Source organism: Dermacentor andersoni, chromosome 3, assembly GCF_023375885.2.
Source record: "Dermacentor andersoni chromosome 3, qqDerAnde1_hic_scaffold, whole genome shotgun sequence".
Classification (NCBI taxonomy): Eukaryota; Metazoa; Arthropoda; class Arachnida; order Ixodida; family Ixodidae; genus Dermacentor; species Dermacentor andersoni.
The window spans coordinates 198,110,099-198,666,887 of NC_092816.1; the positions used below are offsets into that span (position 1 = coordinate 198,110,099).

Sequence of the window (556,789 nt, forward strand, 5' to 3'; positions counted from 1 at the left end):
CTCCTCGAGATTGAGCGGGATCAATCAAGCTGCGGAAGAGCTTCCACGTATTCTTTCCTGACATCTGTTGGGCTGCCGTGTTGCAGCGATCAACCCAGTTGGAATCAGCTAATTCAGAGGCATACTCGGCAGCCCGCTGGGTCAGGTCTGTTACACGTCTTTTCAGTCTTTTGTTGTGTTTTTGTCGTTTCCATCTTTTCGTGCAGGGGGTGCCGGGTTGCACCTACTCGCTGCAAGGTTCAAGGGTGCAGTGCACCGCGGCGGCACCTTGCCTTGCACCCCGTTCAATCGAGCATGGGGCTGCAGGGTGCACTGCTGCACCTCGGGGAATCGACGGTCTATAGGGGCAGAAGGTGCAGAGAAACTTGGCTGAATCGAATAGACCTAAAGTTCGTTAAATGAACGCACATGCAACGCTGTATGCAATGTACCGCGCCACGGCAATGGCAACGGACGAAGGAATATGCGCGGGAAATTTTGCCCTCTTTGGCGGAATCATGCTAACGTGCTAACGATTGTTTAGTATTGCTGCGTAGCGCGCGGGTCCGAGCCGCACGGTTGCGCGCAGCGCGGCGTGGTGTCGCGACAAATGTAAACAAGAGAGGAGAGCTGGCCTGATAGGCGGAGCAACGCCAACTTCCGGCTTCACTTTCGCTTCACAAAGAGTGACGTCAGGGCCTCTCCTGAGTTTCCTTCCTCCGTGCCCGCACTTGACGACGGTGGCGTCACGCACGCGAGCCAATCAGGAGGCGCACCCCTGCGCCTAGCGACAGTGACGTCACGACACATAGGAGACCAATCAGGAGGCCGGAAAGCTGTGAGAGTTTCTGCTAACGGCATATGACCTTGACAATAAGCCATTAAAGGCTTCCGCCGTAATAGGTGAAGCAGTGGGCACTAACTCTCGATTTGGCGACCGCTGTGTCGGGGAGACCGTCTCGCAACTGCGGCGTTCGCGCTAAGTCAGTCGTGGCGGATCATAGCTTTCTCGCGCCTTACGGCGAAGTACCTTGTAAATAACATCACAGATGTTTCTGTGGGAGCAGTAGCGACCGTAGTAGAGCCCGGTGTTGCATCTGGGTCGCAAGCCCCAAGCGTAGCGTTGGCCTGGCGGCCTGGGGCACAGCTGGAAGCATCCGAAGGTCCTGGCAAAGGATGAGTCGACTGCTAACAGAACAACTTGTTTAGTCTAGCATCGCAAAAGAGCGGCCGGTCAGGTCGACCGAAGTGGAGAGATGGGAGACCACGTTACTCGAGGGAAGAAATCGGAGCCTCCCTCGGCGTCCGTGGGCTGCTGCTTTTATACTCTGCCTGGACGTGCTTGGCGGGAGGCGTTGCGGCAGCGCTGAACGGGCCAAAATGTCCGCCGCTTTGAACGAAGCCCCGGCGTCCGTTGCATTCGCGCCGGCTATACCCCGCGTCGTAGGCGAAACGTAACAGACCGCCCCGCCGGGAGAAGGAGATCCCGATGGTCAGGGGACTGCATCCGCTGTCCGGAGGGATGTCGCTCGATGATGCTCATAACCGAAGTAGGTCGTCCCTCGGCGTTTCTCGAGCGCAGCGCACAGAGAAGGCCTTGTTCTCACGTTCAGGTTCACACAGGACACTGCAAAGTGACTTCGGGAGAGTTACCATTTTTGTTCTCGTTCCCAGCAAGCGTTAGTACTACTGCCGAAACTCAACCGCTCAGTCAGCAAGCACGACACAACCATCACTAAGCCATGCCAGGCTCTTTCCCCTCTTATACTACTGCCTAGTTCCTTACAGTAGTCTAGCAGCACTCAGAACGCGTCCACAAATTCGAAAATTGCACTAGAAAGCACGTCATCACTTTGAAACACTAAACAAACGCAATGTGTTAAAAATCCCGCCTCAGGAAGAAAAAAATCAGTAACAAATAACTTTGAGGCTGATTCCTACGTTAGGGGACTCGACTTAAGCCATCGGCGTTACCGTTGAGACTCCCCTTTTTGTAACGCACCTCAAAGGAATATTGTTGCAAAGCGAGGCTCCAGCGCAGGAGGCGGCCATTTTTGGAAGAGATGGTCTGCAGCCATTGGAGAGGGCTGTGATCCGTCTCAATAATAAACCTCGAGCCGGCTAGGTAGCATGACAATTTCTGAACGGCCCATACGAGACACGCACACTCTTTCTCTGTGGCGCTGTACGCCTGCTCACGACTGGTCAGCTTACGACTAGCATACAGGACGGGGTGTTCCACTTTTCCATTTTCCCGTTGGCACAGTACAACGCCCATGCCTCGCTCACTAGCATCGCACTGAACAACGAACGCTTTTGTGTAGTCTGGCGATCGTAGCACAGGCTGGCTTGTTAGGGCGCTCTTTAGGGCGCTAAAAGCTCTTTCCCTTGTCTCGTCCCAGACGACTGTTTGAGGCTCTGTTTTTCTCAGAGCATCCGTCAGGGGAGCTGCGATATCAGAGTACCTAGGGATGTACCTCTAATAGTAGCCGGCGACACCTAAGAACGACCGAATATCGGTCTTCGTGCGCGGTTGCGGAAAGTCTCGCACATCGGCCACCTTTATTTCAGAGGGGCGGCGACGACCCTGTCCAATCACGTGACCGAGGTAGACAACCTCGGCCTGTGCTAACTGGCACTTGGGAGCCTTGACTGTCAAGCCCGCTTCGCGCAAGCGGGTTAGCACTGCCCGCAAGTGTGCCATATGCTCAGACCAGGATGCGGAGAATATCGCTACGTCGTCTAAATACGGTAAAGCGAATTCTTCCTGTCCCCGCAACACTTTGTCCATGAGGCTTGAAAAGCAGTATGGCGCGTTCTTCAAACCAAAACACAAAACTTTAGGACGGAATGTTCCCATTGGTGAAATGAACGCCGCGTACCTACTAGCCTCTTCTGTAAGTGGAACCTGCCAATAACCCCTGACAAGATCTAGGGTGGAAATAAACTGAGCACTACAAACTTTCTCAAGGCGCTCCTTGATGTTAGGGATCGGATAAATTTGATCCTTAGTGATGGAATTAAGCCTGCGGTAGTCGACGCAAGGACGAGGTTCCTTGCCCGGTACCTCAACTAAAATCAAAGGGGAGGTATAATCACTCTCACCCGCCTCAATAACACCGAGCTGTAGCATTTTCTTTACCTCAGCCTCCATAATATCGCGCTGGCGGGGTGACACCCGGTACGCCTTGGATCGTACTGGCTCTGGGGAGGTAAGTTCTATTTCATGAGTAAGGACAGAAGTCCTACCAGGCCTCTCAGAGAACTGACCTTGAAACTCTTGTAAGAGCTGGTGTAGTTCGGTTTTCTGCTCAGGTGACAGCGGTGCTTTACCGATTAAGTCACTAATGACTTGATCGGTATCTTCCCTGTTCGTCACTGAGCCTAGTCCCGGAAGCTCTTCGGGAATGTTTACCATCATGTACACTACGGCTTCCCGTTGTCTATAGGGTTTAAGCAGATTGACGGTCGCGCTCCTCTTTTAGCTCTTTACGTTCGCCCTCGTCTTTCTCTTTTTTGCTCTTTTCGTTCGCGCTCGTCTTTCTCTTTTTGCTCTTTTCGTTTGCGCTCGTCTTTCTCTTTTTGCTCTTTTCGTTCACGCTCGTCTTTCTCTTTTTGCTCTTTACGTTCGCGCACGTCTTTATCTTTTTGCGTCTCCCTCTCCTCAATGGTCTCAAGGCATTCCGACAGCTCGTCATCCTCAGCTTCAAACTCAAGAATAGCCCTTAGCAGTTCTGGTTTTCTGAGTTTGTCTGAGACATCGAGACCCAACTCTCTTGCAAGCTCCAGCAATTTCGGTTTGTGCAACGACTTCCAATCCATGGCAGCTCTCAATGCTGCTTTCTCTACTGCCTACTATTGTCTTGCCGCAAACTAACCCGGCAGCAACGACAGCCACAATTACCAGCTCTGTTTCTGACACTAACAAAAGCCTGGCAAAACTCAGAAGAAGAAAGTCCCGCACTCACCAAACCTCGCAGCCAAGAATTCCGAGCAGTCGTTCCGCTGCAGGCAACGAGTCATCACACAGGGCTCGTTATACTGCTCCCGGATGGTCGTTGTGCTGCTCAGCATACAGTCGACCGCATATCTTCGCTGCTGGCCTCCGTTGTCGCGATCTCACCGCTAGCAACCAGTTGTTGCAAATGGGTCGCAAGCCCCAAGGGTAGCGTTGGCCTGGGGCACAGCTGGAAGCATCCGAAGGTCCTGGCAAAGGATGAGTCGACTGCTAACAGAACAACTTGTTTATTCTAGCATCGCAAAAGAGCGGCCGGTCAGGTCGACCGAAGTGGAGAGACGGGAGACCACGTTACTCGACGGAAGATATCGGAGCCTCCCTCGGCGTCCGTGGGCTGCTGCTTTTATACTCTCGGAGTCGAGGGCAAGAAGGAACGGCTCGCGATGAGGCGCACGTGACGGCGCCGCACGGACACGTTGAGACAGAAGTGACGCATCCGCCGGGCCGGCGCCGGTCAGACCTCCTCGCTTCACAGTTGGGGAGCTCCTCTCCCCGGCTGCCGCGCTTTGACAAGCGTGGGCACCAACATGCACACACACACACACACGAAGACACGTGGCATTGAAACATGCCTGGACGCGCTTGGCGGGAGGCGTTGCGGCAGCGCTGAACGGGCCAAAATGTCCGCCGCTTTGAACGAAGCCCCGGCGTCCGTTGCATTCGCGCCTATACCGCGCGTCGTAGGCGAAACGTAACACCGGGCCGCATATACTGAAGAAAGTCGCGGGCGTGGCAGTGCTGAACTTAGCGTCACAATTAAGGTGGGGTCTGGACGTAATTATATTTATTCAATCGTGTTTTTTACGAATTGTATCAACGTCTCCTTATTGGCGGCGCCTCCAGGAAACCAAAGCGGCAACGGGGACACCAAATTAAGCTATCTAGAAACCGAACTGGTCGTGGGCTGGAGCTCGCCGAAGCCTGCGCGTGCTGGGGGTGTATAAGATCGGCTGTCCGCGGCAGCGGAGAGCCAATTTTTATGCGAAGCATATTACTAGAGCTCAACCCAGCTTCTCAGGCGCGGCGGTGTCGCCTTCAATACCACGTGACACCGTGACGTCACGACAGAGGAGAAACGGGGCTCCAACTCGCGCCGTCGCTCGCTGCGTCGCGGCGGTATATAAGCAGCTGCGCTTTTTCTAGGTGGCTTTGGCTCAACTCTTGCGAGATGGGCTGAGTGGGAATCGAACCAGGGTCTCCGGAGTGTGAGACGGAGACGCTACCACTGAGCCACGAGTACTTTTTTTTTCTTTATTGCCTGGCTGTGGTACATAGTTTCACAAGAGGCAACGCTCACCAAAAAGAATACAAAAGTAGAATATACATTTTCTCTATGTGCACATATTACAAAGCATTGTGCTGGCTCAGTCTAATCAAAATTCGCGCAATGCTACCAACGGTTCTACTCTTGGGAGCCACTCGGGTGGTTCCGCTGCCGCTTTATGGATAGCGACAAACCAGTGCATGTTTTCCCTGAAATACATACGTGCAGGCTGCGCATCTTTATCGACATGGTATCCTGCCATTCTCGCGCGCCAAATACAATGGAGGCCCAAGAGCATAATTAAATCAAAAGGCACCCCATCCTCATTATCTATGTTTAAGTAGCGGATGCCATATGGGTCCAATGGAAATTCTTTCTTTAGTGTCCTCTGCAAAACATCCCAGAAGAACACGCCTTCCCAACAGTTTAAGAAAACATGATCTATTGTCTCTGGCTGCTTGCGAATTAAACAGTGCGTTCCCCACGGTAAATATACCCCTTTTCTCTCCAAAAACTTCTTAACTGGTAACGTTCCCGTGTGTAATTTGAAAAAGAAGGTTTTGGTTCCTGGTGGGACCTGCATTTTCTTTACTCTCTTTAAAACATCGCTGCTTGGGCCTCCACCGTACAAGGACCTGTACAATGGCACTGGGAAAAGAAGGTCGCACAAAGCACAATACAGTTTCTTTTTGTTCACACCGGACAGGTAATCATTCGAGAAGCGCACTGAAAGAAATCGGACACTCGATACAACTTCTTTGTAAAACCCTCGAATACCTCCCGAAAACTCTTCGGTTGAAACCACATACTCTGGCAGCCGTCTACTCAGCCTCATTTGACACACCGTACGCAAGAAAGGGTCGGTTGCGTCCCTAAAGAACAAGAACCGGTTTACCAACTGCCGTACAAAGAGATGGCCCAATCCCAGCCCCCCCGTCTTTTACCCGCCGGAACAAGTTGGTCCGGCTGCAGCGCTCCCATTCCGACGCCCAGACAAAGACGGCGAAAATCCTGTGTAGCTTCTGAACATTTGACCGTGAACAGTGCAATACTTGCATTACGTACCAAAGCTTGCTGATAAAGAAAAGGTTACAAACGGTGGCTCTGGCAAAAATAGAGAGATTAGTGCCTTTCCACTTCTCAGCACTCTCCCGTGTGTCTTTGACCTGCCCTTTCCAATACTGCTCGCTATCGCGATAGGCATCTAGCGGGACGCCCAAGTACTTGCCTGGGGTCGTCACCCAATGCACGTTGGCAAAATGATCTGGCTTCGTTGGCCACGATCCATGCCAGAGCCCGAGGCACTTCGACCAGTTAACTCCACTACCAGTGACATGGCTAAATTTACGGACACATTTGACAGCCTCAATTATGCTCCCCTGACCCTCCGCAAAAACAGCGACATCATCTGCATAAGCCAGCAGCTTCACTTCAACTGCTTGAAGCTTAAATCCCGTAATTCTATTGTTTTCAATCAATCTCATACACAGGGTTTCAATGTAGATACAAAACAACAGAGGGCTGAGGGGGCAGCCCTGACGCACAGAACGTTGCAGCCTAATGGGAGCCCCGAAACTCTTATTCACGATCAATCTGGTCGTGCAGTTACGGTACGCCAGGGCGACCCCCTCGCATATTACAGATCCGAGATTGGCATAGTCTAAAACGGCAAACAAGATTTCATGAGCGACGCAATCAAAAGCCTTCTCGAGGTCAATCTGTAAGATGGCAATCCGACTATTACAATCATCACAGCACTCAAGTACACTGCGCGCTTTGTGAATATTAGTAACAATAGTCCGGCCTTTAATCCTACATGTCTGGTGAGGCCCGACGATGTCCTGTATCACCGACTGCAATCTTCGTGCCAATATCTTCATAAAGATTTTATACTCGATATTGGTGAGTGCTATGGGACGATACGCCGTAACAGATCTTAATTTCACTGCATCATCAGTTTTAGGAATGAGTACTGTGTGTGACGACCCATAAGACGGAGGCAATGTTTTCTATTTGTAAGCTTCGTTAAAGATTACATTCAATACAGGGCTAATTTCGTGCTTAAATTCTTTATAAAAACCGGCGCTAAAGCCGTCTGGCCCAGGCGATTTTCCAGGGTTTAAGTTGTCTATGGCCTGTTCAACTTCGGATTCTGTTATCTCTAGTTCCAATCTTTGTTTTCTTTCGTCGTCCAGTCGGGGTATAGCACGCAAGAACTCATTCCCAAATGTGGTAGCGTCTACTTTGTGGTGCGAGAATAGCGCCTGGTAATGCTCATGAAAAGCTGCTTTGATGTCGTCTGTGTCTGTTGATAAGATCCCGCGCCATTCTATTCCGTCTATGTGGTTCCTTTCAGCGCGTGCTTTTTCTAACCCTAGCGCTCGTTTCGAAGGCGCTTCACCTGCGGCTGTGTCTTCAGCCCTTGCCCTCACCAGGGCTCCCCGATAGCGTTGCTCTTCAAGTTGCTCTAACTGTTGTTTCACTTTTCTTATGTCTTCTATCCATTTGCCCGGTGCCTGAGATTCCTGCCTGAGCAGTTGATGAAGAAGCGTCTTTAACTCAGTCTCTTTCTGTTTCTCTGCGAAACGAATACAGGTGGCCCTCTCTATTGCCTTTATTTTTAGGGTTTCCTTACTCAGCTCCCACTGTTGCCATACGTGAAGGTTATTACTGGGGTCTATTTTCCTTATTTCTTCTCTTACTGCTCGGTTAAACGGTTCATCCTGAAGAAGCTTGTTATTTAATTTCCACGTTTCCCATGAGAAAGCGTTACCTCGCTTTGGAATTCCAATGCAGCATTGAACCAAGCAATGGTCAGAAAAAGACACTGGCACTACCTCGTAACTGTTACACTGCGGAACGATGTCAACGGTCGCATAAATGCGGTTGAGCCGTGCGTGACTAGAGCCCTCAAACCGTGTGTACTTCACAGCACGCGCTCCTTCGAGGCACTCTGCCACATCCACAAGGTCCCAGTTCTCTACAATTCGCGACAATACTTCCGTGCTTTTGTCTCTAAACCCACGAACGCTTGTTTTATCCCGCGCACTGAGGACACAGTTGAAATCGCCCATTACTATGAGCTGTCTTCCCTTGCATAGACGCTCTTCAATGTGGTGAAAAAACTCAGCCCTTTCATCCACCTTATTGGGCGCGTACAAGCATAGAATACGCCACTCGTTGTTGTTGTACGAAAAATCGACGACAACACATCGGCCCGACACACACGAATAAATTGCATGCACCTCTAGCCCCGGCAACTTCTTAACAAAAAGGACACAGCCAGCGGATGTGCCCACCGCATGACTGACTACGGCAGAAAACCTAGACGTGAAACGCCGCACCATAACGCTGGTCTCTTCTTCACCGTCGACTTTCGTCTCCTGCACGGCTAGCACATCAATGTCGTGCTCCGTTATAAGCCGGTAAAGCTGGCCTTGCTTTCTTTTCCCTGCCACTCCTCGAACATTTAGAGTAGCGACTTTCAACGGACACGTTGGAGCCATTTTAACAATAGGAGAAGAGACCGGCAATATGGTGCTTACCTCTCGCGTCTAGCACGAGGCTAGACGCCGCCATCGCCGCCAGTGCGGTCCGGCGGAAGAACATGAGGGTGTCCAAGGGACTCCGAATTTCCGGCACGCTTGTCCACCGGAACGTTAGGGCGCGGCCGCAACGATGAACGGCGGCTTTGAGGCGCCTTTGCCGGGGGCTCCTCGGCTCCAGGCGTCGCCGTCTGGTCACCGTCGGCGCTGGTTTGGGCGTGGGAACGCTTCGCCGCAGCGGAGACGCTGGTCGGCGTGCGGGCACCACTCTTGTCCGGTTGCACCTCGTTCGGACCCTTTGGCTCGACGACCTTGGGCTCCGGAGTGTTCTCCCCATCCTTTCCGGTTGTCTCGTTTGACCTAGGCAAGTCATCCGCTGGTTGTTGGCTCGCTAAACCATCCCCAGTGAGGGCGTCGCCGCCGGTAGACGCTGACGAGTCGAGTGGCCCCGTCTGCTTGCCCGCCTCGTCCGTTCCCCTCGCTGCATCCTCGGCTTCAACGACGTCCATGAGTTCCGCGACCTCGTCCGTCTTTCCCAGCCCGGTAGCCGACGCGTAGGTACGGACGCAGTCAGCGTCCGCGTGTCCGTAGCGTCTGCACTTCAAGCACCTGGGCACCTTGCAGTCGCGGCGAACATGGCCCGTGCCATGGCAGCGCAGGCACTGCATCGGCCGCCCGGGTACCACCACAAGGGCCAACTCACCGGCGACTCGAACCTGGTGGGGCAGGTCGTCCACCTTCATTCCCGGCTTGAGCTTGAGCAGCACGGTTCTCGTGGTCGAGCCCTTCTCTCTCATGCCTTGGACGCGCCAACGCTCCCGCGTCACCTCGGTTACGTTCCCGAACGCCGCAAAAGCAGTCCGGATGTCTTCATCTTGCACCCCGTGGAGCATCCAATGCAGGCGCAGTTTAACCTGCTGGTCCTCAGGGTCAATGACAATGCAGCGGCGGCCTTTAACTTGCAGCTCCTTGAAAGCAGCCAGTTTCCTTGTGGCTTCGGCGCTGTTGAACGTCACCGCCCACACATGGTTGATCTGGTACGTTCCCAACGCCACGACCTCGGGGAGCACACCAGCGTTGGCGAGGGCGTCTCGGAAATCTTCGACCCTGTAGGGCCTCACCCGCACGTCGCCGTGAAAGAACAACGTGTTTAAAACAACACGACCGGTGGGCAAAGTAATAATAATAATAATAATATTTGGGGTTTTACGTGCCAAAACCACTTTCTGATTATGAGGCACGCCGTAGTGGAGGACTCCGGAAATTTTGACCACCTGGGGTTCTTTAACGTGCACCTAAATCTAAGCACACGGGTGTTTTCGCATTTCGCCCCCATCGAAATGCGGCCGCCGTGGCCGGGATTCGATCCCGCGAGGTGGGCAAAGTAGGCAGCACAATCTCATAGTCCTTTTCGTCTTCGACGCTGCTCCTGTTTCCGCGGCCGGCAAGGGCCGCAAACGCCGCTCCAGCGGAGCTCATGATCCTGCGTCCGTTCGCTAGCGCGTCGGGAAGTAGAATCACTGAGCCACGAGTACGATGCTTCGAAGCGGTACAAAAGCGCCTCTAGTGAATGTGGTGTTGCCTTAGAAACGAGCTGTTTCTAAGGCTCAGGCGTGCGTCGCTTACTCAGGCGCACATTTCGTTGCCGCGCCGAACGCTGCGTTGCTCGACGCTCACCGCGTCCAATGCGGGGCGCGTAGTCGCTGCGCCGTAGCCCATTGTCTTACACCCCTTGGCGGGTCGACGGAAACGCTGTCGCGTTCCACCCTTGAAGGCGAAGCAGAGTAACGCATGAGTTGTTTCTTCTACTAGCCGAACCAAATATAGCCAAGCAACAGCAGTTCACCAGGCTAAACAGTGGTTCAACAACTAAAATAAAGGCTAGTATGCTTCGCATCCTGGGCTTAACCTTAGCTAAGCGTCCTCCAATTTTTTTATGCGAACATCCCCTGGCATGCTACGGCCTCCGGGGCACCAACCCACGGGCCGCCCTGCTTCTAGCTTTGATCCCTCCCCCCCCCCCCCGCTATACCCCTTGGGTTCCCTGGAGATCCTGGGCCGCCTGCTTTATTATAACCTGAGGTGCTCTCCTGAGGATTCCGTTTGCCGGTTACATGTGCCCTCCTGGAACAATGCTTGCAGTATATCCAATCTATTGTCGCGACGAAAAAAGTGACCCGCGGCTTATACAACGCCAGACAGAACATTGCCCCTTCAGACACAGCGATCACCAAGGGCCGTCCGCGCCCACTGCGCGGGCAGCTAGCGGCCGAGCGTAAAGAAACTCGACCGCACTCCGCAATGCCGGCATGTCTGGGGACCAACGGATACAACACGCGCTAAGAAACTTCCTCCGTAGTGCCTAGGAATATTCAAGGAGCAAAAATTCAACGCGCTCAAGAGACGCGAGAAGAACGCGCCGCACGACTCGAGAAGCATCGTAACGAAGATGCGGCTAGAAGTTATGCCACGTCCCGGAGTGACTCTTCAACTGCGGAAGAGACCGCTTTGAGTTCTCGAGAGCGTCGGAATGAGACGCTGCGTTGACGTTACCTTCTTGCTAGTAACAGCGCAAAATGTAGACAAGGGACGAGACAAGAACACACCACAAGCGCTGACTTTCAACAACGTTTATTCCAAAAGAAACACGGCTTCTTATAAACATTGCCCTCACGTGTCGCAGTCACGTGATCGCACATCATGTGAAACAAGCACTTTTTTTCTTTTATATACTCAAGATAGCGGTTGCACGTGCAAAAGCTCAAGTTCTTTTTTTGTCAGTAACAAGGACGGCGTGCTAACGCATTGGTCACGAAGTCTGGTAATCTCGGCCGCCTCAATCATCTCCCGAACCAGCTGGTCATTGTGTTTCTTCAGCACTTTACAGCGTCTAAATTCTGCGGCACAATCTTTTGAGGGGCAATCCCTGATATGTATGCCTAGATTCCTGTTAGCCTGCTCGACGCTAAGTTTGTGTTCCTTCAGTCTCTCATTTGTGCATCTAGAAGTTTGCCCTACATACCTTTTTCCACATTTCAGAGGTATTGAATACAGAACGGCTTCCGTGCACTCCACAAAACGATTCTGGTGATTAGTCGTGCACCCTTCCTGGTTTGTCGGCTCTTCAGCATTGACGCGTCGGCAGAGGCTTTTTAGTTTTTTCGGGGCAGTAAGCACTACATTAACACCAGCTTTGCGCCCAATCTTTTTCAGGCGGTGAGATACGTTGTGCACGTATGGCAGGGCCACGGTCCGTCATTTTTCTTTGGGCTTCTCGCTACCTGGCTCGCCATGGGCACGCTTGAGTTTTAGGTTCTTACTCATTTTTTCCGCAACGGACACAAGAAGGTGAGACGGGTAACCAGCCCTAGTAAGCCGGTCAACCTGCCGACGAAAACTTTGTTCCATTGCGTGGATGCACAATTTTTTGAGCGCATTTGTTAGACAAAGGTTTGCAATTGCTCTCTTCACTAGTTTTGAATGCGCTGATTCGAATGGCAATGGCGCCTTGTCGCCTCTGGGTTCATAGGCCCAGCAGACCTTCCCTTTGGAGAGCTCGAGTCGGAGATCCAGGAATCTCAAAGACCCTTGCGTGGGGACCTCGTGGGTAACAGCAAGCGGCTGAAGCGCATGACTAAAGCATGTTAGTGCCTCCGAAACTGCGTCATCTGAATTCGAGCCAGAGCCATCACATAGAACCAAGTAATCGTCAACATACCGAAAAACTCCCCGGACGTTTGTTCTGGTTAGAGCGTTCTGAAGTAATCTGTCTTTCTGGGCAAGAAACAAATTGCTAAGTACTGGCGCAATACATGACCCTATACACACGCCGCGTTTCTGGAGGTACACATTCCCTTCCCACGTAACATAAGTGGATTTCAAATATACAGAAAGGAGTTCCAGGAACCCACCAGTTGAAACCCCGGAGGCGTTCTGAAAAGCGACAGCACCGTGTGCATCTATACATTCTTCCACGCACTCCAAAATTTCATGTTGGGGGATCGAATAATATAAATGTTTAACATCTACAGAGCATGCTGCAAAATCAGTGCTAGAATTGTCTTTTAAAAACCTTATTACAGCGTCTGAGGATTTCACCTGGAAAGGATCGTCAACAGTTAGTAGCTAGTTAGAACAAACGTCCGGGGAGTTTTTCGGTATGTTGACGATTACTTGGTTCTATGTGATGGCTCTGGCTCGAATTCAGATGACGCAGTTTCGGAGGCACTAACATGCTTTAGTCATGCGCTTCAGCCGCTTGCTGTTACCCAGGAGGTCCCCACGCAAGGGTCTTTGAGATTCCTGGATCTCCGACTCGAGCTCTCCAAAGGGAAGGTCTGCTGGGCCTATGAACCCAGAGGCGACAAGGCGCCACTGCCATTCGAATCAGCGCATTCAAAACTAGTGAAGAGAGCAATTGCAAACCTTTGTCTAACAAATGCGCTCAAAAAATCGTGCATCCACGCAATGGAACAAAGTTTTCGTCGGCAGGTTGACCGGCTTACTAGGGCTGGTTACCCGTCGCACCTTCTTGTGTCCGTTGCGGAAAAAATGAGTAAGAACCTAAAACTCAAGCGTGCCCATGGCGAGCCAGGTAGCGAGAAGCCCAAAGAAAAACGACGGACCGTGGCCCTGCCATACGTGCACAACGTATCTCACCGCCTGAAAAAGATTGGGCGCAAAGCTGGTGTTAATGTAGTGCTTACTGCCCCGAAAAAACTAAAAAGCCTCTGCCGACGCGTCAATGCTGAAGAGCCGACAAACCAGGAAGGGTGCACGACTAATCACCAGAATCGTTTTGTGGAGTGCACGGAAGCCGTTGTGTATTCAATACCTCTGAAATGTGGAAAAAGGTATGTAGGGCAAACTTCTAGATGCACAAATGAGAGACTGAAGGAACACAAACTTAGCGTCGAGCAGGCTAACAGGAATCTAGGCATACATATCAGGGATTGTCCCTCAAAAGATTGCGCCGCAGAATTTAGACGCTGTAAAGTGCTGAAGAAACACAATGACCAGCTGGTCCGGGAGATAATTGAGGCGGCCGAGATTACCAGACTTCGTGACCAATCCGTTAGCACGCCGTCCTTGTTACTGACAAAAAAGAACTTGAGCTTTTGCACGTGCAACCGCTATCTTGAGTATATAAAAGAAAAAAAGTGCTTGTTTCACATGATGTGCGATCACGTGACTGCGACACGTGAGGGCAATGTTTATAAGAAGCCGTGTTTCTTTTGGAATAAACGTTGTTGAAAGTCAGCGCTTGTGGTGTCTTCTTGTCTCATCCCTTGTCTACATTTTGCGCTGTTACTAGCAGGATGGAAAACCAACAAGCCCAAGCTGCTATTCTAGAGACGTTACCTTGTCATTACCTAGCCTAGTCGTTACCTGAACAGTGTGTCTTGCCGTGTCTATACAATAGAGCTAAACAAAACGCTTAACCACCAGCGTAGCCATGCAGCGCCTGCTTTCGCCATTCAACTAGGGTTAACCAGAGCTAAACCACAGGCAATTTTTTCTGTCTGTCACGCTCCCTAGTGACTACTGCGCATGTGCCACTAGTAGCACCGAGCCACTGGTGTTCCGCCGCTTCGCAGCGCTGCGCCTTCCCGTCGCCGCCGTTTGGTATGACGTCGCAACGCGTTCCTCGTCGTTGCGCTCGCCTACGCCCGCTGCGTCGCATGCCTGATAACATGTATTGGCATTAGTATCGGCGGACGTATATGAAGCCAACGGTTCGGCACAATGGGAAAAATCACGCTCCAAGGGATTGTTTTTTAGAAAGCGAGCGATGCTGCCTTTGTGATGGAAACCATCTGACCGACTACTCCAACTGTTCTGTGCGGGCCCAAGAAGTACAGATACTAGAAGTTATGGATAGAAGACGTTGCTCCAGAAGAGAAGCTATAAATATTGTAAAAGAAGAAAACATTTGGCTCTGCTGGAGTTGCAGCGAAGCAGAATTCAGTACCTGACTTATCTCTCACTGCAACCATAGAAAATGCTGTTTGAAAGGCCGTGGCTAAGGCAATGGATAAGTTCTTGGTCAACCTTGGTGAAAGCATCGCACAGGCTATTTCTTTGCAAGTGAATACGCTAATGCAAGCTACTGGCTTATGCTGTGTAGGAAATCAGCTGATAGGTTCGGGACAACAGTCTGGCGATGGAAGGGTGGAAGGGGGGGACTATTTTGGAAGATGACACAGCATCTAACAGTTCCCCTCCTACTCACTCTGCTTCGCACAACCAGAGTGTACGAGATTGCGAAATGAAAGGCACAGAACACAGGGGGGGGGGGGGGGGGGGGGCGCTAAGGCTCAATGAAGAGCTATGTCGACTATCAGTGAGGATTCTTCCTAACTTCCCCACTCGAAGTCTAAGAAACGCCAGTGGAAGTTTACTTTTGCGGGATGGTATATCAAAGAAGCCCCTTTCGCCCGCAGCACCTTCATCGTAGCTTTGTCAAAGGTGCTTCAGTGGAACTGCCGCTCACTATTATCAGCTTCTGTAGGTTTATTTTCTCTTACTAACCAACTTAATCCGGATATAATAACATAACCGCCCCACTTCGCCCGTCTGTCACGTGACGTCACGAAAAGCGCGATAGTTCCCCATCTCATATGACGCGTACACACTGATTATGTGTCATTGGACTGAACAAAAAATAGTTATTTCTTATTGCACGCCTTTAACCATTAACCCTCGGCTATTGGTCAAAATTTTTCGGGCTGCACCCACTTCACATGCCAGTCATGCGATGTCACAAAACCGCGAAAGCTCATCGCGTCAAAGTGACGTGTACGCGTTAAAGATGCGGTAATATGGCGAACAAAACATTTTTTTCCGAATAGCCGCAGGCTGCCCCGTTCCGAAAGGAATAAAAGATGGCTGCCGCCGATCGCTCAGGCACTGGCTACTCGTACCTGCCGGAAAGCATGGGCTTATTTTCGTTCAATAAACCTCCTTGCGTGGCTCTGTAACGTTTTCGAGCACTTTCGGCATGTTTACGACTTTGCACTGCGAACTCTTCTTTGCTGATGATCCGGTCTAGCGGCATTCTTAACCTTCCGTTGCATGCCACCGCGATTTTCGATCAGCCACCTCAAGCCAAGTAAGGGGAAGCGAGCCAATCGCAGACGCAGGCACCACCCTCTTTATCGGGTTATCGATTTTCAGTGCACGGGCTCGGCCCCATCAAATACCTCTCCACTTGAGCGTGATCTTCCCCTCTTGTTAGCCAATTGAATAAGACAAGGAGCTCACTGTAGGCAATGTTATTCGTTTTTCAAGCAAACCAAAGTGACCTCCTATAAACTAGCAGAGCGTTTGATGGGTGTGCTCAGACAACCCTGTGGGTCACCACACGGTGCTTGCGTCGGCGGTTATGCAAATTTGCCGCCAGAAGATTGGAGTAAAAACATATTGGAATAGTTTTACGTTATAGGGCCCCTGGGGGGCTTTAACGCGCATGGCGCACGAGTGCTTTTGCATTTCGCCCCCATCAAAGTGCCGCCGCCACGGCAGGGATTTGGTCCCCGCGCCTTTGGGCGTAGCAGCACAACGCCCAAGCCACTAAGCCACCACAGCGGTCTAAAACCTGTTCGACCTGGACCCTTTATAAAAGCGGTACTGGGGCTCACTTTCTCTACGCAGCATTACCAACCACATGGAATGTACTGGGGAATGTTGGTTGATCCCGGATATTGGTGTAGTCTAACGCAGCGTCCCAAAGCACAAACAGTCACAAGGGAAAAAGCCAGAGTTATTTGGCTTTCCCACGAGAGGAGAATGCGTGCAGTCGTGTCATAGAGGTTAGGCCGTTGATGTGCTCTGCTCGAAACACATATTCGATTCCAGTGTTGGTCACATTTCTTTTTTGTTATTACAGACATCGGAAGTGTGGCGAGACAGGAAATGCGTACCTACCTGCCGACCTTCCACAAAGTTGTTAGAATGAGGCAAATAATGCTTCATATTTTAGCGCTAGGAGTTTGCAGGTAAAGAGGCGGCAATTCCAAGAAGGCGGAGGAAAGACCAGGCTTTCTTTCCGAGAAAACTATAGGGCTTGCAGTAGAATACGTTGTGGGGCTAGTTGGTTCATAGCATTCAAAAGATGAAGCGTCCTGCCATTTTTCTTTCATTAGTGTGGTGTCTCTGTTAACGCTTCATTTTTTGAAAACTATAGGACTTTCTTGTGACACGAAGGTTCATACCATGCCTAGATATTTATGACATTTTTAGCGACCGGGCAGACTTCTCTACCGTGTTAAACAGTGTTGCTCTGTTAGAAACGCTTGTGATGACAAATCGTCACACAAAAAGCGAGTTTCTCCACAGATCCGTGTGACACACTGAAACAATGGCGACCACGTGATTGCAAGCTTTCTTGGAGCAAATAATAGCTAACTGCGGCACCAGGCAATGTTCTGTCGCGCGCATAACACGATGTTTGGTGCCATAATTAGCAGGCAACCTTGAATGTCCGTATTCGACCATTCATACCTACCCAGATTGAATGTTAAAGTTGCATGTACGTAGCAAAGGCATTCGGAATGTGGAGGCTCGTTGAAGTGTTCTCATCAACATTTAAGCCATCAGTGAAAGCAGACATATCTGTGGGGTTGTCGGGCTTTCTCGGATATGTACAAGGCTACAAAGGTGGCGCATCAACAGCGGCAACCATTGCAACTCGCTATAAATGACCCAAAACGAGCACACACTGTTACGCTAACGTGGCGTGGGCTCATTGGTAACCTTGCCTGCTGCCGCCACGACGCGTTGCTACCAGCGGAAACCCCACAGACATTGAATACTACAACAGTCCCTGCTTAATGTACCAGTTCGCAAACAAGATTGACTTCACGACTGAAGCATCGCTTGCTCCTTGGTCTCTCCTTTCATCACACCAAGTCGGGCTTTGCAGAACAATACTGACAAAAAAAGGTGCTTTGTCATTCATGGAAACTTTTGACACCGAAAAAATGACCGCAAAGGAACTTTTTTTCATGAATTTTGTGACTATCTAAACGTAATGCGTGTTTACCACTAGAAGAAGCAGATCACTCTGGTCTTACTGAGGACACGTCGTTTGTATCTGATAGAGAAGCTGCATTGCAATCGTCATTCAAACAATGGGCGCGCAAGTCGAGGTACTCCGCCGCCGTGTACTCGTTGTCACCGGCACCAACATGGCGTGAGTAACAATAAGATGCAAGACACACAAAAGGTCAATTTTATTTCTTGCTGTCGCTTTATTACCAAAGGGGACTTCGCATCTTCGTGGCACAACAGCACAGTTTATTTCAACATCAGAAACGACAGATGACGCAGTAATAACAGTATAACTGCATGCTGAATGAGAGCTTCCAAGGGTACCACAATACGTATGACGCACGAATGATACGATGCACGAATCCCGCCAGATATGTGGGCGAATTTTACAATATAGGCATGATAATTAAGGTGTAACATTATTATAAGAATCAATGCATAGCTACAGCTTTACATAGCAACTTCAACAGGAAAACACCAACGTTGACGGAAAACGGTAGCAAAACATATCGCAGCAGATGCCTCAAATCTCACACGAAAACACACACTGCACGACAATTTACGCTCAAATATTGCGTCACGTACGAGTTCTCGCGGTGACTAAGGGGTTCACATCTGTGCTATAGTGGGAAATCCTTGATGTCAGTTGAGAAAAAAAAAAAATAAACCTGCACCGGTGGTCGCACTACTTTTGGTGTCAGTTCTGTTTTCGCCAGATGATGTATAACCAAGCTTTCTGATCCAATTCAGCTAAATATTTTGTAGCGGACATGTGACAAAGCAGCACGCATCAAATTGAAAACCAGTCAACTCTTTAAGAGCTTGCAGGGTATTGTGTCGGTAACTCCTTCGCTCGAAGACGGCATATCCTACCGGTCGAGTATGTATATCGAATGAAGACCTTTGGTTGCACTGGCTGATGCGCAAGCAACACTGCCAAATTTCATGTCTGAAACTCGTTAAACATTGGTGCCTGAAAAGAGAATATTGCTTGTAGCTGTTTTGCATCTATGAATGTTATATTGGGCGCTATAAGGTAAAGCTATTCATTCCAAACTTTTCTGTTCCAGTTCAGCTATCAGCCCTTCGCGATGGGTCAAAAACATTTTGGACCATCCCCACTTTGCCTGTCTGTCACGCGACGTCACGAAAACCGCGAAAGCTCCCCATCTGATATGACGTGCACAAACTGATTGTATATGATTGGACCGAAGAAAAGAAATATACTTATTTCTCATTCGACGCCTTTTTGCCATTAGCCCTCGGCTATTGGTCGAAAGCTTTCGGGATGCACCCACTTCACCTGCCTGTCACGCGACGTCACAAACCGCGAAAACTCACCGCGTCAAAGTGACGTGTACGCGTTAAAGATGCATTATTATGCCGAACAACACAGATTTTTTTCCCGAATAGCCGCAGGCTGATCCATTCCGAAGGGAATAAAAGATGGCTGCCGCTGATCGCTCAGGCACTGGCTACTCGCACCTGCCGGAGAGCATGGGTTTATTTGCGTACAATAAAACTTCTTGCGTGGCGGTGTAAAGTTTTCGAGCACTTTCGGCAGGTTTACGACCTGGCTCCCCCAACTCTTCCTTGCCGTGGATCCGTTTTAGCAGCATTCTTAACCTCCCGTTGCATGCCGCCGCGATTTTCAACTGGCCACCGAAAGATAAGTAAGGGAAAGCGGACCAATGGCAGAGGCTGGCACCACCCTCTTCATCCAGTTATCCATTATCGATGTGCTGGCTCGGCCCCATCGAAACTCTCTCCACTTTAGCGTGCTCCTCGCCTCCTGGCAGCCAATTACAAACGAAAAATCGCTCAATGTAGGCAGTGTTATTCGTTTTGAAAGCAAGGAAAAGTGACCTCCTATAAACTAAGATAGCGTTTGATTGGGCTATTGAGTCAACACTGCGGGTCACCGCCCGATGCTTGCGTCGTCGGTTACGGAAATTTGACATCAGGAGATCGGAATAAAAATATATTGGAATAGTTTTGCGTTATAGGGCCCATGGAATAAAAACATGTATGAATAGTTTAACGTTATAGGACCCTTGGGTTCCTCGAGGCCAGTTTTACAAAAGATTTACAAGAAAGGATATATATTACTGCGTGATTTTGTGAAAGCACCACTACTTCTGGAATACTGTGACCTGGAGCTCTGAACGAAAAGGAGGACTGGCGGGTTTGATTTTTGTTGCTTACCACCACGCAAGGCCAGCAGACAATGAATCTAATCGGCGTCGTTGTCTGTTTGCTTTGTGTGGTTCCGATTAACACTCTGAACACGCAGACATGCATCGGCAGCCCAACTAACATCCCACTTCGCACTGAATACATTGAACAAGCGCATCACACATAGCACCTTTACATGAACCTAGACTAAAAAGGAAGAAATCAAAAGAAAGAACGAAAACAAAAACAAAAGATAAACAAACAAGCTTGGGTTTACTTGCTCTTTAATTGCACTAGTACGCTGTTCAAAAGTTTCTGCGAAGTTTCTGTAAAAGGCCTGTACAAGTCTTACGTCTCTTGAATGGTAAGTAGACATAGAACAAACAATAGTTCACGCCAAGTGAGAGATGTCTTCCTTAAAATTTTGGAAGGCGATTCAACCTCCAGTTGAAGTCGATTGAAAGACAAAGCCTTCCGGAGTGAGCTGTGGGTGAGAATGGGGCGGAGTCACTACGCGCCAACTCACGTACCCCTCGCGTTATGGGAGTAGGAGGAGCGCGGATGGTTGAAATTTTTTTAACAGCACTATTTTTGGTTTAGGCCGCCACTTCGACGTATTACGACGTGGCAAATAACTTTAAGTGATTTCTGATATTTTTCCACGCCAAAATTACCAAGTGAATATGAAGCACGCCGTTCTAGGGAGAAGCGTCCGTGGGTAATGGTTACGGTATCGAGCTTCTGTGTTAGAGGTCCTCTGTTTGAATCGGGCTGCCAGGCAATTTAGCATATATATATATATATATATATATATATATATATATATATATATATATATATATATAATGTGTGTGTGTGTGTGCGCGGAACAGTACGGTGACCAGTCAGTCCACACTTTTAGACTGCCTTATCTCTGGGATGAGCGCATGAAAGAGGCTAGAAGCACGAGGGAAAGCGGGGGTAACTCACCAAGATAGTATTCGTCTTGAAAAAGGCAAAGCGTCCTTTCGCAGCGCTTATATCTTTGTGTAGGCATAATATTGAGTGTTGAAAGACCTACTGATGAAAGATTTCTCAAATCGTAAAATGATTGAAAGCAAGTGTTGTTCTTTGAGCTGTCCACAACTGCTCACTGAAATGTGGGCCGACAGCTGATGTCTCCAGCCGCCGGGCACGATCATGTTGGAACTTGTCAGCGTACTTTTGGGGACCACTTCCTTTCCCAAAAGAGTAAAATATCCGCAATTTAGCAACCGTTCGTATGTTCTGCCGTGCATGTTTTAGTCGAAGCCTTCTAAGAGGCTAAATGGGTGACTAACGGGCGATGCTGGCAAAGATTTTTGAACTTGCTGATGTGGTGCTGTTGCTGAAACACGGAGGCCTATTCTCTGACGGTGAGTTGTGGGTTGTGGCGATGCTGGCAAAGATTTTTGAACTTGCTGATGTGGTGCTGTTGCTGAAACACGGAGGCCTATTCTCTGACGGTGAGTGAGAACTTAGCCTAACGACACATCATTTGAAACATCATGATGGAGAGCAGCGGACATATATGTTCTTCACAAGATACATTTTGTGCCGTGAGCTGCAAATCGTGATGATATGGGTGAGCTGCAGTTGGTAGTGCTGTTCTCGGGAGTTAATTTCTTGATACTACAGACGATTCATTGATGGTAGCTCGAAACTTTTTTGTGCAATGTGTCCTTGTTTTTTTAAGCTGACGTTCAAGGCTCAGAGCGTTTAGTAATCGCCGATATATTCTGGCTATTACGCCCGTGACCAGGGCTATCTGCGTCACGTGGCAGGAACACCTCTCGTTTAAAGTTGGGAGAAAGAGGTGAACTTTACTCAACTGTGTAGATCACTGGGCGCAAGATGTGAGAGTAATTCTTCTAACTCAAACCACTTGCAGCTCATGTTACATGCAACGGTGGATACACTTCTCAGTAACTACGCAACTTTCGAGTGCAAATAATTATCGCGCAATCTGACGAATAAAGGTTTGTTTATTTCGGCTCGATGTAGTTGTGCTGCTCCTGGTGGCCAACAACAGCAAAGAAAGAAGTACTAGCGACGGCAGATTGCTAGCCATGCCGCAACATGAGTTTTTAAATATGGGTGGTTCACACGGGATGGGGAACAGTGGTCTATTTTGCACACGGACCACGCACATCCCTTCAATACAAGTATGAAGGTTCACGTGCTGAATTCTGTTCAAGCAGAGAAGGGAGGACATTCTTTGAAGTGAAAATTGAGGGCCTCACACCAAAACGACCTCTTTATGCTTTATGGTAAGTGTTGTAGGGTATTCTGATCGATATCCTGCTACTGCGGAATACTCTAGGCAGCTGCCTCGGCATCTCGTGTTATTTTGCTGATGACCGTCCTCTACGCGCAGCAACTTGCAGCAGGTGCCCCACCAAAATTAAAGAACTATTCTTGGTTTTTCACCGGTATCAGCGATATGGTTTAACTCGAGACGTGCAGCGTTTATCCATACGAGTGTGAACTGATCAATGTGATGCTCGCGGCAGCTACACGTGTCGGGACACGAATTCATTGCCGTCTCTATCTCCATGGTGCCTGAAGTTGCTGCTGGAATCTGCCGTCATCCGAGATCCATAAAAAAGACAGGGATCATAGGAAGGTTGCGAACTGAAGCGATCAGCAGCGGCCGAACGAGGTAGGCCTCAGCTGGAGACATTTTTTTTGCTCGCCTACTGTTGGCCATAATAATCTGAGATGTGTGGCATCTCAGCAAAGTGGCACGCGATGATAAGAAATTTCGCCGTGGTGCGATAGCAGCTGCCTGTGCGGGCGGGAATCTGGTAGCCGTGAATGTGCGAAAACCTTTATTTTATTTATTTATAGATACTACAATTCCTGGTCGGGGTTTTAGTAGGGTGGGAAATGAGCGATACATGATCTGATATGATAATATTGGCCTGTAGGCAGCTGTCACTGTCGTTTGACAATATTACGATATAATCCTAGTATTATCTTATGGAGTTTTCAATTGAAGAATACCGAGCACACTCTGACGCGAAATAGAATGCATCCAAGGCCGTGCGATTGCGTTGTCGCATTTAATTTGCTGCCGGTGCACGTGGACCCATGTAGATTTTTTAAAGATATCGCACCCGTCTTCACCCATACCGGTTCAAACTCCGGTTCACAGTGACAGATTCTTGTGCTTGCTCTGGTTGAGCCAACGGCGGGAGCTGTTAACAAGAAACAACAAAAACTAGAGGCTTGAGCAACTTAGAAAAACAAAACGAGACTTTAATACTGAAAGCTTCAATACCGGCACAAAATAGGCCGTTATACATGCGTCACATTGTATTAAGAACATATATCGGTGGCCTATACTTTCAGTGGGGATTATGCTGCCATCAGCACTACAGCCCTGTTTCGCATAGGTGGCGCGAACGTATGACATTGACCGAACGCCAGCACATAATGAATCCACGTCGGGCACGGGGTCGCGCACCACGTTCGGAGGAATTTTACCAATCACTTTGCGGACCCAATGAAAAGTATGGTGCAGTAGCCACCTTTGCGTATCCACTCGGTGGCCAGTTTTGAACCTCGCATTCAGTAGACTTGAAAAACCGGTTGCGTAGTGCTGTCTCTCAACTCTGGGAGCTTCAACTCAAAGGGGGAGCTCAGTTATTGCCTGCTCGCAGGCATTTAGGTACAGCCATCATTCTTCTGTCGTGAAACCTATAACTCGCTGGAGGCGGCATCCGGACATTGCTGGACCTGCGAACGATAAGAAACAATAGAAGGTAATGAAGTTCACACTATGAACGGCTGGTGAAGAACCTGGGGAAAAACGTAAAAAAGTCTCAAGGAGTGTTGTTTTGTGGCCGCCAAAATTTATGTAGCAGCGAGTGTAAAATATTGTAACACTCAATCAGAATGTAACGAAAGAAAATTGACGTTTGGGCGAGTTGGTAAGGGTTAAACTCATTGGAATGGCGTCACAGAAAGCGCCGTTTTTGATAAGTGCAAACAGAATGTCGACATGAATGCAATGTGCCGAAAACCCCATATAAATGTTTGACCTAAACATACGACAAAAATCGATTTGAGTTGTACCTATGTCCGTGCAATCTACAGAATTTACGAAGCTAACATAAAAATAAAATTTGTTATCGCCTAATTCATTGAGGTATGCCTAACACTTCTGATACTCGTGAAGAAAACAGCCCTTTTTTAACACCTTTGGTACCACACCCACACACTCTGTGCTATGCATGCCAGCGCTATCACTCTCAGTCTATGATGGTGCTGCTACTACTACTACTACTACTACTACTACTACTACTACTACTACTACTACTACTACTACTACTACTACTACTACTACTACTACTACTACTACTTCTACTACCACTTCTGTTATTATTATTATTGTTATTAATCGGTTTGAAATACAAAATCAAGAAAGGGGCTGACAGATGGAATGGCACACTGTGGTATAAAGGCTATAAACAGGAACAAGGTGCCTCAGAAAGGCTCGCCAGCCTTTCTGAGGCACCTTATCCCTGTTTATAACCTCAATCGGTTTGAAAACATATATATACTTCAGAGGAAAGGGAAAGCGAGGAGGAGCAGGGTGGCAACTATCACCGGCAGGGGCACAACGCCTGCCTACTCTTCAGAAAGGAGACAGGGACGTAGAAATGGAAAATAGGAAATTACGGAGCCAGAGACATCAAGTTTCACAAACCTTCGGAGCAAGAGTGCATTTATGTTCTGTAACAAGAAAACGTTCCTCTAAGGGAGTGTTTTTATAGTTGCAGGTTTTCGTTCTTCTGATTGTTCATTGGCTTTTCGGCTGTGCGCATTTTCGTACATAGTTGTAGAGCGGGAACGAGAGAGAGATGCATTATATACAGGAAATGCAGTGACATCGACCTGAGCTGGTGCGCTCTAATATCAGCAGCATTTAGGTGTATCTGATGGGCCTGCTAAATCTTCCCATACTTATTGTTAGTAAGAAAGCATTCCTCCGGCGTCGCAGCCACTATCTGAAACATGCAACTACTTGAGCGTCTGGTGTTGCGGGATAAGTTCATGGCGGTGTTTGTATTCAGGCCCACATTAGCCTTGTCAATACTAGCCTCTGTTTTCCGAAAAGTGGAGGCGCAGTGTGTTAGTAAAATGTTCTTCCAAGTAACGTTTTCAATGGGTGAAGATTAAAGATGTCTGAAAAAAAAAGCGTAATAAAAGCCGCATATAATTAATTCAGCAATGAATGCAAACTTCACGCCACATTATAAGACGCCAAATGTAGTTTGCAGTTTACGTTCTAACGCATCGGTATTTATTATCCAAAACGTGCAGTGATATCGAGAAAACAACCTGCAATACATTAATTGCTTTAAACAACGATGCTCCACCTGCTCGAGCTTAAAGAAGCTCAGATGCCAGTCGAATGCGCCTGCCGCGCACCTGGGCCGGTTTATTGCGAGGATTCCGTTTCCCTTGACTTCTACCTATTGCACACAACAGGCCGGTTGTCGTTATAATGTAGGCGGAGCACCGCTGGTAACACTGACGACGCGCGAAAAGGTAAAGCATTGTCACGTGGTCGTTACATTATTCAAACCCGGCCATCTCAACTACAGGCTGCGCGACCACCTTATTTATGATTGTAACAAGCCCGTACATAAGAAAATACTCTTCGTGTCACCATATCTAACTTCTTTATTCTCTGCTTCCCCTCAGCATTCTTACTGCGAATTCCGTCTTGTCTTTTTCTTCAACTGCCTGAGCTCGCTTCACTCCCTTGCTTTGCCCTTGTTTTCATCCCTCCTGGGATGTTATTTAAAGACGTTTGTTATAGAGGATAGTTCAACGGTGCCATTGGGGCCTACAAACCAGACGGTCTTTAAGATGTCCTGTTGGCTTGCTATTTCGACAACAGAGAATGACCCTCTGTGATTTCAGCCTGAGTTCAACAGCCTTATTCTCACTAGCACCAAGTATCCAACTTCTATTATTGGTATCGCTCTGGTTTTGGTTTTTACATAAGTTCCTTGTCATTGTTTCACGGTAATTCGCTCCTCTTTGTTTGTTCTGTCTTCTGTCGCGGTAATGCTCGAACTCCTTGAGATGTGTCGGCTGGTGAATCGGTTGAGTTCTCTGTAGCTGCAAAAAGCGGTGTGCATCCCAGAGCTGTTGTGTAGAAGCGGTTATGATGAACTACCGCTGCTTTAAGGCAGCACTTCCATCCACCTGGGAAGTCTGGATGCGTATTTATGTACTGTTTGATGTCACCAATAGCTCGCTTAACTAGCCCTTTAGCCGCTTAGTGATATGCTGTAAGCGTGGGTGTAGTAACTCCACTTCGCTCGGCCCATTCCTTAAGTTGATGGCGTCGAAAGGCAGGCCCATTGTCTGAGACTAATTCTTTCACGTTGACAAACATCTTTCGGTTTAAAAAGGAAATCGCACTGTTGGCGTCCTCCTTCCCCTGTTTTGCTGCCGCCATTCTCGTGCACTCATCTACACACAACAGGAATGCTTGCGTTTTCTTCATGCCTTCAGATTTTTCGGAGTTCAGTGAAGTCCATGTGAATAACTTCATATGGTGCGCTCGAGTGCTTCGGTAATACCACCTGTTGAGTTGGTTGTATAAACGTTACTTTATTCACCTTGCATTTGTGGCATGACTGCACGTATCTTTTCGTGTCTTCTTTCATGCAGGGCCATGTGAACGTTTTCGTCAGTTTCATCTAGGTCCGCCAAAAACCATCATGATCACCTGAATTGTGGTAAAGGTCCACAATTTTTGGGACCTGTGTTAGAGGCAATGCAATCCTACCTTTCTGTGCCTTTTATAAAGGTTAAGGTGCTTTCCAATATTTGGCAGCAAGTATTGCTTCGTGTTGTGCATAAACATATGAAGCCGAATCTGGACATTGCATCCTCATATTTCAAAGAAGCATCTGGATAGTGATTCATTTCAAAATCGAACTGCTGAAGATCGCTGACCCACCGTGCGACTTTTCCTTACGGCTCCGCCATTTTTTAAAGGTGGGTGAGTGCCTCATGATTTGTGTGCAACTTGAATGTGGTACCTTCCATCTAGAAACGGAAACAGCAAATTGCCTTTAAAACGGCCGGAACTTCCTCCTCTACCATCGTGCTTCCGCCTTGTTAAGTGTGTAGCTGTGATAGCCAATTATATATACACTTAATTTGCGATTATTCGTCTGGCTTGCGTTTCACTGGTATAGTATCGATCCCGTTCCGTAGTTCGAGGCGTCTGTATTAAGCTCAAATGGTAGAACAATGTCCCGAAGTCTGAGTGCTGGATCAGACGTGATAACTCGTACCACCTTTTTGTAGGATACCTCACAGCCATCCGTCTAACATAATAGTATGTCTGCTTGTGTTAGTCTAGTCAGACACCTAGTTTTCAGAGCATACTCTTGGGTAAATGCTCTAAGATGTCCTGCCGACCCCAAGAACACGCGATGTGAGTGAATATCAAAAGGTTTCACACGTTTTGCAATGCATGCCACTGATTATTCCTTTGTATTTTTCGTAGTGCCATCCAGAACTAGTCCCAAGAAAGTTAGCTTGTTCTTGAAGAATTCACTCTTATTAAAATTGACATTTAGGTTGGCTTCTGACAATGCTGCGAGGATATGTGCCAGGTATTGTTCGCGAAGGCGCTCGCCTTTAGAATAAACAATAATATCATCCGCGAAGGCATTGCAGAAGCGGCCAATGAACGGTTCCTGAACCACATTCATCATTTTCTGAAACAAGTTGAGTGAGTTCTTCCATTCGAATGGGAGGCGGTCGTATTCATAGATGTCAGAGTTATGAAAGTCGTATACTGCTTTGTACACCCTACCACCCTAACCCCCTCCTTTCCGCCTTTCGGTTGCCCGAGTCACAAGCTTTTACTTGCATCATCATCATCATCATCATCATCATCATCATCATCGTCATAAGCCTCTTTTATGTCCACTGCAGGACGAAGGCCTCTCCCTGCGATCTCCAATTACCCCTGTCCTGCGACAAGCGATTCCAACTATCGGCCGCGAATTTCCTAATTTCATCGCTCCACCTAGTCTTCTGCCGTCCTCGACTGCGCTTTTCTTCTCTTGGCACTCATTCTGCAACCCTAATCGTCCACCAGTTATATAACCTGCATGACTTGCCCAGCTCCATTTTTTTCTCTTAATGTCAATTAGAATATCGGCTATACCCATTTGCTCTCTGATCCAAACCGCTCTTAACGTTATGCCTAGCATTCTTCTTTCCATCGCTCTTTGCGTGGTCCTTAACTTGTTCTCAAGCTTGTTTGCCAGTCTCCAAGTTTCGGCACCATATGTGAGCACCGCTAAAATGCACTGATTGTACACCTTCCTTTTTAATGATAATGGTAAGCTTCCAGTCAGGAGCTTACAACGTCTGCCGTATGCGCTCCAACCCATTTTTATTTTTCTGTGAATTTCCTTCTCATGGTCAGGGTTCCCTGTGATTAATTGACGTAGGTAAACGTACTCCTTCACAGACTCTAGAAGCTTACTGGCGATCCTGAACTCTTGTTTCCTTGCCCAGCTATTGATCATTATCTTTGTCTTCTGCATATTCATCTTCAACCCCCCTCTTACACTCTCTCTGTTAAGGTCCTCAATCGTTTGTTGTAACTTATCTCCCGTGTTGCTGAACAGAGCAATGTCATCTGCAAACCGAAGGTTGCTGAGATATTCGCCGACGATTCTTACTCCTTAGCCTTCCCAGTTTAATAGCTTGAATACTTCTTTCAAGCACGCAGTACGATTAATTCAATTCATTCTTTCAAGCGCGCAGCACAATAGCATCGGACAGATTCTGTCTCCTTGTCTGATCTCTTTCTGTATAGATATCTTCCTACTTTTCTTTTTTGTGTAGAATTAAGGTAGCTGGGAAATCTCTGTTTATATTTTCGAAGATATTTACGTAAGCGGTCTGTACTCCTTGATTACGTAATGCCTCTACGACTGCTTGTATCTCTATTGAATCAAATACCTTTTCGTAATCTATGAAAGCCGTACGGACAGGCTGATTGTACACTGCGGATTTTTCGATTACCTGATTATGCACATGGATGTGACCCATTGTAGATTATCCCTTCCTGAAGCCAGCCTGTTCCCTTGGTTGACTTAAGTCCAGTGTTGCCGTTATTCTAATGCAAATTATCTTTGTGAATATTTAAATAATACTGGGAGGAAGCTAATGGGCCTACAATTTTTCAATGATTCAACGTCCCCATTGTTGTGGATTAGTATAATATTTGCGATCTTGCAGTTTTCTGGGGCCTTTGAAGTCGATAGACACTTCGTAAAAAGAGCCGCCAGTTTTTCAATCATTATGTCTCCTCCACCTTTGGTTAAGTCGACTGTTTTTCCATCTTCTCCTGCCGCTTTTTCCCGTTTCATGTCTTGCAAGGCCCCTCAGACCTCGTCGCTAGTTATAGGAGGAGTCTCTGCAAACCTGTTCATTACTGCTTCGAATGGAGGTATCTTGGCACTTCTGCGTACTGTACAGGTCAGTATAGAATTCTTCCGCTGCTTTTACTATACCTTCGAGATTGCTGATATTACCCTGCTTGTCTTTCAGTGCATACATCTTGGTTTTTCCTATGCCAAATTTCCTTCTCACTGCTTTCAGGCTGCGTCCATTTTTTAGGGCTTCTTCAGTCTTTCTCACGTTATAATTTCGGATATCCCTTAGTTTCACCGTCTTGATCAGTTTTGACATTTCCGCGAACTCTATCTAATCTCTTGAGTTGGGCACTTTGATTTTTTTCCGTTTCTTTATTAGGTCCTTTGTTACTTGGGAGAGCTTGCCTACTGGCTGCCTTGGTGCGTTGCCTCCCACTTCAATTGCCGTCTCTGAAGCTAGCCTAGTTACGGTTTCATTCAGTACCTCTATGTCATCTTCGTCTCTCTGTTGTATGGCTGCATATTTGTTTGCAAGTACCAGCCTGAATTTGTCTGCTTGTAACCCTACTACATCTAGTTTGGCCTGCTTCTTCCTGACCAATCTTACTCTTTCTCTCTTGAAATTCAGGTGAATCCTAGACCTCACCAACTTATGATCACTGCACTTTACTCTACGTAACTTTTCTACATCCTGCACTATGCTGGAATTGGCAGAAAGTATGAAATCAATTGTAGAACTGTAGGGAAGTCAACCTGAAGGTTCCGATGCGCTCATTTCTGCGGCACACCAATAGCCCTGTCTCTTATTGTTCGGGGCTCCATTCTCTCTCTTACCCTTCGCATTCACAAACACATTCTCTCTCTTCACACATACACTGTAGTCGATAGAGTGAGTTGGCGGAGTGGGAAGCATTTTTAGCACCATTGAAAGCATGCCACGAGGCCCCGCAATCTCGGAACGCGAGGGCTTCTTTCATTCCGCCGCTTTCGCGACGCACTTGAGGACGCCGTGGGCGTTTGGCTTACCTGTAGAGTCTTTCACTCATGCGCCCGAATTCCCAATAAGCCTCGAGTCTCCAGACGACACATTCTCAATATAAAGAATGACGTTTCTTACAGCTCACGAGAGGAGGCTAACCTGTTCGCTCGACATTTGAAAACAGAGCCGAAAAGGAAAATAAGCACGCTTTTCGCTGTCCCACAAGAAGGAAAAGAAAAGAAAGCCGTCGCGAGAAGCACGTGCGGCAGGAGGCAGGCAACCGACCAGCGGGGGCGGCTCCTCATTTCCGGCGGCGGAAGCAGGAGACGGCGTTGAAGTAGCACCGCCAGAACATCTTCCCTTCGCCTCGTCGCCGCAGCTCCATCGGGGGCGCGTAGCTCACCTCGGCGTCCGACTTGAAGGCCTTCAGCAGCGGCTGCATCAACTTGTTGAGCAGCATCGTCGACCGCTTGCTCGGCGGCGGCGCCTGCGCAGAGCGAACGACACGCGTGGTCAGAACTGATGAGCGAGACAAGCTTACCTTTATCAGAAATAGCTTTGCGGAAGTAGTTAATAACATCTATCTGCGTTTTTATCTACATGCACGCTCCTCCTGCGTGCAGTCAGTAGACAGCGACCTTTCGGAGTTAAACGTGACGGTAAAGGGATCATAGCGCATGTAAAGCAAACTAGTCGTAAAAAAAAAATAAATAAAAAAAAAACCGGTGACTCGTAGGCGCAATTGCTGCCGGGCAATAAATTTGGGATGGAAAACCATCTTCAGAAATGGTAATGCCAAAAGCTAGAAGGTCGTTCGGAAAGTCAAAGTTGAGGCGAATTCACCATTCTCTTGCCAGAGAATGGTGAAGATGATGATGATGAATGGTGCCAGATGATGCAACAGATGATGAACACTGATGGCCATATGCAAAAATGCATCTTGAAGCCCATGCACGACTTGATCTAAATGACGCCTGTCGTGAACGCGCCGAATGAAACGCAGTGAGCTCCTTGGGCACATTCACTTCAGGCGTTACTTAAATCATGTCACTCGTGGGCTTCAAGTTAAGACGCATTTCTGGACACAGGGGTGACTGAGACTCGATTTAGTGTTCTTATAGTATAAAACTTTATGGATCCTAGAGAAATGTTTGCGAAATATGCAGATGCAGTTCACATTGTGGCGACTCTCGCTGGTCTTCAATGTTCGATAAATTCGCAGAATTTATGTGTCAGTTCCAGTACGTAGAGGGGTTGGCAGCTGCATGACAAGGTACTGTGGCAGGCTGCCGTACTGTGACACGTTTGGTAGCCGTGTGGCTATGATGCAATTAGATCTGGAAAAGGCTGTCGACCTCGCATTGCCCAGCGCGCTTTCTTTCTCTGCTAGTATACTTGAACGTGGGAAGCATACTAAGGGAGTAAGAATGGGGTACACGCACAGCACAACTAGAATAAAGCCAATCGCCTTGATAAAAAAGTATTTGTGGCCTCCAAAATAATTCATTATACAGGCTAATTCGTCGTAAAGATCTTGCACCGCACAGATCTCAGTAGAAAAGAGAGGGAATTATTATTTCCTCATAAATGTCATTCAGTTGAAGAGGCATCCACTGTAGAGGCGCTCGACTGTAATTATTAGTGAACGGCTCATATAAAAAATAAATGTTGGCGCGTAGTTTTCTGTCGGACTGGAACATGTCATTTCGCTGCTATTATTTGCTGCTTATTTTAGCCGTTTTGTTTAGCCATTTGCAAGAAGAAAATCATTACAGGCTTTAGAGAATGGTCTGCACATGTCAAAATGCTAGCTTATTATTTTTCTTGCACAAATTTGGAGAACATTCGCGTAGTTGTCGATGCTGTGAAAAAAAAAAAAGGATGTTGCAACACACATATGTTCTAGTATAAATCGCTGGTTTCGGCATGACAATAACTTCTTTACTAGTCCAGAACACTTTTCATGCTTGTGTTGTTCAGCTACGTCGACGCAGTACTTCGGCGTACGTTTAGATAAATAAAAACAGCACTGATAAACACTGCGCAGATCAAACACCAGGTGTAAAAGGAAACTGAGACACTTGGCAATGGAGACAACTCTCAATGTCCGTGGGCTAAACTGATTGAAACTGGGTTTGTTGCGTCCAAGACCTGGTATGCGATGTATATATTGTACACATGATACAGTAGCATTCAAACGAATTCTTCGCACGTGAGCTGTTTTCATTTGGGCTTCGATGGGGGCTAGACTGATCTGACAAACCTGTTTCTTCCCGTTAAAAGAGGTGGCCTTGGTGTGGTCTCTTTGTTTGTAAGATAAATTGTTTGGCGTTTCTTTTTGTCTTTGATAAAAAAGATGGTTTTTGACGTACAGGCGTGGCCACTGCTAGTAGAAACATTGTGCCCACGGTATGGCTCCGCAGAGTTCCCCACCAGCGGCGCCTCATGAAGTCTCGCGACGCAGGCACAATCAAAGCGATTGGCGAAAACTCCGAGGTGTCGTCTGCTGTGGTGAGTCGTCCGCCAAGACTTCACGAGGCGTCAGTGGTGGCGCTCGGCGGAGCGCTGCGACGGTCTCTCGTGTTCCCTCTGGCAATGGTCGCCCCTGTACTGTAATAGCAATTTTATTGCGAAGCAATACTACTTTAGGTCGCACTTCAGCCCGTTCCGTGGCGAGGCGGTGGTAGGCACCATTGACCTTTAGCGTGACCTCGCTGCGTGACGTCACACCACGTGACCTAGAGTGACGTCACACCAGCTGTGTAAAAACGGGGCCCCATCTCACGCCGTCGCGAGGCGAGGCGGTAGCCACCAACGGCGGCCTAACTCCCGCTCCTCTCACCAGGGGCGCGGCGCGGCGCCCGAGTCTAAAGCCCCTGAAACTTCGTAAAGTAGTGCCACTCTCCTCCTCCGCGTTCACTCCTCCTCGTTTCTCCTCTCTTTCACGCTCCCTCCTCGACCATGGCGCCGCCTACGTTGCTCGAGCGCAGCAGACGACCTTTCGCAGAGTGAATGCACGCATAGCAAGGCAGTGCTCTTTAGGCGTTCACGTTGGCTTTCCAGCTCCGCGTAACTTCGTGTACAGCATAGAATTTCTAGTCGGATGCTTATACAAATTCGGTAACGGCAGCTTTTGTTTCATTTTTTGATAACTATTTCTTAAAAAAAGTATCTGAAGGAGTGTTAACGCTGTGCGTTGACGACTGCGAATGTATCGCGTGCCCTACAATTAGGTACGCAACATTTGTCAAGGGCGTGGCGCAAGAGCTTGTTGCGAATGGTCGTAAATAACACGTTTACCATCGAATGACAAGCTCTTGGCTTCCAGCAAGCCCTCAGCCTAAAGAATCCGCGCCGCCCTTACCATGTGAATTCGCGGCGCGTATCAGCTATGACGTACAAAGGCTGACGGAGATCACTGCTCTGGAGGTTCGAAAGTGTATTACAAGCTACAATGCCGCCAACGTGCTTGCTTGCCAATCTAAGCGCGCGCAAAGCCTCAGAGGTGGGCGATGGTGCTATTATGTTTCTCGTGTCTCAACGCCGACAGAAATACCGCGGCCGATCATCGAGTCGGGACTGTGCGTAGGCAAGGAATTAAAATGAGTTTTTTAGCATTCGTGCGCGAAGCGGGAGCGCGATAACAATGCTTGACTCAATCTCAAACAAGACCACTGTGGCCTTCAGTAATTTTTGCAGGTTAATGACTTATCACGAATAACACTTCATCGTGCGTTGGTTCGTCCGTTTACTAAGTGACGTACTTGTCGCGAACCGAGTTGCACTGAGGTGCATGCATTCAGGACGGTTGTACTCCCTTCGAAGTAACATTTGCGAGACATGACTTTATTAGTGAAGTCATGATCGCGCAAAGAATCCCCCCGCCATGACGCGGCCGAAATTGCGGCAAGTGAAACGATGTTTTATCCATAGGTTAAAATGATATGAAACGGCATTCGAGTTGCAAGTCAACAGTTTATTTTCACATAGATGCATTACAGATTTGCCTTTGCAGTCACAAGTCCGTGTGCACCATTTATTGTCTCATTGCGTAAATAAACGCACCAGCCTAAGGGTCCTGCAGCGAGCGCGTCTCAATTAGGCATAGTGACTGTAGAAACTAATAGTGGCATAGACGAGCAAGCGAACGACTATATGAGCGCGCGAACTAAACGAGCGAGCAAACGACTAAACGAGCGTGCGAACGAACGAGCAAACGACTAAGCACGAACGACGACTAAACCAGCCAGGGAACGGGCGGGCGACCGCACGTTTTCTTTGCGAGTGCTCCACCGCCGCATCTTAAGCTTTGCACACTTTAAAGCGCACGCGAATTAGCACATACGTCTCAATTACCTATGATGCGGTCGCTCGACGACGAACGCACCGCGTAACACGGTTTCGGGAGAGCACGCACGCTTTTCATCGGTGCCTCTGTATCACAAATCCACCGGGCGACCACCAACGAGGAACATGAACAAATGTGGCAAACAAAGGTAGTCTATCTAAAGAAGGCTAGTAAGTAACCACAAAAGGCAGAGAGTTCCTGAGGCGTTTTCATGATCGAGACTGAAATTTTATCAAAAGGACTGCGCTGAATCTTAAAGATTTCGTAATCACGTTATCGCACGCAACCTCGCGTGCCCGCGAACTCAAGCCGGTTGGCGTTCAAAACGATTAAGCGCACCAAATGTGACTAACACGACCACGTAGTGCGCATATAAGCAAAGCGGACGTTGCGTAAAAATCATGTTAAAGCGTGCGTACAAATGACAACATGCACAGTGAACTGTGCAATATCTGCTACGTTATTGCCCGCAGCACAATACGCAAGCCTGGCACATACAATACTCTGAGAGAGCCACAACTTACATCACATAGTCGCGCGGAGGAAGTTGGTCGGAAGTTGTCCCTCCCGATTCGGTGAAGCCATGTCTTTCTCCTTAACGCGTTGCGCTTACCGGACGGTATCGCGAACATATTCTTGCCTTTGCTAAAACTATATTGGCATCCAAACGCGCAGCAGGTCACGGTAACAGAAAATGACGTGAAGCGACGTCGCACTTGCCACAAGATATCCTTAAAGGCGTTCACAAGATCGAAACACAGAATAGGAACGGAAGGAATGCCGCCAACAAGCGCCGCTTCTCGAGCAAAGATGGCACTGAAGCGCGACTGTAAACAAACGAAGCCGGTGCAAGGGGCCACGTGATGCCATTAGGCCAATAGCGACGCGGCGTCGGCTTCGGGCAGAGCGCTCGAGGAGGGGGCGGCATTCTTCAAAGCGTGGCACTACTTTACGAAGTTTAAGGGGCTTTACCCGAGTCATCCTCGCGTGTCGCGACATCAGCAGCGGCCTCCTCGCAGCCGCCGACGTTCGGCGGGTGTCGAGCATCGAGAACGCCGTCATGCGCTACTTGGACCTCTCGTCCTTCAGCTCGATACGGGCGTTCGCCAACGGCGTGCTCAAGTCCGAGATGCACCTGGACGTGCTGGTGCTTCACTGTAAGCCGTAACACTAGCATAACCCAAGACTACCACCAACCATACTACCAGCTGATCCGAGAATAAAACACTATTGCTTCGCAATCACCAGGCTTAACCAAGCTAAGCCACGGCCATATTTATTTATTTATTTTATTTAGTTAAAATACTCTCAAAGCCTGATGGTGTGACTCTGAAAGGATGAGTAAACGGATTGCTGGCGACCGAAGCGGGGAGGGGGTTCCATTCGGATGCTGTCTTGTGCAGAAATGAATGAAGAAAAGGTTCGTGTGGCAACTTGGTACTTGTATATCTTGACGTTGTAGTCGATTCGCTATGAAACATAAGGAGGTGACATAGAAAGGTCATTTTTTAATTCTGGGTTAGTATAGTACATCTTGTGAAACAGTAATAACCTGGCGAGTTTCTTTCTAGATGATAGGTCTGGCAGGTAAAGGTTATAGTTTTAATGGTGGATACACTAGCACTGCGGGAATAATTGCATACAATGAAATGTGCAGAGCCGCTCTGAGCGCCAGGAACCAGCAGGGTTTCTTGACGCTAGGCTGAGTTACTGCGTGCGGTAGTCGTCGTCTTATTCATAGAAGTCCGTCGTCCTCCCCAAGAAATGGGTGGAGATCTTTTATCCGCAATGATGTTCCGATGGTGCGCTCAGTTTTCAGTGATGTTATTTCCGTTGAAAAAGTTTGAGTTTTGCTGTAGGACAGCCAGTAAACTTTCGCGCAGGCAATTTTTTTTTCAGTCAGTAGCGCCTTTTCCTTCAGACCTGTTAGTCGTCAGGAAGCATCGGCAAACCTTAGGTTGCAGGCGGTCACTCTAAGGACGCGATGTGCTCAAGTAGGAGAGTGCAGGGCGTGGCTCTGTCGACGCATGTAGCACGACGATATCGGGCGCACGTCGTTCCATCGCGAGTTGTGGCCAAGTCTCTACAGTTGTAGTTGGAGGCCACTTGGTCCGCGTCGCCAGCCAAGGTGGCTGTCTCCGCCAGAGGTCGTTTGGGCAGAGAAAAAAAGACTTCAAGCAGCCGAGGAAAAGCTGAATAGTGCTGCCATCGTGAACGTGAATGGCCGCAGCAATGGAACGCAGTCTGGCGACGGGAAATGAGAGAGAGTGTCAACAAAACACGCGGCATGCGCGCAACGTGGGGAGGGGGTAGCGGGAAAGAGCTGAGCCTACCTTGATGCGGCGACAAAGGAAAAGCAGGAACGCAGCGGCCAATGCCCCGTGCCAAGTCCAAATCACACAGAAAAGGATGAGAAAGGGAAGCAGAGAGGGGCCTCAGCAGTAGGACATTGTGAAAGAGTGATTATCGCCGGCAAATCAAACCTGGCTAGGTGCTCAGAGGCAATTGTGGAGAGGGTGAAAGGTGACAAAAGAGTGGCGGTACGTAAATTCACAGAACGGACATTGGGCTCTGTCATGGAGCAAGCAAAAGCAAAACTCGCTGAAAATGTCCACGGACGTAACCTTGTCGTAGTAGCAGGTGGGCTAAATGACTTCCTAAACAAAAAAGGGACAGGACTAGTCCAGCGCTTGGCGAAGGGGTTAGACGACTTGCGCGACCTGTCCCCTAAGGTGCAGATCGTGGTGTGCACGGTGCTGGAGATGCGTGTACGTTACAATAACGTACAAAGAGCCGTTGTATTTGTTAATGAGTGTATATGGATAATGAGCAGAGAAAATAGTTTCGAGGTTGTAGAAGTAAACAGGGAAGTGAGAAGGTGTGGTGGTTTTCAACGAGACGGGATCCACTTCCATCACAGGCTTGGACTAAAAGTGGGCTAGCGACTTGCTGGTCGCATGGTTGCTTCTTTTGGGGGGGGGGGGGGGGGGGGGGGCCCGCGTGCGATCAGCAGGCCATTGTAGGTAGTAGTGAAGAAGGTCCCATAGGGTAACCTCGGAATAGCGTCGCGGTCAATACGAGAAAAATGAGGAAAACGAAAAACAGTGCTCGCCATGCAATAGGCGACATAAACATGCCGGGCGGCAGAAGAAAGGAAAAGTGGGTAGAGCTTGAGCAGCAGTTAAAAACAGAACAAATAGGGGTGTACACTGTTACAGAAACGCACCTTAGAGACTCGGAAGAGCCGCCAGTGACTAAGAACTATGTTTGGGAAAGGTGCAACAGAACTAAATCGGAAAGAAAGGGAGGGGGAGTAGGAATGCTGATCAACCAGGGAGCCAAATGGACAAGAGTAAGTTCAGAATGTCAAGAGCATATTTCCATGTCATGTACAATGAGTGGAAAGAAAACTTGGCTGGGCCTAACCTATTCGTGGGCGGGAAAGAATTGCAGATAGAAAAATCAATAGTTAGTGGAATGTCCAAGTGTCGATATTAAGGGTTTCGGGAATGGTGCAGAAATTATCCCATTAAGCGACATGAATGCCCGCATACAGGATCTAGATGGCTATACCGACAACAACGGGAAGTCAGTGCTAGATATTTGTGAGCAACATAACCTCGTTATCGTGAAAACAGGGCCTAAGTGTGAAGGGCAGAGCACGTGGGACGGGGGAAATCGGCAATCGACCATTGATTACTGCCTGATGACAAAGGAATTCATGATAAGTTGAGAGAAATGGTCATTGACGAGGAAGGGTAGCAGCATAGGGAGCGACCATAAATGCATCATTTTGAAAGTGGGACATGTAGTTGCAAAAGAGAACACGGAGCACAAAATGACCAGTCTAAATTTGAACGCTGGGACACACAACATCTGTGAACAGGAAGGCAACAATTTAGGTTTGAAATTTAGCGTTATAAAATAAAGCGGTATGGTATTCGATAAAAACAGGGAACAAACAATGTCCTTTCAGGGCCAGAAAATACCTCGGGTAAAAAAATTTAAATGCCTTTGTATATGAATAAACGAAGGCGGTAGATATCTGGAAACACAAGAAGAAACAATAAGAGCAAAGGGAAAGAGAAATGCGGCTATAATGAAACACAGAGCGGTATGGGGATACAATAAGTACGAGGTGCTCAGGGGTAGTGGAAAGGTGTAATGGTTCCAGGACTTACATTTCGAAATGCTGTTATTTACTTTAAATCAGGGGTACAATCGGGGCTCCATTGCAACCAAAGGTCAGTGGGACGCCTCGCATTGGGCGCTCACGGGAAGACTACAAATGAAGCTGTGCAAGGTGATATGAGCTGGACAAGCTTTGAACTCAGAGAAGCTCACAGTAAGAATGATTATGAAGAGTGACTGAGGAATATGGAAGAAACTAAATGGGCTGGGAGAGTTTTCAGATATTTTTGAGGAAGAACATTGACTCACGGTGGAGGAAATGAACTAGGAAGCTTACCAGCAAGTATGCGATCTGTATAGTGAGCAACATGGAAACAAAGAACATCAAGCGGAAAGTCAGAGAGGCTGAGATAATCTCATGGGTGGCGGCTAGGGAAAAGAAACCTGCTATGAGTAACTACTTAAGAGGAAAAAACGAAATTAGGAGAGAAACAATTTATGATAACTCAAAGGGAAGCTCATTACCTTTCGAAGCGAGATCAGGATGCTATAGAACACGCACTTATAAGCGATATTTAAGAAGAAGAAGAAGCATGTGCTTGCTGCGGTAAAGCTAGGGAAACCATGGAGCATGTTTTATTAGAATGTGACGATATCTGCCCAGCGGTCGACTTAACGCTTGAAGTTTGAAGCTTGAAGTTTATTTCTTTCTTTGTTACAGAAAGAGGAAACAAGAGCTAAAGGCCATATGGCCTGACAGGGGCTCTTGCTCGTAAGCGCGTTCGGCTTACATGATAATTCAATGTACGAAAACAAGCAAATGTAACACAAGAACGAACAAGTACGATGTAGAAAATACAAATAAACAAGATAGTTTGTAGATTCTACAATGACTATGTGACGAGACATATTGTCCTTCAATTTTTGTTTGTTTGTACATTCACGTAAGAGCGCAGATTAACGCATACATGTACAGAGCATAAAGAATGTTAGTACGATAGCATCTTACGTATAAGTAATTTGATAATGTATGAGAAGCTTTTCATACATTGCTTAACATCAGGTGCATGAAAATCAATTTCTTGCTCAACGATGTTTAGTACCCTTGGTATTCGACAGCTTATATGCTGACGTACGTAGTTAGTACGCGTAAATGGAGGCACCATCCTTGAAGCCCTTGGGTTCAGCGACAGCAGGGGGAATGTAAACATGTCCGCAATTGAGATTATTAAGCGACGATTGGAAGAATGGGGGAAGAAAAGTAAGGAAACGACAAACAACGGAGGAGTGTAAAAATAAAGTTCTCAATAGGGTTCAGAACGTTTGGTTATGGGAATTCATCATGGGTTTTTGTTCCTTTCCTTTTTGAAACATAGGTAGGGCATTAGGCAAGGTAATAACAAGAGCTTGGTGGCATAACCCACCGCCCCGTTCCAAAGGGGGCGCTCATAGCATCCATCCATCCATCCATCCATCCATCCATCCATCCATCCATCCATCCATCCATCCATCCATCCATCCATCCATCCATCCATCCGTCCATCCGTCCGTCCGTCCGTCCGTCTCTCCATCCATCCATCCATCCATCCATCCATCCATCCATCCATCCATCCATCCATCCATCCATCCATCCATCCATCCATCCATCCATCCATCCGCGCTGACATTCCCTGGAAAGCAAGTCTGCAGGGTTGCCCTTTCCAGAGCAGTGATTTCATTGTAAAGGGTCTGTTAGTTGTATTTCAGAGACGTCATTACGGACGAGCGGCTTCCACTTTGCCACGGGCCCTTTGATACAACTTAGAGCCACCATGAAATTCGTCCAACAAAGAAATTGGAGGGAGGGAATATTTAACGTGGTCCTGATGAACTCTGAAAGCCTTGCCCCAACTAAAGTTGCTGCGAGCTCGAGTCTTGGCAGTGAAAGTTCTCTAAGTGGAGCAACTCGTGCCTTTGCCATTAGGAAGTGCCTGCCGACACCCATAGGCTGTTTTCGGAAGCACAAATAGGATACTGCTCCCTAAGCGGCATTACTCGCATCGGTGGAAACGTGCAACTGTGTTCGGCAAGCAGCTCGAGAGAGGGCACAGTCTTGGGACCGCCAACGATGCAATATTAGGCAATTCAAGCACCTGTTTTTTTCTTTCATTTCTGTGCTAGTTACTCTGGAATTCCGTGATCCCACGACGTCCCTATTCAACAGATGCGTTCAGAAAGCATTTTGACTCGGATCGGAAACGGTGCTAGAAAGTCGAGTGGGTCGTACAATCGAACTGAAGTCCGCGAAATGAATCGTTTGGCGGGCTGCCCTTTCTTTAACCTCGCCAATGCCGGTTTTAAGTTCACTCTTAGAGTGTCCTCTTTAGGGTCTCACATAAGGCCGGATATTTTTGTTTTATCAGGAGAACCGGACCAATATTTCTTCTGAATGTAGCCACGCATTTTGGAGCTGTTGGTTGCCCACTTTTGCTGTTTCATGCCTGCGCTAGCGAATATGTGTGTGTCATCGCCGTAAAGCTGGCGAGCGGTCTTGTTCTCAACTCCAGTCAGCATGTTGTTTACATAAAAGCATTTAGACAACTTTTGCGCTGTAGTCTTGTAAGGCTCACAACCATATTGGAAATGGTATGGTATAGTCGCGCTGAGTAGTAACGGACTCTACGTAGTGCCCAAAGGACCACGCGTCATGCGTTGTTCCTTGACTCGAATTAGGTCTTCGACTCCCGTCGGCGTATTCTCAAACCACAGGAATCTCAACAAATCCCTGTGGGCGTACTTGATTGAAATCTGTAGAAACGCCTTCTGAACGTCTGCGGTGATCCATATGTTATGCATGTGAAACGATAATATTTTCAACAGCTCATTGCTGAGGTTGGGCCTTTTCTCCAGATGAGCATTCAAGGATGTCGCTCCGGCCTCATGTGATGACGCATCAAACACGACTCGTAGCTTTGTAGTCGTGGAGGACTTCTTGAAGACATCGTGATGGGGCATGTAATACGTTTTGCCCTTCACTTTATCGTCCAGAGTTACGGGTTCTGAATGGCCATTCTTGAGGTACTGCATGACCGCTTTATCGTACTGAAGTAGAAGATCTATACTCTTGGACTATCTGCGGAGAACACACCATAACAATCCCGGTGCCATCGGAAACCAGCCGCTTTTTGTCGAGTCGGTACAGATGCTCCCTGGCCTGGGGCTCGGCTCTCGTGGGGATTCCCGTCTTGGAAGGGGGCCCAATAGTGATTTACAAGTTGTTTCTGGGCACCTCTTGTCCAACAGCAGAGGGCCTTGTTGAAGAGCATCCGCCGCGGCTGTAGGAGGCAAGTGCTACCGCCGGGCACCTACAGGTAAAATAGGAAGCGTGCTCCCGGCCTGGTCCTCGGCTATTATGGGACTTCAACACTTGGAAAAGGCTGTTTGTCCCGAAGGTGTCCGCACCAAAAGGGTGCAGACCCGAAGGCGTCTGCACCTGAATAGGTACATTTGGGGCGCCACATGGGAAATGGCCACCATGGGGGCGGCCGAAGCATCACTTTTCTTTTTGTGCTCATGAGGGTCTCGACGAGAATGCAGGGCGCAGGTTTCTTTCCAGAGCGAATCACTCCTGAAGAAAGCGGAACGACCGACAGGATCACACTTGAACCAGTGGGTGCCCAACGGCGGTGGGAATTGAACCCACAAGCCGAGGGGGTGCTCTACAAAAACAATTCCTTCTAGAGAAGGGACAATGATGGCCTACTGCATTAGGCAGTTTTCACGTTGCCCAATCTGACATACTTCGATGACTTAACGTTCTATTTTGATCTTAGACTCTTCTAATGAACTGAGTTTCTCGAAACAAAGGAAAGCACCGGCAATCTTAGCAATGCAGTGCTAGGCGCCCGCTGTTATTGATCAGCGTATGCCGAGGCACCCTTTCGCTGAAGCATTTGTAGCCACACTCAAAATAGTTTCAGCATTCCACCAATATATTCGTTTTACAGGAAACGTGCACTGGAGTATACCGGGTGCTTCACGAAATGCGTTTGAAATTCCTTAAAGATAAGAAAGACGAGACGCCTGAACGATATCATTTGGATTGCTTTTACCACTGAGGCATACATTTCGAATAACTCGGTAGTAATTAGACAAACATAGTGAATATTGAGTGTGAAACATGTGTGAAACATGTGTGAATATGACAGAAAAGCTACGCCACTACTCCAATGGAACAGTTGAAGCACGCTGTTGGAGTAGCTCATCACCGATTCCGGAATTCTAAAAAGTTACTGCTGCTAAATATTACAGCGTACTGAATACCGCCAAATTTGACGCAATAAACTTAGCAAAACAGCCGAAGTTCGCCAGTGTCGCATCTTTAGTAGATACATTTGAATGACGTGAAATCCTGCGCCTCTCCATCAGCGAAACACGAAGTGAATAAGATCGCGGCTTCCTAAGGATGCTCGCTTCATTTTCTTGTGGCTTCAAATGAGATAAAATTAGAACCTTTTCGTCAACGACCAGATGCGTACATTTCGCTTACATTTTGTAACACAAAACGTTCACTTTTGCGTAATTCTATCTCACAAATGATGGGCTGTTCTATATGTTATATTTACCCTGTGTCATTGAATTTTAGTGTATGTACAGTCAACTACAAACGTTTACGGACCACGGGATCTCCGAAAACGTTCGATTTCTGAGCTGCCTGTAACAGTAGTCTGTAAAAGAGGACTATATGATGTTGTCCACATATACTAGTATAGGCTGTAAATGCGAATACTAGGCTGCGTTGCGAGGCTGCTAAGATATTCAGGTTTTTCTCAGATCTCATGATCTGTAAAATCTTGTGGTTGACTGTACGTGTACGTGTAAATGTTTTCTTTGCATTTTTTTGGTTTGTTTTGTCCAATTGTCATCTTTAGTAAAAAATTGGGCGTTTGAGAAAAGCCCACACGTCGGGAGGGAGACTAAAGCAGTACAAGGCCACCGGGAGCAAAACGTTCGACACGGTGTCGCGGGTCGTAAAGGCGCTTCTGATTGTCTTGAGAAGCAGCAAGTCTACTACGGGCTATCTTCTGCGTGTAATCAGCCCGGGCAATAGGGCCGCGTGCATATTCACTAGTCGAAGTTGCAGGGGAAGGAAGAAATGTGTCCAAGGGTAAAGTTGGTTCACGTCCGAAGAAAACGCAGAGTGAAAAGTATCCAGCAGTGTCGTGGCGGGAGGAATTATATGCGAATGTCACGTATGGCAGTGCGAGGTCCCAATAACAGTGGTCAGCCGATGCGTACTTTGAAAGCATGTCTGTTAAGGTGCCATTCAGGTGCTTGGTGAGCCCGTTCGCCTGTGGATGGTATGATGGCCTGATCTTGTGCTATGCAGAGCAGCAGCGCAGGATATCGTCGGTGACTTTGGACAGGAAGGTACGACTTCGGCAAGTCAGCAATTGACGTGGGGTACCGTGTACTAAAATTGCGTCAAGGAAGAGAAAGTCTGCCACGTCTGTAGCACAGTTGGTCGCCAGCGCCCGTGTCGTTGCATAGCGCGTCGCTAAATCGGTAGCGGCGGCAACCCATTTTTCTCCTGATGTAGCAAAAGCTCCGAGAAGGTGCAAACTTACACAGAAGAAAGACTCAAGTGCGACGTCGATGGGCTGAAGATACCCAGCAGGAAGTATCGACGCTTTCTTTCGCTATTGACAGAGCTCGCTGGCGCTGACATAACGCTACACTGAGCGGGCCAACAGAAGCGATGGCGCACGCGGTCACGTGTGCGAGTAAAGCTCGCGAAGTACTGCAGAGCGCAGGTGCGATGGTCTAATGAGGAGGAGTTAAGGACCGTCAGGATACAGGTTACGCCGATATAAGCTGTCATCGTTCAGGGTGAACATGCGCACAGAGGTGTAGCTGGGAGAGGATTTCAGGCGTTCGATTATGTCTCTTAAGTAGACATCCTGACGCTGTTCATCGGTGATGTTAACCAACTGGCTTTCGGAAAATGCGCATTCGAGGGATTTATTGCGCGAAGAGTCACAGTCAGCTACGGGGTAGCGCATCTTTGTGCATGCTTCCTGTCTTGCATACGACCGTGTAGATGTACCCTTGCAGGCACAGTGCCCATCGAGCGAGTCTGCCTGCAGGATCTTTCAAAGAGGTGAGCCAACAGAGGGCACGGTGAACCGAAACTATGTACTGTGAACGGCCAGCCGAACAGATAAGGGCGAAATTTTGCCACTGCCCATACAAGAGCGAGGCACTCACGAGGCACTCCTTGTGGACAACAGCTAAATAGCATAAGCGGCGACGCAATTTTTAACGTTGGCGTTGGGCCAAGACAGCGTCTCTTCCGTAACCACCCGCGTCAGGCCGGACTTCGGTCTGGGCTGATGGGTCGAAGTGGGCCAAAATGGAAGCCACTGTGAGGAGTGTGGTTAGCTCGGAGAAGGCCGCGCCTTGTGCAGGATCCCAGGTAAAGGTTGCGTCTTGTTTAAGATCGGTGAGCGGTTCCGTCATCACTACTTAATTCTTCAAAAACCAGCGAGAATGGGAGCAGAGCCCCATCAGGCTGCGAGTGTCTTTGGTAGACTTTGGCACCGTGAAGTCTTTCATGGCTTGAATTTTCTCTTAGTTACAAATGCCGCTTTCTCTCGGTCTATAGACCTCAGACTCTGCCCAGGCGGCGCTGCGGAAAAACCCGTCACCAGCGCCCCCATCGCAGCCTTGGCGCAAACTGAGTAGTGCAAGGAGAGCTGTCCGCAAGCGAAGGTGCATAGGCCACAATGGACCCTTCTCTTTCGTTTGTGTTGAGGCACGGTTTCCGAAAAATCAAGGACCTGGAAAGCTTCTTCCGCCCATCCACGCTTCTGAAAGGAAGCTCAGCAGGGCGAAGTACGTGTACAATATAAAATAAAGTCTGAAGTGTTATTTCGGCGCGCTTCAACTCGCAAGTACAGAGAGCATCAGGTTTGTCTATAGGCATATCAGCATAAAAATCTAAGCATTTCAAATTGATTCATATTGAATATGTCCTGAACACAAGACTTAAGTATCTCCTATATCTTTTTGTATTTTATCGTAATTTTTTGTCTCGCAATTATTTACAGAGAGTAAATCCTTTCATAGCATTTTCCAGGGCAGCAAACAGCGGGCGATCATAACGAAAGTAAGCTTCCTACAGTGCCTACGCGCTGCATCTTTCTTTCTCGCAGGAGCTACCGCATCGCTCAGTACCTTAATTTGGTTTTCGCAGACGCTTCGAGCAAAATGCGGGCACAAATATATGTAAATAAACGCGACATTTTTTTCTTTGCACACGTCGTTACTTCGCAATTACTCATCCAGTGCTCCTATAGGAACTTTATTGCTCACGTTTGAAAAACGCAGTCGAGCAGGCTCAGCAAATTGCGAAGCGTGCTTGTTGTATCGGCGCAGGACAATACCGAAAGTAGAAATGAGCTCGCGATACAACGATGCTCTAGAACAGGATTTTCAATTCATAAACGAACCAAAATGTTTTGATAAGCTGACCTGCCAAATCTCTCCGTTCCACTCGTTGAGTCAAGCGGAAGCGGACGCCTGTTAAAAGGTGGAGATATCGATGGTACATAAGCAGGATGGTTCGCAACGTTGTTTTTTTCTGTTACTAACGAAGTGGCGGCTGCAGATTCTTGAGTTTTCGCTTTGTTACCACGGTCCTCCGTCAGGGCTACGCAACACAATTACAGAAGAACAAAATTGTCGCACTTTCTCATGCGAGCCACTGTGTTGTGGGGAATGCAAGTAATCGATTACACAACAGATTGAACGGCCCGTATCCAGCGCTCTCGCCTTTCCCCTTCATGCGATCGCGATGGAAATCGGTAAAACTGAACGTTGTTATTCCGCCCTTTACGTTCATGGCAATTTACAACACAACAGTTGCGTCGATTGCGGCGTTTATTCGTAGCGCGCGGAGCTATCGCGGTTGCTGTCGTTTCCGCCATCAGTCTGCCAGCAAGCGCTTTATGGCAGTTCAGCGGCGCGTACGACTAGCGTAGAAACTCATAGCTCTCTGTCTGGGTGTTAAATGCGCAAAACACTCGCAATATGGACCAAAATCTAGTTAAATCGTTGTTTCGCAGTCGGTAGCTGCATAGGCAACTTAGCAAGGGAGTCGGGCTTCGCACTACTCAATTACTGCCTCTTCGCAACGGCAGGTGGCGCTACGCGTCTTGCAAAACTCCAGAGTCAGACGTCCATGAAGTCAGCAGCAATCTGCCAATATTCAGATCAGGCCGATAGAAGAGAAGTAAGCGGAACCATACCGACAATCAAGGGCATCATCAATTCGCGGTGATGGGTGAGCGTATTTTTTCGTAATGTTCTGGATGAGGTGATAGTCCACACAAAAGCGTCATGATCCATCCTTATTTTTCGCTAAAACAACAGGGGACGTCCAGGGACTGGAGGATGGCTCGATAATGTCCTTCGCAAGCATATTCTTGACTTCCTGGTGAATGACGCTTCGCTAAGACGCAGACACACGATAGGGGCGTCGGTGAGCAGGGCTGGCATCGCCTGTGTGTATGCAATGTGCGACAACGGGCGTCTAACGCAAAGGCTGATTACCGAAGTCGAAAACGCCTCTACACGACTGCAGAATACGTGTGAGGGCGTCAGTGTGCTCAGGCGGCAAGTCATTGGCGACGACGCTGCGAATTTCGCGACTGCCACAAGTTGTCGGCATCGGAGTGCTCTACTGACGGCTTGTAGCATCAGTTGCAAAAGCTTCTAGCTGATCCTTACAGCAGGCAAAGGTTGGCTACGAAAAGCCCCTCTAGAAGTACTTGCTTAATGAAGCCGAAACAGACAATTGGAAGGCAGGTTCAGTTTGCCGTAATGCTGAAAACCGTATAGGTTGCAGCGATACAGTGCGTGAGCAGGATGTCAGTAGAAGGGTCGTGTAGTAGTCGCCATCTGGAACAGCTAGCAAATATGACACTTTGACATATGTCACAATTTTGTGAACAGAATCGCTGCAATGTAAGCGAGACGGAGGAGCTTGGTCACTGAGTTCATAGAGGCGAGGCAGTTCAAGGAGGAAAATACTGGCGGAGAAATCAGAACGGAAGTGGCAGAAATAAAATTAAGTCCAAGTACGAGGTTGTGAGGGCACTGCGCAAGGTCCGTAATCATACTAACCATCTGGTGACCAGCAACGTTAATCCGAGCTGTCCAACACACAATTCTAACCACAGCGACCGTAGCAGCGACAGCGACATGCACAACTGGGGTCGTGGGAGGTGGAAGCATATTCTTCATGTGATTACGGAAACTGGTACTCATGACAAAGACGTGCGCCCCAGTACCAAGCAAAGCTTTGACAAGGACGCCGTCGGCTTGGACTTCAAGAATTTTCCGGTGGGCACGCAAAGACTGCTGAGGATTTTGTGTCAATTTCGACAGTGCAGCTTCACCTCCAGAAGCTGCGGATTATATTTATGGCGAAAAGCGACGGGTAAAGGACGGCGAAGAGGAGCGCGGCGAGTGAGTGAACGAGATGGCCGGCGATACGGTGGAGGTGAGTGGTAGTGCGGGTGCGGGCAGAGGTATTTGGCAAGCGCTCGAATTGAGGCGAGTTGTGCCGCATTTCGCCGGTTCTAAACAACGGCACTTTTTGATCAAATTGTTAACGGTGGTCATGTTGGTGAAGAAAAACCGATTTAATGCGGCGTCCGCAATAACCTTCAAAATGTGAGCGATCTTGTGTGCCTCGGACATCCTTTGGTCAGCTTGTAGAGACAAGGCCAGTACATCCTCTATGTAGCACAAGCAAGGCTCAGTTGACGTCGGAGTACGTACCGCCAGTTGCTTCTTGACGGCAAGCTGCCGACCAAAAGGGTTGCTGAAAAGGCTGCGAAGCCGCTGCTTGAACGTATCCCAGCAGGCGACATCGCCGTTGTGGGTGTGAACCCAATGCGAGGGGTGGGGCCGAGGTAAAATATGACGTTTTCCAGGATTATAGTTGGATCCCAGCCATTCTGTTTGCTGACTCACTCGTACATGCTGAACCACTCATGGACATCAACGCTGTTCGTCGCCGGAAATGTCCCGGGTTCGCGGGGCACGGTAGTGGTCGCAGGCGTAGCTGGCGACGATTTTCTATCACCTAGAGGCATGCTGGTTGATCTGAGGTGGCGTCCGCTGGGAAGCTCCGTCGTCAGAAGTAACCCGCGCCTCAACCAAATAAACGTTACGTAAAAACACCGCAGCGAAACCACTCACAGGGTGCATTTGCAAGGGTAGCGAGCACTGGCCAACATGGAAGCCAGCCAACATCCAGCAAAGCACGTCGTCGTTAGATCTGCAGTGGTCGCTTATGAGTATGTTCACTAAATACAAGGATCAACATCGTCTTCTAGTAGCACCTAGCAATATGAATATTATTCCGATGTTTATAATGATGGAAGTAACAAGACAGGGTTGTGAAATGTGCACCCGCAAGCAAGAGTACTTGCATAGACCGCTGAGTCGCCGAAAGAGCTAAATGTCTTCGTAATTAACATGCATGAACTGAAATCGGCGACTGCACTGGAGAGTTTCGATGCCAAATTTGAACAGCATTCCTTTATTTCAAGTTACGTTCGAAATTAGCTTTGTCGCGCGATGCCTGGTTCTCATACTTCTGCTTATGGGTGTGCCAATGCGGAATGTTTACTAAATAGCTTCGAGAGGCACGTGGAGTGGCCACGATCCTTTCTTGCGCCTGCTTTTGGACACGCTACGCCATCTAGCGGGATGTCCGGGAAGTGCGTGCGTGGTCTCTGTGTGTCGTGATGGTGCGTGCTCAGGCCTCTCCTTCTGTTAGCTACTCGCTTGATTAGACTGATGACGCTATCCGTCTTCTTTGCTAGTTTGTGAATGGTGATGCTATTTGTGCCCGCCCCTTCGAGTTTCATTCCCAAGATTCGAATGGACGCGACTTTGGCAATCGGATCTCCGCACTTGGTGTAGAGATTAATGTCGATTTCAGTGGGGGGTTTCCAGTTCAGTGGCTTGCGACCCTTTCTAGTTGGGCTGTAGAGAAGGAGCTCCGATTTATTTGGGGAGCAACGGAGTCCCGTGTCTGTTAGAAAGCGCTCTGCAGTGTCGAAAGCTTCCTGGAGAGCGGCTTCGACTTGTCTGTCACTGCCACCCGCGCACCAGACAGTGAGGTCGTCCACGTATATCGTGTGACCGTGCCCTGGACCTTGCCTAGGTATCCTTTGAGGTCGATCATTGCGATGTTGAAGAGGAGCGGTGAGATGACTGACCCCTCAGGGGTGCCTCTTCCGCTCAGCTTCATTTTCTCTGATTCCAAATCTGCAGCCTTGAGGATGGCGCATCATTTGCTGAAGGAAGACCTGACGAAGTTATGGAAGGATGAGCCTAGGTCGAGTTTGGAGATGGCGTCGGGAACGAACTCGTGACGGATGTTATCAAAGGCCTTCTCCAGGTCCAAATCAAAGATGGCTCTCGTGTCCCGAGTGCAGGGTTCCAGAATTTGGATCTTGATAAGCTTCATGGCATCCAGGGTGGAGAGGCCTGACCTGAAGCCTATCATGTTGTGAGGGAAAAGGTCGTTGGTCTCGATATACTCGGCCATTCTGTTATGGATGGCGTGCTCGGCCACCTTCCCTACACACAACGTCAGTAAGATGGGGTGGAGGTTGTCCAAGCTCGGTGGTTTACCGGGATTTGGGATGAGTATGACCTTAGCGAACTTCCATTGTTCCGGTAAAATTCCCTCCTCCCAAATCCGATTTATTTCATCTTTGAGAAACTCGATCGATGCGTCCTCTCGGTTTCTGAGAACCTTGTTGTTAATGTGATCCGGGCCGGGAGCTGACCTACCATTGAGGTCGTGTAAGGCGCGGCGGATTTCACTGACTTTGAAAAGCTCGTCCAGCGCGGAGTTCGGCTTCCCTTTGTAAACTGGGTATGCCGCCTCATCGGCCACAGTTTTGAGCGGCAGGTACTTCTTAGCTAGCATCTCCAGCGCGTCCTCTTCGGAAGATGACTTCTTGGCTTCGTGGAGCGCTTTAGCGAGGACACTTCTCTGGTTTGACTTGGTGCCGGAGTTGTCGAGCTAGTATTTGAGAAGATTCCACTTGCCTCCCGTGTGCATCTGCCAGTCGATTGAATTGCAAATTTCGTCCAATTGCTGCCTAGACAGGGCTTGGCAGTGCTCGGCGATCTGCTTGTTCATCTCGGCTATCTTTTTTCTGAGCCTACCTTTTTCTGAGATGACTCTGGAAGCCGCGCGGAACAACTGCCTGCGGATTTGCCTGGGCCTCCCGAAGGGCTCTTCAGCCTCGGGAACAGTAGCGGAAGCAGGATGTCTACCGCTAGATGTCATCGCTTCCCAAGAAACAATGAGTACCCGTCTTTGGCATGTGCTCCAAGGGAATAAGCACTTCATGTACCGCGTCCACGTAACCTACAGTAAGTCTGGCTTTGTCCAAGCTGTGCAGATATTGCACCTTGATCCGGCTATTCAGCAACAAAAATTACTGCCTCCGACTTTTCCTCCCTGAACACTTTCGCCTCTAGATATACCCAGCTTGTACCCGGTGTAAATGGGACAAAGAGTCGCATGCCACAGGCTGCGCTGCAGCAGACAACTCTCCTCTACTTTATTATTTAAAAGCTTTTTGTGCGCAAACAAACAGGGACAAAGAAGAGGACCAACACAAGGACGAGCGCTTTCTAACAACTGTTTTTATTTTCGAAGAACTTCCTGCTTAAATACCCACAGATCTGCGCGATCTAGTCAAACAGCTCTTTGAGGTATTCTGGCCAACGAAAAACCAGATGAAGCGGCACGCAAACGTCTTCAACACCAAAACTATAAGCGGATTTATTTCACTAGATCTGATGCTTCCCAACCAGCTAAAAGATTTGCTTCCGAATAAAAAGACCGGCTGTGGAGCTTCCCGAACCAACATTACCCTTTCGTTTACTCAATCGACGCAAATCTCAGATCCGGACACCCATCCAACATTCCTCACCATTTGGAAACTCTATATTATCGCCTTCGCCTGAACTCCGCCTATGATAACGGCTTACGGTACCGCTACGCTCAAGTGACAAGTCCACACTGCAATAACTGTGGCTCAAGTGAAACCGTAAAACATATCCTGTTTGAGTGTCGAGCGTATGCCGGCGAGCGTGCGTTCTATGAACATTGCGTGCATTCGCTTACACAGAGACCTTTGTCATTTGATTGTGTCTGAGGCCCTTTAGCCTTCATCACGCAACAGAGGCGTGCGATGAACTTTTTATTCACATACTTAGAAAACATTGGTCACCTCGACAAGCTGTAGTTCTCCTCTGTCGCCCTCATGTACCTTCCAGGCAGCGAATTCTGTCACCTCATTGTAGGACGGTGCATACACTGAAGGAATTTACCATAGCACGCCGTTGCCGACGAGTCGTAAAACTGAGTGGCCACTTCTTTTAAAACTTATCCCTTCGTTTTGCGCCTCTGTCCTTCTCTCTTTCTCTCCCGAATTGCCTTCCTCAAGCAGAGTAGCATGTCAGCGATGTCTGTACGCCGGCTAAAATCTCTGCCTTTCATTACAGGGTTCTCTCTCTCTGCCCTATACGTGACAAATTGTGCGGACCTTGTGGCGAAAATGCCCGAAGTGGCCGGAGGAGCGAAACGATGCAGGCACGAAGTAATCTACCCCAAAAAGAAACCTCAATTTGCCACAGTGACGTCACCCTTCCGCTCACAATGACATGGCACGCAGCTCGCTTTATTGAACTGCAACGTGCAAAGCACTTTCAACACCGCGACCCTGCTAGCTTCTCGCTTCGCTTTTATTTTCCACAAGACGTGCGCGTGTATTTGTGCTGGCCAGACTTCAGTTAGTTTCTTTCCTTCTTTCCTCAGCTGAGAAGCACGCAAGGCACGCAGACAGCTAATAATAGTTGACGTGACCGGCATATGCCGGCCGCTTGGCTATGCGGCGCATTAAGCGCTGCCCCGCAGCCGTGTCCAGTGGGCGGCGTGTGCTTTGGAGAGGAAATTCCGCTTTTCCACCTCAGGGCGAACGTCATCTCGAAGAAGCGCGTCGTCTCATAATCGCCTCAGCTACTTAGTGGCTCGGCATCGCCTAGACGGCTTATGGAATTGGGCGGAATTTATATTGCTCATATCGCAAGACGAGCAATTCATCAGAGGAAGCGTGAACACTTAGGAGCGACTAGAAAGGTATAAGGAATTGTTTCTCTGCTAAAGTACGGGGGTGGATTGAGGCCGTCAATTAGCCTACGAGGCTACGCGAGACTGGCTGACCGAAGCGACCGCCGTGCCTGTTGAATGGAGGCACTGTGCCGTCCGCCCCCGCAACGCGTGCAATGAATTATTCACAAGACTTCGCAGGAAGAGAAAGAACGGAGGGAAGATTCTGGGCGTGGGAGCCGTGCTCACGCCCGCCGTAATTGTCCGGGTGGATGGGGATGTTGACGCATAGTTCAGTGCCACTGTGACTTTGTGAGAGGCCCAAAGACAGCGACCAGCTTTGCTTTCCTGTTGCGAAGGGGCCTCACGTGCCACTCCCCGTCTCGTTGGGCGCTCGATGTCGCAGGCGTGTGCTGCACGTAGTGCGAAGAATGTCGTAGGTCATGCTGGAGTATAAATTATCCTAATTATACCGAATTTCATTCTTTGCGGGGAACGTTCTTAAAGCTACGCAAGATGTTTCACCGCGAAAATTTATCATTCCGCTAGTTTGTTTCCCTCATTAAAGAAGTGTTCGCTGCATTAATTTTTCTTTGCAATGCATGTTGTGTGCATGAATATTCTTTTGGCTTCACTGTATTACTTGTGTTCTTGCTCTTTTATATTCGTAACAAATACCATGAAAGGAAGAAAAGATTCGTTTCGTGTTGAAGTGATTTAGACTTTCAGCTGTATTCGAGTGGTTGTAGGTTTAACACATTGCCTGGACAAATTTTTTTGTAACGAACACTTGAAAGCTTGTAATGCGTGAACTTTCTGGGGCGCCTTTCGGGCGTCACGCCAGAGAGGTGACCCGGGACACCGCGAAGCAGGTACAGGTGTCGGGCAGCTGCGCGCGAACAGTGTAGCCTCAGAGATGGGTTGCGAAGGAAAACTAGTTGTAGCGCTAAAAGACACGGTGCACAACAAGGCCCACACAAACGCAGCGCTTCTCCCTTGTCTCACCTATTCTGTCCCTGTGCGTTTTAGTGCTACAGCTATTCATCTGTCGTGCAATACCGCCAAGCCCACATTGTAGCGAAAGGAAAGCTCGGCAAGAAAAACAACCGCAAGCAAAGCAATTTAAAACAACATAATAAAATTCGTATAAGACAGATTAATCATCTTAAATAAATAACGCTTTTTGGTTTGGTACTCACTCTATATATAAAGGTTTCCATATTTACTGGCAGAAAACAAAGACCTAGTTCTTCGTACAAACGCTGCCACAGCAAAAAAAAGAAAAAGAAAAGAAGAAAAAGAAAACTCAGTGCCCTTCCACTCTGTGAAGAAGGATGACGAGCGAAGCTGTGTATGTGGGCCCCTTAATGGCGAACTGTACCTCCACCGCTGGTCGGCCTGGCATAGCACGATCTCCGGGATCGGCCTAATGCGGGGAGTTTTTTGCTTACCACGCCAACCATACGAAAATTTCCTTGGACGGTAGAGGTATACAGTTTCACTGTAAATGTCTTCACAGCGTCAAGCGCGATGCTTCAAACAGAGTATATCAATTCAGTTTAGCTCGGCAGATTTCTGAACATGATATTGTTGTATAGATGCTCGGGGGTTGGGGTGGGGGGAACGTTGATGATCAGTTTCTGCGAGAGGCTTAAGCCGCCACATCGTACGCCTGCCGCACTTCATTTTTTTGTTGTTGTTGTTGAATCGTGCGGATCATTTGCCGCACGGGAGACTTTGCGGATATCAGAAGTCAAAAACACAGACTACTGTCGAAGTATACTGCTGACATCGATAATGGTGTTTGATAATAACGGCACAAATTATTGGCGGTGACGCGTTCTGGTAGAGGGCACGACAACATCCGTGCAGACGAAGATGATACAGTTTTTTTCCTCGGACAATTGAACTCTGGAATGACCTGCCTGGTTCCATCCGTTCTTTACCACACAGAGAATTTGGGGATGCCATTGAATGCTCCCCTTAGTCATGTTACACACGCATGCTTCTTTGTATAGTGATTTTCTTTCTCGCATTTGTATTCACCCACTCCTGCAATAGCCCTTCTGGGCTGCAGTATTTGTAAATAAATAAAATAAATAAAATAAATGTCACGACACTGAAGATGACGACAACGGCTACAGGAAAGCATGGCAATAACGGAATGGCGCCGGCGTGTCGATAATGGCGTGAAGACTGCGGCGCACCTGTGTTTTTTTGCCCTCGGCCGCTGCTGGTTTATTGCACGGAGGCCAGATGGCCCTCCGATTATTCGCCTTAAGATCGTGCAGATCGCAAGCACTGCGCGAATGAGAGATGCTGTGGTGAATCGCCAGACGATAATTGGGAGGACGCTTAAGCTTCGCCTTTAAGGGTGGAACGCGATAGCATTGAAGGACTGACGATTGTTTTTCATATTTCCAGGAAACTGCAGCTCATGTAACCGTAACGTTTACCTGGCAACGCTGGCGCGGAACGCTATGCACGAAGACAAGTTTTCTGGTAGAAACGCGGCCTCTTGCGCGGGTCGATCTCCTGTTATTGTATCGCACTTTTAATATTTGAGTCTGAGAAGAACTAACATGAAAGATATGCGCTGTCAGTGTTTCTTTCTTTTTCATTACGTCTGTTCGTGGGCTGCCACTCTCAAAATTCCGAGGAATGGAATTGCAAAGAATGAAAGACAAGGTATGAGCAACTTTGTTGGTGGAAGAGTAGCTGGGTATGCGCGGTATGTGTTGTCGAAGCGACGTCCGACGCTGGGTTTTCCGCGACACGGAGCCCTTAAGGCTATCGCTTTAAAACGGTGAATCTCGACAAGCAACCTACAGCAGGGCCGCTATCTTGTACACGTTCGAAAAACCGAGGTTCGATTTCGCCTCACGCGATTGTCCAGGCTGCGCCGATATCGCGGCCTAGGCCAATCTAGTCCAATCGCGTGAATCGATATCGAACGTCGGCTTTTCGAACGCGTACAAGATAGCGTCCCAGACTTCGGCAACGAATGCGCTCCGTAACCGTCGGCCCAGGCGGAAGAGAGGCGCGACGCAGCGCCAGCACCGATGACACAGGTTCAAACCGGCAGAAACCACAACGTGCTCGCGCGACAGCCCACGTGTCTCAAACACCGCAAATCGGTTGATTACGTCAGCGCACAGGCCCTTTGCATCAGCAGAGAAAGCCTGGCCACCGACCACGACAAGGGGCGAAGGAGTCGAATCGAGCTACGTGCTTTAAAAAAAGATCTCCACCTTCATTCCAACCTGCGAAAGTGGGTGTACAGCAAAGCAGGTACGGACCTTGGACACGTACCCCCCCCCCCCCCCCCAGGTGACGTTAGACGACGTTACGCAAGCACTGCCGTAACAAACGACGTACGCCACGCGCGCAAGCACGGGTGCGGAAATACGGGATACATCTTCATTCGTCTATAGGCCGTCAGCCAAGCGCAAGTGCATTATTGAACTAAACTTTAATCTTTAAAAGTAAACTGCGTCAGAAAATGCGAAAGTACCACTAACACACAAGCTGCAGGCATGATAGCTTCGAATTGTAATTCGAATGTACAAGAAAACATAAGTATGTCACGCGGAATCTCAAGCGGCAATCTATTTTCCAGCTACCGTTTTTTTGGGTGAGCACGGCACGAAAAATCTCGACCAACTACAGTCTAACAACTACGCTACAAAACGTTCACAGATTTATCCCAGTGCGTGTTACTCGCACATCAAATAAAGCGATTGTGTATGGAGGAGCTCTCACCCACTGGGTGATTTGATTAGAGAGTTGTTTTGCCAGCGTCAGAAAGGTATCCAGTATTAAGCAAACGCATCACTGCGTCCGGTGAAATTGGTTCGCTATAGCCGAGCCCTTTCGAATGCTTCGCTATATGCAAGTTGCACACAGTTGTACCCTCTGTTATATGTGACGCACATTACTGCATGCTGCGCCGACTCTACCGACGTCTGGCCACGCTTCCGACGACCTGGTGGGGCTGCTTCGTCGGCTGCTCTTCGCTCATCACCGCTGACGGCGTCCGGCTGCCTCCAATGCGCGGGTCACGTGCTTCGGGGTGCTGGCCGCGTGGCGGATTGTCCTGCGGTTGACGTTCCACACCAACCGCGCCGCTGTCGCTCTTGCCACAGGACAACCGCTGCGGAACTGACCGCAAGAGGTTCGCCGTAAAAAGCAAATCGGGGCTGTTACGTTTCGCCTACAACGCGCGGTAATGCCGGCGCAGATGCAACGGACGCCGGGGCTTCGTTCAAAGCGGCGGACATTTTGGCCCGTTCGACGCCGCCGCAACGCCTCCCCGCCAAGCGTGTTCAAGCGTGTTTCAGTGCCACGTGTCTTCGTGTGTGCGTGTGTGTGTGTGTGCCCACGCTTGTCAAAGCGCGGCAGCCGGGGAGCGGAGCTCCCCAAGTGAGGAGCCAGCAGGTCTGTCCGTCGGCGGGTTGGCGATGCGTCACTACACTCGGTTCAGCAGGTCTCTCGGCTCGACCGTGCGCGCCGTCGTGGGCTCATGCTCCGCCGTGTCGTGGGCTCATCCCGTGACCTTCCTTCTGGCCCGCGACGCCGAGAGTATAAGAGCAGCTGCCCCCGGACGCCAAAAAAGGAGGCTCCGATTTGTACTGTTGAGTTACGTGCTCTCCCGTCTCTCCACTTCGGTCGACCTGACCGGCCGCTCTTTTGCGTTGTTAGAATAAACAAGTTGTTCTGTTACCAGTCTTCTCATGCTTTGCCGGGACCTTCAGATGCTTCCAGTGCCCCAGGCCGCCAGGCCAACGCTACCCTTGGGGCTTGCGACCCATTCGCAATAACGGGCGCCAGCACCGAAACCCCAACAACTGGTGGCAGCGGTGGGATCGCGACAACGGAGGCCAGCAGCGAAGAGATGCGGTTGAATGTATGCTGAGCAGCACAACGACCATCCGGGAGCAGTGCAACGAGCCCTGTGTGATGACTGGTTGCCTGCAGCGGAACGACTGCGCTGAATTCTTGGCTGCGAGGTTTGGTGAGTGCGGGACTTTCTTCTTCTGAGTTTTGCCAGGCTTTTGTTAGTGTCAGAAACAGAGCTGGTAATTGTGGTTGTCGTTGCTGCCGGGTTAGTTTGCGGCAAGACAATAGTAGGCAGTAGAGAAAGCAGCATTCAGAGCAGCCATGGATTTGAAGTCGTTGCGCAAACCGAAATTGCTGGAGCTTGCAAGAGAGTTGGGTCTGGCTGTCTCAGACAAACTCAGAAAACCAGAACTGCTAAGGGCTATTCTTGAGTTAGAAGCTGAGGATGACGAGCTGTCGGAATGCCTTGAGACCATTGAGGAGAGGGAGCGTGAACTTAAAGAACAGAAAGAGAAAGATGAGCATGAACTTAAAGAACAGAAAGAGAAAGATGAGCATGAACTTAAAGAACAGAAAGAGAAAGATGAGCGTGAACGAAAAGAACAGAAAGAAAAAGAAGAGCGCGAACACGCTTTGGAAATGAAGCGTCTCGAGGTAGAGATGGAACGCGCTCGTAATGGAAGTCAGGCACACGGTGCAGGAGAACGAGTATTGTTCAAAATGACTGACCTGATGCGGCCGTTTAAGCTTGGAGAGGACATTGGTTTGTTCCTGGTTAACTTTGAGCGAACGTGCGAGAAGCAGGGGTTCTCTCGGGAAACGTGGCCACAGCGCTTGCTCACTTTGCTACCCGGCGAGGCGGCCGACGTAGTCGCTCGCTTGGAGAGAGAGGAGGCAGAGGATTTCGACAAAGTGAAATCGAGTCTGCTAAAAAAGTACCGGCTGTCAGCGGAGGCGTTCCGTCGGAAGTTTCGGGAAAATGAGAAAGGCAGAAGTGAGTCATATACAGAGTTTGCGTACAGGCTTATGTCAAACATGCAGGAGTGGCTCAAAGAAGAGAAAGCGTTTGGTGACCACGAGAAAGTTCTGCAGTGTTTCGGGCTAGAACAGTTTTATAGTCGGTTACCTGAGAACGTGCGGTACTGGGTCTTGGATAGGCCAGACGTTAGTACGGTGGCTCGAGCCGCTGAGCTAGCCGAGGAGTTTGTGACGCGTCGGGCTCGTGGAGCTAAGGACGGTCAAAAGGGTGAATTTGGCTCCAAGTTTGAGAGGCCAAAGTTCACGCCCATGAGAGCAAAGGGGGACACACGTAGTTCGGATGCGAGTGAAAGCAGTCCGACCGAACGTACGGAGACGGCGGCAACCGAAGCCGAACGCAGAAAGCGGTTCGAGACGAGGCAAGCGCGCGTGTGTTATACGTGTCAGAAGCCGGGTCACTTTTCGGCGCAGTGTCCAGAAACAAAAACAAAAGTCGTGTTTTTGTCTTTATGCAGCACTGACGAGAACATGAAGCTTCTCGAGCCTTACATGCGAGACCTCCTCGTGAACGGGAAAGAGTGCCGAGTGCTTCGCTATTCCGCAGCTACAATGGATGTAGTTCACCCCTCTTACGTAGAACCCGATATGTTCACGGGCGAGTGCGCATGGATCAAGCAAGCAGTGGAAGCTCATAGCGTGTGTCTGCCGGTAGCAAAAGTGCTTATTGAAGGACCTTTCGGAGCACTTGAGACGGAGGCCGCAGTGTCATCTATGCTGCCCCCCCAGTACCCGTACTTATTTTCGAACAGGTCCGATCACCTCCTGCGCGAGAAGGGGCTTTTGTTTGGTGAGGCTAGCGTTCAGGCCTTAACCAGATCGAAGGTTCGGGAGCTCGCTGCAAAGGCGGTAGTTGCGGGGCCGACGTTGTTGAACGATGAGAAAGGGTCAGAGGCGCAGCAAGCTGGTATTCAGAGCACGCCCGAACTGAATAAAATTGAGCCTGTAGCGTTAAAGGCACCAGATACTGGAGAGGAAAATCCCGACACGGGAAGGTTAGAAGAGCTGTCTCCAGATTTGCTCATCGCGCCTACGTCAGACGGACTAAACAGGTTGCTAAAAGTCAGCCGGTCGGCTTTGATAGCCGAGCAAAAGAAGGATGGCAGCCTAGAAAACATACGCTGCATTGTCAAGGAAGGTATCGCCAAGAAAAATGCTCGCTTTGTGGAAAGAGGTGGGGTCCTGTACCGGAAGTATCTAGACCGCAGGGGAGTGGAGTTCGATCAGCTGATCGTGCCTCAATGCTATCGTCAGGATCTGTTGCGCTTGTCGCATGGGGGTTCGTGGTCCGGACACCTAGGAGTTAAGAAAACTAAGGACCGTCTCTTGCAAGAGTACTATTGGCCAGGGTGTTTTCGGGACGCAGACCACTTTGTGAAGACATGCGACACCTGTCAGCGGGTGGGCAAGCCAGGGGACAAATCGAGGGCGCCGTTGAAGTTGGTACCTATCATTACGGAGCCTTTTAGACGGCTCGTTATTGATACAGTGGGACCTCTGCCGGTAACAGCCACGGGGTACCGACACATTTTGACTGTGATCTGCCCAGCGACAAAGTTCCCTGAAGCAGTGCCGCTTAAAGAACTCAGCTCAGTTGAGATAGTCAATGCACTACTGTCCATATTTGCGCGAGTTGGTTTTCCTGCAGAAATCCAGTCAGATCAGGGTACAGTGTTTACTAGCGCTTTGACGACAGCCTTTCTCGAAAGGTGCGGGGTAAGGCTGTTACACAGCTCAGTGCACCACCCCCAGTCGAATTCCGTTGAGAAGCTCCACTCCGTCATGAAGCGCGTGTTGAGAGCATTGTGTTTTGAACATCAAACTGACTGGGAGCTGTGTCTGCCTGGAGTGATGTTTGCATTAAGGACCGCGCCGCATGCGGCTACGGGGTTTTCGCCAGCTGAGCTGGTGTACGGTCGCTCGCTGCGATCTCCGCTTCGCATGCTTCGAGAATCATGGGAAGGCAGGGGCGACGACCCAGTCGTGGTAGAGTACGTGCTTAAGCTCCTCGAACGCTTAAGAAGGGCACAGGAGTTGTCAGGTGAAGCAATGGCAGAGGCCCAGCAGAGGGCCAAGGTTTATTATGATCGGACAGCCAGGGCCCGTCGTTTTGAGGTGGGCGATGAGGTCATGATATTGCGCACATCGCTAAAGAACAAACTCGACGTGCAGTGGGAGGGCCCAGCACGGATTGTTCAAAAACTGTCGGACGTTAACTACGTGGTGAGTCTGCCAGGAAAGCGGAAAGCACAGCAAGTTTACCACTGTAATCTGCTCAAACCCTATAAGCAACGGGAAGCAGTGGTGTGCATGATGGTAAACGTTCCCGAAGAGCTTCCGGTCGAGCTTCCGGGACTAGGCTCAGTGACGAACAGGAAAGACACCGATCAAGTCATTAGTGACTTAATAAGTAAAGCATCGCTGTCGCCTGAGCAGAAAACCGAACTACACCAGCTCTTACAAGAGTTTCAAGGTCTGTTCTCTGAGAGGCCTGGTAGGACTTCTGTCCTTACTCACGACATAGAACTTACCTCCCCAGAGCCAGTACGATCCAAGGCGTACCGGGTGTCACCCCGCCAGAGCGATATTATGGAGGCTGAGGTAACGAAAATGCTACAGCTCGGTGTTATTGAAGCGGGTGAGAGTGATTATACCTCCCCTTTGATTTTAGTTGATGTACCGGGCAAGGAACCTCGTCCTTGCGTCGACTACCGCAGGCTTAATTCCATCACTAAGGATCAAATTTATCCGATCCCTAACATCGAGGAGCGCCTTGAGAGAGTGAGTAGCGCTCAGTTTATTTCCACCCTAGATCTTGTCAGGGGTTATTGGCAGGTTCCACTTACAGAAGAGGCTAGTAGGTATGCGGCGTTCATTTCACCAATGGGGACATTCCGTCCTAAAGTTTTGAGTTTTGGTTTGAAGAACGCGCCATACTGCTTTTCAAGCCTCATGGACAAAGTGTTGCGGGGACAGCAAGAATTCGCTTTACCGTATCTAGACGACGTAGCGATATTCTCCGCATCCTGGCCTGAGCATATGGCGCACTTGCGGGCAGTGCTAACCCGCCTGCGCGATGCGGGCTTGACAGTCAAGGCTCCCAAGTGCCAGTTAGCACAGGCCGAGGTTGTCTACCTCGGACACGTGATTGGTCGGGGTCGTCGCCGCCCCTCAGAAATAAAGGTGGCCGCTGTGCGAGACTTCCCGCAACCGCGCACGAAGACCAATATTCGGTCGTTCTTAGGTGTCGCCGGCTACTATCAGAGGTACATCCCCAGGTACTCTGATATCGCGTCTCCCCTAACGGATGCTCTAAGAAAGACAGAGCCGCAAACAGTCGTCTGGGATGAGACAAAGGAAAGAGCTTTTAGCGCCCTAAAGAGCGCCCTAACCAGCCAGCCTGTGCTACGATCGCCCGACTACACAAAGGGGTTCGTTGTTCAGTGTGATGCTAGTGAGCGAGGCATGGGCGTTGTACTGTGTCAACGGGAAAATGGAGAAGTAGAACACCCCGTCCTGTATGCTAGTCGTAAGCTGACGAGTCGTGAGCAGGCGTATAGCGCCACCGAGAAAGAGTGTGCGTGTATCGTGTGGGCCGTTCAGAAATTGTCATGTTACCTAGCTGGCTCGAGGTTTATCATTGAGACGGATCACTGCCCTCTCCAATGGCTGCAGACCATCTCTCCCAAAAATGGCCGCCTCCTGCGCTGGAGCCTCGCTTTGCAACAATATTCCTTTGAGGTGCGTTACAAAAAGGGGAGTCTCAACGGTAACGCCGATGGCTTAAGTCGAAGCCCCTAACGTGGGAATCAGCCTCAAAATTGCTTGTTACGGATGTTTTTCTTCCTGAGGCAGGATTTTTTTTTAACTTATTGCTTTTGTGTAGTGTTTCAAAGTGATGATGTGCTTTCTAGTGCAATTTTCCGATTTGTGGACGCGTTCTGAGTGCTGCTAAACTATTGTAAGGAACTAGGCAGCAGTATAAAAGGGGAAAGAGCCTGGCAGGGCTTAGTGAGGGTTGTGCCGTGCTTGCTGACTGAGCGGTTGACTTTCAGGCGTGGTTCTAACGCTTGCCGGAAACGAGAACAAAAATGTCAACTCTCCCGAAGTCACTTTGCAGTGTCCTGTGTGCACCTGAACGTGAGAACGAGGCCTTCTCTGTGCGCTGCGCTCAAGAAACGCCAAAGGACGCCCGACTTCGGTTATGAGCATCATCGAGCGACATCCCTCCGGACAGCGGATGCAGTCCCCTGACCATCGGGATCTCCTTCCCCCGGCGGGGCGGTCTGTTACGTTTCGCCTACAACGCGCGGTAATGCCGGCGCGGATGCAACGGACGCCGGGGCTTCGTTCAAAGCGGCGGACATTTTGGCCCGTTCGACGCCGCCGCAACGCCTCCCCGCCAAGCGTGTTCAAGCGTGTTTCAGTGCCACGTGTCTTCGTGTGTGCGTGTGTGTGTGTGTGCCCACGCTTGTCAAAGCGCGGCAGCCGGGGAGCGGAGCTCCCCAAGTGAGGAGCCAGCAGGTCTGTCTGTCGGCGGGTTGGCGATGCGTCACTACACTCGGTTCAGCAGGTCTCTCGGCTCGACCGTGCGCGCCGTCGTGGGCTCATGCTCCGCCGTGTCGTGGGCTCATCCCGTGACCTTCCTTCTGGCCCGCGACGCCGAGAGTATAAGAGCAGCTGCCCCCGGACGCCAAAAAAGGAGGCTCCGATTTGTACTGTTGAGTTACGTGCTCTCCCGTCTCTCCACTTCGGTCGACCTGACCGGCCGCTCTTTTGCGTTGTTAGAATAAACAAGTTGTTCTGTTACCAGTCTTCTCATGCTTTGCCGGGACCTTCAGATGCTTCCAGTGCCCCAGGCCGCCAGGCCAACGCTACCCTTGGGGCTTGCGACCCATTCGCAATAACGGGCGCCAGCACCGAAACCCCAACAGGGCGCAGTTGTTCCTAACGACGTTTTCCCGCACCATGGTTCTTATTTGCTTCCACGAATATCTGTATACCGCTTCGCTCGCTTACAAGTTCACGGGATATGACGGTTGCTGTTGTTCGCACTAATTATATTTTAAATATTCTCCGAATGACTAAAGAGAGAGAGAGACGTTGATTGTTTACCCGAAAACCGCATGCGGAGGAGTGGGTGCCGCTCAGAAACTTGCAGGGTGATGTGAACAGTATACTTCGGTTAGCCCACATCACTATGTCCCTCAGTGTGCTTTTGCGAACGCCGAGCCTGCCCCAAGAAACTCCCGGTTGCCTGAACTGTATGAGTAATTTTTTTCTATGAAGTAATTTCCAAGATTATAACTTGCTGCAACACAAAGATGAATGGACACTGGTGTCGTCTTCCTCCTTTTCCTGTCCCCATTTCCTTGTCCTAACAATAGGTGTTGAATAAAGGAATGGTTTGAAATTATATTTTGTCACTTATCATTCTGCCACCATCTACGACAATGTCGCTCCTGATATGCTGTAAGGACGGCAAGCAGTCACGCGGACATTTGTCCATTTCCTCAAAAGTGGCTTAGATTACTTCTACGATGAATGAATTTACGCGACTGCGCGTCCGACGACGTTATTACAGAATTTCTGACTGAAATCCGGAAGGCACTTGAACAAGGTTGCACTTGGCCATAAGCTCGAGAGACGAAAGGAGGTAATAGACGCAAAATTTATTGAAGAAAACAGCGCACTTAAATGGAAGAGAAAAAAAAAATCACAGTTTCGCCGTAACGGCGAAGCAATGAATGCGATAGCAACATGTTAGGACGTTACACGAAGTAGGAATTGCAGTAAACGCAAGGGGGGGGGGGGGGGGGGGGGGCTGAACAAGAAAAAAACACGTAGTGCGGCATGTGTAGACACATGAACAGAGAAAATTCGATGACCTAGAGCGGCATCGGTGAGAAGTACAGTGGCTCGTCGGCATTGTCACCTTGCGTTGTTTACCTCGCATTGTCGTACTGCGGCGCGCTCACGGCGGGCGCGATACCTGCGCCCGCTTCGCGTTTTCGAGATGCAGGGTTTTCGTCGACGTTGTCGCTTAGCCTCCGCGTCTCTAGTGTTCCTGTATATGGGCTCCCGCGGGGACCAGAGTTGCGCAGAACTTTTCCGGCGCCGCTCGCACCGCTATTCGCCAAGCGCTAGCACGTGGTGCAAGATGACGTCATATCTTCAACTGCGCCGCTGCAAAGCCAACTTTACGGGCGCGACGCCAGCTCGTTGTTTCCGTCAGTGCAATCGACATTGCAATCAGTGGACCGTCAGCATGCGTTTCATTCATAGGCTCCGGGTTGCAATTACGGTATTCGACAACATTAAGAGAAAGCTTTAGCTCGGGCCCAGCTCTGACGCGGCCTACTCAAATTCATGCAAAACGCAAAAAAAACGTTTTACATGTATTTCGGTCACGCCGACTTCACTGAAGGATTTTCGTGTAATAGGGCATATGATGCTTTCGTATGAAACAGGAACAAAAAATTGACGGGCAAACCCGAATATATATGAAATATATAATTAATAGCAGATAGAGGATATAGTAATGAAAGCCAGCACACACGAGCCAAAATTTCTTTAGGCATAGTGAAATTTACGGGTATGCAACGGGTATGCAGCATCGGTGAGGTGCTTGATAGGAATCGTCTTCTGGCAGTTCTATTGCGGCGTGGGTCCATGTTTACGAGACAGTCCTCACGCCAAAACATTTCGTAGGCGGAGCTGTAAGCCGATTGTGTTGTGCACGTTGTTAACGAAGGTGGCTGGCCAATGGCAAACAACCCTATTTTAACGAAGAGCTTTGTGGATTAGGCCACTGGTTTCTGCGACTAACAGCTTCCCATCAACGCAGTAAAATGAGCATAACCTAGATAAGACACCATGCCAAATCAAGTAGCTCTAGCAGTCCACTTCGACTAGCACCTCTATTTGACTGTAATTACGCATGTAAAATAAGAAGCCCCCCGTGGCACATGTCAACTTCAAGGACCTGTACGTTTCTCACTCACAGTTTTTTTCCCTCAGAAGCCATCTGCCTTCCCTAAGATCCACCCACAAAAAATAGAATAAAATAAAATAAAAGAATACAAGTGGAGTCTGAGTTGGGGAAGCAATATAGTACGGCCACGAAACAAAATTTGTGTGATTCCGTCAAAATACGAAACTCTCTATAATGCCCATATTCCGGCCCATTTCCGAATCTCAGCGTGAACGACGTGTGACAGGCGAATACTGAAAAGAACACAGCGGGAGCGGAGAGGGAGACACAATCTATAGCGAGAAGCGCCACTTGAGGATGATGGATGCGCACAGTCGCGGGCGACAGCTTATGCGAAGGCTCCTTCTGCGAGCACGGAGCAGGGCTCGCCTTTCTGTTCTGCACACGCTCCTATGTCGGAAACAATTACAAATCTCGAGCGCTATTATGGTCACCGTTTTGGCGAACGTATGTGTTGAGGAAACGGAGCGAGGGGAGGAAAAGGGGCGCTCGATTCCGCTTTCGATATGTTTTTTGCCGAAAATACTTTTTGTTACCTGAGGGAGGAAAATAAAAAGCCGGAGACCATGCCGGCACACTTCGTTTTTGCGAAGAACGTTTGCTGAGTGCGGCCATACTTCTTATAGCGAGAAATAAAAGACCAGCTTTTCCTTATTCATTCATGCCGGCAGCGGAGAGCCGGTGAAGAGGAAGAATTAAAAATAAATATGAAGGCGACGTCTCCGGAAGTTGTGCGTTACTTTATTAATTTATTATTATTATTTTTGCTACGTCAACGTCTTCAACGAGGCCGTCCTCCTTGCACGTAACTCACGACGTGCGTTTGGTGTAGAATGTACTGGACAATGGTCGAGCGGGACGAACGTTGCTCTTCCGCTGAGGCGCCGCGTGTGGAAAAATATTGCGAGGGCGCTGCGAGCGAGCTGGGTTGGGGCGGAGACGTGCTTCGCGCCATATTCAACGTAATTTCGCTGCGGGCGCTGAGACCGATTGCGCGCGTACGCTCTTATAATGGTGCTTTATTTGAGCGGCCAATTTAGATTGACATTTTTTTTGCTACGTATACATATTTGACGCATGAATTGTACAACATGACGTCTTCAACTTTGCTGTCGTTGTCAAGTGCGTCGTATGGAAGCGAGCGCGCGTTCGTTGCGCGGATGCTGGCGTTCGGCAAGTTTTTCTCGCAAAAAGCTTGTTCAGTAATTTTTCTTTGTTTTTATTTGCTTTGGCGTGCGCGCGACTCTTGTCGGCCGGTGTCACTTGTAGTTTTAGCCAGGTGAACTGCTATTTTTAACACTGTTTTCTAAAAGTAACACGTGATTTTTGCCACAGGAGCCGCCTATCTGCACCATGAAGCTAGGAAATAAAATTTTGTTGATATCCTGTCATTTCACGCACTCTTCTTGTAGATGGAATATCGATCAGGGACAATGACCAAAGAAAACAATATTATAGAGAAATAAACCAGGTTTGTTGACTGCTTGGCAGGAGATGCAAATAAACAATGCACTTTTTAGGTAAATCTAAGGGTACATAGACATATATATCAAAGAAATACATGTAAGAGAAAAATTATGAAATATTCTAAATGCACTGAATGAAAAAGTGAAAACTCCCGACCGGAATAAGCATGTTTCTTTTAAAAGCTGCACTAGCCCCATGTTAACCAATCGATTTTCCGAGAAAAGGAATCAAGGCAATTATTGAACGCTAATATGAACAACAATGTTAAGGAAATATATTGCATATTTACTCACTGAATCGAGGATACCGGGAAGTCTTTCGCAATATAATATCCGTGGCTTGTCTGGTGATCTCCTTCAACGCACAAGCAGGCGAAATTTAATGAAGTAGGAAAATATATACTCTAATCGAATGGTGTTTGATATTCATATCGCATTCAACTTCAGAATTCACCATTAAAAATATTCGAATAGCCGTTTCCGTTCAAATGTAACGCATAACAGCAATTTTGAAGTCTCGAAGTTGAAGGGCCGATGTCAGTGAGGACACTTATTCCGGATGATTGTGCTGCTAGAGAGTCGTGGCTGTTGCTTACCGGCGCACCACTTCCTGAGAGAATTAACGCACAAGTGCTATTCTGCTGAACAAGTTCGCAGCTGTATTTCAATATGAACGCCCCGTTTTGCATGGGCAGCCTGTAAATTTGCTAACTTGATTCAGGCAAGAAAATTCTTTTTTTACAGTATCACCATGTCTGCAACCCATTAAATCTGGTTGCCCAATTTGGTACCCCACTTGCCTTCTTCAAAGAATACAGCAGACCTACAAATATGCTGCAGACCTACAGCAGACCACAAGAACAGAAGGTGGAACTTGTTGGGAGCTCCGTTTAGCAGAGGCAAGTAATACATGTTTTCGCAGCTAGGTTGAGAACGTAGAGTCGACTGGCTTTATTCAGAGGAAAAGCAGGGGCCCTACAATGTAAAACTATTCCAATATGTTTTTATTCCAATGTGCTGACGTCAACTTTGCGTAACCGCCGACGCAAGCATCGGGCGGTCACCCGCCAGGGTTGTCTCAACAGACCAATCAAACGCTCTTCTCTTTCATAGGAGGTCACTTTTGTTTGCTTGAAAAACGAATAACATTGCCTACACTGAGTGGCTTGTCTTATCTAATTGGCTCACAAGAGGCGAGGAGCACGCTCAAGTGGAGAGGGATTCGATGGGGCCGAGATACTGTACTGAAATTCGATAACCGGATAAAGAGGGTGGTGCCAGCGTCTGTGATTGGTCTGCATGCCCTTACCTATAGCTTGCGGTGGCTGGTCGAAAACCGCGGTGGCAAGCAACGGAAGCTTAGGAATGACGCTGAAACGGATCCTCAGCAAGGAAGAGTTGGTAGAACGAGGTCGTAAACTTGTCGAAAGTGCCCGAAAACGTTACACGGCCACGCAAAAAGTTTTATTACACGCAAATAAACCCATACTCTCCGGCAGGTGCGAGTAGCCAGTGCATGAGCGATCCTCGGCAGAGATCTTTTATTCCTTTAGGAACGGGGCAGCCTCTCGGCTATTCAGAAGAAAATTCAGTTTTGTTCGGCTTATTAATGCATCTTTAACGCGTACACGTCACTTTGACGCGGTGAGTTCTTGTGGTTTTGTGACGTCGCGTGACAGGCAGGGCAAGTGGGTGCAGCCTGAAAACATTTACCAATAGCCGAGGGCTAATGGCGAAAAGGTGTCGAATCAGAAATGCTATTTTTGTTTTGTTCGGTCAAATCATGCATAATCAGTGTGTACACGTCATATCAGATGAGGAGCTATCGCAGTTTTCGTGATGCCGCGTGACAGACAGGTGAAGGGCGGGTGGTCCAAAAACGTTTTTCACCAATCGCGGAGGCCTGATTTCAGAATTGGAATAGAAAATTTTGGAACAGTTTTACGTTATAACGCCCTATAACGTGCATAAACTCGATCGCTAATAGGACGGCACAGCTGCGAGATTATTAAGTTAAATAAAAGGACAATACAAAGCAGGGAAATAATGACATATCACTCAGATAGGTCGTACATCAGGTCAGTGTCGACTAGAAAACCGCGCCTCTGCTCATGAGAGTGTGACCATGGTGTAAACACTTCGCTGACTGTCAGAGGACGTTTCTCAAATATGCTCAAACGGTCACTTAGTGAACTCACTGTCGGTTATACTGAGAGCCATTCTATGATATTATCTTCCGCTGAAGCGTCGGGGTTAGCACAGAAACTACTATGGGGGCATTCTTCTTTTGATGGGACACAGGAAGCGAGCTCTGTCTCAATGTAGGCGATGGAGGAGCGTCTCAAACATGCGGACAAATCCGCTGTGGTTGCTAAGCTGCTTTGGATTTGCGCTGCTAAGCACGAGGGTGACCGGATTAAATCCCTGCCGGGGCGGCCACATCTCAATGGGGACGAAATGCAAAAACGCCCGTGTACCCTGCATCGGTTGAACGGTAAAGAACCCCATGTGGTCAAAATTTATCCGGAGGCTCTCACTGCTGCATGCCTCATAACCATTCGTGGTTTTGCCGTATAAAACGTCGTATTATTTTTTTTTATTAGCATGCGGCCATGGTTTGATTCTGGGAGAACCGCAGGAACTTGTAAAATCTGTCCAGGTGCCCCCCCCTCCCCCCCGACCGCTTTGCCTACTCATCACACCTCGCGTCCTAGCAAAGTTTGTGTCTCAGGGGGCAAATAACATAACTTCTAAATAAATAACTTCTGATACGGTAAATGTAACGGGTTCCAGGTTACCTAACCTGTGTGCTGTAGTGCGTAATGTGGGAGTTACCTCGTTTTCTGCCATACCAACGTGGCAGCCATTGAAAACAAACGTCTTGAACAACTACAGAAGCGAACGTCAATGTTCGTGTCGTTTTTAAATGATGGAGGCACCTACAAAACATAAATTTACTTTACCAACGCAAGGCCTTCTTTGGAATCGGAATACGCCATCCAGTGTCGAAGGCGGTCACTCCCGGAAATCGACCTTGCGGCTTGTAATGTACCAAACAATTTTAATGCCCAATGCCTACATTCAGTTGCTTTACTTTAGACCCTTTTTTGTGCAAATTTCTGAGCAATTATAGTCCAGTGGAAGGTGTGATGCTGCCGTAAGTATAGAGGAAATAATGTTTTAGCAGTAAACAATTTACAACACTGTATTTTCCATGGTTCAACTTTAGCTTCATTGTGTAAGTATGATTGAAATGCGACAGGACTTCCCGTCCTCCAATGTTTGATCACGTAGACTCTGTATAATCATGGAAAGCAATAAAATGAGAGGTCGTTCAGAAGACCTGCTATGCATAACTCGTAAAATTCACGTTTTCCCGCGTAATCTTAACTAGAGTATCGTGCATGCAGGTTTGATCCCTGTTCGCTTATCGTCATCTGTCTTTTAGCGTGATGTAATATTCTTCACATCATCGATCTTAGCGCATTTAAGCGGCAACCTCTTATTTATATGAATGACTAATGGATGTCCAGAAAACGGATAGGCAGTCGATGGTGGTCGATAGTGAGACGAAAAGATGAGATTGGGAAATTAGCATGCAGTGATGGTGTTTGGTTGACTGAACGCGAGTGGTAACTGGAAACCTTTGGGAAGAGGGAGAATGTTGTTAGTTGCAGACGAACCTAGTTTTGCAAAAGACTGCCGGCAGATGCTTTACCCGAGCGCCACTTAATACCCGCTTATTAACTTATTACATGAACTTATTAACTAACGGTGCAATACGGGATGAAATGCAAATGGTTAGAAAGTTGGGCTAGTTGGTACGGTAACATGATCTTGGATTGTAGCGTGAAATGACACGGACAGAGACTGCTTCTAGTCTCTGTCCGTGTCACTTCGCGCTACAATCCAAGATCATGTTACAATACGGGATTAACCGCGGCAACAGTCGGCGCGTAATTTATCCCACCTCGCCCTGCTAGCCTGCTGAAAATGCTCACCGTTAACATTCTAGCTGTGTAACGCGCTATAATTTGAAAAAGAACCGACGCATCTCTTTTTAAACATGCGGTGTCCCAGAAGGAGCGCACTATAACATGCGCTTTTGTGCTGGATCATTCTACACTTCAGTCTTCCTGCGGACACTTCGTTCTGCACGGCCACGCTGTGTTTTGCGTTAGGCGATAACAGATGACGGCTTCAGTTCACTGCAGCCTCGTAGTAACGCAAGTTTGGTGCCGTAGAGGCCACGATTATCCGAAACGGCTTAAGACAGCCAGCCTTCCCCTGAATTGCGAATAGCCTTCCTTTTTTGTAGGAACTCCAACGCTCGTCAATGCAGGCATTATATGCTTTTCCGTAAAATATCGATAACTAACAAGGTGCTGTCTGTTAATGGAAAATTATCAAAATGTGTAAGAACAATTCTTATTTTATCAGAGAACTGGCTACAGGGTGTCTTTCAAACGAACAAGCAGACATCCACACTTCCTGAGTATCTCTGGGCTCGAAATTGCCATGAGTTGGTGCGGCATGAAGGCGAGCAAAAGCAATACATTCCGTGCCTAGGTGTGGCCTGAGAGTTAGCGTTGCTTAATACACGATGACATTACTCCGTTCAGCATCGTTAAATGCATAGCGCTCATGGTAGGTGCATGTATGCTTGGACGACACCTAAACAGTGAATGTTGTACAACGCCATCTTCAATGACTATGGCGTTCTGCCGTTGACCACGCGGTCGCGAGCTGAACCAGCGGCCTAGGCGGCAGCATTGCCCATGCCGCCGAATGTAGCGCTTGCGTGCCATGCCTTGCATGGAGGCACGTTGAAGAACTCAAGGAGGTAAAAAATCTGTAGCCCAAGATGCTGTGTCTCCAACGGCATATGCTTTGCTTTGTGCTGTTACCAGAACTACATAACTGCCCTGCTGGATGAAAGTCATTCCCAAAGATCTGATGATCAATCAATCAATCAATCAATCAATCAATCAATCAATCAATCAATCAATCAATCAATCAATCAATCAATCAATCAATCAATCAATCAATCAATCAATCAATCAATCAATCAATCAATCAATCAATCAATCAATCAGTTGGTCAGTCTGTCTCTCTGGCTGTTGGTAGCTCAGACGATATTATATAAAGCTGCAGCGTCAGTGAAGGCTGCATATTTGAAGACTTGTTGTTGGCGGGAAAGCGTAAACGGTTGCCTGCTTTCGTGCTATCAAAAGACACGAAACGCTTTTCCATATTGAAAGTTTCAACATCTGTCATCACAAGCATACATCACTATACCGGGGAGATGAAAAGCTTTGTATCCGGCCAAGTTTAAAGATACGGTCATTGGCGCTTGTAGGCAGCCCAATCTTTATATTAAAGGGAAACCAAAAAATAGCAGAGAGGGTTTCGTTTAGTTCTAGTGAATACGAATCTCGTGGCGTACTATCAACCCACCCCGCACGCACGCACGCACGCACGCACGCACGCACGCACGCACGCACGCACGCACGCACGCACGCACGCACGCACGCACGCACGCACGCACGCACGCACGCACGCACGCACGCACGCACGCACACACACGCACACACACGCGCACACGCGCACACAGAGAGAAAACGCTGCACAAAATATTATTGATATCCAGGTGCACATAGGAAATACAAGGAAAGGAATATTCCTCGATAGTTCATTTACTGACCTGGTTTGGAGAGGCGTGGTTATATTTCTTTTTGGTGGACCACTGCCGCAGTAGGCCCATCATTTGCGTTCCGAAAGAGCAGAGGCACTGCGTCCATGCGGTTACCTTAATGCTCTATTTCTTGAACTCAAGACCTAAACGTAAGACACGGAACACACGACTGCGGCCAGAAAGATAAAGAGAACGCTGGATGATTTTCGGATCCATTAAGAAAATGCCTCTTTCGAGAATATCCGAGAAGGGCTTGTGGGGTGAATTCAAAACCATAATACGACAAGTTTCGTAGAGTAGTGTACGCAAAGTAAAATATGAAAACATCCAACGGTAAATTGGCCCAGAACTTTGGAGATACCATAAGCATATATATAAAGAAAAGAAAACTAAAGGACACGGTATCGCAGAAGTCCTGCTTCGAACACACGCTGTTTTCAAAAGTTGCCTGGCAGACGGACTCCCCATATTTTTTGCCCGCAATTTCAAACGTCTGCATGGGTGAAAAAAAAAAAAAAAAGAAACCATTCCTTTAACCGCCTGCGTATTCCTTCTTTTAACTTATGTTTCATCGTCTGCTCTTTCTCCTTCTGTGTGATTTCTTTTGATGAACGAGAAAAAACAAACAAACAAATTGCCACGTTCAGTGTCATTCTTTTAAGTGAGGGAAGTTTTGTATTATCGCATGATACTTTTTTTCGTAAGTTCCCATTCTTTCGCATTCCTTCACTGAGTTCTGCCAGTTTTTTCACGTACGTCAACACAGCACCCACAGGAAGAAGCGTGCGATCATACACTGCAAGCGTGTATACGCTCTGCGTGCAGCCCTGTATCAGAACAATGCATTGGTGACCGCGCTGCGGCATTCTGCTCAAGCATCTACGAACTAACAAATTCTCTCGCGAAGTCTTCCACTCCCCCGCTTCCCCCCGCACTTTCTCCTCGCCTCCAGTGCCATGAAGCCCCCTAGTTCAGACTAGGAAACTTCGTTGAAATCAAAACAGTCAGCGGCACAAAGCAGGGCGCGGAGAACTACCAAAACCCCCGCAGCGAAGTGACACAGGGCAAGCACATTTGAAAAGCGTGCCCGCACACTGAGTGTCCGTGCGCTGAAGTCTGTGTGAGAGAAATGGACTCCAACGCGACCGACGGCTTGTATTTATTACGCAAGGCCTAGCTCCTAGGGAGCATTGACATCTTGCTCGTGGCACCGTAGGTCGTACGTTAATTGCGTGACAACCGAGTCCGATAGGTGGGGTTTGTACCGCGCAGAGGGAGGCAAAAAAGGAAAAAGCGCAGGTAACGCAGGATGAAGTAGCCGGAAATATACCCGGATAAAAAATCTATGGTTCAAATACTGGTGCAAGGAAAAATAAAAGGGGAAAGTTAACGTTGGTGTACAGAAATACCTGAGAAAAAGAAGCCTGTACCTAGAATACCTTGGAACCACATCAAATTGTTAGGCAGGGAGTCAACAACAATACAACAACATATCCTAGACGAAGATGAAAATAAACTGGATGGGAAAGCGGCATTAAATTACATCCGAAAAATAACAGCCGAATCTTTATATGCAATGACGAGGTTGTATTCGAAGAAAAAAAAAAAAGGCACTTGAAAGAGAACCAGTTGGGAAAGGAGCTGGTGCTGACAAATTTTAACTGGCGGAAAGCCGAAGAGAAAATTCCTAAGAGCACAGCCACAGGGCTAGGCAAGATTCCCGTTAGGCTGATTAATGAACTAGGACCAAAAAGTACGCGAGCTCTGGTGAAAGCAGTGGAAAGAACTTTAAAGGATAGACGAATACCACAGTTGGCGAAAGAGTAAAATGAATTTAATTTATAAAGGTAAAGAAAGAAATATAGAATTCACTCGTGTAGACCGTTGACCATTACATCGGTAATATAGAGGTTAGCAATGTAGGCAATCAAATTAAAGGTGCGAGCATGGGCAGAGAATAATGACATTTAGGTAAAAGTTCATAATGGCTTCAGAATAAGTAGGCGTTTGGGTGACAACTTATGTGTTCTTTCTCAGTGTATCCAAATATCAAGAGTAGAAAGCAGACCGTTATAGGTGGCCTTTTTAGACATTACAGGAGCGTATAACAACGTAGACCGCCACATTATTGTGGGATATTCTGGAAAGGAAATCCTTAGGCAACGATTGTCTACAGCTTTTGAGATAGATGTACTGTGAAAATACCGTTTGCGTTGAATGGGAAGGGATGAGGAGCGAGGAGAAACTTGATATCAACAGGGGCTGGTGCAGGGGTGTCCTTTATCCCCACTGCTGTTTATGATGTACATAGCGAGGATGGAGAAGGCGTTAGAAAGGAGTAATATAGGGTTGAGACTCTCATACAAACCGGTCGATACAGTAGTAGAACAGCAGCGTCCAGGTTTATTTTATGCGGACGACGTTGGTTTGCTAGCTAACAAGCAAATTGATTGGCAACGTCTGGCTAACATCTGTGGATAGGAAGGCGAGAATTTAGGTTCGAAATTTAGCGTTAGAAAATCAGGTGTTATGGTATTCAATGAAAACGGTGAACAGACAGTGGCAATACAGAGCCACGAAATACCTCGGGTAAGAGAATATAAATACCATGGTATATGAATAAACGAAGGCAATATATATATATGGAACAACAGAAAAAATAACAGCAAAGGGGAAGAGAAACGCAGCCATAATGAAGCACAGAGCGATATGGGGATACAATAGGTGTGGTGCTGCGGGATATGTGGCAAGGTGTAATGGTTACGTGACTTACTTTTGGAAATACGGGTGTTTGCTTGAAATCAGGGGTACAATCAAGACTCGATGACAACGAAAGGTTAGTGCGACGCCTCGCACAAGTGAAGCTGTGCAGGGTGATATGGGCTGGAGAAGTTTTGAAGTGAGGGAAGCTCGCAGTAAAATTGATTATGAAGAACGGCTGAGGAATATGGAAGAAAGTAAATGGGCTGGGAGGGTTTTGAGGTATCTGTACAAGAAAAACATTGATTTACAGTGGAAGAAAAGAACTAGGAAGCTTACCAGCAAGTATGCGGCCTGTAGGGTGTGCAACACAGCAACAAAAACGTCAAGCGGTAAGTCAGAGACGTTGAAATAATCTCATGGGTGGCGGCAATGCAAAAGGAACCTGCCATGAGTAACTACTTAACAGGAAGAAAACTAAATCAGGAAAGAAACAATTTATGATAACTCAAAGGGAGGCTCATTACATTTCGTAGCGAGATCAGGATGCCTTAGAACACGCACCTATAAAGCGAGATATAAGAAGGAAGAAGAAACATGTTCTTGCTGCGGTGAAGCTAGGGTAAAGATGGAGCATGTTTGATTATAATGTGAAGATATTTGCCTAGTGGTCGATTTAGGCACCACTGGCCTCCTTGCAGCCATTGGGTTCAGCGAGAGCAGGGGCAAAGTAAACATGTCCACATTAGAGATTAGTAGGAGGCGATTGGAAGATTGGTGGAAGTAGGGAAACGACCGAAAACGGAGACGTACACAAACAATGTTCACAATAGAGGGTCAGAAAATTTGGTTATGGGAATTTGTCGTTTGTTTTATTTTTTTCTTTAACCTAGGTAGGACATTAAGCAGTATAATAGCCAGAGCTTGGTGACGCAACCCACCGCCCCTTTCGAAAGGGGACGCTCATAACATCTATCCATCCGTCTTATCTCCGCGGCGTGTTTTGCTTCGCGAACTTCGGCCCATGCACTACAGACGGGCGACATCGCCAACGAACTTGCAGGTCTTCGCGTTATCGGCGGATGGCGTCGCTCCACCCTTTGCAAGAAACAAGGCGATTTCTCTTTGTGGGCGCGTCACCTTAATCTTCGGTCGTTCCCACCTCGCGCTCAGTCAAACGGCACTCCTTTGTTTCTCGAAACAGGGCGGCAAACCGCTGTACGTCTGCATTGACGGCGCATCGTTGTCGACTGCATCCTCGGATGTTAGCACGTGCCGTGCGCATTCGGCACCGTATACGAGGTCAGTGCTTCCGTTTCGTTTGTTACTCTAACGGCCTCCGAGGAGGCAGAGGCAAGACTCGGGACAAAGACTCTCACAAAAACGGTAATAATAAAACAGAGCGCGTTGGCGCAGCGCGAATGCCGAGATTGTAAACATATAGAAAGAGCGGGGAAAGAAGCGCGGGTTTACTGTCGTACGCGGCTCGGGTTAATTCGATTCTCGCCTCTTTGTTGTGCCCGGTCGGAGACTGCGTGGAAGCAGATGAAGAAACATTAGGGGCGGCACGCGAGTTACGGCGCCGCAGGAAGCCTCTCTGTACGAGCGAGGTGAAAGGCCTTTCTTTTGGCTGGACCCTAGCCGAGGGGAATCGCAAAGGGGCTGCGCGGGGGCTTCGTAAACGGTGACGCGCCCAGTTACAGGGTCTACTTCGTCGCAGCATCTCTAAATCAGAGGGCATGGAAATTTTACCATGGAAGAAGCTTAGAGAGCGGTACGATGAGTGACGCGAATGCTCCGAGGGTATACCAAGACGAAGGATACTTACATAAAGAAATATCTGACACGATGCGATGTCACTGTACATTAGGCCACCCAGTAATCCGGCTCATTTCGTAGACTCAGACATGCGTGCTGGATGCCTAATCTCTGAACTCGTGTTCATGACTTACTATTTTTCTCCAAGTTGCCACTTCATGCCGAACTAAGTTGTAGTCAGCCTTGTCTCTTTATTTATTTCCGCCTTCGCCGTTAAGGTAGGTGCTTCAACGGATTTATCGATGTATGTCTCGGTAAGCAAGATTGTCTCCCACGTCCAGGAATTTTGGACATTGGCCTTTCAGCTGTACGTCCAACTTCGCCTCACTGCACCCGCTTGACTCAATGGGCAGCACTTAAAGAACAAATATGGCAGAAGGCCACTCGAACTTCAACCACTTTCTGTTGGCAATGTTGACAGGGTATGTCCTTTTATAGCATGAGTATTTAAGACACTATGACGAAACGTCTTTGCTGCGATGTAACATAATCTTTTTCAGGGTTAAAATGCTGTTATATATACACATTTGTGCTGCGAGTAAGTGCCGTAAATACGCATGCTTTTAGAAGACCATGCCTTCTCGACGTTGCTATCAGAAAAATTGGGTGGCCTTTCGTAATATCATTTTTAAGTATGAAGTCTACCGATTTAGACTGATGCATTGCGGTAAAGTTTAATAGGTTCCTGGGGCAATCGCTAAAATTCTTGGCTATGTCTAAGAAATAAAGAAAGCAAAACGTAGTCGTGTTTTCTATGCGCCCGGTGCATGGGAAGTATTCAATCTCAGAATCTCATTGTAGCTATGGCAATAGTGTACGCAAAACCTCTGTAGGAACACAAGGTCCACAAGGAATTGCCATTTATTAAACAGATTACTGCGTTGAAGTCGCGGCTACCATCGTAGAGCCTACATGCCTGACGGCGCTAGTCCAGTGTCTTCTTCTACCACGGGGCTCTATGATTACTGTCCACTACATGGCTCCCCCCCTCCCCCCCCCCCCCCCCCCTAGCGATGAATGCACTGCTGTTGAGCGATTCAAATTGTGGAGATGGCACTGTCAGAGCCTAGATGAGCAGGCTTGAAGTGGTCGGTGGAAATTGTCTCTTCGCCGCCGCTAACAAGAAGTGCGAAAGCTTGGCGTCACGGTTGAGGACTTTGAAGGGACCGTCGTAAGGAGCTGGTAAAGGAGCGCGAGTAGCGTCGTGGCGGATAAATACGTGACTGCTATTAAGTAAGGATGGGCTGATGTAAACATTTCTGCGGTCGTTACGAAGCGGCGGGGGTATAACAGTGGCCATTGTAAGGCGAAGGCGGTCAGCGTAGGATTGTAGGTCGGCAGACGACGGTTCCGAGACAAAGAACTCACTGGGTACACGAAGTGTATGCCGAAAACGAGTTCTGCGGGGCAACACTGTGCATCTGCTTTCAGAGCTGTGCGAATACGTATAGAACCAAAGGCAGGCGCTCTGTCCATGGAATCATGGAGTCATGGGCACGAAGTGATGCTTTTTGTTGACGATGGAAGCGTTCTACTATGCCATTGGAAGTTGGGTGATAAGCTGTCGTTCGTATGTGCGTTACACCCAGAAGACAGGAGAGCTTGAAAGAGGGACGAGTCAAATTGTCTTCCTCTGTCTGTAGTTATGGTGTGTGTGGTACGCCGTAACAAGAAATCCAGGTATTTAAGATGGTCTGGGATGCGTACGGACTGCAGTAATGTTAGAGAATATCATTGCTTCAGACCAGGGTGTGAAGCGTTCGATACAAGTGAGTATGTATCGTTGGTTCGAGGACGGTGAGAGTGGACCAACGATACTGATGTGAACGCGGCCAAAACGAACGTCTGGTGGTGGAAAATGACCAGGCGCGCTCATAGTGTGTTCAGTGACCTTGGCGCACTGGCACTGTACGCATGCCCGAGCCCAGCTACGGATACGCGGCCTCAGATAGCGGGAAGTTACCAGGCGTTGTGTGGCACGTGCTCCAGGGTGTGATAAGGAGTGTAGCACGTCAAAAACTTGCTGCCGAAAGAAATTGTTGTGGAACGTACGGTCGGGGATGACTCGTAGACATGTCGCATATCACTGTGACGTTGCAGCCAGGCAGTAAGATATCCTCGAAGCGCAGATAATCGTTGGCAGTCCCGAGTGTTTGATCGACGAACCGCTGGAATGTTTGAGCGGCATTACGGAGGCCGAATGGCATGCGAACGTATTCAAACGTGCCAAAAGGGGTACTGATTGCGGTTTTAGGAAAGGTGGAAGGCTCGACAGGAATCTGATGGTAGGCTTTTACTAGATCCACTTTGCTAAATATGCAGCACCCATGAAGCGATGCGGCGAAATCGTGGATGTGAGGTATAGGGTACCTATCGGGAATCGTCACTTTGTTTCATCATGATCATCATCATCATCAGCCTGGCTACGCCCACTGCAGGGCAAAGGCCTCTCCCATACTTCTCCAACTACCCCGGTCATGTGCTAATTGTAGCCATGGTGTCCCTGCAAACTACTTAATCTAATCCGCCCACCTAACTTTCTGCCGCCCCCCACTACGTTTCCTTTCTCTTGGAATCCAGTTCGTAATCCTTAATGACCATCAGTGATCTTTCCTCATCATTACATGTCCTGCGCATGCCCATCTCTTTTTCTTGATTTCAACTAAGATGTCATTAACTCGCGTTTGTTCCCTCACCCAATCTGCTCTTTTCTTATCCCGGGCCCTCCCTTACTGTTACACCCATCATTCTTTTTTCCATAGCTCGTTGCGTCGTCCTCAATTTAAGTAGAACCCTTTTCGTAAGCCTCCAGGTTTCTGCCCCGTAGACGAGTACTGGTAAGGCACAGCTGTTATATGCTTTTCTTTTGAGAGATAATGGCAACCTGCCTGCCAAACGCACCCCAGCCCATTCTTATTCTTCTAATTATTTCAACCTCAAATTATGGTGTTTTGAAGCAGCAGAAGCTTGATGTGGGCGAGTTGGTTAAGCATACTTGATGAAAAAAGAGAGCGCTACGAAGACGAGGACGAAAGAACAACATGTACGACAGACAAGGCGCTACTTCCAACTAAATGTTTTTTGAAGAAACAGAACTTTAAATAGATGCAACCAAGGATGGCCCATCGTGACATCACGATCTCCCTATCTCTTCAGAAAAGCTATCTCCTTTTCGGTAAGCGTCACTGAAGGGCAACTAATGCACGTGCCCTCGGCCTTTGCAATGTAAAAAGCTTCCAATATCTCCCGTTCTAGTCTATCTCTAGACCATGCCAGAAACCTGGTGTCGCGAAGATACGGACGGCAATTGTGACGTTTACAGTGTTCTGCCAGATGGCCCCCCGCATTGTTATTTACGGCCCAATTGTGCTCACGCGCCCTTTCATTAAAACACCGTCCGGTTTGACCGATATAAACCTGTTGGCAACTTAGGGGTATCTCGTATACGACATTACTTTTGCAAGCAGTGTACTGCGCTGCATGTTTCTTAGAGCATGGTTCGCGTTTTTGCTTTTGTCATCATAGGGCATATCTTGGCCAGCTTACATGGTGCACTGAACAGAAGATTGATACTGTGCCTTTGTGCCACCTTCTTGAGGTTGTGGGATACCCTGTGCCAATAAGGAATCACATGTAATCTCTTCCTATCAAATGGCTTTTTTGTGTTAGTGCCCTCTCTTGCCTGTTTGATCTTTTGAAGAAGCTTGTCGCAAACGCTAGAGATCAATAGTGAAGGGAAACCGGCTAGCCGTAGCCTTAAAACTTGGTTATTGAAACTGATTTCTATTTTTGTGGCTGCAAGATTTGTTTAGCGCTTCTTTTAGACAAGTCATTGCAACTCCTCGTTTTACTAGCTTGGAGTGCGCAGTGTCGTATGAGATTAGCTGCTTGTTCAACCTCGGCTGGTATTCGAAACAGACATGCGTGTTCATCAGAGTGAGATTGAGGTCCAGAAAGCGAATGCTGTTATTACAAGGCCTTTCGCACGTGAAGTTTAGAGCCTCCGATGCATTTCTAAATGTGTTAATTATCGATTCTACAGTGTCATCTAGCCTAGACCCTGGAACGTCGTTAACAACCACGAGGTAGTCATCGACATACCTCATTATAGAAGGAGCACATGACTGATTCAGAATGCTGTTTACACGCTTGTCAAAGGCGCTGAGAAAGATGTCTGAAAGAATGGGAGCGAGCGACGATCAAATGCAAATGCCCTTGCGTTGTACATAGTGTTGGTTTTTGAAACTAACGACAGTGGAATTAAGATAAAAGCTTAACAGTTCTTTTTTTTAGAACTGTTAAGCTTTTAGGAACTTGTAGGAACAGAAGGCCCACAAAGAATTGCTATTTATTAAACAGTTGACTGTGTTGATGTCGTGGCTACCGTCGTTGAGCCTATGCGTCTGATGGCGCTGATGATGATGATGATGATGATGGCCTCATGTTATGGCGCTAGTCCAGTCTCTTCTTCTTCTACCGCCCGGCTCTATGAGTACTGTCCACTACACCGCTATAACATACTCACATGCGTTGCAGAAGCTCGACTATTCAAGGTTGAAAACAGTGCAGAAGTGTGTTTTTGACGGAAGCCTTTGTGCGTTATAAATGTGTAAGAATTTGTGCGCAGCATTCAAGAAGAAGCTTTAGTAAGGACCCAACTCCGTGCGCCTGTATTTTTGCCACTTTGACGGTATCTATCTATCTATCTATCTATCTATCTATCTATCTATCTATCTATCTATCTATCTATCTATCTATCTATCTATCTATCTATCTATCTATCTATCTATCTATCTATCTATCTATCTATCTATCTGTCTGTCTGTCTGTCTGTCTGTCTGTCTGTCTGTCTGTCTGTCTGTCTGTCTGTCTGTCTGTCTATCTATCTATCTATCTATCTATCTATCTATCTATCTATCTATCTATCTATCTATCTATCTATCTATCTATCTATCTATCTATCTATCTATCTATCTATCTATCTATCTATCTATCTGTCTGTCTGTCTGTCTGTCTGTCTGTCTGTCTGTCTGTCTGTCTGTCTGTCTGTCTGTCTGTCTGTCTGTCTGTCTGTCTGTCTGTCTGTCTGTCTGTCTGTCTGTCTGTCTGTCTGTCTGTCTGTCGACCCGCCTACGCCTTGGTGCTATCATGTTCGTTTCGTTAACATTGTGTGTAGCACAATTGGCATAGTACGACAAGAGTGTATGACGAACATAAATGATAGGTGTCATGCGTGTCCTGTAGGTCATGAAACAGCCGCCTACATCTTAGTAGGCTCCCCGCACATTGCTTCGCATAACATATATTCCCACAGGGCGTAGGATCTGCCGGCTTTTTAGATGGATATAATATACAGTGATAAAGTCGTCGTATATGACGAAGCCGCCTGTAAGCCACAGGGAAAACAAGCTATATTCATAAGACACACTAGAGGACAAAGCAACAGATGGAATGAAGAAAGCTGCGTTCAAACGTGTGTTCACCGAGCACTAAAGGAATAGTTCACCCGTGATGGGGGCGCGATGTTAATACGAATCTTTATGTCAGGCCCAACTCCGATGCCGTAATTCAAATATATGTTAAACGCAGAAATGCTTTTCTGAGATGATGTGTGGTTCAATTTGAAGAAAATTTATCACATTTGGGAGAGAAAGTTAAAATCTAGAAACTGTTGGAAGTGGAATATCCGTTTACGGCCTAATTTTGTTTAAAAATTTCCGGAAATTGGTAATGTTAAAAAAAATTAGAAGTATAAAGCTTACAAATCGGTTACTGTGCACCAAGAACCGCTATAGCATATCTGTCAGCTTCACCCATTGATTCATTATTTATATGTACACCTGCACTGGTTGCTTAGTGGCTGTGGTGTTGGGCTGCTAAGCACGAGGTCGTGGGATCAAGTCCTGGCCACGGCGGCCGCATTTCGATGGGGGCGAAATGCGAAAACATCCGTGTGCTCAGACCTAGGGGCAAGTTAAAGAACCTCAGGTGGTCTAAATTATTTTGGAGTCCCTCAATACGGCATGCCTCATAATCTGATGCACGCAAAACCCCATTTAATTTTAAATTTTACGTGAATTTGTCACAGTGTTAACATGAGTTTTTGCAAAAGTACTACTCACATATTTGTGGTGTACTTAGATGCATGTATAATACATTAAGTTCGCTTTATATGTACTATTAGATACGATCTATAGAGTTGTTATATAATTTTGCATTGCTGGGTTAGAGTTGCAAACTTGATAGTTTCGCGTTCTGAAACTTTTATATTTTCAACAACAATTATAAAACAATTGACGTTCCAAATAAAATATCCGCTTCTAAACGTCACTAAAGTTTAAGTTTTTTCTTAAATGCAACAAACTAGTAAAATTTGGTATAGTGGTTCCTGAGAAAAACGAGTTGTTCTTTTCCATATATTTAAATAAGAGCCCGAAATTAAAGCTTCCTCTTAAATGTAAGTTTCGGCCCACGGCTCCTATCTAAATTCTACACAGAAGCTGCGCACGCTTTGCCAAGGAAGGCAATCGTTAGCCTAATGAAGACTGTTCGCCTTGTGGACATGTTGGCTTTGGGCTGAGGCATTCCTCGCTTACCATACATCTCTTTCCTCTGAGATGTTCCATTTTAAGAACATGAAATAATGGTGAGAAGCATCAGTGTTATCATGTTTGTACATTTACCTTAACATCGTTCAACTGCCAAAGGGATCACACATGCCAGCTCGTCTAGTGACTGTCTCTGCGTGTGGTACATGCTCAGCCGGTCGCGCCAACGCAGTTTTGATGGGTTTAAAGCAAATATCACTGCTTAAAGGGACGTCTTAATGGGCGAGTTGGTCACAATTCATCTTGGGTACTAGGCGCGAACACACACAAGAAACAAGGAAGGAAATGGGACAGAGCGTCACTTACAACTTAAGTGGCGCTCTGTCCCGTCTCCTTGTTTCTTGTGTGTGTGCGCGCCTAGTACCCAAGACAAATATCACAGATCGCCGTTCAAAGAAATGAGTACTTGCTACATAAAGCAGTGTTCGCATGCCCGACGACGTGAATGTAACAGTATTTTGGGCCCGTTATACGGACGGACACACCGAGATGCGAAAGATACGCTTTTATAGGCATTGAAGTGGCGATCTACTGAATCTGTGTAAAAGCGTTGCAGTCAGTGAAAGCATATGCAGGCAGCAGCTGCGCAAAGATAAAACACTTTCACTCTCTTCCACTCTTCCCCCACCCAAAAAAGTGATATAGATAGCATATTTCCGCTGATTAGCAAGGTTAAGGAAATGTGCGTTTAGACAACAGGGTCGGAGAAGAGGGGAAGCGGAAGGCTGGGTGGAGGGGAGCGCTAACGGCTGCAACAGCACCTCCAGTTTACTGGCTTCTCCTGAGTGGCACTCGTTATGCGGGGTAGGCAGCTTCTGCAAATTACGGTCGTTTACGGGGTTACTACCAAACGATTCGAATATCTTGCACAAGCATTTGCACTTGGCAAACAATAATTTATATAGTTAGTTAAGCCAAATATTCCCCGTGTATGCACCAGGAACCACGAACATTAGCGTTTTGTGGATCGCATGTGCTTTTCGGCTGCCTTATGAAATTTCAGGAGCAATTCGCGCCGTCTAGTGTAATGGGAATATTACGAAGGATGCTCACGCATCCACGACCAGGATGCTCACGCATCCACGACCATTCTTGGTGTAATGCTGAAAGCACCCCTCATGTTAGTACTAATGACAGTGACGCAGAACACATCAGTATGCACGCTTAATCGAAATAAATATAAATAAATTACGTGTCATTTACTGGCGACGGCAACTCGTTTTCACGTGGTTATTAAATTGACGTACATGGTTAGAAAAGTGTTGAGTGTGTTCCGCTCGTAAGCGTACGTGCTCACGGATGTATATATGTGCCGCGACTCTCTGCTGCAAACTCTCTTTTACGTTTTGCCACCTCGAGTTATCTCTTTCGCGAATCAACTAAATTTTTTGGCGCACACTGGCTGAGAACGTGAATGGCAGAGCGATAGAAGCAGGAGTTTCGTGTCACACCGAAGTAAACCCATTCCGAAAATACAGCCGGAAGTAGGCAGCGTCCGAAAGTACCGCAAACCCGCAGCACGCCGAGAGTTTGACGAAAGCTAAACACACGTCATTCATCTGGAAGCGGCTGCTGGTGAATTCCCACAAGCACTTATTCGCCATGTTCGCTATTACTGCGCTCAAACTACCATATAATTCGGCCTCGCTTTGTGTTCTGCTAGCCTCCTTGTTAGCGAAGGTGGTAGAGGGAGCACGGTATACAGCGACCACGAACATATATATGCATGAGCGATGGAAATCGTTCACCCTGATTTAGTCTATGGAATGGTAGAATTTTTTTTCAATTGTAAAGGTTTCTGGGAAAACTATTTGAGATTCCTTTGTAGCTCCTAGCCAAAAAGTTTGCTTCCAACTTCTTAAGAATGAAGTCGGCAATATGCAACTTCACAAAATTCGCTATTTTTCGAATTATTTGTGTACCTTGCCGAAGTGGATGGGATTAAAGTGGATTTAAAGTGGAGGTCAGCTGTCGAGAGAAGTAGGGGAGGTTTAGAGTATTGGTGTGAAGAAAGCAAGGAAGAGCTTGAGAGTACCGGGTCCGTTACAGGCACAGGCAACGGTACAAAGTAGATATGGCAGTTTTAAGGAACAGAAAAAAAAAAAGATTAAGGCGATGTAGACAAATGCAACTCCGAAAAGCAGGTATAGCATATCTTATTGGCTAAGGTAGGCTGGCTGACATCGGTTTCGCCGCCTTGTTTAAAACCGGATGCTAAGAAATCATCGCCATCATTATCGAACCGCGAGAGTAGAGCCCGACTATAGTACGCGGATCACGCATGACGGGTCTTCTGAAAAGTAATTAATCTTCTTCTTTCACCACCAATTACGTTTGTCCTCGTCATGTGTACATGCAAAACACAGTGATATTACACCGATTAATAATAAATTTAGCACCCTAAACACGATCACAGATACGAGAGGACAGAAGTAGAGGAGAATCGAGTTCTTATGATGTAATATAATAACATATAATATACACTAACTTAGCTCAATTGGTACAGCATCGCACGCGTAATGCGAAGGGTGTGGAATCGTTCCCCACCTGCAGCAAGTTGTTTTTTCATCCACTTTAATTTCCATGAACTCATCGTTCCTTTATTTTGTTTATTTAGCACAAGTAAGTTCCCCTATGGTTTCCTTAGTGTCAGTGCTTGTTGGCTTCTTATGATATGACTAATAAAAATCGGGCTATCCGTTAACCTCCTTTCTTCGCGTTTATTAGATAACGAGGGTCTTGATGCCTTCAGGTAGCATGTGTGGGTTTATTTACCGGTTGCCTTCACCCAAAAAGATCGCGTTGTCGTGACGCCTGCGGCAGAAAGGGTGTTCGACATCCGCCGCCAAGGTTTGTGAGTGGTGACGCTGGCTAACAGTCCCGGGGAACATAAATACTAGGAAACATGAATACCCAAGAAAGTAGATGGGGAAACGGCGCCACGGTAGGTCAATCGGTAGAGCATCGCACGCGTAATACGAAGGTGTGGGATCGTTCCCCACCTGTGGTGATTTGTTTTTGCATCCACTTTAATTTCCATGAATTTATCGTTTCTTTATTTTGTTTATTAAGCGCAATAGTTATTTATTAAACACAAGTAATTTACCTTAGGTTGGCCTTGGTGTCACTGCTTGTTGGCTGATGATATGAATAATATACACAGTAGTTCATGACTATATAACAAAGGCGAATTTTTACGAATCGTCTCAATAATGAATCTACCACCACCGTCGAATGCTAATGGCATTAACGGCGGTGAGCATTCCCAGCGGATCTGTTCCGCCTGAATAATACTTTTTCCGCTACACAGAAACTAATTGGTTTGCCGAAAACACGGCTCGCGTTTTGAAGCAAGGCATGCCAACTGACCGAGACGGGCTCTTGCGAAGGTGTCTGTTGCTGGTGCCGTGGTGATTTCGTTAAGAAAGGAGAGGCGGAACAAATATTCTCGGCCTGTAACTTGACTGCGCTTGAGCATGCATAGCTAATCGCGCCCATTCACATGCAAGCGCGGAGCCTTGTGTTCCAGCGAAATTACTCCGCGTGCCGTGGGCACAGCTTGCGTGTGGCAAACAGAGAGAGAGAGAGAGAGAGAGAGAGAGAGAGAAAGAAGCTGGGTGGTCTGGAGCGCACTGCCCCGCGCCGTATTCCGGGCCTCCTGAAGCATGCTGACGAGCTCAACACGTGCACGCTTACGATGCGCGCACTTCCTCAGATGTCAAACGCGTCCTTTACGGGGCGGGGGAGCGTAGAAGCCGAGAAAATTGACTCCACGAGATCGTTAAACCCGTTCGCCGCCGTGCGTCGTGGGCGAACGAAGGCGATCAGCGGCGCTGCAAGTCAGGCAGCATTTACCTGGACCACTAAAGCATAAACGCGGACGAGTTCGCACTGCAAATTGAGGGCGTACAACTGCGGACAAGCACGAACATTGCGACCGCGGCGTTCCTGTCACGGCTCGCACGAATTGACTCGGGGCCAAGCCCCTCTATGTGCACGTTAAGGCGCTAACTGTAATACGTTAACAGTCTCGCAATCTTCTCTGCTCGCATATCGGCAGTATGCACGGTTTTAATAGAAATGAAGTCGGCACGAAAATATTACTGTGCGAGGTGACTTGTTCTGAGCTCTTGTGCAAGGCTGGTAGTTATAAAAGCAAACGTGTATCCCTTGCTTATAATTTTTAACTAGCGTTCTCTTAAATTTTGACATGAGAATGATGTCACATTGCATTGCAACACAAGAGCTAAGCAGCACGCTTCGCTCAGTCAGGTGCCAGCTCACCAATTATCAACCAATGTTGCTTAGATGTCAGTGTCATCTAGAACAAGGAACAGCCTCGGAAGCGCAGATGAGACCGTAGAAGCGGATGCGGATGCCGGGGCCGCCCGCAACTCAGCGCATGCACAGGCCGTCACCCGTCCGCTCCTCCTCCGCTTTCCGCGTCATGCTTTCACTGTTGCCTCCTCCTACACTTTCTTCCTCGCGCCCTCTTCTTCCATCTCCCGCTGCGCTCCGCGTTCGCTTTGATCTTCCGCTGTGCTCGTTCGCTCGGTTACAAGGTACGACGCAAAGGCACGCCGACGCTCAACGCCGGAACGGGCGCCTAGGAGCTGCGCTCTAAAGAGTCAAAGGGTTGCGTCGACTCTAAAGAGCCAAATTAACGTTCTCTCATCTGGATTCTCAAAGACCGTGCGTGTTGAGAGTAAGTCAGGAGAAATGCACTGTGTTTCGTCTATTCAGACAGACAAGCATCTGTCGCCGTGCTGTGTGCATGTTTCAGAAGGCCAGGCAGCCAATACCAGCTCAACAATGGCAACACTCCGTTGGGTGATGATGTTGCCACCTACAGCGCCATTACTGCTGAACATCACAATTTCGTCGTGCATTTCTGTCTCTGCAATTTAAAAAGAAAGAACAATCCAACAGATAATATAACACGGTTCAGTTCATACCGGTGTTCTAATTTGGGCGGGCTGGCACAGTCAGAATCAATTTATGGAACGTCGACATCACGGTCATTCTGGGGTAAGCGACTGAGAAAAAAGCTTGACGGCGGTTCATATCTCACATAAAAGGCATTGTAACTGTAGCTAAATGTCGAACCCGAAAACGAGGCAGAGCCAGAGACGGAACTCTCTTTCACTTTACAGAGCCCCAGAGTCACTACAGTTTGCTATGGTAAAACTTCATTGAGGTCCTGCAGAACGTGTGTCTTCACGAAGCGGGCCGCTCCCACGTAGGAAACCGAAAGGCCAAGCCTCTCGGCCGCATCGTGGGCCTGCTGGACAGCCCAGGGTTGGTCAGCCAAAAGAGGGCTGCGGCGGACCGCCTGTCATCTGGCCGAGCTATTATCGATGATAGAGCGTGACCGGGCACCCCGCCAGAGCATGTGTTCTAACCTGGCTATTTCTCCACAATTGCGGCAAGTACCATCGGTGTAAGTATCGGGATAGATTTTATGTAAGAGCGGTGGATTCGGATACGTATTCGTTTGTAGTAAACGGACCGTTAGTGCTTGAGCTCCATTGAGCCGCGGATGAGGAACCACGTAGGTTCTACGGCTATAACATAAAACTATTCTAATCTGTATTTATTCCAATATACTGATGTCAAGTTTACGGAACAGCCGCTGCAAGCTTCGGTTGCTGACTCACAGCGTTGTCTTAAGGAGCCGATGAAACGCTCTCCTCGTTTATAGGAGGTCACTTTTGTTTGTTTTCAAAGCAAACAGCATTGCTGTGCTTGACAAGCTCTTCTTATCTAATTGGCTGAGCAGAGGTGGGGAGTCTGCAGTAACCGAGAGTATTTCGGTAGGGGCAGGCTATCGCAGTGGAAGTACTTAACCAGATAAGGAGGGTGCTGCCAGCGTCTGCTATTGGTCCGCTTTTATTTGGTTAACTTTCGGTGTCCGGTAGAATATCACGGTGGCGTGCACCGGAAGGGTAATATATGTAGCTAAAACGGATAATCAGGAAAGAATATTTGGCAGATTTATGTTCGGTATGTGCTGAAAGAGCTCGAAAAATTTATACTGCCCCCCCCCTCCCCCCCCCCCCCAAAATTATTACACTTAAACAAATCTGTTCTCTCCGGCAGCTTCGAGCAGCCAGTGCCAGAGAGATTTGCGGGCAGCCATCTACTATTCACTTCGGAACGGGGCAGTCTCCGATATTAAAAAAAATCACTTTTGTTCCACATAATAATGCATATTTAACGCATACACGTCACTTTGACGCGGTGACTTTTCGCGGTTTCTTGAGGCACAGCGCCACAACAGTGCGAGTGCAATTGCTGCAATGTTTCGTGTTCCACGCGGACACTGAGCGGGGTGGCGCCTGTGCAATTATTTCGGAGGTCAGAATAAGTATTACTGCACCGAATGAGGATGACCAGTCTGCATCATACAAACTTATTCTTGGACATTACTCTTAACGAGCCGACAGTATGTTCCCGGGCAATTTCTTTTGCACGATCGCGAAAAAGCGTTGACGGCACAAGAAGAGGCATGCGTGACAGTAACGATATTTATTTATTTGTTTATTTATTCAGTACTGCGGTCTCAAGTTGCAAGTAGGGTGGACAATACAGGTACAAACAAAGTCGCGAGAACAAAAAGAATCCCAACATAACAACAATAATAGCAACATAACAACACGCAGGCGAAAAATATTCATTCACAGTGTGATCACTTGCTTCAGCAAGGCCAGCCCAATTATGTATGGTACTTACAAAATAAGAAAATTTATACTGGACACATGGCACATACTCAGAACATCAGGCGGTTAGCGAAAAACAAGGAAGAAAGCACCTATGGCGCTACTATACCAACAACGATGGCGGCACAATTACGACATATAGTTTGTTGCACAGCGGCTCGCAGGATTTGCAGCCGCCAAGTGCCCCTTACAGCCGAACTGATCTACCACAAAAGAACATTCGGCAAAATCTTGTACGTGACACCGCATCATCTCGCTTGTGACATTGGCTGTAGTAGTAGTTTCGCCCTCAGAGCTGATTAATTCCCAGCCGAGGCCCTCGAAACGACTCATCGAGTCTAGAAAGCAAGGAGCCTTTTACGTCGCAACCTCCTCATCGCCTGCGCGTTAAGCATTATTTTTCGCAATAAATAAAAGAAATGCTGTAAGGAAACTACAAACTTGAAGATCATATGAAATGGCACGCTGCCGATACGTCAGGTAGGTATGCGCTTGGACGTTGTCTCATTGAATGATGCGAACAGAGAACGCGACTATTTCGCAGTTATTGAAGTATATTACACTGACCACAGAAAACTCACCATATGAACTGACAATATAAGCAAAATAAACATAATACACCAAAATTGTCTGACTGAAGTATATTGGTATAGTAAAATGTTGGAGTGCGTTCAAGAAAACAATTTGCATAATCTTTTTGCGAAGCAGCTGCGAATATAAGGTTCCGCTAAGATAGGTATTTGCCCTCAGGAAATCTAACCCAATCAAATATGACGAGAAAGAGTGGCAAAGTTCGCCCACGTAATTCGAATTCGCCAAGATACCTTACAATGACCCTTATGGAAAGGTCAACTAAACAACTATTCGAACATACCTACCATATAGTTACCGCGTTATAAACCAAAGCAAAATTGAATATTTTCGTGAACTCGTCTTCTCTGTCGACTGGAGCCAATTGCAGCGTGAGGAACACCCTAATATTTTATACGACAAATTCTTGCGCAAAATAACATAGTTGTATGAATTCGCTTTCCCAGTTCTAACAATGCAAAGTGCAGAAAAGTAAGGAAGCCTTGCTTTACACGTGACCTGCTTAGGCGAATCAAGGCACGAAATAGACTTTTCACCCAGTTTGTAAAGTCTAAGGATTTGACAGTTCTGAAAAAGTATAAAAAAAGTTAGAAATCAATTAGGTGCAGATATAAAAAATCTAGAATTTAATACTACGCACAAAAATTTTCAGATATATCCTTTGACCCTCAAAGAACGTGGTGTACAGTAAAAGATCTACAGAAATCAGAAAAAAATGTACCTACACAAATGTCAATTGCAGGAATGGGTCTGAGTGGTAAAGCTCTTGTCAATGAGTTCAACAGACATTTCTTTGGCATTTGGAGGTTTCCTGGCCGGAACGCCCAGTAATATTAGAAAATACATGGAATATAATCTTCAGCACAGCCTTTTCTTATATCCAGCTACTCCTGCAGAGAATAACGATATAATGTTACGTCTCAAAAGTAACTGTTCTTGCATTTATGGTAGCATTACGGTAGCACGAATTAAAGCAATTGCTGACCTAATAGTTAATCTACTTTGTCATATAACAAATATAATTTCGACAACGGGTATTTTCGCCGAAAAAATGAAGATGGCAAGAGTTGCTGTTTTGTTTAAGGGTGGTGCTGCAAATATCATTAGATCTATATCAATTCTACTGTTGTTTTCAAAAATAGTAGAGAAATTGATTCATACACAGATTACTACCTATCCTAACAAACACCAATTAATTTGTCCCAGCCAGTGCAGGCTTAAGATGAAGAAATCGACTGAACCTGCCTTGCTCAGTATTAAGGATAAACTCCCTAACGAAATAGAAAATTAATTGTACACATTAGGTGTTCTTCTAGACTTCAGCAAAGCGTTTGATTCAATTAAACAAGATATATACTTCTTAGCAAACTACCGTATTATGGAATACGAGGCACTTCACTTAAATTACTGCGGCACTGCCTTTCCGGTCGTTCCGAGTATGTTGTTATTAATAATGCCACGTCGAATTCAGAGCTAATAAAATTTGGGGTTCATCACGGGTCAATACTAGGACCTACTCTGTTTCTTTTGTACATCAAGGACATGGTATCTATCCCACAAATTCCTCCTATTATACTTTACGCTGACGACACAAGTGTATTTTTTCTGGTGACAATTTAGGTTCCCTAATTCCGCGTGTAAACTTGGCTTAAGAATCTATCTGACTGGCTTGCTACAAATGAACTCTCATTAAATTTTGACAAAACTAAGAACATTGTTTTTACCCTTCTTAACAGACCTGTTTATATTAATAATGCTGTGACATTCCAGTCGCGACCACTAGAAAAGGTAAGACCAACAAAATTTTTAGGCGTTCAGTTTCATGAAAACCTTCGTTGGTCTTGTCATGCTCACTATATTAAACGCAATATTGTACAGTGTATTGTTATGCTTAATACGTTTCGCTTACTGTTGCCTGGTTATTTACGACGTCAACTGTATTTTAATACTGTTCACTCGCACCTGCACGACTGCCAGCATGTCTGGGGCACCCCTACTAGGTCTAACACGGAAAGCCTCCATCGATTACACAAAAAAAGTGTGCGCTTTATTGAAAACCTACCACAACGTGAATCAGTATATTTTAGGCACCATCGAATCTTGCACATTCAATCCCTATACAAACTGCGACTATCAGAGTTTGAATTTTCAGATTTCAAAATTGATCGACAACTATTCTTTTTGAGGTATACCAAACATGAATCCCATTACGAATTTAGGAGAACCAATTTCATCGAGTTCAAATGTAGGACGAACTACGGAACAGAGCTATTAAGTTGGCAAATTCCTAATCTGGTAAACTTTCATCCTGATCTGATTGATATCATGGAAACCCGTTCCTCTTTGCCTGCTTTCCGAAAACAGGCAAAGAGTTTTTTTTCTTGAATCGTGTATAAGCCGGTTAGGATTTCTTCCTTTGTTTTCTTTTGTCAAGTGAACATATTTTATTGTTGTTTAGGAGATCAGTTAGGATTTCTTGCTTTGTTTTTGTCAAGTGAACATGTTGGTGGTTATTATAAATTATTAATTAGATTGATTTGAATTTACGGTGTAGTTTTCACATGTATATTGCTGTATGTGAATTGTTGTAGTCTTCCGGTAAGAAATTGTTTGTACTTCGTCATTCATTATGTCGAAACTTTGCCTGCATGAATGCAGGGTGTCTAGGGCCTAGTCAGGTGACCACGTGTGTCACCTTTAGCCCTCTTCACCTAGACAATTGTATGTTGTCTAAATTTGAATAAAGTCAAAGTCTAACAAAGAAGTTGCGTACACCACCAATAGGACAAATTTCAGCTTACTTATCTAAACAACGCTTTTATTTCTCTAGCCTCACAGAATATGTAATTATCATTTAAATTTATTTAATTAAATATTAAAAATCCCGAAATTCTGACTTAAATTTATTACGTTACTCTAAGGCCGCCGTCATCTCTCCAATGCTTCGTGCCGGCCTCCCCTCCTCCCCCAATCATCCTCAAATAAAGAGGTGGTCTATCCTTAATATGATGATCCACTGGGCCATTTAGCCAACGTCCACATGACAAATGAATTTTGTAAATAATATAATTGGGGCGTGTAACGTAGAGATGGGGGAGGTAGGCCTAGTTATATTATCTTTCAAGGTGTGTGATCACGGCGAGACAAGATAAAGCAAAATCTTAACGCATCATTTTATTAAGTCAACCACGCCAAATTATTGATGGTGCCGTGGAAATCGCACCGTCATGTTCCCTGACGATATCGCTGTTGGGTGTGCGGACTATGTTTAACCTTCTGGAAGTTACCGACACGCAAAGACGCCGTGTAAACACAAACACACATACACACGCACACACACGTTACCTTGGCGACCGACCGGAGGACAATGCCGTAAAATAAGATGAACTCTCCCATCCCGCCCGCATGCAACCATACTCGCTGTGTCGTTTAGAGCTGCGTAAAGTTCGACCTTTCCTTTTCATTCTCGCAGTGCGCCCTCTTCTCCAATCCTGCGCTCTGAGCCGTTTGTTTGCTGACTGGCTGTCGGCAGCGGAGTGAAAGCGATGACGTCCGCGACAAAATACATTACTTTTGTAATCTTATGCAACGAGCGATCTGGTTTCGTACTGCACGCTGGCGTTTTCTTCCCCAATTGGCTGCCTACTCTTCGGCCGTCGGTAAACTGCCTTCGTTTATGCTCACAACTCGCTGTTGCTTTTATTTTCTGCGTCCCTGTACCAGCTCCACGGTACCTTACACATTGGGACTCGTTTATTTATTGTATTTTCTCATAGGCGTACTTATTTTCCGCTAGCGTTCGTTCCCACGTTGACGACAAAGGAATGTCGCCCCGATCGGACTTTTATTGTTGTTTTCGTACGCGGCAGGTCGGCAATAGCCATTTGCATGAACCAAGTCAAGTTGTGTGTATCGGTACACTGCACCATACGGGGACTAGCGTGTCCAGGAGCGGTGCCCGCCATGCTATTGCCGTGAGGTGCCTTGTGCGGAAAGGTCTGCCATTTGGAGGGCCGCTAGCCAAGCCAAGCGACAGCAGCGCCGCCGCAAACATCCCTCGCTCACTCCCGCTGTTGTCCGTTCTGCTGGTTGTGCGCAGCTCGAGGGTGCGTAGAAGCTTTTGCATATTACACTATCAACCTCAGAAATGTAGAATAAATATACGTCAATATCGTATATAAAGATGACACAGAAGTGACATCGAAGCAAACTATGCCGAAACATACAACCAAAGAAAAATGATGTGATCGTATTATAGTAAAATATAACGCAAAGTTCTTTTAGATAATGTGCGCAGCTGTTTTCCAAGGAAGCAGAAAAGATGTTTTGCATGTCCGGTATGAAGCGTGATGTGATTTCTCGAAGCCGTAGTGTTTTGGAGGACGAGGAATAGTAACCTCACAAAACAGTACAAAATTAAATTATGCGGCTTTACGTGCCAAAACCACTTTCTGATTATGAGGCACGCCGTAGTGGAGGACTCCGGAAATTTTGACCACCTGGGGTTCTTTAACGTGCACCTAAATCTAAGTACACTGGTGTTTTCGCATTTCGCCCCCATCGAAATGCGGCCGCCGCGGCCGGGATTCAATCTCACGACCTCGTGCTCAGCAGCCCAACACCATAGCCACTGAGCAACCACGGCGGGTGACAAAAACAGTACACGCGATGTCTAGTAGTGTGGAACTACGTCCATTTGGAGGCTTGGTCCCAGTACGCGAAGGACCCCGGCCGGTAGTACTCCCCGATGGAAGAGTCGGCAGGCGTCTTGCGAGTTTGTGAGTTATAAGCCGACTCAGTCCTGGCCTCGGCGTCGCGGATGGCCGTGCATTCCGCCGTGGCACTTCATGTCATGCCCATGGACGCTTCTACGGTCGGTCTTCCACGGTTCGTCGCGGCCGCCGCCCAAGTGGGAGTCACCCTCTCACCCTCGGGGCTATCAGCCCACGTCAGCAAAGCATACGTGTCTGCGCCCCCGGCCTTTTGCGCAGGATGTCTGCATGGGCTTGTTACCGTTTTGCGTGGCAGCGAGTGTTCGCGTGACGTGGAATGGAGGCCACATGCATTCTTGCTCTTAGATTTGATAATTTGAGCGTGGTCTCGTCTCCGCAGAACTACGGCAATAGGGGTTAACGTATTTGCGTTAGCATGGAGCACCCCTAGGGTCTTGCACCGAGTGCTCGTCGTGCCCATCTCGCCGAGTCAGTTGTGCTAGTGTTTTCGCGCAGGCCGGGTGCCGCCTTGCAGGCTATCCGGATTAGTCGGCTTGCTTGGTCGACTTCTGTTCGTCTGGTGTCTTGGAGAGGGAGAACGTAGGGGATTCTGCTCATGACGAAGGCCTGCACTACTCTCATAGTGTCCGTCTCCGTCATTCCCTCTTTGTTACGCAAATTCTGTTAATCAGGCTAGCAACAGAGCGCTGCTAGTTTCTTGTATATGCATTGTGCTCGGAAGCTGCCGGACTCTTCGGATGGGTTATTCGGGCGGGATAATCTGGCGTCCGCCGCGCACCGGAGTAGAAGGCAGCAATCAGGCTGGATCAGCGGCCCGGCTCCAGGCGCAAAAGGCCGAGCCACGATACATACCACTTGAACGGACGCCTCTCCGACACCCGGTGGCACACCGAGAGACATACTCGAAGCACAACGACTAGGAAGACGAACCAAAGCTCCCCCTCATCTCAAGCTGAACAGGCGACAGCCGAGGGACTGTCGCCGAAGGGACACAGACACCTGCCCACATTTACGTGGACTCCACAAAATGTTTCCCGGTAAACACAGCGACAGATGTCCGTTGTGCGACTCTACCCCGGCACTCGAACACATAACTTACTAATGCACGCGGCGTCCGGCAGACGTCGTTTCTTGGCTACTTAACGACAAAACAAATGGTTGGAGCAGGCGCGACTCTCCGAACGGGTCTTGCGAATCCATTTGGCAACCCTCGACTGGGCCTGGCGAGCCGCAGTAGCCAGTTGGGACCTGAAGAGGTTTTATTGGGGCAGTAACAAAGCACAATGTTTGTTGAAATAAAGTTGTTTCTTTCTCTCTTAGAATGAGGTGTTCTAATTGAAGTTGGCAATTTGTGAATAGCGATGTTGCAGAGCACGTGGAATAACATCAGAGGTGTATGAACTACGCGGCGACGCCGTGGAGAGAGCGGCTATAGTTTCTCGCTAAAGTTTCCGGCGCGAAGCCGGTAGATGGCGCGAGAACTTCTCGGCCCGCGATGCGCTTTCTTTCACATTCAGCCAGTGGAAAAGTGAGAGCACATGATTTTTTTAGGCGCGCTTTCCCAGCAATGTGTCTAGTTTTTTAGCGCATAATGTTGAAAAAAGATATTTGTACCGCGCTGTTATATGTAGGGGGGCATAAATAGTGCAAGAGAAGTTCTGGCTCTATGTTTTTTTTTTTTTTGCGTCGGAAGACGACGCCCGTCTTAAAAGTGGTGGAAATCCCGAGGAAGAATCGATCCGTTCGTCCGACAGACTGTGTCTGCGAAAAACATTTAGAGCACCAAGTCGTGTGCACTGAATGGAGAGCGCGGCAAAATCAAGCACACCGTTGCTGTGCGTAGAGGCATTTTCGCGTGTTTTGCCACAGCGATCAAAGTTCGATCTTGTTCATGTTCTGCAGCTCTCTCTGTAGGGTTCGCGCGCTGGGTGCATCGGCCAACACTCGCGTTATCTCTGTTTAATAACATCTGTTCTCTCGTAGGTGCCGCCGAAACGATCACGCGATATAGTGATTTTAGGTCGTCGCATCGAAGCACATATACAACTTCAATTCTAGCACTACTCATACAGCTTTCATTATCAGGAGTAGCCATTTTGTTGTGGATAAGCTAACATGACTGAGCGGGCTAATTTCATTGCTACGGGCGCGTAACTTCGTAACAACAGGCTCACGCTCCTAGAAACTGCGCGACTAGCCTATCGTAGAATCAGAAAGTAGGACGAGAAAGTTACTAGCGAAAATGAAAATTCATAACTTGGTTGATAACGGGCAGGTATTTATATATAATTAACAAGACATTTTAAAGCCAAGGCCTTGTAGAAAAGCGGATACGGGTTTGTCAGCATTCAGGTATGCAACAATACGGCTTAGACTACGGGTATATTACTGCAAATAAAAAAAATGCAGATGAGGCTCCTTCGAGGTGTTTAAGCTGCGATCGCCGCTATTGAAAGCAAGATAAGGAAAGTGTCATGGATTTTGCTGTTACAATCTCTAAAAGAAGAGAACACCTTTACACATAAAGAATTAACGACGAGCCCTTTGCTTCGTCTTGCAGCAGCACAGAATCTCGCCAGAGATGGCGTACGTATGGCATTTGCGTGTTTAAGGTAGGTGGAAGAAACTTATGCCATTATGCCTGGTTGCTGCCCCATCGCGTGTAGCAACCAAACGGAGTCCGGAAAGCCAGTATTTTTCTGTATTACGTGCGGGAAGGACGACTGGGACCGACGTTCTGCGAGGCTGCGCAGAATTGGCCGCAAACGCTTCGCGTCCTCGAAGAACACCCGCATGTGCGAGGCATGCTTGTTCAATAACTTACACGTAGTTTTCTGAACAGTTATTCCTTTCAAGGTACAGTACTTGCGTGTGAGCGTTAAACTTTACCTGTCCGGTTCACGCATCTTGCTAGGCCTGGACCTTTTGAAAACGGTGGAGTTAGTAGAAGTGGTTTCCACTGGGCTATTCTGTTCGCGGGGCCCGCTCTGCGTTGCGCTATTGTTTCATGTTCCGGTCGCGCGGCTCGCTTTGCTTCGCCCTATTGAAAATCACGTAGTACCTGCCTTTCAAATAAGCTCTTCGGTTCGCGCGGCCAGGTCTGTTTGCGCTATTTTTTTATTCTCTGTGAGTTCTTTGGACGAACAAATACGAGAAAGCTTGCCGGGCAGCGGAGCCATGCTAGATTTGGAAAAGGGACGACAAACGCATAACCGAGGCATCATTAGCGCTAACCACCAAAGAAGTGCACTTCCGGGATATATAGATGGATTGGACTCGCCTACTTGTTTATGGTGAGATGTTATGCCTTGTGGTTTATTGGGAGCCAATTTCAATTTTGTTAGGTTGCGCACGCGTGAGTTTTTTCCATTTATATCTGGTTCCCAAGAAACAAACTTTCAGCGTGAGTAAAAATGCGTTGTGTGTAAACATTGAATCTGATATTCATTGCTGGCAAACGTCGACCAACCAGACTGCCACCAGCTGGCAGCTGATAACCCAGAAGGTTCTGGTGACAGACCACAAGGAACAGGGAGCCAAGGAGCACCTGACGGAGACCCCCACGTCCCCTTGTAGAAACATTGACTCTAGGCTGAGGCTTCCCTTGTGTGCCCACAACAACTCTGTAGTTGTAATGTTAAAATAAACAGCCGTCGGGATAGATTGTTGTTTTTACAGTCGAATGCCTGCTACTGTCTAAAAACTTAGTGTTGCAATAAAGAATTTCTTCAGTGCTGTATGTTACTGTTGTGAAATAAATATCTGTTGTTTGCTTCCACATCTCACTTTGTGATTGCATTCTTTTCTCAATATACCAATTTTGCTGACAACACAAAGAAAGTCAGACTTCTTTCTGAAATATACTTTTTCATGTTAATGATCTGATTCAATTAAAGGGTCTGCGATGAAAGGCGTACGATCTAAAAAGATAGGTAGGCTCTCAGAAGAACCGCAACACTGTTAAGCACTGGCAACGTAAAGAACAAACAAGAGAACATTCAAGAACACAGTAAAAGTTTTGAAAGAAAGGGCACTACAAGTCTGACGTTTATCAAAGCTACCAGAATACTCAATAAAAAAAAACACTCGTACACACAGTTTCTCTACCCGTATTCGAAAACAAGCTTGCGTTTTGCGCGAATGAAGAGCTGTTGATGCTAAAACGTGGAGCTTCGTATTCAGAGAGCTTATTAGACAAATGAATGACAACATTACAAGCAAGCATTCGCAAATACGCCACCAGCCGCAACACGCGAAGTCGTCGCCATATGCTGCGGCTACTGGCGTTTTATCCCCGATACGTGCCGCGCAACATTAGAAATACACATAAAGATTACCACGTACAATTCGCTTAGATTATACAGTTTAACCAGCCCAGCAGTAAGCAACGTTCACATTCGCTTGCTTGTGTACTTTGAGAAGACGCGGACGAGCACAATGAAGGCAAACTGAACTCCGACTACACATTCCAATGCCTGTCAAGCTGCGTTTTTTTAGCGCACGCTCAACCCCTCTAGGCCGAGTTTGCAAGTAAACGGTGTTTTGAGCGAATTTATTGAGGGCATGCAAGTACGCTTCCAGCTCTGCACGTACTGTCCCTGGGCATAGTGTCCCTCCCACATGCACTAAGTGCTTACTCTCTCCCTTTTCCCTCTTTCTATTCCCTTTCCCCCCTGTGTAGGGTAGCAAACCGGGTGCTCGTCTGGTTGGCCACCCTGCCTCTCCTGTCCTTGCTCTCTCTCTATCTATCTATCTCTGCACATAGGACTTGACTCAAGGCTATTGTCTATATGAAGCGACGCGAAGGGTTCGCGAGCATCAAAATCATCGACGCACATTTTCTGCAGTTCCGTCACTTTCCGCGAAGTACGTCCATTACCACCGATATCCCAGTTTTACTTTTTATATACACTTGAAGAAACACAAAAAACAATTCAGTTTCGCCCAACGGAACGCGAAATTCAAGGGGGAATCCGTCTCTTACACAACGCACGTTGGTAGCGCGTCGGCGGTCTGCAAGGAATATGGCAGCCATCACACACTGTTGCCAGCATGGCGCGTACCTTTGCGGTACTCTGAAATACTCTTCAGTAACTCTAATAGCCCCCGATCTCCCGCGCCATCTGTCCCGGCCAGAAAGACCCCAACATTCGCGAGTATTCTATCTTGCTTGGAGGCCAGTTCATACAGCTCTCACATTCTTCCATCGTCTTGCAGAGTTTCCTTGGTGGCATGCAGAGATCAATTAGTCTCTTTTTGTGTTATGATCACTCGCGAACACGTTACGGTGAGTTATCAAAAGGCGACTACACGGGCTTGACGGGGCCCACAAACCAGCGTGTGTTGCGGGGCACATACAGCCCACCAAAGGGAATCGAACAGAACAAAAGACTCCTTCCAGATGACAGGAACAGTGCTGTTCCCAACTCTTACATTACCGACCCGTATTTTGCACGGTTTGATTGCCGCTAACAAGCACCGTGCAGACAGCCCAGTTCAGCAGACTTCAGCAGTGCGGAGGATGCTTCCGAACAAACAACAGAACTGCGTATGCTAATGAATGTGTTCGAGCTATTACTGCTAGATACATAAAAATAATGCTAGAACATAAAGATAATGTTGAACAATAGTGCTGAAAAACGAGTTTGTAATGCTTGAACCAGTTGTCGAAATAATCACATCTGAAAAGGGCTGTGATGATCACATAGTTTCTCATGACGCTATGTTTCTGGCTAGCCATGATGGTAATATCAGTGTTAATGAAAAAACAAAGTCGACACGTCAATAAAACGTACTGGACTGCTGGATTTCTTTGTTCGTTCATTTAAGCTGTACGACAGTGGCAAAAGTTAATTTTGCCATTGGAACCATTCTGAGATAACGAAGGAGCAAGACCGAAAGGGTGAAGCGTTAGAAAGTATGCCATTTTAGTGTGGCATACTGCACCTTCTGAATCTATAATATAGAGCAGGACCTTTGGATTATTTCACCAACATTAAAAAAAACTGTCATCGCCTGGCTGCGACTCACATCCAGGCGGCGCTTAGATTTAGACTACTTCGAACACTACTGAGAAAGAAAGCACAGATTCTTCGTTTATTGTTTACCTACTCATGATCTGTTTACAAGGCTTAACGTCTCGAAGGAACGTAGGAGCCTTAAGGGAGGCCTTAGTGTAAGGCTCCGAATTAATTTTGACCACGAAGGGTTTTTAAGCGTGTAGGCGACGTGTACACTCGAGTATGGGAGAAAGAGGAGGGAATACAGAGAAAAGGACGGGATGTTAACCAGAAATGCGTCTGGTTGGCTAACATACACTGAAGGACTGGAAAGAGGAAATGGAAAGATGAGATAGAGAGAGGGAGGGGAGGGTGGGGAAGCAGCGGTGAGCTCGCGCGCACGCGCGCAGGGGCTAAGCAAGTCAAAGGCGTTCAGATAGGCCAGTCGTCCTCAAGAAAGACAACAGTGCCTTCATGGCTTTGTGGGCCGACGAGCGCTGGGGACGGTGTTCAAGTAGCACCTGCACGTGCATCGGTCAATCGTCCAGTCGACGCAATGCAACCGATTATGTTTGTCTTTCCGACTGAAATCGATTACAGAGTCACAATAAATGTTCGACGGTCTCTTCGCCGGCGCGGGCGTCGCGCGCAGTGCTGTCGGTCAGTCCAATTAAAGTAGTGTACGCCTTCGTGAAAGCCACTCCCAAGCACAGCCGGTATAGAAGCGATGCCTTACGTCAGTGAAGCCCGAGTGGAGGTCGGAGTTGGAGCGAAGGGTTCAGTTCATAAGAGTTATATTTGGAGTGTTACACTCTGTGAAAAAGAGCTTGTGTGCCAGGTGGCTCGGCTGCCTTGCAGCGTATGTCCTGGAAAGAGGAATGGGAACGCTGTGTTGTTCTTGGTGTGACCCTTGGGCTGCTTTGTCTGCTTGATCACTTCCAATGATCCCGCATGACCGGGTAGCCATTGGGAAATAATTTCGTGGCCTTTTTATTTTACGTCGCGGTGAAGTTTTACGATGTCGTATGTTAGCTGTTCATGAGTACGACGTCGGAGAACTGAGTGCATGCTGTGTAAAGCTTGTCTCGAGTCGGAAAACACGGCCCGTGTGCCAGGACTCTCTGTGTCAATAAATCTAAGCGCACTGCACAGAGCCGTGAGTTCTGAAGCCGTAGACGTCATGACATGTGACGCCTCGAATCGCCGTGCTACTTACTCCTCTTGGCGGTATAAACATAGCACGGCCACAGCTGGTCGATGTAGTCGATCCGTCAGTATTGATGTGTACTTAGATACTGTATCACTCGTACAACAATAGAAGCTCAATTGTTTTACTGGAGATGGTGGTAGTTCTGACTTTTTCTGAAGCCCTGGAATTCTGAAGTGTGCTTCAGGATGGCTCAAACGCCATGGAGGAAACACCGGCTTGGACGCAGGTGTGTACCCCGAATTAAGCGAGGCGCGATATGCACTGACAGTTGTGCTGACGTGCGAGCTCTAGGTCTTTCCAAGGTGATTGCGGCAAGGTGGTGTCAAGGAGTCCGGTCAATGGGCATGAAATGTGTTTGCATTGTCTTGACGCCGATGTGCGTCGTGACAGAATAATCTTGAGCAATGGCAATAGTTTCAGCCGTTGACGCACTGCGTGGTAATCCAAGTCATATGAATAATCCGAGTCAAGTAGATGGAAATAAATGTTGTTATTATTATACCCTCAGAGCTTGGGCTTGTAGGCTCTGAACTGTACGCAAATTCATTTTGCAGTTGTTGGGTATAAGTGGGCTGTACCGGAGGAACCCAACAAACAACACGCTGTACAGCTGTAACATGGATTGCGTGAACACTGCCCAGTTCTTTCTGCAAGAAACATGAACAGTCAGATAGCAATCAGTCGGTTTTTCACGTGGTTCACATGATAAGCCCAGGGCAGGTCTCTGTCAATCACAACTCCCAAGAAACTGTGACTTCTCCTGGACGATATCACTTGTCTGTTGATTGATATGCCATATGCAGGCATTGGCTTCCAGGTAAATGCCACCACTGCGAACTTTTCCCACGTCACCTCCAGTCCTTGTTTACAAAGGTAGCATGACGTTGATGAGACCGCCTTCTGAAGCCTAGCACGAAGCTGAAGCCGTGTCACCCCCAACGTCCAGACACAAATGTCGTTGGCGCAGATAAAGAGTCGAACGGTGCTTGATAGGTCCTCGAGTAGACCAATAAGGCCTAGATTAAAAAGCGTTGAGCTTAGTACTCCGCCTTGGGGGACCGCGCGGCTACTGTAATACTGGGGTGTCGGGCCATCCCCGGTAAGCACAAAGAGTGATTGCTTCTGTACGTAGCTACGAACCCAGAGCTATGTCTTGCCACCAAGTCCCATTGCTTCTAAAGCTTTAAGGGTGGCTTCATGGGAGACATTATTGTAAGCCCCTTTAACGTCTAGAAAAAATGCAGAAGACACGCGTTTACAGGCCTTCTGGAATTTGACGTACGTTACCAAGTTGACAACACTGCCTGTAGATGAACGGCCACGCCTGAATCGCGCAAACATGTCTGGATAAGTTTCCCAGTGCTATGGGTACAACTCCAGATTCTCTAAAACCATCCGTTCCACGACTTTGCTTACACAACTAGCAAGCGATCGGACGGTATGACGCAATGTCCAAAGGCGATTTGCCAGCTTTGAGAAGCGGAATCAAGCGACTTAACTTCCATTCCAGGGGAACCGGGCCAGTCGGCCACGAGTAGTTGTAAAGGAGCAGTAGCGCCTTAAGAGCTCGTTAATGAAGGTTACACAGAGCGCGGTATGTAATGCCGCCTGCATAAAGCAAGCGCAGCCCCTAGTTTGTCCATAGAAAAATGGCGCTCCATACAGGGAATCCACGTGAATGCAGCCGAATTTCGTAAGGATTTACACCGTACGCATCTCTCTCCTCAGAAACAGAACACAAAGCCACGTGAGCACTGCTCCAATTTCTTCAGTGAGTGAAATACAGCAAGCCGCGACGATAAAGAATTCCGCGATATCCTTTGTTGCTTTTGTTCATTCAGCGGAACCAGCCGGCAGCCCAAACCGACCCCATCATTGCCCTCGTAAGCACACAGACTGCGGAGAAACGCCTGAACCAGCTGTTTGCATGAAACCAGCTAACGATAAATAGGCCCATAGTGGCGTTCCGCGTGCTGGCCGTTCGGACTCGCTGTGCTTCTTCATGAAATAACGAAATCCCTCTGCCCGAAGGATGAAAGCGGAGAGCTTTCGCTTTGTCTGGCTGCATAGGTCAACTTCAAAGAAGGTGGTGACCTACCGACGCGATGCTTAATTACCTACACCCTGAATAGTTAACCCTGGTGTAAAATTTACTTACGCGTGCGCGCTTTCACTAAAAAGCCAAAGAGCCGCGCCTACTTAAGATATCCATTACGCTTCTCCTCTTACGGTTTCTGAGCACCGCCGCGGAACACAAAAAGGCGGCTTCTCCCGCCGTTGGAGACGGCGCTTTTAAGAGAGCGCAGCCATTTAAAATTAACCACCGCATCTGCGCAGCCGCTGCGGCACTCCGCCGCTGAGTGCGAGGTCACGCGTGACGTCAGCGTATAAGAATCACTGGCAGAAATAATGCAATGATTCTATACGAATACGCTTTTTTTTAACGTTTCGCCAATAGACAGAAGTGCCGTCCCGCGCAAGCAATCAGCAGAATCAGCCGCCATCAATCTTGATTGAATATGCGACCGCGGTAACAACGGTCCTCATTGATGAGAAAACATAAAAGACTTCTTTTTTTAAATTATGGGGTTTTACGTGCCAAAACCACTTTCTGATTATGAGGCACGCCGTAGTGGAGGACTCCGAAAATTTCGACCACCTGGGGTTCTTTAACGTGCACGTAAATCTAAGTACACGAGTGTTTTCGCATTTCGCCCCCATCGAAATGCGGCCGCCATGGCCGGGATTCGATCCCGCGACCGAAACATAAAAGATGAAAAATGTGGAAATGCAGGCGAGCTGGTGCATCATCATCATCATCATCATCATTTACGTTCAGTGCAGCGCGAACGCCTCTCCCAGTGGTCTCTAACTACTCTTCTCTTGCGCCAGCCGATTCCATTTTATGCCTGCAAATTTATTAATTCCATCAACCCATCTCAATCTCTGTCGTCCTCGACTGCGTTCTGTTCTCTTGGCGACTATCTGTTAACTCTGATAGGACACCGGTTATCCGCCCTACGTTATTACATGCGTTGTCCTTTTTTCTCTAATTTCCAACTACATAATCAGCTAATCCCGTTCGCTCTTTAATCTACACCGCTGTCTTCCTGTCTCTTGAAGCGCCCCTCACCAGATCTGGCCATATTGAGCTGACAAGCGCAGAGCATACATTGCGCGATAACGATCGCGTCTGCAAATTATTACATCGCTACGCGCCGCGAATCGAGCTTAAATTTCAAACCGAACGCCGTTTTTTCTCCTTCTCGCGGCTGCCGCGTTCCAAGCCGGAGGATTACGTGCTCGTGTGCCTGCGCCTACGTACTGCTGCCCGCAGTGTGACGTTGCTAGTGGTGACACGTGACTTCGAGAATTATTTAAGACAACATCTGTTGTCTGTGCGATCTGTTGCTTGAATTGACGAATTGAAGTTTAGAGAAAAAATAAAACACAAACGGAATGTCTGGATGTTTCTTGTTTTACTTTGTACCGAAGCAAGAGAAATGGTACTTCCGCTTCGTCTGCTTGTTCCCACGGTTTGCAGCCACGTGCGCAGGTACCGAAACTATGCCATTTTCTACCATGATCCAGCGCCGTGTTCATGCTCTGCGATCCGCTTGTTCTGCCTCAGTATTCAAGTAGTACGGAATTATAGCGCTAGTCATGTGTCCTAGTGCACAGCGCGGAAAAGCGTGCGCTGCGCGAACTAGACAACAGCTCATGTACGACGCCGTCAGCGGAAGTGCGTAGCACCGAAAAGAAAGCGGCGAGAAAAAAAAAAATAGAAGGCGGGGCCTGTGCCGTATGCGTCACGCGATCCTCGAGGTCCGGTATGGGAGAACGCACGGAAGGAATTTCGCTTGCGTAGGATAGACGGGGCGAGTGGAGAGAGCGTCTTGCTTGGCAGTGGAGCCCGCCTGCTGAAATCATGGGTTCGCGACACTGAAATATTTCTATCTCGCATGTTAATGAGCCGATTTGAAAAAAATTTTGCTGTAGAACGCTCCCTAGAGGACACGCAACAACTTCCAGCGTATAACCGAAATTGGCTATGGGGCCTGGTGAGGGGCCCTTTAACGTACCACTTTATATTTTTGTTCGCATAATCAAGGATAAACAAGCTCAATGCACAACACAGAGACTAGACGAAATAACACGAGAGCCCTCTAGCCACTAAAAATACTTTGGGAAATACCACAGCAAGCTGGGTGAGTTGGTGACTGAACATGTTCCTAGGGGTGGGCAGCGCAACCCGGACGAAGGACAAAAAAAGGAGGTGCACGATGCGAGCGCTCGTATCGTGCACTTCCTTTTTGTCCTTCATCCGGGTTGCGCTGCCCACCCCTAGGAATATGTTGGGAAATAGTCGCGCTTTAAAACATTCACGTATGTGTACTTTAAGCGATTGCCTCCTCTTTTTAACATTTATGCTATCATGTGAATGGCTACTATGGTGGACGTGTGAGCAGGGGCGCTATAACGTAAAACTATTCCAAACTTTTCTATTCCAATTCTGCTATCAGCCCTCCACGATTGGTCAAAAACTTTTTTCGACCACCCCCACTTCATCTGTCTGTCACGCGACGTCACGAAAACCGCGATACCTCCCCATCTGATATCGTGTGTACGTACTGATTATGCATGATTTGACAGAAAAAAGAAAACCAGTTATTTCTGATTCGACCCCTTTTCATCATTAGCCCTCGGCTATTGGTAAAAAGTTTTCGGGCTACACCCACTTCACCTGCCTGTCACGCGACGTCACAAAACCGCAAGAACTCACCGCGTCAAAGTGACGTGCACGCGATAAAGATGCATTAATATGCCGAACAAAACTGAATTTTCTTCGGAATAGCCGCAGGCTGCCCCGTTCCGAAAGGAATAGGAGATGGCTGCCGCCGATCGCTCAGGCGCTGGCTACTCGCACCTGCCGGAGAGCATGGGTATATTTGCGTATAATAAAACTTCTTGCGTGGCCGTGTAACGTTTTCGAGCACTTTCGGCACGTTTACCCCCTCATTCTGCCAACTCTTCTTTGCTGAGGGTCCGTTTTAGCGTCATTCTTGAGCTTCCGTTGCATCTCGCCGCGATTTTCGACCAGCCACCGCAAGCTAAGTAAGGGAAAGCCGACCAATCGTAGACGCCGGCACCACCCTCTTCATCCGGTTATCGACCTTCAGTGCAGAGGCTCGGCCCGATCGAATCCCTCTCCACTTGAGCGTTCTCCTCGCCTCTTGTCAGCCAATTAGACATGACAAGCCGCTCAGTGTAGGCAATGTTATTCGTTTTTCAAGCAAACAAAAGCGACCTCCTATGCACGAGGAGAGCGTTTGATTGGTCTGTTCAGACAACCCTGCGGGTGACCGCCCTGTGCTTGCGTTGGTGGTTACGCAAATTTGACGTCAGGAGATTGGAATAGAAACATATTGGAATAGTTTTACGTTATAGGGCCCCAGGTTACTTTCCTTAACATGCTAAGATGAACGATGAATAGCGCCTTTAACATGCGAATGCGACAAGGGGTACATATATATCGCATCGCATTTCTAGCGCATCGCTTCCATGTATGCGGCGGCCATGCGCTAGGAAGGCAAATTGCGACAATGCAGCTGGTAAGGCTAGGTTGAGACGGGTAAGTGGTCTTAGTGGGTGCATGTAAATACTGGCGTGTCGCATTCAGGGAGAGGAGAAAAGCGAGACAACCATCACCGCGTGCTCTCCTCCACTCACCGGCGCAACGCCAATTGTCGGAAGCAGTTTCAGGATCGTTTTGGACGAAGGGCGTATGTCACGTGTAAACGCTGTCGCATAAGTATAGAGCGATGCGCTAAAAAGTGTGATAAGCTCCTGTCGTACTCATATAAACGCTGCTAATGAGCGCAAAGGCTCGAGCAGCGCGAAAGCAGAAACGAAATGTTGGCGGAAGGCAGTCAGTGCTAAGAAGGTCCCAGTCAATGTTTATCAATCAACGAGCCCAATTTTTCGGAGTCACGTGGTCTCGGTTTCACACGCCACAAGTGGTTATAGCGCAATCGTTATTGAGCCCGTTAGATGTACATATAGAAGAAGTAATCATACTAAACAGTATCTCAAATTCATTGGCTACTGCTTCTCATGACATATACCCAAACAATGCAAAGTGGCTTCCCTCGCATATGCTTAACGGCTTACGCCAGAATCACTTGAATCAGCTCCACACAAACGTAACTATAGCAACAGATGCTTCACAGAATGTGGAAAAAGCCGGAGTTGGAATTTTTTCATCATCATTGGATTGGTCATCTTCTATTCAGCTTCCCCACTTCACTCCAGTATTCCTAGCGGAATTCCTAGCTGTTGTCCTAGCTTTGCGTAAGCTACAAGCTTCTAGGAGAACTGCGGTAATAATCACAGACTCTTTATCACTGTGCACCTCCCTTAGTGCTCCCGGTGAGCCGCATATATTAAAAAATTCGTACTCACTGGCTGCAAGTCATTTGCGGAGCTTACGATTAATATGGGTCCATGGGCACAAAGGTGCCCATGTAATGTTATGTAATGTAATGTAATGTAATGTAATGTAATGTTATGAATGAAGCGGCAGACAGATTGGCCAAGACTTCTATCAGTGGCCCGCTGCTTACCGTCCTTCCAACGACGGGTTTTATCACGTCTGTCAGGTATAGAAGATAGATTATTTTAATGTCAAAACCAAATCGAAAGTCATCCTCGGAACTACACCACTTAAAATTCCCTTGGAGCAGGAGCTTTTGCAAAACAAGACAAATGGAAGTGACATTAACGAGATTGCATTGTCGAGTCCCGCCCCTAAATTTGTACATGCACCGATCTGGTCTGGCAATTTCCTCTTTGTGCCATTTCTGCAACTCATTAGAAACGACTGAACACTACTTACAGGAATGCTGGCGTTTGTCCTCCCTGGGAAAAATGACATTGGAGACTACAGTGCGACAGCTCGGCCTGCCATTGAACACTTCGGTACTGCTGTCTTTCCGAGCGTCTGTGCTTGGGCGCTGACACAGGAATCTGTGCACCGCTTTAAAAAAATTCGATATTGAATCAAACCGATTTCATTGTTGACCGTATCATTCATTTCATTTTTCCTTTATTGCCTCATTTGTATAATATATACTTTTATTTCTTTTAGATTGAATGACTCTGTACTGAATTGTGTTGAACTTTCCTCGCTTTAATTTATGCATCAAAATTATAGATTTGTAAATTTATCACCTGAACATATATGTAAAGTCTGCTCGACTCTTGGACGGTCCCTGTGAGTGGGTATGCGCCAAACACATCAAGGTCATCATCATCATCATCATCATCATCATCATCATCATCATCATCATCATCATCGTCGTCGTCGTCATGATCATCATCACCAGTCAGCACTGTGTTGACTGAGCGCTGTGTTGATCGTCTCCATTTTGTCTCGTCTTTTGCGCCGCGTGGTCGCGCGGTGTACAAACAAGCACAGTTCAGCAAAAATCCTGCGATAGCAAAGGCATTCTTCGCACCAAGTGGGCACGTGAACAGGGCACAGTACGCTTTAATTTTCACCGATATGACTTAGAACGCAGGAATTACGACGAGGCTAAACTAGTCGATGAGGCTAAAAATTATTACACATCTGATATAACCCGGCTGGGACTCGCCGCTGCGACTATAAGGTTCAAGCTAGGCCTTCATGACGTGGAGCCTGAGTTCACATGTTCGATTGCCGACTATGGCGGCCGCATTCCGACTGAGACCAAAAGGAGAAACTTCAAGGGTAGCCGTTCTTTGACGGCGCAATAAGGAATCCCTGGCTGTGAAAACTAAGCAAGGTCAGCGCTCTAAAATAAGAGAGAGGATAACGATAATCGATAGGTAGGGGGGTTAACCAGCACTGAACCCCGTTGGCTGCCCAGCACTGGGCGAAGGGAAAAGGGGAGGGAATAACCAAGAGAAGAAAAGTCCGCTGTCTATATCTCCGACGTAGTAATAGTTCTAGGTTCTATGTCACAGTCGGTCACTCAGTCCAGTAGCTATCACAAATCGCAGCAGCGCTTTTTTGGCGTTTTGTAGTTGCCGGAATTTTCACACCCATAATGGTGGTGCTTTGTTCCATGGGTAACACTCTTTGGTTTAGGACTATACAAAACTTGTTTCAGGCGGCAACGAGCTCTTACTTATGCGTGCGATCAGAAGAAGCGTAGGTGAAATCTGTGTAATAGTTCCGACTACCTGGAGGGTTGAAAAATTTCTGACAAATCAATTTGGCAGCCACAGCTCCGAAAGTTTACTTAAAGTGCCCTTCTTGTCCTTTGTCCCAATTATCGTAATTTTTACATGCCACAGAAAGATGGCGAATGTGATAACTCCATTGATATTCACCAATGACTAGGTCTCGCCCCTTAAACTAGAGTGTGCTAGCTGTCGAACAACCAAACAGCCTTTATACACTGAAAATGGTGTAAAATGTCTATACTGTGTGCACTAGAGCCCTTGTCTCGCGCTGCGACATCAAACAACACGAACTAAACAAGCAAAGAATACAATTTTCTCGCGGCAGCTGTTTATATGAACACTCCAGGCGCATTTCTGCGTCGCCGTCGCCGTGACGCTCCGCATGAAGTCCAAGGGTGACAAAATGACCGCCGTTCGCCGTATGCCGTGTGTGCGAGTGAAAACGTGCGACGGTGATCCGGTGATCGCGGCTCAGTCTCGCGCACGCAACAGATGAAAGCGGGGAGGAAGCGCGCCGCCTTCAGACTTGCGCAAGGCTCTTGGGGGAGGGGAGGGAGTAGGGCGGCCTACTCCGGTCGGCCCGGGCGGCCGCGGCCGCTGTAAGTTGAAAGCCGTCTGCTACGGGCATAGAGTCCGCCGTGGGCTGTGTTTTCACGGCGGAGTTCGCGTTGATGCGAGAGGTATAGCACGAAGGTTAATTTGCTCGCTGCTACTGCTGCGCTTCCTCACTCCAGCGTTTGACAGCGAGTTTACGCGGTCATCGAGTGAGATGTGTTCATGTTTTCTTGTGCGCACGTGACACCGTGATCGTTGATTTGGTTAGTATGACTATGTTTACAAGTCTATACGGCCGATAAAGGTATCCTTAGTTCATATACAGATGTCCACTTATTTGCTATCGCAATCGATGCTTCGCCTTTTTGGCGAAACTGCCACTTTTGCGGAGGTGCAATATTGACGCGTTTAAAATGAGTTAGAAAAAAACCTCTCAGAAACGTACCTAACAAGTGGCGCGTCAACTGCGGTGAAATCAGTTAGGGATTCGGTTAAGTGCGACAGCAACGCCTCGGGCATGCTTGGCTTGATACCGGCCTCCCTCCGGCACTACTCCCAAAGCGCGGGTCAAAACCAGTGCTGCATAGACCCTTTGTAAAGCGTTCGCCCACAATCAGGCAAGAGTAAAGAACCTGTAGAGGTGCTATCCCGCCCACGTCTCCAATCACAGCACGCGCGCTGTTTCAGAAGGTTGCGAGACCCCGTCTGCATTTAGCGGTGCCTCTCCGGCGCCGACGAGCATAACTGACGTCAGAAGTAGTCAATTATCGGCGACCACTTGGCGTGGTGTCCATACGGCGGCTTACACACTCGGCGCTCGTTTAATTCCTCTGTCTAATGGACAGCGCTCTTAATTAGCTCCAGTGCGCGTCTTCGTCAGGCTTTGCGAAAGACGGAGGCAAACACCCACGGAGAAAAAACAAAAAAGACGCCCGCCGTAGGAGCGGCGATGTCGTTTTCTCGGATACAAGGGGAAACGATATGTCGGGCGTCGGGCTTGTCGCGTATGCAGATTTGCAGGAAGGGTGCGATTAATTTACAGTGGGGCTCGCCATTCATCAAGCAGCACTGGTGGGTTCTCCGGCGGCGAATGGACGTCGCACAATGCGAGAAGGAATGGACCGTTCGCACCCCCTTCGGCGTCGCGAAGACAGACGAGCTGCTTTCGTAAAGGAGATTAACTCCGCGCATAGGTCCAGACAAACATAATTGTTAACGAACGATTAATCATGCTAATGAAGAAGGCTTGGCCAAAGCTGAACGGCGAGCGAAAATGTGCTCCGTGTAAAGGGAGTTTCGTTTGAGAGAATATTCGGAGCATTGTCGATGTATGAATCTCCTAAAAAGCGTGATGCCTCGTTAATGTCACAAGCATGGCATTGATGTCGATGCATCACGCAATGCCGGACGCTATTGAAGAAAAGTCTCTTCGTGCGCGCTGTTTGTGTAAAGTGGCAATAGCACAGGGCATCTCCACATGCACCGAAAATGCCGTAATACTGAGCGACTCGAAATGCGCGTCTCGTAATTTCCGAAAAGGCATCATATCCGCCAGAGCTCCGAAAATCCTGCAAGAAATATCGAAACGTACGCAAGTTCCCGAGACCTACGTCGTCTGGTCCCCTGGCTACGAGTCACTGTCGGGAAACGAAGCGGCACATGCCGCAGCCCGAGATCATAAAAGCTGGGCTGTCCTGTCAGAGGTGTTCCCAAAGGCGACAAGGGCCAAGGATATTTCCAATAATTATTCGGATATCCTGCATCGTCACAAATTGGGAAGAAGGGCATAGCCCTTTCTGAACCCCAGTCTAACCAGAGGAGAGGCAGTTACCCTGCGGCGTCTCCAAACAAACTCCTTAAATTTGTAGAAGGCATTATAATACATAGAATGCACCCAACCAGATTCTTATACCTTTGCCTATCCTGCGGGGCGCTGGACACCCTTTGTCACATGGTAATGGGGTGTCTTAATCTTGCTGAACCCGAAAACCAAGAAGCTCAATGAAGAACCGAAAACAAAAGCACAGAAGAAGACCGGCAGGAATCGTGGGAGGCCATGCTAGGGGCCCCAAACTTGGAGGACCAGCAAGAGCTGGTGAACCAGGCCAGGGAAGCAGAAATGGCCAATGGCTACCTGCACTGAGGAGGCCGCCCGACTTGGGTGAATAAAGGATGCTTTCTCACTGATTCTCATTATTAAATATTTGTTCTCTCTCAAGTTCATTCTCACGACAAGGAGTGGCCACTTGCATATCGAAGGAGCGTACTTAACCTCAGTCGGCGCCAACCTAAGATTGTAGTACGGTAGTGTATACCATTGTGGAACTCGTGTACAGTCGAACCCCGATATCACAAACCTCGATGTAGCGAATTTCGTGATGTAACCAACTATTTTCATTTTCCGATTTTAGTAGCATCGAAAACTGGGTATTTTGTTTCGTGACACTATTTCAATTTAACGAAGTTTTCGGCCATCTCAATCATAAACCTGAAGCCTGTATGGCTAGTTAATCTAGCGAAAATCTATAAAAATGTCGGCCGAGGTAAAAGTGATTGCAAATGTCCTTCTGCATGAAAAGCTTGAGCGGCAAAACCGCCGTCGAAGCATGCGTGCGTGAACGCGGTAGGCAGGAAACACCACTGCGCCATTCGTCACAACTTGCAGAGGCAGCAGCGTGGGAGCGCTCTTGAGGAAACGCGGGACCTGTCGATGCCTTTTGCGCAAGAGGGATGGGGAGGGAGTGAAAACACGGTAGCGTAATCGAGCACCCAAGCACGCGACGGGGGCGGAGGGGGGGGGGGGGGACGGAGCAGGAATGCGCGCATCTCCTCCTCTCACGCGCACACGCTATATCTTGGAAGTAATCCCTCCGCGGGAAGTGCAAAGGTAGAGTCGAAGTGGTTGGTGCCTTCGTAGTATTTTGTTGTGCCCATGCGTCTAGCGTTGGCGGCCACATAAGCTCAAGTTTTTGAAACACGGTGTGAAGCGCTCACTCGCGTTGCGATTGGCAGTTCGCGGTCGTCGAGTGAGACCCCTTAATGTTTGTCTGAGCTGGCATGACACCGATAAAACTGTGAATATTACCTCGTATAGTTGTATCTTTGCTATCGACATCAATGCTCCGACTTTCTGGCGAAACTGTGACCTTCCTTTTCTTCCTTTTTTGCTCAGGACGAATGCCCGTATCTTTTTGCACTTTTGTTTTCAATTTTCGGGAGTCGGCTGCGGGAACTGAACGCGGTCAGCCGTGGAGTCCAAGATTTGCGGCAGCGCGCGACACATCAGACGCAGAACTCGGACGCCGTGATTCCCGTTAATGCATTTCTCCCGGCGCGATCTGCACCGCATGCACTGGCGCTCATAAGCGCTCTAGTATGGCCCGACCTTCTCGCAATTTGTTTATAAGCGCTTACTAAGAAGGCACTACCCGCCAGGAATGCTCTGGGAAATCTTGAGTTTGATTTTATCGGTCAAAGTTTCAAACCTCGAATTATCGAAATTCGCGATTTAGCGAAGTTTTTCTCTGTTAGTACAACTTGGTCATATGGAGGTTCGACTGTATACGCTACAGCCATTAATGTTTGCTCATTTACGTTACTCTAAGCTCTTTTGTGTTTTCCTGCGAGTTTTTAATGAACACAGCTGATTTGACCATACATATCTATCTTCGTGCCACAAGTTTTGGAATGAACCCCGAACTCGTCGGCGAGATACCATCGGAGATCATAATATCCGTACTAAGCCAAACTGGAAACAACGAGCTTTTATTTTCCAGTTAACCACACATTTGCATTGGCACAGTAGTAATTAAACTGCGAGCGAACTACAGATGGGAATGCTCTGTTTCATAAGCGGGGCCAACGCTCGCTGCGTCTATTTCGGGGACTACGTTTCGGAGCCTGGAGGCACGGTACGCAGGTGCACTGTGGTTTTGTGGGTGCAAGTCGTACTGCATATTTAGCTTCAGTATAATCTATTTAAGCGTGACAACCCTTTCTATAGTCGACCTTTACGAACCTGCTCGCAGAGATCGTGTATCGTCGAGTCGGCATTTGCATTGTTCTGCATTTAATTTCTAGCCCACCGGGCCTCCTTTTCCTTCGCTTCCATCGAGTGGCTGTTCAGACAGACAGGGACGCAGTAACGTACAAGCACACACCAGGGACGCTGTCTGCGGTACGCGTGTCCCCTTCTGCGCTCAAAGCATGTTATAACACCGATTTTGTTCTTCCTTGGTGCATGCATAGGCGCCGACTGCGGGGTGGCTCCGGGGCCCAAGCCCCCTCCAAAGTTTTCGGGGGGGTGGCTGAGCCCCTCCCCCCCCCTGGCGATGCCGAAGCTCCTCCTCCCTCCCCCGCCCACACTTACAGTGTCAATAGCAGAGTTTTGTCACTCGCATTATTTGAGATTTCTTTTGATTTGCCTCTACCTTTTCACCTAAAATTTGATTGGGGCTAATAGCTTACTGCATCATTGTTGGCGCGGACGTGCACGGCTTCTAATTCATAATTTCGCTTCATTTCTTCAAACCCTGACAACAGGATGACAAGTGCATTAGAAGTGTCAGCGGCGGCTGGCTCATCCGTATTTTCTCACTTCAAGGTGCTTTTAAATTTCCACTGTAAACACCGTACACATATAGAATACATTTAAAATATGCACAGGGCAAAGTTTATTATATTTTTGCAAGATGAGGAGGTAGCCAATTACTAATTATTTCTGAAGGTATGGATAACATTTGCCTAGAGATAGAATATGTTGCTGTATGTTCACCTCGTTTCAGATTGTTTTGGGGGATTTTTTGACCCTGGAAAAAAACAACAGCAGACTTTGGTGACTCCTTAGGCAGTGTATCTTATCAATGGCGTATGAAATGCACGTGAAAGATGTGTTTCAGTATTGCTGCTTTTTCTAGTAGGCAATTCTAACGACTCATGAAAAAGAAAGGTGAAACTTCTAATACCTACGAGTCGGCCTAGTTGGAACAGATTCATCTTAAAGGTTTTGTGCTCCCCCCCCCGCCCCCCCCCCCCAAAAAAAAAACAGGGACGAGGAATAGGAGCAACACAAGGATGAGCGCTCGTCCTTGTGTTGCTCCTATTCTTCGTCGCTTTTTGTTTGCCCACAAAAAACTTTTAAGATCTTCTAATAAGTTACAACATCTATTAAGGATGGAAACATCGTCACTTGCATGGAGAGGTCATAAATATATACAGGGTGTCCCAATTAACTATGATGCGCCCACATTAAAAAGAACGCAATTACATTACTCCACGAAAACCTAGTGCATATTGTTTCCAGTAGAGTGTAGTAGATGCCAGTAATTTTTTCGTTACTGAGATTTATTTAGGTAATTGTAAATGATTATCTAACTCCACAGGTACTATCCTAGTTATAAATGCGTCGATTAGGCATTTATAGGCGCAGCTAAGCAACATCTAACTGCAGTATTTTCAGCAACGTACAAACTGTGTACTAATTTTTTCCGACTGATAAGTAAACCCCGTGAAATATGGAGAATACCACGTGACTGCGCAAGGAGCGCCCTCGAACAGGCTCCCTCTGAGCTAGCCGGAACAAAATAAAGGAAATAAAGAAAAACACCGTGATCGAGCTAGTAGTGCCTTATCTGCCGCGAGCTGGCCGAAGTAACACGTGGCGTTTGGTGTTAATTGAAAACAAACCGTGACAGCTGTAGCTTTAGTGTAGATAAAGTGCACGTATGGTTCTTGTTTTTTTCCCACAAGGGCTATCACCATAAAAGCGGATTGATAACATGAGTGCAAACATCTAAAGGTGCACTTTGTTTCGTCCCAGTTACCATGTATTTCTCTAATGAGCAGAAAGAAAGCATGGTCCTTGCCCTGGGAGGTCCAAATGGCAACAAGAGGAAAGCCGCAAATTTATATTCCAAACGCATCGGTATTCCAAACGCATCGACTATTACCAGAAATTAAGAAAACTCGTGACAAACCGGCAGCTTCCAGAAACAGCCACGGAGGACTCTGTCTTTGAGTCCTTGCCTACGCACGGGTGTTCTAACATTCATGGCCTCAAACCCTCATGATAGCTTACGGGACGTGTCCGCCCAGGTACCAATTTCCAAGCCATCAGTTTGGAGCATTCTAAATCACTCGGCATTTCACTCGTACCGCCTTAACCAGCACCAACGCTTGGAAGATAGGGACCAGCAAAATCGTCTGGATTTCTTGAACTGGGTCTCACAAAAGCCGATGAGTCACCGGACTTTTTGAGAAACATCATGTGCACAGATGAAGCCGATCTTTGCAGAAACGCCTAGCTAAATTTGCATAATACACGCTTTTAGAGTGACTCCAATCCACACTGGGTAAAGCGTACTCGGCACCAGTACCGGTGGGCGTTCAATGTGTGGTGCGGAATTTGCTCCGGTGCAATAACCGGTCTCACCTTCTTCGATCACACACTGATTGGACAGCGTTACGTGGATGAAGTCCTTGAAAGGGTGGTGGATGAGTTTCTCAGCGAAATCCCGCTGTCTTGTCTTCCACTTCTGTGGTATCAGCAATATGGGGCACCAGCACACAGCAGCAGCCGAGCACGAAACTGGCTGGATGCGAGTTTTCAGGCGCAATAGATTGTAAGGCACGGGCCTGTAGATTGGCCGGCTAGGTCACATGAGATCTCTCCACTCGATTTATTTCTTTGGGGTTATGTGGAAGACCGCACTTGCATGATCGAGACGGATGCCAGATTAGCTCAAGACAAGGATAACGGATGTCTGCCGTAGAATTCGAGCGTTAGCCTTCAAGAACGCCACTGAAGATGCCATAAAGCGGACTCAGTACTGCCTAGCTGCAGAAGGACACCTGTTAGAGCAAGCCCTCTAGGCAGCAGCTGGAGCTCAACGGCGCTTACGCATTCACAGATAACAAGGGCCACTGAAATGTAATGGTTTTATTTTTTGTTTTTTTTTTTGTCCAGACGTCCCAGTTCCCAATTCGGCTCATTTAGAAGCAGCACATTTAGTTTCTTGAAAGTATCGGTTTTGCCTTTTCGCTACACATGGGTCGCTTCCCGGTCTCTTAATTTCGCTTTTATTTTTTGCCACGAGCTTCTTTTTGCAGCAGGTATACACTGTCATGAAAACTAAAACCGTCACATTAATTCGGCTTTGGTCCGAAGCAAATTTCTGGCGCGAAATATAGCTGCGCGCCCGCTCTGTCGATGCGGCGCGAGCAGAGCCGGGGTTTTTAAACATTCGATGCCTATTACATTGCTTTTTTCATTTCGTACGTAGTCAGAGCCGCGCTTCGGCCGCGTTATCAAGGGACTTTTGTTATCAATGTGATCAGTCGGCCTTGGGAGAGAGAGAGAATCAACTTTTATACTGAGCCCTTAGTAACGGTTGGTGCGCACTGGCACCAGGTGGGGTGGAACCTTCTTCTCAGGTCCCATATGCGTCCAGAAGTTCCTGGCCCCTAGCCGCCAGCGCGAGCTGGGTCGGTAGGTCGGGTCTGGACAACAAGGTCTTCGATCGCTCGGGGGGGGGGGGGGGCGGTTTGGGGCTGGGGAGGGGGGGGGGGTAGGGATGGTAGGGGGTTCTTGAGCTTAGTGCACTCTGCAAGGATGTGTGATAGAGTGCCTTTTGATCGTCTGCAAAACGGGCATGAAGTGTCATGCTCTGTTGGGAACATCTTGTGCAAGAGCAGGGGATGCGCTAGCGACCCCGCTTGCGTGCGTAGCACGATCGTTTGCTGCATTCGGCTGAGTTGCGGATTCGGACGGGGAAGCCTACATCTGCCGCTTCTGTACATTTGTGTGATTTCTTTGTAACTTGTCACGGGGTGCGGTAGCTCTGGCTCGTCCTCGGCCCGGATTGACAGTTCTCGATCATAGTGGTCGGCGAGTGCGTTGCCTTCCACTTGCGAGTGAGCCGGGACCCACACGAGCTCAACGGCCCGTCCCGGTGATTTGCATTTGGTGAGAATCGCTAGTGCCGCAGCAGAGATGTTCCCCTTGCGGTAGCTTGCGTAGGCGTGCTGGGAGTCTGTGACCACGGTCCTCACTCCCGGTTGTGCGAGTGCGAGGGCCACGGCCACTTCTTCTGCTTCGGCTGTATTTGTCGTCCGTGTCGACGCGCCTGTGACCAGTTTATCGATCGTGGTGACGACCGCCGTTGCTCTGGTTCCGTGCTTGGGAAGCGAGGCGTCCGCGTAGAGGACCTCGGGGTCCTCTTCCAGCTGTCGAGCCAGTGCCTTGGCCCACGCAAAGCGTCTCTCGTCGTTCCTCCCCGGCTGCATGTTCCGGGGGAGGGGCTTGGTCTCAATAATGTCTCTCCACGTTGTGGAGAGTGGCACCGTTCTCGGTTGCTGTTAAATTTGCCATCCTATTTGCGTAGCACGGCCCGACCGTCCTCTGTCCGGCTCAGCCTTACTCTCTGGTGGGATAGGTGTGCTTCCACCAGCTCTTCCACCGTGTTGTAGGCAACCATTTCCAGCAGCTTCTGCGGCCTTGAGACACGGATCATAAGTTTGACGTAGAGATGAGAGGAAGGTATAGCTGCGAAGCCGCGAAACCTGCTGTTGGCGCTCCATGCCTACTATTATCAACGTGATGCGCTCTCTCTTCGGGTTTGCGACAGGCAGTGCAGTTGCTTTCAGTCAGCTTATTTGAGGGCGCTGCCTTATGATGCAGGGGTGGGGGGGGGGGGAGCGCACTCACCTGGCATTTTTCATACTTCGTGAGGTTTCTTTGCCAGTCGGAAGAAATTGTACGCCACTAGTACGTAGCTGAAGACACCGCAGTTAGATGTCATGTTAGGGTACCTACAAATGCTTCACTGACACTTTGAAAATTAGCATGGTACTTCTCGAGTTAAATAATGAATTGCAATTGTCGAAATAAATTTCAGGAATGAAAGAATTACTGGCAGCTACTCCTCTGTACTGGAAACAATATGCCCTAGGTTTTCTTAGAGTAACGCAACAGCTCTTTTTTTAAGTCTTGGTGCATGATAATTGCGGCCCCCTATGTAATTCATTCAGTCACTGAAATAAGCCCAGGCCGGATTCACTCAAAATCAGAATCAACAGCAGTCATGCACAGCAGCCCTTATATTCGGACTCACTAGAAAACAGAGAGAGAGAGAGAGAGAGGTAGTTTCTTCCAAAAGGAAGCATTATTAGTGATAGCGAAGTATACGACATTTCCATGTAGGAAGATTACACTACAGACAGATGCCAGATGCTTGATGGTGCAAGAAGACTCAGGCACCTGTAGGTTGAGGATGCACGTACGAAAAGAAGGATGCTTTATTTCCGACGTTTCGGCCGGTGTCCGGACTGAACGGCAAGGCGCTGAGCTTAAATATGAACATGGCATATGGGGCTTCCCTATGCGCTTATCCACTGACCAGACACATTGTTGCTGTAAAGAGCTTGTATTTGTGACAAATCCACAGTACATGTAAAAAACATTGCATTATATATATATATATATATATATATATATATATATATATATATATATATATATATATATATATATATATATATATCCGTGTGTGTGTGTTTGTTTGGTGGGGGGCTCGGAAAGCTGGTCAAGCACCAGCACCCCCTCCCCTCCGTTCGAAAAAATGAAAACTTTCCGCCTATGTGCGCTTGTGTGACAACGTGAGCTGTTGTCTCTGCATTCTGTTGGTCCTATCCCTACACCATTACTCTGGGTAGTTATAAGGACCTCGACGAGCAAAGCGGGTGTAGTACACAATGTCAAAAACTAGAGCCCGCGTTCCCGTCACCGTCCCGGCTGCCACGGTGCCCGCACCCGCGGGCATGTTAGTCTGACCACGACCCTCACAGCCACTGTGCTAGACTTGCGTTGCACTTGCCGAATGTCGGATGCGCCTCCAACACTGCCCTTTTTTCTCCCCTCATTCCTCCTTCGTTCTCATCCCAAAAGGTACTACAAGCAGTGCTCCCGAAACCACCGCTCTCTGTTCCTTTTTGACCAGCTCATGCGCGATTCTTAAAAATTTCGAATACGAATCTAATAGCCTTAGTTATTCAATTCGGATACAATTAGAGCACCCGCAATCTGTAATTGTCCGACGTTTGTTTCTGTTCGAATGTAAGGGATGACACACACGTATTGGAGCGTCGAGTCTGTGAACACTGTGAGACTGAGGACTCTCCCGCTTGATAATGCGGCAGGACACCTGCTGTTGTCGCGCGGAAGCATCGGTTTATGAGGATACGAACAAGGAATATTACGTCTGCTCAATCATTTCTAGTCGTTAAATTATGACGCCTCACTGTTAGGCACCCTATCTATGAACTTGTGGTCTCTGCTTAGCGGGAACAAGTTATTATTTAACCAGTATCAGCAGCTTTGCACACTTTTAACCGAATGGTGGTGCTCTAGTATCACACTTCTTGCCTTCAACGAACGCAGCAGGCTGCATGTATCTAGTGACGTGCTGTTTCCTGTTTTTCATTACTACCACTGTTATGGTACACGGGATGAGTTAAACCATACGTTTATTATTGACAAGTTAGTCGTTTGAGCGGACGTTCAATTGCGAATGGCATTGAATGCATCTATCAAATAATGTAAATAAGCTCCCTTATTCTTGCAAAACATATTCCACAGAAACCTTGTGTTGTGCTTTGTTTTGAAACCAGATAATACCGGCAATGAATTGGATATTCGATAATAACTTTTCTCGATTATTTGTATTCGATTCGATGCGGAAAGATCACTATTCACAACTTAGTCAGCATTGCTCCATGCTGGGTACGTAGTGAGGAATTGTCAATATTTAGACACACGAAAGCAGATGGATAAACTCGGGATAAATTTGAAAGAAAGAAACATAGAGAAACAGAAAGAGAAATAGAAACTTGACGTCAAGTCGACAGTCGAGCTGAAGAGACTAGCTCGAGTGTCATATATTTGCCCAAATTAAATTATCAATATAATTACCAGCCAATTTTTATCCCCACTCCAGGACGAAGACCTCTCCCAGCTATCTTCAACTACCTTGTCTTGCACTAGCTGATTCCAACTTGCGCCTGCAAATTTTCTAATTTTGTTGTAACACCTAATTTTCTGCAGTCTTCGACTGCTCTTCTCTTTCGTTGTCGCCCATTTTGTAACTCTAATGGTCCACCGGTTACATACACTACACATTACGTGGCCTGCCCAGCTACCATTTATTTCTCCTAATATCCACTAGAATTTCCCCTATCATTGTTTGCTCTGTGATCGACACCGTTGTTTTTCTGTCTCTCAGCCTTACGCCTTACATTCTTCGCTCCATCGATCGTTGCCGGTTCCTAACTTGTTCTCGAGCTTCCGTGTTAACCGCCAAGTTTCTGCCCCATATTTCATCACCGATAGGATGCAACGATTGCGCACTTTTCAACGACAGTGGTAAGCTCCGTGTCCCGATTTGGTAATGCCTGCCGTGTGCACTCCAGCACATTTTTGAGCCGAAAACCTTAGATGGTTCATGGGTCAAAAACGCGATGTCCGGCGTTATGGCGTCAAAATTCAGGGCAGCAAAACTCATAGGGAGTCGAATTCTCGACCTTTGGTGGGATTCGAACCCACGCCCTTTGGCGTTAATTAGGGCGAATTAGGCAATCAATTATTTTATTAGAAAGCGTGAAGTTGGGGCAAAGAAGGAGCGTCAGCACGACATGTGCTGTAAGTTCGGGAAAAGCGAATTAACGAACAGTTAATTAACATAGAGTTAATTAAGGCACGCGAACACACGACATTTAGTGGGGGACAATCTCTTGACCTATGGCGAAAGTCGAACCACCTTAGAGGCATGGGCGAACCGTCCATATTACCAGCTGGTCACCTTGGTGCCTTTGTTCCCACTTCATTTGCTGCTTCTGAAATGAACTTAGTTACAATTTCTTTAAGTACGTTTATTCTTGAATAAGCTGCTCTCGCTACTTTCCTGTCAAGAATGCTGTGTCGCGTTGATTACGCGCATGCTGTTGGTGACTTCCAAGTAACGAGCTCGGAGCGTTAAACAAAGTCCATGACGATAGCTATAGAGGCTTGTTAGTACGGCATATCTTATTTTGTTGTAGCCCAAGCTGAACGACAAGAACAACAAAAGGCACATTTGACACACACAGTGCTGTGTGTGTCAAATGTGCCTTTCTGTTGTCCTTGTAGTTCAGCTTGGGTTTCAGATAGATAGATAGAATAAACTTTATTGTGCAATGGATAACGTGGTCTACGCACCCTCCGACACGCAAGTCAAGGGGCAAGTGCCGCTGCCTCAGATGCAGGCTGAGAAGTCTTGGGTCCCAGAAGTCTCTTTAGCCAGTTGGACGAGCCAGAGCTGAAGCTCAGAGTCCGAGCTGCGCAGCAGGGTCTCCCGGGCGTCTCTACTACATATATTGTGCATCCACCCGGTAAAGTACGGGCATTCCCATATAATGTGATCGAGGGTCTCTCTCACCCCACAAAGATTACACCTATCGCTCCTGGCCTCGGGGAACATGTGGTTTGCCATAACCGGGTGCGGATACGTATAATTTTGCACTCGTATCCATGCGACTACTTCTCTGTTGTATAATTTCGGGTCTGGCGGGGATACCAGTCTACGATCCAATCTATATAATGCTGCGTGAGCTCCCCGTATTTTAGCATGCGCCCTCCGCTCTCTCGGTCATCAAGGGCTCCGTAGCGGCTCGGCGGTAGAGATATTGAGCGAGCTTGTGGGGCGCCTCGTTGCCGGGGATGGCTTCGTGCGCCAGAGTCCAAATTATTTGAATTTTTCTATCTAACTTTCTCTTGCCTAGAATAATGGCCTCTAAGGGCGAGAAACTTGACTTGCTAAAATTTTGTATGGCAGTTTTGCTGTCACTGATCAGAAATTTCGTGTCCATTACTGCGCAAGCTAACGCGATCTCAATTTCATCGGCAGCTTCTATGCTCCGCCCGCGCATAGTGGCAGAATGATTGTCACGGTATTACCCGGCCGCTGACGGCCATCGCCACCGTAAAACCACCGCCACCTCGCACGGCGTTTACGTAGGCCACCTCACGTTCCGAAATTTCGCCGAAACTAATTTGTAATTCTTCAGCTCGTTTTTGCCTCCTGTCTTTGTTAAGTTCCCGGTGCATGTTCTTTGGCAGAGGGGGGGGGGGGGGAGGCGGATAATCAGATGATTTTTCTGACTTCCCTATCCACTTCCACTTTTTGGGTGGGGCCTCTACCCAGATTTATTGCAACTTTGGTCATATGGCGCTTCATGTCCTCGTGGTGCTAAGTCCCTCAATTTGAGAGGTGGGCACCGTTTCCCCAAGTTCTGCCCATGTGTTGTGCACCCCTAGAGCCATCAGTCTCTCTGCGGATGGGTACATGGGCCGGCTCAGAGCTATTTTTACGCATTTTCTCATTAGAAAATCAATCTTTTCTCTTTCCACCGCTTTCAAATCGATATACCGCGTTGCGTAGCTCGCCCGGCTGAAGATGTACGCCTGTGTTAGCTTAATCAAATTTTCCTCCTTAAACCCTTAGCGTTTGCTGGCCTACCGCCTGATTAAGCTCAGGGTCTGCATCACGTGATTCTGCAGCCTCTTGACGGTCTCGCCATTATGGCCGCTTGACTGGAGAATCAGGGCCAAGATTCTGATTTGCTCGACTATTGGTACTTCCTTACCCGCCCCTTTAATTTTGATCTCCGACGGTGCCTTGCACCTTAAGTAAGCTAGCCGGATTTCTGCGTTGAGCATGCTAGGCCTCTCTCACCCCGTAATTGACTACGATGTCGGTGGCGGCCTGGAGCGGGCATTCGACGGCCGGATCACTTCCCCGGTTGACCCAGAGGGTTGTATCATCCGTATATATATTAAACAAGATAAACAAAGAAAATTGACAGAGGATGATTACTGTAATGAGACAAGATAAGCCCCAAAGAGTGTAAATTTTTTTGAGAGTGTACAGCATATATAGTTTGCACTATCATTGTTGCTAATTGAACATGTTCATAAAACTGCTCTAGTTTTCATCATGACTGCTGCTTGGAGCCTCAGATTATACTACCTTTATTCTATACCTTCAATTCAGCTCTGATACGACGACTGCTACCTTCTCATTAAAGCTGTAGAATTCACGAACGTTGCCCGCTATCTGTTTGTGGAATAGAAATCCTACCCCGCATTATATTCTATCTGGAAGGCGTCTGTTGTAGAGGACATGACCGTTAGTCGGCACTACATGAGTTTCGCCAGTTCTTCTAACCTTGCTGAAGCCAATAATATCGCAGGTAATGTCTGATAATTCCTGAAAGAGCCATCTTCAGCTAGCATCACCCTAGGGGGTTCGCGTGCAGCTGCTAGGTTCAGTTTCCGGTGGCGGCCTGTCAGAATCCAGAGATTCTTAGCACCAGCTGCCGCGTCGAAGGTCTGACCGCCGCCTCGGTCAGGTGCTCCGCGGTCGCTGGTGACTAAGGGCCATGAGGTAACTGCAAGAATCATGAGGCGCAAGTAATATAATTATGCCAAGAGACAATTGAGGTATGAATACACAGTGGGAAATGACCATTTTCGTAGGTGATATCTAGAATTACTAACATACAGGAGATATAAAAGCCGGTGGGTAGACACCTTGCCGCGATGGGGAGCCGAACTCATGGTTCCGGGCGGTGCATACGATGATCCACCATTTAAAAAATACACTAAAGAGAAACACTACATCATTGTGGATTGATAAGAAATTCTTTTTGAAAAACTGTAGTCACGATAATTTAGTGCTGCAATATTCCTTACTGGTAGGGATAATGAACTCCAAACTACCACTTGTTGAACCTCGCAGCGCAACAACAGCTCTGGTAAGTCACTGTGACGACGCCAGTGGTTCTGCTACTTGGGCCGTTGTGGCGCCGTAAATGCCCTCAAAACTATCTCAATTCAGTCGTTGGCTGTTCTAGAATGCAGCGTAGAGTCCACCTCTCGCGATAAACAGTTGACTAGGCTGCAGCAGATGCCGCCAATACTAGTGACGTCGAGGCCAGCTGGTGCGGGGACATTATAGACGAGTCGCCACCCGTTTTTTGTATGTGACGGCTTTCTCCTCTCACGGTAGCCTAATTTATTGATATAGTTGGAGCTCTTTATTGTTTTGTTAGCCTATGCCGGTGGTTGCACCTTCGTCGACGTTATTCATTTACTTAACAAGTATTCCCGGCCTGTCTTTTAGGCATTAGTCCTCAGTGGCTATCGAATTAAAGATTTTGCAGTCAATTTTTTGAATTGTTGTCCACGTATAGTTAACCTAGGCGTCAGAGCATTAGGAAGCGCAACTCATGACCATGACTATAGTTATGAAATTATCCGTTTTCAGGCGAAGTTTCCTTCAGAGAAGGAAAAACAAGCAATTTGCCGCAGAATCTTCTAAGTGGGACGTGTCAGACAGTGCGTAAGAACTCTCTCCAATCACCCATTTTGCTCACATATATGTCTCTTATTATTACTCTATTATTGACTGGGCTTAAGCAACGTAACCGTAATTAATTTAGTTAGGATTCAGTAATTTTAATTACTGCAAAATATGATTATTGTCATAGGCGGGCGAGTTTTCATTTTTCCGGGGGGGGGGGGGGGGGGGAGACCAGTTTGCCGAACCCCATGAATATATGTCTAAATATATTTCATGCAGTTGACGAAACTTCGTATGACCTCGAAGAATTGAGCGCTGAAGTGACGCCGTTATGTGAGTATGTACAAAACCTCATAATTTCACAGCCTGAGTCCTCTCGGTGGTGTAATCTACCTTCGTGTGATTGTCGTATACTTCGCTATCACTAATACTGATTCGCCTTTCCCGCGAAACTGCAGGCTCTCTCCGTCTTCGATTTTTTTTCTGTGAGTCCGAGTATAAGCGCCGTGGCGCATGACTGCTGTTTATTCTGATTTGGAGCGGATCCGCCTTGGCCTCATTTCGGGTACTGAGCGAATTATGCAGTGTTCCACAACTATCGTGCACCAAGATCTAAAAAAAAGTGTAGTTGGTTTACTCGAAGAAAATGTAGTGCACATTGTTTCTAGTACAGTGGAGTAGCCGCCAGAAAATCTTTCGTTACTAAGATTTAATTACGTAGTTACATCGCCGCACATCAGTTCACCGACTCGTACAGATCCACCGTCATGCCGCCTGCGTTAAGAAGGGAGCAGACGACGCTTCGAAACGTGCCGCCTCCGCGTTGGCGCTTCTGTTAATTACTCCTCTCATTTATTCGCGGAGCTTTCAACGCACTAACGAACGTGTATATTAAATCGATGTGATAAATACATTTCTAACGAGGCAAAGATATTGATGATGATGAAAAACGTTTATTTGCTCTATTTTGCAGTGATTTTTGCGGCTTCAGATGGAGTCTTCCATCTTCTCTCCAGGGTCGGTTCCCCTAGTCCAGGGCTCCGCTGAGGGTAGCTGCCCTGCGTGCACGCCTTACTAGTCCTTGTTGGACTTTCAGGATGTCGCTGGATAGCATCCTCTCCCACTGTTCCGCACTCGGGTTTTTTATTATGGCTAGCCCGTCTATTTTCTGGCAAGCCCATGTTGTATGGTATAGGGTTGGTTTGTCTCCACACCATGGGCACTTGCTCTCGTACTGCGTGGTGTAGATCTTGCTTAGCATGTTTAGGCACGGGAATGTTCCCGTTTGTAGCTGTCGCCATGCTACGGCGTCTTCTCTGTTTAGTTGTTTGTGAGGGGGCGGGTATTTTCGTCTGATGCCTCTGTAGTAGTTTAGTATCTCTGAATAGCTTTGGGCTACCGGCTCGGGTTCCTCAGCGGGGTCGGGATTGTTGGATGCTCGGTTCCTTGCGTGCCCTCGAGCTATCCTATCCGCCTCCTGATTTCCCGTAATGTCGGTATGTCCCGGCACCCAAACTATCGTGTGTTTGGCCTGGTTGTTGACGGTGTTGCCACTTGAGCGGAGGATGCGGAGCGCGCTGTGGCTGATTCTGCCATTTAGGTAGTTGCGGCATGCTGCTTGGGAGTCTGTGAGTATGGTTAAGGACCTGTTGGATCGGTAGCCCTCCGCTGCCGCTGGAGCCACGGCTGCCTCTTCGGCCTCAACTACCGTACAGTTCCGAATTGATGCGCTGGTGATTTCTTTTAGGTCCGAATTGATCACCGTTGCGACTTTGCTTTTCTTGTGGTTTCTGTCCTGAGTGTAGGTAGCGGCGTCTACGTACACTGTGTCGTGTCTAGTTGCCAGTGTTCTTTGTACATACTCTGCTCTTGCTTGTCTTCGTGCCGTGTGTAGGTTCGGGTCCATATTGCTGGGTATCGGTGCTACTTTGATGGTGTTTCTGTATTCGTCCGGTATCGTCTCCGTGCTTTGTGTCTCCTTTATGGTAGCTTCACCGCCGTATCTGCTCATTGACTAAAGTATTCGTTAATGATGTTTACCACCCGAAAGCCGCACTGGTTACGACCATTAGTGAGCACACACATCTTTTTTTGATATAGGTGCGCACATGTATTCCAATGGGCCCACGCGAGCCATTGCGTGACTTGGTGTCGATGTTCGTTGTGGCCACAAACTGTCATATCACCGATGAACAGTCCTGTTCAGGCAAAGAAAACGCGGTCAGGTACTCTTTCCTGAACACAAGCAAAGCTTATTGACAGTGCTTGCAGTTAAATAACAAGCAAACGCAAGATACGGGCTACTTGACATTTGCAAGTTGTTTTCGAAAGCGATACGTTTCAAGTCGCACTACTTAATTTCGTGCGCTTATCACTGCCCTCATTCTTGTTGTGGCGTTAGCAGCACTAGGCGATTTCAACAAGTACGAAACTGCGCAGTACGGTATGACCGCGTGCACCGGACTGAAAACGCGAATAGAGCCAAGCTAAGCGGTGTTGTGCGCGCGGCAAGATTTTGTTTCGCGAGAGTCAATATTTTCAAGTCGGGATCACAGGTGTTTGCCTCGTGTGCAACGCGGTCAAACAATACACGACACTCTTCCATTCCTCTGTCTTTCAGATTTGCGCTCCGTTCTTTTTACGTGCTCTCTTTGCCCAACAAGTTTTGGAGGAGAAGAATGGGATTTGGATGTTTGTGCGATCAGAGGAACAATCCAAGAGGAGTGCGGGCAAAGGGAAACTTTATCATATGTCAACATGCGCGAAACGATCTCGCGACTCGGAAAACAAGCACTCTCTTCGGCATAAAAATTAAACAGCACGAGTGCAAGCGCGCACACAGGCACAAAGACACACAGACGCACCCATGCGCATGCACACCCACGCACAGACACACACACACACACACACACACACACACACACACACACACACACACACACACACACACACACACACACACACACACACACACACGCACACACACACACACACACACACACACACACGCACACACGCACACACACACACACACACACACACACGCACACGCACGCACACACACACACACACACACACACACGCACGCACGCACACACACACACACACACACACACACACACACACTCGCATCCACACACACGCACACACACCCCTACACACACAAACACACGCACACACGCACGCACACACAGACGTAAGATAACAGTGATGCGCTGGCGACAGCGATGAACGTCAACAATTAACATTATGAACGATAATTAACACACACGCAGCAGTACATTGAATCGGTAAGTTTATTTCACGCAACAAAATTTTGACGTTCTTTTCATTAGTTGCTGAGAATACTCGACTAACATATCGGATGTCCCAAAACGGGCACGTCCCCTCTGGAATGAGGCAGCTAGTTCAGACATGTTATCAGAGTAATTGTTTGCGTATTTCGTGGACTTTAGCTGCCCAGAAACATTAGGTATATTAGAGATACCGTTGCGGAAGATGTTTTAGTGTGCACTTAAATCTCTAGATAGAGGTGTAACGCACTGTTCCTGTGGTTTATTTTTTACCGAAGCTGCCGCAGCCATTAAAAAGCTTCTCGATGCGGTAAATGTAGCCTGTCTTGTACATCTGGTAATATGACAATTTTTTTAGCATATGTTAGCATCTCATGACGGTAACGTTTACAATTGCACTAAGGACCCTGTATTGTCCATTTTATGAACAACAATTTTGAGAAGTCATACAGAAGGAGTAACAGCACTAGGCATACATTGCTTTTAAGCGCGAATCATTTCTTGGCGAACATTTGCCACTTCGACAGTGTCTGTCTGTTTGTCTGTCTGTCTGTCTGTCTGTCTGTCTGTCTGTTTGTCCGTCCGTCCGTCCGTCCGTCCGTCCGTCCGTCCGTCCGTCCGTCCGTCCGTCCGTCCGTCCGTCCGTCCGTCCGTCCGTCCGTCTGTCTGTCTGTCTGTCTGTCTGTCTGTCTGTCTGTCTGTCTGTCTGTCTGTCTGTCTGTCTGTCTGTCTGTCTGTCTGTCTGTCTGTCTGTCTGTCTGTCTGTCTGTCTGTCGTACTCTCATGATCGATTCGTTAACTTGGTATGTACCGAAATCGGAGCAGTATGACAAGAGTGTATGACGAAGACAAATGATCGGTCATGACGTGAATATCATGACATGTGTGTCACGTAGGTCATGAAACAGCCGCCGACGTATTGGTGCTCTCATGCTCGCTTCGTTAACTTGGCAGGCTCTCTGCAATCTGCTTCGCATAACATCGATTCCCACAGAGTGTGGGATCTGCCGGAATTTGGCAGAACAGCTTCGCTAACGTTAACTGGCACGCCCTATATGTGAGTGAGAATGTGTTTGATTAGACTGTGTAGTAGTACGGACACCGCCAACATATGCCTTGAAGGCATCATGAAATCATTACATATTGTGACCTACTGAACACATAACCACTCCAAAATTCCTTTGGCCACTCTCCAAGCTATCGTTCAGCGAGCTTTAACGAAGGACGTATCGTCCTATGCTATTGCCAAGGGCATGTTGCTCGGAGACATGTTGGAAAAGCGCTAGTAATTAATTTTTCTCTGGCATGGAAGTAGTTACCTAAAAGTAGTTTTCGAAGCTTCTAATTGTTGTTCTAACAGTCAAAAATGGCATATATCAAGTGGTACATAATCGTAAGAGTTGTCGAAACGATATGCTTCCAGTAAGATAGACATTGTGTGTTTCCTGTGATAGGAGAAAGCCCGCAAAATATGAAAATTATTATGCGACTGCGTGCTCGTGAGCACGAAGGTGACTGGATGTCCTCGTTACCAGCGGAGGAGGAGGTGCGCATTTAGGCACCATAGCGCACACGTGATAGTAGCGCTATCAGTCTCTATGGGAGACCAAGCTATGCATATCTTGGCTGAGCGGCGACGCTAGCGGCACGCATGTTTTGCGATAGCAATTATAGCACCCCAGGCGCACAAAGCATTCCATGCGCATTTCTGCCATCGCCATCGGCGTCGCCGTGAGATTCCGTATAAAATCCAAGGGCGATAAAATCACGAGTGAAGTGATGCGAATGTGAGCCGGTGATCGCGGCTCATTCTCGCGCGCGCAACGGACGAAAGCCGGAGGAAACTCGCCGTCTTCCGTCGCGCGCAGAGCTCCGAGGAGAGGGGAGTGAAGGGGGGGGGGGGGGGGGCAGAGGAGCCGTGTACTCCGGGCGGCCCGGGTGGCCGCGTGCGCCCACCTGGGTAGCTGTATCTTGAAAGCCACTTGCGACTGGGACAGAGTATACCGTGGGCTGTGTTTTCGCGGCATAGTTCGCGTTGACCCTAGAGGCAGCACGTAGGCCAATTCGCTCGCTGCTGCGGCCGCACTTCCTCACTCCAGCGTCTTGGCAGCGAGTTTGCATGGTCATCGAGTGAGCTGTGTTCATATTTGCTTGTGCGCGCGTGACACTATACTTCTTAATTTAGTTAGTATGCCTATGTTTACAGCTTTATGCGGAGGAGAGAGTCGAGTCCGGCCGTGCACCTGCCAAACTGCTTCGGTCTTCAGCCACTAGGGCGCTGCGCACGCGCAGTTGTGCGTCGCAACGTGCCGATTGGGCGAGGTCTATTCAAGCGTCTGACGCCGGTGCTTACCTAGAAACGATCCTATCGAACGGGCTTGACTGAAGTGACCCAGCAGGGCAGGTAAATGTCGGCAAATTCGGATAGTGCTGCAAATTTCTCATTAGGACTCTTTCCGAAGGCAGCGCGCGACCCATATTTTAGCGTCTGTGGCACACTCGATCCGTCTCGTGGCTTTCGACATGTATTTCCGGAAGGCTAATGCGTCGCTGCGGCGACACTTAAAATGCTGTACAAATGGTAGCGTCAAACTGCTGCACACTCATCAAAACTTGGCTCGCCCTCGCACTTGTTCTACGCTGCTGACTCTCGAATGGGACGGTACGCATGGAAATTAATGGATTACCCGGCTCTATCGCCAGAACCACCAAGTTCTTTTTGTGGGAAGTTGGCCATACTTGAACTGGACTGCACGTTTTAATGTACGTTACGAAACCTCTCAATTCAGCACATATATAGCTTTTCCTTTTTGTTCAATTGTTATACACGGCCGCCACTTAGAATAGGTAAGTTCCTTCACAGTCACTTAAATCAGCGTCTGATTTATGTAACTTCTCTGGTGACGATATTGCAGTGGTGCCGCCGTTAATCTAAACGAGATAATCTAACGTTACCAGTCATTGTGGCCGTGTGACTATGGTATTCTGCTGTCATGCCCACGACTGCGGGGGGAGGAGGAGGGCGTGCAGAATGCAAGGAAATGCTCGCGAACCATGCTTTGAGTAGATGGTAACTACCTCGCGTGGTAAAATCTATCAGGAACCGTCTGTTGCAACATCAATAGCAAGCATAGGTCAGCAGTATAAGGTGATAATCGCTCATATCCTCTCACTACTATTTTGTAAGCTCTCTACTCACTCAAGCTCACGAACACTCACTCGCGTTCATAATCACTGAAATTAACCGCTACCGGTGCCCACTCAAGCTCATACTCGCGCCTCTTTCCACTCATCAGCACTCACTCACTTACACAAGCTCGTCCACTCACACTCGCCATGAGTCACTTTCGTCCACCGTCACCGACATTCGTCCCTTCTCACGTTAACCAGCACTCGCTCCTATTTTTTGCTCATGTGCACTCAAAATCACCGGCACCCGGCCACATTCACGCCCTTGTCCGCTAACACTTTTCGTCACTCACTAAAACTGTACCGCACGCCTGTGAAATGAGTGTGGAACGAGTTTAGGTGAGCGTACTCATGAGGGAATCTGTCGGCCTCTGTTCATAAACCACTGTGCAGTGTCTGGACGTTATTCACATCGATTATCATACGTACGGATGCGAAATTATGATCATGTTTAAAGACCATGTTGTACCGTTAATGGCTAGGGGCATGCAGCATTTACCAACCCTTATGCCTTCCTTGTTGGAATGGCCAACAGCGTCACGTGCAACACATGCAGCTGCAGAGACGATCACACACATTATCTGTGTCACCCCGCGCTATAGTGCCAAGATGCAAGTGAGACGGACCAATTGGACAATCGTCCACTATCAGAACTGAAAGCTCTAGGCCAGTTCTCGCAACGAATACCCGCGGAGAAGGCCTTATTGGCGCTACTAGGCTTCCTGTGGTCTACGGGGCCTGTGTTCTCTGGTGCTGTTTTACTACGGGGCTTCGCGATAGACATTAAGAAGGCCACCCTCAACCGCTCTATAGTGTACGCGGTCGATTTGTGACCGTCTCTCTTTCTCTCCTCCTTCCGCTCTCTTTCGATTTTTTGTATATGCTGTACATAGGGAAGCATATGTATATGTGCTTGCATATGTATATTGTGTATATGCCGTTAGATAAGTACATGAGTATGTTATCGACAGGGGGCTTATACAGTGACACTAATTTTCGGGAACATGCCGTGTTTATCCTGAAACCTTATCCTCCATGCCGATTACAGCTCTTATTATTAAGCTCTTAAGCTCGTAAGGTGATCAGAGCTCTTAATGTTTTACATGTTTTCTACTTTCATCAGCATGGAAGATAAGCTTTTTATACAAACGAAAGGTGCATGCATCGGTTTATGTAATGCCCTTGTTCTAAGTGACATCTTATTGGCCAGCTATGACCGCAATCTTAAAACTAAGCTCAGCCAGGCGAGCACTGTAAAAGTGATGCAATACGTTGATGACTTTAAAATTGTTTATATTAGTAGCACTCCTGACACGCAGCCTGGTGCTGCAATAATATATGACGTGTTTTGCACAATTTAGATTCCATTGAATGGACAACAGAGCATCCGTCAGACAATAAGCTGGTTTTCTTAGACTTGGAACTCTCGTTCTCAAGCAACCATGTATGTTGGTGTTATGCTCCTCGTTCTCATAAGAGCCTTTTTGCCTTTTTCTCCGCGCACTCAAAGATAGTTAATTGCGGTATTGTAAGATCTTGCATGAAGGCGGACCTCGTCAGGTCTTGTCACCATGAAGTAGGTGCATGCTTCGAATTGCAAGAAGCCAGGCTGAAGATCGCAGGTTTCCCGTTACATGTTTTAACTAGCATCGCTGAGAGCCTCGCAACGAGCCTTAAAAGAAAGCAACTGGCAGCTGCTCAATCTGAGAATCACTTACGCAAAACGGTTGCGGTTATCCCATATGTGCACCAGGTTGTGCATAATCTCGGTAAGGTTGTCAGCAGGGCAGGCATTAGGCTGTTGTTGACTGCCAGAAATAAGTTAGGTAGCCTGTGCCACCAAGTCAATCGGGGGACCGAGAACAACACAAAAATTTGTAAGAAGAAGCACAGGCAGACGTTTGCTGTTGACTGTTGTGACTGTGTGGTTTATAAGACACTCTGTCATGAAAGTGTTTCTATATCGGTCAAACGGGCCAGTGTGTCAATGACCGCATGCGCGAACACTCAAACAAGGTTCAAAAACAAGCTAGAGATTGCCAATTATCACTGCATTGCAATGAATGCGGCTGCAAGCGATTTTTTTAAAGATGGGACCTATTTGTCGAAATACCGTGATGACCGCGCGCGTCGTATTTCCGAAGCCTTTCACATTCCTAATAGCGGCGAAGCATGTGGAAGCCTCCGCTCGATTTCTCTCCTTCCGAAGGAGATAGCCTTCCTATCTCATTGATTGCAATTTATTGCCCCTGCGCATGCTGAATTTCTGTTGCTTTTGTGCTTTGAGATAGCGGTAGAACAGTATATATATATATATATATATATATATATATATATATATATGCTGAGTGAAAGAATAAAGGCACTTGGTAGTTCGTCAGCGCTGTGGTCTGCGTCCCTCTCTTCGTCCTGTTGTTTAGCGCTGTTTACTACTCGTAAGTGGGCAGAATTTGCGTGGAGCCCTCAATTAAGAAGATCAATCAGTCAATCAAAATTGGTCAGTCTGTCCGTCCGAAGGCACTAACGGACGTGGATTGAAAAGTTTATATAAACGCCTTATGCGTATTTAAATTGTTTTAATTTGTCAATTCAAATAATTTGTACTGTAGTCGCTGTAGTCGTTTGAATGTTCCAGGTTCATGTTCTGAATACTGTTATATATCGTTCTTATCTTGCTTCGCCCGCTCGTTACATATAAATGCACAATACTACGAAAGTAAGTTTTGTAGACATACGTATATTACCTACCTGAACGTAATCGAATAGTGGATTTCAATGGCAGATTCGGAGCACTTCCGCTAGTATTCTTTATGGTCCTTGCGGAGCAAGTCTATACCATGGACAAATTGGGAGTGCCTCCGATATGTTTCATTGGCGGATTGGGAGCAGCTCCACCGCTATATCAACTCCACGAAACAGCGCTCGCTACTCCGCAAAGATGGACGGAGTCGACCGGAAGTCGCTTGATGTCAGCCTACGCACAGCCAACGTACCGCTATGGTGCGGGCTCCTGTGAACGCGAATCGTGGTCTCTCGGAAGCGATGAGTGGTGCTTCGCATGGTCAACTTGCGCTTTTCCTGCTTGCGGAGAGCGATGATTCATCTGGCTCAAATTCCGAAGCGATCAGCGGGGACTCAAGCGACGAAGAAGCTTCGGGAGCTAGTGTATTCAAGTAAGCTTTAGACATGATGCTTCGGCCGCCTGCCAAGAGACCGGACGTGGCGCGTTTGTCGACAAAGGCGTTCGCTACTATACGAATAAAGAGGTAACAACGGCTCGTTTTCGGAAGTTCGAATTTTAAAACTCTTTACATTCGCCGAAATGCAGTTCCAAAGGCCCTTCAGGCCGTCTCCATGTGTCGCCACCAAACTCATCGCAGGCTTCTCTGCGTCTTCGATGTTTCCGACACGCCATCACGGCGGGCAAAGGAAGCAGACGTACATGCGGTGGGACTTCCACTGGAGCGCAGGAGGCTAAAAAGAAACACGAAACTGCTAAACACAACGCGTGCGGATGTTCAAGCCAAGAAGGCCGAAAAGGACGAAAAAACGCAAGGAATGCTGGGCGCTTTTAGAAACAGATGTGCGTTAGCGCCTCCTGCCAATTGCTCTAGCAGGAGTGCCTGTGCTTCAATCGTAGATTTAGTTTTGTTGCCCTCCGCCGTAGCGGCGTGCTCGGGCGCAGAGTTCGTCTGCCACTCCAAATCTGCCATTCGAATTCACTAGAAAATGCACGAGAAGATCAAGTAATCGAAAGCGAATCTAAGGGGAGAAGAAAGATGCCTTAGTCATACCCCATTGCATGGTGCCTGTTATGTCATGCTTACTATGTTCCTCGCTCAATCACCGCAGCGACTTCACCTGATTGCACACGCCACGCCATGCAACGTAGATGTACTGTAACAGGCGAGGTGACAGAAATGCAAAATTCAACTTCAGTTCGACAGCAACACTGAAAAGTAGCCACAATACTTGTGCCCATAAAGATTGCTAACATTGCTCTGCACTGGACGATACAATCATAAATGGTACATCTTCAGTTATGCAAACTAAAGCTGCGACAGAAAAGTGTTGCAAGCAAGGGCGAACAAACGCCCCTCAAGCGAAGAAAATAAATGAAAAACAGACAAACAATAGCGCGTAGCGGAAAATTGTGCGTAGTACTGAACACTTCGAAGGTTCGGCGTTGCGAAGAACAGCTTCGCAAGTTTTGCAGCGAAGCTGCTTATGGCTAGGGTTGTGTGCATTTTTCGTGTCCATTGTCAAATCTGCGCGAGCAGGAACTATCACCATCGGCAGTGGCAGGTGCCACCGCTCGCTTGTTCGTCGTCGTCGTCTTGCACAGCCGGCTCTGTTAGCCTTCACCATGCCCGCGTTCCCCGCATTGCTCCTCGCTCTGTGAAGGCGCTGACGGCACTGGCCCGTAGCCAGCCGGTGCGGTGATTGCGCTCTCAAATTGTTTGCCTCAACATATCGCGAAATGAACACATAACTGTACATAACGAGCGTATAACCCGAATAAGCGCCGATGTATAAACATTAATGTGTGCGCGTACCTCTCGTTCCGACGATCACTGATCAAGACAACAAATGTGTTCGTACCTTTGTTCAAAATTCTGTGTCACCTCTTTGTCGCGTCCTGCACAGCTTCGCTGTGCATCCACCTTCACAGAGAGGAATGGCTGATTTTTTTTTTTACTAGCAGCCAGGCGAAAGCCTTAGTCACCTGGTAAGCTGGCAGTGCGTTTCCGATATACCTGTCGTAGATAGGCACCAATGTGAAGTTATACTTAAATATAGTGGTATAGTGTTCTAATATATATATATATATATATATATATATATATATATATATATATATATATATATATATATATATATATATATATATATATATATATATATATATATATATATATATATATATATATATATACATATATATATATACATAGAGAGAGAGAGAGAGAGAGAAGAGAGTTATCTTTATATGACGTTTATAGCATTATTAATCCATACAAAGTACACTGGTTTAAGGCACACAAATTAACCCATATGAATTGCCATACACAAAATATGTAAAACAAAGTATACTTCTTTTCCCTTTTGCCTAAGCAAGGTTTTGTATACATTTCTCTTTCTTTTCAGTGCTTGTGATCTGACGCCAATATAGTCTTAAAGAAAAGCAGTAGTTATCGTATTTTTTAAATTTGTTAATTGCGTATTGTTCCAGAATAATCAGATCACGGTCGTCGTGCTAAGCTTCTCACTGTCTCATTGCCTGCGCACTATCTGCAGCTGAGAATGATCGATTGCAGGCGACGAATTACTCGGTTGGGTCAACGATTCTCGTTTAGCCGTCAGTGGCGCTCGTAGGCCACTTGTTCATCAAGGAGAAACACAGATATATCACGCCGTCTCCGCCCTCCCTCCTAAGGGCTAAAGCGACACATGTTTGTATCGATCATGCGTGAATAAAGCAACCTACGTGTCTCTATTGAAACTCTCTGTTCTTTAAACGAAAAGGACTGCTGCACAATGGAAGTGCACACTTCACGCTTTCGAAAGATTTCAATAGTTATACGAAATAAATTAGGCTAAGAAAAAGAACCAAAACGAGCGTTGTGCAATATAACGCCCTTACAGACTATATTATGGAGGTGATTGAATGGCGGCCACCTGAGGCTGTTTACTTTGTCGTTTTCTTGCTCTTAAAACAACAAATGCATGGTACTAGAATCAGTCCGCATGCACGAAAATGGCCCTAAGGATGCGTTCGGTGTTTCAAAAGTGTATTTATTTAATGTCACTGCGCACAAAATTGAGCAGGCGTTCTTGAAACAGCTAGAGATGACGGTGCCAATGAATCGGAAATAATATCCGGCCGAATGTTCTGTACGAGCTTATAATCAACCTGTGTAGACCGTTAGAAGACATACTATAGCACAAACGACAAGCCACGTCATTTCGTTTCCTTGAGCTGTTATGCGGCAGTCCCAGGTTCACGTACGTCGGGCACGCCGCTCTCCTGTCAGGAGCTACCCAAATGCATTTTTGCGTTGTTTTCTTTCCTTCATCGCGAAAGAATATTTGACCAGTGGTGCTTAATCATGCAGGCCTATCCAACCAGTTTGAGAAAAGCATGTACAGCAAACTTTCGAATAGAAAGAAGTAAGACGACACTTCAATGTTTCTGCATTTGCATACGCTCAGTGGTGAAATGCTCACAACGACTGAACGGCGCTGCACGCAGAAATAAATGCAAAAGTAACTCGAGCATCTTCGCGTATCTATATTCCTTCGCTGCTTCTGTGCATAAAGCGTATTTCCACGATTCACGAGTAAGCCGTTTCGTAATTGGGCGACCCGACCCCTCAAACTTATGTCAGTCTAAGGAAGAAAAAAAAAAGCACTTTATGCAGTTTGCTCAGAAAAAAAAAAAGAAAGCGTCAAACTGGCCACTTCGGCAGCAGATGTAATCATGATTAGAGTAATAGATGATATTTGTCTTTAGGAACGCTCAGTCTCAAATACATCTATGTATGTGTTATTGTGTGATGTACAGTCGGTGCGAAAAGTTTTTGAATGTGGGATCTGAGAAAAACGTCAAGCTTTTTGATGGCTGATGACGTATCCTGTGAAGTGTTTTCTTCCACCCTCTACTAGTACATGTAAACAACATTTCCGGTGCGCGTTTCCTGGCTACGGTGCCAAAATGGTAAGAAATTCAACGTTTCTTTTTCTATTCTAGCGGACCCTAAACTTTTGAGGCCGACTGTAAGTATTGGTGATTAACTACAACAATATTTACTCGTATGTATGTATGTATGTATGTATGTATGTATGTATGTATGTATGTATGTATGTATGTATGTATGTATGTATGTATGTGTGTGTGTGTGTGTGTATCTACTTTGCCTTCGTGGCATGGAATTATATAGAGGAGAAAAGACTGTAATAAGGCATGTAAACGAAAACTCTCACAGGAAAAGAAAACAGCTAAATAAACCTGTGTCATGAACCGGTGTCATGAATTAAGGTCTTCGCAAGAGGCGTAATGCCATTATGCGCGCAAAATGAAACAAAACAAAGCCAAATAATACGCCAAATAGAACATATTTGCGTACAAAAAGATGCCGTTGTGGCTAAGATAATCCTGACAAGTAATCTGTGGAAACAATCAGCGTCTGTGACACTGACTCATGAGGCAGGAAGGCGGTTCCAATCGCGACCTGCTTTTGGAACGAACGACTATGAATAAGTGATATATGACGCGGGAAACTTTGAGCATGTGGCCTAGACACGTGGTAAATGAAAGGAGCGAGTATGATCCAATGCGCGCTGAATACAAGGTTACATTGATATATTTTACGAAAAGGTCGGACACCTGGGACAGTGATGGTAACGTTGTGAGTAAAATATTGTTAAGACTGGACTTTATGCTGGTTAAGCTCGCAGTGCAATCATTGAGAGAGAGAGAGAGAAACATTTATTTGGACCATCGAGGTCGTTGCTCTTGAGGTCGAGTGCGTGGTGTCCTCATTTCAGGACTGCAACGGCCATGGATGCTCGACGTATTTGCTGGACGAGAGCTTCTTGTCCCGCCAGGGTATCGCCGGTCAGCTGTACCTCCCACCGCTCAAATGACGTGCTAGGCGTCTTTAAGTGGTGAGGTTTGCCCCGCACCCCCACGAGATGTGAAAGAGAGTAGGGTGTTTGTCACCGCACCTGGGGCAGATGCCGCGATATGTATGTGGGTACATTTTGCTGTATCTGTGTAGGTTTGGGAATGTGTTGGTCTGAATAAGTCTGAGGGCTACTGCCTCTTCAGTCCCGAGCTTTCTGTGAGGGAGAGGATAAATCCTGCGGCTGAGTCGCTGGATCTCGAGTCGGTCGCAGTAATTAGATCGCAGGGGCACGAAGGTAAAGGGTGGGGTTTGATGGGACCATTGGTTTTGCCCCGCTCGTTTGATTAGCGCTCGAGTTAGGGCGTTCGCCCTTTCGTTCCCCTCCAGGCCCGCGTGGCCGGGCGTCCACGTGATTTGATGGGATTCTTGCAGCCACGGGTCTAGAATCTGAGCCGCCAGCAGCGGTGTTCGCCCGTTGGTAAAGTTGCGGCAGGCCTGTTGCAAGCCGGTAACGACCTGAACTTCCCTGCATACCCTGCCTTGTTGCTTTATTACTAGCGCCGCGGAGGAGAAAACTTCGTGCTCGCACTCGACCTGAAAGGGGCCTTCGATAACATCTCTCACGAGGCCGTTTTCAAGGGACTGAACGACATCAGCTGCATAAGCGAATCTTTAATTACGTCAAATCGTTCCTGACGGGCCGGACGGCAACCATCGGTATAGGCCAGACTCGATCGGATACGATCAACGTGCCGAACAAAGGGACGCCGCAAGGGGCGATAGTCTCCCCGATTCTCTTCAACGTCGCTGACCAAAGACCTGCGGAAGATCTCAGACCTAGGTTATGCCCTGTACGCAGACGACATCACGCTCTGGGCCACCAAGGGCTTCCTCGAGCGAAAAGAGGCGACCCTTCAGGAGGCCACGACGGCCGTGGAGAGATTTGCGGCAGCGAGCGGGATTCATTGCACGCCCGAGAAGTCTGACGTGATCCGGGTGCATGGAGGAGGAATCTACAAGCCCCCCGGCCCTATCGACCTCTATCTGGAGGGCCAGAAGATCACGGAAATCAATAATACTAGCATTCTGGGTTTTCGGATCCAGTGCAACCTGAAAGCCTCCCACAACTTCCAAACCCTAAGGTCTGCCACCAACCAGATCTCGCGGATTGTCAAACCAATAACAAGAAGTCGCAAGGGCATGTGAGAAGAGGACGCGTTTCGCCTCGTCCAGGCTCTGGTGATTGGCAGACTAACGTATAGGATGCCGTATCACTACAACCCGCTAAACGAACGCGACCAAGAACAAGTCGATGCCATCATCAAAGGCGCGTACAAAGCGGCCCTGGGTCTCCCTGTCACCGCCTCAAACGAGAAGTTAGCGGCACTCGGTATCCACAACACCTTCGCTAAGCTGCCGGACGCGGTTATGGCTTCGCAAAAAGCCAGACTACAGAACACGGCGACGGGCAGAGCCATCCTCCACCGGACCGGAGCGGCAGCGGAGCCCTGTGCCCTCGATGGGGAACGATCACTCCCGCCTGAGGTCAGAGGCAAGACCAAGGCGAACCCCATACCGAAGCACATCAGTCATGAACTCCATGAAGCACGACGCAAGGCTCGCGTCGACAGACAGCGCCGACAATTCAAGGATGACCTGTACGTAACGTACGTGAACGTGGTGGCGTACCCTGTAGGGGGCCTTTTCGCGGTAGCCGCCATGAACGGGAGAGACAACTCCTTGACCCTCTCGGCCTCCGTCAGGGCAGAGACCCCAGCTGCGGCTGAGATAATTGACATACTACAAAACAGGCTCAGCGATTCTGCGCAACTTCAAGGTTAGTGATTAGTGGACGTGATCGGAGTCGCAAATTTGAGGAGGTTCATTCCAAGTTAGGGCGCACATCAGTGCTTCATAGTTTCGTCTTTAAAGAAAAAGAAACGTGCGGTCTGCATTAGACATGACTTCATGAATGTGCATTTTTGGAGAGAGATTACAAGTGATGTGTAATTGGAAGTAATCACAGGCTCTTACGAAATTTAGGGAAATACCGTAAGGGAATGAGTAGGACACGAGAATCGACTCTCAGAAAATCTCGCTGATTTGTATCAAGTTACGTTCAATTCAATATTACATATTTTTTGCTAAGCAGTGATATCTTTAAGGTTAATCTGGATATTGGTGGTATTGGAGTAAGCAGAAATTTTCCGTTGAAGTTGATATATGCGGACGGGGAAAAGCTTAATGCAACGAAATGCAGAGAGGTGGGCATGTATGTATGTATGTATGTATGTATGTATGTATGTATGTATGTATGTATGTATGTATGTATGTATGTATGTATGTATGTATGTATGTATGTATGTATGTATGTATGTATGTATGTATGTATGTATCTATCTATGTATGTATGTATGCATGTATGTATGTGTATGTATGTATATGTGCAGGGAGCTCGGTTTAGCGGAGGCAAGGAAGAAACGTTTCGACAGCTTGAAAGGGTGAGTTCACTGGGTTCATTGAAGAGTAAAAACAGGTCTGCCGAGTGACAGTGGTTGCGCCCCAGTCGGGCTGCCTCTTCGGCTTCAAAGGCAGGGGGCAATGACCGCCAAGGCGGGACAACGAAGTAACGGACGGTCGTTACAAAGACCCCCCCCCGCCCCCACCAAGAATGCCAGAGGCTTAGGTGTCAATGGCGGAAGGAATGAACTACTAATGGTCAAGATAGGCTGGTTTCACGCGGTCGCATGGCACTGTCTCTTATTTCCCCCGAAATTCAGTCTTCAAGGCTTTTTCTGAACGAGAAACCACACGAAAGGCGCCTTTATAGGAAGGAGTCAATGGTGGTTTGATAGAGTCGCGTCGCAGGAAGACGTGCGTGGTTGTGTTCACCGTTGGGAAATTAAACACAGGCTACCCACGGGCGATATGTGGGGTGTAGGTCATCCTCCAAGGTCATCCAGCCTCAGTAGTACTATAGGTGTAGCCTTTTCACTCAGTGTTGCCTGTCGAGTCAATGACGCCTTCAGCTGTCTGTGGAGACGCTCGGCCAAGCCATTACGCTGTGGGTTGTAAGCCGTGATGTTATAAAAGAGCGTGCCGAGCAGTCTCGCCAGGGTAGAAAAATGCGGGTTTTGGATTTGCCGACCTCAGTCAGTAGTTATGAGCCAAGGGCAGCCTTACCGCGACACCCACGTTGCAACAAATGCTTCCGCCATTGTTTTGGCCGTGATGTCTTCTAAAAGCATCGCCTCAGGCCACCTTGAGTACTGGTCGACACACGTGAGGAGGTACCTGAGATCTTGGCAAGGCGGAAGAGGCCTCACCAAGTCTGAATGCACGTGATCGAAACGGCTGCACCGCTGAACGCGTGTGCCGGGTCACTTTTACGGCTTGGCAGGCTTGGCAGCTTCTTAGCTTCTTACCCAACCTCGAACATCCTTGATCCCTGGCCAGACGGTGCGGTTTCTGATAAGCCTCTCTGTATGTCCGATGCCGGGATGGCTTAGCCCGTGGAGTGAATGGAATATTGGCAGCCGAAACTGATGGGGCCCGAACGGATGAGGAGCTGCCTGCGATGTGTCGCACGTGACCAATGTTGTTGTCTAGGGACGTGGCACCTTCGCAAGCTGCAGCGACCAGCCTCTTCCCCGCAATTGGCATGGCTCAGGGTCGTTTTGCTGGGCGGAGGCTAGAGCTTGGAAATCAACAGCGCCAGCAGGCATAGCGCCGATCCACGACACTGCGTCAGCAGCCTGATTTCGGTCCCAGATATATGGAAGTGTCAGTAAAAAAATTCGGAAATATAGGAAAGCTCCCGAAACTCACGTTCTGAGTACGAGGAACTGTTGTTCTTGAAAACGAAAGTTAACGGTTTGTAATCGGTCAGAATGTAAAAGCTACAGCCTTCAAGAAAAAAAAATGGAAATGGTGGGCAGCGCAATAGATGGTCAACATTTTCCTCCCGAAGGTGCTGTAGCGAGCTTTTGTAGGTTTGAGGCGCTTTGAGAAGAATCCCTGCGGCCTCCAATCTGTCCCATCGCACTGCTGCACTACTGCACCTACTTCCGTGGTCGTCGCATCTACCATAAGGCGAGTTGGCGCGTCGGGCAACGGATGAATCAGCAGCGCTGCCGTCACAAACTGCGTTTTGGCTTCCTGGAAGGAGTGTTCGTGCTCGGAGGATCAGTGGAAGGTAGGCACTTTTTTGGAGTCGTGACGCAACAGGTAGGTAAGTGGCTGAAAAACTTGCGCACAATATGGCATGAAGCGTTTGTGAAAATTTATAATCCCCAGAAACTAGCGCAACTTTCGAAAGGAGATTGGAGGCTGGAAGTCATCTGTTGCCCGCACCCCCGATTCTCGTGCCTTGACGCCTTGGGGTGAAATGCGATGGCCGAGAAAATACAGGTTTCAACACCAAAAAAGCATTTTGGGGGCTTTAGGACCAGCGCGTGTTCTTCTAGTCGCTCCAGTAGAAGACGAAGGTGCTCTTCGTGCTCTTCGTGTGTCCTACTTGCAACGAGAACGTCGTAAATGTAGGCGAAAATGAATGGGAATCCACGCACAACTCCATCCATGAACCTTTGAAAAGTTTTCGCCACATTCTGCCAGTCGTAAGGCATATGGACAAACTGCAATAGGCCAAATAGAGTAGTAATTGTTGTCTTCCGAGTGTCGCCGGGTTCGACAGAAATTTTGTGGTGCGCGCTCAACAAATCAATCTTGCTGTATATTTTGGTTCCGGTGAGGCGGGTGCCAGAGTCATGTCTTTGGGGAAGGGTATATTGATCCGAAGTAGTGACGGCATTCAAAGCTCGGTAATTTCCACAAGGCCGCCAGTCGCCATTGTCCTGCTTTGGAACTAGATTGAGAGTTAAAGACCAATTGCTGGAGGAAGGACGAATAACGCCGAGCTGAAGCATGTGTTATAATTCACGGTGGGAGACTTATAATCTCCATCCAGCGAGCCTCCGTGACTGGTGGCGACAGGCGGGCCAGTGGTGGTGATATTATGCGTCACCTTCTGTTTCACGGGCAGTGCATCGTTTCGGGGCTTGGAGAGTTGCGGGTACTTAGCAAGTATGTTGGGGTACGTTGAGACCGGCCGAAACGTACGGATGCCACATGAGGTGCAGGCCAGGACTGCAGGCCAATACAGCAAAGTATGAGGCCATCATCCTTTAGGCGCCACTCACGAACACTCACATCTAGGTTCAAGTGGCTTAGGAAGTCCATTCCCAGTATGGCAAAGATGACGTCGGCGATCACAAACACCCATGTGCAAGCGCCGGAGTCCGATGCCTAGCGTTATTGACCGGAGCCCACACGACGCGACGCCAGTGTTGTTTATTGCGCGGAGCGTGGGTGTTGACTTGCCGCGTTGGCGATCTGCGACCGGCGGGACTGATAGGCAGCTCGGCTCCGGTGTCGACGAGGATGCGGGCGCCGGTGATGCGGTCGGCTGCGAAGAATAGGCGGCGTGCTCGAGGGCCGATGGCGCATGCAGTCGGTAGCGGCTGGCTAATGCATTTCCCGTCCATGAACAGGGCGGAGTGCAGCGACTTGCTTGTACGCAAAAGCGACGGTGGTACCAGCACAACTGTGGCGGTCAGTGTCTAGGTGCCCTTCGAAATTCTGAAGCCTTATGTTTGCGCCGAAGTTGGTCGTCAGTGTTGCCGCCAATCGTCTGCTTCTCCAGTGCACTGAAAAGGCTGTCGACTGCATTCTCCATGCGCGAGAGTAGGTATCCTGGCTCTGAGACTCTCGCAGCGGTGATAGGTAGCTGTGCCGAAGACGAACAGTCGCATATGCGATCAGCGAGTGCAGCTGGCCGATCGAGACTCGTCTCGTCGGAACCCGCCAGCACCATGCATGCGGACTGTGGGAGGCGTTGCGAAAACAGCTTGCGCAAAATTGGAAGGTGGCTCTCGTTTGCGGAGTGCTCACCCAGTTAGTGACGCAACCGGTGCATCAGTTGTGACTGTCGTTGGTTGCCGAGCTCTTAAGAGAGGAGCTGTTGGAGGCTACTTTGTTGCGATGGCTCGAGACACTGAAGTACCGTGCATTTCAGGTCGTCGTATGCGGTGGCCGCAGATGCACCAGCTAGCAAGTCGTCTATGGCATCGGCGATGTTGGAGGGTAGCGCGGCGACGACGTGCAGGTACTTTGCTGTCTGTGAAGTGACTCGCCGGGGTTGAAAACGGGCCTCTACTTGCATAAACCAAACTCGGGGGCACTTGGGCCAGAAGCTGGGTAGCTGAAGCTCTGCGGCGATAACAGGAGACGTAATGGTGGTGTCGACTTTGTTAGCAGGACTAAAAGCAGCGTCGTCCATGGCTAGTGTTAGAAAAAAACATAAATGTCCTGGGTCATAACTTTTTGGGAGCTCGGTTAAGCAGAGGGAATGAATACAACTTTTGACAACTTAAGAACGGCGAGTCGACTGGCTTTCTTCAAAAGTAAAAGCTGGTTTGCTGAGTGGCAGTGGTGGCGCCCCCGTCGGGCAGCCTTTTAGGTTCAAAGGGCAGCGGGCCGAAGTGACGGATGGTCACTACGTATGTATGTATGTATGTATGTATGTATGTATGTATGTATGTATGTATGTATGTATGTCGGTATGTATGTATGTATGTATGTATGTCGGTATGTATGTATGTATGTATGTATGTATGTATGTATGTATGTATGTATGTATGTATGTATGTCGGTATGTATGTATGTATGTATGTATGTATGTATGTATGTATGTGTGTATGTATGTATGTATGTATGTATGTACGTATGTATGTATGTATGTATGTCGGTATGTATGTACGTATGTCGGTATGTATGTATGTATGTCGGTATGATGTATGTATGTATGTATGTATGTCGGTATGTATGTTATTTGTTTCATACGGAGCTCATGCATGCAATATTTAGATGTACTTTATATTGAGGCATCAATTTTCTACATTTCTCTGGATGCGCTGGATTTATTTCTGGACGCGAGGATTTACTAAACGAAAGAAGCGGGGTCCTGGGGACATGGAATTCGTCATTTTTGTTGCATCACTTAAGAAAAGCTGCCGTTAAAATCATGAGTTTGGGTCACGGAGTGCCATTCGTCAAACAATTGGAATCTGGAAACCAACACAGTGACCAGCATTATTACTACCATTATCAATCGTCGATGGCTGATGTTATTTGCCCGTCGGTGCCAATCCTCTTGCTAGCATACTTGGTATGAAATGGTCATTGATCAAGCAAGCACTGTGTTGACCTCATACCTTGGTTGAAAGTCACGCGAATTTGGTTAATAATGTCTAGCTCTTCTCATGCCCAGAGAAATTCGTTTTAGCGGTAAGCCAGTTTGGATGGCGGTAAATGAAAATGTGACTGCAGCGCGCACACAGAAGATATTTTTTACATTGGTTAGATTTTTTATTCGTTTAGAAAGAAAAATGCAAAGGGAAGTTCCGGATGTTTATACGCTTAAGACGTTTATGCGCTTAGTGCTTAAGACGTTAGCTTAGCATATATTCTGGACTAGTACGGCTGAACGATGAAGTCGCGGTTTCCTTTCTGCGTGAGGAAGACACTTGTTGGGCTTTATTGTTATTGTCATTTTATCACTTTTATTCTATGGCGAGTAATTTATATGGAGGTGGCATGGGAACAAAGCATGCATGGGTGTAGCGAAAACAATGAAACAAGGCGCCACACCCATCTGCACGCAGTTAGGGATTCATTGACACTTGCCTGCTCACATTGCTTGATAAGAAAGCGCTCGCCAAGTCGCGCGATTTGGGAACGTGTTTCAAGATGGACGCTGTTGAACTGCACACTGCAATAAGCACGTCTTGAGCTCTCTGCTCACAGCAATAAGTCGCTCAGCGGCGGACTATTAAAACCCGTCCTGCTTCTTCTGTCCCTATACAACCACCACCCCTCCTACAACTCCTAGTACTGGTCCTATTAATACCGATACTGGCGACTACTAATACTACGAATAGCAATATCCATTTTGTTGCTGTTACTACTACTACTACTACTACTACTACTACTACTACTACTACTACTACTACTACTACTGCTACTACTACTACTACTACTACTACTACTACTACTACAACATGTTGCTGCTGGGGCTACTACTATAGTACTACTAATATTTCTACTTTTGCTGCTGCTTCTGTTGCTCCGGCTACTACTACTACTGCTACTACTACTACTTCTACTACTACTACTGTTACTACTACTACTACTACTACTACTACTACTACTACTACTACTACTACTACTACTACTACTACTACTACTACTGCGGCCAAATGCCTTTAAAACGAAATTGTGGGGACTTCCAAAACGTTTCGTAATACAGGTCACTTCTCTGTTAAGGTCGCGCACCGTATCACTCATAGTAGAGCAAGCTAAGCATAATCAACAAAATAAAACCTCTACTTTTTCCTACTTTCTGCACATCATTGGAATAATGGAAACGTGGTTTCATGACGATATTTGCCAATGCTGAAATATCCCTACTAGGTTTCAGTTTTGTGTAACCGATAGAACTCAAGGTAGAGGCGGTGGCGCTGCTTTGTACTTTCGCTCTGAATCGGAAGTTATCTTTGCTAGATGCCCGTCTCGAATACATTCGGTTAGGTGTAAAGTTCCCTTTGAGTTGACTTTCATTTTTGGTGTCTTTTACCAGCCACTAACTTATCTGCGCACCCTTCGGTATCCTTCAATGCGTTCAATAAAGAAAGTGGGTCGCATGTCTCGAATGTATGGGCGACTTTAACGCGCCCTATATACACTAGCCATCATTATTATTGGTTGTTGACGACTACCAATTGTACACAGAAGAATTGAACTTTTCATTATTTTCCTGTTTAAAGCAAATTATTAGGGATGTCACGAGAGGTATGGCGATTCTAGATCTAATGTTTTTTAAGCCCTCGGGTCTGCGATTATGATTACGAAGGTTATGTTGTTGATGGCACATCTGATCACAAGTTGGTTTTTGAATCCATTTTTTAGGCTGTACATAAAGCCTGATATGCTTATTCTATTTTTTTGCTATATAAACCATGCTGATAATTTTAGTATAATTGATGCACTTAGCGCTTCTTTTTGTCAATTTGGAAGTAATTAGTCTGTCCAATGATGTCCATGTTTTAAACTAATTCGTCAGTGATCTTTTTAAATGTGCATTAGGCGTTTTTGCGTCATTAAAAGCAAGAAACAGAGCTGCCTTGGATTACTAGGGTAATTTTACATCTGCCGTGACTACTTGACCGCTTGCGCGTGCTAAACTTATTGGCTGTACTGTTCGTACTTCTCAGTTCCTTGCTCCGAAGGAGGACCTTCGAAGTACGTGTAAAACTAAGGCAGCACGTGATTTCTATTTCCAAGTAACACTTCTGGGTTTGCGAAAAAATATTCCTCGGAAGTGGAGGAGTCAAGTCTGCCTAAAGATTCTACCACTGATTCCTTTCTTATATATGACACAGTCGCAAGCTATACTCATATTAATACTAAAACATGTAATATTCACTTTAAATTTGTTTTTACCCATGATAACATAGTATTTCATCCTTTGACGGAACAGACACAACATTTTATTGATTATATTGTTATGTGAAACCAGGATCAGTTCAATTTTGATTTTAGATGGAACTTCCAAAAACAGAGGTAGTCCCGACAATATAGACAATGCATTCTTCACTAGATACTCATTATGGACCAGCCGTTACTTAACTATTATTTTTCAGAAATCTTTTTCAACGTCTGCACTCATTTCAGCCTGAAAATCTGCTAAAGTTCTTCCACTGTACAAATCAGGGAACCAAAAGATCTTATTGAATAATAGACCCATCCCTCTTGCATCTAATTCATCTAAAATGCTAGAACACATTATATACAAAGAAATCACTGAGTTTCTGGAGACAAATAGTCTCTAGACGTAGGTGAATCAATTGAGGCAATACTTATATCTTTATCAGAAGTATTCGACATTGCACAGACTCTAAACTGTTGAAGAAGCTTTCCGTTATCCTCGACAAACATACATTAGTGAATTGCATTGTTTATTTTATCTCCAGTCGGTCTCCTAGCATACTCTTAAAACCTTTCCAGCCATCATTTCCATTGTAATATCTGGCGTGCTTTAGGGCTAAATCTTAGGACCACTCCTCAGGCATTTTTCTGTATTTTTCTTAGCTGCAAGGTAGCTAAGAAAAATACAGCGTCTGAGAAGGATCAGTTAACGAATGCGATGCTACGGAATTTAAATGATGGACATATTAGGAAACTAACCTAATATTCAACAGGGTATGGACAACCAAGAAAATTCCCGAACAATGGAAAGAGGTAGAAATCACTTTAATACAAAAGCTTGATAAGGCTGGTAACATTCAAAACCTCAGCCCGATCTCATTCACGTCTTGGCTGGGAAAACTATCTGAACTTGTGATCAACACCAGACTTACGAACTGTATCGAAGACAAAAAATTCCTGTAATATTATATGTAGGGCTTGAGGCCTCACTTGTCGACACAAGGTGTCTTCCTGAGACTAAAGGAAGAGTTACTGGGCCACATTCCGAAAGAAGTGAATATCTACTAGCGGCTCTATACCTCAAAAGTGCGTTCGATACTACTGGGTACAAACTGATATTAAAGAAGTTGAGGAAACCAGGTGTGATGAAAATACCTATAATTATATCGTATCCTTCTTCGGGCATAGAACTGCGACTATCGGCATAGGAGAAACCCGATCCGAGTCCTTCAATGTGCCAAATTGGGGCACACCACAATGTGTCATTCTCTCACTCTACTATTCAACTTGGGGATGAATAACCTATCCCATAGGCTGGAAAAAAGACAAGATCTTTATTTCGCACTTTATGCCGAGGACATAACTCTTTGTGCGACAAAAGGCTCAATCGGAGAAAAATTTCGAGCTTTATGCTTCAAGAATAAATGAATATAGTGCATGATTTCGCCACCGAAAACAAAATAATAAGTGCACATGAAAAACCAAAATGGATTACGGTGCACGGGAAATATTACAATTCCAAAAAATCCGAGCTGAAGCTTGGAAATGTGACACTTAAAAATCCAAGAAAGTGAGAATTTCAGGGTTGTGGATACAAGACAATACAAGGGCAGACCACACCCTAAAAACTCTAAATGCTTCGGTCAAACAAATCACAAGAATGACAGCAAAAGTCACGCAAAACAGAAGAGTACTAAGCGAAACATAGACAACAAGACTAGTTCAAGCTTTTGAAATAAGCAGAATTACCTACAGCATCCCTTATCAAGAACTTGACCGTGAAGAGACAGAGAAGGCAGATATCCTAATATGTACAGCGTATAAGATCGCCCTGGGTCTGTCGCTGGAGACATCGACGGTGGGACTCGATGTTCCCGGGGTGTACAACAACTTTGAAGAACACGAAAGCAATCATAATTATCACACAATGAGATCACCTAAGTGTGTCACACGCGGGCAGGGGGGCCCTAGACGAGCTGGGATATGCGCTAAACCCACAATACTGCAGTAGAAAACTGGTAGATATGCCGAAGTTGATGCGGGAGAAAGTCAAACCATCCCCTAAAAAGTGAACCCAAAATTTCCTAAGGGAGGCGTAAAGGGCGAGCCCAACAATTCGAAACGCGATTTTATTGGTTATAACCCCGAGACAGTATACACAGACGCAGAACAGTACATTAGGGGACAGGTCACTGTGGCTGCTTCGAGACTCTCCGAAAACGTATGAACTGTGACAACAGCTTCCTTCAGCTCAGTCCACACCAGCAAAGTGGAGGCGGCTGCAGTAGCCCGAGTGACACAGACACGGGCGGGATAAGACAGGCCTGCCTACGTCATTACGGGCTCCCAGGCGGTCTGCCGAGTCTTCCTCCAGGGTGGAATTCCCAGGATCGCTCTTAACATCTTTGCCGATCAACTAAGACAAGAACATCACATTGTCTGGTGTCCGAGGCGTGATCGTGTCACTGGCGACACAGGAACAGTCGCTCTTGCTCACGAGGCTTCAAGCGGAGCAAGGGAGGCTACTCCGATTGAAATCAACAAGCAACTACAAGCGATGTCTTAGAACATCAACGTCATTCACACCAAGAACTCGCAGCGCCAAACCCGCAATTCACAGCGGAAGAGGCTCAGCTACACAGAAAAACCGAAACACTTGCCCACATCCGAGGTGGTGGCATGTCATCTGGCCAACAAGATATGCGAATCAATGCCCCTGGTGCGGGGGTAGCCCCACTTTGCCCCATGCGACACGGAAGTAGAGGTTATGGCCACAATATTCATATCACACCAATTAGCATAACATTCCTTTAGGGAGCTTTGGACTGCCACCCTCACCCGGAGTGACCCAGAGACTCAATTTAGCCTCCTCGACCAGGCTTGGTGCGTGGTGATGGCCATTAGGGTCCATAACTGAGGACCCACCCTCTGGTGCCCGTAGCCCTGTTTCTCCTGGATAAAGTTAGTTCTCTCTCCCTCTTTTTAATGTTTATAAATTATTTACCACGTAACATACCTGTTACAAGCTGCATGTACACTGATGATTGTGCTCTCTGCCATACGAATAAGACTCCTAATGATCCCAACATCCTTAACGACTCATTTGCATCATTTCAAATTTGCTGCGAGACTTGGCAGATGCAAAATACCTTCCGAGAAACTTGCTATGCCATTAACAAAGCCCTTTCCCATATACTTTCACTTATCCGTTTAATGGCTGTTTCATTATATGGTGCTTAGGAGCGGTGTTCACCTTTATTTGGAGACGCGTTTAGGTTAGTCCTTTTTTTCATATCATCGAATGGCATCTCTCTAGAAGATATGTCGTGGTATGAACACCTTGGTCTTATATTCTCGAAGGATATGTCTTAGTCCCATCACATAGAACAGATGTGCAACCGCGAGCGGCGAAAGCTAGGATGCCTGCAACGTATTTTACGTTTGACCACTGTTAACACAAGGCTCCTGAATTATAAAAATTAGTTCGTCCAATACTCAACTATAGTTTTGTCGTACGAAGCCCACACAAAATATCTGATATCTAAAAAATTGAGTCTGCCTAGAAGAAAGCTGTAAACCTTATTTATCGTATCTACGATAGGTATTTTTCACCTAGTTTCCACCTTCACAATCTTCAGCTTGCCACTTTCTTTCCCCGTCGTCACGTCGAATCGTTAAATACTTTCCATACTCTACCTCTACACGATTTCCTCTGCTTTGCAGTTACTACAAACGTGCTAGGCTAACCACGAGATATCACCATGAGTTGAATGTGTCTCATTTTCATCACCGTACCGGTGCGCCTATATACAGTTTTAATGAGGATAGCATTCTTTGCCTACTTAGTGGTTTCGAGCCTATCTATCTATCTATCTATCTATCTATCTATCTATCTATCTATCTATCTATCTATCTATCTATCTATCTATCTATCTATCTATCTATCTATCTATCTATCTATCTATCTATCTATCTATCTATCTATCTATCTATCTGTCTGTCTGTCTGTCTGTCTGTCTGTCTGTCTGTCTGTCTGTCTGTCTGTCTGTCTGTCTGTCTGTCTGTCTGTCTGTCTGTCGTTCTGTCGTTCTGTCTGTCTGTCTGTCTGTCTGTGTTACAAGGACGGCACGAACTAAGCTGAATGCCTGCTGAGGGCACTAGGTATTTGCTCCATCTCTTACGAGGACCGAGTGAACGAGCGCTGCGAAGAATGAAAGCGAACGCGGAACGCAGTGGCAGATGAAAAAAATGCCATTCCAAAGAGAGGAGGAAAGCTCAGATGGAAGGTGGAGCGGAATCATGAGGCGGAAACCGGAGGAGGAGGGAATGGGAGATGCCTCACGCAGGCGCTGAGCGGCCGGCGGCCACAGCATGCGCAGCCTCGTTGGTGATCTCGTCAACGCTTCCGAGGGGGGAAGACAGGGTGCCATGAGGTGGGGATGGTTACGCTCGTACACGGCGTTTGCTGCCGAGGTCAGTTTACGGTGCCAGCGTGTGTTACGGGAATCACTTCTCCTGCAAGGGGCGATGGCTAGCGGCTACGAGTAAGGCTCAATGTTAGGCTCCCTTAGGTGCTGCCGCCGCTGACACTGTTGGCACGACTTCTCTGCGACGAAGAACTGTTCTCGTTGTTGGTGGAACGAAACCGCGAGGAAAAAAAGTATAGTGGGCTGCAAGACGGGCTGTGCAGCGACGATGGCTACGATATATATATGTAAGAATGAAACGAAAACATACAAAAACAGGGAGTTAGCAAGTCACGCAATTAAAATATGAATTACTGGGAAAAGTGGAAGCTGCGCGAGAAAGATTCTTCAGTCATAGTCTTGCTGATTTCATTTCAAATGCTCCACAATAGTTCTGGCGCTATTTAAGTCAGTCAAAAGATGCAGAATATAAAATAAACATTAATGGTAAAATTATTGAAGACGCCCACATAATTGCTGAGCATTTTAATGATTACTTCGGCAGTGTATTCTCGGACCTAGATGATTTCGAACGGTCCAATACAAATAGGTCTGTCTTGCATGATATAACGATTTCCCGAGAAGGTGTCTTGGAAATGCTCCTTAATATCAACGTTAGGAAATCTGCAGGCCCTGACAAGCTTCCGAATGCGTTTTTACGAAGATATGCGGAACAGATATGCGTATTCTTAACGGATTTTTTCAAATTATCCTTACACTTAGCAGATATACCATCAGATTGGCGTAAGGCAAGAGTTGTCCCAATTCATAAGAAGGGCGATCACCTCACAGTGTCAAATTATCGTCCAGTTTCTATTACAAGCACATGCAGCAAATTATTGGAGCACATTGTAGCAGGCTTTATTCGTCAGTTTTTGACAGATCACAGTGTCCTATCCCCACTGCAGCATGGGTTCAGAAAGGGATTATCGACTTCAACTCAGCTTGTGTCAGTCGTTCATGAAATCTCTGAAGTACTTGACTCGTTCGGACAAGTTGACATGCTCTTTTTAGATTTTAGCAAAGCGTTCGATAAGGTACCCCACGGAAAATTAATCTACAAGCTCGAGTGCATTGGTCTTCCATTAAATATTATATCATGGATCCAAGCCTATCTCCGACACAGGCAGCAGTTCGTAGAAATTAATAAATGTTCCTCAAGTGTCCGTCAGGTAACTTCAGGCGTACCGCAAGGCAGCGTATTAGGACCGCTTTTATTTTTGATCTATATTAATGATAGACGCAATCCCCGATGATGTGCATGTCAATCTATTTGCGGATGACTGTGTCATATTTAAAAAAATCGCTTCACGAAACGATCACGCATGCTCGCAGAAATCGGTCACGGCAATTTCCAATTGGTGCAAACTTTGGGGCATGGAATTAAACGTACATAAAACAGTCTTGCTGCGAGTAACAAGAAAAAAGGAACCTAGTATATTTTCCTATGTTCTAAACGACACAAAAATAACTGAAGTTGAACAATACAAATACTTAGGCGTCACATTCACTAACAGATTCTCCTGGTCCGACCATATTTCCCTTGCATGTTCAGTAGCTTTGCGGAAATTATGGTTCTTGAAAAGGAAACTTAAAAAGGCACCGGTAAACACAAGAATTTTAGCATATAACTCATTCGTGCGATCGAAACTTCAATACGCAGCGGTTGTATGGGATCCTCATACCAAAAAGGACATCACGAATTTGGAACGTGTACAAAGGAAGGCCGTTAGATTTATCTTTGGAAAATATAAAAGAGAGGATTCCCCGTCCTTACTAATGCTTAGGAATAAAATCACTTCACTAGAACACAGGCGTAAAGTTAGTCGTCTCCAGTTTTTACATAACATCATAAATGGAAAAATCGGGCTTCATATACCTCAATATGTAACGCCTCTTAATGCACGAAAAACAAGACATAGACACAACTTTTCCCTTACGCCATTATTTGCTAAAACAAAATCTCACATGAATAGTTTTTATCCGCGTACTATAAACGAATGGAATTCTCTCCCCGTTGAAGTACTTCAATCGGGGAACCTCACAAATGCGCTGGAAAACTATTTTTCACATAAAATAACACAACCATAAACACAAATTTTTTCACTATTTTTCTCGTTTTCATATGTGAAATTTCCATTATTTAGTTATGTTTAGTGTCCGATTGTTGTTTGGCACAGCGTTTTGATCCACATATAAATTCAAATGTGCGATTATTTTGTTGTAGTTACTGTGCTAAGGGAAGCATTGTGATCTTTGTAACGTGGCTATGGGATGCATCATTTTCATGCACTGTTTATATATACATTTTTTATTATCTTTGGTGCATTGTTATTACCTTGTCAACTGTAATACCCCTCCTGCTTGGGCCAGTATGTTGGCCTGCAGTATGAATAAATAAATAAATAAATAAAGATATGGCGCCAGAGTAGCGCGCATCGTCTGCATGGAAACATAGCGCTGCATGAGCGAATCGCACCCACGCGCCGCCTCTCGCGATATCCCCACGAATGAGGCAGACTCGCCACACTTCGCTCAGTTTGGAACGTGCCGCATGAGACAGATTGTCGGCGCCAGCCAATATATCGCAAAATGAAAACACGTATAGAGCTGCGCTCAAGTTTCGCATAATACGTCTCGTAATCTTCGGTGTATTTTTTTTGTGGCGTTTACTAGGCAAGAACAGTCCATGCCTGACTCGCAAAGATATATGTCATCGTGCTTTTTCCCCTTAGTTTTTAACAAACGGCACGGAATGACCAGTATAGTCAACCCAACAGGGAGGATATGAAGGAGTAAAACGTTTAGCGACATTTTCGGAAAGACGCGCTGTGCTTTTCCTAGAATCCGAAAGGAACTACCGAGCGGAGGTACCACATGATTACAGAAAGACTTCGCCAATCCTTCCGTACTGTTATGGTGGCGTGCCTTCAACGGCTTTTCTTTTTTTGTCCCCACTATAGAACTGTCGAATGTTTACCAGGTCATCATCATCTTCATCATCTGCTGAATTATTCTTCTACACATGTATATCGTTAACCATTAATATTTATTGAATCTTGTTTTGTTTCAGGTTTGTTTTTTGCCTTCTTTGCCCGTTCTATATTTTCTACTCCTTACCCCTGCGATATTATTTCGGCGCTGCAGTAAGTTGAAATAATAACCAAAAGCAATATAGCATGGATTCAAGACAGACTTCGTTAAATGTCCCCAAATTTTTGTGTCTACAGCTTGTGGGACCCAATTCGCTATTGCCGCAAACCTTACTTACTGCAGCCTTACTGCAGCCAACCTTAGGTTCACAGTATGCAACATGGCGAAACGCAGGAAGTATGCAATGCAGCGCTGCTGGTCGTCGAGTACCCCCATCGCCTTCTTTGTCAAAAAGAGAAAGAAGTCATAAAGGAGAGGCAAGGAGGTTAACCAGGCTGATCCCGTTAGGCTACCCAGTACTGGGGAAGGGAAAAGTGGTCTTAAAGATGAGAAGGAAGAGAGAAGTTCAACCTTTGCAGCGTTGCAATGCACAGACAAGCGTTCATCGCTGAGTTAGTCGCAGGTGGTTATAGAGGCTGGTGCATTTAAATAAAAAAAACGCAGCAGTGCCTTTGTAGCCTTGCACATAGCAGACGCATGACGCCACGGGCCCAAGACCTCTTCATTTGTAAAGGGCCTGACATCTAAGTGCCCTAAAGCTGTCTGAAGGGCATTCCTTTCTCCTTCGTATGTTAGCTCTTATGCGGCTCTTCGTATGTAGCTCTTCGTATGTGGATCTTATGCATGTGACCTCTTATGCGGGCCAGCCACATAGGAGATGCTTGGAGGTTTCCTCAACACGACATGGGCTGAAACAGGCACTGTACGCCATTCCAACTCGGAATGAGTATGCGTTGGCAAAAAAAAAAAAAAAAAAAATCTTATTCGCAGGCCGCACAGTAATGTTTCTTCCCATCGGTTACATTCCGGTAAAAGTTGTAATTTCATATGTGGGTCCATGGGATATAGGCGCCGGTTGGTGAAACGTGGTGTGTAAAGGTATTTATTATTCACCGGCATTTGGAACCGACCGTTAGAGCAGGGCACTGACTCCCAGCACAGGCGGCGTTCCCCGAGCAAAAGCACTGGAGACATTGACGCACTAGAAAGCGCTGGAGAGGATGGCCCACTATAGCGTCCCTCTTCGCTATAAAAACACTCACGCTAATTATTTAGTAATTACCGAATACTTACAATTACTTAATTACAATTACTGTTAGGTCGTCATTCGGTGAACTAACACCTCCTCACTATGAGTGGATCATAGTGGATCAACGCAGAGTGCCAACTGGACTCTTCGGCGGAGTCCAGTTGGCATACAGAGATGCATCAAAGCGGGCAGGTGACATTGACGATTACTCCGGTTGGTCTGGCTGCTCGGTGTGCACCATAGAGAGAGCGTGATCTCCTGTGCAAGCACTCGAAGTCTGCTGGCTGCGTCGGACCGTGCAAGGGGTATGGCCTCTTCCTGTGTGTCTTCAAGAGCTGCCCGAGCGGCATGATCGGCGCCTTCGTTTCCTAGAGAGGATCAGTAGGAGGCTACAATACCTGGAAAATTTGCATCTGGTCTACCTTCCGAGAGAGAAGCAAGTCGTTGAGACTGTAGTCGGCAAAGGTGTCAAAGATGATTTCTAAGGGTGTCTGTGACGAAATACGTACTGATGGGATGTTCCCTGGCAATGACAATATTTGCAGCTGTTCAAGCGCATCGCGGTAATGCAAGGCACGTTATAAGGGCTTGAGCTTGCATGCTCTCAGGCACTCAGAGGTTTGTCCTTCGGGTGCTTGACAGCACCGGAGTGCTGTAATGCAAGAAACTGACGGTCCCCAAGCTTTTCAAGCGATGACTTTGAAAAGTTGATTGCTCGAGAGGAGTCTCCTCCTTAGGCAGGATACAATGGGGCTCCAGGAGAGTTCACGGTCTAGAATGATCACTAAAAAGTGATGGGTTCTGTTGTACAACATAGGCTGGCCAATAATAGGCACCGGGTATCCAGTCATCGATTTTCGCGTGAAGGCGACTGATGCTCATTTTTTTTTTGTTGAAACGTCGAAGCTTTGTCTCCGAAGATAGACGTCATCGTTGTAGCCATTTGTAACTTTGCGTGGTAACGTAAGTAGCCATATGGTCACTTCCACGTGTTTCTAAGTCAGCGAACTAGTAGACGCTCGAAGTAAGGCACCGTGACACCAAAGTCAGATCTAGGCAGCTGCTGTACGACGACCCTTTCAAGAATTTTGGGCGGCCTTGCTTCAAGAGGCCGAGATCCTGGTCCAAAGCAAATAACTGAAGAGCTCCTCTTAAATTGGTTCTTGCGCTGTCTCAAAATAGGTGGTTAGTATTAAAATATCCTGTGATTATCCAATGACTAGGGGTCGTCAAAACATTTTCAAGCTTTTTGCAGTCTATACGACTTGATGGGGAAATGTAACTTGCGACGAGTGTGGAGGAGAGCCTCTTCTTCTTTATGATGAGCCACACAAAGTGGTGGTCGTCATGGGCAGGCATAGCCCGGGCCACGTAGGTGAGTTTCTTGCGAACATAAACGAAGGACGTTGCTGCTTTTGTCACACGTAGCGGAAACAAAAGCATTGTATTTGAATTTGACATTTGTCACGTTGGTTCAGAGATGACTAGTGCCGGGAACCAATTTACATATACAAATTGACGAAAATTCGAAATACGTAATTTCCGGCCTCTCGCATTCCACTTAAGAATTGCGGCATTCTTCACTTGAAAGGGTCGCTTCTGCAGAAGTAGGCGAGCCATGTTTCTAACACAAGCTTTCAAGCACATGAGCGAAAAAATCTAGTACATGTAAAGCACACATAGTAGTCGAGGTTCGTGTATTTCCCGAAAGTGTGCGAATCGCATCCATTAGCGACTTCAGCAATATAGCCACCTGCCCATACTGTTCAAGGAGCTTGTCGGAAACAAGTAGGTTCGATGAAGGTGATGTACGCCACTCAAGCTCTGCAGATGGTGCGCATTTGACCGCGCAGGCCAAGCAACGTCATTATCACTTTTGTGGGCTTATTTACCATTCATAACGTTGCGTTTAGTCTCGCGCAAAGACTAAGGTTTCACAATTTGAGGTGATGACGCCGCTGGACTAGGTTGCCGCTGTGGGGGCCTTTCGCGCTCTTTGGGGGACGTTGGCGATGGAGGCGGGAGTGTTGTTGCCCTCCTTGTATAAATTCTTATTTCGGTTACAGGATATTCATCGCTGTTGGCTTGATTGAAAATCGCCCCTTCTCCGTCCTAGCTAGCTTTGAAGGCATCGTCCATCATCAGTTACGTTATGATCATCACGTTGCCATCAACTTCGACGTATTCCTCAGCCGCGCCACCCACTGATGCGTTAGGAAAAGAAGCGTACTTTCTGAGTGATTCCTGAAGCACTGCAGCAGGGCTACTTCGGATATTGACACGCTGGACAAGTGCTAGCGCTGCCGTTAGCGCGAGCTCAGAGCGCACCTTGGTCTGCGGGTACCGTTACCTGGCGTTCGTTAAAGGGCAACAAATCAGCCGGCAGGGACACCTGAATTACTTCGTTGTCTAGAGAAATTCGTTGTTGATGTCTTTGTAGCAGAGGTATTCAGAATAGGTATGAGAGATACAAATTCATATGTGACTTAATCAATCATTCCTTATGCGTGTCGTTTTGCTGTCGAGGCATTCGACTGCGCTACTACACCTACTGTTGTTGCAGGTACTGCTAGTACCAGTGAAGCTACTTCAGCGAAGTGCGGCAATTGCTACTACCACCATTTACATAAAATAGACAAAAAGTGTTAGTAGATATGCAGACGTGAACTTTTACTCTCGTTTTCGTCATTTATTCGTCTACTTTGTCCCACTTATATTTAACCCATGGTCCAGATTTTCATGTTAACATACCTTTATATTTATTTTTATTTTGACTCGATAACCTCAGTGCAATGCAACCATACGAACTATAAAAGTTCATGTTCGTGTGATCAAATCGGAAATCGGTACATTGTGAAGCATGCCGCATACAGACCGATGACGATTTCCGCGTTATATCTCACCTATGTATGCTTAAGGCAACGGGAAGAATTGTGATTGAGGGCTAAGGAAAAGTGGAAGAAAAGTCATCGCAGTATGCCAGCTGCGTCTTGCCCGAAGCTAGGCACCGGAATTAGGTCAGCAGGCATGAAATAAAAAAAAATGTCACACGAGGAAAGAAAAAAAATTGGAAAAGAAAATCTAACACAACCACGGGGATAAATCGAGCTACGCGCCATGTGGTTACACTTGCGAGCATGTAGTCGAGTGCATCCTATTATGTTTTCGCCGGCTGCATGCACAGATCTTATCTGCGTCAACGGGTCTGTGTACAGCGCTGGACGCGCTATAGTTGGCGCCATTATTCAGCCACTAATTACTATGCAGTGACTGGCCGTGAAAACGAGCCACATGTAGTAATCTTATAACTGCGCTTCTCACAGTCGTTTCAGCGCTGTTGTAGATCCTTTGTACATTAACTTCATTGTCGCAGAGCCGTAACAGTTTCATTGCAGATGTCCACAAAAAAAGAAGTTGGAAGGGGGCGGAGGTGAGATCTATCATAATATTTACAGAGCATGTGGCCACCGGTAATGATGATGGCGGTCAGGGCACTGCGCAAAGCAAGGGACGAAACATCATCGGTAGCGGAACATCACACAACTTGCTCCTGTTCCTAGAAATGGGCTACTGAAAACATTTCCAGCTGGAAGGGTTAGGTGTGAAATTGCACAGCAAAGAGTGCTGGAGGCCTTGGCTCCGCTTTTTATGCGCCACCTAGCCGGCTTACGCAGATATGGTTCACGTGATTCATTGCTTAAGCTTGATTCGCCGTGGTGTGACAGCGGTAATGTGTTTGGAGAAAGATGACGGAGCAAGATGAAGCCATACGGAAAGAAATGCAAGACGCGCACAGACTGATGTCAGAGCGACTGTGCGGTATGCTTGGTGTCCGCAAGAATTCTCGAGCTAGTTTTCCGCAGCAGAGAATAAAGAACATTTACGAGGTATAGGCCAGGCCACGATGGTGAAGTAACAAGTGGCTCGGCGCCCAGGCCATCCCTCGGTACCAAGAGCGCAATTGTAGCCTGCCAGCCAAGAAACACGGCTAGAAGCTGCCGAAATGACCGGCGAACGTGATATTTCATGGAACCCTAGTACATGAGCAGCCAGAGTGTGTAGCCATAAATTATGGGCGCCGACACCACCGGCATGCGAATGTTCTCGAGATCATTTGCTTTGTAAGACAAAACCCCGCACCAACTATGAGATACAAATAATAAAAATTTGCTGAAAAACACTCACCACTATTGCTATTTCTTTACTTCATGCAACGAGACACGAGACATCGACCCATACCTGTCGAGTGTAATTTCGCCTAGCTGGAAGCAGTCCATCTTCAACAGCACGGCTTCAGAATCGACACATCAGAACCAAAATTCACGCAGTGCAAAATCTACCTTCCAAGAAAGCCGCTTCGCAAGGGCAGCTGGCAGGCACGTCGCCACATTTTAGTATAGTGTGTGTGCGTGTGTGTGTGCGTACGCGTGTGTGCGTGCGTGCGTGTGCGCGCGTGTGTGTGTGTGTGTGTGCGTGCGTGCGTGCGTGCGTGCGTGCGTGTGCGTGTGTGTGTGTGTGCGTGCGTGCGTGCGTGTGTGTGTGTGCGCGTGTGTGTGTGTGTGGCCCTTTTCAACGAACATTTATGCAAACTGTCGTCCAGTGAATGCAATGGGCAAGAACCACTTCTCTGCCGTGACAAAGGCTTTACGCATCCTCGTTCGTGATCACATGAGATGGAGCGTGGCAAAATGTTTATGCTACATTTTCGTTTTGTCTAGTGCAATGCGACTTCGTGCGCCAACTGGACCTGCAAAATTTTTCATTGGAATTTTCATATTCTGTTTTACTCTTTCAATATAAAACCGAAGCTTCCGTTTCTGGAATAATCCTAGATCACGTCTTTTTCGCACATCAGTACGTTTCAAGCACTACCCGGCTCTCGGAGCCGCGATGGCAACAATCTCCGCCAATACTCAGGTTCCAACAGCCACCTAACGACAGCCACCTACGCACGTGCGGCGCCTCGCTTACATGTAATGTCGAAAATAATGGCAGTGACGTCAAGATATTCGGCACGCTTCGCAAAATAGCCCTCCTACATCTGCTTATAGTTCACGTGGGCGGTACACGTCTGTCTTGACCCATACGCTTAGCGATTACTCAGCAGATGCATTATAAATCACGCGCACTGAATAAAGGACACGTGCAGCAAAGAACCCTTTAATACCGAGTCTAACGACTCCGCGGTGATTAATCGTTCATCGCTCTTAAGGCGTGCAAAAGGTGCCGAGCTCACAAAGAGCGGTATATATTTCGTAGGAGCACCACAAATATAACTGTGCGAAAGCATCAACGGCTCTTCGCAGTTATTGATTGACTGTTCCCCTCGGCAGTGCAATAAGCCGATTATGAAAGCATTAAAATTAACTGCTTTTGAAGCCAACAAAATAAACTGCACCGCTGGCGACACGGTAGTGGTTCGATCACGTTTATGTGTACATCAAGACTTCTCTTAGAAATTAAGAATAGGTTCTAAGTTCTAAATTAACATTATGGTCTCGGCTATCGCCTCAGTTTGGCCTGATGTAGCAGTAGTGTAGACTGAATCATGAGATTCTTAATATTATTTGCGACCCAAGTGCTCTCAGGTCGCTGCAGCTGCTTTCTTACTGCTTCGAGTCTATAACGTTGCGCACTTTATTCGCTGAGACCATGGTTCCTACATTTTATACATGCTCGTGCCTTTAATAAGTAAGATACCTTCGGAGAGCTCCCCAGCTTTGTGACGTGAAAAGTGAAAAGCCTTGCATCTGCACAAACATGAGTAATTGGCAAAGTTAAGACATTTAATTGTTATTACAGTGTATATGTTGATGATTGGTAGCTTTTAAGCGATATGAGGAACAGTTTTAAAAAAAATTCGGAGTTCCACCGGAAAGGCGAAGCACCGATTGCGATAGCAAATTAGTAGATAGCTGTGCGTAGATAGCTGTACAAAGTAAGGATACTAGCTTTGTCAGCCGTATAAACTTGTAAACATTGGCTTACTAAGTAAATTAACAATGATGGATTATGTAAGCGTGACTCAACGAGGACGTAGAAAGAAACAGACACACGCACCATAGCGCTGTCTTTGTTTGTCTGCTTCTTTCTACGTCCTTGCTCAGTCGCACTTACACATTCTATTATAGATTCAAACCAACTAGCCCGTCAACCTGTATTAAGTAAAAACCAGAACGGTGTCGCACACGCACAGGTAAACATGAACACCCATCGCTCGATGACAGCGGAAACAGTCTGTGAGAACGCTGTAGTTAGGAATCACGGCAGCAGGAGCGAGCCAGTTGACCTCCGTGCATCTGTCGCTTCAAGGCGTACAAAACGTCGAAAGCACAGCGCATACGAAGCTACCGGCACTACAAGCGCACTCTGCAAACACCGCAGAGCACTTTAAAGATGAGGCCCGCGCGGGCGCGTACTTTAGCCACGTCACAGATTGCTTTCAAGACACACGAGCGCCGGCAACGCGTCCCTATGGCGCCGACCACAGGCGTCTACTACGGCTTCCACAATTCGCGTGGCCAACGCCGTAGTAGACGTCGCGGTTGTCTCCACTCGGTACCGAACGGTGGGCGAGGAGGATATCGAGGCGCCGCAGCAGCTGCCGGAGAAGAACGCCCCTCCTTCCTCGCCTCACCTCCCTGACTCGACGTTAAACGTTATCGTTTAATATCGTTAAACTTTTTCTCTCTCTCTTTATCTCTCTCTCTCCCCCTTCGCATCAGTATTTTTGTTGTAAGGGAAGTTGCAGGGGTATTGAAATTATGCGCTTCTGTATGCCAAAACCACGGTTTGGTTATGAGGCATGCCGTAGTGGGGGACTCCAGAATAATGCTGACAGCGTGGGGTTCTGTAACGCGCACCGAATGCGCGGCACGCGGGCATATTATCGTATTTCGTCCCGATGAAAATGTGGCCGCCTCGGCCGGGATTCGATGGGCCTGGTAGCGCAACGCCAAAACAGTAGACTACGCCATCACGGCGAGTTACTGTGTTTTGTGATGCCTTCGGCGGCTGGTCATTTTTTAGCGCTCCGGAAAGCCGAGAACCAATGCTCGAGGCTCTGTAGTTGCTGGTGAAATAATAAGGTGTTGATGTGGGTTACTTGGAAATGTGAATTCATGGTAGCTGTAAGCGCTGAATATGCGCGGGGGGAGAAAAAAGCGTTGTATGTTCTAGTCGTTATTTTGCTGCCATGTGCAGATGTTGCGCTGATACCTACCATGGACTTTGTTGGGAAAGCAGAGCTGCCTACACACCTGCAATAACTTAAGAAATACTGCAAAGCGCTTCAGCCCTGTTTTTTTTTTTGTTCGCAGCCATTCCACAACGCGGCTGGGATGCAGACGGCGCTGACACTTAGAATCTCTCGCCGTCTGCAGGGTGGCACTTACCCGTGCTCTTACGGGCATTATTCATCAGTGTCCAGCAGTGGCGCAGCCAGAAATTTCGTTCGGGGGGCAGGGGTGCTCACGTTGAAGCTAGGCCTCCTCGTATTCAAATTTGTCGAGGGATCAAATACATAAACAATAACGGCATGGCCATCGCCAAACATGCTGCAAACGAATTTGAATGCTACGCACTGTGAAGAGAAGGGAAATTTTCTTAAATGAAAGGATATACTCGTATGTCCCAAAAATTGTACCTGGAATAACTCATATCAATATTTCCAACTTCTTTGTCTATTTAATAAGTAAAGGAAATATCACATGAATTTTAGAACTATATCAGTTCGAAACCAGCAAAGCAGTGCATGCTTCTCATTTGAAAAATGTAAAAGCCGTGAAATGAACAAGTTGCGGAGAAATATTTTATTGAAACTTTGTCATTCAAGAACCTTGCTTACATTTTTGTACAAATGCAAGGGCCAGGGAAAAATCTAAATGACGCTATTCTTTGTTCCAATGTATTGCGCAGGAGCAGCTGTGAGTAATCGCACCGAAATTATAGTCGCAACAAAGAGCAGATATAAAAAGCAGTTCTGCAAAATATACGATGGCGAATGAAATGAAAGTGAGCCAATGCGAATATATGACAAACGGCGTACTTTATTTCAAAGTGGTCTCCATGACCATTTAGACATTTGTCCCACTGACTAACGAGTCGGGTAATTCCCGTCTCATAAAAATCCTTGGGTTGCTGCTTCAGAAAGACTCTGACTATTTCAAGCCATCGTCCGAACGAATCTGGTTCCCTTAAGCTGTTTTTTTAATTGCCCGAAAATGTGGAAGTCGCAAGGCGACAGGTCTGGCTGTATGGCGGATGTTGCAGCGCTTCCCACTTGAACTTTGCCAGTTTTTTGTTTGCCACATCAGCGACGTGGCGACGGGGCATGGTCGTGGAGCAAGATGACCGCATTCGTGAAATTGCCACGTCTTTTGTTCTTGATTGCGACACGCAGCCGATCCGGCCTTTCACAATATCGGAAACGATTGATAGTATCGCCATGTTGAGCAAATTCGATCAGTAATGGCCCCTGACGATCGCAAAAAAATGTCAACAACACATTTCCGGCGAAAATGACGGCCTTTGTTTTCTTTGGAGTGGTGAATTCGAATGCTTCCACTGTAAGCTTTGCCGTCGTGTTTTAGGCTCGTAGTAGTAGCACCATGATTCGTCCCCGGTCACAATTGCAGACAAGAAGTCGTCACCCTCATTGTGATACCGGATCAGATGAGCCAAGGCACCGCCAAACCTCTCCGTCTTCTGGCGGTGGTTCAAAATCTTGAGCATCCATTGTGCACACAAGAGCCGATAATCGAGATGTTCATCAAGTATGGCGTGGACAGAACAGTGGCTGATGTTCGCACGCTCTACCAGTTCATCGATGCTTATCCTCCGTTCTTTTCTAATCAGTTCATCAAGCTATGCAATTGTGTTGGGGGTGATTACACAGCGGCTCTGGCCCGGTCTTTGATCGTATCCGCAACTTTCATGTCCTTCTTCGAACCATTTGCTCCAATGCTACACAGTGGCCAATGAAATACAATGTTCAACGTATACGGCAGCCATACAGCGACTAATTTCTTATTGGGAAACACATTCAGCTGTCAAAAGCCTACCGACACCATGCTGTTCTTGTTCTGTAGCGTCCATTATGTCACAGAGCCATGTTCAACGCAGTGTATGGGAGCATTAAAGAACATTTATCCTCACGCCTGTGTGTAACTTTTGCAAATGAGAGATCCCTGTGTGCTACGCGCATGCCTCGCCGATAATGAACCGAACCATTATTGCGTGGGATGGGTTAGCTCCCTTTCATTTGAATCGCCCTCGTACGTTAGAAATGCGAAGATACAATGAAATAAACAAACATGAAGATACAGCTTGATAAAGGGCAAAAAAGTGTCACTGGAAACAAGGTTCACTGCACGTATACAGAAAGCCTCGCAACAGGATATTTACATATACGTAAAAGTCTCCAATGAATCTAAGTACCAAATAAAGAGTCACTGTGTATAATAAGTCAAACACCGCAAATAAACATGTTGCGCAATCACAGATCACAGAATCCTAAGGCTCGCTCCCCCCCCCCCCCCTCCCTCTACTCCCCCTGACGTATCGCGTGGGACGGAAGGCGGCGCGCATCCTGTCCGCTTTTCTCCCTTGCACACACAAAACTGAGCCATCATCGTCGGCTCACCCCTGCCACCCCTCCCACTACGCTTTCACTTGCACATACAGCATGCGGCGTGTGGTAATGATGTTATTGCCTTTCGACTTCATACGGAGCTTGAGGGTGACGGCGACGGCAGGAATGCGCCTGAGTGACCATATAATTGCTATCGCAATAATGTAGTAAGAGTATCCGGCAACTGAAGCGTCCCGCGGCGCATCACTTTCCGCAAAAGAAGACGTCACAAAATTGAACTTTCACCACGCGACAATTCGCTGCGCCGCAACAATGTCTTTTAATCTCTCGTGGGGCGGGGGCGCCGAAATGAAAGAAGCGGAAGGAAAGCATGTTGGCCACAATCGAATGCCTACTTTGGGCACCTAATGTGGCTACCGAAGGAATATCAAAGAAAACGTGAGACGCTTGGCCCACAGAGAAGCATACGCATACTGCTCTATATCCTACGCCGGCGAGACAAGACCTTCCGGAGGGGTTTCGCTCAATCCGTCGAGTCGCCACAGTGATGGCGGCGAGCGACCATTGTTTCTTTGTCTCGTCTGCTAGTCAGGAAGCGTCCAAAACTCTGCCAGACGAAAATCCACTCGGCCAGAGAAAAATGAACGAACACCAAAGTGGCCGCGTGGTGGTCGGGGCAGCACTATGTCTATGTCTTTTTGAGCGTGAAAAAGACATTCTAGACAAAATCCAGAATTATCTCCGGTGCAGGGGATTCTTTTGGTCGGCGGTTCAGGAGAGCGCAAAAAAAGTTCGAGGGGGGGGGGGCTTAAGCCCCATAAGGCCCCCCCCCCCTCCTGGCTACGCCCCTGGTGACCAGTTCCAGCGCCTTCGATCCTCTGACGAGGTGCCTGGGCACTGACTTATGACTCAATACCTAGTGCTCGGCTCTAGAGGTCCTTGAGATCTTGCTGCTACAGTTTTAAGCAGCAATCTGAAGAGGACATCAAACAAGCCTAGCTTCATGTGATACATGACTTTTTATATATCCGTCAAACTCAACTTGAGTACGTATCTTCTATATAGTCGCCTCATCAAAAATAATTCGTTGACCTCGTATGAAGTATCTCACGTAGGGCGAATCCGAGTTCCTCTCAAGTAACTACACATACCCACTCCAGTAAGACCAGAATAAATTTTATCTTCAATTGCCGGGTTTACGTACTCTCCGGGACATTATTGTTTCGTTGATTCATTCAGACAACTGTATGTACCACAATTCAAACAAGCCTCATCCAAGTTATAATGACTGCACAGTAATTTCAGCTACACTCGCATTTGTGACACAAAAGACGGTGTGAATTTTTCACCTCTAGCTTTTGCTAACCGTCTTTGGAACGCTGTTCCAATGGCATCGCTTCTCAGTCCAATCATGACATATTTCACAATCGACTGGCCAAACATGTCGTCATGTTAATCGGGTGGCTTCTTTCTATCGTGTTTGATTTCTTTCTGTTTCGTTGTTTTCATCAATATACCTCGTATAACTTTTGCCGTGTTTATGTTTCGAAATGTTTTAACGCGTCGCAGGAATCCGGCGTCGGCATCCCGCGTCAGGCGTCCAGCGTCGACCATGCTTTCGTCAAAAATCATTTTGTAGCACGCATACCCAGCCACTCTTTTACCACTAAAGTAGCTCATTCCTTGTCTTTCATTCTTTACAAAGATATTCCTCGGAATTTTGAGAGTGAGAGCCCATAAACAAATGTCACGCAAAAAGACAATACATCGACAGCATATACCTTTTATGTTAGAGCGTCTCAGACTGAAATATTAAAGGTGTGAAACAGTAAGAGGAGATTGCACCACGCAAGAGACCGGATTTCTACCAGAAAGTTCGCCATCGGGCGCAGCGTTCGCCACCAGCGTTTCCCGGTAAACGTTACGGTTACATGAGCTGCAGTTTCCGGGAAGCGTGAAAAGTAGTCAGGGATCTTGGAATGCTATCGGGTTTCAGGCGAAGCTCAAGTGTCCTGCAAATTTTTTCCCTTACCCTTCAATATGTTGTTCGGCTTACACTTGAGTTACTTCCGTGAATCTTGAGCTTATCGCGCCCGCTGCTGTTTACTTGGTATCCCCCTTTTCTTTCTTGCATTTTGATTTTGCTGTTTCATGCCTAAGTATCGTTTCTCGGGATTCCTAATATCACGCTCCATTTGTCCACGTTGCAGCAAACTGCCGTAATTCAAATAAAGCGAATCATTAGGAAGCCAGACCTACGGGGCAGCTATGACGGTTGAGTGTAGACAACGAGTTTGCAAGTACACTGCTGCAATTCTTGCACTATGCAGAGTTGGCAGCTTTTGTGTACCTACCTTTCAGTCTGTATGCCTTGCGAGAAATACTCACGAATAAAAAAAGGAAAAATAAATAGCTGCAAGACCAAAAGGTAGCGCTCCTCACATTATCGCTGAAAAAGGTAAAGATAGAGCTTTTCATCGTGATGTATAGTGGGCGGAGCACTGGAGACCCTGGCCCGCCCTTTCGTAACCTGCAGTGTGCACGGTGTCGAAGACAACGAGCAGGAGCACCATGCAGAGAATACATTACTTTCCCAATGACTCCATTTGTACGCAATGCCTTCAAATACGTCTGGCTACATTATGTTCTTCTTGATAGAGAAATACTAGTTACGTTCCATGATTTTGTGACCCTTTTAGTACAAGCGATTCAATTGGGAATCACAGGCCGAGTTCACAAAACTTTTCATTCGTAAGTGCTGCTTCTTATTAGCCGATCGCCTTCGCAAATAATATGTCCTCCATCATTATTGGCTGGCACGAACGCTTTTAGCGCAAGAACGTTTTGTGAATACAGGCCCTGATGAATTATAACTGCCTATAATAAAAATGCTGCACTTAAGCTTTCGAATACAAAACTGGTATCATTAGAAACGTTAGATTTTGATACGGATGTGCTAAGAACGTTGCGCGCACCAGTGTGTTGCCACGTGCGCAATACCACTGAAAGCTTCAGTTTGAGCAATTCGTGCATACAGTATAAGCACCACCTTGCGCTCCTCACGAATTCCAGCTAAGAAAATCTTTCCGAACTGCTTCTATTGTATTCAGCCAGAACACTACCCCTGTGAATTACGTTACAAAAGAAATGTAATTCAAATTTACATGCTATAACATTTTGTAGAAATGTGTGTGCAGTATCTCTTCAGTTATTAGTTAAAAACCTAATTAGTGAATTCTTGTTGATTACTGTATTATGTATTCAGTATTTTGTGCTAGTAATGTCCACGTCATCCAGCAGACAAGCTCACTGACTTGAACTGTGCTATTTGCCACAGGCAACATTTAAATATTCTTGAAACTGTTCACTGAAACACCCTGTATGATGGAAAGCCACGGCTGCGTCCCCAGCCAAAGCTGTCACCAAGTGAAATAAAGCACCTCGTGTCATTTTCACGGCGGCTGAGGGATTCAGTTCTGAGTCGACCTCGAGGCAATTCGAGAGCATCTTTTAAGGCCCATCGAGTGTACATGTTTTTTTAGAGCGGTAGCTCTACTGCTCCATGTAAAAGCCCAGAAAACATCTAGTTCTGTAAATATGACCTTCAAGCTCAGCCAAGGTCATGTACTTCGCGTCTCACCTCGCGCACTATCCAGGCGCAATTACTCCCACAACGCCGCTGGCGGCGCTCCTCATCAGGCCGGTGTTTCGAGACGCCAGGTTACAGTGCAGCTGCCAGGACTGCTCTTACTGCTACTCAGGAGCGTTTGGTCCACGTGCTGCATCGCGCCAACATGTCACCCCTGCGTATTGCTAGAACACCAAGGCTAAACCTCTCTTTCACTTTCAATGCTTCGCCCTTCGGACAAAAGTGCATGCTGATTTTCTGCTTAGGAGTCACTTGAACAAGTGTGCACAAGTGTGGAGGCGAGACGTCATTGATGGGTCAGTAGGGTTAAAGGCTAACCATTAGTGCTCAGGTACTGTCTTACAAATTTCAGCTAATAAGTTAATTAACACCTGCCGCGGTTGCTTAGTTGCTATGGTGTTGGGCTGCTGCTGATGATGTGTGGTGTTTAATAGTACAAGGGCCAGGTAGGGCCAGAGACCGCCATGACCAATGGTAATTTTAACGATGTATTGTGAATGGCGTGGACATAGAATTCATCATGGTAGATGTGACAATGCTGTAAAAGGGCCTAAATACTTTGGCTGTAAATGGAGTAAAACATATAGATACTAAAATAATGACACTGATTAGTTAAGGACGTGGGCGATGGCAATTGTGTTTTGGTAAAAACATACGAGAACGAAAGAACAGTGGCACTAGAGCTTCAAGAGGGCCCTCGAATATAAGGGCTGTTAATCACGTGTTAAGATTACCTGGCCAAATTAATTTCAGGGTATCGGGTTCGGCTAAGAAATCTAAGACTATTTGCAGAATAAAAACCAATTCATCGCTAAGAAAAATGCAGGGTGAAGAAGGATATATTTGCGATATGCAGAAGGGCAATAATTATAAATCTCTGTTTCTATTGCAGGGCACTGAATAAGAAGATGGAAAACTGTCAGACTATTGACGCACTTACTACAAGTCGGAGGATCGCACCCACTCAAGAGGTAAGAGTGAATACCGTAAGTGTGTCCTATCCTTAATCGGCAAAGAAGTACTTGCTTGTACCGTGCTGTTTTCTCACTTATACAGTTCCCTAGTTTTGGATTTATCATGCGTAGCTTATTCAATGGTTTTGTATCCCAATCTCCTTGCCAATGATTCCTCAGTTTACGGCGTAAAAAGCACTTTAGGTCTGTGGCAGGGATGGGCAAATTTTCATCTGCGTCCTTGAAACTCACTGGCGTAGCGCTTTCGCCAGCAGCTACATTCCCTTCCATACCCCTGTGGCCAGGTACCCAACATAAGACAATCACCTGATAGCACATATATGTGGAGCATAACAAGGTGCATAGTTCATTCAAAACGGAGTTCTTGTGTTTTCGTAGAATAATTGAGGCTCTCACTACACTTGATGATACTGTGAAGACCCATTAAGCCTTAACTCAATAGCCTCGATAGACTCATTAAGCCTTAAGTGATTAGACTCAATGGCCTTAACGACATTTGTGAGCTTTATGTGTTGAACAGCCGTAAGTATAGCGTATGCTTCTACTGTAAAGATACTGCTTTATGGATTTAGTGCCCCAGATGTTGAAAATGAGGGTCCGAGAGGTGCGTAAGCAACACCTGCAGAAGTCTTCGAAGCATCTGTGTAAAGCTCAGTACAGGAATACTTATCCTTAAGTTCAAAAAACTACGAATGTATGTGTGCCTCAGGTGTTTGGTTTGATATGTATAAGAAGGTCATGTTACACTGGATAGTCTGCAACTCCCAGGGCAGTGGAAGCCGCGTTGGAGCCATTAGGACATTCTCTAAAAGCGGGACGCCTGTTTTTCTGACAGTGCCTCCAACAGGAGGGACAGTGGGGGCCTAGTGGCTGGGTGGTTAAGGAAAAGCCTGGCTTTGGAAAAATAGGGAGTAATTGAATGGCACGACTGATCTACATTTGTGTCAGGTTAGTAAGTTTGGGAAGTGCTTCAAAACTGACAATAGGTTTATTGTTCTTGTACCGTGCCCCAAAGCTTGTGTGGATATTGCCCTGACATGCTTGTCGATGTTGCTGTTGCTTAGTGGCGATATAAAGCAAAACCCCGGACCTAAGGTAGAGGATATGCTGCAGAAACTTTTGGACGGGCAAAAAGAAATGAGAGAACACATAAAGGGAATTAAGGCTGATCAATCTTCCTTTTCTACTCAACTAGACAAGCTGAACCAAAGAATGCTTGAAGTAGAGAGCACATAAAATAGTAACGAAGTATGGGGAAAGATTTACCCACCTTGAAACAACCTTGAAGGATATGGCAATCGCCATGGAAGAGCAACAACAGAAAATGGCTGACCTGGAAGACCGCAGACCTAGAAATAATCTTATAGTGTTTGGAATTCCGGAAAGTGAAAATGAGACTGCTGAACAGATTGAAAAGAAAGTTTTAACTGATTTTTTTCGAAATCAACTTAATGGTAACATAACCACAGCGGAAAGAATACATAGGTTGGGTAGAAAGCTGGAAGGAAGAGTACGCCCAGTTATCATGAGGGTTTTCGACTACAAAGAAAAGGCTGCGGTATTCAAGAACTGCAGAAAGTTAAAAGAGACCGGTATTTCTGTCTCGGATGATTATTCTACAAACACGCGACGAAAGCGGAAAAATCTATGGGAAAGCGCGAAAGCAGAAAGGGAACGGGGCCTAATGGTTCGACTCGTGTATGACAAGATTATTATCGACAACGAGTTGTATGCATGGAACGATGCGCAGTCTTGTAGAATAAAAACAAGCAAGAAAAGCACAACTGCACGCGAGTCTGTATGACACTGCAGAAACCAAAGTCGAGATTTCACGCTAACAAATGTTAATGCTCGCAGCCTAGCGAACAAAACCAATGAATTTGAGCACCTTCTTTTTCTGTATAACCCTGATATTGTCATTGTGACTGAAACTTGGTTGTGCTCGGATATAGGCGAGAGCGAAATGATACCCCCTTTTTATCAATTTTTTCGTAAAGGTCGTGAAACTCGTGGTGGTGGCGTAGCGATTGTACATAAAAAGATATTGAGCTTGTGATGGTACGCGAATGTCCCGATAACGAAAGTGTTTGGTGTAGATCAATGCTGTGCGGCTCTTCTTGTGTAATTGGTGCTGTTTATAGACCTCCAAGTGCCCCTCTTGCCTTTCTAAAATCAATTCACGACTTTTTGACTGACAATGCATCTGAAAACACGCGTCTAATTATAGCAGGTGATTTTAACCTGTCAGATATTCGTTGGGATGTACGGCAGACCGGCTCGGCAGACTTGAAGCGCTGTGATGCTTTGATATGGTATTTCGCAGAGATCTTACGCAGGTTGTTAATGAAGCCACTAGAATTGGACCAACTACCCAGTCAGTGCTTGACCTTGTATTTATATATTGCAGGATTACTGATTATGCCGGTTCTGTTCACGACAGACTTTCAGACCACAAACTTGTCCTACTGTGCATAAAAAAGTGTTGCCAGTCAAGCTTCACAGAGAATCAATACATGACAGAAATTTTGCTGCAGCCGATGATGTCAGCATCCTAGATTACCTGGAGATAGCATTGGAGACGTTTGATGGAGCAGCTGAGGCAAATACGTTGTGGCATAAGTTTAAAGATATTTTCAATTACTGTTTGCATTACTATGTTCGAATGAAGATAAAAAAATATGAAAAAGCGAAATCCTTGGGTGAACCGAGAATTCATCAGTTAAAGCGGAAATTAAAACGTAGAAGGAAAATAAAAATAAAGATCACAATGAAATTCGAGATCGCTCGATAATACTAAAGGAAAAATTATATACTGCGAAAGAACTTTACTATTCCCACACTTTATCACGGTTTACGAAAGATTCGCCACAGCGTTTTTGGAGTCACTTTGCTCCATCACGTGAGGATGTGAGGTATGTTACCAGCAATGAATGTATAATTGCAGACTTTGCGAAAATTGCTGATAGATACAACGAATTTTTTCATGCCGTGTTTGACCCTCCCCTGCCATTGCTTGCAAAAATAAGAGAGAAAATGACTAATGCTGGTCAGACATGCCAGATATTACATTAACTGTAGAATGCATACTTTCACTTCTTTTAGGTCTAGACACGAAAAAGGCTCCTGGTCCAGATGGCATACCTAATGAATTCTTGAGACGATATGCTGAGTTGATCACGAAGTATTTGCTGATAATGTTCCGTGCGTTTCTTGAACAGCACAATTTACCAAATGATTTATTAATGGCGCGAATGGTGCAGGCCATGAAACTGGGGACAAACATAGAGTTCAAGATTATAGACCCATATCACTTACATGTACTTACTGCAAGATGTTCGAGCATATCCTATCAAAAATCTTGTATAACTATATCGAAAGCTCGAACATATTTATTTCTAACCAGCACGGATTTAGGAGCCGATTGTTCACTATCACGCAGCTTGCAGAAACAGTACGCGATTTTGCTGAGGTAATTAATGAAACATGTCAGGTGGACGGAATTTGCCTAGCTTTATCAAAAGCTTTCGACCAAGTTTCACACTCGAATTTGATAGGTAAACTATTCGATATCGGAGTTAATTTAAATATAGTTAAGTGGATTCTTTCATACCTTACTATCAGATCGCAATACGTGGAAGTGAAAGGAAACAAATCGAACATTCTAAAAGTAACATCAGGTCCTAACACAGACCCTCAAGGGTCTGTGTTAAGACCTGTATTTTTCTGCTACGTTAGTTACATGACAAAGGGCCTTAATGATAAGAAAATGGTTCGTTTATTTGCAGATAATTGCTTAATGTACTCTAAAATCTGATGTCGTGAGGACCAATTAAAATTAGGTTCAGCACTAGAATCAATCATCAATTGGTGCAAGCGATAGAAAATGAAAATAAATTACGAAAAAAAAACTGTTTATGCACGAACAACTAGAAAAACAAGAAATGTGTTACATTACAATTACAAGTTAGGCAGTAAGCCAATAAAACAAGTGAGCCACTTGAAGTATTTAGGCATTACGATATCAGATAACTAGGAAAAGACACATCACTAATTTATGTAATGCCGCAGAGGTTAAACGTTGGGCGCTAGGACGGAGGCTTAAACTTGCCCCCCGACATGTTAAACTAACTGTATATCTGGCATTGGTACGTCCCGCGATAGAATATGCTAGCATAATATGGGATCCGTGTAAGAAGAATGAAGTAAATAAAATTGAAAAACTACAGAGGCGTGCAGCAAGGTTTATTATGTCAAAATATAGGTACACGGATTCTGTGACTGAGATGCTCACTCAACTAAAGTTGCCCGAGCTTTCATTGCATCGAAAAGTGGCTAGACTAAAATTAATTTTTTAAATGAAACATAACCACTTCAATTCCGACACTCAAAGGTACTTACAAAAGAGAACGTCACGGATATCACGTTCCGTTAGGTCTAACCTCGAGGACCAATATATGCCCATATCTGCAAAGGTTGACTCATTTAAGTACTCCCTATTTCCTAAAACGATTGAAGATTGGAATGCCGTAACAAAAATTTATTCTCTAGAACAGTTTGAAAAATCTGTACTGGCCTATTATTCTTCTATGTAACCATTCCCTCACATTATTAGCTTTTTTTGTGCAATGATAAGCAGCATGCATAACATGACATGATTGAAATGATCGTACGGGATATTGACAAAGTTCCTGTTTGTGATGTTCAAAATATGACTTTCTAGGGTACAGTTGTTGCTTGTAATGTTCGGTGCCTGTCATGCAATGCTTATATACTTGTGTAAAATTGGCAGTTGTATTTGCTGGATTGATTTGTGCAGCGCTCGTGTCTGTAGCGATCTTTGAAGCTTATTTTATGATTACTCCACCATGTATCGGGCTTTCGGCTAACAGTATAAATAAATGAATGAATAAATAAATAAGTAAATAAATGACTAAATAAATAAAATAACATACATCTGATTGTACTTTCAAGGCATAGGTGAAGCTCAAATGTGTCCTTTGGAAGTGTAGAGACCATTCGTTACATTCAACGTACAGGCTTTGTACAAGACCTGTTTTGAAGGCGCCTGTAGCAAGGCGGATTCTAAGTGGTGGATAGGATCTAATGGTGTAGGGCTGCTAAGCACGAGGTCGCGGAACTGAATTCCGGCCATGGCGGCCGCATTTAGATGGTGGCGCAATGCGAAAACACCCGTGTAATTATATTTAAGTCCAGGTTATAGAACCGTAGGTGGTCCAAATTGCCGCAGTGCCCCACTACGGCCTGCCTTATAATCATAAAGTGTTTTCAGCACGTAAAACCCCATATTTTCTTTAAACTTAATTAATAAGTCGTTGTTTGGTCTATGACCAAAAGAGCAGATGATGTGGACATATGACAAATCGGCTTATCTAGCCATCTATACCACACTGCAAAGGTGCCGGTGAACGGCTTTGTTCTGTACGAAAGCGTATGAGTTGAGTTGAATTTGTTGAATTTATTTTCATCAGTAGGTACAAACAGTAGTACAAACAGGTGAGGTATAATTGCAACAATCAGAGGTCCCGAAGTAAAAATGGTCCAGGGGACCTCCTAAAGGAAACAAATGGGGGTTAGTACAATTGTGGCAATAGTAGCAGGCTACATCATAAAAACGTTGCGTTTGTCAGGGAAAAAGAAACTGGATAAAAAAGAATAAAATAAAATAAACAGAGCTTTGAACAATGGGGTTGTAGTGTGTGGAACATGCAACGCGGAAAAGTCTTCATAGGGAAGAAAAAACAAACAAAAAAACAACGTTTTAATACAAAACTCGATGGTTGTAGCATGGGGAACAAGCAATGCTGTAAAATATTAACAGAAGGAAGAAAAATAAAGAATATATATAAAAAGAAAATTAGGAACAGTACAGTACAAATATATTTATTAATGTTTGCATCGCAGAATAAAAATACTAGGAGTTCGGTAAAGAGTTCATATAACACGCCTTATCTTTGCGCTTGAAGGCTTCAAATGCACATGATTTGATATAGGACGGAATCGAAGTCCATAATGATATGCCTCAAAACATGACAGTATATTTCCCATAGTTAGAATTTTAGGAAGGAGCAAATTGTGACGTGCGGAAAACCTTGTGTTATTATTATTAGTGAGGAAGTTTCAATACCTGCATCCGTATTTATGAGGCGGAACATTATTAGCAACAGCTTATGATTGATTAACATGCGCAAGGGGAGAAGGTTTAGGGAACGAAAAATGGGAGCAGAGTGAGACGTAAAAGATTGAAGTGTCATCAATCGTACCGCTTGCTTTTGTAAAGCTTCTAGTTGGTGGATATGAGTGAAGTATGTATTACCCCATGATGAGAGGCAATATGAAAGATGACTGTGAATATACGCGTAATACAAAGACAAGAAAATACTTGGCTCAAAAATTGATTATGAAATTGCTTGATATGACTAAAGGTATAATAAGGACTATAGTGTGACGGTGACTGCATGAGAAGACTTGGTTGACTAAGCTGGAGTAACGGCGATGGTAAAACCGCGACAGCACTACGAGGACGGTCTGATAATGAAGGCATGACAGCAACTGCCTAACGTTGACGGCATGACAAAAAGGCATATTCACAGTTGAATGACGACGGCGCTATCACCCCGCAATGACGAAGGAAGATTGATGTTGATGGAAGGACAAAGGCGGTAGGGCGACGACGGCATGACCGCAATGAGATGACATTACTGAAGTAATGACAATGATAAAATAACTGCGAGACGTCGGGGGCTTGACGACGACTGCACGACAACGATGTCATGACGAGTGCCATATGAAAAGGCTGAAATGACGGCAATGCAACGACTACGACCGTATCACTGCCCCAGCACATACCTAATGACGCAAGGCATTAGACAACTTGGACTTGTGGGTCGGAGCAGGAGGCTGGACGACGACGCCATGACGAGAGCAAGACGAGAGTAAGACGAAAGCGTAATGAGGACAATGAAACGACTGCAAAAATATAGCGACCAGGAACACACATCTAGTCATCCCAGAAGATAAACAACTTGGACCCTTAGGTTGGCGTGAGAGGCTGATAGATAGATAGATAGATAGATAGATAGATAGATAGATAGATAGATAGATAGATAGATAGATAGATAGATAGATAGATAGATAGATAGATAGATAGATAGATAGATAGATAGATAGATAGATAGATAGATAGATAGGATGAAAACCGCTGAAGTAGGCAAATAATGGTGCAAGCAGCATGGGTTACTGTAGATGCGGGACTGGGTAGGCACACTGTTCGAAGAATCTCTTTCATGCCGACCTGGAGCACAAGGGAGCTGTCACTGGGCCCACGGGCTGGTCTTCAATGACCCTGTTTGATGCCAACTTGGGCCAGTGGGCATATGCCACTGGGAATGTGCCACTATACATTGTCAAACAAGATACCATAAGTTTATCCGATGCTGAGCTGAATCAGACGCACGTCACAGAGGTTCCTCAAGGACGGCTACCCGACGCACTTTCAGGCTGCGCCCCAAATGTCCCGGGTATGTGCCACTTTTCAATAAATTCCTTTCACGCCGACGCTTTACGTAGCTGCGTCATGAATGAAGTGAGTAATTGCCGCTCTTCAATGCACTTTTCGCCCACTTCGTTCGCCGAGTGTGTGACACTCAAATGTGCAGCGAGCGAAGCAACAATTATCAGCGTTGGCAGGCCCCGGCGGCCCACACTTCTCGCCTCTTTGGTGGCGCGCGGACTTCTGTCAGTGCCACTAGATGCTGGAGCGTGTCCAGAAAGCAAAAGGCGCAAGTGAGGAGCACGGTTGCCGGATTGCTTTCTCAGCGTTCACACGAACCGGCGCACCATGCATTTTGGAGGCCTCGCGTAGGCTACGCGTAGGCGGCGCTTGATGTGTCGTGTGTTCTTGGGGAAGCGCGAAGTAGCAATGCCGTTGCAGTGCGCACCTCATATATAAATCGTTTCGACGGTGGCGATACGCTGTGTCGCCATGTCGATTGAATGCTTAGGCATTACCGTCGACAGCCATCGCCAGATGGGTTGTGTCGCTATTATTTTCCCACGACGCGTTTGCTTTATGTATTTAGCGCTAGGCTTTGCAATTTTCACACGCCGCTCCCTTTAATTCATTTTCCAAGCTCCATTACTGCTTATCGCGTCACTGCATTTACATATGTATTGTGCGCATGTCGATGGCATGTCCTTTGGGTTGTTGTTTATTTAAAACGCTGGTTAACGAGCTTCCAGTGCAATTTAGAGAAACTGACGCTCTCTTTGGCAAAACTTATCGATGGTTGAATTTGTGTGATATTATTCGTGTTTGGTAATTTGAAGCTATGCCACACGCGCTATGCGCAATTTCAATTTTGAGTTTACTGAGTGTTTTATTGGCTGATTTGTTTAGATATAAGATTGAATATATGTTTAGACAGACAGAAAGATTTATGTTAAGGGAACTTTGATACACTACTCCGCATTGTTGAGTGTAATACAAAAACGAGCCCAAAGCGCAATACTTCAAAACGTCCTGTTGTAGTTAGCCACACAAAATGCAATTTGTTAGCAGCAAAGGTACAAGAAGTCCTAACAGTCACCAACAGTCATTTAAGAACCGTAAAGGCGAGCAGAAAAAGAATAAATACGCGCAACCAATATAGAAAAAGGTGTTACTTTTCTTTTCTACATTTATAAAGTGTAGCTTTTAGACATTAAACGGGGTAGCTATCACTAAACAAGCACACGCATCGCACGAGTATGTCTGTGTTTGAGTATCCAGTGACTCACAGACTTAAGAGGACGAATACAAGGCAAGTTGTATCTTTTCCAGTCAGTTGCTTACTTTTCTCTTTGACTGTAATTTTATTCTGATCGTCTGCAGCCATGAGCACAATACGAAACCATGAAAATTCTGGGAGCCGATAACTTTGTACAAATGTAGTATGCTTCAGAACTTTAGTAGGCGTCCCTTCGTACTGAGGTGAAAGGTTTAATTAGGTATTCGAAGACGGTGAGCAATCTTGTTTTATTTCATACTTGAGATTTATACCCGGCAGCGTTTCTTAATCATTTGTACTCGGATGCTACCTTAGCCATTAGTACTCAGTCTATATTTGTGGTTGCTTGATATGCATGACTTCTTCCGAAGTGTCCCTATGAACGCCTACCATTGTGGTTTGATTGTACGCTTTTCTAGTACATGCCGAAAGTTACCAAAATTAGTGTTCCGCGTTGAAGTGTACGGTTTTCTCTGGAATGGATATATTTTGTGTGTCTATGGTAGTTGGCGAGCACTAAGGCACTGAGTCCCTATAAGTACAGAATGCTGGGCGACGCATGTTTCGTCAGTAAGGCGCTTTCTTGAAATTTCAAGACCGGGACATAAATGCTTTACACTGTATTCTGAAGGGTGTCAGTGGGGTGCAGAGCCCCATAGACCACGGCTCTGCTATTACCCCTTTTTTCAGAAAGAAGAGCATGGAGAAGCTGAGTTTTGTCCACGGTTCCGTTACGTGTTACTCACCAGTTCCGTTACTCATCGAAGCCATACTTTTATGCAGTTCGACAAGAAAATGTAAATAATAGCTTATGACTGATGTTTTATTGCTCGCTCAACTCGCATATTCCTGTTTTATCAGTGAGGTTCCGTTTCAACAGAATTCGTCTTATACTGACCTGTTTGCCACCCATATACAGGGCGGCTTATCTTCTGCGATGACATCTTACAGGAGGTGAAGACGGGCGGTTGCAGGAAGACTTTACACACCACGAACGCGCTTCGGTTGTTGCACCATTTGGAGGTTGATGCACGAAATATTTGAAGTCTTAACAAATCCGTGCATGAAAATTCATCATATACTGTGTAGCTGGGCACCGGAATTGTGATTGACCAGATTACTAAGCAACGGGCGAGTAAATTCACCCTATGATTATCCTGCACCCCTTTGCGACATGGCATCCACACACACACACGCACGCACACACAAGCTCAAAGAGAGAGAGAGAGAGAGAGAGAGAAAATGATGTATAGAAAAGCAGGAATGTTAAGCAGTGGTAGTTCCAGTTGGCTATTCTGCGCGGGGGAAGGAGTAGCGTGACAAAAAGAGAAAAAGAGTGGAAAGGCGAGATAGAGATAAAGAGAGAGAGAAAACGAGAGACGAGTACAGTTAAACAGCGTACACTAGACTGGTGGGGGTTGCGGTCTCAAAGTCTATCGTAAAGGCCCGTTGACCGCACGAAATTTCGCAACGCCAATAAGGCCTTCAGTGCGGATGTTCCTTGGGAGCACTGACCTAAAGCTTTCAGTTATGATAGTGCACGATTTTCCGACTGGTCCAGCACTTTGCACATCGCTTGTCTCTGGGCACTATATCGCGGCCATATACAGATAATGTGTGCGGGCGTCTCATCGCTGCTGCATGTCTCGCACGTGGGGCTGTTGGCCATTCCAATAAGGAAAGGTATATGAGCTCGTGAATGCAACGCCCAACCATAGATGGTCGTGGTAACCCAGACGGTAGATGCATCCGTATATCCGGAGACAACGAACGCAAGCAACACATAGTGAAAACGTACGAGAAGCACATTCACGGGACATCAATCGCATAAGCGGAATCAAGACACGTTGACCACTTTTGTCTGCAGATTGGCTTGCTTCGTCGGCGCGGTCATTCCCGCTGATGCTGTAATGTGCTGCATGACATTGAAAGATCATGTTGTGTCCCTTGTCATGGCTGCGATGATAATGATGATCATCATCAACCTGGCTACGCCGGCTGCAGGGAAAGGCCTCTCCCATACTTCATCAACTACCTCGGTCATGTGCTAATTGTGGCCATGTTGTCTCTGCAAACTTCTTAATCTCATCCGCCCACCAAGCTTTCTGCCGCCCCCTGCTACGCTTCCCTTCTCTTGGAATCCAGTCCTTAACCCTTAATGACCATCGCTTATCTTCCCTCCCCATTACATGCCCTGGCGATGACAATTTCTTTTTGTTTATTTCAAATAAGATGTCATTAACTCGCGTTTGTTCCCTCAGCCAATCTGATATATTCTTATTCCTTAACGTTACACCCACCATTCTTCCTTCCATAGCTCGTTGCGTCCTAATCAATTTAAGTAGAATCCTTTTCGTAAGCCTCCAGGCTTCTGCCCCGTACGTTAGTACTGGTAAGACATAGCTGTTATACACTTTTCTCTTGAGGGATATAGCAACCTGCTGTTCATGATCTGAGGATGCCTGCCATACCCAGCGCAGCCCATTCTTATTCTTCTGATTATTTCAGTCTCATGGTCCGGATCTCCGGTCGCTACCTGCCCTAAGTAAATGTATTCCCTTACCACTTCCAGTGCCTCGCTACCTATCGTAAACTGCTGTTCTCTTCCGAGACGGTTAAACATTACTTTAGTTTCCTGCAGATTAATTTTTAGACCCACCCTTATGCTTTGCCTGTCCAGGTCAGTGAGTATGCATTGCAATTCGTCCCCTGAGATACTAAGGAGGGCAATATCATCAGCGAATCGCAAGTTACTAAGGAATTCTCCATTAACTCTTATCCCCAATTCTTCCCAATCCAGGTCTCTGAATACCTCCTGCAAACACACTGTGAATAGCTTTGGAGAGATCGTATCTCCCTGCCTGACGCCCTTCTTCATTGGGATTTTGTTGCTTTCTTTATAGAGGCCTGCGGTGGCTGTGAAGCCACTATAGATATAGATGTATTTCGGTATTTTTACATACGGCTCGTCTACACCCTGATTCCGTAATGCCTGCATGACTGCTGAGATTTCCACTGAATCAAATGCTTTCTCGTAATCAATGAAAGCTGTATATGAGGGTTGGTTATATTCTGCACATTTCTCTATCACCTGATTGTTGTGTGAATGTGGTCTATTGCTGAGTATATAGCCTTTACGAAATCCAGCCTGGTCCTTTGGTTGACAGAAGTCTAAGGTGTTCTTGATTCTATTTGCGATTACCTTAGTAAATACATTGTAGGAAACGGAAAAATTATAGACCCATCAGTTTACTGTCCGTTGCCTATGGACAGTAAGCTGATTGGTCTATACTTGTTCAGGTCTTTGGCGTTCCCTTTCTTATGGATTAAGATTATGTTGGCGTTCTTTCAAGATTCCGGTACGCTCGAGCTCATGATGCATTGCGTATACAGAGTGACCAGTTTTTCTAGAACAACCCGCCCACCATTCTTCAACAAATCTGCACGTACCTAATCGCCCTTTGCATAGCTCCCAAGGCTTTTTTTACTTCTTCCGGCGTTACTTGTGGGGTGTCAAATTCCTCTAGACTACTCCCTCTTCCATTATTTTCCAGCCACTGGTACTGTATAAATCTCTATAGAACTCCTCAGCCACTTGAACTGTCTCATCCATATTAGTAATGATATTGCCGGCTTTGTCTCTTAACGCATACACCTGATTCTTGCCTATTCCTAGTTTCTTCTTCACTGTTTTTAAGGCTTCCTCTGTTCCTGAGAGCGTGTTCAATTCTATCTATATTATACTTCCTTATGTCAGCTGTCTTACGCTTGTTGATTACCTTCGAAAATTCTGCCATATTTATTCTAGCTGTAGGGTTAGGGGCTTTCATACATTGGCGTTTCTTATTCAGATGTTTGGTCTCTTGCAATAGCGTACCAGTATCCTGTCTAGCGAAGTTACCGCCGACTTCTATTACAAACTCCTTGATGATGCCCATGAGATTGTCGTTCATTGCTTCAACACTAAGGTCCTCTCCCTAAGCTAAAGCCGAATACCTTTTCTGTAGCTTGATCCGGAACTCCTCTATTTTCCCTCTTACCGCTAACTCATTGATTGGCTTCTTATGTACCAGTTTCTTCCGTTCCATCCTCAAGTCTAGGCTAAGTCGAGATCTTAGCATCCTATGGTCACTGCTGCGCACCTTGCCGAGCACGTCCGCATCTTGTATGATGCCAGGTAAATTTAGTGCATCGTATGAAGTCGATTTCATTTCTAGTCTCGCCATTAGGGCTCCTCCCAGTCCACTTTCTGTTATCGTGCTTGCGGAAGGAGGTATTCAGTATGCTCAAATTATTCCGTTCTGCAAACTCTACTAATAACTATCGCCTGCTATTCCTATAACCTATGCCATATTTCCCCACTGACTTGTCTCCAGCCTGCGTCTTGCCTACCCTGGTCTTGAAGTCGCCCATCAGTACAGTGTATTTTGTTTTGACTTTACCCATCGCCGATTCCACGTCTTCATAGAAGCTTTCGACTTGCTGGTCATAATGACTGTATGTAGACGCCTAGACCTGTAGGACCTTCAATTTGCACCTCTTTTTAAGTTTCACAACAAGACCTGCCACCCTCTAGTTAATGCTATAGAATTCCTCTTGTTACCAGCCATATCCGTATTAATCAGGGATCCAACTCCTAGTTCTCGTTTCTCCGCTTAGCCCCGGTCGCACAGGATGTGCCCGCTTTTTAGCACTGTATAGGCTTCATGTGTCCTCCTAACCTTACTGATCTCTATTATATCCCATTTAATGCCCGCTAATTCCTCCAATAGCACTGCTAGACTCGCCTCGCTATATAACGTAGCGTTAAACGTTGCCAGGTTCAGATTCTAACGGCGGTCTGTCCGGATCCAGAGATTCTTAGCACCCTCTGCTGAGTCACAGGTATAACCGCCGCCGTGGTCAGCTGCTTCGCAGCCGCTGGGGACTGAGGGACGGGGTTTGTTCTATTCATACAGGAGGTTGTGGCCAGGTACTGCACCAGGGTGGCGAATCCTGCTCTCGTGAGGGAGTCCGTTACCGGTTCTGGTCGCCGGGATGAGGCCGCACTCCAGGCCAGTTGATGCAATTATGCAACGCACGGATATTTTTTAATCCGCTGGATAAATGCGTGGCACCGGGATTTGAACCACGCTCCTCTTGCACGCGAGGCGGATGCTCTACCTCTACGTTATCGCTGCAGCGCGATGATATATCTGTCGAATTTTTGAGGCCAGTTGTTCATTCGGTCCGTGTATCCACAGAATGTCTACACTATATATAGGACAATTCCGATTCCTTTTGCGGCACCACTGGGCTGGGATAAAACCACACAGAACGCATCCGCAGGACAGCCTACCATCCCCGATCTTACGAGAAAGAGTTGAATTTGATCAAGTCAGCTACTTTTTTTTTCTTCACTAAGGATGCCACGCGGCATAAGGCGCGACAGATGACTGGTCGTCTCTGTCGGTGAGAAAACTGCTTCAAAGAAAAAGAATACGCAATGAGAAGAAGGAGACGATTGCTAGGAGGCGTTCAGAATCTGTGTACACATTGGCATTTGTCGATTTACCCGAGACAGCAGTAAGGGGTGTATTGTAGGATGGACATTCGCTCAACAGGGGGCGTAATTACAATGATCAAGGCCATGACTACAATATGACTAAATTCGTTCTAACATGTCACAAAGGTGCCGAAACATGTCATTTACACCAATGGAAGAAGCAAGAAAATACCTGAAGTTTCTTAGGGGTTAGTGCGAAACCTATTGTTATAGGTCATCCCTGTGGTGGATCACAGAAGGAAAAATATAATCCTTCTCTTTGTTGCACACTTTTAGCTTAGGCAGCAGTGTATTTGAGCTGTTCTGTGAATTTAGCATTGAAGAAACCTTCCTGGCAGGCGCACATCTGTCATGAAAGCTGCGGCGTCAAGAATGCTTGCAGCAGTGTTAAACATAAAGACGTGCAAGAACGCGCTGTGCGGCAACTGTAATAGCTGTTTTGTGGAGATGCCCGTACCCACTTAGAAATGTGCGCGCCGTTAGACAAGGCTAGTTGTGGCAACGACAGCCACACCTCACGTCTTTAGCTTTGCTCTTGTTGCGAGGATTTTGGCCGCGGATTTTCCCTGCAAAAGGGGTATTTAAAATTTTAATTTTAATGTATAAACACACACACACACATAAAAAGACATGTTTCGTAGTGGTCTGTTTTTTTGCATTTAGGTACATATGCCATGCAGACTCGCACAGGGTATATATATATATATATATATATATATATATATATATATATATATATATATATATATATATATATATATATATATATATATAGGAATGTTATTTAAAATGAGCCGGGTGATTAGCGTTCATAATTTATAACCACGCAGTCGACGGAAGCACGCAATTACAGGAAGTAATTAGGGGATATGCTACACTGTATATGTAAAATCTGGATACGCGTTAGTGGATAAGGCAGCACTTTAAAGGGAACAGCGCAAGAGGGAGTAAAGGACTTGCCATTTTTGCGCATCAGGTAGTTCACTGTTGATTCAGCGCTTCGTGCTACGTGTCTCCTGTGCCACTTCCATGAAACCATTTAGCATTTTGTCATTATGGACAACATATAACGTGACATTTTCAGCACGGACGTGCAAGAGGAGGTCACAATAACAGAAGGAGCCAGAAATGGACGTTCGCTGATCTCTTTTTGCTTTCGGCATTTACTGCTTTCGCTGTGTGAACACGTGACGAAATACAAACATTGGCCGTGTAGTTATGCGGAAGCCGAGGTAGGTGGTGACCGGCGTTTGCTCTCCGATGGGGTATGTTTATGCGATGGAAGGAAGCAAGTGGAGTGAACGAGTATGTGTGCGCGTGCGTGTGCTTACATGCATGTAAATGCACGTGCGTAAGCGATATTGCCATATGCGGGCGAGCGTGTTTTGGTTTGCACGGCTGACGCCTCGTCGTCTACGGCTCGATCACTGAATCGCGATTACTGTGGTCAAGCCTGGCTCAGCACTCGCCCACCACGGTCGTCATTGCCCCCTTCTGGCTCATGTACGACAAACACACTGGTACGGACAGAGCATGCAAACACACGCACGAACGCACACCAGCGACAGTTCAAACACGCGATCACGAAGAAACAAGAATGTGCCCGCACAAGCACGCGCACATCTACACCGCCACAGCCAGCAAAGTTAGCATGATAGTGGTGTCGTCCCTAGAGCAATGTGTACAATCTCTGCTGACGAAAGATCTCGTTTCCTACTGGATCTCGGCGCCCTGGCTATTGATCCTGCGGGAGGTGGTCCTCACTCTATGCTCTCTAAGCCAAACCAAGGAAGCCACGAAGTTCGACTTCCGGGCCGCGCATTCACAAACATTTCAGACGCTAGAAGTGCCTGTATAAGAAAATTACGCTCATTCATGATGCTGAACATATTGGCGAAGGCGACCAGGCCAAAACAAAAATAGAACTTATGAGGAAAAAGCGTGTGAAATCGGGATCCGTATGTTCATTGTTAAAACGCGATCTCGTATTGCAACTGTTGTAGAAGGACGGAGGCGATGCACCGCTGGATGCAACTACTGTCCGAACCCGTTGGGCCTGCGAGCGCATTGTTCTTCACCCTTGTTTGACGCTAGCATACTGGCAGACAGCCGGTCTAACAACTCCCCAAAGGATTTCATTTTTGTCAAGGGCGCGCAAGAAGAGCACATAAATTTTTGGGTCCCACAAAGCCCATCTCTACGCTTCTGGTCTTTGTCATCGTAATATCTTATCTTTCTTTTTCTTTTCTTTGCGTAAGCACTCTTTGGCGATCTCCACAGCCGTCTTGGGAAAAGTGTAATGCCTTGTATCCGCCGAAAAAATGCGTCATTTTGAAAACTAAGATGTTTAATCATTATGATAGTGTAAATGTATATGATTAGTAGCTTTACAGCGATGAGGAACAATTTAAGGCAAAAAAATAAACAAATAATGAGAATGCCTAAGGAGATACATAGGACTCCTTAGAATATTCATGGGGAAGCTTATTAGTAGGGGTGGGCGAAGTGAAATTTGCAGATGGGCCAGCTGAAATTTGGGCGTAAGCCACCTTGAAATTTGGGTGTTGGCCGGAAGAAGACGAAGTGATTCTTTGATAGAACGCTTGTGCTTTTGTCTCCGCTTTTTCGCTTTGTTTATCTGCATTTCTGGGAGCTGCCGCTCCCTCCTTGCGGCAATGGATGAAGAAATCTCCGAGGACATTCCTGATGTGCAGCCGTCAGGTCGGCTAGCGTCCAGGAAACGTGGAAGTGCGTCAAGCGATACAGACAGCGAGGCCACTGAGATATGTTCGGACAGCTACGACTCATCGGACGATGACTTCCAGGTCGTGATGAGTAGATCAGCAAAAAGAAGACTACTGCAGGCATCTTCGTCGCCAAGTGCTTCTACCGTGAAGAGTGCACCGCTGCGCTGGCCGCACACTGTGCTCTTTATGCCCGTGGACCCAGCGACCAATCTGCGGCTCCTCAACAGGCAGGTCCTCTCTTCCTTACTCGAGAGAATCGCACCAAATGAGATTAAAGACGTGCGAATAAACTCGCGGAAAAATGTCCTGGCAGTTGATGTGCTACATCGCAGTGCCCTACAACACCTACGTAATATAACTGATATCGACAAGGTAAAGGTGCGATCAATGATCCCTACAGGCGGCGATGGTACTGCGGGCGTCATTTATGACGTCGACGTTGCCATTCCTAATGACGACTTGCCAACGCTGATAAAGCCAACGACAGAAGGCAATTTCATTACAAGGATTTCCAGATTGGGAAACACACGATGTGTGAAGATTTTGTTTGAAGGAGACAGCCTTCCTTCCCACGTTAAAGTAGGACATGTCCGCCATCCAGTACGACCATTCGTACCGAAGCCCCTCCAGTGTTTTAAGTGTTGCAAGATTGGCCACGTGAATGGTGTCTGCGTGAACAGCGAAGTGTGCCCGCGGTGCTCCGAGTCCCATTCAGAAGACGCCTGCAGCGCACATGTTCTAAAGTGCCCTAACTGCAGTGGTCCTCACAAGGCCTCATCAAAGGATTGCCCGCGGATGCGGAAGGAATTCACGATTCTAAAACGCATGGTGCGGGACAATTCAACGCATCGAGAGGCTGCTACCGCTGTTCGGCGACGTCGGCATCGACACCGAAAACGTTCAAGAAATTCCGCAAATGCAGATAGGTACACGCCAGCTACAGTCAGAAGGGCTGCCGCATCTCCACACTGCGCCACCAAGACAGATACAAGGAAAGCGAACAATGAGGAGAGGCTCGCCCGCCCTGAAGAATGGCCTGAGCTACCGAGGGCACGACTCCCTGCTAAGTTACCTCAAAACGCACCGACTGCAACGCCTTCTGCGACTGTTGAAGCGACGCTGGCTGATGATCTCCAGGTCATCAACATTCTGCGGTCGCTCGTGAGTGCCATTCGCGTTATACTTACCAACATGAAGTCTTCGTCTGCGCAAAGCGCACTACAGGTGTTGGACACTTTGAGTCCAGTACTTGCAGCTCTTGGTTAAAATCATGGCTCTCCAGAAGCCGTCGTTTCGTGACGAAGTCCGAAAGGCGTCTATATTTCAGTGGAACGCCAGAGGACTGAAGTCACGCATGTCGGACTTTCGACAGTTTGTGTTCACAAATAAGTTCCCGGTCATCGTCATCTGCGAGCCCCTATCAGATAACATCAGACTGTCCGGGTATGAGTGTTTCATGTCCGCCACCCACGGAGAATGCAGCAAGATCATCGTATTCATGCGACGTGATCTTACGTATGTCCATCACCCAGTGTCGCCAGACCAAGAAAACCAATACGTCTGTCTGACAGTGAAGAAAGGCAAGCTCACTTTCACATTAATTGGAGCCTACATATCGCCCTCAAGTCGGTTGAACTGCGAGAGATTACGGCAAATCACCACAGCGACTCCGCAGCCTTTGGTGATTACTGGAGATTTTAATGCCCACCACCATCTCTGGGGAAGTTCTAAGATAAACTCGAGAGGCAGAAGATTAGTGTCATTTGCCTCCAAACAAGAACTGTGCTTGTTAAATGATGGAAGCCCCGCCTTTCTACGTGGAACTGCCTACTGTAGCTGCCTGGACCTGACCTTTGTTTCACGCTCCTTCACTAGAAAGGTCAGGTGGTTTCCGGATATTGAAACGCGGGGAAGTCACCACCTACCCACTTATCTTAGGGTTGAAGGGTTGACGGACTCCAGGTTAGCCGCCGTCACACAATGTATCGACTGGCCAATGTTCAAGTCAATTGTCGAAGACGGCTGTCGTGATGACTTGTCCACTAGCCTAGAGGACATCATAAAAGGTGCCCTAGAGGCTGCGAAACATTCGCTTCTGAGAACGTCTACACGCACCGAATACGACATTGAGCTAGAGAAGCTTCGTGCAATTCGTCGTCGGGCAGAGCGAAGATACAGGCGCACGAAGTCTGTACATCACTTGAGGTTGGCCAGAAGAACTCAAAAGAAAATTCAGCGTCGCATGGATAAACTTGCATCACAAAGATGGAAATCATTCTGCGAATCTTTGGATCCACGAAAACCATTGTCTCACATATGGAGAACTGTTCGTGGTCTCCGTGGAACCCCTCAGCAGCGCCACCCTTTTAAGTCTTTGGCCCTTCACCAACAATGCAGCGAGATTGACGTAGCGGAAGCTTTCTGCAGGAGGATTGCTGGCGAAAGTAGTTGCGCTGGAACATCGACGCTCCGCCACTCACCAATTTCACGCGACTCCCGCATGGATAGTCCTTTCTCCATGGACGAGCTCGAAGCTGCACTGGCCTTGTGCAAGCGTTCATCTTCACCAGGACCCGACGGTATAACCTACCGTGCCCTGTGTAATCTTGGCGATGAGGCTCGAAAAGTGCTCCTGCTCCTGTTCAACAGCTCCTGGCAGACAGGTACGGTTCCCCAAGAATGGAAGACCAGTCGCCTAATTCCACTGCTCAAGCCTGGCAAGTCGCCTGTAGACATTGCATCATACCGACCAATTGCGCTTGCCAGTTGCATCGGAAAACTAATGGAGAGGATGGTTCTAGCACGGCTAGAATGGTACCTCGAACATTACCAGGTATATCCAGATGCAGTGGCCGGTTTCAGGCGTGGCCGTTCTTCCATAGACAACGTTATCGACTTGGTGACGTACGTCGAGCACCAGAAGTCCTGCAAAAGATTATCTGCTGCTCTGTTTCTGGATGTTAAAGGAGCGTACGATAACGTAACGCACGAAGCGATTTTCAACGCGTTAGAGGCAGTAGGACTTGGCGGCAAAGTATATTTGTGGATAAGTAGCTATCTACATAAGAGATCCTTTTTCGTACTTACCGAGGATGGCCCGACCTCCCAGCATTACAGTAACCGTGGGGTGCCTCAGGGCGGAGTACTCAGCCCAACGCTCTTCACTCTAACACTCATTGGACTCACCGACATCCTACCAGGCACCGTTAGGCTCTCCATCTATGCCGACGACATTTGCATTTGGACGTCGGCTGTGACGCGACTGCAGCTTCGCGCGCGGCTTCAAAAGTCAGCTACTTTAACATCATCCTACCTTAGAGAACAAGGACTTCGTATATCATACGAGAAGTGCGCAGCGGTGGCATTTACCAGGAAATCAATGTCACCATACGTGATATCCGTCGACAGACACATGATCTCGTACAGCACGAGTCACAGATTTTTGGGGGTGGTCCTTGACAAAAATCTCTCCTGGACCCCTCATGTGAATTATGTGAAAAAACGCCTGACAGGAATTTGCCATATGTTTAAGTTCCTTGCAGGAAAGACCTGGGGAGTGCCAATACACTCTATGCTGCAACTGTACAGGGTCCTCTTTATTGGATTCCTGCGGTACAGCCTACCGGTCATGTGCAACACCTGCAGAACTAACCTGAACACAATCCAAAGCATCCAAGCCCAAGCACTCAAGATATGCCTCGGTCTACCGCGGAGTGCGTCAACGACTGAAGTTATTGCAGTCGCTCAAGATTTCACTATTAGAACGCACATTAGCATTGAAACAATGCGTGTGCACATAAGACACTTCGCCCGGACCCCTACCCACCACCTAGCAAGTCTCCCAGTAGATAGGCCCCACACGACATTCAGTGCAATTGTCTTCGCGCACCGTGCCTCTTTCAGGTCAGGTTACACACCTGCGGCAAGGCCTTCTATTCCTCCATGGTGCATGCGCCGTACTCAAGTGAACCTTACAGTCCCAGGACTTCAGAAAAAGTCGGACTTGCCATCATCAGCGCTCAAGCAACTAACTTTACTTCTCTTGTACGAGAAATACAGCGACTGCACACACGTCTACACTGATGGATCAACTACATCAACCAGTTCCGGTGGCGCTGTAGTTATACCAGCAATGGGAATAACCAAGCGGTTCAGGACTTCCCATGTCACTACGTCTACAGCTGCAGAGCTCGCGGCTCTCCGCGACGCGCTTCAAGTGATAAATACTGAAAGTCCTAGAAAATGGGCAGTCTTCTGCGATTCAAGCCCGGCCTTGGAATGTGTGCATTCATTTCTCCGACATGGAACTCACGATCAGCTCACGTGCGAAATCGCGGAACTTGTCCATCACTTAAGAGAAAAAGACCATGATATCTCTTTTCAGTGGACACCAGGTCATTGCGGTATCATTGGTAATGATGACGCCGATAAGGCAGCTCGGACGTCAAACCAAGAAGACCGCTGCGTCCCCATTCCGCTCTCAAGGACCGACGCCGCGAGACAACTTGGCATTCTGGCAAGCACTATCTCCTTAGCAGAGTGGAATACCGTACATACAAGGCCCACAAGACTGCACCGACTAAACCCGTCACTTCAACTCAGACCTCCAGTCGGTGTGCACCGGCGTGAAGCGTCTCTTCTGTGTCGGTTATGGCTTGGAGTGGCCTTCACAAATGCCCACTCAGCACTAATTGGAATGGCTGATAGTCCTGCATGTGATGTTTGCGCATGCGAGGAGAACATTGACCACATATTGTGCCATTGTCCTCAATTTCAAGCACAAAGACAGTATTTGTCCGACACATTGAGGAAACTAGACGATCGTCCTCTGAGTGAACAGACAATATTAGAGCACCGTCCCGACCGATCATCGGCTCAGAAGGCAGTGAAGGCACTTTTGTGTTTTCTCAGAACTTCTGGTTTGCTCGAGCGACTTTAACTGAAGTGCTATCCGTACACGTACCTACATCTTCTCTCTCCCTTCTTTCTCTTCCCCTTCTCTCTTCCCCCAGTGTAGGGTAGCCAACCAGACTATTGACTGGTTAACATCCCTGCCTTCCTGTATTCATATCTCTCTCTCTCTCTGGGTGTTGGCCAACTAGAAATTTGCAAGTGGGCGAACTTTAGTTTGGGCTCGGGCCAAATTGAAATTTGGGAGTGGGCCCACATGAAGTTTGGGTATAGGCCATTTTGAGATGTTGGGGTGGCCCAATGTGCAATTGAACGCTGGTGACCGTCCTTCGAGTTGTGAACGCCTCGCCGGCAAGCACGTGCATTTAGACGCTTGGCGCGTTTTCACTGGGCCTTACCGAGGAGCAGTCAGAACGTAGGCGAGAGCTTGCGTGGACAAGGAACGCGCGCATACGAGAGGCTTGCGAGAGCGACAACGAGGGTCACATGGCGTCGCGGCGATGCACTCTCCCCTGACGGAGAGCCTCACGCACTCCTGCGCCAGCTGATGTTGCGTTTGCACGTCCCTGCTCCGTCGAGGCGTGCTCGTGCCCGGCGTTCCCGCTTGATTGGTACGATGGCATTGAAGGGGCCGGATGTGGCAAGAACATCTGACGATTGCCTTCTTAAGCCTAAGCATTCCTTGGCACCGGAAAGCCAGTGGCTAGACGCGCAGAATATAGGAAAAGCAAGTCACCAGATATAAGCAAAAACGAAGTCACAGCCGAGCCAAACAATGCTCGCACATTAGTAGGCAATGTTCAGAATTTCTGTAGCTTTCTTAACTAGCCGCAATGTTCGCCGTCGTTTAAATAAAGACAGAGCTACAGGTAGACGCGCAACATTTCTTGCGATGTTACAGGTTACAGAGAAGGGAGCATGGCGCTGCGAAGTTTCACTGCCACAGCAGAGTTGCTCAAACAGGCCATTTCGATGTGTATTCGGCCTTTCCCAAGTGTAGCCTTTAATAATTTAGATTCAGGCAGCGCGTCGCCTTGTGCCCTCACCTTGCACGACGGAAGAGGCACGAATACCGTGCCCACGGAGAAAGTCGTAGACGGACATTTAAGGATTCTTTTCATTTAATTGAAAGAATAATGACTTGCAAATATGATAATATGTATAAGCTCGTGCTGCGGACGCTGCAAGGGATGAAAATATGCGTGGTGCAACCAGGAATATAAGAATTTCGAAAACGATTTCTTTAGCTGTTTACGACAAAGCGGCCGATCTCAAACTACATGCATAGCTATAGAAAGAGGCCCCAGATAGTAGATATCGCAGCCGCCTACGGGAATCGAGTGATGTCTTCCTCGTTTACGTAGTGGTAGAAAATTATGGCAGACCTACACGAAAAAAAGAAACGTTGATTGGGCATATCCATGAGAAATTATAGGATCGCTGTTCCAAGTTAGGCAGTTTACAGAATTGAAGCTTTCTTTTCAGGAGGTTCGGCCTTCCTGCTTGCTCTTTAAGGGAGCAGGCACAGACGTGCCATAAAACTGCAGGAAACTTACAGCACAACGATGAACAAAGGGTTGCGTCAGTGATGACGGGCATTCGCGGCACGGAATAACGTGCGCCCAAGACATGTATGACGAGCAGAAAAGAGTAACACAAATGGCGACTTACAGATACGCAGCTAGGACGTCCGCGGCTTAGAGCTTCATATATCTCGAAAAGAAACAAAGATTCAGGCAGGGTTACATGGTGGGCTGTAAAGCTGAAACGTCGCGAAGCGCAACTGCTAGTGAGCACGCCGGTTGTAAATGGCAGTTCGTGCCCGTGAGGCTTGCATTACGTTAGACGGCATTGGCGGGGATCTTCAAGTTTGTGACAAAGTCTTTGTCTGCAGGCTAGCAAGGAAGAAATATGCCAATATTTTGCGTAATGAGAGTTTTCTAAAGAAATCGCAAAGTAGTTTTAGATGCTACGCCATCAGTGGGAGCGGGAGCGGTGCTGTGCAGTTAACGCCAGGGTGACGAGCGCTTCGTTAGGGCCACCAAATGCTTGAATGTTTGCTCAATGCCACAGAAAACGTAAGGTGAAAACTTTTCATACCTGAGGCAAGTGCTCAGGCTCTGCGAATTCCAGCGCCCCTTTTGATGGCTGGCCACCCAGTTATCAGTTCCTGAACATATCATCCCTAACGAGCAAGTCTTCGTCTTTCTTTCTTTCTGCGACACTATCTTTCTTTAGCTGTTTAACGTCTACGCAGCCGTGGGCACTGTCATAGGGGCTCTGCAAAAGGTGAGACCACGATCGCGACGTCGGCACATCCGCTTGACTGTATCGACGTCCGCAAGCGTATAGGAAGGGTTGCTTCAATCTTTACCTAGGCCGTAAGGTTTCCTCGTGTGCTTCCGTCTTTAGCAAGTCTGGAGGCAGTGATTATGCTCTTGCAGCCAGATGCACGCGCTGATTCCGCGGGAAACGGAATTCCTCGGGGCGTTCTCGTGATGTACGCCAAGGACGGCGTTATCGGGAAAAGCCGCGAGGCCGCAAGTGCGAATGTAAGAAATTATTAGGACAGTGCTTCCTCATGGGGCCCACAATATCGCGAAAGAAACAAGAAGACACACGGTGCAGCATTTGCGGACTATATCTGCAGCCGAAAAGAATGAAACTCTGATGATTGTTACAAGCCGAGCAATCGTATAGGGAAAGGCGCGTGTAAGAAACACGTATACATGGCTTGATACACGAGCACCTGCAGTGCTGTCTATTTATGTCAAAGGTCACGACTGGCGGATATATGTAACATTTACGCACGCACACAGAACACCCGCACGCCCACGTTCACAGCCGCCGGCTTTGCGCTGTTCTGTATAATGTATACAGCAACATATAATAAATTGTGGATATCAAATTCTGAAATACAATAAGAAGTTTACTAGATTCGTATTATAGACTGGAAAGATGGTGCCCATCCAATATTCCGTGCAGCATCCAACTCTAGAAACTGTGTCATTTCGCGCAGTCTTCAATAAAGATCCTTCTTTCGCCTAAGGCGGATACCACGACAAAGCGTGGAGCTTCGGCGTAAATAAACACTATACTACAATGATCGATTCACCTGAAGCACGAGCAGCAGTGGTACATGACATGTTTCAGCTGCAGAGACGTGTTTCAGCTATGCGCGTACTTTCGCTATGCGCAAGAATATTCGGTGGAATAGACTCGTTTATATGCGGTCGTCGTAACCGTTATCAGCAAGGGTCAGCAGGGCTCCCACACCTGACTGCCCATGAGGCCCTGTGTTTTACATCGTCTGCATGGGTTCCTTGTTTATTGATGACCGGAGGAATTATGTTGCATTCCAAATGAAAGAAGGTCCTAATGTAGAGAACTTTGAGAATATTTGTTCCTCCTGGAGCCACAAGAAATATACTTCCGTATACTGCAAGAAATGTACTTCAAAAGCCATGATTTCACCTTGTAACGGGGCTGCGGTTCCGGTGTGAAATAAACCGAAGCGAAATTTGGCTTCATTTGTTGCGCTTCTGTAGCTTCCTTCCCAGAAATAGAAAAAAGAGGAGCAAATTTTGACACCATATGTGCTTCGTCAATTGTTTTACTGTTGCTCATTAGTGTTCCTATAATGGTAATCGAGCACAGTGGCACAATATGCAAGGTGTCGCGAATAACTTCTGGAAAAAATTACAAATATGAATATGCCAACTAGCTTGGAGTAAGTCAGGTATCTTTTTGTATCTTGCCTAATTACATTGTTCGTTATTAGTAATTATTGCACTGCATTAAATATTCCATTCAGAGGGAAAGTGTCAACGGGAAAATGTTAGACCAGCCAAATAAATTCCCGATGCATCTTGATGTTGCTCAAAGGCTGAAACAAAGCTGGCGTAACATATAAAAAAAGTGGCGTGAGACGAGTCACGCGGTACGCTCTCGTGAAACCTGTTCACCGGTGGCACAGGTAGCATTATCCCCTGCAGTACATTGTAAAGAATTTCCTTTTTTATTGAAAAAAAAAAGCAGGAAGAACAATGGCAATTCCATGCACATATTTGTCTTCCTTCTCGCATGTTCTATAGTTTCGCTAACATTTTCACTTGGGGCCTCTCTCGTTATTCCACTAGAAAAAAAAAAAAAAAAAAAACCTTGCTACGCAGTTCATTCATTTTTCACTAAAGTGGGAGTAAACTTTACTTCCCTCATGACTGCAGCCTTTCATGGAGTACAAAACAGTGGAATGCTGGGAGGCGGTATCAACAGACTATACAAGCGCGGATGAGCTCGGTGTACAGGGTGTTTCAGCTAACTTGGACCAAGTATTGAAGAAACAAACATAGGTACTACGTGTGTAGAATTGCCGCAGTATTCTTGTGAGCCACGTCCTGATATTTTTTTCAGTCCGCCAAGCTGGGTAATTAATAAAGATTGCCTAATTAACTTTATAAATATTTACTCAAGCAAAAGATCTTCAATACAAAAGTTGCAGCGCTTGTTCAGAGACATCTGATTATTTGATCTATGCTTGAATAACTGCTTTGTTTAATTTTTCTCCAGCCTTGCTTTAATGTGCACGAAAAAAAAAAATACCACGTGACTGCCGGCTGACGCGCCGCGCTTTTAGTGCCCCCAAATGTAAGTTGAAGGAATTAGCAAAGGTTGCTCTGTGCACTGAAATCGACCGAACAGGCGGTCGGTGACTGCGATGAACTGCGACGGGCCGTAGCTAGCATGGCTTTTACTTCCGTCTTTCTATCGTCACACTGTCAGCCTCGCCCCCTCCATTGTCTTTCTCCATTGGTCCGAAAAGAAATGAAAAAAAAAAAACGCTTGCGCTGCGTCGAATGTTGCCTCCCGCTTCATATCGCATTCACATGTGGCGGCCGCTTTTTGGTTGAAGAATTTCTTTCACAAAGTGGTACTCCCTTTTGTCACTTAAGGTCCATTTACCCAGCTTGGCGGACCGAAAAAATATCGTGACGTGCTCCATTTGACCCGAACAATACCGCGGCAGTTCGACACGCGCAGCACCTATGTTTCCTTTTTTAACACTTGGTCTAAAGTAGCTGAAACACCCTGTATAGAACACATGCGATGCGCCAAGACAGCCGACACAACGCCATTTCATGTATCCAGTCCACAAGTTTATTAGCCATGCTCTGAGTGGCCCGACTCGCGTGAGGAGAAGCTGTATATCTTAAAGAAAACAAGACCAATTGACAAGTACATAGTTAATGTATTTACATATATGTGTCTGGTAAAGCTGCAATTAAATGTTAATTGTGGATAGTAAAGACAGTACCAAATCTCATTTCCTTCACAGTGTCGATGACAAATGTTTAACATTTCCGAATTGGCACCAATTCTGTTTAAATATTATCAAAACATTGCCTTTCATCATGAGCACAAACAAAAGCCCTTTTTTCATACAAAAAAAATCTGTATATATCGTCTAAAAAAATTTTCCGTAGTTCAAATAGCCATTTTCTTGTTACTTTTTTGTTACCCTTTTATATTTAGAGTGCGGGTGACACCGTAGGCGAGAGCGTTAGGCGCGTACTACGTTTACGCCACCTTGAAAAGCAGCAACAACTGTTGCTGAGGGCAACAGACTGGGATATTGTGATCTTGCAATTGCGTAGCTGCTGTGTTAGCGGCCCTGCGTAGTATACTGCGCATAAGTTGCTCAAGTGTGCCTGTAAGTACGCTTTTGCTCTGGGCTGGAAGGGTAAAACCTTCGACTCCCAATGTTGTGTCTTCACCATGGTCGCCAGTGAACCCGAAGAGAAGGTCCCGGGTGCGATGCCACCAATGTAGCGCTGGCAATGACGTCATTTTTGCTGCGCTGAAGAGCTCTAGCCGTCCTCCATCGAGAACGGCTAGATTCAGGTTGAGGGCGCAACGAACGCGATCACGACAACCCCGACGCGCGTACGCTTCGGAGCGAATCAGGCCAGCCTGGGCCACAATGCCACCCGGCGACGCGTGCAACATTTACGGCAGGACTCGATGGGCTTTTTTGTTCAACGCACAAAGATGTTGGCGCCGGCGAGGGACGTCGTCATGCCAATGCCGCAAGGTCGCCGCCGTCGTTGCCATCGTCGTCAACAACGCACAGTGCACGCATCTGCTGGAATATTTTGCGTTGCGTGCGCAGAAAGCGCTTCCTTCAGCGATCGCTCTCGTGCTTCGTTCGCAACGCACAAAAGCAGCTGACATTTGGCGAGACCAGAAAATGAATGTCCTCGGGCAAAATGCCCCCCCCCCCCCGTATGGTTTACTACACGAATTCATATTACTATAAATGGTAGGCAGGGGAAAAAAAGAGATGTAGATCCTGTGCACTAGCCAGGTCAACGCCTAGAACCCCGAGCGCCGACAGTCCCTTTCGCTTGTTGCCAACGCCCACGTGGCAGCGCTCCAAAGTTGTTTATCAACATGCGGCTTCCGCATAAACCCGTTCATTTTAAGCGCACTGCCCGTGGCACGTCGAAAATGCGGGGATTGCTAAAGAAAAGGGCATGCTTTCACTATAACCTATGTCAGTTCCAGGGTAAAATGCCCTTGGGTGGCACAGTGCTGTTTGATATTTTTTTAGAAGAATACACAGTATGGCACGTGTCAGTGATTTCTTGAAACCGATGCCGCAACAAAAGCCCAGAAAAATATGGCGCAGCATGATTGGTTCAATAATCCCACGCTTGCATATAGCGTACTGTTGGTGACAATTGTGAAACGCGCAGTACAGTATGTGACGCTTCAGCGTGAGCGAGGGTTGCTCGGTTCTACCGAACGCGCATAAGTAAACTTAAAAGGAAATCCCAATATCGTGCAGAACGGTTTCGTTTCCTTGATGGCTGGTTAAAAAAAAAACAAGGTGTTTAATACTGGTCTTCCAGAAAGAGTTGCACACGCTTACGCTACCGAAGAAGCGAGCAAGCAAAGCGCCCATGTTCGCAACAAACGAAGCGTGACAACGCTCGACGAGGCACATTAAAAAAGGTGCGAACGCCTCTCTAGAAATGAAAGCGAAATTCGGGACGTCTTTCAGTCAAGCCGCACATCAACACCACGCGGATTTGTTGTTATTAGAGGTGTGAACGGTAGTCGGAAAACTATAACCTCAATTACCCGTTTTAGTCAAATGTAAGCAAAATGGACAGGAGTAAACAGAAACGACAATGGCATGTAATCAAAGATCGGTAATGTCTCTTTCCTCACTGAGTACGAGATAGTTTTCGTGCTTCTTACTTGTAAGTCTAATCATGAAAAAAAAGTACTGATAGTATCGCGTCACCAAATCATTGGCGCAATTCATCGCGTACCCTTGAACAGCTGGACATTGTTATGGTCACTCTTTCGCTCGCACTCGTGAAATACGTATAGCGAAATGTGGAGGTATTATTGCCGAGAGATGCAAAACACACTGTACCTCAACCAAGGAAGCTCAACCAGGAATAAATATTTGTTACGAGATACGTTGTTACAACATAATTTTTTTTTACTTTTAAACGTGATTTTGAACATGCTCTCACTAAGCCTATTTTTTGTTATAAAATTTTTTACCGCGGCGCTGTTTGTCTGACTAGGTGCGATGGAGTATGTCAACACTTAAACGTTTGCTCAAGAAGTCGGCTCGAAATGTCAGTAAATATATTTGCCAGAGTACCTGCGAAGCTTCCGTATTATTTATTCGTGTTAAAATTTGGAAGTGGCTTGGATATGTGAACAAAGTGAAAGAGTGCGAAGGGGGGGGGGGGAGGGGGGGTGAAGTGTGTGCTATGAATGTGCGTTGTGGTAAACTACCAAAATTCTGGTAAGAACACTTTAGAAAGCTACCAGATTTGAAAATTGCTTCGTTTCACATCTCTCGGACTTATTAGGAACAAAGGCCGCAGTAATTAGGTGAATTTCAAAAGAAAAAACGCAGGACAAATAATTTACTACGTAGTTGCCGGATCGCCATACAAAAAGATAACAGTTTCTTTACTTCGAGATCTACTCTGTACATACAGGTGGACTGTCTGACTCAGTATGATCTCAGCGATGCTTTATGTCGCATGATCTGTGATATATTACCGGATGAGCTTTTCTTACAACAATGAGAATTTAAAAAAAAGAAGTTAACTCTGTACCTTACGTAATTGTAGCCCTTGAGCTAGACTACTCGAAGCGGCAGGCATTACTCGCTCGACAGGTTGAAACGCATAATCGACGAATTATGAACAACTCATCAACTAAGTTTTGAAGTAATGACTTTACGGCACGTCTTGTAATTTACGTATCGTAGCCGATCAGTTTGCAAGGCATATCGACATGAAACGACCTCTAAGGTTCGCACTGGTTTCAAGATATGCGCCGTGAAACTTGGGATAAAAATGCACTGTTGTTCCACCTAAGTTCTTAACAAGCCATTGTTTTATGCACTGAACGCAAAAGTATGCACTGAATCACAAAAACCCCCATCTGGAACGCCCATGCATTTCGTCGAAAACTTGAATGCATATATCGAAACTGGTGTCATCCTGAGAATTCCTTCTAAGTGGATACGCCTGGCGAATTCACTGGCTAGTTTCGTAAATTGCAATATTGTCAAGTAAGCTGGCACTCGCCTAAGCTTCAAAAGGAAATGAAACATAAAACGACGTTTCGAGACCGCTAGGGTTCCCCCGTTCACAATGAAGATGAGCGCAAGGGGGGGGGGGGGGGGGGGGGCATTATTTATGTGTTAGGTGGTGCAGAGTGCGCATGTATATCTCGGGGAGATTACCCCGTGTTATGTTCATTGCGTTTCTAGTCGTTCGAATATGTAAAGGTTCTAAGAGCAGTCTTGGAGATCGGCGCTTCTCTGCCGCGATTACGCTCGCAGCATGCCAATCGATGATGTGGTTCGTGGTCTTGTGATTATCCGCGAAGGCATTTGAACTTGCATTGCCCTTCCTGACATCGTTCTGGTGCTGCTGTATCCGTTTTTTAAGATTCCCAGTTTCGCCTATGTAGGATGCGTCACTGTTCCGCGGAACCTCGTAGATTACCCATGGAATCCTTGACCTTTCCAAAGAGTCTTTCACGCATATGAACTTCTTAGTCTGTTTGTTGGCACGTGTGCGATTTTTACGCCGTATTTGCCAAAAATTCTTGCCAGTGCCTCACTGGCGCCTTGCGCGCGGGGGGCTGCGGCCCGTCTCTGCTTCTCTTTTTCTTCTACCCTTGCGTGTTTAGCAACTGAAGACCGCAATTCTTGAGTCTTCAGAAGCTGCGATGGGTAGCCGTTGTTGGAGAGGTCCTTCTTTGCCACGGATAGCTCTTGCTTGAGCAGTACAGGGCCGGAGCAGATGCTCATTGCGTGAGAGAAGAGTGAAGCGGCAACGGAACGTTTTTGTCCTATAGGATGCGCGTAGTCGAACTTCAGGTGAGTGAGTCGGTTTCGGATACACGCTGGTTGTAATACCCTTGGCCGAACGTGTTATGAGGACGTCGAGGAAGGCAATCTGTCCATTGTTTTCTCCTTCCATCGTGAAGTGGATACTTGGTATAAAAGAGTTCAGATGCTGTCAGAGCATGTCATGGCGAGAAATCACACAAAAACAGTCGTGTATGTATCGGGCAAAAATTTTTGTAGCAGTCGTGTGCGAGGTTATCGCAGAATTTTCAAGTACCTCTAGGGCGATGTTCGCACGGGTGATGGAAATGGATGCCTCCATTGCTGTTTCGAACCACTGGTTGTAAAATTCTTCGTTAAACACAAAATATGGTTTGTTCATGCGGAATTCCAAGAGGCGGGATAAGTCTTGCGTTTCAAATGGAGTGCGTCGAGGTAGCGAAGCGCCCTTCTTGAGAGGTTTCTTGTAACACTGAACTGCGTAATCGACGGGCATGCAAATTAACATTGACTTTACGTCATAAGAGACCATCAACTCATCGTCGTCGACGGTGATATACCTTACAAGTTCAATGAAATGTGCGGAATCCTTGACATAAGTGGGTATGCGGTGTACCAAGGGGCGTAGGACACGGGGCAAATAGCCGGATAATTCGTACAATGGAGAGCGTGTGAAGTCTACTATTGGCCTGAGGGCACCTCGGGTTTGTGAACCTTCGGCGAACGGCAGATTGCAGGTGCCGAACCATTACAGCAAAGCAACTTGTAGTACAGGTATTTGCTTTCAGGTGGAACAAAATTAAATACTTCCAATGACTACCTTTTGTAACTCGCACTCTTTTTCGTTGGCTCCCTGTTATAGATTGTTTCATCTTGAAGCAACGATGTCACCTTCGCGACGTAGTCTGAACAGTCAGTGATGACCGTAGCACTTTCTTTGTCTGCGGGAAGAATAACAATGCCCTTATTCTGGTCAAGCTTTCGCAACGCTGTCTTCCTAGGAAGAGGTCGCATGTCAGTCTTGGTCTTTTACAGCTTGGCGAGGACCTCGATGGTGCGTGAACGCCTCGTCATGTGGAGGAGGGTCGACCAGGCGTGCCGCTTGTTCCACGGCACATGTAATTTTTCGTAGTTTTGGCGGTAACTCACGTTGAAGTTCAAGCCACGGCTGAGAAGATGTTCTTCCTAGAGGTCGAGCTTGTGCGAAGACAGGTTGCGACACCCAGCACACCAGAAGGATCAGGGTTTCCGACACAGCAGGAGGCAGAACTTTGCGTCCTGGATTGCCTACTTGCTCCGTGTGCTCGTATAGTGAGTGGCCTTGCATTGTGTCCCTTTGTTCGCGGCTCGTCCAGAGCTGTCGCCAACGACGTCTACAAATTACGCGACCCACCATCTGTTTAATTGAACTTCTTTTCAGAAACAAGGAAATGAAGAACACGTTTGGAAAGCTTGTACATTAAAAACGCCCTGCCCAGAATATTTGTTAAGAGATAGAGAAAGGAAAGATAGAAGGCGGGGATGATTTCGTACACTGTACAGGAGGGGGGGAGTAAGAAAAAAAAAGTGAAATAGAAGGAAGAGAGAGAAGGAAGGTGGTGAATGGTGCGCGAGCGCTGACGGCCCAATGCATTCAGTCGCTCGCACCAGCGAGCCATTTTCAAAAAGCACGGAAGTGTCTTCACTGCCTTCTGGGTCGACGATCGGTAGAGGCGGTATTCCGGTAGTACCTCTACTGTCACTGGACCGTAATGTAGTCGCCTGAATACATTGGACAGAGATTGCCTTAGCATGCCGAATTGAGGACAGTTTCACAATAGGTGGTTCATGCTCTCCTTGAAGTCGCACACATTGCACGCACGAATATCAACCATTCTGATTACAGTTGTCGATGTTTCCAAAGCGTGTTTGGTAGCCGCGGTGATGGCGCTATCGAGGGAAAAATTTCCTCGAGGTGGAATTACAAACGATGCTATAGAACACGGAGAACAAGAATGGAGACAATAACAAGACGATCATGAACGTCTTGTAATCATCTAGTTGTTTGCCCATTTGTAATTTGTGTTCTCAGGTGTGGTTTGTAAGCCACGAGAAACCAACAAACTCAAAAGTGGGTTTCAACATGAGGAGCGTAAATCTGCGTAGAACCTGAACTCACTCAAAGTTAAAGTGCTTATTGTAGAAAGAAAATGACCGTTTTAGATTCGAGGCCATCGCCCTTTCCAGTGTGTTTTGCCACCTGTACTGAAATAGGACAGCGTTCGTATACATGCCGAAGTAAATGTTCCTTCTTTCTTCTACGAATTCTGAACACGCGTAGATATCTCATTATGCACGTGTAGAACTCCAATTTGACCCTGTTAAAATTGCGTTCAAAGTTTCTCACTTTTTATAATGTGCTAGTTTACGTTTATTTGTGGGTGCTTTGAATAATACGTTCTCTTTATGCATCTGAAATGACCCTACGTGATCCACGTCTGTCCTCGCAAACAATACAGGTGCAGTGAGACCGGAACGGGACGTTGTTTATTGCGAATACAACACCGACTACCCAGGTCAAGAGGAGTGATGTAGACAGGTAGCGAAAGTGAGAAAAGGGGCTAATCGACCAGCCTAGATATGAGCGCCGTCCCAGTGCAGTTGAGGTCATATATCAGCTTACAGTCATACAATTATGTTGGGAACCTGGCGCTCGGGAGCTCCGCTGATTCTTGCACATCTATGAAATACCTCTTAGAAAAAGAATATCAATGCTTCGTTCGCTACACAGGTTGCCCCGAGCTTCTCGCTTGCCTCAGTTTGCTCGCCGGCATTCAGTGAACAAGCACAGTGGAGAACGCTCGAAAGCAGCGGACTATAAAAGGTCGAGATAAAGCCACGCATGTGAACACGAGCACATCCTGCGCACGCCGCTTCCTCGTTTCAAAAAAAAAAAAAATAAGAAAGAAACAGTTGACCTTGCAATGCTATGCGCAGGCGCCGCTTATTCGACAGTTTGAGAATAACGTTTGTCGCCACACGTATGGGTTAAACGAAATGGTCTTTGCTGGATATTAGACAGTTCTAGTATAGCGCATAGCAGCAAATGCAAGGAGTTAGAGTTAGCATTGAGTGCTCCACACTGCGCATGCGCTGTACGTAAACTGTGCCGGCTCTGTTGCATACGTACCTTATTTTCGAGATGTAGACTTCAACTATAACGCGCGCAAGGGGAGCTTTACGCACGGAAACACGGGTTCGCCAGTCGAAGCGAGAGCTGCCCACTTCGGATATATGGAGACGCCGGCTTGCACTGTTCGGCTCATTCATTCTGGACTAAGGCTCGTATTTGCTTTAGATTTGTGTGATGATGGTTCGACAACGGCGTACTGGTGACAAATGGGCGTTTTTTTAAGATACGTTCTCAATTATCGGCGCAGAAGGCCTAACAAGAGTGTTTGCTCATGTTTGCTTTAGCCGTGTCGTGATGGTGCCAAAGCCTGTCTTTCGCTCATTCGCTTGACTTATTGAGGCACTTGTGGATCCAGAGCTGGATTAGCTCGACACTACGTATGGATTTGGCTTGCCAGTACTTCGTGTTTTTACATCTACAGATGGCGCCGTATATGTTTGCATTATTGCTAGCGACCAACGAGGGTGATACTGTAGCTATCACGAGAATTCACGTGGAAGCCGGAGCCATCACTGCTGCCATGTTGGACAACGCTATCTTTTAGCGTCCATAAACATAACGTCAAAGTCGCCAAATAACGTACCTATTCATATCGCACGTAAACCACAGAAACCTAGAAACGTTTGGAACGTGCTCAGTGAGGACAAGACTGTTCTTTAAGTACCTAATGCGTTTCCGTTTAGTTGCAAACGCTAGTCTAAAACTGTTTATTGTTAATAACACAATATCGCAATACCGTAACCGTGGCTCTAACTATCCAAACAGTGTGCATACGTCACTTGCCCCGCCTTTCAGGGGCGTGTTACCAGCGCGTCTCATTTTTCGGTCATTGCCTGGTATATCCACGGTCGAATGCTAACAGTGCGGACGCGGCGCTTTCTCGCACCGATTTTTTCATTTATCGCAGCAACATTCTTAGGCTAATTCACGCCCTTTTCGACGGTTACACATTTGTGTTTGTTTGTATCTATGTTTCTTTGTATCTAACCGCGTTCTCGCTTACGTGGGTCCCTGGATAGTCCGTGGTCAAGTGGGTAGCGCATATACGGCTTGCTGTGCTGAGGGCACAGGGTTCGAAACCAACCATCGAACCTATTTCGTTATAGGGGTCAGGAATATGTGCGCCGATGCGGGCCGGGAGATACTGGAATACCGGGCATGCGTTGCCAGGAGGGGTGCCTTGACCAGCCTACGTCCGTGTGGGCAACACGAATATGTGGGCCGATCCCGGTGATACTACAATACCGCGCATGCATTGCCAGGGATGGTGCCGTGGCCGGCTGATGTCTGTATTGTGGGTGAGGACATACCCTGGCGCCGCCATGCTCCGTGTCACGTGCAAAGTTGGGTTGCTCCGCTAGCCCTATCCTGTTCAACCCGCAGCCGCTTTCGCGTCGTCCTTTTCGTATCGTTATTCTATTTAACTTCAACGAAATAAGTAAAATACTGCTATTGCTTCCTCACCGACTGTACGATATGCTAAATGACTGTTCCAAAGAATAGCTTGCGTATAAAACCTTACACATCGCCCCGACTGCCGGCGTCGTCTGCTATGGGCACCGACATGGAAACCACGTAGACCGAGTCCTATGCTTTTGTAAAACGTATGAAACCATTGTATCGAATTAGAACTAAGCATCAAATGGGTTTTAGCGAGTGCTTGTGGTAAGGAAACACAATTTTGTTACAAGAAAAGCATGCAACGCGTCCAATGTGTAATTTCATTCATTGTAGGTTTGCATCTACAAACGGGCCGTGGTTTACACGACAAAGAAGTGGCATTCTCAAAGTTATGTTAGAGTCTAGCACGCATACCTCCATGGTGCATGGTTTCTCCTGTTTATGTGGACCAACTCAACATGCTTCGAGATGCACCCAGCCGCGACCTTTTTCACATGATTGGAGGCGTACACACGAGAGCCATATGCACAGGCGCGAGTCATTCAGAGAATTTAGCCTTATTTTTCTGACAGGGTTTCCTTTTCTGACGTTGCAGTCAGATAACGTTTTACATTTTCGCCAGTGTATTGACAAGCGCATGTTTGTCTGCAGAACGATTTCAATATTTATCTGTTGCTTAATTCTTTTTGCGCGAATCTTATTCAATTGTCACACGGTCGATTTTCGATCGCGACCGAGCCAGATCGGGATAGAATTTTTCGACGATTGACTCCCTTCCGCAGCCGCACAAAGGGGCCAATCGCTATCGAGAAATTTGGTTCCTATCGGGCTCGCTCACGACCAAAAATGCTCCGTTCCGCTATTCTAAGAGACTATTCTTGTGCTGAGCAGTGCAGCCTTTGTCAGAATTAGCGTTTAACGCTAACGCAAGTGATTTACGCTGTATTAAAACTGCCTATGTCTGACAGATTTAGTATAGTGTTTCTAACCAAACGCATTACGTACGCCAAGAAATTGCGCCGTCCTCACTGCGCATGACCCAAATGTTATTGGGTTTTTGTGGTTTACGTTCGCTATGATAACGTAGGTTATTTGACGAGTTTAACGCACGTAATGTTTGCGGACACAAAGAGAGCGTTGTCGAACATGGCGGCATCCATGGCCTCGGCGGCCATGGCGTACGTAAACATTACGAACGTTAAAGTTGCCAAATAACGTACCTAATCATATCGCACGTAAAGCACAAAAACCTAGAAACGTTTGGAACATGCGTAATGAGGACAAGGCTTTTTTTTTACGTACCTAATGCGTTTCGGTTTGGTCGCAAGCGGTATTCTAAAACTGTTTGTTGTTATCAACGCAATATCGCAATACCGTGACCATGCCTCTAGCTATACCGACATTGGGCATACGCCGCGTGCCACGCCTTTCAGGAACGTGTCCCGGACGTGTCTCCTTTTTCGGTCATTATCTGTATGTCCACGGTCGAACGCTAACGGTGCAGACGTGGCGCGTTCTCACGCCAATTTTTCCCGTTTAATGCAGTAACATTCTTAGGACAGCTCACGCCCTTTTCGACGGTTATGCATATATGCTTGTTTGTATCTATCCATGTTTGTTTGTTTCTAACTGCGTCTTGCATGGGTCACTGGGTAGTCCGTGGTCAAGTAGGTAGCTCATATACGGCCAACCAACCATCGAACCAATTTGGGCATGTGTATATACGTGCCGCTCTTCATCGAACCTCTTTCACGCTGACATGGATCATTGGAGATGCGGGAGTGACTAGGCACCTCGGTTCGAAGAAGCTCTTTCACATCAACTTGGGGGCTCTGGGTATGTGCCACTCCGTTTGTGCTGATCGTCAATGAACCTTTCAGATGCTAACTTGGGTCACTGGGTATGGGCTAGTAAGTTTGTGCGAACTCTCCAATGAAGGTCTTTGACGCCAACTTGGTTAACCAGGAAATCACCACTGGGGACGTTCTTGAGAAACCCTTGTGCCATGGGTTCCTCAAGGATGGCAGGCCCATGCTTTAGCAGGCTGCGCCGTGATTGCACTGGGTGTGTGCCTCTCTTCAAGGAACATCTCACCAATTTTGGCAATTGAGTATGTGCCGCTAGGTGGGTTGAAAGCGAGGGAACAATTCTCAGCGTTCGCAGGTGCCACGTTTCTTTTCTCGGAGGTCACGCGCGGGCTTCACTGCAGCGCCACAGGGCATAGCGTGTATGGAAAGAAGCGCGAGAGAGGAGCGTGACGTGTTGCTCAGCGTTTGCACACTACGGCGGGCGATGCATTTTCCAGGCCGCACGAAGGCTTCGCGGCGGCTCCGCTAGGTGGCTCCGCGGCGGCTCCGCTTTAACGTGCACCTAAATCTAAGTACAGGGGTGTTTTTCGCATTTCGCCCCCATCGAAATGCGGCCGCCGTGGCCGGGATGCGATCCCGCGACCTCGTGCTCAGCAGCCTAACATCGTAGCCACTCAGCACCCACGGCGGGTAACAAATGAAAGAAGACACAAACAGATTTACTATGTAACTCACTCTTTTTCGGTCGGCCATGAGGTAACGCCCAAGTGCTGATAACCCAAGTATGAATATAAATAAGCCAATGAAACTGGAGGAGAGCCGAGGGTTAAATTTTATGCCTTGATACCATTAGCTCATTGATCTGAGGGCGTCGCCAGAGCTCGCGCAGACCACGGACTCTGCCAAACTCGACCTTCCTTCATAGCACCGCTGCTCTATACATTCGACGACCGAGAACGCTCGAGGTAAGCAGTGCATCAAGACGAGATTGGGTCGGGATATGAGAGAAGAGGAAAGAAAACAGCGTTATTATCCTAAGATACCATACAGCACCAATCATGGCGCGTCAGCTCGTGAATCAACTGGCGTTGCGTTAGTAAACTGACGAGCAATCAGTCTCCAAAGGCACTGCATGAACATCTAGAAATTGATTCAGTGCATGCAATGTTGGAATTGTACAGGGCTCTTTTTCTGGGCTTCTTGAGATACAGTTTTCCCGCACTGACTAACACTTGCCAGACAAATCTTCGTACTCTACAGGCTATTCAAGCTCGGGCGCTCAGGGTTTCTCTTGGTTAGCCAAATTGCACATCGACACTATCGACTTTTGCGATCACCCGGGACCAACCTATACAAACACACATTGTGGTGGAAGTGCTGAGAGTGCACACTGGGCACGTTGCCCGTGCCCATTCCCACCATCTGGCAACACTACCGTCAGAAAGGCCGCAGGCATCATTTTGTACTACTATTTCGGATTATTACACCTGCTTTCCATCAGGCTTCACCCCCGCAACTAAGTCATCGATTCATCCATGGTGTTTGGCTCGACCTACAGAGCACCTGACCCCCCCCCCCCCCCCCCCAAACCAGGAATCAGGAAAAATCTGAGCTGTCATCACCTGCTCTTAAACAACTAACTCTGCTCCTTTTGCACGAGAGGTGCGCCGACCACGTACATATTTATACTGATGGATCGGCAACTCCGCAGTGTTCCTCTGGAGCCGTGGTTTTCCCAGCGAAAGCCACCACCATCAGTTTCAAGATATGTCACCCAACGACGGCGATGGCTGCGAAACTTTCAGCTCATCGCGCTGCACTTCGTCTCGTCAGCCAAGAACAAACTCGAAGATGGTCAATATTCAGTGACTCGAAGACAGCACTGCAGTGTTTGCTATCAGCCTTGCGACGTGTACCACACGAACAACTGGTATTCGAGATTAGAGAACTAATCCATACCTGGACTAACAAAGGACACCACGTGATATTTCAGTGGTTTCCAAGCCACTGCGGCGTCATAGGGAACGAACACGCCGATAATGCTGCTCGGTCGGCTCTTCAAGGCGACGAAGAGGAGCCGATACCATTATCATGGACAGATGCCGGTAGAAAGCTTCGAATGCTCAGCTGTGATATCACGTTCTCCTTGTGGAATGTAGAAAGTTTACGAAGCAACCGGCTGCACAATCTTGACTCTTCTCTACGCCTTTGCATTCCAGCTGGACTCTGCCATCGCGAAGCTACCCTGCTTTGTCGAATATGGCTAGGGGTGGCGTTCACCAAGCTTTTTGCTTTCCGAACCGGATGGACCGACGACGCCTCGTGTGATGACTATGGTGACGAGGAGACTCTTCAACACGTTCTCTGTGACTGTCCTCGCTATAATTTACAGAGACGATCGCTCGCAAACGCGATAGCACGCTTTGACCGATGACCTCTAACAGAGGAACTTATATTAAAATGCCGTCGTCAGAAAAGGGGGGGGGGGGGGGGGGCATCGCAGCAGAGGGCGACGAGGGCACTGTTGCAGTTTTTAAGGGCAACAGAATTGGACAAGCGGCTGTAGCATGAACAGATGGTTCATAGTGCTGCAATTGCTACTGTGCTGTGCGGCGACATTATGCGGTGATATTGACCGACTGTGATTGTATGTCTGTGCTCCTTTCTTTCTTTATCTCTACTTTGTTATCACTTTACCTCCCCCTTCCCTCTTTCCCCAGCGCGGGGAAGCAAACCGGATCTTCCCCTCTGGTTAACCTCCCTGCCTTTCCCCTTTCCTCTCTCTCTCTCTAGAAATTGATAAGTTAACAATACTTGTGAAAACCGCCGGCTGGTGTAGACGAAATTGATACGAACGCAACAGGCATTCGAATGTGGAGCTTTTTTTTTCGTTTGCCTCGACTATAAACAACTCATTCGCGGCGAGCACAAAGCAAACCCCACACAAAGCATTCCGCTGCGAACGAACAAAAGCACTGACATTTCAAAGCATCTCGCTTTAGTTCACTGTGCTAAATTTAAGAAAGAAGGTCACTAAATGTCGGAAAGAGTATCGGAGCTCGGGTGGAATTCATGAGTACGTGAGACGTACGACAGGCCATTTAGCTGTCGTCATCTCTGAGGCAAATCGAGATCTGTATGTAAGTGCTAGTTTGGTATCTGCAGTTACCCTACCATGCGTATACAACGCTGCCCTAGCCTATTTGCCGCTCTGTCCGTGCATCCGATTAAATATTTCAGTTGTTCTCCTTAAAGCGAAAATAAGAACCCAAACAAGTTTACTGATCAGATTCTGATGGAAACGTCATACACTAAGTATACATGGAAACCATGCTCTTTTTTCACTGACCAAACGTAGCGGCCCCACTTGCGCCATTTGGTCAAGTACAGCTGCCCGAACCATTCGGCCAACCTTCAGAATTCTCCACAGTTTTCTTTTTGCTAGACAAGAAGGCAACCATATTTATTAAAAAGTAAATTTTTGTGGACATTCATTCATTTTTCTTTTCGTATAAAGGCCTACTTATTGTTCACGTTGCAGATGGGAAGAAACCAAGCTTGCTGAAAAGGAAATTCGATTCGACGAGCGTCGACAGACAGTCCCTGCAAGCCCAGCTCCAGTTCACCCATTTTTCCCGCTTACAAAAGCCTGTCTTTTACTTCGGTTTGAATCTGATATCGGTCTGCCTGTGGCCCACTTTCCTGTTGCCCTATTCTACACCGCGATTGCACGACCTTTAGGGACACAGCCCAGCAAAATAAAGTGAAATACCATTGGCAATTTAACGAAGCGCACCATCGAAGCACGCGAAGTGCTTAAGGTCATGGGGGGCCCAGAATGGAAAGGGGGGCAGGTCTCCCCTCCATTCTTTAACGAGGGGCTTGGCCCCCTCTCCGCCGGTCAAATGTAGTAGTGCAGCACCCATTCGACAAGCGCTGGAGGTGACTCTATTACCCGTAGCGACTTGTGCAGGGCAATCCTAACTACAATTTTTCGTTTAATGATTTAATCGCCCTTTATCGGTTAATGTAGCATGAGCAAAAACAGGGAAGCAGGTATTGTCGTACTGCCGCATCCATTTCCCCGAGACTATGCACATGTTCGTGGCCAAAGTTGTTCGAATAAGATTTTTAGCACAGCCTACCCATGAGCCGCCTAAGCGTGAAGCTACCTGCTTTAATTCGCTTAGTTGTGCATTACGAGTGTTGTGTTATACCAAATACGCAAGCATTTTGCGCACTTTTGGAGTTAAATAGCTGTTTAAATATATTGCTGTAGAACTGAGGTTGTCAATTACACAAGGTTCTATAGACGACAATAATGTGTGCGCCAGTCCCGGAGATAGAGCAATACCAAGCATGCGTTGCAAGGGGGCGAGGAGGGGGAGGTACTTTGGCCAGCTTACGTCCGTATAGGCCACAGGAACGTGCGCGCCGACCCTGGAGACTGCAGTACCGGGCTTGCGTTACCTGGAGGAGGGAGCGGGATACCCTCGCCGCCTTGCGTCCGTATGGGGGACAGGAATGTGTGCGCCGATCCCAGTGATAGTGCAATACCAGGCATGCGTTACTATGGGGTACACTGGCCAGCTTACGTCTGTATAGGCGATAGGAATATGTGCGCCGATCCCGGTGATACTGAAATACCGGCCGTGCGTAGCCAGGGGGGGGGGGATACCTTCGTCGGCTGATGTTTGTATAGAGGGCAACGGCATACCGTGGGGCCGCCATGGTCCTTGTGACGTGTAATGTTGGATTGCTCCGCCAGCCCTCTCCTGTTCTGCCCGTAACCGCTTTCGCGTCGTCTTTTTGTATTGCTATGTTACTTAACTTCAACGAAATCAGTAAAATACTGCTATAGCTTCGTCACTGACTACGATATGCTAAATGACTGTTCCAAAGAATAGCTTGCGTATAGAAGCTTACACATCGCCCCGACTGCCGGCGTTGTCTGCTATGGGCACCGACATGGAAACAACGGTGACCGAGGCCTCTGCTTTGTAAAACGTAAGAAACTATTGTATCGAATTAAAACTAAGCATCAAATGGGTTTCAACGAGTGCTTGCGGTAAGGAAACATAATTTTGCTACAAGGAAAGCATGCAACGCGTCCAACGTGTAATTTCATTCATTGTAGGTTTGCATCTACAAACGGGCCGTGGTTTACACGACAAAGAAGTGGCATTCTCAAATTTATGTTAGAGTTTAGCTCGCATACCTCCATGGTGCATGGTTTCTCCTGTTTATGTGAACCAACCCAACATTTTGAGCTGCACCCAGCCGCAACCTTTTTCACATGATTGGAGGCGTACACACGAGAGCCATATGCACGTGCGCGCGTCATTCAGAGAATTTAGCCTTATTTTTCTGACAGGGGTTCCTTTTCTGACGTTGCAGCTAAATACCATTTTACATTTTCGGCTGTGTAATGACGAGCCAATGTTTGTCTGCCGAACGATTTCAATATTTATCTGTTGCTTAATTGTTATTGCGCGAATCTTATTCGATTGTCACACGGTTGATTTTCGATCGCGACCGAGCCAGATCGGGATAGAATTTTTCGACGACTGACTCCCTTCCGCAGCCGCACAAAGGGGCCAATCGCTATCGAGAAATTTGGTTCCTATCGGGCTTGCTCACGATTGAAAATGCACCGTGTGATACCCGGCAGCATTACTTTGCGCATTCGAATGCACTATATAGCATGCTGCAAGGTGTAGCTCGCGCTTTGCGGCCAACCAACGGCGCTCAGAGATTAAAACGCGATACTAGGAGCGCGTGGTTTCCGGTACTTCTTGCGCAACTGGTGGGCGCCGGGGTCGCCGAGCTGATGCATTTCTCTATTGCGTGAAATCGAAAGTCTTAGTGATGCATTGTGACTGCATTTTGCCCCTAGTCGATCCCCTACTGCTCACCAGCGGCGTAACAAGCACCGATCGCGATGTAGTCCGAGTATTGTGCATCACTCGATCGCTGAACACTGTACGTGAGCGATGTTCTCGCGTCATCAGCTACTGACCGAACATTTGCACTCCAAGTGCGTACACAAAGTCGTCTTCGCGGAAGTACAAGCTGTAAACGCGTGCGTAAGAGCTCGGTTCCTTACCCATACGAAGCTTTATCAGCCAAGTGTCGTGAAGTTTCTGATGTTTGAGGTAAAAGTGAAAGCTCACACCCTCTCCTTTGCGTACATTACGCACTGCGGTGCGTAGCACTAAAGTTCCATGCCGCCGATAACATTGAGCGCACTTTCTCAGATTGTGCAGTTTCTAGGTGTCCGCGCACGTGAAGTGAGGGCAAAACAACGCTGTTCGAAGGAAAAGACACTTGGAAATAGTGGCTAAAAAAAAGAAAACGCATTCCCACCTCCTTCTTCCCTTCGTCGGAGCAAGGTGGGATCACGTGATCCAAGCTTGCACGTCAGAACGATTGCAGCGCCCGAATTTCAAGTGGTGCGACTCGCGCCCAATAGGTGACAGAAATGTGCGCGCCGATCCCGGAGATAGTGCCATACCGGGCCGACCCGCGGTGGAGGTGAAGCAAGCTTCAAACACTCCACCAACTTCCAAAAACAAGTTTAATAGCTTGGGTCGAAATAGAACCACATAAATTCGGTGTTTTAAGAGAAACACCATATAAATATTGGAAAGTGCGCTTAGTGTGGCAAGGTGGCCTTCATGCGCTTTGTTTTAAATTCTGTTTGACGAATAGCGACGGTGGTAAAGTGTGTGGTCACGGCATCTGTGCACGTTGCCTAGGCTTCAATGGTTATAACGTCACGCACGTCGCAAGGGACGGTGCGGCTGCAGCAGCGGTTGCGCCATATGCATGGAAGGCGCGGTGAGCGCGGCGGTGCTTGTGTCGGCGCAGTGTGGCGCCATATTAAAAAGGTGTATGACTTGATAAGGTATGCAGGCCATGTATGTATCCTAAACAGCTTCGTTGGTAGTCCAAATCTGTATGAATGTTGCGGCCCCACGAATTTTATTCTGAAGTGAAAGAAAGATGTGGTAAGAGAGGGATACGCTTTAGTCGTGCTGAAACACTAGAAAACGCTCGCTTGCTGCAGAAAATACAGAATAGGTGGCGTAGAAAGCAAGCGATAAACATACACCAAATGTCCGGTTCTCGACAGGAAGGCAGCTTTCTCAACTTTTTCGGCGTCTCCTCAGACGGTAAGCGTGGCCTATTGGAAACACAATTTACCAGCACAATTCAACTTATTTTCCTGAGTTCTTCAGCAACGCGAAGTCACAGCTGGTTCATGATTCCTTACAATGCGTGGGGACTTTCATAACTTTCAGCTAAGAGGCAGCGAGGAAACAAACAAGGCAGGGATGTTATCAGGAAAAGCGCTTGATTGGTTACCCTGCGCTGAGGGAGGGGAGCTGAAAGATGGGAGGTCCACAGAAAGCAAGGAGGCCATGGTGCGTGCACGTGCGTGGACAGTGCGACGCGCATAGAGTTTCTTAATCTATTACACCTAGAGGGAAATCTGGCGCCAGCGTCTATAAGGGCTTTCTAAGAAGCGCTCTGCACTCATGGGAATGACGGTATATGGATGTGCGAGACTTGTGTGTGGTGGTGTTGCACGAGTCTTTGTCTAAAACGTGGACATTACTACAAATATAATGAGTTCTTAAAATAGGGTCTCCATAAAAGACTTTCGTTCACCCATATTACATCTTTCAATGATGTTTGCTCATCTGCAATGCATAATCAAGTGAAGAAAAGCAAGGACAGATGACAGTGTTCAAAAGCAAGGGCGTCTCTCCTCCAACTGTAGCGGCCCGCTGACCGTGTTTAAGTTTCATATAATCGTACATCCAATCAAAAGTACACATAATTGAACAAAACATGTCTCTGTGCAATAATAAAGCTAAAACAGATCTTTAGTTGCTCCTTTAGTTAAAAATGACTAGTGTGACAGATGGAACGGTGCCAGCTAGGCGCGTCTTCAAGGTTGATCGAGCGTACTATGGTGGACTGGAATAGGGCAGTCTGGTCGTCATGAGGCGGAAATGTAGCCCTTTTTGCGATGACGGCCTAACGTTAAATTTAAATTATGGTGTTTTTACGTGCCAAAACCACTTTCTGATTATGAGGCACGCCGTAGTGGAGGACTCCGAAAATTTTGACCACCTGGGGTTCTTTAACGTGCACCTAAGTCTAAGTACACGGGTGTTTTCGCATTTCGCCTCCATCGAAATGTGGCCGCCGTGGCCGGGATTCGATCCCGCGACCTTGTGTGCAGCAGCCCAACACCGTAGCCACTGAGGAACCACGGCGGGTTCGGCCTAAGGTGCTGGAGCATTCCGGTCTACTGCAGCGTCATTTGTTGCTGCAGCCTGAAGTCACTGTTGGCAAGCGGGACCCTAATGGTGCAACATAGGGCATCCGGCATGAGCAGTTATGGTTGTCGCGGAGGTCATGCATGACCACGCGGAGCTCCCCGACTGCTTGTTGCGGTTTTTCCTGCCATTTTAACAAATTTTATATGTGCCCGGCGAGCTCTGGGTGTGTAAAAGCCTTTTTTTTTGCTGTGTGTGTGCGGTTGTGTGCACGTGTGCATTGTGGTTCCTGCACGACGATTAGACGAACTCCGGGCTTCTTCAGAGGGGGTACACTGGGAACATTGGCTGCACTCTTGCCATTCGGGCCACTTTTGAGGAGGCTAATGTACAATACATGGAGGCTATATTCGTCACAGAGCATTATTTTCCTTTAGAGCAGAGTTCTTGCGCGCCCGTGCCAGCGGCGAGCGTTGGCATCACTTGTAACCTAGTGTTCCTATATATGCTCCCGCAGGGAGCAGAGTTGCGCATAGTTCCGCCGCCGTGATCCAGCTCTGCAGCGAAGCCACTCCTCGCGCGCGCAGGAGCCAAATGCCGCGCGGTGTTCCGCCTTTTTCTCTGGTGGTCGCGAGCTACAAGCGCCAATTGTTCGCAGGCGCTTAGCAAAGGGCACTTGTTAATACAGGCTACGCTCGAACGAGTCATTCGTGCAGCCGGAGGGGGTGGGCTTCCAACCAACCGAAACTTTGTATGTACCTATGTAAACACGCATATACAAACACACACGAACGTACAAATATGGGGTGGGACCGCCTTCGATTCCCCAAAATAATATACTCCCGTGGCTCGAACAGCTCCAAAGTTCGCTCGCAAACGCGCAGTACGTTGCCACAAACAGCGGTGCAATGATTTTCAGCATGCATATGAAGTTGTCTTATCATGGCCAGAAAGCAAGAAATGTTTTAAAGGGTGTTTAAAACTTCACACACGTAAGGTGGACACTTAGCGCATTTTGGCTGCCAAAACCAACCGATTAATGACCGTCGCCAAGAGAGCTATCGTGCCTGCAGTTATGTCAGTGACCGTTAACAGAGCGCCATTTATCACTAACCATCGTTCACAACAGCTGCACGTTTTCGATACATGCGGTGCAGACACAGATTTAGCGCATTTCAAATGTTGACATGTGCACATTTTAAGCAAAGCTTACTTTTATTTACTATTACTATTTAGTAGTACTTACTATTTAGTAGTGCTTACTATTTAGTAGCAGCAAATCTGCAAATAGAAAAAGATTCAAGATGCAAGAGCTTCTAGCTGCTCCTCTGAACGCACGATCGACGGTCCACTGATTGCAATGGCGATGGTACTGACGGAAACGACGAGTTCGCATGAGTCGGCGAGGCGCCCGTAAAGTTGGCTTCGCCCGGCGCGGATCATTTGACGTCATTTTTCGCGCTCGGCCAATAGCGGTGCGAGCGGCGCCGGAAAAGGTATGCGCAACTCTGCTCCCTGCGGGAGCATATACAGGAACACTATTGTAACCTAGCGAACGAGCACAACGAGAGGTGAGAGCGAACGTGGCGTGCAGTAGCGGATGAAAAAAGCGGTGAGAGAGAAGAAGCGAGATGAAGAAAGCGGAGAGGAGGGTGCAGCAGATCCATGAGGCGGACAGCCGAGGAGGGTACGGTGAAAGGGTAAGGAGGAAAGCGGAGTGCCTGTGGTTGCCAGGCATGCGGCCAGCGTGGAAACAAAGCGCTGGCATCCGCGTGAGATCCACTGCGCATGCGCCAGTTCGCGGGCGGCACCGCTAGAATTAGCGCTCCGCGTGAGCGAGAAGTTCCCATGTTCACGCTTCTTTCTGGACAATGGGCGACGGAAACGGTGGAATTGCTTCGTCTGCCACTGCTGCTCGAGCTGCCCGAGCAGAGGCTCAGTGCCACCGCTGAGAGCACGCTGTCGTTCAGAATCAGATTTTTTGACCCATTGTATTTCGAATTTTAAGCACCAAAACATATAAACTCAGAATAAAATTTGGGAGTATCATAATCGGTGGAGAAATTTTTTCTTCAATGAAACTTTGCACCTGCTTTTCTGGCTAATGCAGCATGAAAGGAATCCCGTGCAACCCACCAGGCACAGTGCAGGTGCTCCTTCGGACCTTCTCGTCCTCGTGTGTTTCAACATACTTTGATAACAAAACCATATACGTGCTCCCTGATCGGAACGAACAGATGACTGTTTGTTGGTCTTCAGCAGCCGAAATGCTGAGCATACCATCAGGAAAACTGCAAGATTTTTGATTGGAAACGTGCACGCTTACACGGCGTTACTGATATATCCTAACAATTTGTATTATGGATGTTCTGAAAATTATAATATCTTAAAATGTATTTTGAGATCGTTCGAGTTTATAAATGCGGAAAAGCTTGCACAACATATTTAAATTTCGCGCGCTACGCACAGCGGTCGATCCCACTCATTACAGTACTCCATAAGTGTACCAGATAGGGCCGTATTGAATGAACCTTTATGGACAGAGGGAGTGGGTCCAACGCGGACTTCCCGTTGAGGTGCAGTGACGCAGCTGAGGCTTCATTTTTTTATTGCAAAGTTTGTGGCGCCCCCGTCGCCTTCACCTGAATAAGCGGCCCCGCGCGCGCGGAGGGCTTGTCGCGTCCCTACTGCAGCTGCATGGAGCTTTGATCGGCGTTTGACTATGCTCCATCTATTTTCGCGCCTCGGTGGCGGAAACTGTGATGGACTACAGCGACCTGGGGACCTATTCTGTAAGACTCCACCTTGTCCTGTTGGAGTTCAAATTGGCTTGGCTGGGCTGCGCGTCTGCAGCAGCAAGGCGCCAATAGCCAATCGGCAGTTCAGCGGCAGACGAAATGGACATGTCGTCTATGTGGACTCTTACAGAACCCCCCCCCCCCCCTCCCCTGTAGTGAATAAAATGGACAAAGAGCCACGCAAACAATTCAAACGACGCAACAACGACGTTGCGTCGAGCAGGCGGCAGCTGCTCGACCCGTGAGTGCGCCTCAGCCAATGGGCGCTGCCGGAACAGCCGGAGCTTCAGGATAAGGCGATGGCAGCTCGGCCGCAATTTCAGGGCTTTTTTGCATCGCCCTCGGCGCTTGCCAAGACGTCTCCTGGATCCACTCCCCCATTCTAGCATACTCTACCCACGGTGTCCTGGCTCTCCGAGGACGATGCCCACCCGAAGTCACCGTATACCGGCATTCCCATGTATACAACAGCACAGCAGCGCCAGATTTCCCTCGAGGTAATATAGTGAGAAACCACATGGTGATGCACTTCAAGGCGTTCGCGTGGGCTTCGGCGCTCTTCAACATGCACAAGATAGTTTTCACTGCCTCGTAGAACGACGCACCACGGGGTAGGTTTTCCATAGTGTCTGTCTTCATGGAAAGTTGACGATCGTGCAGTCATTCCTATTCATTAGAAATAACTTGTCTAAACAAATTAAGTCAAAGGGGTGCTGCTTAAGTCGGAAGCGGGCAGGCAAACACCGGACAGCTTGACAGCAGGAGACGGCTGGTAGGCATAAAGCACACATAACGATATACACATAGATGCAGCCGGTTGACAGGGAATGCGCGCGTTACTCTTATCGTGTTACTTATCGTGTTATCGTGTTACTTATGCGTTACTCTTATCGCTATGGCTTGTGTGTTAGCGAGGGGAGATTCGAAAGAACTGCAGTGAACTGAGAGACAAGAGCAGACTATCAGTGTCGAAATTTGCGCATCTTGGTACGCCAACATGAAGGTTTGTAGCACAACTAGTGCATGAACACAAATGAAGCACGCACACGCACACGCACATACACACAGTGTTAACTTCGAACAGCGATTTTATTTCCGGCTAGAAAATGACACTGATAGCTCCCACACTTTATCTCACAGACAATGTCCATGCACAGTGTTACAAATTGGTACGTCAATAGTTAAAATACGGCGAAAGAAACAAAACAGGGACGTCATTGTCACTGTCAAATCAAGAAATGAGTGTTTCTATCCATGGGCCAGCGATTATAGTGAAAGTTTTGTTTGTTTTTCCGTGTGTTAACTATAATAGTTCTTTTTCTAACCTGTGAGTAGACATGTCTCCGTGATGTAATGTGGGGGATGTACAAGCGTCGTTCTTTTTTGGAAATAAAATCATCTTGGGAACTTAACGCTGTGTATGTGTGTGTTTGTGTCTATGTGTGCGTTCTGCTCTTCCTTTGCTTTCGTTTACTATATTTGCTCCATGCCGAAAAGCCTTGTCGACGAGGGAAGAACCTGCTCGGCGAAGTAAATGAGAAAACGGCTGCCTCTTTCAGCGCCCACTCGCAAGCGTGTTGCCGAAAACCAAGACAAAGAGAAAAGTTGTCGGCGGCACACGAAAATCCGGCCCGGCATTCCGGCTGTTAAACTAAGACTGGCGTTGGATTACGGGGATTACACATGTGGGATTAGCGTAGCCTGTGCTGCGCCGTGCCGGGCGCTTAGAATGAGCCAAGAAAAGAGAGGCGTGTAAGGCCGAAAAAAAAAGAAACTACGTCGCCTTAGCGAGGTTATCTTGGACGAATTCCAGTTTAACACTGCCATACCAACTCAGCGAAGGAAGTGCTCTTCTGCTGTAACACGCCATAGTTTGTGTGGTTAAAGTTTGCTAAGGTTGTATGTACTTTTACACGTGATTTCGGCAACTGTTACGGTTTACCTAAAGTTAAACATGAGATTAAACGAACGCTGAATCGGTGACGAAGCGCAGTACTTCCTTTGGAAACAAGGACGGAAGGATGCTCGCGACAATGTTAGTACTAAAGAAGCCTGCTTTAGTTAGCGCTTAGTGAAAGCTCTGGGCTGAAACTTGAAGTGGGATGTGAAGCTCATTGAATCTGCTGAATCTGATTGGGCGACCCTTACAGCTGGGTAGTGCCTGGTGTTTAAGTTACTCCGATGCACGTGCTCTTCAATGTGTACAGAATACACGGAGAAAAGAAAAAGATAATAAGCGTGATACAGAAGGATCACGGATGGAATGAAAGACAGAGCAGGAAATTAAAACGGGGCTTCAGGGAGATGGGATACGGCCGGATATTCCTGTTGGATATCTAGCGTTTCTCAGTAGGTCAGGCCGCACAATGTAAGGGAAACCGACTGTTATACAACAGCAAAAAATACTAAGAAATATTCTTTTCAATTAGTTTTTAGGATGTATATAATCGGCGGTAAATATTATTCGATAAGCTTAAGTCACTATAACTTTAATAAGGATGAACGTGGCACCTCCCGGTATACTCCGTGAAATTTATTGTCTGTGCAGTCAGAACAAAACAGTTAGGAAATACCATCAATTTCCCATCAGAGTCCGTTGAGATGTGCCTTCTAAATGTGCACTGATTTATTCTTGCAAATGCTTGTTGGTCCTGCCTCTCTGTTTTCTTATTGTGAAGAAACTTTGAAGGCCCCAAAGTGGCAGAATTTGATATTCAAGGCTGATTCTGTCTTTCGTTATGATTGTGCTATTTTCTTCGTAAGGTTGCATTGATACATTCTTTTAATTATTGTATCTTATATAGTGAGCGCGTCTCGCATGATTTGAATTGTTTTATTTCGGGTTCAGGTAGTTCGTGTAGCATTCTAAGCTGACAGTGCTGTATTTTATTTTCTGCACTCCGAGCAAGCATTCGCCGTTGCCCAATGCTAAACGGAGCCTTCGCAAGGCATCCATTGTTTTTGCTCTTGCTGACATTCCTGTAATACAAGCAGAAAAGTAAAGAGCTTTCTTTGTCGCAGCATTTGTGAATGTTTCACCGTCTCTATGTCAAAGGCTCTCTGTGTAATCACTGCAGCCGCAACGAAGGAGTTCCTCGCGGCTGAACGGTGCGCTTGCATTGGTAGTCACGCAGCTTACTTATTACGCGGAAGCGTAACTGTTTACCCCTTCAAATCGGCGGTGTCTGTCTGAGGCTGCGGAGCAAGCGAACGAGATGTGACTAAAATTTATCGTAAGAAGCCGTACACATCTTTCTTCCTGTTAAACACTCAGCCAGCGCGCAATAAGTCTGATGAGCTGTGTGCCTTGCTTTCATGTTTTGGCTTTCCATTTAATGTTATTATGCTCTGTGAAACATGGTACCGACACGAACACGAAGTAATACAGATCCCGGGTTACACAAGACACTACTTAAATCGCTCAGTCAAGAACGGTGGAGGAGTACTTTTCCTGGCCAGAGAAAGTTTTCAGTGTGATCAAATCGACGACTTTACGGCGGTCACACCGGACTTTGAAATTTTGACCGTCTTTCATAACAAAAGCATATTTTCTGTTTTATATCGCCCTCCAGGCGGGAAAGTGGCAAAGCTTTTTACATATATGGAAACCTTCTATCCTGGATAAATGAAAACAGTTATGAACTCGTCCTGGGCGGTGATATAAATATTAACATGTTGAACGAAACACAGCGACGTACTGATTTCACTGGACTATTAGAAGCTAATGCATGTTTTAACACAATTACTGCTCCAACTCGCATTAGCAACGACTGTGAAGGTTTGCTTGATGTTTTACTACAGACATTGCATCTCGAACTATTAACTCCGGAGTAATCAGCGCTCATATTAGCGATCATTTGCCAGTATTTCTTCTCTTGGAATCGTATGTCTCGGCTAAAGAACCGAAGCAGTGTCCCCCATTGATTATTCAAGATATTAATCCGTCTACACTTGAGGTGCTCCGCACAAAAATATCAAAAATAAGTTGGCTCGAGGTGTATAATCAGTCTGACGTAGATGCCGCGTACGAGTCATTTCTGCGTCTTTTCAAAAAGGCTTAATCGGAATTTTTTCATCCTAAAACACTGAAGCCTAGAAAAGCTAGAAAACCTTGGATAACCAACGCACTTCTGAAACTAATCAAACAAAAAGTTGCTCTATTCAAACGTTTTTTGGACACAAGAGACACATGCCATCTATCTGAATTGAAGAAATTTAGAAAAAGTTAACTGCTACTCTTAGAGAAGCCACGAAAGATTACCTTCATAGGTTGTTAATCCTGAAGCTATAAAGCGAACGGATATCACGTGGGGAAACCTTAGCAGAGTGCTTAACATTGGACGTCAGCATTCAGAGGGCGTACGAGAATTGATAATTAACGGGGAACATTCATCAGGCGCGCATTTAGCAAACGCTTTTAATAATTATCTTGTGTCTCTTGTAAATAGTTTGCACGATCAACGCTCCACAGAGTACCTCAATTCCAGAAATTGTGTTGGTGCTTTTTTACTTCCAACTAGCGCCGAAGAAATTTATCTCACGTTTTCCGCTCTGCGAAATAGTAAAAGCTGCGATATTGATCACCTGCAAATACGCCCCGTAAAACACGTTTTAGATCTGATATGCCCAGTTCTTGACCATGTGTATAATCTGTGCTTTCTAAACGGCATATTTCCCAAGCGTATGCAGCTCGCAAAGGTTACAGTGCTCTTCAAAGCCGGTGATAAAAACAACGTGTCTAACTACAGACCAATATCCATTTTGCCTGCATTTTCAATATGCCTAGAAAAATTAATAACACTGAGAATGACCGCTTTCTGTGAAAAACACAACATTATTACTGACTGTCAGTTCGGTTTCCGAAAGGGTCGCTCGACAGAGTTAGCTCTACTAACACAAAAGGAACTAATACTACAAGCGTTTGAGCAAAACTTACTGACACTAGGCGTTTTCATCGATTTTTCAAAAGCCTTTGACGCAATTAACCACACCACTCTGCTAACAAAACTTGAAATTTACGGTTTCAGGGGCTCCTTCCTTGGCTTAATCGAAAGCTATCTGCAGTTCAGGTGTCAGAGGATTTCAATTAATAACTGTATTTCCAATAACTTACCCATTCATTCTGGTGTACCTCAAGGAAGCATTCTTGGACCTTTGTTATTTAATATTTACGTAAACGACATAATGAATATTGACACCACTTCCCGATTCATCATATACGCCGATGACACTAGTCTGTTCTTTACATCTGGTTGTGTAAGGGACCTGTTGACTCTTGCGAATGCTGCTTTAAGTGAACTTGATAGATGGAGTTCATTGAATTCACTCTCTATAAATAAAAACAATACAAAGGCTGTACTTTTTCAACCTAAAAACAAAAATGTCCACATTGACGGCCATTTGCAAATGGGTTCCTCGATTATCAACTTTGTGCCATCCATTAAATGTCTCGGGGTCGTATTTCAAGAAAACTTACTTCAGAATCTTTATACAGACTGAGTTGCTAACAAAATCGCTCGTGTTGTGGGAATACTAATGAAACTTCGATTTTTTCTTCCCTTGAGCGTGAAAAAACTGCTTTATAACTCTCTCTTCCTGTCCCATCTGAATTACTGTCATTTAGTCTGGGGAACATCACAAAACTGCGCTATGGCCAGTTCTTCATATGACGCCCATACGCATCCTCTTTTCAGCGCCCTTAATTTACAACTGGTCACCTCCATATATCGTAGTATTTTACTCAAGCGTTTCACTACTGCGAAAAAACAGAACACGAAATTTTTCGACCGTTTATCTCTATTGACAATGAATTGTAACATTTACAACACACGTCACAGAGAAACACGGTATGTTCCTAAAGCGCGCACTAACTACGGTCAACAAATGTTACGCCACGCACTGCCATTTTGTTAAACTCATTTGAAACTCAATAGACACCTTTCTCTCCTTTTAATGGGCTCACTGTGGATTCCTTCTTTTTTCTTTTTTTTTTCTTTTGCTCTGGTATACAGTGACGCCATGAATGCTTAACAAATTTTTTCTGCTTGTCAATAACTTATCATATATAGATCGGAATTTCAAGGCTGTATTATTTGTATCATTTTATACTATTTGCTCTCTGTAATGTAATTTCTTGCAGCATTCTATTGTTGATTTTTTAACCCGTATGCAATTCTGTTATATAATGTTCACTAATGTTCGCTTTTTTTCCTCGTTTATCCATTATTGTATGTTTGTGTTCTCTTTATTGTGCCATTTCTGTAGGGGGTACAGACCCCGTCAAACCGAATTCATTTGGCTTTTTGTCTGTACTCCTGTCATCTGTACATGTATAGATGCAAAATAAACTTCAATTGAAGGAGCCTGGAGGCGAAAAAACTCGCGCGCTGGGGAAAGTACGAAGAAGCGTGAGCGCATGGAAAAGTAACGCCACCTAGAGGAAAATGTAGGTAATGTTGAGCGAAGGCATGAAGTACAAAAGTAGGCAGAGGCGCGCCGGGTGGAACTCGTCTCGTAGTCGCTACAGGTATTGTTCGCGATTCAAACGTATTGGAATAACACCGGCTTCGGAGGCCGTACGCTGAGTAAGCGAGTGAAAGCGTGCAACGGTGAGCCGAAGATGGCGGCTAACTCTCGCGTACGCGAGTATTGTCCCCTGAATAGCGCAAGGGTGGAAGCGTCCCGATACCGGCGCGTGTGACACTGGGGGAGGGGCAGGAAGCGGGGCGCTGTACTTCTGCCGCGCGCGGTCGCACGGGCTTTACCTAGAAAACGATGTGCTTTGGGGGGCACAGCCTAGGTGGGCCGGTGGCTCGCACCTTTGCATGCCCAGTGTTCTCACCCCTCACTTTGCGTTGAAGGGTTACTTGGCTGGCTGCTGCTGCCGCGATTCCTCACGCCAGTGTTGTAGCAGCGAGTGTCCGCGGTCATCGAGTGTGAAGTGTTCATGCTTACCTGTGCGCGCTGACACCATGCTAGTTAATTGAATTAGTAAGCGAATGCTTACGATGGGGCGTTCTACTCCGCAGCTCCTGCGTATGGCGCGGCCGCGCGAGCCCTGCCTTGAATGCGAACCGCGATGCGGACAGTGTAGGCGTATAGGCGCATCGAGGGCTGACAGCGTTGTGTGCGCTATAGCGCCCATACGCTTGCGGGTCACCCGCGTTTACGAAGTGGAACGTCACTGTAAATTTTATTTGAAACTTTCTCTGCAATTACCTGTTACGGTAATTTGAATATTTCAGGAAGAAACATGCCCTGATAGTAAATATGCGTCTACTTTTGAGAACTTACGGATATTCAAATTAGTCGTTGCCGCCATTTGTTTAAACTGGGGCCGTCTTCTGTACCGGTTCGCTCTGGAACCGCTTCTGTCCGGCTCTTACGTCTAGGTGACGTTACTCGGAGAAAGAGTGGAATGTCGCGGCGCGAGGGCGACCAAGAATGAGCGGCGTTCTTTCGCAAGGTCACGTCATCATGTTTGTTTGTACTTCGGGGGCGATATAGTAATTGAAGGATGTTGCCAGTTTGGTAAAACATATTGGTTTGTATGCAACACTTGCACACATAAATTCCAGTAATAATTGACCTTCGGTCGAGGGCAGCTGGTGGTTTAATTTATCTGCGCTGTTTTATTTTTTTTTTTCGCTAGGTGCTGCACCATACGTTAAGCAATCAAAGCGGTTGTCTTCGTGTAGGTCGCTTAACCGTGGCCGCGTGACCGTGGCTGAGCTTCTTAGGGTGGGCGATTGCGATGAGAGTTCCGTCCACACATCCAGCAACTCGAGCATCTTGCGTCAAGGAAGCGTTCTTGACTGCGGCTTGCTCTTGCAGCGTGCACAGGAATCTCAAACCCCTTTTTCTTTTCCCTCAACCGTAATGGCCCTAGCGACAGAGGTAATGATGCGACTGACTGACTGTTTTGCCAACCCAATAGCTTCTACATTCCAGACGCATTCCTGAAAACAACCCGTAGCAAACAAAAAAAGAAAAAAATTGGAGGACGCTTAAGTTTTGCCTTCAAGAGTGGAACGTGATAGCATTATCCCACCCCGTTCGTACCGCCCACTCATTCGCTCGGCATGCTCTTGCGTCACACAAAGACGAAACATGCGCCTGAGCAAGCGGAACGAACCAAAGAACTCAGTGTCTCGGAGGGAGAAACAATCTACGCGAGCCAAACATCGTGATCGGCACAGACATCCGGGCCGCGACGCACCATGAAGGCGGACGCGATCATGGAGCTGACGCCTCGATGGGATCGTCCTCTATCTCGCTTGGGAGCACTACACATACGCATGACTCCTCGTCAGCAGCACGGCACACATCGCAGGGGATGCTTTCTGATGAGACGCGCTACGGCGCAGCCATCACGTCAGAGGCGTCTCGCATTGGACGCTGCACCTAGGAATCGCACTGTGAGCGGAAAGACGAGCCGCGTCGCCTAAACACGAGGGTTCGAGTGACACACGCTGGAAGTTGGAAGGGGAGAGAGCGAGAAAACTTATTAAACGCAATGGTATTGGGGCCTCCTCGCACCGGTCCCCGCACGGCCCCAATGCGCTCAAACGAGACGAAGGGAAGAATTGGGCGAGTGGCGCGCCAGCTGTCGGGGCCGCACCGTACATTGCGAGGAGGGGGTCTTCAGTGTTTGCCGCAAGATGGCTCTGCGTGTGCGCCAAGCGCAGGAGAAATGTAGCGGAAACGCACTTCGCTACTCGTTTAACTGCGACTTCTGTAATTTACATGCTCATAATTACCGATATACACCGCAGTATAACTTTCTACGGCACGTTTCTATGGCAACACCGCCTTCACTAGAGGCGCTTTTGTCTCGCTTTGAACCATCGAACTCATGGCTGAGTGGTAGCGTCTCCGTCTCGTACTCCGGAGACCCTGGTTTTATTCCCACCCAGCCCATCTTTCAAGTTGTTTTTATTTATGAATGGCCTTCCGGGATTCTTCGTCCACGGCCGCCGACGCTGACGACACCGGCTTTTCTGCGACATGAGCTCCTTAACGTTCTCGCGTTAAAAAGAAACGTAGCGCGGACAGTTCTTACGTCTCAGTGTCAAAGATCTTGTGGTCCGCGATATTCTAGTTCGTCGCAAATCCATCGCATTCTGTTTTTACGGCGCCTAAAATGCTTTCGGAACTTGCTTTCGCTCATGTCGAACGCGTCCTGTCGTTGCCTCTCGTCGCGTGGTTGTCTTTGGCCAACGCTCGCCAGCATCACAAGCAAAAAAAGCAGAATCGGGTTTCTCTCGTCGCGCCGGCCACCGCGAGGCTAGCAGATGACCATGGTTGCCCCAGCAACCTCCAATATCATGCTCGCGACCACGCAAGACCCTCGAGTGAACCACTTCTCCGCGGTTCCTCTCGTAGCAGAGGACGGGTTCCATTTCAGATGATTCACAATCTGTGTGACGACAACAAAATTTGTTGGTACGCCCACCAGGGATGATGACACCGAAGCGCCCACCAATAGCATTCGTGAAAGCGAACCGGTTCCAAAGCGAATCGTTACAGAATATACGGCCCAGCTATTCTTCTTGGGAAACATGGTGCACGAATGATAGTCAACGTGAGTAGTATAATCATAGCGTTGGAAATAAGCACAAAGGGGTTGCAGTGCTGCCGCAGTGGTCACAAGCGGCGCTATCTTCCCTTTTGAAGGGGAAAACAAAGGCTTTTGTCAAAGCGACACCAAGCCACCGCCGGCAGAGTACTGTTGTCTCCAGTCGGAATAGTCCAAATGGAGGTTAAAGTTCAAAACAGGGATCCAGTCTATGCTGACGGGTGCGCTGTAAACTAAGTGTGTTCCGCAAGGATTGTGTGACGTCATACACTTGAAGCTTCGCTGCTCTTGCTGCATGAACAATACAACGATCAAACCCAACTGTACATTGTTCGCTTAAGCCCCGTAGACGGGTCTGGGGTATAAGTGATTTTTTATTCACATATTTTTCCTTCAACTTACTAGAATGAAACGGTTCAAGTAATTTTAAGTATTCCGCCTCCTGAATGTAAAACCCCGACTACATTCTGGAAAGCTTTGGTCGCTTGTAGTGGCTTTCAGAGAACAATCTTAGGCAACGATTGTCGCACAACTGTGTTGCTAGATAAAACAAAACGACGTTGTATTGATACAAATAAATTATTATTATTATTATTATTATTATTATTTTGGTGTACCCAAGCACGTGTATATGTGGCACACAAAACATGTTTTTACCATAGTGCTGCCCTCCGCGGGCGCGTCTCTCTCAGGTAGACGGATAACGACAGCACCTACTTCGATTAACAACCACCTAATGTGTATTTTTGTAGAGAATAAAATGAGGCTTTCAACGCAGCTGACCATAGCCGCCGAAACGCTGAATTCTGCCACAGCAAGAATATGTGGTTATTTCGCTCAATTGAACTATCGCATTTTTTGCACGTCGGAAAAACTGCCGCTTTTAGTAATTCTTTGTTACAAGCTCTAAACCTGTTTCAGTGGCATACTTCACAGTCACTAGGAAGTGAACAACTTGGTTCAGCGTGACCTATACGAATACAGTACTCACTAATTATTTTTGCGGGAACTAGAAGATGCTGACAGTCAAACAATCCTGCCCAGCAATCCTCATTGCTCAAAATGCGGCATTCGCTTGCTCGGGCGGATCGTCTCGATGGCAACGGCACTGTTTGCCCACTGTCTTGTAATGTAGATCTGCTGCAAAAAAAAAAAAGAAAAGACGAGCAGAACTGCACTAAGCGATGCACAAAGACTGAACAAAAAGAGACAAAAACTTCGAATTCACTCAGCGAGGTTACGTCAATAGCCCAGTATTGCGCTGCCATTCAGTCCGCTTCTACCGCTTCGTGTTGTCCCTCACTTCAAGTCTCTTGTTTTGCTCGGTGCAACTTCCCAAAACCACTACCCTCGCAGTGCACCCGGGTTGCAATATTGCCAAAGCACCTGCGAGGTCGGGCTTGCAGAGAGCCAAGCGAAGGAAAGTCCAGTGGCGAAGAGGCAAAGAGGCACCAGTAACAGACTCTGCCGTGCACATCGCTGGTCATGCTCATCGGTTGCTGATTCACGAGCGGAATGCGAATAACGGCGTGTATACGATAAGAGGTGATGTCGTAGGCAGGCTCACTTTAGTTTGAGAGGAGCTTGTATAGGGATTGAACAGGATGTTTCAGCGAACAATTTTAAAAATTTTGAAAGGTTGCCTGTGGCACATAGCTCAATTCTAGTTTATGAGCCGGTCTACTCGACACGGCGGACAATACTTGCAAAAAACATTGAAATGCGAAATTGGCTGATAAACAAGAATTTATTGATTACCTTTCTAGCTAATTATCTTATGACCCATATTGCAATTTACAAATTCTGGCAGTGGACTTCGCAAGGCGGATCCAATTGGAAGGAATTCTCAGGACGACTCCAGTTTCGATATATAAATTCCCGTACTTTGCGGAGAAATGCATTGGCGTTCCAGTTACTTGTGTGCTTTATTGGACGAAACGACGTTTTGTTAACAAAGGAACTTGAACGGCAATGCATTTCTCTTAAAAGTTGGGGAATTCATATCTCAAAACTGGTGTCATCTTGAAAATTCGTTCCAAGTGGATCCGCCTTGCGAACTGCACGGCAATAGTTTGGGAATTGTAATATGGGCCATACTATAATTAGTTAAAAACTTAATTAGTGAGTTTTTATTCATTAGTCGATTTTGCATCAAATTTTTTGTGCAAGCATTGTAGGCCAGCTCATGAACTAGAATTGTGATATCTGCCACAGGCAGCTTTTAAAGATTTCTGAAAGTGTTCGCTGAAACACCCTGTATAGCGTCTGAACTAGATTTCCGATGGCTGGCTTCAAAGCCGTTTGGTTCCCCCTATACAGAAGCCCGTTGCTTGAACAGTCAGGACATGGATGCATGCCTAAGAGGACGGCAACATTTCCGGCAGAGATACTGAAGACTGTTAACATGTGGCAATGCGAACACATTGCAGTCCCTTCGGTGAAATGTTCGTTTCCGCGCGTTCCTTGTTTACGCAAACCCTCGCCTGCGTTTTAACTGCGTCTCGGCAAAGGGCAAATGAAAACGCGCCAAGCGTGTCAACGCGCTCGCTTTCCCGCGTGGAGTTCATCACAAGCATATTATCATAATGTTCTTACACCGCGGTTCATACTCGAAGGACCGCTCAGTGGTCTTCAATTGGACATTAATGCCTGGTATTTTATGCGCTCATTTTAGACACTCACGACGTGGAGCCACCACCCGACATTGGCTACACCCTCACGTGTGCAATGATGCACGCACTCTGCTTCGTTCCATACATAGCACTCAACGCTGTGGAGGCTGGAGAAACTTCTTGCAGTGGCTTCGTTCGCACTTGAATATAGTTCAATGTTCTAAATGCGAAGCATTTCTTGGCGAACATCTGCCACCTTGACAGTATCTATCTATCTAAGCGCCTACATATTGGTGCTCTCACGGTCGTATCGTTAACTGGGCATGCACCAAAATTGGCATAGTATGGCAAGAGTGTATGACGAACATAAATGATCGGTCATGACATGAGTGTCACGTAGGTCATGAAACAGCCGCCTACGTCTTGATGCTCTCATGGTCACTTCATTAACTTTGTAGGCTTTCCGCACACTGCTTCGCATAACACCAATACCAACAAAGCGTGGTTTCTGCCAGCTTTTTTTGACCGCAATTGTGCGCAACTGTCTTTTATATAGGTCGGTATTGAATGAGTCAGTATTGAATGAAACAAGTAATAATCCTTAGAAACAAACACGCTCTGGTTTACAAGTGCTAATGCGTTGCTTTTAGGTCATCTTTAGTTTCATTGTTATTTTCCGGTTTCTTATTTGCAACCCGTCGCGAGAAGCCTCACGTGCATGCTCGCGAGAGCGCACGCTGCTGGCGTACAGCAAAGCATGGACGGAACGCGCTCATTGATGACTTTTGTTGACCGAACTTCTTCCGTAGCTTCCACAGCGTTGACTGCTATGTATGGAACGGAGTATATGCAACTTTGGTCGACTGGAACCGTGGAGTCACCGTGGCATCGACAACGCGTGCTCGTATCGCACCGTGGAGGCCCGGGATCGACGCCCACCGAGACCGAAATTCACCAAAATTATTGTCGGAGCCATTAATGTAATGTTTTTACAGGAATATCGCTGAGAAACTTGGCATCAATCGGAGCTTTTGGACGCGTTTTTACTCTTTGCGGCGTCGGACATTTTTGGCACCATCTTTCGTTCAAGCCGACTACGCTGACGAATTTTCGTGTGATGGGGCATATGGTGCTGTCACATTAAAACACCTGTACCTATTTTCTGCGTAAAAGCCAACGCTTTGAGACGCGCACGCTAGGCGTGTCGTATAGCGAAAATTAATTGACGCGAAAACATCAAATGGCTCATTGAGCGAAAAAGCCGGAGTGTTTCCATTTCCTACCAGTTGTGCATGACACACATCAATATGAGTACGCATCATGACTTCTTTAGCGGCACACACACACACACACACACACACACACACACACACACACACACACACACACACACACACACACACACACACACACACACACACACACACACACACACACACACACACACACACACACACACGCACACACACACACACACGCACACGCACACGCACACACACACACACACACACGCACGCACGCACACACGCACGCACGCACACACGCACGCACGCACACACAAATGTGAGGCTACAGGCGGTCTTTATTGCAAACATGCAGCGCGCGACCGAGCACGGCGCGTTATAAAATCTGTCGCACAATGACGTGAATTATGTGATGAGGGGAATAGGGCAGAAAAGTCGTGGTTTATTAAACAAGGGAATGGAGCGCCCAGATTTATATCATCCAATGAACTGCAGGATGTCTGATGGAATACGGTGCGATGCGTCGTACTACGAAATGACGACTACAAAGGCGAGTGTTGCGGTGATGCGGGGCTCACTGTAAGAAGTAAAATAAACGCATACAGGGCTGTAAGCGAACGATAAGGCGCCCTACTTATTGTCCAGCGGCCGCAGGCGTTCGCTTTGACGTCACAGCGGGTGAAAAGGCCCTCCTCGCTCCGTTAACCACCACACAATGCTGTGGTTACCCTCGGCCTTTTCATCACGATCGAGCCAGCACAAAAAACACACGAACGCGCGCTACGTAGCCCTCTTGAACCGATGCTAATCAGCACGATGCCAGCGTAGCACCAGCGGCGCTGAAAGTGCCATCGTGTTGCATCGACCCGGTCGCTTAGCGCCCAATTCTCCCTTGTGTGAGACAGCGCGCGAGTGGCTATCGCGGAATTTTGCCCGGCGAGGCTCCGCTGGGAAGAAGGCAATTAGAGCGATGCCATTCAATCAATGTCGTTCTCTCTTGGGAGGGCGCGCCCACCGACGCTCGAGCTTCAGCTGCAAATGAGGCCGTTGTCGCGTTCCCTCCCCCTCGGTGTCCTCTTGTGTCGCTTTGTTAGCTGTGCCGCACTCCGAAGCAGCGCGAGCTTCACCGCAACACCTTTCGCGATTTGCGTGAATGAGGAAACAATGTCGCGTATCTCCTCAAGAAGTCTTCCATAGGTGCGTTCAAGTGTTTGCCAAAGTGCAGTTGCTGGCTGCAGGGATAAGCGTGCTTGGAAAACGCCGTCCTCGGGAGAATCAGTAGTTACAGTGGCAACAAATGTGATAACCCTTGGTGGAATGCGGCTGAAAATATTGTACTGGGGGCGAACGCAGAGGGCTTTTCGTTTGTTTCTTGCCATTGGTTAGCGCGCCTTCGCTAATAATATGGATCGGTGATAATTTTCTCGCAGTGAAGAATTCTCGCGTGATGGCTTTTTATTAATACGGGCCGAGGTTCGTAAAGGCCGATTTCCGACAAGATCGATGTGCAAAAAACGTACGCGATATAGAACCAGCAGCGGCAAGGCTTACTCTGGAGCACTCCACTGTGTTGTGCTCCGTAGCACAGGTGTATCTACGGGCATAAAACCGCCGTGACTGATTGCCTCAATGATCGACGTTGTATTTTTCTGCAACCCACAGATAGCGTTGAGATGCAAAATCTGATAGACAAAATGAAGAGCACAGCCTCGGCAGGAACTGACGGAAATCAACCGGAGCCGATCAAATATGTTTCAAGCGGAATAAGTGTCGTTCTAGCTTATATTGTTAATTTGTCAATATCTTCAGGAATATTTCCAGATGTGCTAGAAACCGCTCGCATAACACCAATTCATGAAGGTGATGCGAAATAGGAAGTCTCAAATTACAGACCGATATGGTCTTAAATATATTTTCAAAGCTTTTGGAAAGCGTCGTGGTTGACAGGCTGGGGTATTTCTCGACTAAACTCAATGTAATCTGTACAGTACAGCATTGCGAATTAAAGACAAAAGCTAAAGGTACCACTGTGGAAAGGACAGCTGCCAAGAAATAAAAAGAATAAGTCGAGGGCTAAATTGATGAACCGCGAATCCAAAAAGCAATTGCAGCGTGATCGGCACTCATAAAGCATCAAGAGTCTAAGTCGCCTATTGATAAGCGCAGGCGAAAGCGGACGCAGATTGGGCAGCTTTCATTGCAGTTGAATTGGTAGGGCAGCGCAGGCGCCATACGAGTACTTGTGAGTTGAGCTCCTGGTATCCAAGAGGCACGACGACACGGTTTGTAAACATGCGAATGCGGCGTCACAGTAAGAAGCAAATTATGGCTCAATGGCAACAGTGCGTTACAATTCTGGATGAATTTTGGATGTTGTATAACGTCATCAGCGTATATTTATGTCCACTGCTGGACGAAGGCCTCCCTCAGCGATCTCTGATTACCCCTGAACGGCGTTAGCTGATTCGAAGAGGTGCCTCGAAATTTCCTTATTTCACCACCCCACCTAATTTTCTGCCGCCCTCGACAGTGGTTCCTCCCTCTTCGCACGAACTCTGTAATTCTAATGGGCCACCGATTATGTGCCCTGCAAATCGCAACTACCGCTACCCCCGTTTGCTCTCTGATCTACACCGTTCTCTTTGTAGCTCTTAAAGTTCTGCCTAATATTGTCTCTCTGTCGGATGCTTGAGCAGTGTTTAATTTGTTCGCAAGCTGCTGATTTAATCTAAGGGTTTCTGCCCCATATATTAGTCGGGTAGAATGCAGATTGTGCCTTTTCTATTCGACGACAGCGGTGAGCTCTTGGTCAGAATTTAGTAATGCCGGCCGTATGTGCTCCGACCCGTTTTTATTCTTCTAAAAATTTCCTTCTCGTGATCAGTGTTCCCGGTGAGTAATTGACCTAGATAAGCTTACTCCTGCACAAACTCCAGAGACTCACCACCGATCATGAATTATTGTTCGCTTGACAGGCTATTCAACATTACCATTTCCTCCTGCGTAATGATCTTCAACCTACTCTGGCACTTTATCCACGAAGGTCCTCAGTCAATTGTTGCAATCTATCTGTAGCGTTGCTAAACAAACGATGTCATCGGCAAGCTGAAGGTTGTTGAGATATACGCCGTTGATCGTCGCTCCTAATCCTTCCCAGCCTAACAGCTTGAAGTTTTCTTCTAAGCATGCAGTGAATATCATTGGACAGATTGTATCTCCTAGCCTGAGTGTTTTCTTGATAAGCATTTTTCCAGCTTTCTTGCGGGGAATGTAAACATGTGAAACCGGAACTATCATTGAGGCCGAGTCGAAGCGAGGCGTTTGAGTTGGTGGTACGTCCGCTTTGGCGGAACGTAAATACGGAAGTTACGCAAATTGAAAACATTTTCGAGTTCTCAGCCGAGTGCTAAGCAACACGGTCCTTCATTACAATGTGCCCTTAATAATGCAATGGAACTGCGCCGGTATTCTACAGCGTCTTTCTGAACTCAGCCTTTTCCTTCGAGACATACCTATACCAATTCTAGCCCTCTCGGAGGCCGGTCTCCCAAATGGAAGGACGATCCCAGGGTATATCAGACATGGAAATCCGAGTATACCATCATTTGCAAATGGAAGTGCGATGATATACATCAGGCGAGAAATACCTCACGTCACCTTACCAGTGCAAGACCTTTGTTCTACCTTCTTGGAAGTCACCGCTGTGCAAGTGTGCCTAGGAAAACGAAAACTCAGTGTGGTGTCGGTGTATATAAGTCCGCGCAGGAAGGTCTCCATGGAGGCATTCATAAAGGACCTTTGCATTCGTTGCCCCTCTCCTATAATAATCTGTGGGGACTTTAACGCACATCATTCGCTTTGGGGAGATAAGACTGCAGATTCCCGAGGCAAGGAACTAGTCACAGCCGCGGAAGCTGCTGACTTGTGTATCGCGAACGATGGCAAACCGACTTTCTTCAGACCACCAGATTCATGGAGTGCCATAGACCTCGTGATCCATTCTACAGACCTTGTCGTATCGTCAACAACGGCCCCAGACAGGATGGGCAGTGACCACTTTCCGATCTTCACCAACATCACCGGATTTCACACTGCTGGGCGACAATTCTGTGCTGTGACCCGCTGGGACACATACAGAGAAGCGTTGGACGAATCCCCTGGTGAGCTGTTCGCAGATATGCTGCGGAGCAAAAGAGTGGCTACCTCAATGTTGAAACTGCCAGATCATTTCCCTACTCCTGATCTGAAACTAAAGAACCTCTGCGCAGCGCGTAGGAGAGCGGAGCGAAAACTGATGAGAAAAACGGGAAATCCATCTGCGAAAACTGAATACAACAGGATAAACGCTGTCATCCGTCGTCATACAAAAAGATTAAGACGAGTTCAATGGGCTGCTTTCTGTGAGAGTTTATCGGCGTTTACTCCCATGACAAGGATATGGGGAGTAATGAATAGCCTATCCGGAAAGATTCGCCTACACAGGCCATTCGAAGCACTTGCTTTAAAGCAAGGAAAAGATTTGCAAACCCTTGCAGAAGATTTTGCAGACGTATACACATCTGGCAGATCAGCAGGAGTATCGAACCCTCTGTTATCTGAAGCATTCCATACCATGGATACGCCGTTCACCTTTCGTGAGTTGGATTTGGCGCTTAGCAAATTAAGAAGACGCTGTGCTGTGGGTCCCGATTCGATCAGCAATCAGATGCTGACAAATCTGCCATATGAACGAAAACGAGCACTTCTGGACATATTTAATCACGTCTGGAGCACAGGAGAGATCCCAGAAGCGTGGAAGACAGCATGGGTGGTGCCAGTGCTCAAGTCCGGAAAGGATCCTGCAAACCTCACCTCGTATCGGCCAGTATCGCTAACATCATGCGTATCAAAGTTGATGGAAAGACTAATATGTACGAGGTTAACATGGTATCTTGAGCAAGGAAATAGACTGCCATCATGTATGACCGGATTTCGTCCACGGTTGAGTGCCCAGGACAGTGTCTTGGATCTACTAAGCCATATCGAGCACCATCGCGTAGACGGCCTTTCCACACTCGCCATCTTTATGGACGTTGCCAAGGCATACGACTGTGTGCTTCATACAGGCATCATCAACGGACTCCGAGCCATGGGCGTCTCGGGAAATGCTCTTCGATTCGTCCATGAATTTCTCAGTGATCGATGTGTACAAGTTAAGCTGGGAAGTATAATGAGTGTCAAGCGACGCATTTCTCTCGGCGTCCCACAAGGAAGTGTCCTATCCCCCTTGCTTTTTAACGTTGCCATGGCCAGCCTTCCAGATGCCCTGAAAGTAGGTCGGACGGCAGTTAAAATGTCCATCTACGCAGATGACATCTGCATTTGGATCTCGGGGTACCAACACAAACGTTTGGCCCGGATAGCCCAGGCCGCAATCTCCACTATCGATCGCCACTTATCGACGCTTGGCCTATCCTTATCAGCAGAAAAATCAGCCTTCATGCTTTTCCCGGGAGTGAGACGCAAGTCAACACGTCTGACGCTGAATATCAGAGGGCATTCAATTCTTCGTGCAACTCATGTTCGATTCCTGGGCGTCACCATCGACAACAAGCTACTATGGCGTGGTGCGGTCGAAAGTGTTGTGGCTGCATCAGTGCAAAGAGTCAACGCGCTTCGTCGATTGGCAGGTGTACGCTAGGGAAACAATCCTATATCCATGCTTAAACTGAACGCTGCACTGATAACAAGCCGCATTCTCTATCAGCTCCCTCTGATATCACCGTCATCGAGTCAATTCGAGCGCTTGGAGGCAGTGCACAGAAAGGGACTTCGCTTGGCGATGGGAGTTCCAACGGCGGCTTCAAACAAGAAAGTCACTAATGAGGCAGAGTCTCTTCCACTCCGCCTCTTGGCATCTCAGGCCTTGCTGACGCAGCTATTAAGGCTGGGCGAGTCACGCGCAGGCACGGCGCTTCTCCGGCGGCTAAGATCAAGAACTCGCTCACATTTCCATGCGGCGCTGAACACCTTCCGATTTTTAGGATTGGAATGGCCTAAACGAAGTCGCCTTGACCCGCCATGGTCTTTTCCGGATGTTACCTGCAGCCTCAATGTACCCCACCTACCAACGAAACGCACCATTTCAACTGCCGAAGCCAAGTTTATTGTGCTGGACCACTTGAGCGCTGTGTTTCAAAGCCATCTACAAGTGTACACAGACGGTTCGGTGTGCGCACAAACAGATAGCTGTGCAGCGGCATTCTGCATACCATCCCTTGATGTGTCATGGTCTGGCCGACTGGATCGCGTAGTTTCATCTACAACAGTCGAAAGCGCCGCAATCACCGCGGCTTTGCGGAAACTACGTGCCTTTTCTGCACGAGATGTCGTGGTGCTGACGGATTCCAAGTCAGCATTACAAAGATTACATCGGGGCCTACCTCTAGAGAAATTTACAAGGCAGTCTCTGGCACTGATTGACGACCTAACGAGCAAAGGATTTAACATAACGTTTCAGTGGATTCCATCACACGTAGGAATTGATGGAAACGAGGAAGCTGACGCCCTTGCACGCCTAGCGCTGACATGTGTCCCAAAAGTGAAAGCTCCAAAAGCTTTTCAAAACCCTAAGGATGCAATCCGCCTTCACTTTAGACAGATGCACAAGAATCCACACGAATCCTGTGTGACTCATGGATTTACACGCGAACAAGCGACGCTTTTATACCGCATCAGGACCGACTCCGCATACACCCCAGCTTGGTTATTCAAGACTGGGCTTCGCGCTTCCCCACTCTGTGTTTTCTGTGGTGACATTGGTGACATCGAACATTTCATTTGGCTATGCCCACAGTTTGACACAGAAAGAAAAGCGTTGGTCGACAACCTGCAAAAAAGCGGTCTCACGCACAGGACCTTTGAAGACGTTGTTTTCCCCGGAGGGCCCGCGGCATTCAGGAAGAGAGCGCAACGACTGCTGATAGCCTTCCTGCGAGACACGGGGCTCATCGACACCTGGTGACACACCCCCTGATCTCAACTCGAATGAGGATCAGGCGGAACAATTGCCGGCTATGTATGCCAGGCTAACCCCGCCTGCTTCAACATCACCACCACCACCACCACCACCACCACCATTCATTACAATGTATGCGATGTTCATTTAGACCGCTAATTAGAAAGGAATATCGTCGCTTTGTCCAAATGCACTGAATTAAGTGATCTATGACGTCGATTTGTGCGATATCATAGAATTCTACCTAGTGAGCTCGGGACTAGCAGACTGCTTATCAATGAAAAATATCGCATAGTTTTAAAACGGAAGAGAAGCTTATTTGAACACAAAGTTACAGCATGGTGGTGGCATAGGATTGTTAATAAACGAGAGTATTTCATGCAGCGTATTCGATGCATTTCTACACATTGCGCGTGGTTACACAGTTATAGTTGTTGAAGCAAGAAATTACATTTTCTTGCTCCATGTTATCGCCATTCTGGTGGCTGTAAAGATGCTTCTCTTATATTTTTGTGGAAGTTACAATTACCCGGCACCTTTTTTACCTATTCCCCCAGGTTACGCGTGGCTGTTGGGTCGGAAAAAGAAATTTATAGACTTAACAGAAAATATCGCATCAATAGAGATAGAGATCGGCAAACTGCGACAGTGACGTGACAAGAGATATAAAAAGAGAGTTTTCAAAAGCAGCTCATAGAAATGTCGTTTAGAAAAGGTATTTTTCAGCAAAAGACGATAACAACATATTGAGTCACAATGATGCAACAATGCCGCCAGGACGATAACATATGCAAAGCTCTGAGCATTACATACACGGTACATATTCAAAGAAACGGCCGAGTGCACATGTCCTCACTGATATATTATCACTTAGACCAACAGAAAGGCACAGTAAAGCATAAACTCATATTATGTCACATTTTGTCAAATAATGCTGAATGTGTACAAGTACTTGAAGATTATGTACAATGATCAGGCGACAAAAGCACTTTACCTAATTATGTAGTAGTGCTACGAGATGTGTAGATACCAAAATTGCCGTGCATACGAGAGCATGCACCCACAGAAACCACAGGCAACTAAATACTGTGCCCCTTCAATGAATACTCCTGATGGGCTGGCTACAAGAATCAGACTAGTCTAAAATCCAGTCACGCGCATCCATCAGCCACCGACAGGAAACTGAATGACCACTGCTGGATTAACTCCTCTTCCCGAAGGAACAGCAGCTCTGACAGAAATGACAGTAGATCAGTGTGGAGCCGCTCCAGAAGTTGAAATGTTGTGCGGCTACAACCTCCAGTGCAAACTGCCTCGCACCGTTTACGCCACAGACGAAAAAGCCCCGTAGCCATTAGAAGTCGCGCGAAGCGGCCAGGTGAATGAGGACCAGACGAGATAAAGGGGTCAACTCCAAGGCCACGGAAACCAGCATGTACTGCCCTCAAAAATATCCTGGCAACGACGCATTTGTGCAGCATATGCTTGTTGGATTCGTGAAGGGACGAAGAAGACACCATGCCCCACCGATCTAGTCGGTCACGCGTTAAAAGCACTTGCCACCCTAGATGTCACATGAAGGCGCATGTAGGTGGCCAGGCAGAAAGGAGGCCGTTACCGCAACACACGACACATTACTGGAACGTGCGCGGTGTGCTGAGCTAACCAGAGAAAGCAGTAAGGCTGACATTGTATTCCCAACGCGGTTTTCGAGGACGTCTACATCAGCATATGCCATTGGTACGTGGCAATAAAATGTCACGGCCGTAGAGTAAAATGCAGGCACTTCCGGCGCTCAATTTAGGCGTACGCATGGTAGCAGGTGACCAACACTTGTGCCAAAAATACAGCAGGTGAGTTCGCCTGCGGGACACTGATCACCGTGTAACAGGCGAAGCAGAAATCGCAGAGCAAGCAGCCGGCAGCGGACAGACACGGGTGGAAACGCAATCACAGCGAGAGCGCTATTGGCCAAGCGCTGCACGACAGGCCACTTCTGTATTGCCAGACCAGAAGAAGGAAGCACGAAGGGCCAGCAACGACCGAACAACCCTTCATGGTTGTTAGGTGTCACTGCTAGATCGGTGGCTGTACAACATGAGAAACGTTCCAAGTACGGCCGCAAAATGCAGGCTGTGCTAAGTGCCTTTTTTCTAACAAGGGCAAATGATACCCTTGTGAGTGACGAATATTTTGTCTTACATCTTCAAGTACTGAAAGCCACACCGATTCCGTTATGACAACATAGGTGCAATCAAGGCCTAATATATGAATAGAATCACTCTCTAGAAGACGGAAAAGGGGACTTAAGAGTGTCTAGGGGGAACGAATAAAGAAATAACGGTATTTTGAATGTTAGGAAACAGTTTACTTCAACACAAGACGATACGAACAGTTCGAGTAACAAAGACGGCACAGTTCCACCAGGACGATTACATGTACAAACTACTGAGCATTGTACACACGACACTTTGAAAAATCTCCGCCTATGTATTTGTGGCATATATGCGTGGGTTGTAGGAAACTACCAGTAAAGTGGCCTACATAACCCTTGTATGCTAAGTTTGTAGATAATGACTATAACTAATATTAAGATCTCTACATGCATTAAACCTGAACAGATAATTTTGGCTTAGAGACGTCACTAAAACACGCCAATCTGTTAATGAAATGGGGATTGTATTCGATGGAAACTCAGCGTTTCTCATTAAATTCTTCTCCACTCATTAGAATTTGCATATCCCACTACGTGCGATTCCTGCATAAAACATGAAAATATAATGTCATCGCACAGATATTTCTAAAACATGGCGATCTGCTAATAATTTGGATAACTATATTTCACGACCTGTTTTTGTTTACTTTCCTTTGATAGAGCCATTCGGTGTGTGGCACTAAGCTTGGGCCCGATTATACGCCGTGCACGATCAAACTGAACGAAACTGTACGCATCGCTATAATTTAATACATTTAATTAAACACTTCACTAAAGCTTTCCTTCATGCAGACTGCAACATATGCGTTGTTGCAACATATGCGTTGCGGCAAGACTAATGACGAATTCGGCAAATCGCACCGGTGCGGCCCGGGACCCCCAATTGCGCCGTTTCATCCCATCGTGATCGCACAAAGGTGAGCATCAGTGCGATTTGCCGCATTAGCCATGAATGATCATTGACGGTGTCATTATTACTGATATAAAAATACCTCCGCAGTTGAGAAAACTTTTGTGTAATATTGCCACACTAATTTATTTGCCAACGGCTAGAATGAGCGTTATGAGTGCAATCATGGTCAACCTGTCTTTAACGAATTGCAAGCCATTGTGCAGAACGAGTTCTGCACTTACTTAAACAGTATGTGGCCACATGTCACTATGTACGTTTACGGATACCACAGTTCGGGAAATATCGTTTTGCACACCCTATTAGTTTCAAAACATCAGTGTCGAAAGACCGCAGATATTTTAACGGAAAATAAAGCAAACGGTGTGAGGTGACATTCTTGAAGAAAGTAGTGCCGATGCAGTCTATGGTTCGTTTCTTACTAAGCTTTTTTTTATTGTGTATACACTAGTTTGCGTGTAAAAAATGCGAGGTTGTTTGTAATGTGAGTTCCCTTCACTCTCCTTGTTGTCCCTGATGTTCTTATACTCATGAATAACTAATGGTGTGTGTAAGGAACCCAAAAGCCCCAGATATAAGCTGCGTCATGTACGTTTGTAGCACCGTGGGTGGGAATGACATATCTTGTGGCTATTCTATGTTTACGTCAAAGCGCGGCTGTGAAGTATGGGCTCCTCCGGCCTCGGTCAACTTCAGGTATACCTCTATAATCACGTTTGTGCGGGACTACGCTCTGGCCACGTAATGTAAACAGAAGGCGACGAAATGATCCTCTCTCCCCTCGAGAAGCCCGCTTCTTACACGGCCAGTCCCCTCAGAGCAACGTATTGTAACCACGAGCGTCTCCATAAACGTTCCTCTTCCGCCTCTGGCCATGCATTCTCCATGCACGACAACGAGTAAGGAACGTGCATGTAATATTGTTCGGACTCCATCTCTTATTGTGGTGGCAAAGGTGGCTTAAAGATGACCTAAAAAGCATGTCCCTTTGCTACAAAAAGTAATGAAGGTGACGTTGTGATTCCCCGAGGCATCACGAAATATATTGACTTGCACACTAGGATTTTCTTTGCTCGAGTGCGCTGCACAACGCATCCGCGTACGTGGTTACGACGGAGAGTACGGTTATGTTTTGCGCAAAGACCATGCCGTCGAACAAACGATCAGTGATTAAGTCCGCATCGATAAGAGAAGGAGGGAAAACCATGTCTTCATTTAGATTCTTCTGAGTTGTTTGCACTTCGGCATAACTTGGGACTGGTGTAGTGCGCAGGCATAAACTTTGTAAGAGGATAAACGTTCCACATGATGAAAAGAAACACAACTGAACGCATCTAATTTAGCTGTATGGCATTAATGAACCGTTTCACTTAAGACCACCTTCACATAAGTTCCGACATGTCCTTGGAACCTTCTTAATTATTTTCTTGCTATTACGAACGAGTCCTTTATATTTATGCTGTCGGTAACAGACGGCAAAAATATGCAGAAATGCGTCAGCTCTTCAGGTCGTCACCTACATGCTTAAGCTTACGTGATGCATTATCGCGCAGCTATCTTTACTTCGTCTAAAGCGCACGTTTATGCCAACACAATAGGTAGATACTAGTGGCACAACAGAAAAACATGCCACAGAAAAACATGCCACAGAACAGCTCTCTAGAATGCGTTCCTGGTCCGTACGCCCTCATTGAATTGATGTGCCCATCAAAAATGTATCAACGAGGCTCGTTACTGAGGCTCGTACCGACGATGCCGCCAGTGGTCGCGAACCACGGCATCTGTAAGCCCAGGGTGTGCCCTTGAATTATTGATACTTATGCTATAGGCATGATGAGATGAGTTTGCTGGAAGCGGACGCACATTTACAATCCACAATGGGAATACACCTATATTTGGGAAGGTCACTTCTAAGAGAATCTGCAGTCGCGCACAGATCACTATTAGAATAAAGTTTGTAGCGCTCACTCTTTCTTTCTCTTTCTTTATATGCAATAGCACATTATATAAGAAGATTCCTGAGAGAAAAGCTAACAACCTTTACTCATGGCTGCACGATAGTATCTTATAAGAACAGTTTCGGAATTTGGTAACCAAATATTTCATTATATTTTCACAGGCGAAGATCATTTCACAAATGGAATGGTCTGTTGCTATTCGTTAGAGTAAGCGAAGTTATCTGGTTTGACGTTAAGAACTAATTTATATGCCTGTTATAACGCGAAGACTGTGTCATCGTTTGGTCTCTGGCGTCAACTTTCCGACACCAATGCAAATAGCCAGGAAAGCACTAACAACTTCTGCATAAGAATAGAAAATACAGCTGCTTTCTGTCCATCACATATGGTTATTGGATATGGTGCATTCACGTATTCGTAACAAATTGCTATCTCAAGACTACCGCAGTGTTACTTGTCAGGATCATTGATTGCTTTACCCCGCGTTTTGTCGAGGCTGTTGAATCTGGCTAACGGTGCTATCGTCCAAGCGCCACATCTGTAAGCATGGCTATGCACACCTTGCTTCACTTAAGTCCATCTAGAAGCCTATTAGAACGACTAGGTGGGCTAATTAAGAACTATTAATTGCACCATATATTGCCGTTCACCTCGCGCTTTCCCGTTTTGCCACGCATGTACTCGTCGTCTGCGAGCTACAGAGAAAGCAGAGCTTTGTGCTGTGTTCTCGAAGCTGCCTTTTTTTTTACCATTTGCATCTAGGTTGGAATAGTGCTTAGCGTCCGGAGAAACATGCACACGAAAATTGTGTAGCAAAAGCTCTTCCCATATTTTATATTTTACTTGGTAACTGCAATTGGTCGCAGAATATGTTTGGGCTGGTTGGTTCATGATTTAAGTAGAAAATCAGTGCAGTGTACAGCGCGCTCAGAAACGGGGGCTCACGTACAGCCATTAATCCTTCAAAGCAGTGCTATATCCTCTTTTAGCAAAATAAATAAATAAATCAGTGTAGTAAAACGGTAGCATCAACCAATAAGGGCTGGGAAGAGATCAGCCACATGAGAGTGTGTTCGCTCTTTCCTAGGGAAACATTTGTAAATGAATTATTCTTTCTCCGAAGTTTCATGGGCGCCTGTTTCTGTTTTGTCTTTACTTTTTAGTTTTCTTTTCGGGCGAGAAAGCATAGAAAATCGGTGTCAACACAGCAACCGACTAAATAAAGGGAGACTTAGCAAGACAGCTGTGCATTTTCGAAGCCTATGCGACATTTTTCTCATGTTTTGATGCGAAAGCATTATATGCCTCACTACACGAAAAGCCGGCGTTGTCGCCGGTGGCGTGACCGAAAGATGGAATCAAAAATGGCCGGCGGCAGGAAGAGTAAAAACACGTCAAAGAATGCCTGGCTCGACGTCAAATTTGTCAGGCTGGTTCTTGTAAACAAATTAAATCAATTCCTTCGAAAAGAAAGGTGGGTACATATCAGTGTCGGTGGAAATCGTACCCGCGTCTCCGGCCGGCGAGACGAGCGTGCTACCCCGACGCCAAGGTCGCTCCACGGTTATCCGTGACTAAAGTTGTGCTTAGTGCGTGCGTCATTGCACACGTCATGTCACTGCCTCTAGCGCGTCACTTCCTCTTGCGATTTCATCGGTGCTGCGCCTAGTGCGATGCACTACGATGCGTCTACCTCAGCGGCAGCTGTGAAGCGTTGTCGCCCACGGAAGCATGCCTCAGAACACGAAGCAAGGGAACGCAAAAGAAGACTACATAGTCACGATATAAACACCATTAGGCACAAAATTAAATGCATCGTTCTGCAGCAATATGCTTCGATTGTTTCCAGCCTGTGGTCAACGTATACGCAAACAACACACCGATACAGCAGAAAGAGCTTCAATGCATGTCGAAAACATCAGTCGAAAACATTTTACCTAAGCGATGATAATGCTATCGCATTCCCATACGTAACCAGTATTGAGCGTCTCTGCTGAATTTTTTAGTGACGAAAACAGTCAGTATATTGCCCTACAAAAACACTTCGATCTACTTTGGCTACGTTCAATGCCGCACCCCCCTTTCTTGCCGGAGGATATATACTGTGGGCCTCCATTTCTCACTACAACTAGACATACTGAAGGAACCCGTGAGCTATCTGTATATATGAAAGGTGCTTTTCAATGAAAATCGCAATTTTGAGATCATACACCATTTAAAAAAATCAGGGGTTGCTTTTTCTGCTTTTTTACATTCTTACTGTTGTCTTCCCACCGCAAGAAGAAATTTCAAGGCATAGTTAAGGAAATAATAGGAAAGACTTTTAGGAAAAATTGCAGAGAGAAAAAAAATTCGGCAGCGCCTTTCTCAAGATAAATGTCGACTTTAATGCGATTATCCCTAAGGCAACGTAGTAATACCGTATTGCCACCACCAAAAGGCGTCATCTCTGTCGGAGCTATGCAGCTGGGTTCCTCTATCGGTTTTCCCACCTGGATGAATGGATGAATGAATAGATGGATGTTATGAGCGTGCCTTTTGGAACGGGGTGGTGGGTTGCGCCACCAAGCTCTTGCTATTACACTTCCTAATGTCCTACCAAAGTTAGGGAAGAAAAAAAGGACAACACCACTATGAACTCCCACAACCACATTTTCTGACCCCCTATTGCGAACTTTGCTTTTGTACGTCTCCACTTTTTGTCGTTTCCCAACTTTTCTTCCACCAATCCTCCAATCGCCTCTTACTAATCTCTATTGCGGACATGTTTACTTTTTCCCTGTTCTATCTGAGCCCAACTGCCTCCAGGAGGCCAGTGGTGGCTAAATCAATCGCTCGGCAGATGTCTTCACATTCTAATAAAACATGTTCCATGGTTTCCCTAGCTTTACCGCAGCAAGCACACGCTTCTTTTCCTTCTTATATCTCGCTTTATAGGTAGCGTGTTCTAAGGCATCCTGATCTCGCTTCGAAAAATAATGAGCTTCCCTTTGAGTTATCATAGATTGTTTCTTTCCTGATTTCGTGTTTTCCTCTTAAGTAGTTACTCATGGCAGGTTTCTTTTCCATTGCCGCTACCCATGAGAATATTTCAGCCTCTCTGACATTCTGCTTGACGTTCTTTGTTGCTGTGTTGCCCACCCTACAGGCCGCATACTTGCTGGTAAACTTCCTAGTTCTTTTTCTTCACTGTGAACCAATGTTTTTCCTGTACAGATACCTCAACACTCTCGAAGCCCATTTACTTTCTTCCATATTCCTCAGTCGTTCTTCATATTCAATTTTACTCTGAGCTTCCATCACTTCAAAACTAGTCCAGCCCATATCACCCTGCGGTGATGGCGGCCGCATTTCGATGGGGGCGAATTGCGAAAACAGCCGTGTACTTTGATTTAGGTGCGCTTTAAAGAACCCCAGGAGGTCGACATTTCCGTAGTCCCCCACTACGGCGTGCCTCATAATCAGAAAGTGGTTTTGGCACGTAAAACACCATAATTTAGTTTTTTATTGTTACCCTGCACAGCTTCATTTGTAGTCTTCGTGTGAGCGCCCAGTGTGAGGCGTCCCACTGACCTTTGGTTTCCATCGAGTCGTGATTGTACACATAATTTAAAGCACACAACCGCATTTCCAAACGTAAGTCCTGGAACCATTACACTTTTCCGCATACCTCGGAGCACCTCGTACCTATTGTATCTCCATAGCGCTCTGCGCTTCATGATGGCTGCATTTTTCTTCCCCTGTACTGTTATTGCTTTTGCCTGCATTTCCATATATCTATTGCCTTCGTTTAACCATAAACCAAGGTATTTATATTCGCCTAACCGAGGTGTATCCTGGCCCTGTATTCCCACTGTCTGTTCACTGTTTTCATTGAATACCATAAGACCTGATTTCCTAACACTAAATTTCAAACCTAAATTCTTGCCTTCCTGGCCACAGATATGAACCAGACATTGCAAATCACTTTGCTTGTTAGCTAGCAACACAATGTCGTCCGCATAAAATAAACCTGGAAGCTGCTGCTCTACTACTGTACCCGCCTCTTTTTATGAGAGATTAAACCCGACATTACTTCCTTCTGGCGCTCTCTCCGTCCTCACCATGTACATCATAAACAGCAGCGGGGATAAAGGGCACCCCTGCCTCAGTCCCTTGTTGATATCAAGTTTCTCCTCGCTCCTCATCCCTTCCTATTCAACCAAAACGGTATTTTCCAGCTAAATCACTCTCAAAAGCTGTAGACAATCGTCATCTTAGCCTTTCACTTCCAGAATATCCCACAACATGTTGCGGTCAACGTTGTGATACGCCTCTGTAATGTCTAAAAAGGCTTCATATAACGGTCTGTTTTCTACTCTTGATATTTCAAGACACTGAGTAAGAACAAATATCATAACGTTTCATAAAGTTATCATAACGCCTACCTATTCTGAAGCCATTTTGAAGATCTTCCGAAGTGCCATTATTCTCTGCCCAAGCTTGCAGCCTTAATTTGATTGCCTCGCAGCGAATACGCCACGCCATCTAGCGGCAGCGCCGTGAAGTCTTCACCTTGCGCCTTTGTAAATGCATGTATATATTCAAAGAAGATTGCCTGAATATATGTGTCGCGACTTAGATTTCGTCCAGTACCGGTGAACTTTTATAGCTTTTTCTTCTCATTGAAGAGAGGCAGATACGCAACAGTTCCAGTTGGTCTCATAGAGGGCGAAAAAAACAACAACGAAACATTGATTTACATAGGGCATGGCCATCTCGCTGATCACTGAAGTTTATTCAAGAGCGGCACATACCTAGTACTATAGACTGATTAGAGAGGAAAAACTGGTCGAAAAATGTGGCAACCGCAAAAACACCGCCTTTTTACCACTGATAAATTTTTTTAAAGCTAAAAATAGTGAGAATATGACGAAAAACAGGCATTTAATGAAGAACGTACGTATGGACAAATGTGTAAAGTTAATTCCGTGTATTTTCGAGGAAGAGTCGATAGCTGTTTATGGAATTTCAACATTAAATTTATGGTGCGCGAAACGATGCCTTTGCGTGAGCCTGAATAAGATGGCGCCATCATACTCAGGCAGTTCGGGATCACGTTGATATCGCGTTTTTTCTGAATCGCATCTCATCGTCTGCGCCTGCAAGCCTGCACACAGTAGCAACATGGCAGCGCTCTTGCCTTTACCAGTTTCAATGCATGGGTGCTATGGGGAACCTTTCCTCTAGAGTTAGTTATAATAGCTATATGTCGTCGATGGCTTCCGAACAATTTTTTTATGGTAAAAATGTAGACGTAACCCTCGTGATAAAACCATTTGCAAGAGACAAGCCCAGGGCGGTGCAGCTAGCCCTTTGTCTTCATTTCAACAATGACCGACGCCGCCATTACGTTGCCCAAGTGGAACGCAGAGAAGTGCATTTGCTAAATAACAAAATGGTATGTTATTCGCTGGAGGAGGTAGTTTACCCCGAAGTATAACAGAGAAAAAAAAAAATATACTGACAGGCTTCTGCCACCTTTCGAAAACCGGAATAAGAACTCCAATCTAGTACAGCTCCAGGGGAAGTGGCCCCAGCACCCGGCGGACTCTTTGTTCGCTCCGTGGACTTCGGGAAGGACGAGTTTCCACTGGTGATTAAGTGGTCGCGCGGTTATTCTTGTTAACAGCGACATCATGTTTCGAAGGTAGATATATCGTCACCTTCTCACCGGACGCCCACGTTGAAATGTGAAACGAAGAACAATGAAGTTCGCACGTTCTGTGGAAGCTGCGATCATTATTGATTTCTGTTTTTCAACGTTATTTGTGCCTCCTGTTTTAAACAGTCTGGTACCGCTGCAGGCGATCCTGCCTCCGCACCGATGCACTGGCTTTGACTGCGGCTCGTCAGCACTTAGTGCGCTCTCGCCGCTGTTGACGATGCACTGCCGCCTGTAAAACGAACAAACAAGCTTACAGATAAGCACGCAGTGCCTAAGTAGGTTCCCGAAAGCAACGGAAATTCGGGAGCAGGCTCGTTTGGGACTTTTGCTAACGAGGACACCTGCTTGCGTGCCCTAGAGAAAGGTTTTACATCTCGGTGTACACAAAAAATTTTCGCTCTTCGGCATGCGCGGGTGACAACCTGAATCCGGGTATGGCTTTGTCCGCTGGCAGCGGTCTTCCGGCACCGAGCGAAGTTATGCTCACGAGAAGTTTTTTAGAAAGTACGGTTGTTAGCTGCTTGGATATTGAGTTCCGCGCAATTAGAAGCTATCTGCAAGTTTAGTTGTTGGAACCCGTGTTGTCTCACTTGACTTCTGGGGATTTCGTTGCCAGTTGCGGCACGAGCCTCGTTTCTGGCGTCATTTCGGGCGAAGGAAAACTAGTTTGAGCTTACTGGCACGTAGGTTGTGCAAACCTGCTTTTTTTGGGTTGCTGTTTCGCTCCCAGTCGAGTTGGGCGATATAACACGAAGTTTCTTCCACTGAAAGGAAATAATGTTGTTTTAGTAATTTTGCCGACAGGTTTCTACGTAAACAGGTGTTCGTAATTACTGGTGTGTTTTTTTCTCGATTATTGCACCTAGTTGTTCGCGCTCCTGCGTCGAACTTGCCGTCAGTGCATCGGCTGTCAATAGTACATTCTTTCCATTCTTCCTTTGTTTCACTCTTTATTTATTTAGCAACGCACGACGACCACATATCACACTTTTGTAGGTTATGCGCGACATGTTGCGTAAAACAGATAAAGTTTGACTTTTATGATTGGTTCCGTCTATTGCACATAGCAACTGTCTGAACTTTGTTTCATCACCCTGAAAAAGATTGTTTGGTTTTTGTCAAGCGGATACCGTCAATCCAGCCTGCATAAGCCCAGCATATTGACACATGCACTTGTTTACTGTTTTCTGGTGACTGCTTTTCACCGGCTAACAAATGTTAAACGTTGTTACTCAGCGCAGGACGCGCCTGCATGTATCGCAAATTTCTCGAATGTTATCGTTATTGGTTCTATCCCTTGTCTGTCGTTAACGAAGCTTGTGTATTCTGATTGTACGAGCGACCCGAATTGTGTATTGCTTTCTCGAAGACACGCGGGCACCAGCGATTACTCTGGAACCTTTTATGGCAATCGAGAAACTTCCCATAGCGGCAAGCACGTCCAGCGCTGAGCGATAAGGTTTAACATAAGTTTGCCGGTGCAAAATGATCAGCAGAAAAAGGTAAACAATATCTATCTATCTATCTATCTATCTATCTATCTATCTATCTATCTATCTATCTATCTATCTATCTATCTATCTATCTATCTATCTATCTATCTATCTATCTATCTATCTATCTATCTATCTATCTGTCTGTCTGTCTGTCTGTCTGTCTGTCTGTCTGTCCGTCCGTCCGTCCGTCCGTCCGTCTATCTATCTATCTATGTATCTATCTATCTATCTATCTATCTATCTATCTATCTATCTATCTATCTATCTATCTATCTATCTATCTATCTATCTATCTATCTATCTATCTATCTATCTATCTATCTATCTATCTATCTATCTATCTATCTATCTATCTGTCTGTCTGTCTGTCTGTCTGTCTGTCTGTCTGTCTGTCTGTCTGTCTGTCTGTCTGTCTGTCTGTCTTTCTGTCTGTCTGTCTGTCTGTCTTTCTGTCTGTCTGTCTCTCTGTCTGTCTATCTATCTATCTATCTATCTATCTATCTATCTATCTATCTATCTATCTATCTATCTATCTATCTATCTATCTATCTATCTATCTATCTATCTATCTATCTATCTATCTATCTATACAAGGAAATACTACTAAGGCAGCAATATATCGCCTTTCTGACACAACCTGCAGTAGAGGTAACAGATGGCAAAGGCGCTTTGAAGCGCCCGGGGTGGGGGCGAAGAGCAATCTAGAATACTGCTAAGGCAATCTAACAACTAATAACCACGGACAGACATAGCATTTGAAATCATTGAATGGCTGGTTTCAAACTCTGAAGAAACCAGATAATAAGGGTACTGCTCATACTGGCCAACAGCTTACGTAGGTGTTGTTGCAGTAATTTATTAGCTGAATTTTTGTTTTGTGATGATGCACTGCTAGAATTGTCTTCCGAATAGCTGGCTGTGGTTTGTGCAAACATATTGCGCAGCTCTGCTGCGAATGTGTCATACCGTGTTCAAAAGCAAGCTCTAATAACCTCTTGTAGGCCAAGACCGTATTATTGTAGACAATAACCTGTTGTAGACAAGGGATAGAAGGTGTACAGAAAACTACAGGACCAGCGTGTAGTGCTATTTCTTTTACGTATTTGTGCATTTGCAGAGTTTCTTTTCCTTGAAGTACAAAAGAAAACTACCCGCGTAAATTATATCCTTATAAGCACTTCCTTTTGGCCATAAGGTTATATGTTTTGTTGTCACTCGATAATAGAGACGATCTCTATTGTGACGACTTGCAGTAGTAGTCACTCAAGGATGTGTCCGTATTAACAGTGACCCACTGTATAGCAAGGTGATACTGGACTCTCGTTTGCTTCAGAACTGGCTATGAGAAATGAACTAACTTACATGCAGATGAAACTTGTACGGGTTACGAGAAAAAAGTAACCGTGTACAGTTACATTTACATCATTCGATTAAGTAATTTATTACTGTGACTGAAAACTGCCCCATACTAGCAAATTAGCAATCACTAATATGAAATTCTTTAGATTTGCGTTTAGTTCTAACCTTTATTAAAATGGCGCAGACGCGCAACCACGTCCCCCAGCCTTGTTTTGGCAAACACACGTTCAGCCGCTTTGAAAATGTGTCACCACTTGTGCCCCTAATGTCATATTATTTTGCTGTCAACAATGACCTTTTCATGATGGCTATCGCAACGAGCCTGGCGAAGTAAGCCGCGTTTTATTTATATACTTTATAATCAAAATATATTCCTTTTCAGCAGCCTGATGTTAGTTATACTTGGTGAAAGCATTCTCGTAAGCATTAAAAGATTACGATAAAGTTAGTTTGACCTCTAAATTTATTGTCTATGCTCCGATATTACTTAACAAATGGCTACTGTACTAGCCCTGCTGGATAGCTCACGGGATGTCATCTATAGTGATTCATTGTCTGCAGTTACAACATTTGAAAAAGGCACCGTTTCCAAACAGGCCCTCAGACTTCTTCGGGGCGAGGCAATCACGCACCACTCAATTTATTGGCTTCCCGCACATAAGTGTCAGATAAAGGGTGCTCCTCCCAACCTCAACGAGTCGGCTCACGGCGCTGCGCGCGAACTTGCCCACCGCGCTACCCCCGACCAATCGGAAGCCGATTCCCCAGAAAACAGGGACACGGCCTCCACCTTACTAAACTAAACACTGCTATCTCCGCCGTGGAACCTACTGCATTCCTTATCCGCGACTCAATAGAGCTCAAGCACTAACACTCCGTCTGCTACAAACGAATACGTATCCCAATCCGTCGCTGTTACATAAGATTCATCCGGACACACACACCGATGGTACCTGCCGCGATTGTGGAGATATAGCCACGTTAGAACACATGCTCTGGCGGTGTGCCCGGTCAAGCTCTATCATCAATAACAGCTCGGCCAAATGGGAGGCGGTCCTCCACAACCCTTTTTTGGCTGACTAACTCTGGGCTGTCCAGCAGGCACTCGATGCAGCCGAGAGGCTCGGCCTTCCAGTTCCGGTAGCTGCCCGCTTCGTGAAGACGCACGATCTGCAGGACTTCAATAAAGTTTTACCATACCATACCATATTGTAAATTGCTAAAAAAAAAACCGGCTCGCAGCATTTTTTTCATACTCGATGCTTTCAAAATCTGGCTTTAATGCCACAAGAGTATGCTTTCACAAAGAGCTTGATCGCCTAAAGACAGCCGGTTTTGCCACGTCGCTTCTCGTCGCTGCCTGAGAGCGCTTGGTCAAGCTGAATAGTAAGGCTTGCTCAATCAGTCTGCCAGCTGCGTATAATGCCTTATAAGATATTATATAATAAGTTAATATCTAATATAATACCTCTTTAAAAAAGTTCAGGGTCAACATAGAAGCGGTGTTGTATTTTCCGGTTTGTTTGTTGCAATCAATAAGGATCAAGGATTGGCCTAAAACAAGGGCTAGTGGTTGTTCTATGAAACACGAAAGCGAATAAAATGACTGTTTCTTTGAGATGGTTTACAGTAATCATTTGACATGCCGTAATAAGTACGTTGGGCAGACTAGTTAGTGGGTCGGTGTTCGGTTACGCCGAGCATGCTAATTTCTCAAATCAAGCTGCGTCTTCTCACCTTGCCAGCCAATGCTGTGACTGCGGTTGCGTGCCTGCTTTTGCGAATACCTCGGTAGCTGTAAACCGCTGCGATGAGCAGACACGTGAAATCGCAAAGGCGTATAATATGACGAAGAATAGGAACATGTATCTCTGCCAAACTTCGGTTTTTTTATCCAATGACGAGATCGCTTTTATTGATTGTTCTTGAATGTGTGACAAGCATCATACACATGACCCGCGTTATTTTATTTCAGTAATTTTATAGCTTGTTCTTCGCAAATAAAAACATAGCTGTTAGTCTTGCGCTTGCCCCGTCCTCTCTCTGTTCTGTCGTCGTTGTCAATTTGTGCGCTGCTAAAAAATTGTAAGCCTGAGCTTCCTCCTAAACCAACGAGTTCTTTTTTTTTTTGACAAGCGGTTATGTTCCGCAGAACCAACAAATTCTCTGTTGCATATACTGGTTATATATAAGTGCTCGCCTAAACAATCTTACATTGCAGTTAGGAAATTGCACCGCCTTTTGAGGAATTAGGCGTTTTATTTTATTCTGTGTTTTTACTGCCAAAACGGCGTTATTGTTACGGAGCGCTCGATATATGCATGAACGCGAGGTTTGGGAGAGCGAGATCGCGTACCGAGTCGCTTGCTCTCGATAGTATGAGGACGGGCGCCATGAAGTTTGTGTTGGGCTGGTCGCGGTGCACAAAGAGTGAATGCCATGTTGGCGAGCTCCTGCCGGACAATGGCTGGAGGAATGGAGCCGTGATCGATCTCGAGTCACCAGCGTGAACTGGGGCAGGGGTCATGGCCTCAAGTTCGCGGCTTACAATCCGTGTCACCTGATTTGGCAGAACCGAAGGCTGTGCTGCCGTGTGATCTTCGCAAGAAGACGTTGCCGCCGTTTTATGAAGACGGGTAAACGCGCTGCTAATGCGCCGGCTTTTAGCTTGCTCAAAGCACCGGCACTTCTTTGTAATAGCGCCAAAGGTAGAGAAATTTCGCACAGAGAAAGGTTGAAGGCATCGTTGGTGATGACTTTCAAGATATTCCCAGCCTTGTCCTCCTTCGGCATATCGGCATCGGCCTTTGGACATGGCGACAACACGTCATTAATGTACGAGACGTAAGATTTTATAGACGTCAGCGCACGTGACGCGAGTATCATTTTCGTGGAAATATTTTGGCCAACGGGCTTCTAAAAAAATCACGTAGTTTCTTTTTGCAGGCGTCCCAGCTCCCGATATCAGCTTCGTTGTTATCGAACCATACTTTTGCAGTGCCTTTGAGGTAAAAAATATTTGCCAACAGCAGCGTAGGGTCCCATTGGTTGTTAGCGCTCACGCATTCGTAGTCCGCTAGCCAGTCTTCGACGTCCGTTTCACGGGAACTGCAGAATGTGCCAGGATCCCGGGGATGCACCAGCGCGGCCGTTGAAGTAGTGGGCGTTGATGTGGGTGCCACGTTTTATGCCATTGCACACAGATGTTGAATATGAAGGCCGCTGCGGAGTTCCGTTGCGAGGCGTGACGTACTCCGCACTTCCATCAAACTCCGACGGAGGCGAGATGTAGGCGAAGGATACATTTAATAAGTATACTCGTTTGTTGTGCATTACGAATCTGGACGATTGCACCAAGACGTAGATTGCTTGTCACACCACCATGTCAATGCTCCCGACCTCATTCGCCCTGACTCAGACGCCTGCGTACTGTTCATCCTTGCTTCGGAGGATATCCCCACCGAAGAGCGACGAGATGCGTCTTCACGGCTCATCACCGACCGGCTAACCGCTCCATCACCGGACCATTCCATTCGCCTGTTTGAGCTACGCGACAACGTTCTGTATCGCTGTAATCTCAGCTCAGATGGCCCAGAGATCTTGCTTGTTCTACCTTGCCATCTACGATGCAGTGTTCTTCACCAGCTTCACGACGTACTGACTGCCGGTCACCTAGGTGTCTCGCGTGCATACACCTGCACCCGGCATCGGTTTTGATGGCTTGGCATGTACCGTTCTTCCAAAAGATGAAGCGCTAAATGTGACAGCACACACGAGAAGGAACAAATAAAGGACAAGGCGCTACTTGCAACTGTTTATTGAAGTCAAAGGCGGCTGATTATATAGCCATGGGGAGAGGGCGAAAAAGAAAAGGGGGAGCACGCCCCTACACCCCCCCCCTCCCAGGCAATCACCGGGGCATTGCCGACACGCTGTTGCACAGACGTCACTGACTTTCTCCTCCACGACGCAATTCTACATCATGGCGCCCCTCGACAGCTCCGCGACCGATCGCGGGGGTTACTTCCTCTCACAAGTGGTATATGTCCCTCTTCCTACGTGCTTCAATGAACATAAGCTCACCACCGCTTATCATTCAGAGACGAATAGACTGATCGAGCGCTTGAACGGAACGCTAACTGAGATGCTGGCCATGTATGTTTCAGTTGATCATCGTGACTGGGACAGTACATTGCCATTTATTACCTTCGCGTACAGTTTGTCACGGCAGACAACGCTGGATATTCCGTTTTATTTACTGTTTGGCAGACATCCTGCATTCCTATTCAAGACTCTCCTTTAGTCGGCTCCTCACTCGCCTACTGAATACGCCAGTGACGTCGTTAGTCGAGCCCATGCAGCTCGTCAGCTTGCACAATTCCAACCCAGCGCTTCCCAAGACTAACAAAAGTACCGTTCGGCAACCGACACAGAAATGCGCACTTCATGCCTGGCTCCCTGGTCCTCCTATGATGACCATGCCACCGCGTTCGTCTATCAAAGAAGGTCCTCCCACATTGCACTGGGCCCTACAAAGTGCTGCGTCAATTCGGTGACGTCAGTTACGAGATTATACCCCTGGGCCCTGCTTCTTCGACCGCCTCACTACCAACTGATGTTCACGTTTCCCGGCTGAAGTCCTGTTGCCCTTCTAGCTCCTCAGCTTCTTAGCAAGCGCCAAGACGGCGCTTCTGCCAACGGAGGGCGATGTTACGGAGCGATCGATACATGAATCACCGCGAGGTTTGGCAGACCGATGAAGACGACGATGAGGTAGCTTGCACGTGGGCCGGATTGGACATCGTCTCTTGGCCTAGGTTTCTTTGTAAATATTTCGCAAATATATACTTCTCGCATATCTGGCCTCCGTCACAATTAGTATATGAGGCACGTCCTACGGTGGGAGCCTAGATTTATTTTAACCACATTGTGAATTTCTGACTTCCAAAGCTAGTCTTTTCAGGTTTCTAGGAGTAATTGGACTATTATGTGATTTAGTATTATTTGAAAGCACGAACTACCATTTTGCGACTTTGAAGTATCCTACGGGAAATTTATTTTCAGATGCTCGAAGTCTATCTTGAAAAACGTTTAGTGGTTGTTATAGACAGAAGATAATCTTTGACCCGCCGTGGTTGCTCAGTGGCTATGGTGTTGGGCTGCTGAGCACGAGGTCGCGGGATCGAATGCCGGCCATGGCGGCCGCATTTCGATGGGGGCGAAATGCGAAAACACCCGTGTGCTTAGATTTAGGTGCACGTTAAAGAACCCCAGGTGGTCGAAATTTCCTCAGTCCTCCACTACGGCGCGCCTCATAATCAGAAAGTGGTTCTGGCACGTAAAACCCCATAATTAAATTAAATTAAGACAATCTTTGAACGTCCCATGAATACGGAACTTAGAGTTGTGTATGAGTTATATATGCCAGGGCACGGAAAATGCAATACAGATTATACAATACAGTTACGTTTAGTGAGAAAATCATGACAAACTAATGTTCGGGTCGTTTAGTTTCATGAATAAATTTTCTGCAAACCATACTGAGAAAAAGGAAAGAAACGTGCGGCACTGTGCTATGTAGTAAATCCATGAATGTCTCCGAAAACTTGCTACCTCGAGCGTAACGGGTGTTGTTCTCTGACACATACGACTTCAGCCTGACCTTTCCTATTATCGTGAACCTAATGGAACGCGTCAAATCTACCTGCTGATGATCTACCAATATTATTATTCAGGCGATACATCATTTCTTTCAGTATCTCCAATGTCACTTCCCCTGGGCGTCCAGGTCAACTTGTATCGTTTGTTGCGTAACACCCTGCGACATATTATGAATAAAGGTGGTACGAAGCAAAGTAAATGTATTTCTCTTAGACGCCGGTATTGCGCGAAAGCTGCGAAAAAAATGAGAGAGAGAGAGAGAGATATGCAAATGAGAGAAAGGCAGGGAGGTTAACCAGACTTAAAACCTCCGGTTTGCTACCCTGCACTAGGGGAAGGGAAAGGGGAAGTAAAGACGGAAAGAAGAGCGTGACAAAAATAAAAGCGTGAGAAAAAAAATATGAAAAGGGATGAAATGGGGTCATTATAGTCTTTCTAATAGGCCACTGTCACGTAGAAAAGTCAACAAAGCCTTGACCGACTTTTGCTGCGACGACAGTTAACGTCGGCATTCCAAAACTGACTGTTCTGAAAGTGGCCTGTCGTCAAGGCGTGCCAACGTGGTCGCTAGTGACAGCCGGTGCGCGTTGTACTGAGGACAGTGGCAGAGCACGTGTTCGATGGTCTCCTCGCCGCCGCAGTGTCTGCAAGCCGCGCTGTCGTCCATACCGACTCGGAAGGCGAAGGATCTTGTGTAGGCGACACCAAGCCACAGTCGGCAAAGTACTGCTGTTTCTAGTCGAGAGAGTCCAGATGGGGGTCGAAGTCGAAGGGATGGGTCCAGTCGGTGTAGACGTGTATGTTTTAAGCTTGGTGTGTTCCATAAAGTTTTGATGGCTTCATTTGCAAGCACACGAATTTTCGTTGCAGCGTCTGTTCTTGAGAATGGAATGGAGTCTTGCAAGCCCTCCTCATGTGCAGATCGTGCTGCTGCGTCGGCAAGTTCATTGCCCATTATGCCACAGTGGCTTGGAATCCACTGCAATGTGATGTCGTGTCCTTGCTCGACGAGGTGGTGAAGCAGCAGTCTGATTTCTAGAACTAGTTGTTCGTGGGGTCCTCGGCGTAAGGCAGAAACCAAACAATGAAGTGCAGCCTTGGAGTCAGTGAACACGCTCCATTTCTTGGGTATTTCTTCAGAAATTACACGAAGTGCACAACGAATAGCAGCAAGCTCCGCGGCAGTCGATGTAGTCTGGTGAGAGTCGAATCTTTATGGTGGAAGGTTTTGCAGGAAACATCACCGATCCTGCAGACCCATTCACCGTGGTTGAAGCGTCAGTATACAGATGATGATGATCGTTGTACGTCTCGTACAGCAAGAGCAGTGAAAGCTGCTTGAGTGCTGGAGACGAGAGTTGGGCTTTTGTTCGTATGCCTGGTACGATAAGTCGAACCTTTGCTTGAGCCAAGCACTATGGTGGAAACGGAACTTTCGCTGGAGCTGTATAACCTGATGGAAGGTATGCACGATAGGGCAGGACAGTTTCACAAAAGGAAGCACGTGGTCGATCCTCCGGCAGTGTGGCTAGATGATGGGCAGGGGCTCGAGCAAGGTGTCTTACGCGTGCTCTGAGTGCTTCCATGACTATATGGGTCTTGGCTGGGAAATCGTGTGCAATCGCAATGGTTTCAGCCGTTGACGAACACCGCGGCAATCCAAGACACACTCTAAGCGCCTGGGCCTGGACGCTTTCGAGTGTACGGATATTACTTCTGCAGGTGTTGGTCAGCACAGGCAAGCTGTATCGCAAATGCCCAAGAAAGAGCGTCCTGTACAGTTGCATCATTGCATGTACTGAAGTACCCCAGACATTTCCTCCAAGAAACTTAAACACATTAGAAATATCCGTCAGGCGCTTCTTTAGGTAGGCCACATGAGGACTCCAGCAGAGGTCGCGATCAATGATTACTCCTAAGAATCGGTGCGTCCTGACATAAGGAATGTTTTGACCGTCGATAGAGACATCGTATGATCTCATTGGCTTCCGGCTAAACGCGACCAATGCGCATTTTTCTGGCGAGATCTTGAGGCCTTGTTCATTTAAGTAGGCCGATGTTGACGTGGCAGCTTTTTGAAGCCTGGCGCGTACTTGCGGCCGTGTCACACCAGATGCCCACACGCAGATGTCATCGGCATACATTGAAATTTTAACTGTGTTCGGAAGTCGTTCCACGAGACCAATGAGTACAAGGTTGAAAAGCGTGGGACTCAAGACACCACCTTGTGGAACTCCGTGGTGCGTATAATATTGCGAGGTTGGGCCAGCTTCAGTGTTAAGAAATAGAGACCGCCTATGTAAATAACTGCGAGTCCAACGATATAATGGACCGCCTAGGCCCACCGATTCCAATGCTGCAAGTATGGCGTCATGAAGAACGTTGTCGTAGGCTCCCTTTATATCTAAGAACATTGCGACAGATAACCTCTTACACGTCTTTTGGTGTTGAACATAGGTTACCAGATCGATAACGTTGTCGATAGAACATCGGTGACGTCGAAAACCAGCCATGGCGTCCGGGTAGATTTCGTAATGTTCAAGATACCACTCAAGTCTGGCGAGGATCATTCGCTCCATTACCTTCCCAACGCAACTTGCCAGCGCAATTGGTCGGTATGAAGTAATCTCTAAGGGAGACTTGCCAGGCTTCAGAAGCGGTACCAGGCGGCTGAGCTTCCGATCTTGAGGAACTTTGCCCTCTTGCCAGGACTCGTTATAGATATGAAGGAGTGCACTTCGTGCCCGTTCACCAAGGTGACATAGCATGCGGTAAGATATGTCATCCGGACCAGGCGACGACGACCGATTACATAGGGCGAGCGCCGCGTCAAGCTCTTGCGTCGTGAAAGGCAGATCCATGCGTGAATCGCGTGAATCTGGAATACGGTTCAATGTAAGCGAACCTGCGCGAGTTGGCTGGCCCGCAGTCATAGCACAGAAGTCTTCCGCCACATAAATGTCTTGTCGGCACTGGAATAGTGCTAGGGCCTTAAACGGGAAACGCTGTTCCGGAACAGAACGTGGACCTCGCACAGTTCTCCATATTTGAGATAGCGGTTTGCGTGGATCTAGCGACGCACAAAATTTCGACCAACGCTGAGCCTCAAGTTTATCCATTCGGCGTTGTATCTTCTTTTGCATTCGCCTGGCTGTTCTGAGATCCTGAATTGACTTAGTGCGTCGATATCTCCTTTCGGCACGACGGCGAATCGCACGAAGCCGCTCCAATTCCAGGTCGAATTCAGAATACCTTGGAGAACACGTAAGTGTGCGCGTGGCCGTCTGTGCCGTTTTCTTAATAGCTTGTTGAAGTCCACAAGAGAGGCCTTTGTGACAAGCGTCCTCAAGACAGACCAATCTATTCTTCGTATCGTGGTGAACGTAGACGTGTTGGACATTCCCTTGATCTTGAGGTAAGTGGGGATGTGGTCACTTCCGTGCGTTTCAATGTCCAAAAACCACTTAACATGTGTGGCGAGGCGGTGGGAGACGAAAGTCAAATCGAGGCAGCTGCTGTACGTTATTCCCCGCAGAAATGTTGGACTCGCGTCATTCAGCAGGTAGAGACCATTGTTGGAAGCTAATGAAGCTAGTCGTCTTCCCGTCGCGTTAACCTTTGAGCTTCCCCAAATGGTATGGTGAGCGTTGAAATCCCCGGTGATAATCCATGGACCAGGTTGTGTTTTCAAGATGTCTTCTAGTCTTTTGGTGTCAAATCGACTTGATGGAGACAGATACACCCCCAAGAGTGCAAAGGTGACTTTCCTATTTTTAACAGTCATGCACACATACTGATTGTCGTCATGATGTTGCACCGGTTGGACGACGTAAGTGAGTTAACGGCGAATAAACACGACCACCTTGCTACTTTTGATGTCGCTTGATGAGAATATTGTCTCGTAGACGGATAGTCTCATTGGATGGGATAATTTTGGTTCACAGATGACAATGATTGGAAAGCGGTTAGTGAGAACAAATTGACGAAAATCGGCGATGCGAGATCTTAGACCTCTCGCGTTCCACTGAAGGATCGACGCTTCTCTGACCTCCTTACGAAATGACTTGTGATTGTCAGTCATGGCTTCACTCAAGGCTTGCTAGGACGGGGCTCAGCGCGTCGAGCACTTGTAGTCCACTACGAGCAGATGGAGTGTCAATGCTTGTCAGCATGGCCCTGATGACATTCACAATGGATCGCAGCACCGGGATCATTTGGCAGTCGACTGTTGAAGCCCCACCGACAGAAGCGGGCTTCGATGGGAGCATCAAGCGTGGAGGCTCCTTAGAAGACTGAGAGCTTGCAAGCGCCGGCCACTCTTCCACGGGGGCAGCATTTCCCGTCGGAGGCCTCCTTGTGCTCTCGGGCGTTCTACTTGAAGATGATGGCGTTGGCGCAAGCGGCGCACGAGCTCCACCCTGTCTTGAGCGTTTCCGTCGATGGCGACGTCGACGCCGGATCTTTTCTGAGGCTTCTCTATGTGTTGAGTTATCCCTCACCATTTGCTTCAGAACTTCGAACTCTTTTTTGATTCTTGGGCATTCTTTAGACGTCGCTTCATGGGTGCCTTCACAGTTGCCACACCTAAAGTTTGTGGCATGGCAGACATCTACCGTGTGTGACTCCGCGCACCGGGGGCATATTGGGGAGTTTGCGCAGGCGCCCTTAACATGTCCGATCTTAAAGCACTTGTGGCATTGAAGCGGCTTTGGGATAAACCGTCGTACGACATGTCGGAAGTGACCGACCTTTACGTGCGAAGGGATGGAATCCCCCTTGAACACAATCTTCACACAACGGCTGTTGCCAAGTCGGCATACGTGCGTGATGACCATTCCTTCGTATGCCGGTTTGATCAGAATTGGCAGGTCCGAGTTCGAAATAGCCAAGTCAACATCGTAGATCACACCTGCAGTGCAGGCCCCATCCATAGGTATGACCGATCGTACTTTTATGTTGCCCAAATCTGTTATCTGTCGTAGCGTCTCCAGCGTGGTTCCACGGGTTGTGTCGACAGCTAGAACATTCTTTCGTGTGTTCAGCCGGACTTCCTTGATTTCGTTTGGCGCCTTTCCCTCAAGAAAAACAGAGAGAGCTTGCCTGTTCAATACTCGAAGGTTGACCGAAGAATCCACTGGCATGAAGAGGATGGTGTGCGGCCAGCGTTCACTACCTGCCTGCATGGTTGACGTACTCGCTGGTGACGACGCCTTGATAAGCCTCCTTTTAGCCCTTCGGCTCCTCACCGACACGAAGCTGTCATCAGATGAGTCGTCACCTGTGATGGAGTAGACCTCTGTGTCTTCGCTGGTGCTGGACCAGGTGCCTCGTTTCCGTGAGGAACTTCTTAATGTAGTGATCTTGCCAGACGGGCCGGCAATAGGCTCTGCATCCATGGCCACAGGAGTAGGAGTCTCTCTTGAGCGGTCACTGGTGGTTGACCAGGTGCCTTGACTCATAGAAGAGATTGCCGTTGCAGACTTCTGGCAGCACGGGCCTGCGGAACGTTCCGCGTCCATCGCCTCAAGCCAGGACGCGGAAACTGCCCCAGAGACTGATGAAAATTTGACGAAAACTGGCTAGCTGGGACAGATGCGTTCTAGCACTGAGTAACTTCGTCTTCGTCCAAAAAAAAAGAAATGAGAAAGTACATGTGAGCTGCGAGGTTAGCAATGTACTTACAGCATTATTCGAGATCTGAGTAGTGCTTTCGTCCACGTGCAAGAAAAAAAGTTCACCGGAAACGTTCACCATCCTAATCGCTTCATCTTTATTTGCGCCCAGGTGGCAAAAAAGTGGACCTTTATATCTTGATAAAATGCACACATTAGCTGTTTCCTGTGGGCGGCGCTGATAATATCGATAGCTCGGGAGGGTGTGAAATGCTCATCAACCTGGGTTTGGCTTTCGGCCTACGTCTTTCAAGGGAATGATGATCGATGGAAATTCATTGCTTCCGTTGAATGTTAAGTTTTTCTGGAGGCTTCTGTGCTGTTGCTTTCCGATGGCGAGCTCTCAGGATGCACATCTGGAGTTGAAATGATAAAGCGAGATTTCGCAAATGGATCAGACAAGTAGTCGTTAAATATCGACAACTTCTATTAGTTGAAAAGTGGCAACCGCAGGCAGATGGCAGAATCCAATTTATTGATGAGTGGGTCGTTATCGCCGTAAGGTGCATCTAAATTTGCCTGGATGTGGCATTAGCAGCAAGGAACTGATCGCCTATGAATACACAGCACACCCACACAAAATGCTTAACAAATTACAGCAGAATTAATCTGACGGTGACTGTCACTTGACTAATAATGTGTGGCGGGGAAAATTTGCTCCACCCGTGGAAGTATGTGTTTGGATACGCAAATCTTTGGTCGCATTGCTGATATAGCCCAACGTATCTTTTCGATCTTTCAAGAGTGTCTACATAGAATTTCCCTTTCAAGGTATATTTACCCTTCAAAATTTATAAAATTGTGGATGCCTTCACCATTATAATGTTTCACCTCATTTGCTGAAAACACTTTAAGGCTCCAGTAAGCAACTGATCTAAACTAAGGTGCTGAGTCTTCAAAATCATCGCATTTTGGCCATCGTTCGTGCAGCACTTCCCATAAGCGCCAGTTGTCTGCCTGCAGCGTCTGTTACAAAGTTTAATAACGAACAGATTTGCGAATCTCACAGTGTGTTTAAAAACAGCAGCTTGTCTCACAACATGGGCAGCTCGCGTGAACTGAATAGAAACAAATGGCCGTGCATATGAGGATATCCACACAAGAATCACTGAAAGCATTTGTTTATATGGTGTAACGGCCATTGCGGTTCATGTAGTGAACTATATGCAGGCGGAGATTGTGTCACGTAATGAAGCATTTGATGTGCCGACTACGGAAGTCAGCCCAAAACAATTGACGGGTTATAACAGCTACAGGTATCTGAGTCTAAGGACCACCTATATGCAGATTTACACATGCGGTAGCATCCCATGAAAGTTGGGAATCACTCGATTTGCACTCCGGATCCATGTTATAAGTTGGAAAATAAAGGTCACACGTGTAGTCGATGTTGAGCAATGAATATCCAAGGTCTGCTTGCCTTAATTTTAACGTCGGAATTATTTAACCTTTATCCTGCTGCCGGGCACTGAGAAAATGATTCACAACGACTTCCAAACCGTGTGAATTACAGCGCACACCGGGATAGGAAACAATGAAGACAAACGCTTGCCTTCGTCGTTTCCTGTTCCTGTGTCCGCTGTGATGCAGCACAGTAACGTGGAGTGCCAGCTAGCCCAGCCTCAAACCTTACTGCATTGCATATTAACCCAATCACGTCAACCGCAATTTCTATAAACGCAAATTTTAGTCGCATCTTTCGGCGTAGAATGGTGCTACTCTTGCTGCGCATTTCCATATCGAGCGCGGAGGGGCAGCAATGCTTCGTGACACCACATCGCTTGTATCACACGTCCCTCGCTGTCATCGTCTTAGGCCGGTTGAGAGACACACTAGCGAAATAGGCGAGAGCGCTTGCAATGGTATCAAATCTCTCTGTATCTTAAATTTAGAAGTCGTTTCTAAACGTGTCGCGTGTGGATTCTGGCGCATTCTGTTTCCTGTTCAGCTGAAGCGAATGAGTCATCTTTCACTTCAGGAGCGTTTGTAAATTAGGGAATTAGAGCAGCTGCAGCGGCTGTAAATCCCTGCCTGTGATCGCTGGTCATTGCTTCTGACTGAAATGCCGGGCCCACATACATGTCTTATCGCGGTGAAATATTACTTTATTATATATTTTATAACACGATTATTATCGCGGTGAGATATGAGATATTTAGCAAGTGGGGCACAATACACTATGCTAGCTCTTTTTCTTGTTAACGTGCTACGCGATCGATGTACCACGGCTGCTCAATGATTGAAATTACGTAAACGTGACTGCGGAAGGAATGCATAGCACAAGGAAAGAATTTGCTAGTCGTCGTTCGACGCTTTCCGTAACTAATGTTCCTCAAAGCATTTTTTGATTCTCCAGCGGTTTGGCAGGTTCAGTTTATTCCTACATTTGCGTTTGACAAGCTTTCTTTCTTTGTATGCTTCTTGAAAATGACTTGCTCTGTGCTTATCATATAAGTTACACACGGTCATAACTGGCTGTTAATGGCGCTGTGATTTTGAACATGTGGTCGGAACACAAACAAACACACAAGAAAAAGAAACATTTTAATGCACGGTAGCGAACCACAGTTGACCAATATTGATGTGGAGCCTCCACAAGGGTGTCTGCCATGGGGGCACTGCTTGCTTTAGGACTCCAGTCATCCTTCACTCACTCACTGATCACTCCTGCTGTGAACGTGTTCGGGCATTTGCTAGAAGGGCTGCGCGAAGCCAGACGTGATGGAGCGGTTTTGCGAAATGTTTTTAAAGCCGCTTTTATTCTAAAGACTAACGAAAAAGAAGTTTCTGTATGTCGAAAAAGAAAAAAAATACGGGAACGCACTTACACAACATTGACGCACGAAACAGTTCATGCAAACAAAAGAGAGGATTTCAACGTAGGTTCTTTTCCTTCGAATGATTGATAGCTGTGTTCAGAGTATCAGAGAAAGCCATAACCAAGAAAATGTGACCTTATGCATGTGATACTGAGCCTTGTGCAACTTGCTGCTTGGTAAGATAGCTTTTATTCGAAGGGCATTTAAACTAGATCCTTACAGTTTCTATTATTAGATTCGATTCCTGAAACCTCGAAGTAGTGCCGATAATGTCAGCACCGTAAGTGCTTAAAACTGATTCGATTAATTCAAACCATTATAGCTGGGCCCTTGTCAAAAAATTTGGTTAGGGATGGGCCAATATTGGTCGTTTCAAATACTAATAACATATTGCACACCATGAACACGTACTTCCATTTGAACATGAACTATTCGGCATTTTGGAATGCTTATCGAATATATCGCTGCAAACGGGCCCGTTAGGGTCTCATTATAGTTCGCCGTCTGCTAAAAAATGGACACAAATTTTGAGTAGTGAAAAGAATTGCCGCAGAACGCATTTTACGATCACTGTCTACGGTAATGCATTATAACTGAACCAATACAGCGGCACAACGTATTTCCACCGTCGAAACGAGTTACGTGCGATGCGTGTACTGCAGATGGAGCCCTCTTTTGTGCTTCGCTAAGAACGCTCGGCTCCATCTAGCGCCGCCATCGCGAAGCCTGCGCGTGTCCTCCGAAATACGTGGCGCGCCGGTGCGTGCGAACTCTGAGAACCGCATCATGCGGCAACGAAGATACTCTCTCGCGCATCTTTCTTGAACCGCTATGTCCTCTAGTTGCACTGCCAAGAAGTGCACCCGTGAACGGTGAGCCATGGAGGCTCGAAAGACGTTCGTTGAAGAGCGGCACGTATGGACACTTTTCCACACACTCAGCGAAGCAAGTCGGTCCAATGGTTGGTTTCGTGCCCTGTTACTTCAGCACAGCAGCTCGAGGCGCTACCCGCTTGACCACTGGCTAGCAAGTAACCAGGTAGGCGGGAAAACGGTAAGAGAGATACATGAGTACAAACATAGATGTATAAGACAGACGACAGGCAAACAGATAGATAGATAGATAGATAGATAGATAGATAGATAGATAGATAGATAGATAGATAGATAGATAGATAGATAGATAGCCCCCCAAGAGTGAGTGAAGTACCCTCAATGTTAACGTATTAAAAAGGACAACTGCTTTTGAAGAAATGCAGGAAGAAAATGGGTAATGTAAGTTTTCTTTTGTTTCGCGGTGGACGCCTACATGACAACCCATGATTGGCAGTCTGGTCAATTAGTAACTTTACGCAAAGAAGCATTGAGTTTTCCCCTTCAACGGGCCTTTTTGTACGTGGTTTACGGCACAAGTTCTTGAGCAGCTTTTTTTTCTCTTTTACCGTAACTTCGTTTTTTTTTAGCAATAATTTCTTTAGCGTTTTCGGAAAGCTACTCACACATCACGGATTCATTTTTAGAGAGCTTGTAGAGAATGATACTCTAAAAATATAGAGATCCTATCCGTCCAGTTGTTTTGTGACACTTATTGGTCGCGTGTTTAAAACTTATCCTAAATGTCCTGATAGCTAGCTATGTTTATTGCACTAATTTGTACAAGCGCGGTACCCATTTACATTGAAATAAAGATTTCAGTTCTTATTATAGGCATCTACGCTTTCTATTGAATATTAGATTCGATATTTGACTCTTATTGTTCGTATTCGATTGTTGTACAACAAAAATGATATTCACCCACATCTACATTTCATGAGGTCTTCAGATGCTTCTCGTCATTTCTGTGAGTTGTTTGTACAGTGGGACATACCTTTTTTTTGCCAACAAACCATACAAGATTTTTTTTTCTGTGATAGATATATCCACAGTGTTGAAACGCACCATTCAAAGGACGAACTACTGGGTCAAAGGAAGACCTTCACTTGGTGCTTTACTTGTTGTAAAACCGAACCGCACCTTCCATTAGTTCCAATACTGTCAGGCATGTCATCACAAAAGTCTTTACTTACGCTGCGCATATTGTTTTCTTTCCTAACATAACCTTCTTTCCTAACAGTAGAAAGACGTAGCTTGGCTAGTGAGAAAACCCGAAAGGTGTTGCAATAAAATAATTAAATTTCATTCGTTCTCTCAGCATCGCGATCGATAATACCATAAAGTTTCAAAGTTCCCCGTTCTGGGCTATACAGCACAAAATAAGCGGCTTCTAGATGTACGTAGAGGCAAAAATTGAGTTTGGCTATTGTCTGACTAATGACTAGCTTTTTTGTTCGTCGCAAAAACAAAGCACTAGGTGAGTTGTCCTTCAACACAGAATTATAAACTTACTTTTAGTTCCCACTTTACACTTGAATGTGAAATGCACTGATGTTGCCTTTATTCATAAAAACAGAAATTGACCGATTAGAATTTTGTTTCACTTTCACACTCAGTTATTACATTTCTGCATGGAATCCGCAATTTTCTGCCTGATTTTCTCCGGAAGTTTATCATTTTTCTGCTAGGAGAGCAAATACAGGAATTGTGCGAGAGCCGCATGACGGAGCCTGCGTTTGTGGCGAGCTGCGCTGAAATGCGGGCGAAAAGATTCGCTCCAAGATAAACTGTCAAATTCGCCTGACTGCTGCTTTTAGGTAATTTCTCGGCTGCCATTTTCTCCGAGGACAGGGGCAGCCTTGTCTAGTTTTATTATAGTCAGATTCCCTTTCCCTCTGAAGCATATGTTTTTTTGTTCAAAAAAGTATAAAAGCTTGAAGTGCGAAAAAATACCTTGAGAAAGTATATACTTTCTTGTCAGAAGCCATCGGAGGAAATAATTCTAAAAACAGGAAAACAGCAAACTATGTTGATGAAGAGAAACGCTTAAAGTATAGACCTACTGCCAATTTAGCCATCAAAGGCAAAAAGAAAAGTTAAAGAAGCCCGAATAAGAAAGCTAGCATTAGAAAGGTCTTCGGCCTGCAATGTACAATGTAGCTCATAGAGGTGCTAGCGAATCAAGCCGAGGGGGTGACGCCCAGTGCTCAGACGATACCCACCCCCTTTCACAAACTCCGTTCGTCCCATTGACGATACCGATGGTTGTAACTATTGCACTGGGGTGTTATTTTGGGCACTGTCAAATTCTTCCAATCAGCGACACCATAGCGCTTCTACGAGCCAATGGGAGAAGGCAATATAAACCAACTGGACAAAATGATTGAATTTGACAATACGCAGAATAACATCCCCGGTGCTACAATAACAGTAGAAGACTCCACAATCGGCTTGAAAGTCCGTTTTACAGTTGTGGCTGCAATGATGAGGGCCCTATTTTTTCTGGATTGCTTGGTTACTGGCAGTTGCAGAGGTTAGGTGTGGTTGCGAATCAAATGAGCAATATTTCGCCAATACACTGTCGTACAGTTTTCCGCAGCGTAAGCAGTGAGTGGTTGGCACAAATAAACCGAGAAACTCGGCTGATGTTTGCACTCAGCATTCGATTGTCATGCAGGCTACCATTGCTGTTCAACTGCAGTCTATCACCGTGAGTCCCTAAACTGATCTGAACTGCCCCTTAGGTTCTTTAACTCTGCGGTAAACACTAAACATATTTAAACGAATCTCAGCCGCCGTCTAATTTCCGATGTCCTGGCGGAATTAAAATCGTGCATATCGAGTTATTGCGCCACGCTGGGCGCTTGTGCATTGCCTAAAATAAGAGCTTCTGTTAAGAGTTACGTAAACATTAATCTAGCCGCAAAAATATGAGCAATGATATTCTAACTTTAAATTATCATTTTCTTCTCTTGTCATTGGTGCGCCCTCTACCGCACATATATATGCTTGATTAACTGGACTGGCAGGACGGTATGACGAACTGGGTGAATAATCGAGGGTTAAACTTATGATGCGCACTAGTCGCAAATTCCAACCATGTCTGATGCACCTGGGACTGCTTCAAGAGCAAAAAAAAAAAGTCACGATTTAGTACCAAATTAACTGAACCTGGTGATAGCGCCACATTTATGTCTTGTAGAGAGGCGCGTGAGTGCATCCTGCACAGGTGGATTTTACTTACTACCATTCTTCTTTTTTTATCTTCTCTGTACAGGCATGCTAGAGTAAAGATCGTTAGATGTCAGAATACTCAGATGGTGAGGACCATTATATCAAGTTGGCACCTGTTTCCAGCACAAAGCTCGAAGCGATGAAAACGAGGACGCGTTACGCGTAATTGGTGTCCATGCGCATCGTGCGTCAAGCGACAACATTCATGGCACTGCGCTTCCAGACTTTTAATTAACTGAAAGACGTTCAATGCATCAAGCCTTGTCAGACAGGCAAAACGTCAGCAATACACGACTGCTCATGCGCAACGGTACGGTGTCTCTGTTCGCGGACTGAGCCATAGGAAGGTTAGTTCTGAGATCGTAACTGGACTGTGCCGAGATCACGAAGTATGGCAGAACAGAGGAATTAGAGGAAAAAGTAATTGCGCTGCGTGTGAGCGTATGCGCTCGTGCAGTGCACGTGAAGTAAGCGTGTTTCCGAAACTGCGTAGTTAGGCCACGTCAGAGCACTGTGAAGCTAAAGGTCTTTGCTAAGAAGAAAGCGCTCGAGAATGAAAATTCTAATAAATAGCTCGGGCCGCGCAAAACGTAGCATTCTGTTTTTACAGTGGTTAACTGCATGAGGAAGGCCATGCTCCTCGCATCGCAACCAGTTGTCGCTGCCTCAAGCGGAACCGGTTCCCTACGTGGGCCACACGGCACGAGTGAGAGAAGCAGCATCGTGACAGAGCCAAGAGAGTCACGACAGCGATGAAGCGTAAACGTGGGCAAATCTGGTGACACTGGTCTGGCTTTTAGGACAACGTGCAATCAGTATTTAAATATAAAACTATTGACTCGATCGTCAATAACTTGTGTTGCTGCGCTTCCTTATTCATGGGCGTTTTTAACGATGATCGGGTTCAGGCTATACAAAACATTGGTTAGGGGCTACGTATTGCTTAAAAGACAGCCACGAAACGATTGCCTGTCCGGATCGCGTGCAATTGCGCGCAACACCCATTCTGATTAAGTTTTTCTTGTTCCCTGTTCCCTTTACGCTGATTCATCATCCCTTCTCTCTTATTTCGAGACATAACCAGTGATTTAATTTTGTTACTTTATATAGGGTGCAAGGAACTAAGCCTTCAGGCAATATAACCGGAGCTGCATGGGGGACGCTGGCAGCAAAGGGGAAGAAATCCCAACTGTTTCAATAGCGAATTTGTCATATTCATTACACAATAGCAGGCGCAGATTGCCAGAATTTTGATTTTGCCGCGGCCTTTACCATCCACAAAGAGGCTCAAAATGTTCACAACAGTACTCCACTAAGTCAAAGACACATACTACGGCACTGCCTTAGACGTAGCGAGAGACTACATCTTCATGGAGGCAGCTCCTTGCGATCTGACTGGAAAGATTACCAGTGGCGACGAGCGATCACAGAGGTTACGAATTCCGGTTCAGATACGGATAAGAAAAATTACCAATGACTGAAACGCAAGAAAGGGCATAGAAGAATAAGACGAGGCTACATTGACCTTCATTGTCATTGCGCTACTTGCCACACGAACAAATGAGCGTACAGGGAGCACTAAATAGGGGACGTACCAATAACACCAGTTAAAAAATATAAATTTGGAAGGCACAACGTACTAAAGATTTGTGGGAAAAGAAAAATTATGTTATAACAGAAGATGCCGACTGTTATTTTTAGGGACGCTATGGACAGCACTCCGCTGAACACTCCCAACAAGGATGATCTGGGCGACAGACAAGTGGAAATATTGATGAAGTTTATTCAAGAGCCATTCACGTAAGGAGACCAGCAGATTCGGTTGCACTGGTGCTTGGCGCTGCAGTAGAGAGGTGGAGGTCATGGGGGGGAGGGGGGGGTACAGGCCTCAAAAAAGCAAACGGCTCCGAAAAATCAGGTTGAGAGATGAGTCGGGGTGAATGCTTCGTGTTCTTTAGAAATAAATTTCTCTATAAGTAAAACGGCTAGCGCGAAGTCGTACATTTATTAGCCTGAATGCAGCAATTGTAAAGGATCTTTAAAAATTGACCATTTTCCAATAAAATTGTAAATGCTGGCCGGCGCGCTACCAGAAAGAAAACAGGATCGTACATAATGAAGCGCAAATTACCAACTGTTTCATTTTTGGAGTAAAACGCGTATTTGTCTGTTCAAACTGACTGTATTTAAAGGTAATCAGTGCTTCTTTGTGTCCGTTCGTATTTTTATTTCGGCTTGCTGCTCACTCCGTGTTGGTTGTTGCCTGCAGCGTGCCGACTGTAAGCGTCAACCGAACTGCACAGTTGATCGCTCTCTTGACTTTCTTGATCCGAGAGTGTGCACGCTAGTTCTCAAAGTAGTGAAATCATTTGAGATTTACTAGAAATTGCTTGGGGACACCACGCGTCTGTCTACACTGAAGAATCGCAGCACACAAGGCATACAATGCTACGCTTGCGTGGGTGCCTTCAGCGACTAGTACTATGAGAAATATGTTCTTTTTGGACGTCGTTCGAAAACAATGGCTTCGAATAACAAACAGACCAAGCCATTGGAAACTATAGTGCCCGGCTCTCTTCTCTGTATAGGCAAGATATTTTCTCGGGATATGAAAACTGTAGCCGTTTGCGAGCGCCGCAGGCTGTCCCCCTTGGGCTGATTCAGAGGACGTTTATTTGACGGGAGTGGAACCAGATAACGGAGGACGCATTTTGCTACGATCGCTTTCATTTTCAGTACGTCCTGGCTGTCGCAATGGCCTCCCACGAACGCGTGCCCCCGCTGTAGCAAGGATCTTTAATTTTGTTTGGACGGATCACATGATAATAATAGACTTCAGAGGAATAGAATCATAACAAAGCACGGCCACTAAACGCAAAAGTAGCCAGTGGGCTAATACACATCGTAAAATGAACACTGCGACGAGTAGAAAAGTACCACCGTTTAGAACACGGATGTGTATATTACAACGGCCGCAAAATATATTAATTAAAAGAAAAGCAACTGTAATAAACAAGCTAGCTCCAGTATAACAGGACTAATATTCGTTGTACAAAATGCAGCGACGAAAAACATGCTGTTTGCATTATGAGACCTGAAAGAGCCGCATAACACCACCAGCAATGCAATTGGTGGTGTAAGAACTTTGGTGTAGGAAAAAAGGAGAATACGAACCGGAATATTTTTAAGTGGAATACAGAAATTTATGAATACAGGCGAAAACGGTGTGCGTCCACCTATACTGCTGTGCTGTTCACTTGCTCACCGTATCTCTATCTTAAAAATATCTGAAAATGTAAATTTTCCACACACTAATCTTGCCCTTGAAGATTTGTAACGCTGTTCTGGTTGGTACAGGCAACCTAAAAAAATCGTGAGAGCATCCAATTGGATCAGGAATTCTAACACGGACAGAAACTCTAAACATGGACTTCCACGCACTCGAAGTTGCAAGATATTTTTATGACTTGTACAACATGGTGTGAGCAATAAACAATTAGAGCACTACCGTCTTAACCATGCTACTGATCTTCAGTTGCGTCTAATATTAGGCGCGGACTTTAAACAGGACAGTGAGGCAGACAAAGGACAGGTGTTATTCCGTGTTGGCCTCACTATACCATCTAAATTTCGCTTAATACACCACGCAAGAATGGACCAACTAGCCCAGCAACATATTATATAAAGATCGTTCGTTATTATCATGAAAACAACTGCCTATACATCATGTAGTGGGCAATTTTGTGCTCTTTTGTTATACTTAGATGGCTCGCCCAGGTCGAGCGAGATTTTTTCTTGTAGAAATAAAACGCAACTACTGCAATTCATTTTCTCGAAAATTGACTTACGGCGTGTAATAGAGTGAGAGCAGCATTCCGGGCAAGTTGGTAATCTATTACGCAAGTAATATTGCGAAGCAAAAAAATTGAAGCATACGTAAGAGAAGAAGACACACCAAGCGCAAACTTTCAACCAAGTTCATTGTACCACTGAACCTGTTTTATACATGTGAAGCAGTGTAGACTGCGCATGCGGATTTCATGCGCAGTCTACACTTTAAGCGCATGTATGCGCATGCCCAGTCTACACTTCTGCACATGTATAACACCAATTCAGATGTACAATAACCTTAGTTGAAAGTTTGCGCTTGGTGTGTCTTCTTCTCTTACGTCCGTGTCGTTGTTTTGTTGCGTAATATTACTTGAGTAGTGTAATAGAGTTTGCGACAAATTCCTGCGGAAAAGGTGACGCGTTTTTTTGTTATACTTTTTTATGAGTTTTGTTTCCTTTTGCCCCCAGTAGTTACATACTCCATTTTGTTTCGGGTTTGAAAAATACACGTGCGATTCTTTATTTGCTTTTTTTAGGGACTGGCATAATAAATGAATGCGTAGTAGCTTTAACCAACAATTTATAATGAACGATTGCACTAAATTAACTTCTGCCCTGAATCCGACGTACGTGATTAATAGCTACGCATTTGCAGCAAGTCACACAACTTCTGCACGCTCGATTGTTTTCGCAGACAACACATTCCTTTCAGCCGTTTTCGAATCCCTAAACCCACGCTACTGTGCTTTTCCCTTTTTTAAAGTGAATTACGCGGCGTAAAAATGGTGGATCTCGAGTTTTCTTCTTGCTTCTGAAAGATAAAAGCTGTCGGTAGTCTCCTGCTTTGGTCGAATCTAATTATTCTCTAGAATAATGCATTTACGCTAAACCAGTAACGTCGTGTGTTTACCTGCTAGGAATATCTGTAGCACGTTTGGGGGTTGTGACGAGAGGCTCGGTTGAAAGTTTTTTCCATCAACAAGAGCGGGTTGCTTCGCTCCACTACCACTTTTTTACTGTTTCGCCAGAGCAAAACAAATATAATTAAGGAAAAATCGAACGTCGCAAAAAAAAGGCTCCCACAAAGAAGGTTTTGTCAACGCAAAACCTCTGTTCTGTCACTTGATATTTGGAAAGAAGAGCAAATGTCTCTTACGGGATATTTCTTTCCGGTTCACTAGAATTAGGGCTGGTAAAGCGTGACGAGAGGTAACCGGTAAAAAGGACCATGCAAATGCTATTGAAACTCACCATGAAATCGTAGACGTGACTATCGGTCTGTAGAGTCGGGTTGAATCGCAGAAGGTCTGGAAGTGTGTCCTCTTCCTGAGATGACAAAGCAAGGTCATCTTCCTCCAAGCTCACCGAAGGTGTAGCAGCAGCTCGTGGACTTCTTGCACTCCAGGACTCGCCCCCCGCCGTCACGGCGAAGCTCACGCTCAGTAGAGTAACGACGAGCACAGAAGTTGACAAATCACGCGCTAAGACGAACCCCATTCGTGTTGATGTATTGTGGCGCCTGACGCGAAACGGATAATTGTAAGTTGCTGCCACGAAAAATTGAATAGCCTTCGTCTTTTGGCTCTAAATTACTGTTTACAGTTTTCTAACGAAGGAGAAACAGGTTCTTAAATGTCTGTGGGCGAATCAAGATGGGAACGTTGCAGAGCAGCCAGGCTTTTCTACGTTTGGTCGGTGCGCGAGTAAGCGAGAAATAAGCGAAAACAGGAACTAAGTGAACATGCAAAGAAAAGCACGAATAAGAACTGTGCGAGATGTTCAACCTGGGGCAATCTGTCTCTCAAAGTGAGGCGGTGAGCGGCAAACGGATTGCGCCTTCGTCGCCTGTCCTCTCGCACTGGCGTCGGGCCGATGAAGAGCGCACGCGACCGCGGTCTGGGGACAACTTGCCAAGAGCGCCCTGCGTGCGTCCCTTTGTGCCCACTTTAGCGAGGGATTTTTCTCGCCCGTACTCGGCGCCTCTCTCCCTCACCACCAACCGCGCGCTTGTTGTGCGCCCTGTTGATTCTGGAAAGAGGGGAAGCCAGAGAGGGCGACGCGCAAACCAAAACCGAAACTCGCCGACTCTCCTCTTCTCGTCTTCCTACACGGGTTGAGGGGAGAGGGGGAGCGAAGAGAAATCGGGGCGTCACGCATTCCGCGGGGAAAGTGAAGCGCCGCCGAGAAAGGGAAGTCTTAGGGAGGCGCGAACAGAATCGGAGCGCTGCGCATGCGCCGTTTGAGAGCGAGCTACCGCGCGCGCTCCCGCGCGGCACGTTTCCTGCTGGCGGTGGCCGTGTCGGAGTGCTTCCACTACCGACGCAACTGTCTTCCAAGCTTCGTGTCACGTCCAGCCCTATCATCTAAGGAGGCAAATCACGAGAACACACGAGTGAGATTTTTGGCAAAAATCAGATGTTCCGACTGAGATACTCCCTTGGGTCTCTTTGACCATCATTGTACCTTGTGCCATAAAACACCATATATAATAATCATCACTGAGATACCAAATTATTGCAGGAAGGTTAATGTTGCTGTGCAATCCAGACAGGTTAAATGTCATGCAACTTATCAACGCTAAAAAGAAGGCCCAGTTTAACAATTGTTGCGAATAGATATTTACTTTGGCCCTCGTAATAATGAGAAAGAAAAGATGTTTTCCAGAAGAAATTGAAAAAAAAAATTGTTGCAGCTTTCCAACTGCGCAATTACAAAAAAAAAAAGAAAATCTGTTATCAGAATTCTGGTAAGTATAGCTGTTCACCTATATAAAGGGAGCTCAATTAGAACAGAGAGTGTGTATTGGCACTATCTAGTTCAACGACAACGAGTACCATATTATGTTTGTGGTTCTTTATGTTACTTCATATTTTTATAATTACTGAGACAAATATTTTGTTCAGAGGCGCTTGATGCTGCAACCCCTCCTGTTATTACGCAATACTTTCTATGTGAAACAGGGATACTGCCGTGATATATGGGTACCACGTGTCCCAATTAGCATGTATTACGAGAAATGAGAAAGAAGTTGAGATAATTAGGCCTTTCATTAAGCCCAATCTACCTCGAGCAGCTACCACATTTAGAATTTCTGCCTCTTCGCAGTAGGGCAGGTATTATTAGAACCTTCGATTTTGTGGCACATAGCCACTCTGGGCAATTGCCCAAGAAACTCCTGCTCTTTAAAATGTCAAATATGAGAACTTTTGCTACAGACAAGGTCATCTATCTCAAAGTTCTAGGTAGGAAATACAACAAAGACAATGATATAATGAGAATACAAAAAGTTCTAAAAAATTATGCCATAATGGAAAACACTCAGAAAATTCCATGGGTTGCGTAGGGTACTGAGCAATCGCCAACATTTTTTAAAACCCACAATATTTTCTTTATTGATGTCAACCTTTGCTGTAAAATGTATTATGTTCGCAGAAGTCGGATTAACATGCAGTTGTTATTGCAAGCGTTGTACATGCAGAAAACATCACGAGCCCACGTGACTTTCTGCGGGACACTAATGTGAACATTGCAAAAGAGGTGGGAGCAGCAAATTGTTCGGTGTAAAAGCGTGTGGAGAAATACAAGGTGTGCTTTAGCTCTCCTGAGTACGAGGGTGGGTAACATTAGAGCTGGAGTTACTAACGTCCTGCAAACTGGCTATACTCAGTATCTTGTAACGCCGTTCCCTGCATTCGAGGTTTATTTCAATGGTGAACGACAGAGAATAGGCTTTAATTTTAGGAAGTAGTCAGGGTTTCTCACATCCGTCAGGGTTCTAACATCCGTAGCTGTCTAACAGACAGCTAGCGCCTAAGACATTGAACACATTGAGAACCCTATTGTGGACCCACTGTGGTAGTGTAGTCGCTTCGGTGCTGTGCGGCTAAGCCTCAGGGCGCGGGATCAAACCCCGGCCACGATGGCCGCGTTTTGACGAGAGCCGAATGCAAGAAGGCCCGTGTACCGTGTATTTGGTCCATGTTAAAGATTAAAGCCTCAGGAGTCGACCTTGTTGATCTGTTTTATTTATTCACAGTGCCCTCAAAGGCCATCAGTTGAGGATATTGCATAAGATGGGTAAGTACAAACAAAAGCGATTACAAAGAAGTAGTCGCAAAGAGCCGTAGGGTTGAAACACACAGCAAAACTATGCTAAGAGAGTTTAGCTAGCAGCAAAAAAGTGAGAAAGTGTACCCATATTGAAAGAGAGAAGTAGTGCACAGAGCACAATCATATGTGTGAAAAATATACACGCTCACACAGTCTTCGGCATTAATACATGTATTCAATTGTAACTCACAACACACTAATAAAAAAGGCAACTAATTGACAGAGCGTGGCATGTCATGAAAACTTGCAGGGTCAGTTTCAGTAGTAATGTAAGTGGCAATGTCTCTGCCATTCAATGATAGTGCGGGGTGTACGCGTGCACTATGTAACGTGTCACAGGGCATGCGCTTGATTTTGAAATGGTGATTCCGGCATGTAAAATCGTCATGACCTGACTGAAAGAAATCGTCATGAAGAAAAGTATGGTGATAAATTTTGTGAAGCAGGCGAAGGGACGCGTTGATTTGCGGCGAAGAGGTAGTGCTCGTAAATCGACGTGTGCTTTTAATGACGGAAACGTTGGTGTAAGATAAACAGTCGGAAAAGATGAAGCGAGCAGCACGATCTTGAATAGATTCAACGTCGTTGACGATGTATGTCTGGCCCGGATACCATATTGCCGATGGGTATTCGAGCTCCGGCCCGATTAGTGTGGCGTGAGCAATTCGTGCATGGTAACAGGAGCGTGATTTAAGTTGTGTTTGATGATACCAAGAGCGCAGTTAGCAGCTGCAAGGGTGGAGTAAATGTGATGATTCCTCATGAAGTCGTAATGTAAACGAACGCCTAGATTCTTCGGGTTGGGATGAGTCCCACACTACTGCGCTCTAAGTGATATTAAGTGGAGACTCGGGTGGTGCTGTTGGTAAATCACATAAATTTAGGTTTAGTAGGATTTAGGGGTGTTAACGATGTCTTGCACCATGTGTTGATTGCGTCTAAATTATTTGAGAGATTTATATTATTGTTATCACATTATACGTTACAATAAAGTACACAATCACTGGCAAAAGGTTACTACTGGATAAAACACAGTTAGCCAAGTCATTAATATGCACATGGAGCCGTCACGGCCCAAGCACTCCCGACGTGACGTGACTAAAGGTGGAACGAGAGTTGTTAGCACAGGAGCACTGTAGTCTAGATAATAAGAAAATCAGCTATTCACTCCAAAATATGGGGATGAATATTACGTCCTAAAGGTTTAGCCAGTAGTCTGTAACAACGCAGACGATCGAAGGCTTTCGAGAAGTCTAGCAATACGGCGTCAACATGGAATCCGGTGCAATAAAATGTCTACAAGTCGTGAAGAAATCCAGCGAGCTGTGTGTAAGAAGAGTAACATTTTCTAAAGCCGTGCTGGTACTGAATATAAACTGTGATTTTCGATATAGTTGATTACTTGCGAATGAATAATGTATATTTTTTGTTTGCAAATTGTGCTGGTTAATTCTATTGGTGGGTGATCAAGGGGTGAAAAACGTTCGCCAAGTTTATAAAATGGGATGTCTTTACCTATTCGCCAGTCTTGACGAATGAAACCAGTGCAAAATCATTGTGTGAACATTGCGGACAGTATTCGAAGAGACCCTGTGACACATTCTTGAGAGGTTTGCTATTAAATCCGTTGTGATCCAACGCAGATGGTGTTTTTTGTCTGTTTAGTAAGGTAAGTATACCCGGCTCGGTAATCACAATTTCAGACATGCTGATGCAGGATCCTGCGGTCGAGTGAGGGCATGTAGTAACGTCTTCACAGGTGATGACGAAACAAAATACGAAATTTAGTAACTGTGCACACTGCAGCTCAGGAACTACGTCGCCACCAGAATTAGTTAGGATTATGTCAGGCTGAAAACGTGGATTTATTATGCACCAGAATTGTCGAGGGTTATTCGTCAGTAAGGATACTAAAACGTGCTTTTAAAGTGTCGACATGTGCATTTCAGTAGCGATTGGCATTCATTGTCGCTTATCTTATATCTTTACCATGTCTCGGAATATTTCTCTGCTTTATTCGCCGTTCTATAAAGACACTTCATTTTATTATTGAAGTGCTACAGGCGTTTATTCAACCAAGGAGTAGTGTAGTTGCATCTAATGCTAAAGACACGAAAGACACCTTGATAACATTCGCGAACGTGCCTCTAAACATAACCCAATTCTCTTCAATAGTTAGGGTGGAATATGTATCCGAGACAGTGTTTTCCAAGGTGCCTAATTCAAAGTTAGTCCGAGTAACGTTTCTCTTTTGCAGGATCTAGTGTGTTTAGTTGTATTTTTCTTTTTTATCGTGAAGCTCAGCCGACCTGTTATAACTGCGTGATCAGAGAGCCCGTCAAGGTGAGTGATGTCGGATAATATTGAAGGATTCCTCGCCAAGATGAAATCCAGAATATTGGCCGATGTGCGTAATGAAAGGGTTGGGAGAGTAAATAGTTCATATAACGTGGAGTATCGACAGGCATGAAGGAATTTATGCACCTTACCGTGAGCGTGAGCAGCAGGCACGGATTTCGCTCCCTATTTAATAGCGAGCAAATTAAAGTCACCATAAATGATGAGAACAGAGCATAGAAAAAAGCACGCGCACTTAATTTGGAATCCTTTAAAGATCACTTGAAAATGCACCATTCATATCCGGAGGGCTGATGAACCCACCTATGACAATGTTTCTGCTTAAGCATTGAAGTGAAAGGAAACCGTGCCCTCGCAACGAGTGAATTACTATTGAAACTGCAAGGAACTCCTTTTTTAAAGCTTTGGGCACGCCACCTCCTCTGTGGTTACGTCGATCACAACGAAAAATTTGGTATACCGTTGTGGAAAGAAAAAAAAATCGTTATCAGAGATGATATCGTTTATCCACGTCTCGGTTAGTACAACAAGAGATGCCGAGTAGAAACCAACGAGCTATGAAAATGGTACGTTGTTTGATATCACACTTCGAATCTTAGTGTATAAGAATGATAGCTTCGTAGAAGTGTTATGGGTATGTGGCTACGAAGCGCTGTATAATTTCACACATTTATAATTTTATTTACAATTTCCACATTTGCAGACGACAAAGTTTGGGTTGTCATTCCAAAACATGCCACGACACATGCACTGACTAGTTTGCTTCTATGTCCCAAAGATATTTGTCGCCGTTGACCAAGAGCCTTATCAAAACTAGACGAACACGGCCAGCATCTTCCTTTTTCATTTTCGAAAAGTCCCGCAGCTTTCGTCGTTTACCTTGTAGTGCTCCCGAGTAATGACGCGACATGCCAAAATTTGCGTTTTTCAGCCTAAAGCCATGATTTAGCACGGACTCTTCTTCTTTCTCATTACAGAATTTGGCTATTATGGGCCTCACTTTTCCCAGCGCGAACGGGCCTAACTGACATGCCCTGGAAACACAGAAAACTGATACTTCCAGGTGCTTAGTACAAAACTCGAATGCACGTCGTTCAGGAGCTTGCCACGATACGCTTTCTTCTGCGTCCTACATAGCTTAAATAAGTTAATTAGTTCGTCGAGATTGGTTTTCAAGGTCATCAATTTAGTCTTGAATTTTTGAAATGTTTGCAATGTTTGCTGTCTTTTGTGCAGCAGACGCCGTTTCAGCCTTGGATTGTTGTGCATCTGGCTTGCTCTGCATGTTACTAATATTCGTGTCAATGTTAATGAGAAGCACTAGAGAAACAACTGACTCCACTTTAGATTACAACTGCACGACTCGCTGAGTAAGGGATTCGAAGTCGTATTGTAAGATTATATGAGTGATGAAAACTTTGTTCACAGATTTTAGGAGTTTAGTATTATTAGCTTCCAGGCGTTGAATTGCTGCATGCACAAAGTCTAGCTTTTTTTCCTCTGGTTTAGTCATAGGCCCAGGATCGGTTTCATTATCCATACCGAGCCACAATAAACGCCAAAAGTACAGTGCTGCCGCGCGAGCGCGGTTAAGGTAGTAAGCCACATTCAGAAGTCATTTTTGTTTCACAAAATAGATGTCTTGCTTTTTACATTTTATGTAGGCCCAAACATACTCCAGCATGTTGCAAAAAGAAAAAAGGACCGCCCTTCGATTACAGTGAAGAGGGGTACAAGTGATGCTCCGGATGCGCAGCTCCTCGTTGTTGTAGCGCCTCGGCTTCGTGGTCCCTCACGGCGAGGTCGGCACGTCGACGACGAGCCCTTTCTCGAGTGAGCTACCGGCGGCGTTCATCAAACGTCACCTATTCTTTGGCTGAACGCACGACGCGCGGCCCGCTCCCGCTGCCGTTCCTTCAACGTGCCGGCTTTTAGCAGGACGAACCAAACGCAGCCTCCTCATCTGACTACCGGGCCTGAACTGGCGGGGAATGGCGGGTGTCCGAGATGAGCAAATAGGCATTCACACCCTTTCCCTCCTCCGGAGGGAGAGGACGCCTGTGATTGGCTCGTGCCTTACGCTGCGTCTACCTCTTCACGCATATAAAAACACGCTTTCTATGGCACGTACGGTAAACAGACAGTGGCTGAATTGGTTAGCGTGGTGGTTTGGCAACTAGGCAGTCGGTGCTTCGAATCCACAGACAGACAAGCTCTTTTCATTTTTGTGTGGCTTCAGTTTCTTCGTACGGCAATGCAACGCCATCACGTGTGAGGCAATGCAAGCTTCTGAAAAAAACATCTTCCTATCGTCATTAGTTTGGGAGTCACAGTGATTTTTCCTACCTATACCCTCATATTGCAAAACCTAAAATTAGTATGATTTCCTTTGTATAAATATTATTCAAAATATTTTTTGTTTAACGTTGTCGCCGAGTAGCCACAATAAAGAAAGGAGGCTAGTACACCTCATGCGGGCTCCAGCTATGAAGCTGGCGCATTTCAAGCCACTATGTAGTTCTGACATCTTTCACGTGGTTTGAAGATTTGCTTACGTTTTTCTCAAACGATTTTGCTCCACCTCATGCTACGCAACCTTTGACAACTTTTTTCTAATGAACATATTGTTACATTCCCTTATAACACGTCATGCCACGATACTGCAGGTTGTTCACCCTTTTTCCCTTCTTTTTGGCCGTGAGCCGACACTCCCCATGGATACATTGCTACCATCCTGTACACAACCATCGGAGTACGCGGAAGATGTCATTGCAATGGTGAACGATATGCGTCATATCGCATGTGTCTGCCTTAAGATATCGCAGGCATCACAGAACTTGTGTTACGATTTCTTTCACAAGGATGTATATTATGTTCCAAGACCCATAGTGCTCCTCTGGTCGCAAACTCGACGAGTTAATTTATCAGCGAAGCTTCTACCACGCTACAAAGGTCCTTATCGTATTTTGCGCCAAGTTACTGACGTGAGCTATGGCAATGCACCTGCATAGTCAAGGTTACCATCTACGCTGGTCCAGACTAATGTAGTTCCCGTTGTTCGGCTAAAGCTTTATAACCCGACCATTGATGGTGCACTCCAGCATACCCGGACGGTGCCAGTGTTTTCGAGCGGGCGCAAAACCGCGTGACAGAAGACGTCTGTAGCATTAGGCCGGCACCGATGAAGAACAGGTAGAATGTTGCTCCTCGTCATCTTTGCTGCTGTTTCCCCTTACTTGTAAATATATGTAAGTGTGCGTTTTTGTCTGGAACAATTTTCATATGAAAATTGGCACACTTATTTCTCACATAGATATATGGGCATCGAACTAGAACAATAGAAACTGATTCAATATTTTTGCACGTACAGCTCATTTAGAAAGAAATTTGGTCTAGATTGGCAATTTTTTTCACTTCGCTCAGTTTGTCTAACATCACTTTCTTTATATTTATCACATTGTATTTACCCAGTTCAGTGCACAGGTTTCTCACTTAGCTACAGAATGGCTAAACCTTTACTGAATTAAGAAGTTCGTTAGCTACTTATCGCTGCTGGCTCGACCGGCACTTTTACCACATTTCATGAGGAAAGTTACCAACGAAAGAATAAAATGAACAATTTTCTACATTTTAGATAGTTAAATAAGCTCAATAAGACTTGCTTATTCAGGAAAACAATGCATATGAATCTTGGCGCCTGATTTAAATATTTTTTGTTTGTTTGTGGCTTAGCACCTTAACCAAGTTGGGAGGCCTCGCCACTACTAAAAGTCAAGTATCGTCGTCACAATAAGAGTTCGTTTTGTATTAACCGACATGGAATAACATACTACGTGAGAACGCCGACAGAAATGCGGTGTTGTGGCCCGATGCACCAATGGGATTCACGCTTTTTTGTAGGTGTCGTTCAGTTGCTGAGGTCCCACGTAGCCGAATCTGGTTGCATCTGAAACTGGTGTCATAGGCTGCAAAAATTCGAAAATTGACCACACTGCGGTAACTGTCCAGGCAAGGAAGCATCGTCCCGATGCGCCAATCCAACGTCCTGAGTCAGGACTACGTTCAGCTCCAGAGACATTGACGCCTGGCCTAGGACCACAATAACGAGTACCTGTAATAACATACTCAGTTTGAACGGCGACCGAAGTGCGGTTTCGTGAACTCTCGCTTCTAATCCGGAGTCCCCCACTATTTGCGCGTCTCATAATCAGACCTTAGTTTTAGCACGTAAAACTCCAGCATAATAAAAAAACTATTGTTAAGAGATAATGTTAGCACAACGCAAAAACAGACGCCGAAGTCAGTGATCTCGGCCACGCGAGGCGAAGCAACGTTTTAATTAGGTGCAACCTGCAATATTGCAAGGTAGAAGAAGAAAAGAAAAGGTAGAGAGAAGACGAGGGAGTAGTTACGATAAATAAGGTAGACCGCCTTGTCATACCGACTTTTCTCAGTTTTCTTATTTTGAGTCTTTCTGATGTGCGAAAGTACGTGCGTTATTGCTCTGTTTAGGAGAGATATGCTTTAGCGACAACATTAACTTACTTTCCAGATTCCTGCTTGTCGACAATCCCACTTCCGAACGCAAGTGACTGGCTTAAATATTTCGATAAAATGTGTGAATAAGAGTAAATAGGTGTGTTTTTTCACAGTACTGACATCACTGACAGACAATAAAAATAGTAGAACTCGCCGCCGTGGTGTAGTGACTTTGGCGTTGCATTGTTATACTCGAGGACGCGGGATCAAATCACTGCCGTGGATGTCGCATTTCGATGGAAGCTAAATGCAATGACAATGATGTTTATTTGCATCAGTACATGACGCGAGGAGCATGCAGAAAAAGCTGCCACATGGACAGCTTGACGAAGCCGCAGGCCCCCGCATTGGCGTTTGCGCGGCGTTAGCGAGCACAAAGGTAGTACATCATTGTTTAGATATGTCCTTTACACAATAGTGAGCATCGCGAACCATGCGAAGCAAATGAAGAAAAAGAAAGATGTGCTCTAACAGGTCACAGTAAAAATCATATCTAACCGATAAGGATAAAAAACAATGATAGGCACAACGGTATGGCAACTGTTCAAAAAAAAAAAAAAAGAAGAAGAAACACAAGGGTGAGAAAGATATAATCATAACACAAGGTGTAACAATAACATTTCTCATACAAACTAAACAAATGAAAAAACCAATAATATAAGCTATACAATGGGACTAGTTGTTTTCGATAAGGAAAAAATTTGCGAACGCCAGGGAAACAATCTAGTGCAGGCAGAAATAACTATACAGAGCTTTAAGAGAGGTATTTTCCAATCCAGTGGTTTCGTTGTGTAATTTATTCAGTAACCTTGGCAGGTTGTTACGAATAGTTTGTTGTCCGTATGTTGTTCTGACGGTTTCTACTTTCCAAAACTCTCTTGACCTTGTCGCATATGCTGTAATGTTGATTTTTAAATCCGCTAGTGTTCTTAGAAAGCTGGCTCCATTTTTTATTTCTTGTTTGTACGCTCTACAGAGTCGATAATCGTGCATACTGGTAATTGGCATTACATTGTATTTTATAAAAAATTCACGCGTATGAACATATTTTGGAACATTTTCTACGACTCGTAGGAATTTTTTTTTGCAGTACATAAAGTTTTTCCAAATTTCTCTGTGTGGTAGTAGCCCAAACTAAGTGACAGCAGTTTAGACTAGAAAGAAACAGTGTGTTGAAAATCAGCATCATTATTTTTGTTGGCAGTATATGACTGTTACGGTAAACAAGCCCGATCACTTGAGATAATTTTGTCGCCAAGGAATTTACGTGCATATCCCAGGATAAGATTTCTTGAAAGATAACACCTAAAGTTTTAAAGTACGGAACTATATCGATAGGAGTTGAATTTAGCAATATAGGCGTATTAATTATTACGCTTTTATTTTTGCTTCGAAAAATCATTCCTTTTGTTTTGTTTGTGTTTATTTTAAGACAATTTTTACGTGCCCATTCATGCAATTTTTGAAGAATTAAGTTTGCTTCCTCAACTAATTCATCCGCCGACTTTCTTATCAGGAATATGCTAGTATCGTCGGCGTAAATTATATAGTTTGCCTTGATACTGATACTTATATCATTAATATATAAATTAAAGAGGAAAGGGCCCAAAATACTGCCTTGTGGTACGCCACAAGAAACGGGCAGTGGACTAGAGAGTTCATCATTAATACCGACCCTTTGCTTGCGGTGTTCTAGATAACATGTGAGGAGGGATGCAGCCTTCCCGCGGTAACCATAACGTATGAGTTTCCTAATAAGAAGTGAATGATTGATACAATCAAAAGCTTTTGTAAAATCTACGAACAACCCCAGAACCAGTTTTCCCTCATCAATTGCCCTTGAAATTAACTCTTTCTGAGCAAGTAAGGCACACTCCGTGCTCAGGCCTTTGCGAAAGCCAAATTGGCATTCATTTAGAGGTTTATGTTTCTGCTCAAAATCCATAAGCCGATTTAAAATTATCTTTTCAAGTGCCTTCGAGAACATAGGGAGAATTGATATTGGACGATAGTTGCTCATGTCACTTTTGTCGCCTTTTTTATATAGGACACTAATGCGTGCTTCTTGCATTTTTCTGGGAAAAATAGCTTGACTGAGACAAAGGTTGAAAATATATGCAATGCATGGAGCCAGGATATCGACAACGTATTTTAAAGGTTTTATCTGTAACCCGTCAATATCTTTCGCACTGCTGCTGTTTAGATTTTTAATTATGTGGATTACTTCGTTTTCATCTACAGGTTTAAGAAAAATAGTGTTGCTATTAACCGGAATATTACTAAGATCATTTGGTTGCATAGGCGTATTACCTGCACTTGCGAAATATGTATTAAATGTATCTGCAAGCCGCTTCCCTTCAACCCTTGAAACCCTTGAACCCCGCACCCTTGAACCCTTGAACCCCGCATTAGGCTCAGGTTAAGGAACCCCAGGTGGTCAAAATTAAGCAAAAGTTCCCCGCCATGTTGTGCCTCCTAATCACACCCACGTTATTGCACGTAAAGCTGCAAAATTTAACTAGATTATACTTGAAAACAGCAGAGGTAAGTGTAAGTGTAAGCCAGTTGACCACTGGCGCAAGCGAAACAGCTGCTGTTGCGTTTACGGTGCTATAACGTACAGCTATTCCAATTTGTTTATATTCGATTTCTGCCACTAGTCCTCCGCGATAACTCAAAAATGCTTTAGGCCACCCCCACTTCGTCTGCCCGTTACGCAAGGTCATGAAAACCGCAAAACGCTCCCCACCTGATATCACGTGTACACACTAATTTGCATAATTAAGCTGAGCAAGCAAGAAAGAAATATTTTTGTTTCTGCACCTTTTTTGCCATAGGCCCTCCGCTATTGGTATATTTTTTCAGGTAGCGCCTACATGCCTGTCTCCCACGAGATGTCACGAAACACGAAAGCTCACCACGTCAGTGACGTGTACATACTAAACATGCATTATTATGCCGAACAAAATGGATTTATTTTGCAATAGCCGGAGAACCAAATACCTTTGGCACTGGATACTCGGAGCTGCCGGGGCGAGTGGAAATCTCTGCGTGCAAAAAGAGAGAGAGAGAGAGAGAAAGGAAAGGGGAAAGGCAGGGAGGTTAACCAGAGAAAAGGTCCGGTTGGCTACCCTACGCTGGGGAGAGAAGGGAGGGGGAGGTAAAGTGGTAAAAAAGTAGAGATAAGGAAAGGAAGGAGAATAGACACACAATCACAGTCGGTCACTGTCACTGAATACTGTCATCGCACAGCACAGTGACACTTGAAGCACTGTCAACACCTGTTCAGGCTACAGCCGCCTGTCCAATTCTGTCGCCCTCAAGAACCGCAACAGTGCACTCGTCGCCCTCTGCTGTGAAGGCTTATGATGGCGGTATTTTAAAATAAGTTCCTCTGTGAGAGGCCTTTGGTCAAAGCGCGCTATCGCGGTTGCGAGTGATTGTCTCTGTAAATTATATCGAGGACAGTCACAAAGAAGGTGTTGAAAAGTCTCCTCGTCACCACAGTCCTCACACGAGGCGTCGTCGGCCCATCCAATTCGGTAAGCGAAAGACTTGGTGAAAGCCACCCCTAGCCATAGTCGACAAAGCAGGGTAGCTTCGCGACGGCAGAGTCCAGGTGGAATACAAAGGCGTAGAGAGGAGTCAAGATTGTGGAGTCGGTAGCCGTGAAAACTTCCAGCGTTCCACAAGGAGAACGTGATGTCACGGCTGATCAATCGAAGTTTTCGAGCGGCATCTGTCCTTGATAACGGTATCGGCTCCTCTTCGTCCCCTTGAAGAGCCGACCGAGCAGCGTTATCAGCGTGTTCGTTCCCTATGACTCCGCAGTGACTTGGAAGCCACTGAAATGTCACGTGGTGTCCTTTATCAGTTAAGGTATGAATGAGTTCTCTAATCTCAAATACCAGTTGTTCGTGTGGTCCGCGCCGCAGGGCCGATAGCAGAGATTGCAGTGCAGCCTTCGAGTCACTGAATATTGACCATCTTCGAGGTTGTTCTTGGCTGACGAGACGAAGTGCAGCGCGAAGGGCTGCAAGTTCCGCGGCCATCGGTGTCGTTGGGTGACATGTCTTGAAACTGATGGTGGTGGCTTTCGCTGGGAAGACCACGGCTCCAGAGGAACACTGGAGAGTTGCCGATCCATCAGTATAAATATGTACGTGTTCGGCGTACCTCTCGTGCAAAAGGAGCAGAGTTAGTTGTTTAAGAGCAGGTGATGACAGCTCAGATTTTTTCCTGATTCCTGGTACGGTGAGGTGTACTGCGGGTCGAGCCAAACACCATGGAGGAATCGATGGCTTAGTTGCGGGGGTGAAGCCTGATGGGAGGCAGGTATAATACTTCGAAATCGTAGTACAATATGCTGCCTGCGGCCTTTCTGACGGTAGTGTTGCCAGATGGTGGGAACAGGCACGGGCAACGTGCCTAATGTGCACTCTCAACACCTCTACCGCAATGTGTGTTTGTATAGGTTGGTCCCGAGCAATCGTAATAGTCGCTGCTGTCGATGTGCATTTTGGCAAACCAAGACAAACCCTGAGAGCCCGAGCTTGAATAGCCTGTAGAGCACGAAGATTTGTCTGGCAGGTGTTGGTCAGTAAGGGCAAACTGTACCTCAAGAAGCCCAGAAAAAGAGCCCTGTACAATTCCAACATTGCATGCACTGACATTCCCCAAGTCTTTCCTCCCAGAAACTTGAAAAGTTGGGAGATTGCTGTCAGACGCTTTTTTAAGTAGGTCACGTGCGGGCTCCATGACAGATCTCTATCAATGATTATGCCAAGAAATTTGTGAGTCTTCTCATACGAAATTATGTGGACATTTATTGATATGGCGTAGGGTGTCATTGGTTTGCGAGTGAACGCCAGCAGTGCACATTTGTCTGAAGAGATTTCAAGACCTTGGTTGCGCAGGTATATAGCTGTTAGAGTAGCAGCTTTTTGAAGTCTTGCACGTATCTGAGGACGTGTCACACCTGAGGTCCATATACATATGTCGTCGGCGTACATAGATATCTTGATCGCTGCTGGCAGATGATCAACGAGACCAATGAGTGTGAGGTTGAATAGGGTAGGGCTTAGTACACCGCCTTGAGGAACACCTCGGTACGTGTAGTGTAGTGCCGTTTTGCCATCACCGGTACAGACAAAGAACGATCTCATAAAAAGGTAATGAGAGATCCATTGGAAAACTCGACCACCTAGGCCAACCATCTCAAGAGCATCGAGGATAGCCTCGTGAGATACGTTATCGTATGCCCCCTTGACATCCAAGAACAAAGCTGCAGATAGTCTTTTGCGTGACTTTTGAAGCTGGACGTACGTAGCGAGATCAACAACACTGTCTATTGAAGAGCGATCTCGTCGAAAACCAGTCATGCAATTCGGTAACATGTTGTAGTGCTCCAGGTACCATTCCAAGCGGGCAAGGATCATCTTTTCCATTATCTTTCCCACACAGCTGGCCAGCGCTATTGGGCGGTATGAGGTGGATTCAAGTGGGGACTTGCCTTGCTTCAGGAGAGGGACCAAGCGGCTTATCTTCCATTCTTCGGGAACCATGCCATCCTGCCAAGATAAGTTGTAGAGATGTAACAGTTCTCTCCGTGCGCTATCACTCAGGTTGTTCAAGGCGCGGTAGGATATTCCATCCGGTCCCGCGGATGAAGAACGCCTGCATAGAGCAAGAGCCGCTTCTAGTTCCTCCATTATGAAAGGAAGATCCATGCGGCCGTCACGTGAAACAGGGATGCGACTGGGGGCTGGAAAGCCTGGACCGGTTGCTTGGCCAGCGATCCTTGCACAAAAGTCCTCTGCAACATCAGCCTCTAGCCGCCCCTGGAAGAGCGCCAGCGCTTTGAATGGGAAGCGTTGTTCAGGGAGGGAACGTAGACCACGTATGGTTCTCCAGATGTGGGAAAGTGGCTTTCGGGGGTCTAGTGACTGGCAAAATCTTGTCCAACGTCGAGATGCCAATCTATCCATGCGACGTTGAATTTTCTTTTGTAGTCGTCTGGCTGTCCTAAGGTCTTCGATGGATTTTGTACGCCGGTAACGCCGCTCCGCACGACGACGGAGTGCACGAAGTCGCTCCAACTCTATATCCAATTCCGTGCGCTTCGACGAAACCGTGACCGTGCGCGTGGCGTGTAGCATTGCAGACTTGATTGCTTCCTCTAATCCAGAGGACAAGCCCTCTAGACAAGCATCCTCCATGGTGGAAGTAAAAGTGGTCCAATCAATTAATCGAATGGTGTTCCGTGGGGTGGGACTGGACATTCCTTTGATGACAAGGTATGTGGGAATATGATCACTCCCGTGTGTCTCGATATCCGAAAACCATTTAACCTATCTTGTGAAAGTGCTGGAGACGAAAGCTAGGTCAAGACAGCTGCCATAATTCACGCCTCGTATAAACGTTGGGCTGCCGTCATTCAGGAGTGAAAGGCCGTGGTTACAGGCAAAGTTTGCAAGTCTTTGCCCTCTTGCATTTGTTCTTGCGCTTCCCCATGCTATATGGTGCGCATTAAAATCTCCGATGATGACATATGGGGCAGGGCACACAGACAAGATGGTCGTTAATCGTTTGGGATCAAAAATACTTGAAGGCGATATATAAACGCCTACAAGTGTAAACATGAGTTTGCCCTTTTTAATTGTTAGGCAAACGTATTGATTTTTATCATGAGGCGGAATCGGCTGGCGAACATAGGTCAGTTCTCGACGAATAAAAACGATGACTTTGCTGCATGCATTAGTTGTTGCGGATATAACAGCTTCGTATCCCGATAATCTGACTGGTTTCGATACATTAGGCTCACATATGACAATGACTGGGAACAAATTAGTATATATATACTGACGAAAGTCCGAAAGGCGTGATTTTAGTCCTCTTGCGTTCCACTGTATGATTGACGCTGCCTTGACTTCCTCTCGAAACGATGGGGGATGGCTGGCCATGTCTCTATTCGAGGGATTCAAGCACTGGGCTTAAGGCGTCCAGTACATTTAGTGCATTTTGAGCAGACGTAGTTCCAAGGTTCGACAGAATCGCTCGAATGGCATCTATGAGGGGACGCAGCATTGAAAGGACTTGACGATCTGCTTTGGGCGTGGCATCAGCGGCAGGAGTAGGCTCCCGAGCGGGCTTGACAATCGTAGTTTTGTGGGAGATTGCTGGCTCGGAAGCGCAGGCCATTCTTCTTGAGACAAATTCCTTTCAGGCGACTCCCTTGTGCTGTTCAGCCCCTTTTTGGCCTGATTGGAGGACGTGGGTGCTACAATGGAAGCCGCTGTTACGTTTCGCCTACAACGCGCGGTAATGCCGGCGCGGATGCAACGGACGCCGGGGCTTTGTTCAAAGCGGCGGACATTTTGGCCCGTCCGACGCCGCCGCAACGCCTACCCGCCAAGCGTGTCCAGGCGTGTTTCAGTGCCACGTGTCTTCGTGTGTGTGTGTGTGTGTGTGCCCACGCTTGTCAAAGCGCGGCATCAGGGGAGCGGAGCTCCCCAAGTGAAGGTTGGCGATGCGTCACTACACTCGGTTCAGGAGGTCTCTCGGCCCGACAGTTCGCGCCGTCGTGGGGTCATGCTCCGCCGTCCCGTGACCTTCATCCCGTGACCTTCATCCCGTGACCTTCTCTTTTGGACCGCGACGCCGAGGGTATAAGAGCAGCTGCCCCCGGACGCCAGGAGAGAGGCTCCGATTTGTACTGTTGAGTTACGTGCTCTCCCGTCTCTCCACTTCGGTCGACCTGACCGGCCGCTCTTTTGCTATGTTAGAATAAACAAGTTGTTCTGTTACCAGTCTTCTCTTGCTTTGCCGGGACCTTCGGATGCTTCCAGTGCCCCAGGCCGCCAGGCCAACGCTACCCTTGGGGCTTGCGACCCATTGGCAATAACGGGCGTCAGCACCGAGACCCCATCAACTCGTGCCAGCGGTGCGATTACAACATCTGGTTGCCAGCGGTGAGATCGCGACAACGGAGGCCAGCAGCGAAGAGATGCGGTTGACTGTACGCTGAGCAGCACAACGACCATCCGGGAGCAGTGCAACGAGCCCTGTGTGATGACTGGTTGCCTGCAGCGGAACGACTGCGCGGAATTCTTGGCTGCGAGGTTTGGTGAGTGCGGGACTTTCTTCTGAGTTTTGCAGGCTTTTGTTAGTGTCAGAAACAGAGCTGGTAATTGTGGTTGTCGTTGCTGCCGGGTTAGTTTGCGGCAAGACAATAGTAGACAGTAGAGAAAGCAGCATTCAGAGCAGCCATGGATTTGAAGTCGTTGCGCAAACCGATATTGCTGGAGCTTGCAAGAGAGTTGGGTCTGGATGTCTCAGACAAACTCAGAAAACCAGAACTGCTAAGGGCTATTCTTGAGTTAGAAGCTGAGGATGACGAGCTGTCGGATTGCCTTGAGACCATTGAGGAGCGGGCAAAAAGACAGGAGCGCGAACTTAAAGAACAAAAAGAGAAAGAAAAAGAAGAGCGCGACCGTCAACACGCGTTGGAAATGAAGCGTCTCGAGTTAGAGATGGAACGCGCTCGTAATGGAAGTCAGGCACACGGTGCAGGAGAACGAGTATTGTTCAAAATGACTGACCTGATGCGGCCGTTTAAGCTTGGAGAGGACATTGGTTTGTTCCTGGTTAACTTTGAGCGAACGTGCGAGAAGCAGGGGTTCTCTCGGGAAACGTGGCCACAGCGCTTGCTCACTTTGCTACCCGGCGAGGCGGCCGACGTAGTCGCTCGCTTAGAGAGAGAGGAGGCAGAGGATTTCGACAAAGTGAAATCGAGTCTGCTAAAAAAGTACCGGCTGTCAGCGGAGGCGTTCCGTCGGAAGTTTCGGGAAAATGAGAAGGGCAGAAGTGAGTCATATACAGAGTTTGCGTACAGGCTTATGTCAAACATGCAGGAGTGGCTCAAAGAAGAGAAAGCGTTTGGTGACCACGAGAAAGTTCTGCAGTGTTTCGGGCTAGAACAGTTTTATAGTCGGTTACCTGAGAACGTGCGGTACTGGGTCTTGGATAGGCCAGACGTTAGTACGGTGGCTAGAGCCGCTGAGTTAGCCGAGGAGTTTGTGACGCGTCGGGCTCGTGGAGCTAAGGACGGTCAAAAGGGTGAATTTGGCTCCAAGTTTGAGAGGCCAAAATTCACGCCCATGAGAGCAAAGGGGGACACACGTAGTTCGGATGCGAGTGAAAGCAGTCCGACCGAACGTAAGGAGACGGCGGCAACCGAAGCCGAACGCAGAAAGCGGTTCGAGACGAGGCAAGCGCGCGTTTGTTATACGGGTCACTTTTCGGCGCAGTGTCCAGAAACAAAAACAAAAGTCGTGTTTTTGTCTTTATGCAGCACTGACGAGAACATGAAGCTTCTCGAGCCTTACATGCGAGACCTCCTCGTGAACGGGAAAGAGTGCCGAGTGCTTCGCGATTCCGCAGCTACAATGGATGTAGTTCACCCCTCTTACGTAGAACCCGATATGTTCACGGGCGAGTGCGCATGGATCAAGCAAGCAGTGGAAGCTCATAGCGTGTGTCTGCCGGTAGCAAAAGTGCTTATTGAAGGACCTTTCGGAGCACTTGAGACGGAGGCCGCAGTGTCATCTATGCTGCCCCCCCAGTACCCGTACTTATTTTCGAACAGGTCCGATCACCTCCTGCGCGAGAAGGGGCTTTTGTTTGGTGAGGCTAGCGTTCAGGTCTTAACCAGATCGAAGGTTCGGGAGCTCGCTGCAAAGGCGGTAGTTGCGGGGCCGACGTTGTTGAACGATGAGAAGGGGTCAGAGGCGCAGCAAGCTGGTATTCAGAGCACGCCCGAACGGGATAAAATTGAGCCTGTAGCGTTAAAGGCACCAGATACTGGAGAGGACATTCCCGATGCGGGAAAGTTAGAAGAGCTTCCGGTCGAGCTTCCGGGACTAGGCTCAGTGACGAACAGGAAAGACACCGATCAAGTCATTAGTGACTTAATAAGTAAAGCATCGCTGCCGCCTGAGCAGAAAACCGAACTACACCAGCTCTTACAAGAGTTTCAAGGTCTGTTCTCTGAGAGGCCTGGTAGGACTTCTGTCCTTACTCATGACATAGAACTTACCTCCCCAGAGCCAGTACGATCCAAGGCGTACCGGGTGTCACCCCGCCAGAGCGATATTATGGAGGCTGAGGTAACGAAAATGCTACAGCTCGGTGTTATTGAAGCGGGTGAGAGTGATTATACCTCCCCTTTGATTTTAGTTGAGGTACCGGGCAAGGAACCTCGTCCTTGCGTCGAGTACCGCAGGCTAAATTCCATCACTAAGGATCAAATTTATCCGATCCCTAACATCGAGGAGCGCCTTGAGAGAGTGAGTAGCGCTCAGTTTATTTCCACCCTAGATCTTGTCAGGGGTTATTGGCAGGTTCCACTTACAGAAGAGGCTAGTAGGTATGCGGCGTTCATTTCACCAATGGGGACATTCCGTCCTAAAGTTTTGAGTTTTGGTTTGAAGAACGCGCCATACTGCTTTTCAAGCCTCATGGATAAAGTGTTGCGGGGACAGCAAGAATTCGCTTTACCGTATCTAGACGACGTAGCGATATTCTCCGCATCCTGGCCTGAGCATATGGCGCACTTGCGGGCTGTGCTAACCCGCCTGCGCGATGCGGGCTTGACAGTCAAGGCTCCCAAGTGCCAGTTAGCACAGGCCGAGGTTGTCTACCTCGGACACGTGATTGGTCGGGGTCGTCGCCGCCCCTCTGAAATAAAGGTGGCCGCTGTGCGAGACTTCCCGCAACCGCGTACGAAGACCGATATTCGGTCGTTCTTAGGTGTCGCCGGCTACTATCAGAGGTACATCCCCAGGTACTCTGATATCGCGGCTCCCTTGACGGATGCTCTAAGAAAGACAGAGCCGCAAACAGTCGTCTGGGATGAGACGAAGGAAAGAGCTTTTAGCGCCCTAAAGAGCGCCCTAACAAGCCAGCCTGTGCTACGATCGCCCGACTACACAAAAGGGTTCGTTGTTCAGTGTGATGCTAGTGAGCGAGGCATGGGCGTTGTACTGTGCCAACGGGAAAATGGAGAAGTAGAACACCCCGTCCTGTATGCTAGTCGTAAGCTGACCAGTCGTGAGCAGGCGTATAGCGCCACCGAGAAAGAGTGTGCGTGTATCGTGTGGGCCGTTCAGAAATTGTCATGTTACCTAGCCGGCTCGAGGTTTATCATTGAAACGGATCACTGCCCTCTCCAATGGCTGCAGACCATCTCTCCCAAAAATGGCCGCCTCCTGCGCTGGAGCCTCGCTTTGCAACAATATTCCTTTGAGGTGCGTTACAAAAAGGGGAGTCTCAACGGTAACGCCGATGGCTTAAGTCGAAGCCCCTAACGTGGGAATCAGCCTCAAAATTGCTTCTTACTGATGTTTTTCTTCCTGAGGCAGGATTTTTAACCTATTGCTTTTGTGTAGTGTTTCAAAGTGATGATGTGCTTTCTAGTGCAATTTTCCGATTTGTGGACGCGTTCTGAGTGCTGCTAAACTACTGTAAGGAACTAGGCAGCAGTAAAAAGGGGGAAAGAGCCTGGCAGGGCTTAGTGAGGGTTGTGCCGTGCTTGCTGACTGAGCGGTTGACTTTTGGCGTGGTTCTAACGCTTGCCGGAAACGAGAACAAAAATGTCAACTCTCCCGAAGTCACTTTGCAGTGTCTTGTGTGCACCTGAACGTGAGAACGAGGCCTTCTCTGTGCGCTGCGCTCAAGAAACGCCCAAGGACGCCCAACTTCGGTTATGAGCATCATCGAGCGACATCCCTCCGGACAGCGGATGCAGTCCCCTGACCTTCGGGATCTCCTTCCCCCGGCGGGGCGGTCTGTTACGTTTCGCCTACAACGCGCGGTAATGCCGGCGCGGATGCAACGGACGCCGGGGCTTTGTTCAAAGCGGCGGACATTTTGGCCCGTCCGACGCCGCCGCAACGCCTACCCGCCAAGCGTGTCCAGGCGTGTTTCAGTGCCACGTGTCTTTGTGTGTGTGTGTGTGTGTGTGCCCACGCTTGTCAAAGCGCGGCATCAGGGGAGCGGAGCTCCCCAAGTGAAGGTTGGCGATGCGTCACTACACTCGGTTCAGCAGGTCTCTCGGCCCGACAGTTCGCGCCGTCGTGGGGTCATGCTCCACCGTCCCGTGACCTTCATCCCGTGACCTTCATCCCGTGACCTTCTCTTTTGGACCGCGACGCCGAGGGTATAAGAGCAGCTGCCCCCGGACGCCAGGAGAGAGGCTCCGATTTGTACTGTTGAGTTACGTGCTCTCCCGTCTCTCCACTTCGGTCGACCTGACCGGCCGCTCTTTTGCTATGTTAGAATAAACAAGTTGTTCTGTTACCAGTCTTCTCTCGCTTTGCCGGGACCTTCGGATGCTTCCAGTGCCCCAGGCCGCCAGGCCAACGCTACCCTTGGGGCTTGCGACCCATTGGCAATAACGGGCGTCAGCACCGAGACCCCATCAACTCGTGCCAGCGGTGCGATTACAACACCGCCCCCTCCTTTCGCGGTTCTGCCTTTTTTGAGGAGGTTCGGTAACGCCGACGCCGACGCCGGATCGTTGCAGCAGCCTCCCTGTGTGTCGAATTGTCCCGAACCATTTGCTTGAGAACAGCAACCTCTTTCTTGATGCGAGGGCAGTCCCTAGACGAGGCAGCATGGGAACCATTACAGTTGCCGCACTTTAGGACAGTAGCCCGGCACGTCTCCTCCGCGTGAGGTTCAGCACAACGGGGACACAGCATCGAGTTTGGGCAGACACCCTTGACATGTCCCAGCCTAAAGCACTGATGGCATTGAAGAGGCTTTTGTACGAAGGGCCAAACAGGGTGTCGGAAGTGACCGACTTTGACGTGTGTTGGTAAGCAATGTCCTTTGAAGATCAGTTTGACGCAGCGCGATGTTCCAAGGCGGCTCACACGCGTGATGACAACACCCTCACTTGCAGGTTTGACGAGGATAGGCAAGTCCGCATTGGGAATGGCGACATCGATGTCATAAATGACACCTGCTGTGGATGCGTCATCCATCGGGATATATGAACGCACTTTGATGCGCCCTAGCACCGAGATTTGCTTCAGTTTTTCGAGCGCACTCCCGTTGTTAACATCAATTGCGAGGACATTTTTGCGTGCATTTATACGAATGTCCTTAATTTCATTCGGCACGACCCCTTCCAAGAAAAGAGATAGTTCTTGCCTGTTTAGCAGTCGGAGGTTGTTTGAGGGCTCTTCGGGTACGAACACGATGGCGTGAGGCCAGCGTTCAGGCCTTGACTTCAGAGTCGCCGTGCTCGCTTGCGTTGATGGGTTCGCGTTGACAGTCCTCCTTTTGGCCCTCTTTCTGCGGACAGTGATGAAGCTATCATCCGATGAGTCTTCATCCGACATTGAGTATAGCTCAGTGTCCTCGGTGTCACTGAGCACGCTTCCTCTCTTCCTCGTGAGGGACGGCCTTGATGACTTCTGGCCAGGGGGGCCTCTGGAAGGCTCCGCGTCCATGGCCACAAAACCGGGAGCCAAGGCACCAGGAAATTCCGAAGAATTCGTCGGAAAACAGAGAACACAGATAGAAGCGTTCTAAGAAGAAGGCACTTCGTCGTCGTCGTTTGCGTGCAAAAAGAATTTTTTGTGCGTTTGTGTGTCAACATAACGATGTTTAGCCTTATCGGAACGCAAACAATATCGTTCTGCCAATTCTTCATTCCTGAGTATCCATTTTATTTACATTTTTAGCATTCTGTTGCACGCCGCGGTACATTTTCGACCAGTCACTACAAAGTAAGCAAGGGGAAGCAGGCCAATCGCAGACGTCGGCATCGATTTGCTCATACAATCATGTAGTTTCACTGCGCTAGCTCAAACCCACCGAAACCCTTTCCATTTCTGCGCACTGCTCACCTCTTGTAAACTAATCAGGTAAAAAAAAACCTGCCAAGGAGGCTTTCAAAGCGAACCAAAGTGACGTCCTATAGAGGAGGAGAGCGTTTGATTGGGCTGTTCAAGCAATGCTGCAGGCGACCGTCCGATGCTTGCGCGGGAGGTTACGCAAGTTTAACGTTAGTAGAGAGGAATATAAACAGAATGGAATAGTTTTAAAGTACTCAGCCCCTATTTAAGTACACCAAAAACGACAAGAATGCACTTGAAGAAAGGATTATATGTTAACATGATCAGGCAAAATGCTTTACTGAGATTGTGCGTACTATGTGGATTCATATTGGCCACGCCTCTGAGCTCTCTTTGAGGCCTGGGAAAGTAAAAAGACAGTGGTTGTTAACCAATCAGGGGAGAAACCATGTTATGGTTCGAGGTTAGGCCTACGCACTGTGGGGTCTGGTGCACAATTGTCTCAAGATACTTGGACGCTGCATGGAGAATTAGTATTTAACTGTAGCTTCGTATGTCTGTCTTGATTCCTACTTTATTATCTGGAAAAACTCGTCCCTTCTTCAAGGCCACCTGAAATAGGGACGGTAGCATGCAGTAGCCAAAATTACAAATGAGGAATATAGCTAGTAGGCGTCTATACGTTCTTTAGCATGCCTGGAAAAGTTACATCTGGCCCCCACGAGAATGAAGGCTTTAGGCGCTTAATTTCTAGGCAAACGCCCTCTTCGATAATTACTACTGCATGGAGGTTTATTAAAAAAAGTCTTAGGAAGCGGAGAAGAGCCGTCGAGGCTTTGCTCTCTAAAGACAGAGCTTAAATGCTTAGGGAAACCATTAGCAGTTTCAGAGATAATTTGGCTTGCGTGTTACTAAATACATTACGTCACATTTCTGCTAAATGAGGAGCGGAAGTAATTGCAGAATGTTATACAATTACGAGTAGAACTGAATGGCTATACTGGTAAGTTTTTTCTTCCAAGTTGATTTGTTATGCCTCAACTCAATTCTTCAGGTTTCAAACGCTGTCTTGTTGCGTGATCTTTGTGAGCATACTCCTAAGCAATGAAGCCGCACCGGGTGCACCAAAAAAACAAAGTGGATATTTGTCTTTGGCAGTGACCTTAAATGTGACATATACAGGCGTTCTCTATTGCACAAATAATAAGTAAAAACGACGTTACCTCAGATTATCAAATGTAGTCATCACAAATATTTACCCATTTACTCATTGTCTTTATCAATTGCTACGCCGAAGGTCCAGCAGCTCGACAAGTAAAGCATGGTCAATGACTTTAGCACTTCCGAGCGCAACTAGGCACTGTAAGCTGATGCTCACTCATGCTAGCCATCCAATATTTTCGCAGGCTCTCTGCTCACTTATACGCATGTGCACTGACCCCCGTAGTCACTAGCTCATGTTTGTACTAACGTCCACTCATACTCACGGATACTGGTTCGTCCTTCGTTATCATTTTCATTCATACTTAGCAGCCCTCCCGCCCCCCCTCCCTCACGCTTGAGCCCCACCGCCGACACTCTCCCGTACACACTCATCAGTGGCCACAATCACTTAGTTCATGCTCCCGTGTACTCAAAATAATCACAACTGACTTCCGTTCCTGCTCGCATTAAACAGCAGTCATCCTCACGTCCACTCAAACTCTAGCTCACCCACGTTCTTCGTCAACCACTAACGGTCTACATGACGCCTGTCACATCAGTGTGAAGCAAGTCTGAGTCAGGGTACCGGGGATTGAGCATGCCGACCTACGCTTCTGACACGTTCGTCACAAAAATATGTCAGGCTCTATGTCAGTATTGCTCTCTAGTGAGAGGAAAAGGCTCTCGCAGAACACAACACCGAAAAAGCCAACACATTTCGAAGCATACTTGGGGGATGATATCAATAGTATCAGGCACAGTGCGAAGTTCAGATGCCATGAGAACGAAGAGCCCTTAATTTGGTCAGTATAAATCTGCCTAAAGGTAATCGAGTAAGCATTTATTTTTTAATCACACTTATCTGCTTTCTACTATATTTTGTTATTTGTGTCACCTCTAATATTGCGCAAAAACCAATATACCCGTAAGTTGGCATATAGAATAGGTAACCGAACGTACTAAATGATACGATTCTGACGTTATGCAATAAAATGTACAGGTTGTCCAGGCTAAGTTTAGCCATCGTTTAAAAATACGCAAATGCCACGTAGCTGGACAGAACAAAGGTAATGTTGTTTAGCATCGCTTGGAGATACTCAAACTATATTTTCATTCTGCCTAATTCGATAATTAGTCTTAATCATGTATTAATTAATTTCTCAAATATGATTAGATGAAAATTTTTAATGAGAAAATTCTACAGCGACATGAAAAAATCCCGCCACAACACGCAAAGTACATCGAGCTTTCAGCCGCGCGGCATTTTCGCGAGCATTTGCGGGCTTTTTTCACGCTTGGAGAAACACCTTTATGTAGCACATATTGAGCAACAGAAATCTGTATCGGGAGTTCTTCATGTGGCTCTGCAATTATCTCATTGCCACTTCATTTAATTATATGATTTGAGAAGTTGATAAATAATTATAACTAATTATCTGATTAGGCGGAATGAAAAGTCCGTTTGAGTATCTACAAGTGACGGCAAAGAACATTTCTTTTGTTGTGTGCAGCTAATAGCATCTGCCTGTCTTTAAACTACGGCTAAAGTTAGCTGGGATACCCTGTATATGAGGCTACCAGATGACTTTTAAACGTGATAGCGTTAAGGGTCCCGAGTCGCAGAAAATCTGTCGTCTACGTCCGGCGTCGGACGTTGCTTCGGCAAAACTAATTTCGCACCAAATTCGGAACCACGCATTTCAAACCACTCTTCTATCGCCAAAGTTGCTCATATGCTGTCTTTCATTCTTTACAAACGAGAAGAGAGGGGGTTAACCGAGGGGCCCTATTTTTATTGTTATTATTATGAGAAGCCAACAAACAAAGACACCAAGAAAACATATGGAAATTGCTTGTGCTTCATAATTGAATTAAAGAAATGATAAATTACTGGCAATGAAAGTAGATGAAAAAAGAACATGCTGCAGGTGGGGAACGACCCCACAACGTTCGCCTTACGCGTGCGATGCTCTACCCATTTGAGCTACCGCGACGCGCTTTCCTCATCCACTTTCTTGGGTATTTATGAGTTATTACTAGAACTAAACTTGGGAGTGTTAGCCAGCGCCCCTACTGACAAGCGTTGGCGACGGATATGCAGCATACTTTTGCCACAGGCGTCACGAGTACGCGTTCATCCAGAAAGATCACGTGCTCGTGACGCCTGCGGGTGGACGTCATGGTGACGACGCTGATTGACGCACCGTGTCTAGAAGGGAGTGCGAAAGAGGATCTGGGCTGCATATACAGCCCGCATATGACGCGCCTCTGCGGTGGAAATGCGTTGTGTTGCTGCATTGCTTCAATGTTAATCGCATTAACGTCGACAGCCACCAGGAGACGGGTTCTGCAGAATCTTTTTTTCGCAGCTAACATTGTATAATCAGGCACTGGCAACTGACTTGTCGCACTAACTCGTATTAAGCACTCCTTTTCGCAAGGTCATTTGACGATGAGCGCACTTCGAATAAATAAATAAATAAATAAATAAATAAATAAATAAATAAATAAATAAATAGAGGCGAATAAATAAATGAGAAACAAAATATTAGAGAAATAAAGAAATAAATATCATGAGCCATTCCACTCTGTGAAAGTGGATGACCAGCGCAGCTGTGTGGCATATGACAAACAAGGGACAAAATTTTGAAATAAGGTACGAACACGTTTATTGTCTTGAGCTATTGTCATCGTGATGCACAAACATTCATTTTTATAAATTCACGTTCATTCGTGTTCTATATTCATTATACACATTTGTTGTAAACATGCGTGTTTTCGTTTCGTGGTATATTGTGGCACAGAATTTGAGATCGAAATCACCGCACCGACTGGCAGTGGGCCGGTGCCGTCAGCGGCTTCGCAGAGGGAGGGGCAGTATGGGAACGGTGGCATTATGAAGGGTAGCGGAGCCAGCTGTGGAAGACGACGACGACGAACGCGCGAGCAGTGGCACGAACCATTGGTCATGATGAAACTTTTTGCTCGCACACATGGAAATTTCACGGAACCCTTACCGTAAAGGCGTCGCCAAAATTGTCCGAGACATAGCTCGGCTATGCCATGGCTATGGGTAGCCTTGGTTAATCTTGATTGCAAGTCCAGGTTAGTCTGGTTGTGTAGCTATGTTGCGGCGTTTAGCCAGTCGTTCGGCGCGCTGTTCGTCTGTTTCCTGAGCGATTCGTTTCCTCTTCATCTCGCTCCGATGTCGACTCCAGGCCTCCTCCTGCTTATCAGAATTGTCGTCGTCCATACTGCCGCCTCAACTGTGGTTGCGGCGCGCGCGAGCTCTCCTTTTCAATCCTCCTACATGTTATCAGGCTTGCGACGCAGCTGGCGAAGCGAGCGGAGGCGAGCGCAACGACGAGGAACGCGATGTGACGTCATACCAAACGGCGGCGGCAGAAGGGCTCGGCGCTGCGCAGCGCCGGAACACCTGTGGCTCGGTGCTACTATTGGCGCATGCGCAGTGGTGACTAAGGAGCGAGAGAGAGAAAAATATCCGCGGCGAGGTGTGCGTTGTGACGTCATGTCCCTCTTCGGAGCACCGCCACGGCGAAATCGCAAGTTCGCGGCCAGTAAAGCTTTCGCTTTAAAGGGAAGCTGAAACGGTTTTCAACTTCGATGAATTGCTGGGTTTGGGAAGAACAGACCTATTATTTACGGTTCTGAAATTTTTTCTTTGTAATGTCAATATAAGGGGCAGAAATCGCTTTCTAAATCGCCCCCGCGGACACGCCCCCGTCTCTTCCCGGAGCGCCGGGTAAGGAGGCAGCCGGAGGAGAGAACCGACGAGAGTGACGTCATTCCCGGGGACAGTAATGCCGGACCGGCGTGCTGGCTTGTGCTGGCATGTTTCCTTCCACCCTGCGGTTTACTAAACGACGCTACGAGAGATCTGCTGCCGCTCCCGTTTGGTTTCCCTTGCGATTTTCGTGAACTGGTGCTTCCTTTCTGTGCTGCGTGAGTGCCTACATCCAAGGACGCCCAACATGCCCTCGTTCTGTGTAGCATTCGGCTGTGCGAACACAGGCGGCCGAGGCGGTGTGGTGTTTCACATGTTCCCGAAGGATAAGAAACTTGCAGCGCAGTTGGTCCGTGCGGTGAGGAGAGATAATTTCTTGCCGACGAAATCAACTGTGCTGTGTTCGGACCATTTCCGCGACAGTGATTATCATCGGAGCTTGACAACGATGCGGGCAATCGGTATTCCAATTAAATCGGCGCGACTGAAGGCCGGCGTTGTTCCGTCTATATTCTCCCACAAGAGAAACACCTCGCCACTTCCAAGAGCGGCCTTCGACAAGAGGAGAAAGGGTGAGGTAAGAGTTTTAATGTGCACACGGACAATTTTTTTAATGGCTGATCACCTGAGTGTCGAACAAACGGCCTTACAGCGGCCTATGACGAAGCGAGGTGGAGGCACAGCAGGTAATATGCACATTCGTGCAAAGTGCTTGCCGTTTTCATCCTGTTTTTCCACTCCGCTTTGCCACAGGACACTGTACTACGGCTGTTTGTTCGGCGCTGTTTTGGTACGGTGAAATAACTGGCCCGGGGTACGCTTGCACATTCAGTGATATTTGCTATTGGTCCTACCACGCGGTGCCCGCAGGTTTAGCTGTTCAGCATTCGTGTTCAAATCACACGACATAAGGCGTTACAGTAATATTTTCATGCTTGCGTTAGAGTAGTTGAACTCGTCGTGTAAAAACTTCGTTCCGTAGATTTCGCACTCACAGCTTGCTATACCAGCAGCGAAATGCCGCAAAAACGAGCTTCGGCACAGCCGCGCCCGTGGCAAGGCGAACGGGCTCAAATAATGAAGTAACGTTGTGAGGTATTGAACTTGTCAGCGTTCGACGCGGTCTAGGTAAATAAGGCGTCGCTGCTGGACAAAAAAAAAATGTTTTCTTGCCTTTAACTAGCTATGCATCACGCATGGCAAAATGATTATCGTAAATTAAATATAATACATTACTCATTACTTTCTTATTACGCTCATTGATTTGAATTACATTACCGATTACCGCTTTCAAAAAAGTAATGGTATTACTTTACGATTGCTTCCAAAAAGCTTTCATGCATACAAGAAGCACAAAGCAAAGTGTAAAGGGACGCCAACCTTTCTTCAAGGTAACATACACTTGTAAACATTTCATGCCCTCCCCCCATGTTTCTCCACGACACCTCACGACACTACCAACGTTCTGGCGCCGTACACAGCATACTGGTGCATATTTAACGCAGTTAATAAATTACTTTTGCCATGAAATTACAGACACCAAATAATTCACATTACTAAATCACTAAACAACTAATCCATCACATAAATTACTGAAAAAGTATTTCAATTACTGTAAGCAATCCAACTGTTTCATGTTTGCTGATATGCATGATATGCTGAATTTCATGACATCCATGCCGTGCACTCTTTCAGGTTCTAGCAGAGCCCCTTGAAAACCGAGCTCCTGATGAACCTGTTCCACTACCATCACCAATCGAAGAGTTTGAAGCAGCCAGTGTGACACAGGCATATAATGTTGAAGAGATTGAAGTAGCCAAACGCGGCACTTATGTTCGCGATGCTGTATCAACACGCAATAAACCACGGTACTTTAGACAAGCAGCGGCAAGGTGCATGACATCGCGAAATTGCACCCATGTTTACAATCTAATGAGATGTTAGTGCTTCGGCATTCTTCCAGCAGCAAGTTCCCAGTGACACTTTAGCGAGTTTTCTCTCCCGTCATTGGAACGTGCAGTTACATGAAAAGACATAAGCACCAGCTAAGATTGCCAACGCGCGAGAAGGTGCACACATCGCTCTCGCTGTTGGCACACCGAACATCGTCGTTGCCCCCGTTGCCGCCATCGTTTTCTGTATCGGCTGTCGGTTCGAACATGTACGGCGAAAATACAAGTTCTCCAAGATGGCGAGAACGTTCCATAATGCTTACAACTCAGCTGTGAAGCCAGAACAGAACAGCGTGCTACGCTCTGAAACGGCGGCGCCGACCGGCGATCCCCGTGAATGACGTCAAAGTGGTCCCGACCAATCACGGGCAACAGCGGCGTTCGCGCGATGCCCTGAGGCGCGGGTGCGCGTTTTCTTGCAAAAAAACAGCCGCTTGCGTTTGTTTCCGCCCTTTTTAAACGAGATATTCGTGTTCAGTGGACTCAAAACTGTAGAATGCCGCAGGGAACTCATTTTTTTCGAAAAGTGTTTCAGCTTCCCTTTAATATCCGCAGCGAGGCACGCGTTGTGACGTCATATGTGCCTCCTCGGAGCACCGCCACGGCGAAATCGCAAGTTGGCGGCCAGTAAACCTTTCACTCTAAAATATAATGCCACAGGTCATTTTAGTGCTGAAGTATTGCTAGGTATTGATAAGAGTTGTGCTAACAAGATTCAAAGAAAGTTCGACGCCTTGGATTGTGTCACCGTTGCGAAGAATGTTTGTGCTTGCGTCATAATGTCTTAAACTCATCAATATATTGTAACGATGTACAGGAACGCAGGTTAACAAAACAACGATGTTTATTAAGTGCGAACCTGTGCCCACAACTAAAAGTCACTGCGGTCGTGAAGAAATCCCCTGCAGTCGCGTTGTCAAACTGGCCTCAAACCATCTTCTTCCTTCTTCTTGCGTGACACCTCGTGCGCGTGGCGCATGCGAGCCGGGTCCAACCGGCTACCCGTGCCGCGAAGATCGCTGCCTGTTGTTGCTGAACAACACCACGGTACGGCGTGCACAGTGTGCAATACGAAGGACACGCAACTTAAATGTGATCAAGTTGTCGCTGCATTATCCCCCTCCTTACCGCATCGGCCCGATGCGTGAGAGGAAGTAGCGGTTGCTGTTGGCTCTCATTTCATAACCTCTCGTGGTAGGGTTTTATGCAGACAACATGCACAACTTCCATGGAGTTGCACCGTCTTAAGCTCTCGTGTCGAGTGGATTTCACTTCGTAAGTGACGTCGCTTACACGACGAAGTATTTCGTAAGGGCCGAAGTATCGCTAGAGAAGTTTTTCAGACTGTCCACGGCGTCGCACTGGGGTTCATACCCACACCTTGTCACCGGGCTGATAATGAGCTTCACTACGTCGGTGGTTCTACCGGCTGGAGTCGATGCGTTGTTGGCGGCGTATTCGGTACCTTGCCATCTGGCGTGCCTCCTCGGCTCTTTGCGAAAAATTACCTAGGTCAGATGAGTTATTGTTTTCTTCATCTAACGGCAACATAGCATCCAAAGTTGTGGTTACTGCTCGGCCAAATACAAGTTCATACGGGGCGACTCGTGTTGTTTCTTGAACTGCCGTATTTTATGCGAAGGTGGTCTACGGCAAAATTTCGTCCCACAGCCTGTGTTCAAGATCGATGTACATCGAAAGCATGTTAGCCAGTGTTCTCTTGAGGCGTTCAGTTAAACCGTCTGTAGAGGGTGGTACGTCGTAGTTCTCTTATTATCAGTATGTGTCATTTGCAACAGGCATTTCATTAGGTGCGCAGTAAAGGCTGTTGCACGATCGGTAATAACAACTGTGGGAGCTCCATACTTGAGCACGATATTGTTGACAAAGAATTTTGCAACTTCGACAGCCGTTGCACTGTACAGGGAATCAGTTTCTGCTTAACGGGTCAAATAGTCTGTGGCCACAACTATCCACTTTTTGCCAAAAGATGATGTTAGGAAGGGTCCAAGGAGGTGCATACCGACTTGTTAGAATGGGGCTTGTGGTGGCTCTATTGGCTGGAGGAGACCTGCCGGTTTTACAGATGGAGCCTTGCGGATTTGACACTCGCGACAAGTCTTGACATAGTGTTGCTCTGATGCTAATAACTTGGGCAAGTAGTATTTCAGACGAATCCTCGCTCACGCCCATGTGTCTAGATGTCGGATCATCGTGACATGCATGCAAAATTTCTTCTCTCATAGCTGTGGTTACGACAAGTAAAATTTTGTCTCGCTGTTCTTGAAGTTTCTCTTGTCGAGGACAGTTCCTCGCAGACAGAACGAGGATAGCCCTCTAGGGAAAATAGGCGGGAGTTGAACGTCGAGTCCCTCCAGGCGCTCTATAAGTAGAAGCAATTGCGGGTCATCTCGTTGTTGTTGAGCGATGTGACGCGTCTACAATTCCAAGGAACGGGAAGTCCTCTTCTTCTGATACAGTTGTCTCGACTAAAACCTCTCAATTTTTCAAAAGTAGCGCCATTCTTAGATCTTTCCGCACCGCGCTCACCCTGGCGCGTCCTCCTCCGCGCCTCCTGTCGCCCCAGCCTCTTCCGCTCCCCCATTGGCCAATCTGTGTCACGTGGAGGCAGGCGCCGCGCTTTTGTATATTTTTTTCTTTCTAGCGCGCGCTGACCTCCATTGCTGGGCCTGCGCGACGAAAGTACGGCAGGCGGACTGACGGAGTGCGTTAGCGTAATAGAATGTGTAGGGCCGAGAACTTAATTACGATGCCATGCTGCTGCACCATCGGTTGCCGCAACAGACACAGCGAGGGCAAAAAGCTTTTTGCTTTGCCGTCCGGCCGGCGCAACGCAGTGTGGATTCGAAGGATCGGGCGGGCTGACTTCGAGGAAGTGGCAAAGAACACACGGCTTAGTAAAGTAAGGGCACGGCTACTCACAACCTCTTATTTCAAGCCTAGTTCACGCCTTCCGCTTCTAAAAAGTGTGTGTTCATGCTCTGCGTCGTTTACAGCGCGTTGTTTGACTTTTCTTTTTCGAATGTGCTCTCTTTGTTTCATGTAGTTTCGTCTTGCGGTGAAATGCACGCATCTGCAGCTGGCCTGTGACATAAAAGCCACTTTATTCAGGGTGTGTTTGAGCTCCACCAGAAGTTAGCACATTCTCGACGCTTTTGAAAGGCTCAATATGACTTACGATGCAGTCTTTTAGCTTCGAATGTACGCCCGCATGTATTGATTTGGTTTGTGGTGATTAACGTTTTTAACGTTCCGAAGCGACTAAAGCTAGGATGCAGGTCGTAGTGGATGGCTCCGGATAACTTTATCTAGCTCGCCTGGGGATGTTTAACGTGCACTTTGATCGTAGAGTCGTACGTGGGCCGGTAAATTCCTCGTTGGCGTTTCATAATACTCGCGCGGGCGCGCTAGCGCTGCTTTAGAAGTTGGCGCCTCGGCGCGATTGTATTTCTTCAATAAATTTTATTTACTAGTTGTAACACCTTGTCATTATTTCGTATTATTGACGGCGCCTACAGGGCACCAAAGCGGCAACGGGAACACCAAAGCTAGAACCAGTGCTAGATGGGGCTCGCCGAAGCCGGTGCATGCCAAGGGGGTATAAGATCGTGGACAGCCAATTTTGTATGCGAACACTAACTGCGACGCCTGCATTATTGTAATGTCACGTGCTCTTCAGAGGCCTCCGTTAGCCATTACATGTGCCCTCCTGGAACAGTACTTGTAAAAAAAAAGCAATATATCGTCACGATTACCAAAGCACCCCGCAATGAAAAAAACGGCCCTGTTGCCAGGCATTGCTGACCACACACAGCCATTCCAGCTGTGTGCGGTCAGCAATCTCTCACGCGCCGGCCGAACAAAAGTATCCTGCAGGTACGTAAATGAACCTACGAAACCACGTACACATACTTTCCTGCTGTCAACACCTGAAACATTGGTAATTACGCGCGTGTTTGAGTACACCGCGTGCTTGTGTCGTGTTTCAGCAACACGAACTCTCAACGTCGCGCGCTTTACGCCTTAAATACGCCTTGAATAATGGTCCTTTTCTCTATTTCTTCCCCAATTCCAACACGAAATTCTAAAGGCCAGTTACCGACTGACGAAAAAAGATCTCGATTGAAAAAACTGCTCCGCAGGGCTCGAACGAACTTTTCTGCGGATTTCCTCCCGCAGCGTGTTAGCCGTCATCTGCTACGGCAGGCCCATCACCGGCGGCGTCACCATCGAGGCCGCGCCGAGCGGAGGAGGAGGGAAGTGAATGGCGCTACTTTGGGAGATTGAGGGGCTTTATTAGTCTCGACTGGTGCGCGTGGCAAGCAGTCGGCATCGCTGTTTCCTCCCGGATCGGTATACGACAGTAATGTCATACTCTTGAAGCCTAAGGCTCCATCTTGCTAGTCGTCCGGACGGATCCTTGAGATTCGCCAGCCAGCAAAGCGAATGGTGATCACTGAATGCTCTTAATGGTCTACCATAGAGGCCGGGCCGAAATTTACATATTGCCCAAATGACTGCAAGACACTCTTTCTTGGTTGCTGAGCAGTTGGCCTCTTCTTTCGAGAGCTTACGGCTGGCATAAACTATTAATTTCTCCTGGCTGTTTTTCCACTGCACTAGTAGGGCACCGAGGCCGACGTTACTCGCATCGGTATGAACTTCAGTGTCGGCTGTCTCATCAAAATGGGCAAGGATTCTAGAAACTTGCAGGCGTTTCCTTAACTCGTCAAAGGCGTCTTGTTGTTCGCTTTACCACATGAAAGGTTCGTCTTCTTTTCTTAGTACTGTAAGGGGCTCAGCAATCTTTGAAAAGTTTTCCACAAATCTTCTGTAGTATGCGCATAAACCCAAAAAACGTCCCACTGACTTTTCGTCTGTGGGTGTCGGGAACCTCGCAGTAGCTGCTGTCTTTGCGGGATCTGGCCGAATGACTTCAGCACTGATGACTTGTCCGAGAAACCGAAGTTCATCGAAGCCGAATTGACAATATGATCTGTCTACACTTGCGATTATTGTTTGTGAAACAAGTTATCCACTACGAGAACGAATTATGCGCTATCAATAACTTTTTCTTTAACTACGACACCTGGCCACATGTGATTTACTTGATCGTGTTACGTTCGCCTTTTTTCTGCTATACTTCCAGCTTGATCCGAAAAATATACAAAATGTTTAAAGCCTTGTGAGCATTTCGGTAAGAAGTAGCCATGCAATAAACCACACGTGAGAGAAGCACAGCGATAGTTATCCCTGTAGAGCGAGAACAAAAATTTGTGCTGACAGAGTAGGAGCAGCTCTTACCGAACCGGAAAGGGGGAAAGTGCGCTGATAAACATTTATACAGCATAATAGAGTGTATCCTTCTGTAACAATATTTGGTTAACGACATAAAATGGTGTATCACCAGGGCACATTCTCTGCATACTGTCTTCATGGACCTTTGAGTTCGTAACAGTACTATCTACACATAAATCAGGTGCTACTGTATATACAGTAGCACCTGATTGTATAGTAGCACCTGATACTGTATATACCTTGACAATAGGAGGATAATGAAATGTGAAAACTTCCACTTGCATTTGGGATGGCTTGAAGTAAAACACATTAGTTGCTGTGCAAGGAAGCATTCGCAGTATCTAGTAATACTAAGAAGCTCTTGGGAACCCGTAATACAGCTTGTATTTTTGTTTGCTCATTTAGAATACATATGAATGTGAAGAAGCGAACACGCGCAAGTTAAACCGATGCGAGGGACGCACCTTCCTTGCCATCTTCTATTGAATAAATGAGTAGCCTGTGGTGCTGTTCACATATGATATTATGCAGCTGACAACTTAGCGCAGGTAGTTGTGCGTCAATAAATTTTTGTAAAGAATATTACAACACAATTACTAACCTAGGAGTGCGTTTAGTACACACTAAGCTATTGTCACAGAAGGTATACTGGTCGCCAAACGAGTTGGCAAAGGGCTGATGCTCTAAATGATATATACCGAGCCAAAACACGAATTTCTCAGCATTTTCATGCATGCACCATCACCGAGGTACCAATTTTCCTTTTAGACAATTGTAGAACATCTCATACCACAGAACAAGATATATTATTTTGCGTTACATGTTTTGTGCAGTGTCCGACAGACACTCGCAAGGCGATCAGTTCAATGGAAATAAATATCTAAGAATGAGAAGACGTCAAAGTTTAGGAGAAAATTCCTTGCTCATGGTGCCACTGGAGAACGTGCCCTTGCTCATCAATCGGCGCTTCAAGTGCATGTTGATGAATTCGCCGTAAGAAGACGCGAACACAAAGCGCTTTGACGAAGCTTTAGAGTTTAGTGCAGCGAGCTGTTTGGACAGCATCTAGCATGCACTCACGGAATGGGTGCTGTTCGATCTTCGATTTCGATGTATACCACCGCAGCTTTTGTTCCTTGTCGTAGTTTTTTTTGCGTGGTTATACAAATGACATGCCTACAATAACATACGAATGAGCATTACATACACTTGACGTAAGTTTTGCTGCAAGTAAACAGCAGTTGACGCCTCACCTTGAAAGACTCATGACAGACAGAAAGCTTAAAGCAAAAGTTTTCAGGAACCACTGCAAATACTCAGCATATCGCGTTATCGGAAGGTAAAGAACATAGTCTGAAATCTTTGAAAGCCGGAAGATAGTATATAAGATACACGTTATGATACACCTATATCATAGACCACAGCTGAGAAAGGTGCGAAGCCGCAGAGACCAATGTAGGCTTAAATGCTTGGGTAACCAATGAAAACATGTGGCGACCTGGAGGGATGGATATGATAGCTGTCTTGGATTTCGGTTGGTTGTTGTTGATGTTGTTGCCTCAAAGCACGGCTCGTTGGTGTGGCAGCGTCTATGCGTGAAAAAGACAAAAACTGTAGCCATTCCGAAAGGGAGCATGAAGACGACGATGTCAACATCAACTTCCTGGACAGTCTCCCATAGTGGGTGTAAGCCAGTGACAGAAATCAATCAATCAATCAATCAATCAATCAATCAATCAATCAATCAATCAATCAATCAATCAATCAATCAATCAATCAATCAATCAATCAATCAATCAAAAAGAGAAACGAATGAAAAAACAAACAAACAAACTTGCCGCTCTTGAGCTCACCTGCGCGACCAATATGAACATCCCCTGCCCACACAACAGTGTTGTGGAAGTGGCGCAGTACGCGCTCACCACTACGGAACTCCTCGCCGTGGTTGCTCAGTGGCTATGTTCTTGGGCTGCTGAGCACGAGGCCGCGGGATCGAATCCCGGCCACGGCGGCCGCATTCCGATGGGGGCGAAAACCCCTGTGTGCTTAGATTTAGGTGCACCTTAAAGAACGCCATGTGGTCGAAATTTCCGGAGTGCTCCACTACGGCGTGCCTCATAATCAGAAAGGGGTTTTGACACGTAAAAGCCCATAATTTTTTTTTTTCACGATGGAACTAATGCCTCTACAGTTTCGTCGAAGTCGTCCATTTGCCGACCTTCTGTTTTCTGACATTACCGAATACGTTAAAGTCCTCCGATATGGCGGAACAGGCAGCCGCTCCGAGGACAGCGCTTAGCAGTTCTTTGCAATACTACCGATAGCCACGAACCATATGGTATGATAACCATGCGATAACTACGAGCACAAGCTTGCTGCATTGAAATGTTTTTGCTGAAGAGCTAAATACGGTCCTGGTTCGTGGACCGTGACGAAAAATAAATGTGCTGAGAAGTGTCTATCGCAATTGGCCCAGCTACCAGGTGAGCCTTGCGCCATATATATCGAGGAAGTGCTGAGCCTCTGCATAGTGGCCAGTGCTTGATTGTTGGAAGAAGACGAAGTTGGACATTTGCTCAAACGATTGGGTATACATGTGCATAATTTTCTAATCGGCAAAGAAAGCTTGAGTTCTGTGTCTGACATCATTCGGCATTGTGGAAATTTCGGAACACAAAAGATGCATAGAAATACGTCGAAGTTTAGTTGGTGTTCTGCCCCTACGGCGATTTCCAGCGTCGACATGAGCTCTTATTTTCATCTACCTTCGACCACCCGACCGACTATTAGGGAGGAACTTTACCGCCACGAGGAGATGTCGCTGTCCACAGTTGAAAACCCTGGTGCATACACGGCACACGATGAGATGACGATGACGAGACCCTCGGCTTGGTGGCAACCTATGGTTAGCGCAGCGGGGGCGAAGTAAAGCGCAGGTACAGAGTAAAAACTGACGTCACGTTATGCGGCTCCTAACTATGACCGATGCCCTTGTAGCGCGCGTTCCTCTCTACTTCTGATGTCTTGTCACGCTCACGATATACGCACCGAACAAAGGACAAAATTGTTTCTCACTTCATGCAATAGTGACCGGGTCGCGGTTTTGAAACCGCCGTGTAATCCCGTGGTTTGGTCGACCATAAGAATTTAGGCTACACTCTTAACGGCACTACATCACCTCGTGGCCAGTATGCTTCCCGTCTGGCGACCATTATTTCGGACAAGCTCACGGAGTCACTTCCCTGCACCTCATAAGAGTTTGAAGACTCTAACGCGTTCTCGCGCTCCCCGTGCTCTTTTAGCGCGGCGTCGCACAATGTCACTTTCGCCGCCGGAAAACTAACATGGCTGACATGGGTGAGGTCCCTGAAAATCTGCTAGGGACTGAAATACGTCCTGACATTCATGCTTAAAACAAAGTGCACGTTTTTGTTGACTGTGTACCCGCAATGACTCTAGCGGGCACGGCGGCAACCGTTTCCGTATGAGGGTTGCTCTTAAATACATTGTAGGGTGCAAAGATCAATTTCGATCGGACTAAGCCGCAGTTTTCCGGAGTCAGTGGTGAGTCATTGCGTCATATTGCTGTATGTAGCGCTGACTTGTTTTTTAGTGGCTCTGTCCATACGATGGTGTTTTAGGTCACTGTTCCACTATTGTCATGCACTAGGATCTTGCGCGAACGTGCGGGGTCTTCGACAACCGCACAAACAAGAAGTTCATGAGTACTTGTGTCCCACCAGGACTCTTAGAAGATCGTTTAGATAACGAAACTACATATTGTGTAGGTGGGAACATTGTTGTACCTGCGTAATCTGCCCTTTGTAGTCCAGTTGCCTGTTGCGTCCCCGCTTCCGGCAGTGTTGATGCTGCCGTGAAACAGATGCACATCAAATGCGTGGTAAAAAAATGCCTGTTCCGCATTGTGTGTTGCTGATATCTGGCAGGCATGCTGGCATGTGGACTGTTATATGTTCGGCGGAGCGCGTGATGCTACCAAAAGGCTTGAAGCTAGCCGACTTCAGGAAACACACGTCCTCGATGGTGGCCACACTTGCAGATGCTTCTGAAGAGCTTGGCGGTCTCTGGTCTTCAGAAACAACGCTTGAACTTATGCACAAGCGTCTTAGCACAACTGAACTCCGAAAAGTGGTGGGCGTGCTTTCGAAGCACGCTTCGAAGCCCATCTCGGTATTCGCCTTTGCGCAGAAGGACAAAATGCCGTCTACTCATTCGTCTTAAAGAAGCCATATAACCAATACGGGATCGGTAAATCCGATTAACACAAACTTAATATCGGGTCCCACTTCTAGAGTGCAAGATCATCGATGAAAACGTGCGAGAAATTATGCAAAACGTAGTCGTGCTAATGTCGTGAAGATTGTGGGAAGCTCTAGTACACCTTGTGAATAACAAAGGTGTTACTTGGAGATATCGCGCCTGCTATAGCCGGGATGTTTATCTATTCCCAAGCATTATTCATGCAGTAGACGGCTTTCGCTTAGTCTCCTTCTTTATTCAGTGCGCCTGCGCTCCGGCTATTAGCAAATCCCGATGCACCCTGCGGGCAATGAAAATGCAGTCTTCGCAAACCCGGACGGGCTCGCTCAATCCAATGTGATGTCATTCTGTCTAAGCGACGCTCCTTCAACCTTTATAGATTCATGGACGGCATTCTGCGTGGTTTAAAGTAGAACATCTGCAAGCGCTACGTCAATGATATTATTTTTGGATGTACTGTCCACCCAAAAATGTTACGAACCATGGAATCTGAGAAAAAGCTGAATGTATCCGCATCCTCACAACGCAACCTTGGTATTCGTGGACGCACGTGGCGCAATTGTGCCACGTACGGTCGCGTCTTGTTTTTATGCTCGGCAGTGCAGCCGAACAATCATGAACGTCCACCAACTAGGCCCGTTCATTGCTCTAATAAATCGCGAGTGGATATTGTCCTGAACTGAATCAAACACTCCGGTATATTTCTAAACTTCAAGAAATGCCATTTAGGTGACTGCCAAACGCTGCTTATAGGCCACATCGTTCGTAAATATGGCATCCACCCTGTTCTCCAGAAGAAAGAAGGTATTGAAGCGCTCAGCGAACCTCGTTCTTTGAAGCAGCTTGCAAATTTCCGGCACTTTATTCCTACATTTGCTTAGGTTGCGTATACCTGGACACGCTTTCAGGATAATCCATTTTGAGTGGCCTTCCGAGTGCAGCTCTTCTTTCCGTCAATTAGAATTTCTTGCGCGTCACGACTTATCCTTCGGCACTTTAGTCCTTGAGGTCCGAAAGAACTTCGCAGAAATGTCAGCGCCATCGGAACCAGTGCCATCTTGGTTCAAGGCTACAGGGACCGTGAACACGTGGTTACTTGTAGATGTCGTGCATTTTGTAGGGCTGAATAGAATTAAACGGTCTCAGAACATGAATGCTTTGCAGTAATCTTTGTCTTTCAGGGGTATTGCTCATACTTGTATCGGCACTGCTTCAATGTTGTCGCTGATAACAACTCTTTCCTGGCTTACCAGTCTTCGTGACCCGTCATGTCGCCTTAAGCGCTGAGTCTTGTTACAAAGATAGAGCTCCACCATTTCTTCTTAGAATGGTTGACGCCACGCCGAAGCCGACGGTCTCTTGCTTAAGCCGCCGAGGATTAAGGACTTTGACGTAGATAACATTGGCCACCTTGTGGCATCATAGTAACCTACTTCCAGATATCGATGCTTTCAAAGACAAATAGCCAAAGCATTTTAGTTTAACGCCGTTCTTTACTTCTACACTCTGCCACGGCACGCCATTTCTGTGCACAAGACGGTTCTTTATAAAAGCTACTCCAGCACTGGTAAAGATTTTCTCCATAAAATTTTGCTTGAATTACGGCTGGCATAATTTTCTCTTCGGGGCATTAATAAAGCTCGGTTGGAAAGAAGTACCATGTTCGGAAAGAAGAACTGAAATATTGAATGTTTTGTATTATCGCATTGGTTGTGGTTAGCAAATATTTCACAACAAACTTGCGCGTTTATTAAATGATTATATTCAGAAAGATATGTAACAGCGCGAACTAAGATTATCGAAGTTGTAGACATTTTTTCGACTCTAAGATTGAGCTATAGACCGACCTTTGATATGCATTTAATTATACTCTTAACTGCCACTATTACAATGCGATGAGAAAAACGATGACAAGGTGAAAGCAGGAGGCAACGTTTCGACAAGTGGACTCGTCTTCTTCAAGGCGACGTATGCTTTCCTCGCCACAATATATAAAGGCGGGGTTCTTCTAAAGGGGAGAGGGCGTTAGGTGGGTGGGCGTGGAAAAGATTGAAGGTGTGTTAGCGGCGAAGGTGTCGAATTGAGAATAAAGGAGTGCTGTGCACAAGGTCAGGCACACGTGTCAACGCCAATGTGTTAGCCAGCGTGTCAACGACGTGCACAGCATCCCTCTATTACCTGTTTCGTTTGATGATCGTGGGCTATCGTGTCTCTGAAGGGGATAATAGAAGGAGCGGCAGAAACCGGTGCTCGTGAAAAAAGAAGAAAGTACTGTAATGATATAAATAAATAAAAGGAAATTCGTCAAAGTTCATCAAAGTTATGATCTGGTTGATTGAAATGTTCGGAGACGGCTTTCGGAAGCTTTTTAGCTGCGTCCACGTGATGTCCGGTTATTATGCTGTTCATTGATTGTTCCGTTTCACCGATATATTGTTTCTTATAGAAGGAACATTCAAACATACAAATCACATCCGAATATGTACAAGTGAAGCTAGATTTGAATTCGTGTGTATGACTATTTTCGGTGCTTTCAATTTTGATGCCGCTTTGAAGGTGTCTGCAGGTATTGCACCTGGGGTGGCAACATGCTTTTAGTACGGGGGAATGCTGTTGGATGACTTTTGCGTGCACTAACATGTCTTTAAGGTTCCTGTTGCGGCGATAGGTAACACTTGGTAGATCCAGGAGCGCTTTTCTCAGACGCTTGTTACTTGATAATATTGGGTGGTATTTTCGTAGGTTGTTGTTTATGTTTGGGAGTGCATTAGAATATTTTTTTATAAAGGCCGGCGGTATGTCAGATTCTGGTGTTGGCTGTTTCCTTGCTAATTTCTACTGTCTCTCCAATCTTGACGCGACATCATAAGTTCTATCGAGAGCAACTTGTGGATAGTTTCTTTCTGCTAGCGTTGTGTGAAGGTCATTTAGGTGGTGGATATAATCGTTGTCTTCGCTGCAGATTCTTTTTATGCGTTTTGCTTGTCCGACAAAAATTGCTTGCTTGCAGCGTCGTGGGTGATGACTGTTGTAGTCTAAATATTGCTGGCTATTCGTCCGCTTCCGGTGAAGTGCCGTTCTGAGTTTTCCGTTTTTTATGTGAACCGTCCTGTGCAGGTAGTTGATCTGACTAGAGAGTGGTGAGCAGTAAATTTAATATTCGGGTGAAAGCGATTAAAATGGCTAATTAAGTCAGTTAATGCACTGGTACCGTGTTCCCATTTGATAAATATGCCGCCAATGTAACGAAGATAGGCGTGGGGTTTTAAAGGGTAGGATTTCAACAAGTCTGCTTCAAGCTGTCTCTTGAAAATGTTCGCATACGTGGGAGCGAGTGGTGTTCCCATGCTAGTGTTGAAAGTTTGCAGGTAGAGAGTAGAATCGCATTCGAAATAGTTGAGCGTGAGAACCAACTTAAGGAGCGACAGGTAAAGATCAGGATCGTGCGCTTGGGGATTGATTGCGAGGAAATTAGAAACGGCTTCAATTCCTTCACTCATGGAATGTTCGTGTAAAGGGTAGAAACATCCATTGTATATATAATAGCGTGGTCGGAAAGGATTTGGTTGGTGTTCATGCCGTCGATAACTGGAAGGAAGTGCGGCGTGTCTTGAACAAAAGATTGGAGGGTGGTAGGGATGTTTGAGAGGTGGTGATTTAATGATTTAGATAGTCACTCAGTAGGTGTGTCGTTATTAGACACAATAGGACGACATGGGGTTTCTGCTGTAAATACTTCTTCGACCTGAACTTTATGTATTTTAGGAAGAAGATATAAAAGCGGCCTGCTTTTTTTGTTCTTGGACATCATGAAACAAAATTTAGATTGCGTGATTAGCTCCCTCAACAGGAGCTCCAGTATTGTGTTTTTCACAGTATTGTCGTAATCTGAAGTTGGGTTAGAGTCGAGTATTCTGTAATGGATGTCGTTGCTCATTTGTTCGAAGGCCTTATTCTTGTAGTTTTCTATAGGTCAGATTACGATAGTGCCGCCTTTGTCTGCTGGTTTCATTACAATATCATTCGTCTTCGCGAGTTCTTAAAGAATCTCGTGCTGAGCGGGGGGCAAATGTTTGCGCCTCCGGCAATTCCCGCAATGCCGCGCAGACTCTATATAATTTCCTTTGAGATCAGCTTTACGTATAAATCCAGGCCTGGGCACTGCTCGGTTTCCGGTGTCCACGTGCTAGGTGGTCTAAGAGAGTCTCTATCTTATTTTCCTACGTCTGGTCTATCGAGAAAGAACTCCCTGATGCGCATGCGTCGTGAAAACTCTGTTATATCTTTGTGCAGTTCGTATTCGTTTACTGCGTTGTTCGTGGGACAAAACATTAGACCAAGTTCCAGGAGATCAATTTCCTCGGGGCTTGTACTCTGGAATATGTCTACTACATTGCTGCAATACTCTGAATGCTCGCCTGTAGGATTATCGGTGGAGCTATGTGCTGCAGCGATTACATTAGTTTTCCTGGGTCGATCTGCAGCTCTAATATCTTTGTGCTTGTAATTATCTAGTAATTTTTCTTCCTTAGTTTGGGCGAATTGTTCAAGTTCTCTTCTTTCCGGTTCAGATAAATTTATGTTGTCGAGTTCATCAGCAATTATTGTAAGTTGTTCCATGCAGTGTTTTTCGACAATATTAAGAAGAAGCGAGAGCGACACATTTTCTAGGGCAGCATTCCAGTTCAAGAATAGCCTGGAGGATAAAGAACCGAGGGCACATCTAATGTTAACTCTGAGACCTTTTGGGATTTTCCTCTTTTTAATGCAGCTAGGGTAAGTTTTTACGTGAAATCTGTAATTTGTTTGTGGGATGGCGAGTTGGCGGATTTGGAAGAAAGGGCGAGATTTGTTGTGGCGTGTGCTCTTCATAGTGCGTGTTACACATTTCTGTTTGGTTCGGGCAGACCTCCGGGGCGAAACTTCTTGAAGTGGTGTCTTTTTACATAATATTTTTATGCTTTCACCTTCTTCTCGTTTTGCTAATCGTCTTGAATTTCCATCTCCCTCCTTCCCCGTGTTTTCCCTGGATTTCTACCGACAGAAGATGAACGAACAAGGCGAGCGCCCTCTGGTTTCCTTGTCACACGTAGCACTAATTGCAGACAGTCACTGCAAGTACATGCACGAACACTTTTCACCAGGCGAGCACTCACCACACATTAGCTGTAAGAGCGGCGCCACAACACATACCCTCCGAGAGGTCATTGCCGCAGCACCACAGCACATCACACATTTCATCATTCACTGCGGGGCCAATTACCTTAACGCCGACACGGGTTACAACACAATTATGGCCATGAAAACACTCATAACCGATTTGTACACCAACAGCCCAAACGTAGAAATCACCCTGACCATGGTGCTTCCTAGGATCGCAAACACAGGTCACTCATTCAACAATCAGAGACCCTCCTAGCTCACGCACTAGGGACACGTAAGCTCAATGATTTTTTTAGGAGAGTGGAAATCAACATGAGAACTTCGATATCATCCACCACGATGAAATACAACAGGATCCCGACATTCTGCTCGCCCCGGACGGACTACACCCCTATTTTTATGGCGTCTAGGTAATGGCTGACAACATCAAGTGCAGGCTTAGGAACTCTTTTAAATAGACGCAACCAACAACACCAGCAAATCCTGCGTACCAGTTAGCTTCAACACAGAAACACACGCCTGAGATTTTGAACACCAGCTCAAGACTGCAATAAAGTTCAGTGAACGGGAGCTGCAGCTATTATGTAGCAGCGACATACCGATGTCAGAATGAGTCACCTATATTCGGTTACGTATGCATTCGTATTACATCTGTCCCAACTTTCGCATATGAAAAACTATGGGATCACGACCAACTAATAGTTCAGTCTTACTGAACAAATTGCATTTGAAAAATGCCATATATCTCGCATAAAAATATGCGCCGACGTGAAGTACATGTGGTTGGGAGTGCGGGTCATTCGTAAGAGAGAAGTTTACTTCCAGCTATATTATTTGACAAATTTACAATGGACAATAAAGTGCATTTGGACGCATAGTACTAAAGAATGGCAAGGCTATGACAGAGATAAGGAGACTGAGCGAGAAGATTGTGTTCTGTAAATCCATGTCAAGACGATAAAGAAATAGTAGTTCGCCCTCGTGTAACACTAACTTTATTGCTAATGAAATTACTCCTTTAATGGAAGTGCAGGCTATCACCGGCTTGTCACTTCTTTTTTTCATTCCAGCGTGCTTAGGCTGACGTAACGCAGCTTTGCACTGAAGTACATATTTAGAAAGAATTGTGACAGATTTCGCAATGACTGGGGACGCTAATGGGTTTAACAATGAATCAGTATAGTGACAAAACTTACTGCCGCCGTCGAAGCGAGTTATGCACCCTATGTACTGCAGCGGCATTCCACTTTAACGGTTCCCTAAAAAAACTCCGAGTAATATAGCGCCGCCGCCGCGAAGCTGGCCCATGGCTTCCGGAATACCTCACCTACAGGTGCGTGCGAACGCTGAGAAATCCGTCATACGGCAACCGGGCTCCTCTCTCGGGTGTGTTTCTGGATACGCTGCGCCATCTAGTAGTACCGCCGGGAAGCATTTCTCGTGTCAGAGCAATTCTCAGCATGTGAAGGCTGAGAATTGTTCCTTTGCTAGCCACACAGCGACCAAAATTAGCTAAAGGTTCACTAAAGAGCGGCACACACCCAGTGAACTCATGGCTCAGCTCACTGAAACGTTTGGGTGAAAGGCGTTCATTGAAATGCGACACGTACCCAGTGCATTTGTAGCGCAATATGCTAAGGCATCGGGTTGCGGTGCTTGAGAAACCTTTGTGACGTGGGTTCGATTCCGCTTAACATCGGATAAATTTGAGGGATCATTTTAGTTATTGTAGAGCGGCACATTCCCAGTGGTACATACGTAGTTACCCAAGTTGGCATCAGACAGGTTCATTGAAGCCTAGCACAGACGAAGTAGCGCATATCGAGGGCTCGAAGTCGGCATCATCATCATCAAAAGCATTTATTGGTCTCTACGGGGTCTTTTGTTGTAGTCCGTCAGGGTCTTGGATGCTCCCGACTGGGTTTAGCAAGCCTGTGAGGCCCCTTTGTTTAGGGCTCCTACGGGCTCAGCTGCCATGCGTGCTGTTTGCGCGAGACCAATTTGGTCTTCGCAGTAGTCGCTGGCCTGCAGTGCCTCTCATTGCTCCGCACTTGGATTTATTATTTTGGGGACGGCTGTTATAAGTTGGCATTCCCATGTGGTGTGATACAAGGTGGGCCTTTGACCCCACCCCGGGCACTTAGTTGCGTATCTGGTGGGGTACATTTTAGATAGCAGATTTATGATAGGGAAGACTCCTGTCTCGAGCTGTCTCCAATCAGTAGTGTCCGCCCTCGTGAGCGATTTACGTGGGGGAGGATATCGTACCCTGGCTCCCCTGTAGTGTGTCAATAAAGCGGGAGTATTCATGTGAAGCAGATGGCAGGCCTTCGAGTGTCAAAGAGTTTCTATGAACAGCGGCACAGCGACATCTACAGCGAGCTACCTCGGCGTGAAAGAGGTTCGTTGAAGAATGGTACCTATGTACGCATGGCTGCAGTGTCCTTCCACCGTCGATCCCACTGACGTTTATTCCTTCTTCGCGCGTAATCGCCGTAGAGGCCCAGTGGCTATGGCGCTCTTCAGCCTGAGCACGAGGTCGCGGGTTGAATTTCCTGCTGCGGCAGGCGCATTTTCATGGAGGAAAAAGGCGAAAACGCTCGGGTACCGGTACACGGTAAAGAGCCAGAGCCCTCCACTATGGCGCACTCATAACAAACTGTGCAGCTTCGGGCGTGACGCTGACGCCTTTTCCCGACACCTATCCTTTGCGTCCTTTCCTCCTCCCCGCCCCTGCCTCTACGCCATGTTGGTGTTTCAAGGATACCAACCGCGAAGTTCGTCAAATGCCTTGGTAAGCCTCACAAAGTTAAATGAAACGAACGGGTGCATCGCAGCAACAAAAGGTGATACGGAATGCCTGTACATGCCTGAAAAAAATGTGAACAGCTGGCTACAGGTGTCACCTGATTCTTTTTACACATTGGACAGTCAACCGCTGATTGAAGACGCACTACTGGTACTTTAGGCTGACTCTTAATTGAGTGGCGGAATCACAAGTGCATTAAGTGCATCCCTGCACAGCAGTGGGCATTCCTGCAGGGGCTCTTGTTACAGGACCATATGAGAAGGGTCTGTAATTAAAACGAAGGTTTGCTTACCTAACCCTCCAACGTGTGACGTATTTCTGTGTTTGGGTTCTTGTAAAATAGAATGGGGCTAACTAACGCAACCTGGAGATCTTGCAGAACAGGTAAATTGTAACGCTTTGAGGAGAGAAAGTACTTGCAGATATGTGTAACCGAATAACGCTGCGTAGAAAGGTTTGTGGGAGAAGCGCGGGTGTGTAATAAAGGTGAAGCGTTAGGAAGGACACAGAAACACATGCTGAAGAGCGTGCTGAATCGCGAAGTGAGAGAGAGAGAGAGAGAGAGAGACGGCGGATGTGCATACCTCGAACGCTCCTCGCTTGGCTACTATGAAACTGAGCGCGGTGAGAAGCGGTGCTGGTGCCCTCACAGGGACGAGTCCAAAGCGCGTCTTACCGCATGCGAAAGCAGCTCAGCGGAAGCGGTGCCTAAAAAAGCAAATACTTCGATATGCGACAAAGCGCTGCGTGGAGCATAAGTAGATTCTTGAAGTGAGACGCGAATCTAAGCGTCGTAAAATGTCGGCGGTGACCAGGTGCAGCACGAATTGATACCTGAAGTTAAGCGCGAAGGTTGGTACACACCGTCGCATGAACACATCTGCCCTTGCGGCCCTTTGTGCTCTCCGCTTAGGTTGCTACACAGCGTCGCGTCAACACGTATTGCCCTTGCGGCCCTTTGTGCTCGCTGCTTAGAGCACTGCACAGGCTTCGGCTTATCTGAAAGTCCGGGCCAGGATCGAGGCGCGTGAAGTATGTTGACGTGGGCCTGGAAAGAGCTAGGGCCTAGCAGCTAAGGCATCTGACTTCAGTGGGGCGCATAACAGGCCCGGGTATGCTATGGTTAACTTCGCAAAACTGTCGACTACAAGAATTGCCGCCCCAATAAAGTATTGGGTATGTGGCGCCTGTCGGTCTTTTGGATAGCTGGAGCAGGAAGGCCACGACGCAGCAGGAGTACGCGTCACTAATTAATTTATATTAGCGGCCCCACTCCGTCTCTCGGGTGGAAGAGTAGCACCAGTGGCCACTTGCACATACGTACGCGCTGCTTTTTTAAGTCTTCGTGACACGGGAAAAATCTGGTCAACCCACTTCCCAGGTATACTAATTCTTTTGGATTAGTGAAGGTGAACTTTACGCTGAGATGAAAGACGGACGACGCGATGTCCTAACAGAAGTGGCGAGATAACTGACGACAACCTCGCTGGACAACAACGAGAAGTGCTTAGCCGGGTCGGAAGTGGCGGTTTACAAGAGTTGAAATACATCGCAAAGTTAGAACTAAAGCATGATTACAGATATTTGCGCTTTAGTGGCGCCGAAGAGATAGACAACCTGCTAGAATAATGGAAGACTCAGAGCCTAATATTTCGCAGATTGTCACCGGCTGTCAATGGTATTTTTCCTATAGCAGCCACTGGGGCAAGCAGTGAAGGAAATCTCGCCGCATCTAGTTACAGAATTTAAGAGCAGAAGACGCCTGCAAGGGTACACGATTAAAACAATTTCTCGCTTCAACACGAAGGCATGGAGACTCTCGGGGGAAGGGAATAACGCACTTCTTTGAATTGCAGTGATTAAGCAAGTGAATATGAGACAAATTTCGAACACATTCTCAGGGTAATAATATAATTGGTTAGCGTGGCAGCAAATAAATTATGGAATACCATATATACATTAGGTTGTGCGTCTGGGCGCAGTGCGACGGACCACTGGTTTTCATTTACTTATATATTACTTGTTCAAACGATTTCAATAATGTGCATTAACTTTTGACATAGTTAGCCCATCAAAATTGTTATCCAATTCTCAGGTGTCAATCGATCTCAAATAAGTACTGCAATAATATTCCGGCTGGTTTAAAACATTGCAAATGTTACAAGTGGTAACGTTGATGACGGAGATCTGGAAAATAATATACAGCGCGGGAAAGTCCAAATTGTCTATGCGTTTTTGTTTTCAACAGCTTTGTAACGTTAGCTGGTGCGGCTCGCGTATTCGTTGCCATGTCCGGTTTTTTTCTGGCAGTACGGTGGTTCACTAGCAATTATGGATAACAAACAAATATCATATCTCAGCCTAATGGAGAAAGAAAGAAAAAAGGTAAGAAAGAAATAAAAAAAGAAACTGTGTTGTCTTTTCTGTTGTACGAGAAGTATAATACGGGCCTCGGAATCACAGCGTAACGTACACGCATAATGAACTCAAGGTGGTAGTTTTTGTTTTTGTTTTTGGCCAGCGATTGCGCGAAAGTGGCTGCCTGCAATGCGCACAACGAAATACAAATAAGTTCTTCACTTTGGAAAATGTCCCTAGTGCCAAACACTGAGCGCCTGCAAACAGTTTAACTGTCCCTGGAGCAATATACTCAGCGCCCAATAGCAAAGATGACGTGGAGGTCGAATAAGACGGTCAATCGCATTATCCAAGCTAATAGGGATGAAGGCAGCGTCAGCGGCACTCCTCATAAACGGCGCCCTCGTGCTGCGACCGCTGCTCAGGCGACAGATATCCAGGCCGCCGCGCAGGCAAGCCCCTTCAGCACTGCCAAGGGGATCGCTGCTGCCGCTGGTGCATCTGCCAGCGTATCGACAATGAATTGCGAGTAGCGGATGAAAAGCTCAAGAGCCACGTTGCGGCCCAGAAGCCGCGCCTCTCCGAGGCAAGCAAGACGGTGCGTCGGAACTTGGCTACCGAACACGTCTGCTGGACCACGGACGATTGGAACACTGTATTTTTTTCCAACGAGCCTACCTACACAACACGCTGGGACGAAAAGCAACGCGAGTGGCGTCCTGTGAAGGCTCGCTAGAACCCCCTTTTACTTGCAGGAAGCCATATCGAGCGGCCGCACTGCTGTCAATGTTCGGGGCGCTATGAATCGAGATGGACCGCTGACATTGACAAGTTATTGCGGCATCCTTGATTATGTCATGACGCCTTGCGCGTTAGACGGGCCTTTCCTTGACAGAGTTTTCCTGTTGCGACAAGACTTGTCACCTGCCCACACGGCAAAGGTTGTTGAGGAGCTCCTGTACATGCGTGGGGTGCGGTGTCTCAGGTGAGTCACCACAGGGGCGACCTTAACATCGTGGAGGCCGTATGGGGTAGATTGAAGGTCAGATTCTGAAAAAGAGGATTGCACAGTTCATCCGCTGATGATCTATGGAGCGCAGTCGAAGAATGAATGCGCCTACAAAATGAACACAGTTTCATTGACAATATGTACGCGTCACTCACGTCGAAGATGCAGGAGGTGATTGCCGCTTAAGAGGCCATGACCCTCTACGAAGGCGTGACGACCACCCCGTCTATTTTCCTTTGTCGTCACTCGTGTTTTTGTGCTTTAGTATTTCCTTGCATATTAGGAAATGTCACTAGTTCGGTGATTACTACAATTTTGCCTTTCTATGATTGTTATGCATTGTGAATATAGTCGGCATGCATCATTCACATTGTTATTCATATATTTATCTTGACTAGGGCTTGTTCACTATGTAATTTGCTTTGTTTTCCAATGAAGACATATTACAATGCTCGTGTTATTTTTCTATTCCTAATTTCTTTCACTGCGAAAAATTGCTTTTTTTTCGCCATCTTAGCTACAATTGGCAATTCCTATCACCCAATATAAAAGAACCAAATTAAAAGCAACACAGCTTTTGTTTTCACTGAAATATCGGAAGCCTTTCTTTCATTCCCGCCGCATATTTCTCTCCTCTGATGATCACGCAATCTTTTGAGAAGCCACGTAAGTTTCTTAGTCAAGAGCACTGGACACGACCTCACGCTGACGTTTCCAAGAAAAGCGTATGCTGCCTCTCCCTTTTTAGGCGAACTGACTGGAGAGAGGTGCGTGTTCATAACTGGTGTTATTCGAACGTATTATCAGCGTGGTTCTGGTAAACAAACAAAGTATACGGCTACTGCGGCCATAGAAAGAAATGCTGCTAGAGAGCACCGGAACAGTATCAACGACAACGCGTTGGGCATTGGCAGCACAGCTCTGCTAAAACTCGCTACTGAAGATATTCCACCGCCCGTGTCGTCACCGAGTCTCCCTGTTCGCATGACGTGATCAGAAAAAAAAACACTAGCATAGACATTCTTGGACGAACGTAGCACTCATTCTTTGATAAGTCTCGCACGCGATCTCTGATCGGCGGCCAAGTCGCTCTATCATCTTCATTAAAGACAGAATCAACGAGTAAAATAAATGGCAGAAAGGTCCTTAATATAAAGGAGGGCCAGGTAGAAAGCAAGCAAGTGGTGGCGATGTGCGCTCGCAAGAACCGCCAAACCCTCCCCTGATAACTCGAAAACATGTCACGATGGGCGCCACTGTACAACCCTACATTGCGCTTGGCCGTGCGCTCCCGCGGTGTAGCTCATGCTGAGCACGATAGTACATATATTGACTTCAAAGCATGCGTTCTGCAATGGCGAAAGAACACCACGTGCGGCTTTTAGGAAATCACATTGCGCGATAAATACGCGACATTTAACCATTTCAAGCTGCGGCGCATGACTTAGCAAGACAATGCATTTGACCTTTGGCTAGGCACCATGTGGAACTTTACAGTTCTTCTTGAGAGAACAAACACGTCTTATTTCAATCAATGCTTTATAAACTACCCCAGAGCTTCCTCTGATTCAGAATTCTATAAATGTATTTTGTATGTCAAGTCAAGTCAATTTATTTCAGCATTTCTTTTGTACAGACAGAAGAATGCTAGGACAAGCACAAAAAGCTGCTAAGCTGCAGCTTGACTCGGTGCTTGTCCTATCACTTGGCAGAAACAAGAGACAGAAAATACATTTGAGTCAAAAAAAATATTTACAGATTTCAAATGGTCATGTAAAAGCATGGGAAAAAACACAAAGTACATCATACAGAATACTCAAAAATCTGTAGCGACTGCTCTGTTATAGTATGTCACTGAAAAAAATATAATGAACAGTAGCGCACAGAACAGCAGTCTACAGAAAACGCTAAACACATGACGTAAAATAATTAAAAACCTCTCTACAAGAAAATTGAACAGAAGTACAACATAAATATTTCAATTCGATGTAGTAGTCTAATCATACAGTCAACGAACGGTCTATATCTTTTAAGAGCACCAGCGATTTAGTAGAAAAGCTTTCCATTTTTTGCGGGTTAAGTTATCTATGTCGATATTGTCTTTTTCCAGGTCACCTAAAAGGGTAGCTATGCGCGATTTTAACCTGTTTCTTCCATGACATGTTCTTGAAAAGGGAGTCAGCCAAGTGCTTCTATTTCTGAGCGTATAGGGTATGTCGCATGGTTTTGTTAAGGTGCATAAAGTAAGAAAGGTGGTTTCGTTTTGCTTAAGACTGTTTTTGTATTTTAATAGTAGAGTAAAGTCATACAATAGCTGAAATGGAAGTATGCCATATTTTAGAAACAGATCCTTTGTATGCGCATCATGTACTACATTTGCTATATGACGCAGTGTCCTTTTCTGTAGAGTACACATTTTCTGAATGTTCCTCCATGAAATAGTTCCCCATATAAGAGTACAGTAGTTAATGTGAGTTGCAAAGAGAGCGTTATAAAGCAATAATTTAATCTTGTCCGTCAGTACATGACGAAGCCTAGAAAGCACACCGCACGCTCGTGACAGACTTGCACATACACGATGTACATGAGCATCCCAGCTTAAGTGTTCGGTGAAGATAACTCCTAGTGTTTTAACCTCACTCACAACAGCTATTTTTTCACTCCCTAGGTACAGATCAAGTGAATGGTTAACTGGTTTTTGAGAAGGTGTGAATAAAAGGTTTTTGAGAAGGTGTGAATAAAAATGATTTTGTTTTTTTGGTATTAACTTCAAGTGAATTTGCCATACTGCAGGTGTGCATTTTTTGAAGTGTTGAGTTTGCTAAGCAAGAGAGCTCCTGAACATCGTATGCTTGGATGAATATGGTTGAGTCATCGGCAAAAATAATGAACTGCGCATTGTTACTAACTTTTACGATATCATTTATATATAGGTTAAATAAGATCGGCCCAAATATGCTCCCCTGGGGTACCCCTGCAACAATATCTTCTAAAGAGGAAAGGTGATTTGTGATTGCTACTGCTTGTTTCCTATGCTTTAAGTATGATTGTAAAAGAGAAAGAGGTAGGCCACGAAACCCATAGTATTCTAATTTCGCAAACAAGGTTCGATGACTTATTCTATCGAAAGCCTTGGAGAAGTCCACAAAGATGCCTAGCGTTAATTTTTTGTCTTCAAAACCCTGTAATATTACTTCTTTCTGTGTTAGCAAAGCGAGTTCTGTGGACATGCGCTGGCGGAAGCCGAACTGTTGCGGTGATATAAGAGAGTGTTTTTCGCAGAACGAGGCGATTCTTTTACCAATTACTTTTTCCAAACCCTTAGAAAAAACTGGGAGAACAGAAACGGGTTGATAACTTGAACAATCGTTTTTGTCCCCGCTCTTGTATAAAACTGTTACTTTCGCGTGCTGCATTTTTTCAGGAAAAATGCCTGTAGAAAGAGAAATGTTATATTTGTGGTTAAGCACGTGCACAAGAAAGTCAAGTACATACTTTATTGGTCGCATTTGAAGACCATCAATATCTCGAGCTTTACTGTTCTTTAAGTTTGAGAATATAGAATAAATTTCCTCGGGTGTAGTCGGAGAAAAAAATGCGGAGTGAATGTTAGGTTCATTTAAAAAGCTCATAGCTGCATTGTCGTGGACGCCTGACACTAAATTAGTAAAGTATGTATTTAATTGGTCAGCTAGCTCTCGGCCCTTCATAAGCCTATTATTGGATGTAAGCTGTAGTTCATTGAACTGACAACTACGATTCAAGAGCTTGTTAAGTTCGCGCCATAAAGCTTCCCCTCGGCCGGTACATCGTAAGAACAAGGTTTCGTAACACAAATTTTTCGTACTGCGCAAACGTTTTGTTACATAATTTCTAAATTTTTTAAAATGAGGCTAGGTCAGTAGGATCCCGTGTGTGCATGAACTTTGAGTACATTGCATTCTTTTTTGTATTAAGTCCATACATTCAAGTGTAAGCCATGGCTTCCTGATTTTCTTAGGCTTACTTATCGTTCTAGGTCTAAACGAGTTGTCATACGCTATTTTAAAAATTTCCATAAAAATTACATACGCCTCATCAGCATCTGTGCATTGAAATACTGCTGTCCAATCTATGTTTTCTATTTTATGACGAAACATATCCAGCGTTCTTGTGTTAATATCTTGAATAATAAATGTATTGGGATTATCTGTTCCGTTGGTTTGTAACTCATTTTGTTTGCAAAACATAAATATGGGCAAGTGATCACTCACATATGCGGCAATGACGCCCGACGCAATGTTGCTGTCTGTGCAATTGGTTATAAACAAGTCCGAAAGGGTTTCAGAAACGCAACTAATGCGTGTGGTTTCTGATATGACGTTCATGCAGTCAAACGAGGCAAGTAACAGTTGTAACTCACGGGAATGAGATGTGGGTTGCAGAATATTGATATTACAATCACCACCTATTACCAAGTCTAGCTTATTAGAAGAGGAAAAGTCGAGCAGTTTTTCGAGGAAACCAAGAAACCTCCCAATATTTCCATCACGAGGGCGGTAGACAACTGCAAAAAGATGTTTTCCGCATTGCACGGCTAGTGTTTCATAATCATCGGTAATGTGAGAAAAGTCACTAATAATTGAACATGAGAGTTTATAGGATACAAGTTGCGCTATGCCCCCACCTCGACGGTGCTTTCTATTTAAAACGAACGTGTTAAAACTAGGTAAATGCAACACGTCCATATCAGAAACGTACGAAGTTTCTGTTATCATGATCACATGAAAATCTACGTTGAATGAAGAAAGAAGTGCTGTTAGGATGTCATGTTTGTTTACTGCGGATTGCGCATTACAGTGTAGAAAACCTAGATAATCGCGTTCAAAAGGGCATACTACATCTTTTGGGTCAGTCATTGTAAGCCGTCAGACAGTGTTGGCGTGGGCTTATCCGTAACTGTCTAGTCCATTTTGTCCAAATCATTTTCGCAGGTCATCCGAATCACGTGAGACGTTTCTGTTTTTCTAGCGAACACCTTCCCTCCCTTCGTCCAAGCGAATTTCCAGTTCAGTGCTTTCTTTTTTGCAATCGTCATCCCAAGCAGCTTCTTTAACTGGGGACACAAGTGTTCGTTCAAGAACACGGGTTCTCTCACGCTATATCCTAGATCTTGTGTGGTGAACCTCGTTTTTCGCGCCTTCTCAACGACTAGATCACGTTTCGCTCGGCGACTGAAAGCTACAACAATATTTTGGCTTGCATTGTCCTTTCGGTTCGGAATACAGCGACACACTTCAATGTCCTGCTCGCTTAGCGATACGCCAATCGTATTGCCAATCTTGCTAACTACTTCCACAAGATTTTCATTCTTTGACAACGGCATTCCCGTGATTTCTATGTTTCTATTTCTGGAGTACTGGTCCTGAGCCACTATTTGCAAGGTTGTTTCATGGGCTTGTTTTTGTAGAGCGGCAAGCTCACGTTTCAGTGGCTCCTGCATGGCCTTCAGATCTGCATTTTCTTTCCTTGTGGTTTCACACTCTTTCTTAAGGATTTCATATTCCTTGCTGACAAATTCCAAGCTGTTCCTTAACTCTCTTATGTCTTTCCGAAATTCACGTTTCAGATCAGCCAGCTCTCGTTTGAGGTCAGCGACGTCGCCTCCCATCACCGTAGTTGATCAGGGCAAGAGCTCGAGATAGACTTACAACGGCAAATGAAAGCAGCAAAAGGCAAATGGCAGCAGAGGCAGCAAAAAAAAAAAAAACGAGAAAAAAAAAGAAAAGCAAATTGTTTCACCAAACCTGTGAATGTAAGTAGATTCTTAGCCACTGCTCTGCCCGCCGCCTCTGCTGCCAAGTGTCCGAGAAGCCGATCGGAGCGTTGTTTTATCGGGTCCAGCAGGTGACGTCAGCCACACGTGGTCCCGAAAGTAGGCTGTGCGTCTTTCGCTGCAGTACCGAGAAGCCGATCGGAGCGTTGTTTTATCGGGTCCAGCAGGTGACGTCAGCCACACGTGGTCCCTAAAGTAGGCTGTGCGTCTTTCGCTGCAGTAGTCGGTGCAGATGCACTCAGCCAGCCACAGTCCGGGTCCTGAACGAGTTCCACAGTCCACGGCTGCCGGTCTACAGATGGCTTCAAGGGTCACCCAAACCTGTGAATGTCAGTAGATTCTTAGCCACTGCTCTGCCCGCCGCCTCTGCTGCCAAGTGTATTACTTTTGTGCGCTCTTTACCTGTCATCAACTTTCCTAACTCTCTCTCGTCCATCCCTTTTCAACCAGCGTCGAGCAGTCCGACCTAGGTGTTAACCTCAGGCTGATCTTCGAAACGATGTCTAGAAAAATTCTTCCTTCTTTCTAAACATTAATATTCCGAAGAACCCGCATAGTCGTCTGCGACAGGTCGAACAGAAGTGGGCGCGCGCAAGCACGCCGATAAAGAAAGAACACCGACCGCCTCCAATTTCATTTCCCCTACGCACGTGCAATCTTTCGAAACAACTGCACGTGCGCTTATACTTGGCACAGCATACGCGACTGTAAAGGTCGAAAATTCTGTCGGCAACAGTTATTTACTCGGTTAACCTACTTTCCCGGGCAGAGTATGCTGAAGGCCTTAGCAGCAGGAAGTAGTGAGCAGCTGCCTGCTGCTGCACACATTTTGTTACAACAAACCACTCTTCGAGAAAGGAAGGACAGTGTTTGCGTTCGCGCTATTTCATCATAGTGGCAACTGGTTTCTTTTCGTTTGCCTTCCCTTGTTAGCTTTTCCCCCCGCTTATTTCCTCCTTTGTTTATAGCGAACGCACTCCCTTCGTAGAGCGAATCGCTGATTCGTCTTTTTGCCGTTGACAAACATGAACTGGCTCAGATGCGACCTCACATTTTCTGGCACGCGTGTACTCAGATATTCAATCACACGTTGTGATCATGGTAGTATATACGTTCACTTGTTGGAGAACAAATTGCTTATGAGTGGGTGCTACAAATTGCATCGCCTATAGAAAAGAGCTACAAGCGCATTTGCGCTATAAACTATTTCTGGCTAAGCGGAAGAGCAAAATTTAGGACAACACGTTTTGCAGCTGCGTGATTCCTGGCAGCCTATTTAGACGTTACTTTCCTGCCACTTTGAAGCAGCGTGCAATGTGTAGGAGATACAATACAAAAATTGGCACCAACAAGCTAGGCTGTCGAGGAGCAAGCAAATGAGGTCAAGCGCTGGAGCTAAAGGGAACGCGCAAATCAATCAGCACTCGCATGGCAAGATTGAGCGTCATACCTGCGGCAACATGGGTGGTCTTGAAAAAAGAACATACACCGAAATATGCGCGATTTTTGCGTTGACGAGAGACTTCCTCCTTTGCAGCCGAGCGGGGCGTACGCGCGCCACATCGGCTTCCGCCTCGGAGCCAACTTTTGGCGGAACGCTTTCGACCTTCGGCTTGCTTTTTGTGGGATCGCCTCCGGGGCTCGCTACACACCTGCAGACAGCACATCCGTCGAATAATTATGCACATTAAAGAGAAGAATGCAGAACCAGCGGCAGAGAATAAGAGGATACGAAGGGTACCCTGCCAGCCCCTCCGATTGAAGATGCGGCAATGGAAACAGAGTGCCGCACCATGGTTAAAAGATCGCCTCCTCCTCAAGAAAGTACGTGTACTAAAGGTGTGGCTGAGGCAACAAATACAGACACGCCACAACCCGCGAGGGCCCCTAGAAAATTGAGGGCCGCCATGAATGCGCTCTCGAAGTGAAACTGGATTCGCTGACATTAGGAGTCGACGAGTTAACAAAGGACTTTAGTGTATTACAAAGTCAGGTAACGGTTATGCTGCAACAAGTGGTGGAAAAGCTTAATACGCTGGAGACGCATTTCACCCCAGTATCTGGCTTAGCCGCAGTGCAACAAGGAACCGCACATCATCATGGCCCCTGGCCAACACACTGAGGTGTGCCAACGGAACTGCATGTGCTTTCGCCGCAAGCAGAGCAACCTGCAGTTTCACACTCAAACCCTCCAGAGTACACCGGGCGTCATAGCACAACAGGAAGCCCGTGGCGCGGTTAAACTACCGGGCTATAAGGCGTATCTATCGCCAGGGTACGATGCCAGATTCGTCACGGGCACTTCTAGCGCCTTTCTAGTGCAGCGCGACATCACAGCAATACATCATTGATAGCTCAAGGGAGGACTAGGTTCTTCTAGAAGTTGTGCCGAGGAAAAGGGGGAGATGTGAACCTCTTTATTCTGAATGTTTGCAGCACACCCAAAGGCAAGGGTACGGGTATACTGGAGATCTTGGTCAGGACCCTGAAGCTAGCGGACAGGGCTCAGTTGCTCATTGTAGAGGATTTTAATGCGCTGCACACAGAATTGCGCTGCGTCAAAACCAGCCCGAAGTGTAATAAAGTGTGGCAGGTGGTTGAAAATTTGGGCTTAACCGTTTTAAACAATCCGAAGGAATGCACGAGGCTGGGTAACAGAATTCGCGTAGAGACTATGGTTCGAAACATTCACGATTCCAAATGCGGGACACAGGTTAGGCAGTGACCATTACATCCCGTTTACCACCTTCGTAATGGCCAGAAACAATACAGTCCAGGCCAAGTCACCGACCACGGACTGGGATAATTCATCGATCAAACACGCGCATTGATCGAACAGAAATCGTTGACCTCAAAGAATGGGCAGTGTCGCTGAAACTGCACGTAAACAAAGCCACGATGGAGATGTCTATGCAAGAGGAAGGACAAATCTCCGACTCCAAACTATTCACATCTGGGAGGCACATCTACGCTACAGAAGCGCTGGAAGAAGAGTAAGCATAACAGATTGCCTAGAAGGAAAATAGCACAGCTGGAAAGACAGATCGAAGTTTATACTATGGAGCATCAGGACAAGCAATGGGGTCAGATATGAGACATCATGAGCGGACAGCTACGGTGCAAGAAGACTTGGTAACTGCTGAGCCACTTTCTGGGCCCTACGAAAACTAAATCGACATAGAAGAGTCAGCTGACGAGGCTTATAGATCAGCATAAAGACACCACAGAGGAGTTATTGGAAGAGTTAGAACACTGACACCTCAAGAAGACCCCAGGTGCCCTATTACCAGGACATGAGGGGCTCCCGAACCCGGAGCGAGATGCCGAAAGCTGAAGCAATCATTAGACAGGCTTACAAGGCCGCGCTAGGATTACCAAATTGCACTTCCACCGAAAAGCTCCAGGGTATGGGGGTTCACAACACACTGGAAGAGCTGAAAGAAGCACATCTAATAATGCAGCTGAGTAGACTCATGCGCACATGTGCTGAAAGGGCCATACTCGAACGTCTGGGGATAGGAACCGAAGTTCCAACGCAGCGCGCTAAGCCACAGGTACTCAAGAGGGGCCAGAAAGCGTTTGTAATAAAACGTTTACCAGAGAACATGCACGGTGAATATCATATGGGAGGAGGAAGGCGAGGACTGAGGCTCTGAACAATTAATACAGTCTTTATGAAGGAGCGGTATACGTGGACGCTGCAGAATACACACGAGACGAAGCGTTTGCACTGGCGGCGGTGGACGCGCACGGATGTCTGATCGTCTTTGGTGCGGTGAAGATAACGTTCTTCGAGACCACGGAAGAAATGGCGATAGCATTAGCCATAGATAGCACAAAGGCTGACGTAATTTTCAGAGATTCGAAATTAGCCCTCCGCAATATTGCTTGGGGCAGGGTTTCAAAGGCGGCGGGGCACATTTTGAGGCACGCCAGTCACTCAGACAAGGAAATCGAGATCATCTGGGTTCCGGCCCACTCGGGAAATGTGGGAAATGAGGCAGCTCACAACAAGGCTCGAGGTTCCTGAATCAAGCTTCGGCCTTGCTCGTTCCCATGAGTTTTTCAAGGGATGGGCTGGCTTCCTTTCATGACATATCCAATCACTAAAAATTGGGAAGATACATGTCCCCTCCACCCAACAAGTCGCTGGATAAGGCGCAAGAGAGAACTTGGACACACCTTGAGACGCGCTCGTTTTTGAGTCCTGACCTATTATCACGCAGGTATCCCGGGGACAATGACCCGGTATGTAGATTTTGTGGCGAGTTAGCCACTTACGGCCATATTCTCTGGGAAAGATATGAAGAGCCCCCGCCAGTGGTGCTATTCCTCTTCGCTTGAGCGATGCGAGGCCGTGGTGGCCGACTCCGATCTGGACACAAAAGTACAGGCCACCGAGTGGGCCACCCAAGTCGGCGTCAGCCATGGCCTGATGGCCATCTAGCACGGACCGTTATTATCTGTTATGTGAAGAAAAAGTTTTTCATTCCATATTGTCCTGGCGAGTTGTACGAAACTACAATAACAAGTACGACTTCACGCTGTCATTCATTACGAAGGTACATGTTCTCAGCAACCATACACGCACACGAAAGAAAAAATCAGCCACGACAAACATCTTTGAAGAGTTTTAGGTAGAGACGAACGAAAGCTGTGACGTGTTTCGTGCGCCAAAAATAATAAAAAAAAAATTGTGCACATCGAGCTGACTGTGGGAATTGATGTTATGTGAAGCAATTTCCAAGTACTTGAATATCCAGTATTATTTGTGGTTCCGCAAACCATTTTGAGACGAACCAACGTGTTTGTGTAAACCGGATAGTTGTGTGTGTGCGTCAGGAGTGTATATGTGTCTGACAATAGTGGCACAACGACGACCACGTCGAAGACGATCATATGGCAGCTCATGCATGTCCACGCCAGTTCGATTCGAGTTCTGACATGAAGATTTTTGGGTCCTACTTGGGTGTTGAACGAGCGTCGGCAAGAGGAACATGAATTGTAACGTCATCAGCATTTACGTGTTATACAATCGTAAGCATTTTTGGCTATGTGATTTGGGCTATGTTAAAATTATGCTGGCATTTGTACTGCGGCGAAGAAATGGTAAACATGAATAACTTGGCTATCATGCAGTTGGAACAGCGTCACAGTTTCTACATACCATAAATTGCAACTTGGAAAATCCAGGCGAAACTGGGCCGATCCCGGAGATAGTAAAGTGTAATACGGCGCCCAAAGGCTCGAGCTGTCACATGGAAAAAAAGAGGAGAAAGTGACACGTGCCACACGCGCCGAATGTTTTCAAGACCTGACAGCCTTTGCAACGAGGGAAGTATGCGTGCGATTATACAGAAAGAAATCGCGCGATTTTGACCACTGGCAATGTTTTCATTCATTGTTGTGACACAGTATTTTCATAGCGAAGCTCTATACGGCTATGGTTCCATTCATTTTTGCTCTCTGTAAACAAAAACGATCATCATCAATGGCTTGCACGGCCGCAAGCATCAATGCTCCCGTAAGCAAAAAAAACCCAATGGCTCATAGCCCCGTAAGGCAGAGGCTACAAGCACTCAGCAAAGTCAAGCGAATGTGCTTAAATTCTTTCTAATCACGCATACAACATATAGAACAGCATGTCGAAATCTGTAATCATCAATGGCTCATACCCCTATGAGTATTGCCTCATACACCCGTGAACAATGGCGCATACTCCCGTAATCAAGCAAGAAATGCAATGATTCATAGTCCCGTAAGGTTCATGGCTAGTCAATTTGCTTGAATTAGCTGCGATGACACTACCCCTGTTGTCACTGTCGGTACTTAAACGTGAATTTGCTGATAACGAAAAGGGAGTGTATTAAGCGTTCCGTGTTCTAGACATATCTCTTGCGATGCCCCTTCGTTCCGGTGCAATCGACCACCCAGCGGCGTACGTGCATCGATTTAACATTATCAAAGAATGTGATTGCAGTTGCGAGTAAAATAATCACCACTGATAAATACAATAAATGAGTGCGCATACCTTTCGTCACGATGACCACCCATCAAGACAGAAGGTGAGTTGGGCCCTTTGTTCAACATTATGTATCATCTCCGTGTCGTGTGCCAAAGACCTTCGCTAGTCAACCATCTTTCCAGAGTGGAATGGTTCATAATTTTTTTTTGTTCTACGGCAAATATTGACGAAAGAATTAGAAGTGAATCCTGTCGCTATCAGAAATCTTAATGTGACAAGCTTAGCAATACGATCTATTTTTCTTATTGGGTTGCATAATCTCTGAAGAGCAGGAATGATAGACATGCCGAAGCACTCTGAGCAATGGAGAGCACCTTTCAGCAGCAAATAATTCAAACTCGCGAGATATACGAGTGTTCTAGCGATTCCTTTGGTTGGTTTCACCTATTTTATTTATGTTTGTGTTGTCTGATTATTGACTTGTGGTCTTTTAGTGCAAAGCTCACGATTTCGCTTTCCTGATTTAAAGATATCGCAGCCTAGTGGTAAGAGAGCCGGGCTGCTGTGGTACACGGCAGACGTTCGACTGCACCGACGATCACATAATATTTTCGTTATATTAACGCTAAGCGAGGCCGAAACCTACATAGCGCGCAGTTCCGAGAATGAGGAAAGGAATGCTGGCATAAAATATTGCCGGCAGGATCCATCTCGCGATGCTTGTCGCCGTTGATGGGATTAGCACTCAAGCAATGTAGAGACACACCGTGTCTGTAGAGACACACCGTGTCGATGAAGGCATCTTTATTTAGAACCTGTAGTGGTCACTTCAAAATTTATATCGCTTCAGCTATACATGATCCAGAAAGTTTTCGGGACCGGCCGAATCGGCTAAGAAACTCCATTGCCAGGACAGGCTACGAAAATGAGGGCATAACAATGACTGAATGACGACAGCGCAGGGATGAAGATGCAAAGACGACAATGAATGACGCCGATGGAACGACGAATGCAGTACAATGGCGGCACCGTGGTGGGAATGAAATTACAATTATAAAATGATAACGATGTTGTAACGACGACAGCGTGACGTCGAAGGCCTGAGAGCAATGTGACGACGATGAGAGCAGGAACTCGACTGTATGGCGACGGCAGAACGAAGATCGCGGTGGGGACGAAAAGCCGAAGAAGAAGCTGGAATTACGACGATGCAACGATCGTGACGGCATCACTGGACGGGATTGACAACTGCGTGACGACGACGGCATGAAAAAAGGTGGCAGAATCACGACTGCTTGACGATCGCCTGATTGCGGGAATGTTTACGATGGAGCTACAACGTGATGATGGTTGTGCAATAATGAAGATGGTACTACGACAGCGTGATAACGATGGCATGGCGAGAACAGCATAATGATAACACTATCACGATGATGGCGTGGTGATGCCATGGCAGCATTACAAGAGCGGATGACGAAGCTGCAATGACGACACTGGAATGACTACGACGGGATCACGATCAAATATTTAATGGTCCATGACTCCATGACCAAAGTCACGACCCGCATAGACTCCGGTCATGACCAGAGTCCATGACCAGACAGAGTCAAGATAGATAGACAGGTTCTAAGTGCCTGAAAGAGGAAAAATGCCAAAAGAATGTTAAAAAACGACAGATGTAAAACGAATGGGAGCCTGAGTTTGCAGCTGCATCAGAGGTAGCGCTTTTGTACGCGATAAGACTCCTAAAGCATAGCGAAAATATATATTTATTAATAAAATCAAATCAAACCAAATGAAATCAAGTTTATTCATTACAAACAAAGAAACGGTTACATTTTTGTTTTACAGACGAGGGTCCCAAAGTCGAAGACTGTAACCGGGACTCTCAAAAGAACAGGTTGATGTGCGAACATTGGAAGTTTCTAAAATCAATCGAATGCTTTTCTTCCAAACTATCGTACTTGAAAGGAATGTGTAGCTGGGCGAGTCGGTTGAAGTCTACGGGGTACATGTTAGAGCGACGTGGAAACGAATATTTAGTAGGAGGAAATAAGACAGAACAGAGCGAGTTCACGCGGTGTTCTTTTTTACTCCGTCATCCTAATACTGTTTCTACATCGCGCTATTATGCACGCCTTAAAGCATTTCATTTTAGTATTTCACATTTGAATTCATGAAATATTGTATTATGGCCTACCATCTTGTGCATTTATTTTTGTGTGTGTTACAAATTCGTATATGGGAGTTTTTCTTTTATATTGTGGTGTTTATTTAAATACTAATTGTACTGTTGTATTTTTACCAGGGGTGAGAACATTGTCAAGCTGATGATAAGCCGCTTTCGTTTCCAACGCAGTGTTATGTTCACTTAGAGCACAAAATAAAATATCTGGCAAATTTTTTTATACGGGTTAAGCTTTTATTTAGGAGTGTTTCCTGCTGGCAACACACCAGCAAAATACTGTTCTACTCGAGTTTCAGTATGGAGTGCGAAGTTTCGGTCTAAATGTTTTCGGCCAACATTGAATGACAGGAAGCAAGTGTCATTTGCTGGATTAAAGGAGGAACACTGGACGAGGAAGAAGTTTGTCACACGGCTCACTGTCTTTTGAAAGCAATGTTAGAGGAGACAAGCCGATGCAAGTAATCCAGCTGCACTGTTGTCACACGTGTGATGTAAACCAAATGAAATGTGCATCCATGGTTTACACATGATGAGAGCTGTCTTCACAAATTGAAGCCCACTTCAAGTTTGCTGCCTGGTTTTTGACCCCTATTGCTGAGAAACTTGCGCAATTTTTTTTTTCTTAACGTTTTTCTCTGGTTATTTGTCTGTTTCCTCCTCAGCGAGTTAAAATGGCTATGATAGCAAGCCTGCTGTAGGAAGGGTCCACGCCTGTCGGTTTTTGGCTTGTGGTAAGCCAAAAACTATCATGCAGATCATACACAATTTGCTCGTTTAGATGGTGCCAAAATACACAGAGTTCAAAAGAAAGTTCACAGCAGAAGGGCATCAACCACATTTTTGTGCATCGTTGTGGTGAGTGGAAAAATTGTCGGAAGAAGAGTGGACAGCCGGACAGGATCCTGTTGGACCCCTCTCTCTTTCCCGTCACTTTTTCTTCTCTACAGAATGATCAATACGCAGCACCAACTAGTGCAATAGTGTACAGTTGAAAACAGACTTCTTGGCGTCATTTCTCCCGTTATTTTCTGTTTTATTGTTTTTAAAGAACAGCATTTCACATTCATTATTTGATCCCATTAAAATGTATCGCTGTTTGTGCAGCTCTGCAGGGAAAGTCGCACGTGATGTGCATTTGAATAACCGAAGTGCTTGTTGTTTTATTCATGGCAGCAAAGAGGTATCATAAGATAGGCGTGAAAGAGTGCTATACTGTTTGAACAAAATTATTATTTTCACGTTTCTAAAATATTGTCCTGGCGTTGTCATGGGTTCTTTTTTACTCATTCCATAGCAGTATATGTATGCAATGGGTTCCGATGCCGTCACGTTGTGTGGGACCATCATCTATATAAATAATTTACATGCTGCCGCTGATTTGAACAGAAATAAATTCTGCTTTGTCTTGTGACCATAGCAGTCGCTCGCTTTGTAGTAGCATATATACGTGTGCATGTAAGAAAGAAAAAGAGGACATGTAAGAAGTATCATGATGCAGAGACGCTGTTTCATCACGGGAGAGCAGCCGCGCACATACTACAATATATACAGAAGTCTCACGAGGGCCAACAAATCAGTATGCGTACCACGTCCAAGCTCCCTTCTTCTTAGGGGCGTGCTGCAATGATGATGTCGAGAAAGTACTGGACCGGAAAAAAAAATGTGGTGTTCTGTTGCATCGCAAATTTCATCAGCTTTTTCTTTTCCGTTTTATTAAAGTAAGCTGCTGGTTTCCACTGAGATTGTTCACGTCAGTCCCATATTTGCTGTATGCTCGCATTTTCCCATGCGAATTTTCTTTCTTCAGCAAATGTCACGAGAAATTTGGTCAATATGACATGCCGAGGCTGCTTTGATCTCTAACCCTTCTCTTCATAGTGTGAGCTGCGTAAGATGGCATGTAAATGTATAAGTACATTGAGAAGGCCACATTCGCATACCAAAATTAAGGCTCGCTTTATTTTCCGCCGAAACATGCATGTTGGAAAACTTCTCCCGCAATAACTCGTTATTTCTTCGGGCAATAGACAGCACATCATTGCAATTTTGTTATGCTGCCCTGGTATTTCCAGCTATATACGAAATAACATTAGCAGTTGGAGAAAAGTATGCGCTCTCTCTCCGCGAGCCACTAGGTAACAACAATGTTATCAAGAAGTCGATACATGGGGCAGTACTGGGGCACTCTTTTAGGAAATGGATGTATAAGTAGTGACCGCTTCGGCGCAGTAAGGAAGCTCGACCAAATAACAAAAAAAAAAACGTTGAGTATTTGTAAACAAGTACGCAAAATTTACAATTCTTATACGAATACATTGTCCAGTGTCCGAAGTTGTCCCCTCCTGAGTCTGCAGCGGATGCCCGTCATCTACTTTGGACGTGCCCTGGGACAAAAACAATTCGCGAAAGTGTTATTAAAGGTGAGAAATTGAACTGTGATCGAGCTGAAGGCTGTGAAAGATTGGTTGTGGGCAATACATTTTATGTCACCATTACAATATCTCTATGAAACGGGACTGCATGCTTACATTTAGATTCATACTGACGTTATGCAACGTGGCAGCCCACTAGAATAAGAAAATGCGGAAATAACTTGCGAATAACGAATGCCTGGATTCGTTTGTAATCCTGGAGTACACTGATTCCAGCTCACAGAAAATATTTGACAGTTCTTCACCAAGAGAGGAAATGACGCTGCCACGGCGAGGTTACCCTTTGTGGAATTGGTTGCTCATTCTGTGAGCGTCTCTTCTGAGAAGTCCCTGCTGTCCAGATGTAAAGGGCTTATGTTGGACTTTCACTCACATGCCAGAATGCAAATTTTTCGCAGAAGCCGAAGCGAAAGATGTACGCAGGAAAGACAGGATGGAAAGCACTATTGGTTTGTCACGTTTTTTCTTTAAACATCATGCTTTCACTGCACTACCACGTACATCAACCAAAGTTCCCGTCAATGCCTCTTTCATTGTATAATCATTGCTATACGGTTGAATGCTTAGGCGTGCCATATTATGCCAACCAGAGAAAACGAAAAAAATGGCAGTTTCGCTTGAAGCCGAAGCACGGAAAGAGATTGGAATGTTAAGCTCTGCGCTTGGAGCTCTGCACGTCGTGTTCTAATATGCGAAGGTGACATGCTGTGATGCAGCATGCCAGACCACTTTTGCTGCGCGGTAGGAACAGTGCCCTGGCACTGGCATGTCGCAACTCTGGTGCGATGAGCAACGCCGGGAGTGGCGTTGCCGGCATCGTACATCGATTATGCAGGAGAACAAACCAACGGAAAATTCTCGGCCTTTCTCAGTGCCCAACCAAAACATGGTATACATATATATTCACATGCAGAGTACGTTCCACTCGCACCAGTGTATGCACCAAGATAGGAACGCACAGTATTCCCGAGCAAGAATGCTACTGGTGGTGTGCACAACGGTCATGCTAGGAGCGAAAAATAGAACACTACGTTGGCTCCGGCAGAACTGATCGAGCGAAGCACGATGGTGCGAATTCGGCTTTGTTATTTTTAGCAGCTATAGGGTTTTGCGCCCCCAATGGGCCGCACACATGCCATCGATGACAGGACAACGTGACGATGGCAGCGCGAAGACGCCTCGAGTAGTGTTCGTATTAATCATATTGCAATAACACTAGTAAAATATTACTTGTGAACGTATACAAAGGAAGAAGAATGTTGGTCACGACACGCTGAGACAATGGTGCGCATTTCACCATAGGTTTCAGCCAGTCCAAGTAAACAAATTGCATCGGTCACAAACTTGTTTCCTTCTTTGTGCTTGCTCTTCAGTCGTGGTGTGCATTTGGATAGCTTTTCTCGGCTTTAAATAATTGTTCGCCCTGTATAGGTCTCATAGTCTCGTAACCACGACAAGAACGAGATCACAGCAGGATTGTTTTCTCTAACGCTTTGTCGTTTACGCGCCCAAGATGTCACGACGTAATATGGGGAAGCTTTTATGCAAGGGGGCTCGAAAGCGAAGAAACTGCATCTATCCGCCAGCTGCATACCTTATCGCCTCCAGGCCTGCCGGAAATTGCTTAGCGCAGAACTTTCCAAAATCGAATAACTGCGTCAATCAAACGCGAGTAGTTCGTACGATACGCTTGATGCATAGGGGGAACAGCGCGCAACTTACGCACATTTAGGCGCCTTCACGGATATACTCTTTGATGACAGCAGCTGGCAACGCCAAACTGCGTTTTGCATAAAACTGATCCGCCATCGATTCCAGAGAGTGCTGCCCTAGTTGGCACGAAACCACGGCTGCCTAAAGTGGGTCCTGAGAAAGATTTTGAGGAAGGGCTATGATTGCCGTCGAAGTTCAAACACTGGCTCCGCTCGGTTAAGTTGTAAAAAAGAATAAGGCGGCAAAATAGGCAAAATACATAAGACATTGCTCTAAACGAGGCAAGCGTCTAATCTCTTTTCATGAGGAAATCCGTCATAATGTCCGCGCTTTCGAAGAACAGGGAAGCTAAAGAAACAAAAGCCTTGTTATTGATGCATATCCTCGAGCCAAAAAAAGAAAATACTGTGTAAAACGTACTAGAAGCACGACTGGCTGCACTCTACCTAAAGCAAGAACACTATACCTAAAGCAAGAACAGAATGAATAACAATATGACAATCCACCGGATAGCCGTAAGAGCTCCGAAATTCCCAGATTTCTTTTCTTGCGCAACGAAAGGACACTTCAGCAACGCGGATTATGATTTGCCGTGGAAGGGTTTACACTTAGACGAGAAATGCAATGGTGCCTTCAAGCTGCCGCGTATGCCATTTACTAATGCCTAGGAATGCTTTCCCTGTACTAATACATTTTCTCTAGAGTCTAATAACTTCAACGTTTTTTTTATTGTTCCTGCATTCTGAAACAAAAAGTTACGCCTTTAGTGGTGCTGATTGGAACCATGACAACCAGCTTTACCTTTAAAGGTATTCTTCTGGTGCTCCACCGATGGCAGCGCTGCCAACGCACCTGTATGACCCCAGTAAGGGGTCATACAGGTGCGACGCGTTTTCGTCGGCTGCGCAAGCCCAGCGAACCTGTAAACCATCCTTGTGGTAAATCATAGGGAAATCATTAGTTAGGTTGGTTATGTTGCATAAGGTTCAGTTAGACGCTGTTTGAACACTCGTAGGTCAGGTTATCACATTCTTTTAAAAGAACTTCAGGTTTCGTTACTTCAAAGTAGGACCGCCTGCCTACGGCACCGGCATGTGCTGCACTGCGGTGAAGTACTGCTCTCTGCACTTCGTCCGCTCGTGAAAAACGCTTAAAGCTTTCACAGCTACCATAAAGACCTGAAATTCAAGAAGATGTGGAAGATCAACCTCAGAATGTAAAAGCGCCCCACGCCTCCCTCGACCGTGCGCTGCAAACACTTCGCCGGCAGTGAATTTCGCTACACACCGCACGCGCAGCTCTTGGCCAAGTGTATGACCATGATAATGTGACTCGTCCATACACCAGCTATTTGCCGCACGCAGAATACCGCATCAGGCCATTTGTACCAGATGTGGTGCCGTCCCACAATTTCCCGCTAGGACCTTGGACCAGGAGCGAACGACACGGCCTCCCAATCGTCTCGAAGCTTCGAGTGGGCACCTCGTGAGCGCTGCTAAGCAGCGCATGCCAGCTGACATATGGTTGCATTTGAGCGTTTTACATACTTATTTTGCCCATTCATGCAAGCGGCGTTTAGCGGTACTTAGCATAAACAAAACGTGTTACATGTTTTGTGAAAATGATCTAGGAGTTTTCCTCGGAAGCAGTATAGATACGTTATTTTTCGCAACTCATGTTGGACGGCCCTGTGCGTGGTAATCGACGGTTAGCTATTTGCTGTATTGTATTAATCGAACAAGGCTTACAATATTATTGCGCTCCTGTGCGGTAATTACCCATTGAGTATTGTTTAATGGCGCAAGGGCCAGGTACGGCCCAAGAGCGCCATGACAAATGGTAATTTTAAAGGTGTATTGTGAATGGCATGGACAGTGATTTCATCATCGAAGATATGGCATGGCTAAAGGATTTCATAAGAACTGTCGCTGTAAATGGCGTAAAATATACAGTTACTGAAATAATGACACTGATTAGTTACCGGCATGCGCGATGGCAAGTTTATTTTGATAAAAACATACGACAACGAAAGAAAGGGACACTAGAGCTTCAAGAGGGCCCTCGAATACAAGGGATGTTAATCATGTTTTAAAATTACCTGTCCAAATTATTTTCAGGGTGTCGGTTTCGCCTAGGTAATCTATGACTATATGTAGATTAAAAAGTGGTTCATCACTACGAAAAAATGCAGGGTGATTAGGTACATTTTCGCGGTATGCAGCATTGAAATACTTTTCCTCTCTATTTCTATTGCAGGGCTCTGAATAAGAACATGAAGTACTGTCAGACTATTGCCGCACTTACTAGAAGTCGGAGGACCGCCCCCTGTTAAGAGGTAAGAATGACTACCGTAAGTGTGTCCTATTCTTAATCGGCAAAGCAGTACTTCCGTCTTGTACAGTTCTGTTTTCTCACTAATCCAGTTCCCTAGTTTTCGTTTTATCATGTGTAGCTTATACGGTGCTTGTGTATCCTACTCTCCTTGCCAATAATTCCTCAGTTTACGGCGTAGAAAAGGATTTAGGTCTGTGGCAGGAATGGGGATATTTCCATTTGCGTCGCTAAAACTCACTGACGTAGCCATTTCATCAGCAGCTACATTGCTTTCTATACCCTTGTGGCTAGGTACTCAGCATGAAACAATCACTTGGTGGAGCATATATGCGGAGCCCAACAAGGTGTATAGTTCCCTCAAAACAGAGTTTTTGTGTTTTCGTAGACTAATTAGGGCTCTCACTACACTTAATGAGTCTGTGAAGACAATAGCCTTAGCGACATTTGTGAGCCTTATGTGTTGAATATCCGTATGTAGAGCGTATGCTTCCGCTGTAAAGATACTGGTTTGTGGATTTAGTGCCCCAGATGTTGAAAATGACGATCCGAGAGCTGCGTAAGCAACATCAACAAAAGTATTCGAAGCATCTGTGTAAAATTCAGCCCAGAAATACTTCTCCTTAAGTTCAAGAAAATGCGAATGTGCCTCAGGTGCTCGTTCTGTTATTTATAAGAAGATGTCACACTGGAGAGTCTGCCACTCCTAGGGCGGTGGAAGCGGAGTTGGAGCCATTGGGACATTATCTAAAAGACGAACGCCTATTTTTTCTGAGAGTGCCTCCAACCGGAGGAACAATGGAGGGCTAGGGACTGTGTAGTTACGAAGCAGCCTAGCAATGGAGAAGTCGCGAATAGTAAAATGAGATGGATGTTGAATATCTGATTTAACCTTCAAGGTGTAGGAGATTGGTAAATATGTCCTTTGTAGATGTAGAGACCATTCGTTGGATTCAACGCACAGGCTTTCCGCAGGACTAGTCCTTAAAGTACCTGTAGGAAGACGGATACGAAAGTTGTGGATCGAATCTAGCATCTTCAAGGCTACAGGCATAACAGAGATATAGACTATGGCTCAGTAGTCAAGGCGTGACGTTAGCAGGCTTTTATACAAGCTCAAGATGCACCTTCTGTCACTTCCCCAGGATGTGCGATACAAGAGCTTCAGCAGATTCATTGTCTTCATGTACTTCGCTTTGAGATATTTCAAGTGGGAGATAAGTGCTAATTTACATTCTAAAATGAGGCCCGAACATTTATGTATATGGCTCACAGGGAGTTTTTGTCGATTAAGATAACTAACGGGGTCAGGTGATATATCTCTCTTATTCGAGATGAGAACACACGTGCTTTTTTGCGGGTTTAATCTAAGCCTATTCTCGTCAGCCCACTCTGACAATTTGTCTAGCCCAAGCTGTACATGTCGCTCACAGATCGCAATACTACATGATTTATAACCTATTTGTATCTCATTCACTTACACAGAATTAAACATTGTACGTGGTACGATAGCACAGGGCGAGTTCATTTTCACAATGAATAGAGTGCACCTAAGTACACCGCCTAGTGGTACACGCGTTTCCTGTCTAAATAGATGAGGCAGCACATTACCAGCTCTAATATGGAACGTGGAGTTAGACAGGTAACTATGAATGACACTCAGCAAATTGCCTTGGTTTCCTATTTCAGCCAGGTCACGGAGAATTCCGAAGCGCCACGTGGTGTCAGATGCCTTCTCCATGTCAACAAATACTGACTAAAATAACTGCTTATGCACAAAAGCATCACAAATATTCGTCTCGATGCAGACAAGGTGATCAGTTGTGGATCTACCGTCCCTGAAACCGCACTCTGGGGGTCTAATAGTTGGTTACTTTCAAGAAAATGAAGGAGGCGCCGGTTCACCATTTTCCCGAATAATTTGCATAGGGTACTTGTCAAGGCTATAGGACTATAACTGCTGACCGAAGTTAGGTCCTTGCTGTGTTTTATTACTGGAATGATTATTGCTTCTTTCCAGGTGGACGGAACGCATCCGGCAGAGAACACGGAGTTAAATAGGGTCAGTAGTGTTTTGTGGGTTTCAGGGTGGAGGTGCTTCATAATGTCATACAGTATTCTGCCCCCTTCTTGGAGCTGACTTGTTACAACCGTTTAGTGCAGCCTGAAATTCCACCCTCTTGAATGGATGGTTGTAAGGTTTATTTCTGTATCTTTTCCGATCCAGAGGAGGATCACATCACTGGAGATGATCTGGCGCTGGTCTTGAGCGAATGTGCAGGTCAGGAGAGTATCCCAGTAAGACTCCGCCACGGCAGGTAATGGGGGATGGGGGAAGGTGGGGCAGGTGAGGATGGTGTGTAGGAAGTCTCCTTGTCTGCCACAAAGTTTGCGTGTTGAGGGCAATTGGTCAGCGGGATGAGCCAGAACCCTGCCGTAAACAGCTACGCTGTAAAATATGCAAGAAATATCTAGAAATTAGGCCGGAAAACGCAAAACGCTTCTCAGCGCAACAGAAGAAATCTGAATTAACATGGCAAGCAGGGCGAGTCGGTGATTGAACATGTTCCTATGGGTGGGCGGCGCAACCCGGAGGAAGGACGAGAGGAAGTAATGCGCTCGTATTGTGTACTTCCTCTCGCCCTTCGTCCGGGTTGCGCCGCCCACCCATAGGAACAAGAAAAAATCTGATTCGCACGAACTTGCGCTGCATGTGCCGGAAGCCTGTCTCATTGCGTGAACGTGTTGGGAGGCGAATGAGAATGCGGCAATATGGATCGTCCAATACAGTTGCCACCATTTCGTTCGTCTCGACACGCCTTTCTGCTCATCTTACAGAGTACAACTGGACTATTCCATAAACAAAGCTGGAAGCTCAGCACTTTTACAGCGATTTCTCGATGGCAACATTGCACAATAAGATGACAAAGCTGCAGGTTTTTTTATCCTGTGCTCATGAATTATCCCGGATAAATAGTCCTAATGTCTCTGCCACCTGCGTTCAGTGTCCTCTGGCGTTGTTTGCAAGCTATGCAAGTTCCAAAATTGAGGTGAAAAGAAGAACGATAAGGCATCAGGCTGAGATATTGAAGCCATAAGCTAGTCAATAAAGAATGAAGTCTGCAAATTCTTTCAAAGCACACTCAGTCTGAACCAACATGATTTTCGCCGTTGTTAGAGCAATGTTCTGCAAGTTTTTTTTCATTGCTACGGTATACGGTATTTTAACCTTGCTTCTCAATTTTAGTTGCCCTCATTTATGGGCATGAAATGTACCACAGTGCGTACCACATTCGCTACGGGGAAATTTCGGCTCATCACGGGAAAATGGTGCCATTCCTGTGAAGATTGATGAGAGCCTCATATGTATTTTTTTTTCACTATGAAAAAAAAATATTGGCGGGACTCATCTCACGATGACTGTCGACGATAATGCGTTTAGCTTCGAATCAATATAGCGACACAACGCTTTGCCACTGTCGAAACGAGTTATGCATGAGGCCTCAGCAGCATCAGGCCTCCTTTTTGGCGCTTATCTAAGAATTCTCCGCTCCATCTGTCGCGAGGCCACCGAAATGCTTAACTCACAGCGCTTCGAGTGGCACTACACTTTATTAATAACGAACCAACACACAAATGGTCGGTTTTGGGTGACTCGAAGAAGGTGCTACAGTGTTCATTGTCAGCCTTACGGCGTGGTCCGGTTGGTGTTTGAAATCATAGAAGCCATGCACCGCTTGATAGGGATAGGACAGGAAATAATTTTTCAGTGGCTACCACGTCGCTGCGGTATAATCAGCAATGAACGTTCGAGCTGCTGGTTTAGCACATGCAGAACCCAACCGCCTTTCGATCCAGCTATCTAGGACAGATGCTGCAAGGACGCTCCGCCTACTTGCACGCCAATGCACTACATCGAAGCGCAATGAACCACATTTTATGCACGCCCGTTTATACACCCTGTATCCAACCGTAAGCCTCCGACTTCCACCAAGACTTCCCCCAAGAGACGCAACCCTTTTGCGTAGGCTATGGTTGGGCGTCGCGTTTACCAAAGCATACGTGTTCCGCACAGGGATGGACGAAACCACTGCATGTGGCGATTTCGGCGACCTGGAAACAATTCGCGATATTCTGTGCTAGTACCCGCAGTATATCGTGCAGAGACAATGGCTTTCAAACGTGCTGAACCAGTTGGACAACCAGCCTCTGTCGGAAGAAATAATTTTACAACATCCATGCCACTTAACATCGCATAAGGAGGCCGTGCAAGCGCTACTGAGCTTCTTGAGATCGACAGGCCTTTGTGAACACGTGTGATTGGAACTCCTTTTCTGTGACCTGTTTTCTGTCTTTTTCTTCTCTCGCTCTTTATCGCCTTTACAACCCCTATATAGTTTGTTTTCTAACTGATAATCAGTTGCAGTTTTTCGAATGAAACATCAAGTTTTGATGAACATGCTTGTTGGCGGTATTCTCCACGAGCGCAAAAAGAGCGCTTGCCGTAGGACTCTGCCCACTCGAAAATTGTTAAGAGAGGTATAGCGACACTCTGGCTAAGTTTCGCGCTTAGAAGAACGTGTGTTCACCAGCTCCAGTCTAGTTTCCAGCATAAGGTCCAGCGGCTTTTAAATGCCGGATTTCCTCGTTCAGTCAGCCGCTGGGTGGCAGAAACCTTGCTGCAGATGTTCAAACGCAGCAGTAAACCCAAGGAAAGTGAGGGAGGTGAGCAGAATTGCCGAAGAAAGGCTCAGGTGGCACCTTATTACCACACGGCAAGCGGCAACCTCAAGAAGGCGGCAAACAGGTATGGGGTACCTGTTGCGTTTTCAGTCTCGAACAAACTGGCTCGCCTATGCCCGCGAATCACGGCGTGTACACTGCAAACGTGCAAAGTCAAGCACGCAAAACGCTACCTGGAGATGTTCTACTGCTGTGAGTTACCAGATACCGCTAAGTTGCGGGAAAACCTTCGTCGGGCAGGCTGGCCGTTGTGTGAACGACCGAATGAGGTAACACGCAAACAACATAAAAAGGGTATGAACGTCCATCTATCTGCGTATATCAGATCGTGCTGCTGTAAACTACGTTTTTCTGGTGTGAGAATCTTATGTTCCAGTAGAGATAAAAACCCGCGGGAACTGTTAGAGGCAAATGAAATTCATATGTGTTGTGAATCAGCATGCGCCGCTGACACGTGTTTGTTTTGTTAGATTCACCGGCCTTGCCTCTTGTGAATCGGCAGTGGCTGCGGCTGACGTCACAAGATAAAGACTATAAAAGCTACACTAACCTTCAATAAAGCGCTCGTTCCTTGCCAACTGCATCTCGAGTTACTTCAGTGGCGACGAGGCTGCCCACCACCGGGCCGTGCCTGCTCCATGGCGGCCCACGCCGGACCACCGGGTTTCGACGAAACGGAAGACAGTTGGGACGCCTACCAGGTGCGTCTGCAGTCCTACGTTGAAGCTTACGGTATCGTCGACTCGAAGGAACGACGAGCCCTGCTAACGGCAGCCTTAAGCACGGCAACAGTCGGCATAATAACGGTACGGTGCGCGCCGGCGAAGATTCAAGACTTTACCTATGAGAAGCTGCTTGAACTGCTGGCAGAGCACTTTGCGCCACAGGGCAACGAAATAGCGGAGTCTTACAAGTTCTTCACCAGATGCCAGCGTCCCGACGAGTCAACGAAGGACTTCATTGTGGAAATTCGGAAGAAGGCCTGCAGTAGCAACTTTGGCGAGGCACGGGACAGGATGCTACGAGACAGACTTGTTTGTGGTCTACGTGATACCGGCGTTCGTCGGAAGCTTTTGGCCAGACCTTCGCTGACGCTGAAAGAAGCCGAAGATATAGCGTTAGCAGCAGAGATGGCAGCTCTCAACGTTGATCACATGGAGAGGACACAGGATTATGGCGACGTCCATGCTGTGAGGAGCAAGGTGCAAGGTCAACCGTATTACCACAAGACTCATCCGAGCACTTCTCGACCAAGCGAAGACGTCGTTTGCCCGTGCTGTGGTAGCACTAAGCACAAGGCAGCAAAGTGCAAGTTTCGCCGGGCGGAGTGTTTTCGCTGCCGACGTAAAGGGCACCTAGCTAAGATGTGTGTATGGAAACAAGGGGTGGCCCTTTGTAAGGAGCATTCTTCAGAGAGCGACGGCAACGAACTTTGTCTACTGAGTTTGTACACTACGTCGGTAAACTTGGTCAAGCCTGTGGTTCGCACCCTCTGCTGGAGCGGAATTCCGCTGACAATGCAAGTGGACACCGGATCGCCTGTCTCCATCATTACGTGAAAAACATACTGCAAGCATCGGCATGCCTGGCCTGCGCTCCGCGAGACTTCCTTGCAGTTGTCCTGCTTTCTTGGCAAGCTGCCCGTGAGGGGTCAGCTGAAACTTCCGGTCTCGTACGCGGGAAAGGCCCTAGATGCAACTCTAACCGTACTGCAATGCGATGGCCCGAACTTGTGCGGGCGAGATGTCATCAGCGCATTTGAGCGTAGCGGAAGGCCCGTCTTCAGCATTCTCGGCGAAGAAACCTCCGGTGAGCAAAATGTCCCTGACAGTACTTTGGTTAGCGCACTCTTAGAGGAGTTCGGCGATTTGTTTACGCCAGGTCTAGGGCTAATTGATGGCCCTGCAGTTCATTTGCGGTTGCGGGAAAATGCGATGCCGCGGTTCTGCAAAGCACGTTCTGTGCCGTATGCATTGCGGGAGCAAGTGTCAAATGAAATAGACAGACTTGTTAAGCATGGCATTCTCTCGCCTGTCGACAGTGCAGAGTGGGCCACGCCTTTGGTTCCCGTTATCAAAAAGAATGGTTCCATTCGGTTGTGTGGCGATTTTAAGGTGACCGCAAATGCTGCATGTGTCACGGAGCAGTACCCATTGCCAAAAATAAGGGATATCTTTGCAAACCTAAACGGTGGTGAAGTATTCAGCACCATCGACTTGAAGGATGCTTACAGTCAGTTGCCGCTTGACGAGGAAACGAAGAAGATATTGGTCGTAAACACTCCGAAAGGCCTGTTTTGCTTTAATAGGCTTCCTTTTGGTGTAGCCTCTGCTCCTGCGATTTTTCAGAGACGTATGGACGGCATCCTGCAAGGCATTCCGGGCATTCAAGTGTACCTGGACGATGTGGTAGTCGCGGAGAAACGCGGCAACTGCGAGACGCTGCGTGAAGTTTTCAGACGTTTCCGGCAACACGGTGTCAAGCTGAATCCGCAGAAATGCAAGTTCCGACAAGCAGAAGTTGAATTTCTGGGACATCGTATAAATACGAACGGATTGTTACCTAAGATGGACAACATTGCTGCAATAATGAAAATGCCGAAGCCAACCGGTGTTGCGGAACTACGGGCGTTTTTGAGCTTCGTGACCTACTACCACTCATTTCTGGGAAACATGGCTCATAGAGAAAGGGATTGAACAAGAGCGGACACTCGGCGAAAATTGGAAACAGGAAACACGTCACGCTATAGTATTAACACCGACGAATTGGGGGCGCGAGCATCGAAAAAAAGAAGAATGTGAAATGAGATTAACAGAAATTGCTTTATTTTTTTATTCTTTCTCGGAAAAATTAAAAATATCTGCGTATAAATTAAATTAATCTTTGCGGCTTACTTCCGTTGCCTAGCGACAGGCGAACCGGCGAATGACGAGCCAGATGTTTGCGTCATTCGTCAGACACACCGCCGAAGCGAGACCGGCCGCGCATCTGAGCGTTGGACTGTTCGGGCACCCGTCTGCCTGTTTTTCTATATTGGGATTTAGCCTGGTTTGGTGGCCTCCCGGCGAATTATTGCGTTCATTCGGAACTTCGACATGGCAGCACTGCACTATCGGACTACGGCAAGGTGAGAAACTTTGTTCGACAGTCTGCGACGCACTTCAAGCAATTAGGCTTACTGCCCGGCACCTAGGCTAGACTTGTGACGCAGTTAACGAAAAACAGCGTGGCCGTCGTCGAGCTGTTAATTTGAATTAATGAATCGTACTGGGAGATGTTTGCGACGCTTCCTATAAGCCCCAATATTACTTTGACAAATTTCGGTAGTTTTTGGGCACGCTAGTCGCACAGGGTGCTGTGACGCTGTTTCGCGTGTACTGAATTTTACTGCGACAAGTTTTGGCGCTTTCTCTGACTGCCAACATTATTGAAACTAATTTCATTACTTTTTGGGCTACCTTTCGAGCGCAGTGGGCTCGCCTGGCGCTGCGACTCGGTTAGCGAAAATCAGCTCGGCCGTAGTGCGCGGTTTCGCGCTTTAATGCACTGACTAGTTCATGGCGCTTTTCTTTCTCTGACGCCCAACATTGTTGAAAATTATTTTCGATACCTTTATGTTATGAGGCCCGCTCGCCGCGCCTGTTGTGACGCAGCGAAAAGCAGCTCGGCCGTGGTGACAGTTAGTTTGGCGCGTACTGAATCTTACTGCGACAAGATTGTGGCAATTTTTATGTCCCCGCAACAATTTAAGCCTTCTTTTGGTACTCGCGCTTGTCGAAAACGCGACGAGCAATCGTCAAGAGTGATAACACGGGAGTGCGTTGCTTGCGCCTGCAGAACGCACAAGAGATAAGCCAAGGAGCTCAAACGCCACGAACTAGTGACTCGAGAATTCTGTTTTCTCGACGGCACCCACGCATTTTGTCTTGAGTGCGAGTAGAAGGAATTCTGCGAGCTTCCAGCATGCTCTGGTTGAGAGCCTGTGTTGTGGCCACCTGTGCATTCGTAGCGTACTATCGCGTCGGTTGTAGCCAAGTTCGCGAAACGCGCCGTTGCCCGCGCATTGGTGCTATTAAAGTGCAGGAAATAAGTATTGGGAAGAGGGGAATACTTGGAATTAGAATGTGTTTTTGGTATGTACGGTATTGCTTGCCTGAGTCGGGTATTTTCTACGCAGAGTGTGAAAATACGAACTGCATTTGTTTGTAATGCCGCCCACTCACCACTTTCGCACGCTTCGCCTCTACTGGCATTATTCTTGCATGTTAACACCAAAATAACACTTGTAATTTTTTTCAGCTCACGTCGTCTGGTGGATCTTCCTGCGGAAACTACTGCTGCTTACCTGGTGCCACAACGTTATATGAATGGACAAAAAGCCCGCGACGAGCATTTACAAAGAATAAAATAAACGTAAATTTTTCCTCATTTCACAAGATGTCTTGCGTCTTTATGAAATTGCACGTGGCACATATTCAATGGAGGCTTGTGAAGATCGTTCGCAATCAATTTTACTTCATAAAACGATTTGAAAATAAATGTTTAATAAATAAAAAATAAATATATAAATAAAAATTTGCTGCAAGAGCAAAAAAAAGGGGAGCCGGCGTGACGCGCACCAGCTAGTATTCAAAACGCGCGCGCACAAAACCGAAACCGGAAGTGTGCTTCAGGTTTTAACACCCACGGCTTGGTGCGCTGCAGTCAATTCGGCCGCTGGGCTCTATGGGAGTGTCCGCTCTTGTTGTATTCCTTTCTCTATGCTTGGCTACTGTTCTAGAGCCACTGCATGAACTGCTAAGAAAGAACACACGCTGGCAGTGGGGAGCGAGACAAGATAACGCGTTCCGAGCAACAAAGCGGCTGCTAGAGGAAGCTAAGTTCTTGGCGCACTACGATCCAAGTAAGCCGCTTATCTTGGAAACCGATGCGTCGTCGTGCGGCGTCGGCGCAGTGCTATATCACAGAATAAATGGGCAAGATCGACCAATTGGGTTCCGGTCGCGAACGCGTTCAGCTGCTGAGCGTAATTACGCGCAAATTGAAAGAGAGGCATTGGCAGTTGTCTTCGGGGTTACAAAGTTCCGGGAATATCTGCTCGGGAATCATTTCACGCTTGTTACAGATCACAAACCTCTTCTGAGCCTTTTCAGCCCCGACAAGCCCGTTCCCGCCATGGCCGCTGCCCGGATTCAGCGTTGGTCCCTCTTGCTAAGCGCCTACAACTACAAAATTCAGTTCAAGCCAGGAAAGACATTGATTCCTGCAGACACCCTCAGCCGTTTACCGGTGAGACAGGAGCATAACAACACTAAGGCTGCAGAAGATGATGCTCGTGAGTATGTTCTTCTGACCGATCACCTCAATACCTGTCCTCTGTCGGCGAGTGACTTGGCTAGAATGACTGTTGACGACAGCGACCTCGCGCAAGTCCGTGATTACATTCAGAATGGCTGGCCACGGTACTTGCAACCGGCTTAGGAGCCGTTACGCGTGTACATGCACAGGAAAGACGAACTAACGTACAGCCACGGAATTGTGTACTGGGGCCATCGAGCGGTTATTCCAGCAAGTGCGCGGCAGTCAATGCTGCGTATGCTGCATGATGCACATCAAGGGATAACGGCTATGAAGAACCTGGCACGTTCTGTTTTCTGGTACCCAGGGCTGGATCGGGACATTGAGAAGCTGGTCAACGCGTGTCCGACATGCATAGAATGGGGCAGCATGCCTCCTGCCCGACAACCCGTGCCTTGGCCGGACACAGAGGAGCCATGGTCTAGGGTCCATGTCGATTTTGCGGGTCCTGTGGAAGGTAACATGTTGTTGATCGTGGTTGATTCCCATACGAAATGGATCAAGGTTACCGCCATGAAGACCGCCAGTTCGGCAAAGACAATTGAAGCACTGCAGACTATGTTCAGCCGGTTCGGTTTGCCGAGGACCCTGGTGACGGACAACGGGCCGCAGTTTACTAGCGAAGAGTTCAGGGCATTTATGAAGCGCAATGGCATCGCTCATTTGCGGACAGCTCCCTACAAACCGCAGTCTAATGGCCTGGCGGAAAGAGCAGTACGGACTGTCAAACAGGGGTTAAACAAAAACACACGCGGCAGTTTGCAAGCTCGGCTGGACCACATTCTTTCGCATTATCGGCGCACTCCCTTACCAAATAGGCAAACCCCAGCTTCTATGCTTCTCGGATATCAGCCACGTTCTTTATTGCACAACGTCGTGTCGCGACCATTCCCTTCTGCAGGTGCGTGCAACAGTGGCCCACCGCTGAGCAAAGACGTCTGGTTCAAGAACTATGGAGTGGGTGACAAATGGAAACCAGGCGCGGTAGAGTCCACCGAAGGCTCGCGAATGGCAACGGTAAAGACTGCAGATGGGGAGCAACATCGCCGCCACCTCGACCAGCTAAAAACCAGGAGGACCAGCATGGAAGGAGAAGCGGTGGAACCCGACGCCCCCATGCAAGTACCGACTAAAGGCAGTCAGAACGCAGCGGCAGACTCTCAGTCACAAGGACACGACAGCAGTCACAGTCAGGCTCAAGTAGACACCGACATTCGAACGCCATCAGACGGGCCGGCCGAAGCAGAGGTTGCTACCAGCGAGCCGCAAGTGACTGACCGGGCTGAAGTGACACTGCGAAGGTCGAAGCGGAAGCCCCGGCCCCCGGACCGCTTCACTCCTTAAGGGGGAAGAATTGTTGTGAATCAGCATGCGCCGCTGACACGTGTTTGTTTTGTTAGATTCACCGGCCTTGCCTCTTGTGAATCGGCAGTGGCTGCGGCTGACGTCACAAGATAAACACTATAAAAGCTACACTAACCTTCAATAAAGCGCTCGTTCCTTGCCAACTGCATCTCGAGTTACTTCAATATGAGTGGTCAAGTATGTGTTAGTCAAACATACGGGTATGTTTCGTTATGTGATGCGGAAATGAAACTTGGCTAAATTCAGAGCGCGAACTACTGGGACACTAACTAAGGAACACGAAAAGGCAGGACACGGCGCCATTTGCAATTGAAAGTTTATTCGGAAGGTTAGAGATTTTATAAACCCGACATGTCCTATGTCCTCACGCGTACACAAATAGCACGAAGAAACCGAAAAATGACTATTTATCGATGTTAGCTCGCTCCCCCCCCCCCCCATAAAAGTTCCCACGCGTTAGGTCGTATCTAGAAAAGATATGTCAGTGTCGTGAAGGGCTATAGAAGCATCGCTGACACACCCTGCCCGCTTTTTCTTTATCTCGTGAGCCTCTACAACTTCTCTTGTTCGATCTTGGGGCCTATAAAGGACCGCACTATGATCAAACTTAGGTGCGCTTCCTTAGCCATGCTTCCGTACGAACACACCCATTTTTCCCTTTTGATGGAAAGGAAACTGGTGGTTTGGGGGCAAACAAGGTCACCTGCCGCTTCCTCTTTGCTGCCCCTGAAGTCGAGAGTGTGCGCGGTATAGCTAGTATATGTAGCAAGCTTGGTTCCTAATAATCAGTTGTGAGTGAAGCGCCGCCTTTCGCTTCTTTCTGCCCTATAGAATCTTTCTTTTTCTAGTGTTTTTTGCGCTACAACACGATGTCATTGAACATATATTGGTTCCGATCCAGTATGTATGTTTTAGAGTTTACCATGCAGCTTTTAATCCGCAACTACGAACACGGGCATTATACAAATAATTAGCAAAATATGGTGCAATATAACCGCCTTTATATCTCTCGCCGGCACTGGCTGTATGCACCAGCCATTGCCTGTTGCACCGGTGCTCTCGTACGTACAAAAGCTGCCCCTCGCGTACCCTCGTGTCCGATCTCCCTTGAGCGTTTAATCATAAACGGGACAGGGCTGTCATAAAGTCACCACCCAAACACTCTCCACAGATGCTTAACCAGCGAAGCTGAAACATACGGCCCCGGTGTTTATCACTGGGTTAATGCCGACGGTTCATTAAACGACGGCTTGGTAGGCCGCCGGATCCTCGGTATCCAGTTGGTGCTTGAGCTCAGCTGCACGAGCCTGTTCTTGTGCCCAGGCTGCAGCATAAGCACGGCGTAGACGACCTCGTTCCCGGTTCTGCTCACAACGTTGCTGATCGAAAGCTGCCTGCTCCTCAGGAGTACGTATGATGCGTGGCTTATCTGTTTCGGAGGCGGAAAGAAACTGCTGCCCGCGCGCTAGGCTGCGACGGAGAGCAACGACGTCACTATTGGCGCACCCAATTGCGCGCCTTGCTTTCTCTCTTTTCTTCGCGCACGCGCATGGAGTTGCGCTGGAGGAGTTTTCGGCGTACAGGCGACAGACGGAGAGGGGGACGAATCAGCTAGCTATATACAGCTTCGCTGTAAAAAGCGGCTAGAAGATGTGGCGAAAGATGGTTGAAGGCCAAAAGAAGCGAGCGTTGATGCGAGAATAACTAAGAGGCGAAGGTCGCCCTGGGCCGGTTGCCCCCTAATGATGTCAGCTTTGTATAATTTGATCGTGCATTTGCTTAATTGTTTTGACATTATGTAGACACAAATATAACACAGAGAAATATGGTAGGAGAGAACGTCGGATCGCTTACCGCGAACTCAATATAGTAGGATACTCGCTGTATGTATGCTCGCAGTGCCGAAATGCTCAAATGTTCTATGACAGCGAAGATGTAGTTTCCCTTGCCAACGTAGATAATAGTCTGGAAAGAAAGAAGAAGCTTTTCAGGTTGTTGGTACTCTGTAATCTGTAGCGCAGCACGACCGAAAGCTGGGGATTCATACTGGCCCAAGCACTTCGCTAGCGGATAGCTCAATGCTGCGATGGGAGCGCTAGTAATCGTTTTCAGTAGACGCTAGTAGCGCAAGAGCTGTATACTCGATCCTCTACTTCAGTTGGCAATTTTCTTATATTAATGCAGATACTGACATGTACCTACAATGCTCTCAATGCATCGATGTGCAACACGAAATTTGTATTTCTATTTCGTACTTACCCAATAAAGCATTTATTTATTTATTTATTTATTTATTTATTTATTTATTTATTTATTTATTTCCCATACCCTCAAGCGCGAAGGCATTACAGAGGGGAGTGAGGTACATGTGAAAAACAATAACAACAATTACTACGAGTTTATATATTGCAAGCTACATGTGCAGTGCACGTAATCCTTAAGAAATCAAATAACGAGAACTGTGACATTCAAATTATATAACCCTAGCGACATCTCAACTGAACAAAAGGTTTTTACGGCGCGACAGCGTTTGCACAAATACAGTGCATGTGGCCACGAGCATGGTTACAGTTGAAAAAAAAAAGCAAAGAAGGTTCGGCGGAAAAATGCGCTGTCTTCAACTGACACGATATCACCGGGAAGTCCCAGTCGTTCGTTGTATTTGGAATAAAAGGATATGAAAACCTGTCTGTGTGACACAATGTACCTCTTACTTTATGACGGCGATCAAGTCGAGATGACCGAGAAGTAGGTGTTAGAATGAGCTCACTGCTAATGATATGATGATGAAATGCTTCATTAAATAGGCCTAAGCGAAAAGCCTTTCTGCGCAGTGAAAAGATTGTAGACACAAGTTGCAAAGTTATGCTACAACTACGATCGTAGTTTGAGTGAATGAAACAAGTGGAATTATTCTGAACCATTTCAAGCGAATTAACAAGAGTAGCAGTGTATGGGTCCCGAATAGCAGTAGCGCATTCCAACATAGATCCAACTAGTGTTTCATACAATAGTAGTTTCATTGATCAAGGGGATTTGCTAATATTTCGGCGCAAGCAGCCTAACATACGATTTGTGTTATTGATTATGGAGCCGATGTGACATTTCCAGGATGACAGATCATATAGTTACACCTAAATAACGGTAGTATAAAACTTGTTCTAGCTTGAAATGGTTAAGCATATATGCAGGCTTACACACGTCACGTTTTGTAACAGTCATCAGCTTGCATTTCTTGGGGTTTATTTCCATGAGCCAGTTTTACACCATGAAGCGACGTTTGATCAGTCGGTAGAATTTCCTGGTCCTTATCATCACGAATCCCACGATACAGTACACAGTCATCGACCTATAGGTGAACTGAAGGTGAAACACAATCGGGCAAGTCGTTAAAGTATATTAGAAAAATTAATTGACCTATAATAGAGCCCTGCGAAACTCTTAATACTAAGTTAATTAAGGGTGAATTATGATTCTTGAGAGAAACATATTGTGGGCGTTTCGTCAGGAATTATTCAAGCCAGGTAAGTACATTAGGGTCAAGGTTTAAAGAGGAAAGTTTCTGCATAAATAGCACATGAGTAACCTTGTCACAAGCCTTCGAGAACTGTAGAAAGGCGCAATCGATTCTGGAATTCTTGTCTGGTATAGAGTACAAGTGGTGAGTAAAAAGAGTAATTGAGTTTCACAAGAAAACGAACTCCTGAAGTCGTGTTGTGATGACGCAAAGAAAGAATTTGATTCAAAAAAGTTATAGATATGACTGTACAATACGTGGCCAATCAGTTTGCAAGTGATATTTGTTAGCGAAATGGGTCGATAATTTACTGGAGAATATTTGCTGCCTGATTCATGAACAGGAACCACCCTTCCCAATCTTCCAATCAAAAGGAAGGATACCATGATCAAGCGACTGCTGGAATAGTTTAGCCAAAAACAAATATGGATAATGTTTAGTCATTTTGAGAAATTTAGAGTTGATGCTGTCAGTTCCACAAGACGAAGAAAGCTTTAGCGAGTCGAATAAGTGTACTATTTCAGAGTGCTCGAACATGATGGGGGACATCAAAGGATAATCATGTTGTGAAATATGTTTAACACAATCAAATCGACATGAAGAAAAGTTGTCCGAAAAAACGTCAAACACTGAGGCGCATTGTACAGGTGGTATAGGTATATATTCAGAAATATTAAGAGATAACACTGGTTTCCGTCACAATTACGCTTCTCCAAAATAATTGAGGATTGCCTAAAAGGGGGCTGGGAGAGTGTTAGTGGAGTGATAATCTTTGGCACGACAGAGTACTGCGCAGTACTCAGCTTCAACGTTGTGATATGCTTCCCAGTGATTTCCTGTTCTTCGTAACTTCACTGAACGAAACAAATGCTTTGTTTTATTGCAAAGACGCTTTAGCTGTTTGTTAAACCAAGGTGACGCTTTATTGCACTGAATGCCTGTCAGTGGAACGTATGCAGTGAGAAGCCTCGCGACTTTATTCCGAAATAGAACCCAGTTTTTTTGACATTCAGTGTATCAAAATCAATTACGTATGCATCAAAATATGTGCACAGTTCATGATTAAAATTATCAAATTTGCTTTTGTTAGTCGTGGATAAATTTTTTCTTCGTGTGTCGGGAAAAGGAAATGCTAACGTCGAAATGAAGCAGCAAATGTTCGCTAAAACCAGGCAAGTACGTGAGTGTTGAGATGAGACGTGGGTGTGTAAACAAACTAAGGTTTAATGTACTTGATGTTCCTGCGGCAGTTCTGGTAGGCTTCGTTACAAGCTGCGCGAAATTAAAGTATGCGCACATGTCTAAAGAATCCTAATAGTGTGACGAGAATGGGTTAAGTAGAGGAAGTCTATCCGACCACGTGATGTTCAGATAATTAAAGTCCCCTAGAAGAATGAGTGGTGAGGAAGGATAGCTCCTAACAATAACTTTTCAAACATCATGTAAATCGTCAACGAAACTTGGCGCGGCATTGGGGGGGGGGGGGGGGGGGGGGGGGGCGCGGGGGGCGACAGCAGGCTCCCAATACGAGTATTTTTGAGTTTCAAGTATTTTCCAGATTCGAGCTTCTTTCTCTGTAAGACACGCCCATGCTATTCTAGATTGATTCAGTGTCCCCACGAAACGATGGTGATATTGTTATGTAGGACGCTAAACCTGCCACTAACTGTATTTTCTGCTTACTCGTTCCTTACTCCTTTCTGAGTCCCCCCCCCCCCCCACCCCCGAAAGAAAAAGAACATGAAGATGGCAAAATGTGTTCACTGCTGAACTCATTCACGCAGGTGCACTGCTTGCGCCTTGTATAATCGCGGGCAAGGCGAACAGCGAAGCGTATGGTAGCTAGTCCAACTAGCGCTCCTCGCTTCACGTGTTCAGTTCGGGTGATGGGTGCAAGGGTGAGGTTCAGCTACGATAGGCTGAGGCATAGTTTGAGACGTACCTCCTTTCAGACACAACTACTGGAGAGACACTCACCACCACTGCCGCTGGTCGATGGATGTGGTATATTAGAGGCAGCCCTCAAAATGCTTGCACTAAGCTTAAGTTTCTGCAGGCGCAGCCTTGAAGGGACTAGCATTTTTAGGTAATTTCAGGCACTTTTAAGCGGCTATCTAATCTCTGTCTATATTTCTTCCAGTCTGTTTGTCCTTCACGGTCGCTAACCGCTTGCCTGCCAACTTGGGTTACTGGGTATTCCATGGTCTATTGTGTATAAATAGCATGGCCGTGCTGTTAAAACACAGTTCATTATCAACCGTCGGGTCACCTTGGATCAACACGTATATGCCGCTCTTCAGTGAACCCGACATTAACTTCGGCCGCTTGGTATATGCCGCTGAGTATGTGCTTTCTTCAATGAATCTAGTTGAGGCGAACTTTGGTCACTGAGTATGAGCCCCTGGGTATATGCCGCTCTTCAATGAACATCCCTGAGGCTGATTTTGGTCAGTGGGTATGCGGTGCTCTTGAATGAACATCCTTCACCCCAACTGTGGTCCCTAGGCATGTGCCAATAAGTATGTGTCGCTCATTGATCAACCTATTTGGCGCTAAGCTGGCTCACTGGGTATGTCCCGTTCTGTGCTTGCCGCACTTTAGTGACGAAAAAAAAACCATTATTATTTCGTCAGTTTTTGACCGTATCGGTCCCGCGATGTTGAAACAATATTGTCTGAATATGCATTCTCACAGCAACCAAGTGAGGATTTCTTGGCGGCGTCGCTATGTGACGCGGCCCGTTCAGTTACAAGCAGGGTGTAGCAACGAAGTTTTTTTTTTGTTCTGGTTATAGTTTCGTTCCACTGAAAAAAAATGGCGCTCGGGCTCGGCCGCGCACGAAAAAAAAAAAAAAAACATTGTTCAGAAAGGTTCATAGCGGTTTTGGTTCGCATGCAAAATTTCCGACGCAATGTAACGATAAATACGTCGTATTTATTTCTCGCAATAAGTGAATTATGAATTCTGAAATCTTGCTCAGTGCGTTGACTCAAGGAACTGAACATGATATGGAGTGTAGCATGATATCGAGCAGCACGTCATCGAGCGTACTCGTCGAAATGCGGGGCCGCCGATTCCCTAAAATGAACTTAAACGATCGTTTGTGCCCGTAGAAAAGGAAACGCTAAGCTCTGCAGCGCTGAATACCTGGGTTTTGCCATGCTGCTGATCTGGTATTGCACCGAGCGACAGCCTTAGATTAGTGGAGCGCTCGACCGGATATCGCCCGCACTATCCCTGCCTGAGATGCGCGCTTATGCGGAGCCCTTAAATACGCGCTAATGCTGACGTTGTCTGACGTCGGTTGTTTCGGATAGCCGACTTTACCCTTGAACCGAAAACCCATTAAAAATATTACTGTTTCCCTCCAAAAAAATATTAACGTTTCGGTTACGTTTTTGTTCGGGTCAAAAATATAGTTTTATAACAACAAAGCTGTTAAGGGCTACTTTCCCCAGTGTCGTGTTTATGTGTTGAAAAATATCCCGAATAGGGTGCAACAATAGGCTGACCCGCTGCAGGCGTTAAGCACTCCCCATACGTGCGTCGATACCGAAGATAGTAAAACTCCGGGCCGACCCACGATGGAGGTGCTGTTCTCCATTAGGAGGCCCACATACACAGATTTGCTGGTCATCTTGCTCCACAGAGTGGAAGGACACCGAGTTATTTTTTTTTGTTTTTACTTTACGTTTTCGCTCCGTTCCGACACACTGGTTAGAAGTACCAGAGAGGAATCCGGCGGCACCACACGCCTGATACATGACGCTTTGCTGTGGTGGTAATACGGGGTGTCCCAACATTGTTTCAATGCTAATCGCATTAACGCCAACTTTCATAGCGAGATGGGCTCTACCGGAATTTTTTCAAGTGGAGTTCTCTTTGCTTATTCCCTTGTACTTGGCCTTTGTCATCGTTTCATCGCCAGATACACCTGTGGACATATATATACACAAATTGTGTCACTTTGCTTTGCCCAAATATGCAACGTAACTCTGGCTGCTGTCTAGCCCAGCAGACAAATTGGAAACAGTGCGGCGAGCATCTCGATTTCTAGGCATCAACAATTATATCGTTTTCGTCAATTCAGCGAACGAATTGCACGTTCTATGTCTGCAACGCTGTTGATCAAATGGAGGGCATGAATACATCTGTTCTATTTTTTTTCTCTACTTAAGAAAACAACTGGGTTGAACTGCTGGCGCGAATGGGCGCCAAAGAACACAACGCATAATAGACATATAGGAATAACGTAGATGGTATAACACGTAGCTTTTTTTCCCTGGTAAGGTAATAAAGCAGGTAGGAGGAAGCAGAGGCACAGAGCATTGAAAGGACCCACGTCATTGCACTTCATCGATGGGGACAGTTACCGGCACTATAATTGTATAGCGCCAGTGCCCTCTATAAGTGCCTGTGTAAACATGCTGTCACGTAATTTTCCTAAACAAAGAGACGCGTCCCGATCGGTGTTCTAATTAACGAATAACCCCGGATGGGAGGGCATCAGCGTTAGCTTAAACTTATATCGAGCGTTTTGTGAAGTCTGTGATTGCTTGCTGCATCAATTCAGTGGTGCGAGTACTAAGAAAAAAAATCTTCTGTACACATTGATGAATTCAAGCGGTGCGCGTAAACCGTGGTGTATGACCCAAAGATATAAACAGTAACAAAAACAGCATTATAGCACACTTCTCCTTCACATACCGCAGCCAGCTAACAAAGCTTGTGGACGGATGATTCCCACCTGTCCAGCGCGCAAGGAAGCGCCACGTAGGAGGCGATAACCTTTAATTGTAAGTCATGGAGAAGCCGCCGAGCATCGCGCCCTTCCTAAAGTTTACATTGGTATTCGTCTCTTCGTCACTGTATGCTCGTTATGCTGCGGATCTAATGTGCTATGTACTTCGCTCTGGGCGGCTCATCCAGTGAGACAGCCGGTCATGAAAGGGAGAGGCACTCTGATCTTTTGTTTGACGTCCCTCGTGCTTCTTCCATTCGCAAGCAGGGCCTCCGTGCGTTTACTATCGCAGACCTGATTTTTTCCCACCCACTGCCAAGACCATGTCTTCAACGCAGTCCTCAACATCCTGGAGCACACTGCATTGTCCAACAGTTTCATTTTTAAGTACGTGAGCCATCACGCACACTTTACGCACAGCGGATTGAACAATCCAGGAAATGGATACTATCTTGCATCCATAGCTTGCAATGTTCGATTCTCGGTGTGCACAGTGCAATAAAGAGCTAGTTGTTTGCGGCGCGACGTGGCCGGTCAGCATATTGTCTCCCAGTGTTAATGTGTACGTTGACAGCCATTTCACCAGTATGATGAGAGCGGGTACCATATCTATAAGCTAGGCATGTTTGCCAAATCAGCTTTATAGTATGGGTGGTGTTAAAGTGTGCACGTGTACAAGGCACGGGGGGGGGGGGGTACCGATGACCCGAAAACACCTTCTCAAAAGCCAGACACGAGTTACCAGATATTTAAACATTTATCTTTTCTGTTAGGTGGGGCTAGTAATCAATGACCATAAATTGCCTTGTTTTTCAATCCTTCTAGTGCCTTGCAGGCTTCTCACCTTTAGGTTGCACAACTACAAGGCAAGAAAGCCTCATTCAGAGTGTAAGAGAATGCTTTTGTAGTGATACTTCTGTCCTATGTGGAACGGCTGATGCAGCTTTTAAATATAGCCTGTTTTTCAGGTTTCCTGTGATTGAACAGCAAAAACCAGTGCTGCATAAACACAGAGAGAAATAGTGAGTATTAAGTCATCATCATCATCATCATCATCAGCCTGGTTACGCCCACTGCAGGGCAAAGGCCTCTCCCATACTTCTCCAACTACCCCGGTCATGTACTAATTGTGGCCATGTTGACCCTCCAAACTTCCTAATCTCATCTGCCCACCTAACTTTCTGTCGCCCCCTGCTACGCTTCCCTTCCCTCGGAATCCAGTCCGTAACCCTTAATGACCATCGGTTATCTTCCCTCCTCATTACATGTCCTGCCCATGCCCATTTCTTTTTCTTAATTTCAACTAAGATGTCAATAACGCGCGTTTGTTCCCTCACCCATTCTGCTCTTTTCTTGTCCCTTAATGTTACACCTATCATTCTTCTTTCCATAGCTCGTTGCGTCGTCCTCAATTTAAGTAGAACCCTTTTCGTAAGCCTCCAGGTTTCTGCCCCGTACGTCAGTACGGGGCAGAAACTTTCTGTAGTCATGAAAATCCCACTGTCGCCGAGACTCTCTGCCTTGCCGAAGAAGCTCGTCGTATTGCTCGTTTGCGCACTTTGGCATCGCAGGACAGATCAAAAGCACGCTACGACATTCGCCACCGTCCGGTAGCCTATCGCCCTGGTGTTTTAGTCTGGCTGTGGACTCCAGTACGGAAACGCGGGTTATGCCAAAAGCTTTTGGCCACCTACGATGGACCGTATGTTAGTATTAACAGACTTACGGAAGTCACGTATAACATAGCTCGCCTCACGGCGAGTGGTAGAAGAGCTGGCAAGACACAAGTGGTCATGTCGCCCGCTTGAAATTGTTCACGTCACGACAAATGGATTGACCCGCCCGGCGGGCTTCGTCTGCGACGAGAGGAATGTTACGCATGAAGGAAACGAAGAACGGTGAACGTGCTTGCGGTCCCGAGTGGGGAAAGGAAGAAGAAAACGACGCTGAGGTGATCAACCAGCTGGCCGCTCTTGCGCTGACCTTCGCGACTTAAAGTAAACGGTCCCCTTCATCCGTAAGGGTTATAAACGGTCTCCTTCGCGCGTAACAATGTATATATATATATATATATATATATATATTTATTTATACATACCAAAACTAGCGCGGCATGACATATGTGTATGGGAAACACAGCGGGAATGACCAAGCCGACGAAGCCGCCCGATCGGCACATGAAAGTGGGCAACGAGTTTTCATTCCGCTTTCGCGAACAGACGCTGCGGCTGGGCTGCGATTGATGTCCCGTGAGTGTACTTTGCCCCTGTGGGACTCAAATGTTTTCACCATGTGTCGGTTGCGTTCGTTGTCTCCGGACATACGGATGCACCTCCCGCCTGGATTACCACGACGTGAACAGACCATGCTTTACCGTCTGTGGCTAGGCGTTGCCTTTACAAACGCCTATGCTTTCCTCATAGGAATGGCCAACAGCCCCACGTGCGACACATGTAACATCGACGAGACGCTCGCACACATTATCTGTGTCTGCCCGCGATACAGTGCTGAGAGACAAGTGATGTGCAGGGTACTGGACCAGCTGGACAATCGTCCACTTTCAGAACTAAAAGCTTTAGGCCAATGCTCCGAAAGAACATCCGCGTTGAAGGCCTTACTCGCGCTATTAACGTTCTTGCGGTCTACGGGGCTTCACGACAGACTCTAAGAATGCCGCCCCCTACCGTTCTGTAGTGTACGCGCTTTGTTCGTGCTTGTCTCCCTTTCTTTCTATCTCCCCCTTCCACTCTATTTCTCTTTTTATCCCTCTTAACCCTTCCCCCTGCGCAGGGTAGCCAACCGGAACTACCTCTGGTTAACCTCCCTGCCTTTCTCTGCATTATTTTCTCTCTCTCTCTCTACATGTCATTCCATGATAGTTTTGGTATGTGTTTTGACACGTGTAGTTGTCTTTATCGGGCGGCGCGTTTCACCACCTAAAAAATGTTATCACACAGGGGAGGACGCGCTTGCATGTGTCGGATGTTTCTGGATTGTTATCGATGGTTCCATCAGATGTCTGTTGTCGCCGAACCTTGTGTAATCTGATTGCATGTATGCGCGACGCGAATGGCGTAGAACTTTGTGGAAGGCATGCGGGTCCCAGCGATTACTCTGGAACATTCGACGACTGATCTATAAAAGCCGACGCGCTTGATCCGCTGATCAGATTTTCGACGATCGCAGAGTGTGTTCGCCGCTACCGTTGTTCTTTGAGTGTAGCCTGTTTTTGAGGGCACAAGTTCGCCCAATAAAACGCTCATTTCGTTAACCACAGCTTTGCTGCCTTCTTAACCGTCACTACCACGTGACATCTGGTGGAAGTGCTTGCGCGTTCATTTACCGAACGCCCCCGCAAAGCCGCCATGCAAGCCCGAAGCCCGAGGACAAAAGCAACATCGCTCAAGACCAGCGTGCTAGCCGCAGACTGCAAGGACTGCCCTCAGAAAACAGACTTCTAGCTGAGACGACAAAGAAGCTCGTGGTCAAAACAACTCCAACGGCTGCCCCAGCGTCCCCCATTATCCTACAACAACCTCGGGACTTACCGACCTTCCATGAAGCAGCGACTGAAGACTCGGAATCCTGCCTGGAGACGAATCACGACTTTCAACAACTGGGACTCCGACGACAAGCTGCGGCATATATACTTTGCCTTAGAAGACGCCGCCAGAACGTGGTTTGAGAACCGGGAGTCGACGTTGACAACATGGGACCTGTTTCGTAGCGGCTTCCTTCGCACCTTTACGAGCGTCGTGCGCATGGAAAGGGCCGAAGCCTTGCGGGACGTCCAAGTGCAGCTACCTATCGAGAACCTTGTCATCTTCATGGAAGAAATGAACCGTCTGTTCCACCACGCCGACCCAGATATGCCGGAGGAGAAGAAAGTCCGCCTTCTCATGCGTGGTGTGGAAGAACCTTTCGGCGCAATAATACGTAGCCCACCGAAGACGGTAGAAGAGTTCCTTCGCGAAGCCACCAGCATCGAGAAGACACTCGAAATGCGGAACCCGCAACTCAACCGCCACACGAACTTTACCAACTACATAGGAATTCAATCACTGACCACCGACGATTTGCGCAAGACTATCAGAGCGGTCGTACGCGAAGAGCTGCAAAAGTTGTACCCCACGTCGCAGCCTCATGTAGCCTCAATCACCGAAATCGTCAAAGATGAGCTTGGGCGATCCTTTGGAGTTCCGGAGGTGCAAGCAGAATCACCGCAGCCCCAGCCGGAAGCGATGTGAGACGTCAAGGCCGGAAGCGATGAAGCCCGACGTCAAGGCCCCCCTGCACGACCGCGCCAGGGCTCTTTAACGCCACAATGCCGTCGTCTACCGCCGCCACCGCCAGCACGCCCGCCCGTCGCCCAGCGCCGCTACGCGAGGAAGACAGACGTTTGGCGTGCTCCTGACCACCACCCGCTCTGCTACCACTGCGGAGAAGCAGGTCACCTCTACCGCCGATGTCCATACCGGGAGATGGGACTCCAAGGGTTCCCCGTTAACGCGCCGCGCCCACAGCTTGGCGAACGACCTCGCAATATCGCCGGCTACCTCGCCGCCACTCGGTGGAGCCCTTGACGACCGTCCCATACACCGGTCCAGCCCGTGGCAGCTCTGTGAGCCCATATCCAGAAAACTAAAAACAGCAACTGATGGAGTTGCGGTTGCTGTTCGTCGAACTGACGAAGTTCCTCCACCGCCGACGACGACGATGAAGAGACCATCTCAACGGCATAATAACGACTAGCCGCCGTCCCGACGAAGTCAGGAAGCCAAGACTACGCCGACGAAAGACGACTTGACGACGCCATGTTCCAGCTTCAGTTCAACACGACGCAGCCGTGATCCGACGCCAAGACCTAACTGCAACGCAAGACAATGAACCACCGACCTCCACGTGCTTCTCGACAGCCACGCAGTTACCGCCTTAGTGGACACAGGGGCCGATTATGCCGTAATGAGTGGACACATCGCCGCCCAGTTGAAGAAAGTTAAAACTGCATGGCAAGGCCCTCAAACTCGCACCGCTGGAGGACACGTCATCACGCCGACTGAAAAAACGGCAAGAATTACCGTTCATGACTGGACTTACACTGCCACCTTCGTTACCCTCCAACAGTGTTCACGAGACGTCATTCTCGGCATGGACTTCCTGAACCAACACGGCACAATCATCGACCTGAAGTCGAAGTCGATAACGCTGTAGGAAGATCGAGCGATACCACCGGAGAGCTCTCGTAGTCACCATGCCTTAAGCGTGCTCGAAAGTCAAGTCAGCATCCCGCCTCGCTCCAGCATTGTCGTTTCCGTCGGCACAAAAACACCTGCCGACGTAGAAGGCATCATCGAGGGCGACCAACGTCTACTGCTAGACCATGAAATTTGCGTCGTAAGAGGGATCGCTCGACTGCACGGAGGGAAAACAGAAGTGTTGCTGACAAACTTCAGCCAGGAGATCAAGCACATCAACTAGGCCACGACGATCGCGTACATCGAGGAAATTCTGGAAATCAGTAATGCGTTTGTCCTCTCGGATTCCGCCGCATCTACCCCAACGACCATGGTTCCCGAACCAGAATAAGACATTAATCCAAGTCTCGCCATGATTAAGCAACAACAGCTCAGAAGTCTTCTCCGACGATACAAAGGCTGCTTCTCGACGTCATCAAGGATTCCACAAACACCAATCGCAAAGCATTGCATAATTACCGAGGTGTGCGCTCAACCACTCCGCCAGGGCCCTTACCGAGTTTCGCCGCGAGAACGGGAAGCTATAAGAGAACAAGTCGACGAAATGCTGCGCGGTAACATCATCCAGCCGTCGAAAGGCCCGTGGGCATCTCCTCTTGTCTTGGTGAAGAAAAAGAACGGAACTTTACGTTTCTGCGTCGATTATCGTCGACTGAACAAGATCACAAAGAAGGATGTATACCCCCTACCACGAATAGACGACGCATTAGATCGGCTCTGCAACGCAAGATAGTTCTCTTCGATGGATGTCAAGTCTGGCTACTGGGAAATAGAAGTCGACGAGAGAGATCGCAGAAAAACCGCCTTCATCACGCCAGACGGCCTCTACGTTCCAGGTCATGCCATTCGGACTGTCTTGTTTAGTGGCAGACCAGTCTTGTTTACTTGGATGACGTGGTCATCTTCGCCGGAAATTTCGACGATCACCTTAGGCGGCTAGCGACAGTACTAGAGGCCATCAAGTCATCAGGGCTCACTCTGAAGCCAGAAAAGTGCCGCTTCGCTTACGATGAACTTCTGTTCCTAGGCCACGTCATCAGCAAGTCTGGAGTCCGCCCCGGCCCACAAAGACTGCTGCCATCGCAAAGTTCCTGCAGCCCATCGACAAGGCAGTGCGTAGATTCCTTAGCATGTGTGCCTACTACAGGCGCTTTGTCAAGGACTTTTCACGCATCGCTGAGCCGCTGACACAGCTAACTAAATGTGACGTCGAGTGCAAGTGGGAAACGCCGCAGGCCGGCGTATTTCAAGAAATCAAAAGACGCATGCAGTCACCGCCCGTACTTGCGCACTTCGACGAGGACGCCGATACCGAAATCCACACTGACGCCAATAGCCTAGGCCTCGGTGCCGTCCTAGTGCAGAGAAAAGATGGACGTGAACATGTGATAGCTTACGCTAGCCGGTCGCTGTCAAAAGCCGAAGGCAATTATTCTGCAGCCGAAAAAGAATGCCTCGCCATCGTTTGGGCTACAGCGAAATTTCGCCCTTACCTATATGGAAGGCCATTCAAAGTCGTCAGCGACCATCACGCCTTGTGCTGGCTAGCGAATTTAAAGGAACCTTGAGGACGGCTGGCGCGGTGGCACCTAAGACTGCAAGAATATGATATCACTGTAAACTATAAGTCCGGACGCAAACACTCTGATGCTGATTGCGTATCACGCGCCCCCATTGACTCGCCGCCGCAAGATGACGAAGATGACGACGCCTTCGTTGGCATTTTAAGCGCGGAAGACTTCGCTGAACAGCCGCGAGCAGACCCGGAGTTGCAAAACCTCGTCGAGTATTTGGAAGGGCACACCGACGTTGTCCCTAGGGCATTCAAGCGAGGATTGTCTTCGTTCTCGCTTCAAAACAACCGACTCGTAACGAAGAACTTCTCGCCAGTGCGTGCCACCTACGTTCTTGTCCCGTCAGGACTGTGTCCCGAAGTATTGCATGCCCTGCATGACAATCCGACCGGTGGACCCCTAGGACTTTCCCGGACACTATCGAGGATACAGGAAAGGTATTATTGGCAGCGCCTGACCGCCGACGTTGCCCGTTATGCGAGAACATGCCGAGACTGTCAGCGACGCAAGACACCACGGCCAAGGCCAGCGGGATTACTACAGCCAATCGAGCCTCCTTGCCGGCCATTCCAGCAGATAGGTATGGACTTGTAGGGACCTTTCCGACGTGAACAATCGGAAATAAGTGGATGGTCGTGGCGACGGACTACATCCCCCGCTTCGCTGAAACTAAAACACTGCCGAATGGTAGCGCAGCCACAATGGCGAAATTCTTTGTCGAAAACATCCTGCTGCGACATGGCGCCCCAGAAGTCCTCATCACCGACAGAGGAACGGCTTTTACAGCGGAGCTCACCCAAGCCATTCTCCAATACAGTCAGACAAGGCACAGGAGGACAACGGCCTACCACCGACATACGAATGGCATTACGGAGCGCCTGAATAAGACCCTCGCCGACATGCTAGCAATGTACGTCGACGTCGAACACAAGACCTGGGATACCGTCCTGCCGTGCGTAACATTGGCTTACAACACGGCGGTGCAAGAAACAACACAGATCACGGTATTTAAGCTGATTTACGGCAGGAACCCGACGATGACGCTCGACGCCATGCTGCTGCACGTCACTGACGAGGGGAATCTTGTCGTCGCTACCTATCTCCAGCGCGCCGAAGAAGCTCGACAGCTCGCCCGCCTACGCATCAAGAACTAGCAGCGTACCGACAGCCGACACTACAACCTCCGACGAAGCTTCGTGGAGTACCAGCCCGGCGAACGTGTTGGGGTATGGACCCCGATACGCCTACGAGGAGAGAGTGAGAAACAATTGCGACGGTATTTCGGACCCTGCAAGGTCATCCGACGTATTGGCGCGCTGGACAATGAGGTCGTGCCAGACGGCATTTCGTATCACAGCGGCGCCGCGCACGATCTGAAGTGGTCCACGCGGTGCGCCTTAAACCCTGTTACGGACGCTGACGAACTTCCTTATTACATTTTCTTTGCTACGAGTGCTTTTCTTTATTACTTTCGTTTGATTGCAGCATTGGGTCGATGCATTTTAAGAGGGGGCTTTGACACGTGTAGTTGTCTTTATCGGGCGACACGTTTCACAACCTAACTAATGTTATCACACAGTTTGCATGTGTCGGATGTTTCTGGAATGTTATCAATAGTTCCATCCACCGTCTGTTGTCGCCCAACCTTGGGTAATCTGATTACATGTATGCGCGACGCGAATGGCGTAGAACTTTGTGGAAGGCATGCGGGTCCCAGTGATTACTCTGGAACATTCGAGGACTGATCATAAAAGCCGACGCGCTTGACCCGGTGATCAGATTTTCGACGATCGCCGAGTGTGTTCGCCGTTATCGTTATTCTTTGAGTGTAGCCTGTTTTTGAGGGCAGAAGTTCGTCCAATAAAACGCTCGTTTCGTTAACCACAGTTTTGTTGCCTTCTTAACCGTCACTACCGGCTTAACCGTCACTACCGGCTATCATGTTCCGGCTATCCAAAGCTCGCGGTGCTGCCGGGAAAACCGGCAGACGCACACAACTGAACAATTTATAATTGTAAGTTGGCTGAGTAGTAAAAGCTCTGTACGGAGCATGGCTGTATTTGTTTTTTTATGACTGCATGCAAGCCGTACGTCTGTTTCACTTCGGCCGGAGCTCCAGCTGTCGTGGGAAGCCAGCCGTCGTGCAAGTTTGCCGTCTTTGTTTCCTTTGCTTCGAGGAAGTGTGGTTCCACCAATTCAAGATGACGCGACCTGTTTTCTAAAACACGGCACTTGGTGCCCTAACCAGTGAACTTTCAGGAATAACTCTCAACAATTGCCACAGAAACTTTGTGGAGTTAATAAAAAAGATAGTCCGGCTGTGCTCATCAGTAACCCTCCCACGGATGAAAAAAATAATAATCCCATTTGTTTCAAGCAAAAACACTGTCAGCAGGGGCGTGAACTTTTAGCCCGACTGGTACGTAACATAAAAGACTCAGTAACGGGAATGCGATGCGGGACGAGCGGTTTACTCCAATTTAACGTTATTTTTGTTTAGAGTGCGTAATTGTTATCGCAATTGAACCCAACAACACGCGAACACGCTCAATCAGTGCAGCCATTTAATTGCGTCTCCCGCAGCACCCATCAGAAAACAGCACCTGGTGTCGAGAGTAGCCGCGCGAGTGACGCTCGCGCTACGATGCAATAACACTCTGGGCTATGCGAAACCAGCGCTGCCCAGAGGGCGCTCGTGAAAAACGCCCCTCAGCGCTGTAAGTGAAAAATAACCAACGCTGCAACGAACGCGGAGCTACAAGGGGCACGTTGTTTTTACGCTTTGCGAAAGCGTAACCTTAGCGAGTTTAGTCTGTTTTTCTGTCTCGTTTCTCTCTGTGTGAATATTGAAAACGCTGAAGAGGCTACTTTCATTGAGGACTAATTAACTTGTGAAAAAGGCCCTACAAGTGTCTTCCGCAGAAAACTGCATCAGGGCCATGCACTAGCAGCTTCAAGCGTATACCGCCGATCGTGTTGCGGCACGCTTTCAAAAGTATGGGCTGACTGTAAGAACTCTTTGATGAAAACTGACTCCGGAAGGGCGATGATTGCACGCAGTAAATTGTTTTCTTGTTTGAGACAACGATACCTGACAATTTCGCTTCAAGGTTTCAGCTAAATACAATTTACGGGTGAAGAATCCCAAAATCCCGTCTGAATTAAAATAATCAGGGATGACTTCTTCTATTTGCGCACACTCGAAAGGGATACACAGACAGCTTGGTAAGCAGAGCGACACTAATTTTGTTGGAGCCACTGATGGTGCCCCACGGCACCGGCATTGAAGGCACCGCTTGCAGTTCGTCAACTGCCGGCCGATGGTGGTCTTGCTGGCAAACGGTGAGTTCTGCCTGTGACACAGAGGATCTCCCTGCGAGATTTCCCTGCGGCACAGCGACGTGGCCATTATGCGACAGAGCAGTCGTCGCGGCTGCACTCAGGCGTCACCAGCAGCCTCGCCCCCGCTAATCACTCGCCACCGATATCGTCGCTATAGACATTTTCCGGTTCACTTCGAATCTTCATAGCTGACGCCGCTTGGGAACGAACCTCCGACACTCCCCAGCAGCAACGCTCTGGTGTTGCCGCTTTGCGCTCTCTTCGCAAAAATTGCACACGAAGAAGGAAACGTGCTGATACACTGCCGGTGCCGCCAGCTGCGATGCGAGCACGGCCGATTGACGATTTTGTACAAACCTACTGAATCGTTAGAATAGGTCCTTCTAATCTATAATTGACGCATCTGAGTGCTCTGCGTAAAGCGCGTAATTTATTATAACGTCTTCAAAATGTATATCACTGCCAATCGCAGCACATTGCTCGGCGGAATTTTCAGCCGCCCCTACCCACATATGTGACGTAGATCACCCAATTGACGTCAGTAGAGCGAGCTATCCAATTGGCTGCCCAGGGCCCGTCATCGACAATTTTTCCAAATTTATGCTGAACAAATGCGTTCGTAATAATGGGAATGTTAGTTGATTTGTTTCTATAAAAAGAAAGTAACAGAAAGAAAATGCACAAGAACAATTTCTCACTACAGTTAAGCACTTCCGGCTGACAGCAAGCGTTGTGTACTTTTGTTAGAATGCGCTCCATTTTGACGAGAGCTCCGCGGTCAGAGTCGGTCTCAGTCATTTCGCGAGCACTATGATTCGACTTTGTTGCGTTGTGGACAGCAAATGTAGCGACTAGCAATATGTCAAGCTGCAACATCGTGTCCCTCTGCAAGGCGAATGGACACGTTCTCGATTGCAAATGTAGTGACTGGCAATTTGTTGAGCTGCAACATCGTGTCCTTCTGCAAAGCAGCAGACGAGCGGACGGGCTGCAGCGCATCGGACTGCCGCTATCTGATCCCCGCCAGGATTTGCGCGTTTGCGGTCGTCGCTTTGCACCGGAAGATTACTAACGCAATAGCGTTTCGCGAGTCCAGTATTAGGTAAACGCAGTCGCAAGGAGAGAGGGTCTGGACGTTTGACCGTGTCGTTTCGCGGTATGAGCAGAAGCGCAAATGTGAATGGTCTAAAGCCGTTTAAACTTCGTAAAGTAGCGCCACGCTTTGAAGAATGCTGCCTCCTCCTCGCACGCTCTGGCCGAGGCTAACGCCGCGTCGCTGTTGGCCTAATAGTATCACGTAGGCCCTAGCGCCTTGCTTCAGCGCCATTTTCGCTCGAAAAGCGTCTACGGTGTGGCGAGGAGCGCACGGTGGCGCCGTTGCTACGCTTGAGCAGTGTAGGTGGCGCCAACGGTCGAGGAGGGAGCGGCAAACAGAAGAGAAGCGAGGAGGAGTGAAGGCGGAGGAGCAGAGTGTCGCTACTATACGAAGTTTAAGGGATTTTACAATGGTCTGCACGGTCCAGCCACCTAGTGGCAAAGAGCTGAACCACACGTAGTAGCAGTAACGAAATGTATTCTTTGCTGCTGGTGTAAATTTTTCGCAGGAGTGTAATCACTGACACGTTGTTTTTGTATGTGATAAAACGCGTTACACTTTGTTAGAGCAATATTAGCGCTTTCTTTGGATGGTTAAGCTCTGCGTCAACAGGTGGCTGGACAATGCAGACCGATCAGGCCGCTCACGGACGTCTACGCTAAAGTTCCTTTATCAGCTTTAGTTTATGCCTCCAGGCATACGTCGAAACGCCCAGCTCGCCTGTGGTTACCGGAATACCAGACACGTTCGGCGCTGCGACAGAGTGCTCGCAACGCACGCTGCTTCGATAGCTCTCGCTTGGGGTCGACTGCCAAGCAGCTAGAGGTGAGTTTGGAGAGGCTTCGCGCGCTCGCTCCTAGAGAACCGGAAGTCGACGACACGACTTGCCGCCTTGACGCAGAGCCAGTGAAGGTGCAGCTTATCCCCGATCACTCGGCGAACGAGTTGAGGAGAAAATGCATGACTATAGAGGAGGGCAACTTGTAAACGTCAGTATCTCTCTTAATATGAGACGTTTGACGCAAATTGTGGTGCGAATCATTAACTTTAGCTCTACCCTTCGCGCCAACAAAATTTGTCCGAACTGTTTCAGGGACCCTTTAAGAGGGGTGTTACTGGGGATAAATGTCGCTTTAGTGCAAACAAGCCGAACGCACTTGTGTAAACAAGGCGAACGCACCTCGCATATCCTGACTGCCTTCGGAGCCAGCCGGTCTGTCTCGGCCCATACGCAGTTGCCATGCCGGTCGCCGGCGCACATCTTTCCGGCCGCACGACACCGCGTAAAAATCTTTGCCATCTTCCGCGTGGTTTGTACGGCTTTGTGCGTTGCACCACGTCATGCTGGAACACAGGTGTCGATGTGATGTGTTTCGTACCACTTCACCGAGGTTCTTGACTTAACTTCGTCTAATACCGTACATGCAACCAGGAGCCAATGAATGCAACGCAGGCTGGACGGTCCGCTGATTACAATGTCGATGGAACTGACGGAAACGACAAGCCGGCATCGCGCCCGTAAAGGTGGCTTCGCAGCGACACGATTGAACGTTTGATGTCATCTTGCACCGCATAATAGCGTTCGGGGAATAGTGGTGCCAGCAGTACCGGATAAAGTTATGCGGAACTCTGCTCCCTGCTGGAACATATTGTTACGTGTGGAAAGACACAGAATAAAGAAGCTATATACAGGTTATTTACACTGGAGCCAGATCGCCAGGCCGACACTCGCTCGCGGCAAAAGGGCACCGACCCACTTCGTCGTCGTTCTCGCGGCGGCTCGTACCTTCAGCATCACTCGATGACATCGTAATACTACTCCCCGGCGGCAAAAGCGCCGTCACGGTGCTGTTAAATATCCAAGGCGCGTGGAGAGTTGTAGGGTTTGAGTCGGGCGACGTGGACAATGTCACTGGCTGTCACAGTGGAGGACGTAGTGGGCGTGGCTAGAGCGATTTCGTAGGTGACATTGGTTACTTGGCGAAGCACGCGATATGGGCCTGTGTAGCAGGAAAGCAGCTTTTCACAAAGCCCAACTTTACGGGATGGTGACCAAAGCAACACGAGGGCGCCGGGCACAAAATGGACATCACGGTGACGGAGGTCGTAGCGTTGCTCCTGTTTGCCTTGAGAGACTTGTAGACGAGTGCGCGCAAGTTGGCGAGCATGGTCAGCATGGGCGATAGCGTCACGGGCATAAGCGCTAGTTGAAGCTGTGGTGGACGGAAGCACAGTGTCCAGTGGTAGCGTCGGTTCACGGCCATACAAGAGGTAAAAAGGCGAAAAGCCAGCAGTTTTGAGACGGGAAGAGTTATACGCAAATGTAATGTAAGGTAGAGCCTGGTCCCAGTCACGGTGGTCGTCTGAAACGTATTTGGATAGCATGTCTGTAAGGGTGCGGTTCAAACGCTCAGTGAGGCCGTTCGTTTGAGGGTGGTAGGAGGTGGTAAATTTGTGCTGTATTGAGCAGGCACGCATGATGTCGTCAATTACTTTGGCTAAGAACGTACGGCCACGGTCTGTTAGCAATTGACGCGGGGCACCATGAATCAAAATGATATCATGCAGGAGGAAGTCCGCAACATCAGTTGCGCAACTGGTCGGAAGAGCGCGGGTTACGGCATAGCGGGTCGCGTAGTCCACCGCGACTGCAACCCACTTGTTTCCTGATGTAGATTCTGGAAATGGGCCGAGAAGGTCTAAGCCGACACGATGGAAGGGCTCGGCGGGGATGTCGAGCGGCTGCAGGTAACCGGCGGGGAGCTGGGAAGGCTTCTTGCGGCGTTGGCAAAGTTCACAAGCGGCGACGTAACGTCGTACGGAACGGGCAAGGCCCGGCCAGAAAAGACGGCGACGTACACGGTCATAGGTTCGAGATACGCCGAGGTGTCCTGCTGTTGGTGCGTCGTGAAGTTCTTGTAGAACGGTTGAGCGGAGGTGCTTAGGTATGACAAGTAGGAACTCAGAGCCGTCCGGATGAAGGTTACGACGGTACAGAGTACCGTCGCGGAGGACGAAGAGGCGTAAAGTGGCGTCGGCCGGAGAGTGTTCAAAACGGTCAATGAGTGCTCTGATGTAGGCGTCACGACGTTGCTCGTCGGCGAAATGAAGCAGCTGCGACACAGAGAATACACAAGCAGCACTGGTAATTTTGGAGGAGTCAGGGTCGTCAAAAGGGTAACGCGACAAGCTGTCAGCGTCTTGGTGCAAGCGACCAGACTTGTAGACCACGGAATATGAAAATTCTTGTAGGCTCAAAGCCCATCGACCAAGCCGGCCTGTAGGATCCTTTAGCGATGAGAGCCAGCAGAGAGCATGATGGTCAGTGACTACGGAAAAAGGGCGACCGTAAAGGTAGGGACGGAACTTCGCAACCGCCCAGACTACAGCAAGGCATTCTCGTTCCGTAATGGAATAGTTGCGCTCCGATGGTGTGAGGAGGCGGCTTGCATAAGCAATCACACGATCCTGGCCACACTGACGCTGGGCCAAGACGGCACCTACGCCATGACTGCTGGCATCTGTACGCAATTCTGTAGGGGCATCAGGGTCGAAGTGGGCGAGAATGGGTGGTGAGGAGAGAAGAGTGACGAGACGAGAGAAGGCGGCGGCTTCTTCAGGGCCCCACAAGAATTGTACGCCTTTCTGCAATAGATTAGTCAGGGGTCTAGCAATTCCCGCAAAATCTTGAATAAAACGACGAAAGTACGAGCATAGCCCGACAAAACTTCGAACGTCTGCGGCTGTCTTCGGAACTGGAAAGTCTCGGACAGCGCGAGGTATGTCGGGATCAGGCTGTACTCCGGAAGCGTCAACGAGGTGGCCCAGAACAGTAATTTGGCGGCGGCCGAAACGACATTTGGACGAGTTAAGTTGCAGGTTCGCCTTTCGAAATACGTCAAGTATAGCTGTTAGACGCTCAAGGTGAGTGTCGGACGTGGGCGAGAAGACGATGACGTCATCGAGGTAGCATAGACAGGTGGACCATTTGAAACCATGGAGCAAGGAGTCCATCATACGCTCAAAGGTGGCAGGGGCGTTGCATAATCCAAACGGCATTACTTTAAATTGGTATAGGCCATCAGGTGTGATGAACGCGGTTTTTTCTCTGTCCATGTCGTCAACAACAATCTGCCAGTATCCAGAACGAAGATCAATGGAAGAGAAATAGCTGGAACCGTGGAGACAGTCAAGGGCGTCGTCTATACGTGGGAGCGGGTAGACGTCCTTCTTAGTAATGTTGTTCAGATGGCGGTAGTCGACACAGAAGCGCCACGTGCCATCCTTCTTCTTAACCAACACTACAGGTGACGCCCAGGGACTGGAAGACGGCTCAATGATGGTTTTGTCTAGCATTTTGTTGACTTCACTTTGAATTACTCGGCGTTCAGACGCAGAAACTCGATATGGTCGTCGGTGAATAGGTGTAGCATCGCCAGTAAGAATCGGATGCTTGACCGCGAGCGTCTGGCCTAAAGGGCGATCGTCGAAGTCGAAAATATCTCTGTAGGCCGATAATACTCGATAAAGGTCTTCAGCCTGCGCAGAAGACAGGTCCGTCGCAAACATTTTCTGTATATTGGGATCGGCGGCCGAGGCTGGCACGAGAGGCCTGCTAAGCTCGCAAGAAAGATCGGTTGATAAATTTGCCACGTGATGGTCGCCGAGACAATCAACGTTGGCAAGGCAACCTTGTGGTAGAATTTGCTTCGCCAATCCAAAGTTAAAGATAGGCATGAAAGTGCGTTTCGCAGTAATAGTAAGTATACTGTGAGGCACTGTAACGTCATACTGTAGTGGAATGTCGCGCAGAGGAGTGACGAGGTACTCGCCATCAGGGACTGGTGGGGAAGACATGAGTTCAATATAGGCTATTGATTTTGGCGGCAGGCGAATAAAGCCGGTGGGGCGTAGGCGGCCATGGGGTGAGTCAGAAGGTTCTGTGAGAATCGGCAACTCAAGGCGAAGGGTACTGGCAGAGCAGTCAATAAGAGCAGAATGCGCGGAGAGAAAATCGAGGCCGAGAATGAGGTCGTGGGGGCAATGAGCAATCACGGGGAAGAGGACAGGAGTGTGGCGGCTGGCGATGCTGACACGTACCGTACGCATGCCGATGATAGGCACAGTACCGCCATCCGCAACGCGGACGACGCGTGCCGACGCTGGGGTGAGGAGCTTGTTTAGTCGTCGTCGGAAGGCAGCACTCATAATAGAAAGATGTGCACCTGTATCGATGAGTGCCGGGACAGGATAGCCATCAACGTCAACGTCAAGAAGGTTTTGGTTGGTGTGCAACGTCAGCAGAGGATTTGAGGGCAGAGTGGACAAGGCAGCTTCACCTCCAGAAGCTGCAGTGCCTAGTTTTCCGGCTGGATCCGGGAGGCGATAGGCGAGGGAGAGAAGCGACGGGGTTGGGGCGAACGAGACTGATGGCGTCGAGGTGAGGGCGAGCGGCTGTAGTGAAGGTTCGGGGCAGGAGCATCAGCAGCAATGGGGTCATGGCGGGTGGCATAGGGAACAGAAGGTCCAAAGGGGCGGGAATGAGCGGCGGTGGATGTCCGAGGAGGTGGTGGCCATCGGTTGCGGCAGTGACGAGCGACGTGGCCGATGCGACAGCAGTGAAAGCAGATCGGCCTGTCATCAGGGGTACGCCATTCGGACGGGTTGCGGCGCGGTGTGAGAGAGAAAGGCTGCCGGGGACGAGGAGGGCTGCTAGAGAACTGGGGAACCGTTGGTGTAGACGATGGACACACGGAGTTGAGACCCATGTTCTCAAATTCCTTTCTGACGACGGCCTGAATCAGCGCAATCGTGGTTGCTGGTGGATCGGGAGGCGCCGCGGAGAAAGCTGGCAAACAGGCGGCCTCGAGCTCGCGGCGAACAATACGAGGTACATCGTCACAGGGGGTGGGTTGACGCGGTCGACCCTCACATGTCGACGTAGCGGCAGTGTTGGGGAGCCGCGTGATGTGATGTGCGATACGGCGGCTCTTAGCTTGTTCAAGGCGACGGCAATCTTTGATGATGGCGTCGATAGTCGAGACGTGGCCGAAAACAAGCAAATTGAAAGCACCGTCGGCGATGCCTTTGAGCACATGCGACACTTTATCTGCCTCAGACATAGTATCGTCAGCTTTGCGGCAGAGAGCCAAGACGTCGAGGATGTATGAAACGTAAGGCTCTGTAGATGTCTGAACACGAGAGGCAAGAGCCTTTCTCGCGGCAGCCTTGCGCCCAATGGGGTCGCCGAACAGTTCCCTGAGCTTTTCTTTGAAACTGTCCCAGCTGTTTATCTCGTCGTCATGCGTTTGGTGCCCCACGCGTGGGGTGCCGCCGAGATAAAAGATGACATTGGCGAGCATGATCGTTGGGTCCCACCTGTTATTAGCACTGGCGTGTTCGTAGAGCTTGATCCAATCGTCAACGTCCTCTCCCTCCAGGCCAGAGAACACACCAGGGTCGCGATGTTGAGCAACCGTGATAATTGGAGCAGTCGGACAAGCCGAAGCCGTTGCAGAGGCGGTCTCGTCACCGGGAGGCATGGTGACAAGCTCGATGTACCGACCACTCCGGAGTTCCGTGGTGACGACGGGGATCGCCGACCTCCACCAGAATGTTACGTGTGGAAAGACACAGAATAAAGAAGCTATATACAGGTTATTTACACTGGAGCCAGATCGCCAGGCCGACACTCGCTCGCGGCGGCTCGTACCTTCAGCATCACTCGATGACATCGTAATATTATTATTATTATTATTATTATTATTATTACTATTATTTATAACATACTGCTGAGCACACATTGGTCCTTGCAGGAAGGGCACTCAAGCGTACAAGCAAACTAGAAACAAGGCAAGCAATAAAACAAAACACCGATATGGAAATTTAAATACTATATAATAAATACAAATCAATATCTATAGCAGAGAGCATATCATTAAAGCACTTCACTAGGACGGTTTTAATACATCTGGGGTCGGGAGTTACCTCAGACCATGTTCTGGAGAAGAAAGAAAATTTGTAAGTATTTGTCCTGGCGAAATGAGGTGTTCATGCATATGTGTGATCAGGACGTGTATGCCTTTGGACAAAGGGGTCGCGTGTACCGACGGGTGTAAGGATAATTAACGATTAATCAGTCGGTGTAGGAAATTCCGGCTAAGCGCCTGCCTACATGCCTCCAGGCGGGTATTGCCTTTGTCATTATTAGCTGTGTAGAGGAATCAGTGTGCTTAAACTGAGAATAAATAAAACTAACAGACTTTCTCTGACTTCTCCCCATGATTTTAGTGTTATGTTTCATTGATTGACTGACTTTATTTACCACACAGGAAGTACAAAAGAAAATTGCACAGGGGATGTGTTTGGGAAAATGGAAAAAAAAGGCTACAGATCACTGCTATCACTGGGATCACTTGTCTAACTCAATGGTGAAATCTTCCAGTAATTCCTTTCGCTCCTCATCTGTGCCTTTAGTTAGCAACGGTGCCGGTGCCAGCAGCCATACGGCATCACCGTCATCGCATCTTTGACCAGCTCCCACATCGCTTGATTGCCTTCGTTTACTCAATCTTAATGCACGAAGTATCACCAATAAATTTCCTGCCTTCTTATCTCTTATTCACTCGTACTGTCCTCACGTTGTTGCTATCACGGAAACGTGGCTACACAATGGGATTTTTGACTCGGAATTCACTCCACCGGACTATATCGCAATTCGGACGGACAGACAGAACAGTAAGGGGGGCGGCGTCGCCCTTTTGCTTCGGTCTGACCTCAGGTTTTCCGTTCTTCCAGCTCCTCTAGATACGGAGTCGGCCTGGTGCAAACTTCACTTGGAAAAAACGCATTTTGTAATCGGCGCTTTCTATCGCCCCCCGGGAACAACGGTGGACTCGCTTCAAGCAATCGAAACGTTCATACACATGCACAACCTAGGTCCTTCCAACTTTATTTGCCTGGGCGATTTCAATGCACCGGGCATTCATTGGCCCTCTCTATCGACATGCGGTCATGATGGCTCTTTCGATAAAGAACTTTTAAATTTTAGCCTGAATTTGGGGCTTACTCAGATCGTTTTCGAGCCTACCAGACAGAATGCTCTTTTGGACTTGGTCTTTCTTAGCTCGAACCTCACCGCGAATGATTACACTTGTGAAGTGGTAGAAGGTATTTCTGATCATAAGGCTGTTTTCGTTTCCCTTCCGTGCATTGTTCCTAAACCATCCTTCGTTCTTACTACATTTCGCGATTTCAATCACGCTGACGACACCTCTATTTTAGATACATTGGCCGATGCCTTCGACACCTTTGAAGCACTCAGCATATCAAGTGACGTGAATGTTCTCGTGACATATTTTGAAAATATTGTCATGTCATGTATCGAACACTTCATTCCCATCAAAACAAAAAAGAAAAATACTAAAATCCCTTGGATGAACAGAGATATACTACATCTTTCACGTCGTGTTCGCAGGCTTAGACGTTTGAAGGACTCCTATAACCCCGTACACACTGCTAGGCTAGCTAAGGCGAAGGAGGATCTTTGTACAAAAACCAAATCAGCCAAAGATTTTTTTTATAGCGTGCAGCTACCGCTTCTGTTAAAAAGTAACCCGCGTAAATTCTGGGGATCCATTCTTCCTCGTGACAGCTCTTGTACATCCTTATGTGTGAAGAACGAAATGACTAGTGATTCACTATTAATCTCCAACGCCTTCAACGCATACTTTAAGTCCGTTTTTAATTGCGATAATCATATTGTTCCTCCTTTTCTAAACATTCATCCGACTTGCCCCATTAATGATGTCTTAGTTAGCGCAGAAGGTGTATCAAACCTCATACTAAATCTTGATACAAAGAAAAGTGAAGGGCCTGATGGAATCCCGAATTTGTTTCTCGTTCGGTATGCCTTATGGACTTCACGATACCTTACTCTTATCTTCAATAAATCACTAACTTCCGGCATAGTACCTTCATCATGGAAGATGGCTAAGGTGCTTCCGTTACATAAGTCAGGTAGTAAACAGCATCTTTCTAACTACCGGCCAATATCTTTAACACCATATTCATGTAAAATACTAGAGCATATAATATACAAACACATTGTGGAATTCCTTGAATCAAATAACATTCTCTCTAATGTACAACATGGATTCAGACGCGGTTTTAGCACCATAACACAACTTGTCGAGTTCACGCATGACATAGCTTCTAACCTGGATAAGGGATTTCAAATTGACGCTATATTCATAGATTTTTCCAAAGCTTTCGATACCGTACTTCACTCAAAACTACTGTCCAAACTAAATGCCATTCTTAACAACCCTCAATTAGTGAACTGGATAGAAAGTTTTTTGTCTCACCGCACTCAATTCGTAAGCTTTAACTCCATCAATTCTTCGGTGGTGGATGTGTCATCGGGCGTCCCTCAGGGCTCGGTCCTCGGACCTCTACTTTTCTTGGTATATATTAATGATTTGCCACACGAGATATCATCTAAAATTCGAATGTATGCAGATGACTGCGTATTGTATGACATCATTTCATCTCCCTCTGAGCATGTTCGCCTTAGTGAATCATTCGTCAGATTTTCTAAATGGTGTGAAACATGGCAAATGAATATTAACTTCCGTAAGACTGTCGTTATGTCCTTCTCTAATAAAGCTAACCCGTTCCTTTTCAGCTACGGATTTAATGATAATTTAATCCAACGCGTTTCTGAATATAAATATCTTGGTCTCACGTTCACCACTAACCTGTCCTGGTCAAAGCACATTGATTCCATTACGACTAAAGCTCTACAAAAACTCGGTTATTTACGTCGTACTCTGTCTAATTCTCCGCGCGACACTAAATTACTGTTATATAAAACTATTGTTCGCCCTATACTTGAGTATGGTAGTATCGTTTGGAATCCCTACAAGCAGTACGAAATAGACAGAGTTGAGGCCATACAAAGGAAAGCCATTAGATTTGTCTACAGACGTTATGACCACCAGTTCTCACCATCGTCAGTCATGTCTTCACTCAACCTGACATCTCTCGCCGAACAGCGACACGTTCATTCTTTAAAATTTTTTCATGGCATTATTCACTCATCTTGTCGCCTCTCCAGTAATGAATATATCACCTTTGCAAAAATCTCTTCTAGTAGGAGACATCACGCGCTTAACATTACACCATTTTTTGCACGCACTAATACTTTTAAGTATAGCTTTTTCCCTAAAACAATTGAAGCCTGGAATTCGCTACCAGGAACCAACCGTTCTCTCCCATTAAATGAATTCTTGTCTGTACTCCCTCAACACTGCGCCTAAACTTTCTTTGTTGCCTATTGTATTTCTTTCTTGTATTGTGTTATCCACTCCTGCTATAGCCCCAGCAGGGGCTGCAGTATGTGTAAATAAATAAATAAATAAATAAATATGGCTACCACCCAGTACCCAGTAGCGGACACTTTAGTAGAAGTACATAATACAAGTGCACAGATACATTTAGAGTTTCGACTCTTGTGTGTTAAGGAATAGCGGACGCTTTAGCAGAAACAGATAAAGCATGTTATGATAAAACATAACTCTAACAGCAGCAATATTTGTTGGATAATACATATTAGATGGAAACGACTGCATTATGTAACGAAATGAACTAAAACACCAAATGATAACAAGCATTATGCAAAAAGCGCATACAAGTCATTTCTCGAAAGTACATGCAAGTTCTAGAACGTCAGATGGAATTTATTTAAAACCTGTGGCATGCTAAACTGCATCATGTGAAAAACCATAGTTGGTACGCGAAAGTTGGTCATGCTTCAAATCGTGACCTTGGTTCAGAGAGCCTCAAGGAGAGTAAAGAAGCTTTATATTGCAAGTTTGAAAGTGTTCTCCAATTGTGTGTATTCTTATGTATTTAGCGCTTAAAGGCAGACAGCAGCTTAAATTCATGTAACTTTTCTAACTTTAGTATTTTGATTTTAGTAAACAAAGGAGATGTGTGCGCATAATATGGCTGCTTGGAAATCACTCGTAGAGCGTTTTTCTGCATTACAAACATATACAGAGCTTTCTTAGTGCTGTATCCGCATACGAGATAACAATAACCCAAATGACATTCAAACAAGGCAATGGACACTAAACTGTTCTGGAAGACTGGGAAAAAATACATGCACTTTTTAAGCATGCCTAAAGCTTTAGAAACTTTAGTGCGTAGGTAGTCAGCGTGGTGTCCCAAAGCATAAATTTGTTAAAAATTCCTCCCAAGGATTTAGCTACGGGAGAGATTTCAATGACAGAGTGATTTAAGTGTAGGACGTCACCGAGGTTGCACGGTACAAATTTTGGGCGGAATAAAACAGCTTTTGTTTTAGAAGAGTTTATTAATAGTGAGTTTTCGACAGACCAAGCATTTAGTTTATGCAGAATTTGATTTCCACGTTCTACTACGCCATTAGCATCTGTTCCTTCTAGAAAGATACTTGTGTCATCTGCATCCATTGTGTAATTGGCTGAGCTTTCAACGTTTACAAGATCATTTATAAAAGAAACGATCAACAGCGGCCACAGGATAGTGACTTCTGGAACGCTAGATTTAATTTCACGGGTTGTTGTTAATTCCCAGCCAATGAAAACTGATTCATACCTTCTTGATAAGTAGCTACTTAACAAATCAGCTGTAATACTTCGAATTCCATAACAAAATAACTTCTTTTAACTTAGTAATATGATTTATCCGATCGAACGCTTTGGAAAGGTCCATAAAACACCCAGTTTTAACAGTTTATTCTGAATGTTTCATAATAATAGTTCTTTTTGGTGCAGTAAGGCCATTTCTGTGGACAATTCAGGTCTAAAACCGTACTGAGATGAAGTAATAAATGAATATTTATCTAGAAAAATAAAGAGTCTTGAGTGAATTAAGTTTTCTATTTGCTTAGACAACAGCGGCAACATCGATATTGGTCTATATTTCGCAACATAATTTTTGTTTCAGCTTTTAAACAAGACTGTTACTTTAGCTATTATCTTTTTCTGAGGAAATATCATCATCATTAGCAGCAGCAGCAGCAGCATGGCTACGACCACTGCAGGGCAATGGCCTCTCCCATACTTCTCCAACTACCTCGGTCATATGCTATTTGTGGCCATGTTGTCCCTGCAAACTTCTTAATCTCATCTATCAATGCTACGTTCCCAGCCTCTTGGAATCCAGTCCGTAACGATTAATGACCACCGGTTATCTTCCCTCCTCATTACATGCCCTGCCCATGCCCATTTCTTTTTCTTGATTTCAACTAAGATGTTATTAACGCGCGTTTGTTCCGTCACCCAATCAGCTCTTTTCTTATCCCTTAACGTTACACCCATCATTCTTCTTTCCATAGCTCGTTGCGACGCCATCAATTTAGGTACAGCCCTTTCCTTAAGCCTCCAGGTTTCTGCCCCGTAGGTGAGTACTGGTAAGACACAGCTGTTACGCACTTTTTTCTTGAGGAATGATGGCAACCTGCTGTTCATGATTTCAGAATGCCTGCCAAAGGCACAGCAGCCAATTCTTATTCTTCTGGTTATTTCAGTCTCATGATCCGGACCCGCGGTAACTACCTGCCCTAAGTAGATGTATTCGCCTACCACATCCAGTGCCTCGCTACCTATCGAAAACTGCTGTTCTCTTCCGAGACTGTTAAACATTACTTTAGTTTTCTGCAGATTAATTTTTAGACTCACCCTTCTGCTTCGCCTGTCCAGATCAGTGAGCATGCATTGCAGTTGATCCCCGGACTTACTAAGCAAGGCAATATCACCAGTGAATCGCAAATTAGTAAGGTATTCCCCATTAACTCATATCACCAATTCGCCCCAATGCAGGTCTCTGAATACCTCCTGTAAACATGCTGTGAATAGCATTGAAGATATAGTATCTCCCTGCCTGACGCCTTTCTTTATTCGTATTTTGTTACTTTTTTACGGATGATTACGGGGGCTGTAGAGCCACTACAGATATCTTTCATTATTTTTTCATACGGCTCGTCTATACACTGATTCCTTATTGCCTGCATGACTGCTGACGTTGCGACTGAATGAAACGCATTCTCGTAATCAATGAAAGCTATATATCAGGGTTGGTTATATTCCGCACATTTCTCTCTCACCTTATTGATAGTGTGAATATGGTCTATTGTTGAGTAGCCATTACGAAATTCTGCCTGGTCCTTTGGTTTACAGAAGCCTAAGGTGGTCCTGATACTATTTGCGATTACCTTAGTAAACGAACAGTAAGCTGATCGGTCTATAATTTTTCTGGTCTTTGGCGTCCCCTTTCTAATGGATTAGGATTATGTTAGCGTTTTTCCAAGATTCCGGTACGCTCGAAGTCATGAGGCATTGCGTATACAGGGTGGCCAGTTTCTCTAGAACAATCTGCCCACCATCCTTCAACACGTCTGCTGTTACCTGTTCCTACCCAGCTCTCTTCCCCCTTTGCATAGCTCCCAAGGATTTCTTTACTTCTTCCAGCGTTATTTGTGGGATTTCGTATTCCTCTAGATTATTCTCTCTTCCATTATCGTCATGTGTGCCACTGGTACTGTATAAATTTCTATAGAACTCCTCAGCCACTTGAACTATCTCATCCGTATTTGTAATGATATTGCCGGCTTTGTCTCTTAACGCATACATCCGATTCTTGTCAATTCCTAGTTTCTTCTTCACTGCGGTTAGGCTTCCTCCGTTCCTGAGAGCATGCTCAATTTTATCCACATTATACTTCCTTATGTCAGCTATCTTTCGCTTGTTGATTAGCGTGGAAAGTTCTGCCAATTCTTTTCTAGCTGTATGGCTAGATGCTTTCATACATTGACGTTTCTTAATCAGATCTTTCGTCTCCTGCGATAGCTTACCGGTGTCCTGTCTAACGAAGTTACCACTGACTCCTATTGCACACTCCTTAATGATGGCCATAAAATTGTCGTTCATTGCTTCAACCATCTAACCTCTTAAACCAACTAAGGTCCTCTTTCAGACTTAAAGCCGAATACACGTTCTGTAGCTTCATCCGGAATTCCTCTATTTTCCCTCTTACCGCTAACTCATTGATCGGCTTCTTATGTACCAGTTTCTTCCGTTCCCTCCTGAAGTCTTGGCTGATTCGAGATCTTACTATCCTATGGCCACGGCAGCGCCCCTTGCCGAACACGTCCGCATCTTGTATGATGCCAGGGTTAGCACAGAGTATGAGGTCTATTTCATTTACAGTCTCGAAATTAGGGCTCCTCGACGTCCACATTCAGTTATCCCTCTTGCGCAAGAAGGTATTCATTATCCGCAACTTCTTCCGTTCTGGAAACTCTACTAATACCTCCCCGCTGCTATTCCTATAACCTATGCCATATGCCCCCACTGACATGTCTCCAGCCTGCTTCTTGACTACCCTGGCATTGAAGTCGCACATCAGTGTAGTGTATCTTGTTTTGACTTGACCCATCGCCGATTCCACGTCTTCATAGAAGCTTTCGACTTCCTGGTCATAATGACTGGATGTAGGGGCGTAGACCTGTACGACCTTCAATTTGTACCTCTTGTTAAGTTTCAGAAGACCTGCCACCCTCTCGTTAATGCTATAGAGTTCCTGTATGTTACCACCTCTATCCTTATTAATCAGCAATCCGAATCCTAGTTCCCGCCTCTCCGGTAAGCCCCGGTAGCACAGGACGTGCCCGCATTTTAGCGCTGTATATGCTTCTTTTGTGCTCCTAACCTCACTGAGCCCTATAATATCCCATTCACAGCCCGCTAATTCCTCCAATAGCACTGCGCAGCTCGCCTCAGTAGATAACTTTCTACCGTTAAACGTTTCCAGGTTAAGATTCCAATGGTGTCCTGCCCGGACCCAGAGATTCTTAGCACCCTCTGTTGCGTCACAGGTCCGACCGCCGCCGTGGCCAGTTGCTTCGCATCTGCTGGGCACTGAGGGATGTGGTTTGATTGTCGTATTCGTATAGGAGGTTGTGGCCAAGTACTGCACCAGGGTGGCCAATCCTGTTCTGGTGAGGGAGTGCGTTACTGGTTCTGGTCAGCGGGATCAGGCCGCACTCGAGGCCTGTTTATGCAATTTTATCAACAGGCCATATTTTTTTAATCTGGTGGAAAATTGCGCGGCACCTAGATTCGAACCACGGTCCTCTTGCACGCTAGGCGGATGCTCTACCTCAATGCCACCGCTGCATGTATGAGGAAATGTACCAGTACCTCAAAAAAGATTATAAACCTGGGTTATACAAGGAGTTACAATGTCAAAGACGAACATTACTGGCTTCATTTTCATACCATCAATATCTTCACATCTGGTTTTTTAAAGTGCCGTGAATGTTTTAAACACTTCACTACTGTCTGTTGGAGCTAAAAAAATAATGACTCGAACGGAGCCTTCAAATAGTCACGTATAACAGGATTGTAGGAACACTGAGGAAGAGATATGAAGTACTGGTAAAAAATGTTTGCTAGCATTTGTCCGTTTGAAGTTTTGTTATCTACAGTTAACTTTTCCAACTCGGTAGCAGAATTCCGAGAAAATATAACTGAAGAAAGGTGTTGCCATAAATGTTTAATGTCCTTGATTCTATCAAAAATATTAGATAAGTAGTCGCGTTTAGCCTTTCGAAGCGTTTTGTTTAGAAGGTTTCTGTGTTTTTGAACGCCTGTAATGCATCCAGATTTCGATATTTCAGAAATATGTTATAGAGCTGCTTTTTTCGTTGAACATTTTCAATAATTGTGGCATCATCCACGGTTTACGTGCGCGTCTTGGTTTCACAAGATTCTTAAAAGGGAAATGTTTTTTTTTGTACAAGGAGCTAAAGATTTTCATAAAGGTAATGTACGCCGTTTCCGCAGAAAAAGAGGACACTACGCTCTCCCAATTCGTATTGCTAATTTCATTCCTAAACCGACCGAATGTGCCTGGATTTATGTCCTGAACAAAGGTGGATGATATTCTTTTATGCCCCAGCCCTTTTTGTATGTCAACAATTAGATAAATGGGCAAGTGTTCACTCATAAATGCTGCAATTGTACCTGCACGTACGCTGTCTTGTGGCATATTTGTCAGGGAAACGTCTATAAGTCTAGCAGTTTTTGAAGTTATGCGCGTAGGACCAGTGAGCATAATACTATTGAAATATGAATCATGGCGCGTGGATAGCTCGGTTTACTTGGAAGGTCTCTGCAGAATGTCGATATTGATGTCTCCGCCAGGCACCATAATGTATAATTGTGGGTCAAAACAAAGGAAAATGGTTTATCTAGCAGCAATAACAATCTTTCAGCACAACCATCAGGGAGCCTGTAAAGAACGACAAGTGTAATGCGCCCTGATTTCACACAAATATTTTCTACATCAGGCTCAGACAAAGAAAACTTGTCAATGTATTCTTGACTAATTGCTTCTTTCAAATAAAAAAAACACACTAACGCCCCTTTTTATTTCCCTGTTTAAAGAAGTGTACGGATCCCATGTAATTCAAGCGTAATGTAGTTTAGGTATGATGAAAGTGAAATATCTTAATAATTTATTGCTGGTAACTGAATTTCTCCGTCTGTGTCTTAAGAAATAAAGTTTGCGGAAGGCTGAACAACAAATATTACCAATATGTAAATTCTAGGAAATGTTATAGGAAAATGTTACGCCTAGCTATATATAATTTGCAACTTCCTTTAACGGTGAAGCGACCAATGTGTATTAATATTTTAAAGGGCTTTTCTTGCGAGTAAAACAAAGGCAGACTGTTCTGTCTTTGTTTAAGGCCTTGCTCGACCTATGACACCATTCTTGTATATTCTGTAAGCTTAGAGCAAGATTGGTCTGGTCATATACTGAAGGTCTTTCCCGAAATAAGACGCAGTCGTAGGCAAACAATCTCATTTATGTACCTGGTGAAACAACGGTGACAATGTCATTTATGTAGAGTACAAACAGCAATGGCCCCAGGACGCTTCTGTGGGCTACACCGGATGTTACGGGAAGGCAGCTGGAGTTCTTACCTTCAACTGAGACGAACCGTAGGCGATCTAAAAGATAGGCTGCTATCCAAGAAACTATAATGTTAGGAAGATTATTGCCTCTAAGTTTCTGAATAAATTTATAATTAACTACTCTTTCGAATGCCTTACTAAAATATAAAAAAGAGCGTCAATTTGACCGTTACAATCTAGGGTTTTTGTGAATGTATGAGTTGTTACCAGTTGTTTCGTAAATGAAGAGTCTTTTCTAAAGCCGTGCTGGCAATCTGTTAATATAAAATTTCCTTCTAAAACTTTGAGGTTATGGTTGGCTGTGATATGCGCTATTAGTTTGCAGCATGACGAAGTTTTTGATGTTAATGAAGTTAACAATATTTTAAATATTGCCACAGCTCAAGTTGTCCTCCATTCGTTGGGCACTTGAGCAGCTATCGAAGGTCTAAAGAGTATAAAATGAAACCTACCAATAACCTCGGCATAACGCTTAAGAAACAAGTTTGGGAGTTCTTTTCGGCCGCGCGATTTCTTTGTTTTCAAGTTTAAAAGCATTGCCACAATACCATTGTATGAAATAAAGTTCGCTTAGTGTGGCTCAAGAACAGTACAGTTAGAAGTTACCCACGTTTTACCTGGAAAAAATACTATGAAAGTAGTTGTTAAAATGTACAGCGATTTCATTCCTGTCTTTGATAGTAATTCCCTCAACCACTATTTCATTTACAGGCCGCTGATTATCACTTAAGTACGCCCAAAAACATTCCGGTGCATTTTTTTATGAAACCAGGTAGTCATCTTTTGAAGTAGCAATCTTTCCAACTATGAAGCGGTGATGCCAAGTGCTTTTTATTGCACTTATAAGGTGTGGCGGAGCGCGATTCTTTTTGTTTCCTTTTAGTTGGCGCTTTAGTTGCAAAATGTTATGCATCCTCCAGGGCGTTTGTTTGCTGACTTTCTTTGTTTTGTTAGGCACAAATGTACTTACACAGTAACGACACATATTGAGAAACATTGTCCAGAGCGTGAATACGTCGTTCTCACCTTCACCGAAATCACTGAGGTACGTTTCTAGGAATTCTACTATGTATACATCATCAGCTCTAGAATAATCTTTGAAGCAGTGTGTCCTAGAGGTGACAGGCTTAAATATAGACCAAGAGAAAGTTGCAAGCTTGGCATCAGGCAGACCATCATCAATTGAAAAAACTTTTTCAGAAAAGCCACGATTCCCAAAAATGAAATCAAGTGCGAATTGAATTAAATTAAGGAATCTTACTTGCCAAAACCACTTTCTCATTTTGAGGCACGCCGTAGTGAGGGATCCCAGAATTTTGAACCACCTGGGGTTCTTTAACTTGCACCTAAATCTAAGTACACGGGTGTTTCCGCATTTCGCGCCCATCGAAATCTAGCCGCCGCGGCCGGGATTCGATCCTCCAACTTCGTGCTTAGCAGCCCAACACCATAGCCACTAAGCCACCACGTCGGTTAACCAAATCAAGTACGGAACTGGAAAAACCATGTACACGAGGAGGTTGCATAAATATTTGAATTAAATTATGCTCTCGCATAATGTCCAAGATAAAGTTTGCGTTTTGGTCAGCCTTACAACCTGACTGAAGTCGTTCCCAAGTAATTCTAGGAAAATCAAATTCGCGAACAAGAATAATATGCTTATGTTGAAAAGGCGACATGTATTCCTTTAACTTGCTCATGCAATCAGTTGTGAAATCTGGGGGTCTGTAACACGCAAACAATACAAACAAATGGCCTCGGCATCGCAACTTAATGCACATGCACTCGTTATCAGGATTTTCATCAATAAGCGTTGCTTCAATCGGGAGCTCTATAAGAACAGCTACGCGTCCGCCCTTATGCACCATGTCCCGACGAAATATGTTAAAAGGTGGAAAATCTAGGTCGTTTCTGACCTGATTGTATGACCAGGTCTAAGTAATGACGGTAACATGAGGGTCGTGTAGGAGCAACTAAATGTCCAATGAGTCTGCCTTATTGATCACACTGCGGGCATTTATGTTGGCGATACGTAACTCTTTTCTTTGTGATGGACCCACATGACCATGAATGACACGAGTGGCGTTATCTGTGAACGGCGCATTTAAATCGTTACTGTGGACATTTTCGGCTTGCCGACCTAAGTCTGAACATGCGCATAACTTCTTGTTATGGGGTGTTCTGCGCTCGTTTTCTTGAATAGGTACTTCATTTCTTTCTTCGTCCCAAACGTAAGGCAACTTGTCCATGTATATCTTATCGAACGATAAGGTAACTTGCGTGTGTTAATCCCGATTTGTCCTAGCACTTGCCCACAATTTTCGTCTGACGTCTCTAAACCTCAGAGAGAAATCTTCACCCATTGAAGTAATCGTGTTTTTCAACTTGTAGCCGTTTCTTAGAATAATGGACCTATATCGAGATTTCAAAAGCCTTACGATAACCGGGTGGTTTTTGTTGGGTACCGGTGTGCCTAATCTATGAATCCGTTCTATAGGTACATCGTCGACGTCAAGAATGGTTTTAAAGATATCTTTGTTAAGGGTAATTCCTAAACTTTCTGCAGTTTCTCCTCTTGTTTACTATTCCGTAAATTATTAGGTTAGTTTGTCGGCTGTAGTTTTCTAATTCATCAACTTTTCTAGTAGCTGACCTACACTTCCAATGCGGTCAAGCTTTCCTTGGCAAGAGTTAATCTTCTCGTCTGGGTTTGAAAGAGCGTTGAGCGAGCTAGCGAGTGAGTCAACTTTATCAGGAATGCCTGCATAACCACTAGCCTTGCCCTGTATGGGAGGCGTCAGCGTGACGCGGCCATGACGTCTTCCCGGCGTGTGGCGCCTCTACTCCGGCCTTGGCCGCACTACTCCCTTTGGTCGACCGCGCCTGCCCCTCTTTTGGGGTAGCAGCCTCCCTGCCGTTTCGCTCGGTCGTTGCCTTTCGAGGGTCGCCGAGATCTGCTGGACAGCCTGGGCATGGACCTATTTATCGTAGCACCTCGTTGCGACATCAAGCCGCGGCGGGATCGTTGTCATCGTGGTAGCTTCATGCGGATTCTTCGCGCAGTCCCAAAGGATGTGAGCTGCAGTGGCCCTCTTTCCTTTAGGCACACACAACACAGGTCACTCACATAAACACTCGGACACACATGCCTCATCATCACCGGGGTGAATAACGACCCCGTCAGAAGTTGCCGATATAGCACCGCTTAATTATGGGTCAAGCCCGGATGAGGTGGTGGCATAGACCTTCTCTCTAGTCTGTGCCACTTCACAATTTACTTGTAGGAGGTCATTCTGTCCTTGGTTTCCAACCACCACGACGGGTCGACCGCAGTAGCAGCGGTACGGTTGGTTAGCCCTCACGCCGCCGCGTTCGCTGTCTCGTTGTGGCTTGCGTTGTCGCGATTCGACACATCACTGCCCATGTGCGCCGGAAACCACTTGACCGCGACACAGCAATTTTCACCCGCGAGATCGACCGCACGCAACACAGCCGAGGCTTCCGCACACACCCTTACTTTGGCGTAATTTCTCACTGCCATCCTAAAATCACAGAGCACAGTCGTGCACTCGTGGTCGGCGATGGCCAGGGCAATGGACACCGCCTCGGCTCGACGCGCCCCTCGAGTCCGCACACTCGCCGCAGTTTTCGTTGCACCGGTCGATGCCCCGACGACTGTTGCGGCGAATGCCTTTCTGTCATCTCGATACTCTGCCGCGTCTACAAAAACGTCACCCCTGTCTTTGGCATGGAGATCGATGAGAGCCTTGGCTCGCACCGCCCGCTGCTCTTTGTGGAACGCACGGTTCATGTTTCGTCGTTTTTTTTTCGATTTCTGCTTGTGGGTTCTTTTTAATATTCTTAATACCACTTGCCATTTCCTTCAGCTGCTTTGAAATCTGAGTAAGACCAGGACCAGGGTTTGAATCAGTATCCCTTCCCAAAAGTAATAATTTTCTGAAAGAGAAACTAACGGCCTGGAGCAAACAACTCGGCATAATATATGCAGGAACACTGCTTCGACAGGGTACAAGCTACGCGCTCGCGTGTTACCTTTCATAAAGAACCACTGTGGTCGGTGGCTCGGCCCTTGGAGTAACGTTATTCCATGGAAGGCGTCTTCATTGGCGTCTTCACTGGAAGGCGCTTTCATTGGCAGTTGACTGCAGAGGAATGTTGACACTCATCGCTTCCGCGAGAGCGGAAACACCATCTGTCATCAGTTCGAGCTCACTCAAGATTTCCAGGATAAACGTCTTGTTCTTTTCCTTGATGCGGTTTGCTGCCTTGAGTGCAGCTCGAGTTGCGGTGGAACCCGCAGAATTGTTCGAATGAGTAGCCGAAGCAAGCTGCATAGTTCTTTCAAGAGTACGGTGAACGTTAGTGTCCCAGACGGGGGGGGGGGGGGGGGGGGGAGGGGGAGGGGGAGGCGTCACTAGCACCAACGGACGGCGACCCCGTATTGCTAGAGTCTTTTGCTCTTCGAGTGATCTTCAGCGACGTGACCGGCGCGAATGCCGTTCGCAGCAACGAGGTCGAGTAATAGGAGCTAGTTATGACGTAGAACTCAAAGCCGCCAAAGTGCGCGGACACGTATTCCGGAGTACCCACGTAGCCGCCTGCGTTGTCCTTGTTCCAGCAATACACGAGCCAATCGCTCCCAAGTTCAGTGTCGGCGCTGTTCTTTCGAAGCGGTTTTCGCGATCGGTAGTTCTTCCCGTCCACGGCGCAATGCAGGCATTGATTCTGGTTGCGTGCGTCTTGACGCTTACCACGAAGCAGGGTACAGTGCGCGTGCTTGCAGCTATGAGAATAGACAGCTTTAGTACTGCGCCATGACGATACGTACGCAGCACGCAGGCGTTTTGCGGAATGTAGCAGCGCGTATTACGTCAGGGCTTTAAGTATACTGGGAATTGCCAACGTACGCCTGTGAGAAAAAGTATACGGACCAGCAATTTGGCGATAAAGTAATGTTCCAGGCTTTCTGTGAATGCAACATGACATTGAACACTGCAGTACAAAGTTGGCATTCCAAATTTTCTAGTGCTCTAGTCAGTTCCTGTTTATGAGTGTTAATTACGAAGAACTGTTTTTTCGGCGACCCTGTTGTCCATATACTTTACTAACGGGGTAGGTATGCAGGCGAGCGTCGTTAGACGCTGGTCGCGTCGGAGCGCTTTCGCCGCGTCCGCAAGTGCGGCGAACCATAGGTCGAACTATAGATGGCGTTGTTCTCGCCAACGTGATGTAACGTGCGCGCGCATTCACGCCACGTCGGTCTATAGTTAGGCCTCTAAAAGACGCTGCATTTATTACGGATGCAAAACAGGAATAGTATCGAGAAGAATTAAAACTGAGTGCTCACATTCTGAGGCTGGCACGGTCATTTGCGACGAACTGCGCCAACAGGAAGTCGAGCCTTTCGCGCGAACAGCACACACTAAACACTTTCTAAAAAAAAAAATTCATATTTTTCGCTAGGGATTTCCACCGATCAGGATCCTGCGATGGGTTCTAGGCGCTCACTCAGCAAAGTCAAATTGTAGACCAGGAAAGTAGGAGCAGCCGCAAAGCACCAACGGGGACGTTCACCGTCGACTAGGAAAGTGCGAGCAGCCGCAAAGCACCAACGGGGATGTACAACATCGCCTAAGAAAGTGGGAGCAGCCGAAAAGCACCGAGGGGGACTCAGTGCATGTCACGTGACATTGACGTGAGCAAGATCCCACCTACGATTTTAGTGGGCCTATTTTAGGGGCCACGCAATGTACTTTTTTTCCATCCATTCATTCTCTTCTTTTACCTCTTTCAGCAACCTTTGAATAAACAGAGCAAGTTTCGCACTAGAAATCGTCTCGTCCTTGCCTGGCCACCATGGTCTACCGGACGCCTGCAGCCCGCCGACAACGCCACGCTACCCAGTAGTAACGTCGGTCGAGGTTCGAGAAACGGCGTCGCAACAACTAGTTTCCAGTGATGGGATACGCTACCCTAGGTAGCGTGGATGACATCTAAGACGTCTCCTCTTCGTCCTGGTGACAACATTCGGAAGGAAGGTGTGAGGATTCATGACTGCATATGGTGAGTGCACGGCTTTTCTTCCCTAAGATAACACTTGGCTTTACGTATTGTTTGGGGAAGTACAAAGCAGTGATTTTTTCTTTAACTGTTGACGGAAGTTTTAAATACGTCGAGGTTGTTACTGAGTGAAGAATTAGCAGCACTAAGGGCAGCCATGAACATGAAGGCACTAAAGAAGGCGGAATTGTTTAACTTGGCCAGAGAATTGGGCCTCCGAATTGCCGAATCAAAGAGAAAACCGGAGATCATTGAGGCGATCGAAGCGAGCGGGGCAGACGAATATGAACTGAAGGAATTCCTAAGAGCATTGCGGATAAGGAGTAAGAGCGTAAACGCCTACAAGAAAAAGAAGAGCGCGAGAGGGCAGCACGAGAGGCCAAAGAAGAGCGCGACCTCGAAATGAGGCGCTTAGATATTGAGTTCCTGACGGCTCAAAATACTGAAAGACTACTAGAGGCACCAGAAAGTGAGCACAGAATGACAGACTTGATGGCACCCTACGCAGTAGGAGGGGACGTGTCTTTTTCTGGTGCAGTTTGAGCGCACGTGTGAGAAGGCAAAATTCGCGCGATACACGTGGCCGCAAGCTTGCTTACGTTGCCTGCACGTGAGGTAGCTGATATCATTGCCCGCATGGGGAAAGAAGAAGCAGAGTACTTCGATAACATCAAAGCGAATCTTCTTAAAAAGTATAGATTATCAGCAGAATCAATCAGGTGAAAATTCAGGGAGGTCGAGAAGACCAAAAGTGAATCATACTCACATTTCGCATACACCTTGGAGGTAAACCTGAAAGAATGGCTCAGAGAAGACGGTGCACTGGGCGATGAGGAAAAGAGAATACAGTGCGTTGCTTTAGAACAGTTCTACCGCCGGCTGCCAGGAAATATCAAGTATTGGGTTCAGAATAGGCCAAGCGTGGACACTATCACTAGAGCGGCCGAACTCGCTGAGGAGTACGTACCTCGCCGTGCGTTCGAAAGCAACGAAGCTCCTAAGAAGGAGATGAATAAATACGGACCCGGCAAGCCAGAGCGATGGTCAAAGTCGAGTCAGTATAAATTCAAGGAAAGGTCAGATTTGGTGAAAAATAGGGACGAGAACCTCAAGGGAAATGAGGAGTCACCGGAACAGAGGGCAGAAAGGCAAAAGAAAGGAGCTTTAGAGGCAAAGAAACCAGTAGTTTGCTGCAACTGCCAGCAAACGGGGCATATCTCCGTGGGGTGCAAAAATTCCAAACTAGTGTTGATGTCACTAAGCAGTAACGAGGGAAATCTAAAATTGCTAGAACAGTACATTCGAGACCTCGTGGTAAACAGCGAATCGTGTCGGGTGCTTCGCGACTCGGCAGCTACAATGGACGTGATGCACCCGTCGTAGGTGGAGGAAGGCCTGTGCACGGGAGAATGTGCTTGGATAAGGCAAGCCGTAAAGGCCTCCAGTGTTTGTCTTCCTGTGGGAGGTTCGCATCGAAGGCCCTCTTGGAGTACTGGCCACTGAAGCCGCCGTCTCGGCACATGTCCCGCCACAGTATCGATATTTGTTTTCTAACAAATCCGAGGATTTGCTGCTACGCAGGGGAATCGGCTTTAGTGAGGGAAGAGTACAAGCGCTAACTCGTTTAAAGCAAGGCAGCTCGTGGCTAAGGCAGTGTACGAATGTCCAGTGCTGGAGGAAACAGGTTTGACGGAGGATTCATCAACCAGCACCAAACAGGACCGCACTATAGAGGATATTGCAGAAAGCACACTACCTAATAAAGAGGTCTGGAAAGTACCGGAACCTGAAACGTCTCGAGAGGCAGATTGTAGAAAAAGTTATTGAATGTAAGCCCTGCCACAATGATTGCTGAGCAGTAAAAAGATTCCACCCTGCGTAACCTAAGGCCAGACGCGAAAGACGGTGTGGCCAAACAGAACGTAAACTTCCTTAAGAGGGCAGGCATCCTCTATAGAAAGTGCACCAGTCGAAAGGGAGTGCAATTCGACCAACTCGTGGTTCCGCATCCCTATCGTGAGCTGCTCCTGCACCTGGTTCGCGGAGGCTTCTGGACAGGGCATCTGAACATTCGGAAAACAAAGGACCGCTTAATGAAGAAATTTTACTGGCCCGGCTGCTTTCGGAAAGTAGAAGCATTCGTGAGAAGCTGTGACCCATGTGAACGCATAGGCAAGCCCGGAGATAAGACTTATGTGCCAATGAAACTTGTTTCCATTATCACGGAGCCATTTCGCAGGCTCATAATAGACACAGTGGGACCACTTCCTGCAACGCAGTCTGGCTATCGGCATATTCTCACTGTACTATTCTCCGCAACGAAATTCTCAGAGGCAGTGCCCCTCAAAGAACTAAGCTCGGTGGAGATCGTCAACGCACTTTTGTCTATCTTCGCGCGAGTGGGGTTTCCCGCAGAAATCCACTCCGATCAAGGATCCGTCTTTACGAGCGTATTAACCTCGGCCTTTCCAGAAAAGTTTGGTATTAAAATTTTTCATAGCTCAGTGTACCACCCAAAGTCAAACGCGGTAGAGAAAGTCCTCTCAGTCATGAAACGGCTTTTGCGAGCCCTTTGTTATGAGCACAAAGCCTATTAGGAGGTTTGCTTGCCTGAAGCAATGTTCGCGCTTCGAACTGCACCGCACGATTGAACAGGGTTTTTACCTTCAGAGCTCATTTACGGTCGCTGCCTTCAGTCCACTCTTCGCATTGTTCGAGAAGCCTGGGAAGGCCGGGCGGACGACCCTTCGGTTGTAGCCTACGTGCTAGAGCTGTTAGACTGACTGAACACATCTCAAGAATTAGCAGGGAAGAAAATGCCCAGGGCCCAAAGCAATGCTAAGCGATACTATCAGAGGGCGGCTCGAACGCGACGCTTTGAAGTTGGAAAAAAGGTAATGATACTGAAACCCTCATTGAAAAACAAACTACAGGTTCAGTGGGAAGAACCGGTCGACATAATTCAGAAATTGTCTGACACTAAGAATGTAATCGTCGTATCGGGAAAACTAAGGACACCAGAAGTGTACCACAGTAATCAACATAAACGTTACCGGCAGAGGAAGGCCATTGTAAACATGTCCCTTTACCAACCTGAGGAGATGCCTGTCAACTTTCTGGAGTTAATATCAATAACGGGGGCAAAAGACATACACGAGACCATTGACAAGCTAGTAGAGCAGGAGGAGTTGAATCCCAATCAAAGGGCCGAACTGAAGGAACTCGTGTTGAATTTCAAGACATATTTTCAGACACACCTGGCAGGACCACTGCGATCGTTCACGGTATCGAGTTAACCACATCGGACCCAGTTTGTTCGAAAGCTTATCGCGTTTCATGTTGTCAACGTCAAGTCATGGCCGCTGAAATAAACAAGATTTTAGAGCTTGGTGCAATGGAGCCAGGAGCGAGTGATTACACCTCGCCTCTTATCTTGGTTGAGGTCCCAGGAAAGGAGCCGCGACCGTATATCGACAACCGTCGGCTCAACTGAATCACGCAGGACCAGACCTACCTAATACCGAATATCGAGGAAAGGCGTGAGAGAGTGAGCAGTGCTAATTTCATCTCTACGCTCGATTTAGTCAGAGGGTACTGGCAGGTTCTGTAGACCGAGAGGGCAAGCAGGCTTGCGGCGTTTATTTCCCCGGTGGGAACCTTTCGGCCGAAAGTCCTGAGCTTAGTATTGAAGAATGCTCTTTATTTTTCTCTAGCCTTATGGACCAGGCGCTACGGGGAATGGAGGACTTTGCACTTCCGGATCTCTGACATAGCAATCTTTTCTTCATCATGGGCGGAACATATCGTTACGGGGATGCTGGGAGTGTAAGATTGTATTTACAATGCATATATATTTACGATGTATATACGATGAATCATTTGGGTTAAAATGACTGACTAGTAACAACACGCAGCGGCCAGCGTCTCGCGATCTTCTTCTTCCTCTCTCTCTTCTTTCACCCTTCGGTAAGAGGACTCCCGGGTGGTGAAGTGCCGTCTCGGCGCATGGTAGGCAAGGAACTGCGAGCGAAGGATGGCTTCAGTCGCGAAACGTGCACGACGTCAACAGGGGGCGGACTGGACGATGGATGAAACTGTAACGACGCGATCTTGTAATTGACGTTAACTTGACGTAGGACTTCATAAGGTCTCGTGTAGCGAGAGAGAAGCTTCTGTGAGAGGCCGACCCGACGACATGGTGATCAAAGCAGCACCCAAGCACCTGGGGCAAACTGAACATCGCGATTGCACTGGTCATAACGCTCTTTTTGCAGATGCGGCGAGGCTAATAAGCGAGATCGGGCGACTTCATGCGACATGTGAGCGCGATCGATGACTTCACGAGCGTACACAATGACAACACGGGGAACAGAAGGTAGGATAGTGTCAAAGGGCAAAGTGGGTTCGCGACCATACAAAAGATAAAAGGGTGAATATCCTACGGTGTCATGTCGGGACGAGTTATACGCGAATGTCACGTAGGCCACTGTGGCGTCCCAGTCGCGGTGATCATTGGAAACGCACACGGCAGCATCTGTGTGAGTGTTCGGTTCAGACGTTTGGTAAGACCGTTCGTTTGTGGCTGGTAGGCGGTGGACAGCTTATGTTCAGTGGCACAAGGGCGGAGGAGGCCATCCAGAACTCGAGACAAGAACGAGGGGCCGCGGTCTATAAGTTACTGTCGAGGTGCACCGTGCTGGATAATGACATCGTGAAGGAGAAAGTCGGCGACGTCATTTGCACAACTAGTCGGCAACACCTCTGTTATCGCGTAGCGTGTCGCGTAATAAGTAGCGTCAGTGATCCCCTTATTCCCTCTAGTCGTCATCGGAAAAGGGCCAAGCATGTCAAGACCTACGCGAAAGAATGGTTCAGAGGGAACTTCAATTGGATGGAGTCAGCCGACAGGTGGCAGGGGAGGTTTCTTCCGCCGCTGACACAATTCGCGAGTTGCGACATAACGACGCACAGAGCGGTAGAGGCCCAGCCAGAGGAACCGGCGTCGTACGCCATCGTATGTACGCAAAACTCCAATGTGTCCCGCCGTCGGTGCATCGTGAAGTTGTTCGAGAACGACGGATCGCACATGAGGAGGAAGGACAAGGAGCAACTCAGTGCCGTCAGGGTTGATATTGCGGCGGCAGAGGATGCCGTCATGCAGCACGAACACGCGGCACGTGCCGTAGGTGCTGCCAGATTGAACTCCGGCGATGATGGACTGTAAGAATGCGTTGCGTTGTTGTTCAGCGCTCATTTCGGTCATGTCAGACAAAGCCATCACGCATGTCACCGGATCATGCGCAAGAGGACAGGGAAGATCCACGGGTTGACGCGAGAGGCAGTCAGCGTCTTTGTGCACACGTCTATACTTATATTTGGCAACAAATGAAAATTCCTGAAGCCGCAAACCCAGCGACCAAGCCGTCCTGTGTGGCCCCGGAGGGAAGACAGCCAGCAGAGTGCGTGATGGTCTGTAACGACCGAAAGCGTGCGGCCGTACAAATATGGCCGGGACTTGGCGACAGCCCAAACTGAAGCCAAGGACTGCCGCTCGGTGATGGAGTAATTTCTCTTGGCAGAGGATAGCAGGCGGCTGGCGTAAGCTATCACGCACTCGGTACCATTCTGTTGTTGGGCGAGAACAGCGCCGATGCCGTGGCGGCTTGCGTCAGTGTGGACTTCAGTCGGTGCAGATGGATCAAAGTGGACAAGTATGGGAGGGGTAGTCAGAAACCCGATGAGAGCGGCGAACGCGTAAGCTTGCTCAGGGCCCCATGAGAACGGCGTGCTTTTGTTTAGAAGATCTGTCAAAGGCCGAGCAACGTCGGCGAAGTTTTTGACGAAACTGTGAAAGTAAGAAAACAGGCCGACGAAGCAGAGCGCGTCAGAAGCAGAACGTGGCACAGGGAAGCGCGTACGGCGCAAATTTTTTCCCGATCTGATTGGACACCGGATGCGTCACCGAGGTGTCCCAACAAGGTAATATGACGGCGCCCGAATTGACACATCATGGAGTTCAGTTGGAGGCCGGCTTTTTGGAAGACCGCAATAATGGCAGCGAGTCGTGTAAGGTGGCTGCCGAACGTGGGAGAAAAAACAATGACGTCATCAAGGTAACAGAAGCAGGTGGTCCATTTGTAGTCTCGCAGAAGAGAGCCCATCATACTTTTAAATGTTGCAGGAGCATTGCATAGGCCAAAGGGCAGGACTTTGAACTGATATAAGCCATCCGGTTGATGAAGGTCGTCTTGTCGCGGTCCATTTCATCAACTGATATCTTCCAGTAGCCGGATCGAAGATCGATGGGCGAGTAGTATTTAACTCCGTGCAAGCAGTCTAAGGCGTCATCGATGCGTTGTAGTGGGTAGACGTCTTTTCGGGTGACCGTGTTTAAATGGCGATAATGGCGAAATGGCGATGTTTTATTATCGCGAAGTTGTAGTTGATTGTTAGCTTATTTTAGTAACCACGTCTTAACGCTTTTCAGATATGGCTGTTTTTAGCGTATAGGGGGGGGGGGGGGAGGGAGGCCTTGTGCTCAGTCGCGCGTTTTTCTTTTGTAAAGCCTGGTGTATCTTGGGGGAGGGTGGCCTTGTGCTCACTTTCCTTGTGGTTGTGAGTCAGACACTGTTCTGGGGGATTGCTTGCCCAAACAGGAGACGAAAAGTTGCGAGACCGGTTTGCAAGTCCAGTTTCACCGGACTGGACCAGGGAGAAAAGGCATACAAGTGCGCCACGAGGACTGACGATTGACTTCAGGGAACCAACCAGCTATGGACCAAGGGTTCGTCACCCCGAATAAACATTCTGCTGCTGAAACGCCGATCCCTCGCCTTCTGGCTGCTGACCCATACGCGCCGGGATCTTCCTCTTCCGCCGGAGATGCTGTAACGGTTGGCGTGTAACACCCCGGGCAAAAAGGATACTCGAAAGACCCTGCTAAACCGAAACGTTGGATGGATTCGGGATTTGCTGTGATTGTCTAGTGCTCTTGCCGGGCTGGTGAACGCTCCGCAGTGTTTACAGGCCCCTTTGTGTGTGTGCGACCAAGGGGAGAACCCTTTTCACAACTTGTGTGGCTCTAGGAGGGGTCCTTTCCGCGAACTGTGTGACTCCAGGGGAGACCCTTTCTGCGAAGCAGCGTCGCGTAGAAGAAACGATCAGCCACCGATTCCGGACCCGCGGGTTGCCACCAGCGGAGGCAAGCAAGTGCAACGTCGCCTAGGAAGGTGGGAGCAGCCGCAAAGCACCAACAGGAACGTGCAACGTCGCCTAGGAAGGTGGGAGCAGCCGAAAAGCAACGAGGGGTACTCAGTGCATGTCACGAGCCGTTCAGGTGAGCAACATCTCGCCTACGATTTTAGTGGGCCTGTTTAGGGGGCTTCTCGATGTACTTTGTTAATTCATTTTTTATCTTCTGTTACGTCTTTCGCCAACCTTTCAATATACAGTGCAAGTTTCGCATTAGAAATCGTCTCGTCCTTGCCTGGTCGCCATGGTCTACCGGACGCCTGCAGCGAGCCGACAACGCGACGCTACCCAAAAGTAACGTCGGTCGAGCTTTGAGAAACGGCGTCGCAACAGGCCCCAGATAGATGCCGTCGCCTTATTGTACTACCTACAGGCCGTGTTCCGGAAACGGTGTTGAAGCCTTTGAGATGAAGATGATTGGAACAGAGTGCGCCCGTCACTGCTGAGCAGCAGTTACGGCAATGAAGGCACAGACGAACTGGCGGCTCGATTGAAGCGTGCCATTTATGTGCTCGTGAGAAAGAGCGTAAATGATGTCGTTGTTTCGTGCATGAGGGATGAAAAGTTGCCGTAATGGGACAGCAGCTCATGGCCTGATTTGTATCGAGCCCATTCCTTCGTCAGCAGCTTGCTTGTTTTCCTCCTTATGAAAGCATATACCAGCGCATGCGCAATAAGCTGTCACGCTGTCACAAAAGAACATAACAAGAACAAACACGGTAATACAACATACAGCGCATGAACATTTACCCGCTTTCATGCAGAGAAAGCGATATGTCGCTCACGCATGCGCTACCTCTTGATACAGGCTTCCATCAGTTGCCGAACAGTGGTGTCTGCGCTTCTGCCTTGTATTTTACTATCTGGAAGGATCGGAGTGCACATGCAGGGTAGACAATGCGCCGGCAAATACGCATTACACCCTTGTTTCTAGCCGAAAGCGCATGCTTCCTTGCTCGGCCAAAATTCGACGGCCGGTTTTCCCGATATATACCACAAGGCAGTAGAATCACGTATATAACACCCATTGCTCATTTTACAAGCGACGAGCGGGCTTCACGCCGTAGCTGCCAGTTTTTTCGTTCGCAAAGTCAATCCTGGGCCACCACCCACCAAGTTATTGCGGGGAACAAAAAGTCAATGACATACTGGGCCAACTCGCTACCTTCTTCGCATTGTGAAAAATGCGGTGCGTGTATGGAAGCGCTTCAGGCTCTGCTCCTGCTGTATAGTAATGTACGCTGCTTAACACGGGCACTTTTTTCTTCGCGTAGAAGTACTTCTGTAACCACCGCTAATACTGCACAAAGGTAGCCAGTAGACAACAAACGGCCAGCCTGATCATGGAAACTTTTCTGCACAGCGTATGGGCCCGCTTTCTTCAGAGCAGATCTGAGAGAAAGCTTAGCAATTTCTCCTTTCATTAAGTTTGACTGCGTCTTATCATAAGGCCGCAGTGCCTTTTTCGCTCTGGGGCCATAAGATAAACAAAAGTGATGCTGTAAAAAGACACATAAATCTAACAACTGAATTCAGTCATGGGAATGGAGCTCCTGTGTAAAGAAGAGGCCCTTCCCGAGCTGCCGAAAAGCGGCCAAAATAGAATACTCGTATAAGTCTCAAACAGTGGTAGTAGTAGTATTCAAAACTTTATTTCTCTTTGGGACCTTGGGCCGGGGGTGGGTCCCTCATTCGAAGGCTCCACTTGTCTCTGCGGCTCACTGGGTTTGATCAACAAGAGCTCTTGGGCGCTCTAGATCTTCGCTAGCAAGCCAAACATCCAACTGCCTGCCACTTGCCATCCGCACCATCAAATTGGAATTTAGAGGAGAATGAACTGAACCGCCCAGTAGGCGGCTTCGCCTCTGTGGCAGGCATCGTCACACGGAATCCGCACTTTGATTCACTGCAGCCGTCCTGTCGCTCCCGCCATCGTAAAATCATGTCCACATGGATTTTATGGCGTCAAACGCGACGCTCTACAAACACACTGGATCTTATCATGTGTCTCCTACTTGCATGCTTTCTATGCGTTTTCAACGGCGAGAGTTAGCTACAGGGAAAAGACAAGGCTTTACTTCCATAAGTTACTGTTCATCGCTGAGGCTTAGCGATGCGACACAGTCTGTGGGAATGTGGGAATAGCGCTGTGATTGCGTTGAAGGCCTCACAAATGTAAAAACCAGTCGGCGCGAAAGAAAATGGCTTTGAGTCGCAGTATATTTAGTGGAAACGAGATCTGCAGTCCGAGCGTTGTGGGAAAAATCAAATGGCCCATTTTAATGCGGCCTTACATCAGTGAGAAATTAGATGTAGAAGCCCTTGGAAGGAACCGCTACCACAACAAGATAACCGTCACAAAACAAAATGACAATATGACAATATGACATTGCGAAATTATGCAGGTATGACAAAAGTTATAGCTGACGCGCCAGGAAAAAGCGCACACTATAGAAATGGACGTGGACGCCGCTGTTACTTGCAATGCAATGTACAGTCATGAGCAAAAGTGGAGAGACCGCGGCTCCGCGCGCGGGAGCAGCTGCGGGGCCGCTACGCGGCGCTGCTATATCGCGCTGCGTAGAGGTCAGTGACACCTTTTGGCCTGCGCCGCGCCGCCGTTTTGCTCCGCGGTCGCCATATTGGGGCGAGTTGCTTGCTGCACCCGTTCCTTCCAGCATTGGTAAAGCAGCAATGTGTGGGAGTTTGCGAAGCTGCTGTGTTGTGTGCCACGTGCTGGGCAATTCAACTGTGTTCAGTGGCTAAAACCAGCATGCCAGGGTGTTGTGTACCGCTGTGTGCCGGCTCGACAAGGAAAGGCATGCGTTGTTTTCGCTTTCCACGGGAGAAGGAACGGAGAAAAGTATTGGCGGCAAAAGTGAGGCGTAAAGACTAGAATGCGAATAATAACTCGAAGTTCTGCGAGGTGCGCCATAACACCTATGCTGCTTCTTATAAGCGTATTGCACCTGTCCGCTTTTAGGTACCAGCATTGTGTCGTTAGAATAATGCCGCGAAGCTTGCTTTTGTTTGTTTGATCATTCTTAAAGCGGCCGGCACGCCACATTATCAGTTTTTCTGTGACGCGAGATGCGACCAGTTTTATCTAGATTGATCCGAGCCACGCGTGACTATGTCAAGTTCCAGATTTTTGCCATTGCCTTTAGCATGTTATCTTAAAGTTTCCTTACCGGCTAGAAATTGAGCTCGGCCGAGAGCGGCTGGCATCCTGTTCATCGATGACAGCCGAACACGTTTGCTGCTGTTGCCACCGCGAAGTTGTGCAGTGCTTGGTAGGCGCAAGTCAGCCTAATAACGTGTTTCTTTTAGGAGCCTCAACTCAATGTCAACTGTTTGCTGATTTATAGCAAGAGAGACAATTGAGGCCTTTTGCATGTTATGCACCTTATAAGCTCTCATGACCGACAGCACGGAAAGGCGTTCCTTTATAAAGAAGTCAATCTAGTCAAGTAATTCATCGGTTTGGGCATCCCAGTTGGCGAACGCGGACCTAGCATCACAGTAGTGCATTTCCTCTGAGATACATGCATGCAAGCATACGCTATTTTATTCCTTTGTGCGAGAAGCGCTTAGGATTGCGAGTAGACGTGCACGACTTTTACACACCTGAATTTGCTGGCGCAATCGCATGCTAAACAAGTATAACGGCCAAAGCTCCATTGCGCGCCCTATCTGTGCTCACCCCAGTATGGCTGTCACGAAGGCAGCGTCTCCACACTTTACGGTGGCACGCTACATCGAGGCACCCTAGGGCCGCGCGCTAGCTTCGAATGTGCCCCGAGGGACGACGAACTTCACTCTCGCTCTCGCGCAGTTTCTTATCACGCTTGATAAATTTATAGTGCACTGTTTGTTTGCTCTGCTACTGACGGTTGCGGCGAAGGGCATGAAAGGTAGATGCACATTGGTAGCGAAAGCTGCATAGACGCCCATTCGTCCAAAAGATGGCGCCACATGGTAGCCCCTGGATGCTGGTTTATTACGCACGCGTGGCGTTGAATGACGTCACGCTTATGTATGCTTTGGCGCGAATTATAAACCAGTATTTTTATAGAATCCGCATTTTCGAGCCCGTATTGAAGGTTGCTGCCTTTCAGCGCGAGCCAACCTTTGGCAGTCAAACGTGCTCGAGTTCCTGCTAGTTATGTCCTTGTTTATGCGCTTAAATGCAATTATGAACCCAATGAAAGTGACTTGATGAGAAGGCAGCATAGAAAGGCAGCAACACTTCCAGACACGAGCTAAGCATGCATAATTTGTATCGCAATTACTTGTGCAAGTAGTTTGTCTCTGAAGAGAGCAAGGTCCGATCCACAATGCACTGGCTCAAGTGCAGAGTTCGTGATGGAGAGTACGGCCAGTATGGTTTTAATTTTAATGGTTTATTACATCAACCAAACAAAGACAGGGACAAAGAACGCCAGAAATTGCATGTCGGAGGCAGCAGAAACAGTAGCACTGTTTAAGCTGGCTAATCATCCCACTGGTCACAGTGCAGATACAAAAAAGCTCTGAAGCGCCACAAACATTGCCAGGCAGGAAACTTCAATGTAAAGAAAGCTATGCAACGACAGCTTCAATTGAGGCAGAAATGCAATGAAATAAGAAGGTGCATCAAGATACACATGGAGCGTAGGGCACTGTCTACACATCTTATTTCTTCATGTGAAAGAATTCAGCAGCTATTTTTACTCCTGCAAGACAAAGTTAAAGCCAGTTTTAGCGTCAACAAACCTGCTCAACGCATCAGAATTATGCCATACACATAGCCTGCGTAGAACGAACAGACCGGCTTTTCGTCGGTAACCAGAATATTTTGAAGCCATGCTAATCCAACTAAAGCATACATGAAGTACACCTTACAGTGAAATGCAAGGACATTCGCATGGCGGCAAAGGATATATGACTGTACTGTACGTTACAATATAACCAGATAAAGCTCAAGCGCTGCTCTGCGTTTTTTTTTTTCTGTCATCTCATTGTGCTGCAAAAGATCCTGCTATAAACTGGAAGTAGACGCAGCTAGCCCGTTTGAAGGTGGCTTTGTATCCAATGGTGCTTAGTGGTAGTTATGAAGACGCGGTTGATTTAGTTATTTAGACCTGAAAAACAGCAGGGCCTTAGATATAAATGACCTGCAGATAAAGCCAGTAAAACACGTCATTCCATGTATCTCTTCCGTGCTAAAGCATATATTCAACCTTGCACTAACTTCTGCCGCCTTCCCCGAAGAAATGAAGATAGCAAGGATTTCTCTAATACACAAAGGAGGTAATCATCAGTCCATGAAAAACTACAGGCCAATATCCGTTCTCCCAGTTTTTTCCAAAGGCTTAGAAAAAGTATTTTGTGCGCGTATAACCGGTTTTTTCTCTAACAAACATATCATATCAGATGCGCAATTCGGCTTTCGAAAGGGAAGGTCGACAGAAACAGCCCTACCAACTATGAAAGAAATTATAGTTTCCAACATAGATAACAGACTTAACACGTTAGGCCCGTTTGTTGACTTTTCCAAGGCATTCGATTCTCTCAGTCACGAGATTCTTGCGGACAAGTAGTTCGCATGTGGAATTTGAAGGAAACCTTGGATTTGTTGAAGTGGTACTTAAAAAACCGGCAGCAGAACGTATGTTTTCAGGGTTTCCAACCGCCTTTTCTTCCTATTTCAAGAGGTGTGCCACAAGAGAGCATTCTGGGTCCCCTCTTGTTCAATGTGTACATCAGTGACCTCGTAAGTGTTGAAAAATCTGCAAAATTTGTCATATATGCCGATGACAGTAGCATACTATTTTCCGGGCCAAACATAAATGACCTAGTAATTCAATGTAATAACACACTTTTAAAGCTATCCACATGGCCAAGCCTTAACGAAATAAGGATGAATGCTCTAAAAACCTAAATTATTATATTTCTTGCAAGGAGTAAAGTAGTTCCACGTTTAAGCCCTATTGTATATCAAGGTCTGAACATCGCTGTAGTAAATGAACACAAGGTACTCGGCGTTACGTTTTCTGCTCACCCTAATTGGAACTCGCATGTGGAAGAGCTATGTAGCAAACTGTCGTCAACTACTGGAGCATTATCACGAAGTCAACGCCTACTCCCCTCGAAGGTAAAACTTCAAGTGTATTACGCACTATTCGCATCCTACATTAAGTACTGTAGTCTAGTCTGGGCTGCCGCAACTAAACAGAACTTTAATAAAATGTTGCTTTTGCAAAAAAAGATTCTTTGCCATGTTGCAAACGTTTCCTACCTGGCTTCAACTGAAACGGTGTTTCAGGAATACGGTATCATACGGGTACAGCACTCATAAAAATTTCGAATCTTGCAATCCTTCTTCTTTTCCAACACTTATAAAGAATTTCTTGTAACTATATCAAACCTAACACCTAATTACCCTGATAGGCGTGCGCGACATACCTTAACATGATCTGTTCCTTGTTACCGGACGACCTACAACTCACAGGCACTCCACTTCAATTTACCATCCCCCCCCCCCCATTCTAAACGAATTTCCTCAACTAACTACTGCTAGATGACGGCAGCTATGTCAGTTCTTCACATCAATGTGGTAAATAGTTGTCAAATAGTATCTTTGAAATGGCGTGCATGTGTCTTGTTTGCGTGGCTTTTGCCTATCCTGTACGTAATGCATTCTGTTTTGGTCTTGTCAATGTCGCGCGATGTCTGTTACCAGTGCTATTTTTACTCTTTATTGTTTGTGAAACCTCTTAAATTAACAGAATTTTATTTTTATTTACTTTTGTTCCATTTTTTGCAGTCAAAAGTCTTTATACAATGTTTATGCTGTGTTAAACATTTGATGCGAATCCTACTGTAACTCTGCATGTTAACTTCAAGTGATCCTTACGTAAACTTTGTTACAGTATTGCACACGTACATGTTAAAATTATGATACGATATGCATATATGTGCTGTGAACGTCGTATGCTGCCGATGTAAGGGTCTTCAGGGACTTAGTCAAGCTGCCTAAGCAGCTTTTAGCCCTGAAGACCTCCAGAATTTTGTGGTGAAATAAACTTTGGCTGATTGATTGATTGATTGATTGATACCTGGCAGTAAGAAACCGCAGGGGGTGGGAAGGTGGAAAGAATGACCCCAAAATCAATGAAACCTGTTGAATACATTGCCAGGAGGGTCTCCTTTGACAGGCTTTCAATTTATCGCAATGGAGTTTTGTACGACAATAGTGCAGAAGTACATAGAGGACACTTGAAAAGGCTGTAAATTGCAGAAAAGTACCGTGAAAGAAAGTTACGTCCTCACTTGCGGAAATAAGAGCACGCAAGGGGGCGCGCCTAAAAACGCGCGCCGCGTTCCGAAGGCCACACCACTGCGTGTTCGCGGTCGCGGAGAGCAGTGGGCAGTTCTTGCCCTCTCTCGAGATGCCTCTGGAGCCCGCGAGAATTGCCGTGCGTTTCAGTCGTTGTACGCCCCTGGCTGCAGGGACATGGCGCGTGCGCCGGACGGGCTCGCCGGCGAGAACATTGACCTCACTGCCCACGTGACGACTTTGGTGCCTGTGATTGGCTCGCTCGGGTTTGCGGAAACGCGGCGCCGCGGAAAAATGGGTTTCCGACCCATCCTGGCACGGCAGAGAATTCTGCTGCGAAAGCACCTTTCGCGGCGCACGTTTATAAGCGCGCCCCCTTGCGCGCGCTTATTTTCGCATGTGAGGATGTACCTTAAGAGCTGTTGATAAATCCTTCGATTTCTGCACTGTATGACTGCCTTGATAAAGACAGAAGTTCATGGCCGTTACAAAAGTTCATCCGTAACTTCTGTACGCCCATGTTTCCGATTGTAACAAACAGAATTATGGCAGTGTGAATGCAGCTTTATAGTAAATTACATTAAATTTTATCTACTTTTCAAGGAGCGTGAAGATATGCTGGTGTCCTTCCCAATTAGTCATTTAAGTCTAAGTGTCAAAAGAGTAAATACCACTGGTAGAAGGTCAAGCAGCTGTTGGCCTACAAATCAAAACGGCGCTTGTACATAGTGATGGCCACTTCGGACGTTGGTCCTAGGGAATCACCTATGTCTGATTGTTCATTTTCTCACTGCTCCTACCAGCAGCACTGGCCCCAGTAACAATGAAGTGCTTCGCTTCATGCACAACCCAGGTCCGATCATGGTGTCATTGAATGGCCATAATATTGTGCGCAAAATTTTGGTACGTTACAAAACAGCCCTGCTCTCAAGGACGCACATTGCGAGAGTTTTCAGTGTCAGTGCAGACGTCCTCATATGAAAACGAGCAGATTAGCGAAGAAAATTTGGAAATAAGGTTTTAGTGGAAATACCTTGTTAAAGGCTGAAATAGATGCTTTGAAAGAGCCATGTCAGCTTGTTCTTTTTACTACGTTGGTTAAATATTAATAAAGTAGAGAGGAAAATAACGCTAAAGTCATCGATTACAGTTTATTATTGTTTAATTACTCTTGTGGGGCAATAATTTGTCACTGCTATCAAATACAATTTTGAAAGAATGGTAATTGTAAACTGTTCCTTTTGCAATGGTGAATGGAACCTAGTCCCGCGACCAAATACTGATAGTCTGACCTTGAGCTCTTAACCTATTTACCTCCTCAAGGGCCTTTTAGTATGTTTATAGGTAACACTCTTACACCATAAAAGAAAGCTATTTTCACAAACCTGAAAACCAATTGAATGCGTGCGTTGAGTTGCTATAACAACCTTTTCTGTTAAAGGTGCATGGCAGGCTATTAAACCCCATTCTCAGAAACCAACTGAAGAAGTGCTGTTCATTATTGTACCTTCCTAATATACATTGATGATGATGGTGATTTATAGGCATCGCCTTCGACACGAGGCCGTGACAAATAGTTACCTAGCCTGCTTGATTTAATCACCTAATCTGTACATGTCTTTAATCACGTACAAGGTCCTGAATATTTCGCTGCGAGCGTTCGAAAAAATCGCGCTCACCGCTACCCTGTTCTTGCTCTAAGCTTGCAGAACGATCGCATTTTGGCATCGACTTCGTTTATTATAACACTTGGCACAGTTAATTGTCTGGTTTTTAAGAAAAAAAGCCCAAATTCGCCTACGCTTACGCGCATGCTAGCTGCTGCCTCGACGGCGCAAGCATGAACATGTTCCCGTCGCCTGCCGTCAGCTGCAGTAAGCCGCGTTTCAGTGAGCGAAGTCGCCTGTTCCAGGAGCAAGCAACACACGGCAGCCTTCCCTTAAACGCTGCTAACAGATATCAGCTGTTTTGATGACAGAACAGCTGCTAAGTGCGCAAGGTGTCTCAAATGTAGGCGAAAATACGAGAACGTCGTCTAAGTAGTAGAGGCATGTTGACCATTTCAACCCTTGAAGCAAAGAGTCCATCATATGTTCGAACGTTGCTGGGACATTGCATAGACGTAATGGCATAACTCTGAATCGATATAGACCATCAGGAGTGACGAAGGCGGCCTCCTTTTGGTATTTTTCATTCACAGAAATCTGCCAATAACCAGACCGCAGGTCTATTGATGAGATATAGTTGGCTTCGTGGAGACAATAGAGGGCGTCGTCAATGCGAGGCAAGAGGTAGGCGTCTTTCTTGATAATGCGGTTTAGATAACGATAATCTACGCAGAAACGCCATGTGCCATCTTTCTTTTTAACAAGGACCGCGGGCGACGCCCAAGGGCTCGATAAAAGTTCAACAATGCCTTTGACAAGCATCTTGTTCACAATATCTTGAATAACCTTACGATTTGAAGCAGAAACTCGATATGGCCGGCGATGAATAGGACTGGAATCACCAGTATTTATGAGATCCTTAACAATTGAAGTCTGGCCCTCGGCGATAGCTGAGGTCGAAGGTGTCGTGGTAGGAAACCAAAATGCGGCACAGAGCTGCTGCTTGTTCAGCCAATAGGTCCACAGCGATCATGGGACGAAATGTTGCATCAGGGCAAATAGCATCCTGTGGGCATGGTGAAGAATCTGAGCAGACGTCTACGGAAAACGTTAAGTGGTCGTCTCCGATAGCGCGGAGCCTTGCAACCGATATGCCTTGGGGCAGAACTTCCTTTGTCAGGCCAAAATTACCGACGGGGAGACATGTCCGGTTATCGGCGACGGTGACGACGGAGTGGGGCACAATGATATTGCGCATCAAAAGGACATCAGGAAGAGGTGTGGCGACGTAATCATCATCGGGCGCAAGAAACATGCAATATACATGTATCAATATGATACTGCGATGGCGAGAGAAACAAGTTTTAAGCATAAGCTGGAGATGCTAGCCTGGCTGTTCGCCTGAAATGCTACTACAGATGTTGGGTGATGATTATGATATATAGTGATAAACACTTAACAGGAAGTACAGTCACGCACACGTATAGATATATACACTATAGAGATATTTATAAATTTTTGTTAAGGATCGTGGCTCGCAAGAACGTCTGCAGCACTTTCGTGGCGCGTAGGGCACATGTGGTGCTTTGACAGGGGCCGAGAATGTGCCGTAGTGAAAAGCTCTAGTCCCGTTGAAGGCCCATTGCCGTCTTCAAAGACTTGCTCTGTCTAGTAGCGTCAGCAGTCGCACGAACATGTTGCAGGTCTCCAGGGGCGTTACGTTTGGAGCACATTGGCGAGTCTGTGAGTTGAATCTTACACCTTAAGTAGTTCGTGTAGGCCACGTTCACTCTTATGCGGTGAAGGCATGCTTGGTCTTGTCTATTCAAGCCTGGCGGCATGTAAAAGTCACACGATGGATCTATTTTGTAAAGGTGTTCCTACTGGCAGCTGTCATCTGTCTAGAGGGATCACTGGAGACGCCAATAGTGTGCAGATACCAGTGTGACCGCGCATTTTCTCGAGAAAGCTTGCTGGATCATTTCTCTCGACGTGTCGTGTCAAGCTTCGGCAGCATGGTTAGCCTGGATGTTGCCTTGTATTCCGCAGTGGGCTTTGCAGCACAATGCTACAGAGCACAGCCATTGCTGCAGAATGTTGCGACGCAGTTCGCAGGCTTTATTGCATAGGCGTCTTAGTTCATTACGAGTTGTTTCTGCGTGTGTGGAGACATCAGGGCCGCTCTTGAATCAGCAAAGATGGCCCAAGACTCAGCTGTCTGGTTGATGGCCACAACGCAACAGCAAAATGACATACAAGCGTGCATATTGCCACATCCTATATGGTCACCGCGGGTATGTGCCAGGCGATGAGAACGACGCTGAAGTAGCGCGCGAGTGGAAAAACAGAGACGACAACGACGTCGCGTTGACTGCTCTGATAAAGTGCTTCCATACGTCTTCTACGCCAGCTTTCCCGTCTTCTACTAGGCTGCGACACTGGTGGAGGTGCTGGGTAGGATTGCCTCATGCTCGGCACCCCTTCGCGGAGCCATACCTCGAAAACGGAATCACCTTCGTTCGTCGAAACTCCTGTTCACCGGTAGAGTCGCCGCCTGCTAGGCCTGACGCCCGAGTTCAACCCTTTGCAGGACCCTGCTGGAACGCGTCTACCTACTTCCGCCATGGCTACTGCAACTCCATCGCAGGTGACGCTGCAGAATCCTAAGATACCAGAAAGTTTCCATGGCGATGCTTTTGAAGATGTCCAAGATTGGCTTGACCAATTTGAGCGTGTCGCCAGTTATAATGACAGGAGCTCCCAGCAGAAGCTGTCTAATGTCTATTTCGCGCTTCAACACAGTGCGCGGACGTGGTTTGTGAACCGGGAGAGAAGTTTGACCACATGGGATACCTTCCGCACCCAGCTGCTAGACACGTTCACTAGTACCGACAGAACAGACACTGCGCAGCGCCTACTCGAATCCCGTATTCAAAAACCGAACGAGAGTGTAGCCATGTATGCGCAGAAGATATGACCCGCCTTTTCCGCAGAGCAGACCCTGAGCTGGCCGAAGAAGTTACGCTATCTCTTGCGCGGAGTGAAGGAGGAACTGTTTGCCGGACTCGTGAGGAACCCATCGACGACAGTGGTCGAATTCACCAAAGAGGCTATCGCTATAGAAGGGGCACTAAAGCAACGGTACCGCCAATATGATCGCGCGAACTCGCCGGTGAATGCTTCAATTCCACCTGAGAGCTACGTCACGTCTCTGCGTGAAGTCATCCGGGAGGTTGTGCGAGAGGAGATCCGGCAGCTCGGGATTTCTCCTATGGCACCAGCGGTGGCTTCTGTCGCTGATATCGTTCGGGAGGAAGGTCGACAGGCCTTTTCATCCCCCGACCGGCAGGTGGTGCCGCGACGACTAACCTACGCGGAAGCTGTGTCATCCACCTCCCGCGACTTCGATGCTGCTGACAGCGTCGACCACTACGACGCAGCTAGCACCGCCACCCCCGACGTCATATTTTCGCCAGTCACAGCCGCCGCCAGCTATGCCGTATCGCCGCCAGCCGATCGCTGCGCCTCGGTCTTACGGCGAATCCCCTGTGGGCTACCCGCTTCGAAAGACCGATCTGTGGCGCACCGCTGACCGCCGGCCGCTGTGCTTTCATTGCGGCGAAGCTGGACATGTTTATCGCGCGTGCCACTACCGCGCAGCCGGGTATCTAAGGTTTCCCAACTGCAATTACCCTGTGCTTGATGCTGCACGTACCTGCGACGAAAATTTTACAACCTGGAGGCCGGAAGGTTCGGCGACGCCTCGATCACGTTCCCCTTCTCCGGCTCGTTATACCCCACCGACCCGTCGCGATTTTTCTGACGCCTCTAGGGGCAGGTCCCCTAGCCCGCGCCGGGGAAACTAGAAGCAGCGACCTCCGGGGGTGAGGTTGCAAACCGTCTAGCTTTCCAAGAGCCCCCATCACTGACGACCGACGACTCTAAAACTCCGAAGTCTCCAACCGCACCCCCTGTAACCGATGCCGTCAGCGCCGATCTTGTCGTTTTCATTGACGGCCACCAAGTGGCCGCTCTCGTCGATACTGGTTCACATTTTTCGATAACAAGTGAAAAGCTGGCCGACAGGTTGAGAAAAGTGAAGACGCCGTGGACCGGGCCCAACATCAGAACTGCCGGCGGCCAGTTGATGACGCCGATCGGAAAATGCACAGCCAGGATAGTAATCGCCGGTGAAACCTTCGTCGCCACCCTCGTCGTTCTCTTTGAGTGCTGCAAGGAACTTATATTGGGTATGGATTTCTTGAGAAAGTACGGTGCAGTGATTAATGTCAGTGATCTCGTCGTCACATTTTCTACGAGCTCAGACGACGTCGACCCCGCGGAGCACCAGCGACCCCGCTTATGTATCGCCGACGACGACGTCACGCTTCCGCCGCGAAGCTGTGCCCTCGTACCTGTTATCTGCGACAACTTGAACACCGGGACTGGTGTCGCTGAACACATCGACGCACTGGTACTGAGTCAAGGCGTTTCCATCGCCAGGGCCGTAATTAACATACACGACCGACGTGCTGAACTCCTGCTGACGAATTTTACCAGGGAACGTCGACACATTGTTAGAGGCACGGATGTTGCTTACTTCGACGAATTTACCTCAATACAAGACTGCCTCTCAGTGGAGCACGCGACGGCCACCGTGGCCATGCCTGCTATGTGGTTGATAGGTGGTTGATATCAGTCCTACCTTGTCACCCGTCAAACGTAACGGCCTTCTTGAGCTCATCGATGAGTTTAAGAGCTGCTTTTCATCTACATCACGAGTCATCCAGACGCCGTTCACTAAGCACCGTATTGTCACCGAAGCCGACGCCAGACCAATTCGGCAGAATCCTTATCGTGTGGCACCGAAAGAGCGCGAGGTGATACAAACGCAAGTGAATACGATGCTTGAGGACGGGGTTATTCGGCCATCTAAGAGTCCTTGGGCATCGCCAGTCGTGTTGGTGAAAAAGAAGGACGGTAGCCTGCGCTTCTGCGTCGACTATCGAAAACTCAACCACATCACAAAGAAAGACGTTTATCCGCTGCCGCGTATCGACGATTCGCTGGACAGGCTACGAAACGCACGTTACTTTTCGTCGATGGACTTGAAAAGCGGCTACTGGCAAATAGAAGGTGATGAGAGAGACCGTGAGAAGACCGATTTTGTGACGCCCGACGGACTTTATGAATTTCAGGTGCTCCCCTTCGGTTTGTGTTCTGCGCCAGAAACGTTTCAGCGACTAATGGACACGGTACTCTCAGGCCTCAAATGGCAAACCTGTCTGGTGTACCTCGACGACGTGATTGTTTTCTCCGTCACGTTCGAGGAACACTTACGGAGACTAAAGACGGTCTTTGAAGCAATACACTCACCTGGTCTAACTTTGAAACCTGAAAAGTGCCATTTTGGCTTTGAAGAACTTCAATTTCTCGGTCACGTTGTCAGTCGTGAAGGTGTGCGACCTGACCCTGATGAAATCTCTGCCGTTGCTAATTTCCCAATGCCATCAGATAAAAAGGCCGTGCGACGTTTTCTGGGCCTTTGCGCCTACTACCGATGCTTTATTGCGGACTTTTCGCGCATCGCATGGCCATTAACGCATCTAACCAGAGAAGATGTCCCCTTCGTATGGGGTGAAGACCAGCAACGGGCATTTCACGGCCTACGGCAACGGCTGCAGACGACTCCCGTGCTCGCACACTTTGATGACGACGCTCCTACGATTCTTCATACCGACGTTAGTAATGTCGGCCTCGGCGCAGTGCTTGTACAGCGGCAGGACGGCGCCGAAAGAAGGATTGCTTACGCCAGCAGGACGCTATCAAGAACGGAGGCTAACTATTCCACTACAGAAAAAGAATGTCTCGCACTGGTGTGGGCCGTCCTGAAATTTCGGCCATATTTGTATGGTCGGTGTTTCACCGTTGTCAGTGATCATCATGCACTTTGCTGGCTGACTAATTTAAAAGATCCAGCTGGTCGGCTAGCGCGCTGGAGTCTTCGTCTCCAAGAGTTCGACTTCACGGTTCTCTACAAATCAGGGAAACGACACACCGACGCCGACTGCTTTTCTCGGTCTCCTGTTCAGACTGCAGTGCACGACGATGATGACACGGCTTTTCTAGGCGCGCTAGATACTGTCGCCGTTTCACGCCACCGACGCGAGGACGCAGAACTGGTTCCTCTTTTTGATTACTTAGAGGGAAGAACAGACAGCATGCCGAGGTTATTCGCCAGAGGGCTGCCTTCATTCTGCTTACGCCACGACGTTCTGTATAAAAAGAACTTTTCACCTAGTGGCAGCAGCTACCTACTCGGCATTCCCGCATCTCTTCGCGACGAAGTCCTACATGCCTGTCACAACGAGCCGACCGCTGGTCACTTGGGCTACACTCAGATATTGGCAAGAATTAGGCAAAAGTACTATTGGCGGAGACTTGCGTCGATCGTGAAACGTTACACACAGGCATGCCTGGATTGCCAGCGCCGCAAAGCCCTACCCGGCAAGCCAGCTGGACTGCTGCATCCTGTTCAGATACCGCAAGCGCCGTTCGAACAAATTGGCATGGACATTTTAGGTCCGTTTCCACTGTCTACTGCCGGAAATAGATGGATAATCGTCGTCACGGATTATCTTACGCGATACGCCGAAACAGGTGCTATCCAACGTGGAACAGCAGCCGAAGCAGCGCGATTTTTTGTCGAAGCCGTCGTCCTAAGGCATGGCGCTCCCGCAGTGGTCATAACAGACAGAGGATCTGCGTTCACGGCTGCACTTCTGGATACAGTGTTGCGACTACGTGGTACCACTCACCGAAAGACCACGGCTTACCATCCCCAAACCAATGGGCTGACAGAACGTCTGAATAAGACTCTGGCAGACATCATGAGTATGTACATCGACGTCCACCACAAGAACTGGGACGAAATCTTACCATATGTTACATTTGCATATAACACGGCTCGCCAAGAGACAACACGCGGGACGCCTTTCAACCTCGTTTACGGACGCGAAGTGACAACCATGTTGGACGCAATGCTGCCGCACGAGTGCGGTGACGACGAGACTGGTGCCGAGGAGTTTACGGAACGCGCAGAGGAAGGCAGGCAGCTTGCGCGTTTGCAAATCAAAGAACAACAGGAATACGATGCCCGACACTACAATCTTCGACACAGACCCGTCACGTACAACTTCGGTGACCAAGTGTGGGTCTGGACTCCGATTCGTCGGCGGGGACTGTCTGAAAAGCTCCTGCGAAGAGACTTCGGCCCGTACACAGTTCTGCACCGCATCAGCGATGTTAATTATGAAGTTGTCTCCGACAGCCATAACTGTTCCAAACGCCGGCGGCATCTGCCCGAGGTGGTGCATGTGCTTCGTATGAAGCCATACATTTCCTCATGACCTCAACTTTGCACCGTCTGTGCACAGCCTTCGGACGTTGGTGCATCGGGACGATGCCTCTTTTTCAAAGGGGGGCAAATGCCACATCCTATATGGTCGCCGCGGGTATGTGCCAGGCGATGAGAACGACGCTGAAGTAGCGCGCGAGTGGAAAAACAGAGACGACAACGACCTAGTAGTCTAGTCGCAGCCTAGTAGAAGACGGGAAAGCCGGCGTAGAGGACGTATGAAAGCACTTTATCAGAGCAGTCAACGCGACGTCGTTGTCGTCTCTGTTTTTCCACTCGCGCTCTACTTCAGCGCCGTTCTCATCGCCTGGCACATACCCGCGGCGACCATATATGATGCGGCAATATCCTGTACACATCAGAGCAACCGTTGCACGATGAGCAACCGATGAGCAACCGATGAGCAACCGATGAGCACGCGTACGTGTGCTCATCGTTGTGGTTGCTGATACCTTACATACCTCTTAATGTAATGTCACGCTATATTGAATGCCTTTCGGCTAGCGATTTCTAATCATCAACACGGTGCTGACATGTACAAAGAACAGCAGCTTTTTGCGCACAAGACGAGGATGAGGAAGAGCCGAGTCTATAGCCGAATTGATAACACACCATGTGTGCGCCGCCCGCAGAAAATTGCTATCTCTGGGCAAGAAGGATGGCTCCTTGCTGGAAAGTACGATGGATGATTTAGACACTCATGTATCACCATACCTGTCAATGAATATCGCTTCGATGATTTCCCGAGGTAACTCATTACGATTTCTGTTGATGATTGAGCATGCAATATACAACAGTTTACACGTGACCGTATTTGTGGCGTCTGCCAGATTACGTGTACAAATTCTACAGTAGACATCCAAAAAAACCCTTCTCATTTCTACCACATTGTAGCGAAGCCCCCATAGCCCGTCAGTAAGGCATCGCCCGCTCTGACCAACATAGTTACACCGACAAGATTTTAAACTATTCCTTCTGCACATTCAACGAATTTTGACTGATGTCTGTTTTTGCAAGCAGGCTCTTTGGAGGCAGACGCACTGGTTAATCTACACAAAGATTGCAGTTTATCGGGAGCCGAAAAAAAAGAAAGACACTTTTACATTCGCCTGCAGGCCAATCCTTTTCAGTCATGCGATAGGCCGTGGATATGCGAAATAACAGTGACTCTTTTGTAAAGCGTGGAAGACTGAGATGCATTAGTTATTTGTAGTCACATACGCTTCAACAGTGCTTCAGCAACGCTTACGAGGACATGTGCGGCGCACCCCGAGTTCCTGAGGCGAAGTGCCCGTTCAGAGAACCTGTCGGCCATGAGCTCCGGGCAAGATTTGCTTAAAGAATTGGACAGGCATAACTTCGCCAAGAGCCGGCCACTATCACTCACGAAGCGGGCGGAAGCGACAAAGAGAGCTTCTTTTTTAAATTGGGGCTCTTGGTTTTTATGAAGAACATAAACATCAGGCTTCGTTCCTTGTATGCTGTGTTACTTCCCCTCTTCGCCCCTAACTTCAGCATGCGAACGAAATTTCAGAACTTTCAAACGACAGAACGCAAACATTTGTCGACGGCTCCTTTAAACCGAAGTGAGCTTAGTGTTAGTACGACTAGATTGAACTCCGTGTAGCGTGGTCAGCGCGCCAGGCGGCTTCGATGCGCTGATTTAAGTGTTTTCCGTCATCGACCACTTTGCAGCCGATGTCGAAGCAGTGAAATGAAAGAAGGAGACACAGGAGGAAGTAGGGCACTGAGTGGTTTCTCGTGTTTCAGGCGTCGCAAGAGCACGTAGAAAAATGAAACCGCCGACAGGGTGTTACGTCGTTCTTCCGCGGGTCGAAGTCCACACCGGACGTAAGCCAAATCGCCCCAGAGCTTTTGATGCGAAGCGAAAACCTCGTCCCACGCTATAGAAGGGCCGGAGGCGCACATGCGCAGCCGTAGTCTGTGCAAGACCAGTGAGTATGGCCTAGATTCATTTTGTACGCAAGGCGGTCATCGACCTCCCATTTCTATCTGTATAAGTGGAAGACGGGCTGAGCCGGCGTTTTAATACACGTGAAAGGGTTCCTTGAGTACGCGTTCCCTCGGTATGCATGCACCGTCTATGCCATTGGTGCTGGCTACGTAGAACAAGATTTTTGAGAAACCGTGAACTCCGCAAATATTCTGGAAAATATGTCCAATAGGAAGCTATTGGCGCTTTTTGCAGTCGCTGGTCCTGGCCACTAAACCACGTACATCATATGGAGAAATCCCGTCTGCTCTGAGCATAGTAGTTGTCATGTTAGCAGGAACTAACGTTTTCTAACTCAACAGAAGAGGCCCATGCAGCTTTCCTGCTCAAAAGCTTCTCGAACAGCTAAAAGTAATAATGCAAATTTCAAATTTTATTTGTTTGAACAACGTTTTCCGCACATCTTGCCATTGAATGCGCAGAGTTGGTCTATGGAAAACGTGTGCGCTACCTCCAACAATGTTCAAATTGTCAAGCATAAACCATGAACGCTAGCTACTGCGGTAGCTAAGGGGCTGTGACGTTGCGTGGCTAGGACGATCAGAATGCATTAGAATTTATAAGAATTCTTTATTAAGCCTCTAGTCTGCTTCTCTCTATTACTAATAATATATATATATATATATATATATATATATATATATATATATATATATATATATATACGGACGGATTGATAACAATTAATTTAATAATTTAGTTATTTATTAGTAAAAATACAGATAATTGCATCTGCGTAGTATACATAAGGAGGTCCCATAGTCAAAGACTGTATCGGGACCTCCTGCTAAAGACACTTATGATGTTATACAATGTTTAAAGCAACAGTAGTACAGATGAGAGCTAAGAGTAATATCAAAACATGTTTATAGCATATGAGTCATAAGAACACTTGTTAACAGCAAGACAGTATAAAAAAACGGAATAAAATTAAAAAATTAAAAAAAGAAACTAAAAAATAAAAAAGAAAACAAGGAAAGTTTCAGTAAGTATTTATTATGAGTGATTTTAGTTCTCTTTTAAATTGGTATAATTTTTTTGCGTTTTTGATGATAGGTGGTAGAGTATTCCAAAGCGATATTGCGGAATATTCCGCAGTCTGTTTAGCATAGTTAGTTCGCACTTTAGGTAGAAGAAAATTATTATTGAGTGCAAATCTAGTGTGACTATGAGCTATTAGGTCACAAGGTGAGAAGCAGATTGATGGTAGTTCCTTAGTCATATATTTGTAGAATAAAATTCCTAGATTATATTTGCTGAGTTCTGAAATGGTTAAGATGTTGTTTTCATGTAGTAGGGATTTTCCATTAGCAAAGCGTGAACTCCTTGTAATTATTCTTATGGATTGGTTCTGGATTACCTGGAGGGATGCCAAATGGGTGTTATAAGTGTTACCCCAGCATAGTATGCCGTAGTTAATATGAGAGTGAATGAATGAGTGGTATAGCGAGATTAATGTATTATGTGTTAAGAAGGGACGAGTTTTAATTAGAACGCGAATAACGTATGCTATTTTCTTTTTGATGTGAGAAATGCGATCTTTATATTTCAAGCTGCAGTCAAGAGAAATCCCAAGAAAAGATGAGCATGGACTGGGAGAGATGGAGTGTGAGCCGAAAGTTAAAGGGGAGAATGCCGAATGTTGTTGATGTCAGGAAAATACAACAAATTTTGTCTTGGTGGCATTAATAGATAACAGGTTGGTATTACACCAACTTAAAACATTTTGTAGATCAGTATTTAGCTTGTTAATAAGAAGTGACATGTGTTTATAAGAGGAAAATATGGTAGTATCATCAGCGTACAGAATGCACTTAGTAGAGGACAAACAGTTAGGTAGGTCATTGATATAAATCAAAAACAGTAGTGGTCTTAAGATGGATCCTTGAGGGACGCCAATGTTAGTGGTTTGTTCTCTGGAGTAGACATTAGACACTGACACTATTTGAACCCTGTTTGATAAGTAACTTTTGAATAATGAGAGCGCAGGACCACGAACACCGATAGCCTCAAGCTTAGAAAAAAGGATAATATGGTTTAAGCAGTCGAATGCTTTTGTTAGATCAATGAAAACTGAACCTGCAAATAGACAATCGTCAATTATTTTTTTAATTGGTCAGTTAGATGTATGAGTGCCAAATCTGTGGAGTATCCATTACGAAAGCCAAATTGGCATGAAGAGAGAATATTAAATTTAGTGAGATATTTGGTTAGACGCAATGCGATTAATTTCTCTAGAACTTTGCCGAAAAAGGGTAAAATACAAATAGGGCGGTAGTTATGTATTAATGTACTGTCAGCTTTTTTTAGAACTGGAATGACTTTACCGCGCTTAAGCTCGTTAGGAAACACACCAGTCTTGAATATCGAATTAGTAATATGAGACATGATATCAGAAATTAGGTGGGCAATCATTTTAATGGTAGTAGGTAGAACTTCATCTGTTCCAGCCCTGGTGGGTTTCAGGTGACATATAACGTTATATATTTCTTCTGGCGTTCTGGGGAAAAGAAAAAATGTGTGAGGGAGACGATATTGTAATTGCAGTAGCACAATTCGTAGTGCAACGCACGCACAAGTGACAAGGTATCTTGTCGCCCACTTTCATTTCCCTTTTCCCCGTCATTATTTCGGGGAATTTCAAATTTCCATTTCAACCACAGCTAATTTCACCGATGATTTCCTGAGCTTCAATGGCTGTTGGCTGTTTACGACCATGATTAACAAACGTGGATCCCCTCAGTTTCCCTTCTTCTCTCTTTTATTCATAGTGAGGGTCTCAAAACAGGCATTCTTGATGCCATTAGGTGGCATGCGAGGGTTTATTAGCCACGTGCCTGCTTTCCTATGTTGACGTGTTACCTGATGGCATCGGGCAAAAAAGGATGTTCCATATCTGCCCGCCATGGCTTTGGGTGGCGCCTACTGTTACTCTCAGGGTGTGGTCTAGTCAACATGAATACCCGTGTTTAGGAAGGACTTGATAGCCCTCGATGTATTACAACTAGTACTGTAACGCACGCATTATGCTGAGTTTGTGGGTTCGGCTCCCACCTGCAGCTAGTTATCTTTTCATCCATTTTCATCTCCCTTTGCTTCATTATTTTCTACATTTCAAATTGACTCACACCTAATTTCCCTGATGCCTTGCTTGGCTTCATTGTCTGCAAAATTTATATGGTCATGATATATACGGGGTGTCTCAGGAAGGTTTGACCAAGGTTTTATAAAATCCCAAGAGCTCTATAGAAATCGTACCAACTGCATAGTAGCGGCAGTCGTGTGTACTTACATGACATGACACGACAAGAACTTTATTTGAGTCCTGAGAATCTGAGATCTAGGGCAGCTGAAGGCTTCCTAAGATAAAGCCAGTAGCTCCGCCCACCATGAGACCGGGAGACGAACTCCCGCTGCAATGTCGTGGGCCCTCTGGACAGCCTGGAGTTCAATGTCGAGATTGCTGCTCTTCAGGGATTCCTCCTATTGTGATTTTGTGATGGGTGGAGAGGCGTTAAGGACTGGGTAAAGCCAGAGCATGTGTTCAAAAGAGCATGAGCCATGACCACATTTGATGCCCGACTGTGAGTGGTCAGGGTCTATCCTGTTAAGGAACCGGCGAGTGGGATGCAAACGGGTTTGCAGAAGTCTGAGTATGCTAGCCTGAGGTTTGTTCAAATTGGGTGGGGGGTGGAATTGTCCTCCTGCCCAGTCCATAAGATTCAATATGCATTTATTTCTCGAAGAGATAAAGGCCCGGGACAAAAAGGGAAACAATATCCTGGATCGTCAGATGTGATGTCTGCATCGAGCAATTCGTTCGCCTCGCCTACATAAGCATAGTCAGGGTACTGCGGTGGCGGGCCTGTGGGTATGAAATGCTTCTCTAGCTCTCTGAGGAGTGTCGAGACATCATCCCTGTACTCGTGCATTATAGTGTCATCATCATCATCATCAGCCTGGTTACGCCCACTGCAGGGCAAAGGCCTCTCCCATACTTCTCCAACTGCGCCGGTCATGTACTAATTTTGACCATGTTGGCCCCCCAAACTTCCTAATCTCATCTGCCCATCTAACTTTCTGTCGCACCCTGCTACGCTTCCCTTCCCTCGGAATCCAGTCTGTAACCCTTAATAACCATCGGTTATCTTCCCTCCTCATTGCATGCCCTGCCCATGCCCATTTCTTTTTCTTGATTTCAACTAAAATGTCATTAACGCGCGTTTCTTCCCTCACCAAATCTGCTCTTTTCTTATCCCTTAAGGTTACACCTATCATTCTTCTTTCTATAGCTCGTTGCGTCGTCCTCAATTTAAGTAGAACCCTTTTCGTAAGCCTCCAGGTTTCTGCCCCGTACGTGAGTACTGGTAAGACACAGCTGTTATACACTTTTCTCTTGAGGGATAATGGCAACCTGCTGTTCATGATCTGCGAATGCCTGCCAAACGCACCCCAGCCCATTCTTATTCTTCTGATTATCTCACTCTCATGTTCCGGGTCAGCAGTCACTACCTGCTCTAAGTAGATGTATTCCCTTACCACTTCCAGTGTCTCGCTACCTATCGTAAACTGCTGTTCCCTTCCGAGACTGTTAAACATTACTTTAGTTTTCTGCAGATTAATTTTTAGTCCTACCCTTCTGCTCTGCCCCTCCAGGTCAGTGAGCATGCATTGCAGTTGGTCCCCTGAGTTATTAAGCAAGGCAATATCACCAGCGAAGCGCAAGTTACTAAGGTATTCTCCATTTACTCTTATCCCCATTTCTTCCCAATCCAGGTCTCCGAATACCTCCTGTAAACACGCTGTGAATAGCATTGGAGAGATCGTATCTCCCTGCCTGACGCCTGCATTAGAGTGTGCAGCTGTTGAAATGTTTTCCCTTTGTTGTGGTGGGATCTGTGAGTGAGCGAAGAATCGACCAGGTTTTTGCTGCGCTCAGTGTGCCTGAGAGGCGATCGTAAAATCCTCGCCAGTTATTCCTCTTAAGGATCTCTGCATACTCCTAGGATTCCCGTGTAATTTGATCTATATGTTTCCTAAGTTTGCGGTTGAGGCGTTGTCGTTTCCATAGTCGTGTCAACCCTCTGCGGGCGTTCCAAAGATGAAGTAAATGCGTGTCTATGTCTTGTGTCTCGGTTGTGGTGCGCAGTGTGCTCGTGGTGGCCTCTAGATCTTGTGCGAGAGAGTCAAGCCAGCGTTCGTACCCTTGGCGCTCAGGTGGGTCCTGGTGACGTTCCCTGCATTTCGCCCAATCCGTTATACGCACATTTCGCTCGGGCCTGCGCGCACTCCGTAATGACAAGGTGGTCGCCACAATGTAATGGTCACTGCCAAGGTGCTCCTCTAAAGGCCCGTGCGCAACGACTGGGCCAGTATTGCGCACGAAGGTAAGGTGTGGGCAGGTGTCACGAGATACGCTGTTGCCTATCCGATTGGGGTGCTCTGGGTCGGTAAGCAGTGTGTATCTATGTTACAGATGGCATTCCATAAGCGGGTCCCTTTAGCCTGCGATTTAACGTAACCCCATGCAGTATGCGGAGCGTTAAATTCGCCGGTCACCACACAAACCCGTCCAAACCTACCAAATTCTGTTAGTAGGTGCTGAAAACAGTGCGTTCGCGAATGGGGGGAACTGTATGCATTGAGTATAAACAGGCTATCGCTGCGTTTACCTTGCATAATTATTTCCAATATTTGGTGAGGAATGTCAGTGTTAGTGGTATGCATGCGACATGTAACATGTTTCGAAACTAAGGCTACCACAAGAGGAGAGACACCCGAGAGCGTGCTGTAGCCGGATAAAGAAGGGGTGCAATTGACTTCCTGTAAGAGGATGACATCGGGAGGGTTCGTGCATGTGGCGACATACTGCTGTAGGGAACCTCGTTTTCGGCGGAATCCCCTACAATTCCACTGCCACATCACTAGTTGCTCCGCGTTACGCGGCGCCATCATCATCGCGAGAGGAAACAGGCGGTCGTGCATAGAGATGTGGGCGCCGGGTGCCCACATTTGAAGGTTGAAGCCGAGAGCCTTGGTCGGAAAGCGCGCTTTCGTTGTTGCCGCTAAGCTCAGGAACTTGCATGCGTGCGAAAGTGCACTCTATACATGATTTCACATGCTCCGTAATCCCTATTTGAAGGGCCTCCATTTGGCGTTCTATCCTGTCCAGAGCCGCCTGCATACTAGTGCTCATGTCTGCCACCAGCGCGTTCATTTGTTTTTGCAGGCGCTCACAGCGCGCCTCCATGTCACGATGTAGGCGGGCTATTTCTATTAGAGGATCGGGATTTGATAACGAATTGGTAATAGGCGAAGGGGTAGGGAGAGATTTACTGGGCGGAGCGAGCTGTGGGGGCCCTCCGCCCGACCTACCTCCCGAGGCGCCTCCATTGCTGTTTTCTTCTCCGGGGTCCGCTGCACCCCTGAAGGGACCAGGGTCACCTTGGCTGGGGGGTTGGACTGCAGGGCCTTCTTGTAGGGTTGTTGGGAAGATGGGGAAGGAGGGCGCTTCTCTGGGAGGCGCACGGATGCCTCGCGGGATCGGGACCGAGACTTAGAGCGGGTCCGGAACTTGCGACGGGATCTCGAACGGGTCTCTGACCGGACTTGTCTGGTCTCCTTCGTTGGGGCGCGCAACGTTCGGGTCTCCGCCGTATCTCTGGTAGTGGTCGGGTCGCTGGAGGGTTGGAGTTCACGCTGCTCTGACTCGAGAGCTTTCCGCACCCAAGATTTGTTTAGTGTCTGCCTAGCACGCCGCGGGCAGTTTGGATCCGCTGTAGGGTGGGTCCCGTCACAGGATCTGCAGTGTGGGTGCACGGATGTGACGGGGTGGGGTTGTCAGTCCCGCACGTCGCACAATTGACCACGTGCGGCGTAGGACAGTAATCAGCCCAATGGCCGAGCTTGTGACATATCTTGCAGACCAGTTGGCGGGGTCGATGGGGCTGGCAGCGGAGTTCTGCACCATAGAAACGCACGTAGCGGGGCACTTTAAGTCCTTCAAATGTATAGGGGTATTACTCAGGCTCGCGCGTGCGCACCTGACCCTTCTCTGGATCGCACAGCGCCGATGGAGCGGCAGTCGCTCGCTAGCACTTTCGCAGCAGCCCTAGCAGTCAGAGCTGTGACCCCTAACCCGCGGTTCGCAGTGAGTTGCGACCACGGCGGGTTCAGGACAGGGGGGACAGGGTGAGTCTCGACCTAAGGTGTTTATTCACCTTAGAGTACATGTATACCAACTGGACAACAACAGCAACAACACATACAGATACAACACAAAAACCACAGCGGCGGAGCATTCCGCACTTCTGGGGTGAAATAAACCGCACAGTGTGGGAACCACAAAAGAGGCTGATAAGGGTTCAGCTCACCCAGAGTGGATCCGCGCTCGGGCCCTGGGGCGGTCAGTCGCACACAAAGGCCGGGCGCAACAGGGGGACGGCGTGCGGCGGTCTCAGCGGCTGAGTTGAGATGCGGCCTGTCGCAAGCTCTTCAGCCGAAAGACAACGGTGCATCGGGGGAATAGCGCTTCTCCCCGAGCGGCGGAGAGGGAGTCTCCCCGGTTCCAAGAAAGGGAAAGGAGGGAACGGGGTGCCTTGGCTGCAGCGTCGCGGCCAGGCGCGAAGAGCAGCGGGAGCGGCGAAGGTGCCCTCTCCCCGCTACCCTCCGCGAGCGAGCACGTGATTATCGCGTGATAACCGCGTGGCCGCTCCGGAGATATCGGGATGCGCGTGCGATCCCCACAAATGTTACCAACGCAACCTTGCTTTGACCCATCATTCGTGCTTAAGTATTTGAGTTCCAGGAGCCAAAAGCTCATCCACTAACTTGGAAGACGGTGTACGGGGCAAAAGACCAGGAACAATTCCCTTGCATGAGTTGTCTGGGGCCGCAAAATATGTTGTGATGGGATAGACCCGCTGACCAAGGTTCAGCTCCCTCACCTTGTACAATGCGTCGGCTACGTGTGACTGGGGTGTGCTGATGATTGCCAAATTCTACTGAGGTCGCAGTCGGAATATGATGTCATGATGATCGTCGGTGGTCAAGCTGGCTGCACTCCATAGAGCACTGGCGAGTTCTGGGCGCGTCCACTTATCGAGGCAAAGTCCTCCGTGAGGCCGCATAATTATCTTTTCATCGTGCAGAGGAAGCTGAGGCAGGTTCTGGTTTCAACTGGGCTTGCGTACGGTAGGCTGGGAGGCGTCCCGAATGCCGAAGATGTTCTCGGAGGGTTGCGTCTTTGCGTGCGTTTGACGGATGCGTCACTTATGTATGTCTTCCAACAGCCACCTGTGTCGCCGTCAGTTTTGTCGTCGTAAATGTTTGGGGTAGCATCTTCCCCCATCCTTTCCCCGGTCGGTGTGTCTACCTCTCGTTGTTGAGAGGGAAAATTGGCGACGATGGGGATCGGCGGCCACTCCCGCGGTATTAACCTCGGGCATCTTCGTTGTTGTCGAGGAACGAGCGGCGGTGTTCTCCGGCGCCGATTGCGTCTTCTGCTCGTTGGGAAATGACGTTGCGGTAGATAAATGCTCCATCGAAACAGAGCGGTGAATTGGCCGAAGGCCCTTTGCACGCCCGTTTAGAACATGGGCCTCGGAAGAACTGGTCGCTTGGCGCTCTTGGTTCATGGCGTAGAAAACACGCCAAGGCAGCTATGGCCCCGGCAGGGGCAGCCGCGTTGGAACTGCTTCCGAACTGTAGAGGCGCGGGGAGCGGCAAAAAAAGTCCCGGGAAGAAAAGGCGGTTGGTGGGAAACGGCGAGAAAGCCGCTTCCCATATGACTCCCGGCGAAAGCGGCCCGGGCAAGGGCGGTCAAGGGCGGCCGGTGAAGGTCGCGTAGTCTCGGTGGTTGCGGAGCGCGCCGACGACACGTTCGTTCACTTCGGCCGACTGAGTGGAACCCTCTCTGGCCGGGTCAAACTAACTTCGGTCGCCGGTGCATGTCTGAGTTGGATACCAGCTTCTTCTAAAATATTGATCTCTGGCTTTGTAAATGACAGTTTCATTATTTGAGCTGCTGTGTGATTTTCTATTATCTCGGCGATGGTGCTACGGAGTCCAAGCTCCAGCAGCTTCTCGGTGCTCTTGGACGGCGGAAGGCCGAGCAGGCGCTTGAGGCCGGCGCTGATTAGGGAGTCGAGTTGGACCTTTTCCACGTTACTCCAATTAAGGTACGGCGCGATGGAGATAACATGACTCAGTAAGAATGCCTGATAAGCTCTGAACAGATTGTCCTCTTTGAGACCGCCTCTTCAATTTGAGACGCAGGCTACAAGTCTTGGGACTTTACTAGCTGGTCCAGCGAGCCTGTTGAAGGCCGTCGAGTTACAGGCCTTGGCATCAATGAGGAGACCTAGAATCTGACCAAGTCCAGCCTCCGTACGGGATGTCCATTCTTAGCTCGAATTTCTGTCGTAAGCGTTCTTACAGCCAGTAGTCTTTTCGTGACGAACTATTAATTAATTATTTCCTTTTAATTATTTAAAATTTTAATTATGGCTTGAATTGCAAATATGTGAATTACAAAGTTGTAGGGCCCCTTAAGTAACCTCCGAATCAAGCATTTATTTTGTGCTGAAGCGTACCTGGCTATTTTTCCCAAGAAAAAACAAAAGCCCGCGAAATATGACATAGATGCGCGCTCGCACAGCGCCATTCAGGCGCCTGCAAGCAACCTTTCATAGATATGCGGCTGCATTCGTTTATCGCCGCATCGTACAAGGATTGGTCATATAGGATGGCTTGAGAGGTTTCGTGACCTAACTAGCGTGGTGCGATAAGCGTCAGCCTGTGCAGACGCAGGAATGTCGTGCTCGATCACGAGGCACTCAGGGTAGCTTTATGCTACGCGTATCGATAAATTAAGTTATATTATGGGGTTTTACGTGCTAAAACAACTTTCTAATTATGAGGCAGGCCGTAGTGGAGGACTCCGGAAATTTGGACCACTTGGGGTTCTTTAACGTGCACCTAAATCTAAGTACACGGGTGTTTTCGCCCGCATCGAAATGCGACCGCCATGGCTGGGATTCGATTCCGCGACCTCGTGCTTAGCAGCCTAATACCATAGCCACTAAGCAACCACAGCGGGTATGCCGTTGACGTAGCGTTGCGTCTTAGAGTGAATTGTCAATAAAAAAAAATGGGTTCGATGATGTTGCCATCAAAAATGCCACACCACGAATTAAACGACCACTCGTATTGGTGCCGTGCTTGTGCCAGCCAGTAGGGATTCCTATAACTCCAGTAGTGCGCGTTTTGAAGGTTACCTTTTGTGTTCTGAAGAAATACGCCTTTTTCATGGGGCGACGGCGCATGCGCTTGCCCTAGCGGATCAGTTGCGAAACGTTTTGAAAGGGTCGCGCGCGTGACCGCACACGGGAAAGTACCCCGAGAAAAAAAAATGTTTGAACTCCACTGGTAGCTCAGCATAAGTGCGGTGTCGAAATTGTGCGCTGCGTAAGACTGCAACTGCACTTTAAAATAGAAGGCGGCCAGGGCTTCTTCCGAGTTATACGAACTGCACCGTGAGCTAGGTAGTTGCCGACTTACATTGGCGGCTCGGAAATTCAACGAAAAACCCGTGCGTTACACTTCGGTGAGACTTTAAAAAACATCACGTTGCTGGTGGTGGAAGGGCGTGCCTGACTTGACGTACTTGTTCAAAGCGCGGTAACAGTGGGCCGATGCAAGACCGACAAGACGCTGACGCCAACTACTGACCGACTATTGTGCGTCACTGAAACCATTCTATCATACCAGGCCGACAATAACGCAGCCGACGAGCCCGAGTGTTATATACTGCGACGGGCTTTCTTCACGACGGCACCGACGAAATAAGCCAGCAGACAATACCGTTCGATCAAACCCCGCGCGATCGGCCGTTGAACCAACAACGCGATAGCGGCAGCGTCTGCACTTGTATACATAATTATTCGCATTAAAAATTTGTCACACATGCTTACGAAGTTGAAATGCACAAGATCCAACCATCGCAAGCCGTGTACAGGAAATTTAAGGTAATGTTGATGCTGTTCAGCGAAGATTAAGCCTTCTGCCGTCGAGTTTGTGTACCCGCTACCGGTGGACCTGAACTGAAATGTAAGCAGTTAGAACGAAGGAAACTCCTTTATAGTTCAGTTCTGGCCTTACCGATTTGAAATCCACTACACTTCACTTCTCACGGCGTGTACACATTAAGAGGCAAGCGGTGACACAGTTCTGTGCCACCATCTGCATGTCACCTTTTCCGCAAGCTGCCGCTCGCATTCACTACTTGATGGGTGCGTCTGTGCATGTAGTTATTGTCACGTGGTGGTGACGTCGAAGAAAACAGTAGCAAATACTGTGAAAGACAAAACTGACTTTTATTGGGAGAACCTGTGCCCACAAAAACAGGCTACACTTATAGCACAACGCTAGCGGCGAACACGGTCGGCGATCGTCAAAAATCTAATCAGCGGGTCAAGTGCGTCGGCTTTTAAAGAACAGCCGTCGAATGTTCCAGACTAATCGTTCGGACCCGCGTGCTTTCCACAAAGTTCTACACCATTCGCGTCAGGTCATGAAATCAGATAACATAAGGTCCCACGCTGTGCGATTACATTTGTTAGGCGGCGAAACGTGGTTGCCCGATAAAGATAAGTACACGTGTCAATACCCCCCTCTGAAAAAGCATCGTCCCGATGCTACAAACATAAGAGAGCGAAACACAAAAGGACACTTATTAAACATAAGTAACAAAACAACGAAAAGAAACAAAGTTCAAAGGTCAGTTACGCGAAGTCCCAAAGTTCATCAACGCTGGTAGTACGGCTTGAGTGGCACAACGTGGACAATTTCAGGTCGTGAGCGGCGCCGCTGTGACAGCGAAATGCCGTCTGGCACGACCTCATAGTCCAGTGTGCCAATACGTCGGATGATCTTGTACGATCCGAAATAGCGACGCAAAAGCTTCTCGTTAAGTCCTCGTCGGCGTATAGGGGTCCAAACCCAAACACGGTCACCGGGCTGGTACTCGACGAAGCGTCGTCGGTGGTTGTAGTGTTGGCTGTCGGTACGCTGCTGGTTCTTGATCCGTAGGCGGGCGAGTTGTCGGGCTTCTTCGGCGCGCTGGAGGTAGGTAGCGACGTCAAGGTTCTCCTCGTCAGTGACGTGCGGCAGTGGGCGTCGAGCGTCGTCGTCGGGTTCCGGCCGTAGACCAGCTTTAACGGCGTGATCTGTGTTGTTCCTTGCACCGCCGTGTTGTAAGCGAATGTTACGTACGGCAGGACGGTATCCCAGGTCTTGTGTTCGACGTCGACGTACTACATCGCTAGCGTGTCGGCGAGGGTCTTATTCAGCCGCTCCGTAAGACCATTCATCTGCGGGTGGTAGGCCGTTGTCCTCCTGTGCCTTGTCTGACTGTATTTCAGAATGGCTTGGGTGAGCTCCGCTGTAAAGGCCGTTCCTCTGTCGGTGATGAGGACTTCTGGGGCGCCATGTCGCAGCAGGATGTTTTCGACAAAGAATTTCGCCACTTCGGCTGCGCTACCTTTCGGCATTGCTTTTGTTTCAGCGAAGCGGGTGAGGTAGTCCGTCGCCACGACGATTCACTTATTTCCGGTTATTGACGTCGGAAAGGGTCCCAGCAAGTCCATCCCGATCTGCTGGAATGGTCGGCAAGGAGGCTCGATTGCCTGTAGTAATCTGGCTGGCCTTGTCGGCGGTGTCTTGCGTCGCTGACAGTCTCGGCATGTTCTGACATAACGGGCGACGTCGGCGGTCAGGCGCGGCCAATAATACTTTTCTTGTATCCTCGATAGTGTCCGGGAAAATCCGAGGTGTCCAGCGGTCGGATCGTCACGTAGGGCGTGCAATATTTCTGGACGAAGTCCTGACGGGACAACAAGGAGGTAATTGGCGCGGACTGGTGAGAAGTTCTTCTTCACGAGTAGATTGTTTTGAATCGTGAAGGAAGATAATCCGCGCCTAAATGCCCTGGGGACAACGTCGGTGTGCCCTTCCAAATATTCGACGAGGCATTTTAGCTCCGGGTGTGCCAGTTGCTGTTCAGCGAAGTCTTCCGCGCTTATCATTCCAAGGAAGGCGTCGTCATTCTCGTCATCTTGCGGCGGCGGGTCAATGGGTGCGCGTTATAGGCAATCGGCTTCGGAGTGTTTTCGTCCGGACTTGTAGGTTACAGTGATGTGGTTGCGCAGCATTTCGTAGACTTGTTCTCTTATAGCTGCACGTTCTCGCGGCGAAACTCGGTAAGGGTTCTGGCGGAGTGGTCGAGTGCACTCCTCGGTGATTATGCGATGCTTGGCGACTGGTATTTGTCGAATCCTCGATGACGTCGAAAATCAGCCTTTGTATCGTCGGAGCAGACTTCTGAGCTGCTGTTGCTTAATCTCGGGGAGATTTGGATTAATGTCGTAGTCTGGTTCGGGAACCATCGTCGTCGCGGTAGATGCGGCGGAATCCGAGAGGACAAGCGCACTACTGGTTTCCAGAATTTCCTCGATGTACGCGATCCTCGTGCCCTGGTTGATGTGCTTGAACTCTTGGCTGAAGTTTGTCAGCAACACTTCAGTTTTCCCTCCATGCAGTCGAGCGATCCCTTTTGCGACGCAAATTTCACGGTCTAGCAGTAGACGTTGGTCGCCTTCGATGACGCCTTCTACGTCAGGGGGTGTTTCGGTGCCGACCGAAATAACAATGCTCGAGCGAGGCGGGATGCTCACTTGATCTTCGAGAACACTCAAGGCGTGGTGACTACGAAAGCTCCCCGGCGGTATCGTTTGATCTTCCGACGGCGTTATCGATTTTGACTTCAGGTCTATGACTGCGCCGTGTTGGTTCAGGAAGTCCATGCCGAGAATGTCGCCTCGTGAACACTGTTGGAGGATAACGAAGGTGGCAGGGGATAACGAAGGTGACAGACAGCGGATAGAAGAATCGAAAACTTTCCAGAAACTTCGGATGCATGCAGGCGCGTCCCACGCTGTGCGATTACATTTGTTAGGCGGCGAAACGTGGTCGTCGTCGGAATTGACACGTGTACTTATCTTTATCGGGCAACCATGTTTCGCCGCCTAACAAATGTAATCGCACAGCGTGGGACGCGCCTGCATGTATCCGAAGTTTCTGGAAAGTTATCGATGCTTCTATCCGCTGTCTGTTGTCGCCGAACCTCATGTTATCTGATTTCATGACCTGACGCGAATGGTGTAGAACTTTGTGGAAGGCACGCGGGTCCGAACAATTAGTCTGGAACATTCGACGGCTGTTCTTTAAAAGCCGACGCGCTTGACCCGCTGATTAGATTTTCGACGATCGCCGACCGTGTTCGCCGCTAGCGTTGTGTTATAAGTGTAGCCTGTTTTTGTGGGCACAGGTTCGCCCAATAAAAGTTAGTTTTGTCTTTCACAGTATTTGCTACTGTGTTCTTCAACGTCACCACCACGTGACATCCAGAATTTTTCAATTTCTCATTTCTCAATTCCAGAGATGCACTGTTTACCTCAGCGTCAAACGGGAAACAAGAGACGGTGCATTCGGTATACAGAAACATAAACAACCGTCTCGCTCAGTTATACCAACGTGTCAGTGATGTCATCGGCGTTTCCGCGAGAGAAGAACACGGCCTATAAATGAACGCTTCTGGGAGCATAGTTTCATCTAATAATGCTTTATGGCATGCGCAAACTGCAAGTATGATGAAGTTAATGAAAAGCGAGAATCAGTCATAAATTAACTGCCTGTAATATATGTATCTGGATCACCTGCGCCGTCCTTTAAGTGGCTCGGCCGCTCATATTAACTCGTCTCAGGAAAGAACAACATGGCACATATGTGCAGATATGTATGTTTTGCTACGTTTTGACCTTATTTGATATCAGCGATGCCCCTTTTACGCAATATCTGACGCTAGTGACGATCTGCGCCTGAAGATGTCGATGTAAACACGTGCACCGCTTTGATAAATCTGGTGCAGAAGACAGCTCGGAGATTTCATGAATGTGCGAAGTGTCTAAATAATGTGTAAAAAGAATGCAAAAAGCGAGCTCCAAGTGCAGAAATCACCGACAACAAACTACAAAGCAGCCGGGTCGGCAAACGGTACTCAACCTGCCTTTATTGGCCCACACTCTTTGCACAACCGCGTAATCTGCTCAACCAGTGGTCGGTGAGGGCTACATAGCTTCTAGGAACCACATGCAGCCGAGAAGAAGCCATTAATAATAATTGGCGATCCACGAAACGCAGAACTCACGCGCACTCAACGTGGGCGCAGGTACGCAAATCAACCGGCGAAAGCCCAGGGACCCTTCCAAAATGTTTTCAACGGCGTGCGGCTGGGGGCAGCAGAGTAAAATGAAAAAAAGGTAGAATAGCCTCATCCGTCTAAAGCACGCAAGTGAAAAAGTCCGGTTCACCATCAAATTTTGTGAAAATCCAATTGGCAAAGTCAAGCCACTTTTCCAAATCTCGGTCTTCAAGTTTTTGATTAAGATGTAAATGGTACGGATGTATATGACCTTTCTTTAAAATCCTCCACACCAATGACGTTGAGGTTCCGGCCTCCGCACTGACGTCGCGCACGCTACCGTGATGGTTAGCAGCAATTATTGCCAACAGATTCGCTTCCGCTTCTTGAACTACCGTCGCAGTCCTGTGTTGCTTTCTTGTGAAGTTACCCGTCTCGTAAAGGACTTCGTACGTCCTATACTCCGTTATACATAGCAGTCAACGCTCTGGAAACTACACGAGAAGCTTGGTGCAAACGTACCAAACACCGCGCACTCCGTCCATGCTTCGCTGGGCACCAACAGCGTTCGCTCACGCGACCATGCACTAGAGGCTCCTCGCGACGGGTTGAAAAAGAAGCCGAAACGAACAAAAATCCAAATAATCTAAAATAACGCATTAGAAGCCGTATGCCACAGTGTGTTTGCTTCTAAGGAGCGAAACTTGTTTCATTCCGTACTGAGCTTATATAAGAAACAGTTGCGCGTAACTGGGGCAAAAGAAGTCGAAGTATATCCAAGTGTGAACGAAGCCAGCAGAAGAAGTCTCTCTATAGCTTCCACAGGGTTGGCTGCTATGCATGCAACGGAGTATAAGTATTGATGGTGGACAAGGGCGTTCTCCACAATGCCACATGCGGATTACCTTGGCTGCCTTCCTCTTGTCGCTGTGCGCCGACCCCAGAGCCAGGATTATTTAAGCGTTTTGATCATTCGTGAAGGGCATGGTTGTCCTTTTGAAAAGCAGGTCACTGGCGTGGTACCTTCGAGATCTCCCGTTATTATCTGTGCACTGACACGTCAAGCAAAAATGATTTACGTGATCGACAACAGCATATGCTGGCCGCAGAGATCCGCCAAAGCGAATTAGATGGACATAGCCTGCGCAAGGATTGTTTCTATTGCTAGAGGGAACAAAAGGAACATACGTTCCGGGCGCGGCTATCTACAGAAGATGAGTGTGCTAAATTAAAGTTCCAAGTGCGCCATCATGGTTTCCCGGCTTCGAAATCGCTCCTCTGCCCTGCTACGGCTCTGCTCCGCTTATCAATGCGTCAGTAGCGGATTGCCGTGATGCCGCGACCACCACATAGCGTAAAGCCATGTATCGAGCTGCCGCCGCTAGTAAAGCCATGTATCCGTGGCTATGCGCTTAGGAGCGCCACAGTAGCAGCGCGCGAGCGCGCATCTATTTCGTATTTTGGATGTTTCGCGGGCTTTCGATTTTCTCGGAAACCTCACCAGGCAAAGCTGAGCATGAAACAAATGCTTTATTCGGAGGTTATGTAAAGTGCCCTATAACTTTGTAATTCACATGTTTGTGATTCAAGCAATAATGAAAAAGTGCACTAATAAAACGCCCTTAATAAATACTTCGGGATGAAAAAGATACTGCCTGCAAATACACAAGACTATGGCTACTATGCAGTCTATAAGATTTCACTAGAGTTCTTGTTTTTTTTTTTAAGTCTTGGTTCAAATGAACTGCGACACCCGGTATGTACAGCGTGTTTCACGCAACATGTACCAAAGTTTTAAAAAGCGGCTATCCGCAACTGAATGAAACCAACAACATAAGGCTTGCTGTCATGTGGTACTCCTTATGATACTTTCATATGACATTAATTAGTTAATTAACTAAGATTGGTTATGCAACAAATATTCACTTCGGGGTGAAGTGCGTTTCATTACGTTGTAGAGGGCATTGCACAATGGCGGATCCAATTTTTTTGTGACAACGTACATGCTTCGTGGTGAATTTTTCCGGCCTTTAAAGAAAGCCAAGCCAAATACGTTACCACGTTACTGCACATGCGCTACCCTACTGCAGCACTCTCAACCGCGCTTCGTGCGAAAGAACCGTACGCGCGGACCGTCGCGAAGTGAGCGACCGCGGCTCTAGGCATCGGCTTCCCATTGCCTCACCATTTTTGACAGTGGCACACGGAAAGGAAGCACCGTCGTCCCTGATAAGCGATCGGCTAGACGAACGGTACCTGCCGGTACTTAGGTGAACAAAAGCGACTTTTGAAGCAATAAATTTTTCTGCTACATAAAATTCTTGATTGCACGCTTGAATTTTCTGACGAAGTTAATGATTCAAAGCTGATTGACCAATAGCACATGCTCAACACTATCATATGCGTTTCTGATACTACTGATAACCAAAGCCACATACCGCATTTTGCGGAGTGGCTGATGAGTGCGGTTTTCAAGATCCGCGCCACATACAGCGCAGCAGCAGAAGCAGCAGCGATCGCTCTTGCACTTCGCGACGCCGAAAGCAAGGAAAGGTCCGCCCGCGTCCTTACGGACTCACAAGCGGCGTGTCGTTTAGCCATGAATGCAACACTCCGTATACAAGCCATTCGAATCCTGGGTCGCTCACTAGAATGGACCAATGGTGTCGTCTGGTGCCCCGGGCACGAAGGCCTGCGGGGCAACGAAGAGGGGGACTGCGCAGCTCGACGTCTCACTAGCCGAGCGACAGACCACACCGTTCTTCAGCCCCGGACAGACCGACAAGCGACCCACGAGTTATTAACGACAAATCAACAAATACTACAGGACGAACGTCTCGGAAGAACACAATATGCTCCCCCACACAAAGCTCTCAATAAACTCCAGGCAAAGGACTGGCGCCGCCTGCAAACTAACACATACCCACACTAGTCTCGTCTACACGCGATCTCCCCAGACAGTTATACGTCCCGGACGTGTCCCTGGTGTAGCAACCACATAGCTACGCTCACTCACACAACACACGAATGCACCGACCGCCCGGGCGACGCGATTTCGCCACGAGTCACAACACACACACTCACTACGTGGTCTTGGGAGGCGAGACTCTCTGAACTGGACCTGGGAAGCCAACTGATGACCCTCGACTAGGCCCGGCGAGCCGCGATGGCCAGTGGAGCCCTGTCAGAAGGAACCACCCAGGAATAAACCGCGCAACGGTTTCTGCAATAATAAAGTTTCTCCTCCTCCTCCTCCTCCTCAAGATTATTATGAGTTGCTATATCGAGGAACTTCATCTGAAATGAATTTGTTCGCACGAAGGACCAATCTCTCGTCAGCAAAATTGATGAGACGAATATTGAAAAGTATGTCAATCAAATTTCAGATTTGAGGTTCGAGCAATTGGCCTGATAATACTTAACATATGCCCCCGCATATTTAGGCACGAACATCACGAACAAGCCCAAGGCGGCACTTCAGCTCGGGCCAACGTTCGATAGGTATTATCAGCTAAGATGGCAGTAGGTCCGGATGGTCTTGCGTCGAAGTGGGCTGCCGCTTTACGCCTCCAACCTAAAGAAACAAGAGTGGGCAGATCCTGCAGGCCCGAGTGGCGGCGACGAGGCACGGTCTTGAAGTCCCCTCATGGGAGGCCTGAGCCCGGGTAGTTAAACTTTGCCGGATTTAAAATAAAGTTGTTTCCATCTATCCATTGGCAGTTCCTGGCTCAATGGAGGCCTAAGGTTAACAGCGCGGTTCCAGTATGGCCTGTGCGATTCTGATTTATGGCCCAATTATTCTACCGTGCTTTAATCAATAGAACCAATAAGGTTCAATATTTTCCAAATATTTCAAGAGCACAGGATGACTGTATAATAGATGTGCTAGCTTTTAGCTACGACCACTTTCAAAGCGTTGATTGTAGTGTAAACGACCTCTAGCTTTTTTTCAAGGGCCTCATTTTTGATTGTGTGGAACGTTTTGTTTCTAGAATAGTGAAGAAATCCAAGCACCGCAATCCATGGTTCACGCGGGAAACGTTACTGATGAGGTGGAAACTTAAGCGATTAAAAAAGAAACGCGCCAAAATAAAGGACCGCGAAGAACTGAAAGCCGATACTGATAACTTGTCAGAAAACTTCACGAAAAGATTGCCAAATATAAAGAGTATTATCACAGCACATTACTACCAGACTTTACCAGATCATCTCCGGAGAAATTCTGGAGGGATGTGACGCCGGCCTCTTCGTCTTGCAACACCTTTTTTATGAACGGTGAAAGTGTGCGGGATGAGAAAACTGTGTTCTGCTTTTAATAACCATTTTAAGAGTGCATTCACAGGTGATTACGGCTGTTAACTATGCTTTCCTGCTGAACTGCCTTCCCTTCCCGACATTGTTGTTTCGGAACAGGCTATACTGCATTTGTTGTTAAAGCTTCACATTAAAAGATCTCCAGGGCCAGATGATATTTCGAACTATATTCTGAAGCGTTATGCTGAATGGTGGGCAAAATACCTTTACATTCTATTTGCGAGGTCAATCAACGAAGGATCATTACCGGAAGACTGGAAAATTGCTAGAATAAAAGTTTTAGATAAATCAGGGATAAATCTCGCATCGAAAATGGTAGACCAATTTCATTAACATCAACATCTTGTAAGCTCTTGGAACATATAATTCAAAAATATGTAACTGGTTTTCTAGACGAACCTAATGTTTTTACAAACATGCAGCGTGGTTTTAGAAGTCGCCTTTCGACTACTCAACTAGCTGAAATTATTCATGACTTCGCTAGCACTGTAAACAAAGGGGAACAAACAGACGCGATATTCATGGATTTCACCAAGGCGTTTGATAGGGTGTATCATGTTAAATTGCTTCATAAGCTAGGAGCTGTGCTTAAAAATAATAAAATATTAGCATGGAAGGAAGCCAACCTTACAAACCGCCATCATTTTGTTACTGTAAATAAAACAGCCTCTGATATAGCTGCTGTCAATTCTGGCGTCCCACAGAGGTTCGTTCTCGGCCCCTTTTTCTTCTTTGTTATATATAAACGATACTGTTACTAACCTCTCTGTTAAAATCAGGCTTTACGCTGACGACTGTGTTCTGTACGATTAAACAACAACGGAAGAAGACCAACTGAGGTTAAACAGGGACTTTAATAAAGTAGTTCAGTGGTGTAAACAATGGCAAATGTGCATTAATTTCGAAAAGACAGTATGTAAGCGGATAACTTTAAAACAGAAGCCACTGCTATATGGCTGTGGCACAGAAAACGCTTTTTTGTCAGAGGTAACGCAATATAAGTACCTTGGCTGGTACATAACAAAGGATCTTTCCTGGTCAAGGTACGTTGACACAGTAATAGCAAACTGTCGCCGCAAGTTGTTTTTTCTAAGACGCGTATTAAAATCCTCCACACCAACAGTACGTCTATTGGCATGCAAAACACTCGTCCGCCCCGTTTTAGAATATTCTGTAGTTATATGGGACCCATTCACTAAAAGCGATATTGGAAAGCTAGAAAGCTTACAGAAAAAAGCAGTTCCATTCATCTACAATACATATGGGCGTAGTTCTATTACCAACCTTCTATCTCGGAGCGGCTTGCCTTCTGTAAGATATAGAAATCGTGTATATCGTCTAAAATTATTTTTCCAACTAATAAATGGTCACTAAAACATCGGCACGTCTCACATTATCACCTATACAACAGGTTACGCTGCCAGACAGCGACACTCACTAGCTGTAGCTCCATCTACAACACGTGTAAACTGCTTCAAATGTTCCTTTTTTTCCCTAGAACTATAGTAGATTGTAATAGGCTGGACGATAAAACTGCAACACAGTACTCATTATCACTTTTCGAGACATATCTTAAAAAAAACATTTTTGCACTTGCTGAGATTGTTAGTTATAGCACTGTTTGACTGCATGATTGGGTAAGATCGCTGATGCAACGTTGAAGCGCTTGTTTTTGCGCTTGTTTTTGAGCGTGTTTTTCGCGCTTGTGTGAAGCGCTTGTGTGAAAAATTTTCCTTTCAAAATGGGGAAAAGTTCCCCATTTTTGTATTTTGTTTTGTAAACTTACTTCTGTACCACACTGCTAAGATCTTCTTTAAGATCGCAGTATTTACAAATAAAAAAATTGCGGCCTAACGTTAACGGCGTGGCTCGAATATGGGCTATGCAATTCTGATAGAGATCCACCACCGTATTACGCATGTAGCAAACGATATTAGCACTGCCCTCCAACAAGGCGGTAGCTTTGGACCGAGTCCTATAGACTTGCCAACATGGGTTACTAAGTTGGCTTTCTTGGGACAACATTTGGCTCGTAATAACCCAAATTTTCTCCATGATAACATTTATTAATTTCTGGTTCGGCTGGTCAGGCTTAAATGACGTTTAAAAAAAGCCAATAAAAACTTACCTTCAGGGATTTTACGTTCCAAAACCATGGTATGACTTCGACGCAGCCAGTAGTGGAGAACTACTGGTTATTTTGACTACCTGGGTCTCGTTAGCGTACAGTCAATGCATCGTATACGGGTTTTAATGCATTTCGTTGCATTCCAAATGGGGCCAAAAAAGCGAGTGCATAGATCATAGCGGGGGAAGCAGATCAGTTCATATATTAGGCAAACTGGTCGCTGCGTTAATGATCGTGCAAGATAACATGAGCTGTTAATGGAAAGAATCGTATTATGCATTTTCCTGCACATTTTAGAGTTTGCATATGCGCTTCTCCGCTTCGCGGAATGAAGATTCTTGGCAGCAGCAACAATTACAGTGCCAGAAAGCTGATGGAATCGTTTTACATTGTTGCGGGCAAGATAACGGAGAAGGTATCTCGGGGATAAAGTGACGAAGACATCGGCTGCTTTTTGGGCGCCATTTCTATCTCCGGTAAATGCATGCCCGTTTCCACCTGTGCGGCTTCCTTTTCCCTGCATCGTTTTGGTGGAGCTGCGGAGTACAACCACGGAACTTCGCTACAGACGTCACCTTCCTGCCGCTACGATGGCCGACGAAGCGACAACGTCTCAGCAGTCTGTATCTATGGTCATCCAGACGCATCCACGGGACCAGGGCACATTTTCAGGAACAGATGGTTCTTACATGGAGGACTGGCTTCATATGTACGAGCGAGTGTGCAAGCACCACAAGTGGGATCAGAGAGGGATACTAGCAAACCTCCTATATTATATTCGAGGTACCGCGCGGAAATGGTATGTGAGGCAAGAAGTCCACCTAACTAGCTCGGATGCCTGTAAAGATAAACTGGGAGACCTCTTTGGCCGACCTGTCTGTTATCAGTTGGCCGCGAAAAACGAGCTTGGATGCCACGCTCAAGCGTCAACAGAATCTTATGTCGCTTGTATATAAGATGTGCTGGCCCTCTGCCGTAAGGCCGATAACATCATGACAGAGACAAAGTTGGCCACGTCTCAAGAGGCATAGCAGACGATCTAATCAATATTCTCATGTGCAAGAGCTATCCAGTGGTGGATGTAATTATGAAAGATTGTCGGTGCTTTGAAAAAGTGAAGAGTCGCCGAATCGCGAAATGTTCGACAGACTTCCCAATACCACCGCGACATCTTCGTGCGAAGATTCACACGGTTAATTGCGATGCTGGAATCGCAAGACGTAACGCGCCTTATTCGCATTATACATGCGCAAGGTTTGAGTAATTTGTCGTTTGGTGTGTGGCTGTACCGCGCTTGTTAGAGAAGAGAGTTGAATGTGCTCAGTGTTGTGCTGCCTTTTCATTTTGTTGTATTAAAATACGGGCGAAATGGCATGACGTGTGGCGCAGACAAGGAGGATTTTCTGGTTCTTGCTGCACAATGCTACCCGTCGGAACGGTGTGCAGAGCGCATTCAACCAACGGCATGGCAGGCCGGTATACCTACAAACGCGGCCGCTTTGGGCGGATTGCCGGAGAGTCGGGGGCATAGACTTCAGCGGCCGGAATAGTGGCTCTATATCAAGGAGCAAATTTCCACAAGACAAACATAGCGATAATAATACTGTAACCAAGTGCACTCTACTTCGCTGTTGATGTTAATTTGTTGCCACGTGATGTGGTTGCCACATGACGTCTTGTTTGTTGCCAAAGCGGGCAGTGATACCCGTTTCACCAATAGCCCAATGTTCGCGTGTCATCAAAGGGCCTATTTTGACTTGCGACTGCCAACGTCCCTCTTGGTAGATTGTAGATGGCCCGTACTACTGTCGTTACCCATTTTAGCGTCCAATCTTGCAAACTGGCCGAGCGAGAACTGGCCTATAGTCGGCTCTGCCAATTTTATCGAATCATCCTTACCCACTAGCGCAGACATATTGGTAGATTGGGACATAAATTCGTGATCCGAATATTTCCTACTACTTTAGATCGTGTAAATATATGCGATCTAAAGCTTTGCCTATTGGCACGATGTAGCATGCAACGATCTACTAGAAACTCACCGAATAACCGTGCACAGTTCCTATATTCATCTTAAATGGTTTGATTGCGCTTGCTTCAACGCTTTCTAGTCCGGCAGGGAACCTATCGAGGTATGTTTATTACGGCAGATGTTGTTGGGGTTGGTCTGCAAGAACTTTGCGCTTAGGCTAATACGACATTGATCTTGGTCTGCTGACTGTTGACGACAGCGTTTTCCGTCCTGTTGCCGTCCCGGTCATATTGCACCAACGCCCGCAGTCTGCAGACGCATCGTTGATGGCCGTGTCGGTGCAGCGTCGGCAGGAACGGACTCGTCGGCAGAGAGACCGGCGGTTTTCTGTTCACACTGCAAGGACACGACCATACGCTACTGGACATGACGGTGCCTTCCACCGAACAGCCGGCCACGTGGGATCTGTGAAGTCTTGGTCCTGCACAGTTTTGTAGTATCGCTCCGAACCAGTACCTGTATTTGCTTTCGATTTGAGCAACGATGCTGACAAAAACTATTAGCGACAACTTGGCACTGTTCCCGAGATCTAGTCCCGCTTTGCTAGCCCAATAAACTTAACAAGGGCAGCTAGATAGGCTGGAAATATCCTCCGACATTATATACGCAATCAGATCTCAGAGACGATGCATTACGAATGATTGCTTGTTTTTTCCTCTATAGACGGCGCCGGAAGGCACATTTGCGTACATTTGCGCCGTTCGTGGTTTGCTTTAAGGCACAGTGGAAACCAACGTCCTTGTGGAAAGCGTGCATCGACGACTCGTAATGCTGAGAAAACGCTGCAAAACATACAGATTTGACCTTGCAATAAGCAGCGCCGATGTTAAATATTGAAAAAATGTAGAAAAACATTAATATTTGCGCCTACAATCAGCCGTGCATCACCCAGAGACCAGATATTATCAGTTGCAGGGCTTCGCAAACGGCTCTCACTGCTGATTTTGGTAGAAGGTTCTCGCTTTCCGTGCCGCGCTGGTCGCTTCCCTGAAGTACGAATTGAAGAGCGTATTCAAGAGCGGCCCATTTCATGTTGCTACGGGCAGACGTAAACTATACCGAACTCGAGAGGCAGAGATCAACTTCGCATGGCCCAGCGTGACCGGGTCGTTAGTCGAGGCCTGCAGTCGTGGGTATACAAGTGCACAAGTATACAAGGCTGCAGGTATAGCATCTCCGCTGAGGAAAATTGGTACCAGTTTTAGCTCAACGCGACAGTGCTTCCAAAGGTTGACGATCATGCATTTGAACTTCGGAAGTATCTTTCCATTAATTTAGAGCACGATTAAATATACATAATAGCACAGCTGCTGCGGCAATCTTCTTGTCGATGCGATGTTTTCGCGCTGCGGCCGATTTCACGAAGCCTGGCCTAACGGCACTCTACAGACCGATTTTCGCAGTGTCAGCGTCACAAAGTGCTGTCGCACGTCGACGACTCGCTGTCATCGCTGACGTCAGTGGCGCTGTCGGCTTGTGACCTAATACCTAATACCAGCCTAGTCGGTCAATCGCTGGCGTCGTTGTGTTGTCGTTCTCTTGTCGGCGTCGGTGTTGGGTTGGCTTAGTGTGAACGAGGCTTAACCCCGCCTCCTTCCTCTAGCACGGTCGACGAGGCTAGGCAGTGAGCTTTTGATGATGTCTGGCGCTTCTTTGACATCTATCCCCGCTTCTAAATGATACAAGCTGCATACAATACATATGCCTATGTTATCCCAATAGTACAATCAGTCCAGCAAGTATGCAAGGGCCCCGCAGGGGCGTCTGCGTGAGCAGGCGTTTGGTGTGTTGCGACACCACGTACCCGAGCACACGAGGGTTGGACCCTCCCGCGTGTAGCCGTGCGCGGCTTAGCCGTGTCTGGGGAAAAGGGGATCCTGGGGGTGGAGCCGATGCTGGGTGTTTGGACCTTTAAGGCCCCCCGGCGGAGGCAACACACCTCTTCGGCCTCGGCTTCACATAGACGGCACCCCCGGACTGACCCACCCGGGGGAAATCGGCAGTCGCCTTTTCCTGTCCTCCTCTCCAATCTTAGTCTTTCTCTGTCGCCTTTTTCATCTTTCCTGTCTTCTCTTCACTTCTGCTAACTTCCTAGTCTCCCGGCGGCAAGGGTTAACCTTGTGTAGCTAGCCAGCCTTGGTTATGCTGTATTTGGTTATAGCAGCGATGTACGGCTGGCGTTGGCAGGGTTTCTCTAGCAGGAACTCCTGTCACGTCCCCCTGTTGGGCTCCATGGTGGGTGGTCGGCATCGCGGCCGAAAACCCTACTGTACTCATGGAAAACGCTTTTCCTAAACTCCCTGATCGCCCTCACAAACGAGGGCGCACCGAAGATCTCTTTCAGTTTTTCGGACGACAAGTCCAGAACTTTCCTAGATATCATGTGATCCACTCAGAAAACCCAGACAAACTAGTGCGTAACATTTCACCGTTCCTTGTTTCGAAGTCTTTAACTGAAGTTTTTGGAACAGGATATAAGGCGTCGAGAATGACAAGTGGTGATCTTCTCTTGGAGCTCCACGATAAGAAGCAGTACGAGAAACTGCCGAAACTTGTCTCATTTGGGGAGACCCAAATAACAGTTACTCCGCACCGAACCATGAACGCCACCCGCGGTGTTGTATCGGACGATGACATGCTAGAGCTCACTGAAGCTGAACTCTTGGAGGGCTTCAGTGAACAGAATGTCATAAATGTTAAGCGAATTAAGATCAGGCGAGACGGTAAAGAGATCAATACGAAACACCTGATACTCACTTTCGGTTCAAGTGTCCTCCCCGAGTCCGTCGAGGCCGGTTATATCAAACTTCGTGTCAGGCCATACGTGCCCAATTCTCTTAGGTGCTTTAAGTGCCAAAGGTTCGGCCACAGTTCACAGAACTGTCGAGGTCGGCTGACATGTGCCAAGTGCAGTGACAATGAACATTCTTCCGAAACATGCCAGAAAACTCCACATTGTGTCAACTGTGATGGCGAGCATCCCGCATATTCGCGCTCATGCCCGTCCTGGAAAAGAGAAAAGGAGATTGTGACAATCAAAGTCAAAGAAAACATATCTTTCAAAGAGGCACGTAGGCGGGTGTCATACCTGCCTAAGAGCAGCTTTGCCGAAGTGGCGCGTAAGGGGGCAGCGTCACAACGGCCTCCGGCGGCTGTCCGACCCACAGGCAGTGAGTTGGCAGTTACGCCGTCTGCCCCCGCGGCGGTTGCAGCTAGCGCTGCTCCGCCAACCCAGCAGACGGGGCCATTGACCCCGAAGGTGGGCGCAGCCGAAGCTGCCCCAACCTCCGAGACCCCTTCCAGCGCTGGCAACGGCCAGCGCAGCCAAATCCCTCAGGGAGCCCCATCGACCTCCGGGCTGGTGGGCGCAGGGGTCTTGCCTTCCGGGGCAGGACTCTCTCGGAAAACCTCTCGCTCGCAAGAGCGCTGTCCGGCGTCTCACAGGAGGCAATGGACACCACACCTGTCCCCAAGGCGCACCAAACGCCTAAGGAGCGTCGAGAATCGCTCGAACGCTTCAGAAAGAACAAAACACATATTACAGGGCCTCGAAAGGGCTCTGTAATGTAAGGCACCCCTTCCGTTTCCGTAAACACAGCACCTATTTTTCTTTAAATATGGATACACAAATCATTCAATGGAATGTCAGAGGTCTTCTTAGGAATCTTGATGATGTGCAAGAACTCATCCATACACATAATCCAAAAGTGCTGTGTTTACAGGAAACACACTTAAAATCAAAATACACAAACTTTCTTCGACAATATGTTACTTTTCGGAAAGATCGCGATGATGCTGTCGCGTCATCGGGCGGTGTTGCAATTATAATTCAAAAAAGCGTAGCCTGTCAACGTTTACAGCTACGAACGGCCCTTGAGGCAGTGGCGGTTCGAGCTGTTCTCCTTAATAAACTCGTCACCATTTGCTCGCTTTACGTACCCCCACACTACAAATTAAACAAACATGAATTTCAGTTATTTATAGACGAACTGCCAGAACCTTATGTTGTTCTTGGCGATTTCAATGCGCACAGCTCCCTGTGGGGCGACTCTCGTACAGACGCGCGAGGTCGTCTTGTTGAACAGTTCCTTTTTTCTTCTGGAGCGTGCCTTCTCAATAAGAAAGAACCTACATATTACTCTCTTGCAAACAGAACTTTTTCTTCAATAGATCTGAGCATAGTTTCCCCGTCTATACTGCCCGAACTCGAATGGGAAGTTACGAATAATCCCTACGGAAGCGACCACTTCCCCATACTATTAAGAACACTTAAAGAAAATGAATATCCACCACAGGCTTCTAGGTGGAAGATTGACACAGCAGACTGGGAGGAATTCCGAAACTTAACTAGTATATCATGGGATGACATGTCTTCTTTAGAAATCGACGCTGCTGTGGAGTACTTCACAGCCTTCATAATAGATGCCGCATGTAAATGCATACGTGAAGTAAGTGGCTCGGCATGCAAACGGCATGTCCCGTGCTGGAACGATGAATGCAGAATCGCACGTAGGAATCAGAACAAAGCGTGGGGGTTGCTACGCGCTTCGCCCACTGCAGAAAATCTTGTCAACTTTAAGAAAGTAAAGTCCGAAGGCAGGAGAACCCGCCGACAGGCTAGAAGAGAAAGTTGGGAGAAGTTTTTATCGAGTATAAACTCTTATACAGATGAGGCCAAAGTATGGAACAAGGTAAATAGAATTATAGGGCGACAAACATATTCACTTCCTCTGGTAAATACACAGGGCGATACACTGCAAGATCAGGCAGACTCACTTGGGGAGCACTTTGAGAGCGTATCAAGTTCAAATCATTATTCGCAATCCTTCCTGAAATATAAGCAAAAAGAAGAACGTAAGCCATTAGAAGAAAATGTCGAGAGAATGAGCTTTACAACCGTCCATTTAGTATTGCCGAATTGAGAGCTGCCCTGAGCGCATGCAAGAGCTCCACACCAGGATCTGATAGAATCATGTATGAAATGCTCAAAAACTTACACAATGACACGCAAGTTACACTACTCACACTTTTCAACACCATCTGGAATGCAGGGTACCTTCCAACCGCGTGGAAGGAAGCCATTGTGGTCCCTGTTTTGAAACAAGGCAAAGACCCTTCCTCAGTGGCAAGTTACCGTCCGATAGCCCTCACAAGTTGCATTTGTAAGGTGTTTGAAAAAATGATAAATCGGCGACTCATTCATTTCCTTGAACAGAGCAAAATGCTTGATCCTTATCAGTGCGGCTTCCGAGAAAGGCGCTCCACAACTGACCATCTTGTACGTGTAGAAGCAAATATTCGGCACGCATTTGTACACAAACAGTTTTTGTTATCCATATTCCTAGATATGGAGAAGGCGTATGATACGACGTGGCGTTACGGAATCTTAAGAGACTTGTCAGAAATGGGCATCCGTGGTAATATGCTAAACCCCATAGAAAGCTATTTGTCCAGTCGTACATTCCGGGTAAAAGTCGGTAATGTACTTTCGCGTCCTTTTACGCAAGAAACGGGTGTACCCCAAGGAGGCGTGCTCAGCTGCACACTCTTCACCGTGAAGATGAACACGCTTCGCGCTTCATTACCACCGGCAATCTTTTATTCTGTCTACGTGGACGACATTCAAATAGCTTTCAAATCCTGTAACCTCGCAGTGTGCGAGAGACAGGTACAGCATGGCCTGAACAAAGTCTCAATGTGGGCAGACAAGAATGGATTTAAGATCAACCCTAACAAAAGCTCTTGTGTTCTTTTTACAAGAAAGAGAGGCCTGGTTCCGGATCCTTCCTTAGAACGGTGTGGACAACGAATACCTATCAGCAAAGAGCACAAATTCCTAGGTATCATACTTGACTACAGACTCACTTTCATTCCACACATTAAATATCTGAAAGAAAAAATGTCTAAAAACAATGAACTTAATGAAACTTCTATCCCAGACTACATGGGGTAGTGACAGGAAGTTTTTAATGAACCTATACAAGAGCCTAATTCGGTCTCGATTAGATTATGGTGCTGTAGTATATAACTCTGCCTCCCCGAGCGCGCTAAAGATGCTGGACCCAGTCCACCATCTAGGAATCCGGCTGGCCACTGGTGCCTTCAGAACGAGTCCCACACAAAGTTTATATGCAGAATCGAATGAGTGGTCAATTCATATCCAGAGAACATACATCAGCCAAACATATTTTCTGAAAGTCCACTCAAATCCTCAACATCCTTGTTTTAATACCATTAATGACATGACATATGCTACACTCTTTCGCAATCGTCCCTCCGTAAGACAGCCTTTCTCGCTGCGTGTGAGGGAGCTTAGTGAAGAAATGCACGTTCCACTCCTCGAGCTTCGCCTAATGCATCCAGCCAAGCTGCTACCTCCTTGGGAGTGGCAGCTCATACAATGCGATATATATTTCGTGGAAGTCACAAAGCATGCTCCAGAGATTGAAATCCAGATGCATTTCCGGGAACTCCAGCACAAGTACTCCTGCACGGAGTTCTACACAGACGCATCAAAGTCACACGACGGGGTGTCCTATGCAGCCGTCGGTCCATCCTTCTCGGAATCCGACGTACTGCATCCGGAAACTAGTATCTTTACGGCTGAGGCCTACGCACTGCTGTCGGCCGTAAAGCATATATATAAATCACAACTCCAGAAATCAATTATATATACGGACTCCCTCAGTGTTGTGAAGGCCTTAATGTCTTTCTGTAATCACAAAAATCCAGTATTTAATGAACTCTACTCCGCACTGTGCAAAGCATATATATCTAACGAACATGTGATCATATGCTGGGTGCCTGGACATAGGGGCATCGAGGGAAACGTTCTAGCCGACCAGATGGCCACATCAATTTCATTGCATGCAGTTAATTCTACTGCTTCGGTCCCTGTCACAGACCTGAAGCCTTTCTTAAGAAGGAAACTACGAAACCACTGGCAACGCATGTGGGACGAAGAAATAAATAATAAACTGCATTTAATAAAGCCACAATTAGGTTTCTGGCCTCCTGTAACAAAATCCCGCCGGACAGACGTCCTATTCTGCCGTCTAAGAATAGGACACACTTTTGGCACACATAACTTTTTACTCACGGGAAACGAGCCTCCAACCTGTGGTAGATGCGGGGAGAGGCTGACCGTCCTCCATGTCCTACTGGAGTGTCGGGAAGCCGAATCTGAAAGAAGGAAACATTTTCTCTTAGCATTCCGGCAACACATCCCCATTCATCCTGTTATGTTACTTGGCCCAGAACCACTCTTTGACACCGACGCCGTCCTAGGTTTTTTGAAAGATGTTGTATTGCATGTTATTAGCCCCACACGTTCGTAGCGCTTCCTCTCTTCAGAGGATGCCGCTGTGATAATTACTCTGAATAGCACATGCCTCTAGGCCCTTGTGGTTCAAGGGCTCTGGCGAGGCAGTAGTGCTGTTAACAATTTAACATCTCGCATATTTTAAACAATGCATCATTCTTCTACGATGGATTTTAATGTTCATTGTGTTCATCATTAGACATCGCCATAATTTTATAGCACGTATATTTTACGCACTTTACAGCGGCTATTTTTAGGCCACTTTACAGCCAAGTCACATCTCCATAATACATCGTCAACATCACCACTTGTCATGGCGCTCTTTGGCCAAACCTGGCCCTTGCGCCATTAAACACCACATATCATCATCATCAAGTATGCAAGGGCCGCAAAAGTCAGAAGTTAAAAACATATGAACCATTACTGCTTTGCATAGGTGCATGTCAACAAACGGCGCCTTGCCTTTCTTTCTACGAAAGCTGTGCTGTAGCGGATCTGCATGGTCAGTAGTTGCACTAATTATAATGAGGCCACGTCCCGCACCCATGTGCATCCCAGTAGATAAAGTCGCATGCGCTAAACATACAGAAATGCATAGAAATTAGGCAGTGAGAGATGCTGCATACAATGATGCAATTTATGTTCAAGAAAACTTCTCGGTAATACTAGTGGGGAACTGTACTTAGCCTTTGGCAATTCATACAGTTTCAGATTAAAAAACAAGAACCAAACGATGAGCTATTTCATGCCAAACGCTTAAGTTACAGGATAACAGGATTTACCGATGCAGAAACCTCCGAACACCAATCAGCTCACCGAGCGCACTTCCTGAGTAAGGAGTTATGACAATTGAATTTGGGTATTCTTTAGTGTCTCAGTTGAGACGGCCCGATCTTCGTGCTCTCAAGAAGAGCAACGCGTTTCAGTTGACACTGAAGTTTTGCAGCACCGCATACGTGGAAAAACATTGCGGTTTTATAGCCACCATTCTTGTAAGGGCCCGTACAATATATATGTAACAATAAAGAAACACATATTAAGCAATGCGTTTACATAAAACAACATATAGGAAAATAAAGATAAAATAAATTTAGGTACGTCTCATTAAGAATAGTTTGCTGTCTTCACGATCTTATTCTGCGGTAATGGCAGTTCTGCGACAGCATAATTTTGCAGCTTACGGCTACTTCTTTTTGTTTCACCTGATAACAGAACGCCGACAAACCTGCAATCATGGAGCTCACGCCGCGGGTAATGAACACGTTGCTGGGCTAGCTAATGCATGTTTACCAAGGAAAACCTGGTGGAAGTGAAGTGGAGAATGACTTACGTGACGCTCACAGGCACAATGCCTGGAAGCAAAGTGTGGACGAGGAGGATAGCGTTTGGGAACCACCGGTGCAGAGTGTCCACACCGGCTTCTGCACCCATCCGGTTCTGCGTAGGCAGACGGGCTTGGCTGCGCAAATAACTCACAGCGCGTGCTCTCGCTACAGCGAAGGGGGGGGGGGGGGAGGGGAGAAACAGTGAAAGTAAAATGCATTCTTGGTAGTCGGCGCCATCTCACGCTCTCAGCCTTGTGGCTGCTGTACATGCTGTGCGTTTGCTTGCCTACCTGTGCCCAGTCACTGCAGCCTTTAGAGCGCAGCTCTTCGGCGCCCGTTCCTGCGGCGAGCGTTGGTGTTCCCCGCGTAACCGAGCGAATGGGCACAGGCAAAGAGGAGAGTTAACACGGCGCACAAAGGGGGACCGAAAAAGCGACGAAAGTGAAGAGGCGCAAGGAGGAAAGCGGAGAGGAGGGTGCAGCAGAAACCTGAGACGGAATGCAGAGGAGGGTATGGTGAAAGAAAAGCGTAGTGCGGAGACGGTGCCTATGGGATGGCGCCAGAGTAGCGCACGTTGTCTGGGAGGTTTGTCGTTGGCGACTTCTGTGAATCGCGCCCACGCATCACCCAGGCGCTGGCCCCACACACTTGCCCCATGCGCAGGCTCTCGGAATCTCCTGATTAGTGAGGCAGTGGCGGCACACTTCGTTCCGTTTGCAACGTGCCGCACGAGACCGATTGTAGACGCCAGCCAATATATTGTGAAATGAAAACACGTATAGAAATGCCCTCAAATTTTGCGTGAGGGAGTATCGTAAACGTAAGTGTGTTTTTTGCTAAAGGAAAAAAGACTAAATTACAAAATACAAAGTAATCATGTTCATGGATTTCGTCAGCACTGATCGACGGAAACCACGCTGCTAAAGCAAAAGGAAATAATCCTAAAAAAACTTTTCAGACCATAATTTAACACTGGCAGTATACGTAGATTTATCGAAAGCCTTTGATTCATTACAGCATGAAATACTACTTGATAAATTGCAGTCACACGGTGTACACAGCATTGCGTATGGCCTCCTTGCTTCTTAAGGCATCGTAAGCAGTACGTATCAATAAGAACATGTTCTTCAGATATTAAATGCATAAAGATGGGAGTACCTCAGGGCAGCATATTGGGGCCACTTTTATTTTGTGTTTACGTTAACGACCTACACTCCTGTACCTTAAATCCACATGTAACATCAATTTGCTATGCCGATGACACTACATTATTAATCACCGGTAAAACAACTGACGATATACAAAAGATATCTGATGAAACAATGCCGCTGTTACTGGAATGGACAAAGTGCAATTCCATACTTATTAATACTGCAAGAACAAAAGCAATACTCTTCAGACCAAAAAATAAGGTTGTAAACTTGCCGTTGATTACACTCGGTCACAATATGATTGAAATAGTAGAATGCATGAAAGTGCTGGGCGTATATTTTTCAAGTACTTTAACTTGGGATGACCATATCCGCGAAACTCATAAAATATTGTGCAAACTGCGGGCATGCTAAACAAATGTAGACATATCGTTCCTCAACGTATAAAACTACTACTATATAACTCGTTAGCCCTTTGTCAGTTATCCTACGCCCACCTAGTATGGGGCACAACAAAAACGAATCTAAACCGACTGTTCCTAATTCAAAAGAAGTTTATGCGAATAATTGCAAACGTCCCATATGATTTTGACACGCAGCAACTCTTTAAACAATTTAAGGTCATAAATGCCCATGATTTTTATAATTATCGTTTACTGCAGACATACTGCTCGGCCATAAAAAATAACAACTCTTTTTACAGCGAGATTTCAGAATTAAGAGAAAATATTGTTCGTATACACTACGCGTAACCACAATATTTGGCACATACCTACTCCTCAAAACAACTATGCGAAACAATCAATCGGTTTTACTCTTCCAGCTCTTCTCAATAATCTTGCCAACAAATCTGTAGATGTGTCACGTTGTCCAAAAAAACAATTCGAGATCAGTTCCTGTGAACTATGATGCATTTATTTATCTATTTTCATATATTTTGCACATTCATGTGAAGCTTTCTTTTGTTTTTTGCTAAATTTGTGCAATCATTGTCCGCACATCTGTATGAAAGCAGTCATTTATATGAAAATTGTCTCATAAGTACTGCTTCTGCTGCTGTGTAAAGGGGCAGCCACCTCGTCCGGCTACTAATCTCAGTAGCTTTTTGTGGCTACTCGTTCCTTGTGTATTTGTTCAAGGAGAATAAAAATTCAATTCAATTCAAGTCCTACAGAAATCTATAAAAATTGCCTGTGGCAGATAGCGTAATTATTGTATGTGAGCTGTATTATTCGAAGAGGCGGACATTAGTAGCACGAGAAATTGAAGCACATGCACATTGCCGCGCCGCCATCTGCGCCCAACCACGTTGACGACGAAGACGACGACCTCGTGTGCGCAAGCGAGGCGCTACAGAAGAAGAAGCCTGGACTGAGTGCTTGCCCTAACTCCCTCAATTAAATACGCTCTCCGCTCTTGTCTCCAGTGAGCCGTGACCCTGGTGGAGGTGCTGGGTATCGCATCATCGCCTAATGATAGGGACGACTCCTGCGAGTAACCCTGCATCGAGCCCTTCAATACATCATCCACGCGTCGAGACACCTGTGCACCGCGCAAGCCGCCGCCTGCAAGGTCTTTGCCCGGAATTCGGCCTCTTCCAAGCAACTTTGTCAGCGACCCCACCGACTCAGGAAATGGCGCTTGCAAGTCCAACACAGGTGGCTGTTCAAAAGAATCTAGTCCCCACTAGCTTCCACGGTGAGACGTATGAAGACGCCGAAGACTGGCTGGACCAGTACGAACGCGTAGCTAAGGTCATTCAGTGGTGTCCGCATCAGAAGCTTTCCTATGTGTACTTCGCTCTTGAAGATAGCGCCAGGACGTGGTTCCAAAATCGCGAGGCACATTTGACAACGTGGGACGAATTTTGCCGTCGGCTACTTGACACCTTCGGAAGCACTGATCGCCGAGATAATGCACAACGCCTTCTCGAGTTGCGCATTCAGAAGCCCAACGAAAGTGTTTAGATGTTTGCCGAGGACATGTCTCGTTTGTTTCGCCGTGCGGATCCCAACATGCCTGATTCGAAGAAGCGGAGCCATCTCATGCGCGGCGTCAAAGAACGGCTATTCGCTGGTCTCGTGCGTAACCCACCTACAACAGTGGAAGAATTCATTAAGGAAGCCACAGCAATCGAGCGGGCGCTATAGCAGCGTTGCCGGCAATACGAACGCCTGACTAACGATGCGCCTGCAGGAGCCGCAGTACTGACAGTGACAGATGAGACCTCGCTTCGTGAACTAATAAGAGACATTGTGCGCGAGGATATTGCGAAGCAAACTGCGACACCGAAGGAGTTCACTGCTGCTTCAGGCGCTGAAGTTGTCCGCCAAGAAATCCGGCAAGCATTTGCATGACCTGAGCCACTCCCTGAACTGTGTCCCGATCCACGCTTCGAGCCGCGCGCATACAGCTACGCCGACGCTGTTCGTCACCCGCTTTCTACCGGGCCAGCACAGCAGTACCACCAGCGGCCACCTATTGCTGCCTGGATACAGAGGGAGCATTTCAGGCGACCCCAGCTTCGCAGGACCGACGTATGGCGCACTGCTGATCGCCGACCATTGTGTTTTCAATGTGGCGAACCAGGGCACATTTATCGTTTTTGCCCTCATCGCCAGGGTGGCATCCAGGGAATGTCACCTGCCACTCCACGACAGTTTCCAGAGAGACATCGACGCTTCGACGACAGTGTCACTTGGGAACAAAGCAGCTCAGCTAATCTCCGGTCGCGCTCGCCGTCTCCGTTGCGTTATTCTTCGCCGAACCGTCGCAGTTTCGCCGACGTGGTGAGAGGCCGCTCTCCAAGCCCACGGCGGGGAAACTGAAATCGGCGACCTCCTGGGGGAAGGTTGCAAGTCGTCGAACCGCCGAAAGTCCCCCAACATTACAGAGAAACGAGCAGCGCAACGCGGAGAAACGGAACGCCGACGAATTTGTGAGTGCCGACCTACTCTTAACGATTGATGGGCACGACATGACAGCTTTAGTTGATACTGGCGCAGACTTTTTGATAATGAGTGAGCAGTTGGCAGACCGGCTTAAGCAAGTCAAAATACAATGGACGGGCCCTTATATTCGAAATACCGGGGGCCAGATAATGACACCTACAGGAATATGTACTGCACGACTCCAGATAGGAAATACAGCTTTTGTCGCCACTTTTATGATTTTAAGAGAGTGCTGCAGATCACTCATCCTTGGAATGGACTTCTTGCGGGAGTACGGCGCCGTGGTTAACATACGGGACGGCGAGATAACCTTGTCAACTAGTACAGAGACCAGCAACGACGAAGAGCGCCAACGTACATCGTTACGTGTCGCCGACGACGACGTCTGCATACCACCACTATCATGCGGTCTTGTCTCCGTCAGTTGCGGAGAACAGTTTAACAAGGACGGTGTAGCCGAACAACTAACTGCACTTCTGTTCCGTCAAGGTGTTGCCATCGCTCGCGGTATCGTCAGCCTAATCGGTGGTCGCACAGAGGTACTTCTGACAAATTTCACTAATGAACGCCGGCACATCAGTAAAGGCACTGCGGTGGCATACTTTGATGAAATTGACCACGTTCAACACTGCTTTGTTGTAAAAGAGGAATCGACCACCGATACGATGCCAGATAGATAGATAGATAAACTTTATTAAAAGAATCATCAGAAAAACCGCCAATGGTCGGGGCCCTTAGTCCAGGGCTCCGCTGGCTCTTGCCATCTTCTCAGCTCTCTTAATCAGCTTGAGCTGGTCGTCGAGGGCCGAGCTGGACAGCAGTGCCTCCCATTGCTCCCTCGTGGTGTTCGTGTCTGGGTGTTCTATGTTGTGTAGTGTGCACTCCCACGTAATGTGGTATAGGGTTGGTGTGGCCCCACACCATGGGCATTCGTCCCTGTAGGCTGTGGGGTGTATCCGATGTATTATGTGTATGTTCGTGTAAGTGCCTGTCTGGAGCCTACGCCAGGCAGCGGCATCTTCTGTCTTTAGGTTTCGATGCAGGGTAGAATTGGAAGACCTGCTGCACAAGTCCTAGCCGCAATACTCAAGGAGGACTCTGAGGACTTCGCCACCCAAACCATCATCTGGATACCGGGCCACACTGGCATCACGGGCAACCTGCAAGCCGACAGAGCAGCTCGAGGATTCGTACATAACCGAGCACTCATCACGCCGGCTGCAGAAGACCTGGACCCTGTCGACCTCGAGTATTCAGCCATCGTGAACTACCACAGAGGGCGTCGCTTGCAATATCCACCACCCTATCGATACGATGCCACATGCACCCGTCGTCGACGTTGACCCAGGCTTAGCGCCGCAACAGAAACAAAGTCTCAGGGAACTGCTTGACGATTTTAAGGACTGCTTCGCTACAACGTCCCGAGTGCGTCAAACACCACTGACGAAACACCGCATCATTACGGAGGAAACAGCAATACCCATCCGACAGCATCCGTATCGCGTGGCTGAGAAAGAGCGTGAAGCAATACAGCAGCAAGTCAAGAAAATGCTAGAAGACGATGTCATCCAGCCGTCAAAAAGCCCTTGGGCGTCACCCGTGGTACTCATTAAGAATAAGGATGGTAGCCTGCGGTTTTGTATCGATTATCGCAAGCCCAATCGGGTTACAAAAAAAAGATGTGTATCCCTTACCATGCATCGACGATTCCCTCGACCGGTTACGGCATGCACGGTACTTTTCATCGGTGGACTTAAAAAGTGGATACTGGCAAATAGAGGTCGATGAGAGGGATCGCCAAAAGACTGCTTTCGTAACGCCTGATGGGCTCTATGAATTCAAAGTTCTCCATTTTGGTTTGTGGACCGCCCCAGCCACGTTCCAAAGAGTAATGCATACTGTTCTCTCAGACCTTAAGTGGAAGACTTGCTTAGTCTACCTAGACGATGTCGTTGTTTATTCTGCCACATTTGATGAACATCTCAGACGGCTACGGTCGGTTCTTCAAGCCATACGGTCAGCTGGGCTTACCTTAAAACCTGAAAAGTGCCACTTTGGCTATGAAGAACTACAGTTTTTGGGCCATGTAGTAAGTCACACAGGTGTCAGACCTGATCCTGAGAAAATCGCAGCCGTCGCAAAGTTTTCAAGGCCTACAGACAAAAAGGCAGTCAGACGCTTCCTGGGCCTATGCGCATATTACCTGCGATTTATTCCGGGTTTTGCACGCATCGCCTCATCGCTCACCTGCTTAACCAGAGAAGATGTCACGTTTGTGTGGGGTGAGGAGCAGGAGGTGGCATTTAACGAGTTGCAGCACCGTGTACAAACTCCGGCTGTTCTTGCCCCCTTTGACGTGGATGCACCGACAATGATCCACACCGATGCTAGCAACGTAGGTCTTGGCGCCGTCCTTGTTCAGCGGCAAGACGGCGCTGAGCGAGTCATCGCTTACGCGAGTAGAACATTGTCATGTGCCGAGTCGAACTACTGCACCACAGAGAAGGAATGCTTGGCTGTAGTATGGGCAGTTACCAAGTTGCGCCCGTACATATACGGCCGCCCATTTCAAGTTATAGGTGACCACCACTCTCTCTGTTGGTTGACCAACATGAAAGATCCATCTGCACGTTTGGCACGCTGGAGCCTACGGCTTCAAGAGTACGACATGACGGTGGTCTATAAATGGTCTGCGAAGGCAGCACTTAGACGCTGACTGCCTTTCTAGATCGCCGATCGAGTCGTCAGGCGGACATGATAACGAATCCGCAGGTTTTTTGGGAGTTGTTCATGAGGCCACCATCTCTCAACAACAGCAAGAGGATCAGGAGCTCGCGTCACTAATTGATTTCTTAGAAGGCCGCACCACAAACAAGCCCAGATTGTTCTCAAAGCATCTGTCATCAATCTGCCCACGCAACAGTGTTCTTTTTAGGAGGAACTTCTCTTCAACAGCAAAGAGATATCTACTAGTCATCCCTAAAACTCTCCGCAATGAAATTTTGCAGGCGTGTCACGATGAAGCTACCTCAGGTCACTTAGGCTACACAGGAACATTAGCACGCATCAAATAGAAGTATTACTGGCCACGGCTCGCAGCGCAGGTGAAGCACCACGTTCGAACGTGCCTTGACTGTCAGCGTCGAAAAGTGCCACCTACGAAACCTGCCGGACTATTACATCCCGTTCCATTGCCGGAAACACCGTTTGCACAAATTGGGATGGACCTTTTGGGCCCATTCCCAATATCTGCTGCCGGAAATAAGAGGATCATAGTCGCGACAGATTACCTCACGCGATATGCTGAAACCAAGGCGCTTCCTAGCAGCACAGCAGACGAGGCCGCACACTTCTTCATCGAAAACGTCGTCCTGAGGCACGGTGCTCCAGCGGTCATCGTAACCGACAGGGGAACCGCGTTCACGGCTGAACTTTTGCGAACTGTATTCACCCTCAGTGGCACGGCACACAGAAGGACGACAGCCTATCACCCGCAAAGCAATGGACTTACGGAGCGCCTCAACAAGACTCTCGTAGACATACTGTGCATGTATGTCGATGTGGAACACAAGAACTGGGACCAAATATTACCCTACGTAACGTTTGCTTATAGTACGGCTCGGCAAGAAACAAGAATGACGCCATTCAGTCTACTCCACGGTCGAGAAGTGACCACAATGCCGGATGCTATGCTTCCTCATGATTCCAGTGATTCCGAAACTGGCGCGGCCGATTTTACAGAGCGCGCAGAAGAAGCAAGACAGTTCGCGCGCGTTCGCATAGCTAGCCAGCAAGACCGTGATGCCCGACGTTACAGTCAACACCATCGTGGCGTCGTCTACCAGCCCGGCCAGAGAGTCTGGGTTTGGGCTGCAGTGCGCAGCCGAAGCTTCGCGGAGAAACTTCTGCGCCGATACTTCGGACCGTACAAGGTACTACGACGCCTTATCGACGTCAACTATGAAATCGTTCCTGACAGCCCATCCTGCTCGAGGCGCCGTCAGGATCTTCCTGACACTGTGCACGTGGGGCGCATGAACCCTTATTTTTCAGAGTGACATGGACACACTCTGGTTTGCTGGACACCGGATGCTACCCGCCGAGCATCGGGACGATGCTCCTTCTGGAGGGGGACAAATGCCGCGACGCCATCTGTGCCCAACCACGTTGATGATGAAGACGACGACCTCGTGTGTGCAAGCGAGGCGCTACAGAAGAAGAAGCCTGGAATGAGCGCTTGCCCTAACTCCCTCAATTAAATACGCTCTCCGCTCTTGTCTCCAGTGAGCCGTGACAATATTAACTATTATGAAAAGGCTCTTACTAACCTAATAAACAATTACTTTACGGCACAAATTGCAATTTACGAATTGTAGCCTCTGAGTTTACCAGACGTATAAACATGAAATGACATTGCGTGATTACTCCACTTCTGATACCATCATGAACATAATCAGCGCCAGCCTATTTGTATCTCAACTGCATGACGAATCATTCTTCCCGTGATGTCCAATTACTCCTACCTTGCGCTGACTAATTCCATCTTAATGCATCAAATTTCCTTATTTCAGCACTCCACCTAGTTTTCTGACACTTTCGATTGCGCTTCCCTTATTTTCGCAACCATTCTGTAACCCTAATGATCCACCGGTTATCTATCCTACGTATTATATGGCGTGCCCAGCTACATCTTTTCACGTAGTATCAACTACAGTAGACGCTATCCCAGCTTGCTCTGTGATCAACATTGCCCTCTCTCTTTCTCTTAACGTTAATCCTAGCATATCTCCATCCATCGGTCTTTGCGGGATCCTCAATTGGTTCGCGAGCTTCTTTGTTGACCTCCAAGTTTCTGCCCCATACGTTAGGACCTGTAGAATCTAATGATTGTATATTTTTTTTCAACGACAGTGGTAAGCTCTCAGTGAGGATTTGGTAACGCTTGCCGAATTTTTATTCTTGAGTAAATTTCGTTCTTATGAACAGGGTCCCCTGTGAGTAAATAACCTAGAAAAACGCCCTCGTGCACACACTCATATAGGATAACTGGCGGTCCTGAATTCTTGTTTCCTTGCCAGGCTATGGAAGAGTATCGTTGTGTTCTGCGCACTGATCTTCAACCCCACTCTTACAGTTTTTCACTTAAGGTCTTCAATCATTCATTGTAATTCATCCGTAGCGTCGCTGAACAGGACAATCATCTGCAAACCGAAGGTTGCCGAGATACTCGCCGTTGATCCTCCCTCATAAGCCTTCTCGGTCTAATAGCTTACACTTCCAGGCATACAACGAATATCATTAGAGAGATTGTGTCTTCTTGCCTGACCCATTTCTCGATAGCTAACTTTCTACTTTTCTTGTGGAGAACCAATGTAACTGTGGAATATAAGTAGATACTTCCCAAGTGTTCCGCATAAGCCTCCTGCGCTCCTTGAACACGCAACGCCTCTAAATTGCCGGCATTGCATATGAATCAAATGCATCTTCATAATGTAGAAAAGTCAGATAGAGAGTTGATTGTACCCCTCATATTTCTCGATTACTTAATTGCTGATATGGACGTGATTCATTGTAGAATTTCCCTTACGGGAGCCAGTCTTTTCTCTTGCTTGATTGAAGTCGACCGTTGGCCTGATTCTGTTGGACATTACCTTGACGAACATATTATAGAATATTGAAAGCAACATAATCGGCCTACAATTCTTCAATACTCTACCATCTCCCTTTCCATGCATTAGTATAATTTTGGCCCTCTGGTACACTCGAAGTCGTTGGGCACGGCGTATAAAGAGCCGCAAGCTTTTCAAGCATCATATTGTCTCCATCGATAATTAAATCGAGCCTTATTCCATTTTCTCTTACCACTTGTCCCCAGGTTATGTCGTGTTACACCCCTCTAACTTCATCGCTAGTTATAGAAGGAGCCTCTGTATCCTGCTCATCACTACAATGCTAAGCTCCCAGTCAGTATTTGGTAACGCCAGCCGAATTTTTATTCTGTAAGTTTTCTTCCTATCAATGGGGTCCTCTATGAGGAAATGATATAGATAATTCATGGCTGATCGGGGTACCGTACATGTCAGTATATAATTATACTGCTGCTTTTACTGTATAATCGAAACTGTTGATGACATTACCCTGCTTATCACTGAGTGCATACATGTTGCCTTGTCCAATGTCAAGTTTTCTTAAAACCGATTTCATGCTGCGGAACTCTTTTACTGCTTCCTCAATCTTTTCCCAGTTACAATTTCCAATATCTCTTACTTTTTTTTCTGGATCAGTTTTGACAGTTCAACGAATTCTATATCATGTCACGAGTCTGACACTTTTATGGTTTGTCGTTCTTTTATTAGATTTTTTATTACTTTGGAGAGCTAATTACCTACTAGTTGCCTTGGTGCTTTACGTCCCACTTAAACTGCTGCTTCTGTAATCAACCTAGTTACGCTTTAACTCATTACCTCTATGTTATCTTCATCTTCCTGTTCTAAAGCTGCCTATTTGTTTGAGAGCAGCAGTCCCAATTCGTCTGCTCTTCCCATTACTGCGTCTAAGGTGGCTTGTTTCTTCTTGACTTATTTTTGCTCTTGCTTAATTCTAATTTAGAGAAATCCTAGACCTCAAGAACCCATTGTCACACAGTATAGTGACGGTGAAACAACACAGCAGGAAAACTTTCACTAACTTAACTCTTTTTTGCACCCACAAAAGCAAGTTACACTCAAAGCACAATGACAGCGGCGAACATTGTGTGACGGCAAACGATAAGTGTGACGTTCTCTTAATATGGTCGTGTGGCGGTAAGAGCGGAGCAAGAGGACGTGGCAGGGGTGTTTGGGAGCCGGGATACCTGTGGGACGACCCGGCGGCTTTGGCTACCTCGAAGTGGCGGAATTCTTTGACGATGGCGTCGATGATAGAAACGTCGTTATAGACGAGTATGTGAAGGCGTTGTCCGCGATGCCCTTTAGGATATGGACTACCTTGTCAACCTCGGTCATGTGCTCGTCGACTTTCCGGCAAAGAGCGAGCACTTCCTGTATGTAGGAGACATACGATTCGGTCGACGACTGGACACGGGTGGCAAGTTGTTTTCGTGCTGGCTGTTGGCGACCTGACTGGTTGCCAAATAGGTCGCGAAGCCGCTGTTTGAAAATTGCCCACCTGGAGAGCTCGATCTCATGGGTGCGAAACCAGACACGCGGTGTCCCTTCCAGATAAAAGATCACATGGGCAAGCATGATGGTTGGGTCCCATTGGTGGTTTTGGCTAACACGCTCGTACATGCTGAGCCAGTCGTCGACGTCAACGTCATTTTGGGCGGAGAATGTCCCAAGATGATGGAGACTAGGAACCGTAACGTACGTTCTGGCTGACCTGTTAGATTCACAGCGTGAGCCCAGTTCGTTCTTCCTCCTCTTTTCTCGAGTGATGGCGCCTACGCGCCTCGTTCAAACAATGAAATACCAGACATGTACACCATATAAATAGAAATCCAGTAATGGAATTTTAAGGTGAATATTGAGCGCAAAACCCAGGACAACCCACAAAGAAGAGGCGAGACAAGAACTGCTGCAGACTAAGTGGTTAGTCAGCACCAGTGCTTGTGGTCAGTGGTTAGTCAGCGCGAGTGGTTGTCTCGTCTCTTCTTTGTGGGTGTTCATGGGTCTTGCGCTAATTTTTTCCCCTTCAAAATATCATGCACCAACTAGCCGCAACCGAAGTTGTATTCCAGTAATGGAAGCTTCACTGTACAAATATCTAGGCGTTAATCTCGCACCATATCTTTCCTGCGCCTCTCATAAACAACCAATGCACTAATGCTTCAAAAACACTAGGATACATTTGTCGCAACCAACAGAAGTCGCCATCTAACATCCGCAAATTAACCTGTCTGATATTTGTCCGTCCGTAGCACGAGTTCACATCCCCGATATGGTCTCCTCATTATGAATATTTAATCTGAGCGTTAGAAGCCATCCAAAACCAAGCTAATTGATTCATTTCCCGCAATTACGACAGACAGTCAAGCATAACTCAAATCACGCCTGATCTTTCACTTACTGCACTTAGTAGTTATCGTGACGTGGCATTGCTGTTTTTGCTGCATAAATATGTTCATCAAATGAAGTCATCGTCTTTGCTGCTGGAACGTGTAAGATGTGTATCACTACGACTGAATAATGAGTTAAGTTTCAATTGCATCTACAAAAACACTGATGTATTTAATCAGTGAACTTTGCCACGAGCCATCCTTTTGTGGAAGTCTCTTCCTGAGAATAGTGTCACGCATACGGATAAGTTTAGGCAACTCCTAAACGTGCAGTTTCTGTCATAAAAATGTCATACTTTATGCCACGTTCTGTATACCTGTGCAGCGTGACGCATGTAAAATCATCCCCCATTGTGACCCTCTTTCTTCCCTTCTTGCCCTTCCCTTACGTAGAGTAGCACGCCAGATGCTCCATTTTCCGCCCGAGATCTCTACATTTCCCAGTCATTAGACTACTTCTTCTTCTATGCCTTAAACTACACTTCCTTATCATGTGCGCGAGCAATGTGCATAATAAAATTTATCCGATGCTTTGTACGCCACCCCGAAATGCAATTTCTGTTTATCTGGGTATTGTTAGTATCATTTCCTTTTTCATGCTTTCATGCTTTAAACTGCACTTTTTGAGACGATGTTTGATTGTGCGTGCGAACTATGTGAGGGACAGAATTTACCCAAGGTTTGTTTGCTACCTTATCTCGGCATTAATAACCTTTCTTGCAGCGATTATTTGGACTCACCTTTGCGGCATTCTCGTGTACAACTTTCTTTCAGTAAGGCCTCCCTTACTCAATGCTCCTCATGGGGCCTATAAGGTATCTTGCAATAAGAAGAATGAGACTTGAAACTTGGTTCCGGCTGGCGGGTAGCCTCCTAAACAGACTAGTTCTGAATAAACTTCGCGAATGTCATCACCAATCTTCGGTACTCGCAGTTTGGAGCTGGGTTCTGGATTCGTGTTATCCACACAAAGGTACAACGACGCATCGTCATCATAGTAAAAATCTATTTCATTAACGTCATGTCCGCATGGAAGAATATAAAATTGTATTTCACGTTTTCAGCAGCCAAAGCTAGTACTGCCATAGTCTGTGACCGATATCTCAACTTAACACGTATCCCTTCACGGTGTTCATTTTCCTTGCCGTCACAGTCCAGAAAAAGTATTCGTTTGCCGGCAAAGATTCGTTTTTGTTTTGCTTTGCTTATCTTACAGATGGACACCCAAGCACCTCTGTCCACAAGAGCTTGCATAGGGTGTCCGCTTACTTCTAGCTGAATATGCAGTAGGCTTGACGACATCACGAGACCGTCTCCGTACTCAATAATGGCGCACATTTGACATCTCTTGTTACTTTTTGCTCGCTCTTGCCAACTGTTTTACCACACGAGGTATTAATGGGTCCTGAAACGTCCGAACAAAGTTTGGAAGTTTGTTTCTTCATCTTTCGCGACAAGCGCTGGTATGTGGTGTGAAAACTACAACTTAATTTCTCGTGAGGATCTTGGCGATGTCTTGTGGCTCCTCCGTGAAATAGTGTGGAAAAGTTTGCAACAGCATAACATTTCTTTGAGCATTTCGGGACACCTAATCTGCACTAGCCGCAGTAGTTCCTTTGGTAGCACATGGATAATGAACGTAAGTATCGATTTTAACAATAGCTTCAGCTCAGCAATCGGAAGGAAGCGTTGCTTTTCAAAGGAATACGCTAGTGGTGTACGAGACTTAAAGCGGTAGTAAATATCCTCGTCCCATTGTTCGACTGAATTTGTTTTAAAGGTTGCTATCAAGCTGGATTTCTATTTGAACCATGGTCCGCATTTACAATGCAACGGCCTAGACTGATGCCATTTTGCAGCTAGTCGAGTAAGATATAGCAAAGTGCAAACTAAACTGTCTCTATCGGACTTTCATTCATTGTATTCTGCAGCCTGCTCGCAGAAACCTGTCCCAATTTCTGGACTGTCAGCGGAGCCAACAAATACCACTAGTCGCTTACTTTCGAAAGAGCGACTCTCTAACGAAGCTTCAAAGCTGACATTAATGTTTAGATGAGCTTGTTTTGCTCCAGCATTTTCTGCTAGCAGCTCCAATGACTGCACAATAGCTGATTACAAAATAAATAGCGATGGGTTAATGCTAAGGAATTTATGAAACCGCGTCAAGACAAGTTCGACGAATAAGGGTGCTGGTATGCCTACTTTTTCTCACCCTTTATAGGGAAGTTCGTTGGACGACATGGAGGCATCAGCCAAGACAATGCCGACTAGTTAACCTGTGGTTGTGTGTTCAGGAAGGTCGATGGCAAATTTGTGTTGGACCTGGCATTTCTTGAACACGAAGCGGCTACAAAAAAAAAAAAAAGCGGCTACAACAAAGAATGTCACCACCATCGTGGTCTCTATCATAGGCCGCCTTAAAATGTGTAATGATACTGTACACAATAGTAACACGAAACAAATATCATGCATGCCGCAATTACCCACTTCTTATTATTTCCCTTTTCCGCTTCCTCGTCTGTCTCCATCTTCTTCAGGTCGCTTCAATATATACATATCGTCTCTCGAGTAGCACTTATTAGTTGCCGCGGTAGCGCAGTGGCTAAGGCTTTTCGGTTCTCAGCTCGAACTCGCAGCTCTGATGCCAGCCAGAATGGTTGCAATTTAATGACAACTAAATGCAAAAAAAAAAAAAAACATGTCGCTGGAAGCGGTGAGAATTTTTACAACTTTCGTGATGATCGAGGCGTTCACGTTATATTGTCACGTGGTAGTGACGTTGAATAACACAGTAGCAATACTGTGAACGACGAAACTAACTTTTATTGGGTGAACCTGTACCCACGAAACAGGCTACACTTTTAGCAAAACGATAGCGGCAAACACGGTCGGCGATCGTCGAAAATCTGATCAGCGGGTCAAGCGCGTCGGCTTTTATACAACAGTCGTCGAATGTTCCAGACTAATCGTTCGGACCCGCGTGCTTTCCACAAAGTTCTACATTATTCGCGTCGCGCACACATGCGATCAGATTACACAAGGTTCGGCGACAACAGACAGCGGATAGAAGCATCGATAACTTTCCAGAAACTTCGGATACATGCAGGCGCGTCAAGCGCTGTGCGATAATAGTTGTTAGGCGGCGAAACGTGGTCGCCCGATAAATATAAGTACACGTGTCAATATGAGCGCCCGCACACTCCTCCCTTCCCGGGAACGATGTAGCGCACAACCTGCCTCGAGAACTGACGGGCCGAGCAGGTGATATGCAAATAGTAGGAACGGAGAGAGACCGGATGACCAGCTTGAACGAGATCAAGAAACACTATAAATTGTGAAGGGCCCATTTCCCCCCGGCATATTTCACGCTAAGTGGACGGCAATCGACAGCGTGGTGCCTCTTACGAACAGATACATATCCGAACCCGGTGGCCTACCACCGCTAGTGCCCGGACTTTTACACGGATAGATGTAGATTCTGTCAAGGAAGGATGGACCTACAACAAATGGTTCGCGCTTGTTCTCGGACACCCACACGGAATAAAATACACAAGACGAGAAAGCAGTGGAGACCGCGTTGCTCAGCGGTGCACCGGAAGACCAACCTAGGGCAATCGAGCAGGCCGAAGATGCCACCAGGGCCCGAGGGCTCGCGGCCGTCATCTAGGTGGAGCGGCCTGGGTCTAAAACCTGCTGTCCTAAAATAAAGCTTATTCCTCATCCTCCTCCTCGCGTATTTAGGTTCACGTGCACATTAGGGAACCCGAGTTGGTCAAAATTAACCCGGAGTCTTCCACCGCGGTGTGCCTCATAATTGGAGAGTTATTTTGGAGCTTAAAACAACGGAATTTAATTAGAAAGCCCTAATTTCCAAGCAGATTGGAGTATAGGCGCCACAAAAGAACATAATTACAATTTCGCTGAATAAGTGGGAATTACAAAGCAAGCACGTCAATTCCGCCGCTACTTCTGTTGTCTGTGTTACTATTGAATACTTGGTTAAATGGGATTAAGAAAACGCACCTTGGCGCGTTTCTTTCTAATTCGGAAGCACGTTTTATTGGGACTACTAAAGGCCCATCCAGGTGAAGCATAACGCTGGAACAGAATTTTATACGTAGTACAGAGCGCGAGCAAGCACAATCCAGGAGTATACGAATGAAAGAAATAATAAAAAGAAGCAAAAGTGAAATAAAAACATAAACCGGTCGATCTACCCACACGTACACGGAAGCATGCTAGGATAAAAGCGACTAATTTGTGGGCTTCCTGCCGTTGTATAGAGGAGCGTGGAAAATACCAAGGCAGTCCAAAGCACATATTGTGGAATGGCCCTTGCGCTACACAGATGGCTTGGTAAGGGGCGCGAAAGAAAAGAAAAAAACGATATGAGAGAGAGAGAGTGATAGTGATTGGAGCAAATGCCGAAAGGTGTGAGAGGACAAGACAAGCCGTCTCACAGCCCTCAGTTTCCGGCAAGATTAAGGGAACACACCTTTAACTGCATTGTCGAGCCCATCGGACATGTATACGCCTGGCGTGGTGTGTGCAGTTGGGGAGGTAATTTGGGAACGCAGAGGTCTAACGGTTCGCATGCGGAAGCAGAAATAGGACCTGTAAAAGGAGCGTTGCTTGCACAAAAAGAAATGCGTGCGCGGTCATTCTGACCCCTGACACACCACCAGCTCCGGACTTGGCGTTCCGCACATGGCCGCGGCAGTAGCTCTTGATCAGTGTTCGTCTTGTATCCGTAGAGGGCATTCCCCTTGCAGCCGCCTTGAGCACTAAAGCAATTACAGGAAACGCAGCCTTTAACATCGGTGTATATGGTTAGTTGTCGCGAGCTTGAAATTGGGGTATTATTCTCTGTTTCTTCGAGCACATTGTTGCTTCGCAGAGCGTTTTCAACTCTTCTCGAAAGCATTAAGGAAGAAGAGATATTGCTATGCCCAGTCACTTTGACGTTTTCAATGCGTTCGCCTGACGAGACTTGGCCACAAAAGCGTAGCATTTTTTTTTCTTGCGGTAAAAGTGCCTCTATTCGCTATTTGCTCTAAATCATGAACAACCCGTTGTCGCGTCACAGTCTACGAATACGGAAAAACAACTGTAGACATAAAAGCAATTTCCAGCTGGAAAGGGGGCAGTATCTGGGTCAGATGACCGGAACAACTAAGTGGTTGGTGCTACTATGATTACTACTACTACTATTACTACTATTACTATGATGGAAGCGTAACCGAGTCTTCCCGAATGAAAACTGCCGTTGCCTCCGTTTGGCTCCTAACTATGAAAAAAAAAAACCGTAGTGGAATGAAGGACTCATGTATATGCGAGACACTTGCAAGGTGGGTGCGTGTCTGTCTAACCTCCCTGACGCATCAAATCTCGAAAAAAGAAACATACCTGCTTCACTCTAAAACTCCCAACTTCGTGAGTGAGGGGATTTGACATAGTGCGATATATGTCGACGTGATGAGTGAAGGCATCTCAACGCGCGCCCACAGCGAGATCATGAGAGCCGTAAAAAGGCAACAGTAAACACTATAGCTGTAGCCGTTTGCCCTCGATCAGATATAAAAATAAATGCGAATTGGGCGTTGCCAACGTATCTTGACCATTTACGGTAAGAGCAAAGAACCCTAGAAATAGCATTGTCGCGCTGATTAGAACCGCAGATATGGGCGCATAGTGAAGCCTGGCCGATGCTAGAGCAGTGCCTCTTAAATGCGAAGTCCAGTTGCATCGGATGTGTCGAAAAGAGTGCGCCGTAATGTAAATAAAATATCAGGGCAGAAAACTGCGCTAAACGACAGAAGGACGAGAAGGGCACACACCACAACGCTGTGGTCTTTATATCCTTCTCTTCTTCCTGTCCTTTAGTGCTGTTTTCTGCTGCTAATCAAAAACCAAGCAGCGTTCTAAAATGTCATTTTTCTTTAGAGCAGTTGCTTGTAGCTCTTGACCTAACAATATATAAAAGAAATAGACACAACAATTCATTGTATTCACCATGTTACTTACAATGATGCTCTACAGAATTTCATCAAATGCACTAAACTTGGGAAGACTGTGTTCCTTGTGCCAGGGCGTACCTCCGTCTTTCTGTGTTGTAACCTCGGTAAAACGCAAAATGTCCGTAAATGTACGTCAACTGCTGGGGCACATAAATGTTTCGGCTATTCCAGGCTTTCTATTGGGATGCATTTCCGTAAAAGTAGTTGAAACTGTCAGCAGTTTTCTTCACTCCTGGTACTGGCGGTTTCTTGTGCCACAGATATAAGAAAATCTACGCAAGCCACTGCACACATGAACAGCTCACGTGACAAACTTTAGATTAGGATACGTGCGAGACTTGGTCACTGAAGAACGGTAGCCGGGAAGTTATTTTCGCTATATGCTTTTCGTTTTATTGAAATGAGGGTGCCGTTGGACTGCTTAAAACGAATATGTCACCATGGTCATCAATTTCATCAGTTTGATGAAAACATGGGTATAACCATTACAAAAACTCTTTCTTATTCGCTTGTTGGTTCCGTCTCTTCCCGATAACACGTTACATTGTCTAAATATTTATTGAAAGTGGAACTTCACTCGAAGACTCGTTTTGTTTTTCCATGGAAGATTCCGTGCGAATTGCTGACATCACATGACCTCAGCAGCTCTTAGCACTTCTGAGTGATCTAACACGCACCTTGTAGCAAGTAGGTGACGCCCCCTCGGACATAATCTTGGTTCACCCGCCAAGCTCGGCGGCCTGCTATAGCTCGGCAGGCAACAGTGGTCACCCGCACCACAATAAACACCGACGAGCACGGCAGCTCGCCGGTCAGTAATCATTTAGCACCACCACGCTGCGGAGCGTCCGGCTATCGGAGGGTGCCAGAAGCCCTCCCTTGTTCACGACCCGGGGTGGATCGTGACACTGGCGACGAGGATGGGATACTCGTGACACTGGCGAAGAAGCTGGCGACGAGTACCTACGGAGCGTCCCACGCCGCCGCGAGCGGCGAAACACCGCCCCCCGTTGCTGTCGCCATGCCGCTGTACGGAAGGCTCGAGCCGTTCGAGGGAGATGGGTCCGCCTGGCAAATTTACGAGGAGCAAGTCCACGTGTTCTTCCGGGCAAACGACACACCCGAGGCCAAACAGCGGGACATTTTCCTGGCCAGCTGCGGGACCCGCGTCTTCAGCCTCTTGCTCGACCTTCTCAAGCCAGCCACGCCGCACGTTAAGACGCTGGGTGAGCTGCTTGCCATACTGCGCTCGCATTTTAACCCAGCACCGTCCACGCTAATGGAGCGTTTCTGCTTCAACAACCGAAGCCGCCGGGAAGGAGAGACCCTCGGGCAATTCGTTGCTGCGCTACGAGGGTTAGCGAGTGCCTGCGCCTTCGGGGACCAACTGGACTCGCTGCTCCGGGACCGTTTCGTCTGCGGAATCAACAACCCCGCCATGCAGACGCGACTCCTGGAGCTTCCCGACCCGTCGCTGGACGACGCCGTGAAGGCAGCGCTGGCAATGGAAGCTGCCGCCAAGGACGCCGGCGAGATTTCCCGTGCGACTGGCTCACCGTCGGCGGAAGCGGCGGTCAACAAGTTCGCGACAAAGGGCAGTACCTGCGGTCGCTGTGGTGGTGCCCACTCCCCTTCACAGTGCCAGTTCTCTCAAGCACAATGCTTTACGTGCGGGAAAACTGGGCACCTGGCACGTGTATGCCGAAGTGGGAGGACGAACAGCAAGCAGCAGCCTGATTCAAGCCCAGGTACAACACAAGCCTGTGGCCAGGGTAGCCGTCGCAAGGGTACGCGGCGGAGGCATGCGGCAGCAAGCTCAAGTTCTTCCGCGGCCAGGCTCCACGTCGTGGCCGAGGACCCGCCGATTTTCGACATGTGGCACACAGGCTTTGTACCGTCGTCTGTGCCGCCATACATGCTGACCGTCGAAATCTGCGGGCACCCCATTTCCATGGAGCTGGACACGGGGGCCAGCGTGTCTGTAATGGCCGGGAAGCTCTTCAAGCGGACTTTCCCCGGCGTGTCCGTCGAGGCTTCCGGCGTGATGCTGCGCAGCTCCTCCGGGCAACTCTCCCAGGTCCAGGGTCAGGCACAGGTTAGCGTTCGTTTTGGCGACAGGGAGGAAACCCTTCCCCTTTACTTAACGAAGGGGTCGTCGCCGATGCTGCTGGGCCGAAACTGGATTCATGTACTGGGCATTCGTCTGCCAGAGTACCCGGAAGCCAGCCTGCATGTGATGCAGAGCTGCCAAATCTGCCAGGAGCATCAGCTAACTTCGCGTAATGTGGAAAGCACCCCCTGGCCGTTCCCACAGAGACCCTGGTCCCGCCTACAGGTGGATTTTGGGGGCTGTGGCGGTGGTGGCGGAGCAGCCTCCCTGCGCTTGGAGGACCTGCAGAGCCAGCTCGAGGAACAGCGGGAGCTGGCATCGGCACGGCTGCTGGAGCTGGAGCAGCTTGAGCTTGACCACAAGGAGGCCCTGAAGACGGTGGAGCGGCTGCGGATAGAGCTGCGGTCGCTGCCCAAGAGCCTGGTGGTGAGCACGGCAGAGTACAAGTGCCTGCAGAGCCAGTTCTCCGTGCTGTACAACGAGAGCATGCAACTCAAGACTCAGCTGGACGAGTGTCGCTCCTTGCTGTCGACAGCCAAAAACTCACACCTTCGCCACATTGAGCAGATGGAAAGCGAGGAGCTGGTTGTTCAGAAGAAGCTTCGCTCGGAGGTCATCCGCCTCGAGGACAACATCGCGCTGATTCGTCGAGAGTACGAGAATCTACGCACTGAGTTTGAGGCGTCGTCGGTGTCCAGCAAGCAGGCTCAGCCAATCAACCGGGAGATGCGGCACATAATAACGAGCCTGCAGAGCCGCAACAGGCAGCTCAAGAGCGAGGTCTCCCGCAGCAAGTGCAAGCTGCGCAAGGCTCAATCAGAGACGCAGAAGCTGAAGCAGAAGCTGGCTGCTGACCAAGGGTGCCGTCCCGGGCATTTGCCAGAGTCGGGAGCTCCAGTTGTCGCCAGGAACTTCCGTCCTGGCCCACCCTGGTCTGCCGGACAGGTGGTGTCTCCTGCCAGCGCCTCATCGCTGCTCGTCCGCATGCCAGATGGGGCCATGTGGCACAGACACGCCCACCATGTCAGACCTAGCCTCGGGACCTGGCCAGCACCCTCGACTGCCACTGAGTTCCAGCCCGCAGGAGGACTAGCGGCAGCACCAGTCGCTTCCAGCGGAGTACCACCTACCTCGGAGGCGGCAACCGTAGCCAGTGGTGCGGCACCCGTTGGACCGGTGTCTAGCTCAGCACCACTCACGAGGCCGACCACTACGGACCCTCCGGATGGAGCGAGGCTGGCCCAGGCAGCACCCGGCGTTGCCACACCCGACCCGTCAACACCGGTGCCCAGGCGGAGTACTCGACGGCGGAGGCCACCAGACCGTTACTCGCCTGGGTAGCAGGCACCATTGACCCAGCTAGGGTAGAGGCAGAGCCTCGTAGTGTGAACTTGGACGTTTGTTTGATGAGTTTGATTTGAACTTGGACGTTTGTTGAACTTGGACGTTTGTTTTTTATTTAACAAACAAACTGGGGGTGAGGGGTTGTAGCAAGTAGGTGACGCCCCCTCGGACATAATCTTGGTTCACCCGCCAAGCTCGGCGGCCTGCTATAGCTCGGCAGGCAACAGTGGTCACCCGCACCACAATAAACACCGACGAGCACGGCAGCTCGCCGGTCAGTAATCATTCAGCACCACCACGCTGCGGAGCGTCCGGCTATCGGAGGGTGCCAGAAGCCCTCCCTTGTTCACGACCCGGGGTGGATCGTGACACACCTGTGTTTAGGGTCCTTAAAGAAGCAAATTGCAGAGCTACTGAGATGCTCATTCACAGCTACGTTCTTCGACAGCGAAGCTGTGTATGCGGACACTGGGACGTTGTTTTAGGAGTTCACTAAAACTATCATCATCAACAACGGCTCGAGCGTCGTCGCCTTCCACAGTTGGCTCGTTGGCGCCCCTCGGCGCTACTGCGCGAACTTCTCCCGCGTTCGTCGTCGTCGCCGTCTTACAAAGCTGGCTCCGTTGCCGCTCGTTATTGCAGCGTAGAATTTCACTTCTGCTCTGTCATTGTAATAGGGAGGCCGCGTTCACGGGTTCATTGCTTGAGGGGGTATGAGTCATTCATTTTCTTACGTGACGGGCAGATTTAATTTTGAAACACAAGGCTGTGATTGTGAAATCTAAACGCCGTCATTGGCCGCCAACTCAACAGCAAGCAATGCAAGATTCAAGATATCCAGACAAAGCACTGCAAGCGGAGGAGTCACACCGACAGACGACAACTCAAGATCAAGCGGTAGAAGAGACAACACAAGACCAAGCAAATACCACATTACACACAAAATGAATAAAAAAAAAAGAATCAGATCGTTTTCATTTCACGCCCAACCTTGCTCTCATTACTGGCGCGCATCAAAGAGGCGGAACACCTTCCACGCGAAAAAGAGCACGGCAAAACACAGACAGAAACCTCACGAGCAAAAGAAAGAGGAACAAGAAAAAAGCACTGGGAGAACCATAAAAGAAAACAATCCTAAAGTATGCTGACATGCGATTTGGGGTGTCTTGCGGTGACAGGCTCCGCAGGATTGCAGCGGGCCACTGCCATCGTGTCACAGTGCGGTCAATACGTGCGATACAGAACTCGAACGTCGATTATGTAGCCAAACAATTGGTACCAAGAGGATAGCAGATTGCCGAGCGCCTACTGCCGCTATCACTGTGGATGTTTCGAGGAACAATATGGCGTAGGCATTGTGGTTGAGACGAGGTGTTCTCGCGTTCCTCCTGAGCGTGCCAATGGCCCCTCCGAAAAAATCGGTATTGACTTCTAGAGCCAGAATGAGAGAAGGCGTACTTCGATGCGTGGCTGGAAATCAAGTGCTTGCGGATGCTGGAGCGCTAAGCGATACCGAGACAGTTGGTTTGCTCATAGTGTCATTTAGCGAGTTCACTTGATGAAGTTAGGCGAACCTTCTCGTCGATGATTTCGAACAATGACATTTTAATCCGATTTCGGATGAACCACGGACTTTGCACAATGCCACACATCGAAGAAAAACCACTTGCAATAATGTGTAAGCCAGCGGCCGTCCTAGGCTCTTTTTAGTACAAATACTCTCGTGCACGGACTACCCTTCTCCTTATAAGCGAGGTCACTCTCAATGGTGGAAGCGCGAGCACAAAGGCTTTCAGAGAATTACTCTCGGAATTGCATGCCTCCATTGTTAGTACATTGTTAGGCTCTTTTTAGTACAAATACTCTCGTGCACAGACTACCCTTCTCCTTATAAGCGAGGTCACTCTCCATGGTGGAAGCGCGAGCACAAAGGCGATTCAACACGAAACCATAGAATCGAAACAATACAGTCGAGCTCACCTACAACGAAGTAACCTGCATACCGAAGGAATAATTCCGTCGTGGTTTTATTGTGAACGCTGCCGTATGCGACGTTTACAACGAATTGGTCTGTCTAACAAATGACTTGGGATGCCCAAAGTACTTCGTTATAGAGGCGTCCGATTGGATTTCGTTCTGCTAGTATGTTGTTCAGACTATGCTAGTTAGAAAATTCCTTCGTTGCGCACGTGCAGGAACATTTTTGCAAATTATGCACGAAATGTTCTGAGGACCATGACACCATATTAGGTAGCCATGTTTCTTGTCCGTATTCTTGTGTGAGTGTTCTGGGCGATCTAAGAGGGCAATAAATTTGTGCATGCCAGATCGTGTTTGGCCCAATTAAGACACTTACGCGTTGCGACTTGTTTTTTAGGCGTTTGAGAGGAGTGACCGAGGTATTGAAACCAAGCTGCCGAACTGCACCGATCGAGCTTTCTGGCCTTGAGTGCGGTGCGCTGCACCTTTGTGGATGTCGAGTATGTGAGATCCAACGTTAGTCTCTATATAACTGCCTACAAGTAATTGTACATAAACTGTCGTTATCATACGAGAAACAACAGTGAGTGAAGCTCTATCAAGGTTTATTAGAGCATTGTATAAGTTGGGAGCGTTGACTACGAATCGCACTGTAATTTGGTGCAGTCAGGAATTCATCTTATCAATACGTCTGCATCGCGTTGTTTGCGCGCCTGCTCATTCAAGATTACATATTTTCGATTTTTGGGCGTGTTGAGGCGATACTTTTACACTTTGGGTACTTGCTAAATCTTATATATCCCATTTACAATTACATTGTCTTGTTATTCGATGCTGTTATTCCTTTATTGCACTGCTTTGCTCATGCTTTGTAACTGGGGTGATGTAATGTGCCCGCCGTGGTGTCGTACTGGCTCTAGCATTGCACTCGTAAGCCTCAGGGCCATGACGACTGCTGGCCGTGACGCACGCATTTCGATGGGGGTGAAATGCAAAAACGTCCCTTCACTCAGTGTTGGGAGCACATTTAAGAACTCAAGGTGGTAAAAATTATTCCTGAGTCCCTCACTGCAACGTGCCTCATAACCACAGCGTGGGTTTCACACGTAAAACGGTAGAATTACGTTCTTTTTTTCATTTTTGATAATTTAGTGTCTATAGATAATAAGATATGCTTCATACAGAAGTCCTAAACACTGCCAGTTTTATTCCCTTCATTAAATCACAACACAAATGGAAGTGGTAACAACGAATAGATGAGCGAGAAGGCGATCATGCCAAAAGTTCACTTGCTAGATGTGTGCGAGAGAAACTTTGTCTTGTTAGCTTGAAGCACAGTCGTATAAAGGGCACATGCTGTAGAAACCGCGGAAACGCAAATCCGCGTGTTATATATGTGTTGAGCTCGCATTTGTGTGCATGTTTTATTTAAAAAATTTGTGTAGCCGTGAACATGCGATTGACTAGATATGTAATTAGGTGCCCTTACCGTACTACAATTTTACATAAATTTCCAGCAAAGTATTATAAATAAATTTTAGGTTTAAAAATTACAGTGAGAAAAGTTAGTATTATATTTACGTTATCGTAGAAGCAGTTACGGGCACAGAACTTTACACCTGCAAGCATAAGCAATGCAGCAGTAAGCTGAGAAACTCTCTCATAGTTACCAAATATTATTTACTGCACTTGTAACACCCAAGAATCGCTTTCAGGAAATGAAGCAGTACTCACTCCACTTTAACCGTCTGCAAAACTCCTGCAAGGAATGTGCACGTATATTCCTCCTCCTCCTCCTCCTCCTCCTCCTCCTCCTCCTCCTCATCATCATCATCATCATCATCATCATCATCGTCCTAACGCCACCTAAGTACCATTTTAACTGCGGAATTCTTGTTCACTCCAGTTTGAACGCGTGGAAGCTTCTTCAAGAAATTAAGAATATTTAGCCTAATTTAACTACCTAGAAAAACACTCTTCAGGAAATGAAGTAATATTCACTCCAATCGGAATAGCCAGAAAAGTTCTGCAGAAGGTCTTGTATAATTTGCTCCACTTTGAACATCTTAAACACTCTTGTGGGAGATGGAGGTAACTGGAACGCCACCTGAATGAAGTATATTATACTTTTATTCGGAAATGCTCTAGGTGATGATGTGCTTAGTCCCATGTTAGCTTACTTCGGTTTAGTGAGTAGCTAAATCACGCGATGCTCATGCTTGTTAAAAACTCCGGCATAAAATATTTCGGGGCGTTGATTCATCGTGATGAGTCAGAGCGCAGCTATTGAAATGGTCTAGTTCTTCTTGAGCAGAAACCGTTAGGCCATTGATGACACAGTTGAGGGATGACTTTCGCACGCGAACATTCTCTAGCCGACGATCATACTTATTTAGTGTCGCTAAAGTTATGTCTCCGATGGGCGCTAGCTTGAGGTCGGCAGCTTGAGTTGCATGAGTTTGAGTTGTTGAAAGGCGTGGCATGAATAAGCGGCTGCTTATAAACATTTCAGTCCGTGGACGACACCTTACTCCGTCTTCTACCGACCCTGAGTCGCTTTAGGGGATGAAATACACTCAAGTGGCTTCTAATGAACTATCAATTCCATAGACTGAGTAGAAAACGCGTTGACCTTCAGCGAGTCTTATACGCTGTTTGCGTGGCTGGTACTATCGATCCTCCGGAGGCGCAAGTACCATGTCATGCAGGCTTTCCCTCTTACCAAAGTAGATGCTAGTCTATAAAGAAGGGAGTTTGAAGAAAAGCTAGTACACAAACCGTTTCCGTCATTGAGCTCGACGGGCGCTTCCTTTCCGGGCTGCAAAAGATTGTGCGCTGGTTCAATTCATGCATCTTCCAAGCCTATCGCGGCATATCTGCGCTTGGACACTATTAATGTGATCAGCATTCTTTGTGGACCCACTTTGCGGTATGTGTTTATCTAGCATATTTCACCCAGTGGTGCAAGTAGTCGGCTAGCTTGGCCGTGGAGCGCGGCCGCTTAATGGCGAGCGATTGCAACCAAGTCGCAGCAAGAATAGCAGGGATACAACGGAGTTTCAACGGGGTACTATGATTACGACAAGATATACTCTCTCATGGCGTTATTTCGCATTGTGGTTGCTGGCGAGATTGCCACTTCGTGTGTGAACGGTGACCATAAGGTGTGTCGTGGCGTTGCCTTCTTGCTAATCAAATGAGCATCGAGATTCATAATGAGATGGGCTCTTCTTCGTACAGGTTTTGCGTGCGCATGCATCTCTGCTGCGTTTATGCTAATCGTCGAGGAGTCCGAAAGCTGCGACTTGAAGGTGCGCTTGGTCGTAATGATAAAATGAATTGCGACGTTCCTTCCTGAATGCGCTAGCATTCTTCTGCAGCCTCATGTCTCTTCTTGCTCGGGCTTGAACCATGATTTACGCCAGTGTCGCATTTGATTGATAGCACCTGCGGTGATTAGTTTGCGGCCATTCCACGCGGAAGGTAGCGCACATAGTGGTGACGTGCTCGTAAACCGCATCAATTACATTAAGCAGTATTGCAAAGCTGCTAATACCTTCCTGCTTTACTCGAGATAACGTCTGACGGGGAATTTAGACATTTTTTCATGCCGCCTATACGCGGTGACAGTGCTCCCCCGTACTTCAAGCAGTAAAAGTCGCATAACCTCACCGATGCAATGCTAGCCCATGGATAACTTCACGGAAAAAGTTTAATAACTTGTGTATCCTTAATAATTTCAAATCCCTACATTTATAACTCCAGGTAGGGCATTTGAAGTTGAGCAAGATGTCAAAATAAATGTTGAACAGTTTTTGTGAGGACACTGAAAACACAGGGAGGATGAGGATGCTACACAATACTATCAACAATGATCCTCCTGCATGGCACGTCTATATCTTTGTTAACTGACCGCAAGAGCAGGTTTATCGCAAACGTCGCTGTATCACAGTGCCGCCAACAAACGCAAAAAGAAGTCAAAACGTGAGAGCGCAGCCCACTACTGGATTTCTCGTTAGTCTAAATACAGCAGAAGCAAAGGTAAAGAAACAAAGAAGAGGATAAAGAAGAAAGGGAGAAATAACAAGGTTAGTCGGTTTAAGAACCGGATGGGATGCTGTGAGAAAGTGCTGGAGAAACGGCGAATGGGAATAAAATAACATGGAAATAAAGACAAAATAAAAAGATAAAGGGGGATGTGTAGAAAATTCAAGTTTCTTCTAGAATTGCAGTGCACAACCTAGAAAAAGTGTGGTGGTAGCGTCGGGTAGGGCGGCAGGGTAGCAGGCCCTATCAGTCGCAAGGGCTCCATAATCAATCAGCATGATAGCCGCACCATGCGAGGGTGACTAGGGCACCGGGATGAGGCAGCAGTCCGCCACGAAGCTGCCCTACATTCAAAGGCCGGGCCTGGAGTTCACAAGAACGCTTTTGATGCCTGACTAACGCGATGACAAGCAACTCAACGCCTCAATGCCCGTCCCTTCGGTAGTGACGGAGACATCCACAGGAGACATTCATTTACCTTAACCAACTGTTGCAAAATCTCTACAAGGGTCGGTTGCCATCTCATCGACACATGTCACGTTTGTTTTACATCTTGCGACACATCAAGTACCGTTTGTGTTTTTTTTCCCAGCTGTTCTAGTTCATAAACTTGTGTCTTCGTGTTCACTGACTTTATGCGTTTGAATTCCTGGGCCCTCGAACCATCACAGTTGGCGAGCTTGCCAGAATCGGCATTTACTATTATTCAGCCGAACCTCAGAAGCAATGTCGGAACACATTGAAACGGAACGGTTACTGGCACGTGAGCTCAAATTATCACTCTCTGACAGCGAAGAATTGCTTTCAATGGAGTGAGAAACAGAGTTAGAAAGAAAACAGAGCGATGAGGAGATGAAAGAGCTTGCTCGCTTGCCACGTAGACATAGAACAACAACTGCGTAATTAAATAGACGAGTATAGTAAACCGTGCGAAGATTTAGAAAGCGCTCCTTTAGATGCCGCACGCTTTCAGAGCAGTCTTCTGAAGCTAGCGATGGACATGGACAGCTAATTACAGTGCCCAACAGTGAAGTCGTGTTGCAAAGGAGGAGGCTGTTATTCGAAAGGACGTGATGCTAATACCGACTTTATGCATGCAAGTATCTGGTCGACTGAATATCGGGCAAAAGGGTCCGGCAGTACGGTGAATGGAAAGTGCGCTTAGAGAAGCGGCATAAATGCAAGCAACATTGAGAAAAGGTCGCAAAAGAGGGTATGCCTGTTACACGATGACATAGGTAGCACTCTTTTAGAATGTTGATGAAGACCACAATGAATTTCCAGCAGTAAACAACGCGCTGTAGTCGCTGTTTTGTGGCCACTTACAGACAGTGGACTTCCGGGCACGGCTGTACTTTATAAAATGGCTCCCTTTTGTTTGCCGAAAGATGCGGTCTTTGGGGGCAGTAAAAGCACCATTGAACAACTGAAATGTCAAGACGCTGCGGCCATTTCATACGGGGCACAGAACTCGCATGTTTCAGTGAAATACAGGAGGAAATGAACTGCGACTTCCCAGTTTCGGTCTCTCACTAGTTATTTTGTTAGCATTCTTATTCACGAGCGCGCTAAAGTACGCCTGTGCGGTAGGACACAAACTTGACCTCGAACGTCATTACCGGGGGCCGTCGTTCTATGCTGAACATCGCTTTCTTAAATCCTGAGCCCGGAGGCCGCCCGGCGGACGTTTCCCACGAGCCCAGATGGAGCTGGCGCCTTCATATGCCCAACCTATGGCGAGACTGTAGGTCGCGTCACCGACTGCAGTTGACTCGTCTTCTGGTAATGAATATGCGATGTCATTTACGAACGCAGTGTTCAAGACCAGTGCAGGCAAAAGCAGGCTTCGCAAGGGGGTCTGCGGTGGACTTCTCTGCCGTAGGGCTTCAAGGCACACCTGTCGCAGCATCGAAACGGTAGCTCTCAGGAGGGCTGGGCGCAGAATTCCTCTTGTCGGTAACGGCAACTGGCAAATAAATCCACACATGCTGCCTGCTACTTACTTGTGACACCTGCGGGTTAGTTCTAGCAGTAAAACATGCATACTCCAGAAAGTGGATGGGAAAATCGCACCGCGGCCGCTCATTTGGCAAGACCATCGCACGCGTAATTTGAGCACATGGGTTCATGTCCCCCCTACGGCCAGCTGTTTTTTCATCCGCTTTAACATCCATTAATTTATAATTTCTTTAATTGAAGAATTATGTACAAGTAATTTCGCCGATGTTGGCCTTGGTGTCTTTGTTTTCTTATGACATGACCGATAAAACTAGGGCCCCTCGATACCGTGTCTTCTCGCTCATACACAGGGTGTCCCAGCTACTTTAGACAGAGTTTAAATATTGCGAATGCCACGTAGCTGGACAGAACCAAGGTAATGTTGTTTGCCGTCACTTGGAGATGTTCAGATTATACCTAATTACATAATTAGCCCTAATTAATTAATGAACTATTCTAACTTATAATTAGATGAAGAATATCAATGAGAAAATTGTATAGTGACATGTAAAACTCCCCATACAGCTTTCTGTTGCTCAGTACGTGCTACATAAAAGTGTTTTTTCCAAGCGTGGAAGAAGCCCGCGAACACATGCCAAGTGCCTCGAGTGGCCAGTCGCGCGACAATGGCCCCCGAGAAATATTAAAACTTGGCGATCATGATTAGTGCATTCTTCAGGTAGGAAACATGACTTGAGCAGGGGTAATGATCAATCACCACTCTCAGAAGTCGGTGAGCCTCCTCGTAAGTAATTAGCGGTCCAATTATTCTGATGATGTATGCTGTCATTGACTTGCATGTGAAGGCAACCGCAAAGCGTTTCTCGGAAGTCACCTCCAGACCTCTGGCTCGAAAATATTCTGATGTTAGTGCTGCGGCTTTTAAGAGTCTGGCGCGTACCTACGAGCATATCACTCCAGATGGCCAAATGCACATACCGTCCGCATAGATCGACAGGTTAACGCGTAAGGCAATGAACCAGGTCGATGAGCACATGGTTAAATAGCGCTGGGCTGAAGACTCCACCTTGTTGCACACCATGGTACGTATTATGGTATAATGCTGCACCATCCTCTGTTTGCACAAAGAAGCACCTGTTCAATTATTTCACTAATTACTGACAAACAAGGCAACTTAAGAGGACATCGCGCAAGGCGTCAAGGATGGCTCGATGAGGTATGTTGCCGTTACTGTCTCTAACGTTAAAGCGCGCCGCCACTGGCAATCCCTTTATGGTATTTTTCATGCTAAACGGAAGAGACGAGGTCAGTGGCTTTGTCTATAGAAGAGCGTCACCGTCGGAAACCTGCATAGGGTTAGGGTATACCACTTAATGCTCTAGAAACCGCTGTAGATATGTGAGCACCCCCCTTTCCGTCACCTTTTCTGCACAACAGGCAAAAGCAAATGGGAGCGAAGATGCCGCATTTAAGGGTGATTTGCGTGGTTTGAGAAGTTCTACGACACAGTTGGGTACTTCCATAGAGAAGGAACCGGTACTTAACACCAAGATTTGCTGCACACGGGCAGGAGAGCATGATGGGCTGTTTGACCCAGGTTGCCAAGGGACATGTAAGTAATTTAGTCAAGCTCCGGCAATCGCGAATATCGGCACGCTGTCAAATTACCTTGCGTCTTCTCAATGAAAAACAGATTGTCTATACGAGATTCTCACGAGAGTGAAACCTCATGAGGAGGATGTTAGGTGAAAGAAGGCGGTTGAGCAGCAATCCTCCGCTAGATTGTCTCGACCACCTTGGCAGAGAGCCAGGCATTCGAAGCGGTGGCGCTGTTCCGACGATGTTCAAAGATCACGCATCATTTTCCTTCCATATCACAACGGTTTATTTGTGTGAAACGACTGACAGACAGATTCTCATCTTAGAGACGGCAGCGCGTTGATCGGAGGCTCAATCTTTTTGTGTGTGCGCTTCGTCTCTCTTTGTAGCGCTTTGTTTGTAGCGCCGGTTTCTACGACAACGAATTGTTCTTAGTCGCTTGAGTTTCACTTCTTATTCAAAAATGTAGGGATAGGAAAACTTATGCAGCTTTCTGAGTAGCGCTATTAATTAGCTCCTTGATGTTCGCAGCAAGACTGTATTGAATCTCTTGACACACCTTCTTGATAAAGGACATGTACTTTGATCAATCAATGCATTGAAGAATGGTGGGAGAGTGTGACTTGCTTATAGCTTGGATTTATCATAGGTTAGAACAGTGGTCACTACCATTCGTCCCGTCATTCGGAAATCTCTTCACACTGACCCTGAGATAACATGAGGCAAAAGTAAATCCAGGCATCTACTTTATTTAAACTCGGCATAAACGTCTAAGTGATATCGTTTGAGCAGCAATGTTCGTTGTTCGGCGCGAAATATAGTGTACGTCTTCCCCGGAAATCCATCTTTAAGCTTCCCCATATGGGATGATGTGCATTGAAATCACCGGTAATAATCCAAGATGCACGTTTGGTTGCTAAAAGTGCACTTAGTGTTGCGTCGTTGAATTGGCTAGAAGAAATCTATAAGCACCTATGAGTGTGAGTGCGTCGTTCTTGCATGTTATGTTGTGGTCTTCAGGTGTCAAGGGGTGAAAGACAGTCAAAGTTCGATCTGACGTAAATGATGAATGCTGCGTACGCTACAGGTGGTAGACATGAAAGCTTGGTAACATGATAGGTGGGCTGCGGTATGAATGTTAGGCTCACAATAGACGACGATTACAAATTTGTCCTGATGAACAATGGGACAAAAGTCCAAAACTCGGGATATGAAGTTGCTGGTATTCCGTTTGAAGATGTATGCTTCCTTGATTTTAAGCAGGCTGCAGAGGAACAGCCATGGTGCCTTGTAAGAGTGGAAACTACAGCAATGAGGACATCTAGTATTTTAAAACCCACTTAGAGCCACTGGAGTGCGTACGGCAATCAGTAGTACACGGAGCGGGTTCACACGGGCCCTTATAATGGTTACAACCTATTTGTGTTTGTGTTGGCTGCAGTCGAGCGGTTAAGCATAATTCTGTAAATGCACTCGATGTTGCGGCTCCGCTGGATGGTCTAGGCTTGGCGACAGTGACTGCTTATGGCATGAGGCAGTGATGATAGGGACTTTCTGCATAAGACCCTCGCTGCTAATATTGACGTTTTTATGTGAAAGTGTGTAGGCTGTCAGTAGACGCAATGCTTCCTTAGAAATCGCAGAGAATTTTTTTGATATTTGAAGACATGAACGATTACGCCGCACCTTAGCCGAAGCATCCATGTGCCAAGAACCATCCCTGACTATTTGCCTGAATACTTTCATCGCCTTTTTCATATGTGGGCAATTTTTGAAGATGCATTCTGAGAGCCTTCACAACTGGCGTATCGTGAGCACGCGACTGCATTGTGCGAACAGCACTAAGGTGCAGAAGACTTGACTTTTTCCGATCTTGAGGAGGCTTTGGCGCAAAAGGCCGAAACAAGAAAGGTTGCCAGTTGAAAGTGACAGATCTTCGCGTATGATGGAAGGCCGTCTCCTCTAAGAAATTGCTGCACACAGTGAAATTGCCTGCTTGACGGACTGGCAATATGAACACTGCCTCTTTCACCAGATTTATGAGTGTAGGCCAGTCACCATCGTTGATGTAGTCGTCTGCGTTATACACACCACCTGCGTAGAGTCATGATTGTCTTGTTTCTAGCAGCGTACATTATTGTTCGCCTAGATATCTACACTACTGAAGACGTCTATCGCACCTTGGTTTGTGACGCCTGTAGCGATAATGTTCTTACAGGCCTCACTCCTTACATCTTTGATCTTACCTATAACGAGGACCTTAAGCGGCATAGATGTAGCTTGGTGATGGGACCGCTTTATATTGTCGGCAGCAACCACGGTGGCAAATAAAATTGGTTCGATGACTGCCGTAGTAGTCGCATTAGTCTTACTTGTTCAAGGAGATGTCGTGACGAGGTTTCGATTTCCTTGGTACTTTTGTTTGGGCACAGTCACTGTCATCAGAGGTCTCATCCTGGCTCGTTGAGGAGGTCACAATGCCCTCGCTGCCAATGTAACTCGTGTGACTAGACTGCTTTCTCGGAGTGGCAGCAATAAACCAACAACAACGAGCACATGCAGCAGTTGAGTGGAGCAGAGACATTCTACTAGTAAGAGGTGAAAACAAAGACGAAAACAAAGGACAGGCGGGATATTTGAGGGCGTAATAACGACTTGGAGATTAACGATATTTCAGCCAGGTATCAAAATATTAGGTCCAACTAGTGTGATCATAACATGTGATCACGATAGCATACTGTGTGATCATACTGTGTGATCATACTGTGTGATTACGATAGCAGCTGTTGCGGAGCAAGCAAATCCACTACTTAGTTTTGCGTAAAGATAACGTGCACAGAAAGATTGGCTGTTGATTGTGCCGTTTCAGGCCACACAGCAATGACCCTAATTTGACTTTCAGGACTCTTCGTGGCCTACACCGGCTTGAGAAACTCAACCGACTTAATAGAGTCTGAGAACTGTAAACGTCAATTTATTTTATTCTCAGTTGCTAATTGGTCGTACGCTGTTGTCTGACACCAAAATATAAAAGGGTTTGGCGACGTTCAAGAAGGCGGCGAGATCCAAGTAACTTTGGCGTAGGTGTAAGGCGACCAGGAAAGCGTCCGGCTTCAGTTGTCGTGTCAGACTCGAAGCTGACACCTTAAGTGTGCTAGATAAGTGACAGAGGTGTTGGTGAAGACGAAGTTACGTGCGCAGACAGATGCAATGACAACTTTGATATCTATGACCATCCGAATTGGCATGCCAAAATATCTCGCAGACCCGGTCTGTATGAAAAAGTTATTCGAAAATATGTATGTGTGCAACACTTGAGAAAAACCTGATTGTACGCAATGAGGGCTTGTATCAATATTGTTCTTTTAAAGCAGCGCTTTGCCTACGGCGCCTGTCTCAGATTCCTGCCGAATAAAGTAGGTCAATCACAGAGTTGGCGTGACATAACCAGAGCCGATCCCTGGGACAGTGCAGGACTGCAACTTGTTTGCGAAAATGTAATAAAACCTTAGGCGACCCCGAAGACCAGTTATTAACAGACTAGGGCGATGCCACACATAATATATAAAAATGTGTAAAAAATATATACTAAACACTGCGTAACTAGACGGGGTGATAAGGTCGACCGATTCTTATGCCAGTGCGTGATATGGTGCCTCTGAAGACTATGTATCATCTGCTCGCTGCTCTCGTCACATACATGTCTCTCGTCACCTAACACACAACTTGTCGCTCTTCATAAAAAATGTTGCTCGATGTATTAACACCTTGCTGAACCCAGAGCAACGCAGGCGCAGCTCTGCAGGTTGAACCACCTAATTGAGCCATTGTTTTATAAATAAAAGGCACTCCGGACGCGAGTTGAACTGAATGCATATTGTTGGCAATGGCCTCGGGTTACTCAGGCCATTTTTTTATTTTCCCCTCAACTAGTGGACTAGTTACGTTTAATTAATTAACTTTATTAAGTATTGGCTGCAGACCCCAAGTGCGATACGCAATGTTGTAGAGCACCTTGAGAAAGCTCTCAGTAAATTGTTCCCACACGATATATGTCACGTGTCCTTTTTTTTTGTGGTCCAAAGAAAGTCCTCGAAATACGAAAAAAATAGCACATGGTGGAGCGCTTGCGCACTGTTACAGGGCTTCTATCAAGCGTGCGATGGACAAGCAAGGTTAGCTGCAGCGAGACTGGCCTGCGACAGGGCGTTGCGCCTGGTGTAGGTATCTGGGAATGCGAGTCTTATCGCACGACGGTGCAAATGTGTGCTGCTGGCTGAGCGGTGTCGAAGCCATAAAGCGTCTAAGGAGACGAAAGAGAACAAGAACATAGTTATATTTTTTTATGCTTGGAATGGGCAAGAGCTGGCAGCCTGCCGACTGCGTGTAAAGGGGTTGGGTGGGGAGGTGGCGTTAAGGAGGGGGGGGGGGGAGAATTATTTTCCAGTGACCTTCAATACAAAAAGTGTCATTTCATTATAATGCGTGTTCGAAAAGGTTACCATCTGCTCCAATGCCAATTCGGCATCTCATAGGCACATTTTCCGAGGCGCTCTTGGCCACGGTATCAGGCGTGGAGTTGTACACTTTTCTTATTTTTTTCTTTAGGTTCTCTGCTGTTGTGGTTGTTGTCCGGTATACTTGATGCTTCACATGGCCCCAGAGAAAGAAATCGAGGCGAGGTAAATCTGGCGACCGTGCCGGCCAAGCAGTGGGCCCATGCCGTCGAATCCACTGCTGCGAGAATACTTCATGCAGGCACTTGCAAGTTTTGCTGCTGTCGTGCGCGAAAGCACCATCATGCTGTTACCGATATCCTTGATCCAACCAAGGGAACCTCGCAAAAATATCCTCAAGGGCCCCATCAATGTTGTCGTTGACGCATCTTCGTTTGTAAGCGTGTTAAAACGCGAGGCCAATGATAGTGCCACCGTAAATTCCCCACAACACATTAACCGACCACTGATATTGGTGATGTGTCTTCAAAACCCAATTAGGGTTTTCGTCGCTCCGATAGTGACAATTGTGGATGTTCACTTGTGCATTATGTGAGAAAGTAGCTTCATCAGTCCACAGTGTTTTGTTGACAAAGCCCAGGTCCTCTTCCGTCTTGATTATAATCCAGTTTGCAAAGTCCTTTCGATATTATAATTCGCGGGGTTCCAGCCTCTGGTGCAATTGCATGCGGTACGGATTAAGTTGCCTCTTCTTAAGTACTCTCCACACTGAAGACGTTGACACCAGCACCAAACACTTGCAGACAAACACTTGCATGTGGGTCTGAAGAAAGCTTTGACAGAATATCTGTCGCCACGTCGTTGCCCAAGACTGAAGATTTATGTAACTTCTTCGTAAAAGTCCCAGTCTCTCTCAGCGTTTCATATGCAAGCACAATCGTGATTGAGCTCGGACGCGTACCTGGATGCCAGCGTTGAAATAGCTCAACTGCGCACCTTCTATGTCCACTTGACGCACCCAGAGCGAAAACCATATCCACTCTTTCCTCATTGGAGGAAGCCGCATCTACTGCTCAACCTCGGTCGCATCTAAATAGCGTTGCTGTGAAGAACAGGCAGGGATACGGGCGCTTGAGGAGCACTGGATATATTGCAGTGCGCTGGGATAGGTTCACACGAGGTACATAAGGCATGGTCTACATCCGGGCAAGTGGAATAGCCTGCGGGCACACTCTCCCGGGGACCGACGCACCGGTCAGGGTGCACCAGTGTGAAGCCAGACGCGGCTGCTCGATGCTGCGACCACGAAGCGATGCGCACGTGCGGGGTGCAAAATAAAAAAAAACGGCTGGTAGACAGTATGTGTGAGAAGGCGAGCAGACAGGGCCAGTGCGAAAAGAGTCATCGTCTGAAGAAGACATGCATAATCTTTATTGAATATAGACAAGGTTTTTTTTACCATTAGTTTTGTCCACTTATGATTTATCTGCTGTTATACAAAACCGAAGTTTTAAAGTTGTAGCATCATCGTTCAATTCGAAAATTACTACAAGGTCATTTGTGTACAAAGGCAAAATTGTAGCAGCCGTCATTGACTTCCATCGCTCTCACGTGCTTCGTCCATTCCTTCTTTCAAGCAGAATATAAATGCTGCTTTAGATTGTTCTTTTTCGTGGCCTTAGACGCTTTATCGCTTCGGCAATGCTCGGCCAGCAGCACGCACTTGCGCCCTCAGGTGATAAGAGCCGCATGCCCAGATACCTGCACCAGGCATAACGCCCTGTCGCGGGCCAGTCTCGCTGCAGCTGATCTTGTTGATCCATCGTACGCTTGAGAGCAGCGCTATTACAGTGTGCAAGCGCCCCGTCGCGTACTATTTTTTTTTTTATATTTCGCGGGCTTTCTTTGGAAAGCGGGAAAAAAGGACCTCGTGAAATATATAGAGTTGGAAACAATTTATTGAGAGGTTTCTGAAGGTGCTCTACAACTTTGCGTATCATACTTGGAGTCGGCAGCCATTACTTAAAAAGTTGATTATTTAAACTTAACTAATCCCTCAATTAAGGGGGAAATAAAAGAATAGGCTGAGTAAATGTAGGCCACTGCCAACAACATGCATTCTGTTCAACTCGCGTCCGGAGTACCTTTCATATTGAAAAGGCTTGGGTGAAGGTATGTGGTAGAACCTATATATATATATATATATATATATATATATATATATATATATATATATATATATGTGTGTGTGTGTGTGTGTGTGTGTGTGTGTGAGTGGTCGCGGTATGCACCAACGTTCAGGCTCTGGCCATGAGTAGTGGCACTGGATAACGTTCCCAGGGTTAGGCTTGTAGAAATACGTGTCTACTAGAAAGCAGATGAGAAGTTGTACGTTAGTTTATTTTGTTTCGTTTTGCATTAACCGTCTAGATATGGCAAGATTATCTACCTTAATCTCTTCGGACAGTTATTTTTGTGCCGATCGCATCACAAGACCTACACTTCGTTTTTTTGTCTCTTTTTTCTTCTGCTCCCCTTCTACTAAGACCTTTCTGCTCCTTCGTCCCATTCCATGTAGAAAAGCATGTGGGCGAAAATACGCTGGTTAATGTCTCTGCTTTTTATATCAAGAGCCTTATCTCTTTCTCTTTTTTACAGCTCATGAACATTTTTAAAAGACAATCCCTTGGTTGGTCTGTAAGAAATTTTTCGCATTGCACCGAGAAAGTTAAATTACAGCGATCATTAGAAGAAGGATTTTAATCTGAAGCTCCGCATTTTCGATCAATATTGCGGAAAATTGGTGCTTCTTCAGAAACTAAAGCACTAAGTTTGGCAACCCGTAACTGTGCAAAAAAAAAAGAAAAAAGTAATAGATATCGCTATCGCGTACACGGCATCTGCCGGAGTATCTGAAGCAGGCAATTTTGGAAGATAGATTTGCAACTTACGTAAACCTGTTAAATTGTTTACCAGGGTTTAGTAAAAGTCATACTCACAAATAAGTGATATACTTTAGAGTGATTTATAAAAGATAATTTGTGCCACGTTACCTGTATTCTTAGGAGGAATCTACCGAACGGTAATATTACGGTGAAAGCCTTAAGTGGTTGGTTCATCATCATCATCATCATCATCATCATCATCAGCCTGGTTACGCCCACTGCAGGGCAAAGGCCTCTCCCATACTTCTCCAACAACCCCGGTCATGTACTAATTGTGGCCATGTCGTCCCTGCAAACTTCTTAATCTCATCTTGAAGGGGCAGCGCAAGAAGACGAAGACAGAAGGCAGGAACACACAGGACAGCGCTGAACTCACAACTAACTTTATTCGAAGGCATACATACACTTATGTACACAACCCATAGCCACGTGCTCTCCCATCTATGGCGTCATTATCAGTGCGCAGGCAAAAAACACGCAAAACCATTTAATCTAATGCTACGCTATGAAGCGGCTTAAAAATTCAAATTCACTATCATGCAAATTTATCGATGGCATGCTTACACAACGCGACCCTTTTTTCCTGATTTAGAAGGCCTCAATAATCTCCCTCGTAGTCTGATTTTTGTGCGTGGAAAGTATCTATCTATCTATCTAGAAGCATTCCTTGACCCACACCAGCTTGGAACGCTGGGTATGTCGTCACTGGATACGTGCCCAACCCCCTGCGGCTTCAATGAAACAAACCATTTTAAATTTTCCCCAATGCTGTATGGAATCGAAACGAGCTAATTATATACTCACACATCTTGTCTGAATGTATTTACGCTCGCACCACGCCACTTTGCGGCTACGGCGTACAATAACCGAGCGTCTCCACTGGCAAACATGCATCTTCTGGCTTAATGCACCCCCTTATACGCGGCATGTTTCGAAGATAGTATTTCAATGTGTCGCTGCACTGTATTAGTTTTAATCTCATTATGTCTATATTCGTCATTTGTTGGCTTCTGGAGAAATTTTTCTTCCAAATGCACCCGACCTAATCAAAATCAGTGCCATCCTTGCCGAGAAAGGCGATTTCTCCTTTCCAATGTGTTTAAATATGGGTTCACCAGCTAAAGCTTCTCCTGAAGACTTCTGCGAACGAGAACTCAGGCTCTGTAGGAAACTCACTTAACAATTTTGAAACCACCTGTATGTCTAAGACCATGTGAAGCTAAACAATTCATAAGCGGATATCCGTAACTGAAAAGCTGTGGATCTTTGTGCAACTCGCTTCGTAGCATAGCGATTACGTACTTGCCTGGCGATAGAACGAGACCGCAAAAGCCCCTATCATGCAACTCGCATGATTCAGCCTACCGAGGAATAGGCTGTATCCTAGATCGGTCCACTTTTCACCAACCCCGCTCCGCGATCTTCTCAATGTACTAGTAAAGCACCATCTCTTGGCTCCGCCCACATTGCTCGGCAAGAAAGTGAATAAACAGGAGTTCGGAAGCCCGAGAAGGAAGACATCAAACTGTTGTCTTCATTAACAATATTATGCACTTGAAGGCGTATATTTGTTGTGAGGATTTTTTAATACCGCTTGCTATTCCACTGTGTAATTCGCAGAGAACACAGCCGGACACCAGCACATCTTTTGGCTAGTACAGATGACGTTGCATATTAGCAGATTAGTTATATTAGTTCTCTCTTGTCTATGAACTATTCGGCAAAGTATCAGAAGCAGGCATATTTTGCAATGGACGGGAGGTTTCGAAGCTTTAATTGAAAGGCACAATCCTTATCGCACCTTGCCTTGTGGACGCGAGACGCTTCACTGTTGCTGACTGCTTTCGCCATCTGTCGGAAACTGAAGAAAATAACGAGGTGAGCAACGGGTGGGAGGATGTCGCTGTCGGCGCGGCGCGGCACGTGAAAATTTCAGTCGGTCTTCTTTATACAGCAGATCAGAAGCACCGCCACGTAATCAAAGCTAAGCATCTAATCCCAAAAAGATACTCTGACGCCACTGCATTACCTTACGCCACCGTGAAACGGCGAAGTCCAGTGGCGTACCAGATGGTGTTGCAAAGGTTATACACAAGGAAGTACAATCAAAAGAAAACTCTTGCAGATGCACACGAAAAAAAAGAAGAAAGATGCGGCAGTTTACTTTTACTGCAGAAATAGTCTAGCAATGAAATTCGCAGACAGAGACAGAAGTGGCACATAGCCATAGAAAAGATCGAAGTACTGTATGCATGTCTAAACAAAGATATTCGTATTATAGTTTTTATCTTTTTCTACACATTCGACAAGGTGGTTTCCATCATGTAACCTATGATTATTCGTTATTGCACAATTGAATTTTCTGGTAAGACCTGTAAAAGATATTGCCAACTTTTTTAAGGTGATAAGAGACTGAGAATGCAACGCTATGTCGACTAACTCTGGACTGCGACTGAACACTCCTGGTATTTGATCATTCAGCACTGCGGCCCGCAAACGTTGGACACCGCTCATTTTAATCATTCATCCGCATCCGTCCCCTCAAAATAGCAACATTGACTTTCTGTGTTGAAGTGTGGTTAGACAGCCACAAATAATTCACAATGATGCCGGCGATCCAAGCTCAAACTTGTTATAGCGGGAACTCCTCAGCGCCGGCCTTTACTGCAATACGGGCGTACATGGCGCGTCACCGCTATGCCTTGCCTCGCGTTGAGGCACAAATAAAAAATATTTGTTGCCCAACTAGGGAAGACAAGTCGGTTTGAGAGTGTAGAAGATTTGAAACGGTTCGCAATGCTTTGCTTAGCTGTCTTCTTCATACTGGGTGCATCTGCAGTGCCGCTGAGCGTTGAACAATGCACACGGGGAACGTCAAGGAAATTATGTTGAAAGCCGTGACGGCGTGACCCGAGCCTGTGCGCAGATAGATGACAAAGCAGGCGTTTTGTGGAAGTCAGCCATGGCGACGGGTCCTTTAATTAGGGTGTAATGTAATTGCGCTGGATGCATATTTTTTTAAAACTCATGTTGCTGCAGAGGGCCGCCAATGGGTGACTGTTTGCTTAAGTGGTCTTGACGGGGGGGCGATTAACCGCAACGAGTGACTGAAAACGCTTGCGGGGTTTGAAGAGATGAGTGTTGCTCCCTTAGGGGCGGGGGCAAGCAGGCACAGTCAAAGAACGTAGGCGTTTTTGTTGCGGTCGTTTATTTATTTATTTATACATACTGCAGATTACATAACCTGGTCCAAGCAGGACGGGCATTTTTGTTACAAATCCCATTAACTATAACTGTTAACATACATGGTGTTTCACATCCAGAGACAAATAACAAAAATGAACTCAACGGGTTGAACACAACAACACAATGCTACGCGATCGCAAGACGATCACGCTATGGTATAGAATTCCATTGAGACACTCTGTGCGGGAAAAAGGAAAATTTCTAAGCATCTATTTTTGCGAAATATGGCGTTAAAGATCTTGGTTGTTGATGTCGCGTATTTCTTGTTAATAGGGGGGATAAATACAATGAAGGGTCAATAGCGAATTTATGGTTAAGGAGAACATTCAGGAAGCCCAAGCGCAATTGCCTGCTTCTGTACTGAGGCAGGGGTATGTTGCTGGCTAGCATTAGTTCTGACGGAGAGTCCACACGACGAAATTTAGAAAAGATAAATCGAACGGCCTTTCTTTGAATTCTTTCGAGTTTATCAATGTTACGTTTTGTGTAAAAGTCCCATACTATGCTTGCATATTCTAGCTTTGGTCTGGTGCATGATTGATGGCATAGAAGTTTTACATTTGGCGGTGAATTACGAAGCTTGTGTCTTAAGAAACACAACTTTCTGAAAGCAGAACAACAAATGTTGTCAACAAGTGAATTCCGGGAGAGGCTAGCAGTGAACGTTACACCAAAATATTTGGAGCTATTGACATGACTAACTGTACATGAACCTATGGAGTAAGCATACTGAAAAGGGGTTTTTTTTTAGTTATAGAAATGGAAACAGCTTTTTGTGCATTTACGACCATGCCCCACTTGTTGCACCATTGGTATATGTAATCTAGGTTTTTATTTAGTTCTTGTTGATCATATATGCTGCAAACTTCACGAAATAAAATACAGTCACCAGAGAACAATCGAATCGGAACAATTAGATCAATTACATCTACGATATCACTTATATAGCACAAAAATAACAAAAGCCTAGTAAATAGCAAACAGTAAAGGCCTAGTACACTGCCTTTTGGCACACCCGACGTGACTGGTAGAAGGCGCGAATTTCGATTCTCGACTTTGACAAGCTGCACCCGATTTCTCAAATATTAAGCCACACAAGCGACCAACACCTTCGGAAGATCCATTTTGTTTAGTTTATAGATTACTTTGCCATGACAAACTTTATCAAAGGCTTTACAGAAATCTAAAAAAAGTTGTGTCTATCTGAATATTATTATTAAAACTTTTGAGCGAGCGAGACCGTGCCCTTAATAACAGGAGCTCGGGAAGAGACGTGGCGATGTTGTCTAGGTATCGCCCAGTTGGGCGCTTTGCTGAGAAGTAAGCGCCGTCCTCCACGAGACCCTGGCTCTTCCTTAGCGTTGCCAGCATGCAGTTCGGCCATGGAGGGGCTCCATCTCCGACCACCACCACAAACCACGAACATCCATCCCTAAGTACACGTAAATAATAAAAGCATTATTTACGTGGCCACTGAATATTCATAAAGAAAATTTTACATCAGCTGTTGTTGGATTCGGCAATGTGGAGCTGGCAGAGCCCACTTTCAGGATTTGGCGGGCAAATACCACACTTTGGGCCATTGGAAGAGGGGCACACATATTCCTCCGTTTCGGTGAATAGGTCTACAGCGAAACGACTGTTTCCACTATACGCACTGACGGCCATTCGTGTTTGGTTCTTCCGTGACATCTCATGAGAATATCTATATGGAAGTGTGTGTCTGACGCTGTCGTTTTATATCGCTAGTTTGCAACTGCAAAGAGGACAGTACCGCCCGTGACCAAGACTAGTCTTTTTGTCTCCTCTTGTCAGGGGCTTCAGTCAAATGTTCAGGAAACAATTATACCTTTGGATAGTCTGGCGACCACTGAATAGTAAAAATTCACGACTACGTAAATATGCTTATTTCTATGCCACGAATTTGCAGTGAAAATTGACTAACTTTCCAATAAAAATCAAACCCAAAGATCGCTTAAAGTTGGAAAGCGGATGTTTAGTGAAATCTAAGCGGTTGTAGGAAAAATCTGAGTAGTTTCTGGTCATTGAGGAATGCCTTCAGTGCGTTCACACGACCTTCAGCTTTTGTTTTTATCTGTGGCATACGGAGCCCTTACATGCCGGAAATTTGAAAGTACCTCTTGCAGTGTAACTTGCAAACTCTTGGCTCAAGTCGGATTATATAGGCAAAGAGGCCCAACGTGCTATTTTATTATAGACATAAATTTAGCACATTAGGAATGAGATTGGCAGGTGGTTTCATGACTAAAGCTGAAACGTAGACATAATTTATAATGGTCAAGTATTTAATAATTATTGGGTTTAACGTGCCAAGACCACTTTTTGATTATGAGGCACGCCGTAGTGGAGGACTCCGGAAATTTCGACCACCTGGGGTTCTCTAACGTGCACCTAAATCTAAGTACACGGGTGTTTTCGCATTTCGCCCTCATCGAAATGCGGCCGCCGTGGACGGGATACGATCCCGCGACCTCGTGCTCAGCAGCCTAACACTCAAGGATTTACCTTATCAGAAGTCTTGGAACTAAAGATTTTTTTCTTCGGCCATATATCAGACATTTCTTTGGGTAATATGCGCATCTTCAACTGACGCGTACCATTACGTATTGACAGGGAACCTCGAAAGCCGGTAAATGGACAACACAGACGACAAAAATAAGTTGAACTGACTGCAGTACTGAAGCTGAGACTGTCACAACATGTCACTGTAATTCAATTTCCACCGTGCATAGACAGCGAGGTAGACAGAAACAGGGTAGGTTCGCGGCATTTACGAAAGCGGCCACCTAATATTCAATAAAGGCACGCAACGCTAAATTGCGACGTGTTAGCGTCGATAACGCATTGACTTCTTCTTTTGATGTAGTCGCATTCTAACACAACTCAACGCATGTATTCTACAGTGGTAGCGGTTGTGGGCTCATTACCATAGTGGTTTTGACGCCTGTCGCTGCCACTGGTGCCCGCCAAAGCCTGTCGCTGGAATTGGAAACTGCTTTGTTAGAAGTTTATCAAGAAAAGAAAAAGTGACTGCGCCGCGGAGATTCGGATTACAGTTCAACAGCGTTCCAGTGGAGGCTTTTTCCTCGGTCACTTCAGTGGTACTGAAGCGCAGAAAAATACAGTGCCTGGATGGCGCAGCTAACTGCTATTGACATGTGTACTTATCTTTATTGGGCGACCACGTTTCGCCGCTAAACAAATGTTATCGCACGGCACGGGACGCGCCTGCGTGTATCCGAAGTTTCTGGAAAGTTATCGATACTTCTATCCGCTGTCTGTTGTCGCCGAACCTTGTGTAACCTGATTGCATGTATGCGCTAAGCGAATGGCGTAGAACTTTGTGGAAGGCACGCGAGTCCCAGCGATTACTGTGGAATATTCGGCGACTGGTGCATAAAAGCCGACGCGCTTGACCCACTGATCCGATTTTCGAAGATCACCGAGTGTGTTCGCCGCTACCGTTGTTCTTTGAGTGTAGCCTGTTTTTGGGGGCACAAGTTCGCCCAATAAAACGCTCGTTTCGTTAATCACAGTTTTGCTGCCTTCTTAACCGTCACTACCACGTGACACTATGATTCGCTTGCGTCACGCTCTGCATATTTGATTTCATGTCGTTTATTTTTATCCCCAGGGCGTTTCGGCATTACAGTGGAGGGGTGGGGCGCAGAAACGTAAGCCACACGACGTCATCCATACAATATAAATGCATACCTATTACACGAACACAACAAACATACAAAGAAATCTTAACACAACAGTAATTTAGATAGTAATAATAAGAACATAAGACACGTAAACGAAAAGAAAATACTAATATAAGTGTGAGGATGGCTATCTAAATCCGGAGCAGTGAGTTTCGTTAGGAGATGTTTCATAATCATCATCAGCCTGTTTTATATCCACTGCAGGACGAAGGCCTCTCCCTGTGGCCTCCAATTACCCCTGTCCTGCGCCAACCGATTCCAAATAGCACCCGCGAATTTACTAATTTCATCGCCCCACCTAGACTTCTGCTACCCTTGACTAGACTTCCCTCCTCTTGGCACCCGTTCTTTTCTCCTAATGTCCATTAAAATATCAGCTGCACCCGTTGCTCTCTGATCCAAACCGCTCTCTGTCTCTTCATGTTATGGCTAGCATTCTTCGTTCAATCGTTCTTTGTGCCGTCCTTTACTTGTTCTCAAGCTTTGTCAGTCTCTAAGTTTCTGCCCCCTAAGTCAGCGCCGGGAAAATGCGCTGATTGTACACCTTGCTTCTCAGTGATAATGGTAAGCTTCCACTCAGGGGCTGGCAATATGTGCCGTATGCCCTCTATTATTATTACTTACATCGCATACTAAAAACACAGACGAAGAAAAGAGATGAGATACGAGCGCTCCAACCAATTTTATTGCGATAGCAATTATATGGACACTCCAGGCGCATTTCTGGCGTCGCCGTAGCCACGAGGCTCTTTATGAGTGAAAGCATGGGAGGGTGAACCAGCGAACGTGGTTCAATCTCGCGTGCGCGAGTAATACGAGACGAAGATGCGTGCCCTCTCCTGTGGCACGCGAAGCAGGGGGGTCCAGCAAGGGAGGAGGGGGTTCTTCACCGGCGGCTACTAAGGTGCCTCGGTGTCCTCCTCGCCCGTAGCTACATACAGAGTGGAGACAACCACGGCGTCTACTACATCGTTGGCCAGGCGAATCGCGGTCACCGTAGTAGACACGAGACGTTCATTTGACGGATCGCCAGCTGTTTGTACGCAGGCGCGACTAAGAGCGGGCGAAAGAGAGAAAATCTGGGGCCTTTTGCTCTTTGAATATACAACTCTGCCTAGGTGATACGGAGGAGGGTTCTTAGCGGCTGTTGTATGCGTCTGTCGCCTGGAGATGCCAGCATTACGGAGTAGGGTCGAGTTTGTTTACGCTCCGACGCTGACTGCTCGCGCGGTGAGGCACTGGGTACGGACGCCCCATTTCGTAATCGCTCTTTTGATGGTACGTCGGAGAGACTTTCTCGCGCCTGCGGCGCTGGTGCTGAGTCAGTCATGCCGGATTAAACCTTTCTTACCCCTTAGGGTGCTTTACCTTCAAAAAAATATCGCTGCTTTTTCCGGGGGAGCAGTGGCTGTGGTAGAGGTCCGGCCTGCTCTCCTGGTGTAGTATCTTCGCTCTTGGCAGGCTTTTTGTACGCTTCAGTCCACGATTTGCAGTAGCCTTTTTGAGTGTTCCCGTTCATTGAAATAAACGCACAGCGTCTTAGCAACCGCGCTTGAACGCAACTGCCTGATGTGAGGATTATTGGCGTTGCGCCTCGCCCACGTTAGGTTAGGTTAGCTTAGGTTAGGTTAGGTTAGGTTACCTTAGGCTAGGTTACGTTAGCGTAAAAGGCGTATAAGGTGGCGCGGTGCATTGTTACAGCGGTTACGCAGTGCGGATATTTGTTTTTCGGTCTCGGCTTCGTCAGGTTAGGTTAATGTTAGGTTAGGTTAGGTTATGTTAGATTTGCCTAAAAGGCGTTAGGGTGGCGCGGCGTATTCTCAAAGCAGTTACGCCGTGAGGATTATTGTCTTTTTGTCTCGGCCACCTTTTCTTAGGTTAATGTTAGGTTAGTGTTAGAGGCATTAGGGTAGCGCGAAGTATTTTCATAGCAGTTGCAGAGGCGTTGAGCGTCACAGGTGGCCTTTCAGCCACTTGCGTTCTAACGCGGTTGCTAAGGCGGTCTGACTTGTTGATTTTCAGTAAATGCGGCCCGGCCTCTACTACGGTCCCTATCCTACGGAAGCATTTGTGATGGTAAGGCCAAGGTACATCGCCGTAAGGCGCGAGAAAGCAATGGTCCTACACTACTGACTTAGCACGAGTGTGGCAGGTACAGACAGTCTGTCCGACACAGTGGTCGCCAAATGGGGCGTCATCGCCCGCTGCTTCCCCTATTAACCGCGCTGGCAACCAGCGTCCGAGCGTAAACAAACTCCACCCCACTCCCCAATGCCGGCATGCCTAGGGTCAAAGGCATACAACGTGCGCTGAGAAACCTCCTCCGTAGTGCCTAGGCATGGTAATATATTGTCACGTAGTGGTGACGTTAAGAACACAGTGGCAATACTGTGAAAGGCAAAACTAGATTTTATTGGGCGAACCTGCGCCCACAAAACAGGTTACACTTATAGCACAACGAAAGCGGCGAACACAGTCGGCGATCGTCGAAATTCTGATCAGCGGGTCAAGCGCGTCGGCTTTTACAGAGCAATCGTCGAATGTTCCAGACTAATCGTTCGGACCCGCGTGCCTTCCACAAAGTTCTACACCATTCGCGTCAGGTGATGAAATCAGATAACACAAGGTTCGGCGACAACAGACAGCCGGGTAGAAGCATCGATAACTTTCCAGAAACTTCGGATACATGCAGGCGCGTCCCGCGCTGTGCGATTACATTTGTTAGGCGGCGAAATGTGGTTGCCCGATAAAGATAAGTACACGTGTCAATACCCCCCTCTTAAAAAGCATCGTCCCGATGCTACAAACAAACGAAGTTAATAAACAAAAGCACTCGTAGCAAAGAAAAGAACAAAAATGACGAAGTTCGTCAGCGTCCGTAAAAAGGTTTAAGGCGCACCACGTGGAACACTTCAGATCGTGCGCAGCGCCGCTGTGAATGCGAAATGCCGTCTGGCACGACCTCATAGTCCAGAGCGCCAATACGTCGGATGACCTTGTAGGGTCCGAAATAGCGTCGGAGTAGTTTCTCACTGAGTCCTCGTCGGCGTATCGGGGTCCAGACCCAAACACGGTCGCCAGGCTGGTACTCGACGAAGCGTCGTCGGAGGTTGTAGTGTCGGCTGTCGGTCCTCTGCTGGTTCTTTATCCGCAGGCGGGCGAGCTGTCGGGCTTCTTCGGCGTGCTGGAGATAGGGAGCGACGTCAAGATTCTCCTCGTCCGTGACCTGTGGCAGCATGGCGTCGAGCATCGTCGTCGGTTTCCTGCCGTAGACCAGCTTGAACGGCGTGATCTGTGTTGTTTCTTGCACCGCCGTGTTGTACGCAAAGGTTACGTACGGCAGGACCGCGTCCCACGTCTTGTGTTCGACGTCGACGTACATTGCTAGCATGTCGGCGAGGGTCTTGTTCAGGCGCTCCGTGAGACCATTCGTCTGCGGATGGTAGGCAGTTGTCCTCCTGTGGCTTGTCTGGCTGTACGTACTGCAGAATGGCTTGGGTGAGCTCTGCTGTAAAAGCCGTTCCTCTGTCGGTGATGAGGACATCTGGGGCACCATGTCGCAGCAGGATGTTTTCGACGAGAAATTTCGCCACTTCGGCTGCGCTGCCTTGTGGTAGAGCTTTAGTTTCAGCAAAGCGGGTGAGATAGTCCGTCGCCACGACGATCCACTTATTCCCGGATGTCGACATCGGAAACGGCCCCAACAAATCCATCCCAATCTCCTGGAATGGTCGGCGAGGAGGTTCGATCGGCTGTAGTAATCCGGCTGGCCTTGTCGGTGGTGTCTTGCGTCGTTGACAATCTCGGCATGTCTTGACGTAACGGGCGACGTCGGCGGTCAGACGCGGCCAGTAATACCTTTCCTGTATTCTCGACAGCGTCCGGGAGAATCCGAGGTGCCCAGCGGTTGGATCGTCGTGTAGGGCGTGCAGTATCTCTGGACGCAGCGCTGACGGTACAACAAGAAGGTAGCTGGCGCGGACTGGTGAGAAGTTCTTCTTCACGAGTAGGTTGTTTTGAAGCGTGAACGAAGATAATCCACGCTTAAACGCCCTAGGGACAACGTCGGTGTGCCCTTCCAAATACTCGACTAGGGCTTTTAGCTCCGGGTCCTCTCGTTGTTGTTCGGCGAAGTCTTCCGCGCTTATTATGCCAAGGAAGGCGTCGTCATCGTCGTCATCTTGCGGCGGTGGGTCAATGGGGGCGCGTGATAGGTAATCGGCATCTGAGTGTTTTCTTCCGGACTTGTATGTTACAGTGATGTCGTATTCTTGTAGTCTGAGGCTCCACCGCGCCAGCCGTCCTGAAGGGTCCTTTAAGTTAGCTAGCCAACACAACGCGTGATGGTCACTGACCACTTTGAATGGCCTGCCATAGAGGTAAGGGCGAAATTTCGCTGTAGCCCAAACGATGGCGAGGCATTCCTTTTCGGTTGTAGAATAATTGCCTTCCGCTTTTGACAACGACCGGCTAGCGTAAGCTATCACGTGTTCATGTCCATCTTTTCTCTGGACTAGGACGGCACCGAGGCCTAGGCTACTGGCGTCAGTGTGTATTTCGGTATCGGCGTGCTCGTCGAAGTGCGCAAGTACGGGCGGCGACTGCATGCGTCGTTTGAGTTCTTGAAATGCGTCGGCCTGCGGCGTTTCCCACTTGAACTCGACGTCACATTTAGTTAGCTTTGTCAGCGGCTCAGCGATGCGTGAAAAGTCCTTGACAAAGCGCTTATAGTAGGCACACATGCCAAGGAATCTGCGCACTGCCTTCTTGTCGGTTGGCTGCGGGAACTTTGCGGTGGCAGCTGTCTTCTGTGGGTCGGGGCGTACTCCTGATTTGCTGATCACGTGGCCTAGGAACAAAAGCTCATCGTAAGCGAAACGGCACTTTTCCGGCTTCAGAGTGAGCCCTGATGACTTGATGGCTTCTAACACTGTAGCAAGCCGCCTAAGGTGATCGTCGAAATTTCCGGCGAAGACAACGACGTCATCCAGGTAAACAAGGCACGTCTGCCACTTCAGTCCAGCTAACACCGTGTCCATGACGCGCTGAAACGTTGCAGGCGCCGAGCACAGTCCGAATGGCATGACCTTGAACTCGTAGAGGCCGTCTGGCGTGATGAAGGCAGTCTTTTCGCGATCTCTCTCGTCGACTTCTATTTGCCAGTAGCCAGACTTGAGGTCCATCGACGAGAAGTATTTAGCGTTGCAGAGCCGATCCAATGCGTCGTCTATCCGTGGAAGGGGGTACACATCCTTCTTCGTGATCTTGTTCAGTCGACGATAATCGACGCAGAAGCGTAGGGTTCCGTCCTTTTTCTTTACCAGGACTACAGGAGAGGCCCACGGGCTTTTCGACGGCAGGATGATGTCGTCGCGCAGCATTTCGTCGACTTGTTGCCTAATAGCTTCACGTTCTCGCGTCGAAACTCGGTAAGGGCTCTGGCGGAGTGGTCGAGCGCTCTCTTCGGTTATTATGCGATGCTTTGCAACTGATGTTTGTCGAATCCTCGATGACGTCGAAAAGCAGTCTTTGTATCGTCGGAGAAGACTTCTGATCTGTTGCTGCTTACTCATAGGAAGACTTGGATTCACGTCGAAGTCTGGTTCGGGGACAATGCTCATCGGGGTAGATGCGGCTGAATCCGAGAGGACAAAGGCATTGCTGGTTTCCACAATTTCCTCGATGTACGCAATTGTCGTGCCCTTGTTGTTGTGCTTGAACTCTTGGCTGAAGTTGGTTAGCATAACTTCCACTTGCCCTCCGTGGAGTCGAGCGATCCCTCTTGCAACGCAAATTTCACGGTCGAGCAGTAGATGTTGGTCGCCCTCGATGACGCCTTCTACGTCAGCGGGTGTTTCAGTGCCGACGGAAATAATAATGCTGGAGCGCGGCTGGATGCTCACTTGATCTTCGAGCACACTCAAGGCCTGGTGACTACGACAGCTCTCCGGCGGTATCGCTTGATCTTGTGACAGCGTTATCGATTTCGACTTCAGGTCGATGACTGCGCCATGTTGATTCAGGAAGTCCATGCCGAGAATGACGTCTCGTGAACACTGTTGGAGGACAACGAAGGTGGCAGGGTAAGTCCGGTCATGAACGGTAATTCTTGCCGTGCAGATCCCAGTTGGCGTAATCAGGTGTACTTCAGCGGTCCGAATTTGAGGGCCTTCCCATGCAGTCTTAACCTTCTTCAACTGGGCGGCGATGTGTCCACTCATTACGGAGTAATCGGCCCCTGTGTCGACTAAGGCAGTAACTGCGTGGCCGTCGAGAAGCACGTCGAGGTCGGTGGTTCTTTGTCTGGCGTTGCAGTTAGGCCTTGGCGTCGGATCGCGGCTGCGTCGTGTTGAACTGAAGCTGGAACGTCGCGTCGTCAAGTCGTCTTTCGTCGGTGTAGTCTTGGCTTCCTGACTGCGTCGGGACGGCGGCGGGTCGTTATTATGTCGTCGAGGTGGTCTCTTCGTCGTCTTCGTCGGCGGTGGAGGACCTTCGTCAGTTCGACGAACAGCAACCGCACCTCCATCGGTTGCTGCTTTTAGTTTTCCGGATACGGGCTCGCTGACTGGCCCCGGGCTGGGCCAGTGTATGGTCGGCGCTGCGGCGACAGGTAGCGGCCTGGTGATGGCGAACGCGACGGTCGTCGAGAGCTCCACTGAGTAGTGGCGAGGTAGTCGGCGCTTTCGCGAGGGCGTTCACCTTGCTGCGGGCGTGGAGCGTTCACGGCGAAACATCGCAGTCCCATTTGCCGGTACGGACATCGTCGGTAGACGTGACCCGCTTCCCCGCAGTGGTAGCAGAGTGGGCGGTGGTCAGGAGCGCGCCAAACGTCGGTCTTCCTCGGGTAGCTGCGCTGGGCGACGGGTGGGCGTGCTGGCGGCGGCGGTTTTCGACGGAATTGCGGCGTTACAGGGCCCTGGCGCGGTCGCGGAGGAGGACCTTGACGGCGTACGACGGCGGCGTAGGTCATCGCTTCGGGCTGGGGTTGCGGTAATTGAGGTTGCACCTCCGGAACTCCAAGCGACTGCTGAACCTCATCTTTGACGATGTCAGCGATCGAGGCCACTTGAGGCTGCGACGACGGGAAGATCTTCTGAAGCTCCTCTCGCACGACTGCCCTGATAGCCTCGCGCAGGTCGTCGGAGGCCAGTGATTGAATTCCGGCATAGTTTGTAGAGTTGGTGCGGCGGTCGAATTGCCGGTTTCGCATCTCGAGTGTCTTCTCGATGCTAGTGGCCTCGCGAAGAAACTCGTCGACGGTCTTCGGTGGGCTTCGTACCATACCGGCGAAAAGTTCCTCCTTTACACCACGCATCAGTAGCCGGACTTTCTTTTCCTCGGACATTTCCGGGTCGGCGTGGCGGAATAGGCGGCTCATTTCTTCCGTAAAGATGGCAACGTTCTTGTTTTTTAGCTGCACTCGGGCGTCCAGCATAGCTTCAGCCCTTTCCTTGCGCACGACGCTTGTAAAGGTGCGCAGGAAGCCTCTACGGAACAGGTCCCACGTTGTCAAGGTCGATTCCCTGTTCTCAAACCAAGTTCTGGCGGCGTCTTCTAAGGCGAAGTAGACATACCGCAGCTTGTCGTCGGACTCCCAGTTGTTGAACGTCGCGATGCGTTCGTAGGTCTCCAGCCATGATTCCGGGTCTTCCGTCGCTGCTCCATGGAAGGTTGGTGGGTCCCGAGGTTGTTGTAGGATAACGCGGGACGCTGGGGCAGCCATTGGGGTTGTTTTGACCACGATCTTCTTTGTCGACTCAGGTAGAAGTCCGTGCTTTGGGGGCAGTCCTTGAAGTCTGCGGCTAGCACGCTGGTCTTGGGCGATGTTGGTTTTGTCCTCGGGCTTCGGGCTTGGATCGCGGCTTTGCGGGGGCGTTCGGTACATGAACGCACTAGCACCTCCACCAGCTGTCACGTGGTGGTGACGTTAAGAACACAGTGGCAATACTGTGAAAGGCAAAACTAGATTTTATTGGGCGAACCTGTGCCCACAAAACAGGCTACACTTATAGCACAACGAAAGCGGCGAACACAGTCGGCGATCGTCGAAATTATGATGAGCGGGTCAAGCGCGTCGGCTTTTATAGAGCAATCGTCGAATGTTCCAGACTAATCGTTCGGACCCGCGTGCCTTCCACAAAGTTCTACACCATTCGCGTCAGGTGATGAAATCAGCTAACACAAGGTTCGGCGATAACAGACAGCCGGGTAGAAGCATCGATAACTTTCCAGAAACTTCGGATACATGCAGGCGCGTCCCGCACTGTGCGATTACATTTGTTAGGTGGCGAAATGTGGTTGCCCGATAAAGATAAGTACACGTGTCAATATTCATGAAGCAAAAGCCCCCACATTTTTCCTCTCAGGCCCGCTCTTACTCGCGCCTCCGCACAAATGTCGGGCGATCCCTCAAATTACCGTCTCGTCAGCTCGTGTATTTGACGCCTTTTGCGGATGCCGTAGGGAAGCGTTGCCAGCCATGGTGTGTCTTGAAAGCGATCTGTCACGTGGCCAAAGTGCACGCCGCGCAGGCCTTACCTTCAAAGAGATCTGCGATGTTTGCAGAGTGCGTGGGGTGCCGGCAGCTTCGTATGCGCTGTGCTTCCGACGTTTCGTTCGCGTTGAAGCGAGAGATGCATGGAGGTCAATTGGCTCGCGGCTGCTGCCGCGTTTTCTAACTCCTGCGTTTTCACAGACAGTTTCCGCCGTCATCGAGCGATATCTCTTCATGTTTACCTGTGCTCGCGTGACACCTTGCTGGTTAATTTGGTTAAAACATGTTGATGAGCTAGTTGGTTTGAAGCCATGATTGAATGGGTAAACGCGACAGAACGAGGACGTGGAATGAAGCAGACCCACAAGGACAGCGCTATCTCTCTGTGTCTGTTTCTTTCTACGTGCTCCTTGAATCACGCTTCCACATTCTATCATTGTAATTTAGTGAATTAGCGATTGTTTACAAGTTTACACGGCCGATAAAACTACTTTCCTAACTTCCTACAGCTATCTACTAATTTGCTATTGCTATCGCTTATTCGCGATTTTTTTTACTCTTCTCTAAATTTCCTTCTCATGATCAGGGTTCCCTGTAATTGACCTAGGTTAACGCCCTCCTTCACAAACTCTAGTGGCTGACTGGCGATCCTCAACTCTTGGCCCCTTGTCAGGCTATTCAATATCTTTGTCTTCTGCACATTGATATTAAACCCCACTCTTACACTCTCTCTGTAAAAGCACTCAATAGTTTGTTGTAACTCGTCTCCAGTGTTGATGAACAGTAACATGTCATCTGCAAACCGCTGCTTGCTGAGGTATTCTTCGTTGATCCTTACTCCTAAGCGTTCCCGCTTTAATAGCTTGAATACTTCTTCCAAGCACACAGTGAATAGCACTGGAGAGCTTTTGTATCCTTGTCTGACCTCTTTCTTTATAGGTATCTTCCTAGTTTTCTTGTGGAGAATTAATGTAGCTGTGGAATCTGCGTATAAATTTTCCAAGATATTTACGTAAGCGTCCTGTACTCCATGATTACGTAAAGCCCGTATTACCGCTGGTATCTCTACTGCATCGAATGCTTTTAGGTAATCTATGAAAGCCAGATAGAGACGCTGATTGTACTCTGCGGATTTGTCGATTACCTGATTAATGACATGGATGTGTTCCATTGTAGAGTATGTCTTCCTGAAGCCATCCTGTTTCCTGGCTGACTAAGGCCCAGCGGTCCCCTTATTCTATTAGAAATTATCTTGATGAATATTTTATATGGCACTGGGAGTAAGCTAATGAGGTTATAATTTTTCAATTCTTTAATGTCTCCCTTTTTGTGCATTAGTATGTTGTTTGCATGGGACCTTTGAAGTCAATAGACAGTTTGTATAGGGAGCTGCCAGTTTTCCAAGCAGTTTGTCTCCTCCAACTTTGAATAAATCAACTGTTATTCCATCTTCTCCTGTCGCTTTTCCATTTTTCATATCTTGGAAGGCCCTTCTAACCTATCGCTAATGTTTATCTGACTTTTATCGCTAGTTATAGAAGGAGGCTCTCCAATAGCTGGAATAATAATAGAAATAATACCATAACACAACAAATAACACTAATACATGCGTAGGTTAGATATCCGATTCATTTGCAAAGTGGTTAGTTATGGCATGTTGAAAGTTGCACTGATCGATGATGCTAACAATTTGGTGAGGCAGCTGACTCTATTGTCTCCAAGTTTTAGGATGCACTGAGTTCGAACAGGTAATAGTTTCACAGTGGGGAACAAAAACTCTATGTGCCTAATCGAGTTGACGTGATGTTGTACAAGGAGTGATTGAAATAGAGCTTATAAGTATACGCTACGTATAAACTAACACCCAAGCGAACTAATGTAAACGAAGCCACCGTTAAAATACGGATGACGGGTTGTTAGAATGAGCGTCGTGACCCGCATCTTTGCACTGCGCAAAGATGTGGGTAGCTTACAATGTTCTGCTTTTTGCTGTTTGCAGTTCTTCGAACTCTTATAAGCCGCAATTTACCCGGACCATATCATTGTGATTGTGATTACGCATGAACACAGCGATTTCATCCGCAATCAGGCTGGGGAGCAGATTTTGATGTCACTCTTTACACATCATCAAATCGGCCCTTGTATCAACGGTGATATTGTTTCCCCCGCTGAAGGTTACCGATCTTAGAAAATTTAAACTATTTCTGGTACAAACGGAAAACAAAGTGGATGTTTATGAAAAATAATGACAAAGTTACCTTGTGGCAAGATCAGCTTATGCTTATTACTGAAGTTGTTCTGACGCTTGAAAAGAGAATATCAGAATTAGAAAACCATAGCAGCAGACGTAATTTGAGCATTTTTGGTTTCCTTGAGTCAGAGGCAGAAAAAGAAACAACCATTCATCTCGAGACTGCTCGATGCAAGAACCAAGGCGGTAATTTTTATACACTGCCATGCACTGAAGAACTGTAGTATATCAATATCTGATGGGTATTCCCGGGATATTCATGGGCGTCTTCGTGACATCAGACGTGACATCAGGCGCCCATTGCATAGGCGTCTGATGTCCCGAAGTTGGCAGGACGCTGCGGGCAACTGCTAAGAGAAACTGTGAGAGGAGCGAGAGTTTCTTTAGCTTTTGATATATAGGGTGTTTTTTAGCTGCACCAAATGTTTCAAAATTGCCTGTAGCAGAGAGTACACTTCTTACCTTTGATCTACATTACTCGATGAGGCGATGATTCTACAAAAATTCAGAATGCTTAATTTAGTATTTAGGTATATTGCGCTAATTACACTCTTAATTAATTTCTTTACGACTCGTTTCAATGTAGTCATTATAGCCACTGAATTTCCAATGCGTATGCACTCGTAACGAATTCTCAGAACTGCACCAGTTTCGAGGTATTAATTTTCAAACTGTCGAACGAAATTGATTGCCGTTCCAGTTACTTTGAGAAACCGCTGTTTTATGCAATGAAGCACAAAAGTAGCTGGAAGAACACGACGACCACAGGTCCTTAACTATTATTATTAGATATGGATACATACAAGCACACAGAGGAAAAAGGGAGGGAGCAAGCTGACAACTGCCACCGAAAGGGGCACCACGCCTGCCTACGCTTTCAGGAGGAGGAAATGAAAAGAGGGCAAGAGGAGAAGGCAATATGAAACTAAGAAATAGGAACGAAAATAGGAAATAAATAGATGACAGACACGGATAAAAGAAACTAAGAACATGGAAAAAATGTCTATAAACGGGAGGCCAAATCCGTTTTCCGCACGAAAGTTAGCAGGACTCTATGGGCATGGTCGCGTTGAGCAGCACTCCCTCTCGGAAACAGGCAATCGTCAAGGCAATCGTCATACACTTGAGTTCAATCAGTCCATATTCCTTAATTACCAGTGCATGTTGTGTGATGAATGCGGGACACTCCAATATGAGGTGTTCAAGTGTCTCTCAGTAGCCACAGGATGTACACGACAGACTGTGCACACGCCCTTGACAATGCAATCGTTCGCGCACCATCACAGAGCCAACACTTAATTTCTCTGACTCTACTCTAGCACTACCAGGCAAGTCACGAACACGAACACGTGGAGTGAACGAGCCATTTGCAACACACTGGGCCGCTATCTTGTACACGTTCGAAAAGCCGACGTTCGATTTCGCCTCATGTGATTGGACTAGATTGGCCTAGGCCACGATATCGGCGCAGCCTGGACAATCGCGCGAGGCGAACTCGAACGTCGGCTTTTTGAACGTGTACAAGATAGCGGCCCTGGTCTGGGTGCTGCTTTAGGAGGTATCGGCGGATTAACACATGGTCGGTTAATAACCGCAAGTTAGGTATATACAGACATAACAAATAAGTAATATACAGTGGTGAGTAGAGGTAATAATAAATAGTAAAACTTCGTTGTATGAGGCTGCGCGCTGCATAGGATGTAACCAAACTCATGTACACGCATACCCGTTACAACTACAGCCTTTAATACACACCCCTCTACTAGGTGGCATGTTCATAGAGATTCGAACGTATGCCTTGGATCCGCGTACTTTTAATTTACCTAGTTTCTTCGAATTACTCGCTCGCACTGCCGGCTACAAAAAGAAGGAAAGAAACCAGGCGCGCGCAGAATTTTACACCACGAATGAAGGATGCCACAAGTTCTTCGACGTACCGAAAGCATACACGCAAGTTGTCCTTCATCAGCGCATCAAGGTATCGTCCCCTACGTATCCCACCAGTTTGAAGAAAAAGAATACTTCGTCAACAGTAAACATACCCCGAATATGTATCACGCACACGAATCGCCAGTAGGAGAAGACGGCCGCTAACAGAACAAACCGCTTGTTTGACGTAATAACTCTGCGGAAACCCGCAAGGTGGAGATAAATAATTTATAAGGCGAAATGAGACGTCCACCAAGCGCAGCTAATTGCAACAAAAGAAACCCAAACGGGTTATTCGAAAGAGAAGCCTCGCAGTTGAAGGAAAATTCGTCCTGATCCGATACTCGAACCCGGGACCATTGCCTTTCCGGGGCAGCCGCTCTGCCATCTGAGCTAACCAGGCAGCTAGAAGATGGCAGGGCAACGTCGAATTTGTCAACTCGAGGCAAAGGCAACAGTTTGACGCAATAGTTCTGAGGAAACCCGCAAGGCGGAGAGAAGTAATTAATAAGAAGGAATGAGACGCCCACTCAAACGCAGCACTTTGCTATGTTTGGGTGCATGTCTCATTTCCCCTTATTAAACAACTAGTTTGAATAGGCACCGGAACTCTGAATTCTTTGCACTGTTTGATAAACCTTCTTTCCAGCACTCCAACCTACGGTGGTTGCTCAGTGGCTATGGTGTTGGGCTGCTGAGCACGAGGTCGCGGGATCGAATCTCGGCCACGGCGGCCTCATTTCGATGGGTGCGAAATGCGAAAACACCCGTGTACTTAGAATTAGGTGCACGTTAAAGAACCCCAGGTGGTCGAAATTCCCAGAGTCCTCCACTACGGCGTGCCTCGTAATCAGAAAGTGGTTTTGGCACGTGAAACCCCATAATTTAATTTTCCAGCACTCCACCGACTGTCGTTAAGTCTGTGTGACTGAAAACTTGCGCAACGATAGAAATGGCGTGCATTATCCGCAGTTGTCGAATCAAAACAGCGTACGTTATTTGTACACATGCCTTATACATTCTAATGCGTTCGGAGGAGGTTGAACACATCACGAAGTTAATGCGTGCGTGCTATTTTTTAATAATGGTACCATCTCGATATAGATATACTCGGAGTTTATGCAAACTTTTCAATGTAGATGGCACGTCTTGCTCTTGACATCCTCGACATTCCGATCTTAACAAGGATACGAATCCTGAAAACGATAAGTCGCAAAAGGCTAGTGAATGGGACCGCTGAAATGCCTTCTTAATAAATATCATTCTCCTGATGCTTAAAACTTGAAAGGGGAGCAAGAACAGTGACCATCATCACAAATAATACGGGAAACAAGCAACAGGAAAGACGTGTTGCTACTCCTCCTACACTGTGTTAACAATACCGATGCATTCAGCGAGCTATGACGTTTAGAACATAACGCTCAGTGACAATTTAGTTCTCTGTAGATATTTTTATTGGGTACGGCGTGAATTTGGTGGAGTGGTAACATTCAACATCTAGTTGTAATCGCCTTGATGTGTTTCACCAGTAATATGGTACATGACAGAGAGATTTACACTGTGGAATGATTACATCAAAGTGACATATAAAAACGCAAGGATTGCCTCCATATTTGGCGATCCAGTACGAGCCGCAGCAAGCCGCATCCTGCTCTTCCTGAAAGATTGTCATACTGATCATCGTTATGTGGCGTTAATGTATAAACAATATACAATAGACGACAACATTCATGCGAGCACTTCGTGCGTACGAGACCAGTTAATCATTCCCATACAGCCTGACCAAAGGTGACGTATTGGGTTCACAAATTGCTTCTTGCTATGTGATTTGTAGAAAGTTTTTGGCGGATGACTCATATATATAAGCAAAAATCTGACACTCTGTATGCAGACCGCACCATTTCATTTCAGTGCCAAACGAATGCAATTGGTGAGCTATGACGTTGTCTCCAGCATCCAGGGCATGCAGAGCAGTCCGCACCGATAAATTTTGGAGCTTATTCGCGAGTATGCGAACGATACAAATGAGCACCCGAGGTATCCCGACCACTTACGGGTCTTCCTCTGGCAATTTGTCGGGAACCGGAAAATGTGTCCTACAGAGAACCGTGCAGCGCTATTTGAGACGGCTATGGCTTCGGCTATAGACTTTGGAGAGTGGGACAAGCTTCAGTATTTGTGCTTTGAGGCTCCTTCTTGTCCTCTTAGTCGGACTTGGCCGCATTTGCTTTAGAATACAGATGCAGAAGTGACATGGGAAAGGGAGTACGGATCAGATGCTACGTTCACATGAATGAACCACAAGCTTATTCGTCAATTTTCACGCGTATTGCATCTCATTAAAAGAAGTAACTCCGAAAGAAGACGTATCGTATCAAATGGGCCAAACAGGGGGAGTCTGAGAGGGAAAATTCGCATTTCAGCGGAGCGTGTAAACACAAACGTATCGTATCAGGAATTATTGGTATACGCATGCGCTACGAGATGACCAACACCTACCAACCGGTGGCCGCCGCTATCGCACTGCGGGACATCAAAACAAAACAGGCGGCGCGCAATATTATTTCACTGCGGAATACATCACGTGCGCTTCGAAAGTGCCTTCTCTGTCAAAATTACCTAGATTAACATTGCCGAGCTACTTGGTTTGCGGTGATAACGAAGCCAGATTCATTGTGTGGGTATAGAATCCGAGACGGCTGAACTTGGCTACCCAGGGAGATAACCACAGTGGCGCACACCATGGAGGAAGGAAAATGATATGAGAGAGAGAGAGATAGAGAGAGAGTACTTTATTTGCACCCGTCAGAGAGCATGGGGGATCGGGGTGAGACGCAGACAAAGTTTGCGGTTGGTTTTACTGTTCCTACTCTGCAAGCAGAGCCACAGCGGAGCAGCTGAACAAGCGCACACCGAATAAAAGCTACTGGCATAGCTAGCAGGAACCAGACGTCAGAGCAAATCTCGATTCTTCCTCCGTGATGCCGAAGCAAGAGGTCGTGTGTAGGGCCGCCGCTGTGGCTTCACGGAGCGTTCGCTTGCCAAGGCTGACTTCATGACGTAATTCTCCCGCTTATATTTTTCCTTCCTCTATGGGTACGAGCTGTGAAAAATCAATATCCCCGTATAATAGCGTGCAATCCGCAAAATCAAGGTCATGTGAATTTGTCCACGTGGACAAATGAAGCAGAACGCGATGGAATGTAGCCTATGCCGTGCCGGTAGATTCGGTGCATTCCTCAACGCGACATCAGGAGTAGGCTTATCGAAGCCAAAAGCGCTCATTTTTAGATAACACACATGATGTCGTTAGCTTGCTACACAGGAAAATACTCCTTCGTCAAAATACCGGCGTATGAGTATATGCGATACGCTAAATTATTGCAATACGCTTCTACCATGTTTATGCAAACACCGCTAAGAAGTGGTGGCGCTGCCTGAATTCTAACAGCGTCAGGAGCTTTGGTTTCTGACGGACGCAATAGTTTTCCGAGGAGGCGAATGGTTTACTAAAATGCGCTTGAAGAGCGCTATTTGCAATGCGATAGCATGAAGAGCCCTGTGTCGCAGAATATACGTCGTCCCCGTCCGGCACCGGCGTCCCCGTCAGCGAAAGATCCCGCATATAATTAGGTATATGTATATGCCACGCCTTGCTATCTGACATGCGCTATATGGTGGTAATATTGCCACATCATTTTATACTAATGTTGCTCATGTTTTGTCTTATGTTCTTGAAAAAGTTATTCCTCGAAATTTTCACTATGACAGCCTACAAACAAACTGTACGAAACAAAACACCTACAGTGCATGCCTTTTTATCTTAGATCTTCTCAGACTGAAATATTCGTAGTAGGAAGTAAGAGCACAAACCTCAAAATATTCACCGAGGGTTCTTGGTAGCTTTGGTGCTGCGCTGTTAAGCACGAGGTCGCGGGATCAGATACAAGCCACGGCAGCCGCCTTCGATTGGAGTTAAATGCAAAGGCACCCGTGTATTTAGATTTAGGTGCACGTTAAAGAAGACCAGGTGGTCAAAATTATTCTGATGTCCTCCACTACGGCCTCCCTCGTCATCAGATCGTCGTTTTGTCACATAAAAACCCATAATTTAGTCTATTAGATTAAACTTAGAAATGATGTAAATTTTTGTCGCGGTCGCTGATCGGTCTATAATCTTTCAAGTCTTTGGCGTCCCCTTTCTTATGGATTAGGATTATGTTAGCGTTCTTGCAAGATTCCGGTACGCTCAAAGTCATGAGGCATAGGGTATACAGGGTGGCCAGTATTTCTAGAACAATCTGCCCACCACCCTTCAACAAATCTGCACTTACCTGATCCTCCCCAGCTACTTTCCCCCTTTGCATAGCTCCCAAAGCTTTCTTTACTTCTTCCGGCGTTACTTGTGGGATTTCAAATTCCTCTAGATTATTCTCTCTTCCATTATCATCGTGGGTGCCACTGGTACTGTACAAATCTCTATAGAACTCCTCAGCTACTTGAACGATCTTATCCATATTAGTAATGATATTGCCGGCTTTGTCTGTTAACGAATACATCTGATTCTTGCATATTCCTTGTTTCTTTTTCACTGCTTTTAGGCTTCCTCCGTTCCTGAGAGCATGTTCAATTCTATCCATATTATACTTTCTTATGTCAGCTGTCTTACGCTTGTTGATTAATGTCGAAAGTTCTGCCAGTTCTATTCTAGCTGTAGGGTTAGAGACTTTCATACATTGGCGTTGCTTGATGAGATCTTTTCGTCTCCTGCGATAGCTTACTGGTATCCTGTCTAACGGAGTTGCCACCGACTTCTATTGCAGACTCCTTAATGATGCCCATAAGAAGAATGATCGAGAAAAGCAGTCAGGGGTCCTGAATGTAATCGTGTTCCACTCTTAAGGAGAAACTTAAGCATCCTCTAAATTATTTTCGTTATTTTGGGGCATTCTTTCGCAGAGGCGTCATGGGATGAACACCATGGGAACATTAAAGGGATTTGGCGGAATATGTGTCTTATTGCACTGTACGGGCCTGGGCCATCAGAAGCGTTCTTCCACGGGCCTGGGCTGGACGGAGGCCCACTCATTAAAGGGCCTTAGTCAGATCTTCGAGCACATGCGAACGCTGTCGATTGCATAGCTCAAGGCATTCTGTGCGAAGCTAAAGTGACATGTGCAAAGAGCTGGCTCTTAGTATACCTAAGCAAAAAAATTTAAAATAGATGGTTGCCAGATATCCAGTGCATTGTGGCCTTCATGCATTTTTTACTTGTAGGATTGGAAAGGCTTTGTTAAACGCATCCAGTGTTTTATCTAAGAATATATTATAAGCGTCACATGCGCTCTCTTCTTTAAGTACTTAAACCCAGTTTTAGACATAAGTAAACAAAATTTAGCATTGTTCTTTTGGTCATAGGTTTTGCGTATATAAACAGAATTATGTAGTTCCTTCGTATACAATAAAAGGGCAAAAAGAGAACACGATCGCTTCTTCCCGAAGAGAAAACAACGCATATGGTATTTCTTCGTACAAAGATTGGGAAAAATACCTTGAGTAAGGTTTCTGACTGACAGCTTCTTCTTGCGGGCAGATCAACGACGTTGTGGCACCCATAAGGTGACATATTGCTCTTAATCTGATTTATGATGGGTTGACATTCATAACATTGTTATTCAGGTCGCCTAGTAATGCAACATGCATTTTGTGCTGACCCGTAATTTTCAAAGAATAAAAAAAATTGGAACGACGCCGCCACATTGCTGCGAGGGGGATGGTGCAGCACCATTATATTGATATTATGGTAAATGATGATAACAGCTTGAAGATGTTCAGTCACAAGTGAATAAATGTTGAATATTTCAAAATGTAGGCGGTGCGGGTCCGACTCCCGGTAGCCGAATGTTTATGTGGGCAAAATGCTGAAACTTTCGCGTAACGTGCTGTAGGTGCTCGTAATGAACCGTGTATTGGCGAAATAAATAAGCATGTTTCAACTACTGCTTTCTGTATATTTCATTGCGAAGTTTTGAGAAGTAATAGTTTTGCGGAAACTCGCAAGTTGGAGGGAGGTCATTAATAAAGGGAAAATGAGACATCCACCCAATCGTAGCAATTGCTACAAAGGAAACCCATACCGGTTTCTCGAAAGAAAAGCCTTGCAGTTGAAAAAAAAGGAAGTCAATACTTACCTCCACCTTGCGGATTTCCGCACAACTATTACGTCAAACTCTTGCCTTGGCTTCGAGTTGGGGATAAATTCGACTTCGCTCTGCCATCTGCTAGCCGCCTGGTTAGCTCAGATGGTAGAGTGGCTGCCCCGGAAAGACGGTGGTCCCGGGTTCGAGTCCCGAACAAGGACGAATTTTTCTTCAACTGCGAGGCTTTCGTTCGAGGAAACCGTATGGCTTTCCTTGGTAGCAATTGCTGCGCTTAGGTGGATGTCTCAGTTTTCCTTTATGAAGTTTCGAGACGTTGAACCTCACAATTACAAAGTCAGTTCTTCGTAATAAGTTTAAGAGCCATAGATTGTTGCGAAAGCCATTGCGGCAAATTGTGGGCGTATCTCGGTATTGGTTGTATCGCGCGATGATAGTTGACGTACAAGGCAGTGGGTGACGACATTAGCAATGTTTTCCTAATACCATGTCTCTACTATCATAGATCATTTTACTGGAGCACTTAGCTCTGAAGGAACGACATACTGCTTTTAAGCGGCTCGCCGCACGTTGGCTCAGCGAAAGCGACCGCACTGCATGACCGCGCGTGGCCGTGCAACACGTAGCTGCTGCCACAGTACAACGCCGCCCTGCCCTTCATGATCCCCCACCCCCACTCTCTAGCGCGCGACGGAAGATGGCGTGCTTCCTACCCACTTTCGTGCCTTGCGTGCGCGAGCTTCAGCCGCGATCGTCGACTCCACTCGCACGCTTTTACTAGCACATGCAGCATACAGTGCGCTGCGACGGTGTTATCGCTCTTGAATTTTGTACAGACATCACTGCGATGCTGACGGCAATGACGGTGGCAAAAATTTGCCTGCAGTGTCTATATCATTGCTATTACCACAATAGACAATCCGATAGTAACCGCTCCGAGGAACGTTACTGAGTAAGAAACATGAGAATTTCGCAGCTGGTTAAAAATTTTTGCCAGACAAAGAACAAACTGATACCAACACACTGATACCAGTCGGATACCAAATGGCTGAAGCATACTCCAATTTGGAGCGAACGAAACTTTTGTGAAGAGTTAGCTTCAGGGAAGAAGGGGTAGAGCTAAAGGTACGGCGCAAGTAACCAAGTAACACAGTCAATATGCGAGTGCCAAGAAAGGTTATTTGGTATGTGAAGGGCGAGATTATTGAAAGAGGTAACTGACGTCAAAGGTGCGCAATTTATAAAGAACGTGTGCGTGGCAGTGTTACAAGATATTCCAATGGCCTTGCATATAATTGAATTTAGTTGCTTGCACCAATTAGAACACCACTCAGTTACACGCTTAAGGTCGTCCTGCGGCTCTTGGGAATCCCAAGGAATAGTAATTTTACGGTAAAGAACACAGTCATCCGCAAAAATCATTATGGAAGAAGAAAGAACGCAGTTCGGAAGATCTTTGATAATGATTAGAAAGAGAAGTGGACCTAGGACTGAGCTTGAGGAACACCTGCTGGCACATTAGAAAATTGAGAAATACAGTTATTAGCGTTTACAAACTGCGTCCGGTTAGAAATAATTTTTTTTATCCACTCGAGTACATTTATGTCCAATTTAAGTTCAGTCAGCTTAGGCAGAAGTAAATCATGGGTCACAGAGTCAAAGGCTTTGGCAAAATCAAGAAATACGCAGTCAATGTCGGTACCTAGATCAGAAGTTGCAAAGAGATTGTTAGTAAATGATGTGAGCTGTGTTTCACAGGAAAAGAACTTACGGAAACCATGTGGGCAGGGGTTGAAAAAGGAGCTTGATTCTAAAGACTCAACCAAATGTGATAATAATATATGCTCGAAGATTTTACATAAAATGCTTGTTAGTGAGATAGGCCTGTAATTCCTGGGTAACCTGATATGTTAACTGGAATCACTATCACGCGCCAATCATGTGGAAGAACAGACTGCTGTAGTGACTGAGTGAAAATGTGCGACAAAATAAGTGTAGAAAATACATTAGTGCACTTCAAAATTTTTGAATTCAGGCAGTATGGGCTGGTAGAGGAGGACGTTTTTGATTGTTACTTAGGCAGCTAACACTCACCCAGTCAATAGAGATTTAATCCATGGGCAAAAAAGCAGAATTGGATACATGCGGTAATCTATGTGGCATCGTGGTAACATGGGAAGAAAACACAGCATTAAATAATAGTGTAACAGAATAAGAATGCTGTTTCGAACTAGCGGCGGCTGCGTTGTGGTCACTTTCAGTGCAGTAGTAAGCGGACCAAGTAACGCCACTGCGTGAAGCTTTTGCGTGACGAAAAAAACCGCTTCTTTTACGAAGTCGCTTCAAAAAGGGGTTCAACCAAGGTGACCATGGCTTGTGAGCGGCTGTTCTTTGTGGTACGAAACGCTCTATGAGTGACAATTTATTTTTTGAAAATGCACCAGTTTCCTTCAACACAGCGCTGATCGCCATTAGCGATGTAACAAGCTGCGAAATTTTTCATTTCAGCAGTAATGGAAGCCAAGTCGTACTTGCATATCTTTATCAGGGACCACATTTCACTGCCTAACAAATGTTATCGCACAGCGCAGGACGCGCTTGCATTCATCTGAAGTTTCTTGAATGCTATCGACGGTTCCTCCACTGTGTGTCACCGAACCTTGTGTAATCTGGTTGCATGTATGTGCGACGCGAAGAGTGTTGAACTTTCTGGAAGCCACGCGGGTCCCAGTGATTGCTCTCGAACATTCGACGACTGATGTATAACAGACGAGGCGCTTGACCCACTGAACCGATTTCGACAGCGTCAATCGTCTTCGCCGCTATTGCTGTCCTTTGAGGGCACCTTGCATTTGTGGGCGGAAGTTCGCCCAATGAAACGCTTGTTTCGTCATTCACTATTTTGCTTCCGGCACCGTCACTGCCGCGTGGTAGTATGTATGTATATATATATATACTTCATTACGTTACTTCTTTGCATTAAGAACCAACCGACTCCCTCACCCCAGACAAATCTTGTCCTAACCCACACCCCACACGGCGTCAGTCTCAAGTGTTTCGCATGTATTAAAGAAACACCACAATATTCTAATGCAAAGTGAACGCCTCAAAAACATATTCTCTGATCCGCCTAAAGCAGTATACCGTAAAGTAGAAATATTCGATATATACTAGCATCATCATCTAAGACTGACTGCCCTGATGCCATCGGATGCCATCCTTGTCGAAAACCGCGATGTAAAATATGCCCCTAGATGGTAACATCGCAACAGGTTACTAGTGCGTCTTCTAACTTTTGTTTAAAAATCAAAGGCGATTTTGACTGCGACACAAAAAACGTAATATACATGCTTGAATGTACCCTCTACAAAAAACGGTACATCGGACAGACAGGAGGGCCTTTCAGATTCCGCTTTAACAATCATAAATCCCACGCTAACACGTTGCCCAACCTGCCCATCTCAAGACACGTGCATCTTCCTGACCACTCATTTGATAAACTGAGAGTCACGTTGCTTGAATCTGGATTTCGTTCAAATTATGATAGAGAAGCCCGCGAATCCTTCCTTATCTATAAGTTTGATAACATCGCGTGTGGTATGAATGAATGTGTAGGAAAATTTAGTTGCCTGTCTTTGTAGCCCGTCACTTGTCCCTTCTTCTACTTGTACGTCGCTATTCCCATTTTTCTGTGTCTGTGTTTGCTTGATAACAGCACATATTGACGTTTTGTTGTCACGTGGCGATTGGTTTTTACAATTCATTTCGGTGCGTTTTTATGCTTTGTATTTTAGATGCTATGCTTGCAATCGCCATCGGTCTATACACGTGTCAGCTGTCCTTTGAACGATTCAGATGCATTTTGTTCGCCCATTTTATTCGTTTTTCATGTAAACATATCTTCATTTGGTTGATAGGCACATGTAAATTAACTGTACTGACACCATGTAATGTATGTTGATGAAGTCCGGACCCCGGCCGAAACGTCAATAAACCGCTTCATACGCGCGTCTACTTCACTGTATGTATATATATATATATATATATATATATATATATATATATATATGCATGTATGCATGCATGTATGTATGTATGTATCAGGGGCGTAGCCAGGGGGGGGCTTATGGGGCTTCAGCGCCCCCCCCCCCCCGAAATTTTTTCGTGGTGTCCATGCACCTCCCACCCAAGCAATGGTCGGTGCCGGAAATCATTCTGAATTTTCTCTAGAATCTCTTTTTCACGCTCGAAAAGACATTTCAGCGCGAACCTTGCGAACTCAGGCTGGATTTCGCGGCAGCGCACATGCACCGGGAGTCACATAACGCAAGCAGCCCCATCCGAGCACACAGTTTCAAGGGCGTTTTGATGGCGAACGGGCTTGCCACGGCATGTTGCGTAGGCCGCGGAATCTACGCAGCGCATGGATGTCAATTCCGAAATTTATATGTATGAAGTTCTCATAAACTTTTGATGTGAAAGTTGCATTGACATTTCCAAAGTTGTGTTTTAGATTTTTAATTGCGGCACTTTGTGGGTTTGATGTTACTATAAATATTGGACGCCAAAGGTGCACTGATTTTCTAAAGTTTTAAATCGGACCATACAATGAGACCAGCCAAATCAACACACTATCAGACAAGTTGACAAAGCCAGCAGCGAGGTCGGATGAGATGAAGCGTTGTGGTAGTTCATTTGTGCCGTCATGACACATAAAAGAATATCAACATTTTTTTTCCACCTACGCCAAAGCATCCATGTCAAGAGACTATAGTCAGCCAAGGTAACTACGTTCTTATTTATTTTTTCTATTTTGACTTTTATTCGGGAGGACACATTGAGCCTCTTCAATTTTTTTGTCCTCGCTAACCTACCTGCGGGCTGCCAGAGGCATCCAGAGCGCATGCGTTTTTCTCGTGTTGCTCCGACCACCGCGCGGCGCACTTCGGTGCGCATTCGCTTTTCTCTGGCCGAGTGGATTTTCGCCTGCAGAGTTTGGGCACTTTCTGGCTAGCAGACTAGAAAAAGAAACTATCGTCGCTCGGTGCCATCACTGTGGGGACTCGACGAATTGCACCGTGTTCGCTTGAGCGCAACCTCCCCTGAAAGTCTTGTCTCGCCAGTGTAGGATACCGAGCAGTATGCGTATGGTTCTCGGTGGACCAAGCATCTCACGTTTTCTTCGATATTCTTTCGGTAGCTACATTAGGTGGATTGTGGCCAGCATACTTCGCACTTTTTCATTTCGGTGCCCCAGCCCCACAAAAGAAAAGAAAGAAGACATTGTTGTGGCGCAGCGAATTGTCGTATGGTGAAAGTTCGATTTTGTTACTTCTTTTGCGAACAGTAATGGGCCACGGGACGGTTCAGTTGCCGGATAGTCTTATGATATGATAGTCTTATGATAAGTCCTAGGAATCGCCGAACGGCCTTTTTGTCGGTTGGTCTAGGAAACATTTCTACTGCTGCGGTCTTCTCAGGGTCAGGAAGGATGCCTTCGGAGCTAATCACATGGCCGAGGAAAAGGAGCTCATGGAAGCAGAGGTGACATTTTTGTGGCTTTATCGTCAGCCCTGCTGAACTAATAGCTTTGAGCACAGTCCTTAGTCGTTCTACATGCTGAGCAAAGGTGGTAGGAAAAATCACGACGTCGTCAAGATAAACCAGACAGGGCTGCCACTTTAACCCAGAGAGCACAGTGTCCATCACCTGCTGAAAGGTGGCAGGTGCGGAACAGAGGCCGAAAGGAAGTACCTTGAATTCGTATAGTCCGTCTGGTGTCACGAATACTGTCTTCTCACGATCCCGTTCGTCCACTTCTATTTGCCAGTATCCGCTTTTGAGGTCGACAGAGGAAAATAATTGCGCATCCCGTAGTCTATCGAGGGTGTCATCGATCCTCGGAAGTGGATAGACATCCCGCTTTGTGACGACGTTTAGCTTCCTATAATCAACGCAGAAGCGCAAGGTCTGATCCTTTTTCTTTACCAGCACCACAGGCGAAGCCGACGGGCTGGTCGATGGTTGAATTACATCGTCTCTAAGCATTTCTTCGACTTGTTTGCTGATGATCTCTCTCTTCTTCGGTGACACTCGCTATGGGTTGCTGGCAAATAGGTCTCACAGCTTCGTCGACAATGATACGGTGTTTGGCGATGGATGTTCTGTGGACTTTCGATGTCGTTGAGAAACACGAGGCGAATTCTCGTACAAGGTTCTCTATTTGCTGCTTCTGGCTCGTTGACAGTGCTGCTTCGATGCTGACTGATGCGAGTATGGAGTCTACGTTGTCAGACTCCAGTAGTGCAGCATCGGAAGAGCTCAAATCCGTAATCTGTTCATAATCGTTAAGGCGGGCAACGACGGTTCCCTTCGCAACATGCTGGATTTCATTTCCAAAATTAGTCAGGAAGACATTTGAACACCCGTCACGCAGCCGAACAAGACCCCTTGCCATACAGATCCCTTTTTCGAGTAAGAGTCCAGTGTTACTGTCTGCTATTCTTTCATAGTCGCTGAATACGCTGCTTCTTACGGCGACAGCTATGCTGGATCTTGGGGGTATCGTGACGTCGTCGTCTATAATCTGAAGCGCATCGAATTGTTCTTCACGCTCGAACGTCGCGATGGCGTGCTTCGTTGAGAACGACACACAGGATTCCTGCAACTTGATAACTGCACCGTTCGCTTGCAAAAAGTCAATTCCAATAATTAAATCCCTTGAGCACTCTGATAGGACAATGAAACTGGCGACGTATGTAAAGCCGCGTATTCCGATTCTTGAAGTGCACCTGCCCACCGGATTGATAAGGTGTCCACCGGCGGTTCGAATTTGGGGTCCTCTCCAAGGAGTCAGCACTTTTTTCAGCCTTCTGGCAAGTACTTTGCTCATAACGGAATAGTCTGCGCCTGTGTCTACTAAAGCAGTAATTTCGCAGCCGTCTATAAACACACATAAATCGGAAGCTACGTCACCCTTTTCGCAACTGTTCTCGCGTCCACCGTTATATTTCAGAATCAGCGCTGGAGGCTCCGTTCTTGCGTCGACAGCGGCCTCACCTCCACAGGTCGCCGGTATTAGTTTTCCCGACGTGGGCTTTGGGGGCGTCGCCTTGTGAAGCTGGAGCATGGACGCGGGCTTGGTGATCGGTACCTCAGCGGCACTGTTGACCGAGGTTGGTGTTGCTGTGAAGTCTGCGGGCTTTGGCGCGTTGACAAATACTCCTGGATCTCGAAAGGGCGTTCACCGTTTCTTAGGCAAGGAGCTTTTACGGAAAACCCCCGAAGTCCCGCTCTGCGGTATTCGCACATCCTGTAGAGATGACCAGCTTCGCCGCAGTGGTAGCACAGCGGGATTCTATCAGGAGTGCGCCATATGTCAGCCTTCCGGAATCTCGTATCCGGCGGAGACGGCAAGACCCGAGGTTCGGGTACATGCGCAGTTGCCGCGAGGAAAGTACGTCCTGGAGATCCTCTGAGTACCTCGGCGTACGATACCGTCGGCCGTACCGGCGACGACGCTTGCGGCTGTGCTGGCGGGTGCTGTTCGCGGACTGCTTGTCTCACTTCTTCGCGAACCACTTCTGCTAACGAAGAGACCGCTGTGGGGCCGTTGTTCAGCTGTTGCCTCTGGAGCTCTTCCCGAACCACAGATCTTATGAGACCTCGACGCTGTTCCCGAACATTGCTAACATTGCATCCATAGAGGTGACGTTCATATCGCGGTTGTAGAGTCTCGCACGCTGTTGAGTCCTTTCCATAGTTGTCGCCTCGGAGCGGAATTCGGCGACGGTGCGTGGAGGGCTGCGAACCAAACCAGCAAAAAGCTCCTGCTTCACACCGCGCATCAGGTGCCGAAGCTTCTTGTCCTCGCTCATGCTCGGGTCGGCCCGGCGGAATAAGCGGGACATATCTTCGAGATACATTGCCACGCTTTCGTTGTTTCGCTGGCTTCTTGCTTGCAAAGCGGCTTCAGCTCTTTCCCGGCGGTCTGTGCTCGGATACGTGGCCAACAGCTCCCGTCGGAAGTCATCCCACGACCGGAGGACAGCTTCGTGGTTTTCAAACCACGTTCGCGCACAGTCTTGCAACGCGAAGTAAACGTTGCGGAGCTTCCGGTTTTCGTCCCATCCATTGTAGTCAGCGACGCGCTCGAAGCCCTCCAACCAGTCCTCGGCGTCTTCGAAGGTGTCGCCGTGAAAAGGCTCGGGCGTTCGCGGCTGATCAACAACGATGTGTGTTGAGGCTGTCTGGGATGTCATTTCGGTGTTGTCTGCTGCTGCTATTATAGTCTGCTCCGGCAAAAGAGGAAACTCGGGCGGCTCACCACGTAGGCGACGGCTCGTGCGCTGGTGGACAGGCGTAAGCTCGTTGGGTCTGAGATGGCGTGGTTCCGGGCTGCTTTCTCAACTCGAATTGGGCTGAAAATCATTACCCAGCACCTCAACCAGAATTGTAACGGACAGTTAAGGGAATTCGGATAAAACTAATTATTGTGGGCGAACTTGTGCCCTGGCGGTAAATGGAAAGCACTGCCGCGTTCTAAACGGAAGATCAGGAAGGCCCTCTTCTTGTCTTGTCTTGTCTTGTGTCCCAGACAGTGGCGCGTACCCACTATGGGGGATTGGCCAAGAAGCAGGCGGTTTTCCGTAAGGTTAGAAGTATAGAGAAACTAGATTTGAATAGTGGAACGTGGGACGATAGAACTGTAATTTAGACTTGCAATGAAAGTATTGGTAAGAATTTTGATAAAATAATTTAACGTAAAGAAATTAAGTAATAGAAACTATGGATAATTGTAGAAAATCAGCAAGGTACTCTTTTTGTCTCTCTAACAAAATTGTAAACAGCAAGAAAAGCATCCCTGTGGCTGGTTCCCAGTTAAGTTGCCCCAAAAGAAAAAATGTTTGTCGAGGTTAGTAATAGGCCAAGTTTGGTAAATGAGTATTCTAATATTCTTCTTTGTCTTAGAAAGCGGCGGCATGAGAGAAAATAATGTTCGATAGTTTCAGGTGCACTGCAATAAGAACATAGAGAGGACATCGCGAGACCAGACCTGTGTAAGCAAAAATTTCTCTCTCGAGCGTCGCTTCACCTCGTCTTCTTCATGTAGACGCCGACAACGGCCACCTGCGATGCTAGTGCGTGCGGCGAAAACACGTGCCATTATTTCGTCGTCTTTTTCTCCAATACGCCGTTGTCGTCTTGAGGGGGCGCACGAACCTGCGCGCGTTGTTTAAATGTTTCTGCCTTGTATCATTATAGTATTGCGATAGCAATTATATGGACACTCCAGGCGCATTCCGGCCGCCGCCGTCGCTCTCATGTTTCGTAGAAAGTCCAAGGGCGACAACATCGTGACCGCTCGTCGCATGCTGTATGTGCGAGTGAAAGGGTAGGGAGGAGGATGGGGGACTGGAATGGATGAGACGACGATGGTAGCTCAGTCTTGTGTGTGCAAAAGAGAAAAGCGGGGAGCAAGTGCGCCGCCTTCCGTCGCTCGCGATACATTTGGGGGAGTGGATGGAATGGGGGTGGGATCTAGGATTCTGTGAATTTCTGATTGCGCAACATGTTTATTTGCCTTCTTTCACGCATTGTATACAGTGACCTTTTTAGATACGTAGATTTATTGGAGACTTATACGTATATTTAAATATATTGTTGCGGGGTTTTGTGTATACGTGCAGAGAACTTTGTTTCCAGTGACACGTTCTTGCCGTTTATCAAGCTGTATCTTCGCATTTGTATATTCCATTGTATCTTCGCACTTCTAATGTACGAAGGCAAGTAAAATGAAAGTGAGCCAACCCACCCCGCGCAATAATTGTTCGGTCCATTATCTGAGGCATGCACTTGAAACAGAGGCACCTCCCTATTACAAAAGTGACACGCAGGTGTGAGTATCAAGGTTGTTTAATGCTCTCATACACTGGGTTGAACACGGTTGAGCGCATAATGAACGCTCTAGAAATTGAGCAGTGTGGTGCCCCGAGGTTTTTGACAGCTGAAGGTATTTCCCAAAAAGAAATTAACCGCCATATGGCTCCCGTGTGTGTTGAACATTGCATTTCATTGGCCACTGTAAAGCGTTCGAGCAAATGGTTCAAACAAGGACGTGAAAGTTGCAAAGACGATCCAAGGCCGGGCCAAAGCCATCTTTCAATTACCCCTAACAAAATTGCAAACGTTGATGAGCTGATGAGACAAGAACGGAGGATAAGCATCGATGAACTGGCAGAGCGTGTGAACATCAGTCACGGTTCGGTTCACGCCATAATTCATGAACATCTCGGTTATCCGCCCTTGTGTGCGCAATGGTTGCCCAAGATTTTGAACTACCGCCAGATGACGGAGAAGTTCAGTGCTGCCTTGACTCATCTGATCCGGTATCACAATAAGAGTGATGACTTCTTGTCTCCTATTGTGATCGGGGACGAACAATGGTGCCATTTCTACGAGCGTGACACACGACAGCAAAGCTTACAGTGGAAACATTCGAATTCACCGCCCCCAACAAAGGAAAGGCCGTCATTTCCGCCGAAAAGTTGTTGTTGACTTTCTTTTCTCGATCGTCAGGGGCCATTACTGATAGAATTTGCTAAATCTTGAGAGACTATAAATTTGTTTCGTTATTGTAAAACGCCAGATCTGCTGCGTGTCACATTGAAGAACAAACTACGTGGAAAATTGTCGAATGGGGTCATCTTGTTCGACGAGAATGCCGTCCCCACGTCGCTGATGTGGTTAATACAAAACTGGCAATGCTCAAGTGGGAAACGCTGCAACATCCGCCATAAGCCCAGACCTCTCGCCTTGCGACTTCCACTTCTTAGAGAATTTGAAGAAACAGCTAAAGCGAACCAGATTCGTGTCGGATGATGACGTGAAAGAGTCAGCTGCAGACTTTTTGAAGCAGCAACCCAAGGAATTTAATGGGACGGGAATCACGCGACTCGTTAGACAACGGGACAAATGTCTAAATGATCATGGAGACTACTTTTGAATAAGGTACCCCGTTTGTCATATATTCGCATTGGCTGACTTTCATTTGACTCGCCCTCGTTTATTTTGCGGGACTCCTGCCTTTTATACGTGCTCTCTGTTGCGGCTATAATTTCGGTGCAATTACTCACGATACACGACCAGTGACAGCTGCTCCTGCGTAATACATTGGAACAAATGACAGCGTCATTGAGATTTTTCACTGACCGCTGCATATGTACAAGAATCTAAACAAGGTTCTTTAATGACAATGTTTCATTAATATTTGTCCTTAACTTGTTCATTTCATGGCCTTAATGGCCATGAAATGACCATTTACTTAATAAATGGCCATTTACTTAATAAATAGAGAAAAAAAGATGGAAGCATTAATATCGATTATTTTGGGCACAAGTTTTGGCACATACAAGTATATTCTTCTATAAAAAAATACACATTTTACTTGTTTTGACAGTGTGTAGCGTTCAAGAATTCGTTTGCAGCATCTTTAGCAATGGCAAAGCAGTTATTATTCATGTATTTGATCCCCAGACAAATTGTTTAAGAGGTAGCTTTAGCTCGCGGCCAACTCCCACGCGGCCTATTCAATTACATATAAAACGCAGAAACAGTTTTATGTGATAACCCCCTGGATCGCTTTTAATGAAGTTTGTTGCACTTGAGAAAGAAAGTTAAATTCTAGTGTCTGTTGGAAGCTGAATTTCGATTTAGGGCCTGAACGTTGTGTAAATATTTTGAAGAGCTCGAAAGTTCAAAAAAAAAAAAAATAGAAGCACGACGTTTACAAACGAATAGCTCTGCATCAAGCACACATGTCGCTGTTCAGTAAACGGTATCAATTATAACAGTAAAAGCGGACAAATTTGGTGTGTCAATTCGTATCTTAGGTGAATTGGTTACGTAGTGTAAAAGGAATCTGCAAAACCCGTATTTCCATAATGCTAAATTTCTTGAGATGCACGTGTAACTTAGAAATTTTTTCCGCTGTAGATGTACGATTAGGTGCAATTCACAGAATTGTGATATCATATTTCATTGCTCAGTTACATGGTTTTAAACTTCATAGTTTAGACTTGTGAAAAGTTGCGATTTCGGTGAATCTTTAATAAAGAATTGACACCTAAATGAAAAATTCGAAACCAACAGTCGCTAGAATGTAAGTTTTTCTTTTAAATGCAACAAACGTCGTGAAATTTGGTGCATCCGTTGCCGAGAAAAACAGATTCTCCTTCTACATGTATTTAAATACCAGCACCCGAGCTAAAGCTTTTAAGGAGGAGACCGAGCTGCAATGCGAGCCCCCCCCCCCCCCCCCCCCCCCCTCGAACGAAATTTCTGGCTATGCCACTGGTATGTATTAACTTTCAAAGTCAATCGATTTCTACATTTAAACTTAACCGGCCACTGTGATTGTGTCAAATATGATCTGCAAAGGATCTACTACGGCTAGTACTTTGTGGGGAATAACCATAATAACCAGCAGCACGACGGTTTCATGCATTTCAGGTAGAATGGCGAGGATAGATATGGTATACTGTTAGCACGAAGAATTTAGAAGTCATGTTTCAGGATGCAGGCAGATTGAAGCCCCTTGCAACCCTCCTACCTTTGTTTAAGGGTGTTTGAGTGAGGAAACTTAAACGGAGCGTCGACGTTGCGCACTTTACTTCGCAAAAGGTAATTGCACGGAACCAGGTGGCCTGGATGTTAGTGGACCAGTGTCCATTGTTCGCAGAGTCAGTTGCGCCGCCCAAGTACTCACTGTCACTGCAGAGCATGTTTGCCATAGAAGATCACGCGCGCCGTTTCACAGCGCACGCTTGACTGACAAATGCCAAGATCAACGAACGTGCGTTTAAGTGCGAGGACACCGTGCATTGCCTTTGAGCGCGTAAATACATCACACTGATGAAGCGTCAGGACTGTTTCTTCAGTATGCTTATGTCAGTGTGCAAGATGGGATGCGAAAAAAAGACAGCCAAAGAAAAATTGCACTTTAGTTCATTTGAACTACATAGGTTGTTTACGCGAAGTGCAAATTATCAAGTGTTATTCAGTCGTGCGTACAAAAAGTTTATTTAAAACGAGCGAACTTTCGTAGATGCGTAGTAATCGGAGAAGGTGAATAACCAAGGACACCGAAACACCACAAGAAATCTATCGCACCCTTCCGAAGTCTACGAAAGATATCGCAAACGTTTTTATTATACCCAGTACAATACTTCCGCCATAGCCGACTCTTCTATTTGCTACCGTACGTCTGAATTTTTCGGAGGGACGTGCGTTTTTGCTTTAATATCCTAAATAGTTATGCCAGTACCTACCTCACGATGAATGCCAACGTTTGTGCGATTAGCGCTGAAGGAATTCAAAGACCCACATGCGGCTGCCGAGACACGTCATGTATGAGGCGTGTGCTGCTTCGAGGCTCCTCCCTCACGCTCCGCTCTGGACATTATGCGCAATGTGGGCGCCCTGCAGTGACGTTCTTGTGTGAGGTCTGCACCATTTACAACTCTGGGTTGGCCTTAGACCTTTTTACAACACCCACCTATCCATGAAGCCTTTCAGAATTGACATCAGCGCCAAAACAAAAAGCCTGAGCAGTGGCGGAAACAGGGCGCGACCGACGCTGTATGCGCTCGTTACACCGTCGATCGCTTATCGCGAGGAGAGATTGTCTGAGTTGTGAAAATATCGAAGTGCGCGTGCTCTACGCATGACTGCAAACGTTGGCGATCGATATCAGGGGCGCGAAGAATCGCGAGTTTGATCTCGTCAAAGGGCAGTGCATAATACTCAGACGAGCAACAAAAAATGAGCCGCTATCCTTTGGAAGAGCGTATCATATGTATCGTCTCTACAGCAGCTGGTGTCGGTGACGTGGGGGCGAAAAATGATAACATGCTAGCGGCCTTTCAACAATGTAGGGTGTTCGCTACTACGAATTCCAGGCGAGGCCTCGCAGATATGTGGCGCGCCGGTTTGTCTGAATACTGAGAGTGGCGCCCTGGTGGGCCATGCTTATTCGTGGCGAAGCGCATTAAAACACCGGGCTGCTGTGCTTGGGGAACGCGTGAGACGTGAGCTCGATGGCGCTCATAACCGGATAGATTTAAAATGATTCTTTTAAAGCGAGTATTATGCCACATGGGGAGAACGAACAAGAATAGGCTCATACCTGTGCACATACCTTGTTGCACATTCGCAGTGGCCGAAGTTGTGTATTCGAGCGTACTTAACAGTGAACCAGACTCCGTGTGCAGGTTCGTCATAAAGTGGGATTTGTACATGCTCGAAAGTGCTCAGTGCCGTCGTTGGTGATCATTGGTGCGCCATACTGTGTGAAGGTTTTCGGCTGGACCACACCCGCGCTTTCGATTAGGTAGCTGGACGCCTCTTACGAAGTTTAGCTTCTGGAAAAAACATCGACTCTCACCAAGCCGCCCCTCCAACCGCGACCCTCATCGGTCCCTCGAATACCCAGACTCCCACCACTGCCCCAAAATTACTTCAAGATCATCTGCCGCCCCCGAGAGGGCCTGAACTTTCCCGCCTGGACCACGCCACGGCTTCCTGAAGGCATCAAGATGGCATGTCAGCACCACACTACACCCCCTCACTGTATGAACTGATCCAGCACTGTTGTCCTGTCTTGGCCTAGTTAAACCCCACCCCTATTTCCGTCATCTATACAAACGTCAGGAGCACCACACCAAAGCGTGATCAAGATAGAAATGTCATTGAATCTACTGAATGTAAACTTGCTCTTCTTACTGAAACGTGGATAAATTTGACAGTTTCTGATATTGAACTCTCGTCCTATTTTCCGGAGTTTTACATATTCCGCCGGGACCGCAAAGACAGGCGTGGTGGTGGTGTGCTCATAGCTGCACACAAGGATTTACGCTGCTCTATTATTAATATTCAGTCACCACTTGAGGTATTGTTTGTACTGTGCGACGCAATTCAGCCTCCCGCTCTTGTCGGTGTCTGCTATCAGCCTCCCGACGCAACTGCGTATTTCGTCGCAGAATTTCGCAATGTTATGACTACAATTTTTTACACCCACCCTAAGCTCAAATTAATATTTTTGGGGATTTTCCTACTATTTCCTGGGCTGATTTCACGTGAACTTTGTCTAAGTCCGATGAGGAATCTTATTTTGTTGACGCGTGCCTAACATTTCGACTAACACAACTTCTTTCAGCGCCTACAAGAGTGACCGAACGTTCGTCACACATCCTTGACCCTCTACTTACATCCCATCCTGATAGTTTATTGTCCCTTTCATTCGTTACAGGTTTAAGTGACCATGCTGTAATACATGCTTCATTTAATATTATGATACCCAAGAATACAAAGGAAAACAAAACACTAATGCTTTAACACAAAAAATAGACAATTTTAGGCACTACGACTCCTAAAATTATCTACTAACCGCGACAAAAGTGTGGATCTCATCTGGACACCCGCTCATACACTAGCAGACGATAGCAATGAGGCGGCGCGCCGCATGGCTCGAGAGCTTACGAACCGAGCCTCGGTTAGCCCCGCCTCACCAACTACCGATGGGTAGGAGTGGGAAGATTGAATGACCAGATTTCATGAAATTACGCAACACCATAGATTGCAGAGGCGTACATTCCCGCCGCCGCACCCAAAAGTAAGCAAAAAACAGTGTGCCGAATGGCGGGAGTTGCCGACAAGATCCTATCCGAGTCCAGCTATTATGCACCTAATACACCTGCTTCGACTGCTTTAACACACCGCCAATGTTCCGACTAAATACCCAAATGCATATGTTTTTACAAGGGACTACCCTCTTGTTGCGGGCAGCTGAAACTTTTTGACCCTCGGCGAATATTCCGAAGTTCCGAAGGAGAATGTCCAGGATTCCTGGACATGAGCACTAAACTAATAGTACATCAAATGTATCGTACTTCACTACTGGAGCAAATTTTTGGCAGCAATCGTGACACAATTGCACCGCTGCGAAAATTTATATAAGCAGCAAAAAAGAATAGACTCGGTTACTGCAATGTTAGATCGGCGTTTGTCTGGTTGAGCTGTGCGCCACCACATGGGTGCACCGCTCCGGGCGCTCTCGTTTCCACCTCCGCCACATCGGTGAAATTCCTATTCCACGTGCGTTTACCGGAATACTGGAGAGGCTAAAAGTTTCTAATGTCTGCGCTCATGTGTATCACCTGACGCCCCGGTCCACCTCCATTCGCTATAGCAGTAGTTTTCCCTATGCATGGGTATGGTATGTTTGCACTGCGGGAATCGGTTTAGGCGAAGCTTTCGTTGGCGTCTGCGATGAAGGCTGTTGCTGCTTAGCGACAATTTGGAACTGGAAGCTGCACGACCCAGGTGAACATGTCCAATGCGAACACCCTCGCTCAACACAAACTTGTTGTGCTGGGTCATGCACATAACACGCACGACTATGAAGAACTGACAGCGATATAAAGACCACAATGACATGACAATGACAACCATGCCTCCGATGTCATCAGGCTGTGTTGATGTTGAATTTAAGGTGCACGCTCCTGCGTATCACCTAACGCCGCAGGTTACCTCAATTCGCGATGTCCGTGGTACTCTTCCCCAAGAAACCATGCGAAAGTGTCATTTCCCAAATCGTATTTTGGTGCCGAACGACCCGGCAAGCCAGCCACCGCCTGTGCAACTCGCGGCATCGTCTGGGAGAGACTTCTGCATCCGAACCTTCAAGGAACGCATGAAGAACAAGCGTAAATCTTGCCGACGGTAAAGGACGAGAATCATTAACGAGGTGAACTCTCTCTCTCTCTCTCAATATGGACAGTTTGACCTTTCTGCCCTTCATATCCTGCATAGCCGGTTAAAGGTGACAAAGTCGGAGTTGTCTGTGTTAAATGTAGACTTTGAAGCATTCATGGTCAACGAGCAAGCCACAGCAGATTATTATTGCTTCATGCCATATGAAGACGCTGCTATCAGCGCTTCCACTTTGCTCGAGCTCAACACTAACGTGTTCAAGATTTGCTCCTCGCCTCCATCGACTCAGCCACCGACTGCCTCTGACCTGAAGCAATCGGCTGCTTTTTTGACGGACACGACACGTGCGCAACGCGAGTATGGCACCAAGATACCAAAGTTAAAACTCGCGCGCTTCGATGGAACAGTACCCCGATGGCAGCGGTTCTGGGATCTGTTCGTGTATTCTGTTCACAAGAACTCGAAGTTGTCTGACACGAATCGCTTCCATTACCTGCTCTCTCTGCTCTTCAGAGCTGTTCCTCAAGCGGTTGCCAGAATTGAAGCTAGAGAATCAAGCTACAGCGACGCACGTGGAATATCAAAACAGCGCCGCAGAAATAGCAAGTTGATGGAGCGGAAGTTCCTAGACAACCTACAAATGTTCGGATCGATGATATCTTTAGACCATGTTACAGCCTTGCGGAAGTTCGACGTGATTCAGCTCAATCAAAGAGCACTTTCAAACCCTCGGGTTAACGTGCAATGGAACGCTTCAGTGTTACGTGAAATACTCCTCAAAAGGAGTTAGAGCGCCTGCGGAAATTTCTTCAGGTAGAAGTCGAATATAGGGAGAAGTGCGCTCGGACTACCACACCAAGAATGAAAAAGACACGTCTTCAACGTAGTCAGGTATTCCATATGTCGTCTACTTATGCTGCAAGGGTGCTTCAAAACAAGGCAGAAGACTTAACTATGCTTCTTCTATTTTGCAAAGAACCACAGGACCAAGCGGCGCACCAGTGGCGTTAAACATGAAGAGAAGCGCAGCATGCTCAGCGAAGATGGTCGATGCTTCAAGTGCACAACAAGTGGGCACCTTGGGCGTGACTGTGGTCGCAGGATCCAGTGCAAAGCATGCAAGCTTCGTGTTGCATCCACGATGTGCAACGGTGATGTTACCAAAAGCTCAATTTATGCAGCATCGAAAAAGACGCCGAATGTCGCCATGCACGTCGCAACTAATGGCCTTACGCCTCAAATTGCTGATGATATTCTCCTCCAGACGAATCTTGGCTGACGACTTCGGCGCACTGTTGTTACGTCCGCAGTGTGTAAGACCATGGCAGCTACAAAGGGTTTCTCGCGATAAAGCGTCCGCAAGAAGCTTAACCTGCTTTCGATTAGGGAGATAGATAGCGTCATGTGCACGTTCGAATTTGATCGATCCAAACGCAATATTCTCCACCAGTGCACGACAAGTGGGCGCCTTGTGCGTGACTGTGGTCGCAGGATCCAGTTCAAAGCATACAAGCGTCGCCTTGCTTCCACGATGTGCAACGGTGATGTTACCAAAAGCTCAATTTATGCCGCATCGAAAAAGACACCGAATGTCGCCATGCCCGTCGCAACGAAGGGCACAACGCCTCAAATTGCTGATGATATTTAGACTAGGCTGAAACCATCTTAAGACAACGCGCGCAGGCTCGGGCGGCCTGCAAGAGGACAGCGGCCTATTTGTGAAAAAGACGAAAACATAATGGCACGTGCACTTGACGCACGCACTCGCATCTTATGTGACCATTGTCGGGGATTGCAAGAAAAAGAAGAGGAGAAGCGACGCTCGAGAGGAGAGAAAAGGAGAAAAGGGCATTCCGATCTCCTATGTGGAACGCGGCAGTCATTTTTGTTTATTTACTCCACGGGCACAAGGTAGTCCACCATAAATAGTTGTGTCGGAACTCCTTGAACTGCTCGTTCGAATATGCTATTCCAGACGACTGGTGGCTGTCAGCTTTGGCGCACTTTTGTTACGTCCGCGGTGTTTAAGGCCATGCCAGCTACAAAGAATTTCTGCGATAAGACCACTGGAAGAAGCCTAACCTACTTTCGATCAGGGATATGGATTTGGTCATGAGCATGTTTGGATTAGCTCGATCCCAACACACTCGACGTGCAAAGGTCGTCAGTTTTACCCTTCGAAGCCAATAGGACAATGCGTTGGCTCGAGTGCAAGCTACTGTCAATGCGTATATCTGGGAAGAGACGATAGATGCCCCGAAAACGAAGATGACTCGGTAACCCATCTTTGCAGAGGGCAAATCATTCGCAGACATGGTTGTTTTCCCAAGCGTCCTCTACGAGCCCGGAATGAGCCTTCTAATCGGATCCGACTACCTATGGAAAATGATACCCAATTCCTGTGAGATCAGATGAGATCCTGACAAGAAAGCGCTAATCGCCACCAATACAAAAATTGGAGGGGCTCTTAAACGACTATCGTCTGCCGAGACACAAGTCAGCTATTGCAGAAGCACGCATATCTGCGTTCTACGAATGGACAGCCGTGAGAATGAAGACATTGTCTTACCGTTACAGCGAGTTTGGGAGCTTGATGCGATTGGTTGTGGGGACAGGTCTCCATAAGACACAATTACGCCTAGAGACAAATTGCTCAAGAAAAGAAACAAGTGGCGAATTAGCTGAGCTGTTAGATTATGAAAAAAAAAAACGGCGGATCGTTCTGGTAAGGTTGCTCCGAGTAATAAGCCGGAAGCTGTCTCCGCTCACGAGGTGGCAAAAAGCGAAGACGCTTGGTTCGGGACTTTACTAGCACAAAGGTCTGCAAGTTATATCGCCGGACTGACCACCGATGAAGCTCTCGACAAGGTGTCGCACGCACGAGGCCTCCACCCGTTCGTGGATGCCAAAGACATTATCAAGAACCTGACAAGCCTTTACAACGTTGCAGCTTCGGAAAACATAAAATGGCCCGTGCACTTATCTGCAGGTCATCGTTGCACGCACCTAATTGTTGACAGCGAACATCGGCGCCTTCACAGTGATTTTGGCGTTACACTCACGGAGTCACATGAAACGTTTTGGGTAGTACATGGTCACCAGCGCGTTAAGAACGTGCTCGACCAGTGTGGTGTCTGTGCGAGGTTTCCCCTTAAAGCTCTTTGAGCGCCTGCAGCCCTGATTTGTATCGACAGAGTACGGAGAGCTCATCTATTTCATGTCGCGAAAGTCTACCTTGCTTGTCTTGTGATTGTGAAGGGAAACGGCTCCGTGAAAGCAATAATTCTAGAGGTAACCTGTGCTGGTGGCGCGAGCGGTTCACTTATAAATTCCCAGTAACATAACTGTTATTTTTTATTTGCTTTTCGTCATTTTATTAGGCGCTGTGGTTTACCAACTGTAATTTATTCTCAAAGTACTTTAGTGTTTAAGGCAGCCATTCGCAAATCTAAGCTTACATAATGACTTTTACGCAATGTCCTGGTACAAAAAATTTCTGGGCCGAGTAACAGCAAGCGTAAGTTCATTGCAGAGGGCGCTTCATAGTCTAGAGGTTTTGGGAAAGAATGATTCGCACAATTAAGAACTGCCTCAGGAAAACGTTAGAAAAAGGATGCTTCAGCTTCGAACAGCTCGACACTTTACTTACAGAGTTACAGGCACTGTTAAATTCAGGACCGCTCATACACAATTGCAATCATGCGGACGAAGCTGAATTAATCACTCCTTAGCAAATTTTTGGCGGGAAGGTGGGTAGGCGGGTAGGCGTCGTACTGCTCTTCCTAGAGCTCAAGTGAGCGAGAACTCGGGAGGTGACATAGACACATTATGCGGCTGGAGATGTAGACAACTAAATCTAAATGACGTTTGATAGCGCTTGTATAAATAATACATAGGGACACTCAGAAGTGCGCACAGCAGTTCGTAGAAACTCTGCAGCAGCCTATATAGTGATAACCTTGCCATTACTTGAAATGATCAGTTAGACATTATGTTTTTTAAATAAGCTGTAGGTTGTGGAAAAACTTTAAAGGGAACGATATGTACGTGAGAGCATGTAACGGCCGACTAGCAGATTGCAACGAGCTTTGTATTCTTGAACTGTTCAAGTGATATTGTCGGCCGCGTAGGATAGTGGAGATCGTTTTCGCACGGCTCATCGAAGAGGACGAAACAACGTGGGCTCGCGAACGGCAGCATGTGGATGTTGGGCGTGCAACGCTGCATTCGCTATTTTTTGATGGCTTAGCGCTCTGCGCCCATAAGCCCTGCAAAAATTGTCTTTTTCCACGCCGTCTAGCACCATGGGCCACCCGCATTCACACTATATACGGTGCCTGTTTCCACTATCCACTTTTCACTTTCCACTCTATCCGGTGGCTGTTTGAACTGTGTTCGTTACTGGCCAATCCTGCGAGACTGAAGCTAGAAGCCAACACCAATGTTAATGGTATCAGGACAACGCGATGACCACGATATTGCTCTCGCTATGACTCATGCATTCGAGGAAGACCTATCCGGCAAGAGAGCAGCCAACAGGAGCAGCGAGCAACAGCAGCAGCGGGAAAGGCAAAGGAATAAGCAATGAAAGCTCCGCTTTAAATGCCAAACCAGCGCACTTATTTGCAATAGCTAAGAGTCTGTAATGGGAGTGAAGTGGTGCGCGAGGGTAACGTTAAGCTAATACTGTCGGTAACTAATTTAAACGTTGCCAATTTTGTAAGGGCCAACGCGAGTTCTGCTTACGGTGAGGTGATGGTTGCACAAACAGCAGCAGGCAGTGAAACAGCCACATTCTCGTGCTCCTCCCGAATAAAGACAACGCACAATATTTAGCCACTTTTGACGTTATAGCAGATTTCTGCAATTGTTATTTGTGCGCCCAGTGGTTTATGTTTGTCGGCAATGTGTGTTTATTGAACACTGTGTGTGCAAATACTGCTGCATAAACTGTGTGAAACAGATACAATATTTTTGTATTGACTTCAAATCCAATGCATGCATTAAGAAGCTTTAAGTATTGTCTGCTGCAGACAGTAGATACTAAACTGTTATATCATCGTTTAGTCGTTTAGTCCTATAATAGCGTCGGAACACAAATCACGTATATGTGACATGTGGCTAGCACTACTACGTGAGCACACGACATCAAACACTATTTATTAGGCGCTATTCCTATTGTGTGTGTGTTTCTTCTTGTCCTCCTCGAATCTCGGTACTTCGATATACCTTCAGAACTATACTTGTGGGCTTAGAAGTCACTCCTAGCGCATCATGCAGACAGGCAGCAAAGTTTTGCGCTGCTGTATCATGAATGGAAACGCAATACTTGTGCAAGACTGCAGAAATATTGATAGCTCTACAGTGTAAGGCTCTGGAAAGTTCGCATACCTGCGTGAACCACCACCAGGGGCATTTAAAAGGTAAAACTGAAGATGGTATTTTGCCACAAAAGAAACTTCTTCACATATTCATGTGTGAATGTGTATGATGCTGTTCAAGCACCTAAGGCAATAAAATTGAATAAAGGTATCTGCTGCAACGGTAGATCAGCACTGCAGGACAGCAAACACGCGTCATGCGCACACACGATCTGTAGTTCACAGCCTTCGGCTATGACGTTTTTGTTCCAGTGTTGGTGCTTTGTTTTTTGAAGAGAAGCTACTCAATTCAAGGGCGGCGCTAAAGTTGAGCCGCATGGTAACAGAAGGCTTTACGCATAGGTGAAAGTTTATTTCACGTCCTGAACAAGACGGTGACAGGTGTAGTATATAGGTCAGAAACTTTATAGGTGAGAAGGGCACCATGTAGGTTAGAAAGAGCATCAACGCGGGCGTTTTGTCGAAAATCGGCTTGCTGACTGCACAAAGATTTCTCCGCATACAGCTTGCTCGAATAGCAAGTGACGTCCGCTGACCGAGCGCTGTCATCTGTAGGGTACCTTAAGGGGAAGCTTTAGCTCGGGCCCAACTCCAATGCAGCCTATTCAAATACATGTAAAACGCAAAAACGTTTTTCGGAGATAACTCCTGAACCGATATTCAAAACATTTATCTGCATTTGAGAGAGAAAGTTAAATTATAGTGACTGTTGGAAGCGGAATTTCAATCTAGGCCCTGAATTTTGTTAGAGATCTTCAAAAATTCGCAAGTTTGACAATAATAGAATCCCGAAGTTTACAAAATAATATATCTGCAACAAGGTCAGATATCCCGGTTCTGTAAACGGCACCCATTAGATCATTAAATGAAGACAAATTCAATATGTCATTTCATATTTTACGTGAACTTGTTACGTCGTGTACAAGCGTTCTGCAAAAGCTGTAATTCCATATCACAAAATCTTTTGAGATTAATGTATGACTATCAATTTTGTCCGCTTTAGATATACTATAAGATGTAATTGCGGGAATTGTGATGTAATTTTTCATTGCCGAGTTACAGAACTGTAAACTTCATAATTTCGTTTTCTGAACATTTTTGATTTTCGCCAACATTTTGTAAAAAATTTACGACCTACATGAAGAATTCGAAACCAAGAGCCACTAAATTTTAAGGCTTCCTTTTAAATGCAACAAACGTCATCAAATTTGGTGCAGTGGTTGCTGAGAAAAAGGAATTCTCCTTTTACATCTGTTTAGATAGGAGCCACCGAGCTAGTTTACTCTTAAGATTGGTAGTTTCACAATGCTTGGCTAGGAGAGTAAGAGAAATCGCTGTGCTTGATTTGTAGTTGATCATTTACAGCAAATACATTATTTACATAATGTAATTTGCTATTTTGTGCGCCTGCAGCCCTTACAATCAATCTAACGCACAATTTCTGAACACCGAGCCACGGTCGACTGGGTATTGCACTATCCTTGGGATCGGCTAACATTTTTTGGCCACGGCTGGGCAGACAGAATATTAGGAACTATTCCCCCTATAATGCTATGCATTAGAAGCATTCGGCCGAGCGCCGCCCTTGATTTGACCCGCTACCTAGAGGTTTCGCAGTTCATAGTATGGGCTTAGCCGAGAATGACGGGTGCCGGAAACTATGTTCATGTTGATGATGCAGGCCTTAACAGCGGTTGACCCCCGAGGCCCCAATTAAGAATCAATCATGATATAGTATACCTTTCTAACTTATGCGCAAAGGAAATTAGGACACTAGTTAGATATTAGCTAGAATTTTGAGCATTACTTATAATGCATTCATTCCGACTAGTCTAAAGTGAAATGTCCATGTCGTATTTTGTGCAGCTCGCACGGCGGAGCGCCACCACTCATGGACAACACTAATTAGTCTACGGCTACTCGAAATGAAGTACTTCTGACCCTGTCAAAACAACTTCACAGCACTCAGACTTCACAGCAGTCGTTGGGCGAACTCGGAGGCATTTATTAATCGCTGAGAGTCTACAAGGCGCGCAGGACACAGAAGAGACGATCGAGATACCAGACGCGCACGGGAGCACCAGTTTCAAAGGGTGCGCCTCTTGTTCCACCTTCGGACAAAAAAATCCACCAGTAGCGCGAATTTTGCCGAGCTCGGTGAATTGCAGCGCATCGGGTAGCCGTGATCTCTCAGCCGCAGCAATGCGAACACGCACGCGAAGACTCAGCAAAGCCGTTGTTCAATGCACAGGACCTCCTGCCGTGCGTTCCCAACTGCGATGGGACAATCGTCGGCGAGACCTGGGATCACAGCATAACCAAGGGTCAGTGCCGCCCACCGGAAAATATTGTTGCATGTTGGACGGCTTACCAGTGATGAACTCATTCACTGGACTTATCGACGGCATGCTAAGTTGTGCGGTTGCAAATCAGCCCGAAAACTTGCAGGGTGGCCGAGTGCAAAGACGAATTGCATTTGAGCCCGAGCGCTCACACGGCGGGCGCGAGAAAGGAGGAAGCAGAAGTAAATAAGGCACTCGGAAGGACGGCCTCCTCTCTCCTCCTCTGCAATACTCTCTCTCTCTCTCTATATATATATATATATATATATATATATATATATATATATATATATATATATATATAGTATTGGAGAGAAGGAAAGAAGAGGCGATAGAAAAATGTGGTCGCCGGTACACTGCCTTTATTCTTCGTCGTTCCTCACTTGCAGCCACTCCCCATCTGTAACCCTTTAGATATTCCCCCTACCCTGAGTGCGCGTGTACTGCCAACCACAAGAGTGGGAGCAAGGGGAAGCGGATGCATGAAAAGCATAAGAATGTGCAGTCAGTGCAATGTTCCAAGATGGCTCTGGAAACCTTGTGAACTTCACAGAATAGTGTAGCGGTTCAGTGACATGCCGCATAGCTCAGGTGGGCGAGGCTGGCTGTAGCGTTCCGGATGATGTCTACATGCATCGTAGCACGTGGTCGTTGATAGGATTACATGTTTATCACTTTGCTCAATTGAGTACAGTTTACGCATCAAGAAGCACCAGGACTATTTATTGGACTTGAACCTAATGCATCTGGAACGCGAAATGCATGCTTTCAGCTGTCTTACGGTATATTAGTCTCACGGTAGAGGTAACGTTTGCACGACGTCGGCTCGTTTCCCGTAGTAGGATGTGTGCGTTCTCTGAAACGAGGGCTGGTTGCACGGAGTTGTTGAGACGATGTTTTTGGGGTTTTGCTACGCCAGAAGATCGCCTCTATCTCTGGAAAACTGTAGAGGTCATGAGCGAGCGAAGCGATTCTGTGGAGCACGGGCTGAGGAATGAGCTACACAGAACTGTCGCGTGACTTGAACATTGGCGGCGGGCCGCGCGCACAATACCGAATGAGCGCATCCAATGCTTCAACGACGAGAGAAGCCTTATAGCATGTTCAATAGAAGGCGCACATAGTGACATCTTTTTTTTTTGTGTAGGAGAGAAGCTTGGTGGAAGTCTTGCACGCTACTGCCATGTCGTTATCCTGTAGACATGTGGGACGTGAGCAGGAGGTTGCGAGCGAAGAAAATCGCGGTTGCCCGAAAACTCCCTTTATTTTTCGTCTTTCCTAACTTCGAGACACTATCGAGCCTTTGCCAAGGGTTGCCTATGTTTGGAGGGTTTATAAAGTCAGTGAGTGCGCAAAAGGTGTCGGACATTCAAAGATGACAGAGATGGCCTAGGGCTGGCACGAGCACTCTGACCCTATTCTCTTCTCCCCAGCTCGCTGACATTTTGGTCCTTGTTCCTGTCGGCTCTCACTTTGGGCCGGGTGATAAGGTTTCGGGTTGTTATTTCAAATACGAAGCTTCTTTTTTTTGTAAACATCGCCTGTTTTCCTTGACCGTAGCATCTGCGTGGCTCTTCTGTCGCCGAATAAGCCAACCAATCACAGCGGAGGAGGCGCGCGTCACCACTGCTACGTTGGGTACATCAGCACTCGGCTAATTGAATTAAAGTGATAAATAATTAGAAATGAAAGTCGATGAAAACACAACTTGCAACAAGTTTTGAACGATCCCGCGTCTTCGTATTACGTGTGTCATGGTCTATCACTTGAGTTACCACGGCGCCGTTTTCCCATCCCAATTCAAGGGTATTTATTTTTAACTACTAGTACTAACCCCTGGGAATGTCAGCCAGCGCCACCATTAACAAATCTTGGCGGCAAATGTGGCACATCCTTTCTGCCGCAGGCGTATTCACGCACGTCTCGTTTCGTAACGCCTACGGCAGAATGGAAGACGTTCACTAGGGTTGAGGATTGGGCGAGTTGATATTGCATTATAAAACTAGAACAGAGCAACAAAGAAAGGAAGAAACAAGCCCAGCCAGCCAGATAAAGGAACACAGCGCTGACTTCCAAGTGGTTTACTGGCAAGTTGCACGAAATATATAGCTACAAGAAGCCATCACGACATGTCACAAGACTTCACAATACGTCACACCAATTGAAGGCTACGCCATCATGAGTCACAGAACGCGCGATTCTGTCATGCAAGGTTAAACTGATGAAAAAATCTTGCTTCCTGTGGAGATAGGCACAACGATGGCGTACTAACGCACGTGCTGCCAGCCCTTGCTATGAGATCAGCTTCAATGATCTCCCGCGTAAGTCATGATCGGTGCTTTTTTAGCACTTCACACCGATAAAAATTCTGCTTACATCCACAGTCGTGACAGCGAATTTCTAAGTGTCCCTGTATAGCCCAGTGCACATTGTAATCATGTTCTTTTAGTCTTTCATTACAGCAGCGACCAGTTTGGCCTATATATCTCTTCCCGCATGATAGTGGAATTGAATAAACAATTCCAACAACGCCAGACCAAAAACGCTTCTTGTGCATGGTCGAACACACGGTAGTGCGCGGATGGAAGGCATTTACGACAGTACAGAGCCTGCGTAGCGTAACCGGCGCAGGAAACACTACTTCCAAGTTACCCTTGCGGCCAATATTTTTAATCTGTGAGAAACTTTATGCAAATATGGTATGACTACCGGCCTCTTTAGATCATTATTTGTTTGTTGGGCTTCCGTGTGACTGTCCGTCTTTAGCTGCTTTAACAGCTTTTTAAGCTGTGGCCGACAGTAGTGTGGCCGGGTACATTGATTTATCTGAGAGAATGCGAATGGATTGTTTCTATAAATGCATTGCCAAAAGAAAGTCCTGGCACACTGTGAGCGGAAGGAATTGAAGTGTGAAATCGAAGCAGTCCTGTCATATCTACATTGACAGAATGCCTTGGCTTTGTTGCTTGTGGTTCTAAATATGGTTTGCGCTGTTGCACATATGGTGAGGACCATTGTGACAGAAATTTGACGCGCTAAGATGAGAAGCACGACCTGTGAGGTGCTAAGGCATCCGCGCTTCAGAGAGAAACTGCACAGCGCATACGGCTCCATCCGACAGGTGGCATCGAAATAAGCATCGCATCGCCTAGCCCGTGTCCTTACAAGGAACACTGCGGTCGTACAGTATTGGCAACTCCTCTCTCGTGGCTTACCAAATAGTACATCAAATAGGGAGTGCAGATGCAAACATGATCAGAGGAAGTGTACATAAGTCATTCCTGATTTGTATTGCACAATGTATTGCCTAGAACAAAATAATTTTGCCACCGTTGTTGGAATGAGCGTTTCATATAGATGTGCACCAATGACGCACGCACT

At 47.0% G+C, this 556,789-nt stretch overlaps 2 protein-coding genes and 1 pseudogene across 2 annotated transcripts; 1 reads left to right on the forward strand and 2 right to left on the reverse strand.

Annotated features, from left to right (window-relative positions):
• Window positions 1-23,290: 23,290 nt before the first annotated feature.
• AstCC (Allatostatin double C) lies at window positions 23,291-280,965 on the reverse strand. The gene is made up of 3 exons (XM_050172716.3): window positions 280,502-280,965; window positions 30,749-30,950; window positions 23,291-23,791 (listed from the first exon to the last, which is right to left on the reverse strand). The coding sequence occupies exons 1-2, from the start codon at window positions 280,745-280,747 to the stop codon at window positions 30,765-30,767; spliced, it is 432 nt and encodes a 143-aa protein (XP_050028673.2). The 5' UTR covers window positions 280,748-280,965; the 3' UTR covers window positions 23,291-23,791; window positions 30,749-30,764.
• LOC126524796 (U2 spliceosomal RNA) lies at window positions 218,478-218,640 on the reverse strand (annotated as a pseudogene).
• Window positions 280,966-357,786: 76,821 nt separating the features above from the next.
• Window positions 357,787-358,707, forward strand: LOC140216603 (uncharacterized). Its single transcript, XM_072286978.1, has one exon. The coding sequence runs from the start codon at window positions 357,787-357,789 to the stop codon at window positions 358,705-358,707; it is 921 nt and encodes a 306-aa protein (XP_072143079.1).
• The last annotated feature ends 198,082 nt before the right edge of the window (window positions 358,708-556,789 follow it).

Excerpts from the sequence above, each read along its gene's own strand:
- AstCC (XM_050172716.3), bottom strand. The coding sequence starts at position 280,747 with ATGGGGTTCGTCTTAGCGCGTGATTTGTCAACTTCTGTGCTCGTCGTT. Across the intron at positions 30,951-280,501 it reads GTCACGTCTACGATTTCATG|GCGCCGCCGCCGAGCAAGCG; the intron begins GTGAGTTTCAAT and ends CGCTCTGCGCAG.
- LOC140216603 (XM_072286978.1), top strand. The coding sequence starts at position 357,787 with ATGGCGGCCCACGCCGGACCACCGGGTTTCGACGAAACGGAAGACAGT.